General features: G+C 39.4%; 2 protein-coding genes, 2 long non-coding RNA genes and 2 pseudogenes across 7 annotated transcripts; 4 read left to right on the top strand and 2 right to left on the bottom strand.

Annotated features, from left to right (window-relative positions):
* Nucleotides 1-107,683: 107,683 nt before the first annotated feature.
* Nucleotides 107,684-502,449, bottom strand: NBAS (NBAS subunit of NRZ tethering complex). 3 transcript variants are annotated; one of them, XM_050754036.1, is made up of 52 exons: nucleotides 502,289-502,449; nucleotides 499,753-499,807; nucleotides 497,976-498,012; nucleotides 495,245-495,322; nucleotides 494,807-494,854; nucleotides 492,883-492,926; nucleotides 480,698-480,831; nucleotides 477,888-478,021; nucleotides 475,727-475,825; nucleotides 449,574-449,712; nucleotides 442,218-442,286; nucleotides 426,787-426,915; nucleotides 415,231-415,294; nucleotides 412,644-412,837; nucleotides 411,021-411,278; nucleotides 410,189-410,314; nucleotides 406,285-406,436; nucleotides 405,570-405,710; nucleotides 405,237-405,315; nucleotides 399,605-399,709; nucleotides 399,119-399,255; nucleotides 372,714-372,797; nucleotides 369,284-369,437; nucleotides 362,688-362,873; nucleotides 360,690-360,863; nucleotides 341,465-341,598; nucleotides 335,694-335,756; nucleotides 333,526-333,648; nucleotides 322,856-322,958; nucleotides 319,516-319,745; nucleotides 314,540-314,652; nucleotides 306,554-306,667; nucleotides 293,398-293,511; nucleotides 290,648-290,805; nucleotides 289,097-289,186; nucleotides 266,658-266,825; nucleotides 264,269-264,382; nucleotides 263,817-263,940; nucleotides 242,564-242,640; nucleotides 242,045-242,182; nucleotides 226,238-226,467; nucleotides 221,046-221,156; nucleotides 210,854-211,104; nucleotides 209,478-209,812; nucleotides 176,556-176,774; nucleotides 172,573-172,775; nucleotides 170,456-170,545; nucleotides 158,989-159,184; nucleotides 131,035-131,174; nucleotides 127,520-127,658; nucleotides 119,847-119,975; nucleotides 107,684-108,094 (listed from the first exon to the last, which is right to left on the bottom strand). In XM_050754036.1, the coding sequence occupies exons 1-52, from the start codon at nucleotides 502,403-502,405 to the stop codon at nucleotides 107,819-107,821; spliced, it is 7,119 nt and encodes a 2,372-aa protein (XP_050609993.1). In that variant the 5' UTR covers nucleotides 502,406-502,449; the 3' UTR covers nucleotides 107,684-107,818. The 3 variants fall into 3 exon arrangements, with proteins under 3 accessions (XP_050609993.1, XP_050609994.1, XP_050609995.1); XM_050754037.1 differs by lacking the exons at nucleotides 477,888-478,021; nucleotides 480,698-480,831; nucleotides 495,245-495,322; ... (1 more) ...; nucleotides 499,753-499,807; nucleotides 502,289-502,449 and having other exon boundaries at nucleotides 494,807-494,857; XM_050754038.1 differs by lacking the exons at nucleotides 475,727-475,825; nucleotides 477,888-478,021; nucleotides 480,698-480,831; ... (4 more) ...; nucleotides 499,753-499,807; nucleotides 502,289-502,449 and adding an exon at nucleotides 468,660-469,518.
* Nucleotides 342,722-343,766, top strand: LOC126933858 (ATP synthase subunit a-like; annotated as a pseudogene).
* LOC126933855 (NADH-ubiquinone oxidoreductase chain 5-like) lies at nucleotides 346,657-348,568 on the top strand (annotated as a pseudogene). Its single transcript, XR_007718746.1, has one exon. The product of XR_007718746.1 is annotated as an NADH-ubiquinone oxidoreductase chain 5-like (transcript).
* Nucleotides 502,450-503,187: 738 nt separating the features above from the next.
* LOC126933862 (uncharacterized) lies at nucleotides 503,188-514,720 on the top strand. The gene is made up of 3 exons (XR_007718752.1): nucleotides 503,188-503,337; nucleotides 506,223-506,356; nucleotides 514,363-514,720. It is a non-coding gene; the product is annotated as an uncharacterized LOC126933862 (long non-coding RNA).
* A 14,572-nt stretch (nucleotides 514,721-529,292) lies between these two features.
* On the bottom strand, nucleotides 529,293-530,981 carry LOC126933863 (uncharacterized). The gene is made up of 2 exons (XR_007718753.1): nucleotides 529,796-530,981; nucleotides 529,293-529,482 (listed from the first exon to the last, which is right to left on the bottom strand). It is a non-coding gene; the product is annotated as an uncharacterized LOC126933863 (long non-coding RNA).
* Nucleotides 530,982-532,805: 1,824 nt separating this feature from the next.
* On the top strand, nucleotides 532,806-570,584 carry DDX1 (DEAD-box helicase 1). Its single transcript, XM_050754039.1, has 26 exons — nucleotides 532,806-533,265; nucleotides 536,451-536,502; nucleotides 536,800-536,863; nucleotides 538,042-538,071; nucleotides 538,679-538,775; nucleotides 541,281-541,328; nucleotides 544,128-544,211; nucleotides 544,765-544,848; nucleotides 545,385-545,461; nucleotides 545,995-546,067; nucleotides 547,526-547,602; nucleotides 547,725-547,839; nucleotides 548,764-548,902; nucleotides 552,555-552,615; nucleotides 556,887-556,985; nucleotides 557,852-557,941; nucleotides 559,854-560,042; nucleotides 560,711-560,762; nucleotides 563,125-563,271; nucleotides 566,698-566,789; nucleotides 568,079-568,151; nucleotides 568,272-568,344; nucleotides 568,430-568,472; nucleotides 569,278-569,373; nucleotides 569,476-569,596; nucleotides 570,259-570,584. The coding sequence occupies exons 1-26, from the start codon at nucleotides 533,250-533,252 to the stop codon at nucleotides 570,387-570,389; spliced, it is 2,223 nt and encodes a 740-aa protein (XP_050609996.1). The 5' UTR covers nucleotides 532,806-533,249; the 3' UTR covers nucleotides 570,390-570,584.
* The last annotated feature ends 6,132 nt before the right edge of the window (nucleotides 570,585-576,716 follow it).

Here is a 576,716-nt window from a genome sequence, read left to right as displayed (position 1 = left end):
ACTGGACATTTGGCAAAACTTAAATGGGATAGAGGATTAGATGATAGGAAAGAATCAATGTTAATTGGATGTTTTTGCGTGTATACTGTGATTATGTGGAAGATTGGCCTTGTCCATAGGAAATACGCTCTGAAGTATTTGGGTATGATGGGGTATCAGGACAACAGCCTACTGTCAAATGCTTCAAGAAAAGTTTTTATACTGCATTTGTAACTTTTCTAAAATTTGAGACTGATTTACAATAGTTTTTAGTTAAAGAGGAAATGTGGACTCATACGAAACTCCATTTTTTCATCTGTCAAATGGGAGTATTTGTGTCTGTGTAGGTCTATTAAGAAAATAATCATGTGCATTTTAGCTGAGAAAATGCTTTGCACACATGAGACACTCATTATAGAACTTCTGGAGAAACACTGAACTAGAGCTAAGCTATTGGCAAAGGCTGGCTGCGTCAAAGGCAGGAAGAAACTCATTGGCTCTAAGGAAGCGTGCACAGGGTTGAGTGAGGGGTAAGTTTTATGTCAGGTTGCTTTCTTGTGTTCTTCAAAGCAGGTTAGACATTACATTATTCAAAGGCGGGGACCAAAGGCCCAGTCCTAATTTCCCTTTCTTTCTTTCTTTCTTTCTTTTTTTTTTTTTTGACGGAGTCTCACTCTGTCTCCCGGGCTAGAGTGCAGTGGCATGATCTCAGCTCACTGCAACTTCCACCTCCCAGGTTCCAGTGATTCTCCCACCTCAGCCTCCAGAGTAGCTGGGATTACAGGCGCTTGCCACGCTGCCCAGCTAATTTTTTATGTTTTTAGTAGAAACGCGGTTTCACCATGTTGGCCAGGCTGGACTTGAACTCCTGACCTCAGGTGATCTGCCAGCCTCAGCCTCCCACAGTGCTGGGATTACAGGCATAAACCACCGTGCCCAACCCTAATTTCTAATGTTTGCCGACATTTGCAAAGCCAGCCTGGAGCAGTGGCCTCAGTGGCTGTCAGGCCCCTCAGGCAGCCTCACAGAAATGGCTCACCTTTCCATATGCAAGGCCTCAGTGTTCCCAGCAATGACAAGTGTGGCTTCATTGCAAAAATACAAAACACCAAATACAGCAATTTGGGAAAAAAAAAAAAAACTGTGGCAGGATAGCTGAGTGGTTTGGCAGAAGAGAGAAAGACTGCTCTTGGACCTTTGGTATCTTTTCTTTTTAAGTTCCAAGTTTACTCTAGGCAATTTTTAAAGATTTATTTTTCCATAAGTTATTAGGGAACAGGTGGTGTTTGGTTACACGAGTAAGTTCTTTAGCGGAGATCTGTGAGATCCTGGTGCACCCATCACCTGAGCAGTATGCACTGCACCATATTTGTAGTCTTTTATCCCTGGCCTCCCTCCGACTCTTCCCTTAAGTCCCCAAAGTCCATTGATCATTCTTATGCCTTTGCGTCCTCATAGCTTAGCTCCCACATATCAGTGAGAACATACAATGTTTGGTTTTCCATTCCTGAGTAACTTCACTTAGAATAATAGTCTCCAATCTCATTCAGGTCATTGCAAATGCTATTAATTATCCCTTTTTATGGCTGAGTAGTATTCTATCTCATAGATACGAGAGTTTCTTTATCCACTCATTGATTGATGGGCATTTGAATTGGTTCCACGATTTTGCTATTGTGAAATGTGCTGCTATAAACATGCGTGTGAAATATCTTGTTACTCCTGTAAGAATGGCCATAATCAAATTATCAAAAATCAGTAGATGTTGGCATGGATGCGGCGATCAGGGAACACTTGCACACTGCTGGTGGGAATGTAAACTAATATCGCCGCTATGGAAAATAGTATGGCAATTCCTTAAATAACTAAAAGTAGAGCTACTATTTGATCCAGCAGTCCCACTACTGGGTATCTTCCCGGAGGAAAAGAAGTCATTATTCGAAAAAGATACTTGCACACCTTTGGTATCTTTTGAGTTTAAATTTGCATGAACAGATCAGTGGTTCTCAATGCAGAGCACGGGAAGAAATTGTGCCCCCTAGAGGACATTTGGCAATATCTGGAGACATTTTTGGTAGTTACAACTGGGGAGAGGAGTGTTACCAGCATCTAGTGGGTAGAGACCAAGGATGCTGCTCAATATCCTACAATGCCCAGGACAGTTCCCACAACAAAGAATTGTCCAGTCCAAAGTGTCAACAGTGCAAAGGTTAAGAAACCCTATAATTTATTATCTAACAAGAAATATCCACAAATAAATCTTTGGCTGCTGCTTTGAATCAAAAAGTATATTTCTACCACAAGATTGAGCAGGCAGCTGCTGACATTTTAATGGACTGAAACATGTGTACAACATAGGGTTGAAGTTCCCAGTTCTCTAGCCCAGCGTGACAATACAGAGCACTTAACACTCACCCAGCTTATTCTAACCTGGGTTATTGTAGTTACTGGGGAAAAGATAGCGTCCTTGAGGCAGAAATGGCAGGGGGTAATAGAAAGCGGCTGGGATTAGGGGGTCAGGAGGCTAGAATTTAATTTTGGTTCTATTGCTTACAACTTTCACAACTGGCCGGGAATCTCCACTTTTCCTCCTCTGTAATGTGGTGAATGTCCTCGAATTGTTATCTGTTCCACTCTTTAGCTGATTATTTGTTGACCTGCACACCACATGCCAGGAGATAGATTAAAGCCGACCTCCAAGGCCAAATCCCTTAGATTTCCTTCTGACCTTCTTGCTCTTTAAAATCTCTTTTCCCAGAGGCCTTGCTGCAAACACCAGCTTCAGTATCCGATTCTAGCCCATCTGTTTGAGCAATGTTCTGTCTTCCCCACTGGCCTTTGAACCTCCATGTCTCAAACACTCTCTGTTCAGCCCCTGTTTGGAGATTCCCTCTATTTTTCTGATCCCTGGTCCTTGCAGAATCTGTCTCCAGACTGAGGTCAATGCAGATTTCACTTCTATATCCTTCAGAGGGACGAAGATTCTTGTGAGACGATCGGTATAGAGACAATCTGTAAACTCCAATGGTCTCCACAAATGTAGGGAAATTGTTTTTATGAGAACAACACCTTACTGTTCATAGCCTTAGGGCCTGGCACCAAACCTTGTACATAACTGATGTGCAGTAAATGTTCCTTGTTGATGAAGCAGCTCATTATTTGTGGAATTGTTTTTTTTGTTTGTTTGTTTTTTTTTTTTTAGATAATGAATTATAAGGTTTCTTAACCTTTGCACTGTTGACACTTTGGACTGGACCATGCCCATTCTCATAGAACCAGCCCATACTGGGGAAGATAAGCAGATGCCTCCAGAAGGCACAGTGAGGCCTATCAGGAAATAAGCTCATGCCTGAGTGATGGACAGGGCCCCTTCAGAGACCACTTCATCTAGAGCCTTGGGAGCCCAACACAGCCGGCAGAGACCTCTCTCTGCACTGACCTGATTAGATCCCATGTGGGGAGTTGAACTTTCATTTTTCATGGCATGTGCATCCAGAGAAAGGCAATCAGGATGGAGAGAGGCCTAGATTCTGTCTCTCATGAGAACAGGCTGAAGAAATCAGAGATATTGGGACAAGAGAAGACTTGAGCTGAATACTTCTTCTGTGAAGCTCTGGAGGCCTGAATTACAATGAAAGAGGCGATTTCAGCTCAGCATAAAGAAAACCTTTCCAGCAATCAGAGTCAGGCGACAGCAAAAAGGCCAAACCACAGAGAATCATGTATTTGTGGTCATGAACTAATGATGGTCGGGAAGGATAGCAGAGTGCCACTAAAAAGAAACACTCCACGTAGAAGTGTCGTCATTTAACACAGCAAGCAAATGCCTTGTCAAGAGTAAGCTCACCTGGATCCTAGCTCTGCACCAGCATGCTGAGTGACGCTGAGTCACCTCATGTTGCTAGGCCTCTGCTCAGTCATCTATAAAAGGGGGATCATTGAACCCATACGCATCAAAATGGAAGAAGATTTGTAAGTTACTTTGGAAAAGCATAAAATGAGACGTGGATGTGGATTTGTGTCTCAAATCTCCGTCCCCCCTGCCATGTCCGGGGAGCACATTCCCAGCTCGGCAGCAGCTCCTCCCCACTGGCGTTCCTATGCAGCTCGAGTCTCGGGACCACCACCTGTGCATAAGTGAAAGTGTCTTTTAGTGAGAGCAGCATGGAGAAAGCTCTTGATTTAACCAACTCCGTGGACTGCATTGGGCTGTCTGCAGGAAGATCATATTTTATTGAAACAAGGCAGAACACAAACACAGGGCCTGCTGAGCCCCCGTTTATTCCTCCCTTGATCCTGGCAGGCATTGGTGACAAGCTGGGTGCACACAGGGCAAGCCTCCTGCTCAGGACCCAGGGGGTGGGGGGGTCCCAGGAGGCAGATGAGGGAGCACACACAGCCCTGCTGGGTCAGTGCAGGGAGGATGGGACTTCAAGTCAGGGAGGAGGACGAAGGGGAAACTGAGGATCCCAGATCTGCTACTTTCTCATGGGTGATTTAAAACTAATATTGTAAGCTCTTTGAGCCTCAATGTTTTCAGCCGTAAAATTGGAGTGATTATCATAATCCTCTCCTCAGAGGTTGCTGGGAGGATTAAATGAGATAATGATGGACAGACATGGCCTTAATCACAAGAGAAATAAGGGAAGCACAGGCCTCATTCCCCCGACTTCCCAGTAAACAAAATTGGTATAGCTGTCAGACACAACACAGGTGGCTCGAAAGTATGAGAAATCAGCCACATAATTTATGACATGAAAATGGGCTCAATTATTCTGTAACACATGTAAAAAAAATTACCATGTTTTCACTTACACAGAAAAGAAAAACAAAGAGAAGCCGTAAGTACTTGCTTCCAAGAGAGGCTGGAAAGGATCATTCCGGGCTCAGGATGAGATGATAAAACCTGTGTCCCAGGGAATTTGGAACCAAAGACACAAGACTCACGCTCTCGGTGTAAACGTAAGTCTTTTCCATACATGCACGTGCTCACCTATGTGTGTGCACACACATATATTTGGACTCAACTGCATCTAAGGTATTGACTGAGATGCAGCCTGGTATGGGGAAAAGAACAAGGCTCTGGAGTTCAACCTGCACCCCAGGTTTGGGGTTTTCTTATTAGCTTCATGACTCTGGGCAAGCTGCATAATAACTAATTTTCAAAGCTATCATGAAGATTAAATTAAATCATATATGTAAATTTCCTAATCTAATGCTTGGCACATAGTGACTATCTGACAAACGGTAGTTTTAAATGGTAGCTGTTATCTGCATAAATGTATGTGATTGCATTAAAATGTTCCTGTGTGTTGGTAGAAATGAAGCCCATTTGAGCTGACGTCATCAAGGTCACTGGGCACATACATGGTGGTTGGGGTACTAATCCACAATTTCTGCATTCCAGTCCTGATCCAGAGAGAAATTCATCAAGCGGGAGTAACATTGCAGACAACTGGCTTCACCCAGGACCCCAATCAGCATACTCAGGAAGGCTGTTCTCTGGCTCCCTTCCAGCTCTGTGGATGGTGACAATCCAGAAAGAAACAATGTCAGTGTGTGTTCATGGGAACCATTTGATTGCCAAATCCCTTCTTGAATACATGGCTAAAACCCTTAGTTTACAATTCTTCACCTGTGGTTTCACAGGCGAGGATAAGCAAACCTTAAAGAAAAGCATTATATCATTGAAGCAGCAAGAGTATGTACAGGTAAGGAGGGCCGGGAAGAGGAAGAAAGCCAGAGGTCCAGCACGAAGCAAGACAGTGATCCTCAGCCCCTCCAAGATGTGCAGCTGAGACCCCAAGAAGCACCTTCCAGATTGTTAAAAGGAGAGCAGCCACAGCAAGGTGCCATCTGCTGGAATTCAGTTGGGCCATCCCCAGTACCAAGAAACACTGCGGTCATCCCACATTAGTAAGATAGGTCCTTCTGGGATTCTCTTTCGAAAAAGGAAGCTGTGTTACTGCCACCTGGTTTCCGGTACCCTGTAGCATTTCTCCAAGACTCGGGCTTTACAATCTCACCTGCTGCAACTTTGGATCAGAAAGCATGTCTCAGTCATTGAGCTTGAAGGTTACCTCTCTGAGCACCATCTATTATCCTGTGTTATCGCTAAACAGAAAATGTAGTCGGTCAAGCTGCACAGAGCGATGAGATGCATGCCTGAGCTGCCAATTGGGCTATTTATACTAGAGGAAGGATATTTTAAAACCCCATGTCAGTATCTAACCCAGCATGATCCTTTTATGTGTAATTATCCCCCAGTTTGGCATGAAATCCAAATAAATGTTTAGAAATTCTCGAACCTCCAGATGAAAGCTGTAATTAATGTATCAATGATTTTCTTCTAAAGGGCATGCAATCAAAAAGAGGAACCAGCATATTAGAGCAATTAATGGAAATTATAGACAGTGGTGAGGACAATGGTTTTGCATTCTGGTTTCAAACGTTTTTAGGATTTAGACATTGTCAGCTCAAAATTTGTTGTGGCTGACACCTAAACTCTGATTAACATTCATGGTTTACAAAGGACATCACACATGTAGACTGAACATTGCAAATAGTAAAATACAAAAGACAAGAACCTGCCACATGGAACTTGAAATGTGAACAATATGTGAGCTAAATGGCAGAGGGGAACTAAGCAGTCAATCAAAACAATGTGATAGGGAGAGGGATGCTAGTCTTAGGCAAGGAGGAGAGATTCAGGAATCCTGGGAATAAGCCCAAGGTTATAAGCCTACGCAATGCCCTCTGTAGCCAACTCTGTGCCTGAGAAATGTATCTAGGTATGGCTTGTTGGGGATTCAGCTGTTCCCCACAAGCAACTTTAAATGGCTTGTCTATGCTGCAAACTTCCCTGTCTAATCCATTGTCAATCCTTGACTCTAAGATCATCCTTCTTGTGGAGTGTGGGAAACTCCAGTACAAATCCTTGTCTTTGTATTCTCATCCTTCAGTTCAGTGCCTGGCAGAGAATAGATGCCCAGGAAAGGCTTATGCTTATACAATTATGTACAGTTAAGAATGGACTTCTCATATCTATTTAATTTTTAGGCAGGACCTCCCTTTTGAATTTCTAGAGATGTGTGTGCATCTTTCAAGGTTCCCTGTTCATTGGCTCACCCCAGAAGCCTTCCTTAAGCAGTGTAGCTCATGGTGGTCTGACCCTCCTCTGAGCTCCAAAATCACTTATGGCCCCATCTTTCTTTAGGTATTTCTATCTAGACAGTAAGCTCCTGGAGGATGGATAGAATGTCTTTTTGATCATCACATTTTTCACAACTTATTTTTCAATATATAATGTTTTATGGACCGAATTGTTTCCCCTTTCCCAAAATCAAATGTTGAAGCCCTAACCCCAGTATACCTCAAAATGGGAGTGTATTTATAGATAGGGACTTTAAGGAGGTAAAGTTAAATGAAGTCTTAAAAGTGGGGCTGTAATCCAATAGGACTAGTGTCATTATAAGGAAAGAAAGAGGCATCAAGAAGGTGCACACACAGAGAAAAGGCCATGTGAGGACTTCTTACAACATATGCAAGAAGGTGGCCATCTGCAAGCCAAGGAGAGAGGCCTCAGGAGGAACCACATGAGCGGTACCTTGATCTCCAACTTTTACCCTCCAGAACTGTGAGAAAATAAACTTCTGTTGCTTAAGCCACTCAGTCTGTGATGTTTTGTTATGACAGCCCTAGGAAACTCCCATATAAGATATAGAGTGTGGAACCATCTTTTATTTGTTCTATCTCCCATAAGTAGTAGAAGAGGAAGCTGGGACATAGAAGAAAGAGGGTAGTAGAATGTTCTGTATATGTCTTGCTAGGCCCATTTATTTGGTCTATAATGTTGTGAAAGTTTGATGTTTCCTTACTGATTATCTGTCTTCATTGTCGAAAATGGGGTATTGAAGTCTCCTACAAACTAAGCTCAAAGTTAGCAGAAGGAAGAAAATAATAAAGATTAGAACAGAAATAAATAGAAAATAGAAAAACAATAGAAAAAATCAACAAACTGTGTTGATTTTCGAAAAGATAAACAAAATTGGCAAATCGTTAGCTAGACTAAGAAAAAAAGAGAAAAGACTCAAAAAAAAAATCAGAAATGAAGAGGAGATACTACAACTGATACAACTAAAATAAAGAGATCACAGGACTACTATGAACAACTAAACATCAACAAATTAGATAACCTAGGTGAAATGCATAAATTCTTAGAAACATATAATCTACCAAGACTGAATTATAAAGAAATAAACTGACCAAAGTAGTTTGGCATGCAAAAATAAATAAATAAAATAAAGAAACAGAAAAATCTGGACAGACCAATAAAAGTAAGAAGATTGAATCAGTAATCAAAAACTGACCAACAAAGAAAAGTCCAAGACCATATGGTTTCATTTATTAATTCTACCAAATATTTAAAGAATAATTAACATCAATTCTTCTTAAATTCTTCCAAAATATCAAAGAAGAGGGAACACCTCCTACACTCATTTTATAAGGTCAGCATTACCCCGATATCAAAGTCAGACAAAGATACTATCAAAAAATAAAACAGAACAAAACGAAACAAAAACTCTACAAGTAAATGTCTCTGATGAACACAGATGCAAAAACCCTTGATAAAATACTACCAAATCAAATTCCACAGCACATTAAAAGTATTGTATACCAAGATTAAGTGGGAGTTGTCCCTGGGATGCAAGGATGGCTCAACATATGCAAATCAATTAATGTAATAGAACCCATTTAGAGGATACAGCATAAATATTACATGTTCATCTCAAGAGATGCAAAAAAAAGCATTTGACAAAATTCCACACCCTTCATAATAAAAACTCTCAACAAATAGGTATAGAAAAAATTTACCTCAGCAAAAGAAAAGTTATGTAAGATATGTTAATTAGTTCAAATATGTTGATTATTTCACAATATATACATATATTAAAACATCAAGTTGTACACCTTAAATATACAAAATTTTATGTTAATGATATCTCAATAAAGTGAGATATACCAATTATATCAAACCAAAAATAAACAAAAGTCACATATGAAAATCCCAGAGTTAACATTATACTCATTGATGAAAAACAAAAACCTTTTTCTCTAAGACCAGAAACAAAACAAGGATGTCCTCTCTCAGCACTTCTACTCAACATAGTTCTAGAAGTCCTAGACAGAACGATTAGGCAAGAAAAGGAAATAAAAGGCAGCCTATTGAAGAAGTAAGATTATCTGTTTGGAGATGACATGACCTTATACGTAGAAAACCATAAAAACTCCACACACAAAATATTGTTAGAACTAATAAATTCACTAAAGCTGCAGAATACAATATCATCATAGAAAATCAGTTGTGTTTCTAACAACAAACTATCCAAAAAGGAAATTAGGAAAACAATCTTATTTATAGTAACAACAAATAGAATAAAACACTTAGAAATAAACTTAACCAAGGAGGCAAAAGCCTCCTTGTATAAGGAAAACTACAACACATTGATAAAAAAAAAATTAAAATATACAAATAAATGAAAAGATGTTGCATGTTTATGGATTGGAAGACTTATTACTGCTAAACTGCCTGTACTAAATAAAGCAATCTACAAATTCAACACTATCTCTATCAAAATCCCAATGACATTTTTTACAGACATAGAAAATCCTAAAATTCATATGGAACCACAAAGTCCCTGAATAGCCAAAGCAATCAAAGAAGAACAAAGTTGAAGGCCTCATACTTCCTGATTTCAAAATATATTACAAAGTTATAGTAAACAAAATTGTATGCTACTGACATGCAGACAGAAATAAAGACCAATGGTACAGAATAAATAGCCCAGAAATAAACACACACATGTACAGTCAATTGATCTTTGACAAGGGTGCCAAGACTACACAATGAGGAAAGGATAGTCTCTTCAAGGAAAACTAGATACCTACATGCAAAAAAAAAAAAAAAAATGAAATTGTTCCTTATCTTATACTATACATAAAAGTAAAGTCAAAATGGATTAATGACTTAGACTTAAGACCTGAAATTATTTTACTAGGAAAAACCTTCATGACATTGATCTCGGCAACTATTTCTTGGATTTGACACCAAATGTATAGTCAACAAAAACAAAACCAAGCAAGTGGGACTATATCAAACCAAAAAGGATCTACACAGCCAAGAAAAACCATCACACAGTGAAAAGGCAACCTATGAAATGGGAGAAAATATTCGCAAACCATACGTTTGTTAAGGGGTTAATATCCAAAACACGCAGGGAAATCATATGACGCAAGAGCAAGAAAACAAATAATCCAATTTAAAAATAAATAAATGATTGAACAGACATTTCTCCACAGAAGACATACATATGAACCACAAGTACATTTTTTTAAAATCGACATCACTAATCATCAGGGAAATGCAAATCAAAACCACAATAAGAACCTCACATCTTTTACGATGGCTATTATTAAAAAACAAAAGGTAAGTGTTGCAAATATGTGGAGAAAAGAGAACACTTGTACACTGTTCATTTTTGGTGGGAATGTAAAATGGTGCAACCACTAGGGAAAACAATACAGAGCTTTTTCAAAAAATTAATAATAGAATTACCATATGATCCAGCAATCCCACTTATGGGTATATCATCAAAGGAAATAAAATCAGTATGTGGAAGAAGCACTCCCAAGTTCATTGCAGCAATGTTCACAATAGCCAAGATAAGGAATCAACCTAAGTCTCCATCAATAGATAAATCAATAAAGAAAATGTAATAATGCATACAACAGAATATTATTCAGCCTTAAAAAAAAAGAAATCCTGGTCAGACATGCAGGTTTATGTCTGTAATCCCAACACTTTGGGAGGCCAACGCGGGTGGATTACTTGAGTCCAGGAGTTCGAGACCAGCCTGAGCAAAATAGTGAGACCTCATCTCTACAAAAAAAAAATATATATATATATCAAAAAATTAGCCAGGTATAGTGGTGCACACGTTTAGTCTCAACTACTCAGGAGGCTGAGAGGGGAGGATCACTTGAGCCTGGGAGGTCGATGCTGTAGCAAGCTGTGATCATGCCACTGCACTCCAGCCTGGGTGACAGAGTGAAACCCTGTCTCAAGAAAAGAAAAGGAAAAAAAGAAAAAAGAGGAGAGGAGAGGAGAAGAGAGGAGAAGAGAAGAGAGGAGAAGAGAAAAGAAAGAGAGAGACAAAGAAAGGAATCCTACCATGTGAAACAACATGGATGAGCCTGAAGGACATGATATTAAGTGATATGTTAGTCGCAGAAGAACAAACACTGCATGATTCCACTTATATAAGGTATCTAAAATGGTCAGACTCAGAAACAGAGAATAGAATGGTGACTTTTAGGGGCTGTGGGGGAGGGGGAAACATGAAGTTGTTGTTCATTAGGTATAAAGTTAAACAACATGAGTAGTTTTAGAGATCTGCTGTTCAACACTGTGCCTATAGTTAACATACTGTGTTATGCAATCACAATTTGTTAAGGGAGTTTACCTCATGTCAAGTGTTCTTACCACAATAAAAATATAAATATGTAAGTAAAAGTAAAACGGAGAAAAATAAAACATTCTTGAGACCCAAATTAATTAATTGAAATTAATTGAGAACAATACATAAGTAAAAGAGTTTGAAGGTCAAAGGAAAAAGAAAAAAGAAAAAGGAAAGTGGACTTAGCCTCTAAGTTTTAGAGTTTAACAAACACTTTGATAATTTCTACAATTACTCCTGGAATTGTTCTAATTATGAATATAGATTTAGAACAAAGAATGATCTAAAGTTGAGGAACTTTGGGATTAAGTGAAACCTGGATTTGATTTATAGCTCTGCCACTTGCTGGCTATATAGCCTCAGGCAGGCCCCCTAAATCCCCTGACTTTAGTTCTCTAATGTATTTTCTCAAACTTGAAACATCTACTTACCTAGTCCTACCCTAGTCTGTTGTGAGTGTTAATGAGTTTATGTGGGGGAAACATCTGTCATGATCCATACATTCATAGATGCCGAATTCAATGGCAGCCACAATTAAGAAGGCATCCAAAGTAGGAAGGAGGATATAAATTCTGGAGACACTGAGGAAGGCAAGTGCTCAAGACATGTTTTCTTGGAAGGTTCTAGGTATGAATCTCTGCTGAGAACTTTCTCTAGACTAGGATGAGAGGCAAAAGCAATGAACCCCAAACCCCACTCTGCCGCCCACTCACTATGCAGGCTTGAAGCTAGTCTCTTTACCTGGGCAGAGACAATGTCCTAATCATCTTTTGAACTCTGATGACTATTACATTGGCAGTTTTAATAAATTATATCCATGTAGCAGCAGCAGTTAATAGGGGTGGTAGCAATGGTAGTCATAGCGACACTGATTTGCTTTTCTAAGCAACACGCTGACTTGCCCTGGCAGGCTCATCCAAAATCTATACCTGAGAAACAGTGCATTGTCCTGGCTTTTAAAATTCTAAACACAATCTCTTTATCTACCTGTACTAATCTGTTTTCTGTTGCTTATGACATAATACCTGAAATTTGGTAATTTATAAGAAAAGGAATGTATTCTTTACAGTTATGGAGGCTGAGACATCCAAAGTCAAGAGCTGCATCCAGTGAGAGCCTCCTGGTTGGTGGGAACTCTGCAGAGTCCAGAGGCAGCGCAGGGCCTCACATGGCTGGGGGCGCTTAACGTGTCCCTCTGGTCTCTCTTCCTCTTCTTATAAAGCCGCCAGTCCCACTCCCATGACAACCCACTAATCCACAAAAGGATTAATGCATTCAGGAGGCCAGGGCTCTCATGACCTAATCATCTCTTAAATGTCCCACCTTTCCATGCTACCACATTACAGATTAAATTTCTTTTTTTTTTTTTTTTTTTTTGAGAGGGAGTCTCGCTCTGTCACCCAGGCTGGAGTACAGTGGCCGGATCTCAGCTCACTGCAAGCTCCGTCTCCCAGGTTTATGCCATTCTCCTGCCTCAGCCTCCCGAGTAGCTGGGACTACAGGCGCCCGCCACCTCGCCCGGATAGTTTTTTTGTATTTTTAGTAGAGACGGGGTTTCACCGTGTTAGCCAGGATGGTCTCGATCTCCTGACCTCGTGATCCGCCCGTCTCAGCCTCCCAAAGTGCTGGGATTACAGGCTTGAGCCACCACGCCCGGCCTTACAGATTAAATTTCAACGTGACTTTGGGAGGGGACAGATATTCAAAGCATACCACTGCCCAGTGGGAAAAGAACGTGAGAACACACACACTTCGCCTCTTTAAGTCTGACTTGTCAAAACCCCTACAGCCAGATGTTCAGGGCTACCTAAAATAGCTCCTGATGGCGAGCCCAGCAGTGAAGCAGCTTTGGAAATTGTCATGTTGCCCAGCAAAGAGATTCCTTCAGTCATGGCAAAAGCCCAGTGTTGTTCTCAACCCTTCATCTTGAAATGATTACCTTCCAAGACTCCTGAGTCATGCTAATGAGTCCTTTTTCCGAACGATCTCCGTCCTTCAGATCACTGAGCTCTGAAGTCAGGCTCACCCTGGGAACTGCGGATCTTATCATCGTTTCAGTCATGCTCAGGAAAAAAAAAAAAAAAAAAGAACCTGAAAAAGAGATAGCAAAAATGGTAAATGACACTATTAAAACTACTTTTCACATTTCAAAGGATGAAAAGCCAGGAGATTTTTCTCACCTCCACATCTCTGTAAAATCTTTCCTCATGTTAAGAGAAAAAAAAAAAAAACTAATAACTTTTTCAGGATGTTTTTTCTCTGGGACAGCATCTACATAAAACATTAATAACAGCATCTACTTAAAACAACGAGCAAAGACAGACCGATGTTTGGCTTTGTCTGTGAACATGTGTTTAAAAATGTGAGTAGATCAGCATTATGATAGAGAGGCAGGAAGGCAGACACGGATTGGGAATTGGAGTTACCTGGGTCTTGACCCAGACACACCTGAGCCCATTTTATCGAGTCAGTGAAGCAAAGTACTCCTCACTCAGGTGTGCTACCTTTGGTCAGAACCCCCACCATGAGAAGGCCAGAACTGCAGAGTCCCCTGGCAGTATACTTTATTTTAAAAATTGATTCATTTCTGAAAGTGGAGCTTGACTGTCTCCTGACCTGCTGTCTGTCATGGTCCTACTTACAGAGTGGTTGGTACTAGTTGTTTCTAAAATGCTCCCATTCTAGGGAAACAAAATGACGAGGTGGAGTGGCTCTACAGTAAGGCTCTCTGGCCCCTTAAGTCCAGCCTCCAACAGGCACAGCTGTTTCTTCAGATGTCTAATGCTGATGCACCTAATGTGGCCTTAAGGACAGACCACAGCTCTTTTTGTATACACAGGGTCCACCCCGGTCCCTCTTGTAACAAGAATAAAACTCAAATACACCCACATTGAGGCTGCAGGACTCCACAGCTCCTGCCCCTGCTGTTGGCTGCTTGCTGCTATTCCCGGTGAAAATAAAAGTAACTGGGCTGTTGTTAGCCCCGTATCTGCCTCCATTTCTCAGGAGTGACTCACCAACAAGAGCAGAACAGTCCATGGCTCCTCTGTGCCCCTGAGACCTACCCATTGGTCTCTGCCAGGCCAAAGGCAAGTGTCCTGCCCTACAGCTAACACTCTCCCCTAGCAACACTCATTCCCTCCCATGAAAAACTCCATGCCCCTCACACTAGGGGGCCTATTCCCTCCCATGGAAAATTCCATCTCTTCTCACACCAGGGTGTGCACTTGTCCTCAGGACCCTGCACAACCATCACAGAATTAGCATCATTAGAATATATTGCCAGGCATATACATGATCACGTTGTTACAAGACTTACTTGAAAGACCAAACTGGAAAACATAAAAGTACAGTTTCTTTGGAAGAAGAAAGAGGGGTGTCCTCCTCCCTGAGCCCTTTATCTCACAGCAGCCCCTACATAAGCCGTGACATGCTTCTTAAAAACCACTGATTTTTCTCACCTCCACATCTCTGCAATCTGAAGAGCTCAGATTCTTCATTTTGCTGATGGAGAAACTGAGACCCAGAGAGGAAAAGGACACCCCAAGAATGCACACTGGGTTAGTGACAAAGCTGGTGTGGCAGATAGCATTTTCCAAAGCTAGCCACTTCGATACAATCCCATCCCACACGCTCTTCCTATAATGCAACATCAACACTCCTCCCCTAGAAGAAGGGCCTGTGGTCCCAACCCAGGGAAACAAGAGACCTCCGCTCGGTAAGACTAACGCTTGAAACCAGTGATTCTCAACAGGGAACAAAGTTCCCCCTCCCTTAGGATACTTTAGGGAATGTCCAGAGACATTTTGTCATCTACTGTCATTTAATGGGTAGAGGTCAGGGATGCTGCTACATGGCCTGCAGTGCCTAAGAAAGCCCCACCACAAAGGGGCCGGGCGCAGTGGCTCACGCCTGTAATCCCAGCACTTTGGGAGGCCAAGGCGGGCAGATCACGAGGTCAGGAGTTCAAGACCAGCCTGGCCAATATGGTGAAACTCCGTCTCTACTAAAACTTCAAAAACTAGCCGGGCGTGGTGGCGGGCGCCTCTAGTCCCAGCTACTTGGGGGGCTAAGGCCGAAGAATCTCTCGAACCCGGGAGGCAGAGGTCGCAGTGAGCCGAGATCATGCCACTGCACTCCAGCCTGGGTGACAGAGTGAGACTCCATCTCCAAAAAAAAAAAAAAAAAAAAAAAAAAAGGAATTGCCCAGCTCCAATATTAATCGTGCCGAGGCTGAGAAGCCCTGCTTTATATGGCAGCAAAGGATGGGAGAAAACTTCAGGCAGAAGCACTAGGATGCAGGAGGGACATGGATTTCTCCTGGGTGGTTAATGGACTCATGTTTTTTTTTTTTCCCCAAGCAACAGATAAGCATGTCTCATCCTCTTGCTTCTGAAGGTGAGAACGATGTATCTACATAGCGGTTTTTCCACTAGAGGTGGGGATTTAGAGCAACAAAGATGTCATGAAAACATAATCAAGATAAAAGTCAAGTGTATTGATTATATCTTTGTCCCTGAAGACTTCCTGGAGTAAATAAACATGCAAATTTGGATGAATATTCACACAAATTAATATTTGACTGAATTTTTCTGTCTACTTGCTCAGGATGGCTCTCTAAAACAAATTATCGCTTTGAAGAATTATCTGTTTTAAGGGTCTGGAGATATTTCCTCATCACTTTCCAAAACTTTTAGCAGAGGAAACCCCCTCTAGCATTCTGTGCGAGTACCTGCCTCATGGCTTTTGCCAGTATTTTTATATTATCTTTAATCTTTGCTTATTTACCAAGAAAAATACTCGTCTTGCTGTTTTAATTGACTTTAATAAGGTTAAGCTTGCTTTGTTTGTTTATTGTCCATTTGTATTTATTCTTCAGTGAAGTTCCTGTTCAGGTCTTTTGCTCATTACTCATTGGAGTTTTCATGTTTTCTTATTGATTGGTGTGAACATTTTGACATATTAAGTACATGACTCCTTTACCATATTACTATAAATATTTTCTAATTTCACATTTGTCTTTGGAATTTTTTATGATGTTTCTGTAGAACTGAAGATTTTTTAAAAATTTTATCTAGTCAAATCCATTTAATTCTTTGAAATTTCTTTAATAGAGAGGGAGCTGCTCCTGAAATTGTCAGGCGTTTTCCTATTTTAACCTCGGTTTTGTGTTTATAGTTTTATAAAAAGATCATCACAGAAATATTTAAAAAGTCTTAATACAATGTGTTAAGGGAAATATTAAATATACTAGGAGTCATGGAGAATGGAAAATATTATGATAGTGACATTCTTCATCTGAGAATAAGTATATTTTCCCATTTTATGTTGATTTATCTTATGTACTCAGTAGAACTTTTAAATTAAAAACAATTATCAACATCAAAGGCATACAAAAGAGCTTAAAGAATAACATAGGCCAGGTGCAGAGGCTCATGCCTGTAACCCCAGCGCTTTGAGAGGCTGAGGCAAGTGGATCACATTGAGCTCAGGAGTTCGAGACCAGCCCGGGCACATGCAGAAACCCCGTCTCTACAAAAATACAAAAATCAGCCAGGCGTTGGTGGCTCACACCTGTAGTTCAAACTACTTGGGAGGCTGGAGAATTGCTTAAGCCCGGGAAAGTGGAGGCCACAGTGAGCTGAGGTCGCACTGCTGCACTCCAGCCTGGCCAACAGCATGAAACCCTGACTCAAAACAAACAAACAACAACAAAAAAGAATAACACAGAAAATTCTTCTGTATCTTAGCCTTAAGAAGGGAAACAAGGATGGGCGTGATGGCTCACACCTGTAATCCCAACACTTTGGGAGGCCAGGGTGGGCGGGTCACCTGAGATCAGGAGTTTGAGACCAGCCTGGCCAACATGGTGAAACACTGTCTCTACTAAAAATACAAAAATTAGCTGAGCATGGTCTCGGGTGCCTGTAATCCCAGCTACTGGGTAAGCTGAGGCAGGAGAATCACTTGAACCTGGGAAGCAGAAGTTGCAGTGAGCCAAGATCACACTATTGCACTCCAGCCTGGGCAACAAGAGTGAAACTCCTTCTAAAAAAAAAAAAGAAGTAAAACAATACCAATACAGAGGAAGGCACCTGTAACCTGTATCTATTTCTTGACTGTATCCCCCGCATCCTATCATGAGTAATTACAGTCTTGAATTTGTGCTTATCATTTCCATGCATTTTTTTCTTTTACTACTTATATTACTAAGCAAAATATACTTTCTCATGTTATACATAGATATATACATACACATGCACATATATAGAGACATATACATATAACATTGTCTTCCTTTGTGACTTACTCTTTTTTACCTAATATTATGCTTTTAAGAGTCATCTATTTTGATGCAGGTAACACCAATACATTCTTTCTCACTGATTCATTTTGTGTGTTTTGATATATCATCTTGCTAATCGGCATTTAGGCTTTACACACAATGCTGCTGTTAATATTCTTGGACCTATCTCTCTAAAATATTTTGCAAGTGTTAGTCAAAATGTCAAGAAGTTATGTTTAGAACTAGACCTCAATGATTTTATAGTTTATTGTGGATAAAACACTGGGAAAATTGGGGAAAAAATCGTATGAATAATGGGGAAGACTAATACCAGATATTAAAATATGTTATAGAGTTACAACTATCAGAACAACTTGGTGTTGCTTCAGGAATAGACAGAGCAACAGAACACCTCCAAAAACTCAAACATAAGTTCAAGTCCATATGAAAATTTAAGCAGTGTTAAAGGAAATATTTTAAACCAATGACAAAAAAGATAAGGTAATCAACAGTGTTGTGACAATAGGCCAGACATTTGATAAAACTAAACTGCATTACTACCTTATTCTTGTATACAAATTAATTAAAACTAGAATGAAGATAAAAACATGGAAAGAAGAAGGGAAGGAAAGAAAAAAGAAAGAACAAGGAAGGAAGGAAAGAAGGAAGGAAGGAAGGAAGGAAGGAAGGAAGGAAGGAAGGAAATATCAAGAAAAAAATGTATTTATACTCACACAATGTGGAAAAAATTTTAAGCAACCTATATAAACAAGAAGTCAAAAAGAAAAATAGCAACAAATTACATTTGATAAAAATGAATAACTATAATATAGGGGAACTATAGCATATATTATATAATAGAGGAAAGTATACATAGTTCTATATAATAGAACTATAATAGGGGAAAAACATAAACAAAACCAAAGACAAATAAAGATCTGTGTGGGAAAAGGTTTACAAGTCATATCACAGACACAAGGATAATTTCCTTAATAGACGAATAGCTCTTACAAATATGGAAAACCTTAAATCCACATGAGAAAGCCAAGTAATAGGTCTCAAGCACCACATACAGATATAATTAAATGTTCAATGACCATGTAAAGATGCTTAACTAAACTCAGAGTGAAAAAATCCCAATAAATCCTTTTTCATTTGTCAGAATGGCAAGGATTTCGTGATGAACAATACCCAGTGTTGGTTGAGGGGATATCAGAAAGCTACTGGTAGAATGTAATTTGATAGAAACTATCTACATTAAAATGCACACACTCTTCAAACCAGCAATTCTACTTTAAGCAATTTATTTTATTGGTGAACTGGACAACCACACAAAATCATTTCTACAAAAATGCTCATAGTGCCTTTTTGGTAATAGCAAAAACCCTGAAATAACCTAAATGATTTCTGGTAAGTGATGAGATAAACAGTACAACTGAATACTATGGCGTATTCTTTTAAATGGCAATACAACCATGATGTATTGTTAAATGTAAAAAGCAAGCTGAGACCAACACATGTACTGCAGATCCATTCTCCACTCTGGTACCCCGCCCCCTGCCCTGCATCTTAGAGACAGGTCTGTGCCAACCCGCCCTCTGGCCGCCTGTTGGAATCGGCCGCTGGGATGCCCCGGAAGCACATCAGAGAAAGTGAAGGAAAGAGATCCCAGTGTTTATTTCACTGACTCCTTCTCTGCAAGGCTGTCTCACGCTGGCTGTGTGCCCCCAACCAAAAAGCAACATTCTTCTCTGCAGAACATTCTCCTTCTCATTCCAGTAACTATTCCTTCCTCTCATTCCTTCAGACTTAGGGCTATGCACAGCTCTGCTGCCACAGGCCCCAATTTCCTGCTCAATCTTTTGTGAGTCCCAAATAGATCACCCATATCTTTGTAAATAATCCCTTGTAACTAACTAAATTCTCTTTAAATTATCCTAATTCCAACGTGCCATTTGTTTCCTATTGGGACCCTGATAAATTATGTATAGTATGATGCCATTTATGTGACCCCCCAAAATTTATACACACACACACACACACACACACACACACACGCATACACACAGAAAAAGTCCAGAAGGATACACAGAAAATGGTATCCTTACCTAGTCCTTACCTCTAGGAATGAAGTTGGTTGGTAAAAATTGGGAACAATGAATGTTTTACATTTTACTTTGCATGAATTTGTGCTAATTGAAGTTTTTCAAACAAAATGAACATGTACTACTTTTAAAATATAGGGATATTTAAAGATAGAGAATTACAAACCTCCACCTTTAGTCTCCAAGCAATTATTTGAGGCAGAGTGACTTTGAATAGCCTTTTCATAATAGGCACCACTATTTGAACAACCCCTACTCTAGTAACTACCTCTATTAGGCGCACGAGCCCTTGAGCCTTGTAGCCTGTTGCAGCTGCTCCCCTCCACTCCACACAGACAGCAGAAGTTGAAAAGATGGGAGTGTTGCTTTGTCTTATCTGATACAAAAGTTTTGAGGTTTGGCATTGAACACCCAGAAGTCTGGTCATGGAATATCTAACATATCCGCAACAAGAAAAAAGTCCGTTGAGCAGAATAGGACCTAGTATTTCTAAGAATCAAGGGCAAACCATGCAAACCAGTGTGTCCTTTCTGCTGATTACGTGCCGTTTTAGTCATGCTAATTTGAAGGAGGTTGAAATCTAAAGGATATAAGGGAAAATTCACCTATATAAAATTTTTGTGAAGGTATCTCTCCCAGAGTTTGACTTGGACTGGGACTTGGTGATGGAAACACAAGTTGTGTTCCAATAACATCAGAGGCTGATTTTTTGCTGTCTAGTAAGCCTAAGTGCCATCTGAAGTCTGAGGCGATTTCCATGTCACTGCGGCATTGAGCTATCAGCTACCTTCATCATTGCTGAGCCCACAGTCAAGTGCCTGGAGACCTTCCTTCAAAATGCCCCTCACCATAAAGTGGGCTGGCAGAACATCTCTGACTGCCTGTCCAATACTGATGTTAAAGGCCAACGACTGTGCATGCAGCTGTCTGTCTGAATGTCTCTCTTGCAACTTCATTTCTTCTCAGTCTGTTTCATGGAGGAATGGAGCAATATTTCATAAGAGCTCAGAGCTTTCAACTGGAGCGGCTAGGATTGTTGCATCATAATTCAGACAAGCAAGAATGACACTAAACAATAATATTTATGGCTATGACCAAATTATAAATTACACAGAGACACTTCTATGTTTGTCCATCAAGATGCTTCTCTCTTCTATATGTTGTTTCAAGGCTTACACCACTGGGATCCTGTATTAGTCCATTTTCACACTGCTTTAAAGAACTAGCTGAGACTGGGTCATTTTTAAAGAAAAGAGGTTAAATTGACTCACAGTTCCATATGGCTGGGGAGGCCTCAGGAAACTTATAATCATGGTGGAAGGTGAAGAGGAAGCAAGGCATGTCTTACATGGCAGCAGGAAAGAGAGGGAGCTAGTGGGGAACTGCTGCACACTTTTAAACCATCAGAGTTTGTGAGAACTCACTCACTATCACAAGAACAGCATGGGGGAGACTGCCCCCATAATCCAATTACCTCCCACCGGGTCCCTCCCTCAACACGTGGGGGATTACAATTCAAGATGAGGTGGGGGCACAGAGCCAAACCATATCAGATCCTGATATTCCTCTCATATACAGTTCAACAGTTCAGTTCAACAAATTTCCCTGATATGAATCCTCTGTGTCAGTCATTTTCTGGGCACTGAGAATAGAGTGACAAATGAGACATCATGCTTTCCATCGAAGAGATTATGGTTCAGTTGGGAACACAGAAAAGCAAGCAAGTAAATGCAGCCCATTGTGTTTGGTGTAAAAGAGGGAGATGTGAAGTACTGATGTAATAATGAAGCGTGGGATTCATTCAGGATGGGAAGGGAGACCCAAAAAGGCTTCTTTTTTTTTCTTTTTTTTTTTTTTTGAGATGGAGTCTTGCTCTGTTGCCCAGGCTGGAGTATGCAGTGGCATGATCTCAGCTCACTGCAACCTCTGCCTCAAGGGTTCAAGCGATTCTCCTGTCTCAGCCTCCTGAGTAGCTGGGATTACAGGCACGCACCACTATGCCTGGCTAATTTTTGTATTTTTAGTAGAGACAGTGTTTCACCATATTGATCAGGCAGGTCTCAAACTCCTGACCTCATGATCCGCCCGCCTCAGCCTCCCAAAATGCTGGGATTACAGGCATGAGCCACCGCACCCGGCCCAAGAAGGCGTCTTCTAAGAAGGAGGTCTCTGAATCATGGTTTTGAAGGTTGCACGGGCGTTTTCAAGGTATACTAGAGGAGAAAAGGCATTTTGGATGTAGGGCCAAGCATATGCAAAGGCCCCAAGGTGTGGCAAGACTTGCTGAGGTTTAATGCTCAGGGCAGAGGGTGTCAGTAGATAATTTTTGTTCCATTACCCGGAACTGAATTTTTATCCTGCAGGCAATGGGAAGTCCTGGAAAGGTTTCAAGCAAAGAAGGAACAAGGTCAGATGTCAGTTTCCCTATGGTGGTTGGTATGGGAATTGACTTAATGGGGTATCAGTATTACTATTATAAACATAATGGGCATATCAATAAAGCTGGCACAACAGACGTCTCCCCTGTAGCTCCCTCTTTCACTGCTAGAAATAAAAAACATTTTGTCCTGCATCCATCCTTTCTTCTAGAAAGTTCAAAGAAACTTGTTGACTTTGTCACTTTAATCTTTTCCAACATCTCTGAGAGAGAAGATGAGAAAGGTAGCACTTGCATTTGGCACTCACAAAGATTTTTCAAACTGGTGTGTGTGGATTAAGCACAAAGATGACTTTGATCTCCATCAGTTTCACCCACTCTCTTCTGGGGAAAAGGACCCTACCTCTGAACCTCCTGGATTGAGACAGGATTTGAAGATCTAGATCTGAGACCTGCCAGTTTGTAGTGAAACACTTCCACATAATGTGCTTGGCACTGTAAAAAATTTCAACTGTACAGAAGAAAATATAAAAACAGACATAAAAATCAGCAGTTGGTCCATAACACAGAGATGATGACTTTTATTATTTGGATGTATTTCTTTCTGGTCTTCTTGATCACATAACAAAATCAGAATCAAAGAGAATATACAATTTTATATACCAGTAAATTTCAATTCTCCTGGAGGTGAAGTGAGACATGAGAAAATGTGCATCATGTAAGGGGCGAAAAAAGCAGAATGAACTGCAATTTGATATGATGATCAAGCTCTGCAAAATAGAAAACCGAAGTGAAGGTCATCTCCACCATCACTTTTCTAATCTTCTCTCAAGTAGGAAAAGTGCAATGGAGTTTTAAGTTATTGGACTGACTAGGTGACCTCAGAATCATCTCCAAATCCTGGAAAATCTGACTATCAAACTCTGTAAAATGATAAAGTGCCAGATTAATCTCAGAGGCTTTAACTCTGACCAAGCTTGGTGCTTCTGAAAAGTAGGAATATGAAATTTCATCCCAGATCAGGATGAAAGAAGAAAACTATCTGAGCCACTAACTAGTTGTGTGGATGTCATCCAAACATTTAACTGTTCTCAGCCTCAGTTTCCCCACCTACAAAGCAGGATATGATATTTCCTTTCTCATAAATGTCAGAGAATTTAAAAGAGATCATAAGTAAGAATGTCACCATCATCACTATCACTTTCAGGTCCCTAAGAGCCGAGCAGAAGCCACCACTCCTTTCTGAGGTGTCTGCTGGGATCTGCCAGGGCCACCTTTCCTCCTCCTTTCCAAGGACACAGAACCTCGAGGTGCTCACTACTAACCCAAACCTCTTGCCGTCACCCCTGCTATTACTTCTGAAGTAGCAGAACCTTAATTATGACACACTCAATTCCTGAAGCTCTTTTCTTTATGAAAGAGCTCTAGGTTCCATTTTATCTGATCTGTCCAACCCATTCCCAAGATATTCTTGGAGGATGTCCCCTTTCCTCCCCTGGGTTTCTGCAGCCCCTGGATTGGTCTTCCTTGTGCCACTCACCACCCTGTGTTGCAATTCTCTTACACATCTTAACCTTCTAGCAGGCGGTAAGCACTTCAAGGGCAGGACTGCGTCTTAGTTGTCTCTGTAGAGCTAGTTTCTAGCTCCAAAGGCCAGGCACAGAGTACATAACTAATAAATACTTACAAATAAAATGATGTTTACAGTAATTCAAACTTATTTGGCATGTCTTTTTACAACTATTATATTGACAAATAAGCCATGCTTTTCTTACTGTTGTTTGACTTTGATATAGAATGAAGAGCAGACTTCAATCTGACCTTATAAGTTCAAAAATATGAGGAGGCAAAGGAGAACAAGCCCTACCCTCATCCCATGAGCCAAACCCTCTTCCCCAGAAGCAAGTCCCATCATACCATGAACACCACAGCCATGTTCCATCCAAGAAACAGAACAGGGATTCCTCCTTCAACATTAGTAGAAGACTCATGGCTAAAAGAAGACAGTCCTTTCTCCTCCAGAACTTCAGAATCATGATGGTCAATTGTCCCTTTAAGCCCAAGAGCTCACATGCACCTAGAGATAAGCTATTAAATCTGAACTGATGAAGACAAGGTCTCAGTCTCCAGAGATTCAACCTCAGAGCCACAGCCATCCTTAACTACTTTCATGTGCCAGTTACACTCTTGCATCTCTCCAGAAACATTGTCTTTGACCAACACTTGAAGCTCTCCCCATTTTGGGCAAGAAAGAGGGCTGAAGGATGATCATTCTGGTTATCTATTACTGAATAACAAATCACTCCAAAACTCACTGGCTTTTTTTTTTTTTTTTTTTTTTTTTGAGATGGAGTCTCACTCTGTCGCCCAGGCTGGAGTACCGTGGCGCGATCTCAGCTTACTGCAAGCTCTGCCTCCTGGGTTCACGCCACTCTCCTGCCTCAGCCTCCTGAGTAGCTGGGACTACAGGCGCCCGCCACCACGCCAGGCTAATTTCTTGTATTTTTAGTAGAGACGGGTTTCACCGTGTTAGCCAGGATGGTCTCGATCTCCTGACCTTGTGATCCGCCCACCTCAGCCTCCCAAAGTGCTGGGATTACAGGTGTGAGCCACCGCTCCTGGCTAACTCAGTGGCTTTTTAAAAAACAACCACTTGATTATATCTCACAATTTATGAGTCAAGAACTTGGGCAAGGCTCAGCTGGGTAAGTCTTCTGCTCCACAAGCCATCAACTGAAATCACTCAGCAAAATTCAGCTGGTGGATAGGTTGGTTTGGAAGACCTGACAGCTTCACTTCCATGTCTGGCACCCTAGTGGGGGTGGCTGGAAGCTTCGGCCCAGCTGAGCTGTTGGACTGACTAACCCACCTGTGACCTTTCGGCTTGACAGTTTCAGGATAGTCACGCTTCCACATGGGGGGTTGGAGCTCTCAGAAAGAAAATTCAAATATTCATGAAGTACAAGTTTTCGATTTCTTAGGAGCTGTAATAGCATCCCTTCCAAACATTCTTCTGTTGGTCACAAAGCCCACCCTGATCCAAATGGTTGAGAAACAAACCCACCCCTTGATGGGCAGCTGCCAAGGAATTTATAGCCACTTTTCATCCTCTAGATAAAAACGGGCCACCATGCAGAGGTGGCTGACTCTTTTTCCTGAATTATTTCTGTCTCTTGGTGGTCTTCTCACACATGTGCCCAAGACCCCTCAATCAACCAGTTAACTCTGACTCAAGCAAAGCAAAAACCTTTTTCCTTGTGACCCAAACAATCCCTGGTCTCACTGGCCTGAAGGTTGCAATGGGGTCCTATTAACTTTAATTTAGAATTTTGACTTTGTGCTATCCCTACCCATATCATTGTTAATTCCTCACTCTTCACTATAAGTCTCCCTAAGCTACTTCTGGGGGTTTCAGGAGGTGACACCAAGGAGGTATGCCCAAGACGGTGTGCTCAGGAGAAACTAAGCTCAGGTCATATTGAATCTATTCACTCTTCATGAGATCCTCCACCTAGATATAAATATAGAGATGTCTCATATGCCATACTTATACATTTACTTACTATGATTTTATAAGAACAGTTCAGTGTATCCGGCCAAAGCTTCCTTCTCCAGACATTTTTCACTAGAGAGAGAGCCCCAGGGTCCCAGGAATCTCTCCCTCTTCCCTATCCTGTGTAATTATGGTCAGGGGTCTCTCCCTCTTAAACCCAGAGCCTGTTAGATGACTGCCCTTAGTTCACTAGTCAACCCAGGTGTGACTCAGATTAGATAGATCACGCAGTCCCAGTTGTTTGACGCTTCGGCTGCTGCCTGGAAGGCTGGCCTTTTGGTCCACACAGAGAGGCTACGTATTTGGCAGACATTATAACATTGGCTGGAGTCAGGCACATCCGGGTTAGAATCACAACTTTTCCATTCACTATGTCACCCTCAGAAAGGTGTTTAATCTTTTGGGCTCAGTTTCCACATCTGTGAAATGAGAATAATGATATCTATCTACCAGGGAAATCGCAATAATTAAATAAAGCAAGACAATGTAATATAGACCCTCCCGATAAAAACATGTGCAAAAATGGTAGTTATTAATAAGATAAGGATGGTGGTATTGGGTGGTGTTATTATCAGACCAATTTACCTGGTTTTGTCCATGAGTACCCTGTCATGCCCGGGGCCTTGTAACACCCACTACTCCATGTTACACAGCTCCTTTCTTATGCCCCAGTTTACTCTCACAGTGCCCATGTCATTCATCCATGAAGTCATGCATTCAACAGGTGTTTATGGAGTCACTCTAATGATCTGAGCATTGTGCCAGGAGCGAGGGATGCATCAGTGAAGAGGAAAGATGTGATCTCTACCCTAACTGCTCTAACATCACTTGCTCATTTCATGTTCTAAGTCACTTGACAACAGACCATTTAGACTCAGAAACATCAGAGCTGGAAGGTCACTTTCACTCTCTCTGGGCCTTTACTTCAGCTCCATGCTGCACTCCAGCTCCTGACCCAGTTCGGCTCCCGGCACTTCTCCTTGGTTATGCTCTTACATTCTCTCTCTTGCTCCCTCCTTTACCAGATTTCCTGAGCAAACAGCCCCACAGAATCATGCCCAGAGCCCCAAGGAGCCAAGGTTTGCATCAGCCTTCCCAGCCAGCACCCTGGAACCAACAGCTCACTTCTCCAAACTTAGAGAGCTATAAAAATCATAAGAACCATCTTTTCTTAGGAACTGCCAAAGCTTAGGGCATGCATTCTCCCATTGACTCCTCCTGGTGAGTATCTGTGTTGGGAGCCATGGTCTCCAGCTTACAGAAGAGGGAGCTGAGACTTTGAGGAGTCACAAGACATGCCCACGGTCAGCTGACATGTAGTAGAGGCAGGGTTCAAACCCAGGTTTGTGTAAGAGTTGAAGATGGGAGACTGGATATAACTAAAGCTACACAGAAAGTTAATGGGCAATTCCCCACCCCCAACATGTTTTGAGGGGTTATTCATCCTTTGGAATATTTCCATTTGCATGAGTCTCCCTGTAGTGGGCCTGGAAATTAATTAGGAGGAAAGCAGCTATGTGTAGAATGGAGCAAAAGTGTGGGACACCATGGAGCTCATCTTAAGTGGAGGGACAGCAACTTGCCCAGTACCCTTCTCCTACCCCCGGGTACCTGGCTGGACCGTGCTTTCCTTCAATACCCCATTATCCTGGAGCTGAGCTGAGTGTACAACAGTGCTCCTGAACTAAGTCATCTGCCCACAACCCTCTCCATCTCCACAGTGTGTAGCCGTGTGGGTGCCCAAAGCCGTAACTGAGTACACAGCAGCAGCCTTTTAAAGCTTTTAAAATAAAAGTTGGATTTTCTTTCTTTTTCTTCCCAGGTTTGTTCAGAAGGAACAAAATGTCCCAGTCTATTCCACATGGAATAGGTACGTCCTTCAGCACCATTTGCAAAAGCGTTCTAAAACTGAAAACTGTTGTGGGATGAAATTGTCTGCCCCCTTCTGCATTTTTATTCTGTCTCAGAAAATGCTGTCATCCAGAAAGAACAGATGTTTGTTATAGGTAAAGCCTGCTTGTACCAACGTAATATACAGAATCATCAAATCCTTTTCAACTATCACAACAAAATCACAGTTGTTCCAAATTGGTATGGATACATCCAGAGGAGGAGAGGCATTCCATTAAAAGGTATTTGGGAATGACTGACCAGCCTGTATAACAAGAGGCTTGTTCTTGCCGTGTAGACAATCGTGGAGGTAGCAGACCATGGGCTTTGGGGTCAAAAGACGAGCATGTCATTCTCTGCACTTACCCGATTCTGCAACCTGGAACAAGTAGCTTAACATGTCTGAGTTTCTGTTTTGACATCTGTGAAATGGAGACAAAAATGCAGACTAGGTTTGTTTGCTGCTTAGATCGAATAAAAAAACCTATATAAAACGTTTAGCATCGTAAACAGTACTGGACTTGGGAAGCACTGAACAATTGTTTTATTTCTTTTTCAATTTATTTTATTTTTTGAGACAGGGTCTCACTCTGTTGCCCAGGCTGCAGTGCAGTGGCATGATCAAGGTTAACTGCAGTCTTGACCTCCTGGGCTCAAGTATCCTCCCACCTCAGCCTCCAGAGTAGCTGAAACTACAGGTGTACACCACCATGCCTGCCTAATTTTTTGTATTTTTTTTCTAGAGACAGGGTTTTGCCATGTTGCCCATGCTGGTCTCGAACTCCTGGACCAAAGTGATCCACCTGACTCGGCCTCCCAAAGTGCTGACATTACAGGCGTGAGCCATAGCACCTGGCCCAGTTGCTTTTATTTATATGATCACAGAAGCAATGAAAAAAAAAAAAAAAAAAGAAAGAAAAAACCCATAGCTATCATTAGTTAATCAATTAATCTGTCATTCAGGTGGTTTATTCCCAGCAAAATCAGTGTTAGAAATACCTCGGAGTGCCTGGGATGGACTCTATCTCCCACCTCTGAATTATCCACTGGGAGTCCCACGGTACTTCAGTTGTGGCTCCCTAAGGTGGAACACTGATTCCAAAAGCTCTGCTTAAACGAGTAGAGTCAGCCTTCCATCTTCCAGGTCTGGAGGCAGGAAAAGCTGTGCTCCCACTCTCACACAGCATATCAGGGGGGTTCCTTATGGAGGAATTCACACTTGCCACTCCTCGTCTCTCTTATCTCCCCCCTTTCAAAGGTCTGAGAAGTTGGTTCACTCACGGTGTAGATAAAACTGCAGAACATTTAGGCAATGTGAAGCGAAACAAATTATCCTTCAAGACTCTAACCACTTGAAAGGTGTTCATTATGTTAAAATCTCTTGTTTTGGTTACTGTGATAGTTAATTTTACATGTCAACTTGATGAGGTCAAGGTAATGGCAGCAGCGGCGCTCTGGAGTGGCCCGCTGTCATCATGCTAGCCGCTGCTGGGAGGGTGCGGGGAGGAGGCAGGCAGCGCCCCACCTCCCCTCCGCAGCTTTCCGCCTGGGGGGACCGCCGTGACTGGACCGGGCCAGGTAGCCAGTCGGTGGGGAAGCAGTACGGCGGGGTGAGCAATGCAGTTGGGCAGAGGGACCCGAGGCAGAGCTGGACCCTGGGTGGTGCCACACTTGCACACGGAGTCCGGGGGCCGGTCCGGGACACAGAGCTGGGGCTGCACTTTGGAGACCCGGGGTGCAAGTGGCAGCGGCACCCACTTCGGGGACCCGACCAGTGGCGCAGCCACTGTGCCCACCCTACCAAGGGTGCTGTGCCTCAGGAGGAGGCTCTGCACAGGGCCACCTGGGGCTGTGTCCTGGGGTCTGCCCTGCGTGGAAGTGACCGCCGAGCCTGACACTCCCTACAGTCAGGCCTGGGGCCCGATCCCCTCAGCCCAGGGCCACCCCTCAGCGCTGGGGCAATGTGGGGAGCTCATGGCGGTGTCACCCCTGCCCTGGATGCAGGCCCAGGCCCAGCAAGGACCTGGAGCCCCTCCTCCAGGCTGTGAGGGGGCGTGGCCAGGGCTGCTTGCTCCACGGAGCCAGTGGGCAATGGGAGCAGGTAGCAGCCCTGCCCTTCTGAGCGCAGGTGCAGCCACCCAAGTCAGGGTAGTGGATCCGGGCCTCTGTGTGCTCCTGGGGGCCTAGGAAGGCCCCTCATGCTTTTGTAGGCTCAGAAGTGCCTGCTCCCACTACCTGGCTTCTCCCCACTGTGGGCACCAGCTCTGGTCTCAGAGAAATGTGGAGCAGGGGTGCACACGCTGGGGGCAGTGCTGACATGCCAGCCCCCTGCCACCTCAGCCCCTGGACTTTGGGTGCCCAGAAGTGCGGGGAAGTGTAAGGGGGTAATCTGAGGGGCTGCTTAGGGCAGCTCAGTGCTGGCCTGCAGGTGTCCATGGCATGAGCAGCCTAGGCACCACGGATGGAGGCAGGAGGCAGACAGGCTCCTGCGGGGAAGGGGTGGGGTCCCCAGTGAGGCCTCGCCTTCAGGCTAGGGAGAGCCTGAAGCCTGGGGGCCAGGTTTCCAGTCCCACAGACCAGAATGGGGACTTGTGGTGCTTTTTCTGGGCCCCCACATGGCTGCCCATGGACCAATCTCCACGTACTTCCTCCCCTCCAAGACCCATAAAAGCCCCAGGCTCAGCTAGAGCAGGGCAGACATCAGGAAGACCAGCTGCAGAGAGAAGCAGCCTATCCCAGGGTCTCCCCTCAGAGGAACGTCCCACTCCAGGGTCTCCTCTCTGCTGGAAGCTGAACACTCTGGACACCCTGGCTGTGGGAAGGAGCTACCCCCTATTGGTCCCCTCTGTCACTCAGTAAAGTTCCTTTTCCTCTTGCTTACCCTCCACTTGTCTGCATACCTCATTCTTCCTGGTCGCAGGATGAGAACTCAGGACCCTCCAAAGAGCGAGGCTAAAAGAGCTGTAACACAAACAGGGCTGAGACATGCCCATTGCTCGCCACATTGCAGGCAGAGAGAAGAGCTGTGGCCCCTTGGAGGGCTTCCCAGTCCTGTGAGCTTCCCAAGCCAGGGATGTCACTCCCTCCTCGGGGCCCTGTGGTTCCTGGCATCTCCAAGCTTCTGGTGCCACCATGTTCCCCAGTGCCAGCTGAGGAAGCTGCTTGCAGTGTTCCTGGCCCAGCTGTTCCTGGCGCCTGGCTCACAGAAAGCTGGCGCCCATGCTGGCACCTGGAGCTGCCCACCCCACTGCAACAGCTGCACAGAGGTTTCCAGCCAGAAAAGTGACACCCCAAAGATCCTGTAACAAAGGGGTGCCTAGATATTTGGTCAAATATTATTCTGGATGTTTCTGTAAGAGTGTTTTGAGATGAGATTAACATAAATCAGTAGACAGGGTGAAGTACATTGCCCTTCCTAATGTGGGTGGGCCTCATCCAATCAGCTGGAGACTGGAACAGAACAAAAGGCTGATACTCCCCAACACACACACACCCCACAGCCCTGGAGAAGACAGAATTCTTCCTGTCTGACAGCCTTCAAACTGGAACATCATTTTTTCCCCCTGATTTCAGACTTGAACTGAAACACCAACTCTTCCTGGTCTCAAGCCTGCCAGCCTTTGGACTAGAACCACACCATCAGCTCTTCTAGGTCTCACCCTGCAGCTCTTAGGACTAGCCAACCTCCATATCATGTGAGCCAATTCCTTATAATAAATCTTTTTATACAAACACACACACATACACACACACACCCCATATTGTTTCTGTTTCTCTGAAGAATTCTAATACAGTTATTACATATTATTCTCATCCATTTATTAAAATAGTTACCTGAGTAACTGCTAGGCAATATCAGTCACATAGTGAGAAGTAGTTAGAGAAGATAAACTGTGGGTTCCTTGAGCACGATGTGTATGGTCAGGCTTTCTCCTTCCTCAGTCTGCCCTTCATCCCTAACTGGTCAGACTAATGACATTTGGCTGCAGTATCACAGATAAGGAAGATAAAGTGACCAGCCTAGCCCTTTTCTCCAGGGCAGAGGAAGAAAAATAGTAAATGTTCTCAGAGAACTCGTCAGCTGGTCAACCTCTGAAGCACCAAGAAAAGACAACCTTGAAAATGAGATCCTTTTTAGCCTGGGAAGGACACTGGCCAGGCCTGCATGCCTGTGTGCACTGATGGCAAGATACAGCAAATGTCAGTTGGTGAGAAATTGATGGAAGCAAGGAGAGACGCTGTGCCATTTGAGAGGTGGTGTCCCATGCACATGGATAGCATTTATTCCTTTTAGCTTTTCTTTCATTCACTCACGCAGTCAGTTGTTTAGTTAACAAACATTGACTGAGCCTTTACTGTGTCTAAATTCCCCGTGGCAGGAACTCAAAGCACAAACTCTGGACTGAAGTAGGTTGCATTACAGTCGCTGAGACAAAACACATGGAGAGTGAAAATCCTTAAGAACAGACAGCATGGGCCAGAACAATGGGTGAGCTAGTGCAAGGGAATTGAGAAGAGATGGGAATGTGCTCAGAGGAGATACCCGTAGGGTGGGCTGCACCACATAAGTGGGCCCTGGAAGTTCTCCTGGATTTGTAGAGAAGGAGAGGCTGGGTGGGCAGGTTGAGCAGGAATAAGGGATTCTTCTTTGGGGAGGACATGAACCCAGGGTCATGGTTTCTCTCACTGGTGAGTAGCAAAAGGCAGTCATGCTGGTTGTTTGGAGCCAAAAGAGAAAGAATCTATCAAGGAATTTGAACTTGATACGAGACTTTACAAGAACAAAGCATTCTTAGAGTATGTCATAGGAACTGTGTTTTAGAAAAATCAATCTGACAAGAGACAATTTTTCATCTAATTTTCATATTTTTCTGCTGTTCTTTTTAAATTATTTATTTCTGTCTCTCTGCAAAGGCTCAGATGTTGAACATGAATGACCCTTAAAAGTGGAGAAAAAGGAGACAAATGGCACTTATTTCCTCTTCTATGTAGAGTCTTAAGTATATTTTCTCTCTTTCCCACTAGATGTAAAGTTTCCTGGGGCCAGAGGGCATGGCTTATGGATTCACTCCTGCTGGGTCTGTACACTGTCCTCAACACACTGCAAGTGGTTTGCAGGAAGAGGACCCAGCAATTTCTTCTGTAGACTTTCCCTCAGTGCTTCCTAGAGCACTGTCAGATGAACCTTAGGAGCACAGGATGTTAGAGCTTGAAGACATTTCTTTCATTCTTACGGAGGTGGAAAGTGATAAGGGACATGAGCAGAACCATGCAGTAAAACCATGATAGATCCAAGGCAAGAATCTAGAGCGGCCAGCTCCTGGCCCAGTGTCCTTCTCATGCCAGGAAACCGATTCGGATGGGAGAGAAGATGTGAGGATTCAGGCCAATAGACGGGCCTGTAATTCAGACAGGGCTATCTAGAGCTACGCTGGATTTACACAGTAAGCACCAAGCACGAAGCAAAGGTGTCTCACTGTTGATATCCCTGTCCCTGCAGCCTCCTGGCCTGCTTGAAAGGTGGAGACAAACCCCACAGCTAAACCATGCCTTCAATTCTCCCACAAATCCTCCAAACTAGTAGTAGAAGCCTAGGTCTCCCAATGACAAAATACAAATGGTTTTGTAATGCTTCATGAATTTTATTTTTCAATTTTTTGTAGAGATAGGGTCTCACTATGCTGCCCAGGCTGCATAGTGACCTCCTCCCACTTCATACAGTTGACCCTCGAACAACACGGTTTGAACTGCATGGGTCCACTGATATCTAGATTTTCTTCTGCCTCTGCCACCCCAAGACAGTAAGACCAACCCCTCCTCTTCTTCCTCCTTCTCAGTCTACTCAATGTGAAAATGATGAGGATAAAGACATTTATGATGATCCACTTCCATCTAATGAATAGGAAATATATTTTCTCTTCCTTGTGGTTTTTTCTGGCTTGCTTTGCTTTGTTGTTTTTTCTTTTCTTTTCTTTCTTTTTTTTTTTTTTTTTTTTTTTTGAGATGGAGTCTTGCTCTGCTGCCCAGGCTAGAGTGCAGTGGCACTATCTGGGCTCACTGCAACCTCCACTTCCTGGGTTCAAGCAATTCTTGTGCCTCAGCCTACAGAGTAGCTGGGATTACAGGCACCTGCCACCACACCTGGCTAATTTTTTTATTTTTAGGAGAGACGGGGCTTCACCATATTGGCCAGGCTGGTCTCAAACTCCTGACCTCAAATGATCTGCCTGCCTCAGCTTCCCAAAGGGCTGGAATTATAGGTGTGAGCTACCGTACCCAGCCTCCTTGTGGCTTTTTAAAATAATATTATGTTTTCTCCAGCTTACTTGTTGTAAGGATACAGTATATAATACATGTAACATATAACATACGTGTTAATAGACTGCTTATGTTATCAATAAAGCTTCTGGTTAACAATAGGCTATTAGCTAAGTGTGGGGAAACCAAAAGTTATACATGATTTTTTGACTGCCAGAAGGTCGGTGCGCCAACTCCTGTGTTGTTTAAGGGTCAACTGTAAATGAGGAGACTGAGGCCCTGGTCACAGTAGCACACACAGTACGAACTGGAGATGAGAAATTTGAAATACACCACACTACTTCTCCACTTCGATTGTCTATTAGTAAAATGCCCTCCCACCCCTTGGTTTTAAAGATCCTAAGTAAGGAAAAGAAGGTACATTTTCAAGGGTTCCCATAGGAACACCCAGGTTCCATTGTTGAACTGCAGAGCTGGTGATGAGTCAATTTGCATACATTTCAAAAAACCTACCTAAGACGGTTTCAAGAGCCCAGCATGATAAATTATGCACCCTTGGCAAAGTAAGGCAATGCATGTGCTAATTAATTAGGTATGTGAAACACAAGGAGTATTGGACCTGAAACAAAGGAAGGGACTTGGAGAGTTCAGAGTAAAGATTCATAAATTAGCTCCGAAAGAAATGAATTAATTGCTTCCAAATTTTGCACTCCTCCCCCCACCCCCGACTCCACATTTTGTTCTGCAAATATATTACAAGTCTTTATTTTCCTTCTGGCTTTTCAGTTGTGTCTTTGAAGTTCCCTAGCTCTGCAGTAACAGGCTTCCCTCACCTGGCTCCATGTTCCCATCTGTGGACCCAGCCAGAGTTTCCTCCAGTATGTCCAATTCATGGATAATTAGTCTGAACTAAAAACATAATCTGCTCAGGATAATTGACTCTATATGAAGTCAGCTTAAAAAAATGTCTACTTTGGGTTTCAGGGATTTGCATATGACACGATTATTGCTTAAGTCAAATTGAAATCATAGGAGGTCTAATCCCTTTTCAAAGCTGATGGGTCACCACTGATCCTTCTGATGGTGGAAGAAGCAAGACAAATTCCATAAGCATAGCACTGTGTTTTTATCCAAAGCACAAAATGCAAATGGAATTTTTCTAAAATGTTCCTAGGAGTTAAAGTTACTTAAACCCTGAAAGATGTCCATCCCTGGCACTAGCAGCTGTTCAAGGGCCTCCATGAGCCTGCCCTGGCACCTCTGCAATCTCAGTGACTGCTTAGTAATCAAAGACGTGAAACTAAAATAAAAAGGCATTATTGGGCCAGGTGTGGTGGCTCACGTCTGTAATTCCAGCACTTTGGGAGGCGACAGCAGGCAGATCACTTGAGCTCAGGAGTTTGAGACAAGTCTGGCCAACATGGTAGAACCCCATCTCTACTAAAAATACAAAAATTAGCAGGTGTGGTGCCATGTGCCTGCAATCTAGACTGAGGCAGGAGAATCACTTGAACCTCGGAGGCAGTGGTTGCAGTGAGCCGAGATCGTGCCACTATACTCCTTGCTCTGAGCAACAGAGCAAGACCCCATTTCAAAACAAAAAATAAAAAAGGCACTATTGTATTTCTGCCTCACAAATATTGATAACCATGTTCAACATATATTTTATGTGATCAGATGTGAAGTATTAATTGTACAGACTCTGCAAAGCTAATTGGCAATGTGTTTACACACTTTGACCCAGTAATTCTATTTCCAGAGTTGATTCTAGGAAATTTGCCAGCAATGTGGACAAAGATTTTCTATAAGAAACTTTATTAGTGTTATTTACACAAATGAAAAACTTGAAAAAAATAAATTATGTCCAACACCGGTTAAATAATGTTATAACCAAAAGTAAAATAATACAAAGTCATTTAAAATTGTGTTTGAAACAATAACTAAAGACATAGAGAAAATGCTCATGATACGAAAAATCAAGCCTGGCTATTTTTTTTTTTTTTTTTTTTTTTGAGATGGAGTTTCACTCTTGTTGCCCAGGCTGGAGTGCAATGGCGTGACCTCGGCTCACTGCAACCTCTATCCCCTGGGTTGAAGTGATTCTCCTGCCTTAGCCTCCTGAGTAGCTGAGATTACAGGCGCCCGCCACCACACCCAGCTAATTTTGTATTTTTGGTAGAGACGGGGTTTATCCATGTTAGTCAGGCTGAGTCTCGAACTCCTGACATCAGGTGATCCACCCACCTTGACCTCCCAAAGTGCTGGAATTATAGGCGTGAGCTACTGTGCCCGGCCTATTTTTTAAGTATAGAAAAACAATCTGTTGTTCCAGTTTACTACAATGAAAATATGCTGCTCCTATAATACAAAATATTTTTAATGGATGATTCTCATAATACTTCACAGACATAACGTGTTATCTCATTACAATGGATTTTTAAAAGTAAGCCTAGTTCCTTGTTACTAAGAGACTCAGAAAGTGAATTGTAGTAATTGTTAATAGTAGTTTCAGAAAGACATACAACCTGTGGAACCTTCATTTCTAGCCAAACTGAAGAATTGGCTTGGCATTTGATGGATCTCATTTGACACATGCAAAAGGAAGCTGCTATAAAGTCAGGCCTATAAAAATGCCGTTTGCCTAGACCTCCCATTCCAGTCCAGTCCAGCCCTCACTGGCTATTAAGGTAACTGTTTGGAAAGAAGGTATTTCCCTCTCTAGTAATCAAAATGCGTCTTCTCCTCCATCTGCCTCATAATGAGAAGTCATAATCTTCTTTTTATGACATCTCCATAAAAGACATCAATAGAACAAAAAAAAAAATACATTGCTCCTGGTAATAATAGTGTTTGTTATGGAAATTGTAAAATGTTCCCGTATAGGTGCAATCCACTTTAATTAAGCCTTGTCAAGGAATACATTTTCAAATCATCTAAATCAGATATTGCAGAGCCATAAGCTTGCTACCGTGGGGGAAAAAAATGTACCTCCGGGATTAAGCCTGGGGCTGAATCCATTTTCTTATTAAGAGCCTGCATGGTTCAGGACATTTGTAATGGAAGCTAAGTCAAGCCTCTGGCTTTAAGTTCCGGCCTGGCAGTCAAAGACGGAAAGCTTTTTGTGCTGAGAATATGGGGACTGATGTGCTATAAGGCTGTGCCCAGCTTCCCTCAGCCGGCTGAACCCTGCAGTGCTCCAGGTTCTAAAATGCTCCTGCCGGCCCCTTGCAGTCTGTTCTCCAGCACTGACCTGAACCAGAAACAGAAAGATGCAGCAGGAAGCCGATGGGGTCTCAGCAGAGATACCAGGTTCCGGAAGCTCCCAGGCATAGGGAGATGAGGCAAGGGTGGAGCTGGCCAAATTTGAAAGAGCAAACCACAACTGTCTTTTTATATTATGTAACCCTTTTGTTAAATTCCTTTTTAAAAATTATAAAAGTAACATGTATGCCCCATATTTGTTTAAAAAATTAAGAACATATAGAGTAAAATATCATCTTCTCTACAACCTTTGCCATGTCTCTGCCTCTGAGGTCCAATGGAGACAGCTTGGTGTGTGTCTTTCCACCATAAAACATGCAGAGGAGGCGGCCCTGCTCGTTTTTATTAAAGAACGGCCATTGCATACACAATACTCTGCAACTTGTTTTTCTCACATAACAGCGCTGAAGGCCTACAGCTATAGATGTAGTGTTTTAGTTCGTTTTCATGCTGCTGATAAAGACATACCCAAGACTGGGTAATTTACAAAAGAAAAAGGTTTAATGGACTCACAGTTCCGTGTGCCTGGGGAGGCCTCACCATCATGGTGGAAGGAGAAAGGCGGCCTTACACCGCAGCAGGGAAGAGAGAGAATGAGAATCAAGCCAAACAAGTTTCCCCTTATTAAACCATCAGATCTTGTGAGATTTATTCACTACCACGAGAACAGGATGGGAGAAATCACTCCCATGATTCAATTATCCCCCACCAGGTCATTCCCACAACACGTGGGAATTATGGGAGTACAATTCAAGATGAGATTTGGGTGGGGACACAGCCAAACCATATCATATAGGAAAACAGCATTTTCAACTGTTCAACTGTGATTTTCTGGGTGCTTTTTCTGCCTTCCCCCACAACGTGCAGGCATGGACCTAGCCTCCATGAACCTTCCCTCATAAACACCAATGTCCTTCTTACTCCCACATTAAACTTGTCCCATTGTCAAGTTGGTGGCCATATGGTCATCTTTCCCCAGGCCCTGACATGGGAGCTCAAGCTTCTCCTGCAAGTTTGGCCTTAGTCAGTGGTTGGTTCCTCCAGTCCAACTGGTGTTCTCCATCCCACTGTCGTCAGAGTTCAGAAACGGCACAGTATCTGACAGTGTCTTGGAGACACTCATGGGGCTTCTCATGGCCTGGAGGAAGGGCAGTGAGTGACTGCCCAGCTTCCCTGGTGCCCGAGCCACCCCAGCCCAGACGCAAGCTCTCTTGGGGGACTTCTCATGTCTGGGCTTGAAGCACAAGGCCAGGATGTTAAGAGGCCTATCAAGACCATGTCTTGGGTCCTATTCTTTAGATGTATCGGTTCCATCAACCCAGGCTTTCCTGGAAGCCTTTGTTTAAAACACCACCACCACCTCAGGCCAGACACAAGCCTGAACAGTTGCCCTTCACCTAAGGGTTTTCAAAGCCCCACATTCATAACTTTGATTTTTCAAGACCAGCTGGCTGGCCCTTTAAAACAAGATGCAATATTGCTCCCCCATTTACCAACTGGTCAAACAGAGACAGAGACAAATTAGGTAATTAACTGCTCTTCCTGCTGTGAGTCAGGGCCACAAATGACATCAAGACCCAGCCTCTCTGGGGCTCACAACGCCATCATTAGTGACCGACATTGAAGCCATTCTGTGAGCTGCAGAAAAGCTCTCTATGCAAAATAAATAAAAAATGAGAGGACACAGCAAGACCTTTGGTGTTTCTGGATGCTCAAAAATGTCCTTCATTAGATGAGCCCTTCCTCCTAAGGCCCTCAGAGCACTTCCCAAATGCAACAACTCTCCTTATGCAGTCCCACACAAATGGGTTCAAAGGCTGTTCTCCTGCCACCCCCAGACAGGGAGGTGCCATGCCACCAAGCACCAATGACACCCAGGAGCAGGCAACTGAGCCGGAAGGTGCAGAGAAGGGGCCGCATCTGCCTCAGTGGGTCTGTGGCTTAACCTGAGGGTTTGTTCCCTGAGTCTCTGTTCTAGTTCTTGAAAGAGATCAGTCACTTCACCCACAATAAAAATATATTGATTATGACCTGCTAATGTCCCAGCAGAGTGGAAAACAATAGAGTTACAGACAGAGCAAGACAGGGAGAAATGTTATGCAAGGGAGGAAACAGGAGCTTACAGATGCAGGGACTGAAGCAAGGACGTGGGTGTGAGGAAGTTGCTTGGGAGGGGAGCCCGGGAGAAACCAAAAGGGAAATGCAGGAATGTAGAGGCAAGACAGAGAGAAGGACGCAAGCTGCCAAGCTGAGCAAAGTTGAATCTCCTGGTTGGCTCTAGGAACCAGGGTAGAGTTAGCCTGCCCGAGGCAGGGGAGGGAGCTGAGGTATTTATGTAGCACCTTCTGTCAGTCACTGATTGAGGGCTGCTGAGGGGAGGGGTGACTTGTTAATTGTCTGGGACTTCCTGCCAGCCCTGAAAATGCCCTCAGTCAGAAGGACAGTTGCTGGGGTGGGGCACAAGGTGTCAAAGAAAGTTCTGTGTGCGAGACACTGGTCAGACCCCTGAGGGGTAAGTCAGGGCACAGAACCCCAGGTCACAGTGGAGGCTGAGCGGAGGCTCTGCTCAGAAGTATAAAGTCATGAGGAGTAAAGAATGATGGTTCTACACCACAAGCGAACTTCTTCTGTAAAGGGCCAACATCTTCGTTCTTTTGTGCTGGATGGCTTATACCATAGGCTGAGAGGCTGATAAACCACGGAAATTTGTTCCTCACAGTTTTTGATGCTGGAAGTCTGAGATTGGGGAGCCAGCATGATGGGGTTCTGATAAGGACCCTTTTCTGGGTTGCATATGGAAAGCTGTCTTTTCACTGTGTCCTCATGTGGTACAAAAGAGAGCAGGTGAGCTTTCTGGGGCCCCTTTTATGAGGACACTAATCTCATTCAGAAGGGCTCCAGGCTCACGGCCCAATCACCCCCAAAGGCCCCACCTCCTAACAACATCATCCTGGGGGCTAGAAGTTTGACAAATGAATTTGAGGGGGACACCAACATTCAGTCCACTGTAGCCAAGTAATGAATATTTTAGGCTTTGTGGATCCCAGGGTCTGTGTCATCACTATTTAACTCTGTTTTTTTTATACGAGAGCAGCCACAGACAATATGTAAATGAATGAGTGATGCTATATTTCAATAAAACTTTGTTTACAAAAGCAAGCAGCAAGCTAGATTTGCCCTGTAGGTCATAGTTTGTTGACTCCTAATATATAATATAATAACCATTTAATGGACACCTACCATGTGTTAGGTGCTTTACACATACTATCTGACTTAATCTCTAAATAGTCTTATGCTTATTTCCCAAAAGAGTAATCTGGGGTTCAGTGAGCCCGGGTAACTTGTCCAGTGACATGCCACAGGTTAGTGGGAGAACCAGGATTCACACCCAGGACAGGCCGAACCCAAAGTCCATGCTTGTTTCCTGTGCTAGTAAAATACCTACAAAGTATTATCAAACTATTTACAGAGAGTTACTAAAAGTACAGGAACTTTTTGTTAAGTGAAAACCTGAGATATAATATTATATAAACAGTATGATCTTAACTATATGTTTTTTAAATACCCAAAAAAAGTTTGGAGGGATATGTCTGTGTGTGTGTATTTTATATATATATACACATATATATATATCAAGATTTTAGGTCAGGGGCCAGGGCTCACGCCTGTAATCCCAGAACTTTGGGAGGCTGAGGCAGGCCTCCCAAAGTCAGGAGTTCAAGACCAGCCTGGCCAACATGGTGAAACACCATCTCTACAAAAAATACAAAAATTAGCCAGGCATGATGGTGCACGCCTGTTGTCCCAGCTACTCAGAAGGCTGTGAGGTGGGAGAATGGCTTGAACACAAAGGTTGCAGTGAGCCTAGATTGTTCCACTGCACTCCAGCCTGGGCGACAGAGCAAGACTCTGTCTCCCTCCCCACCATCCCAAAAAAAGGGTTTCAGGTGACCATTTCTGAGGGGATATGAGTACAGATTATTTTTATATCTATATACTTCTCTCTCCCTTCCAAATATCCTACAATGGACTATATAATTTTTATGAAAAGAAAATTCTAATTTTTTTAAGTATAGGGACCAGTGGGAGCACAAAGGAAGAAGTTACTTAATTTCAGGGATTTCTGAGATGGGATATAGTCAATCCCATGATGCCAAGAGAGGAAAATACAAAACTTCTATCCATATGTATTTACCTTAAAAAATAAGACAGAATTTACATTGTGCTAACTCAATATTCACAATGACCCTGGCATGCTCTCTCAATCCACATGTCATGGCCACGTGTCTAGGGCACGTGAGATCCTGTTGGGAAAGCAATAGTCCTCACCAAGATGACTTGACCACTGTGTCCAGGTGTTGTTGTTAACTTCATTGTGCTGTAGATTAATATTGCCACCTACCACCTCTTGTGTGTACACAGGTAAATTACAGAATATATTATCGAGTGTTTATTTTTAAAGAGCGAAGGGTTTTAAGAGATGCCTGAAAAGAAACATGCAGGTGAAGATAGTGCTAATGCAGGCACAAGCAAACAAGAAATGGAGAAGCTGATACTTCTGAGTATTTCTTTTCATCCACCTTACAATGTGCTATGAAGGTCATCTACCATGATGGCTTTCTAATTTCATCCCATAAAAAGTCAGCCAAAAGAAAACCATTTAGATTATAACAATGATATTTGAAATTTGAATTTATAGCCACTATTATAAAGATAGTCCATAGACCCTAAGTAGACATTCATTGGACTTTACGAGTGCAAAGCATCCAGCATAAGGGATTTTTTAATAATCTCACATTTTTCCTGCCACAGTAATATGGCTGAATTACACATAGCTACAATATGGCAAAATTGTAATAAATCAAAATGCATTCTTTGTCAGAAATACATTTGAAAGACATACAAAAATTTCCGTGGAGAAATCTAGGGGGAAAATGACTATCAGAACATATGTAGTATCAGTGTTTTGCCAGGCAGTTGGATTAAAGTGCAGATGTTTCCAGTACATCCCATTTTATGGATTTGAAGTATTTCATTCCAATGCCTCAGAGAGTTTGCAGTTTGAACATTACATTCTCCAAAAGCATCATTCACATTGTATTCTATGTAACATGTGTCCATGGCGTTCCGCAGTGTACATTCTGGGGGCCCTGATGTAGTGACCCCAAATGATACTTGTAAAGAACTACTTTCATGTGAGCCATGAAAGGAAAGCCGGGTGTGGTGGCTCACGCCTGTAATCCCAGCACTTTGGGAGGCCGAGGCAGGCGGATCACGAGGTCAGGAGATCGAGACCATCCTGGCTAACTCGGTGAAACCCCGTCTGTACTAAAAATACAAAAAAATTATCCGGGCGTGGTGGTGGGTGCCTGTAGTCCCAGCTACTCAGGAGGCTGAGGCAAGAGAATGGTGTGGACCCGGGAGGCGGAGCTTGCAGTGAGCCGAGATCACGCCACTGCACTCCAGCCTGGGCGACAGAGCCAGACTCTGTCTCAAAAAAACAAAAACAAAAAACAAACAAACAAACAAAAAAAAAACAAAAAGAGAGAGAGAAGAAAGGAAAGTTTTATTGAAGAAGATACAGTGTTAACATTCTGCAATAGTAATTGTTCTACAGGAACACTGTAGAAACATAACCACTGGAACTTTAAAAAGATCCAAGAGTGTGGTTATAAAGGTAGCTCACACATGAAATTCACTCACAGGGTCAGTTGTAGGCAGGCTGTCAGGCAAAGAAACGTAGGCTGGGGGTGCACATAGTCCCACAGAATTCCATTAATGTGATTATGTATAACAGGAAAAGGGAAATTGAAAGTAGTAGAATTTAACAAGACTTCATAATGATAAGTGATTTGATCATGAACTTCTTTGGGAACACACAATGTACGTGAATTGTTGAACTTGAAGATGGGTTGCATATTTTTCTTCTACAAAGAGACAGGGTGTCAAATTTAGTGACCTTTTCTAAAATGACAAGTAGTCCTCAGCATTGTGCCACAAGTAGATATTTTTAAAAAAATAAACACATTAAATCTGACCCTTCAGGGTAAAGAGCGAGAAAGTAACTGCTTTGCTAAAGAAATTCATGTATTGAAGAGCATTTTTAAAAAGCATTTCCATCACTCTGTGATATTTTGCCTGTATAGTTGGTGTGTCAACTATAATGATGCTCACACATGCACACTTAAAAAGAATTCACTAGCAAGCTTAAAAATCATCCAAATAGTTTCAATAGATTTTGGGTGCATTTGCTTAAAAATGGAAAAATGAAATCTCTTCCAATTAGTTTGCAAGAATAACAGCCTGACATCAGGACGATGGAAATTTACTAGCCCTATTTCAATAACAGCCTGTGCATAATTGGTGAATGGCATTGAAAAATGAGAATCATAATTTAGGAAGCACAGCCACCAATGCCCTGTTCCATTTGGATCGACACCTCTTTGTGAGAAATCCTTTTCAACTCTGACAGCCATTCAAACCAAACATATTTTTAAAAGCTGAACTTAGAACTATGATATCTTGCTGTATCATCAAGTATTAAATTTTTAAAACTAATGAAGCCTACCCAGTCTTAATGCTTACTTCAAAATATTTTTAATAATTCCAGGAGCAGTAAAAAAAAGTGGCAGCAAAGAAAAATGTTATAATACAAACAATTTAGAATATTATCTATGTCATTATTATCCCAAACCTTTAAATTTTCTATTTTTGTGCATACTATACAAGGTAATACATATATAAATTACATATACATTTATATTTGCATAAAATACAAATATAGATTATAAAATAGTAATATATAAATGCATGTAAATTAATAACCATATATAGTAATAGATATAAAGTATAAATAAACATAGTTTTAAAAAAAGAATTTTCATCTCATCTGACTTTGAGTTGGGGCAGGGGCAGGTGTGAGCTTATTGAAGGGGTAACATTTGCACTGAGACCTAGGCAAGAGTGACACCAACATAATGATTAACTGATGGATAGAGAAACGGATTTCTTTATCCATCTCAATGTTCATTCAGTATCAGATGGGAGTGAGTTTAGAAGAAAGGGGAAGATATTGTCCTCATGACAACAGGCAGAATTCTATTAGAAACTAATTTTCCTGCATTCTACAGGGTGGAAGGAGAATTAGGCTCAAGAAGCACAAACCTGTCTTCAGTGATTAATCTGAGGGATGCTGAGCATTTCCCCACTTTCTGAGAATGGAGATCATAAGGGCAGATCCTCTGTGCTCTCAGGGGATGACTCTCCATGGCCATGTAGGCCATTTCTCATGCTCTTGAAATGAGCTCGCGCCTTCAAGACCCAGCTCAAATGTCCCTTCCACGATGCTTTCTCTATGTTGGAGGTTAGTTCCACTTTCCCTCAGCCTTGTGGTTAGTAGCACACATTTGTCCCAACTGCTAAGTTAGGGCATTTCTGACAGAGGAGTGTCCTCTGTGTCCAGCCACAAGGGTCATCATCCAAGGTGACCTGAGGTGAGCTCAAAATCATGAGAGAAGACTCAAGGTCAAAACTAGAAAGGCAATAACAAGCACCAAGTGCAGGAGAAGTTTGAAGGACAAGTAGTGAGTTGAATGGCTGGGACTATTATAAGAAGGCGGCAAGGGGGGAAGAGCATCCTGCTGTCAGGGAACATCCAGGAAATACAGACACCCTCCACCCAGGCCAGCCCTGCCTCATCCCAATTAGGCAATGTTTAAGGAATAGGGCACAAGTTATATTCATATATACATTTAGCAAATACTTAATAAATGCCAGGTACTAGGCTATGCTGGGAACTTTCTACCTGACAATGTAGTTACTTCTGCTTTTATCTAAATTCCCCTACCCAATAATGAGCTCCTATAAGGCAGGCCTTTTATTCAGCTTTGCAACTCCATGGTGTCTAAAATATAGGCACTCACAGGTTTGATTAAGACAAAGAGAATCTGTGAGTCCTTTATGAAGCCAAGGGACTTGAAATGTTCTTCTACTACTCTTACCTCAAGCTCTTTCCAACACCTGATAATAAGTTGGCTTGCCTATGGGTTATAACTACCCAAGGTTAGTTCTCCCTACACTCTCACCTAGAAAACTAATTAGTGTCTTCATATCAGACTCAGACTAACTTGGAATACTTGAGAGAGCAAAAGAATAATTCAGTGAAACCCTCCAATGTGCAGTCCTTTTATCTACCTTGACATCTGCTCCAGCCAGGTAACTGTGAGACTTATACCAAAATTTGTCAGGGTATACAGAGTTTGGAGGGTTACATGGCAGGGAATTAAGGCAGAAGGAAGGAAGGAAGGAAGGAAGGAAGGAAGGAAGGAAGGAAGGAAGGAAGGAAGGAAGGAAGGAAGGAAGGAAGGGAGGGAGGGAGGGAGGGAGGGAGGGAGGGAGGGAGGGAAGGTTTGCCTAGCCAGCCAGTTAAGAAAATCACCATGTTTTTGAGGAAACAAACCAATCTCACGTGTGACTGTTCCAATACAACCATGTTTTTAAGTCTCCCTCTGCACCTTCAGTCTTGCTGTCCCTGGGTCTAGAATGTCCTTCCTATACTTCCCCACAGGTCAAGCTCCTTTTTTCCCTTTGAGAAAAGCTCTGAAAATCTTTACTGATACCTCACCTAAAAGTGAATGTCACATTCAACATCATGTTTATTACCTAGTGAACATATCAAAATCTAGATTTCCAGGCTCGCATCCCAGACCTAATTCTCTAGGAGGTGATTCTGACATACATTAAAGTTACAGAAGTTTAAATTCTGTTCATTCAAAAAGTATGCATTGACTCACTTTTTGTCCTACACTGTCCTAGGTTTTTGCTAAATGCCCTAAATTTTGGTAATGGTTCTTTTGTCTTGCCCCACTACTATATTGTAAGTTTTTTGGGAAGATGGACTATGTCTTATGTTCCTCTGTATCACTGAGATGCTTGGCACAGGGAAGCTTCTCAATAAATGTTTTTAGGTAACATGAGAAATCAAACAATATTTCTATATCCCCATAGAAGGTGCAGTTTTGCGTCCTAAGAGTTTTCATTCAAAAATTTAATACAGACAGCCTGGCACATGTTCAAGGACTGAAGGCAGAGGAGCAGATAAGGTCTGATCAGAATGGAACTGTCACTTCCACGGTCTGTGTAGCTTACTTCTATCACATGGCTAAAGGAAATATTCGCTTTTCTGAAGACTGTGTAAGTCTATTATTAATGAATTGACCAACCACTGAAGATCTTAAATATTTTTCTTGCATGCTAAATTGTGTCTTTTCTATCTCTGCTATTGGCTTATTTGTGAAAATCAGATTTTGGACAGAATAGAGGTGATATGGTTTGGCTGTGTCCCCACCCAAATCTCACCTTGAATTGTAATAATCCCCATGTGTCAAGGGTGGGACCAGGTAGAGATAATTGAATCATGGGGGCGATTTCCCCCATAAAGTTTTTATGGTAGTGAATAAGTCTCATAAGATCTGATGGTTTTATAAATGGGAGTTCCTCTGCACACGATATCTTGCCTGCTCCCATGTAAGATATGTCTTTACTTCTCATTCGCCTTCTGTCATGATTGTGAGGTCTCCCCAGCCATGTGGAACTGTGAGTCAATTAAACCTCTTTCCTTTATAAATTATCTAGTCTTGGGTATGTCTTTATTAGCAGCATGAAAGACGACTAATACAATAGGCTTTGTAACTATGCCTTCATTCAAGAACTATCTATTGTCCATATAACTTGTACTCAGCACTCTTCTGGGCTCTGGAGACACAGAAAGAAATGACAGTCTTTGCCTTCCAGGAGCAAATAGTGTTACAGGATTATTTATCTACTACTATTTTTTTACTAAATTGTGGATGCCACAGCATAGAAAAATATTTTTGAGTATATACCCAGTAATGGGATTCCTGGGCCAAATGGTATTTCTGGTTCTAGATCCTTGAGGAATCGCGACAATTGTTGAACTAATTTACACTCCCACCAACAGTGTAAAAGCATTCCTATTTCTCCACATCCTCTCCAGCATCTGTTGTTTCCTGACTTTTTAATAATCACCATTCTAACTGGTGAGAGATGGTATCTTACTGTGGTTTACATTTGCATTTCTCTAATGGCCAGTGATGATGAGCTTTTTTTATGTTTGTTGGTCACATAAACGTCTTCTTTTGAGAAGTGTCTGTTCATAGCCTTCACCTGTTTTTTGATGGGGTTGCTTTTTTCTTGTAAATTTGTTTAAGTTCCTTGTAGATTCTAGATATTAGCCCCACACATATATTTATTGCAGCACTATCCATGATAGCAAAGACTTGGAATGAGCCCAAATACCCATCAATGATAGACTGGATAAAAAAAGTGACACATATACATCATGGAATACTATGCAGCCATAAAAAAAAAGATGAGGTCATGTCCTTTGCAGGGACATAGATGAAGCCAGAAACCATCATTCTCAGCAAACTAACACAGGAACAGAAAACCAAACACTGCATGTTCTCACTCATAAGTGGGAGTTGAACAATGAGAACGCATGAACACAGGGAGGGGACTATCGAACACCGGGGCCTGTCAGGGGGAGCGGGACTAGGGTAGGGATAACATTAGGAGAAATACCTAACGTAGATGATGGGTTGATGGGTGCAGCAAACCACCATGGCACGTGTATACCTAGGTAACAAATCTGCACGTTCTGCACTTGTATCCTAGAACTTAAAGTATAATTTTTTTAAAAGTTGATAATTATTACGAATAAAACCAGAACGACTACTTCCAAAAAAAAAAAGAAAGAAAAATATTTTTGATGTTGATTATGTCATCCAGTGTTTTTATGGTCCCTCCTAGCTCAGTACCCTTAGAAGTTCAGAGAACATTTTCTAAGGCTCCATCAAAGTCATTGTTTAACATTGTGAAGCAGTTCAGGACCAAGGACAGAGCTCCCCGTGTGCCTGAGAACAAAAATGCATTTCCAATTCAAGTGAAAACATTTCCTAAGTCTCTACCTTGTGTACTAGAGGTTCAGGGATTAATTAGGCACAACCACAATTCTCTAAGAATGTCCCAAATATGGCTGTGACAAGGACACAGCGCATAGGTACAGTGCAACATGGCAACGATTATGAAACATGTCCAGATAGTATTTCTCCCCTGGTCCTTCAAGATCTTTAAAGATCATGTCCAAGTCATGCACGCAGAGGAACTAAGACTTGTTTGGAATACAGGATGGCAAACTATTTCAGAGATTACGGTTCCCTTTCGCCTTGAGCTACATCTGTCCAAATTGAATTTACTTGAACAACGGGATAGCTATTACAGCGGCACTCTTTCAGCACTGTAATCTAATGAGATGGCTTTGGATACTATTAAAAGTTAAATCAGTCGATAAATGAAATATTAAAATCACTGGAGAATTGGCCCAATGTACAAAATATTAACACTGCAAGCTCTAAATCAAGTGCTGAACATGAATTTAGCCAAAGCTATTAACACAAGAGTTTGGACTCTGTCCTGAATTTTGGAGCTGTGCCTGAGGAGAGCTTTTCAAAAGCTCAGTTTTTTTCTCCTATTAGCACCTTGGGGTAAGGAAGCTTCACAATGAAGGGCTCTCTTAGGACACTAGACACTAGAAATCCTGCTCTGGGACCCACAACATTTAGAGGATGAGACGTTAAATCACAGAGTAATGTGACAAGTGCTTTATCTATTAATCATCTAACTTCCCACTAAATCTTGAAGTCTTGGGTATCTCTCTCTGCTCTCTCTCTCTCTCTCTCTCTCTCTCTCTCTCTCTGTCTCTCTCTGGTCCCTTTTTCTTTGGGTCCCATAAGAGTTACCTGTCAAAGTTGTATATATGCTTCAAGGATGAAGTTCAAACTCCATCACTTTCAAAAACCTTCTGTGATGCCTTAGTCAGAATCACTGTCTCCTTCACAATTAATCTCTTCTCCCATGGCTTGATGTATGTACATTTGTTGGACTTTCTTTTTTTTCAGCCGGCCTTGAAATACAGTTACCTGTGCCAAATGTGTCACTGTCTTAGTTTAGGTTCGTCCAGAATCACACCTTGACACGAGGATTCAAGGGAAAATGGTGTATCTGGCAGGTAGAGGGAGCATTAGGAGGGGTGGGCTAGTGATAGAGGGAGGTAATGCAGTTGATCAAAAGTGTGATATTAATTCAGTTACCCATAGGTGATGGATGCTTTATTTCAATGGAGAACTTTGAGAATTGGTATAAAACACATCCCTCATGATTATCCTCCTGAGGGGCAAGGAAGCTGAGCTATTTGCACATAAATTTCCAAAAGTAGTTATTTGAGTGCTGATTCCAGGGTCTGTTCCACAATAAAACCAAACTGCCACCTGCAGGCAGGGCAGCCTTCTCTGGTTCCAAAAGAAAAATATTCAGGCATAGGATATCCTTTGGACTGAACTGTGTCCCCCAATGTGACTGTATTTGAAGACAGGGCTCTTAGGAGATAATTAAGTTTAAATGAAGTTATAAGGGTAGGGTCTTACTCCAACAGGACCAGTGGCCTTATAAAAATAGGGAGAGAATTCTCTCTCTCTCCGCAGGCATGGACCAGGGAAAGGCCATGTGAGGACACAGTGAGAAAGTGGCTGTCTGAAAGCCAAGAAGAAAGTCCTCCTGAGAACCCAACCATGCTGGTTCCTTGATCATGGGCTTCCAGCTTCCAGACTGTGAGGAAATAAATGGCTGTTGTGTAAGCTGCCCGGTCTGTGGTATTTTTGCTAGGCAGCCCAAGCTGACTAAGACAGGGTAGCAGATATTGAAAGTTGGAAGTTGGCTGGAGTATACTAAAAAGTAAAATGAATATGAGAGAGTCGTTGAGAAAATATGTTACTGTCCCACTCCCAAGACTGTGGGTTCAAGGGCAGGAACCAAGCAAACTGTCCTCCTTGGGCACAAACCAACAGAAGGAAGCAATATTCATTGACCACCTACTGTGTGTCAGGCACCAAGACAGACTTCTTTTAAAAATTAACTTTATTAAGCTATCATTCATATACAATAAAATGCACACATTTTAAGTACATGATTTTGTGAATGTTGACCAACATGTATTCTCATATAACTATCACTGCAATTCAAGATAGAGAAAAAATATTTCTATTAGGCAGAGATCCCTTTGTGCCCCTTCACAATCAACCCCATCCCCACTCCTGGCCCCAGGTTATTACTGATCTACTTCTGTCACTGTTGAGTAGATTGGTCATTCCTAGCATTTCGCATGGAATCATATAGTATCTGGTCTTTTGTGTCTGGCTTCTTTCTCTCAGTGTAATGTTTCTGAGGGTCATCCATGTTGATGCGTGTATCAATAGTTCATTCCTTTTTATTGCTAATTAGAGTTCCATTGTATAAACATACCAAATCAGTGTGTTCATTCAGCTGTTGATGCACTTTGGGATTCCTTCCAGTTGGGGCTATCAGCAATTAAGGCTGGTATCAACATTTGCATATAAGCTTTTATGTGAACATATGTTTTCATTTCTCTAAGGAGTGGAACTGCGAGATCATATGGTAAGTTCATGTTTAATTTTATATGAAACTGTGTGCTGGGCACTTTTAATTTACCTAATTTAATCATGTTGACCACTCAATAATGGAGAATATTATTATTCTTGCTTTTTTAGTCCATTGCAGCTCATAGAGGGTAAATGACTTATCTAAGATCAATAGTCTATAAGGATGGATATGGGATACAAACCCAAGTCTATCTCACCCCAAAACTTTTGCTCTTTCCAGCATACCATCTTGCTTTCCTTTATTGAGTCAAGCAGGAGAACTTGATGTTAAACCCAAGAGGTAAAAAGTTACTTATATTCTTTAAATCTTTAAATGTATCTGGTCCAGGAAAGATTGTGACCAAGTTGGAGTGAAGCAGCCCCAGAGAGGAAAGAAAGGTGGTTTCAGAGGCAAGGCACCTGGCTGGGCTTACCTAGGCCAGATGACAAAGATATCACTACTTACCACAAAAGTTATGGAAAAGAGGAGCTTATATCTGCCCGTGTGAAGTTCACAGTTTTGAAATCCATAATTGATTGTCTATAGTCTCTCAGCCTGAAAAGGTAACCAATTAATAATGAGCATTAGGGAGATAGTCTTTTTTCTCAATGTCTGAGAAAGGGTTTTTACGTCTTATCATCCAGGCAGCCAAGTAGTGCTAGGGTAGCAGATAAGATCAACCCAGTTGCTGACCGAGGCAATCCAATCAATTAAAACCTGCTAAATATCACTTCACACAGGCTTCAGAAATCACATACGAGAGAATCAATCCACCAGAACAATGAAATAAAGGAACCAGTCAAGGTTAAGGTCAGATCTTTAGCGGAATTCTTCAGGGAGGAATTGGCCTGTATGGCAAATCAGTTACTGCTAAAGATGCAAACTTTGGCTAATGTCCACAAATAGAGGTTGTTAAAAATGCATTAGAAGGGTCATGTTTATATTTCTATATTTGACTAAAAGTCTTTACTCATAAAAACTAGGGTCCCCACTGTATATTATAGTCTTTGGTGCCTGTCAATAAGAGACAATATGTTTGAATTTCAGAATTACAGTTCTTGGAAAAGTAAAAACTATTTGTTGAGTCCATGGTTAGTGTACCGCATTAAAGCAGCACCAACCCACAGTCATGAATGTTTGTTTCTAACTCAGTTCCACTGCTGTCTCATGCAACTACTCTCAGTCTTGGCTTTACCACAAGTAACTGAGGATAACAATCTCCCTGCTCCTTACCCCATGGGACACTCAAATGAAGAATTATATCCGAAAGTGCTCTGGAACTAGGGGGTGCTATGTGAACATGAGATTTAAAACAATACTTAAATTGTTTAAATGGTGCCTTAGTCAGTTCTGACTGCTATAACAGAATGCCATAGACTGGGAAGTTTAAACAACACAATTTATTTCTCACAGTTCTGGAGGCTGGAAGGCTCAGATCAGGTGCCAGCACAGTCAGGGGGTGGTGAGCACCCTCTTCCAGGTTGCAGACTGCTGATTCTCCTTGTCTCCTCACAGGGTAGAAAGAAGACAAGAGAGAGCTCTCTGAGGTCTCTTTATAAGGTGACTAATCCCATTCATGAGAGCTGCACACTCATGATCTAGTCATCTCTCAAAGACTCCAGTCCTGAATGCCATCACTTTGGAGGTTAGAATTTCAACACGTGAATTGTGGGTGGGGGCACAAGCATTAGGTCCCAACGAAATTTCAATGTTTTTCTGTTAATGTTAATTATTCAATGTTTATTGTCTATTGTCAAAATATATTTCTGGAAAATGGAACTTGTGTATTAATCTCTTTACTCCCTCAAAAGGTCATTAAAATGACAGTAAAATAATTTTTAAGTGTGAATACATGGAGACAAGAGACTAGTAAAAGCTGCCAATGAAAATAATAGAGGTCAATTAATTTCTGAAGCTGGAGGAGTGGCCAAGGGAAGCTGCATTCCAAGCGCTACAAAGATGAATACCTAAAGGAAGTCACCTGAGAGCTCAGGACATGCAGGCACCAGGTCCACTGAAGACAGGTACAAGACAAAGGCTGATGGCAAGGAAGGAAGGTGAATATCTACACAGTAGGTAATTGTGAGATGCCCAGGCAACTGTCTTACTCTAAGTAGCCTTCCCTTTCACAGACATATATTCTGTGGACCAGATGCACAAATCCCAGGAAAGTGATGTGCAAGATAATTTATTGGGGCATGGGAAGAAAATATTTCAACTTCTATTTATAATTGTTCTAGTAACTTTTAATACACTGATTGAGAGTAGCATATGTAGTGTTCATACATAATGTACAAAGATGAACAGCAAGAACAAAGAACATGTTAGTTCTAAAGAAATTAAACCAGAGAGGTTACAGCCTGTTTGCCAGAATGATGGAGAGAAGCTGAAAAGGGGCATTATGTGAGGATCTGTATACCTAGTAGTGGAATCCTCAGCCCCTTTCTCTGTCAGAGGATATTCCTCTCATGCAGGTGATTGGAGGGTATTTCTCTGGGGAATGTGATCAACATGAGAAAAAAATACCTAATTATACTAACATTCAAGGTACCCCAAAGGAAAGGCCAGTCAGTGACAAATTCTCTTGTTGACAAGTCCTCTCCCCAACACAAATACACAGAGAAAGCTCCATTCCACTTTTAAGTCTACTCTTAAATATAAGCATAAATTCAGAGATAAACAGAAATTGTGAAAACCTCAACCATGAAAAACAGGAACTAAAATAAAGGGCTTGAAGAAACATAATGCTTGGAGCCAGAGAAAAATATAAGAAACAATAACAATTAATAATGCCAGAATTACTTTGGGGGAGATATATCTATAAGAAAAGAAACAAACATATTTGATTCAGTGGTACCCAATATAGTTAGAATAATAAATACTGACTTTGTGAAATAATTAAATTGGAAGAATAAAGGGAGAGAAAGCAGGTCAGTGGGCGTCAGTCTGTAATAAAGCTAAAATCTTTTCCACCATAATGAGAGAAGTTACTAGGTAATGTCTTAAAATGACAAACCAGGGAATGTAGTATAAGATTTTGGGAAGATGGTTGTGAGAAAGGTGTGTCTTTTTATCTCTCCAAATCATCTCCCCAAAGCACAAAGAACTAAGAGAGCAAAAATTAGAACCCATGTAAAAACCTCTACAACAAAACTAGGTGACAAGATACCCCATGAATCCCACATTGTGAGTGGGTGAGAACAAAGCAGGGACAGTTCAAGACCTGCATACTATTAGCATCTGTGCCGAGGAAGCAGGTGAAATCAGTGGGCAATTGGTGGATCTAACAACTGTCCAATAATCAACAAGTATTCACTCAAAAGTTCAGGTACCCATTTCTTGCAAATTTGTTGTGACTGAGGGGTTTAAACACTCTAATAGCAAGTGAGTACATATTGCTCTCTATGTGCCCTCTATATAAAGCAGTCTGCAACCTGTGAATTCTCAGAATTAATGAGCCAAAGTTGCTTTCCAAGAAAAAGCCTCCCTCTAAGGAAAAACTGCTGGGAATAGAACCCAGATTGAAAACAATAAGGATAATAAAGAAAAAGAAAAAACTAAGGCCAATAAAATTTGGGGAAGGAGCAAGGAATGCTTAAAAGGTAGTAAGTGTACCTCTCATAAAAATAATAGAAGAGGGACTTTCTAGCCATGAAATTAGAAAAATTCCCCTAAACCAGGCCTCCTTTATTATTATATTTAATAATATTAATTAATATAATATGCTTATTATATTAATAAAATATTAATATATTAATTATATTAATATAATATATAATTATATTAATAGGTTTAATATTGTCATTATTATAGTTTAATAAAACTAATTTCACATTAAAAAATAATCATTAGAAGGCCGGGCGCGGTGGCTCACGCCTGTAATCCCAGCACTTTGGGAGGCCGAGGCGGGCGGATCACAAGGTCAGGAGATCGAGACCACGGTGAAACCCCGTCTCTACTAAAAATACAAAAAATTAGCCAGGCGCGGTGGCGGGCGCCTGTAGTCCCAGCTACTCAGGAGGCTGAGGCAGGAGAATGGCGTAAACCCAGGAGGCGGAGCTTGCAGTGAGCCGAGATCGCGCCACTGCACTCCAGCCTGGGCGACAGAGCGAGACTCCGTCTCAAAACAAAAACAAAAACAAAAACAAAAACAAAAAATAATCATTAGAATAGATGAAGACCAAATGCTCTGCAAAGTTATTGAAAAAATAAAGAGCATCCCTAAAGATAATGAAAGCACACCAGAAAGCCAAATCTGCAAAATGGATAAAAATTATAACTTACTATCACAAAATGGGCTAATGTTAAAAATGATATAAGAGATGAAAGAATATAATTCAGAATTAGAAAAAACAGGAAATGAGAAAATAGAACTCAGAAAAAAGAGACATTTAAAAATTGCTTTTAGAAATGAAGGCAAAACAAGAGGCAACATAAGAATGAATAAACACAACAGATAATGCTTTGAGAGAAAAATAAGATTAAACATAAGGGATTGTGAAAAAAAATTAACGAAAGGAATTATAGATAAAGAAACAAATTTAGAAAACAGCCAGTGAAGATCCAACATAGGTATAATGGGAGACATCAAAGACCAAAAGTTCAAATAAATGAGGAAACAGAACAAATACTAAAAATTACAATTCAAGATGTGCTTGAAATTAAATATACACACACGCAAAACTGCACATTGAAAGAGCACAGCATTTGCTTGAGAAAAACAGCCCAGAATGGCCATAACCAGGCATGCTTTGGTAATCCAAGAAAAACAAAAACACATCAAGTTAATTATAAGGGTAAGAAAATAATGTTTATCATCAAAAATTTTGACATAAATACTGAGTTCCAAAAGTAAGTGGAGTAACATATTTGAAATTCTCCAGGGAAAAAGAAAACAATATAAAGCAAAGATTTTATATTCAGCAAAATTAAATTTCAAGTGTATAGACTGAAGACAAACTTACTTTCACATACAATAACAAAAAGAATATCATTCTCTTGAGCTCTTCCCTAAATATTTAAAATTTAATCAAATGAGATCTGAGTTACTAAAATGACTGGCTAGATACTGACATAAAGACTCATCATGAGCATTAAATGTGTTTGCATGGATAATGAGACTAAATGAGGAAATAAAGAAGAGAACATAGCAAATGTGGTGTTTGCTCTGACAACATAGACATAGTACAATGAAAAAAGGAGAGAATGAGAAGAGCATATGAAATTTTAAAAACCCTGCTTTTAATAATTATGTTGATGGTGATGTTGGCATTGCTACTTTAAGAATGTTTTGTGTGAATGTAGGATAGAAAAATAAGTAATGATGTGATATTCCAATTCTATTCATCCCTGGGTGGGGTAGGGGAGCCTTGAGAACCAGAATTTTCTATGTGGAAAAAAGGAGATGCATATATAATATAAATATGGTTACATAAGCACCCTGTAGTTCTAAATTTGAGTTAGGGGAGGAGGTATTGGTATGAACTCGTGTGTGTGTGTGTGTGTGTGTGTGTGTGTGTGTGTGTGTCCTAGTTCTATACAGTAAAAAGGCCTAGAAACAATGCCAATCTATTGTTTCTCACTAAAAACAAAAACAAACCAGGACATCTTTGGGAAATGGATGATTCCAGATCTGCATAAGAAAATGTTCACAATGAGTCTGAAAAATTTTGGTACCAGAGAGAATTTTTCTCTACCAAGTGATATCAAAGACACAGGAGCTAAGTAGAAGAGATTCTCCCTGGCCAAAGATTGGACAATCTGAGCATCAGTAAGAAAAATAAATGTGGTAAAATGAAACATTCTTAAATCCATAACTTTACCCTGATATCCTCATCTCCCTAAAATTATCTTTAGAGGATTCTTTAGAACCAACTCTTTAATTTGAAAATTACTAAATAAACGGAATGGAGTATTTGCTTCACTCTTTTTTTTTTTTTTAACAAACTGCACCCCAGGAAACTAACTATATGAGACAAAAATTCTCTATATATGAGCATTTCAACAAATAAAAAGAAAGATGAAATCAAAATATCACCATCTTATAATCTCTAATAAATAGGCATTGAGAATTAATGGCTGCTAACAGGACAAAAAGAGAGACAAGAGAACATTATGTGCCTTTTGGTGAAAGAACACACCATTATCTGTGAAATAGTTTTGCCTCCTCCCTCCCAAAATAAACCTACTTAAATATGATTAAGTTCTAGATGCAAATATTAATTTACAGGAATCAGTCAGCAAAAACCAGACTGCGAGAAATTCAATGTGACAACCTAGACTCTTCCAAAATAAATTACAATAAAATAAAAAAGATGGAAAATGGTGGTACAAGTTTGCTCAGGCTGCCAAGTACCACAGGCTGGGTGGCTTAAACAATGGAAATGTATTTCCTCACAGCTGTGAATGCTAGAAATTCAAGATCAAAATGTTGGCAGGATTGGTTTCCCCAAAGTCCTCTCTCCCTGGCTCATAGATGGACCTCCTCTCCCTGTGTCCTCATGTGGTCTTCCCTCTGTCCATGTCTGTGGCCTAACCTCCTCTTCTTATAATCCCAGTCATACTGGATTTTAGCCCACTCTAATAAACTCATTTTAACTTAATTAACTTTTTTAGGTCCCTGTTCATATGCAGTCATATTCTGAGGTATTCAAGGTTAGGGCTTCAACATATGAATTTAAGGTGACACAGCTCAGCACATAACAGGAGCCTATGGATTATAAGAGACTTTAAAATATACCACCTTCACAAATAAACAGTTGGGTGATAAACTATAAAGAAAAATAAAGGAGGGAGGACCATAACAGGCTCCTGGATAGTTTGGGGGGAAGTATGCGGCTGTGATTGAGAGGTGCATATGGAAAGCATCTGGGGTGACTTCAGTTTCTACCTCCCGACCAGCGAGGTATGTACAAGGGCAATCCTCTTCTAGTTCATTACGCTGCACATTTTTTTTTTTTGTAGTTTTCTGCATTTGTGTGATACTTAACAATAACATAAATACAAACAAATATGAAGATAAATATATTATGATAAATAAGAAGATAAACATATTATGATAAATACCAGAAGAGAGAGCTAAAGGGGTTAGAAATGGTTGCCTTTGGGAGGAATGAGCCTGAAACTACTTACATATGTTTGTAATGCCTGTCATGTAAGCATGGCAGTACCAGTACCCTTTTCCTTTATCCTGTCTACTACTATGAAAAGTAGAAATTTTACGTTAAAAAATTTATATTCCTATTGAGGCCTGTCTTCATGAACTCTCTATAGTCCCAGTGTCTAGCTCAGTGGCAGAAACATAGCACATGGCTTCTGATGAGTGAATGAGTAGACACTTGAATTCACTCCAGAATCAGAGAGACCCTGTGTCTAAATCCAGTTTTGCCACTGCATGCCATCACAAAATTGTTTCAATCCCTGAGGAAAAACAGTGCCTATAACATGGGAACATTTAACTAGGAATTCAGATGCTGACGTACACAGTTATTGAGTGCAAAACTTAGATTTGATTATTTAGGTAAATCTACTTCATAAATGGTAATGCCAGAAAAGGTCTAATTACCTTTAATTAAATGAAATAGAATATTTAAAAGTGTCTAGCACTTTATCAGGCATACAGTAGATGTGCAAAAAATAACTATTTATAGTAACTTTTTTTTGGAGACTGAGTCTCCCTCTGTGGCCTCAGCTGAGCACAGTGATGCAATCATAGCTCATTGTAACCACAAACTCCCAGGCTCAGGCAATCTTCCCGCTTCAGCCTCTTAAGTAGCTAGGACTACAGGTCCTACAGCTTTCCACCATGCTCGGCTAATTTTATTTTTTTAACTTTTTTGTATAGATGAAGTTTTGTTACATTGCCCAGCCTGTTCTTGAACTCCTGGACTCACATGATCCTTCTGCCTCAGCCTCCCAAAGTGCTAGGATTACAGGTGTGAGCAACCAGGTCCAATCATAGTAATTGTTAATAGAACTATCATCCTAGGGCCTCAGCAGATGACCTTAACAATAGCCATTGAGAGGACCTTGGTAAAAACTGTTCTTTAGCTGAGTCACTATTCACATGAAGCTACCTTGGGCCTTACATCTACCCCTTCCTCATTTGTGGGGATGAAAAGCAGGTTACATAATGCCTTAGTTCTCATGCAACATCACGTATCTGTGGAAAACAAGTCAAGTGCCTGCAACCAGAGGCTAGGAGGATAATAGCCACAAGACAGTTGAAAGAAGGGGCTGGTGTGTAAATAACTCAATTCTCCTTGGTATTTAAAACAGCAATCAGCTTCCTCTGGGTTTTTCAGAGTCTGCTGGAATGAAGGTTTTCTCTTCGTTGATGTGGATATTGACCCCAGCAAGGGTTCAAAAGGAAATTTTATCTTGAAAAGGTATCTTAGCTTAGACTACCATGAAAAATACAAAAGACTGGGCAGTTTAAAAACCACAGAAATTTATTTCTCACAGTTCCCAAGGCTGGGAAGTCCAAGATCAGGGTGGCAGCTGATTCAGTTCCTAGTGAGGGCTCTCTTCCTGGCCTGCAGACAGCCACCTTCTCACTGTATCCCCACATGGCGGAGACAGAGAGTAATAGAGCTCTGGTGTATCTTCCTCTTCTTATAAGGACATCAACCCTATTGGATTAGGGACCCACCTTATGACCTTATTTGACCTTAATTACCTTTTCGAAGGTCCTATCTCCAAATATAGTCACACTGGGAGGCAGGGCCTCAACATGTGAAGTGGTGGAGAGGTAGGGACACAAATATTCAATCCATAACAAGGGCATTAGTAGCAAATATAGGATAATGATATCCTACATGTGTGTAGTACTGTGCAGTTTTCAAAGCACTTTCACACTCAAATTTTTATTTGAATGTCTCAGCAAAAGGTAAGCAGTAAAAGCATTATTACATCACATTTGCAGATGGAAACGTCTCAGGATTTTTAAAAGATGCAATTAAAACAGTGAGCTTTCTTCTTCGTTTCAGGAACCTCTTAATTTAATACATATATGGTTAGATTTTTTTAATAAGAAAGGAAAAAAATCACATTAAATATATATGCTAAACTCATTCTAGCAAGAGATTTGGAAAAGTAGAGTAATCATTTTCTCTTTCTCTCTCTCATTAATCCTCTCCTACTTCCCTTTTTCTCTTCCCTATCTGATGCCAACAATACCCAATTTTCAATGCAATGCTTCATAAATTTGACACAGTATAGGCAGTTGTGCCGTTTGCAATATGTATCAGATCTTACATGGCAAACTGTGGGTCTGTCTGACATACCTGGCAGAGGAAAGAAGGGGGTTATGCACGGCCACTTGAAGCTTGGAAGTCAGGGTAAATAAACCCGCCATCCCCAGACCCTTACACATTGGGGACGACATAGCCTGCTCAAAATACCTCTGCACTCAAAGCCAGGCTGAACACCCTGGCAGATAGGAAGGTAAGCCATAGGAGTTCCTGGTCAGTTTCTGTAATATATCCTGGTTCTTGTCTCCCACTTTCACCACCTATCCATTCAGGCCTTGCTGCCCACCCATGGCTTAGCTCCTGTTCAGGTCCTGTTCAGAGCCCTGCTCTTCACTTCCGGGTCAGATGACCACACTTGGTGTCCCTGGCTTTTCCTAAGGCAGCCCTTGCAAAGTGTGCTCCTCAGAACACTTGGCTTTAATCTTGTCCTAGAGAAAAAAAGTAGGGCCTATCCTTAAGTTTAGAAATACTTGCTTGAACAGAGTTAGACATGTTCCCTAGCTGCAGGCCTTCTCAGACCCTTTGGTGGCATGCAGATGAGCTGATACACTCTAAGAAAAGCCTGAGGAAATGTGCTTTTCCTAAGTTTATTGTTCATGGACTCCTTTCTCTGGAGGAGCACATCTTCCCATCCTTTGGAGTTGGTGATTCCAGAACACAGTCTGGGAACGCTGCACTGGGGACACAGGCTGTGCCCAACCTCCTCCCACTCCTGCTTACAGGTCACACCCTCAGCCTGTCCCACATTTTCCCAAGGCCCCTCCTCCTGCCACTCCTCTCAAAAGGACAGATTACACAGGCGACACAGGCCTTTCATTTGCTGAATCTCAACATTCTGCCATGCATGCAGAAATCCTAAGCAGCTGGCCCTGGGCCGCAATGAGGAAAAGCAGGACAGCAGAGTTCTGTTATCAGAGCATCCCCTGTGTTTATCAGGAACGGGCTTTATTAACAGGAAAAAAGAAACAATTTGTTATTGACTTGTCCTGGTAATTCACTGCCCTCCTGCTCTCCAGCCATCCGGAAGGCCTATCTCGACTCTGTCAGGCGGGCAGAGGAGGCTCTAACAGGGCTTGATGGAATCAGAGACTATTGATCATCATGTCTTCCACTGCTGCTGGCTCTCAGCCTGTGACAGTCATTAATCAGGGATTTCAGGGGCAGCTGGGGCTAGCACAAGTTTATCAATGAAGTTCACCGAGGAAACTCTTGAGAAAGTTTTTGTGTAGGTTAGCTATAGGCACAGCAGCTTTGTTCTCAGCTATTGTCATCACTGAAGAACACAGGAAGGTGGTGGCTGGTATCCAACAGTGGCCTCTATGAGCCACCACGCCCATATTCGCGCCCTTGTTTAGACCTTTCCCTTTCTACCTTGTGTCTGAGCTGCCCTGTGACTTGACCTCACCAACAGAATGCAACTGAACAGATGCTCCACCAGTTCCAGGCCTCAGTCTCAAGGAGACCTAAGAGCTTCTGCTCTTGTGATTTGGGAGTCCTGAGCCTCTATGCATAAAGTCTGGCCACCTTGCTATAGAGGCTATAAGGAGAGCCCATGTGGAGTGGCCACGGGAGATTACACAAAGAGACACCGTGTCCTGGCTAAGCTCAGCCTGCCAGCCCTCTCAGCCAAGGTGCAGAAAAGTGAAGAAGCTGTCTGACTTGTCCCAGTCCCAGGAGATGTCACATGGGACAGAGATGAGCCAACTCCATCCACTCTGCCCTGATTCCTGACCCACAGAACCTTGAGAAATAATAAACACAGTTGTCTTCAGTCACTATGTTCTGGGGTGGTTTGTTAAGCAGCAATAAACAACTAAATAACCAAACATAACACAGTGTGAGTTAAACAACAAAAACAGAGCGGTAGTGGGGTACCCACGGTTTGGAGTCAGGGGTCTAGAAAAACAAACAGACAAGCGATGAGGTGTGCTGGCCCCAGGGATCGGTGTCGAACCGATAAGGGGAGGAAGGGTGAGAACCATCCCAGAAAGTAGATCTCCTCATGAGGGTGTTCGGTTTCAGCAAGGAGAATTCCTCCGTGTCTGTGGCCAAGCCCACGGCACTGAACAGGGAGAGAGGGAAGGGAAGGGTCTCATATTTGTTGGGGATCTGCTGGATGCCAGAGTGTGGCCACGGTCGGGCTGAGAGTGAGACCTGGTCTCTTAAAAATAAATAAAAACTAACAATTTTTAGAAATCTCTTTTTATTTTTATTTTTTGAGACAGTCTTGCTCTGTTGCCCAGGCTGGAGTGCAGTGGCAACATCTCAGCTCACTGCAACCTCCACCTCCTGAGTCCCAGAGATTCTCCTGCCTCAGCCTCCTGAGTAGCTGGGACTACAGGCACCTGCCATCATGCCCGGCTAACTTTTGTATTTGTAGTAGAGATGGGGTTTCACCATGTTTGCCAGGACGGTCTTGATCTCCTGACCTCCAGTGATCCACCCGCCCCAGCCTCTCAAAGTACTGGGATTACAGGTGTGAGCCACCGCACCCAGCCAGGAATCCATTTCTAATAGTTGGGCAGAGCTGTGGGTCTCTCTGAATATAAGTACAATTGGCTGCGGGAAAGGCAGGACGGAAGGAGAGCTTGGTCTCATGTACACAGGGTCCTACAGAGACCCTCTGAGAATTGCTGACAGCTGCAGGATTGAGTGCCTGCTGGGTCCCTGCTGCTTCACCACCTTATGCTATTCATTTGCCAAGTTTATCACCTCACGGCACACCTCTGCAAAGTAGGAATTGCTGCCCCTTTTACAGATGAGGAAACTCTCACAAGGTCACCAGGAGGAAGTGGCCCAGCTGCGACAGGAATGCAGGGAGTCCGTGTCTCCCAAGCCCACTGCAGTCTCTGCCTCTACCAGTGACCCCGGCAGGTAGACGGGCGCACCTGTTTCTAGTTCTGATGGCCCAAAATGTTCCAAACCAAATGTGAGGCGCCTGGCAGCACAAGCTGAGCCTTAAAATAGGAAGTGTGGGACCGTGGGCTGTCAGCAGGTGGATCTCCAATCTGTACCTCTTAAAACCTGTCTGGACCTAGTTATAGCAAAGCACAGTAGCTTAGCAGGTGCCTAAACAATAAACATATTTATTCTTTCATTTTAATTCCTGAGTGCCTGTTCCGCGTCAGGGTATTGGTTGGTAAATTCTTTACTGCATTTAAACCCCACAATAAACCTACAATGTGGATATCATTATCCCCATTCTGCAGCCAAAGAAACTGATGTTCAGAGAGATTAGGTGACAAGCCCACGCCTGCCACACTTCAAAACCTGTGTCCTTTCCACTTCAGGTATGTCAGAGGGATAAGAATGGAAAGGTTAATCCTCATATGACACTCTGAAGTAAATGGTTGCTTTATTCTCATCTTTTCAGGTAAAAAAAAAAAAAAAAGTGAGATTCAGCAGGGTTTATGGCTCATTTAAAGTCCCCAGATAAGAAGTGAAGGATTTAGGATTTGAACCCCAATCGTTTCCTTTCCATTACCCTCTTCAAGGGCAAGGTGCCAGCTTATTCTCTTTTGGCATTCTGCCCATCAATGTGCCATAAGTGAAAAAGGATGGAATGTATAAGTCCCAGGAAGCTCTAAGCCCCAGGAAGGGAAGAAAGGAGAATTGGGCAGGAATATACATAAAAAATGAAAAGATGTGTGGGTGAGAACACAGCCAGACCAACTGCTTCGTTTCTCTTTACCACACACATGGGGTTGCTATAGGCATCCTTGGAGATTTATTCTGTTTCCATAAATGGTATCTCTGGGACTGCAGGGTTTTCTTTCTGCACATGACCTTTTCCCCTAATAAAATGCCTTTGTCACTCTCTGATGACCTATTCACAGCTTTTGTCCACCTTTTATAATCTTTTTTGGCTTCAAGAACATCTATTTTTCACTCAGCCAATAGTTTCTCTCAATATCGAATTCATCTCCTGTCTTGAAATAAAGCCAAATGGGGATGGGATACAATTATTTGTCGATTTCAAGTCAGCCCATATGTCTACCAGTATGAGAGTTGAGTTTTCCTCATGGGCAATCTTCGTCTTTAGTAGAATTACATTCTAAGACGGTGGCCTGCTTTGACATCCTAAAGAACAAGCATACTACATCTTTTATCTCTCACTACATTGTAGTCAAATGCTTAACTCCCTTTTGTAGCTACAGGCTGAGGCCAGGCACTATTGCCGGGACCAAGAACACTACTGGTGGGACCTCAGGAACAACCCTGCAACCTGCTCAGATAAGCCATGGTTCTGTGGTGCAGCACGAAGGCAGACCGATGATGGCTCTCATGATGGGTAGCAAAGATGGAAAAAGCAGAGGAATGTTCGAGCTACGCGTCAAACACTAGGACAGACATTTTTACCAATGGCCCAAGGACAGAATTCAGGCCTTCCATGAACATGAATGGGAAAAAAAATTACATCTTTGTTTTCACTCATCACTAACTGAAATTTAACTTTTCCTTCACTTATCAAAGGAAGCAAAAAACCAGAGTAGTATTCATAGTACTGGGTCTTTGTCACCATAGACATGTGGATATTTTTATATCACGTTATAGTTGTTGCGGATAAACAATTTTTTTTTTTTTTTTTTGCCCATTACTACTTCAAACTTTATGGGAGTAACCCTACCCACACTAAATGTTGTTATTAAATTAATTAATAGGAAGTAGATGCAGTACTAGTTCACAAATTGGGGTTTTGAAGTTTTTTACATATCAGTATAATAAAACATTACTGAATTATGTTTTACTTCTGTAATCCCATGTATTTTATTTTCTGCATTAAGAAACATTACTCTGAGAAAGGGTCCATAGGCTTCATCAGACCACCAGTGGGTTCCATGGCATTACAGTGGTTAAGATCTTTTGCTCTAAGGGAAGTCTGAGGCTCCTAATCACCCCCGCCCCCACCTGCATATAGGAGGTGGAGAAAGAAAAGGAGGAAAGAGGAGGTGGAAGAGGATGGGGTATGATGGATGGAGGAGTGCATTAGCCTGTTTTGTTTTGTTTTGTTTTGTCTTGTTTTGTTTTGTTTTGTTTTAAAGAAATAACCTGAGGCTGGATAATTTCTAAAGAAAAGAGGTTTAATTGGCTCATGATTCTTCAGGCTTCACAGAAAGGTGCAGGCTTTACAGATTGGCTCATGATTCTGCAGGCTTTACAGATAGCATAGTGTGAGCATCTGCTCCTAGTGAGGCCTCAGGAAACTTCCACTCATGGTAGAATGGGGAGCCCATGCACTGCATGTGAACTAATTGAGCAAAAAATCACTCATCAGCAAGGGGATGGTGCTTCACTCATGAGGGATTCGTCCCCATGATCCAGTCACCTCCCACCAGGCCCCATCTCCAACATTGGGGGTCACATTTCAACATGAGATTTAGAGGGGACACACATCCAAACCTTATCAAAGAGGAGGAGTATGAGGACTAGAAATGTTACCAAAGGAACCCAGAGGACAAAGAAAGAAAGACAGAAAAAGCAGAGTTTTCCAAACTCAACCCAAGAACACACCCAATAATACTGGGGAAGTGAAGCAGAAGTTTAAAATAAGGACTCTGAAAACAAATCTTGAAACTCTCTACACTCAAATATCTATTGCAAGGTAAACCCTGAAATGCCTAAAGAACAGCCTCCCACCAGAGCAGCCCTGCTTCTGACCCAGAGGCTGATGAGAAAAGCTTCCGCCGGAGCCTGCTGAAGCTGAGGCTGAAGCAGGACTACTGTGGGGTTTGCACTACATCCTAATGTGGAGTGGTAGGACCCAAATGCCCTCTTGCTGGGCGAATACAGCAGAGGATGTATTTTGGATGGTTAGAGCCTTGACATGGTACTCCAGCTCAGAACATGGCAGAACTGATGACCACCAGTGACTGCCCCCAGGAACAGCTCAGAGCTGGTGCCCCCTCCGAGGCAGCCTGGGAGCAGCAGGCTTTTGTCCTGGTTGCCAGGACACTGAGTAATCATGGCTGTTGAAACAGTCCATGCACTCTCAGTTCCTCCTTTGGCTTCTTATGTCAGACTAGATCCAATTGGAACTTTCTCATGCCCCTTCCAACTCTGATTTTTCTGAGGTCGCTAGTGAGACCAATACCCCCATTTCCTGCTTGCTAGCATCTTGTCCATCCCTTTCACTAAGGAAAGGAGAAGGGATTGGACCTTGTCATAGGTTGGGTTCTCCTAGAAGCAGATCCTGAGACCAGGTGAAGGGAGTTGATATAGTTTGGATGTTTGTTCACTCCAAATCTCATGTGGAGTAACCCCAACAAGAGTATGAGAATGGGAAATGTTACCAAAGGAACATTTGTGGTTCTCAGTGTTGGAGGTGGGGCCTATTGGGAGGTATTTGGATCATGGGGGCAGATCCCTCATGAAGATCCCTCTTTTCAACCTCAGCGTCGAAAAGCTGCAGGCACTGAACTCCAACCTGTTAGAGCAGCTACATGAGCTATATGCTGCAAAGCCACAGGGTGGAGCTGCCCAAGGCCTTGGGAGCCCACCTGTATTAGTCTGTTCTTACACTGCTATAAAGAAATACCTAATACTGGGTAATTTATAAAGAAAAGAAGTTTAATTGGCTCACAGTTCTGCAGGCTATACCAGAAGCACAGTTCTGGTATCAGCTTCTAGGGAGGCCTCAAGAAGCTTACAATCATGGCAGAAGGTGAAGCAAAAGCAGGCACATCACATGGCAAAAGCAAGAGCAAGGAAGAGAGGGGAGAGGTGTCGTACACTTTTAAATGACTAGATCTCACAAGAACTCACTCATTATCACGAGGACAGTACCAAGAAGATGGTACTAAAGCATTCATGAGGGATCCACTCCCATGATCTAGTCATCTTCCACCAGGCCTCATCTAAGACTAGGGATTACAACTGTACATGAGATTTGACCAGGGATAGAGAACCAAACCATATCACTAACCCTTGCTCTGGTGTGCCCTGGATGTGAGACATGGAGTCAAAGGAGATCATTTTGGAGCTTTAAGATTTAATGACTGCCCTGATACGTTTCAGACTTGCGTTGGGCCTGTTACCTTTTTCTTTGGGCCAATTTCTCCCTTTTGGAATGGGAATGTTTACCCAATGCCTGTACCACCATTGTATCTTGGAAGTAAGTAATTTGGTTTTGATTTCACAGGCTCATATGTGGAAGGAACTTATCTCCAGATGAGACTTTGGTCTTTGGACTTGGAACTTGGAGCTGCTCTTGAGTCAAGTTGATGCTGGAACAAGATAAGATTTTGGGAGACTATTGAGAAGGGATGATCATATTTTGCCATGTGAGAAGGACATAAGATTTTGGGGACTGGGGCAGAATAATACGGTTTGGATATCTGTCTTCTTCAAATCTCATGTTGAAATGTAATTTCCAGTGTTGGAGGTAGAGCCTGGTGGGAGGTGTTTTGGATTCTCAGGGCAGATTGCTCATGAATGACTTAGCACCATCCTCTTGGTGATGAGTGAGTTCTCACTCTAAGTTCACGTGAGATCTTGTATAAAAGAGCGTGGCACCTCCCCTTTCTCTGTTTCTCGCTCCTGCTCTCTCCATGTGACATGCTGGCTCCCTGTGGCCTTCCTCCATGATTGTAAGCTTCCTGAGGCCCTCACCCAAAGCAGTTGCCAGTGCCATGCTTGTTGTACAGCTTGCAGAATGTGAGCCAATGAAAGTTCTTTTCTTTAGAGATTACCCAACCTCAGGTATTCCTTTATAGCAGTATGAAAACACACTGATACAGGAGCCCTGGTAGAGGAATACGAAAGACACAGGGAAGGGAAAGTGGCCATTAAGGAATGTGTTGTCATGCCAGTTACCTCTCAGGGGGGACATGAGGCTTAATACCACTGGAAAAACTCTGAGATCCCTGGTAAGACACACAGATCAGAGGTACCTCACCCAAGGGGCAAGGGAGCTGGGGTACTGACACTCCACACTCTCTCAGCCAGTGGTTGAGGGATGACAAAGGAGAGTGGTGGTGATTATTTCTCTGTCAGCAGCAAGATAAAAGCCATCAGCCTAGCAATGCAGGTGCCAACATTTGGAAGTCAGCTAGTAGGTACCAAGGAGGGACAGGTGGCCATGGCAGGGCACCAGCAACACTGCTATGAAACACTAAGACTTATTGGGCTTTTACTAGATACCATATACTCTGCTAAGCATGCTACAAACTTGATTTCATTTCATCTTTACAATACTACCATAGGACTGGTATTGTCAGCTCCATTTCACAAAGGAGGAAATAGAGGTACCTTCCTCACCTGCCCAAGGTCAAACAACCAGTAACATGCAAAACTGAGAATTGACTGAGGTTTGTCTAGCTCAGCATACGGCTCCCTTGATTTTCCCACTACACCTTGGTCCCTCTAAAGCCTCAGGCCAGCCTCACAGCTATGTGGCCCAGGAAGTCACAGAGGGCCCCATGCTCAGAGGATCCTGCACTTGGTTTAATATTCTGCAATTTCACCACCTTGAAACTGAACTAATTTTTGAAAGGGGCCCGTTGTTTTCATTTTGCACTGGACTGCAAATTACGTAGCAGGTCCTGCCTCAGGGCCTTGCTTACCCAAGTTCTAATCTCCCTAGGAAGCACATCTCAAACTCTTAGGTGCTTAAAATCTCACTGACTTAGATTTAATTGAAAAATCTTTTCCATCTGTATAACAATTTTCCACCCCAAAGTTACACCCAGAATTAACAGGTGATAATGATTTAACAGCATACTCCAAGCAACAAAGAACAGCCAGATTCTTTCTCAACAGCCTTGGCTGTTACTTTAATCTTCTCCCTTCTTCCCTGTGTCGCAGCACAGCAGTTAATGACCTGCAATAAATCCAAGAAGCTGTGATTTGAAAGCTACTGAGGCCTGGCAAGGAAACAGATCTATATTTTTATTGAGAGGTGGTATCTAGGTTACCTGGGCCCAGCAAGGATTCCTCGATATTAAGGCTGTTCTTCTTTTCAGACCTAAACCGACATCTCTACTGTCTCACCCAGGGACTTGTATTTTTTCTTTTAATCGCTTACGCCTACCCTTTTATCTAATCTTTCTAGACTGCTTGCTCTTTAAAGTGTAATGGCTGTATTATCAGACAAAGCTGATCATAAATGTGGTGTTGAAGGGGAACGGCCTAAATAGCTTGAAGATGTGGCCCCCAAGACTGGGTTCAAGTCACATGCTAGAGCTGCAGCACTGCCCTGGGCACCTGAGCCCCTGACCCCACCCCTGATGGGCACATGAGCAATGTAGGGTGACTCTACGAGGGATTCTTGGGGTCACTAAGACGTTATATACACCTTTACCATTCCAATTCGCCGTCCAGCTAAACTCTCTCTACTTATAGTTAGATCTATTTGATGTAAGCTAAGTTTGAAGTACTCTGCAGTCTGCAGGGAAAGTGTATAAACAAGCTCTTTGTTCTCTCCAGCAGCATCCCTGGAGGAAACCGAAGGGAATTCCTAAGGGAACACAGGTCCACAATCCCTTATCCTCAATTTCAAAATTTAAAAAAGCACAACAAATTGAGTTTTTCTCAACTTACTTGGTCAAAACCTGGCCTGAACTAAGTATTGTCTTTAATTATCCCTTTTAATGCTAATATCCTTTTTTCTACTTTTGCAGCAGAATTATTAATGTGATTGACAGCGGGGGACTACCCCAGACCTACTGGGGCTGTTACATGATATGGAACAGATGCATCATAATACCTTTCCAAGATCTGACAAATTCTGAATTCCAAAGCACATCTGTTCTCCAGGGTTTAGGCTAAGGGATCGGGCCTCTTTCTGAAACACAGCCATCACAAGACATTCACAGTTCAGGGTGTGAAGCAGGTACAATCTCGCCAAAGCAACTGGAAATCTGAGAAGAGATGAGACACACACATATACGAATATCCTACAAAGTCGGACACAATCATGTCTAGTCAGGGGAGATCAGGGTGTGCCTTACGGAAAGGGGAATATTATCCAGGGTGTGCAATAGCACGGAGGCAGGAGGCTGCAGGGGAAATGTGGGATCAGGGAGCTCATCTGTGCAGGAGCAAAAGGCCTAGGGCGAATGGGAAATAAAATTGGAAAAGTCACTGGGGACACATTGGAGAGGACTTTGAAGGCCAGACTGAGGCAAAGCTTGGCGGGGCAAATGGGGCTGTGTTCCAGGAAGTTAAATTCTTGCAAGACTGAGGGAGTCAAGTGGGTAACTGGCCGGGAGACAGTCACAGGAATCCCACAGAAAGACGACGAAGTCGCGCACCAGGGCGTGGCCTTTGGAGTCAGGAGGACAGATTCAAAAGTGACTGTGGAGACAGAGGGAACGGGCTCTGGACACAGGAGCCGCTGGTTTGAGCAGGGGGCTGGGCGGGCCCTGAGCGCTCATGGGCCGGCCCTGACTCCTCTGCCTCCCTTCCCAGCTGGTGCCCGCGCAGCAGCTCTGGGGCTGCCACGGGTCAGGCCTCAGTACCATCAGCGACACTCTTCTTCATTTGTATTTCTCCTCTAGCCTACCCAGCGAGGCTTAATTATTTAAATCTCAATTAATCCCCGTAAGGGTGCTTGCATGAGAAGTTTGTTTAATTACCTCCTTTAAACTCCCCTGTTGCACATGGCCTTGTTCGGTTTATTGATCACTCAACCACCAAGCTTCTCTCTCCGAGCTGGCAGCTGAAGTAGCTCAGAGGAAATTCTTCAGGAGCAAATTCCAAGGCTCACTGTGCTCCTCCTTTTACTATTCAGGCTGTGCTACAGTGGAGAATGGGGGTTCAGGACAGTCACCGGAAAGAATGGAGGCATCAGAGTCTTCTCCTCGATGCCCCTGCCTCCCTTATCTGCCAGCATCCCTGCCCTGTCCCAAAGCTACAGGCCAGGCATTTCATATCCCCTCCCCTCAGCCAGACATAGGGCTCCCGTGCCTGCATGCAGGCAGTTTGACCCACTCTGTGCCCATTCAAATCCCTCCCTTCTTTCAGGGCCTAATTCAAGCCCTTCCTTTTCTAAAATGCCTTTCCTGCCCAAACTCTTTTTAACCACCTGGACATTCTCAGAGCCTGGCTCAGTTCCTGGCCAGTTGGCTGGGTACATTTCACCAGCCAAACTGACCTCTGCCTCCTTTGAGCTCTCATGAGTTCTCCTCTCATCTCAGCAGCTCTTTGAAGGCAGTTACTTTCAGCATGTATTGCTTCACGCATCGAGACCACACATTTCCTAGGACTGAAGGCAAGCCGTGTCCTCACAGCACCTCATACAGTAAGTGCTCAGACATTGCTCGTTATTTGTGTGGTAAAATACACATAACGTAAAATTTGCCGTTAGCAGCATTTTATACATTCATGTTATGCAGCCCTCACTACCATCTGGTTTCAGATCATTTCCATCATCCCAAAAGGAAACCCTCTACCCATTAACTAATCACCCTTTAACCCCTGCCAACTACCTAGCGGTCTTTGTCAGTACAGATTTGCCTATTCTGGACATTTCCTACGAATTCAATTATAGAAGATGTGGCCTTTTGTGGCTGGCTTCTTACACATAGCATAATGTCTTCAGGGTTTATCCATGTTGAACTATGCATCATACTTCATTCATTTTACGGCTGGATAATATTCCATTGTAAGGATATCACAATTTGCTTATTATTCATTCATATTTTGTTGATTCTTGGACATTTGGGTCAAACCTTGCTTTTTTATTATTAATATTTTTCTCTAGAGTATTCACCATTGTCAATGAACATTTACCCTCTACACAGCATATGGTACAGATGGCAGGTACCCAGGTACCAAGGGGCAGGTACCAAATATCTGAAAATAAGAAGACAGCCCTGCAGAGCCCTAAACAGTCAATGGGGCACTTTGGCCAAGCCTGTCTCAGGTTATCTTTGCAACAACTCTTGGAGGCAGGTCTTACTACCTCCACTGAACACTGGAGAATATAAGCCTTAGAAAGGACAGTGACAGCGGGGTGCAGTGGCTCAAGCCTGTAATCCCAGCACTTTGGGAGGCCGAGACGGGCGGATCACAAGGTCAGGAGATCGAGACCATCCTGGCTAACACGGTGAAACCCCGTCTCTACTAAAAAATACAAAAAACTAGCCGGGCGAGGTGGCGGGCGCCTGTAGTCCCAGCTACTCGGGAGGCTGAGGCAGGAGAATGGCGTGAGCCCAGGAGGCGGAGCTTGCAGTGAGCTGAGATCCGGCCACTGCACTCCAGCCTGGGTGACAGAGCGAGACTCCATCTCACAAAAAAAAAAAAAAAAAAAAAAAAAAAAAGAAAGAAAGGACAGTGACTTGGGCAGGGCCACAGGGCCCCCAAACTGGAGAGCTGACCCTTATCCTCTGCTTCTCAACTCTTTCCACTATGCCATGCTACCTTTCTGACCCTGGAACATAGATGAGAGTCTTGTTATTCTTCAGTGTGGGAATCATCTCTTCTTGAAGTCTCCGCTAAGTCATTCCCTTGACCCCTCCCATCCTCAGGGGGCCACCCTCTCTCTTCCCATACTGTGTCCTGTGCTCACTTCTGTGTCTTCTGAATGTCTAGATCAGTGGGCTCCACAGTGGTACCTGTCTACATGAGACATCAGAGAGCACGAAGAAAATACTAGAACTTTCATGTATATTTATTGCCTGTCTCATCTTTCTAAACTTTATAGTTTTTATTATGTTTGATAGTGAACACAATATATAATACAGTATTCCATGCATAGGAATAAATACATATTATACACAAACCCTTTTTATACTAAAGGGCTTTCAAGTAAGGTCTCCACTGCATTCCAGTATGAAGTTCTTGAATCCTGACTCTAATTAATCTCTGAATTCACAACTCTGTGGCAGTGCCTGACACGTAATCTCCGAGCAGATGTTCAGTATATATAAATTTTTTAAAACTTTTAAATGAGTGACTTTCAAAGACCTTTCCAACCTCCTCAGATGCAATTTCCTGATATCAAGCTGAAATCTAACTTCTTCCCTTTGAGTTTCTCCAGGAGGAGAACCAGACTATATCGCTTTTTTTCCTTCTGCGGCCTCTATTACTATGAAGCAGCTCTGATGAAATGGTTTTTGGTGCACTTAGAACTGAATTTGAGTTGCGTCTCTGCTTCATCCTAGCTCTGTGACTCTGAGTTCTTTTCTTTACTCTCTGAGCCTTAATTTCTCCATATAGTACACTTCTCAATCTACAATGAAGTTCACAAAGGAGGTATATGAATGTTTTTATAAAATTACAAAACATTATAGATGGTAAGCATGAATATTTTCTTCTTTAACTCTTTAACTATGAGGGAAATAAGGCTAATAGCAGAAAGTCAGCAACTCCTTTGTATTAAGCAATTCTTGCATTGCCATAAAGAAATACCTGAGACTGGTGATTTATAAAGAAAAGCGGTTTAATTGGCTCACAGTTCTGCAGGATGTACAAGCATGGCCCTGACACATGCTCAGCTTCTGGGAAGGCCTACAGGGAGCTTTTACTTATTAAGAAAAGTGAAGCAGAAGCAGGCACATCACACGGGGAGAGCAGGAGCAAGGGAGGGGGAGGTGCCACACACTTTTAAATTACCAGATCATGCAAGAACTCACTCACTATCAGGAGGACAGCACCAACGAGGGAACCACCCAGTGACCCAAACATCTCCCACTAGGCCCACCTTCAACATCGGGGATCATATTTCAACATGATATTTGGCTGAGACATATATTCAAACTATATCATCTTCCTTGGTATTTACCCAAATGATTTGAAAACAGGTTCACACAAAAACCTGCACATGAATGTTTATAGCGGCTTTATTCATAACAGCCAAAACTTGGAGGCAACCGAGGTGTCCTTCAGTAGGTGAGTGGATAAATAAAATGCAGTACATCCAGACAATGCAATGTTATTCAGTGCTAAATAGAAATGAACTATCATGCCATGAAGACATGGAGGACATTTATGGACATATTACTAAGTGAAAGAGGCCAATCTGAAAAGCTACATATCGTACAATTCCAACTATATGACATTCTAGAAAAAACCTATTGAGAAAGTAAAAAGATCAGTGGTTGCCAGGGGGGAAGGGGAAGGAAGAAATGAATAGGTGGAGGATTTTTAAGGGCAGTGGATTTTGTGGGGGCAGTAAAACTACTCCGTGTGATATTATAACAGTGGATACATGCCATACATTTGCACAAATCCATAAATATACATCAACAAGAATGGCCCGCTAATAAAAACTATGGACTTTGGGATATAAGAATGTGTTGATGTAGGTTCTCAATTGTAACAAATGTACCAAATTGTAGCAAATGTTGTGCAGTGTGTTGCTAGTGGAGGAGTCCAATGGGGTGGGGCGGGGGTAAACGGGTACTGTCTGTTCTTTCTTCTCAATTTTTCTGTGAACCTAAAACTGCTCTTAAAAAAAAGTCTATTTTTAAAAGTCAGCAACTCAACAGAACTTTTAATGATTAGAGCTTCTTTTTGATAATTTTTTTTAAACAGGAAGATAGGAAACTATATACACATATAAACACACTTAAAAATAAATACTAGGAGAAAATTGTTAGCCATGGTTGCGTCTAGAGAGTGAGGTCACAAATTATTTTTAAATAACACTTTACAGTTTGTGCTATTTTCTAAATCATGTACAATAAGAAAACACATATTCACAATAGGAAATAAGTTATCAAAAATATTCGACCATCTTTTCTCAAGAAATATAGTGCATCTCGTGTTTTAAAATTGAGATCTATTTAAATTCAAGTGTGTCTGCTCCATCAGTTCAGTGGTTAAGGCCTACCGTATGCACCAGTTCTTGTGCTGGTGCTTATGTGTTTAAAGATACAAACAAGAAACATATCCTGCCCTGGGGAAGTTCACAGCCTCATGGAGGAGCCAGAAGAGGGAGAAACTTGTTGGTCTGTTGACTCCTGGACGTACACATGAGGTTTTCAAGAAGAGGGAAGAAGATCCATTTGGAAGGACATAGCAGGGTGGGGGCAGGAAAGCGAAATGAAGAAAGGCTTCCTGCAGCAAGTGGCAGGTGAGATGGTCTTAGAGAGGAAATATATCTGAATATTTGGAGTTGGGAGGAGGCTGTTTAGGTACATACAACAGCATTAGCAAAGGTGACAATCTGGGAAACTGTCTTGTGTCTAAGAAATTTAGCAATCTAGTCACTTGGCTGGACCACAGCATATAGGTACAGTAGCTTTGGAAGATAAAATGGGAAATTGAGTCTCACCTACCAATGAAGGTGGTTGATGCTACAATGGGCAGTTGTGTTTGACTTCTTAGGCAATGGAGAACTACTGGAGGATTCGAAGGAATAGGAAACTCCAGTTGCATTTAGCAGGTTACAAAACAATGTGGCTAGCAGGTCCCCATTTTTTGGTAGATATAATGTGTGTGTGTGTGTGTATTTTTAATTACATATGGACTAAATTTTTTAAAAAAGTATGTATTACTTTCTCAACTGAGCCATGGTTATTTCTGTTTCAGGAAGGAAAAGATCTTCCTGTTTGATCACTCTTTATGAAGTAGAGGATGAATTGGAAGGGATCAGCCTTCAGACTTTTCAGACAACATCTGTCTGTGATTTCAACAATCCGTTGGGGACTGTGAGACATTCTCACCTCCATGCCCCACCGCCTGCTACTCTCTCCTTACTATGCACATACATGAACATTTCTCTCTCTCTCTTTTTCTCTCTGCAATGAAATGGAAGTTTATGTCCCTCCCCAAATTCACATGTTGAAATGTAACCTCCAGTGTGACAGAATAAGGAGGTGGGGATTTGCGGGGGGCGGGGGGTGGGGCGGTGATAAGATGATGAGGCTGAAGCACTCACTATGGGATTAGGCTCTTACAAAAGACACCCCGAAGAGCTCCCTCACCTCTTTTCTGCCCTGTGAGGAAACAGTAAGAACTCAGCAGTATGCAACCTGGAGGAAGGCTCTCACAGCACACAAACATGCTGGCAGCCTGAGACTTCAGACTTCCAGCTTCCAGAACCACCAGAAACAAACTTCTGTCGTTTTTAAGCCACCTGGTCTATGGTATTTTTGTTATAGCAGCCTAAACAAACTAAGATTCTCTCTCTCTCTCTCTCTCTGTCACTCACACACATCACACACACACACACACACACACACACACACACGCACCCCTCTGAAGTTCAAGAAGAGAACCTCCTAGGAGGCAAGATGATCCAGATGATCTCAGAAATAAAAGTGCCCAGAAAGGAAAGATGTTCACTATTGATGAAAGCTGACTTCTTCGTATAGCAGACAGTCCGAAATGCAACTTGTCACCTGTTGGATTCTATTTTAACATAGTGCTCAGAATTGAGGGGTATTCACTCTTTCATTCAAGGTCTCCCTTGATTTAAGCTACTTAAATCATTTGCTTCCTTATGGCTTGTATATCTACCCTTTTCTTAATAGTCTATTTAAAGCTAGAAGATGAACCTCATTTTTTCCAAACATAATTTGAGAGAATTTGCATGATACACGCAGTAACAAGTGGCTCCTGAATTATGTATGATACCGTCTAATGGGTGGGAGCTTGTTTGGAAAGTGTGGTCTTATAAACTACCAGGTTTGCTTTTTATGGCAAATTGAATGCTATTCCCCCCTCTTGCTTTACATATTCTCCTAATTAGGGGAGATAAAATAGATTTTAGACCTGAAAAAAGATATTTCTTTCCAAGAGCCCACATTTGTATGGAGAATTAAGCTCATTCCAGTCAGCTGCACCCTCTAATTTAGAGCTGTTGTCAGCATAAAGTATAATCATAAAAGATTTCTCCATCAGGGGCTCTTACGCAATAGATTTCCTAAGGTGACTTTTTCAAGCTAAGGAGGGGACGGTGACGTTTGCTTCTTCAAGGTGGCCTGGGTGAGGCTGCGATGAGACTTGGGTTTCACCAAGGATGACTTAAAGTTGTTCTGCATTTTGCTTATCTATTCCTGGGAAGCAGAGTGAGTTTGAAATGAATCATTGCTACCACTTGCTGAACTCTGACAGTACCCCAGGCAGATGAGCTAGCTGCTTCTGTGATGCAGTCTTGTCACGAGGTGGCTCACTGGTGGCACTCAGTTATCAGGCAGTGAGTGGGCACCCGTGCTCAGGGCGCAGTGGAAGCTCAAGGTGCAGTAGCCAACAAAGAGGCCTTTCCCGCCCTGCTGCACAGTACACAGAGGAGTGAGCAGTGGGGTGGGGTTGGGGTGGGGGCTGTGAAGAGGAGTGAGCTGAGCATGGAGGGAAGGTTGGCGGGTTTCTCACAGTTATCCAGGAACCACTGAAGCTTTGTGATTGTGGGTAGTGGAGTTGCTGCTTTCTGTTCTCACTCTAAGTGGGAAGAGACTCTTCTTTCAAAGGGACTGTAACTGCCCCCTCCCACCACTGCAGGCCATAGAAATACACCATCTCCGTAGAGCAGGGGTGTCCAATCTTTTGGCTTCCCTGGGAAACACCAAAAAAAGAAGAATTGTCTTGGGCCACACATAAAATATACTAACACGAATGATAGCTGATGAGCTAAAAAAAAAAAAAAATCACACACACAAAAATCTCATAATAGTTTAAGACAGTTGACGAATTTGTTTTGGGTCACCTTCAAAGCTGTCCTAGGCCGCATGCAGCCTGTGGGCTGCAGGTTGGAGAAGCCTGCTGTGCAGCAAGGGCACACACAGATGCAAGAGGGAAAGCGTCAACACCAAACACCATTCTCAGGTCAAGAGGCAACCCCTCTATCCTTTGTGGGCTCCACACACCTGAAGGAAGAGCCAGACAGTCCAAAAGCCGTGTATTTTAGGACCAGAGAGAGCAGGAAGATTCCCATCTCTCCCTAGAGCCTATCTTTCCACCCTCATTTCCAGCTCAGGCAAATCCTCTTATTGGCTCAGCTGTTCATGAGAGTGTATTCTTTTATTAGGGTGACGCCCTTGCCACCCACAGACTGTAACTCCCAATGGGACAGTCATATCAAAGCCTATATGGGCCTTACGAAATGGCAAATTTCCCCTGGAAAGGGCCATATAGTAAATACGCTGTGGGCCACACAGTCTGTGTTGCAACTTTTCAAGTGTTCTGTTGTAGCCTGAAAATGGCGATAGACAATAGTCAATGGATGAATGTGGCTGGGCTCTAATAAAACTTTATTTATAAGAAGTTTGGCAGAGGGCTGGATTTGGTCCAAGCCATAACTTGTCAACCACTGGTGTTTAGGTGTGAATGTTTGTGTCCCCTGCCAAATTAATATGTTGAAGTCCTCACCCCCATGGTGATGGTATTAGGAGGTGGCCCTTTGGCAGCTGATCAGGTCAGGGAGACATGGGTTTAGTGCCTGATATGGTTTGGCTCTGTGTCCCCACCCAAATCTCATCCTGAATTGTAATCCCCACATGTCAAAGGAGGGAGGTGGTGGGAGGTGACTGGATCATGGGGTTGGTTCCCCCATGCTGTTCTCTTGATAATGAATGAATTCTCATGAAATCTAATGGTTTAAAAGTGTGCGGCAGTTCCTCCTTCACTCCCTCTCTCCTGCTGCCATGTAAGATGTGCCTTGCTTCCCCTTCACCTTCTGCCATGATTGTAAGCTTCCTGACTCCTCCCCAGCCATGTGAAACTGTGAGTCAATTAAACCTCTTTTCTTCATAAATTACCTAGTCTCAGGTAGTTCTTGATATGAGTATGAGAACTGATTCATACAGTGCCCTTGCCGAAGAGGCCTGAGAGACATTCCTTGTCCCGTCCACCATGGGAGCACAAAGCAAGAAGGCACGGTCCCTGAGTCAGAAAACAGATCCTCATACGGGTATCAAACCTGCCTTCACCTTGGACTTTCCAAGTCTCAGAATTTGACAAAGAAATTTGTTTTTTTTAATAAACTAACCAGTTTCAGCAGCCTGGGTCTAGATATCCTACATATGTCAGTGTTAAAATCATATTTAGTATATTAATAATATAGTCAAATTGTTTCCAGCCTCTTCTCTAGCAATAGATGGAGATAATTCCTGCCTGTCTTAGTCTTCGTTGTCTGCTGAAAACTGCTGTGAATAAGAACATTCACCTTTCCCAGGTCAAGCAACTGTTGCACTTCAGTCCATTCTATAATCAAACAGAGCCACAAAACATCATGCCAGCGGAGAAAAATGTGTCTTATTAGAACATAGCTCTGACTCAACGGAACCCTGCAATTTACAAGTCCAGGCAGAAAAGCTTTTCCAAGAAAACATCTGCATTCAAGTTAATGGTACCGTCAGTTTTTCCCCCCCCCAAAAAATGATGAGAGGAGGATCTTAACTTTACATTTTTATAACAAAAGAGCCTCTCAAGAGAGGTCTCTTCAAAATAAAAGCATTATCTTTGCCCAGGGAAATTTTACTTCTCTACCCCTAGAGGTAGAAGTATGCTCACAGCTTTGAAAAGGGGGTTGGAGGTTTTTGTTTTTGTTTTAAGAAACAGGCTTTCACTGTCACCTAAGCTAAAGTGCTGTGGAGCGACCATAGCTCACTGCAGCCTCAAACTCTTACTCAAGCAACTCTCTTGTCTCAGCACACTGAGTAGCTGGGACTCCAGGCACAGGTCACCACGTCCAGCTAAAATGGCAGGATTTTTTGCTTCTCCTCATCAAGAGCCCGAAATCAGTCTCAGGGCCCAGTTTCTGCCACCACCACCAACAGCACTCTCCATTTTCCAACACACAATACACGAGACTCACAGAATGGTCCAGCAAGTCCCTGTGGCAGCTCCTGTGTAGACAGACCTAACCTAGATCTGAAATTGGATAAGGTTTTCATGGCAGAGGTCACCAGAGCTGAGAGCAGAGGATGGGAAACACTCAGGTGGAAAGCTAGCAAAAGTAAGAAAAATCCAGGGGAAACAGCATGGGCTGCTTCTCTCCTAGGGGGAAAAAAAAAGCCCAGAAACTGCTAGAATCAGAGAGAGGTTTAGTGAGGCTGCAGCAGGGAGCACAAGGATGTCCCAGAAAGGTAAGCAGAGGCCAAGTGGTGCAGAGTCCAGGTGGTGCAGGATGGCTTATGATGTTTGGAAGGGAGCCCATGAAGCATTTTAAGCAGAGAGGTGATGTCCTCAGATCAACCTCATGGAAAAAAATCACAATGGTTATGACTCACAGAGCATTTTATTCTGCACTAGGACCTGAGCTCTGTGCTGTCCACATACAACCCTTTTATCTGGGGAGCAGCCTGGCACGGCGACGAAGAGCCCAGGACCTGGAGGCCGACTCCTGGGTCACACACCTGCGAATGAACAACGCTCTCCTTGTTCTCCTCTAAATTCAGACCTTAGAATGGAGTCCACAGACCTTTGGGTCTTCAAACAAATGATTAAGTAACTGGGCAAAAAAAAAAAAAAAAAAAAGCAATAACCAATATTCAAGAGACGCTCATTTCATGGCTAATTTCTTCAGACTCTGAGTGTATCACTTTTGTGCAGTGGCTGAACTGGACCCATTCAAATAATAAAGAGAATTTAGACACCGTAAAGAATGAAGAGTGGGATAATTAAGACACATGCGTGAACTCAGTGTGAAACAAAGAAGTCAGCTCCAAGAAGTCACCTTTTTCTTGGGAGAAAAAAAGAAAGAGAGGGTCATCTTTTGTTTTCTCTCATTTGCCTTTGGGAGGTCAAACACATTTTTTTTTACATCTTAAGTTTTCTGCTGATTTTTTGTTTGTTCTTGGAAGGTAGGAGGTGGGAAGGGTTCTGCTCCAGTGCCCTAGCATGGATTTTGTAAAAGAGTCCAGTGGAGCTGCAAGATAATGAAGAATATTTTGCCTCTCACAGGGAGGCTCCAACTCTAGACTGACAGTGACCCCAAGTATGCATCTTCAATTTACTTTTTTCCTTTGAAATGTCACTAACACAGCCCATTATCATCTTTTTTTAATAAAAAGTAAGAAGCCTTTAAAAACTACAAGGAAGAAAGGAATGGTCTGCTGCCTTCAGTGCTTAGAGAAATCACGGGGAATAGAAAAGTGCTTAAGACCCCCTGATTTCACAAATAGTCTTGGCCCTTTTTGCCTTGTCTTCCAGGAAACTCAGTTTAACCTGGTATTCAATTGCTATTTAAGTATGATTTTAGGACAGTAAATGTGATTTTAATATGAGTTACTGCTTTTTACTTTCTGCCTCTATCTTCTGTGGTTTTAGTGTATGATGTGTGTATGTCTGTGTATGTGTGTGTGTGCGTGTATGTACACACTATATAAAAACCACCTCAAATCCTTTATGAAATTAACAAGAATAATATATTTTAGAAGCCAGAAAATCCTGCTTCCTGCTGTAATCACCATTTACTGGTCTCAGTTATGACGTTAGAACATAAGAGAAACCATGCCCTAGCAAACTGAACAAGGGTCCCTCACCTCCCCTAGTAGTCCTTCCTCTGAGAACAGAAGATACGAGAGAGGCACCAAGGACATTGGTTGCATTTTTCCTCCCAGAAAACCACTCCTAAAGCAGTCCTCTGAAATCAATAAGGCAGGCCTGTTTCCTTCAGTAGAGTGTACAGTAGTTGGTAACAGGTTGTATTTTCAAATACGGCCACAGTAACATCTTTCATCCCACCTGCTCTTCTAATGTGACTTTGACATTCTTCCCACAGAAAGGTGAAATCTATTTCCCTCCCCATAAATGTGGGTAGGTTGGTGACTATGGTGGAAGTAATGCTATATGACTTCCAAGGCTAGGTTGTAAAGGTGACACAACTTCTGCCTACCTCAATTTAGGACACTTGCTCTTGGCACCCAACCACCATGTTGTGAGGAAGCCCAAGTAGCCACATAGAGAGGCCACGGGTAAGTGCCCTGACCAATAGTCCTCACTGAAGTTCCAGTGAATAGCCCGCCTCAACCATGAGACAAGTGAGTGACAAGCTTTCGGCTAATTCTAGCTTCCAGTTGCCAAGTCACCCCATCCTTTCAGTCTTCCCAGAAGAGGCTCCAGACGACATGGAGCAGAAACAGATGGCACCATGACCTTTCCAAATTTCTGACCCACAGGGTCTGTGAGCATAATATACGGGTTGTTGGTTGACAACCCTAAGTTTGGGGTGACTTGTAGGAAAAGTGGACACCAAATCAGATAACTGTGGTTCAAATCCTAGTGTTACCACTTGGTGACCTTAAATAAGTCATTTAACTCCCATGGTTCTCATGCTTCTCATTTGCAAATGAGATTAATATCGGCTTCACAGGGTTTTGTTCAGGGTTATGTAAAATTTTGTACAGGAAAGCATTTGATAAATATAAAGGAACACTATTCAAACAGGAAGGACTATTATTTTTTTTTTATTTATTTATTTTTTTGAGACGGAGTCTTGCTCTGTCGTCCGGGTTGGAGTGCAGTGGCCGGATCTCAGCTCACTGCAAGCTCCGCCTCCCGGGTTTAAGCCATTCTCCTGCCTCAGCCTCCCGAGTAGCTGGGACTACAGATGCCCGCTACCTCGCCCAGCTAGTTTTAGTAGAGACGGGGTTTCACCGAGTTAGCCAAGATGGTCTCGATCTCCTGACCTCGTGATCCACCCGTTTCGGCCTCCCAAAGTGCTGGGATTACAGGCTTGAGCCACCGTGCCGGCCGACTATTATTTTCTAATTGCAGAAGTGTCTGCAGTAATCCAAAGGTGAATTCAGCAGGAATCTTACATGACCCTGGTGGATATGCTAGAGGGGGTCCTTGCAGCAGATGCTTCTACCTTAACCTGGATCGTGACCTAAAAAGTCGTTATGAGTAATCCAGAAAGGAAGTGAAAAAGTATGTGAAATACATTTAATATTATACTTGTACTAAATAGGATTGTTTTGAGCATTAAATGGTATAACATATTCATAATAAGGTTGAACATACATTTCTCAGAAATTCTTTGAGTCTTACTTGCAAGTTAGGCTTATCACCATGCCATGTAGAGAACTAGGAGATTCTTCTTTAGAGAAAATGTATAGGATACAGTATTTAGTAAGTGTTCAGTAAATGTACACTATTATTCTTGTGTGATCTGAAATGGTCTTATTTCTGTGTAAAGTATTTCTTTCGGGGGAAATATCTTTCTTGGGATTTTTAAGGAAAAATCCGGTGTCTCTCTCCCTGTCTCCGTCTCTCTCCTATCCCCTTTTCCCTTCTCTTTTTCCCCCTCTCTCTCCCTGCCTCCTTCACTCTTTTCCTTCCTCTCCCGCTCCCTCTGCAGGGCCCTACAATTTTGAATTGGCCTAGACCGCAATGGTGAGATTTCCTCTGTTTAAACCCAACATGTGTTTATGGAGCAAATCCTGTGAGCTCAGTGATTTCACACACACACTAGCTCATTTGGTCCCGGGGACTGCCCAGTGAGCTGGCAATCACAGCACCCATTTTATAGACGACAACAGTGAGGCTCAGGCAGATTCACGGTTTTATCCAGGATGTAGCATCAGCAAATGGCAGAGCTTGGACTGGGGACAGACCTTTTCTCTTCACCTGTTTCTAACTCCATATTCTAGCGGCCTGAGATGATGTCATTCTGTTTTTAAAAATTACAATTAACCCCTAAACTGAAGCGGAGGAAAGAGTTAGCATGCTGGTTTATAAAGGCTAGACTCATTTTGATACTAAACTAAGATATTTGATGCACAATGTTAACATATTGCTCATTTTCAGCAAAATCAATTTTTTTTTAACCATAGGGGCCACTCATGTGCTCAGGCAAAGTGGGGAGACTAGAACTCACAACTTGTGCTTTCTTTAGCAGATCATACCCCTCCCTCCTTTTTTATTGGGGGAATAAATGCTAGAGAAGAGTTCAAATCCAACATCACTGATGTCAGGCACCAAATAAACCCAGCAGATGTTATTATGTCTGTATGGGTTTTGTTTTTCCCTTCCTGGAAAGAGAAATAACGAGCTCTTGAAATTCAAATTCCCATTGACTCTGAAGTCATAAACATATTTAAAAACAGTGTGAGTCTGTGACAGTTACAATCACAAAATTCATGTCAGAGAATAAATCCAGCATTACCTCCAATCACTGAATATGGAATACCCATTCATCTCCACCCATGTGTTGGGGCACACACTTCAGAATGGTGATATTCAGAAAACGTCAGGAGTGCATGTCAGAGGTAAGCGCCCTCAGCAACCCAGCCTGTCAACATTTGCAAATGCACAAAAAATGAGGGGAACCCGAAGACACAGCAGCAGGAAGGAGATAACAGAGCAACTGAGAGCAGCCAGCCTTGCCGTTTGTCAGCCTCTGCCTGAGACTGCGCATGTGGCTTTGCTGAGAGGCACAGGTGTGTGGGCTGAGCTCAGCAGATGAATGTCACATCCGGGAGGAGGCATGTGCATTTCTCAGCTTGAAATGCTTCCCCATCAAAACCAAATAAGGTTCCTGCGGGTGACGTCAGAAGGCTTAGCTGCTACTGCCACAAAGGGACAATTTATTGAAGAGCTAAAAATGGTCGCCTTTGCAAGGCTGACAGGCAAATATTTGAGGGAACGCTCCCCTTGTTTTGAAGAGACATCTGCCAGCTCCCTGACTGGCACCTTCCTGCGTTAGTCATCCTGCCGGGCCTTGCTAAAAACTCCAAACACAGGTTTATCCGTGCTGCCGCATCGCGTTCCCCGGAGGGGCTATTTCCACGGTGCCGGCTGTAAAGGCTTCCTGTCGTGTGCCTCTCAAGCGCTCTCTGTCTATCTCTGCAGAGGATGATGAAGAGGGGAGGTGAGGAACGTTCCATGGATGGAAACACACATCCCCTCAAGAGATATCTTAACAGCACCTTTGCTTTACTTTTGAACCTACATCTAACATACAGATGAGGGCAAGGAAGATGTTGAAACGTTAAAAGAAACACTTCTCCATTTTGCTAACAGTTTTTATAATGAAAGGTTGAGCAAAGGGTGCCCAAATAGTCATCCCGACCTCCTGCAACAAGTCATTCTGGACACTGGCTCTGCAAAAGAAACAAACTGATCCAGCAGTATTCTCCAGACTACTTATTAATCAGCCTGTTGAAATATGTACATGGTTATTTTCTGCTTTCAGTGTGTCTTGAAATAGATCAGAAGCTCTGGAAGCCTACTGTTATCATTTACCCCTTTTTGCCACCTACGGGGGGCTTGACCACGTACTCAGCCCCTTTCTACAATTCTTTATCTCACTTAAGGCTCACAAACAACCCTGTGAAATCGATTATGTTCCTTTTTTACAAACAAGAATTAGAGGCACACGGAGCCTGTGGTCCTGCAGCAAGTCCGCATCTGCAGAGCTGAGATCCACTTGGAGTTTGTCTGACTCTGAAGCCCATAGCCTCAGCACTTTCATGTTGCAGGGGCCGATCCAAATCCAACACTGGTTGACGGAGCAGTTTTGATCCTGAGGCCCTTGTGGTTTCACTGAAGAGTCAGTCGAACATGAAACTCAGAACAAACACAAACAACTTAGAAACAAGGGCAGGTCTGTGAGATGGGTCTCTGAATGGACTGGATGAATTCTCTAGCCACGGGCTTCGTCTTGCCCTTGGGGCCAAACAGAGCATGTGTGTCCCTCTGCAGTCCTTTGGAGGTTTGCAAGTGGTGGTTACACAACCTCCACACACCCCTTGTGTGATGGTTAATACTGAGTGTCAACTTGATTGGATTGAAAGATACAAAGTATTCATCCTGGGTGTGTCTGTGAGGGTGTTGCCAAAGGGGATTAACATATGAGTCAGTGGGCTGGGAAAAGTAGACCTACCCTTAATCTGAGTGGACACCACCTAATCAGCTGCCAGCATGGCTAGAATATATGCAGGAAGAAAAATGTGAAGAGGGACACTGGTCTAGCTTCCCAGCCTACATCTTTCTCCTGTGCTGGATGCTTTCTGCCCTCAAACATCAGACTCCAAGTTCTTCAGTTTTGGAACTCGGACTGGCTCTCCTTGCTCCTCAGACCACAGATGGCGATATATATATATATATATATATATCCCATTAGTTCTGTCCCTCTAGAGAACCCTGACTAATACACCTTGTCACATTGTTGTGACTTCCACAGCCTGGCCCCCAGGGCCCACCCACAGTCCCTTCCCAACACATATGCACAGGCAGTGTCAAAAGAGAATATGCATTCCACAAATTGTGTAGCATGGCTGTGTCCCAGCTCCTATAGCCCGAGTGTGGCTGACTTGGCACACCTTCCTGAACTATACGCACCAAGGTAATTTCCAGGCTCAACCCAGGAAAGCCTGACACAGACTAAAGTGTCAAATATGGTCTCCATCCCCATCAACCTCCCAACCTATTAAATAAAACATAACGTTTGTTTCCTAAAAGAATGACTTTTATGTGTGGCTTGTGTTTATTACTGTTGATTCAAATACAATTCCATTCACAAAATGTGTACTGAGCAACTTCTCTGCGTGAGGCATTTTTTAGGTCCTTTGGGGAAGACAGGAGTCGCTACACGATCCTGGCCCTCAAGCAGCTCCCATCCAAGGCAGAGGCACTTCTGAGTGGCCACACTGCTGGCCACATTTTATCGAACACACCACTACAGCACACGTCCACTGGCTTTGTTTTTGCATATCTATCCTCTTAAAAAAGGCAGCAGAATAGAGGAGAAAGTGGATGGGCTTTGCAGTCAGCTCTGGGTTCAAATCTGAGCTTTGCCAACTCAGAAACAGTGCCATCTGTTATGATACAGGAGGTTGCGTTGGTTCATGAGATTTGGTTTTAGCACATGAATGTTTTGAAGGAATGGCGGGGAGGGCAATTTTCTCACAATTACAGAGATGGCCACAGCAATATATAAAGGCTTTAAGATGAAAGCTGACAATTTGCAGAAGTGCCTTTCTTTACTGCAAAGTGGCTGGCTTAGAGGCTACTAGAACTACTAAGCTTTCTGTGAGGTTAAGCTATTTGGTATAGCTGTGAGTAGAGATAATCCTGCTGTAGTAAAACAGTGGGCTAATGAAGACGGCTACACCCTCAATCCAATTTTTAATTTAGATAAAAAGCAGTCTCCACAACCTAATCTCAAAAGAGGATGTACATATTCCATGGCTTAAGGTGGCAAAGAATAGACTGCTTGTGTTGCTGGTACACATACCAGTGACATTCTACGTACTCTGCTGGTGTTTTCATTACTCATTTTTTGTTGGTTTTGTCAGCTTTGTGGTTACTAGATTTTGAGTGGCTTGCTTTAACTATTTTCCTCTAAGTCCTGTGTGTTTTTACATGCAATCTTAAAGAACCCAAGGATGTTTAGGGTCACACATATGCCATTACAGCAAAAATGCATTGAGATGTGTGTGTGTGTGTGTCTTCATGCCTAGTGTATGGTTGGTGATTTATAAAGGAAAGTTTTTATTAGGGTTTAATCTTCACTCTGTACCTGGAGTTCCAGTTGAGACCTGGTCACTGTGAGACTCAGACCAGCACTGGCTGCTGGTCCTGAAGGCTGCAGGAAGAGGAGCATCTGAGCCCCAGGCTTGTCTCTGCCTGGACTGGGCAGACCACTGGTCAGTGAGTCACTGGCTCCAGCCCTCTCACTGCAGCTCCCACTCCTGCTGCAAAAATATGGTGGAATTTTACCCCAAACAGGAGCTTCTCAAAATGAGGTACGCCAACCAGTAGCCTCAGCAGCACCTGGCAACTTTTAGAAACGAGAATTCTCAGACTTGACCTACTGGATCGGAAATTCTGGGGTTGGGGATCCAGAATATGAGTTATAACAAGCTGTATGAGGGATTCTCATGCATGCTTGCAGTTGAGAACCACTTATCTAAACATTAGGTGAATGCTTTCTTTGAGACTCCCCGAGTTGGAGAAGACACTCGTTCATTCACTCATTTTTCCATTGCTCATGGGAAAAATATCTACTGAGTATCTAGGATGAACCTGATACTGTTCTAAGTGTTGAGAATGAGTGAAACAGAGAATCATCTCTGCCACCTTAGAACAACAGAAAGTAATGGTTAAGATCTCAAACTCAGGGGCTGGCTGGCCTGGTCTGAATCTCAACTGTGCCACTCACTAGCTATGTGACTCAAGGCAAGTTATTTAAATGCTTGTGCTTCATTGTCCCCATCTGTGCAATGGGATGACAGTGGTCCCTATTTCATAGAGTTGTGGTAAGGCTTCAATGGGCTATGGTGTTTAAAGCTCTGTTCAGTACATAGTAAGCACTTAAAATGTCAGTTAAACATGATACATATTTAAGGATGGCAATGGTGGTCATTTTGAGTTAAATCTGATTTCAGAATAAAATGTGATGCATATCTTCTATGAGACCAGAAGAAACCTTTGTGATGACTGATGGCAGAAGGCTGATAAAGGCAATTTTAAAAGAAAACTCAATAACCCCCAGTCAGAAGCGGATGGGTAGAAGCAGCCTGGGAGCTGCTCACCACGAGGGGCTGAGAGGGACTGTGGCACAAATGAAGGGGAAGGATGAGCAGGACTGCCGTGTCCAGTGAGAATGACCCGCCAGAAGAACAACCCAGGCATTCACTAAGTGAACCAGAACCCAGGATGCAGTGGGTCTGGGACAGGGAGCAACAGGGAGTACCTCTCAGAGCGCAGAACACATGGCAGAGCAGATAGCTGGTATAGGTCTGGCCCCTATCCCCGTGGGCCAGGCTCAGCAGGGAGCCCCACACGGCAGGCATCACCGGGGCTGTCAATGGACAACAGGGCAAGCACTACCCACACGTAATGGGTACAAGTGCAGAGTAGGTTGTGTGCCACCTGCCACGGGCAGGGGACATGACTCTTGGACCTGCATTAAATAAAAAGCCTACATCCTGCTAACCAGTAGTTGAGCCAGTTACCTGCTGTGTCTCTTCCAGGACAGGGTTGGTCTGTGCGTCCCTTCGGAAGGACCCTGCCAGAGGTTCTCAGTAACATCCCTTGTTATTGTGTGCATTTAGGAAATGTGAGCTGTCTTCAAGCATCTAAAAACCAGTTGCATGCTTAAGGAAACCAACTGTTCTGGGTAGCCCTAGAGGGCAGACCTGAGAGGGGTGGGAAAATGTCCCTGGGAGGCAGGATTGTATTCAAGAAAAGAAGAACACTTCTAGGAATGGAGGCTGTGCAGCCAGCACCCTGCATAGCTGCCCCAGGGGTCTGACCAGGCTGTTATCTACGAAACTTCTATTCAGAGAGGACTGATGAGAAGAGATGTTCCAGTCTGGGCGTGGTGGCTCATACCTGTAATCCCAGAACTTTGGGAGGTTGAAGCGGGCGGATCACCTGAGGTAAGGAGTTCCAGACCAGCCTGACCAACATGCAGAAACCCATCTCTACTAAAAATACAAAATTAGCAGGGCATGGTGGCACATGCCTGTAATCCCAGCTACTCAGGAGGCTGAGGGAGGAGAATCGCTTGAATCCAGGAGGCAGAGGTTGCGGTGAGCCGAGATTGCACCATTGCATTGCACTCCAGTCTGGGCAACGAGAGCGAAACTCCATCTCAAAGAAAAAAAAAAAAGAGAGAGACATTCCAGGCCCCTTCAACCCTAATTTGTAGCTAATTGATTCCTTGGACTAAACATATTAAGGCAATTGCCCCCTTTCTGCTCAGCAAATGTGGCTCTAAGGACCGCCTTTACTCATCACCTCTCATTTATGTAGCCTGCAAAATGCGTTGCTGGGAATGCTGAGAGGCATAATTATCACATCAGTTCATGACTGAATTAGGAGTAAACAATTCATTTCCTGGGTCTTCTGTCGAGTTTAAGACAGCAGGCTCAGATCAAGAAAACTCGGCAGACTTCACCCCAGGGCCTGAAGATAGGCTAAATGTGTTTTCAGACTGTAAACATTCAACTGGAGAACTGAGAACCTTCTGGTGCCTTGCTCTGTGCTGGGGACAAAAAGAATACAGAGATCCCCAAACATGCTTCTTGTACCCCTGGGAACCAGGTTGGAAAGAGGGATACAGAGAATCCCCAAACATGCTCCCTGAGCCCCTGGCAACCAGATTGGGGAGAGTAGATTAACATATGAGCTAGTCAGAAAGCAATTAAATATTCACTTGCACACCCCAATCATAGGTCCAACCCAAAATGACTTTGATTTGCTAGTAAACCCTTACTGCACAGTGTCATTCCCTGTACAGTGCCACGTGCTGAAGACCCAAAGAGTAGTCAGACCTAGGCCCTGCCACCAAAGAGCCCAGATCTAGTAGAGGAGAAAGACAGTTAATCAATGATCACTGTGGTCCTCTGCAACAAAAACTTAAATTGAGGGTAGGCAATGAGCAGAGCCTGAAACTCAGTCTGGGATGTCTAGAAAAGCTTCCAGGAGGAGGCAAGGAATGACCCAAATTTTGGAGAATGAGATAGAGAAACAAAGAGGTAAAGGGGGGGCATTCCAGGTGCAGAGTGGTACCTGTGTGAAGTCCAGGAATGGGAATATGCTCAGGTGAAGGTTGGCCGTCCTAACAAAACAAAAACTGAATGGACAGGAATGTGATAGGAGGTTTATGGAAGATTAAACTTGTGAAAGAAATTTTATGTGTAAATAAGCTGGCTAAGAATAGGAGGAAATTAGTTATAAATTTTTTTAAAAATTGAGCATGAATTAATATTACAAGTACACTGATACAAAACTAGAATTTGGAGCCCTGTGTTAAAACAATAAGGCTTTCTTGGAGTATTGTTCTGCTCTTCACGGGAAATGATGAAAGGTTTGTCTTCACTTTCTAGGTAATTGGCCTAGGAAACAAAGATTTTGTGTTTGCCAAAATACTTTCCTATGCTTCACGTTGTCTTTATTAGGCTTTTGACATTTAAGAAAACTGAGTCCTCTCAGTTTAAGAGTTAAGGTTTTTAATAGAGTGTGCTTTAAAAAACCGTTTGGTATTTGCCTTTGAAGCCTTTTAATTATCACTCCAGTTAAATGGTTAAATGAATGGCTATTGCTGTGGTTTGAATGTGTCCCCCAAAGTCCATATGTTAGAAACTTGCATCCTCAATGCAACGGTGTTGAGAGGTGGAACGCTTAAAAGGTGACTAGTTCATGAAGGCTTTGCCCTCATGCATGATTAATGCTGTTATCACAGGAGTGGGCTTCTGATAAAAGGATGAGGTTGTCCCGGTTCCCCCCACTCCATATTGTTAAGATAATGCAACTTGAGAACTCCATAAGATTAATCCAAGTCAGATTACCTATGATAGCCTATTTAATAAACAATGTTGTGCACCTGAGTTGGAGAAAAAAAATTGGTATTTAGGAGCATGTAAATCCAATGTTAAATTTGGACTCACGGAGAGTCTGGACAGATACCTGGCCCTTCCTGAGTCCTTAAAGCTTCCAGTATTATTATCAAGACTTCTCTGTTGTCATGAAAACTTTGTCCCTTTTGTTGTATTTTCTGTGTTTCTTTTCTATTTATACATTATATGATAATGAGATAATTAAGATTTCATAATCAATAGCTTCCACAGGGAGCTTAAGTGAATATTGGATATGTCATATTAAACCTTACATGATTTTAGAGATTCTCTAAGGTCACTGTAAAGTTCACTCTGTGACAAATTTCACTGATATTCCAACTGTGACTATTGCTCAAGGTGCACAACTGCTCCTTTAGGTTTTTAAGTCTTACATTCAGATTTCTTGTTTAAATCTAAGAGTAGGCAAAACCTATAGTGAGGAAGTTTTGCAGTGAAATTAGACTAGAAATTGAATAAGAAAACAAAAAAAAATTCAACAGTGTGTAGACAAATTTATAACTCTAATTCCTCCAATCATGCAATAATTCAATAATGGGACCTTAGACAAATATTACTAGTGCTTCCCTACTGATAACGCCTAACAAATAAGACATTCCACAGGGAATTGTCTGCTGTGCCCTTCCAGGATATATTTTATCTGTGGAGGATTTAATGACCAATCATAAGTGTGAGCAACTCCACATCTCAATAAGTGAAAAATAAGGGGCCAATTTGGATTAAGAATTCTAATCATGGCACCGTCACTCCATAACCAACTGGAAGCCAAACCTTGGTCTACACCTCTTAGTTTTTATTACGGAGTAAAGAGGAATTTGCAAGCAGGTACAAACCCTTCTAAATGGGAATCTTTTGGTAGAATGCTCCTTCTGTGGCTTGGCAAAATTCAATAAATGAATTTATGATTAGAAATCTGCCCAAATATTAGCTACAATAGCTAACTCAACTGCAAAGGCTATCAGTTCCCAGCAAACTTCTTCTAATTCTCTTACTAGAGTTGTTTTAGATCACATAATGGCTTTGGACTACCTGTTGGCTGAACCAAGGGGAATGTGTACGATAGTTAACACCTGTGTGTGATAGCTAACTTATAACAGATAAATAGGTCGGTATTGTAGAAACACAGTTGTAAGAAATTAACAGATAAGGTACTTGGCTAAAATAAGTAGACTCTTCTTCTGGTTCATTTTGGATATATTTGACTTTGATCAGTTTGATTCATGGGGGCTCCTAATGTTAAAGAGGTTTCTTCAGTCTCCTAGTATTATCCTCCTGACAGCCATCACAATAGTCTCCTTGGTGCGCCGTATCCACTCAAGAGTCTTTTTTATTTTTTGTTTTTTTGAGACAGAGTCTCCCTCTGTCACCCAAGCTGGAGTGCAGTGGTGCGATCTCGGCTCACTGCAACCTCCGCCTCCTGGGCTCAAGTGATTCTTGGGCCTTGGCCTCCTGAGTAGCTGGGACTACAGGCAAGTGCGACCATGCCCACCTAATTTTTGCATTTTTTTAGTAGAGGGGGGTTTCACCATGGTGGCCAGGCTGGTTTTGAACTCCTGACCTCAAGTGATCTGCCTGCCTTGGCCTCCCAAAGTGCTGGGATTATAGGCATAAGCCAAACACACCTGGCCACTGAAGAGTCTTAAATGCTCTCAGGTAGCTTCGCTATGATTAGAATAACAAAAACATAAAGAGAACATAAAGAAAAGTCAGCTGACTGATGTTGAGAATTGTAAATTCCACACTGAGACTAACCAAGTCCATTATGATGGTGACAGAGAGTGGCATCTGTGCCCAAGATTTTGGTCAATCTCTCAAAATTGAGATGCTGACCAAAAGGGGGGAATTGTTAAATTAAATTAAATTTGGCCTAAAGCTACTGCCTCTACACTTTGAATTCCTAAGTGGTAAACTGCAACCTCACTTAGGATGTAGACAAACTGCAATCTAGCTGAGAGTATATTCTTGTAACAAGTAGCTGAGTCTCAGCCAATTGCAGCAGCCGAGTTTCATTCAGCCAATCACAGGGTGCTAAGTGATCAGACCATGTCCATATAAGGGAAATGCCAAGCTGTCACCAATCAGCCTGTGTCGGCATCCCACTTCCTTTTTCTGTGGAGCACTGAACCTCTCCTGGTTTGGAGTGCTACGCTGTTCATGAATCGTTTGTTGCTCAAATAAATTCTGGTAAATTTGTTTATAGTTTTTCTTTTGACATAACCATACACTGCCTGTTTTAGACAATAACAAAGGGGCCTGTTGGTTATATTTGCAGCAAGAGGTGGAGTTCCTTCCAAGCAGGGAGCCAATATGTATACAGTTGATATATAGTCAGTAGACAACTGAGGGTGTCACAAAGAATGGAGCACCGCTCCCTTCACTTTCAACTTCTCCTTCAATAAGAATAGTTTTTACAGAAGTAAAGGCAGATAAGAGAACAGAGATTCAGGATTGAGATCTACAATAAGGCAGGAGAGAAATTAGAGATATAATTGGTGAAAGAACATTTTTCTAGGCTCATAGAGGTTGTCCACCAAGATGCTGAAGGAAATTGCCAAGGTTTTCAGAATCCCTCCAAGTCAGAAAAATCGAGAATAATTTCCAAAAGTGGAGGCAGACAAAAATTCAGACACTTCATCCCAGTTAGCTTGATGTCAAAGCTTGATGTCAAAAATGTACCTGTGATGATTAGCCACATGGTCCATCAGTATGGTCAGTGATGCGGATGTTACCCAACTCATCTTAGAAATGCACTATAGGCAGATACAATACTTCTTTTAGCAAGATGGGGGAGAATGAACTGCACAACATGCTTTGAGGTGGACATTTTGAATGTGGTGCTATCCCCTGAGAAAGCTATTTGTGGAAGAGTAGATATACTCTGTGGACTCCTGCAGAGAGAACTATGCCTCATGAGAGGGCATTGCATGGAGGTGGATTTTGTCTCAATTTTCAAACAATCAGAGCTGTTTAACAATGCAATGACATTCTCTGAGAGTGAGCTCCCCATCACTAGAAGTATTCAACTAACATTAGCATTAGCATCTACCAACATTGCTCTAGGAGTGAGCACAATGTTGAGAAGTTGGACCAGTTTCTTCCAGCTTAAAATTTTTAAATCATGTTATTCCCATAAAGGGGTGTAGGCTCTAAAATCAGGCTTCTTACTCTTGGTCATGGGACACATCGTAGAAAGGTCTGGAGTCAGAATCTACTTGACCACTTATCACCTACATGACCTTGAAAAATTCACTTATCTCTCTAAATTTTGGCCTCCTTCTATGTAAAATGAAGGTAATTCTTTATAGGGAGGTTGTGAGTTACAGGAACCTTGTAAGTAATAAATTAAATGAGATAATTTCCATAAAAGCGTTTTATAAACTAAAAAGTGCTGTACTAATGTGTGTTATCATTAAGATTTTAGGAGCTTGGAAATAAAGGGCTCTTGAGGCTAGTAGCATTTTGTACAGATTGCATTATGTGATGCTGGCACTGTGAAACCTGGATAGAAATAAAGTGCTGTGAAGCATATCATGCCAGCTCTGGCATGCAGGACACAGATTATTACTCAAACTCCTCGTTCAGTCATAATGATTATTTTAATGTATCGAGGCTGGGCTAATGTATCCACTTGGAAGTTGGCATATTTTTAGTTTGGTTTATTCCACGTTTGAAAAATTATATATTGGGTACTCTCTAGGTCCAGAGACAGTCAATGAAATTCCCCACCTAATTAAAGAAGTTGACAGATGGAAATGAGTTTCATTAGATTCTATCCCCAACTCACTGCTGGACTTGGAGCAAGGTTGCTGGGGCTCTTCATCCGGGGCCTCTGTGGGGAGAATGACGCTGTAGCGGGACAGGGTTGTTTTCCTCTTGGTTTCTCTGGGGGGTTACATAGACATCGGTGGTTTGTGGTCTGCTTCTTAGCTGTGACTTCTAGCTCCATTGCCTCATTGTTCTGTAGAGAGCCCTGGCTGGAAAATGTTGTTTCTGGGTATCTGGGGGCACGAATTCATTTCATTCGCATTTACTGTGTACCTTCTACTTTCTTGTATGATTCAACTCAGCAAGAATTTGTTGAACAACTACGCTAGGCAGCAAGCCTTTCGTCTCTATTGAAAATAAGAGGTGGGCCCAGCCCTGCTCTGATATAGGAGCAGTAGATCCTTCCACCCCAAAAGCCACCAGAACCCTGGTCATCAAGCTCACCCTCCACTGATTACCGTCAGCCCCTCAGGGTCCAGCACCACACCCCTGGACAATGTGAGAGTTGGGGGTTCATGAGCAGCATCAGACGCAAGGCTATAGGTGAGTGTTCCAGCATCCCAACCTCTCCAGCCATGGAGCAGCACCATCACCAAAGCAGAGGCAGCTCCCTCCAGCCTCAGGGCTCCTTACAGGAAGAGGCTGGTGGAAGCCGGTGATGCTTAAGGACTTTTCCAGTGCTCTAAGAGTTTACAAATTTGTTGCTGATGAGTAATTAAACTTATAAAATACTAGAGAACTACCTAGCCAAAAAGCACCAGATTTTGGGCTCTGTCACCTAACTAGCTGAATGAATGTTAAGCTAGTTAGGAATGTTAAGCTGAAAGACAGCATCATTTGGCAATCCTTAGTATCTCTAAAGGATAGAGAAAGTCCTTAGCATCTCTGGGCAAGTCTTCGGTATCTCTGATCCACCTTCTATCTGTACATAAAGATGAAAATCTTTACCTCCTATAATTAAGTTCTAGAGAAAAATATGTATGTCAAGCTCCTAACAGCTTGAGCGGCACATAGCAGGGATTTGATAAATCTTTGCTAGCTCGGTTGCCCTACATCTCTGACAAGAGCTTCTTCTTATTTTTTTCAAGAGAGTGGAGACTCATTTATTGGAAGACCCAACAGGCAATGTGTTGGGGAAGAGGAGAGTGCAAAGCACATAAGCAAAGTGAGAATGATTCTGTTTCCCATCTAAGGCAACTTGGTAGAAGTTTCCAAGACCACCACCCTTGCAGCTGAAGACACCTCTCTTCCCCAGCTCTGCCCTATTTCCCTCCTGGGCGCTTGGGTCATCTCCCCAAGGCTTCCAGGGAATCAGGTCACCCTTCTTTTGAATTCAGGAACAGATGGTGTCCTGCTGGGGCTCCAGAAAGCAGCACCACCCAGTTCCAAGCTGGATTGTGTTCCGGATACTGCATTTTACAGCACAGTATTCACAGGGCGCTGCACTTCTAGACATAGTAAATATTCCTTCGTTTTCCTGCAGAAGTAATTGCCACACATGCATAAAACTGACTGTTGAAAAGTTTCAGCCCGTTTCCTTGTTCCCTTTCCACTGTGTAAGCATTCCTACAGAGCCCGGCTCCGTCGCCCAGATGGTCCATGAGAAGAAATCAACAACTACTCATCACCGGGTGTAATTCGGTGCCAAGACTCACAGAAGGTTTATGTTTCACAATGGAAAGGTAAGTATTTCGAACAAGGCAGAACCCAGAGTCATAAAAGCTCCTTTTATTTCATACTCTCTTTCACAATGGTGGGTTTTATTCGGAATCTCACTAGAGACTTGACAGACATAAAAAGCCACCATTTCCTGCCCAAAAAATCTTGCCTTCTGAATTTTTTTTCATTGCTCCTTTGAACTCAGCTAGCCTAGGTAAGAGAATGCTGTTCTCCACGGGACGGCAATGATGCTGAGAAAGGTGGCATTGTTTGTGCTGTGACCAGGAATAGTAGCTCTGTACAAGCCATAGGCCCTGGTCTTCCTCAACCAAGTCCTCTTCCTAGAAGCAGGTGAGGAGATGCGAGCGTTCCTACAGGGCAGGGGGATAGGTTGTCAGGCACAGGAGTGTGGGGTTGGCTTCACAAAGTTTGTTTCTCTTCTCCTCTGTCTGCGTGGAAAGCTGTCTTTGTCTGTTCAGGCTGCCATAACAAAATACATGTGGCCAGGTATTTATTGATGATAGTTTCTAGAAGCTGGGAAGTCCCAGATTAAGGTGCCAGCAGATTTGGCATCTGGTGAGGGCCTGTTCCTCATAGATGGTGGCTTCTTGCTGCATCTTCACATGGTGGGAGGGGTGAACACCCTCTTTCAAGCCTCTTCTATATGGGCACTGATCCCATTTGTGAAGGCTCCATTCACGTGACCTAACCACCTCCCAAAGGCCCCGCCTCTGCATACCATCATCTTTGGAGTCAGATTTCAACATATGAGTTTTTAGGGGAAGGGGGACAAAATCCTCCAGACCACAGCAAACGCTAACCTGGACTGTGAAACTGAGTTCAAGTCCATAAACGCTATGGCTGTCTTTCCATGCACAGACTCTGTGCCAGGCACAAACTCTACCGGACATAATTTCCGCTGCCTCTATGTATTAAATAGCCACTTATAACACCCTCAAAAAGGTTCTTACTCAGTGTTTCTTAACCTTTTTGGATTTTTGGGAATCCAGAGAAAGCCATGGCATTATCCCTCCCTCTGACCCACCCTCCTCTCACACACACGCACTCCATATACACTGAATAATTGTGCATGCAATTTCACACATTTCTTGGACTCCATGAAACCTATCTATGCAACCCAAGAGGTCAACAGATCCCATAGTTAAGAACTTTGCTCTAATTTGCAGCCCACTTAGGAAATCGCTCTGAAGGTGTCTTTCCTGCCTGAGTGTCAACTGTCTGATGGCGAGGTTCCATCATGCTCACCTCCCGTTCCCCACACCCATCAACCCAGGACTGAGTGATCATGAGAGACGGATTCCAAGTCCAAGTCAGTGTGTTCCCTAGGACCCACAAGGTGACTTGTGTATTTTATTAACTGTAGAAGATTCTACCCATTGAATGAAGAATGTAGAATTATCGTGCACCTTAAGAGGAAGGCTCCTTCTCACCCTCCAGACCAGAAGAATTCTCACAAATACAGATTGAGTCCTGGCACCGCTTATCTGGGAAACTTCCGCAGCTCCCAATGTGTGTTCAGGGCCGTCTTCGCAGCATGACCCCCTCACCTGGTCTCTGCTTATTGGACTGCTCCCCACCACCCAGAATTCCCCTCCTCTGGGTCTTAAGATACTAACCAGGCACCAAGTTTAACTGGTTCCTTTTTTTCCTATCAGATGCAAAATATTTCCACATTTCATCACAAGCTACATCAAGCCTATTTTTGCCCCAGAGAGAAGAGATGGTCTTGAAATGTCACTTGGATAAGCCGAAGCCCTGTCATGGCAACTGGGAGCAGGGAGAACTGAGGAACATCATGGAAAGAGGAAGGGGTCTGCACTGGAAATGTCCGGTTTGCATTCCCAGCATTGCTGCTTATGACAAGGTGACCCTGCACGTGTCACTTAGCCTCCCTTACCTCTGTGTCCTCCTCTGTAAAATGAACATAACAGTATCACATTATTGCTTTGAGAATCCAGGGCCAAGCATGCACCTTGTAAACTGTGTTTGCAGGAAGAATATGAATAGTCTTGCTCCTAGTCCCGGGCTCTGGCCACTCTGCACACTAGGGGAGAGTGGGGACACTACACAAGGGAACCGGGGGGACTCTCTGGACCTGGCGGCTCCCCTGCCCTGGAAAGCCATCCTGTGCACTGATTCCAATGACCTTATTCCCTTAGGATGGACCCGCTCAAGGCCTCCTCCAGGACCAGGAGTCCTGAATGAAACAGCAATTGCCCTTTTCTGATAAACTCTCTGGCCTCTACAACTCATAGCTCCATGGTGAACAGACAGCAGGAGAGCTGGCTGTGGGATCCTGTTGCCATGGCAACTCCTGCAGGTGTTCCTGAAAGGAATGACAAGGCCACGGGGTTGGAGTTGCTTTCTTCTCCCTTTCGGCAAGCCTGGAAGTGAGAAAGGTCACAGGGTGAGAGAGGCCTCCTAATGCCAGCAGACACAAAGGCCCCTGCCTGGGGTTACACAGCCAGTAAATGACAGAGCTGAGGCTGCCATGGAATCTGCTCTTCCTCCAGACAGCAGAACTGGGGAAGATGGTGGCTTTGTTGCATAAGCCTTCCGTTCCTCCTTCGCTGGGTTTCCAGTTACCTGTTCTCTAAAGGGGAGTCAATCAGGGCAGCTGCGAAGCCCTAGATCCCCAGCTCCTCTCCCGCTCCTTCTGGTAGCAGAGCCTTCCTCCCTCAGGGCTGCAGCCCCAGCCAGAGTCGGGGCCCAGGATTGAGCAGTGAAGGTGGGGCTTGCCTTTCCTCACCTTTCCTCTTTCCTCTTTGGTGGCTGAGTCAGGAGGATGTGGCCCCAGGGCTCCAGGTAGTCATGTGCCCTGCCACGTGGAAAAGGCCCTTCTGGAGGGGGAGACTGAAACCAGCGGGCACAGAAATCGGGGCGGTTGGTCAGAGAGAATCTTAGGTAGACGTCTCAGTCCCCTAATCCAGTGTTCCCAGAGGCCCCCTGCACCCTGCTGTCTGCGGCTGGTTATGAGAGTAAACAGTTGCCCCTTCCAGAGTCTTCCCATTGTTGTCCTCTGTCAACAGGACCCACATTTCTCCACCTCCCACGCCACCTAAGGCTTGGTGTAGGTGGCCGCCACTACCCTTCTCTTGGGGAATCTTCCACCCTTTGCTCTGGGGGCTTGAAAGCCTCTGCCCTTCGGAAGAGAAGAGGCATCAGAAACAAGTAGGGAGGAATCTGGGCATGGCGGTGGGGACAGGGGGCCTTAGGTTTGCACTCCCAGGACCTCCATTGAAGGTGGGAACTCTGGCTACTAAGGCCCTGCGCGTTCACCAGCTCAGATATCTTTCCTAGATTTCATCACAGCTCAGGCCTCTGCTGTCCAGAGCCCAGAATGTTACCCCTGGGAGAGCTTGTCAGAGAACAATCCTATGTTTGGGATAGGTGAAGATTATGAATGAGGAGTTATGATGCTGACTACTGCTCAAAAACTGCACGCCTAGTATATACATACAATGGAATAGCATTCAACCTTCAAAGGGAGGGACCATCACCTGTTACAACATGGATGAACCTTGAGAACACCGCCAAGTGAAATAAGCCACACACAACAGGAGAAATACTGTATGATTCCAGTGGTTCTACTTAGGTGAAATATCTAGAGTAGTCCAATTCATAGACATGGTAGCATGGTGGTTGCTAGGGGCTGGGGGGAGGAAAGAATGGGGGAGATGTTTAATGCGTATAGAATTTCAGTTTTGCAAGATAAAGTTCTGGAGATTGATTGCACAGCAATGTGAATATTAATAGTACTGACTGTACACTAAGGAAGGGTTAAGCTGGCAAATTTTACCTTATGCATTTTTTACCAGTCACACACACACACACACTGCTTGGAACAATGGAAACAGTAGGGATTTTAGTCAGAGAAACCGTGGCTTCAAGTCTCAGTTCTGCCACCTACTGGCTATGTGATTTGGGGATATTGTTTCATCTCTGTGAGCCTCACGATGATTTTTGAAAATGTAAGATGCATTTTCAAAAATCTACAATAAGATTATTGTGAAGATTACCTATGTTGCATGTAATGTACAAAGCAGCCACCAATCCAGACAGGATGTAAAAGGCTTTGATTATCATGCTAAGGAGCTTATTCTGTGGATCATGGAGAGCTGCTCAAGGGCTTTAAGTTGGGGATGACAAGGTTAGAGATCTGCTTTAAAAAGATGGCTCTGGTGGTTGCAGGGAGGAGATCCTGGAGTGGAGACACTAGAGGTAAGGAGGCCAGGTAGAAAATGCCAGGTTCTTCACAGCATGACCCCCTCGCCTGGGCTCTGCTTATTGGACTGCTCCCCACCACCCAGAATTCCCGTCCCCTGGATCTTAAGATACTAACCAGGCACCAAGTTTAACTGGTTCCTTTTTTTCCTATCAGATGCAAAACACTGGGGTCTCAGGGACTCTTTCCACAGTAGTAGACAGGGCAGCTTAAGAAGGCGTTCACACAGAGAGGACTTGGCCGACATACTGTGCTGGCAGGCGATGAGAGAGAGAGGCTCAAAGGTGCTTGAGCAAGATCCCTACGCATGGACACAACTGTGGACGCAGCAGGAGGCTTAAGGGACACCCCAGGGCTGGGAGGAGCCACATCTTGGCTCACAGAAGGCAATTTCAGACAACTAAAGCTGCTGCCCCAGGAACAAGCTGCTTTGTGAGACAACCTTCAGGCAGAGAATGCAAGACCTGCCAGGAAACTGAGCAAGGAATCCCATTGTGGGGTGTGCAGGAGGCTGGACCAGCTGATCCCCCAGAGCCCCTTCAATCCACAATCTCTGACTGCCTGCACTCCCACAAGGGAATCCCCCATTGACCAGTCTCTTCCCATTTTCTACCCAGGGAGAGTTTGCAAGGATTAAACTGTGGCACACAGATTGAGCTCAGACAGATGTTTAAGTATGGGGGAAACTGGAATTTCTACCAACTGTGTGAGGCCAACTGGGATAAGGAAGTCTTTTTCTAAATAGGAACATCCATTCTCGGAGTGAGGATGATAAAAGTTCTATTTTAGTAAGAAGGTAACATGAAAGGGTTCAGAGAACTCTTTTGCCTAACAGATCCTGGATACATGGGGTGGATTATCCATTCTATACAGGGAGATAATGGGATGCTGCCTCTCTGGCTGTGGCCAATCCTTTATCCAAGTGCGTGGTCATGGGGACTATTAGCATAGTCAAAGAAAGCTTGAATTCTCAAGGAGTGTGGAGTTGAGCAAAAGTTGGGCTTTGCAATCAGAATGATGTGAGTTCAAATCCTGACTCTCAGGAAGACCTTAAGCAAGTTTATTAACCCCTCTCAATTGGTTTTCTCATATATAAGTGGGGGATACTGTCTGATTCCCTTGCTGGAGTGGTTCGTGGCTAACCGCTAAAGTCTATGGGAGACTTTGAACACACATAGGCGCTCAGTATTGTGTGCCTTATCTTATTGGTAGTGCTAGCAAAGAGTAAAATGTTTTCTGGTTAAAGCAAAGGAGCTGTGAAAAATGAGCTACAAATTGACCAAATGTCAGGAGGATGCCTTTTCCTGTCTCCTGGGAGAAAGTAAGTTGTAAGTAACAGGACTAACTTGGGCAAAGAGAGATGAAGGAAGCAAGCATGGCATGGAGAACGCTAAGTAACCAGTACTGCCGAGGAGGACTTCAAGTGTCCAGAAGAGAAAGTTCATCCCTTTTCGAAGGGAGAAGCAGGCAGAGTTTGTAAGGCACTTCCGTCCTGGCTACAGGTGGCTTCCACGCCTGAGCCTGGGCTGTTTCACCCCGGGCCTGCACTCTGCGTCCAGATGGGGGAACTTGCAGTGGCTTGAGCTCCATTCAGCCAGAGCAGCTTTTCTCAGGCACTGGAAGATTCACCTAAGTCTCCTGATTTGCAAACCAAGTGGCTGCTGTCCTCCCAGAAGGTCAGAACTCTAAGGGTCCTGATCTCTTAAGCAGCTCAGGCGTAGTAGGGAGTCCTTGAAAATTCAAGTGTCAAGAGAGATAAACGGAGCAAAGAGGGAGATTAGGGACGTCGCCCTAGGATTTTAGAGTCTAAAATCCTGACCACACCACGTGCACATGGCCAACGCCGGTAGTCTGCCTTCCCCCAGTTCCTCTCCTCCAGCCATTCCCCTTATCTTCAAGTTCCCTTTCTCTCCTCCTGACACTGGAGGAAGCGACCCCTACTGTTGTTTGAGCCGAACAACAGTAGAGAGGTGTGGACAGAAAACAGATACAGAGAAAGCCAAATAAAGTTGCTTAAAGTCATACATCAGCCAGGCCAGCTCTCAAACCCAGATCCCTGACTCCTGTCCCGTGTTTTCTTCCAAACGGCCTCCGCAACAGGCCCGTTGTTTGTCAAGACAACACGAATCCCATCTGCCTGCCTAAGATTTACCCATGGCAGAGGAGAAATTCCAGTCTGGCTCCCTCCCCTTTCACTAGTGAAGCATCAGGATACCCCCAGCTTCAGAACTCCCCCGGGTCATCTGAACCACACATCCTAGCTCCCTCATCACCGGACCATTGCTGAAGGCTGGTTTTGGAAATCTTCGTCTTGCGCCTGGAGGCAGCTTTCCAGAACTCTGACAGCCACCGGGGAGGAGAAACTCACACTCCAATAGTCTAACACCGGCATCGAAGTCAGAGTTATTTTTCATTTTCCCAGCAATAGTTTGATGTGCCTGATTCCTGTCTCACAGCTGTGAGCAGGTTGCCACACCAAAGCTCTCCAGCTTGCAGTGGTAGTCTCAAGTCTAAGAACTCTGGATTCATTAGAACAAAAGGAACCCAAGGCTTCCTTCTCATATCTACCGCCGCTGGTGGAGAGAAAACCCACGAGATGGGTACTCAAACAAGGAGGCTCTTTTTCTCCCTTTCAAGCTCTGAAACACCCATTGGTTCGTTTTCCTATTTTCTCATCGTCTGTGCCATCTTCAGTTTATAATGAGTTTGAAGTTATTAAGAAGAAACACTGAATTCCCAGCTGTTGGAGCTAAATTAGACTACTGAGCTGCTGCATTTGCAGCTAACTGGAGAAAAATGCATGCTCTCTCCAAAGAATAGGGCAAACTTGCATTTGAATGCTCTTCTGCTACATTTAGCATAATGAGTTTTCTTTCCAAAAAGATAAGACCCAGTTTTCAAGGTGAGGGAAAACAACAGATCTCGTGCCACGGGCCTGCTGCTATTCAGACCCAGGGAGCTGTGCTGACTGGGAAAGCGACCTCCACTCCGGATCTAAATTTAGCTGCAGGTTAAAGAAGCAACGGGATTTCTCATTTCTTGTAAAAATTGGGTCCCTTCTTTGGAAAGCCAGCTCCTGCACACCCTCGCATGTGAGAACAGGGCAAAGAGACGTGGAGTTGAGAGATCCATCACTTTCCAAGCCAAGTCCAGCATCCCGCCTTCCCAGCAGGCCTTTCCAGAGTGGGACTGGCAGGGAGAAGGGGGTCAGATTTGGATCCTTTCATTTTCCCTGTGTGTTTGTGAGGGAAAGGCAAGTGGGCGGAGACATGGCCAACGAGAGATAAGAAGCCAGTGACGTAAACCCTGCTCTCCTGACTGGCTCTGGTCCGGCAGTTCTTGGGGACCACCCCTCGACATTCTGACTTAATTGATCAGACTGGGAGGAACTCAGGGACTCGGGCTTCAATCTGGGTTTCATTTTCCTTGGGTGATTCTGATATGCAGTCATGACTGGTAACCACTGGGCCAGATGGACTTCAAAGTGAATCCTAACACTTTGGAAGTGTTAGGAAGTCTCTGACGCAATCTTATTTTAGTAACCTAAGTGATGCCATAATCATCATTGTCTACAGAGAATGTTAATGGTGATCAAATCTGCATACACCTTCTGGAAAATCTGGCGTATGAGGGGAGGTTTGGATGAAGGGCCCTATGTCTTATTCTGTGAGAAACAGGGGAGTTCAGACACTTCGGTATTACAACTTTTTTGTTTATTTGTTTTTTTGAGACAGAGTCTTACTCTGTTGCCCAGGCTGGAGTGCAGTGGTGCAATCAGCTCACTGCAACCTCTGCCTCCCTGGTTCAAGTGATTCTTGTACCTCGGCCTCCCGAGTAGCTGGGATTATAGGTGTGCGCCACCATGCCTGGCTAATTTTTGTGTTTTTAGGAGAGATGGGGTTTCGCCATGTTGGCCAGGCTGGTCTTGAACTCCTGACCTCAAGTGATCTGCCCTCCTTGGCCTCCCAAAGTGTTGGGATTAGAGGTGTGAGCCTCTATGCCCAGCCCAGTATTAAAACTCTTGAACAGAACAAAGATAGAGTGTGCCCCAGCTTTGGGAAGGCAGGGACATCAGCTGACAATTAGAAAAAGTCACAGACATTTCATGGCCTCCCTCTGCCATGATATTATCGGTCCCTGAACAGAAGAGAGAAATGGGAAATAGAGCCGAGTGTGTCATTCAAATGACCTCCAGGATGTTCACCAGGTTCCTCAGCAGAGGGACCTAGAAGTGCTCTGGTGACTTAAGTTAACACAGCATTGGGCCAAGGGTTACATACCTGGGTTTGCATTGTGGTTCCATTACTTACTAGCTTTGTGACCTTGAGAAAAGTACTTACTAATTAGCAACTTAGAGAAAAGTACTTACTAATTAGCCCTAGTTATGGGTGAGAAAACTGAGGCTCAGAGAGAGAGGCCTCCCAGTGCTCACAGCTTGGCGGTCTGACTCCAGAGGCTCTCACCCTGCACAGCTCACCCTGCGGGCCACGTCCCAGGAAGCAAAGCTATCGAATCTGAGTGTGAGTGAGGGCCAGGGCAGCCCTTGCTTATTCTGATTTGTTTTCAAACAGAAAGGTTTGGGATAACTGACAGGAACTTTTAACTGTAAGCAAGACAACATACCACCTTACTCCTTCATCTAACATTTATGGTTAACATTCTAAATACCAGCACAAAGAGGAACTCAGCGTTCTAGAGTATTTTTCCAACTGGTGTGATTCTTGAGTGAATTCTTTATTTGTTGTTCCTTCTTTTTCTCTTTTTTTTCTCCCCGCAGAAACTGCTCAAACCTTTTACATTTGGTTTCTAGTAAACGAGGACGTGAGTCAAAGCCATGCAGTTTCCAGGAGGGAATGCCTTCCTTATAAGCATTGTGGGGCTGGGGGACTGGAATGTGGAGCCCCACAATCCTCTGCTGTCCTTTGTACAAGTCACTTCAGCCCTTGGGCCTCAGTCTACTAATCCATAAAGTCAGGGTATCATACTAAATGACTTCTGAGATCTGTAATATTGCAATTTGAACAAAAAGGTCTCGGGAGGGATTCGGTTGAAACAGACTGTTTTCTCAGAATATTGCTCACTCAATGTTTTCATTCACCTGAAATGACGCAGGCTTGCTGCAAGGTTGGAGAACACCCATTACTGGTAGGCATGCTGCCTGGGAGTGGCTTGACCCACACCATGGGACACAGGTGGTGCCATCAGAGTTCTAGGAGGCTTTTTTGGCTGCGTGGGTCTGTCTGGACAGGCGTTACCTAATTTGGGAGAAATATGGCGTCCTCTTCCCTGCAAAGTATGCTAGAGGCTTGTGCAAGCCATTCCCAAATTCTAGGTGCTACTGAATTGGGAGAGGAATTCAATCTTGGGGTAGACAGTTGGTGGGAGGTCAGGGGAGTGAGCAATTACACAATAAGTCTCCTCCAAAGATGACCAAAACTTTCATCAGAGGACTCTGCAGCTCTGCAGCTACATCTAGAGGAGCGGAAAGGAGGTGAAGCCAATGATGATGGTGATGATAAGCTGTAAGGGGAGGCGATGTTATTCTTAAATAGATGGGGAACCCAATCAGGTGTGTGTAGGGCACCGGTGGGAGTGGGGTGGACAGGGGGAGGTGTGGAGATCAGGCTGTCCAGTACACCATATGTTAAAGACCACCAGGGAGCCCCGTTACATTCAGCCTGCTGGCTTTGACAGAGCAATGCAGAAATTGATCAGAGGTAGCCTTTTCACATGACTTAAACTTGTGCAAATTATTCCCTATAACAATGATGTAATATCATCTAATCTACCTAAACTTTCTTAATACACAGTCACTCTCCCTCCCTCCAAATTATTTTTTTGGGGGCAGAGGTAAAAGACCCGCATGGCTTAGTGTAGATGGATGCCTCCAATGGCCCCCTGGTCACTGTGTAGGTGTGGATGCTCTCCCCCAGGCCATGCCTCAGCTGCTGCTGTGTCTTGGATCGAGTGTGAGTCTCAGGGGCGTGAAGTCTAGAGCCTCCACTATCAAGCACATACCTCTGTGGTGGGGGCAGGTGCCAGCAAGCTATGCCCTGGGACCCTTATCCTCCATCACAGGGAACACCCCTTGTGTGGGAGGTTTTTCTAAGGGTGTTGCCTTTCACACCCTTGCTATGATTGGCTGTATGCAAATCATTATGCCAATCCCACTTGTGATAAGTGTGCATGCTAGCTCTGTTCCCCCACCCACCTGCCTATGTAGGTTTATGGACATGAAATGTGTCAACCTGAACATGTTGATGCCGATAAATTGTGAAGGCCTCTCATCAGACAGCAATCGTGTATTAGTCCTGATCATCTGGCTATGCCCCGAAGGTCATAATTCATATACTGTGACACTAGTGAGCGGGACAGAGAGTTACTATTTCTTCAGCTCCAGCTGTGTATCTGATAGAGCCTCACACACACAACCTCACATAATACTCATCAACTTTATGAGGCAGATAATACTACCCTTATTTTTATACATCATAGACTGAGGTTCAAAGAGGTGGAAGAATTAGCCTGAGGTCATTCAACTAATCTGAGACTTGAGTCCAGATCCACTCTCCCTCCACCCATGGCACCTACCCCAACCACCAGGCATTCTGCACACGCACTCCCTTCCTGACGCCACCCTATCCACCACCACATCCAACTTGCTGAACCACAGTTGTGGGCACATTATTAACTGAATTCTATCCAGAAAAGGCAGGTTGAAAAGAAAAAAAAAGGAGGCCGGGAAGGGAAGAGTCTCTTAGTCAATAAGAAAGTATGTTCATCAGTCGGTACGAGACAGAAAAAAAAGTTTAAAAAAGCGGCAGCTTGCTCATCGTTTCCATACAGTTTTATTTGCAATTTGTTGGAACCACAGAGAACAATCGGCAGGTACACGTGTTGTTTTTGGGAACAGCATTCAACTCCAGATGCTTTTTCCGCTAAGGAGCAGAGCCACAGGCGGCCCTCACACCCAATGCTGTGCTGCGCGGAGGGCTGTGCTGAAGGTTCTCAAGGTCCGGTGAGTCCCCCTCACGGCCAGAAGGAGAGACCCAGCTTCGGCTTTGTGACCGGCTTCTTGCAGGTGTCTGCCCAGCTCCTCTGCATCCCAGCGCCCTTGCTGGAGGCCGGCCAAGAGGTGGTCAACGATACGCGGATAGAAGGGAGTGGAGACACACTTCACCAGCAGCTTAGCATCCAGGAGCAGGGAAAGGAGTTCCTGGTCACAATTGGAATCATTCACCTTCAAGAAATAAGACAGGCACAGCGTGAGGGGGTGTCTGCGTTGTCCGCCCCCCCGTTGGATCCCTCGCTCTCCACTGGGCTGCCTTCATCATCATTCATGCCCTGGCCTGGGTTTAAAAGCATGTGTGGGTCATGAGCACCTCTGAGGTAGGTCACAGATTGGGATGACAGACGGGGCTCCTCTTAATATGAGAAGACACAAGAACCCCACTGCAATCATCGCCACAGCTTCCAGATACTGGGCACCAGAAACTGTATTCAACACTGTACCAGCATTTCTCCACCGAGGCCTTCTGACTCAACCCCGTGACTGGCACTTTTACCTCCCAACTGACAGATAAGGAAACTGAGGGGTAGGAATTTTGCTTGACATCGTAGCCAGTGTTGTAGAGCCAGATTGTAAATTTGGGTCAGTCTTGGCATCAAAGTGTGCTCTTAACAACCACAGTTACTGTTTTATTTGTACTTTCACCGTGATCCACATTCTTTAACGCTGTATCTTTCTTGAATATAAATACACATGAAATAGCTTTTTTTAGAACAAGAAAACATTTTTTGTACTCCATTGAGAAAAGAATATGTCCCTCAAGCCCACTGATCCAAGTAAGATAACCAACAGTGGGGTTTTAAGCTGTTCTTGCTTGGGCCTCTAGGAAGCTCAGTACTAACATTACTTTTTAAAAAATGGTTTCCTTGGTTCTTTCAGTTTGCATATTCTCTTTCTCCCTGGTCTTATCTTCTAAATATATGTATTATTTTCAATATTTTTGTAAAGAATCAAGTCCACACTGATCACATCAAAATTTGGAGCTTCTCACTTACATTGGGGTATCATAAAACAGATTCTTGACAGGCTTTTCTTAATGTTACTGTGCATTTTTAGTAATTTGGGTTGCAGGACTCTCAGAAATAATGTCAAAGCCAATTAACTAACGTTTAGACCAACTATATTATGCAATTATATACAACATACTCTTCCTGCATGTTCTGTGACAAGGAAGAAAGGCTACTGAAGATGCGAAGGTCAACTGTGTCTACTGACTGCAAGAATTAACGCGAGAGAAGCACTGAGAATAAAATCCTGCCCACTATCGGATACCGTGAATCTTTCCTACTACCCATAGGGGTCACTCCAAATCCAATGTAAATGTCACCTCCAATGCCATCTTCTTGCTGACATTTTCTTTAACTTTCTTGGCCAACACTTGGGAGTATGGTCAAGGATTCCTCCTTCTTCCATACTCCCAAGATACCTGAGATTTGCCTCTTCTTGCTGTATGATAAGTAATTTTATTTTATTTTATTTATTTTTTGAGATGGAGTTTTACTCGTTGCCCAGGGTAGAGTGCAGTGGTGCAATTTCGACTCACTGCAACCTCTGCCTCCCGGGTTCAAGCGGTTCTCCTGCCTCATGCTCCCAAGTAACTGGGATTACGGGTGCATGGCACTACGCCTAATTTTTTGTATTTATTAGAGACGGGGTTTCACCATGTTGGTCAGGCTGGTCTTGAACACGTGACCTTAGGTGTCCACTCGCTTCAGCCTCCCATAGTGCTGGGATTACAGGCGTGAGCCACCATGCCCGGTCTGTATGACAGTAATTTGTATGTCTGTCTCCCTTACCGACTAGGACATTCCTGAAGGCACAGAAGTTTTATCACTTTTCCATTTCGGCACCCCATTCCATTAACATTTGTTAAATGGTTGAGTGAACCTACATTATTAAACTGTCACATTTTTGTAAACTGCACAAGTACACGACAAAGACCCCATCTTTCAGAGACTGATCAGGACTAGCCTCCAGAACAGAAGACCCTCTCGGCAAGCCCTCAGTGTCTTTTCTCCGGCCTCCCATTTCATGAACACTTGTACAGCCCACCTTTGACCCAAAACACTTAGGCTGAGCTCCATTTACCTTTGTTTTTGTTTTTAGGAGCTAGATGACAGAAAAAGCCACTGGTTCAAAGGACTCGCTTTTGTGCTGGAAGGGGCACGGAGCTTGGATTTCTCCTTGCTGGGGCTGCCTGTGATTCTGAATGCCTTCTTTCCATCCCACTTCTCTCCCTGTCTCTTCATGCCTAGCAAACAGGACTCTCCAGCCCACAGAGCTCCTGCCCTCAGCAGCACAATGTCTATGTGCCAGAACCCTGAGAGGCCCCTGAAGTCTTCAGACATCCCTTCAAGACAGTTCTCACCTCCTCTGACAGAGGCAGGCTCAGTGAGGCCAAGTGTCACACAGTTGCTCCGTGGTGGAGTGGCCTAGAAGCCCGGGTCTCGGATTAGTTTACTTGTTGATTGTTTCCCTCCAGAACATGAGTTCCTATGGAGCAGAGATCTTGTCTCTTCTGTTCACCCCTGAACCCCAACGTCCAGAATGAGGTGGCCACATGCTAGGAGCTGAGCAAGATTTGTGGAATGAATACCCAAGTGAATGAATCACTCCACAGCGCACATTCTTTTAGTCTATGCGGCTGCCTCCACCCACGTGCATGCACATACTAATGCGTGCACACACACAGGCCATCTGAGTTACTGTGTGTGTTATCTTGGTTCATCCTTCAAAACAAAGAATTCCCCCGCCTAACCCTGCAGGAGAGAACAGAGTGTGTGCCAGGATACTACAGGCACATGTTTGATAAGATGCACAGATAAAAGGCTCAGAATCCGAACACTGCAGGGCAATACTTTCTTTGTTGCCCGGAATACGTTTTCCAGGCTGGGACACCTTGATTATTCTTTCAGTTTACTCACTAACCCTCCCTCTGGAAGCCTGACAGTCTCCTAGAGAGGGAGTGATGGATTCTTCCAGCCTGAGGGAGAGACAGGGGTTCTGTTAGCGCCTGCGGCCACTGTTGCTCTCATTCTCTTCGCAGTCTGTTTCTATCCAGTGCAACCAAATCTTTCCCGTGTTTCTGGCTGGATATACCCAGCTTTTTAGAAGCTGCTCAATCCTGGCATGGAGGGTAAGGGGTGGGGAAGGGCAGGGTAGGCTGTCTTCTCTCCAAAAGCCTGCTGCTTGCTGTCTTGGCTGAGAATGCCTAAGGTTAAAGACACGGCAATGAAACGCATGCTTCCTCTTGGCCCCGGCCCACTCAGAGGTTCCCTTAAGAAAGATAAGGGTCTGGGTTTGCTGACCTGCATTGAGCTTGGGCAGTGAGCAGGGAAAGGTTGGGAGGAATTTTGGGTTTGGCTTCTTATAAAACGGAGTGCTGGAAACACAGGGTGGGTGACTTTGTCTTATTTACTTTCTCTGACATTCTACCTGGGCCTGGCTCTTTGCAAGAAATATAGAATGGCCCAAGTATACTTCAAAATTGTCAGCTGCAAGGAAAATACTGCATAGGTAATTTTTCTGTGCGTATTTGGGAACAAAATAGAGAATGAAAGAAGGAAGAGAGAGATGGCCTTTGTAATGACCCATTCCAACAAGTACATTTTAAAGAAGAGTCTGAGGTTCAGAGAAGGAACAGGTCATAGACAGCCAAGATGTGCCTTTCCATATCCCAGGCCCCGCAGCAGGGTGCCAAGGCCAGCACAGCTGAGGGCCGGGTGTCCAGTCCCAAAGCACCCTCCAGCACCGTGACATTAGCGCCACACGGCTGACGTGCTAGGTTAATTTGTTAAGCCTCAAGTTGTCTTTGATTTTTCTTGTTTTTGACTAAAATTCGTCCTAACATACTAAAACTTCAGTACTATCTGCCACAGAAGCTGGTACTCTCTGACCATGCATTATTTATTCTAACCTACTTTTTATTTTTAAGATAAAAATAAAAAAGTGGAAATAGTTGGAAAAAATCATGCCACCTTCTTGCTGACATTTTGTTTAACTCTCTTGGCCAAGCTGATTTCACCTTCCTCCATACTCCCAAGACACCTGAGGTCTGGCTCTTCAGGCTGTATGACAGTAATTTGTATGTCATCCATATTTCGGCCACCACAAGAGAATTATTTCACCCTCCTTTCATCTCCAGTAACTGTCCACGTGCATAGATTTTTTTTTTCCACAATTAATCGCATGATATTTGTATTCTACTTTTCTCATTATATGCTAAGAATTTTTAAATTGTTTTTCACATAGTTTTCAGTCTTAAAAATTTTAATGGCTGCAAAATAGTTGTTTAAGTTATTTAACTTTTCTAAGTATTTCAGCCATTTTTAATTGTTTGATATTACTGAAACACTACCATGAATGTTTTTATGCACATACTTTCTTCTTCATTGAAATCATCTGCATAGGACAAGTTACCAGGTGAGGTATTACTGGCATGTTACAGGCTGAACTATGTCCCCGCACAAATTCATATGTCGAAGGCCTTACCCCCAGTACCTCACAATGTGACTTTATTTACAGGTAGGGACTTTAATGAGGCGATGAAGGTAAAATGAGATCATTAGGATGGACTCTGATATAACTGGTGTCCTTACAAGAAGAGAAAACAGGACACACACATGAAGCGAGGGTCAGTCATGTGAGGACAGTGAGAAGGCAGCCGTCGACACACCAAGGAGAGAGGCCTGGGAAGAAACCAACCTTATACTTTGACATCAGACTTCTGGTCTCCAAAACTGTAGGAAAATAAATTTCTCTTGTTTAAGTCACTTAGTCTGTGGTACTTTGTTAGGTAAATTAATTCATCAGGCAAATTAATACATCAGGCAAAGTATCTGAAACATTTTTTTGGTTCTAAATATGAATGTAAGCACAACCACATAGTGATGTCAATTGTGCCAGCTTACAGCGGTGACATCAGTGTGGGAATGCATCAGTGTCACATCATGAACTTCTCAGCTTTAGGTGTTAACATTTAGAAAAGAAAAAGTCATTTGCTAATATAGGAGATATGTAATGGTACCTCAAGGTTGCTTTCATTTGAATTTTTTTATTTGTAAGAATGGCTTTTTCCATAAATTTCCTATCATTTTTATTTTTTTGCTGTGGGAAGAATCAATCATTCACTCATTTAGGAGAGTTATAACAGCTTTCCACTCTTTCACATGTGAAGGATTCTCTGTATAACTGAAATCTTAACCCTGATTTTCGTTATCATGAACATTCTAACCTATTGTTTACAATTCTGTTTCAGTTGTTTTTTGTCGTATAGAAGTTTTACACTTTTATATTGTCAGGATCTACTCCTTTATTCTATTGCTTTAAAACTCAGAAGTTACAATTCCTCAAAGGAACTGATATGTTCTTTTTATATTTTCTGACTTTTAACAATATTTGACTTTTAAATTGATCAGAAATTGACTTTGGCATATGGTCTGTGGAAAAATCACACAGCCCAGCCAGCAGGTTGACTGGTGCTTACGGGGCATGAGGAAGAAACTATATTCTGTCATTTTTGGATGCGGTTTGGATGTGAGAAATAAATATGAGACAAGTCCAGAGGATTAGCTGACTTAATTCCCCTGATCAAATAACTCTGAATTACAGTGAGAGAGAGTCTGGTGCTATGAAAAGAAGACAGGCTTTTGGGTTAGAGACAAATTTCCAGTCCTGGTTCTGTCACTAAACAACTGTGTGACCTTGCTAAGGACGATCTCTCTGAGCTCCAGTTTCCACATCAGAAATACAGACTGTCTGTAAGGGCTGGGAATAATACAAGCTTTTAAGTGCCCAGCACAATGCCAAGTGCAGAGTCCAGGTTCAGTAAACAGCTGACGTTAATATAGCCAAACAAATCATGAAAAAATGATTTTCTAGAAAGGGAAGGGCTTATATATATCAGAAGATGAGTAAAATGCTTGCTATCTCAGTCAGAGATTATTTTTGTGTGTCAGCAATTAATTTTTGAGAATAAATGATACTTTACAGATCTTGGGAAAGAAATCTATTAAAGCACAAAGCACTGCTGTCTTCCAAGCCATTAAAATGCTATCTGCTTAATTCCTCTTTCAACAATAGGTAATGAACCTTCTCTGATTTAAAATCTTTGATTTTATGGATCTATATCAAGCTAAGAGTAATTACAATAATGAGGAAAGCTGAAATTTCAGAAGCAAAATGTATGCAGGCCCTCGTTTCATTTATTTTAAGGAAGATTATTTAATATTATTTCACTGTTTACTTTAGGGAACCATGTTTGTCTTGTTCTAATATATACTATTACTAATAAAAGTTATTGAAAATATCAACCACAAGGGTAGAAAAATAAAAGGACAATATAAGTATATACTTGGGAAAAATGCCTACAGATAATGTTTGTGTTCTGTATTTACTTGAATATGATGTGCAGTTTCCATTTTCTCAGCATACTGTCAGTTTCATTCCTGGCATGGCACTTAATGGAATACTGCTTCTGAAACCAAAACTACGACAAATCACCTGCTCACGATCTAACAACGAGATGGAGAAAATCTTTGAAAATCCAAGCTTGATCACCTCTGTGACCAAACTGAAACGCTGGATTTGAGGGCCCTGATCTGGCTAGTTCCACACGTTGTACCTACCTCCTTGCTACCTTGGTTAATTCCTTGTGTTATTATTTCACATGTCAATCTCTCCATGAGATAATTCATTTAAGCACAGGGATAACAATATTTTACCTCATCTTTACAAACATCTTACCTATTCCTCACTTTATACGCAGTGCCAGGCTGTGCACAATGGGTGCTTGATATGTCTGTTTATACCAAGTAAATTAACCAACCACTAGTGCTGTTTAGGAATCTCAGGCTGATCTAGAGGGTGAGCTGCCTATCGCTGGACGCATCCAGCTGAGACCTCTGGGAGATGCTGCTGCAGAGCTTCCTTTATCAAGGAGACCCAGCACAGGCTAAGGATGACTGACAGGAGGTGTAGGTCAGATCTCTGTATGTTCAGGTTAAAATGATAGTTAGAAATCAGTAGACATACCCACAATTTTGAGAAAAGAGCCTGGCACTCAAACAGCCCAAAGAAGAGTGATTGTCAAAGAGGCCAGTTTACCACCAACTGGTGTCTGGAAGAGCAAAGGCTAGTTCTTGCTCGATTCCTTGAATCGTTTGGCTCACTTCAGCTTAACTTGGTTTGGATACACTTAGAAGAAAACCAACTGACATTAGTGTTAATTTCAGTTAATCTTCAGTTAATACCGAAGACGGACTCTGCAGACATCAAACGAGGTTGTTAGGACCCCAACCCAATGTGCCTGCTATCATGTCATGCTGAGGCAAGAGGGCGAGTGTGTAAACCTGGGCTGGGCAAGGAGAAGGCAATACTGAGGGGGCACTCCAGGGTGGAAGAGACTCTCGCCAGGGAGGTCCTGGCTGGAAACCTGGATAGAGTTAAATGGGAACAAAGACAGAAAGGTTTCCTGGTTTTGTATAAATATGTCGATTCACATATGCTTTTCTGAAAATCTTTATGGTTCTCCCCCCAGCCTGGACGCTGGCCACTGTAAAATAATGCTAGAAGCTTCTGGTGCCTTCATGGCTAGGTTATAGGGGATAGGAATCAGATTTATCAAATATGTGAAGGGCTGTCACTGGAAGAAGGACCTTAGTAATCTGAGAAAATCCCCAGGGCAGGACTAAGGTCAATGTGATCAAGATAAAGGGGTACAGGTTTCATTTAGGAGGTGCTCTCATGTCATAATCTCACCCAAAATGGCACATAGCCCCCTGCAGTGTTCAGCTGGAGCCTGGGAGAGTGAGTGCGCTTAAAAACGAAGCATAGCTAGGCGAGTTGTTGGGCTAGGTCTACTCTAGTCTTTTGCAGAGCTAATATTATATGCCTCAAGGTGCTTTCAACAACTTCATTCCTCTGTAGAAATAACCCTTTTCCAATGTAATAAAGCCTTCCTACTTACGTTAAAAGCAGAAGCATGGTAGAGTATAGACTTGGAATGTTAGGTCTGGGGTTTACATTTCAGCTTTGGCTGCTTACTAGCTCTGTGACCCCTGAGCCTCAGTGTTTTCATCTGTGAAACCAAAATAATAATATCTTCTCATACGATCATTAGGATAAAGAGACAATGTGCCTATTATAGCACTTGGCAAAGAGGTGGGATTTGAAAGATGGTAATTATTGGCATCAAGGAGAAGCCCTTAATTAGGTGCTAGAGGTCCTAAATGCTTCTTTTATAACCCCATGCATTACTATTTTAACAGACAGCAGAGTCCAGGACAATCCCTGGGATGAGGGGTCGCATAGAGGCATTGAGCAGTACCAAAGAGGAGGAAGCAATGAAGAGCAGGAGCTGTTGTAAATAGGGAATTACAAAATGGGAATTTTCAGTATACAAAAAAACCCTTATAAATACATATCTGCATATTTTAATGAAATAAGTCAAGATGCTTCCATCCAAACAGAAAATATTCCAGAGATGCAAGTCAAACACATCAGCAGCGCTGCCCTTCTTGGAGAGAATAAGGTTTGAAAGTGAGCTCTCAGTCTCACTGGGAGTGATGGAGAAGGTGATCCAGAAGTCTACGCCGTGCAGGGTGTTCATTGTTCATCATCAATACAATGCCAAGGAAGGACTTCCCATTTCTGGCCCAGGAAAGAGGCTGTTGGCCATTTATAAAAGGTTACATGCACCAGAGGTCTGCAATTTCGGAAAAGCTTAGAGAAAGAAATGAGTACTACTACTAGAGGAAAAGTCAGTACAGTCTCTGGCATCAGCGCTTAAGCGTCATCCTTTTAACTGTAAACACCTATAAAGCTGTCAGTATCTTGTAATGAATAGCAAAATAATACATGCTATCAGCAAACAAATGGGGGTGTTTTTCCACTCGGATCTGCACACCGTGCAGGAGAGACTGCTATCAGCGGAGTGCCTCTGCCAGATGTTTCCCCTTTAATGTCAATAGGAACTACTGTCAACAACCAATAAGGGGAAAACTAAAGTTACTGATGAACTCAAGCACTCTGCTAATGGATACGGTAAATAGCAAAATAAAAGCAACCAAAAGAAAGCCAAAGTTTTCTATTTTTCATTGCAATACCAAGGATGACTTAAAAACAGCTGGACATGAGTCCTGCCAAAATGCCCATTGAAACTCTTCCCTTAGAAAAGTGTAACATAACCCTTCAATGGTGTTGGAAAAGCAATGATAAATGGTAGTGATTTCACATTTTATCTATGTAGCATTTTACAATGATACAATTATAGAGAACCGATTAGCAGTTGCCAGGGGTTGTTCAGGAGGTGGGGAGGAAGAAGGTAGACAGTATGAGAGATCCTTGTGTCTCGTACCTTGACTGCAGTTAGTGGTCATACCAAGTTACAGGTGACAATGTCACATGGACACACACACACACACACACACACTCGGGAGTGTCTGCAAAACTCATAAAATCTATATAGTGTCGACAGATTGAATCAATGTCAGCAACTGGGTCATAATATTACAGGTGAGTATCCCTTCCAAAAAGCTTGAGATCAGAAGTGTCAGTTTTTTTTCAGATTTTGAAATATTTGCATTATACTTACGTGTTGAGTATTCCTAATCTGAAAATCTGAAGTCTGGAATCTGAAACATTTTAATGCGCATTTCCTTTGAACGTCATGTTGGTGTTCAAAAGTGTTGAATTTGGGGCCATTTTGGATTTCTGGATTAGAGGTGTTCAACCTGTATACTCTAGTTATGAAAGATGTCACCATTGGGGGAAACTGGGTGAAGAATGCCAGAGGCCTTGCTATATTATTTCTCACAACTGAGCGTGAATTTCAAATTATCTCAAAAAGTTAAAAAATGTTTTTTAAATGGAAACTCTGTAAAACCTTAGCTCTCTGGGGACTGCAAAAGGTCCAAACACACTTAGCATTTTGTGGGACACATTTTTAGGGCACAGATGGGCTAGCCTAATGTGAGCATTCAACTTAGCGCAGAGAAGTTATGGTTCAGTCTCATTACTGAATTTCTAAAAGGAAGGATCTGAATGGTAGGCAAGTGACTCATCTTAGCAATTTATACCTGTGGCTTTGATTCCTGGATCTGAAAGGCACAGACGTTTCGTGTGCTATCATCACAACCACAGGCAAACTACTCACAGTCTGCAGAGCAGCTTCAAAACCACAGGCTTAGCACCATGCAGCACATCTAATGTGCAGATCAAAGTGTTACGGAAGTAAATCAGTGCCATATTAAAGGGACTGGGGCACTGCAGTGTTACCATTTAGTTTCTTATTTTGATAGTTACTGTGTAGGTATGTGGGAGGAAGTGCTGTTGTGTGGGTAGTAAGATTAGTTAGCAGTTAGGGGCCGCCTGTGCTAGTTGCAGTTCTGACAGAAGCATTTGAGATAAAGAATCTTTAAAATGAAAACCAATACACTCTGCCCATGGGATCCAGGACTACATCAAGAGAGCTCCACGTACGATGAATATGGAAAGGCAATGTATAATACATCACTGTTTTATTCTCAAAGAGGCCCATGGCAAATTTTTGTGAGAATGCCTAACACAGTGTACGAGGGTGGGGAGGGAAAAAAATGCACTGAGAATATGCAGAAGTTTTTTCTCTTCTTCCCAATTTCTTGAATTTATAAGAAAAAAACTGGCTAAGAGAAAAAACTCATTATAATTCTGTTTCATATAAATTCTCAAAGTTATGCAACTTTCATTTTAGCATAGATAGGTGGGAGGGCTACTGAAAGACAAGTCCTCTTGATTCCCTACTTCAGTCAAGGTCCCAAAGAGGCCTCTGTTCTGATTAATTATTGGTGATAAGGTAGGGTATTCACAAAACCCTTGCGGGAGCTTTTACATTATTTTAAAAACATATCTAAATGAATAAAGGCATTTGATTTTCTCATTTTATTCATAATGATTATTTCCAAATACAATTATATTCTGCTTTCTGTAACTATTTACATAATTTTCTGTATCCTTTGTCATTAAGAAAACTTTGTATCAGTGATGTCTTTTCATCAACCTCTTCACTGTCTTGAGTAGCAAGCATATATCTCTGCTCTAGATTTGCCTTCCTTCTCTGGTCCCTAGAAGATATCCTGACACATTTTTGTTTGTCACATTTTGTTACATACATATATATGTATATATACAATGTAAAATTACATATGTGTGTACATATGTATATGTGTATAGTGTAGATACTCAGACACACACACACTTCAAATGAAAGAATGATCTCCACACAAAAGGGCTTCAGTAAAGATCATACAACATGAGTTCATTAAAACACAACCCTAAGCTATCTAATCCTAAAGTGAAAAATTTTAAATGAGAAGAGAAAGTTTCCTCCTAATCATAATAACAAGGCAACAGGACTTGAGGGAGAAATCTCAACCTGATGCCAGTACATTACGCTTCAAGACAAGAAGGTTGCCAGAGGAAATCAGAGTTTGAGATTTCAGATGGTGCCAGTATACACTACTTATAACCACTGTCTTACCTTTAATTAGTGGATAACCTAACACACACATCCACAGATGGAAAACCTGTGCAATGATGGGAGTTCCCTAGACCCAAATTTTAAGTAGCTAGAGGACTGCTAGTTCATGACTGCTTTGATCTTCTTAAGGAGACTATCATCCTGCTTCTCTAGAAAACTGTCTTCTTATTTGGATTTGTATTCTGGGCACCAAAACACTGTATCTGGTTCATGGGAAGAGCTTAGTAAATGTTTGTAAAATAACCATACACTGCTGGGACAAAACTGGAACAGCTATTGTGGTCAGAGAAGACTGTAGATACAGTAGTCTTCAATTAACCATGGTGTTATTTATGAGAATGAAAGTGCTAATTCATTCCTTTGAAACATTAACAAAAAGAAAAAAGAAAGTAAATTCAACGGGCATACCGTAGTGACTGCCGTGATTTGCTCCAGTGCCATCTCGCGCAGATGCTCATCCCGGCTCTCGAGGAGAAGTTTCAGAGATGGAAGCAGGAGGGACTGGTTGAGCAGCAGCAGACAAAGCTCCTTCACAGCCTGAAACCACAGAGCAGGGGTGAGCAAGAACTCCAGGACGCACTTCTCATCAGTGCGGTTCTGGCTAGATCATTCCACCCCTTTTTCTATAGTAGCCTCTGTGTGTGTGTGTGTGTGTGTGTGTGTGTGTGTGTGTGTGTGTGTGTTTAAAGCCTCACATGGGACCACACTGAATATACTGAATATGGGAGTTGGCATCCACTTCACTTGGTTCACAGTAAACTGTGTACAGATTTCCAAGCTATCAGATATTCATCTATGATACTGCTTTTTAATGGCTTTGTAATACTCATTGTACAGATACAGTGGTATAATTTATTTTCCTAAACTCTCACAGCCCTAGTTTCCTCATAAGTAAAATGTATGTATTTATAGCTCCTTTGCAGGTTTTGTGGGGTGTGTGTGTGTGTTTGTGTGTGTGTGTGTGAGAGAGAGAGAGAGAGTTTGTGTTGATGAATACAGCATACAATGCTCAGCATATAGTGGAGGCTTAATAATAATAAAAAGAATTATCAATTGTTAATCTTGTTAACAACCTCTAGTTTTCATTCACTGAAACAAAGGAAATCAGCAAATAAAATATTTTAAAATGTGTCTATCATTTTAATGTCAAAATGAATTGACTCCTTAATATATTTAAGACAGTCTATCTTCATGAAAACTGTGTTGCAGAAAAATGAAAATGTGTTTGGATCTCCACAGGCAGATCTGAATTTTATTCTCAGCCCTTTATTTTACTAACTGAACCTGTGGTCACACAGCAGGCTTTCATATAAGATAGCAAATGATAATCCTTTACAACAAAAGCATAAAACAATAAGAACAAGATTTGCAAACTGTTTTGCCCTGCTGAGCTGTGTTGCCATTTGGGTCCTGACTTTAGCTGTAACACAAAGAAGAGAACACTTTGGACCAAAAACCAGACAATGAGTGACTACACTACACTAAAGCAACGGTTGCTCTAAAGAACTGACAATTATTGGCATTCACGGGATTGATTTTTCTCTTGTGCCATTCAGACAGCAGATCAGAGAAGAAAAACTCAAATTTACTGTATTTTCAAAGTTGCTTTACATTATTATAGAGCATCGATAAAATAAGAATGGCACAAGTAAGCTCCCATTTAAAACTCAGGATCAAGTTCTCTTTGGAATTCTGCTCATTTTAGTTTTAGCTTTCACACAGCACGTCTCTTCTTGAAATCGGCAAGGCCCTCACATTTCAGAGTAGAAGGCTGTGCTACACAAACCTGTGTGGCAATGATCAATACCAGCAGGGGAGCGGTTTGTAAAACACATTCTTCACACATTGGGAATTCTCATTCAAAAAAGTATGGTGTGTGCCTTCAAGAACCCGTGACACAGAGCAGTCTCACCAAGCATCTGGGGCAAAGAAACAGACAGACTTTTCATCCGGGATGCCGGACCCTGCAGAAGATTATTTGGGAGCATGAAACAAGCCCCTGAGCATGGCACTCCGGCCTGGCTGGCCGCATCCTGGGGCCTCCTCCTCCTCCTCTCGGTCATGGCAGCACTCCCCACCTGTGCATTCCACACCAAGCGCTGTGCGGGGCCCCTTCTGACACAACCCACACATTCTGTATCTGCTCTGTTCAATACCGTAGCCACAAGGCAAAAGCTACATTTGAGTGCAACCGAGGAACTGCATTCTAAATTTTACTTAAAGGTTTTGATAAGCCACATGGGGCCAGTGGCTACCATGTTAGGCAGGGTGGCTGCTGGGCGCTGGACTCTCTCACACCTCCAGGCGTTTACACATAGGGTAACCTTTGCTCTTTCTCTGTCTGATTAACCATCTACTTGCTCTTTAAGTCTCAGTTTTAAAAGGCACAGAAAAACTGTACTTCCTCTGCAAAAGCACCCTTGAATGTCCCAGGTTAGCAGTCAATGTGCTAAATGTACTGTATAAATATTTCCCACCTTATCTTTTATCTTGTATTATGACAGTCATTCATTGGTCGACCTGCCTTGCTTGCAGGCAAGAATATTGCTCCTTCTCTGTATTCTAAACTTGCTTGGTACATGCCATACCTAAAACTTCTTGTCTATAATTCCCTCTCTGAACAAACATTTGCTCACTCAGTAAGTTATCAGCGATGAGTAAACAAGTATTTCTCAATGACTTATGATATTTAGACATCGCATAACATTTGGCTGACCTTGGCTTTCATGACAAATTTTATGGAGTAACCTGTGCGCCCCTCTGAGTAAGCATAATGGATAGATGGCACATAGCGAGGCAAGGACATCCAAGAATGGAGGAACCCACTTAGGTGAGCCACTGACTACTTTTCATCTCTTAGCTACCAGTTATTGGCCAAATACTTACTCTATCTCTAAGTGCTAAATCCTCTACTATGTTTGTTCGCTATTTGCCCCGTGTTGCAAGAGAACGTTTATTAAGAGATTTACAAAGGGATTTGGGGAACTGCAAGAAAGGTCAAAGCAGCAGAGAAAAACCACAAAATACCTCATTTGATAGGCCTTTGCAGTTCAAACCTGTCAGACTATGAGGACAGAGAACAAGAGAGTCCTTGGATGGAGAGGATTAGGTGGGCCCAGGCTTAGAGCCAGGCCACAAACCCAGGTGTTTGTTCTCCCTGTGGACTATGGTTTATGAAGATGCACTGGGGCACTGTTCCCATGGCCTGACAGTCATGAGAGAAGCAGGACCAGTTCGCCAATATGCCTTCTGTCCTTACACAACTCTCCTACTGTCCCTGGAGTATCTAGCATCAAAAGGTCTGCAGGGCCTGCAGCAGGAACTAGGGGCACAAGGTGTGCAGGGATTGGTGATGCAGAGACCGAGGGGCTTATCGCAAGTCCCGGGCATTGCATGGGGGCTGCAAGGCAGCTTGCAGTCCTTGCCCTCCAGCAGGCCTAGAATGGGCTGAGCTCCCACTGCTGTTGCCTGGATGTCCAGAAGCCCCTGGCACTGCTGGTTCTGCAGCCCCAGGTTGATCACGATCTTGGCCAGCTGGGCCTCCCCACTGGCCACCAGGCACTGTACCTGGGCTTTGGTTTTGTGTTCTCCAGAGCCTCTCAGGTTGTGCTGGGCCTGCTGCTCAATCTCCAGGGCACTAACCGTGCCTCTTGAACTGTAATCTCTACCGGCAAGGCAGCTGCTCTGAGCTGAACATCAAGTGTTTGTTACATACTTTGTTTTAATATGCATCATCTCATTTAATTTCTCCTCAAATCCTTTGACAAAGGTGTGATCTCAGCCCTACTAATCAGATGGGGAAAGCAGAGGTAAAATGGTTAAATAACTTGAATGTTATGGCATAACTTGTCTGATTCTAAAAATCAAGCTCTTGACATTAGCAAAAGTGGCTCAACCCTGACAGAGAACAATCACATTGAGATTGAGAAGCTGGGAATTATTAAGGCTCTCTCACCAGCTGGGTGACTTAATCCCGTGCAACAGACCCAGAGCATCGGTGACTAACTCATGTTGTGTCTCAGCAAAATCATGGACCTTCAGGGTCAGTCACAAATAGCTGGACCTTGGAATTTTAAATCTATAAATGCCAACAAACTGCTTTATGCCAATTTCTTATTCTACCTATCCCTGACTCTTGAGAGTGCTTTATATACTGCCACGGATACAAGCTGATTAGAAGGACACAGAACTTTTGAGACTGTGGGACACAGGACCTGTGAGAAAGTCACTCATCCTGCTGGTAATATTTTCATCAGGAAAACCATCATGGCCCTAAGTAAGCAAGTCCCAGGAGCAACAGCAAGAGTCACGAAGGCATTCTAAGGAGTCATGAATTTTTTTAAAACTCTGTAAGTATGGTACCTCAGTGGAAAAAGGGAAACGGAGATGAAGAAAAGGTGAGTACTCTTAAGTACTCTGACATAAACAGTTGGGCACACGCGTTTCCTAAATCATGGAGTAGGACAACCAAAGATATTGAATTTAGGAAAAAAAGTCCTAAGTAACAGAAAATTGTACCACCACAGTGATATAAAACATTGCGGAACTCTGAAATTAAACTCTTCAGCTTCCAAATGTAGTAAAATAAACTTAAAAAGATACTGCCACTTTTTAATAGAAATGTTCCTTCCTCTGTAACACTTTTAATTTACATTTGAGCATATTTAGCCATCAGTAAAAACAGTACATACCATTTGCAAATAGCCTCTAATCACAGCAGCCTCAGGAAAAAAAATCTATAAATGTGTCCAATTGAGAGACAGAAACTGAGTCAGCTTAAGGAAAATGAAGGAAAGTCACTGTGACAAGAGAACTCCTTGAATAATTATCTTTTGTTTCATCAAATTAAAGAGACATGATAATGACCTACTTTGCAATGGGGTTTAACCCAGTACCTCCTCTCTCATCCTGAGAGAATTACAAATTTATGAAAGGTAGTGAATTCTGTGCTATGGATGAAGCAGTACACATACAGCCTCAGCTCATTCTCCTTAGAGAATAGACAGAACTAGCATTTTCTCATCCAGCTTAACCTCTTCTTTCACAGACCAGAAAACAAAGATCCAGAGAGTTTGGTGCTTTTCTCACGTTCACATAGATGTGGCCCAGTCTGGAAGAGAAACAGTACAGCTTCAAGCATTACTAGAGCTCCTTCTGTTCTACTATGTATGATGTTCCCTGCCCTTAAGGTGCTCCCAGTCCTAATAAAGAACAGAGGCAGTAAATCCCTTCCCATGGTGTGTGTGAGGAGTACTCTAATAGATGTGTGCTTTAGGTGCTGTGCTATCTTTTCTGACCTCTTAAAAACACTTAGCAAACACCGACCACATGACTCTGAGATCAAATGAGACCCCTGCAAATAAACTTAATGTATTACTCTATTTGTCAAAGTACCTCCCTCTGGCTGTAGACACTTATTAGGGAGTTGAATCATCACAGCTAAATCAGAACTTTTCATTTAACCAACAAGTCATTTGCCGATAGGAAACAGAAAGCACAGCTTCTTACACATTCATCAATAAAAATAACACGCTTTTCTTCTATGTATGTAAAATGTAAATGGAGTGCTGACGAGAATATTACTGCTATGGACACAGATATGTCTAGGACCTATTCCCAGGCGGCTAAAAGATAATACACATCAAGTGGTCCCTATAGGCCCTTTGGCCCCAGGGACTGGTTTCGTGGGGGAAAATCATTCCATGGACTTGGGGAGGGGTTGGTTTGGGGATGATTCAAGCACATTATATTTATTGTGCACTTTATTTCCATTAGTATTACACTGTAATATCTAATGAAATAATTATACAACTCACCATAATGTAGAATCAGTGGGAACCCTGAGCTTGTTTTCCTGCAACTAGATGGTCCCATCGAGGGCTGATGGGAGACAGTGACGGATCATCATAAGGAATAAGGAGTGCACGACCCAGATCCCTCGCATGTGCGGTTCACAATACGGCTTGTGTTCCTATGAGAATCTTGTGCCACCACTGATATGACCAGAGGTGGAACTGAGATGGTAGTAAGTGATGGGAGCGGCTGTAAATACAGATGAAGCTTCACTCATCGCCAGCCACTCACTTCCTGCAGTGCGGTCTGGTACCTAAGAGGCCATGGACTGATACTGGTCCTCGGCCTGGGGTTTGGGGAAGGCTGACATACAAAACTGTTACTGAGCCTTGATTAGCTAGCTGGTGAGATGATGTCAGGGTCAAGCATGCAGTGGCCATGTCATGGCCAACTTACATTCCTTGCCTTGCAAAAGTTATAGTAAAACCAAACCAATAAGGGTATTTTAAAGAACAAATAAACATCTTTAGACAATGACAGAGATCCTAACAACCTTATGTCTTAAACACTGATCATCTAGATGCTAAATTCTATAGGCCATTCTTGAAGGAAGTATTGAAAAGGGAAAACTGACAGTAACACTTATATGATTGCATAAGAGACATTCAAAATTCATATGTCTCCCAAATGTAGTAGGAATGGCTCCTCTGGAAGAATTCCTTTTTCAAGCTTTCAAGCACAGAGACTTGATTTAAAGATCAGACCTACCATTCACTGCCTGAAGAAGCAGGAGCAAGACCCCTGACCTCAAACCCTCCAATCCATCAGCTGTCAAGTGGAGATAAATGAATCTCCTTAGAGAAGGTGCTGAAGGTTAAAGGAGGCAATATAGATGAAAGCCCAAGAGTGTTAGCAAATGTTAGTTATCACCATTACTACCTGCCTGTTAGGCAGTAACAGGAGACCTTAAACAATGCTTTCCTAACCTAGATTCGACAGAACTGACAGTAGAACACTGCTGGTCTTTGGTCCCGATCTAATAATGCTTGATCTTAGCTTATATTCAAGCGAAGGTGAATCTCATGTTATTTACATGTTGCTTACTTTGGTGGGGATAATGAAGTGCACCGAGTCCCCACACTATGCAGTGGGCTGAATCCGGCCCTGGGTGACACAGACATGATATAGCCACGGTTCCCCTCTCCAGGTGCCCACAGTATAGCAGAGCAGATCACGGGTTCATAAGCGGCTGATACAAGCAGACCTCGGTCCACAGTGCAAATCACACTTCACCAGAGTAAGGCGAGGTAATTTTCGGTGTTGGTACTTTATTTTGTAGAATAATTGTGTCATTCTGGTAGTTGGAAGACTTCTTTAAATGGATAAAACATTTTAAAATTCAATAAAAAAAATCCAAGCCCTCATTCAGAAAACAATTCATTAAATGTGCATTCACGAGAATATTTTCCTTGAGCGATTACAATAAGGATTCAAAGGATCATATTTACAAATTTATTTTCAAGTTTATCTCCTACAGAGTAGGAATGCAAAATCAATTTAATGCCATTATCCAAATGCTTAAATTTAAGACAGTAAATTATTCAAATAACATACTGCTGAGGTGGGATCCATAGCAGTGAGCTGAAATTAACATGTGCTTACTTTAGAACGTTCTCCCTCTTTCTCTCCATACATATATATACACATATGTGTTTCTGTGTGTGTGTATATATATATGTGTATGTATATATATAAAATGTCTCTGTGACAGTCAAACCATGGGATCAAACAAGAGAACAAAGGTCAAAAAGGAGGTGCCTGAGTTTTGACCATACTTTGCAGAGAAAAAACTTTGTGGTTATGCAATCTTGTTACAATGATGTTAAAAAGCATGTAAAATTCAAAGTGGTTGGTTACCTACTGAGAAGAGTGCTAAAGTTTACTACTACTATGCCAGCTTGCCTAGTTCAGACAGATAATGCATGAGCTACCATGGCCACTTGGAACAGAAACTTCAGTTTGACAAAAAAGGGCGTCTAGAAGAAACTGAAAACTGGGTTATACTCTGGGACTTGTACAGGAAACGTTGGCTCCCACGAAAAGACAGCAGCCTCAGAGGATCCTTTCAGCATCGCTTTTCTTCATCTGATCCATCAGAAATTATGGCCATTACCAGTAATTACTTAAGCGAAATGTTCCTCAAGTCCAGTCACTAGGATTGCTTATAATAAAGAGTTCTGATAAGCAAAGGGCTACTCCTTAGGAAAGCACTCAAAATATCTACTCACCTCTACAGGCAGCATCTGCTTGGTGTTATACAAAGAGCGACACATTTTCAAAACTTCGTTCCCCAATTCTTCCTTGTTCTCTATCGTACATCTGGTTAGCATCACTGTAGCTAGTCTCACCCATGGATTATTTGTTATGCTGGTGTTTATGGAGAAAAATACAAGGCATTGGAAATGACTAAAGCTATCATAATTGTGATACATTTTAAAACAAGTGAAATGCTTATGGTAAATTACAATCAGAATCTAGATGACGTGCTGCTTCAAGTCAACCTTGTAGAAAAGACAACACCTTAAGGAGAAAAAGCAGCTTCCTGTGGTATCACCAAGCAGCCCAGCAACACCGGGGTAGTAAGTGGCATTGAAACAGCACAGGCTTTGTGAAGCCAGACAGACTCGGGCTCAGATTCTGGCTACTTGGATCCTCAGAGAAGTTATTTAGTACTTTTGCCTAGTTGTATGGTTCTGGGGAAGCCACACCCTTCTGGGTCTCAGTTTTTTCATTGTGTAAAGCTATTTAATGTCTTTTTTTCCTTGAAGAGTTGCTTTAATGAATGATCTATGTAGTTGTGAAGAATCAGTGTTAATAGCAAGCACACATTACTATTTACTACATAAATACTGCCTCTTGCTGATATTATTATTATTACCATTGTTATTGTAATGGGGTCAGGGCAGGACTAAGTTACAATCAGGGTACTGCATAGCAGAGGTCAGCTGGGGAGCATAGGTTGAGGAAGCCACAGACAAGTAGTATGAAGATCACACTTTGGGCTTCATATTGTTTCCCTGTATTGGAAACATAAAAGCACACAAAAGTTTGCCTTTTCTTTCCCTTGTCTTTACTGACACTACCCTGTGTTTCATAGAAACATCACAATTTACATTTCCATTGACAAGGTAATGGTAAATTCATTTCATGGCCCCAGGAGCAGCGTACTGATTTTACTTACATTAAGAAAAAATTACTATTTATGAAGAGTCTGTTGGTTCATTAGCACAACACTACATTCTAGACATTGAACAACCAGGGATGGTCTTGCCCTTGAAAGAATTTTATTCCTCAGGCCCTGAAAAGAATTTCAAGTGCAACAGTAACAAGGGGACGAGCCCTTGGCAAAGCCTTTGTGTCTCAGCTCAAACTGACAACCTGTGAGAACAAAGAACGCTGCTTACTTCAAGGTACACACAGTTCTGTGAGAGTGTCTGGTGTACTGAGGAGTCTTCCTACACTCAAGGACTTCCCCTCTTTTCTCCTCTTGCAAAGTCTGAACTCAGCTCTCCTGGGTTCTTCTCTACAGTTTTTCTCCTTGTAGGAGAAATGCTGCTTGCCCAGCATGGTGAACCAATGGGCAACAAGGCTTTGGTAACAAATTATCAAGATATGTTTTTCACCAGCCAGCAGTGATACACTGGATGAAAACAATGAATCCTCCTTAAGTACAAACCTAGTATTTTTTCATGCATTTTCCTACAAGGAACTAAAGCTAAAAAACCAAAGTTGGCACTAGTAAATTACAGTCATGTGGATCCAACGAATTTCTTAAGTTGTAACCTTTTTGTGTTGATGGGCAACATGCCATCATTGTCACACTATCCTCCCTTTCTTTCACCCCCACTCCTTTTTTGGTGATTTATTTATTCAATTGGATTGTCTAAAAGAAAAAAAATATTCAAAAGTACTTCTGAGAACCTGTTTGTAAAGCATCCCATCACACATTCTCCAGAATATTTGACTTATGCCCTTGTTATCTCTTAGGCAGAGGAGACATGAATGATAGGAGGGGAAGGGGTGAGCAGACTGGGAAATGCTTTGTTCTGATTCTAATGATTTAATAAAGCAGTTTTATGAAACTCAGGTTAGCAATTTACAAATTCCATTTCATATGTGGCTACAAAAGAATATAACTTTAAAAGTTAAGACTTTTGGTTTACAAACGCACTAAATGTTTTAAATGCAATAAATGTTTTAAGTCAAGCTGATTTTGATTCTTGTGAATAAATGAATGATTTTAAATGGTCAGTGTTCTAAAAGTAAAAGAAACTGTAAACTAAAGTTAATCTCCTAGAGGCGTCATATTTTGAATTGGGAAATGAGGGTATGACGAAATCTACAATTCGATTCTAATAATTCATTTCCTTACAAAAGTATGGCATTAGTGGCAGTCTCATCAGTGGGCTCCACACCTGTGTCACATAAGTCTCACTCAGGAGTTTGTTCAGAACAGATTCCCAGGTCCCAGTATGGAGAGCTGGACTCCGCAAGTTGAGCACAGGACCCAGGACCCTGCTCTGAACAAGCACCCCGAGCTCTGAAGGCACACACACGAAGACCACTGGTGGCTAACACAAGTGCACTGTGAACTAACGGTGTTATGATGTGAGAGCCTGCACTGTGGATTTCAAACAGTGAAGGTAAGAACCTGTTCTTAAAAACAAGTCAGCATGTCATCGCTGCCACAAACGTAAGAGATCTAAGAAACATTTCTTTTTTTGCTGAAAACACTTGGTTAAAAAAATACCACAAAATGAAAGCACCATTGTCCTTGGTTTGCTTTGGAAATTCCAAACAGTCTCGTGGAACCTTTTCCAGATATTTGCTGGCAGTCCTAACTGCTCACAGGTTATAGGACTTCATTTTCAGAAAAGCATCCTTCTTTAACCTCAGACATGTGGAGATGTTCACTGGCCTGGGGGAGAGTATGTCAGCTGAGCGTGGGGAGAACAAGATCAGTCCTGGGCCAAACAGGCACTTGTGGCAAGGGCATTGGTGCTCATACCATTTTGCCAATGAGAAGCCACAGCTCATGAGAGCCAGCCCATGCACTCAGAGGAAATCTGGCCACTTCTTCCAAAGGAAAGGGGTACGTTCCGTGGCTAATACCACAAGGACTGAATAAGTAGTCCATGCAGGTATGGGTGGCAGCTGCAACTCAGCGTGACAGAGGAAACAACACGGGCTGTGAAGGTAGCCAGGAGTTGGTTAGAATTCTGTCTCCTCCACTTATTAGCCATGTGAAGCCTGAAGTTGTTTAACTTCTGAGCCTCAATTTCCTTCATGTATAAAATCAGATAACATCACCTTCCCTTGTAGGTGTGTTGTATGAGTGACTGATAATATATGTAAATTGCACATAACATTGTGTTCTCAATAAGTAGGAATTATTCATTTATTCCTTTTGGATTCTCAAGTTGGCACTGTAAGCTGTGTTAAGACAGTCAAGAAATTTCCTGGCGAAAATACTGAAACTACATTGTTTTTGTTGACCTCATAAATCAGATATTATCAAGCACTGTCTGCTACTTTTGAATAAAATATTAGGGTTTAGGGGCAAGGAGAAACGGAAAGACACTGTGATATTTCAAAAACAATTTTAAAATCCTCTAAAGGCAAATACTGACTACACACACACATATAATTATTATTTCATTGATTCTTTTGAAGGTGCAACATTTTTAGGGCTAAAGTCCAAACAAAAGAACTCTGATTAGGCTAATTTTATGTTAATACTTACACATATTCACTTTTCATAGGTGGCCAAGCTTGCAAAAGTAAAACCAAGTGCTGAAATTCAGCCTCATGGTGACTAGATTCCAGGAGTTCCATGAATACACGGTAGCGGTTCTCTTCATTCTCAATGTCAGCTATGTCCACCTGGAAGAAGAAATACGCACTGAAAGCTGGTGGCAAAGGCTACTGAATTGGTTTACAGAAGAATTCTACTTTATTTTAATTCAACTTTTTTTGGAAAATTTTTTACAATGTGTTAAGATTCAACAACATCAGAAAAACCACCATCTCAAAAGCTCTAAGCCTTACTCAATTTCAGATAATTATGTTAAAAATTGTTTAGTACTACAATCAGAGGAAGGTTCTAATTAACTTTAACAAAATAAATTCAAACAAGCAGACTTCCACAGAACTGGCTTGTTGGCATTTAACATACGTTAAGAGACTGAATTGCTTTATTTGAAATTGTAATATTTCACCATCCTCAACATTAGGTGAATTTTTTAAAGTTTAAGTTATCCCAAATGAAATCCTAATTTTCATTAGAAATAAAATCCTAATTTTCATGTTGTCTAGAAAATGTCTCTAATTTGAAATGAAAGATTTTACTAAAGTATATCTGTCATAGAACTTTTTTGCTATAAATCAAAATAGAATAAAATATCCTTTATTGATACCTCCATTTCTAATGCAAAAGTAGTCTCTGCCAAATACAAAACACCCATTTTTCCTTTCATTGAATAACTAAATGGTTTTTCTTTTACATTGAGGCAGTCCTAAAACAAATCACATCTCCAATGTCTCTGTGGTTGAAAATGTACGCTATTTTAGGTTAAAAAACAGTTTTAGGCATAAAAATAAGCCAAAATCTGGTTCTCTCATTTTCTAGCCTCAGCATAGATTCTTTATATTTAGGTACACAGACATTCATGATGATGAGTTCATAATGATTTGGGTACACAGACATTCAGATGATGATACATTGAAAGGATAATGAGAAGGAATGGTTACCTGTATATATGCTAAATTGTCTGCACTAATGCATATTTCCAAAACATTTACTTTAATGGTCATTCTGGCTCTGATCCCAAGAAGCCATCGGAAAAAGTCACGCCATGAATTCTGCATTTTACAAAAGTTGCTATGTACTATGAAATTATCTCTAATTGCTATGGGAAGCCTTGTTCACACAGTGACCCATCAGATCCTTCAAAACCTGCCTTAAAAGCCCATGTCATTTTTCTATGGAAGAATAGCCCACGGCCATTTTGTAGTTTTTTTGAAACAATTTCATAATACCGTCAGTCAGTTTACCCTTACAGCAGTTTTGTGTGGAGGACAGCACAGGTATTAGCAATCTCACTTTACAGATGAGGAACCAGGCCAACTATGGTGGCATGACTAGCAGGTGACAGAGCCCAAATATAACTATAATCAGATCAGGATGTTCTGAAGTGAGAGGATTCAATAAGCTAGATCAGCTTTTGATAATAGGGTTGGACCTCGAGTTGGGAGTTTGGCAATGCTGCCTTGCCTATTTATAAAGAAACTTAAAAAACCAAAAACAAAAACCCAAGACGTCCATCCATCTGCAACTCTCCAACCTCACCACCTTCAACCTGTCTCCAGCCTCAGGGTCTCTTTGAGGTTCCTTGCATACATAAAATCATGCACACTCCCATCTCAGGCACTCTGATCTGTTTCCTCTTCCAGATACCCTCTTCCGCCAGATATCTGAGTGACTCACTCCCTCCTTTCAAGTTTCTCAAATGTCACCTGTCAGTCAAGGCCTTGTTTAACGGCCTTACCTACAGGAGCATTGCTGCATAGCTGTCCATCTCCTTCACCCTGTTTCATTTTCCTTCTTAGCACTCACAACTATGTGACATGCTATATATTTACTTATTGCCTTTCTTCTTCCATAAGAAATGTCACCTCCTTGAAAGAAGTTGTTTTTTTTGTTGTTGTTCACTGGTCTATCCCAACTCCTTAAATAATACTTGCTATAGAGTATATGCACAGTAAGTACTTATTGAGTGAATTAACTAGTGAATGGACATACATATGAATGGAGTGAATGAAGACAATTTATCACTTATAAAATAATTTAGTATAAATTATATTAAATACAAATGGAGTTGCCATAAATTTGTGGCTGGTTTCATTATTAGGGTTAATGTAAGATTTAAAAAGAAAATGATATTGCCAAAAGAAAAATTACTATTACATTTAAAAACAGGACAAAAGATGGCAGGTTTGTTAACATTACATCTATATAAATGATACTTTGTGACTGTTAAGTGATTTCACTAAAGTCCCTCTGTTTGGGCATCCTATCTGAAGAACAGGTTCTAAAAATGTTGAAATCTCAGAAGGTTTGATAGCCTTTTCTTCCTGCAGGATAATCTCAGTGTCTACATGAGAGTTTATTTGCAGGAAAGGTTTGTGCTTAAGAAGTATTTAAAATCCATTGTATGAAATGTTTCCAATGTTCCTAGCAGTGTCAGTATTCCAACTACTATAATTAAATGCAGTATAATTAATAACAAGTAGTTTCTCCTTTTTATGAAATACACACTTTATATGGTTTATTTTCTGTATGTGATGCACTATATGAAAAGGAAGAGATTAACAATAAAAGAATCATGTTTTCAATATCGTCTAAATTTATTCCTTTTCAGAAACTGTAATCTACATTTTGAGGAAACAAACTGTATCATAAGGGAAGAAAAGAGAACAGAAACTAAGTTAAGCCTTAATATTTGTTTTTATAATAGTGTGCAAATAATAGTTTCCATTTTTAAAATGCATTTGATAAATTTTTTTTGTATAGCACCTTTCTCACATGTACATGGTCTTTTTAAGAGTATGTCTTTGTCAGAAAATGTTTTCTTCTAATGTCCACTAATCATTTCAATTTTTAGTAACTTATTTTTCAGAGCCTTAACCCCCATATTTTAACTAAAAATGTGAAAAATACAGTAACTTACATAATTATGCATTTTGTGCGTGCATGCTTGCATACTCCATCATATCAAAAAGTGTTTCAAGTCAAGCTACTCAGCTCTTAAGAAAGCAATTTTAAATTTGCTACCACTGTAGCTGCAAGTTTTACCTTCTATGAGAGAAGAAAATTGGCCTAAAAATGGACTTCAGCACGTATTTTTAAAAACACTGATAAAGAATATACTTGGTTTGATAATTGGTATATACCTTAAAATATAACAAGTGCTAATCTAAGATTGTGCCCACATATTAAAATACTTAAAAAATGAATGTTATTATTATCTTCTTTATTACGTCCTTTAAGACTTTTGGAAATAAATTCTGATGAATTTTGAATTTTTGAGAAGAGAATGGGCCTAAAAATAGGCTTGAGTATGTATTTTTAAAAACATAATAAAGAATATACTTGGTTGGATAATCATGATATACTTTGATATATAACAAGTGCGAATCTAAGATTGGTGTCCACAAATTCAAAAATTCAAAATGAATTTTTGTGTAAAGAAAAATAAAAGGTAAACATATGTAAAGGGCTCCCAGTCTGAACAACATGGCTTATCCATTTCTCTCTGCTCCTCTGCAAAGCACAACTATAAACTGTAGAAGTCATAAAAGAAACAGTGAAGGGAAAATTCTGAGGAGTGGTAAAAAGAAAGTACACTAGCCTGGAGTTGCAAGCCTTAAGAACATGGTATTCGGATGTCTTCTGTTTCCCCAGCCAAAACAAAGGAATGAATAAATAAATAGAAAATAAGAAGCCCACCCAGACCTAATATTTTACAATTCTGGAGCTAGAAACAGAACAGAGCTCAAGTAGGCTCACTTGCACTGAGAATCCCAGAAGAAAAGGAGAAAGAGGGTGAAGCTAAAAGATATTATAAGACATATCTAAAAACTTCCAAAATTTGGTAGAAGACACAAACCTACAGATTCAAGAAGCTAAATTATTCCCAAACAGGACAAACACAAAGAAATTCATGTCAAGTTACACCATAATTTGAAACTTGAAAAGTAGGTAGAAAAGGAAAAATTTTGAAAGCAGATAGAACAACATTACTTGTAGGAGAATATTCATGTGAATAATAATGGATTTATTATCTGAAACCATGGAGGCCAGAAGGAAGTGTCCCATTTTTTTCAAATGTTGAAAGAAAAGAACTGTTAACTACAAATTCTTTATCTGGCAAAGCTATTCTTCAGGAAAAAAAGAAAATGAAAACATTCTCAGACAAAGACAAATTAAAAGGACCTGCCACACGAATAGCCCTCATCTTAAATACTGGCTAAAGAAAGTTCTTCAAACAGAAAACGATAAAAAAAGGAACTATGAAGTATCAGAGGGAAGAACAAAAAGGGCAAAAATATGGGTAAATACAATAGACTATTCTTTTCCATATACATGTTCTAAATCATACTTGATGATCAGAACAAAAATTGTACACCATGTGATATTCAAGACGATAATATTTAAAAGTGGGGAAGGTAAAGGGACTGACCCAAATATGGAGGTGAGATTTCCATATTACATGCCCAGGTTAGGATATCCACTCCTACCACTCTTGTTCAGCACCATACTGAATGATCTAGCCACTACAATAATGCAAGAAAAAGAAATAACAGACACATAAATTAGAAGAAAAAATAAAACTCTATCTGCAGATTAATTGTCTATATAGAAAATTCCAAGAAATCACACACAATAAAACAAACCCTAACACTAAGAAACGAGTCAGGAATATCACAGGATACAAGATCAACATACAAAAATCAATCACATTGTTATATACTAACAATAAATATGTGAAAACCAAAAATAAACATGTATTATTTATAATAGCTCCAAAGAAAATAAATGATTTACATATATTCAATCTGTTATGGTTTGAATGTCCCTTCCAAAATTCATGTTGAAATTTAATTGCCACTGTGATAGGATTAAGAGGTGAGATATTTAAGAGGTGATTAGGTCATGAGAGTGACGCTCTGAATGAATTAAGGCTCAGCTAGGACCTGTGTTAGTTTTACTGGGAATGGGTTCCTGATAAAAAGGAAGAGTTCCACCCTGCCCTTTCTTGCTGGGTAAACAAAGTCATTCACAAAAGGTTACATACATACTGTCTGATTCCATTTACGTAATATTTTTGATATGACATTTTAGAAATGAAGGAAAGATTAATGGTTGTCAGGGGTTAGGAATGGGGTGGATGTGATTATAAAAGAGATCCTTGGGCTGTTGGAACTACTCAGTATCTTTGTTAGAGTGGGTAGCTAGGCAGACATGAGCAGAGTAGGAGAGGAAACAGACCCTGCTCCCTTGACACCAGGAACGTTAGGTGACCATCAGGTGATGGTCAAGTGGTTGTTAAACTGTCTCTCTAAAATAATAATTGGTTGCAGCAGAGATCAGGGAAAGGCAGTCTCCCAAAAGAAAACTCCTGAAGCTGGTGATCCCTAGCTTCCTGATTGGATCTCAGGAGTGGAGTGAGTGGGCTCAATCAAGCATGCACACTAAGAGGCAAAATGGTGGAGTTTAACTGGTATATGAACATCCTCTAGGAACACTACACTGGTAAGAAAAGAATGGCTCAAGTGAGGATGCGTACAACTCTAGTAAACACACTGTGCACACAGTCCCTTCTAAGGGCTGGCATGCCATGGAGCATGTGGACAGCTCGTGCCAAAGAAAAATCAAAGGAGGGGAGACACAAAACCCCAGAAGCATGCCAACGTGTAAATCCCCAAGTCAAAGGTCAAACAGGGCACTTGAATCTCTCGAGTTGCCTGCTTGGCCTTCTTCCAAGTGTACTTTACTTCCTTTCATTCTTGCTCTAAAACTTGTTAATAAGCTCTCATGCTCAAAAATCTGCCTCAGGCTCTCTCTGCCGTATGCCCTTTGGATGAGTTCTTTACTTCAAGAAGGCAAGAACTGAGTTGCTGCAAAGCCATATGGATTTGCTAACATCTTGACTGTGGTGCTGGATATATGAACCTATACAGGTATAAAACTGTATAGCACTAAATACACACAAGCACACACAAATGAGTACAAGTAAAACTCGAAAATTCTGAATAGAACCAGCAAATTGTATCGATGTCAATATCCTGGTTGGATATTATACTGTAGTTTTGCAAAATGTTACCATTAGGGGAAACTAGGCAAAGTGCACAAGAAATCTCTCTGTATTATTTCTGACAACTGGATATGAGTCTATAATTATCTCAATAAAAACCTAAAATTTGAAAAGGAAGATGAAAATGAATGCAATCAGAACAAACTTCACAGAGGAAAATGCTTATACAAACAAAATGCAGAAAACAAACTAAATCATGATGTAAAAATAAAGATGAATAAGGAGGATACAATTTGAGGGGGAAAAAAACCTGTACATGATGTGACATAATTTGTATAAAGCATGCAGCAGAAAAATGGCTACATATATATTTAATAAAATGTTTACATTTGGATGACAGATTTGTTGGTGATGATCACTTCTGTCTGCCTTTTGGTACTTTTCTTGGTTTAACATGCATTGTTTTCATAATTGGAGGTTTCTGTTTGTTTGTTTAAAGAAAGAAACATACACAAGAACCACAGCAAACTGGCATGTCTGTTCAACAGATGAGTCTGTATTTGGTGACTTATCCTTCCTTTATTAAACCATAAAATTGCTTTATAAATGATCAATTATGGCAAAAAGAAAACAAAGATACAACACCAAACAAAATGAAATAAAAAATAGGGCTTTTCCAAATCTACTAACCGCTAAGGATACATTCCCTGGCCTCAACTTAAAAGATAAAAATGAGAAAGCTTGCTGATATCTTAGGAGTGAGTGGAAAGCAAATTAAGTTTGAATTGTTGTCAACAGTGTTATAAACGGGTCCCAATGCTGTATATAAGAGCTCTCACAATTTAATGGCTATTAGGTAGGACCGTACAGAGGCTTCCTCAGTAACAAAGTAAAGTATAAACATGTATTTTGCATAGCAAAAGTCATACAATCCTAGTTTTTCATTCCAACCCTCATCTGCTCACTACCCCTTGCCACTTATATAATACCTATGTAACCTGGTGCAAACAGCCTAGCCTAGGTCTGAGTTTCTTTATCTGTAAGATGTGCCGATAACATCTACTTCACAGGGTTATATTCATTCAATTCCACAAATACTAACTGAGAATCTACTTTTTGTACCAGAGATACAGTGATCGGAAAGATGACCATTCAATTTGTGAGAATTCAGCAAGACAAAGCCTGAGAAATTAGATAGAGAGATGATCCTCAACTGATGATAAGGTTATGTCTTCCAGTCCTACGAGGAGTTCTCTGTCTCATGCCACACACCACGGAAAGGGAAATTCTAGCCCTCTCTTGTTACTCTCAGCTTCAGTTCTAAACATCTTGCCCTACTCTATTCCTTGTAGTGGTACTTCCTCCCATTACTATGTTCCTAACCTGTAACTTGTCCATTTGCCTATGTTGGCCTACTCTGATATTAAGGACTTAATGTGTTCCTCTGACTACAACCATTTGAATTACCCCTATCTCAAACATCCTTCTCAATTCAACTCAGCTTCTGGAATCAAAAAGTCAAATGCTCTCCATGTCCCCTTTTAGTTTTGCTGAACTGCAAACTGTTTTGCATATGATTATGCAAATGCAGATATGATTCAAAGGGAGGGTCCTTTTCCATGAGAAGTAGATTATGGACATTGGCAGTCTGCGCAAATCAGTTGTCTTCATATATTGTGAGACATATAAAATTGAACATACACAAAGTAGACATTTTTATTCTCTTCAATTAGATGGTCATATAAAACCCATAGGAAGAAAGTGTTACTTAGTTGCTCTGCAAGCATAGTTAACTTGGATATTTAAGAAAAGGCCTTAGCTTTACAGTAAATATTTGGCAAATGAATGCTCATTTATATATTTAGTTTCACACAAATATTTAAGGTATGCATATATATTTTATGATCTCCACTTGAATATATGAGTACCTGACTCAGGTGGTAGTTAGAAGGCTTTTATTGTAACACATTCAATTTGATAAAGGTCTTAAGAGACATATAGTTTATAGTGCTATAAGAAGAGAGAAGTTAACCTGAGATCAGGAAGGTGACAAGGTGGCACACGAGAAAGGATCTGAGGGAAGAGTAACATTTGGACATGTAGAGGTAAGGGAAAAAAGAGAAGATTGGGTAGAGACGAGGGGAGTCAACAGAGGGATGCTGAGTAGTAGTTTGTGGCTCATGAAGGTGAACTGTGGTTGAAGTGGTAAATGAAGTGTGTTGGGGCCAGAACACGAGGACAACTACACACCTGGGAACACTGTGTATAATCTAAACGTTGAAAATATTGACGCCAGTTCCTCTGAGTTTTAGCTACAATTAAATCCTAGTGGTCAGCAGGGAATATGGAGCAAAACAAATGATCAATATACATTTCTTGCAAAATAGTACAATACAAATGATAATGTTATCTACTTATTTTCTCAAAGATATCTTTGGCTGAATGTATGTGCATACTATAGCTAATATTGTTCATTAAGAGTTAGAAAAGTTAACCTTAAGTAGAAGAAACAACTATGTCATAAATCTAACAAATTATCTGAAAAAAATTAGAGAAGGAAGTATTGCCCTAACATCACAGATCACAAAAGATGAAACAAATGGGTCTCAGAGGCTTACTGAAGTTGTGAGAACATGTGATTAGTATGAATATTACGGAAATTTGAATTATCCAAAATACTTGAAAATAAGGTACCTGGCTTACCATGGATGTGGACCTAGAAAAGAATCCAATTCTTTTTGCTAGAAAGTAGGATAGTACCTATAAACTATATATGTTCCCAGCATCTAAATACATTTCATAAAAGTATGAAGAGTACAGAGAACTCATGTAAGTCTCCAGATAGTTACAATGGGAAATTACTATAGAATACATTTTAATGTGAAAATTACAGGTAGTTATCAAATGCTTCAACATATCTCACTACAGGAATTATAAACGATAACAGGTAAATTTGATTCATACATGGCTTTCAAAAAGTGATGATAAAGTCAAAATAATACAGAAAAACGTTTATTTTGGAGACATTACTGACCTTTTTGAGGGTTGATTTTTCCTCTTCCATAGGAGAGAGATAACAAATACTTATATGATGATTGTGAATATTAAATAAGATAATGAGAATAAAGTAGCTGGAAAATATTGGTGCATAGTAGGCACACAAGAAAGGATAGGTATTACTTATATTATCATCCACATAATGTATCAAATAGTAAAAACAGAAAGCTGGATTTTTTTTTTTGTTTTTCGAGACAGGGTCTCACTCACTCTGTTACTCAAGCTGGAGCGCTGTAGCATGAATCAGGGCTCACTGTAGCCTAAACCTCCTGGGCTCAAGTGACCCTCCCGCCTCAGCCTCCTAAGTAGTTGAGACCACAGTCACATGCTACCATGCCCAGCTTATTTATTTATTTATTTATTTTTGAGACGGAATCTTGCTCTGTCGCCCAGGCTGGAGGGCACGTGGGGAGATCTCAGTTCACTGCAAGCTCTGCCTCACAGGTTCAAGCAATTCTCTGACACAGCCTCCCGAGTAGCTGGGATTACAAGCGCCCACCACCATGCCCGGCTAATTTTTGTATTTTTAGTAGTGGTGGGATTTCACCATCTTGGCCAGGCTGGTCTTGAACTCCTGACCTCATGATCTATCTGCCTTGGCCCCCCAAAGTGCTGGGATTACAGGCATGAGCCACCGCGCCCGGCCTTTATGTTTTTATTGTAGAGATGGGGTCTCCTTATATAGATCAGGCTGGTCTTGAACTCCTGGGCTCAAGTAATCCTCCTGCCTTGGCCTCCCAGAGTTCTGGGATTATAAGCATGAGCCATTGTGCCTGGCCAAAAGCTGGTTATTTGCTGATTCCTTCTACTAAGAATTATGTCTATAGACTAGACAGGACAGGACAGGAAAACAGGGAAATATGTCTGTTTTAGGAAAATAAAACTGTAGGTTGATTTTCATCTCTTTTTAAAATCTCATTTACTTGTGCAATAAATATGGTATTTCAAATGACTCTTAAGCATGCCTTCCACAGATTAGTGAAAATAAAATAAATTGCTATTTTTTAAATTATGTTTTCTTTTTCTTTGTCCTTTTCCCCAGTGAAGAAAAAAGTAACATATACCTCTTTTAACATCCCCACCCCTTCCACAGTGAGTGTCAAACAAAATCCTGGAGGTGAAAATGTCCAATAGTTTACACCTATAATAATTAGTGATTATTTTACACCTATAATAGTTTACACCTATAATAGTGATTATTTCATATCGACACCACTGACAAAACATCCTAGGATTTTAAAGAACAAAATTCAAATGTGACTCAAACATAAGAATATTATTTTCCCTTTTGTCTCTGAAAGCACTGTTTCTTTCCTCATTGAATTAGGTGACTTTAGCCCTTGTTGTGTAGGTCAATTTGTCAAGCAGCTGCAGCCTTCTTATCAGACAGAGTCACTGTCCTTGAAAAAGTGAACTAAGTCACCTATTATCAGTAGAAGACAGTCTTAACCTCAAATTTCTCTATGGCTCCTGGAAGTGAACATAAATATCTTAAATTAAGGTACTTTTGAAATATGCATCTTCCTATAGGTATTGATAGTTGCTTATTTTATCTTTAGAAATTTACAAATATGATGTAGTTATTAATACACTTAAAAGTACTTTATAAATAGAAAAGATTTACAAACATGAGGATTATTCCTGGCAGTAGTGACAGTAACCACCATATTCTTTTTAAAAATGTTTTTTACTACTATTTTATTACTCTGGGTAACTCACAGAACAGTAACCACCGTACTCTTATCTTCCGTAAGAATTCGTAGGCTCTTAGCCTGCTCCTAAGAGACTCATATAATGACACTTGACTTGAAGTTGCAAAATAACTGTGCAGTACCTTTCATGAACACAATAAAGTCACACTGAGATGTTGTTGTATGCAGGGCTTCAAAAACAGAACAAACAAAAATCCTCAGCTTCCACAGATATACAGAAATATCAAAAGGTGACAGAGTTAACCAGACCTCTGCCTATTAAAGCCACTCCTTTGATAAGGTTTCAGGTGGCCAGTACTGCCTGTTGTGTCTACTGGATTGAACTAATATCCCCGGAAGGGAATTTTGAGAAGACCAAAACCAGTCATAAGCTGTTGACTACCAACATTCCCCACCAATCCAAGCAATTCCTAGACCAGTGCCTGGCACACAGCAAGTACTTAATAAACAATATTATGACTGTTAGTTATTTTTATTAAATATAGTCTGAATTATTGCTATTAGATAGGAAAATATAACTATAATATATTCTATTTTTGTCAATTTCTGGATATTTATGGATTTTATTAAAGAGAAAATATCAAAGTACGGAAAATAACTAAAGTTTAAACATTAAAAGTAAGGGTGCTATTTTCTGCTTATTCTCCCTTTTCTATAGAACTAAAAAACAGATGCAGATCTGGCAATAATGTTCTAAATACTTGACCTTGCACAGCTCATATAAGGCAAAATGTGATCATGGTATCTCCCCTGCCAGGTAAGGAGTAGGAAAATGAGTGCCTGTTTATAAACTGCTTAAGAATAAATGGTTTTCAATTGCCACAGAAAGTCTCTCCTAGGGCACTGCAAACACACCCTTGGGATGGGGAGAAATCCAATTAAAGAACAGGAATGCAGGCTCCCAAGGAGTTTCTGCACATCTGTGGGTATGGAAACATATCTAAACACATAGAGGCCAACAACTGCAATTCTGAACCACGCCTTACAGCACCCTCCTTATTTTATTATACCTGTAAACATGGAAATCACACAATGAAACATGCCGTAATCACTCTCCATAAGTGCTGCTGTCACTTCAATATGTAATACATATTTTTACATAAATATATTTTATGAAACACTTAAAAACATATGATAAGGGGAAATATTTTGTGTTAAAATACGAAGAGGAAAGATTTTGCCTTATAAATTTTTTCTCTAGGACAAATGATCAATCATATAGTACCATGTGACCCCCTATAAATACCTGTGTGTCTGTTTATTTATTTATTTATTTATTTTGAAATGGAGTTTCGCTCTTGTTGCCCAGGCTGGAGTGCAGTGGCACGATCTCAGCTCACTGCAAGCTCTGCCTCCCGGGTTCAAGCGATCCTCCTGCCTCAGCCTCCCGAGTAGCTGGGATTACAGCCACCTGTTACCACGCTGGGCTAATTTTGCATTTTTAGTAGAGATGTGTTTCTCCATGTTGGTCAGGCTGCTCTCACACTCCCGACCTCAGGTGATCCGCTTGCCTCAGCCTCCCAAAGTACTGGGATTATAGGCATGAGCTACTGCACCCAGCCATGTGTTTTCATTTTAAACAGCTGCTATTGAAGCTAAGGCCATCCTTTGGTTTGAGTTAAATTTGATGAAGTTTTAATCAAATAATTTACACAGCTGAAAATTTTTTCACTGTAGTATATTATTCTGACTCAGAATATTGGCCCTGTCACTTAATAGCTGTATAATCACATAAAAATACCTCTCTTATCCTCAGTGCTTTCACATGTAAAAATAAGGTAATAATACCTAACTAGCAATATCAGATTACTTTGAGAATAATATAGTATAGCATAACATATGACATAATATACAGACATACACATACAGCTTTATATGTATCTAAAACTGAGTTAACACTGAGCCTTTATGGTAGCTACTAGTATGGATAGTTCACAGTTATATATAATTCTGCCATATCTTAGCATTGAGGTATTATACAAATTTCTTAACCACTTTGAGCCTATTTCCTTATGTGATGGAGTGATGAGATTGCCTCTGTTACAGGGTTATTACAATGTTTAGATGAAATGATACACATAGGAAGGCTAATGTGAAGTCCATGGAGGGCCCTCAAAACATGCAGCACGTAGCATCTTCACAGCTTAAAGGAAAAGAGATTTCTGTTGTTACTTCTAGAGTTTTAATTTTGACTCTAAGTTAGAAATTATTCAGAGAGACTTTAGGGTAACAGAAGAAACTGGCAACCAATGAATTATGTCTACCTATATATTCTCCAAATATAAAATAGAATGACAAGAACAAATAAAACTACACAAAACCCACACATTCAGCACAATTATAGACCAAGCATGTCCAAACTTCAAAATACCATAAGGAATATGGAAAAAAGCACTAAATCCCAGAGAATGATCTCACATTCCATGTTAATATTTCACATATTCAAAAAAAGAATACCTGAAACCTAACTGTACTAATAAGTGGATAAGATAATCATACTAAAGGTGGCATGTCTGTGTGTGTGTGTTTGTGTGTGTGTGTGTGAGCGGGGAAGAGGAAGGAATTAAGTGACTTTGAAAAATATAAACCAGATAAGCCAGGTGCAGTGGCTCATGTCTATAACACATCCAGCACTCTGGGAGGTTGGGGCAGCAGGACTGCTTAAACTCAGGAGTTTGAGTCCAGCCTGGGTAACATAGTGAGACTCCATGTCTACAAAAAACAGACAATTAGCCAGGCATCATAGTGCATGCCTGTGGTCCCAGTGACTTGGAAGGCTGAGAGAAGAGGATCCTTGAGTCAGGAGGATGGGGCTGCAGTGAGCCACAACTGGTCAACTGCACTCCAGCCTGGGCAACAGGGTGAGACACTTTCAAAAAAGAAAAAGAAAAAGAAAAGAAAAGAATTATTAGTACTCTTACTTGAAGTCTAAAGATAAAAAGAGCTCTACAAAAATATTGTATTCTACCCAGTAATTTCAAAATTTATATGTACTCCAGGATTGAGCAAATATATAAATATATTATGGATAATGACACTCAAGTTTCCTATTGACAGAGAGAGGAGTTTACAAATAAGAAAAGGGAGAAGGTTAGAATAAACTCTGTGGGACGGGGTTGGCATTAGAAGTAGCAATATGAAATTACAGAATAAGATATAAATAGAATAAAACAATAAGTTAAAAAGCCGGGGAATGAAGTTAAGCTGCAGAGTTTTTATCAATTTTCATTTTGCTTGTTTGTTTATGCAAATAATATTAACTTATTATAAGCTTAAAATAATGAGTTATAACACAGTATTTGTAAGACACACAGATAACCTCAAATCAAAAAACATACAACAGATACACAAAAATAAAATGCAAGAAATTAAATCATACCATAAGAGAAAATCACCTTCACTAAAAGGAAGACAGGAAAGAAGAAAAGAAGGAAGAGAAGACAGCAACAACAACAAAACAGCAGGAGTAAGTCGAGTAAGTCCTTACTTATCGATAATAACCTTGAATGGAAATGGACTAAATTCTCCAATCAAAAGACAGAGTGGTCGATAAAAAAAAAAAAGACCCAATGATCTTTTGCCAGAAACACGCTTCACCGATAAAGACAACATACGCTCAGAATAAAGGGGAAAAAAGAGATATTCCATGCCAATGGAAACCAGAAGAGCAGGAGTTGGATTGGCTCTGTGTCCCCACTCAAATTGCATCTCAAATTATAATCCCCACATTTTGGGGGAATGGCCTGGTGGGAGGTGACTGAGTCATGGGGGCGGACTTCCCCTTTGCTGTTTTTGTCATAGAGTTCTCACGAGATCTGGTTGTTCGATAAGTGTCTGGCACTTTCCACCCCCTCTCTCTCCTGCTGCCTTCTGAAGATCCTGCTTCTCCTTTACCTTCTGTCATGATTATAAGTTTCCGCCATGTGGAACTGTGAATCAATTAAACTTCTTTTCTTTGTAAATTACCCAGTCTCAGGTAGGTTTTTATAGCGTGTGAAAAAGGACTAATATAGAAAATCAGTACTGAGATAGTGGGGCACTGATATAAAGATACCTGAAAATGTAGAAGCAACATTGGAACTGGGCTGGAACAGTTTGGGTTCAGAAGAAAACAGGAAGATGTGGGAAGTATGAAACTTCCTAGAGACTTTAATGGTTTTGACCAAAATGCTGATACTGATATGGACAATGAAATCCAGGCTGAGGTGGTCTCAGATGGAGATGAGGAAGTTATTGGGAACTGGAATAAAGGTCACTCTTGCTATGCTTTAGAGATGTGTGGAACTCTGAACTTGAAAAAGATAATTTAGGGAATCTGGCAGAAATTTATAAGCAGTAAGTGTCCAAGATGTGACCTCGTTTTTTCTAAAAGTGTACAATCATATGCACAAAGACAGAGATGGAACGTATGTTTAAAAGGGAAACAGAGCATAAAAGTTTGGAAAATTTGCAGCCTAACCAGGTGGTAGAAAAACAAAAACAGAAACAAAACAAAATGTTATCTGAGGAGAAATTCAAGTCAGCTGCAGAAACTTGCATAAGAGAAGTCAAATATTAATAGCCAAGACAATGGGCAAAATGTCTCCAGGGCATGTCAGAGATCTTCATGGGAGCCCCTCCAATCACAGGCCCAGAGGCCCTAGGAGGGAAAAATGGTTCCACGGGCTAGGCCCAGGACCCCACTGCTCCTTGGACATGGTACCCTGCATTCCAGCCACTCCAGCTCCAGCTGTGGCTAAAAGGGGCCAATGCAGAGCTCAGGCCATTGCTTCAGCCAAGCCTGAAGCCTTGGTGGCTTCTACATGATGCTGGGCCTGCAGGTGTACAGAAGACACAAGTTGAGTTTTGGGGGCCTTTACCTAGATTTCAGAGGATATACGGAAATGCCTGGAGGTCCAGGCAAAAGTGTGCTACAGGGGTACAGCCCTCATGGAGAACCTCTACTAGGGTGATGCAGAGGGGAAATGTGGGGTTGGAGCTCCCACACAGAGTCCCCACTGGGGTACTGCCTCTAGTGGAGCTTTGAGACGAGGGACACCATCCTCCAGACCCCAGAATGGTAGATTCGCCTACAGCTTGCACTGTGCACCTGGAAAAGTCACAGGCAATCAATGCCAGCCTGTGAAAGCAGTCATGGAGGCTGTACCATGCAGAGCCACAGAAGCAGAGCTGCCCATGGCTTGGGAGCCCACATCTTGCATGACTGAGCCCTGGGTATGAGACATGGAGTCAAAGAAGATTATTTTGGAGCTTTAAAATTTAATGACTGCCCTGTTGGGTTTCGAACTTGCATGGGGCCTGTAGCTCCTTTGTTTTGGTCAATTTCTCCCATTTGGAATTAGAGCATTTACCCAATGTCTGTACTCCCACTGTATCTTCAAAGTAACTAATTTGTTTTTGATTTTACAGGCTTGTAAGTGAAAAGGACTCATCTTGTCTCAGTCTCATTGAGCCTCTGAGCTTGTGCTTTTCAGTTAAGGCTGGAATGAGTTAAGACTTTAGGGGACTACTGGGAAGGCATATTGGTTTTGAAAAGTGAAAGGCGTAAGAGATTTGGGAGGGGCTGGGATGGAGTTACATGGTTTGGCTCTGTGTCCCCACCCAAATTGCAACTCAAATTGTAATCCTCATCTGTTGGAGGAGTGGCTTGGTGGCAGGTGATTGAATCATGGGGGTGAACTTCCCCGTTGCTGTTCTTGTGATAGAGTTCTCATGAGATCTGGTTGTTTGATAAATGTCTGGTCCTTCCCTCCTTCTCTCTCCTGCCACCTTTTGAAGAAGGTGCTTGCTCTCCATTCTCTGTCATCATTGTAAGTTTCCTGGGGCCTCCCCAGCCATGCAGAACTGTGAGTTAATTAAACCTCTTTTCTTTATAAATTACCCAGTCTCAGGTAGTTCTTTACAGCAGTGTGAAAATGGACTAATACAGTAACTAAGACAAAATTGATTTCAAGACAAAAACTGTAAAAAGAAACAAAGAAGATCACTATGTAATGATAAAGCAAGAGGATATAAACAGCAAGAGGATATAACAGTTGTAAATATATATGCACCCAATGCTGGAGCACCCAGATACATAAAGCAAATATTATTAGAGCTAAAGAAAGACATAGGCCTTGTATTAGTTCATGTTCACTCTGCTGATAAAGACATACCCATGACTGAATAATTTATAATGAAAAAGAGGTTTAATGGACTCAGTTCCACATGGTTGGGAAGGCCTCACAATCATAGTGGAAGGTGAAAGGCATGTCTTACATGGCGGCAGGCAAGAAAGAAGGAAAAACTAAGTGGAAGGGGAAACACCTTATAAAAAGACCAGATCTTGTGAGATTTATTCACTACCACGAGAACAGTATGGGGGAAAGTGTCCCCATGATTCAATTATCTCCCACTGGGTCCGTCCCACAACAAGATGAGATTTGGTTGGGGACACAGCCAAACCATATCAGGCCCCAAAACAATAATAGCTGGAGACTTCAATACCCGACTTTCAGCATCAGACAGATTGCCCAGACAGAAAATCAACAAAGAAACATTGGACTTAATCTGTACTATAGATCAAATGGATTGAATAGATATTTATAGAATATTTACCCCAACAGCTGGAGAATATACTTCTTTTCCTCAGCACATAGATCATTCTCAAGGACAGAGTGTATGATGGGTCACAAAACAAGTCTTAAAATATTTAAATAATGGAAATATTATCAAACAGTAGCCCAATGAAGAAATGAAGACGGAAACTGAAAAATTTCTTGAAACAAATGACAATGGAAACATAACATAACAAAACCTATAGGTCACTGTAAAAGCAGGACTAAGAAGGAAGTTTACAGCTATAAGTGGCTACATCAAAAAGGAAAAAAAAACTTCAAATAACCTAACAATGCATCTTAAAGAGCTAGAAAAGCAAGAACAAATCAAATCTATCTAAAATTAATAGGAAAAAAGATATAATAAAGATCAGAGCAGAAATAAATGAATTGGAAATGAAGAAAACAATGTAAAAGATCACTAAAACAAATCATTGGGGGTTTTTTTTGTTTTTGTTTTGTTTTTTTTTTAAAGATAAAACTAACAAATCTTTGGACAGATTAACTTGAAAACAAAAAGTGAGAGAAAACCCAAATAAAACCAAAGATGAAAAAGGAGACATTTCAATCAATACTGCAGAAACTCAAAGGACCATTAGTGGCTATAAGCAACTATATGACAGTAAGTTGGAAAATCTAGAGGAAACGGATAAATTCCTAGACCCATGCAACCTACCAAGAGTGAACCATGAAGAAATCTAAAACCTGAACAGATCAATAACAAGTAATGAGACAGAAGCCATAATAAGTGTCCGAGTAAAGAAAAACCTGGGACTGGATAGGATTGGTATTATAATTCTACCAAACATTTAAAGAAGAAGAATACCAATCCTATTCCAACTATTCCAGAGGAGGAAATGCTTCCAAACTAGTTCCACAAGGCCAGTATTACCCTGACACTAAACCCAGACAAAGACACATAAAAAAAGAAAACTACAGGCAAATATCATTGATAAATAAATACTGTTCAAATGTTCCTACTACTCAACTCCTCTCAAAAGGAATTCCTCTCAAAATATCAATGACATTTTTTAAATAAATAGAAAAAACAATCCTAAACTTTATATGAAGGTGCAAAGACCCAGAATAGCCAAAGCTCTGATGAACAAAAATAACAAAACTGGAGGAGTCATATTACCTGACTTTATATTATACTACGGAGCTATAGTAACCAAAATAGCAGGGTAGTAGCATTAAAAGAGACACAAACATCAGTGGAACAGAATAGAGAACCCAGAGATAAATCCAGGCATCTACAGTAAACCCATTTTTGACAACGGTGCCAAGAACATACACTGGGGAAAGGACAGCCTCTTTAATAAATGGTGCTAGGAAAACCGGATATCCATATGCAAAAGAATAAAACTAGACCCCATCTCTCACCATATATAAAAATCAAATCAAATTGGATTAAAGACTTAACTCTAAGACCTCAAACAATGAAATTAGTAAAAGGAAACATTGAGGAAACTCTCCAGGACACTGGATGACTGGGCAAAGATTTCTCGAGTAAGCACAGGCAACCAAATCAAAAAATGGACAAATGGAATCACATCAAGTTAAAAGCTTCTGCACAGCAAAGGAAACAATCAACAAAGTGAAGAGACAATCCACAGAATGGGAAAAAATATTTGCAAACTACCCATCTGACCAGAATATATAAGGAGTTCAAACAACTATAGAAAAAAATTAATTATCTGGTTAAAAAATGGGCAAAAATCTGAATAGATATTTCTCAAAGGAAGACATATAAATGGCAAACGGGTACATGAAAAGGTGCTCAACAACACTGATTATCAAAGAAATGCAAATCAAAACTACAATGAGATATCATCTCACCCCAGTTAAAATGGCTTATATCCAAAAGACAGGCAAAAACCAATGCGGGCAAGAATATGGAGACAAAGGAACCCTCACGCACTATTGGTTAGAATATAAATTAGTACAAAAACTATGGAGAACAGTTTAGAAGTTCCTCACAAAACTAAAAATAGAGCTACCATATGATCCAGCAATCTCTTTGTTGGGTATATACCCCAAAGAAAAGAAATCAGTATATCAAAGAGATAGCTGCACTCCCATGTCTACTGCAACACTGTTCACAACAGCCAAAATTTGGAAGCTACGTAAGTGTCCATTAACAGATGAATGGATAAAGAAAGTGTGGTACATATACACAATGGAGTACTACTCAGCTATAAAAGAATGAGATCCTAAGATTTGCAACAATCAGATGGAACTGGAGGTCATAATGGTAAGCGAAATAAGCTAGGCACAGAAAGACAAACTTCACATGTTTTCACTTATTTGTGGGAGCTAAATATTAAAAGTATTGAACTCATGCAGATAGAGAATAGAAGGATGGTAATCAGAGGCTGAGGAGGTTGCAGGGGAAGTGGATGATTAATAGGTAAAAAAAAAGAGTTACAAAGAATAAATAAGACTTACTATGTGCTAGCACAACAGGATGACTATAGTAAAAAAAACTTAATTGTACATATAAAAATTACTTAAAGTATAACTTAGATTGTTTATAACTCAAAGGATAAATGCTTGAGGTGATACATGCCCCATTTATCTTGATGTGATTTTTATGCACTGCATGGCTGTATCAAGATATCTCATGTAACCCAAAAATATATACACCTACTATGTACCCACAAAAATTTTTAAAAAAAAGATAAAAAATAAAGACATGCAACGTGCAAGCTATATTAAATGTGGACCAGAAAGAAGACACTAGTGGGACAATGAATAGTATTTGAATTATGTGTAAATTAGATGATAGTATTGAAAGAATGTAGCTTTGTTATCTGAGATATTAATATTTAATGAATCTGAGTAAAAAGTATACAGAATACTTTGCATAATTTATGCAACTTTTTTGTAAACCTCAAATTTCCAAATAAAAAGTTATCCCCAGTTATTCTATTTCCTCTACCAGTGCCCAACATTCACATACTTTCATTTTTCCTGACAATTTTTTTTCCTTTTCCTTCGACGTTTTTCTCACTTATCCATAGGAGGATTGAAGAGAAGATATTGTTGTGCAACATGTTAACTAAAGATCATCACTGCTGAGATCATTACACCTCTAAGCAGAAGGCACTCGGACATGATTAGCCCATTACAAAGCACAACTGAGACTTGACCTGAGCCTAGTAAAAGGGTACCCAGAGATGGTGTTAGAGCAGACCTCATCCAGTGACATTTGCTAAACTCAAGTTTACTTCCTAGGAAGTGGTCACTGTTAACTAGGACACAGTAAAGCTATGAAGAAAGGATGCTTGTGTGAAGGGGATAAACAGAGCCTCCCTATATCTCCACTTCCATCTTCCAAAAAGCATTGTTCAGAATTAAAACATACTAATGACTTCCCTGAAATTAGTGTCATTTGCCACAAAACCGGATTCTCCTCCTGCATGTGCTAATAAGTTGAGCAGCACCACTTCCTCCTGGTAACTTAAGCAAAAAACAGAGGCAAAATAAGCTCTTTTCTAAGCCCCCATATCTAAGCAGACACCAAGTCCATGGATACTAACGCTTTAAACTTTCTTTTCTACCCTCTTGTTTGTTCGCAGCTAGTACCAAGTTCAGGGCCAGTCCAGGCAATAAGACCACTGCTTTTGTCTTCCAACTGGCATCCCTCCAGCCAGACCTTTCCAGTCCATTGTTCATGCAGAGGTCAGAGGGTTTCTCCCTAAACACAGATCTGATCATGTTGCTTCCCTGGCCACACCCTTCTGTGTTGCCTGAGCAGCACAGAAGTCAAACCTGAGCATGATACTTGTGCCCCGCCCCAGATCTGGTCTGCTTCCTTCCACTTTTTTTTCTTGGTGGCTGTTGTCTTCACACCGTACATCAGCTGGGCTAAACTCAGTTTAAGTATCACCCCTTCAGAGCAGTGAGCCTTTGCTCACTGCTTCCAGACAGTGGTTGCGTGCCCTCCTTTGACCCCTGTGTACTGTGCAGACTTTTATCACAGTGTCTGATACGGTTTGGCTGTGTCCCCACCCAAATCTCATCTTGAATTGTAGTTCCCATAATCCCCACGTGTGGTGGGAGGGACCTGGTGGGAGGTAACTGAAGCATGTGGGGAGTTTCCCCTATGCTATTCTCGTGATAGTAAGTTCCCACGAGATCTGATGGTTTCATAGGGACTTCCTCCTTCGCTCAGTTCTCATTCTTCTCTTTCCTACTGCCATCTGAAGAAGGACCTGTTTGCTTCCCCTTCTGCCATGATTATAAGTTTCCTGAGGCCTCCCCAGCCCTGCAGAATTGTGAGTCAATTAAACCTCTTTCCTTTATAAACTACCCAGTTGTAGGCAGCTCTTTATAGCAGCATGAGAACAAACCAATACAGTATCTAAACCCTTTAGGGTATCTACTTCTTTATTGATAGATCTATGTTCTCCACTGGTGTAGAGGTCCTTCACCAATTAGGTCCATTTACTGGGACCAGAATTAGAGCTTTATAGGTAGTAGCCTATTTAATTCTTACAACAATTGTATTGTATTATTATTTCCATTTTTTAGACAAGGAAATTGAGGTTATGAGAGATTTACTAACTTTTCCAAGCTCACAGAGCTAGTGACTGTTGGCCAAAAAGCCCAAACATTTTATTACCAATTGCCTTGTGTATTTTTCTGTCTCTAGAGTGTAGTACAGTGCATGTCAAATGACATATGCTTGAAGAATATTTGGTGAATATTTCACATATATTGCCCTATTCAAACAACAGTTATTAGGCACAGCATTTTTCAATATTTGAATTAAGCAGCAGTTAACATACACAGTACTATGTATTGAGACAGTGACAAATGTAAAAGATAAAGCAATGTTTTGTATTCTCTTTCAAACTCCTGATTTCTCATCTCTAATCAAATTTAATCCATGTAAAGTCACAGTGGGAAGGGGAAAAGGCTATGCTTTATTTGGTCCAAGGCTATTCAAATATTAGTGCTGTATATTTCCCTGGCAAACAGGAAGAAGTGTAGTACAGGGCCAAGAATATAGGTTTTAGAATCAGACAGAACTGGGTTTGAGTTCCATGTATCACCTTAAATTGGTCATGTGACCTCATTTAAAACAGAGAGGCTGGTTAACCACTTTGCAACACAGTTTTAAAGATTAGCATGCACATAGTACACAATCCAGGGTTCCTTCTTTTGCCCCCAATGATGCCAATGGCCAGAGGGCAAATATTGAAAGGAAAGAGCCCATTGTTCATAAGGAGAAACTCTCAACATCTCCAAGTATTTGCAGGACCAATTAAAATGGATGCTCTGTCAACTTTAATTATTTTAGGAAAAAGGACACAAGGAGTTATATCCTAACATTTCAAATCTCTTGCTCATATTGGGACAAACGTGCTGTGACATGAGAAGCAACTGGCTGGTCAGAAATCACTGTCAGCGAATTACGGCAAGCTAATAAAAATCAAACAAAAGTGCTTGGCCACTCTGTAAGGAGATCTTCCCATTATTCCAAGCAAATCATTTTGCTTGCATATCAGGGGGAAGCAGCATGGTCTAATCCTTCATCATTAATGGCAAGAACATCAGACTGAAAGTCAGGAGTCCTGGCCCTGCCATTTTAAGGGTGACCTTGGACAAGTTTTTAAAGATTTGATATTCATTTATTCAACAAATATTTATTGAGTGTGAGATCCCTGTTCTCATGGAATTTATATTCTAATGGAAGAAGAAAGAGTTCGTATAATAAATAGACAAACATAAGGACAGGCAGGAAGGAGTCAGCAGACACTGGTGAGTGATTTGTGGAGAATTAAGACAGCAATAAAACAGACCATGACTGAGGTGGTTAACTTAGGCTGTACCGTCATTGTAGAAAAGGAAACATTTAAGCGAAAATATGGGGAAGGCAGTACTCCTTTCTGGACTTCTGTATCTTTTTCTGTAAAATATGACTGCTGAACTGGGATGCTTCTGAAAGTCTCTTCTAGTTCTAGGAATCTGTGATTTCATGGCTATTGGGGATATGTGATATGGATGTGTGCACATATATTTTTAACTTCAAATATTATCCTATATTTGGTTAAGTAAATCATGACAGTGAGTCTTGGCTTTGAAGACATTTAAGGTAACAGTAAATTACTTGTAAGGATCTAAATGTAACTTGGCATACTGGACTTTTGTTGCTGTTCTCTGAGCTCTGAGAGGGAAGGGCATATTTTACTAAAAATTTGGAAATACAGTCAAACTGATTTCTGAAAAGAAGGGTTAATATGTCCTTGCACATTTCAAAGCAGGCAAAATACATGCATTTGTAATGAGGTTAGAAATTGTCTCAAACTAATTCTTCTGGTGATCACTTACAACCACAAATTCAGATATATTGAAATTTTAAAAGGTAAAACTAAGCCACATGTTCTTTTTTACATAAAAATGGGAAAAAAGTTTGAGGTGATAAGGTATGGGATTTTTTTAAAGGAAATAACCATATTTTGCCCCATATTTTTCACGCACCAGTTAGCTAGAAAATTACAAAAGCTGAAAAACTCAGATAAGCCATACCACGAGGATTAACACAACACATTCATCCCCTCCCCCCTGCCCCCATGTCCCTCTCTTTTTCCCTCCCACCCCAAGCTGGGGCATATTTCTGGAATGGAAATAAAAGCCTCTCAAACTGTTGAAAAATGAGGGTCTCTGAATTTTTAATTCTGTTAACTAATCATTAGAAAACTAGAAATTACTGTCTCTCTGAGAACCGGTGAGGTAGCAAGAACCAGAGACTGTGTTTAATTTTGCAGGAGCTGGCTGGTTTCCCAGCAACACACTGATTTGTGGGGCCACTACTTTGGGCACCTCGAGGATAATTAAATATCAAGTCTCTCTGAAGTATGCAAAGTCTGCCTAAGAGAGATAGCAGCCACACTGAAGGTACCAGTCCCACATTTTTTGGTAATTGAACATTGCAATATCATTATCTGTTCTTATCCTTACGCTGTAAGAACTCGTCTCTATCCTTAATATCACCCAAAGTATCTCTGAGAATGAAGAAGGGGATAGAGAGAAAATGGAAAAAACGAGAGCGTATACAGTCAACCCTCGGGGATCTTCTAGGTATTTGGGATATGGAGATGAAGAGTGGAGTTTAATGTATGTGAGAGAAATGATGAGGGAAGCACAATATCCTCTATCTCCTCCAGTTCAAGCTTCCATTTTATATACTGAGCAGCCAAACACATAGATGAAGAATCTTCCCCCAAATTATAAAACTAGTGGTAGAGGGAGGATGGACACATACACAAGTATCTGTCCACTAGTGCCGTCATCTTTCTACTACTCTAGTGAAAGGTAACACAATTTTTGAAAAACAATAATTTAAGAGACAATTTAAACTACGGGCATAGTTTTGTAACATACCAGAAGTTGTTGGTGTTTCCATTCTAAACGCAATTTTTCTGCATTCATTCACCCAGTAACGAGAGGTTATTTACAATTATAAGTCATATTCTGCCATCAAAAGCACCTGTCCTTCAAAATAGATTTCCATGAGTAATGCCAGACAGACACTTTTAATTTCTAAAGGAGGAGGGGGACACTCACTGATTTACTTCTTGGAGAAGACTCTAGATGAGTAGCATCATTAAGCCAGTGTGACTTTCTTATTTGTACTACCAAATATTTAACAAATCCATATCATTACCTACCAAGAACAGGGAAAATGCTCTTACATAAGGGGAAAGCATAGAGGAGAGAAAATAAAAAGAATGAGGAGGATATGAGATGACTTGTATTAGAGTCATTCAGAGACTCTTAGGAGAGATTTCCTAGAGGGCCTGAAAAAGATCGCACCACCACAGAAGAAATATTGGCGAAGTGCAGTTACACGCAGATTTGGCAAATGAGACAAAATAGTTTGCACTCATAACAATAAAGTCAGGTCAGTTTAGAAAAGTGCTTGAGAAAAAAATCTTAATTACAAGCCAAATTTCCTTAAGTTCTGCTTTTGGAAAAAAGTTAAGTTATCAAGGAACTAAAATCTCAAAAAAATTCAGAAATCCTTGAACTCATATAAAAGTTACAACTTGTTTCTTGAGTAATTAGAACATTGAGAAAAGCTTAAAAGAAGAAATAGCAATGATACTTATTTATGAAGAGCTCGGGTTCAAATATCAAAGTGTATGTTCTAGTGTTTCAACATGTCAGATAATATGGACATTTTCCCCTTTTCCCAACTTGTACACTGTTTCCTAAGTATCTTTAGAATATTAGGAATCTGACACAACATAAAGCAAGGCTCTAACCAGAGAAATCAGCCTCATTATCCTGACAGGAAGGTGAAACTGACTGAAGTTGAGAACTTGAAAAGTGAAGGTGTGAGGAAAGTACATAACTGTAGTCACGTTCATTTGCTTCAGGACCAGAATCAGAACCTAAAGTTCCACATAGCAAAACTAATGTGACCTATTTTAGGGTTTACCCCAGGGATGCCACATGAACCTTCGTGTTTGCTGAAAACAAGTACATCTCTAACTTTTATGCCCCGTACCTGGAACAGAGCTCACGGCCTATTGCCTTCATGTTCCCAGCCTGCTCTTTAAAAAAAACGGCAAGTGGCTTCCTCAAGTAATACAAGGCAAAATGTTGAGACTGAACATGTTAAGGTAACAGTGCTTCAGAGAGAGTATGATTCTGACATTTATGACTTTTTAACTACAATCCACTTCAGTGATTTGACAAGAGTAGAGAATCTTTGATAGATCTATCTTTTTTGAATCTCAGTTTCTCTAACTCTGAAGAGCAAACAATAGTATTGACCTCTTCATCTCACAGAGGAAATAAGACTATATCTGATAATGATTACAAAGATATTCTGTGATGAGCCCCAAGATATTCTTAAAATCTGAATCATTTTTTAAAAGAAATTTATTGTTCCTTGGATGTGGTAATAACCATATAAATTATAAACCTGCTTTATAATTAGACAGTAGAATAAGTTGGAGTTAGACTTCTAGGAAACTCTTTTGCAATGGGGATTATCTGGGAAGTCCTAGTTGCTAACACTTATTGACATGATGGCCTAACCCTGCTCGCTAAAGCACGTGATTAAGGTTACTGACTCCTGGACCCTATGGCCTCAGGGTGCATCAATTTAGAATTTAAGCCAAACTTCAACAGCCACCATATTTCTTTGATTTAGGAATTAGTATTCTTATTTATTCAATCAATAAGGATTCAAACTCTGAGTATGTGCACAGGATACTTAGGGTCAAAAGATGGTAAATATATCCTCTAGGGCTTCAGTTTTCTTTTCTTTTTTTTTTTTTTTTTGAGACGGAGTCTCGCTCTGTCGCCCAGGCTGGAGTGCAGTGGCCACATCTCAGCTCACCGCAAGCTCCGCCTCCCGGGTTCACGCCATTCTCCTGCCTCAGCCTCCCGAGTAGCTGGGACTACAGGCGCCCGCCATTTCGCCCGGCTAGTTTTTTGTATTATTTTTTTTTAGTAGAGATAGGGTTTCACTGGGTTAGCCAGGATGGTCTCGATCTCCTGACCTCGTGATCTGCCCCTCTCGGCCTCCCAAAGTGCTGGGATTACAGGCTTGAGCCACCGCGCCCGGCCACGGGCTTCAGTTTTCATGGTGGTGGGAAAACAAAACTTTTAACAGTAATTAATAATGATAATAATTATAAATAATTAAGGCTCAAATATATGGAATTCAAGGTTCCATTAAGCTTGCAATGGTTAGAGAAGGTTCTAGAGAGAAGATGGATTGAGTGAGTCTTGAAGTACAGTATGAAGAAACTAAGATCTTGTGTCTCTGCTACATTACGTCCTTCTAAATATAGGGAGAAGGGACAGCATTTTAGTACCTGGGCAAAGCACGAAGGAAATGAATTAGCTAAACTGTTCACCATATTTCCATTCAGATCTGCATTTTTCCTGGGCAAGAGTAAGCCACCATAATTAACTGATACTGTGAACCATCCTATCTCCTATTAAGAGAAAAATAATGTACACGTGTTTCTACATGTAATCTACCATGCATACGCATGTTCAAGCATATGGAAAAATAAAAATTAACTTTGTTGCACATATTCAACTACTAAATAGCTGACTGATAAATATATTGGAAAGTCTGCATTACCAAGATTATCCAGTTGACAGTTGTTTAAAGAAATGAAGAACTGACCTCCAATTATTGTTTTTTTTTTCCTTTTGAGATGGAGTCTCACTCTGTTGCCCAGGCTGGAGTGCAGTGGTGCGATCTTGCCCATTGCAATCTCTGCCTCCCAGGTTTAAGTGATTCTCCTGCCTCAGCCTCCCGAGTAGCTAGGACTACAGGTACGTGCCACCACGCCCGGCTAATTTTTGTAGTTTTAGTAGAGATGGGGTTTCGTCACGTGGGCCAGGCTGGTCTTGAACTCCTGGCCTCAGGTGATCCTCCCACCTTGGCCTCCCAAAATGCTGGGATTACAGGCGTGAGCAACCGCATCTGGCCTAATTATTGTTAGTAAGAAAAATAATCATTCAGACACTCCCTTACCTGTTTCTGGGGCCAGGAGGCTTTGAGAATGGCTTCAGTTCTAAAGAAGACGAGGAGCTTGCTGTCCTCCTCAGTCAGGTGAAATGATTGCCCCAAAATCTGTAGCACGTGAATGCGGGGCCGCACCGGCCAGGCGTCATCAGCACAGAAAGGCCGCAGCCACTCCAGCAGGTCCTCAGGGGAAACCAGCTCCTCACTGCAGGGCAAAATCCAGAGGTATCTGTAAACTCCTAAGCCTTTTATTTTCCCCCTTCCAGTAATCAAATGTGGTCACTGACCTAACACTTGTTTGTTGGATGACTTCATTTTTTTCCTCTTGAAAGGAAAAATTTTGGTTTTTAAATGGCTTACAGCAGGTATTTAAAACCTATGTAAAATGAATGTAATTTTTAAACAGTATCATATTAAAATGAGTTATATAAAGCAGATAAATATCCTTGGCTAGTTTGTTTCAAAATTTAGTAAGTAGTAAGGCTTATTTCTGTTAGTGATACCAATAGTGCAAGGCTGCATTGTAGTAATTTTATATATCTGATTACTCGTTGACAATAATTAAGCAAAGTAGGTATCGTAAGTTACTCTTTACAGCTGAACCAACAAACTTCAGGGAAGTGATATAACATGCTCACACAAATGTATAGTAGTGTTGTATGACCCCAAAGCTCCAGTTCTTTCTACCATTTTCCCCAGATGATTAGAATTTCAATATGCCATTAGAGGATCAAATTTTATACTACTCTAAAAGTGAAGTATGAATGCTTGCTTATTATAGGACTGTGAAGTTTAAAATGATTCAGAAAAGGGGACAACAAAGTTTGTACAACATTCCATCTACTACTGGAATCTCTTTTCTTGTAACCCCAAATGAATATCTTATTTGATTATGTCAATGGATTATTTATCCATAACTCTTAAGGGGTTATCCATAGAGAAGACTCACTCCCACATGGGCCTGGAGATCCCATGCTAAAGCACTGAATTATACAGGTTTTGTTGTAGCCAGATCCTTATAAGGCTTTTAGCTATAAATCACCTAGACTGAGTCTCGGTCTAACTTAAATCAAATTCCATGCCCTAATAAGATTACAAGCCTTTTTTTTTTTTTTTTTTTTTTTAACTTCTGAGAAGAATAAAATTCTGCAATGCCACTGAGTATGTCTTTCAGTATGTATTATTTCATATACTTGTCAAATATGATCTTATGGCAATTTAAAAGAATTATTTGTATTTAAGAATAAATGAAACTACAAAATTTTGTGGATAATTGGTTTAAGAATTTCGTAAATTCAGCAACTCGGTTGTTAATTTTACCTATAAGACTTTTAAATATTTATCAGAAATGGAAACAATTCAGGTGCAAAAATAGAATACTACACCTATTTCTGGTGAACTTTTTGCAAAGTAAACAGACAGTACAGTGTAATGAGTGTAATGCAAAGACCATTAAAAAAAAAATCTGATGGACCTAACTGAATCCTGGCTGCAGACTTTCCTAAGAACTCTAGATAAAATCATGAATATTATCCTTCCCAGGTTATAGTGACACGGATAAAGGTCCCAAGAGTGTGTCACCCGGAGTCTGTGAAACCAAGATAACATATACAAAGCACCTAGCAAATTATGTGGCACAGAGGAAGTACTTAATAAATAGTAACCATCATTGTCATAATAACGATCATCACCATAATTATCAGCATCATCAAAGCGCTATAGTTTGTGCTTAATGATACAGAGATAAAAATTATATGGTCTCTGCCTTCAAAGAAATAATAATACCATGGAACAGCAAGACTTTACAAGTGACTATTATCCAAATTACTAATATAAATGTGAACAACTCTTCTGGATGAAGAGTGAATAGAACCAGGAAAGGCTTCAGAGAGGACATGGCATCTGAACAGGATCACAAAGGATAATTAGAATGTATATAAATGGAAGTGTGGGAAAATATAATCCAGACAGAGAACAGCAAGAAAAAAACAGCAAAAGATTTCAAAGGACAAAGAATGTTCCGGGAGAGATTAAAGCACAGATGTGTGGGTGGTAAATTAGAGGAGAGCGAGCTAAGGAAGGATAGGCTTTCTCACCTAGGTAACCAAGAGACTGAAAACAAGGCTGAAAAGGCGGTGCAGTTTAACTCTTTGACAGCACAGGCTCTGGAGGTGTTAGGCCCAGACTCAGTGCCCACATTTGCCACTTCCTGACAATGTTACTTTGACCAAGAAGTCACTCAATAGATCAGAGCCTCAGTTTCCTTATTCGTGTATTGGAGATGGATAACAACACCTTCCTCATGGGGTTGTTGAGAAATTAAACAGAAACATAAAATAATAAATGCAAGGCATGTAATACAATGTCTGGCATATAACTAAGTGCTTCAATTAAAAGCAACCATTATTATTAAGGACATCTGATCTTTTTTGCATGAAATGGGAATGATAGACGATTTGTGAGCAGTGAAACATCAAAATCATGTTATTGATTAGAAAAATGTATGGGCTGGGGCAGACTAAGGCACTTGTGATGAAGACTTGAAGCTGTCTAATTCAGGAAGAAAGTAATTTAAAGTCCATTTCTGATTATAAGTCCTAACAGTTTCACATAAAATGAAGTTGATTTTTTTTGCCCTTTCACCCAAGTGCCAAGAAGAGATAACTAGGAAAAGCTAGAATGTGAGGAAGCTGTTGTCATGAAGACAAACTGGAAGTTATAATAATAACCAAAGCCCCCAATACAGTGAATAAGAATGAAAACAGTATTAATAATAACTTCTGAAGGTTTACTATGTACCGTCAATTATATCACTCATCATAACTATCCTTTTCTTGTATACTGTTATCATCTCCAATTTGTAGATGAGGTAACAATCTCAGATTTAAGAATCTGACCACGGCATTTTGAACTGAATGATATTAAAATTTTAAAAAAGATCAAAATAATTTGTCCAAGGTCACACAGTAAGTAGTGGCACGAATATTTCAACTTGGACTATCTGACTGCCTTGTCAATTACTACACAATGCTACTGAACCAAACGGGCATATTCCAGAACAGTGTGGCAGTGGATTAAAATTACTCAGCTATGATGAGATAGAGAAGGATTATTACTCTAACATTTGTCAAGTTATTAAATCAAATTAGTTCCTTTTACATTAGAACTTACTGTGCGGCTAATAACATTTGACAGTTTAGAGGAACATGCTCTCATTTTGTGTTGATAGTTCAAACATATAATAAAATTAGGAGAAGTCCTTCCTAAAATAGAAGTATTGTGTTCCAGAAGAACTATGTCGTAGATGTGCTTCACTATTACTGGTGCTCAACAAAACTACACAGAAATGAAAGGCAGCTCTTTAGAAAAAGCTTCCAAGGACATTGACTAGACACTATCTCCTGAAGATTTTAGCTTCAAAATTGCTTACATTTTGATTTCAAATTGAGTTCTTAAAATTCATAGTCACTCTTATGGTTCAGCAAATATAAAAACAGATACACACAAACATATGCATAGGGAAACAGAGAGGAAGAACCATGATAAAATGTTAACTGGCAAATCAAGGGGAAGAGCATGTCGGTATTTTTTTTTAATCTGTGTAATTTTTCTGAGGGTTTTAAATTTTTCAAGATAAACAGGTAAAAAATAGCAATGATAACTTTCATAATGTAAAAACTAGAATAGGAAGAAGGAAAGTGATTCCATTTCTCATCTTTTACGAAAGCAAGGAGAGGATTTAATGAGCTTAAAAATTAAAAAAGAACATCATTATTTCAAAACATATTTACTTCATTATAAGGGTAATACAAATGATTTTAAAAAGTCATAAAATACACTTTGGGAGGCTGAGGCCGGCAGAACACGAGGTCTGGAGATCGAGACCATCCTGGCCAACATGGTGAAACCCCGTCTCTACTAAAAATACAAAAATTAGCTGGGTGTGGTGGCACATGCCTGTAATCCCGGCTACTCGGGAGGCTGAGGCAGGAGATTTGCTTGAACCAGGGAGTCAGAGGTTGCAGTGAGCCGAGATCACGCCACTGCACTCCAGCCTGGTGACAGAGCAAGACTCCGTCTCAAAAAAAAAAAAAAAAAAAAAAAGTCATAAAATAGATAAAAAAGAGAAAATCTCTCATAGTTTCACTACAAACACGTAGGGAATTGTTTCCACCTTTTTCCCTATAATGAGGATTGGGGATGGGACATTATACTGCAAACAATAATTTAGTACACTATTTTTAAAAATTAGATGATAAAGGAAACACACACAGAATCAGTTTTGGTCCAAAGGAGTCATGTGCAATACATACACAGCTCTATTAACAGAAAAGAACAACAGCAGCGACAGTGACAACAAAACTATGTTCACTGAATGACTAATTTGAGACTGTGTTACTCTGAGGTGGCATGAGTGTTCACCTGGCATTTCCCTATTATGTAATGTGGCATGGAAGGACATTCACAAATGTACAAAGGAATGGAAGGGAAATGTCAAGCAAACAAAGGAAATGATTGAATCAAAGCAAGAAGACAGATTTTTAAGCACAAAATAAGCGAATCCTCGGTCAGAGACTTTTCAGGTTCTGCATGGCATACACATACAAAGATAACCCAAACTTAAATTCAAATGGTTAAGGCACATTAAAGGAGATGGTAACTATAAAAGCATTTTATAAATCTTGATGCACTAATCAAAATAAAATATTCTTATATGAGAATGCAAGAAAGCAAGACTACATTCAAGCAAGCAAAACACACACATTTGACATTTCTTTTAAATGTAAATGTCATAGAATTTGGATACCTGAAGGAACATTAGGTCTCTTCCATATTGAAAGTAAACTGGCAACCAGATTTTGTGACTGGTTTGCATAGCAGATGCCAATGTTTCAAAATTAAGGAATTTCAGACACACAGAGTCAGGATGTTCCAGCTCCTGTTTAAAAACTGGATGATAGGAAAACAGTAGCAAAAACAGGCTGTGGCCAAGGCAGCAGCTGCCTCCTTTAGACAAGGAGCTCTCTAGTTCATCCCAGGCTCTCCCACTGCCTACCTCGTCTGAAGCCCAGTAGAAGGAGGGAGGGGTATATACAAGTGAGCTAACAGTGAGGGACATAAACATTCATTCCCTGTAGGTCCCGTGCCTCCATTAATGAACTGACCCACATACTATGCACACTTTCCTCACTAAATATGGAGTGGGCGGGACAGACATTTCCCAGGATAATGTCTTCTATTTACCAGCTCCCATGAAACAATCAGGGGGAACTGGCAAGGAATAAGAAATAACTGCAAATAAATGAATGCATAAATGGTCCTGGAGTAATATAAAAAGGGTGACTTTAGGAAAATCATAATCATGTTATATTAAAAGAAAAATGCCTGGAAAGGTAAGGATGTTGGTATGCACACAATTCCAATCTCAAAGCTTGACTCCTGATAAATACAGATAATCTCCTTGTGGCTGCTCTCAAACAAACGCCAACCCAGAATATCTTCCTGGGTTCCTGGAGAACTGTAAGCATAGTTAAAAAATAAAACAGAGTATCTTCCTGGGCTTCACTTCTCAGTGAAAGGGGGGACACACCTTGCTGTAACATGGCAGAGTGGATACTCATAAATATGGCCCAAAGTGATCCAGAAATACTGTGGTTAACAGAGTGGATCCACCGTCCTGGGTTGTGACCACGGCTTTCAGGAGGGCTCAACCTCACAGGACATAAGGCCTCATGAACTGCAGGTGCTCAGAGAACACTGGGTGATTTACTTTGCCTCATAGAGCAGGAAGAGGAAAAAAAAATCAGATTCAATTTGCTCTAGGTGGGCCGTTCTTTCTTTTTTTTTTTTTTCTTTGTTTTCACTTTAAAAATAATGTGAAATCTCTAGATAACAGCAAAGAGTTTAATAAAGTCTGAATTATGTGACATTGTTCAATATTTATATGAAACTTTAAGGCAGCTGAAGCCGACTGTGAAGTAGCAATTTAAATAATCAACATCCTTCCCCTCCCCCCCCCCGCCAAACTCAATAGTTTTGAAGTAAATCTTTCTTCTTTTTTTGAATATTGCACAGAGGAATTTTGCATTAATTACCTGTTATCTGAGTGAATTTAATGCTATAAATCCTTTTGAGAATGACAAATATACTGGCTTATGCTTGTGAGACATTCTTGTTAGGAAGTTTTTTAAAGCTAAATGAAGGCGAGAAGTAGAAAGGGAAATAAGGCAAAGGCAGAGAGAAGCATGTCAAAGAGACAAGAAAGGTAAGACCTTGCTACTCGAAGTTCTTCCATGGACTGGGTATCACTTGGGAGTTGGTTACAAATGGAGAATTTCAGGCCCCACCCAGACCTACTCAATCAAAATCTGTATTTTAATAAGATCTCCAGGCTATTCCTATGCAGAATTAAGTGTGAGAAGCACTGCTTTACTTTCCTGTGCTGGCTCTTTAATGTCAAAAGGAGGTGATATGGTGAGAGAAATGCATACCTCTCTGAGCTTCATTTCCTAACGCACATGACAATTTCTGTATGATAAGGTTGTTCTGAGGACTAAGTGAGTTACTGAATAGCACCTTTCCAAAGTCTTGGCATAGAGGAATTAGATGTTCATTAGTATTTTTTTGTTTCCTTGTTTTTAAAATATTTGACAGCAGTATTTTATTTCCAGGTGTAACAGATATATGGATATATGCTCTTAGAATACTCTTAGTATTGAAATTTTTTTTTAAAACTTACTTTTCTTAAGCAAACAAATTCTTAACACAAACTAGAAATTGATATTTTATTCCTGAAATGTGATGTTACAAATACACACAAATAATAAGAGACAGCATACACATTTATGAATTTCTTTTATGAAAGAAATTTCATATGCACAAATAATTAATTCCTTTGTCCTATCTTTAATTGTAGATGCTATGAAAGGTCTTTGGCATGATTTAAAATCCTTAAGACACTCAACTCTCATATCTAGAGGCAAGAACGTGGTTAAACTGAAAAGAAAGCCATCTGTACAGGTGGCCTGTCTAGGTGTTATAATTTTAAGTTACTTAAAATTAGCACAGATAAAAGAAGAGGAAAAGAGAGCTTTCTGGGTGAGGTAGGAGCTGCAGTGAAAGAGCAAATGATTCTAACACTTTTTTGTGGAATCTTCAGGATTTTCTACATAGATGATCATGCTGTGTGCAAACAGGGACAATCTGACTTCCTCCTTTCCCATTTGGATGCCTTTTACTTCTTTCTCTTGTCTTATTGCTCTGAATAGAACTTCTAGTGTGATGTGTTGAATAAAGTGGTGAAAATGGGCATCCCTGTCTTGTTCCAAACCTTGGAGGAAAAACTTTCAATTTTTTCTCATTAAGTATGATGTTAGCTATGGGTTTGACACAGGGAAAACAGAATGGAGGTTCCCCTAAAAATTGAAAATAGGACTACCATTTGATGCAGCAATCCCATTACTGGGTATATATCCAAAGGGATGACATCAGTATGTTGAAGAAACTTCTGCACACCCATGTTTATTGCAGTGCTATTCATAATCACCAAGATATGAAATCAACCTAAATGCCCATCTAAAGATTAACGGATGAAGAAAATGTGGTATATATAAATACCATTCAGCCACAAAACAGTGAAATCCTGTCATCTGCAGTAACATGGATGAACCTGGAGGACATTATGTTAAGTGAGATGAGTCAGGCACAGAGACAAATACCACATGATCTCACTCATATGTGGAATCTAAACTCACTCATATGTGGAACCTAAAAACGTTGATTTCATGGAAGTGAGAGTAGATTGGTGGTTTCCGGGGAGCAGAGTGTGGGGTACTAGAGGATAGTCAATAGGCACAAACTTATAGTTGGGCAGGAAGAATAAGTTTTGGTGTCTTATTTATATAGTAGGATGAATCAGAGCAAATACCAATGTATTAAATATTTCAAGATTGCTAGAAGAATTTGAATATTGTCACCACAAAGAAATGATAAATGGTTAAAGTGATGGATATGGTAATTATACCAATTTTATCATTATGCTATGTATACATTCATTGAAACATTACAAGTCGGGTGTGGTGGCTCACGCCTATAATCCCAGCACTTTGTGAGGCCAAGGCGGGCAGATCACCTGAAGTCAGGAGTTCAAGATCAGCCTGGCCAACCTGGTGAAACACCCCCCGTCTCTACTAAAAATACAAAAATTATCCGGGCATGGTGGTGGGCACTTGTAATCCCAGCTACTCGGGAGGCTGAGGCAGGAGAATCACTTGAACCCGGGGGGCAGAGGTTGCAGTGAGCTGAGATACCACCACTGCATTCCAGCCTGGGCAATACTGCAAGACTCTGTCTCAAAAAAAAAAAAAAAAAAAAAAAAAAGGAACATTACATTGTACCACATAAACGTGTACAATTATTACGTGTCAATTATACAATATAAAAATTTAAATTTAAAAGAAGCAAATAATATTTGCGCCAACATAAAAAGAAAAAGAGGACATGTGGGCCGGGCGTGGTGGCTCACTCCTGTAATCCCAACACTTTGGGAGGCCGAGGCGGGTGGATAACCTGAGGTCAGGAGTTTGAGACCAGCCTTCCCAACATGGCAAAACCCCGTCTCTACTAAGAATACAAAAATTAGCTGGACATGGTGGCAGGCACCTGTAATTCCAGCTACTCAGGAGGCTGAGGCAGGAGAATTGTTTGAACCAGGGAGGTGGAGGTTGCAGTGAGCCGAGATTGCGCCACTGCACTCCAGCCTGGACAACAAGAGCAAAACTCCATGTAAAAAAAAAAAAAGAGGACATGTGAATAATGGCATAAATTGCTTAAAAATTAACCACAAAACCAAATATTTGGTGGTGGCCGTCAACACACATCCTCAAATTCTTACTTTTTTACGCAGTCTCCCTGCCAAGGATATTGTGGGATAGTGTATAGCTAACCCAAGAGTATGTAATGCGCCTGTGTGTGTGACATCTGAAGATGTGTATGAGTGAGGCTACTGTCAAAACAGACACTATGGAGGGTAGTGGATGTCCAGGTTATGAGTTTGGGACCGAGGGAGGTGTGGTATGTCAATAAGAGAAAGGGTGAGGGGCACATAAGGCCTGGCACGGGCTCCTGGAGGTTAGGCTGTCATGTCAGGTCAAGGAATGAATAACTTGAGAGCATTACTTTCAAAAACCAGAATAACCATATCACTGCAAAGACCCTCCTTGGAGCTACCTGGAAAACATAAACCGCCTCCCTTCCGTGACTCTGCCAGGCACATTATTGGGAAGGGAAACCCAAACAAAGGGTGTCAGGTTTAACTGTGCAGATTCAAAAAATACTTGCCAAAATAAAAGTTATGGCTTTGTCTTTCTTCTTTTTATTTTTTAGGCAAAAAAAAAAAAAAAAAAAAAAAAAAAAAAATTCCCTGAATTTTTTTTTGTTAAGAAGGCTTTGTTATTCTGTGTCCCTAGAATAAAAAGTAAGATCTTTTTCTGTTCCTCCACTCCCTAATGTCTTTTTCAAACCTTAAAAAATAGTCTGTATTAGAGTGAGTCTCAAATTGGATTCTTCTGTATACATGGCTAGAAATTCACTAAGAAGGAACACTGCCTTTTAATATTCTTGAGATGTCCCCAGCGGGACAAGACTAAGAAGCCCCATTGAAAGGGGCCTAAAACAGTACCTGTTGAGACCCTTTCATCTTGGGAGGCCAGGATCCAGAGTCAGCCTAGCCTGAGAGAAACTGCCCTGCTGACAGCAGCTCCCTGGGAGCTGATGGCTGAGAACTCACTGACAAGCTGGGAATGAGACAGCAGCAGTGAGATGGGCCCTGGAAGGAGGGTAAGTGATTCTCATGTAGCGTCTCTGCCTGCTCTGCTCCCTGCTGCATGTGCAGTTGCTCAGGCAGCTTCCTCAGCCTGGAATACCATCATCTATCTCCTCCAAACAGACTCTTCTTTCACTGACCAGCTCTGTGTCACCCTTTGTGTATCCTGCCCTAACTACTCCCTCCACTCTGCCTTCCGTACAGCGCTTCCCATTCTATAGCACAGTGACTATGGCTACAGGCCAGATCATCTCCCCCGCAGGACTGTGAGCTCCCTGGGGTTAGAGGTTATTTCTTATCCACATGACCCCTTTGTGACTTCACACAAAGCACGGTACACAGTACACCCCATGAATCATTAATTTCTTTTTAAAATGGGGGGCCTAAATTAGCCACTGCTACAGCGACTTTCCTATCTGAAGAACTGTAAGCAAAGGGGTTCAGAAACACTGTGCAAGGTAAAAAGCACAGGAAGTAGAAGCCTCTGCTTGCAATGTTTTTCCATCTTCACCTACATAGCTCATTCTATATTCTGTCACTCAAACCTTGTGCACAAAGCAATGCAGGGAAATAGACTATGAAAGCATCGGCATCTGAGTACTTCATTATCATTTAGAGCCAGGGTGGAATTCGGGTTCTATTTCCCAGCTCTATAACTCTGGGCAAGTCAACTCCTCTCTCTGAGCTTTTCTTTTAGGCCCTCCTCTGAAAATGGCAACAACATATCCAGCCATTAGAAATAATAATCACAATAATCATTAAATCTACAAAGATCAATGGAAAGTCTTACAATAGCAAATAAGAGAATACAAAAGCTTATACATTTAAATTGAAACTATATAGAAAGATATCTGTACCTGAACAATAACTGGTAGGTAACATGCAAATAAAAATTTTACCAAATGGAACTGTGGGGAGTTTTCTGAAACCCGTCTTCATTATATTCGATCACGTTTTCAATTAAAGAAAGAAATTGGGGAGAGGTCTTATACAGCTGACATGGATATTAGGCATTGTAAAGACCTTTGTGAATTTCAAGGACATGCATAACCGTTCATTTGTGTCTGCTCTTTTTCTTACCAATATCATTGTATCTGAATGAAAAATTCTTTCTAAAAATAGCATCAGAGATCTATACATCTTTCTAGGCTTACAAAGCCTGTATACTTTGAGTCCTAAAACAAGGCAGACTTTAATTTATGCAAAGTTTTTTTTTTTTTTTTTTTTTAAAGAACATATATACTCACCCTAGGAATTTCCATACTTAATCAATACAGTTAACGTGTTGGAGATGAGAATCCCTTATCTTGTAGGAAGCTCAGAGCAGTTTCTGCCCTGATAGAATGATTATGATGATTATTATCTCTAATGGCTGTGAAGGAGGCAAAAGAAAACAATGCTCTCCATGGCAAGCAGGACCTGGAGCTGGTGGGGTCAGCACAGAGCTAAGAACACCACGTCTCCAGGTGCAGAGCCGCTCCTTTCCCAGTTCTTCTGATGAAGAACTGAGCCGCAGGTCCTCGGTTCTTCTTTCAGAAAACACCTAAAAATGTGGCTTAGTCTAGGAAGCCTCATACACATGGATACTAACAGCAATTCTAATACTCTGAGGAAAGCCAGTTAATGAAGATGCACATACTGTTCTAGTCTTACCCTTTGTCCACACTGGCGTGGACGGCTGCAACAACACCTTCCAGGACCTTCAGTGGGTCCCTTGGCCCACCAAGGTCAGCACTGCCACCACTGTGAAAAGAGAGAGAAACTGATTCAGAAAAGGATCACTCCAGTCTCAGAAATAAACTTGGTATTCACACGCTTAAATGAACCTGGTTGAATTTTGGCATGGTATACTACCTGCCCATAGTCATTTGTGCTATGTAATATCTACAAATGTACCAAGCCCTACACTAGGTGCTAATGAAACATTTTCTGCCCTTAAGGGGCTCAGTCTAATACATGCATGTTTTCCTATCAAGAGAATAACACAATCTACTTGCACTGTGTCACTCGAAAAACATTCATTGAACATCAACTGTATGAGCTACTTTCAGCATTAAATGTAATAATGATTTACATCCTCCAGTTGAAGTTTTTTTTTAAAAGAAAGCACTAATATTTACTTGCTACTAATAAGTACCAGGCAACGCTAAACAGTTCACATATATTCTGCCACTATTAAACGCAACATCCTATGAGACAAGTACTATTATTATGCCCATTTTACAGATGTTATGTGTAGAACTCTAGTGAATCCTCAAAATGCAACAGAGGAAAAATATATTTTCAATGAGTTTTTCTAATAATTTAATGATATAAATCAACTGTTAGATTCGGTTCCTTTCATGTCTTTGTTATTTCGTGCCTACTACATTTTATTAACTTCCTAAAAGGTAAATGTTATGAACATTGTCAATAAAAATTTATTTTCCTTAGAAACAGAAGTAGTTGAATTCCTTAAGTTCTCTTTTCCTTCTATTGCTGCAAGATTTAATTAACATTTATTGAATGTCTTCTGTGTGCCAAGTATACCATTTATTGGATCAGAACCAAATCTGTAGTGGTAGAATTGGATGCAGAAAAAGAGAAGTATAATTTATGTCAAAAATTTATAAACATAAAACTATTCTATCATATTTTAATTATTCATGAAAATGGGCAATTTTAAGAAATAAACTAAATTCATCAAAACACTAATTTTTCAAAATGCGTATTTTTGTGAGCTTCATCTAAAACTTGGTTTAAGAAATAATAAAACGATAACCATAAACCAAAAGGTACAAAATGTGGCCAACAAATATCTGTCATCATTTGAAAGAGGACACTGGTTCATACAACCAATATCAAAAAATCCTAATAAGCAAACAATAAAACTAAGCTTTATTAATTTGAAATTTGTTCTTCTAAAAAAAAGTTATGAAATTCTATATATCTCCCTATATATAAAATTAATGGATACCTCAGAGCATTAAGGTAAAAACTGTATGAGGCTGGGGTAATTAAACTGATAAAGGCTCATTTGATTTCAGTTCAGCTGCAGAAAACTGACATGCATTTAATCAAAAAGTTCCTCAAGAGCAATACAGAATTAAAAAGAATGCTTAAAAGGAGAATAAATTAAACATAACTAAATCTTTTAGCCTAATTGCATTATTCACAGAAAGTACTTGATGCCTCATTATTTTCTTAGCTTCACTTTTGCCTCTTTTCTAATCCTCTTGGATGCATTCCTACAAAGGCACCCGCATGTCGACACAAAGCAAGAATTTCTCAATTGTCGGTTTTGTGCCATTAATTGCAGGTAAATAATGTCTAAAGACACTTTACAGATGTCTAACTTCATCAGTGTATGATTAACCTTGTCTTGTGTTTTTCAAAAGAACCTTCTGGGAACCATATTCCTACTACTACAAAGAATGGGAATTAGAAATGGTAAGATCTGAAAAACCATATTGAAGTCACAGGACAGTCTGAAACTTACTTACCTGTGTCAAATGCCATTTTGGCCTTTCCCTTATTTCAAGAAAACTTTGTAAAATGGGGTCCAACCAGAAATTACATAGCTTAAGATGTTATACACAGTACCAACAATGAAACATTTTCATGGTCTCCATTCTGAAGACATAAGACTATGAGAACTCTAAAAATAATCTCTCACTTTTGTAAAGTCCTTCAAAACTTATAAAATGCTTTTACATACAGGATGATAGCTTAGCACCATCACTGACAAAGTGTCACCCTAGTTTTTCCACAATGATCACTTTGTAGCTTACCTCAATGCAGAAATTATTTTCATGATTGCACTCTGCACTATATCCTTGGGTGAGATGTCAAGAGGGCCAACTGCCACCTCTAGCAGCTGCTGAATCATTGCTAGAGGCTGACCATCTAAACAAATAGCCACGGCTTCATCATGAAGTTTCTCTTTTTCTGATCGGGACAGATCATAGAGGCGACTGTATTTTTGCAGTGTTTCCTGTAAAGACATGGTAATCAACACTTAAACAGAAATTAAATGTATCTACATGCACAAAGTGAAACATATTTAGATCCTGGAACCAAATACATGACAAGCAGCAACACCATACCAAAGCGCATGTATTAGTTATTAAGAGCTTAGGCTCAAGCATCACCCACACTTGAGTGCAAATTCTGGCTTTACCATTTATTAGTTAGTGGGCCTTTGTGATCTCAAATTTCAACATCTGTAAAATGAGGATGAGGAAAATAGGGTCATGTGAATAGAGGGTGTTGTTAACATTAACTGAGATAATATAAAAATCAGTTCTTTAGCACTTCGGAAATAAAGTAATGCTCAGTAAGTATGAGCTTTTCTATTATTATTATCACTAATGCGCTACAACCACATAATAATCTATTGAACTACAACTATGTAATCCCAGGTATTATACATATGGTATCTAAATTAATACTTGTAAAAACCCTGCAAGTATTTTTAAATTAGCTCCATGTTATAAAAAAGGAAACTAAAGACCAAGGAGATTGAGTATTAGCAGAGCTAAGATTAGATCCCAAGTCTACTCCCCTGCCCTAGGCCACACTGCCTGCCTCTCCAATGTTGTAACAAATAATTTAAGAAATAAGAGGCAAGCTATTGTTTTTTGGCATACCAAATACAGTCACTTAACGATGATAACTGTTTCCAGATTCTTTATCGTTTCCCTTGTAATCCTGAATATACTGTTTAGTCTTTGAAACCAACCATGAGAAAAATCTGAATATTAACTGAATATTTGATGATATTAAAGAATGTCTATTAATTTCTTTGCTAGTGATCATGTTATAGTGGTTATTTTAAAGTATCTTTTAGAGATAGATAGGGAGGTATTTATGAATAAGATGAAAAGATGACTGAGATTTGCTTCACAATCCACAAGAGCAAGGGAAGGGAAGGCAGCAGTATGCATTAAGATGGGGCATGTTTTGATAATTGTTGAAGCTGGGAGTTGGGCACATGAAGTTTCATTTTACTGTTCTGCCCGCTGTGAAATTCTCTATTTCAGAAAAATCCCTATGAGTTAAGCAGGGCAATTCCTAGTAACCTCACCTAAGAGGAGAGGGAACTGAGGCTCTGTAGGACGGAAGCCTTTAACTTTGGTTAAATTAACCTTCGTGAGGATATAAGATTTATTTGTACTGGGTATATAATTAAGGATGTTAAAATGAAGGTCTGAACTATAAAAGGGATAAATGCATGGGGTTGAAGGTTATTTCCCGTTTTTGCTATACATGGTGCCTTAATAAAATTAACTAATGTCTAATTTAGGAACCTCAAGAGTTTCGTATTATGGACCATCCAGAGTCTGACTGAATGGCACTCACAAGTAGCTATATGGTATGTTTACATCACATCTTAGATGAAACAAACATGTTTTTTTATCAATAATCCCCTTAAATCCCCCAATAAATTATTCTAGGTATTGGAGGACAATACTTGTGGCTGGGTGAAGTGGCTCAGACCTGGAAGGCCAAGGTGGGCAAACAGCTTGAGCCCAGGACTTTGAGACCAGCTTGGGCAACATGGCGAAACTCTGTCCCTAAAAAAATACAAAAAATTAGGTGGGTGTGGTAGCACACACCTGTAGTCCCAGCTACTCAGGAGGCTGAGGTGGGAGGATTCCTTGAGCCCAGGAGGTAGAGGCTGCAGTGAGTGAGCCTGAGGAACAGAGTGAGACCTTGTCCAAAAAAAAAAAAAAAAGGCTGGGCGCGGTGGCTCAAGCCTGTAATCCCAGCACTTTGGGAGGCCGAGGCGGGTGGATCACGAGGTCAGGAGATCGAGACTATCCTGGCTAACATGGTGAAACCCCGTCTCTACTAAAAAAAAAAATACAAAAAAAACTAGCCGGGCGTGGTGGCGGGCGCCTGTAGTCTCAGCTACTTGGGAGGCTGAGGCGGGAGAATGGCGTGAACCCGGGAGGCGGAGCTTGCAGTGAGCCGAGATCACGCCACTGCACTCCAGCCTGGGAGACACAGCGAGACTCCGTCTCAAAAAAAAAAAAAAAAAAAAAAAAAAAGACAATACTTGTTCCAAAGAGAGTAATGCCAATTCTCTGGGTTTTAATATAGTATATTAAAAAATAATATAAATTTAAAAATAATTTTAAATGTGTTTATTTAAAAATGAGTACTTTAAAAATTTATAGTAAGTATAAACCACTTTTCCCTGAAGATTATAATTTTACTCTAGTTCTCATAATTATGAACTATAGTGCTGTAAATGTCAGTAGGATAAAACCAAGATTGGTAAAGCCAATTTGTTCCCTGCAAAGGCTTCTATATTGTTCATACCATTATTTAACATTATTCACCAGACAGAAAAATAGGCACTCCAAAACACAAAATGGAATAAAATTTCTTTCAAACTTTTAAGTTCTTCCCATTATCTTTTCAATGAGGGCTTTGCATTTATATCTTGTACAAATTTTGAAGTCTCCCATTTGCTCATTATCTGAACTCTCCACTGACTGATCTTTCTAGTCATTCTACAAGGCAAGAATACAATTCAATAAATGTGTAAGGTTTAAGAAAAATAAAAGAGGAGGTTAATGGCCACTTATAAGGTTCATTTACCATAGTATTAAAGGGCAAATGGAATATTATTCATATATATAAGCACTGTTTTCACTTATATGGAAACCATTTATTTATTGATTTATCAACTTTCCAGTTATAGAAAAAATTATCTCAACTCCCACAATTGTTAAAATATAGAACAAAATCTCTAAGGGCTTCAGAGAGCTTCGGGTTTCATTATATAGTCCTAACACCTGGGTCTTCAAACCTCATCACAGATAGGGGACCTCAAACTTCATGATGCTGTTTTTGAGACACCAAGAAACTAGAAGCCAACTAGAAACAATTTTAGTAGTCAAAAAATTCCTCTCAATAATGAAATTCTATTTTACGTTGGAAACATGCAACATAAAAACAGGTTAAGGGTATACATTTAACAACAAAAAAAACAGGGTAGACATAAGAGGCTATTTCTGATTTTTTTCTGAAAATTAGAAGGGAAAACAAAATCAAAATTTTTATGTATTTATGTGTTTATTTATTTATCTGAGACAGAGTCTCACTCTGTCGCCCAGGGTGGAGTGCAGCGGTGTAATCTCAGCTCACCACAACCTCCGCCTCCCAGGTTCAAACGATTCTCCTGCCTCAGCCTCCTGAGTAGCTGGGATTACAGGCGCGTGCCACGACTCCCGGCTAATGTTTGTATTTTTAGTAGAGACGGGGTTTCACCATGTTGGTCAGGCTGGTCTCAAACTCCTGGACCTTGTGATCCGCCTGCCTTGGCCTCCCAAAGTGCTGGGATTACAGGCATGAGCCACTGAGCCCAGCCTATTTTTATTTTTATTTTAAAATTCTACCAGATAGAAGTAAAGTCTGAGCACCATTGTCTTCTCATTTCTTAATTTTAGAGACCACTCCCCCGACCCCAGGCCGCTATCCAGTGTTCAACTCCTGCTGCTGTCTCCACTTCCACCCTTCTCACCCACTTCCTCTATTGCCCCATATCAGCTGTGCCAAGTGGCTCAATATCGTTTTGAAAGAAGTGGAAACTGAATTGTCAATCAAGTGGTAATGAAGAGATTAACCAATAAAGGCTTGAGGACTATTTTCAAGGATATCTGCAAGTCTGAAAACCCTGTCAAAACAACTAATGTAACTTTAAAGGAAAAAAGAAATAATATACTGATAGAGAGTAAGCATATAGAAGTTCCCATTTCTTTACCTGCTCACTATTCTTCAGAGAAAGGATGAAGCTGTGGCTCAGGGTTTCCAGGTGGGCAAGTGATTTCTCCAGATGATTCAAAGCATCTGCATAGGTAACTTTAGAATCCTTAGCTTCTTGAGTTTCATCTTCTGAGTTTCTTTTCCTTGGCTTCTCAATAAAATGTTTGACTGTCTTAATAGCCTTTCTAGTCATCTCTTTACGGGCTTCCACAGACAGCTTAAAAAAAGAATTAAATAATTGTGAGACAAAAGAACCCTGCATTATTACATCTTGCATATTCAACAAATGTTAATGAGTTAAAACAATACTGAAATTTTTGTATATATGATTTTAACCAATAAATAGCACTTGTTATACTAGTTTTTCTTCTGTGAAGAAAACAAAAAGTGAGGTGCCATTTGCATTATCAAACTAGTAATTAAGATTTTTAAAAATGTTAATATCCAAAGCAGGTAAAGTGATGAAACTAGTATTCACACTGACTGCTGGTTACAGTGCAAAAATGAGGAGCCATTTCTACAACCACATTCCCAGTTCTGATCACTTATTAAAAGAAAAAAATTCAAAAGAAGAAAATAAATACAGGCATAAAGATTTTAACTGGAATAAGACTATTAACATAACCTCAAAAGTAATCTAATTGATAGAAGAAATGATAACTAGCTTATAATAAATAACGAGCTGGAAAGTTACGTAGTCATTAAAATTAGAATTATAAAAACATTATCCAAACATTTTGGAATATGTTTGTCATAGAACGTTAAATCTTAGAAATCAGAATATAAAACTTTCTAGACTATGTTTACATTAAACTTCAAACTATATCTGCATATACAATATATATGTATTTTATATATTTTCTATTTTACATACACACACACACACACACACACACACACACACACACATATACATACAGGTTGAGTACTCCTTATCTGAAATGTTTGGAACCAGAAATATTTCAGATTTCAGATTTTTTTTTTTTTGATTTTGGAATACTTGCTAATGTAGCATCCCCAATTCAAAAGGCTGAAATCCAAAATGCTCCAATGAGCATTTCCTTTGAGCAGCATGTTGGCACTCAAAAAGTTTCAGATATTGGAGCATTTCAGATTCCTAGATTCAGGAAATTCAATGTGTACATGCATATAAAGTATATGTATGTATAAAAATATATTAAATATGTATTCAGACATATGCATATATATATTATTAAGGTGTTAGGATTATGAGCTATTTTTTTTTCTTTCCTTCTTTCCAAAGTTTCTATACCATTGTTTTCACCCATTTATTCAGTGACATGCATCAGACTCCTGTATACTGTGTTAGATATATGAGAGTTATATGTTTCTAATTAATAAAATACTAAGCTCATTTATCCTCAAGAATGTGCAGGAGTTATATTTTTCTAATATTAAAATATTAAGCTCTGACCCTCAAAAATACAAAACTAAGTCTAAACTTTGTGCTTTGTTGATGGAAGAAGCAGACGCCTCTGAGATATCCTGGCGCCTCCTCAGGCCTCACTGATTTGTGCTGCTTTGGATCCTGGACTGTAGTCTTCTGTCAGCTACTCAAGTACATTTTTACTATATCCTCAAAAGGATGTGTTGATTTTTTTTGTTTTAATAAAAGAGATAAAGACTCCTATGACAGAATCTCTCTCTTTTTTTTTTTTCTATTTCCTAAAAGCAGTCATTGTAAATGTCTGGTCATTCTAAAGAGTAGGACTAGGCTGAAATACATGGCATCAGTGACCACAACAGGAGGTAAGCTGCCCCCAGACCCTTCCTTTCCTACTAGCTCCCTCCAAGTTACTCCAAGTTACTCAACAGAGTTATGACTTTAAAATGCTGACAGGGGACATTTTCCTAATCCTATGCAAATATTGATAAAAGGGATCTTTAGGAAAGTACTATTTCCAATGAAATTGGAAATGCATTGCAAATGCAGCTTTCAAACAAGTTCCGTAGTCCCTACTTCTTACCAAATTTCTGGTTCTAAGCCATTAAAAAAATCAGAGCCCACCATTGACTGACAAGTATTAATTATGTTAATGTGTTATCCCACAAATAAACTGTGAACTCCTCCCTGTGATTTAGAAATACAAAATACTAGATCTGTGTTTTGTTCAACAAAACACCCCTCCCTTCATACATGTAGACCAAGAGACTGAGCTCCAGGAGGCTCAGTGGTATGTTAGGGGTCATTGTGTGAATGAGAAGAGTAAAAACTAGAATCCAGATCACTTGTACCAAGTTGGTGCTCCCTGTCACCTTGCATCACACAGCGTCCACTCAATGATTTCTGCATCCTCACAAACTCCTCACTGAGTTTATTAGAGAGTGCATATGCTGGTTGAATGCTGAATGACAAAATCAAGGCCGAATAAGAGTTAAAATTTATAGTAGAGCAAATCTTTTTTTATATTCATATTTGTTTCTCCAAGAAATCTACATTTCAGAAATTACTTTGGCTATAGCCAAATGTATACACTCTTCCTAGCCTACTGTGTGATATGGAAGAGTTTCAGAAACAGACTGGCTATAGAATAGGGACAGGCAGCTAATTCACACGTGTAGGAAGTAGGGTCCTGGATGAAACGATGGGTCCCTATCCCCTTAAAGAGGTCCAGATGAGATCACTGTTGTCCAAGTCTTGACTAGCCTTTGTCAACCAACCCTGGAATGAACATATGGTAAGCAGGAAGAACAATACATTCAGAAAACGTGTGTTTAGTATTTACTACTGGTATGACTTTAGGAAACTTGACAAAGTGCTTGAAGCCTTAGTTTCCTTATCTACAAAATGAAAAAAAAGACCCCTGCTGCACAATTTTAAGAACTTAAGACAATTTATAAAACAGTCAGCACAGTGCCTTGCCCATAGTAAGTACTCAGTAAACAGATGCTGACATTTAATTTGACCAATGGATAAAATACATACGCCATCCTCCCCACTGTTAGTTTGTCATCTTCCTAATAAATCTGTCATATAATTCCCTTTTAGAAAAACCTTTTTTTAAATAAGTTCCCCAAATTTCTTAGCACGGAATTCAAGAACTTTCACAAACTGGTCCCTAGCTAAGCCTCTGGCTTCATGGTATAATTGTAACCCGAACCCAAAGCTACAGCCACACTGACTCTTTGTCATTACCTGGTGCTCTTACTTGCCGTCTTGTCTCAATAAAATGTTCCTTTCTCTCTTTTCCACAAGGCAAATTTCTAGTTATGTTTCATTACCGAGACATCCAGGGTCAACCTAGCCTCTACAAGCATTCCACTGGCAAGTCCTCTGCTCCAACATCCAAGTGTATAACCCACCTACTTTGTATGTATCAACTGTCTCCTCAGCATTACTGAGTCTAGCCCTCACACGGAAGTCTATGCTTTCAGAAAACTTGTCGTAGGTTATGAGAGACAGGTGCAACTTTTTCAAGAGTTTAAATTGTTTGACTTCATCACTACAGTGTCATTAGAAAATTTTCTTTTTCTATTTAAAATAATCCTTCAAGAGAACTAAACATTTCAAAATAACTATATAACCTGACACTGAGCAAGGCAGAGTGCAAATAAATGCAATCCTAAGTTAATTTTCCTGAGCTAGCTAGAACCTCTAAGAAGCAGAATGATATTATGATTAAAAATATGTAAGGTGTTTTATTTGACTAGGCGTTTTACTTAATTCAAGCTTTTTATTACTATACTTTGTAAAAACAGGTTCATTGCTGAAAGACTCCAGGGTATGATTAAAAAATATATGTTTAACACTGAATTTACATCTAGTAGATTTATTTTCTTTAAACTGTTCTATAATGGAAGGAACAGAAGTAAAAGAAAGAAATGATTGGAAAAAAATGTACCAGAGTAAAAAAATGGCAATTTCTTTATTGTATCTAGTGGCCCCACGGTACCATTATTCTTAACACTCTTTTCTCAAGCCCACAGCATTAACATGTCATTCATGTATATCATTACTATAATATCCAACCAAGATTATACTTTTAACTGTTCCCTGCAGCAATTGTAATTGCTATGAAAAATAATAATGGATTTTGTGAAATAAAGATAAGTGGCTAAACTGTTTCATCACTTAATAGGTACTAAACATCTACTTTCCAAGACCTATAAAAAATGAGATAAAAACATGAAGCAGGCTTACAAAGAAACCACATATATAATGGAAGATAATATAGTGAGAAGAGGGCGGAGGGACTGAGGAATCGTTGATGGCATCAGCAAATCTTATTGGTCAAGCTTCAAAATATATCTGGGCTCTAACCACTTCCTACCGCCTTCACTGCCACCAGTCAGTTCCCAGGCACCATCATCTCTCATAAAGAGCACTGCAACGGTTCTACCTTGTCTCCCAGTGTGCAAACACAAGCATTCCGCATTTCATCTCTTCTACTGCATTTGTCAATTCCCTTGTAATTAGGATGAGCTGGGTTCCAGCCAATGAAATCTGAGCAGAAGTGACATATACCATTTCTGAGCTGGGCAATTAAAAACCCACATGGATCATTATCCAGTTTCCAGTTTCCCTTTTTTTTTTTTTTTGAGATGGAGTCTAGCTCATTGCCCAGGCTGGAGTGCAGTGGTGCGATCTCGACTCACTGCAAGCTCCACCTCCCAGGTTCACACCATTCTGCTGCCTCAGCCTCCCGAGTAGCTGGGACTACAGGCACCCGCGACCACACCCGGCTAATTTTTTGTATTTTCAGTAGAGACAGGGTTTCACCATGCTAGCCAGGATGGTCTCGATCTTCTGATCTCGTGATCTGCCCATCTCATCTCCCAAAGAGCTGGGATTACAGGCGTGAGACACCGTGCTCAGCCCAGTTTCCCTTTTTTAGCCATAACAATTGAGGAGAACATGGGGCCCAGATGGTGCCAATACAAAATGACAGGGCTTCCATCAGCCGGGATCCTTAAGTGACTTTGTGGTTGTGGCCCCTTTGTAGTCTTTTATTGGATTAGGTGCATGAGGGACTATCTACCGAAAGCCACGACACACCTTAGCTTTTTCTGACATACATCAGGTACCAAGAGTAAGGCAATATGTGGCTTTGGTTTTTAGATATCAGGCATTGAAAAAAAAATAAAAAAGATTAGAAAAACACCATAATCTATGACACGCTATAAAAAATACTTAATAAAACTATTATCTGTGGTAGCCTGGGGAGCAGATCATACCCCTAATGAACTTGGGGATCTAAAGAGGCTGGGAAATGGAACACCAGAAATGTGTTGGATGCTATATGATGCTGTGGGTATTAAAAGAAGTACCATCCAGATCGGAAGCAGGAGAGAAACAGAATAAACAGCCCAGAAGTTCAGGGCCATGCTGGGTTAAAAAAAAAAAACACAAAAACAAAAACCAACTTACTAATTCTAGACCCCAAGAGTAAGAGATAAGATGGAGAAATCCTTATATAACAAATGCCAAGTAAAACCTTTAGAAGATTAAAATGCTTCAGGGAAGAGATAAACCAAGGGCGTGACACTCCGTAAATTCTTTCAACTGGACAAAATGACTCAGGGCAGACATCCAATTAATGATGTCGTTCTTAAACAGAAACCTGAGAGCTTTAAGCTAGCCCCCTTTAAGTGGAGAGAGAATGTATGGGGGTCATACATCAAAGATATATAGAACAATATTTCAAAACAAACAAAAAGACTCTGTAGATGTGGCTATGGGCACATGACACTAAGAGAAATCAAATAAGTAAGAAGCCTATTAAATTTCTGAGATAGTGATGCTGCCCAAGAAACCACAAACCTGGGCTGAAGGCATTTTAAATGCCTGTGACTACAGGCATTTAAAACTTAACACTTGCGCCTTCAACCTTGAGGATACAGACCTCCAACATCCACTTCTCCTGTGGCCCAGGAAGGAAGTGGAGAGGTCTTCCGTGGAGGGAAGAAACTGGGTCATGGAGAACAAAGCACAACAAGGTTGCTCCTAGAAAGCAGAATTAAGGCCTAATTAAGGCCCCTTACCTACTCCACAGTAGGGAAGCCCTCATAATGTCTGTATAGCAGATTTTTAAAGCTGCCTCACAGTAGTGTCTGCCAAGTATCTCTTATTGACTCCCTTTCCAAGGTGAGTGGTTAATGCAATTATCTTGCTGCTGTTTCACCACGTAAGTTGGTGTCGAGATGGGTGCGGGGGAAGCAGGGCAGAGGATTTGTCCCATTGGTTCATAGTCTGGATCACAACTGGACCTGATGCGCAGCCTACTGTGAATTATGCCGACTTTGGGCTCCCTGGAGTGACTAGGACCCTGGGTGGTTTCCTCTAGTGGAGAAGCAGAGTGCATTCTGTGGTGGAAAGAAGGCTTGGTGAATAAAAGGGTTGGCAGTAGCAGACAGTGGTTCCTATCACACATCTCATCTGGTTCTCTATGCTTCTCAACCCCCTTGTAGTAAGACAGGGTTGTAGGGCTAGGTGGGCCCATGAAAAGTGTGAGAAGTGTCATGTATAACTCTGGCTAAGGCAATCACACCCGATTTTCCAGTCCCACTCCTTCTCCTGACAAGGTACTTGAGGAGACCCCAAGTGGGTATGGACCCTGAGGGAGGCGTCTGTTGTGCTAGGCTACTGTGACTCTGGGGTTGTTTTGTGACGCCAGCACTACCCAGCGGCCCGGTGGTATCTTAAAAACACACATCTGCTCCAGTCACGCCTCTGCTCACATCCATCTAATGGCTTCCCAACTCACTAAGAATAAAAGCCAGTCTTTCATACCCTATCAGGCCCCATGTGATCTTCCCCTCACCCTGCCTCTCTCATCCTGTCCCTTCCCTGCCTTCACACTCTCAGGCCACTTAAAACACCCTGGCACCCTTGCAGCCCCCACAGAGTCTTCACTATCATCAGTCTCTACTTGGAATATTCTCCCAGGCACTCTCATGACTCAACCTACTTCTCTTGGGACTTGACAAAAATGTCATCTTATCAGACATTTATCTTATCTTCCCTGACCACTGCATGAAACCTGGCACTCTCTCCACCTCTTTCTCCTGGTCCTGTAGTATTTTTCCTCCTAACTGACACACTGGGCTTCTATTGCTTATTGCTTGTCACTGCTACATTCCCAAAGACCAGAATTGTGGCTCATATATAACAAATGCCTCTCTGTTGAATGGAAGGATGGATGGATGGATGGATGGATGGATGGATGGATGGATGGATGGATGACAGTGTTTAAAAAAAGAATACTAAAAGTGCACTTGAGGAAGCCCGTAAGCAGGAGGGCTCATGATACATCTTTAACCACTAGAGCACTTTAGTTTAGACATGGTGTGGCATAAAGGGCTGGACAGTAAATATGTTAGGCTTTGCAGGCCACATTGAGTCAAAACCACATGATTATCTCAACAGACGCAGAAAAGGCTTTAGACAAAATTCAACAGTCCTTCATGCTAAAAACTCTCAATAAACTAGGTACTGATGGAACGTATCTCAAAGTAATAAGAGCTATTTATGACAAACCCACAGCCAATATCATACTGAATGGGCAAAAACTGGAAGCATTCCCTTTGAAAACTGGCACAAGACAGGGATGCCCTCTCTCACCACTCCTATTCAACATAGTGTTGGAAGTTCTGGCCAGGGCAATCAGGCAAGAGAAAGAAATAAAGGGTATTGAATTTGGATAAGAGGAAGTGAAATTGTCTCTGTTTGCAGATGATATGATTGTGTATTTAGAAAACCCAATTGTCTCAGCCCAAAATCTCCTTAAGCTGATAAGTAACTTCAGCAAAGTCTCAGGATACAAAATCAATGTGCAAAAATCACAAGCATTCCTATACACCAATACCAAACAGAGAGCCAAATCATGAGTGAACTCCCATTCACAATTGCTACAAAGAGAATAAAATACCTAGGAATACAACTTACAAGAGATGTGAAGGTTCTCTTCAAGGAGAACCACAAACCACTGCTCAAGGAAATAAGAGACGACACAAACAAATGGAAGAACATTCCATGCTCATGGATAGGAAGAATCAACATTGTGAAAATGGCCATCCTGCAGCCCAAAGTAATTTACAGTTTCATTGATGTCCCCATCAAGCTACCATTGACTTACTTCACAGAACTGGAAAAAAAGTACTTTAAATTTCATATGGAACCAAAAAAGAGCCCACATTGCCAAATCAATCCTAAGCAAAGCAAACAAAGCTGGAGGCATCATGCTACCTGACTTCAAACTAAACTACAAGGCTACAGTAACCAAAACAGCATGGTACTGGTACCAAAACAGATATATAGACCAATGGAACAAAACAGAGGCCTCAGAAATAACACCACACATCTACAACCATCTGATCTTTGACAAATCTGACAGAAACAAGCAATGGGGGAAGGATTCCCTATTTAATAAAGGATGTTGGGAAAACTGGCTAGCCATATGTAGAAAGCTGAAACTGGATCCCTTCCTTATACCTTATACAAAAATGAACTCAAGATGGATTAAAGACTTAAAGTTTAAGACCTAAAACCATAAAAACCCTAGAAGAAAACCTAGGCAATACCATTCAGGACATACGCATGGGCAAAGATTTAATGACTAAAATATCAAAAGCAATGACAACAAAAGCTGAAATAGACAAATGGGATCTAATTAAACTAAAGAGCTCCTGCACAGCAAAAGAAACTATCATCAGAGTGAAGAGGCAAGCTACAGAATGGGAGAAAAATTTTGCTATCTATCCATCTGACAAAGGGCTAATATCCAGAATCTACAAAAAACTTAAACAAATTTACAAGAAAAAAACAACCTCATCAAAAAGTGGACAAAGGATATGAACAGACACATCTCAAAAGAAGACATTTATGCATCCAACAAGCATATGAAAAAAAGCTCATCATCACTGTTCATTAGAGAAATGCAAATCAAAACCACAATGAGATACCATCTCATGCCAGTTAGAATGGCAGTCATTAAAATGTCAGGAAACAACAGATACTGGGGAGGATGTGGAGAAATAGGAATGCTTTTACACTGTTGGTGGGAGTGTAAATTAGTTCAACCATTGTGGGAGACAGTGTGGCGATTCCTCAAGGATCTAGAACTAGAAATATCATTTGACCCAGCAATCCCATTATTGAATATATACCCAAAGGATTATAAATCATGCTACTATAAAGACACATGCATATGTATGTTTATTGAAGCACTGTTCACAATAGCAGAGACTTGGAACCAACCCAAATGCCCATCAGTGATAAACTGGATAAAGAAAATGTGGCACATATATACCATGGAATACTATGCAGCCATAAAAAAGGATGAGTAATGTCCTTTGCAGGGACATGGATGAAGCTGAAAAACATCATTCTCAGCAAAGTAACACAAGAACAGAAAACCAAATACCACATGTTCTCACTCATAAGTGGGAGTTGAACAATGAGAACACATGGACACACAGAGGGGAACATCACACACCGGGCCTGTTGGGGGGTGGGGAGCTAGCGGAGGGATAGCATTAGGGGAAACAGCTAATGTAGATGACGGGTTGATGGCTGCAGGAAACCACCATGGCACGTGTATACCTATGAAACAAACCTGCACGTTCTGCACATGTACCTGAGAACTTAACGTATAATAATAAAAAAGAGACAAACAAACAAAAGTCCATAGAGTGGAAGCAAATGTATTAAGAAAGTAAAAGAATAAAGAATGGCTACTCCATGGCCCCTTGAGGCTGCTGATTGCCCATTTTAATGGTTCTTGATGATATGCTAAATTAGGGGTGTATTACTCACGTCTCCCCTTTTTAGACTATATAGGGTAACCTCCTGACATCACCATGGCATTTGTAAACTGTCATGACACTGGTGGGCATGTAGCAGTCAGGATGACCAGAGCTCACTCTCGTCACCATCTTGGTTTTGGTAGCTTTTAGCTGGTTTCTTTACTGCAAGCTGTTTTATCAGCAAGGTCTTTATGACGTGTATCTTGTGCCAGCCTCCCATCTCATCCTGTGACTTAGAATGCCTTAACCCCCTGGGAATGCAGCCCAGTAGGTTTCAGCCGTATTTCACCCAGCTCCTATTTAAGATGGAGTTGCTCCAGTTCAAACGTCTCTGACATAAGTAACGGTCTATCAGAGAATGAGGAAGAATGAAGCAGAAATGACAACATGAGGAAGGGCCCTGCATGCTGAGCTGATGATAGTATCATCACATCACGCCTTGGGAAGCATAAAAGGATCTTTAGCAGGGGAGCAACATAATCAGCACCAGAGGTTTTAGCTAATGGCTTGATTCGTAATTCACCAAGATGACCTACATCATCTGTACATACTTCACGGCTGTGAAATCTTGCTAAGCAGACTTGTTTTGTTTTAAAAATGAACATAGCGCCGGGCGCAGTAGCTCATACCTATAATCCCAACACTTTGGGAGGCCGAGGCAGGTGGATCACCTGAGGTCGGGAGTTCGAGACCAGCCTGAGCAACATGGAGAAACCCGGTTTCTACTAAAAATACAAAATTAGCTGGGCCTGGTGGCACATGCCTGTAATTCCAGCTACTCAGGAAGCTGAAGCAGGAGAATCGCTTGAACCTGGGAGGCGGAGGTTGCGGTGAGCCAAGATCACACCATTGAACCCCATCCTGGGCAACAAGAGCAAAACTCCGTTTCAAAAAAAAAGAAAAAGAAGAAGAAGAAGAAGAAGAAAAAGAACATAGCATGACTTTGAACATAAGGCTGTTATTTAGAAAATGGCAGGTGACTTAAGAAAAACCCAGGTGCTACCTACAGAGTGAGGTGAAAAAAAAAAATTTGGGTTTACAGTTTATTATTTAACTAATAAAAAAATACACAGATGTCCTCTCTTTATAGGTTTTCATTTACAAATTCACCCTATTTTTTCATCCATCTCCCCCTCCTCCTTTTCATGTTCAAACACTTTCATACTCGCTGTGTGCTAGGCCTGGCCTTGGCACAGAGGATACAAAGGTAAATTAAGACAGAATCACTATCCTGGAAAGAACATACATCCTAATGGAAAAGTCAACACAGAAAAAAAATTTATAAAATGTGACAGAAATATAAATTAAGTATGTGGGTACATGAAGAAAAAAACAGAAAGGCAAGAAAGTCTTTAAAAAGGAGGTGACACCTGAAGCAGGACTTGAAGCATCACCAAGCGTTCATGTGGAAGAAGGAGGGGAGAGTGGATTGCTGGCAAAGAGGATAGAATGAGGAATTAATGAAATAAAGGTTTTTACAAAAGAAGAATGTTCTATGGCTATGTTCTAAGAATGTTCAACCTCTTACTGTGCTCCAAAAAACCTACAGGATATAATATATTCTCACCAAAAACAGTAGTTCACGACTTCAAGATGTCCCATGGGGTAGAGGAGCAGGTGCACAGCAGCAGCTGCAGTATATTCAGGAAAGGAGGGGGGATCCATTCTGAAAAAGATTAAACTATCCCAGGAATTCAATCCCCAAAGCTAGACATCGTTCCTCCTCCAGTCTCACTCCCAAGCTGTACTTGGAAAAGCTCTTGGTGGTGCAAATGTATGTATGTGTGTGCTTAGGCAAGGGATTGTCCATCAGAAGAGATGCAAAGGGCGCTGGGGCCACCGGGGGTGCCATACTGGGAAACTTACACATTATCCTTGGGCCAGTGGTCTCCAAACTGGGGTATGTGTGCCACTGGCACAAAAAGCCTTCCAACAGGGACACAGACTCAGACAGTTTAAAGGGAATCCGTCTCTAAATTAATTTCCACCTTCTCTAAGTATTCTTTCCTAAAACCGATCAAGGTGTGAAGCCTGTGCTCTTTCCCAACTCCCCTTTCACAACTGCCTTCAACTAACATAAGAAAGGCATGTCTGACACTCTTCCTGAGTCTGACTCTGATACCTTGTTCTGATTTCTAAAAAGCTCCAGAACACCAAAGGGACAATTCAGAATGCTGGTGTATAACAGACTCCAGTGGAGACCACCTTTGCAAAAATTTCAACAGTGGGAAAATTATGGCAGTGGGGGAGATCTAATTTAGCCAACCCCCATCTTGCCTTTAGCCTTCAAGCTGTCATTTAGTTTATAGTTTAAATGATAACAGCCCTTGCCCCAAAACTCATCTGCCTTTGTAAAGTGAGTGAGAGACGACCAGGCTAAGAGGAGAGAGAAAGCTGAATTCTGCTAAGAAGCAGACATAAGCAATTGCCAGCCATTATTGCATTCTGGGGATCACAAGATACACAACTTCTCCAATTACTCCTGCAGATAATGTCACTATTGTAGACTGACTTCTGAGATATCTATTCATATGTTTTGCATGTCTGAGATCCATGGCTCCACCAGGACCCACCCAGAAGCAATTTGGCACCCAGGAGGCTCACTTCCCACACCCCCGTGATTGTACCCCAATCAATCAACAGCAGGCACCCATTTCCTAGCCACCCGCACCCCTTCCCCAAACTGCCTTTTAAAAAACCTTAACCTAGAAGGCTCCAAGTGAATTAAGTGATAACTCCATTTCCAGCATGGCACGGCCAGCCTTGAGTCAATTAAACTCTTCCTTTACTGCAGAGCTGGGGTCTCTGTTTGTGCAGTGGCAGAAAGAACCCATCAGGTGATTACACAGTGACTGGATACCAAAATTCTTCTTGCATGTCACAAGGTTCCCAGTGCTTTGCTTTTTTTTTCTTCTAAGTTACTTTTTAAAAAAAAATTCAGTAGTTTTGGGAGAAAAGGTGGTGTTTGTATGGAAAAGTTCTTTAGTGGTGATTTCTGATATTTTGGTGTACCCATCACAGGAGCAGTGTATACTATACCCGATGTGTAGCATTTTATCTCTCATTCCCTTCCAACCCTTCTCCACCAAGTCCCCAAAGTCTAATGTATCATTCTCATGTCTCTGAGTCCTCATAGCTTAGCTCCCCCTTATAAGTGAGAACATAAGATGTTTGGTTTTCCACTCCTGAGTTACTTAGAGCAATGGTCTCCAACTCTATCCAGGTTGCTGCAAATGTCATTATTTCATTTCTTTTTATGGCTGAGTAGTGTCCCATGGTGTGTGTGTGTGCGCGCACGTGTGTGTGTGCCTGCATGTATCTCACATGTTCTTTATCCACTTGTTGGCTGATGGGCATTTTACGCTGGTTCCGTATTTTTGCAATTGCGAATTGTGCTGCTATAAATATGTGTGTACGAGTGGTTTTTTTATATAATGACTTCTTTTCTTCTGGGTTAAATACCCATTAGTGGGTTGCCGGATCAAATGATGGTTCTACTTTTAATTCTTTAAGGAATCTCCAACACTGTTTTGCATAGTGGTTGTACTAATTTACATTCCCACCAGCAGTGTAAAGATGTTCCCTTTTCATCATATCCACACCAACATGTATTTTTTTTTAATTTTTAAATTATGGCCATTCTTGCAGGAGTAAGGTGGTATCTCATTGTAGTTTTGATTTGCATTTCCTTGATAATTAGTGATGTTGAACACTTTTTTCCTGTTTTTTGGCCATTTGTGTATCTCCTTTTGAGAAGTATCTACTCATGTCCCTTGCTTGCCTTTTGATGTGATTGTTTGCTTGTTTCTGGCTGATTTGTTTGAGTTCTTTGTAGGTTCTGGATTAGTCCTTTATCAGATACTTAGTTTGTGAATATTTTCTCCCACTTTGTAGGTTGTCGAGCAGCTGATCATTTCTTTTGCAGTGTAGACACTTTTTCGTTTAATTAGGTACCATCTATTTTTGTTTTTGTTACATTTGCTTTTGGGTTCTTGGTCATAAACCCTTTGCTTAAGCCAATGTCGAGAAGAGTTTTTCCAATGTTATCCTCTAGAATTTTTATGATTCAGGTCTTAGATTTAAGTCCTTGAACCAGCTTGAGTTAATTTTTGTATCAGGTTAGAGATGGGGATTCAGCTTCATTCTTGTACAGGTGGCTTTCCAATTAAGTATCCCAGCACTATTTGCTGAATAGAGTGACTTTTCCCCACTTTGTTTTTGTTTGCTTTGTCAAACATCAGTTGGCTGTAAGTATTTGTCTTTATTTCGGGGTTCTCTATTCTGCTCCATTGGTCTATATGCATATTTTCATACCAGTACCATGCTGTTTTGGTAACTATTAATATAGCCTTATAGTATAGTTTGAAGTTGGGTAATGTGATGCCTCCAGATTTGTTCTTTTTGTTTAGTCTTGCTTTGGCTACAAAGGCTCTTTTTGGGTTCCATATGATTTTTAGGATTGTTTTTTCTAGTTCTGTCAAGAATGATGATGGTATTTTGGTGGGAATTGCATTAAATTTGTAGACTGCTTTTGGCAATGCAGTCATTTTCACAATATTGATTCTATCCATCCTTGAGCATGGGATGTATTTCCATTTGTTTCTGTCATTTATGATTTCTTTCAGCTGTGTTTTGTAGTTTTCTATGTAGAGATCATTCACCTCCTTGCTTATATTCCTAAGTATTTTATTATTATTATTATTTTTGCAGTTGTTGTAAAAAAGGTTGAGTTCTTGATTTGATTCTCAGCTTGGTCATTGTTGTTGCAGAGCAGTGCCACGGATTTGTGTATTCTGAGACTTTACTGAATTAATTTATGAGACCTAGAAGCTTTTTGGATGAGTTGTTAAGGTTTTCTAGGTATACAATCGTATCACTTGGCGAACAGGGGCTGTTTGATTCCTCTTTACCAATCTGGACGCCCTTTCTTTTTTTCTCTTGTCTGACTGCTCTGGCTAGGACTTCTAGCATGATGCTGAATAGCATCAACATTATGGCGAAAGTGGGCACCCTTGTCTTATTCCAGTTCTCGGAGAAAATGCTTTCAACATTTCCCTGTTCAGTATAACGCTAGCTGTGGGTCTGTCAGAGATGGCTTTTATTATCTTGAGGTATGTCCCTTATATGCCAATTTTGCTGAGGATCTTAATTATAAAGGGATGCTGGATTTTGTCAAATACTTTTTCTGCATCTATTGAGGTGACCATATGATTTTTGTTTTTAATTCTGTTTATGTGATATATCACATTTATTTACTTGCACATGTTAATTCATCCCTGCATCCCTGGTATAAAACCCACTTCATTATGCAATACTGATATGCTGTTGGATTTGGTTATTCTGTTGAGGATTTTTGCATCTATGATCATCAGGGATATTGGTCCCATGGCTTTCCTTTTTTGTTACATCTTTCCTGGTTTTGGTATTAGGTGACACCGGCTTCCCAGAATGATTTAGGAAGGATTTCCTCTTTATATTCTGGAATAGTTTCAGCAAGACTGGTACCAATTCTTCTTTGAATGCCTGATAAAATGCAGCTGTGAATCCATTTGGTCTTGGACTTCTTTGGTTGGCAATTTTAAAAATTACTGTTTCAGTCTTGCTACTTGTTATTTGTCTGTTCAGAGTTTCTATTTCTTCCTGATTTAATCTAGGACATTTCCAGGAATTTATCCACCTCCTCGGGGTTTTCTAGTTTGCGTGTGAAAAGGTGTTCATAGTAGCTCTGAATGATCTTTTGTGTTTCTGTGGCATCAGCTGTAATATCCCCCATTTAATTTCTTTTTTTTTTTTTTTTTTTTGAGACGGAGTCTCGCTCTGTCGCCCAGGCTGGAGTGCAGTGGCACAATCCTGGTTCACTGTAACCTCTGCCTCCCGAGTTCAAGAGATTCTCCTGTCTCAGCCTCCCAAGTAGCTGGGATTACAAGAGCCTGCCACCACACCCAGCTAATTTTTGTAGTTTTAGTTGAGACGGGGTTTCACCATGTTGGCCTGGCTGGTCTCAAACTGCTGCCCTCAGGTGATCCACCCACCTCAGCCTCCCAAAGTGCTGGGATTACAGGCCCAATGCTGTGCTTTCAACACAATTTATGAAGGATCTAAATGAGGCGTCTGCTGACAAATTATTAAAAATTAATTTTTAACAAAAGTTTGCTATATGATTTTTGGTCTGTAACTTATAAGAAATTCAAATAATTAAGTGGCTCTGCTATGGCAAAACTTCCAGCCGGGCGCGGTGGCTCAAGCCTGTAATCCCAGCACTTTGGGAGGCCGAGACGGGCGGATCACGAGGTCAGGAGATCGAGACCATCCTGGCTAACACGGTGAAACCCCGTCTCTACTAAAAAATACAAAAAACTAGCCGGGCGAGGTGGCGGGCGCTTGTAGTCCCAGCTACTTGGGAGGCTGAGGCAGGAGAATGGCGTAAACCCGGGAGGCGGAGCTTGCAGTGAGCTGAGGTCCGGCCACTGCACTCCAGCCTGGGTGACAGAGCGAGACTCCGTCTCAAAAAAAAAAAAAAAAAAAAAAAAAAAAAAACAAAAAAAAAACTTCTCCATCCACTTACTTATGTGAACAAGGTTTTTAAGTTCTCATATCTATGCAAATATAAAATAGAATACTGACACTGAACTCAATCTAACAATAGTCATCCAAGAGCATATAAACCAATTAAAAACAATATTTAGATCTCTACCTCATTAAGATGTGCATTTTGAATATAATTTTATTTTTATATTTAATAGCTATTTATCAAAAAATACATCAATGCTGCTCTGATCAAATATATGCTGCAATAATTGAAAAAATAACTGAATATAGAATTTAAAAAAACCTTGAAACCCTAGAGTCACAAGAAATTTTTTAAATGTCACTTTCTATTTAATTATTTCTGATGCAGAGAAACACGACTTTTAAGCACAAAGACATTGAATTGCATTACAATAACATTATATGAAAGTAAGAACTACACAAACTCTCCGCACAAAATGACTCCACCCAAACCCCTGCACTAATACACTTGACCAAACTTTAGCAGGGCTTCTAGCAAGGCCATGCCCCTAGGATGACTCCATTCCCCCTTAAAATGCCAAGAAAGTTCAAAGCTGTGAATAGAATGTTTTGTTCGTTCCAGCCAACACCTGGTGATAAGCCAATATGCTTCTCAACCCCTCTTTACAGCAGTTACTTTAGAAAGTTTGCAATTATAATCCTTTCTCTGTCCCTTTGGGATGTAAACCTTCTACTACCTAGTGTGTTTCCTGAAGGACCTGGGATCAATCTCTTCGAAACATAAACACTCAAGGATCCAACTCTCTGTGGGAGGGTAAGGGCCTCACTTCCATGGGTGCCTTGTTCCAACTTGCACAACTACCTGCTGTCATAAAGATATGAGCAGTTTGTTTCTTCTCCAGATAAGTGCCAATTTGCAAACCCAGATGGTTCAGTTACATGGACCAAACCTCCCTTAACGCCCCTTGTGCCTTTCCTTTCACATACTCCAATGTTGAAAAAGTATTCTGCCTTTTTTGTTTTGGCAAAGTGGAGCTTGGTTTACGCTGGGCTCTCTTCCCCCTGCAGTAGTTAGTACTTAAGAAAATCTGTCTTTACTGCCTTTAAAAGGTATCTGGCTTTATTTCTCTTCGACAAAAGATGCAGAAATAGTTTGAGGAAAAGGAAAGATGTAACCTTTCTGACAGCTGTAGATGTGTTCTTGTATGTTTTTAAGTGATAGCAGTAGACATCAAATCGTATATGTTGTATACAAACAGAGCTATGTTACAGTTTTACTTTAAATATGAACATTTACAATGTGCTGGAAACTATGCCCTCCTTTGTAATCATTTAAAATTATAAAATTTTTAGATATCAAGTGTGTGAGAGGTAATCGGGTTATTTTAAGTTAGCTACATGAGTAAGAGGTTCAAGTTCATGGCTTTGGAGCACTGTTTTCCTAAAGTGTGATTTTCAGACCACCCTGTATTGAAATTACCTAAGTGCAAACTCAAAAATGCAAATTCCCTGGCTCTTATCAGGCTTACTGACTCAATCTGTGGGTTTGGGAAAGACATCAGCATTGGTGGAAAGAAACCAGTATCTTGCATGAGCATTTCCTAGTTAATTCTAATAGCAAAGAAAGTGTGTGACCCACCATTGCAGCTCTGGAGCCTTTAAACTTCTGAGTGACCCAACCAACTGACCAATGGTGAGTTTAGGAGGTGGCTGGAGGTGGGTCCTGAGACTTGAAACAAAGGGTCAGTGAGGTGGTCACTGCAAGAGTCTGGACAGAGTGGATGGCGTTGAAGGAGACAGGCAGTTTCGGTTGTAAATGACATTATGTTAAAGGACTGAAAAACATTACTATGCTTTCTTATGCCAGCTCCTGGAGCAGGCACTCCTCTGATGTACGTCGTCAGCTGCCGGTCAGTTGACACAGTAGCTTTCAAACTTTTTTGTCCAAGACCAACAGTAAGAAATAATATTATGCATCAAAAGTCAATTATTATACATATATACACAGACATATCTGCACATATTGAAAGCAAACAAAAATTTCATGAAACGATATGACCCCCTACTAAGGGGAGATACGTTCTGATGTTTCCGATCCTAATCCACAGTCTGGTGTTCTGTTTTGCTGTGTGTCTTTAATGCTGACCACAATGTCCAAACTAACGAAAGGACCCACTAGTGAGTTATAACTCAGCGTTTTTAAAGCACCTGTAAATCTGCTCTGATGATAATAGGATGGCTTGCAGGAGCCAGCAATCATTGGAGCTACAAAAGAGACATCAAATTATCTCAGCTATATTTAACTAACTTCATTAAAACAATAAATCACTTTATGTTTTGCTAATAGCCTAGCAGTTATCTCTCTGTGTGCTGACGCCAAATGCTGTGTGTGCTTTTACGGTGTGCACTCTCCTCACCAGGCCGTGAACCCTCGCTTAGTCATTCTTTTCTTCTCGGTGCTTAGTAGAGCATGTTAAGCGCTGTTTATAAATTGTAACTATAGGAATATTATGAAACGGCATTTTAAATATTATGCAAATGAAAGTGAAAGTTAAGTTTTAAAATTTTTGCTTTACTAAAGCTAATAAAATATTCAAAGACAAAAATAACCATACCTGTCTTGTCACATTCATTTATATACTTAACATAACATCATCATTATAATTATTCTTTTTTGCTTAATTATCAATTGCTCATATAATAAAAGTGAGTAGTGCAGGGTAGAGGCCACGTTACTTCAAGCTTCACCCTTTGCCTTGTACAATAACCACAGAAATAGCATGACTCTTCAGCAAAGTGCAGATGGCCCTCTCTTTTTTGCTGCTCACTTTCAGCAATGGTATAAGCTAATACATTCCTAAGTTTTTCAATAGCTTGAAGGTCACCTTTATCTTCATGGAGAGGGGCATGAAAAATGTTAGAAATGAGATGAAATGTTTGCAATCAGTAATAAATACAACTATCTATTGTTATTGAGCACATACAGGCCTTAACAAAATTTGAAAGCATTCATTCACATTTTCCATTTAGAAATCTTTTATTACGTGCATGTATATGGTATATACCACAAATTGTTATTATTAAGATCATTGAAAGTAGGTCCACTGTATTTAGAGCAAAATCAAAGGTTGATATGAAAATCTAGGTCTTATCCCAACACTTCAAACTACTCAGGATCATGTAAAACCAACAGTCAGATCATCCAGGGCAATCTCATCCCTCTCACCAGAGTGACTAGGCTGGTGCTAATTAGCACCTGCCATACCAGGGGCCACAGGGTTGATTCAGGAGTGCTCTAACCAGCACAAAGCTTAGAACTTTCTGTTTGGTGCTTGTGGGTGGCTCTGTCACTCCATCTGGATGGATGCGAATCAGGAAGCAACATAGCCCCAATTATTGCCAGGTATCGTCCTGCAACTACTACAACAAAGTGCTTTATGGTGAAACTAACATGACAGACAGCAGAGAAAAGAAATGGAAAGAAACTGGCTCTGTGACGATGCCTGCTGCTTACGCAGCCAGCCCTGAAGTTAGCCCCACCTCTGGATCTTTCACTTACAGGAGCCAGTAAATTTTCTGGTAACTGAAGCCAATTTTAATTGTCTTTTTACTTGTGTCTAAAAATACTCTAAAACTAATCTATATTTATACAGTAGTGATTATAGTTCCTCATTATACCAAGGCAAAAACTTAACTCCAAATATAGAGTAATTTTCCCAAGGTCAAAACTGGATAGAAACTCAGGAAGGTCTGACTACAAACCTGTCTTTTTCTACATTACCACGCTACTATTAAAATAGCTTATGATGTGTCTAAGATCCATCAAGCTTCAATTCAGTTCAACACATTGAAAACCTGCAACATTAAAGAATAAAATTTCCCAGATTTTCTTGTGTCTGTGTTGATTTAAAATTGTTTTCTCTGTTCTGCTCATAAGAATTTTTAATACCTCATGATCAAATGGCATCAATCTCTCATAGTCTTTTCACTCATAGGGTGGCATTAAAAAGCCCTCATCAGATGAGACATACTGGACAAAAAATGATTCTATAATGATTAAGGAACTCTGTGAGGTGATCCAGTGAATAAAATGTTAAATCGCTGGTAGAATTTCCTCAAGGCACATTCAGGAAAATACAAAATGAAAACAAATCTAGGTAGCACACTTGCCCACACTACAGTAATGAGCCCAAATCCAGGTGTTTGCTGCTCATGCCTCAGCTTGGCCAACCATCACTTCTCCCGCACCAGGCTGCAAGAGCCTTCACAATGAAATTTCCAGCCCTACACTTCTATTCCTTTCTCCAATCATCTATAATCATCACAAAAGTGGTGGGATATATATCTTTTATTGAGACAGGGTCTCACTCTGTTGCTCAGGCTGGAGTGCAGGGGCATGATTTTGGCTCACTGCAACCTCCACCTCCTGAACTCAAGAGATCCTCCCGCCTCAGCCTTTTAAATAGCTGGGACTCCAGTGTTTTTACCACATTGCCCAGGCTGGTCTTGAACTCCTGGCCTCAAGCAATCCGCCCGCCTCAGCCTCCCAAAGTGTTGGGATTACAGGTGTGAGTCACTGCACCCAGCCTAAAAGTAATCTTTATAAAACAAAAATCTGACACTGTCACCACCTGGTTGAAAACTTATGTCTAACTGATCCATTCCCAAGATAAGGTCTATCCTTTAGCCAGGTATACAAGAGTTTTCATTCCCAGCCCCCTTCCTATCTTTCTGGCCTTATCCTATGCTCTCATTTATACCACGTTATTTAAATTAACTAAGGGTACTAGGTTATCTCACGATTTTATCAAAACTGCTAAATCTGTCTTGAATGTTCCCATCTTTCTTATATTTCCTTCTGTGATGCTCATGACAAATACCCTTATCAGTTAAGACTCAGCTCAAAGACCTTTTATACTACATGGCCTTTCCTGGCTATATCCCTAGCTCCACTGACTCTATTATTAACCATTTCTACCTTTCTGCCTCCACATCTTTCATTGAGTTATTTGTTTACCATCCTCATTTATGAAGAGATCTCCCTGGCTGTCAAGTCGGCATCCTGCGATAGCTGCAATTTTTACGTCCTATGGGTGCCAATACTTGATGAAGCAGTAGGCACTAGCTGTGAGGAAAGGGCATGGCTGTTTATTATACATTCCTTCACTGCAGAGGCTAGAGAGTGTATTTATGAAATAGCAATTAGGAGATAAATCTGTTTGTAAGTTTGAAAGGTACTTAAATGAGAGGAAGGAGCTTATACGATCAACAAAGAACGGAAGAGCAAAGGGAGTCCAAGTCACTAAAGATTTACGGTTGAGCAATAAACAGCTGCAGAACCATGAAGTTTGCCAGAAAGAGGAGAGCACTGTAGTAGGGAGGTTATTTTCAGATTCCTTTCCCTCACTGCTTTTATCATGTTAAAATATGCTTTGGTATTTGCTGCACATAATTCTGAGATCGTTTATGTATTCCTCTGTCTTTCCCAAGACTTATACCCCCTGTGAATTTAGAATCCACATGCTTTGCAGGAAGGAGAGTGTACTCCTTTCAGCTTATTAATGAAGAGGCCTGGGAGGGCTGAAGAATGCACCAACAGCTCAGCATCCCACCAGAGTCCTCTCCAGGAGCAGAATGCATTATTATTTATGATGGTACTGTGTTCACGGTCCTTCGACCAATTTTCAATCTCTCCTACTAAATGATTACCTTTGCCAATGGGAAATAATTTCCCAACCACAGAGAAGGAGTTTTCAGCCTGCCAGTCAGGCCAGTAATCACAATCACCCCAGATGGGCTTCTGTAGCCAAATTTCTCAGGCAAGGGAGGTAAGGGAAAGCAAGACTTGAGGAGCGCGCCCATATGTGAATCTTGACCTTGTGAATTCTAGCTTGTAAAACACGGGAGCAGTTATCTAACTTCCCTGGGACTTAAATTCTGTGTCTGTTAAAATGGTGACGAATCTACTTCATGGGGCTGATGTGACAATTCAGTCGTGTTACAACATTCTCTTCCTCCTCTTATAGAATAGTATCTGGTGGGAAGGCTAGATGTGACGAGGGAAATGGAGGGAAATGGATGAAAATGGTTTATCTGCTCCACTATTCGAGTGCAGCCTGAGTGCCTAGGATAGACTTCTGGAGGTATTAGTTCGCCTTGTTATTATTATGTGGTGACACTGACATCTTTAAATTGTCTTTTCTCCAATTCATGCTACTATTCACAAGTATTCATTGGTTTCATGTTTCCTTTCCACATCATATGCAAACTTCTTTACTTGTCTTTTGAGGGACTCTTCATAGTATATGGTCCATTTGGGCCAAACTAACTTTCCAGCTTACTAAAGGTAAGACTTTGTATGGGCTGATAGGCATGCAAAATACTTATGTCTTGGCTTTGCCTACATGGGTATATCAGGCTACAATGACTCTTCTCTTTTCAGTTCCTAAAGCAGAAAAGTGTCATGCAATCTCATGCAATCAACATCAAATTTGGAATCAGGAGACCTGTGTTTGAAAAAGGAATTGGATATCTCCTGCTTGTTGAACTTCGGCCAATCACCCTCTAGTAATCTGACCTTCAGACTGGAGATGACAATACTTGCTTAATAATCAGCCTCACAAATGTGTGTGAATATCAAATGAGCTAGGGTATGGGAAAATTATAATCCTCAAATTCAGAATTCACTATCATGCTATCTTGTATTCCTTGCTTTGTTTTTATGAGTGACTACACTGTTTTCCTAAGTTGCAAGCCCACTAGAATTAGGGACTGTATCTCAAACTTCCTTCGGGTTCTCACTACAGGAGTAGCATAGGGTTCAGTAACAACAAAGCAGCAGCAACTACAGTATTAATTTTAAAAAGTAGCAAATATGTATTTTAATACTTACTACGGCCCACGCATGGTTCAAATCACCACTACTACAAAGTTATGTAGGTAAGGAAACCTAATATTTGTACTTTATAGTACAGAACTGTCTGAATTGGAAAGGGAAGATTCTAAATGTTTTAATCAACACATAAATCTGCATACAGATAAAAGCAGGCACCAGGCAAGAGGAGAGCAAAAAGTAAAGAATAAACAGTAGGGTAAGTCCAAGAAAAGCCAAAGCACTGGAGGGGAGGTAGGTTTGTCCAAACCACGGAAATTCTAAGGACAGAGGATAATATGGTTTCGTTCTGTGTTACCACCCAAATCTCGCCTTGAATTGTAATAATCTCCATGTGTCAAGAGCAGGACCAGGTGGAGATAATTGAATCATGGGGGCGGTTTCCCCCATGCTGTTCCTGTGACAGTGAGTGAGTTCTCACAAGAGCTGATGGTTTTAGAAGGGGCTTCCCCCTTGGCTGGGCACTCATTCTCTCTCCTGCCACCCTGTGAAAAGGTGGCTTCCTCCATGATTGTAAGTTTCCTGAGGCCTCCCCAGCCATGCAGAACTATGAGTCAATTAGATCTCTTTCCTTTATAAATTATCCAGTCTCAGATATTTCTTCATAGCAGCATGAGAACTGATGAATACAGCAGACATTGTTAACATTTTGAGAGCTCTTAAGTAGGGCTACAATTAAAAACTGAAAGAGGCACTCATTAGGATGCCCGTAAGGGGCCCCAGCAATATTACTACATTTTTCTTGTCTGTCTGCTTTCCCAGTCTCCTAAAACACTACTTTGTACCTTACCCTCTCTTCAAATCTCCAACTCTACCTCCTTTCTACTCACATTAAGCTGATTCCTTTCGTTGCAATCAGAAGAGACTGTCCTTCATCTCTTACCACTACATTTCCCCACCTACTTGCATCTGTGCCCATCAGCTTCCTATCTCTCCTGCTATTGGGGGAAATTGACAGGATCCTATTCAAGGCGAATTGTTCCATCTGGATTCCAGGTCTCATCCACTCTCACCCATTAAGACAGAAATTCTTAATATTTAAAAAACATATTTATTAAAGGAAAATATGTAATAATGAAAAAAAGGATGATCTATGAAGGAGAGGGTAGAGTTTCTTGATTTCAATATTGCTTGTCAGTGCTTGTTGGTTTCCCCTCATCCTCAATTCTTAATATTGTAGTGTCCTGGGGCTTCATCCTCTCTCCTCCTTTCTTCTCTACCTACTTACTTCCTTGAGAATTTTACCGAGCCTCCTAGTTGTGACTCCTCTTGATGCACTGAGAATTCCCAAATGTATTTCTAGTCTCTACTTCTCTAATACACTCTAAACTCATATAGACAGCTGTCAACAGCTCAACTTGGATGTTCAAAAGCCATATCAATCTTTTAAAAAACTATTCTGAAATAATTATAGATGCACAAGAAGTTGCAAAATAGTACAGAGAGGTCCCGTGTAACCATCACTCAGCTTCCCCCACAATGACATCTTACGAAAAGCCATACCAATTTTAATATGTCCCAAATCAAACTATCCCCAAAAGCTATTTCTTAACATTCAACAAATACTCATTATCTCTTCTTTGTACACATGGTATTTATTAATACACTTAAATAGTACTTCTTATAGTTCACTCAATATGCACGTATGCATGTACACATACGCTTCAATAAACTATGAGCTTCTCAAAGGCAAGGGTCATGGCAACCTTTTACTTGTCTACAGCACCCAGAATGGTGACTAAACATTTCCTGAAAGTATTTGGAATAAATAAAGCTTATTCAGGTCAGAATCACAGGAGTCAAACAACTAGACCAAAGCCAGAGATCAATGGGCAAAATACTTATTTAAAGATAAAAAAAAAATTCGAATCAACAGTTAGTGTTCTTTAACCCTGAGAAAACATTATATAACACTTTTATAGCTGAATTCAGTATGATTATAGTTTAGCAACAACAATAACTATAAAACTGAGTGGGGGAGAAGGCTAAAAAAATGAGTATACCACTTTCTACTTAGGAATAGAAGCTTCACAAACGCAGTATCTTTAAGACAAATGTGCATTAGGTATATATCTTTCCTATTTAAAAAATTACGGAAAAGATCACAAGATCTTCATTTAACGATGTAATGTATATACCAAAAATTATAAAGATCAATATAATTTAATACAAATATATAAACCTCTAGACACTGGAAAAGGCAAATAATTACACATACATGTATTTTATTTGGCTTTAAAGGTGTTATATCTTGAATAAAGTAAAATCCACTTACGTATAAACAAAAATGCGTATGTACATATGACAGTATGCTTACTTTGACAAATATTTTTCAATAATTGTTTCCCATTTTTCCACTTGGGCTTTAATGACAGTCCTTTTGTAAAGTATTATTAAGCCTATAAAGTCTCTAAAATCTTATGGAGGTTTGGCTCCAGAAGATATACTATTATAGTGCAGAAAATGTATAGTGATTTCTGCAAAAGCCAGATAACCTCTAAGGTTTTATAATTTATTGTTAGCTAGACATTTGGTTGGATATGTGTAGAAGGAACTATTTTCTCCATCTTTCAAGTTCCTACCTTGACCCATAAAGCAGGAAGCTCCCCCTATGAGTCCCAAGATGTCAAGCACTCTTCACCCCCACTCCCCATTTCTGAGGAGAGGAGGAGTGGCATCTGGTAAGCGAAATGGGGAGAAACAGTTGATGATGGGTGGTGAGCTCTTTCCCTACCTTTCTCCTATCTACCAGACTTGAAGAAGCGCATACACTCTTCTGGTGGTGGTGTCCTCCCAGTGGGAAACATTTGCGGGTCAGGCCCAGACTTTTGCTACAGAGAAGTGTATCTGTCCAACATGTTTATGTGGCTACTGAGCCCCTGAGAGTGACCAGCCTGAGTTGATGTGTGCTGAAATATACACTGCATTTCAAAGGCGTTTTTTTTTTTTTTTTTAAACGCAAAATATCTCACTGTCATTTTTATATGGATCACATGATAAAATAGTAATACTTCGGACAATTTCACCTATTTTGTTTGATTTTTTAAAATGTGGCTATTAGAAAATTTCAGCCTCCACATGTGGCACACATGATAGTTCTGCTGGACAGCACTAATTTGGGGGCCAGCTCTCTGGAGCTCACGAATAGGAGGCAGCCCTTCTGGCAAAGCATGTATGCTCTGCAGAACTGACTGTCCTCGGCAGGGCTGTCTGAAGACTGAGTGCAGGGTGTAGGATAGGAGGACAAAAATAGCAGAAAACTGACATGGAAAACAAAGCCACAGTCTCCAGGCTAATTCTACCAACAATAAAGCTGCTATTTTCTTTCTGGGTACCTGAATCCTCTATCTCTTAAGTGATTACAACTTGATAATGGAAAAATGACAATTATTTATTACTTTTTCCTGATTAAAACCCAAAGATATGATAGAAATATTTCTGCTCTCTTGGAAGTAGCACAAGCACAAAATTCAGGGATGAGCACGCAGCAAAGAAAGTGGTCTTCTCCAGGTCCTTAGGGGTTTAAGTTTCAAAAGCTTCTAAGATTTCAGTGGAGAGTTCTGCCCTGGGTGGTTCTCAGCTGAAACAAAAGTGGCACATGAGTGGGAAACCGGCCTGGGAAGCAGGTTTCTAAGTGAGATTCCCCTGCAAAATGACAGTGAGAGCCACTGGAACACTTAACTGAGAGGAACACGGGGCTTCAGTGGGGAAATGGAAATCAGGAAGGTAGAGTGACCATGGCCAGGGATATGTGAAACAGATCAGTCTCTGCCAGAGGAGGCGGTATGGATGGACGGAAACATTGTCTTTCCTCCATGGTAGACATATGCCGCAGTTAACATCCTGATTGGAGACTTTAAAAATTTATTTATTTTATTTATTTATTTTTGAGACAGCGTTGCCTATTTGAATTGTGAACTGAAGTTGCTGCTTTTTGCATGCAAGGCTACTTTTGCTTACATTTTCTTCCAAGTGAGCAAAGTGAGACAGTGACTTCAAGAAAAACAACACAGAATTTGTTGTCATGATAAAATTGGAACTTTCAAGCAAAAATTCAAATTTTGGAAAACTTGGATCTACCACTGTAAAGCTGACAGCTTCCCAATACTGACAGACTTACTGGCTGAGATAAGAGCTCATATTAATGAATGAGTTTTTTTCATATTCTCTGATGCAATCTATCAACATCTGGATGATCTATATAACTCAGTGAACTGAAACTTCTAAATGCCTTCATGCAATTATATTACAAGATCATACCTGGGAAATGAATCCATTCAAGTGCAACCTAGACCAACAGTTTTAATGCGACAGGGTACAAAAAGTTCAATAATATGGCTTCATATGTCACACTGCAACTAGTCTTTAAGACTTTATCACATGTTGAGTTTCAGTGTAGTATCAAAGAAGAATACTCCAAATTATAGGCTATTAAAATACCTCTCCCTTTTTCAACCTCTTATCTGTGTAAGGCTGGGTTTTCTTTCAACCTAAACAACAACAGACTGAATGCAGAAACTAACATGAGAATCCAGCTGTGTTCTATTAAGCCAGACAAGAAAATGTAACACAGTGCTGTTTTTTCATTATTTTCTGTCTTGGAGATACAGTTGTTTTTCATTAAATATGCTATTCATGTCAACCTATAATGGCTCTATTATTGGTATTTTTAAATAAATAAGTTTAAAATTTTGTTTTTAACTTCTTCTACTTCTTCTTCTATTTTTTTTTTTTTTTTGAGACAGTCTCTCTCTGCCACCAGGATGGAGTGCAGTTGCGCTATCTCAACTCAGTGCAACCTCCGACTCCCTAGTTCAAGCGATTTTCCTGCCTCAGCCTCTCGAGTAGCTGGGATTACAGGCATGTGCCACCACACCCAGCTAATTTTTGTATTTTTAGTAGAGACAGAGTTTCACCATGTTAGCCAGGATGGTCCTGATCTCTTGCCTTGAGATCCACCCACCTTGGCCTCCCAAAATGGCCTCCCAAAGCTGGGATTACAGGTATGAGCCACGGTGCCCAGCCTGTCTTTAACTTCTAATATGATAAATATTATTAGATACAACCGCCATAAACAAAAACTCTTTAGAATCCTCACTAATTCTTAAGAATACTAAAGCATCCTGAGATCAAAGTTTTGAGAATGACCAATCTATGATAATTATTTAATCAACCACTTAAGTATAAAGTACCTATTTTATACTGTGCTAGGACATAGGAAATAAGAGATAAAAGGCACCATCCCTGTCCTCAAAAATTTCCAATTTCATGGGCAAGGTACTTCTCAATTAACATAACTTAAAAATTGTTTTACTGTATAAGTTTTAAAAACCTTCATTTCACGTTTCTTATAAACATGTCTTTTACAGCTTAATGTCTCCCATGGAAACTAATACTGTATATAGCACATAGCAAATGCCTAAATACTTCATGATTCACTCTGAATCTGACATATGGCATCAGAAAGTCACAATATACATTAAATAAACATTTTTCTGTAAGTTTCAGACACTGATTACTCATGGTGAAAGATGTACTGCCAACCTTAGTTAAAAGATAGTATTGGCAATGCAGAGACCCTGAAGTTACAGCTACAATGCAACCTTTTGATCAAGACTTAAACTTTTACAATAAATTTCATATTTAGGTCAAGTTGTACTTTTTAAGATTAATTTATTCTACCAGATGTTCAGGCCAACAGGCTGAATAATAGGATAAGGAAGGAAACGGTAGCTTATTTCGAGAATCTGAACAGTAAACAAAGATGCTCTTATGCTGTTTCCATAACTCCAGGAGGCAGAACCAAACAGTGGAGATTAAAATTAGGCAAAAAATACCTTTAATTAAATAAATAAAGCAAGTAAGCAGGGATACTGGTTTAATTATCAGTAGAAATGAGTTTGAAGGTTAAAAAATAGACTAGATAAGAGGTTCTCAACAATGTTTCTGCTCCAATCCAAAGGAGACAACCTGTTTCCCATTAGAAGCAGAGGTTTACAATGGCAAGGAATCACGAACGGTATGAGTTGGAAAGGTAGCACGTGCAAGGTGGGGGAAAAGGGAGTGGGAAAATACATATTAAATTCCAGGTTGAGAAACACCAGTCAAGGTACCAGAAGGACTTTTTAAATTGTATGATTACCTGGGAGTTTTTAAAGAAGGATCCTGGCAAACTTCTTGACAGCATTTCATAAGAGAGAGAAGTATTTTCCACGCATTTATCTATGGATGTAGCAGTACTAGCTATTGAAAGCAAGTGGAAAGTATAAAACACAAAGGCTAAGATTACACATATGCTCCCCATTGCTAACCACCTAATACCAAGCAAATCAAGTTCTGACGTGCCTTTCAGCCTCTTTTACAACCATTTTCCTGGATTTCTAACCCATTCACTTGTTCCCTGTTCCTTCTACAAAAATGCTTGTAACAGCTGAATTGACAAGCAATAGAGGAGCAACTCTAATCTGATTCAACTAAAAAAAAAAAAAGCAATTTAGATTTGGTACAAATGCACTTTAAACATTTGCATCCTTTTTCCTTCTACATATTAATCATCTCAAATGGCACACAAATTCACTGACTATATGACATAATACTATTTGTGAATATCTTTCCCAGAGATTCTAGGAATTCTGCAAATGTAAATGGCAACGGAATGGCTGTTACCATGAAAGCAAAGAGGCTTCTCTGGTATGTTTAACCAGTGGATTGGGCACTCATTTCAGGCCTTGGGAATATTCCTTTCTGAATTCTAATATCTGAACAATTGCTTATTGTTTTTGTTATGCACTTGAGAATTAGCTTACCAGTTCTTTCCAAAAATTTCTTTCTAAATTAAATGTGGGTACACATTTGAAAACTGCACACTATGTATGAATAGTACACACTTATTTTACATTTTTAACATCATGTACAAGCTGTTGGGAACATCTGGTGTTTTGAAAATTTGGGCAAATCCAGCTGCATTTCCTCTTCCAAATGTGTTCTCTGACATCTGCAGGTTGTGTTTCATTTTGATTTTTATACTCTCTCTCTTTCTATCTAAATAGGGCAGCATTATGTACTTTCAAACACGCATTTTTTCCAACTTTATACTTTTCCTCTCTGAACAAAAAATTAAAAACTTGCCAATTAATAAAATGAGAAAAAATGTTGTGGTTAAAGATATAAAGTTAATTTTAAATGTATCTGTCTCACCTCTCTATAATTTACTTTAATCAGCAGAAAATAGCCTCCTGAGAACAGTTTACAATAAAGAAATATCTATGCTTGGATTATACCATCTGAGCTAAGAGAAAACAACACAGTAATTAACAGATTGAATCTTTACTGGGTCAGGTGCACCTCTAACCCAACAAAATACACGTATGTGCACCAACAACTGTGCCACACATTTTCAGGGGTTGGCGGACATCTTGAAAGAAGTATAAGGTGAAGAAACTAAAGCGATGACAATGTGAATAATTCAAAATCACCTAACTTAAAGCATCGTAAATAACAGCTAAAACGCAAGTGGACTTTATATCCTACTCTTACATGTAATCATACATAAAAGATTGCTGTTGCCAAGTCTAAAACTCTGTGTCCTCTCCACCTGCACGCTCACAATTAGCATACAGTCCCAGCTGACCCTGCTGGCTTCCCTTCCTGCCCTCACATAAAATAGTTAAAACAACCTCCAGCCTGAGGGTGGGGTGGAAAACCGCCTGGGAGCAAAGGCACCTCCACCTTCCTGGATGACCTGCTGGCCTGTTAGCCCGGAAGGCTAGTTCACAAGTCTCAAATCTGAGCTGGTTCCTTGGATCTTAAACTCCCAACTTGGCTCGGTTCCTTCCCATATATAACCAGGTTCCTGCCTGGACTTTCTCATTTTTATTCAGCTCTGCTCTGGACACATCCCAGGACATGCTGCTCCTACTGGGCTAAAAATGCTCAGGGCTCTCTGGTTCCACTGCTCTCCCACAGTTTCTGGAATGGTTCCAGGTCCCCTGACTCTAGTTGCTTGTTCTATGACATCTTAGAGATAACAGAGTTCAGTGGTTAAGAGAAAAGGCCATGGGATAAATCTCCATGAGTTCAAATTGACTTCTCTATTACCAACTTAACTTTGGTAAGCCTCAGTTTGCTCATCTATAAAATTGAGGTAATAACATTATCTCCCTCACAGATTATTCAGCCACAACCTCTGTCTCAAGGAAGCAGAAGTCTAAGAGAGATTCCTGAAGCTAAACCACACAGCTGATAAGTGATGGGTTCAGAGTTCAAAGCCAGGTTTATATGTCTCTAAACACATTCTTTTCAAATACATGACGCTCTTGTCTTTTAAAATCATCCTTATTTTTCTCTTCAAAACCAACAAAAACGATTATCTCCTTTTCATAGCAGTGGTTGTGAAATTTAAAACCAAAATACATTACTAGGGTTGCAATAATAAGAAAATAAAGAAGTACTTGGTTATCCACAACTATTAATCTAGTGATTTGGTTAAAACTAGCATTCTTCACAGAAGTTGGAACCTCTGCCTGTGCCAACCTCCAAGTGAATGATTTGCAATTCTTGGCCTTTACAGTCTATTTCCAGGATAATACTAATTAAAATAATAATCTTTGGGATAGGGTACTGGGCAGACGTGGTGACTTGCAGGGAAGGAGAAGGCAACAGCAAAGACGGCAAGAGAGAAAATCAAATAGGAGCTCCAAAGGTGACAGACTTCAGCAGTTGAGTCCAAAGGCTAAGATTTTCCAGGAGAGAGATATGCCCAGAGTTCAAGTAGTGAAAAATGTCCATTTGTTTAGCAGCAGTGTCTGGGTGTGGAGACGGGAAAGGGGAGGAGGAAAACCCATATTATCTATTCTGAGTGAGGCTACACATTGCTGAGGGATTGAGTGCAGGTATTAAGATCCAGTCAAAGGGCACCAAACTGAGCATGGGGGAGACATCAGAAAATGCAATATGCACTTCCTTTGATAATCCTATCACCAAGTTACATACTGCATGATATGAATAATAACTTTTATATTTTTAATTTTTTATGTTTTTATTTTTTTGAGACCGAGTCTTGCTCTGTCGCCCAGGCTGGAGTGTAGTGGCATGATCTCAGCTCACTGCAACCTCCGTTTCCTGGGTTCATGAGATTCTCCTGCTTCAGCTTCCTGAGTAGCTGGGACTACAGCTGCATACCACCATGCCCAGGTAATTTTTCTTTTTTTTGGTGTTTTTTTTTTTTTTTTTTTCAGTAGAGACGGGGTTTCGCCATGTTGGCCAAGCTGGTCTCAAACTCCTGACCTCAAGTAATCCGCTCGCCTCAGCCTCCCAAAGTGCTGGGATTACAGGCTTGAGCCACTACGCCCAGCCAATAACTTTTTTAAAGACTCAGGTTAACCCAAGCTAAGTTGTTAGCCTGGTTTCCAATGCAGGTAATCTGGGCTGGGCACTGGAGCTCCTTTACATTTGTCAACTGGAAAGAACAGAATGGCATATTTACTATAAAGTGACATGAGAACTGCAACATGTACTAAGTATACATGTAAATGAGAAGAGTCACCTCTATTTTAGCATATTTTTATATCTGTAATAGAGAAAAACTTCCCAATTAAAATGCCTCCTTCATAGCAAATAAAAACTTTTTAAAAAGCCAACATGTAATTATTTTCCATTTCAAGAAAGGAAATAAAAATAAAATCTACAGAATGTAGGAGCAATTTTCATTTTTTCTAATGCGCTCAAACCACTTTCAAGTATCTTTTTGTTTACCTTGGTCACAGCTTTTGGAGAAAACGTAACTGCATCTACCACAGTGATGAGGTCACCTGGGTGAAGACGATCAAAGTACTTCATGCAGACATCATAGGCATGAAGCCACTCTGGTGAAGAGCCTGGGACTTGTTTAATGAGATGAGGGTCTCCAGTCCAGAACAACTTCTGTAACCAGATGGTGTACAGAGAGCTTGGGGAAAGCATCCGTCCATCCTTTTCAGGGATTTTGGGAACAAGTTTGGAAATAGATAAAATATTTTGACTTGAAAGAACCGGCTCCAATGCTTCAAGAGGACTCATGTTTTCATCTGTCAGCTTTTTGTAATTAAGACCTACCAGAAAAAAAAGAAAGTAGGTAAGCGGTTCACTCCAATGTAAATATATAGGCACTTTCAAACACACACACATAGCCCTCTGTATGTCTGAATGCAAAGATTTATCAACTTAGCTATAGTAGCTAGTTGAGGTTTTCTATTAGAAAGATCAGGAGATCTGAGTTCCAGTCACAGCCCGAAACTTATTCGGCTGTGCGATCCCCCAGATTGGCCATTCATCTTCTGTGTGCCTCCATTTCCTTGTTTATACACTACAGATGACAATATCTCCATGCCTTTGGAATCCCCTGCAGCACCTATGTTTTCTTCTATCAGTGCATTCACCAAACTGCATTACATTCCTTTGTTATTTATCTGGCATTTCACTAGTTATTTGAAGGCAAGGATTGACTCTTATTCCCTTATCATCTGTGTCTAGGCCAGTGTCTCATTTGATTATTCAGAAAACAACTGATAAACTGAAGGGAACTCTCCCGATTATTATGAATATCAAACAAACATAGATTTGAATGTGCCTTGCAAATTATAAATTATAAAAATTTAAGAGGTTTTAAGGGGTTTAATTTCTTAGTTATGAGCATAAAGACCATTCTAAAGATTTCCACAATTTCACAAAAATTCGAAGGCTCTTATTTTAAGTGTTCTATGCATATTTTAATCATATAGGCTCCAGTGGAATGAAATTCTGCTGAACTGCCTATTATAAAGTGTCTTGGCCTTGCCTTTTATATACATAAAATATAACCAATGGGAGTAGTGAAAAATCCTGGAGCAGAAGTCCAAAACTTTGGATTTTAGTACCAGGTCTACCATAAGTCACTGTGCGACTTCCAATAGGTTTCTTACTTTTTCTGGTATTTAATTCCCTCAATCATAAGTGAAAGAGTTGGAAATATAATAGCTAAAGTCAATTAGCTTCAAAATTCTGTGGTTTCAGAGCTCTGCCAACCGTAATGCATGAACAGGATTGTGTACAGAAAATTAATCCCCAGATTTAATTTAAAAGAATGAATTCAAGCAGGGAAACAATCATCCTACCTGATGCAACAACCTTAAACTTCTTCAGCAGCCGAATGTGGGTTTCTGGTTTAATGGCATAGTTCCCCAAATCTGCACAGCCACAGTTTTCCAGAAGAGTGAAATAATACAGCAGCCTTTCGTGATCAAAGCCACCAATAGTGGGGTAAATATACTTGACCATGTGCTGGTGAAAGGCTTCCGGATCAGTCTTCAAAGTCTCAAAGAGATGAAGGTCTTGGGCTCTATTTTCAATTTCTAGTGTGGACAAACTGAAATTAAGAGCCAAAGGAACTGTGTTAAGATTTTGTTCCTTTATTAAAGTGATTTTTTTTTAACCAAGGAAGAAACACTACTTCTTACGGCTCCCTTCTTCCTGCCTACTCAAAGACAGTGAACCATCACCAGAACCCAATCAGCCTGAATAAAGGGAAACAAATGTGTCAGATGCCTACTAACATTTAACTGACTACACACTCGTCATGTTGTCTCACAGGGGTCTACAGCAACCCTGTGAAGTAGGCTTTCCTTCAAGTTCCAGAAGTTGGGAAAGTTGTCTGATGTTTCCCAGCTAGGAAATAAACTAACATCTGTCAGCGTCCACTCTTAATCATGTATTCATGTCATTAAAAGGGTTTAAAATCTATGCTTCTTCACAGAAACAGAAACAGGCTTATTATTTCAGGAATTTAGGAAATGATACAGAAAAAACCCTAAACTTTTAGGCTTAAGATTTACATGCAAAAGTCTTGAATGAATATTCAATAAACCCAAATTTTATGCTGTGTTCAGATAAAAGAAAAAATAGAAAAAAAGGGATAATTAAACTTTCACTTGGGTTATGTGCAGTAATGCTACTTAAATAAAACACATATCTTAATACTTTCATCCTAACTTAGATGTCTTTGTAATCTAATTTTAAAAAGTCGTTTAAAGTTAAACTCTTGGGAAAAGAAAAATTAAGTTATTTTTGCTTGGTTGATTGGTTTGTACTTTTAGAAGGGGAAAGGAGGGGGTTAATTTTGGTCTTGCGCTTCTCCCTGGACAGAATCTGGACAGAACCTCTGGTCTAGTATAATCTCAATGCCCCTTACGTGATGAGTTTCACACTCTCTAATTGTAAGAGTCCTTCAGGCAGCCCTGCACTCACAGAAGTGTCCAGGTTCTAGGGTTCTTGGAAGCAGCAACGGAAGCATCTGGGGGCAGTAAGTGAGACCTTGGGCAGCAACAAAGTTAGGCTTCAAAAAGTTCTAAAGCAGCTCCTCTGAAATATGACAATTTGTTTATTGAAAGTGCCAAAAGACATGTTTTTGGTTTATGTAGATAAAGTTAGTATAAATCATGTTTTAAAACTTTCAGGAGAATGTGACAACACTTGGGATAAAAAGGGTAATCTATAAAGTCAAAGCATCAAGTAATTTTTACTGCTCTTTTTACTTTTGCTTCAAGAAAAACCTTATTTTTCCATTCAGACACAGTGCAAACATTTACAAGAATATCTCTATCTATAAATATGTCCCCAGTCTATAAAAATTTCTCTCACTGCCTCCTCTGAGCTATCGGCACGTGCTGAATATCCTTCTATTCTGTTACTCATAATGTATTTTAACTACTTATTACCTTGTCTATCTCCCTTACTAGACTGTGCTGCTTGATGGCATAGACCTTATTACATCTTCTGAATCTCTAGTTTCTCAATACTAAGAACCAGTGTGTGGCACAAGGGAAACATTCAATATGTCTTGTGAATGCTAAATAGATGAGTGCATGAGCAAAAACTTTGGTGTCCTCTAAGTAGAAGGCACTGTGCTCAGAACTGGGGAGGACATAAAGACTTACAGCATAGAGCTCCCATCCAAGTTTGAAAATCCAGTTGAGTTATAAATACTTACAGTTAAATAATGATGCAAAACAACAGTATCACCTGACAAAGGGCACACAATTATAGTCCAATTAAGAGTAGGATCACTAAAAGCTGTGACTGCAGAGGATGTAGAAATCAATGATAATGGAAGGCTTACTGAAAGAAGCACTTGAATTTGGCATTGTAGAAAGAAATTAAGCAGAAATAACGTGAACAGAAGTATCAAGAAAGCAAAAGGGCCTGTACACGGAATAGTGAATATAAATAGCTGGGTGGTCGAAAATATTCTTGATACTATCACTATTCAAAGAATACCATCATCTCTGAAAGATAGTGTACACACAGTAGTATGGGACAGTGAATCACAGAATTTCTGATGTTCCTTCATAATTTCCAAATGAAGTCTGAAAACAATGTAGTAAGGAAGTGAATAAGAAACTGTGTAGTCGCAATAAAAGGAATCTTATTGACAAAGATTTGCAGGCAGAACAACATGCCAAACGGAGGAGAGAAAACAAATTTATATTTATCATGCTGATTACTTTCTTGCTAAGTTAAAGTTGGGTAATTATCAACTTACAGATGAGAAATTGTCATTTAGAGAGGTTATATGACTTGTCTAAGACAAAGAGTCCAGATCTGTCTGGATTCAAAATACACAACTGCTCAGGACATCATAAAGCAACCATCAAGGTCAAGCACCCGTGTCAACAACCGCTTCAAAACCAGGATTCTTTCTGCAACACAGACATGAGTTCTCTCTCCCAGCAGCAATAACCGAAAAGAGTTCTCCTGTCATACTTCATTCATAACATCTTGATAAACCAAGTATTCAAGACAGACTCATCTACAAAATGGACAATGACTATATCATAACAGCTTTAGTTCATCTGTGTTTGACTTGATTATGAATATAGTCTCTCTCCATCCACATTACTTTCCCTCTTGCCCACTCACTTATTCTTCTGTGCCTACAATTTAGTTTGCCTGCTGTGCAATTTTACCTAATTATCTTGTCAAGACAGATACTGGAATACCTTTACTGACACATGATAAATACCCAAACGTCCCTTTTCAGTAAATTACAAGGTGCTAAGATCTTTTACAGATGCCAGTAATCAATAACTCATTTTAATCATTTCCATTGAAAGAAGCTGTTATCTTCCCTTTGGAACCAGACAAGGGAAATCTTTCTTTGAAATCTTTGTTTAGAAAAAAATTCCAAAGAACCCATATTTAAAAGAGTAGAAAGAAATACCAAGAAACCATTGTGGTCTTTTCAATAATCAAATTAATGATTACCCTTCAAACCTGCTTAAGTGATTTTTCCTGAACCAAGTTTTAGTTATAAAGCAGCTTATATACATAGTGCATATTTAACTTTCAGCGATTAACAGAAGCAGCCAGCATTAGTTGTACTCAATGCACAGAAATAAATTATTAGTACTAATCTCATGAATAAGGTGTTCTGTAATGGCTTCCAGATGTCAGTCACCCAAAAATGTGATTCAAGAACATCATGTATTGAAAGGACTTTTATTTGTATAAGAAAAACAAATTTATTTAAACACATTTTTCTTTACTCAGCTGAGACTGAGTGATTACAAAAATTCATTAGCTCACTGAAGGGAGTACTTAGAAGGAAAGAGGAAGGAGGAGGCAAGAAGGAAGAAGGTGAATGGGAGAAGGGAGAAGGCTGCTGGGAAAGGACGACGACAGAATAAAGAGGATGAGGAAGGGCTGGAAGTGAAAATGTACAGATAACCTACCAGCACTCTTGTTTCTCTTACCTTATTAACACTCATAATAACCCTCTGCAAACGGTCTAAATATTCCTATTCTCTGAAGGAAGCTGAGGCTCAGACAAAAATCACACAACTAGTAAGAGATGGAGACTGATTCTGAGTTGGGTCTTTCAAGTCCGGCTTTCTGCTTCTACTCAATAAAGCAATGAAGCTGATATTTTCACGCTGAAATTTTATGTTGGGCACAGTTCAGCTGCAGTGGCTTGTAAGCATTTTCCCCAAAGACTAACCCTAAAAGCATGAAGATCTATGAATCCACGTGAATAACCATCACTGCTGGTGAACAGTGGCCTCACCACTCACTACCGAGCAACAAGACATTCTGCCCTCCAAATCACAACTGCTCCAGCCTGAGGAAGTCAATCCAATAACTCAGCACACAAATGCCTCAGGATGATCTTGATGTACCACTTGATCCATAATGCTGCCTGACAGCTGAATATGTGATTACTCAAAGAAAACGTGGTCAAGTAGTCCCAGCTACTCGGGAGGCTGAGGCAGGAGAATGGCGTGAACCCGGGAGGCGGAGCTTGCAGTGAGCTGAGATCCGGCCACTGCACTCCAGCCTGGGCGACAGAGCGAGACTCCGTCTCAAAAAAAAAAAAAAAAAAAAAAAAAAAAAAATCATGGCATTTTTTAGTTTTGCCAACATTTTGGCCAAGTGTCTGCAAACTGAAGAATGGAATTTAACTAACTTTTCAAAAACACCCAGGGAGTCGATGAGAGAATCAATAAAGAGTATCTTAGAGTCTATTTCTCATCATGCTGATATTCAGTAGTTCTTTTATGAAATGTTTTATGACAGCAACAGAGTGAGAATGTTGAAGGTCATACGAATAGGCTTGGTCTCTTCTGTAAGGACAACCTGGTATCCCTAAAGCCTTTTAATTTCTCATAGAATGTCAATTCTAACTTGTCTATATATATACTTCACATTGTGTCTGTAATTGGTGGGTTCCTGGTCTCGTTGACTTCAAGAATGAAACCACGGACCCTCGCGGTGAGTGTTACAGTTCTTAAAGATGGCGTGTCCGGAGTTTGTTCCTTCAGACGTTTAGATGTGTCCGGAGCTTCTTCCTTCTGGTGGGTTCGGGTCTCGCTGACAGAAGTGAACCTGCAGACCTTCCGGGTGAGTGTTACAGCTCATAAAGGCAGCGTGGACCCAAAGACTGAGCAGCAGCAACAGTTATCGCAAAGAGCGAAAAAACAAAGCATCCACACTACCGAAGGGGACCCCAAAGGATAGTCGCCAACCGGCTGGGGCAGACTGCTTTTATTCCCTTATCTGGCCCCACCCACATCCTGCTGATTGGTCCATTTTACAGAGGGCTGATTGGTCCATTTTACAGAGAACTGATTGGTTCGTTTTGACCGAGTGCTGATTGGTGCATTTACAATCCTCTAGCTAGACATAAAAGTTCTCCAAGTCCCCACTAGGTTAGCTAGATACAGAGTACTGATTGGTGCATTTACAAACCCTGAGCTAGATAGACCCAGGGTGCTGACTGGTGCGTTTACAATCCTTTAGCTAGACACAGAGAGCTAGACATAAAAGTTCTCTAAGTCCCCACTAGGTTAGCTGGATACAGAGTACTGATTGGTGTATTTACAATCCCTGAGTTAGACGCAGAGTGCTGATTGATGCGTTTATGATCCCTTAGCTAGACATAAAAGTTGCCCAAGTCCCCACCAGACTCAGGAGCCCAGGTGCCTTCACCTAGTGGATCTTGCACCAGGGCTGCAGGTGGAGCTGCCCACCAGTCCCGAGCGGCGCCTGTACTCCTCAGCCCTTGGGGATTGATGGGACCGGGCGCCATGGGACATAAAGGCCAGAATTTAGAATTCTTTACAGGGTAGCAACCTGGACACAAACCCACCTGAACAATAGTAACCTTCAGGCAGAAATTCTATCTTCTGTTTCAATTCAGAAAAAGGTAAGGCGGATGCATTATAGTTTACTCAGACAGACCTTGTTCTTACCCATTCTTGCATCTGGGACCAAAATAATCCTACTAGAGAATATGAAATCAGCTCTGGTAAACAGCACAGCACATTCAGAGTCCCGATGACCTGGGACCCCTCCCATGTGTCTGAAGGAAACAATAGTAAACTAACCAACATTGAAGAAAATAGTATTATGATCTCTGGCAACCAAGATAAATCACTTGTATAACCACTTGAGTGACCAAAAAGTAGATATTAGAGTGAAACCAAAGCATAGGATGTTTGGCCTTGAAATCTGCTGTCTAAATAAGAAGGGAAAAGATGGAAGGTGTTACCAAGTCTGGCAGTATAAAGACATGTTCTGTCCTCAGTTTAGTTCTCCTTTGCTTACTCTATCCCAGCCACAATGGTCTTTCTTTAGTTACTCAAAAACACAAGAACTGTCCAGGCCTTCTTTTCTCATGGTCTGGAATGCCCTTTTCTCCATTCCTCTTCAGTAGTCAGCTCCTTCCTCTTCACATCCAAGAGAGGCCTTCCCCTTGGAAGGCCTACTTCGTGTGCATTTCCTTTATGGTACTTACTACAACATGTAACTTGCTTTTCAGCAGCTTTTGTGGGGGTCAGGGTGATGGGGGAGGGTTCCCTATTAGAATATAAGCTCCATTAGGGCAAGGATGTGTCTGTCTTGTTCAACACTTAACATTATGCTTGGAATACAAAGATCCTAAGTAATAATAACAACATTTGATGAATAAATGTAGTACTATTACATCAGCCAGAAGCAGCCTCTGCATTTCAAAATGACCCTGCGTCCAAAACTGAAAGGTACTAATCAAATCGGCAGAATTAACAAGAATAGCACAAAAAAACCATAATAGCCTTGATATAGTTTGGTTGTGTCCCCACCCAAATCTCATCTTGAATTATAGTTCCCATAATCCCCACATGTTGTGGGAGGAAAGCGGTGAGAGGTAACTGAATCATGAGGATGGTTACCCCCATGCTGTTCTCATGACAGTGAGTGAGTTCTCATGAGATCTGATGGTTGTATAAGGGGCTTTTCTCCATTTGCTTGGCACTTCTTCCTGCCTCCCTGCCCCTTCGTCTTTCACCATGATTGGTGAAAGTTTTCTGAGGCCTTCCCAGCCGTGTGGAACTGAGTCAATGAAACCTCTTTTCTTTATAAATTACCCAATCTCAGGTATTTCTTCATAGCAGTGTGAGAATGGACTAATACAAATTTAAAAGAGCTACTCGGTTATACACTTTCCACAGATTTTCTCTAATCTTCACAACCCTCTAAGGTGAGGATAATGATCCTTGTAACCTAGAAAATAGTGACTCAAGAGGATTAAGAAACATGGTCTAGGCTACATGGTTGGTGGCTATGGGCAGTAGACTTGGATCTGGAAACTTGATCTGACTACAAAACCCATGCTGTCATCAATAGGCCACAGGTACTCTGGTAGTTACTATTGTCTATAAAAATCCACCGACATGTCTAGAATAGCCCAGAGCTGAAGATGGCTACTAAGTCTGTAATGAGTGACAAAGCAGCCTTGAGTCTGGGGGGCTCAACATGCCCCAGTGGAACCAAGAGGCTGAGAGCCAGTGTCTGCTAGTTGGAAGTGATTCTAGGCATTCATGGTTACCCAAAGCCATCACTGCTATTTAAAACTAGCAGGACATTAAAACAAAACAAAACAAAACAGCAGGAAATGGGGAAGAAAAGAGTCCATCAACTCAAAAACATATGTGTTTATGAGAATTATCTCTGACAAGAGTGAAATTCCAGGAAAACCTTCCATTAGTGAAGTTGTGATCGTGTGTTAGGTACTACAGGTTAGATATTTTGCCATAAAATAATTTAATTTGTATTACTCCTTGCTTAAAGTGGAGGAAAATGAGCTTCAGAGAAGGGAATTATCTTGCCCATGGACACACACCTAGAAGTGACACCAATAGGATTTGTTTGATCTAGCTATTTTGATTTTAAGGCTTACGATTCATCTGCTATATAATGGTATTTCACCCAACCCTCTCTGTGTACACTTATCCGCAAATGTGCTGATGCAGGTGATAACCTCCGAAACCTTTCTCACAATTATGAGAAAAAGAACTTTACAGGGGAAAAAATTACTTTTTAAAGGAACAGTAAAACAAAACCCTAAAACAAACAACATTATTTCTCTTGTAACTTCCCAGTGGCACTCACTCAATAAATAAATGTTGGGCGATTTCTATTGTATTAACAAGGCTGATTTCTATGTTACCAAGCTAGATTAAATAGTAAGGCAAACAGCTGCCTTTTAAGTAAAGAATAGGCAGCACCTAACACCAATTACTAAATCAATATTAAGTGCTTTGCCACTCACAAGTGATGATGCCAGGAGGTAATGATTTCCTGCTTTTGTAATTGCTGTGCATCTGCATAATCACAGTGCTATCAGGTATAATGATATGCCAGGAACAGTCTTGCACATCACTCGATTGCCTGATAATTTATAACATATTCAGAGACCAAGGAAGCATCCTGTTTGTACAGATACAACACCCTTTTACATAACATTCAATGAAAGAAAAAAGATATTTAATAAAATGCCAGGATATTTTTAAATGCCAACCATAAGAAATATTTATTTGAACATATTACTGTGCCTCAAAAATGATGACATCCATGCAATATTTATCATAGATAACATTATCTCCCATGTAGCAATTTAATACTTAAAAAGGAAATGTTAAAATTTCTAAGTGTTTAATAAAAATTAAAGGTGCTAAAAATAGCATTTCTTGGCCATTCAGCAGGATTTCACCCCACTCAATACTCACTCCCCTTCTTTAAACTCTTTCTTCCCATGGCTTCCCTAAAATAAGATTCCTGTTTTCCCTCTTATCTACCTCTCCTGCTGCTCTCTTTCTGACCCTTTTTTTAGCAGCTCTTCCTTTACCATTTTATATGTGGAAGAGTTCAAGCACTGCCGCAAGCTTTCTCCTTTCCTCACTCTCTGTTCCCTCCCCAAGCACATCCACAACATCACTTATTTCTCATCTATGTGCTTATGACTCCCCAGTTAGTATTTCTAGCTCCATTTGAACCCCAGATCTGTAAGATCCAACTGCTGACTTGGCCTTTTCTCTTAACTGTTTCAGTGTGTTTAATTTCCTCATTCCCTTGTCTATTTGTTCTTTCCTTTTTTTTTTTTTCTTGGAGACAGAGTCTCATTCTCTGTTGCCTAGGTTGGAGTGCAACGGCATGATCTCTGCTCACTGCAACCTCCATCTCCCGGGTTCAAGCTATTCTCTTGCCTCAACCTCCCAAGTAGCTGGGATTAAAGAGGAGCCTGCCACCATGCCCAGCTAATTTTTGTATTTTTAGTAGAGACAGGGTTTCTCCATGTTGGCCAGGCTGGTCTCAAACTCCTGACCTTAAGTGATCTACCTGTTGTGGCCTCCCACAGTGTTAGGATTACAGGCGTGAGCCACGGTGCCGACCTCTCTTGCCTTTTCCTCACACTCCCCTCAAAATGCCTTACCTCACTGGATGCTTCCTATCTCACTGAGTAATGCCACCATCTAGCAGGTGAACAAGTAAGAACTTGGGGTGCATCGCGACACCTCCCCTTTTACTCACCCTCATATCTAGTTTATCCTTATTAACCAATATATTAAGTACTATCTATTTCACCTTGTAAGTATCTCTAAAACCCATTCTGGCCTCCTTTTCTGTACCTCAAATCCCTACTCCAAGCAATGGTCACTTGTCATGCCGTCTGTTACCACAATAGCTCCCTAACTGGTCACATATGTCCACTCTAACTTTCCTAAAATCTTTCAACACAGTAGCCAAAGTGATCTTATCGAAATGCAAAATCTGGTCATATTACGTCCTTGTTCACCAGAATCCTTAACTAACCTTCTATTATCCTAACCTTCTATTTATTATTCTCAGGAAGAAGTCAAAAGCCTTGCTAGGGCCTCCATGATCTTGCCGTACAGCTTGGCTCCTATGCCTTGTCCCAGTCTCATCTCACACCATGTTCCACACGAATCCTTGCACCTCACCAACACTGTCCATCTCTTCCTAATCAAAGGGCCTTTGAACTTACTGTATTGTCTACCTAGAAAATGGTTCCCTTCTACTTGTGTAGTTAACTCCAAGCCAATATTTAAGTCCTGCTTAAGTGTTACTTCCTGGGAAAAGCCTCTGCTAACTATGCCAAACCCTCTAATTGAGCTCTATTATACAGTACTTTTCAGAGTTTTAATTTCACATTTGCTTATGTCATTATTCAATTATCATCTGTCTCCCACTGTAGGCTATAAGTTCCAAGACAGCTAGGATGCCTGCTTTTGCTCATCCTTGTAACCCTAGTGACTAATACTTAGTCCAGTACACAAAAAATTTTCAGTAAAAACATTTGAATGAATACATCCATGAATGGTAAAGATATATCAAAGGAAAGAACTTACCAAGACACTAGTCCACTATAGATGAAAGGAAAACTAAAATTGTACTTTACAACTTCTTCAAGATTCTTCAAAAATAGACTCTAAAGACAGACATGGAAATAAACGTATATATGAACTGTGTGCTTACCCACTGTCCGTGAAGAGGAACTCCAAATGGGTCATAAAAACTTCCCAGCGGGAGACACTGTAACGTTGTGCCAGAGACACAGCAATGCTGTAGACGCTTTCCTCTAGGGTTCTGCAGAAACGTCCATCAGGCCCAGGAAGGGAGAGAGGAGAAACACATGACTTCAATCAGCAACGAAAATGCTCATTAGGACTGCTCTCCAGTGAGAGGGGTGCAAGCAGTATGGTCCTTAATAATACAGTTCACAGTGGTCCAGGAAAAGTACTTCCAAGGAATTGTCATGCTCTTTTTCACTGTGGTACATTACAATTTACTAAGGACTTGTCTAGACCAGTAGTTCTCAACTGTGCATGATGTTGTTCCCCAGGGGACATTTGACAATGTCTGGAAACATTTTGAGCATAAAAAGTGGGGCAAGGGGCAGATGCACTACTGGCATCTCATGGGTGCTGCTGAGCATTCTACGTCGATAGTCCCACACAGGCATCCCCCAGTAGGGATCCCGAGCACCCACGTGGGCATCCCCCTGTAGGCACCCCAAGCACCATGTGTAGGCAGTCCCGTGGAGGCATCCCGAGCACCCCGCAGACATCCCACATAGACATCCCAGGAATCCCCAGGTAGGTATCCCCACATAAACATCCGGAGCACCCCCTGTAGGCAGCCCCGCACGGGCATTCCGAGCACTCCACGGAGGCAGCCCGAGTACCGCGCATGGGCAGCCCCACATGGCATCCTGAGCACCCAGCGTAGGCATCCCAAGCATTCTGCATAGGCAGCCCCCACAGCCAAGACCTGTCCAGTCAGAACGTCACAGTGCTGTGGTTGAAAAGATACGAACTAGACTCCGGAGCCTACAATCAAAACATAGTGCATCCCCGGTCTAGGGGTAGAGATTTCAGAAAGCGCAATGAGTCACTTAACAAACTTCTATGTTTTCTACCCTGTGCCAGGTATTGTGCTAGCTCCTTAGGAAATAAAAACAAACAAGCATCTTTCTTGAGGAATCCACAGCCTAGTGGAAGACAGGAGATGTGAACCAGCAATTAAACATAGCGGTGGTAGAGCTAAAAGAGAAGACCATGAAGTTCCACAAGAACGGAAAGTGACCAATGTGAACTGCAACTAGGAGGATAATTATACCCACACCCAGCCGAGGGTGGGAGGGAGAAGAGCCTTCTGAGAGAATGAGGGCTTCTCAGAGATGAGAGAGAAAGCGAGGGTCAAAGCGAGGAACATACTGGGTCCTCAGGCCTGCTAGGGGACCTGCGTCTCATTCTCCAGGCAATGAAGAGTCCGTGGAAAGTTTAAACCAGGGAATGACATCACCAGATTTGAGAATCTCTAGGCCTATAAATAATTCCAAGAGAGCAGTCCTGAGCACTCACATTAAGGCCATTTTAGAAAGACTACCGCAAGACTGACTCCTATTTTCCAGTAGAGAAACGTAGGATGGAATTTTTAGTTGGAAGAATGGTGTGGGTGAAAACACAGAGACAGAAAAGAAACCTGTTACTATTAAGTCAGTCTGCTAAGACTGTATTTCCCCAAGCTAAGGAAACCATGGCATTTATATGCTTGCATAGCCAGGGGCTGGCAAACGTTTTCTGGGAAAGGTAATATAGTCAATATTTCAGGCTTTACTGCCAGTTTCTCTGGCATAGTCTTCTTTTTATGGCTTTTGTTTTTGTTTTTGTTACTATAAAACCTTAAAAAAAATGCTAAAATCATTCTTTGTTCATGAGCTATAAAAGAGACGAAGGCTGGGATTAACTTTGTCAACCCATGGATTAGGTCATTGTCAATTAGAAATTCTTTTTTTTTCTTTTTTTTTGGTGAAGACAGGGTCTTTCTCTGCCTTCCAGGCTGGAGTGCAGTACTACAATCAAGGCTCATTGTAGCCTTGACCTCCCAGGATCAAGCCATCCACCCACCCGCCCACCTCAGCCTCCAGAGTAGCTGGGACTACAGGAACATACGACCACACCTAGTTTTTTGTTTGTTTGTTTTTGTTTTTGTTTCTTTGGTAGAGACAAGGCCTTGCTATGTTGCCAGGGATGGTCTTGAACTCCTGGTCTCAAGCATTCCTCTCACCTTGGCCTCCCAAAGTGCTGGGATTATAGGTGTGAGCCACCACACCCAGCCTAGAAATTGTTCTTGAAGTATTTATTTGACTACCTACCTCCACATCATGGAATGAGAATTCCTTGAGAACAGGGGACGATTACTAATTCATCCTTTCTATTATGGGGGTATGGCACATTGCCAGGCACAAGACATTTTCAATAAGGGCTGATATCTTTATCTCTTGGTAAAGGTGGGAAGGACCCAAACTATGTTATACCCTCTTCACAGTTACCTGCCTGACCCCTGAGAATGTATTCCCTAAGACATACAGATAGTAAAGGACAGGTACAATGCACTTACAGAAAACTAATGGCATGAAAATGGACATGCAGCTGGGTGCAGTGACTCACACCTGTAACCCCAGCACTTTGAGAGGCCGAGGTGGGTGGATCACGAGGTCAGGAGATTGAGACCATCCTGGCGAACACAGTGAAACTGTGTCTCTACTAAAAATACAAAAAATTAGCCGGGCATGGTGGCACACACCTGTAGTCCCAGCTACTCGAGAGGCTGAGGCAGGATAATCACTTTAACCCAGGAGGCAGAGGTTGTGGTGAGCTAAGATCCTGCCATAGCCCTACAGCCTGGTGCCACAGCGAGACTCCGTCTCAAAAAAAAAAAAAAAAAAAAAAAAAAAAGAAAGGAAAAGAAAAAAAAGAGAAGAGAAAAGAAGAGAAGAGAAAAGAAAAGGGACATGCAGTGAGAAAGACAAGGAAGAATGGTCACACTGTGTACAAGTGAAGGTGATGCTGCAAACGGAAGGATGTGAATCCTTCAAGAATTCTTGTGTGGGAGACATTGACATCCCAACTCCATAGCAGAAGAAGAAAGCAGCAAGCTGGTGGAAACTCTGAGACATCTTAAAGAAGCCATTCAAACACTGCTGTATATTTTTCTAAGTAACAGATTATACAGAAGATTCTATTATATATTTATCAAAAGCATATATTTGTTCTCTAGGACATAGTTCAAATAGCATATGCTAGCTGCATGCTTAACAAAGAAAATAAAGGCCAAAAACTCTAGCAAAATGTAACTGATGATATAAGGCATGCCTTGCCTTATAAGTTTTTATTCTGCATGATAATCATCTTCTAAGAAACCATGAACATGGCACCAAGGATTACCAAATGTCCAGCAAAAGCATACTGGACTTAAGTAACCCAAGCTCAACTCCTGGCTGTGTGACCTTGAGCAACTCTTTAAAGCTCTCTAGTTCTGATTCCTTTTCTTAAAAGTCAGAAGGTTGGACTCTCAGGTCACTTTCAAATTGGACACAAAATGACGTTATGAAATTATGAACCTCCGGAAGGACAGAGGAGAAGAGAAAAACAATTCCATATTTCTCTTCTTAATTGAGACCAGCTATAGGTTGTTCCTGCTATTTTTCTTTTGATCTCTCTATGCCATGCCTTATTCTAAAGAGAATTTTGGGTGTCTTCTAATAAGAAAGAAGTCCAGGCTAATATAAAAGTATTACAGAGAACCAAGATGAGTTTGCCACCTTCTCAAGGATTTAAATGATAATGATAAAAAATAACATACTCCACTACCACAATCAAGATTATTTTTGCTATTTTAAAGTAAGTTGTCAGGAGAGAAAAATAATCATTAAATGTAGGTACAATGTAACCTTAGTTTCAAAGGCTGGAAGCCTAGAGACTGAATCACATCTACTGCTTCCTTGAGAATGCAATGGGTAGTAGGGGAGGCATACGGTGCTGTGGTGAAGATGTGAGGCTTTGCGATGGATCCAGGTTAAAATCATAGCTGTGATTCTCACCATCTATGGAAACTCAGCCAGTTACTTGATATCCCTAAGCACCATTTTTCTCAACTATAAACTAGGGATAACAACATTTTCTCTCATAGGGTTATCCTTGAGGATTAAAAGACATTTATACAAAGTTTATAGAGCACTTTGCATAGTGCCTTGCCCATGATAAGCACTCAATAAATTATGGTCTTAAAAACAAAACATCTCTACTTAATAACTGTTGTGGGTGAACACACTTTCCCAACTTCTAACATGTAAGTACTTCTCATTTGACCTGAACAACTAAAACAAAAAGCAAACACCAGCACTAAAATCAAAGGGAATTCCACATTGAGAAAGCAAGGTCTCCGCTTGGGTCTTGAACTGAGGGATCATCTCACAACAGGCCTGCTCTTCTCTTGACAGGGGGAAGGGACTAAAGGGAAAACAGCTGGCTTCTCTTTCTCTAGAAGACGAGGACAGATAAAGTTACCCTGAACGACAAGTCAATTGTATCTAGTTGACCATACTGAAGAGGAAATTAAAGTGCCATGTGCTTTGAAAAGTGAGATTTCTAGCCAGACACAGAGGACAATCTTATTTTTAAATTTCCACCCTGAGCTTCCCATTTTTCGCCCCAACCACGTTATTACCTCTAACATGGTCATAATTTTAGAACTGGGTTATCAAAACTATAGGAAATTTTTTTTAAAAATAGAAACTTAAAAAAATAAGCTTAAAAAATCATTATTTGGTATTTTTGAGATAGAGTCTCGCTCTGTTGCCCAAGCTGGAGTGGAGTGCAGTGGCATGATCTCGGCTCACTGCAGCCTCCACCTTCTGGGTTCAAGTGATTCTCATGCCTCATCCTCCCAAATTGCTGGGATTACAGGCATATGCTACCATGCCTGGCTAATTTTTGTATTTTTAGTAGAGATAGGGTTTTGCCATGTTGGCCAGGCTGGTCTCAAACTCCTGGCCTCAAGGGATCTTGAGATCTTGGGCCACCTCAGCCTCCCAAAGTACTGGGATTACAGGCATGAGCCACCACACCCAGCCAAAAATCATTATTTTAACTAATAATTTAAACATCTGGGAAACTTTTTTAGCTGGGAATGCTGTCTGCATTTACTGATCGGTTTGGAGAAGGCACACAGCCCACATAAGACTAGAAGAAGTTGGGGAAAGCCCTATTCATAGCAACCATGAATGTAAAACTTCAGAGGACTGAAATTAATAGTCCTGGTAGCTGAACTTGTTCTTTTGCAGTTTAAATCCATCCTCTTATGAGACAAAGCGTGTCACTTACTCTGCCAGACCAAGGATAGTCTCCCTTTTATACTGGTCATCTGCAGTAAACCGCTGCACGTCCACACCCTTCCGAAGGCCCTGAAGGATCTGCGCCTGAGTGAAATCCAGGAGGCGTTCATTGTAGTAGTGTAACTGCTTGGTCAGTGAAACAAGGTCTTCAGGCCAGGCTTCATGCCCATGTCGAGTCACATGCCTGGTGACCATCTTGATTAGTTCTTTGGGATCAGCCTAGGAAAGACATGGAAAAGAAGACATTTGACAAACGTCATACGAACATGAGCAAGTGAGTAACAAAAGGAAGAAGGCCATGTCTGCAAGGAACTGTTTGGCTCCGTACACTGTTGCCATTTCATAAGGCTCACAACGGCCCTGAAAAGTCAGTTTGCAGAAGTGGCACTTTACCCACGTAGCAGACCACAAAGACAGGAACAGAACTAGGCCTAAAAACAGCTTATTGAACTCTTGCTCTGTTCTTCAATCTTAAAACCTCCAAACACTTAAAAAACAATATATTCTTGCTCTTTCAACTACTATAAACCTCCATCAGATTTGTCTCCCAACCATCTGATCACTCACAGTAACTCACTCTGGAAGTAATTTTCATCGCCATTGCCTCTGGATAAATTTGCTATAGACTACAGTAAGTGTTCTCAATAACAAAGTTGCAGTTCAATAACCTCACTATAAATGGCTAGACCGCTGAGGAGAAAAGTATTTTCTCCAGGGATAAGTTCGGGAAAAAACCTCCACCCTGTTCCTGAAATCATAAACAGTGCAAGTTGCATAAAAAAAGGCTTCCAACCAATTTTTACTCTTCTAATTTGGGGCTCAATGGGATATTATTCTATGATTCCTAGCAGCTTCTCTAATAACAAGAAATTCATTCAAATAGAACACAACCTAGAATCCAACAGCTGACAGGAAAGGAGAGTAAGTGATTAACTGGCCACATTTATTTGTATTAAAGTTGGTCTGGGTGTTAATGAAGTTACAGAGCTGAGCCATGATTTTGGAATTACTTAACAGGGAGCTTAATACTTGAACAGCACTAACTCGATCAATCCAAATTCCTGGGAAGACATGCCACATATTTAATATAAGCAAATTAGAGGAAAAAAACAAGAATCTACCTTTGGTTCTCAGAAACACACAGCAAATTATAGTAAGCTGTCAGCATTTCCAGTGTGTAAGCCATTATTCTGAGCTGCATAGGAGATTTGTCAATGTCTAGATTACCAAACCTAGCCTGACATTCTTTCTCTTGATCCTATTAAGGAACAATCTGGGAGTGCCGATAAAAAACAATTAAAGAAATCTTCTTAGATTCTGGCACACGGATTTGAGTAAAAGTCAATCTTATTATATTTAATTTTTTTCTCTACCTGTATGCATACACTGAGTCCTACTCTCAAAACCACAAATATGTGTTTCAAGTTAAAAGAACTGGGTTTGAATACAAACTATTCCACAGTAAGCTACAAGGCCATCTTTCATTCATTCAATAAATATTTCCTGTGCACCTGTTAAGTAACAAGTCATTCACTGAGGACATGGCTCTTCCCTACAGGAATACAATCTATCAGGACAGAGAGTCATGCAAACAACTGTAAAATGGTGTGATACAATTAAGCCTAGGGTGCTCTGGGAATACACAGGAATGGGCAGGTGTTATCAAAGTTTTCTTCAAATAGTTAATGTCTAGGTTAAATACTCAGGTACCATACCAGTAATAATAAGGGCAGCAAAAAACAGGGAGACAAATTCCAGTAAAAGGTAGAAAATGTGCTAACATCTATATGGCTAAGGCTTGAAGGAAAAATGAAGTGTATAAGCCAAATCTAACTGCAATTAGGGAGTGATTTGGGAACCAGCTGCATATAAACAGTATTCCTGGCAACAGATTTAGGCAAAGGGGATGCCGTGACCCAGCTCTTAGTGCATCTATGGCTGACATTTAAATCCCCTTTCTATCTGTTGGCCAAACCCCTCAGGGCACCACCCTGAACCTCCACCTCTGCAGTTCTCTGATGCAGGGATGCTGCTCATGGGCCAGCTGGCCCATCTTCACCTGCTTGGCACTCTGGTGTGCACTGCCGTGGCCTGCTGCTCTTATGCCTCATCTGATTTGCACTTTCATTCCCAGTTGTAGAGAGAGCAAGACCAAATATCCAATGATCATGGTTTTAGGGTGGCAGGAGAGCTCTTTTTGTTGTTCCTCGAAGGAGTTCCTAGTGCCCCAGATTTATACCCCACAACCAAATCTATGTTCAGCAAAACAATGAAGAAGGCTTTTCTTCATGTATATTCTCACCTGGTGCTTTCAGACTAAAGTTTTCCGCCTGAACTTGCTGAATACACCTTGAAGGAAAGGCTATAACCATCTAACCTATCTCTCCATATAACTCCACACCCCTCTCTCTACCAGGCTATTTATTGTTTCTATCCCCTACTCTTAGAACCAACTCCCTTAGTTCTTGCAACGGTTTCTCATAGTTTTGTTCCACATTCATTTTTGACTTTTTATTTTCTGGTATCTCCAAGATTTAATACATGTACTAGGAGAGCGGCCTACACTTCTCATTAGCCTCAATGGCAGAATCCTGCTGGTTTCTATTCTCTTTGTATTCTAATATAGTCCATGAAACAAATCCCAAGGCCAGGTGAAGAGAAAAGCTCCAAAATATTAGTGCATAGCAAGAATGAGCACGGTTATCGCTACAAACATTTCCACAGGCTCTTACGTAACCTGCAGAAAGTTTTGAGTCCCCACATACAACCTTCATATGTGACCAAAAGACAGTATTGTCTCCTTTTGCCAAGGAATAAAATGACATGGTACGGTGAAATAAGCACAGACACACAGAGCTTACTAGCTGAATGACCTTGTACAAATCACTTAACTATGAACTTCACTGTCTCATCTATAAAATAGCAGTGATAATATGCAGCGTTCATGGTTGTGAGAAGCCTAAGAGACAATATATATAAAATGTACAAACCAAGACCTGGCAGGAAGGAGGTACTCCAGAAATAAAAGGAACTCTGGAATTGGCTAAAAGGCACACACAAATCATAGTTTAAGTGTACCTCTACTGTGTAATTCATTTTGCATTGCCTTCTCTTAAATTAAAACTTCTGGAGGGCAGAGACCATGTGTGTATCATAATTTGCAGAACACAGCAGAGTCTCCTGCACATATCAGGTACATGGTCAAAGCAGGAGCAGATTGGACTGGCTTTGAAGTCTGTAGTGCTGGTTGATATTGCAGCTTCCCCACTCAGTAGAGATGCAGGCTGGAACAAGTTACCTCCTATCTGTTTCCTCACTTGTAAAAGAATGTTAATAGCACATCCTCCTCACAGTTTGTTACGGGGTACTAAAAAAAAAAACACAAAGGTATTTTAAAGCTCTCCTTTCTCCACTATTCTATGAAAACAAATTAGACACAGAGCTTACTCTGAAAGAATTAAAACCTACTGACTGACAAAGAGGTACACATAAACAGTTCAGAGAAGGCATCCAAATATAAGCAGCCTCACACAATCATAAGCCAAGAGTTCTGGAAACTCCATGGAGGGAGCAGTTGATTCCCTTTCTTGATTCCACGGGGACTCAGTTTCTTCAGATATAAAGCAAAGGAGCATCACCAGGTGATCAGCTTTCTAAGACTGAAATCCTAAAAATGTATAAGAATTCTGTCATTAAGAGGCTGGGCACGGTGGCTCACACCTGTAATCTCAGCAATCTGGAAGGCAGAGGGGGAGGTGGAGGCAGGTGGATCCCTTGAGGTCAGGAGTGGGAGACCAACCTGGCCAACATGGAGAAACTCCGTTTCTACTAAAAGTACCAAAAAAATTAGCTGGGCATGGGGGCATTCACCTGTAGTCCCAGCTACTCAGGAGGCTGAGGTGGGAGAATCACATGAAACCAGGAGGCGAGGTTGCAGTGAGCTGAGATTGCACCACAGCACTCCAGCCTGGGTGACAGTGCGAGACTTCTGTCATTGAAAAAATAAATTTTTGCAAATCCCTGCAGGTGTAGAAAGAAGGATGTTCTATGAGGCTAGAGGCTCAACTGAGGCCAGAGGTTTAAGACCAGCCTGGGCAACATAGTGAGACCCTGTCTCCACAAAAAAAATTAAGAAAATGAAACTTAGCCTGGCATAATGGTGCATGCCTATAGTCCTACTTACTAGGGAGGCTGAAGCACAAGGATCACTTGAACTCAGGAGTTTAAAGTTGCAGTGAGTTATGATCACAACACTGTACTCCAGCCTGTGGGACAGACTGAGATCCTGATCTCAAAAAAAAAAAAAATTATAATTTCAGGCCACACATTATAGCCAACAGATTTCTACACAGTTTATGCAACTTTAATCTCTACTCACTAAATACAAATTATCTAGTCCTCTGTGAATCATTTTTATTTCATATTCTTTGTACAAAAAACTTATTCACTTTTCCCAAGAGATATTTAAGGATAAAAATCTAGCATTTCAGTCTTCAGGATGGAACACGTCTAGTGCTAAAACATGTACTAAGTCTCATTTTGCATTAACATGTACTGAGTCTCATTTTGCACTAACAACCCTGTAGGACAGGCATCTCTTACTGTCATCTCTGTTTTACAGATGAATAAAGAATGAACTCATCTAAGGCCTTTAAGCTGGGAAGTGACAAAGCAGCGCTATAACTCCCATGCATAATGCTCCATCAGAACCATCCTTTTATATTCGGTATGTAGGAAGGGGCATCTCTTAAAAATACAAGGCTCTTGATTGGACCAATGTAGACACAGCTCCCACTACATGTTAGTAAGACTTGTTGCTATAACCTGGCTTTGTGTCCCCACCCAAATCTCATCTCGAATTTTAATCCTCACATGCTGAAGAAGGCCCTGGTGGGAGGTGATTGAATCATGGGGGCAGATTTTCCCCCTTGCTGTTCTCGTGATGGAGTTCTCAGGAGATCTGGTTGTTTAAAAGTGTGTGGCACTTCCCCCTTTGCTCTCTCTCCCCTGCTCCACCATGGTAAGACGTGCTGGCTTCCCCTTCGCCTTCTGCCATGATTGTAAGTTTCCTGAGGCCTTCCAGCCATGCTTCCTGTAAAGCCTGAGCTATGAGTCAATTAAACCGCTTTTCTTCATAAATTACCGAGTCTCAGATAGTTCTTTATAGCAGTGTGAGAATGAACTAATACACTTGCCATTAGAGTCCTTTTACAAATGATAGATTTTCAATGATAGATTTAATGCCATTCTGTATTGTTCCAGGCAGACATTTTTCCACACATACATTCCTCCTCTCATGCTATATATATGTGCTTGTGTGTGTGTGTGTGTGTGTGTAAATATAAATGTCCATTAGGTGTTCAACTGGATATTCTATTTGAGCTGCATTTTCTTTTTTTTTTTTGAGATGGAGTCTCGCTCTGTCGCCCAGGCTGGAGTACAGTGGCCGGATCTCAGCTCACTGCAAGCTCCGCCTCCCGGGTTTACGCCATTCTCCTGCCTCAGCCTCCCGAGTAGCTGGGACTACAGGCGCCCACCACCTCACCCGGCTAGTTTTTTGTATTTTTTTTTTTAGTAGAGACGGGGTTTCACTGTGTTAGCCAGGATGGTCTCGATCTCCTGACCTCGTGATCCACCCATCTCAGCCTCCCAAAGTGCTGGGATTACAGGCTTGAGCCACCGCGCCTGGCCCCTGAGCTGCATTTTCAAGCCGCTTGTTTTTTCTTCTCTAATGATAACAGAGTGTTTTACAATCATAAGCAACAATAACATTTTCTGTTAAACAATAACATTTTCTGTATAAATATACTTCCTTTTAAAATTCTGTCTTAATAAGGTGGTGAGGCTGGGCACAGATGCTTGTGCCTATAATCCCAGCACTTTGGGAGGCCAAGGTGGGAGGACTGCTTGAGCCCAGGGGTTCGGGACCAGCCTGAGTGACATAGTGAGACCCCATCTATACAAAAAATAAATAATAAGGTGGTGATTAGGGACATTCTATTAATTTTTTGATAACAGGTTGTACGTATATGAGTTTATAGCTCATCAAATATTTGTTGTGTATAAAAACATTTTCAGTACTTCAATTTATTGTATAAAGCATGATACTGAGAATAACTCATAAAAAATGAGAAGAGACAACTTCTCATAAAAGCTTCCAAGAAAAAATTAGTCATGGGGGAAAAACACAGGAATTGGCATCAATGATCTGGATTAACAGTTCTTCCGTCATGAGCTTTAAGTTTTCCATTTCTAAAATTGATGCAATTTCTTCTGAATCCCCATAAAGACTAAATGAGACTGGATGAATGAGCATTTGTAAGTTCTAGCTCCCTATGCAAATTATTTTCTGATCATTGCCACTGGTACTTTCTATGTCTTCCTCAAGAAACTTTACTGGTTACTGGTTATGATTATTTCCAATATTCAAATTAAATTTGAGTAAAAATTTTTCCCCTGAGCTTATCACTACTTTTCCCAAGATATTCCAAAGCATCTCCTACTCATTCCAACACTGCATTTCATACATACATTTATTCACTCCACGAGTGCATAACATTAAAGTTTCAAAAGCATTTTCACATGATTTTCATTTGACCCTCCTATCAAGCCAGGGATGTGCGCGGGGAACAGTTTCTTGTTTTATAGACACCCCCATTTGTAGTTGAAGCATCCAGAGCTGTAGTCTTGCAGCTGGAAAGTGACTCAAGCCGCCTGGCTTCCCACCCGCTTGCCCCACACTGCTGAACAAGTCTCCATGAGTTGCTCTACATCCAGCTTCACACCTAAAATCACTCGGAGGTTTCTGGTTAGTAAACTCAAACTTCTCTCCCTCTTTCCAACATCTAACTTCAGTGACATGATGCATGGGTATGAAAGCTTTTAGTCTCTAAGAAGCTTAAGAAGAGCTTTCTGGGCAGCTTCAAAATCTTCCATATTCAGTATTCAAAGTGATATGGCAAAATATCACAGGCTGCAAAAACTAACAGCATAAAAAGCCATTCATAATTTGAAAAGGAAATTGTGAAGAGTTAAATTACTTGATTTTCCCCTCGAAACTTGGCAATACAGTTCTTCAGGGAGGTGAATAAAGTATGGTTTCTTTAAAGAATATGGTCAAATCCCTGTAAAAACAAAATATGCATAAATATTCATGACAACAAAATGCTCAATGACTTAAGAGGTAATAAATCCATTCTGGTTTAATAGTCTCTACATTTCTTGGTAATATTATTTGGAAAGTTTTAAACAGGTGGTGTGTTTCCCCTTTAGGGTTGTTATTTTGCTTGAGATAATTTTCTACTTAGTATTTTCAATTAGTAGCTTAAAAAAACACATTTTAGAAATAGTCTACCATAATGTTCTGAATTTCATCCCCTGCTGAGTTTGCTTCCCTAGTCTATAGAACTAAAGGACATGCTTCCATTTTTAACCGATTTTATCTTCTGAACACTTTTTTAAAAGAATGCTGCAAAGATCACACTTCAAAATACATTTACAATAATTACAAAGGTAAGATATGCGGGAAAAAAATCAAGTACAGAACAATGTGCACAGCCTACTTACATCTGTCTAAAATATACTTATATAAGTATGTACAGCCATGAACTATCTCTGGATGGATACAAATGAGAAACACTGACTTTTTATTACATACTATTTTCAACATTGAGTTTTTAGGTCACGTGTGTATTATTTTTTAAACGTAAAAATGAGTTAATTAGAACAAACGCTAGAAGAGAAAATTCTCTCGGACTGACCATTTGCTAACCATCAGTATATAAAATTAAAAGGAAAAACGCAGGTGAGGAAGGCAGCTCCATGGATCATCTGAGAGAGCTGCTGGGCTCCAGGGCGCCTCTGCTGGCTCAGGACGGTGATGCCCTTCAAGGTGCACAGGCTGTGCATGGGAAATAAGCCCACAAATTCTATCAACACTTTTATTCAAGGCTAGTAATCTACCTAAGCCAGCATTCCTGCAGCGCATATCCAGGAGGTGGGAAGAGAAAATGTGAAAAGACTGTGGAATTAGAAACAAGTTGAACTGACAACTGAGTGAAAGCTAAGCTTCACTGGGTGTTATTATGTGTAGGCAACAAATTGAAACCACTTTGATTTCAATTTCCAAGATGATTCATCTGGAGTTTGTCATATTTAATTCTGAACTCAGCAGTGCTGTTTTATGCAGAGGAAGATGCTGAAAACACTCAAATAATGAGCCATTAGGCAGTCAATGAAAAACTCCTATATACTTAAAACATCCAACTATCGTGTCTACCGGTGTTTCCTTCAAATCCATGAGGGTCAGAACTCACAACTGCAAACCTGAAACCTCAAGCTGTTGTGACACGCAGCACTTGACATGACCCCTGAACTCATCTACATACCAATCAACAGTCACTGAATAACTACAGTGGGCTAGGTCTGGGGATACAGGGAGCAAGAGAATTCCTGTCTTCAAATAAGGTTGCCACACTGAGCGGAGAGAGATGTGTATCGACTGTCATCCTAAAAAGAACTGCTTCCATGGGTGCACACACAAGGAACAGAGAGAGATGGAAAGAGGCCAAGTAAGTTTCAGAGGAGGTGCCTCTGAGCTCAGACTTGCCTGCCCACAGCGGGGAGAAGGAAGAAGTATTTCAGATGGGGAACTGGATCTGCATGCGCACAGAGGCACCATAAAGGATATTAAATTCAGAGAAATCTAAGTTCTGAGCAGCCAGAACATAAACTTCAAAAGAAGCAGTGTCAGGAAACATGGCTGGAGGGGTAAGGAAGGGCCAGCCAGTTCACTGAGGGTCTTATCTGTCCTATGCAGGATGTTACCTGGTAGACATGGAGCGGCACAGGAAAATATCCTGCTGGGAATTACCCGTTAGGTTTGTGTGCCGCCAAGATCACTCACATCTGAAAACCAGTGACACTGCTTCTTTGGAAACAAAGCTTGAGCAGCCGCTGTCCAAGTAAAAAGCAGGTAAAGCTTGGCATCCGGGGCTTTAAATGACAGGATATCACTTTCTACCAGAGTAACCCTGAGGAAGTAACCACACTTCTGAGTTGTGTCTTCTATAAAGAAGATTCCTTTTCTGCAAAATGAGGTTGCTCAAAGGATCAAACAGCAGAATGAACGTGAAAGGTACTTTAAGACAGCTGTTTACAAAACTCCCACACTGGGTTCTCCTCTGCTCTCACACCACAACAGTCAATGCAGAAGAGTCTGTGACCAGAAGTGGGGGAGAGTCTCTCCCCACCAAGTGAGCAATCAGTTTGGGAACAGACAGGAACTGGGTGTCCTCCAATTCAATTCCCGGAGACAGCGCCAGATCTGATGTCCAAGAACAGAACACATCCAGCACAGGAGAAAGATGAAAGCCAGAAGGCTCAGCAAGGCAGCTTATCCCACCTTCTTCCAGTAAGATGAAAAGTATTTACGTTCAAGACAATAGAATGCATGTGCTCTGACAGTGGTAAGTACAGGGGAATACAAAAGCACACGGGGGAGGACCCAACGCAGCTTGGAGGATTGGAGAAAGGTTCCTGAGTGAGGTGACACCCAAACCAAGTAGCTAAGCAAAGAAATGGTGGCAAAAAGCATTGAAGGCAGAGTTTTTGGTATGGCTGCAGCACAGAAGGATGAAGTTGGAAAAACAGAGGCCGATCGTGGGATGTGCAGAACATGCTGGGGCAATGGGAGATCCTGAAGGATTTTGGGTGGAGACAAGCATGTCTACACCTCCATTTTAGAATGACTACTCACGCAGTTGTTCAGAGGAAAATATAAAAGTAAAAACATGAAGACAAGGTGATGTCCATGAGGCTGTCGCAGGACGTTTAGGTGAAGAACTATGGAAGACTGAATTAAGGTGAGGACATGAGGTGGAGAGATGGAAACAAATGGAAACCCACTCACTGGTGACACATCTGTCTGGAAGACATTCAGAAACCTTTGCATCTTGATGGGAAAAACATCCTGGATTCTCTCTAATTCTTCTTTTTTCCTTTTAGACCAACAATCGGATGCTTTCCAGAGACTGCCAAGAAGCCCCTGGAGAACTAGCTGACTCATGCCCATGGGCTCTCTCAGGCTACCAGAGGGCACCTCTTTCTGTCTGGACCAGCTGGAAGGTTAGAAATCAGGTGTTCAGGCATCATCACTGGGCCCCCTGGACTTTACTGGCTTCTGTTCCCACAGGATTAATGCTGCTTCCTCAAGCAATGACTCTGAACAGCGGCTACCCTATGTTGTTGCACCCAGAAAGGGAATGGTGGTGGGTGGCTGGAACTACGCCACAGGGTGGGTGGGTAGTGTGACAACCAGGAATTAGAGGCCAAGAGCTAGCATGAGGGCAGGAGAGCTCCAAGGAACACTTTCAAAGGAAAAGACAATTTGATAGACGTGAAGGTTAATATCAAGTGTCAACTTGATTGGATTGAGGAATGCAAAGTATTGTTGCTGATTGTGTCTGTGAGGGTGTTGCCAAAGGAGATGAACATTTGAATCAGTGGCCTGGGAGAGGCAGACCCACCCTCAGTGTGGGTGAGCACTGTCTAATCAGCTGCCAGTGTGCCTAGAATAAAGCAGGCACAAGAAGGTGGAAGAAGCCAACTGGCCAAGTCATCCAGCCTTCATCTTTGTCCTGTGCTGGATGCTTCCTGCCCTTGAACATGAGGCTCCCAGGTCTTCAGCTTTTGGACTCTTGGACTTACATCACTGGTTTGTTAGTGGTTCTTGGGCTTTCAGCCGCAGACTGAAGACTGTACTGTCGGATTGCCTTCTTTCAAGGTTTTGGGACTCGGACTGGCTTCCTTGCTCCTCAGCTTGCAGACTGCCTATTGTGGGAATTCATCATTGTGGGTGGTGTGAGTCAATACTGCTTAATAAACTCTCCTTCATACATAGCTATATCCTATTCCTTCTGCCGCTCTAGAGAACCCTGACTAGTACAATAGAAAAATGGTGATAGAAATAAGAAAGAGAGTTAATGGGTAGAGATGGTGGGTTGATAGCAGCTGGATGGAAGAAACAGAAATTGGGGTAAGAGGTAGAAAGGAATAAAAACCCAGATGTATTCTTTATACTACAATGCCAAGCTCTATGTCCTTTAAAGTAGGTACTCTAACGCTGAATTGATAAAAGGTACACAACATATAAGACCTGGAAATAAAACACTTTCCACCAAGTGGAAAGAACTGTAGGAACACAGAAGCAGAAACCAAGATAAACACACCTTCACTTTGAACCCTTATCCTTCGGTATTTTGCTTTATTTCTTGGCAAGCTTTAGTTGTTTCCTGCAGAGTGACTGTAGTATGTGGATTTAGAAAGAGTGGTGGCCGGATACGAAAGGTGGGATGGAATGAAACGGTCTTCTCCTGACTCATCTGTGTCACAAACAATACATACATTAGGACTTTTCTTTTTATTTTGGTATAAAGTAATTTACTATCAGGGAAAACAAGAAAAATATAATGTACTACAACTTTCCTCCAAGAGAACTACTTTAATGAAAGAAACTAAAGATTATAGCCCAAAATGTGGCTGTGAAGCCAGTTTTTCAGCTTTCTTAAAAGCTGTAACTTGTTGTCTATCCCACATCCATCTTCAGTTCTCTAGTTTGCTGCCAATCTAATCCACATTTACTTAACTGTCTCATACAGATTTAGAGCAAGCGCCAAGGTCTTGAGGTCCGGCACTATGCCATAGTCATCTTCCAACCCCAAGGCTCAGCAGCAGGTGTGGCACATGAGGGATGCTTAATGACTGACAGCCGACTGATGGAGTGGCTGATACAGTTAGGTTTGTGTCCCCACCCAACTCTCATCTTGAATTATAATCCCCATAATCCCAATGTGTCAAAGGAAAGAGCAGGTGGAGATAATTGAATCATGAGGGCGGTTTCCCCCACGCCATTCTCGTGGTAATGAGTGAGTTCTCACAAGATCTGATTGTTTTATAAAGGGGATTTTTCTGCTTTGTTCAGCACTTCTCCTTCCTGCCGCCTTGTGAAGAAAGTGCCTTGCTTCCCTTTTGCCTTCTGTCATGACTGAAAGTTTCCTGAGGCCTCCCTAGCCATGCTGAACTGTGAGTCAATTAAAACTCTTTCCAGTCTCAGTTAGTTCTTTACAGCAGTATAAAAACAGACTAAAACAGTAAATTAATACTGCAGAAAGCAGAATGCTGCTATAAAGATACCCGAAATGTGAAAGCAACTTTGGACTAGGCAACAGGCAGAGGTTGGAACAGTTTGGAGGGCTCAGAAGAAGACTGAAAGATGTGGAAGGGTTTAGAAGTTCCTAGAGACTTGTTGAATGATGTTGACCAAAATGCTGACAGCGATATGGACAATGAAGTCCAGGTTGAGGTAGTCTCAGATGGAGATTAGGAACTTGCTGGGGACAAAGGTGACTCTTGCTATTCTTTAGCAAAGAGACTGGTGGCATTTTGCCCCTGCCCTAGAGACCTGTAGAACTTTGCTTGAGAGAGATGATTTAGGGTATCTGGTGGAAGAAATTTCTAAGAAGCAAATCATTCAAAAGGTGACTTGGATGCTCTTAAAAGCAATCAGTTTTATGCAATCACAAAAAGAGATGGTTTGGAATCGGAACTCATGTTTAAAAGGGAAGCAGAGCATAGTTACTTCTAGGAAGTAACTAACTTGCTTTTGATTTTACAGGCTCATAGACAGAAGGGACTTGCCTTGTCTCAGATAAGCCTTTGGACTTTGACTTTTGGGTTAATGCTGGAACGAATTAAGATTCTGGGGAACTGTTGGGAAGGCATGACTGGTCTTGAAATGTGAAAGGGACATGAGATTTGGGAGGGGCCAGAGGCAGAATGATATGGTTAGGCTTTGTGTCCCCACCCAAATTTCATCTTGAATTATAACCCCCATAATCCCCATGTGTCAAGGGAGAGGCCAGGTGGAGGTAACTGGATCATGAGGGTGGTTTACCCCAAGCTGCTCTCATGAGATCTGATGGTTTTATAAGGGGCTTTTCCCCCTTTGCTTGGCATTTCTCTTTCCTGCCATTTTGTGAAGAAGGTGCCCTGGTTCCCCCTCACCTTCCTCCATGATTGTAAGTTTCCTGAGGCCTCCCCAGCCACGCTGAACTGTGAGTCAATTAAATCTCTTTCCTTTATAAATTACTCAGTCTCGAGGGAATTTTATTTTTTTATTTTCTTTTTATTTATTTATTTTTTTTGAGACGGAATTCCACTCTTGTCACCCAGGCTGGAATGCAATGGCGCAATCTCGGCTCACTGCAACCTCCGCCTCCCAGATTCAAGCAATTCTCCTGCCTCAGCCTCCCCAGTAGTTGGGATTACAGGTGCCTACCACCATGCCCAGCTAATTTTTGTATCTTTAGTAGAGGCAAGGTTTCACCATGTTGGCCAGACTGGTCTCGAACTCCCGACCTCAAGGGATCAACCTGCCTCGGCCTCCCGAAGTGCTGTGATTACAGGAATAAGCCACTGTGCCTGGCCTGGGAAGTTCTTTATAGCAGTATGAAAATGGACAAATATAGTGGCCTTCCAATCTTACATATTCAGGAAAGGTACAGCATGGGGTAGGCAAACAGTAGGACCTTAATATAAATGATATAGTTGGAATGGAAGAGTGAGATCTAATTTCAGCACCGGCATCCCAGTTCAATGACATCCACTTAGAGACCTCAGTCAAATATATTTGATAACTCAACTGACTTTTAGGGGGAAAAAATTCAAGTTTACCATATGCATTTGGTCAAAGTAAAGCTTCATTGTGTTTCAACGTACTTAGAGATTTAGAGGAAATTATTTAGTACTTGTGTACGCACATAGCGCTAATGAAAAGGTAAGAGTAAAACAAATTTGCCAAATTTCCACTTAATCACTTCAGTCCCTTAATTTATAACACATATTAATGCATGTTTCTTATTTCACATAAAACCACACCTGAGATGTAAAAAAAAAAAAAAAACAAAATTACTAGAGTATAATACAGTTATATAAAATAAGCATCTGTATAAAGCAGCAGTAGCTACCAAAGAACAACAACAACAAAAAACCCCACTATTCCCAAAACAAAGTAACACCTTAGGTGAGCTGGTTAAAAGAATAAAGCATTCCTGTTTCTTGTCCAAATGCTGACATGAGAATAAAACTATGCCCATAACCAATACACACCCAATAGTGATGGTGTCCGGGGAGAGTCACCTGTTATGGATGGCCTTTCCACGTGTCTTGTTGTAAATAAACACTGATGGATGAAAGCCTATCTATCACCACAAATGGAAGGTTTTCACATCATTCTAGTTCTTAGATATGATTTGGAAGGTTGAAGCAGCTAGAACTTTTACAGACACATGAAATTATTTCCTTACATAAAACATAAGACCTGGAAATAGAATAAGCTTTCTACAATGTGGAAGAACTATAAGAACACAGAAACCAAGCCAAACACATCCTTACTTTAACTCTTATCTTTCAGTATTCTGCTTTATTTCTTTGCCAGTTTTAATTGTGGAAATCTTAAATAGACTTTTTTTTTTTTTTTTTTTTTTTTTGAGGCAGAGTCTCACTCTGTTGCCCAGGCTGGAGCGCAGTGGCACGATCTCGGCTCACTGCAAGCTCTGCCTCCTGGGTTCATGTTATTCTCCTGCCCCCCCGAGCAGCTGGGACTACAGGCACCTGCACCACGCCTGGCTAATTTTTTTGTATTTTTAGTAGAGACGGGTTTTCACCGTGTTAGCCAGGATGGTCTCGATCTCCTGACCTCATGATCTGCCTGCTTCAGCCTCCCAAAGTGCCAGGATTACAGGCATGAGCCACCGCGCCTGGCTAAACGGGCTTTCTTATAGAGTGACTGCACTATCTGAGTTTGGAAAGAGTGATGGCGAGATACGAAAGGTGGGATAGAATTGAACGATTTTCTCCTAACTTACCCAGTCAAAAATAGTACATGCTTTGGGACTTTTCATTTTGGTATAAAGTAATTTACTATCAGGCAAAATAGGAAAAATATAAGTTGTATTAGAATTTGTTTGGGGTTGGGAAAGGAGGACTCTTGCCTCAATAAAATCTGGACCTTGGATTTATGCACACAGTGGATTATAAAGTCTAATCAATTTAATTATCTACTCTTAAAATGATCCAATACAAAAATTAGATAATTTCGCAATGCTGATAATTAAAACTGGTCTGTCTATACAAGTACTTGGAAGGATTTTCCAGTGGCATCTGCAATACTTTTGTCTCTACAAAAGAAGACACATGTAACTTGAGGCCATGTTTACCTGCTTTCACTTGGAAATTAACAACAAAGTTACATAAAAGCTGTCTGAGGCTTATGGCAAGTAGGAATAATATGTTTCAACATTCTGTCTGTACAACTAACTACTCTCATACCTCTGGCTTAAAAAAAAAATAAAGTGCAGTATTGCTCAAAGAATTATGTCGCCTACTTTCCTAAGTTAGGCACAGCCATCTTCCTTTTAGAAAGTCAATTAAACAAACAATTCTCCATTTTGCCTTTCCTACTACTTTAGCCATTCCTAACTAAGAACTTAGTAAAATTAAGTAAATGAAAGAAAAGTTAGAGGGAGGAATCAATATTCACAATAAATATTAAACTCTACTTACTGATGCCTGGAAAAGCAACTTCGTTGAATACAGAAAAGCCAAGGGCTGCCTGCCACTTGGACTACATTCTCGATACAAACGCGATCAGTTCCTCCAGAAATTAAACACGTGTTTTGAGCATTTTAGAAAAGGCTTAACTCTGCTCATTAATAAGGTGGAAATCATGAAGACTCACTCTGTAAAGAGGATGGCACTTGTCCCTGAAACATGGGGCCAATCGGGCATAGATCTGGAGGCTATAGTAATACGCTGCCAGTTGGAGAGATAACGCAGAGGGGGACTGCTTTTCAAAGCACCGGTTAGCATCTAACACCTAGGAGGGAACATGTTAGAATTAACTCAGCTGAAAGGAAATTAAGAAGATTATTATAAATCATTACATTTCTAGTCATTCCTGCAGATTTTTCATCCAAAGTTCCCATTATATCAACTCAAGTTCAAGATCAACTTAATAATAACTACATTAAAAATCATAAGGCACTACAAAGCAGATCCTATGCAATAAAAGTGGATGTAAAGATCGACATTTAAGCTAACTATAGAATTGACTCTCTAGATACTGACCAGGATCCTTTATTACCTAAGAACTAAGAGGAGGAAATGACATGCAATAAACAATTTTTACCGATGAAAATTCACAGTATACATTTTTCATTTATCATTTTTAAGTTCTTCATTGGTAAGGCAAACTTACCTGTGGTAAGGCAAGAAGATAAGCAAGAGCCAAAGTCATGTCATTTGGCAAGGCTTCACTTGCCAGTTGCAAGAGAACTGAATGCAGAAAAAGAAACATTATTTTACTGAGGTTGCATATGATAGTCATTAAGTGCCATGGTTTCAGCCCTATAAGATTTCAACAAATAGTTTGTGGCACAGACCTTTTATGAAAGTCTGTTCAGCATCATCTAAACACAGATCACATGGAACCGTGTTAAACAGTAACCTTGCCTTAATTCAGAAAAAGCATGCTGTTAGTTATTTATACATGAGGAAATTCTGTCAGGGCAGCTGCAAGGCTAAGTGCAAAGACATGAGAGAGGCTGGTTTCCTAGAGCTGGGTCTTTCGGTTTTAAAGATGCAGACCATGCTACAAAATTGTGTATCAACGTTAGCTAATACGGAGGGTGATAATATGAGTACTAAAGATCAGAGCAATAAAATAGTGTCAGGAGTGCAAATTTAGGGTAAATCTTTTGATTACTACAATGACGATAATATGATTTTGTTCCTTCCAAAACACCCCTCTTCAGGATGCTCCACAAAAAGAAAATCAGTCTTTTGTTTTGCTTGTATATCTTAAAATATCCCAGCCATTACAAACTTTTATTTTTCACATAATTTTTTATACAAACCACAACTTGCCAATGTCATAGCTTTAACATAAGAGCATGCATTGCCAATACGGTCTGTGTTTGTACACAGTTTGTTTCAATAAGGATGTATCCTATTCATTTAGGATCTCAGTAGCAAATACTAGGTAGTCATATGTAATCACAATATGAATTCTTTATTTTTAAAAAACACACTCTCATGATTGGCACTAATGCCAATCACGGTGGGAGGGTGAGGAGGAACCTACACATGGCTCACGTGTCGGAGGCTGACCTAGAACTCAAAATTTCCTGTGGGTGATTCACAAAGAAAATCTGCTGTGTCTTCCCCACTGTATATCTACAAAGGGAACATCAGTTCTCCAAATATTCATTTCCTACATGTTATCCAAACCTTATGAACCAAATGGACCACCAGTCAGCCTCAGCCCCTGCAAGGAATCATACAGCTTTAGAGATATTTTGTAATCAAAAGCTATTTATTTCAAGGTCTACTTCCAAATTTATTCCTCCACTCAGTATCAGCAAGAACCTTCTTTGAACCAGACACTGCCTTATGAATTAGAATCTTTTCAAGAATAAAAAGACTCTAAAGAAATAATTTTAAATACTATTCAAAGGGCCCAAACCAAATTTTGTACAACCTATTATAATATCAAAGAAAACACAGCTGGGCATGGGGGTTCATGCCTGTAATCCCAACACTTTAGGAGACCAAAGTGGGAAGATCGGTTGAATCCAGGAGTTTGAAAACAGCCTGGACAACACCGTGAGACCCCATCTCTACAAAAAATTTTTTTAAAAATAGCTGGGCAATGGTGGGATATGCCTATAGTCCCAGCTACTCAGGAGGCTGAGGTGGGAGGATCACTTGAGCCCAGGAGGTTGATGCTGCAGCGAGCTATGATTATGCCACTGCACTGCCTGGATGACAGAACAAGACCCTGTCTAAAAAAGAAAGAAAGAAGAAGGAGAAGGAGAAGGAGAAGGAGGAGGAGGAGGAGGAGAAGGAGAAGGAGAAGGAGAAGGAGAAGGAGAAGGAGAAGGAGAAGGAGAAGGAGAAGGAGAAGGAGAAGGGAGAAGAGAGAAGAGAGAAGAGAGAAGAGAGAAGAGAGAAAAGAAGAAAGAAGAAGAAAAAGAAAGAGGAGGAGGAGGGGAGGGGTGGGAGGCAGGAGGAGTAAGAGGAGAAGGAGGAAAAAGAAGGAGAAGAAGAAAAAAGAGGAGGGGGGAGGAAGAGGAGGAAGAAGAGGAGGAGGAGGAGGAGGAGGAGAAGGAGGAGGAGAAGGAGGAGAAGGAGGAGAGGGAGGAGGAGGAGGAGGAGGAGGAGGAGGAGGAGGAGGAGAAGGAGGAGGAGGAGGAGGAGGAGGAGGAGGAGGAGGAGGAGGAGGAAAATTAGTGAATACACCCCAGAAGACTAACAAATGAAGAATGAAGGTGTTAAGCTATAAATTGTTGATACCAGAAAGAGAAAGCATGTAGAAACTGCTGAAAATTCTAAACTAATTGAGAAGGATTTACTTAGATCCTAGAAATAACATACTACACAAGTACACAAAACACATACACACACATACACACACACACACACACACGGCTGCCTACTTGACTTATCACTACCTTATATATTCTATTATTTCATAGCTGCCTAACAGTCCTTCAGGATCCTTATTTTGAGAGAAAAATAATTCTATTTTATAAACTAATAATTCTTCTCTGTTAATTTTATTTCTTATAGTCATTTGAAAGGTGGACTTCAATTGCAACCTCACCTAGTTTTTTCCCACTCCATTTTAATTTTCTTCAGATACTTCCTTCTTTAGATACAAAAGAGGCCAATTTTCAAACAAGCATATCTGAACCCACTCATCAAGCTTAGCACTGTCTCTTCAAAGGAGCCCTCAGGAGCCCTTATTTCAGGTGTGTGGTTGTTTCTCCAGGTTGGAGACCTTCTTTCTTGGAGTTGTAGTTGGAACCAATCTCAGGCCCACCTAGGAAATGAAGTCCTATTACAGTCTTCCAGTCACATCTAACTTTTTATCATAACATCAACTCAATCTTTCCCTTCATTTAATATCCATTTGCTCATTTCCAAAACACAAAGCACCCTCAAGGGATAAAAATATGTGACCACTGAAGATATTCCAAATAATATGCTACAGGCTCGAGGAAAATCCCAAAACAAAAACAACCCAACAAAAAACAGCAATGATGATATCGTTGCAATAAATGCATAGTCCCCAGGAAATGTCTTTGAAGGAGAGAATTTTCATTTACATAGGTAAGTTCCAGTAGGTTTATTTTTGAAATAGTTATATCATAGACCAAACTCACAAAATGGTCACTAACATTTTTTGAACATATATAATTGAATATAAGGCTTACAGCAGGCAAAAAGGAAAATACACAGTGAATTTTCATGAGCTCAAAGTAACGACAAAAATCATACTCATAAAGTTGTCTAAAGGGTCATCAATGTTAGTTTTACTAAGTGGTGAAAATCATCACCCTAAAATACAGATGTTTGTTCCAAGTGAATAATATGGACATAGACTTTACTTCATAAATACAACTATTTATGAATCATGTTGTTGTTGTTGTTGTTGTTTTTGTCTTTTTTACACTGCTTTGACATGGTGGGGGCCTTGTTAATCCTGGAGAGACTTCCCCTCCCAGGTCTAGCTAATCCCTAGAGAGTAAAATAACTTGCCTGTGAGCACATATCTGACATTGCAAACAAACCAATCACAGCCCATACTTTGAACCACCTCCCCTATCTTGGCTTTTCTACTCCAAGAGGCAATAATCCTCTGTTTTAATCACTCCACAGCAAGGTAACTAAACTATCAGAGACCACCCCTACGTCCCAGAGCCCAGCCAAATTATCCGTACAATTCAATCTCCAGTTTGCCCAAGCTTGCCTACCCTGCCTCGCCTATTACTTCCCATGAAACCCAGGCCCTCACCCACGCTTTCACCTGGCTCCTTCTGCCTCTAAACCACCAGGATGCCTCCTCACCTGGGTGTGTCCTGCCTTCCATTTTTAGGGATCTGTGAATATAAACTTCTTCCTTCGTGACAATCGTTTCTATGTCTGTGTGTCTGACCAATACCCAAATAAAACCAAAATCCCAGGCATGTTTTAGAACAACAACTACAACAAAATCTATAAATATATAATGAATCTCTTGCCTACAAAATCAAACCGAATGATACAGCAGGAAGGAAACCACTGTCAGAATCAGAAAGTCCTGGGATCAAAGCTTAGGTCAACTGATTGACTACATAATATTGAGTTCCAGAATTCAGAATGTTTTGGACTTTAGGAGGTTGTGCTATATACATATCATGTATTACATGACACCCTAAGTATGGTGTGGGAACACCCAATAATCAAAGACATTAATATCTCTTCTGCAAAACATTTGAATACTTATATTAAGTGAGATAAGCAGACTATAAAGTAGCCTCATGTCAGTTTAGTTCAGGTTTTGATGCCAAACAAATTATAAAAATCTTTCTGGTTTTCAGAGTATTTTGCATTTGGGGTCTGAAGCATATTTGCTTCCAGTGTAAATGAGGATTAAGTGAAGTAAAGTATGCAAAGTGCAGAGCATCACTCTAGCACACAGAAAATACCCAGTAGGTTCCCTCCATCCTTCTATAAATCACAGGCTTGAGTAAACAAATTCTTTTCTTCAGTTATAACATGTTTTCATTTCCCCCTAAAAATGATTGATAAAAGGTTCTTCCAATAACAACCACAGTGTAACAGAGTTATTTCCATTTTATATAAATCATAATTATTAATGAATTAATGATTGCATTTAAGCATAAAGACTAATTTCACCAAGAAGCAAGACTAGACTTATATAGTCACACCTGATGAGCTGATACACATCTGTTATCTCATTTCCTGTGGCTTAGCTGCTTCTCAATGAGCACTCAGCAATTGTTTGAATTAGTCCCCCTCACAACCTCTCTATGGAGGAAGTTAGATGTTTTCCTCAACTTACAAGAGAGGATTTAGAGTCACAGTAACTTTTTTCTTTGCCTAGTGCCAACACACAAACAAATCATCACAGTGTTAGAAAAGAATTCTCCCCTTGATAACTCTCCACTCTGACAACCTCCACAGTCCCCTTTCTTTTCACTGCTAACCTTACCAATGAGTGGTCTGCCCCACTGCACCCATTACCTTGACACTCACTTTTTCCTCAAGTACCTCCATCCCTGGTCCCTTTGGAGATCCTAATACGATCTCCAAAGGTCACCAAACCCAAGGTCTTTTCTCTCTTAAATCTCACTGAAGCACTAGGCACTCCCAGATAGGCCTGCCTTTGGCTTCAAAGACACTGAGTTCTCTTGTACCTCTTCCTCAGATGATCCTCCTCTATGTGTGTCACCAGATCTTCATCCTTGATTGTTCAATGTGAGTAATCAGTTAGGTCAGTTCAACACTGTCTCTTAATCCCACCTTACATCCCCAACTAGAGAATTCCACTACATTCTTTTTTTTCTTTCCTTTTTAAAAAGATGGGGTCTCAGTCTATTGCCCAGGCTGCAGTGGAATGGGACAATCTTGGCTCACTAAAGCCTCAAAATCTGGGCTCAAGTGAACCTCCTGCCTCAGCCTCCCATGTAGCTAGAACGACAGATATGTGCCACCACACCAGACTATTTCTTTAAAATTTTTTTGTAGAGACAAAAAAAATGTTCATGTTGCCGAAGCTGGTCTTCAACTGATGGCCTCAAGTGATCCTCCTGCCTCAAATTCTCAAAATGCTGAGATTACGGGCATGAGCTACCATGCCCAGTCTCAATTCTATTCTTAAATTCAACTGGTACCCTGGTCTATTTTCCCACTATTCAGGTTTGAACCATCTCACAAGACTGGCCTTATCAACTCCTTGTTGGACACTGCCACTCAAATGCTACCTCAAATTAATAGTTCTTTACCTAATATCTTTCATATTTCTAAAATAATACCTTATTTTCCCAATAAACCCAACTTAACACCACAGAGTCATCTTGGACTTCATCCTCTCCTCTGCTGCCAGCACTTGGTTCCTCATCAAATCCAACTGAATCATTTCGAAAGAACTCTTTCACACATACTTTCTATTTTCACCGCCACAAACTCTAGGCTTTAATTGTTGAAAAATTAGACCCTTTCAACAGCCCCCCAATGCTGTTCTACTTGATGCCATCAGTCTTTCTCCTTCCAGCACTTTCTTAAAATAGCAGTTTCATATTAATTTTACTCAAGCACTGAGTAATTTGTGTCATTCTCTAGCTTAGAGAAAGAATCTTCCTTAGTTTCCCATTCCCTAAAAAACGAAAGTTAACATTTCCTATTGAGCATTTAAAGTCTCCATAAATATGGGCCAATCTTAATTTGTGGTTTTAATTTGCCATTAAACCCACCCTATATGTCAACCAAACCAGTCTGTTATCCAAACTCTCTGCCTGTGCTCATGCCATTGCTTTGTGTAACAAAAATAATATAATTAATCTAAAACACAAATAACTATAATTTAAAAAATATATGCTCTGAGTGAGTCAAACATGAAATAGGTGTTTTACATCACTTAGCTCTAAGTGTCTCAAAAATCCTGCAAGGAGATAGTATTATCTTGTTTTTACACAGGCTTGGAAGCTTATGTATATCTGCCAAACTCAGAAAGGCAGTTCCTCTGCAAAGACAGGAAACAGAAGATCCAAAATAAGATCAATATCTTTCTCGATCCGTACCTATCCGGCTATTGACAATGTTACGCTATGACAAACAATTAACATACGCCATTTTAAGAACGTGAATGAAGATATTCTTAGGATAAATTCCTATAAGTAGAGCTACTAGGTCGAACAACACACACAACTGCAATTTTCATTGCTACTGCCATGTGGTTTTTAAATTCTCACTTTGAGCATCTCCTCATTTCAGCATCTCCTCCAGAAATGCTGCTGAGCTTGTACAGCTCACTCACCCGAACATCCATGAGGTCTAACTCCCTCGGGACTTCTTCACATCTATTTCAACCACCATAGCCAGCTGCAGAATGAGCAAAATTCTCTCGACCAGTTAAAGATTTCATTCATGAGTTGACTCCTCAGAATTAATCCTAAGCAAAAGGTTCTCTGGCTTTCTATTACCCTTTCTGGGAAACTATGACTCAGACTTTAACCACATGTCACCTGGTGAACTCCAGTGAAATCCACAATAGTAATTCTATTTAAATTCTTCAGTGATTGGGTTATATTATCCAGACAGCCCTCCTACAGATTAAAACTGTAAACTCAAGTATTAAAAGGCCAGGCCTGGTGGCTCATTCCTGGTGGCTCATTCCTATAATCCCAGCACTTTGGGAGGCCCAGGCGGGTGGATCACTTGAAGCCAGGAGTTCGAGACCATCCTGGCCAAGCCAAGATGGTAAAACCCCATCTCTATTAAAAATACAAAAAAAAAACACTATCTGGACATGATGGCATGCACCTGTAGTTCCAGCTACTTGGGAGGCTGAGGCATGAGAATTGCTTGAACCTGGGAGGCAGAGACTGCAGTGCGCCAAGATTACACCACTGCACTCCAGCCTGGGCAACAACGAGAAACTCCAACACAAAACAAACCACCACCACCACCAACAACAACAAACAAGTATTAAAAGTCACTGGATAGGTACCTAAAGCAAAGAGAAACTGGAGGATGGCTGCCATTTGAAAGAATGAATGGTGAGTTTCCCATCTTTACAGCTTCAATCCTGAGGGCAAGCTATTGCCCGTGACATGTTGGGCAGGCAAAACTCAGATAGAAAACCTGCAGTCTTGAAAAACTACAGCCCAGAAAATCCACAACAGCTGAAAGTAAGAGATTCTGGTGGTGCCTTATAAAAGTAAATAAACCCATAATATTTGACAAAGCAATTCTACCATTAAAATTTACCTAAGAGGGCCGGGCGTGGTGGCTCAAGCCTGTAATTCTAGCACTTTGGGAGGCCGAGATGGGTGGATCACGAGGTCAGGAGATCAAGACCATCCTGGCTAACATGGTGAAACCCCGTCTCTACTAAAAAATACAAAAAACAAGCCGGGCGAGGTGGCGGGCACCTGTAGTCCCAGCTACTCGGGAGGCTGAGGCAGGAGAATAGCATGAACCCGGGAGGCGGAGCTTGCAGTGAGCTGAGATCCGGCCACTGCACTCCAGCCTGGGCAACACAGCGAGACTCCGTCTCAAAAAAAAAAAAAAAATTTACCTAAGAGAAATGAAGACACATGTCCACAAAAACACTTGTATGAGAGTTCACAGCAGCTTTTTAAAAAACACCACCATAAGCTGAAAGACCTCAGGTATCCTTTAATAGGAGTGTGGATGAACAGGTTTACATGCATACAATGAACTACTACTCAATACTTTAAAACAAAAACACAAACCTACTGATGGATGCAACATAGATGAATCTCAAAAACTTTCACTTTAAGTGTTATACAAAATAATACTATATGAGTGCATTTAATGAATTCTAGAACAATCAAAACTAATCTACAGTGGGGAAAAAATCAGAGCACGGGGTACCCTGTAGGAAGTGTGGGTTGGGCGTGTGCTGGGAAGAGAATGAGACTTTCTAGGGTGGCAGTAAGGTTCTGCATCTTGACAGGAGTGAGAGTTACACAGGTGCTGCACTTGTCAGAATCTCTACAATCAGACAACTAAGATTTTTGTAATTCACTGTAAATTTTAAAACATACAAAGGTAAAAAATACTCTAGTTAAAGGTATGCAGTGTAGTGTCAAGAGGTGAAGTTTACTGATGTCTGTGATTTACTTTGAAATGCATCAAAAAAGAAGTTGGGTTTGGTTGATGAATAGAGGGGTGGAGAAATATAGGTACGGTAAATGTGGCAATATTAATTAGAGGGTACATGGGAGTGTACGGGAGTGAACGGAGAATGAACAGGAGTGAATGAGAGTTCACTGTAGAATTATTTCAACTTTACTGTGAATTTTAAATTTTGTCAACAAAAATGCTGGGGAAGAAAAGAGAAAGAAATCCTCCCTGAAAACCGTGTCAAATGCTTAAGCTCCCTGTCCGTTACTTATTCCCCAAAGGGGGTTTCCTAGAAGACGCTTCTGGACAAGTTACATATGCCTGGTCTCCAGCACTGCACTCAGCCAGCTGAGTTTCTGGCCACACTAAACCCATGGCCTCCCAGCTGCTTCAAGACTGGAAGAATCTCAAGCATCAAGTATACCGCTCTCCATATGACTTGAGATGGAAAGCAAAGGAATCTCTCTTCTCGAATCCCTGACACAATTGTTGTTGAAGTTATCTCATGAATTTTTTTCTCCCACACAAATAATTCCAGGCATTAATCTCTATAACCCAAGTGCCTAGCCCAGGGCTCTCCTAACTAACATGAATTGTAGGGAACTGATGGGGACAGTGGAGAACATGAGTCTCCACTCTACCCCTGGGCACTAAAACTGTCTCAGCAGCCCTCAACCAGACTCAGAGATTCTAATGAAGTGGAAATCAAAACCCATATTGGAAGCTTCTTAGCCTTGGACTCCACAAACCATATGAAGCAATATTTGACAAAATATTTAGAGAAGATGGTAAGTAAGTTTTGCTGGGATGCACAACATGTAATATTGGCTAGAGACTGAATTACAGGGACTTTGCCATTAAACATTAAATAAATAAATAAATAAATAAAACCTGCTCTACATTCAGCAGTGTGCATGAATTTAATTTGTAATGTCAGTTCTCAAACCTTGAATATAACGCATTGTCTAAGCAAGTTATGTGGCCAAAATCAGATGAACTCTATGCTTAACTCTCCATTCCAAGATGGCCGGATAGGAACAGCTCTGCTCTGCAGCTCCCAGCATGATCGACGCAGAAGACAGGTGATTGCTGCATTTCCAACTGAGGTACCTGGTTCATCTCACTGGGACTGGTTGGACAGTGGGTGCAGCCCATGGAGGGTGGGATGAAGCAGGGCGGGGCGTCGCCTCACCCGGGAAGTGCAGGGGTGATGGGATTTCCCTTTCTTAGCCAAGGGAAGCCATGACAGATTGTACCTGAAAAAAAAACGGGACACTCCCGCCAAAAATACTGCGCTTTTCCCAAAGTCACAGCAACCGGCAGACAAGGACATTCTCCCACCTCCCTGGTGCGGCAGGTCCCATGCCCATGGACCCTTGCTCACTGCTAGCACAGCAGTCTGCGAGTGAAATGCCAGGTGGCAGCCTGGCTGAGGGAGGGGCGTCCACCATTGTTGAGGCTTGAGGAGGTAAATAAAGTGGCCCAGAAGCTCGAACTGGGAGGAGCCCACCACAGCTCAGCAAGGACTACTGCCTCTACAGACTCCACCTCTGTGGGCAGAGCATAGCTGAACAAAAGGCAGCAGACAACTTCTACAGACTTTAATATCCCTGTCTGACAGCTTTGAAGAAAGCAGTGGTTTTCCCAGCACACTGTTTGAGCTCTGAGAATGGACAGACTGCCTCCTCAAGTGGGTCCCTGACCCCGTGTAGCCTAACTAGGAGACACCTCCCAGTAGGGGCCAACAGACACTTCATACAGGCAGATGCCCCTCTGGGATGAAGCTTCCAGACGAAGGATCTGGCAGTAATATTTGCTGTTCTGCATTATTTGCTGTTCTGCAGCCTCTGTTGGTGACATCCAGGCAAACAGGGTCTGGAGTGGACCTTCAGAAAACTCCAACAGACCTGCAGCTGAGGGACCGGACTCTTAGAAGGAAAATTAACAAACAGAAAGGAATAGCATGAACATCAACAAAAAGGACATCCACACCAAAACCCCATCTGTAGGTCACCAACATCAAAGACCAAAGGTAGATAAAACCACAAAGATGGGGAGAAACCAGAGCAGAAAAGCTGAACATTCTAAAAACCAGAGCACTGCTGCTACTCCAAAGGAACGCAGCTCCTTGCCAGCAATGGAACAAAGCTGGATGGAGAATGACTCTGACAAGTGGACAGAAGTAGGCTTCACAAGGTTAGTAATAACAAACTTCTCCGAACTAAAGGAGCATGTTCTAACCCATCGCAAGGAAGCTAAAAACCTTGAAAAAAGGTTAGACAAATGTCTAACTAGAATAAACAGTGTAGAGAAGACCTTAAATGACCTGATGGAGCTGAAAACCATGGCACAAGAACTTCATCATGCATACACAAGCTTCAGTAGCCAATTCGAACAAGTGGAAGACTATCAGTGATTGAAGATCAAATTAATGAAATAAAGCAAGAAGATCAGGTTAGAAAAAAGAGTAAAAAGAAACAAACAAAGCCTCCAAGAAATATGGGACTATGTGAAAAGACCAAATCTAAGTTTGATTGGTGTACCTGAAAGTGATGGGGAGAATGGAACCAAATTGGAAAACACTCTTCAGGATATTATCCAGGAGAACTTCCCCAACCTAGCAAGGCAGGCCAACATTCAAATTCAGGAAATACAGAGAACACCACAAAGATACTCCTCAAGAAAAGCAACCCCCCAAGACAAATAATTGTCAGTTTCACCAAGGTTGAAATAACGGAAAAAATGTTAAGGGCAGACAGAGCAAAAGGTTAGGTTACCCACAAAGGGAACCCCATCAGACTAACAGCAGATCTCTCGGCAGAAACCCAACAAGCAAGAAGAGAGTGGGGACCAATATTCAACATTCTTAAAGAAAAGAATTTTCAACCCAAAATTTCATATCCAACCAAACTAAGCTTCATAAGTGAAGGAGAAACAAAATTCTTTACAGAGAAGCAAATGCTGAGAGATTTTGTCACCACCAAGCCTGCCTTATAAGAGATCCTAAAGGAAGCATTAAACATGGAAAGGAATAACTGGTACCAGCCACTGCAAACACATGCCAAATTGTAAAAGACGATTGATGCTATGAAGAAACTGCATCAAATGATGGGCAAAATAACCAGCTAACATCATAATGACAGGATCAAATTCACACATAACAATATTAACCTAAAATATAAATGGGCTAAGCACCCCAATTAAAAGACACAGACTGGCAAATTAGATAAAGAGTCAAGACCCATCAGTGTGCTGTATTCAGGAGACCAATCTCACGTGCAGAGACACACATAGGCTCAAAATAAAGGGATGGAGGAAGATCTACCAAGCAAATGGAAAGCAAAACAAAAAAGCAGGGGTTGCAATCCTAGTCTCTGACAAAACACTCTTTAAACCAACAAAGATCAAGAGACACAGGAGGCCATTACATAATGGTAAAGGGATCAATTCAACAAGAAGAGCTAAGTATCCTAAATATATATGCACCCAATATAGGAGCATCTAGATTCATAAAACAAATTCTAAAAGACCTACAAAGACACTTAGACTCCCACACAATAATAATGGGAGACTTGAACACCCCACTGTCAATATTAGAGCAATGAGACAGAAGGTTAACAAGAATATCCAGGACTTGAACTCAGCCCTGGACCAAGCAGACCTAATAGACATCTACAGAACTGTCCACCCCAAATCAACAGAACATACATTCTTCTCAGCACCACTTCCTACATATTCTAAAATTGACCACATAATTGGAAGTAAAACACTCCTTAGCAAATGTAAAAGAACAGAAATCACAACAAACTGTCTCTCAGACCACAGTGCAATCAAATTAGAACTCAGGATTAAGAAACTCACTCAAAACCACTAAAAAAAAAAACTACATGGAAACTGAACAACCTGCTCCTGAATGACTACTGGATACATAATGAAATGAAGGCAGAAATAAATAAGTTCTTTGAAACCAATGAGAACAAAGACACAAGGTACCAGAATCTCTGGGACGCATTTAAAGCCGTGTGTAGAGGGAAATTTAAAGCACTAAATGCCCACAAGAGAAAGCAGGGAAGATTTAAAATCGACACCTAACATCACAATTAAAAGAACTAGAGAAGCAAAAGCAAACAAATGCAAAAGCTAGCAGAAGGCAAGAAATAACTAAGATCAGAGCAAAACTGAAGGAGATAGAGACACAAAAAACCCTTCAAAAAATCAATGAATCCAGGAGTTGGTTTTTTGGAAAGATCAACAAAACTGATAGACTGCTAGCAAGACTAATAAAGAAGAAAAGACAGAAGAATCAAATAGACACAATAAAAAATGATAAAGGGGATATCACCACCAACCCCACATAAATAAACAACCATCAGAGAATACAATAAACACCTCTACACAAATAAACTAGAAAATCTAGAAGAAATGGATAAATTCCTAGACACATACACCCTCCCAAGACTAAACCTGGAAGAAGGTGAATTTCTGAATAGACCAAAAACAGGCTCTGAAATTGAGGCAATAATTAACAGCCTACCAACCAAAAAAAGTCCAGGACCAGACAGATTCACAGCCGAATTCTACCAGAGGTACAAAGAGGAGCTGGTACTATTCCTTCTGAAACTATTCCAATCGATAGAAAAAGAGAGAATTCTCCCTAACTCATTTTATGAGGCCAGTATCATCCTGGTACCAAAGCCTGGCAGAGACACAATAAAAAAAGAGAATTTTACACCAATATCCCTGACAAACATCGATGTGAAAATCCTCAGTAAAATAATGGCAAACCGAATCCAGCAGCATATCAAAAAGTTTATCCATCACGATCAAGTGGGCTTCATCCCTGGGATGCAAGGCTGGTTCAACACACGCAAATCAATAAACATAATTCATCACATAAACAGAACCAATGACAAAAACCACATGATTGTCTCAATAGATGCAGAAAAGGCCTTCGACAAAATTCAACAGTCCTTCATGCTAAAAACTCTCAATAAACTAGGTACTAATGGAATGTGTCTCAAAATAATAAGAGTTATTTATGACAAACCCACAGTCAATATCATAATGAGTGTGCAAAAACTGGAAGCATTCCCTTTGAAAACTGGCACAAGACAAGGATGCCCTCTCTCACCACTCCTATTCAATACAGCATTGGAAGTTCTGGCTAGGGCAATCAGGCAAGAGAAAGAAACAAAGGGTATTGAATTAGGAAAAGAGGAAGTGAAACTGTCTGTTTTGGGATGACATGATTGTATATTTAGAAAACCCAATCATCTCAGCCCAAAATCTCCTTAAGCAGATAAGCAACTCAGCAAAGTCTCAGGATACAAAATCAATGTGCAAAAATCACAAGCATTCAATAACAGACATACAGACAGCCAAATCATGAATGAACTCCCATTCACAATTGCCACAAAGAGAATAAAATACCTAGGAATACAATTTACAAGGGATGTGAAGGGCCTCTTCAGGGAGAACTACAAACCACTGCTCAACGAAATAAAAGAGGACAGAAACAAGTGAAAGAATATTCCACGCTCATGGATAGGAAAAATCAATATAGTGAAAATGGCCATACTGCCCAAGGCAATTCACAGATTCAATGCCATCCCCATCAAGCTACCAATGACTTTCTTCACAGAATTTGAAAAAACTACTTTAAAGTTCATATGGAACCAAAAAAGAGCCTGCATTGCCAAGACAATTCTAAACAAAAAGAACAAAGCTGGAGGCATCACCCTACCTGACTTCGAACTACACTATAAGGCTACAGTAACCAAAACAGCATGGTACTCGTACCAAAACAGATATATAGACCAATGGAACAGAACAGAGCCCTCAGAAATAACACCACACATCTACAACCATCTGATCTTTGACAAACCTGAGAGAAACAAGAAATGGGGAAAGGATTCCCTATTTAACAAATGGTGCTTGGAAAACTGGCTAGCCATATGTAGAAAGCTGAAACTGGATCCCTTCCTTACACCTTATACAAAAATTAATTCAAGATGGATTAGAGACTTAAATGTTAGACTTAAAACCATAAAAACTCTAGAAGAAAACCTAGGCAACACCATTCAGGACATAGGCATGGGCAAGGACTTCATGGCTAAAAACACCAAAAGCAATGGCAACAAAAGCCAAAATTGACAAATGGGATCTAATTAAACTAAAGAGCTTCTGCACGGCAAAAGAAACTACCATTGGAATGAACAGGCAACCTATAGAATGGGAGAAAATTTTTGCAATCTACCCATCTGACAAAGGGCTAATATCCAGAATCTACAAAGAACTTAAACAAATATACAAGAAAAAAACCAAACAACCCCATCAAAAAGTGGGTAAAGGATATGAGCAGACACTTCTCAAAACAAGACATCTATGCAGCCAACAGACACATGAAAAAATGCTCATCATCACTGGACATCAGAGAAATGCAAATCAAAACCACAATGAGATACCATCTCACACCAGTTAGAACGGCGATCATTAAAAAGTCAGGAAGCAACAGATGTTGGAGAGGATGTGGAGAAGTAGGAACACTTTTACACTGTTGGTGGGAGTGTGAATTAGTACAACCATTGTGAAAGACAGTGTGGCGATTCCTCAAGAATCTAGAACCAGAAATACCATTTGACCCAGAGATCCCATTACTGGGTATATACCCCAAGGATTATAAATCATGCTACTATAAAGACATATGCACACATATGTTTATTGCAGCACTATTCACAATAGCAAAGACTTGGAACTAACCCAAATGTCCATCAATGACAGACTGGATTAAGAAAATGTGACACATATATACCATGGAATACTATGTAGTCATAAAAAAGGATGAGTTCATGTCCTTTGCAGGGACATGGATGAAGCTGGAAGCCATCATTCTCAGCAAACTATCACATGGACAGAAAACCAAACACCGCATGTTCTCTCTCATAGGTGGGAACTGAACAATGAGAACACTTGGACACAGGGTGGGGAACATCACACATCAGGACTTGTCAGGGGGTCGGGGGCTGGGGGAGGGATAGCATGAGGAGGAATAACTATTGTAAATGACAAGTTGATGGGTGCAGCAAACCAACATGGCACAAGTATACCTATGTATCAAATCTGCACATTGTGCACATGTACCCTAGAACTTAAAGTATAATAAAATAAAATAAAAAATAAAATAAAACTGCTTAAGCCTTCAAGGGCTAATTATGTGCAAAGTAAATGCCTCTGGAAAGCACTCTGATATATTTAATTCCAGAATGAAACTCACAGAGGAAAGTTGCCCTTATTATTGATTTTGAAATCATTAGCCATTAAATCATTCATTTAGCTAAATAAATAATGACCAATTTTCTTTAGTCTCCATAAAAATCTTTTCATCAACTTTATTAAAAAGTTCTAAAAAGTCAGACTATGTTAGGAAGTTTAATTTGTATTATGACCTACTTCTAAACTAAAGTCAAGAATTACTTTTTTACCACAATTTTTATTCTGTGTCATTTATAACCTACATCACTCTTCAATTCTGCTGAGTTTCTGACAAATATTTGATACTATAAAATAGCCAAAGGTAACTGTTCCAGATATATTGGAATTATCAAAATATACAAAATGTGATAGGGAATATGAAAATGCTTCATAAATTATAAACCCAAATGTAAATAAAAGAGATTATTATTAAAATCACCTCTATATTTAATATTGATGGTATAGTAATACGTTTTCTTAATATAAATCGTAAGTGCTCTGAAATGTTTTTATCATTCAATGACATTTAAAATTTTTAACTCCTTAATAGACTTAGATTCTTTCTCTGGTGAAATATTAAAATCTGATTGTCAGAAAATATAATCTCAAGAAACACCAGGGCAGACAAAAAATCACTGCAGGCCCTTAAAATCCCATAGACATGACTAGGAACAGTACACACACTAGGATGCAGACACACTAAGAGCATACGCTCAGTTCACTGGCCCAGTGACTCCGATAGACATGCTGTACTTTCATCATGGTGAGGAGACATTCATTGTGCACCTACCACATAGAAAATCCTCACAGCTGTGAGGATAAAAGAGTGAGAAGTAGATGTGCTACTCAGAGTTTGAACCCTAAGTTGAAGAGACCACACACAGCCATAAAAGACATGGGGAGCTTTCTCTGTGCTGCCTGGTGAGAAGCTCAGACAGTTAAGTCTCAGTATGAAGAATGGACACACGAGGCTGGGGAGAATCTAATATCTGAGGTGAAACTTTCCAAATAGTCTTGACTATGGTTTCACAACTGAATCCCCTGAGGTTTTCTAGAAAACACTTGATGTATGAGCCAGGCGTGGTCTGGGAGGCTGAGATGGGAGGATTGCCTGAGCCCAGGAGTTTGAGACTAGCCTGGAAAACATGAGGAGACTCGGTCTCTACATTAACAACAACAAACATTAGCTTGGCATGGTGGTGCGCACCTGTAGTTTCAGCTACTCAGGAGGCAGTGGTGGGAGGGTCACTTGTGCACAAGAGGTTGAGACTGCAGTGAGTCACAATCATGCCACTACACTCCAGTCTGGGCGACAGAGCAAGGCCCTGTCTCAAAACAAACAAACAAACCAAAACAAAACAACAAAACAAAAAAACCTAGGCCCAATTCCAGAGTTTCTGGGGGAAAAAAAAAATCACCTAAAACAGATTCTAGGGCCACAGTATTTCTTAAAAATTTCCTGCCGGGTGCGGTGGCTCAAGCCTGTAATCCCAGCACTTTGGGAGGCCGAGGCGGGCAGATCATGAGGTCAGGAGATCGAGACAATCCTGGTTAACACGGTGAAAGCCTATCTCTACTAAAAATACAAAAAAATTAGCTGGGCGTGGTGGTGGGCACCTATAGTCCCAGCTACTCGGGAGGCTGAGGCAGGAGAATGGCGTGAACCTGGGAGGCGGAGCTTGCAGTGAGTGGAGATCGCTGCCACTGCATTCCAATCTGGGGGACAAAGCAAGACTCCATCTCAAAAAAAAAAAAAAAAAAAAAAAAAATTCCTAAGAGATTCTAAAGTGTAACCAGGAAGGAGAACTACAGAGGTAAGTTTGAAAAAATTGTGAAATCTGAATTGGATCGACTGCAGGGCAAGGTGGTAGTGAGGACAATCATGCAGGTCAGGGGACCAGTCTGAGCGAAGGCACACATGTGGGAGCCCATCAGGGTGCCACTGGAGAGCAACAGCCCAGGACAGAACATTCAGGCTGTTATGCTCATTTTATAGATAAGAAAATGGAAGCAAAGAAGAATGGAATGATATTCTTCTGCTTGAAATCCCTACAGCTTTTGATAGAGGGTTCCTTCAAAATGTTTAAATTCACTCACAAAGCCTTGCATTTCTTCTCAGCCTACTATGGCTTCATCTCTCCACTGGCTGGCCACACATACCCTTCCTCTCCACGTATTGGAATAGCTTACAAATCCCTGAAAAATCATAAATTTTTAAATCTTCTTTGCCTCTATGAATTTTACTCCATCTTCCTAAAATATCCCATTTCTTCTTGCCCCAAACCCACCTCTCTATCCACTTCCTCCCTTATTCATCCTTCCAAGTCCAAGTCAAATATCGGCTGCTTCAGAAAGCCTCTTCACAACACCTTCTCCCTCAGCTGCCACTTCGACCATCCCAGTGCCTCTGAGTTTGCCTGTCATAGTGCCGATCACACACACATCTGTCTGTCTCCCCAACTCTTTTATAAGCCCGTTGAAGACAGGGACAATGTCTCCAACTTTATATTCCAAGTTCCTAGGACAGGGCCTAGCACACAGGTGGCTCGAGGACCTCTCCTCCAGTGAATAATGTCCACACGGTTAGAAAGGGAACTGGAAGAGATCCCTGATCATCTTCAAGTATGTTTCCCCCACTCCATAAAGCTCCACAAGAAAACCTCACTATTTGCTTTACTTCTCAAGATCATTTTGATGTCTCATCATTTAGTTATCAACTACCATAAAGATGGCTGAGCACTGTAAGGATTCTATGAAGAGGAAGCTGACTAACCCAGAAATATGCACCTCTGAAGGGCCTAATTGCTTACATACTCAACATTTCTCCAAAAACAGCACTCGAAAAGATCAGCAGCCTCAATACACTGAGCAATCAGTTTCAGCGGGTCTACTCCAAAAAAGCAGCCATCTTTAAGACCTTTAACCATGTGCTTCCATTATTTTGCCTTTTTGTAAACCACACCTTTTACATGAGATGTATTCAAATTCACATACATGTACAAGCATGCCTCAAAGATACTGTGAGTTTTGTTCCAGACTACTGCAATGAAGTGAATATTGCAATAAATTGTATCACACAAATTAATCGGTTTCTCAGCGCATATCAAAGTTATGTTTACACTATACTGTAGTGTAATCAGCAGGCAATAACATTATATCTAGAAAATCATGCATACACCTTAATTGAAAAATACTTCATTGCTAAAAAATGCTAATCATCATCTGAGCGTTGAGTAAGTCCTAATCTTTTTGCAGTTGAAGGGTCTCAATGTTGATGGCTGCTGACTGATCAGGAGTGTGGTTGCTGAGGGTTGTGGTGACTGTGGCAATTTCTCAAAATGAACCAACCTCTGCTAGCTTCATACTTTTCTTCTGTAGCTTCCGTACCTCTCTCAGGCTTCACAGAATTACAGGCAGTAAAGGGCACCTGTTCTGGATTACACTTTGGCTTAAGGGAATGTTGTGGCTGGTCTGATCTTCTATCCAGGCCACTAAAACTCTCTCCACACCAGCAATAAGGTTGTTTTGCTTTCTTATAATCTGTGTGTTCACTGGAGCAGCACTTTTAACTTCCTTCAAGAACTTTTCCTCTGCATTCACAACTTGGCTAACTATTTGGTGCAAGATGCCTAGCTTTCAGTCTTTCTCAGCTTTCAACACAGCTTCCTCACTAAGCTTCATCATTTTTAGCTTTTACTTTAGAGATGTGCAACTCTTCCTTTCACTTGAATATTTATAGGCCATTATAGGTTATTAACTTGCCTCATTTCAATACTGTTGTGACTCAGAGAACCGAGAGACCCGAGAAGAGGGAGAGAGATGGAAAATGGCTGGTCAGTGGAGCAGTCAAAACACACACATTTATCAATTAAGTTTACATCTTACACTGGTGCAGTTCATGGTGCCCCAAAACAATTACAAGAGTAACATCAAAGATCACTAATCACAAATCACTGTAACAGATACAATAATCATGAAAAAGTTTGGAATACTGTGACAATTATCAAAATGTGACACAGACATGAAATGAGCACACAGTGTTGAAAAAATGGTTCTGATAGACTTGCTTGACATAGCATTGCCATCAACTTTCAATTTTTAAAAAAGCACTGTATCTGCGAAGTGCAATACAGCACAGAACAATAAAATAAGGTATGCTCACACTTTACACACTAAATAATAAAAATATCGTATAAACCAATGTTTGCGAATGTTCTGGTTATTACTTCAGTCCATTATTATGCCAAATAACAGGTCTGCATCCAACCTAGTATTTTCTTAAGGGCTCAGATTCTATCTGTACAAACTACCTTGATAACCAATCATATTTAATCCATGGGCCAACTGATGTAAGACAATAAAAATAAAAGAACAGCAAGAAGTAATAAATAATAATTAAACAGGGAAAGAGAAACACGACTATACTTTTCATATATACTCAATTTCAATTGTAAGATGTGCCATAAATTTAATAATAGCTTTTTGGAGAAGAAAAGAAACATAAATATATCCATAACTGTGATACATGCCCTGATAACGGAGGGACAGATAGAAAAACATGAATCTCAGAATCGAAGAAATATGGTAAACGTAGTAAAAACCTCTAGTGTTCAAGGGACCCGCACAGTGGATAGGGAAGTGGTATTTGCCTCTCCTCGCCCCAGCAGCATGTGAGTAGTGATAGAAAAAAAATCTAAAAATAAACTATAGTATCAGCTTTTGGGGGGATTTAGTAGTTCTGTTCCTTGTACGCATTTTTCCGAATTTTATTTTACATAGCAAAGTGCTCAGTTAACAGACAGCACCGCTCAGGCTTATTGGCAGTAAGAGGTGGCCAGTAATACAATAAAAAGTACTAATAAGTAATAAAATAATAAGTGCAAGTTGTGGATAGGACTTTCAAGAAAACTGTTTTTCCGTCCCCCTTTTCCTCCTCACTTATATCTGAAATATAGACAAGATAGCTGAAGTTCCAGCAGCCTTTGAATTATGAGATATTCTCTAAGGATGGCAGAGCAGAGAGCGGGGGAACTGAAAAGACACAGTCAAAGAAACTATCCTAGAACCTTAAAAAGAAGGAGGCTAAAGGGAAAAAAGGTATAAATTGTAAGCTGTCTTTGGTAAACTTGCATGCATTTAATTCTTTTCAAAAATTTCCACATGGAAAGATATTCCGCCAAGCAGAAAATTCTGAAGATCAAATATGATCTACATTCTATTAAGCATAAAATCAGGAAATAAATTTTATTGAGCATTTTTTCCATTCACTATGAGAATCACTTTACATAACTAGCCAGTTAAAGATGGGAATGATATTCATCCCTTTAAATCCTCAATATAAGTACAAATCCTGAAAACAGTAGGTTCTCAATAAATGTTTTACACAAAATTAATAAATGGATGAATGAATGAATGATGGTGTCAAGTTATGCAATTCAAACTGAAAAATGTCTTTTCTAAACTCTTGTTCATTCGTACATTCTTGGCTAACAATGTACACCTAGAGTTACACACTGTCAAGGAACTAGAACCTTCTCTCTTACCTTCAGTTGTTGGAAATACTTCTTCTCCTTTATTTTTAGCCTCTGCCAGTTTTCCAGTTCTCAGCAATACTTCCGCAAAACTTTCCACTGGAACAAGCTGATAAGTGTCATAGGTTCCTCCAGACTAGATAAAAGAAGCAGTTTCACTATGTAATAGGGTGCCTTTTGTCCTACAAATATATGCTTACAAAACACAATTATAGGATGTTATGCTTTCTGGTGACCTGAATAACTGCTCAGAAACTAAAGCACATTTTTTATGAAACATTTTTAAACAGATTTTAATCTCATAATGTGTCATAATATATACCAAAAACACATGTAAAAACCAATGATTAACATGAGTAAGAACCAAGATAAAAAGCCCATTTTCAGGAAAATTTTAGTTTTTGTTTCTGCTGTCTACAACAGCATGACAGTTGTATCTGTGTTCTTAGACACACTGTCCTTACCTCAGTGACAAAAGGATTTGAGATGACAGATTCATAAAAAGGATGACACCCTTGTTTCTCTAGATCTTCATTGGCTGTAGCTCCAATTTGATATGCACCACCACATTTTTGACCCTAAAAAGAAAAAAGTAAAGAACAATGGATAAAAAGAAAGAGAAGGCAAGGAGGTAGAAGTAGTAAAAGCAAGGAAAGAAGGGAGAGAGGGAGGAAGAAAAGATTGATTTCAGGAGAAACTGATGAATGCCTCCTGCGCTTCCCATGACCTAAAAAGAGAGCCAGAGTCACAGACACCCAGCAGAGAACAAAGGATAACTACTACATGCGAAGAGCAGCACATCAACCCCACCCCGCAGTGCCTTTTTCTTTTCCCGGTCACTTTGACATCAATGAATGAGAAACACTGAAGCAGTCAGTGTTGTTCACATGGTGAGTTTTCTACACTACAGTCAGAACAACCACTCGAAAACATCATCTTGTCCATGTTGCTGCTCTGCTTAAAAATCCTTTAGTAGCTCTGAACGAGGCAAACAACCAACAGCCTAACAACTAAACTACGTGGAATATCATTTGAGGTTTTTAAATGTTAACTTACATTAAAGGCTAACTTTCCGCCTCAACCAAACTGCCCGCTTTATGCATCCTACCCGCTTCTATGTCTTTCTCCCACTGTGAGGGTCCTGCCATGCCAACTGCTCGGTGAGATCCTAACTTTCCTTCCAGGCCCAGTTCAGACCTTACCTGCTGAATCCTTGCCAGATGGATGCAAGATGATATGACTGTGTCCCTTTCATGATCCCCATCTCCCTCACAACTACCACCCACACACGGCTTTAAGACTTGTTACCAGCACTGCAGATTAGCAAGAACTGTAGTATGCCTAGATTATAGATAACTGTCTTTATGTTTTGCTCTCTCCAAATAGATTGCAAAGCTCCTTACTGGGAAAGGCAAGTAAAAGGAATTCACCCATTCCTCCAAGGTTTACTGTGGTTACTTTATGCCAAGCATAGTCTAGGTAAACGATGAAGCTGCCACTGCAAATGATAAAAATTACAGCTGAGATTTAATAGCGTCTCAGTAAACGGCATCTTCACTTATCCAACTGTAGGGACCACCGTCCTTAGGTCTCCTCTTTCTTCCACATCCAGACCACCAGCAGGTCTAAAAAATACATCCCCAAACCAACCTCTTCTCACTGCCTTTGTCACTACCCTGGTTCAAACTACCCACTTCTCTCATCGGGAGGACTGATTCCACTGTCTGTTTTCTTCTCTTTCTACAGCACTTAAATGAGCATAGTAAAAGTAAAGTTGGATCATACAACAGCATTGCCGAAATTCTCCAAAAGCTTTCCATCTTACTTAAAACAAAATCTATAGTTGTTATCACAGTCTACATGTGGCTTTCAATGATGGGCCTCCCCACCACCTTCTGATCTCATCTCCTACCATTCTCCCCATTGTTCACTCAGCTCAGACCACACTGGCCCCTTTTATGTTCTATGCAGATGTCAAGTGTGCTGCCCTAGTACGGGGGAGCTAGGGTTTGTATTTGTTCTCCTTGGTTCAATCATATTTCTGCTCAAAGTGACTCCTTTTCTGAAAATCCTAACTTCTCCATCTCAATCAGAACTTCACTCCTCAGGATCTACCTACATTGCTTATGTAATCTTTGTCATGCTTGTTATCACGTGCCATTACATTATTATACAAATATGTATTTTCTGTATCTCCCTCGCTGACATATAAGTTCCACAGGAGAAGGGAATTAGACTGAAGTGTTTCTCCACCATATTCCCAGTAATAAGGACAGTATTTGACAGGAAAATAATGCCTAATAAGTATTTGCTGAATGAATGAATGAGATGCACAAGGAGTGTTTGTTTGAGGCGAACTGCTAACAGTTGTATGTTTTTCCTCTTTGTTTTCCAGTGTGAGATTAAAGGACTGCAGTATGAGAATGCAGAGCAAACTCAGTTGCTCAACTCCCTGCCCTGACTTTGACTTCCAGAATGGGAACAGGAATCTGTTCAACTGTTTTCTTTCCTGAGAGCCCCCAATCTGCCTCCTAGCACTCTTCCTCAACTACCAGCCTATAGAAATATAGCAAAAGCAAGTAAGCATTGAAAATTTTTCTTTTCATCTCGCTAAATTCTGATATATAAACCAAGCCTTACCTAAATCTCTATTAGTGTCCTTTGCAAGTACTGATATTACATTCTATAAAACAGATTACTCATTCCCTATCTGATGAGAGGCCTACATTTCTTAAGAGATTGTTTGAACAATCTAGACAAGATAAAGATGTAACAGTGAAAACAACTGAAACATTGCTAATGAATTTATATAAACCATGCAATTGATTTTAAGAAGAAAGATGCATTGCTTACCTGAAGGGGTCGAAGGTAAGTTAAAGACTTCTTCCACCATTGCCCATCACTGACGGCCTGCAGCACTGCCTTAGTGGTGGTCGTGGTGTTGGAAAGGACTTTCATGGTGGTAGCAGTGGTCCAGCGTAACAGGTCAGCTGAATTGCTACCTGGAACACCTACTTCATCCTAGCAAGGGCAAAAATGCATTCTCATAAGAACAGGAAAGAGAGTGATAATGTGACTGCTTAAAATGATCAGATATTAAACATCAAGACAGATAAATTTAAAAATCCATTAATCTTGGCTTGTTACAAAATAAATGTTAAAAGAGTACTATCAACATATTGTTCCTCTCTCAATCATTTGCCAAAAAATAAAAATAAAATTGGGAGAAGAGAAAAACAGCATAGTGCATTAGTTAAATAATCCCTCAAAAATATTTATAAAGCAAATAATTGGTATTTTATTTTTTACCAATCTAATATCCCAACCATGAGATACTCATATGTGTTTCCTTGACAATACATTTAAAGTATTTATTATTTAGGTTAATTAAGAAATAAATTATTCATCTGAATAATGCTACTGTGATCGAGAAAGAAGTAGAATATTCAGACAATCAACCTTTAACTAGTAAAAGGCATGTTTTCAGTCCAAACAAGTAGGTAATTAATAGTGTTTGATGGGTTTATTATGTGGTACCTCCTGCCAATCCTGAAGCAATCAGCTGAAATTCTCACTCTCCATTTACTAATCTGAGAGATTCCACAGGGAGAAAATGTCAATTCATTAATTACAGTCTTTGAAACCAAAAGGATGAAGACCATATCTGCATTTAGTCAAAGAAAAATATTATTTGTTCTATAACTTCTTAGTTTAGTGTCTATCCACTTCCACTTATGTTTTTTTCTTAAGAATCTCAGTTAAACAGAAGAAAAACTTAAGGCTTAGTTTATCAATACCAATAGCTTGTTGTGACTTATAGAAGGATAATGTAATAGCTTGGTTTGGCTACTTAAGTCTACATCATGTTATTCATTAAGACACAATTTAAGTGATAATAAAGTAATAAATCATGTAATCAATAATTACCAGGGCATCATCACATAACAAATACTCAGAACTCACTCTTTTAGATCAACTTGACAGTTGCCATATATGGTAAGTAGAATTATGGGCCCCCAGTGATGGCCATATCCTTATGCCTAGAAGCTGTGACCATGTAACACGGCGTGGCAAAGAAAATGGCAGGTGTGATTAACGGTACAGACCTCGAAGTAAGGAGATTATCCTGAATTATCTGAGTAGGACCAAGCTAATCACAAGCGCCCTTAAAGCAGAGAATATTTCCCAATGAGGATCAGGAGAATGAGTGTCAGAGGTAAGCCATGGGGGAAGAGGCAGCAGAGATTTGAAGCAGTAGGGAACTCAACCCACAGTTGTTGGCTTTGAAGAGGAAGAAAAGGGAACCACAGGCCAAGGAATGTAGGCAGCCTGTAGACACTGAGAACAGCCCTCAGGCGACATCCAGTAAGATAATGCAGACCTCAGTCCTACAACCATGAGGAATTAAACCTACCAACACCATGAAAGAACACAGAAACAAGATCTTCTCCAGAGCCTCTGGAAAAGAACACAGCCTTGTTGGCACCTTGATTTTGGCCTTGTGTGGCTCTAAGAAGAGATTCAACCAAGTCTGTCAAATTTCTGTCCTACAGGAACTATAAAATGATCAGTTGCATTGTTTTAAAGCTGCAAAGTTTGTGGTAATATAAGACAGCAGCAACAGAAAACAAATATATTACATTAGGACACAAATAAATGCCTTTATTCTTCCTTCTAAAGGGAAACGTATGTAAGCTATATTAACCAATGCTTACAATTTACCCAGCTGGCTATTGTTTAAGGTTCCCCGTAAGTATTGTAAACTGGTTTGGTCATGCAAAAAAAAGAAAAAAAAATTGTTTCCTGTTGGTTTCTTGGGCATTAAAAAGTGCAAAAACCATCAACTCAATGCAGTATTATATACTATAATTTAATTATAAAAACAGCAACATATAAAAATGAATGATATGTAAATAAAGAAAAAAAACAGACGAAAAGCCTGTATACTATCAGGGCAACAATACAAAAAATAATTGAGGTTTGAGTGCCAAAAAAATACAGTATCTCCTCCTGGGTTCCAGATTGCGGCAGATATTACAGTTTAGTTCACTCGACTCCACTCAGACCCCCTTACAGATTGTCTTACTGTTGCTAGAAGTTGAGAAGCCAAAAACTGTATTTCCTCGATTCCCTTATAGCTGGTGTTCCACACATGAACTCGTTTTCTCTCTCAGTTTATATATCTCATACTAGGCAATGGGGTGACAAAAATGAGTAAGACATAGGCTCTGCCCTCAAGGAGCTCAGAAAATAGGAAAGAAAGCAGAGATATAGAGAAATAATTACAGAATAATAACAACTTTTATACGAGAGGTATTAACACATAGAGAGTACTATGAGAACACAAAGAGAGATCATTACATCCTCTGCCTGGAGGTGTGATCACAGAAGGCTTCGCAGAGAAGGTAATCTTTCAGAGGGAAAAAATTGACGGTTTCTAGAGAAGAACTGGTGAAAATGATTTCAGGAAGAAAATGCAACTTAAGAGGGTGCAACTTCTGAAACATGGCAAAATAGAGGAACCTTAAGTGACTCAGCAAAGACACAGAACACAGCATGGAAAAAGAAATAGCAGGAGGTGAGGATGAAAGAAGGTAGAGTTAAGCCCTGCAAGAGACCTATAAACCCTGCAAGAGAACTATAAACCACACCCAAGAACCTCCATTGTCAACTAGAGGGATGGGAAAGCCACTGGAAGGCTTTAAGAAAAGGGAGTAACATAATCAGCTTTGTATTTCAGTAATATTCTTCCAGGATCAAGAATCCAGTTAGGAGACTGGTGCCTCAATCCCAGTTTAACATAATTAGGGACTGAATTGAGGTAGTGACACTGGGAACATAATGAAGTTATCATAAGGTATTTTCCAATTAAATGTATATATTATGTTTAAATGTTTTTGTCCTAATTCATATAAATGTAAAAAGGGCCTGAGGTAAGTCAGATAAATAGAGAAATTCCATCCAATCAGCTAACAAAGGAAGTTCAAGATGGAACTTACTGGAGATCTGGGAGAAAGAAAAAAACAATGGAAGGAAAGTCAGTAACAGGAAAACTATAATTGTTTGTGAAGCATGGTCAGATACAGTGGAGGTAAAAAAAAAAAAAACGAGCAGTGCAAGTTGTTGAGGAATACAGAGGACCAGGTTCATACAGAGAAGAAACAAAGACCTAGATACATTATTTACCAGCAGTAAAGTCCAGCATCTTGTTTATAGTATTTAAGAATCATAATGGCTACCATTTATTAAACACCTACTATGCGTCCAGGACTGAGCTAAGTGTTTCATACAAGCATCCCTACATTTTACAATAACACTATGAAAGTGTTAAAAATTATAATGCTACTTGACAGAAAAGTAAACTGAGGACCAAATAAGTTGAATATGCTGCCTATAGACAACTGGCCTAGAGGTGTCTCCTCCTCTCTTCTCCTTAACCCAATTTAGCATCAAAGCGTACAGTTCACTTGTTCTTTACAGGATTTTGACACGCTGGCAATATTACATGCACATTTATATTTGTATTTATTTAAGCTCGTTTGTTTTTCTGCATTATAAAACTAATACAAGTTCACTAAAGATAGTTTGCAAATTCAAAAAAAGTATGCAAAAGAAAAAGAATACTATTTATTCACAGTCCCATGATGCAAAGACAATTACGGCCAGCATATATTCTCCCTTCCTGTGTTTAATCCATGGTATCCTTTTTTAACAACTTTTCATTGATGTATAAGCCATATCAAATGATTGTATGGTTTAACAAAATTTAACAAGCTTATGTAACAAGCCCTTAGGCAGAGAAACATAACACCACCAGAATCCTAGAAGCTCCTCTCGAGCTCGCTCGCAGCCACTAACCCTGCCAAAACAAACACTACCCTGATTTGCAGCAGCATAAATTAATTTTGTCTATTTTTATACTTTATATGAATGAAATTATGTACTCTTTTGTTCTGATTTCTTTCACTCAACACACATTCATTCAGATTTTGAGAGTAAAGATTGTTCAACTCCACGCCCGTAATCCCCATACTTAGGGAGGCCAAGGTGGGAGGATGAGTTGAGGCCAGGAGTTTGAGACCAGCCTGGGTAACACAACGGGACCTCATCTCTATAAAAAGTAAAATTAAAAAAAAGTGTTCAACTCATTACTATGTCATATCATGTTGTAACAAACATGCCAGAACTTACTTATTTTTTCTTCTATTAATGAGCATTTGGGTAGTCCCCAGATCGAAGATAATACCAATAGTGCTGCCCTGACATGCTGGTAATTCTATTTTGGTGAACATACGCTTTTCTGGTATATACTTAGCAGTGGAATTGCTAAGGCATAGAATATGCATTTGTCCAGATTTACTAAATAGTGCAAATATTTTCTGAAGTGGTTATTACACTAGCCAGCAATTATGAGAGTTCTGGTTGCTCCGCATCCATACCAACAAATGGTATTTCAAGTCTTTTTCATTTGAGCAACTCTGGTAATTCTGTAATGGTATCTCTTTGTGGTTTTAATTTGCACCTCGCCAGAGACTAATGAAGTTGAATACCTTTCTGTATATGTTGGGCCATTTGAATACATTCTTTTGTCAAGTGTCTGTTGGAGTCTTTTGCCATTCTTCTAATGGTTATCCATCTGTTTTATTCACTTACGGAAGATGTTTATATATTCTGGATACACATTCCTTATTAAATACATGAATTGTAAATATTTGCTATTACTCTGTATATCACATTTTCATTCTCTTAATAGTGTCTTGTGATTAATAGATGTTAATCTGTTAATTGGACTAATCTTAAATTAGTCCAATTCGTCAGTTTTTAATTATGATTAGTACTTTTTGTATCATATTTAAGAAATCTCCAGTATGGCAACAAAGTAAGACTCCCATCTTTACAAAATAAAAAATTACCCAGGCATTGTGGCACGTGCCCCTAGTCCTAGCTATGTGGGAGGCTGAGGTAGTAGGATTGCTTGAGCCCTGGAGGTTAAGGCTGCGGTGAGCTGTGATCACGCCACTGCCTTCCACAGCCTGGATGACAGGGATCCTCATTTCCAAAAAAAAAAAAACCAGAAACAGAAATCTTTGCCTGTTCCAAGATCAAAAAGATGTTCTAAGTTTTCCTTGACATGTAATATTTTTGCTGTAAGTAAAATCTTAAGACAGTATCACACTTTTACCCACTCAAATATTATATGCATACTATTAATGCACTTGCCATAATATATTGATATTTATTTTTTTGTTGTTCTTTCCAACTAGACAGTGAGCTATTCAAGATCAGGGACACAATTTATTCATTGCTAGAGCCTCAGAGTATGAGAAAAATCTCTATTGCTTGGATGTATATATAGGTGTAAGAAGTCTGGTTTTACTGTGCTGTTTAAACGTTTGAAGATATATTTTCAAAGGTCTCATTTGTGGTCAGGCACAGTGGCTCATGCCTGTAATACCAACACTATGGGAGGCAGAGGTAGGCAGATCACGAGGTCAGGAGTTCGAGACCAGCCTGCTCAACATGTGAAACCCCGTCTCTACTAAAAATACAAAATTTAGCTGGGCATGGTGGCACACACCTCTAATCCCAGCTACTCGGGAGGCTGAGGCAGGAGACATGCTTGGACCCGGGAGGCAGAGGCTGCAGTGAGATCAGGACATACCAATGCACTCCAGCCTGGGCGACAGAACAAGACTCCATATAGGGAAAAAAAAAAAGTCTCATATGTTGTATTCAGAGTGGGTAAATGTTATTCAAAAAAGATTTCATGTCACATTTTCAATTCCTGTTCATCTTTAGAATCTTCTAAATTGAGAGGATGTATTGAATGATTTGAAAGTCATCAACTAATCCAAGTATAGAACTGAAAATATAAACATGATAAGAATTATGGCACTTAAGCAGAATACAACTTCCTTTAGAGGTAAATGAAACAATTGAAAAATATCAATAAAAAATGCAGGCTAAGCCAGCACAGTGGCTCATACCTGTAATCCTACTAGTTTGGGAGACTGAGGCAGGAGGATCACTTCAGGCCAAGAGTTCGAGACTGGCCTGGGCAATATGGCAAGATCTCATCTCTACAAAAATATTAAAAATTTCATTTAATTGTTTAAATGTTATATTTAATATTTTAAAAATTAAATAATTTTTTTGTGGTGGCATGTGCCTATGGTCTTAGCTACTCCAGAGGCTGATGAGGGAGGACTGCTTAAGCACAGGAGTTTGAAGCTGCAGTTAGCTATAATAGTGCAGTCCAGCCTGGGGGACTCAGGGGGAAAGAGCGGGAAGCAGGTGAGGGATAAAAGACCACAAATTGGGTTCAGTATACACTGCTCGGGAGATGGGTGCACCAAAATCTCACAAATCACCACTAAAGAACTTACTCATGTAGCCAAATACCACCTGTTCCCCAAACACCTATGGAAATAAAAAGTTAAAAACAAAAATAAAAAAAGAAAAATGCAGGCCACAAAACAATTATTCTATTTCATAAAAAGGACCTAAACTGTGCTTCCTATCTAGCTCAAGATAGGAAACTTAAAATGTATGAAAGTTAAAAGTTTGTTTCAGAAGATAAATGAAATTCACATGCTCAGAAATGTATGTGATAAAAGGATTTCCTGTAAGAGCTTCTCCTAATGAGAATCACAAAAGAGAAAGTAAAATGAAAGGCTCATTTGGACCATAGAAGTGGTATTTAATTTGGGGGCAGTCTACCAAGATCATAGTTTAACCAGAAACATTAATGAAGAAAATAGATTTCTTTTAACTTCATATAATGGAGAAAGAAAAATGAGGTTAGGCAAAACTTACCCCCGAAATGATTACTACTGCCACTTTTTATATTCATAGTGGCACACTGCTAATTAATTTAGAGTGTATAACAGCAGAAATAGATTAAACCTCAAAACCAAGTCATCAGTTCCCAGCATAAAAGTTAACATGAAATCTCATTAATGTCAAGTGTGTTACACAGCTCAAAGCTTAGCTTATTAAGCACTAATAATATTTTTCAAATCCTATAACAACAGACACCATCACCAAACAAGTTCACAAGAACACGGATAGTTCCATGTGTCGAGTGTGACTCACAGAAAAAATTGTTGGCCAATTACTATGACAAATAATCTATTTGGGAGTAGCTTTCTCCCGTATCTGGCAATAAGGGTTAATTTCTGAGAAATCTATTGGCCTACTGCAAACTGAACTGGTGGCAGTTTAGGTTGAGCTCAACCACTACCACTCTCCTCCAACATAGCCTTAAATAACCCAAAGTACTTCCCTGCACCTAACACTTACTTATAGCAAATTTCATCTGAACTCAAAATACTAAGCATGCAATCCTTATTACCGGTGATACTACTTTTAGAAATACCTGTCAGAACAAGCAACAGAAAAACACTCTATGGAGTACATCACTCTAAAGTCTGACTCTGCTTCATCTCATCTGCCAATTAGCAGGCAAAGTTACAGCTTAGCTGCTCTCATGTTTAGAGGCCATGGACTCCTATACATGTCTGATGGAAGCTGAGCCCTTTACCCAGAAAACGGAACAAATGTGCATGTGCACTCACATGAATACAAAGTCACAAACACACACACACACATACACACATCAAATTAGGCATACTGGCCAGGTGCAGGGGCTCACGCCTGTAATCCCAGCACTTTGGGAGGCTGAAGCAAGAGGGTCGCTTGAGGCCAGGAGTTCGAGACCAGCCTGGGCAAAATATTGAGACCCTGTATCTAAAATAAATAAAATAAAAATTAGCCAAGGATAGTGGCATGTGCCTGTAGTCCTAGCTACTTCGTGGGCTGAGGCAGAAGGATCACTTAAGCCCAGGAGTTCAAGGATGCAGTGAGTTGTAACTGCACTACACTGCACTCCAGCCTTGGTGACACAGCCAAACCCTGTGGTCTAAATTTTTTTTTAAAAATTAATATTAGGCATACTACTTCAGGGGTTTTAGAGGCCAAACTCTTCTTGGATCTCCTAGAATTTTTGGATCCAGATTATGAAACCTACATTCTGGAAAAAGAGAGGTATATAGAGCATACTTTTAATCTTCTTTTTTCCATGCCCAATTTTTAAAATTACTTTTGATAAATGACTTTGGGTTCTAGATGAACCCACAAAGTAAGTTTCCTGACCACATAATTTGGCATGCCTACTATGTTTAAGACCCGGTGCTAGGCAACAGGATTACCATGACGATTAAGATATGGCCCCTGTTCCTAAGAAACTCATGGAACAGTAGGGAACAAAGGAAAATAAGGCAATTTGCCTTATTTCACCAATGAACTGAGAAATTATCAAATAGGATCCCATTCAAATATTCCTCCCCATTTAATATCAGAACTTATCCCCACTCATCACATCCATATCTTCCCTCACTTACTCATTCATTCTTCCACAAATGTTTATGACATCAGCTTGTGACAGGCATTGTTGTAAATTCTGGAAATATAACACTGACTAAACATGCATAGTATCTGCTACAAAGAGCTCACAATCCAGTAAAAGACAAGCAAAAATAAATATAAAGCATGTCAGAAAAGCATATCAGATAAGTTTTATACATGTTTATGAGTTAGAAAGAAAATAAAGCCATGTGGAGGGGTGACAACACTATAATAACACAGAGAAAGAGTACATTTGAGCAGACACCTGATGGAAGTGAAAGGATAAGTCATATGGATACAGATATTTGGGAAGAGCGTTCCAGGTAAAATACAGCAAGTATAAGGATCCAGAGGCAACAGCTTGCTGGGAATGCTTAAAAGATGGCAAAAAGGGGGAAGAAAAAAAAAAAGCCAGTATGACTAGAGTCAGCTGAGCAAAATGAATGTGTGTACTGGGGGCAGGGAAGAGGTGGAAGGAAAATAAAGTCCAACATTAAAGCATAACAGTGGGGAAAAGAGACCCTGGGTGTCCTTGTAGATGATTGTAAAGCCTTAGTTTCTACTCTGAGTGAAAGGTTTTGAGAAATGTGTCATGATCTGATGTATTTTGAAGGAAACACTCTGGCTATATTGTTGACCATAGACTATAGCAAGAGCAGAAGCAGGGAGACAAACAGGACACTACTTTATGACTCCAGGGGAGATACGATGATAATTTAGACCTGAGTGGTAGCAGTGGTGATGGTAAAATGGAGCCCAATTCTGAGTCAACTGTGAAAGTGGGATCAGCAGGATGTCCCAAAAAGGAGGAGAAGAATCAAGGATGACAGCAAAAGATTTATGATGTGAACACCTACAAAGAGTTCTATTTCGTGACATGGGAAAGACTACAGAAAGAAGGTCATTGTTTTGGGGGATGTGGTAGGTGGGGGGAGGAAGAGGGTTGAAATGAATAGTTCCATTTTAACATATTGAGATTGGGTTATCTAAAAGAAATTAACTGGGAGGGGGAAGGGATAGCATTAGGAGATATACCTAATGTAAATGACGAGTTAATGGGTGCAGCACACCAACATGGCACATGTATACATATGTAACAAACCTGCATGTTGTGCACATGTACCCTAGAACTTAAAGTATAATTAGAAAAAAAAAAAAAGAAATTAGCTATAGATGTTAGGTTGGCAACTGTACATTCATGTCCGGAACTCGGAAGAGACGTCAGGGCTACAGCTATTAAGCAGGGAATCATCAGCACAAAGTCAATTATTTCAAGTCAGGATCATGGATGAACGCATCCAAGGAATGAGTGTAGACAGCGATGATGTTTAAAGGCTATGACCTGGGGTATCTAACATTTAGCTGGGGAGATGAGGACAAACCAGCAAAGACAATGAGACACAGTGGCCAGTGAGGTCTGGGAAAAACAAGGCGAATGAGATGTCCCTGAAACAAGTATGTCAAATGTTATTTATAGGTCAAATAAAACAAAGACTGAGATTTGACCTAAGAACTTGGCAACAAGAGGTCACTGGTGGTGACTCAGGCACAAGCTGTTCTGGTAAAATGGTGAGGAAAGAAAGTCCCACGGAGAGTAGATGAAAGATAATGAGAGAAAACAAAAGATATTACCAATACTAAGTATAAACTAAAGAAATGTAGGAAACATCTATCCAAGTGGTACAATTTAGACCCTACAGGGCTAAATAATATTATGGTATTTCCTTAAAAGTAAAAGGAAACTGGCCAGGCACAATGGCTCACACATGTAATCCCAGCACTTTAGGAGGCCAAAGTGGGCAGATCACTTGAGGCCAAGAGTTCGAGACTAACCTGGCCAACATGGCAAAACCCTGTCTCTACAAAAAATATAAAAATTAACCGGGTGTGGTGGCACACACCTTTAATCGCAGCTACTAAGGGGGCTGATGCTTGAGAATTGCTTGAACCCAGGAAGCAGGGGTTGCAGTAAGCCAAGATAGTACCAATGTTCTCCAGCCTGGGCAACAGAGTGAGACACTGTCTCAAAAAAAGAAAAAAAATTAAATAAATAATGAATAAGTAAAGTAAAAGAAAACCGTTAACAGCCACAGATTACACTGTAACTAAGATAGAAAACTTGAATGTATTATTTTTTGGAAAATGTCTTTTGCAAGTTAATTTAAATAGCAATAAATCAATAACTAAACAGCAATAGATGAAAAATAAAAATGTATTGCTTATTACTAACATAGTTTAAAACATAAAAATACATTAGAAATGCATAGGCCTTATGAAGAAACAGCAAGATAGAAGAAAGAATACAATCTGAAATTCTAACAGTGGTGCTAAAAGAGGAAGCTACTAGTATAAACCTTTGTGAGGAATGGAAATCTATGATGTAGATATGTCAATCTAATCAAAATTATGATTCACACTCCTGAGTATCAAGCTATCAAATAAGTAAAGGTATTATCTCAGAAGCATGACAATGAGCAAAGTATTTCCTTCTTTGGTCAGACCTATATGCTGACTAAAATGCAGAAATGGATGTTCTGAATTGTGTTGGCACTGTGTTACCATCCAGATCACTGATGTCATGATCACTGTAAACTGAATCTTCCACAGAGAACACTCATCAGGCAATATTGTCCAAAAAACAACTAAACAAAAATTAATGAGGATATACCATGCTTCCAGTGATGTGCTGGTATCAACAGTAAACAAAACAAAGTGAGCATTTACACAAAGTTATAAAAATAAAACACAAGAAAATAGGAAATTACCTATCCCAGGAGCCCATTTCTAGCATTTTATTGCAGAGCAACACCAGCATGAGTATGCAAAGATGTGTATGTAAAATGCATAGTGCAGTTTAGTCTAAAATAGAGAAAAGTTGGACACAATCTAAATGTACAAAAGCAAAGGAAACAATAAATAAATCACTGTACATGCATCCAATGAATACCATGATGCCATTATGTAAATGGTCTACATGGAATCACAAGGGCAGATCCAATGACACATATCAGTATTACATGAAATAGTCACCTGCAAAATAATGTATGCAGTATGAATTCATTTTAGTTTATAAAACAAATAAACCTCTAGGAGACAAAGAAGAAGCTATATAGAAAATCTGTTTGTACTTAGGAAAAGTATGGAAGGAAACATATGAAGTTAGAAATGTTTATCTCCGAGCAGTGGGATTCGTGGGGCTCAGGAAGATCAGAGAATAGAAAGATGAGAGGGAGGAAAAAGAGAGAACTTTGTCTTTCACATATATTAATGTGTTGTTCATTAAATTATTTTTATATTTTAAAAAAGCAGAAAGTACAAAGTTACACATATATCCATGTATCTATTTTATCATAGATGTTTCACACCTAATTTCTTTTACTTTCAAGAAATATAGTGTGCTGGATAATGTCAATATCCCTTATGCCCTTATAAATGAATTATTAAAATTAAAGCTTGCATTATTTCTGTAACTAAAGAAAACATTATAAACTCCAGTCAACATGGGATGGTAAACTCCTGTTTCAGTACACTAACTGTGCTCTAAAATGAGCATAGAAAAAGGAGTCAAAGGACACCCAAGTTCAATAGAGTTCAACATTTTGGGGCTCAGAATTCAGATATCAGCAGTGGCTGTCAGGTGCTCCTTTCCAGAGAAGAACCGTGAATCAAAAGCATACCCTGCAAAGAAAAAATTTCAGCCAGATTTACTGTCCAGGCTATGCATTTACACAAGCTGTGGGCCTAAGGAGGAAGCACACAAAAACAAGGCTGAAAGGAACTAGGACAATCCCTTCACTGGCTCCATGTGTGCATTCTCATATTCTCAACCTTACAAAGGGGAAAAAACTTCATGTGAAAAACTACCAATGGACATATTCTTGAGTGAAGTGCCACAGGACTGAGCAGAGAGAAACCACAACACTACAGAATCATTAGATAAGGAAGATGGGACAGAATGTTTCATCACTCAAAATTAGCTTGCAAACCAAAATTCCAGAGCACATGGGGAAAAATCAATAAAGCAATAATTATAACAAAAATCACTCCAAATAAAATTATTTCATTTAAAACTTCAAAATAATTTATTTGCATCTTTGTGTGTACTAAATGTGAAATTTAAAATCTATTAAGAAAGAATAAGTATCATAAGATAAAGAAACATGATTCTATTGAGTTAATTTTTATGTGTGATATGAGGTAAAGTTCTAATTTCTCTCTTTGCAGATGGATATCCCTCAAGTCCATACTTATTTCATAAAAGGACTTCTTACTTAAAAAGGTAAATAAATAAATGTAAGTACTAAAAACTACAAAACTTTCAGGAAAAAAGCACAGGCGTACATCTTCGCAATCTTGGGTTACGCACGGATTTCTTAGATATAACAACAAAAGTACAACCCATTAAAGAAAATATTAATAACAAGACTTCAGGAACATTAAGCATTTTTTGTACCTTAAAAGCCAGCATTAAGAAAATAAAAAGTCAAATATATATTGAGAGGAAAAAATACTTTCAAATCATAAATCTGAGAGAAAAAAAAAAACACTCGACTGCAAGATGTTAAAAAAACAAAACAAAATAAAAAATATCTTACAGCTCAATAACAAGACAAACCACCAAGTTAAAAAATGGGTAAAATAGGCCGGGCGCGGTGGCTCAAGCCTGTAATCCCAGCACTTTGGGAGGCCGAGATGGGCGGATCACGAGGTCAGGAGATGGAGACCATTCTGGCTAACACGGTGAAACCCCGTCTCTACTAAAAAAATACAAAAAACTAGGCGGGTGCCTGTAGTCCCAGCTACTCTGGAGGCTGAGCCAGCGTAAACCCGGGAGGTGGAGCTTGCAATGAGCTGAGATCTGGCCACACTGCACTCCAGCCCAGCGACAGAGCGAGTCTCCGTCTCAAAAAAAAAAAAAAAAAAAAGAAAGAAAGAAAAAAAAATGGGTAAAATATTTGGATACCATTACATTAAGAAAGTATAAGAATAGCCAGCCAATAAGCACATGAAAAAAAAAAGGGCTCATCATCATTAGTTACTTGGGATATAAATATCAAATATCATAATGAAATAGTACATATATAGGAATGGCTTTAATAAAACAATTCAATCAAAAACCAGTTAAAAAAAAAGACCACTAGCTGAAATAATAAGAAAAAGAGAGAAGAATCAAATAGACAAAATAAAAAATGATAAAGGGGATATCACCACTAACCCCACAGAAATACAAACTACCATCAGAGAATACTATAAACACCTCTACACAAATAAACAAGAAAATCTAGAAGAAATTGATAAATTCCTGGAGACATATATACACACTCCCAAAACTAAACCAGGAAGAAGTTGAACCCCTGAATAGACCAATAACGAGTTCTGAAATTGAAGCGGTAATTAATAGCCTACCAACCAAAAAAACCCCAGGACCAGACAGATTCACAGCCGAATTCTACCAGAGGTACAAAGAGGAGTTGGGACCATTATGTCTGAAACTAATCCAAACAATTGAAAAGGAGGGACTCCTCCCTAACTCATTTTATGAAGACAGTAGCATCCTGATACCAAAACTGTGCAGAGATGTTGCGGGAAGTCAGGGACCTCGAATAGAGGGACCGGCTGAAGCCGCAGCAGAAGATCATAAATTGTGAAGATTTCATGGACATTTATTAGATCCCCAAATTAATACTTTTATAATGTCTTACGCCTGCCTTTACTGCAGTCTCTGAACATAAATTGTGATGATTTCATGGACACTTATCACTTCCCCAGTCAATACCCTTGTGATTTCCTATGCCTGTCTTTAATCTCTTAATCCCGTCGTCTTCTTCGTAAACTGAGGAGGATATGTGTCGCCTCAGGACCCTGTGATGATTGGGTTAACTGTACAAATTGTTGGTAGAGCATGTGTATTTGAACAATATGAAATCTGAGCACCTTGAAAAAAGAACAGGATAACAGCAATCTTCAGGGAACAAGGGAGATAAGACTCGGAACCTGACTGCACCAGTGAGCCAGGCGGAACAGAGCCATGTTTCTCTTCTTTCAAATGCAAATAGGAGAAATATCGCTGAATTCTTTTTCTCAGCAAGGAACATCCCTGAGAAAGAGAAAGCGCCCTGAGGGTAGGTCTATGAACGGCCCCCTGAGGGTGGCCGCCTTTTACAGTGGAAGCTAAGCCAAAGGGATGAAATAAGCCCTGGTCTCCTGTAGTGCGCCCAGGCTTATTAGGAAGAGGAAATTCCTGCCCAATAAATTTTGGTCAGACAGGTTGTCTGCTCTCAACCTTGTCTCCGGATAAGATGTTATCAATGACAATGAGTGCCGGAAACTTCATTAGCAATTTCAATTTCACCCCATCCTGTGGTCCTGTGATCTTGCCCTGCCTCCACTTGCTTTGTGATATTTTATTACCTTGTGAAGTATGTGATCTCTGTGACCCACACTCTATTCATGCACTCCCTCCCCTTTTGAAAATCGCTAATAAAAACTTGCTGGTTTTATGTCTCGGGGAACATCACGGATCCTGCTAACATGTGATGTCTCCCTCGGACACCCAGCTTTAAATTTCTCTCTCGTACTCTTTCCCTTTATTTCTTAAACCACTCGAGACACCTAGGAAATAGAAAAGAACCCACCTTAACTATCGGGAGCGGGTTCTCAAAAAAAGAAAACTTCATGCCAATATTGCTGATGAACATTGATGCGAAAATCCTCAATGAAACACTGGCAAACGAAATCCAGCAGCACATCAAAAAACTTATCCACCACAATCAAGTCGGCTTCATCCCTGGGATGCCAGGATGGTTCAAAATAAATAATAAATGTAATCCATCACATAAACAGAACCAATGACAAAAACCACATGATTATCTCAATAGATGCAGAAAGGCCTTAGATAAAATTCAACATCCCTTCATGTTAAAAATTTTCAATAAATTAGGTATTAATGGAACATATCTCAAAATAATAAGAGCTATTTATGACAAACCCAAAGCCAATATCACATTAAATGGGCAAAAACTGGAAGCATTCCCTTTGAAAACTGGTACAATACAAGGATGCCCTCTCTCACTGTTCCTATTCAACATAGTATTGGAAGTTCTGGCCAGGGCAATCAGTCAAGAGAAAGAAATAAAGGGTATTCAAATAGGAGAGAGGAAGTCAAATTGTCTCTATATGCAGACAACATGATTTTATATTTAGAAAACCCCATTATCTCAGCCCCAAAACTCCTTAAGCTGATAAGCAACTTCAGCAAACTCTCAGGATACAAAATCAATGTGCAAAAATCACAAGCATTCCTTTACGCCTACAATAGAGAGCCAAATCAAGAATAAACTTCCATTCATAATTGCTACAAAAAGAATAAAATGTCTAGGATACAGGTGTCAAGGGACCTGAAGGACCTCTTCAAGAAGAACTACAAATCACTGCTCAAGGAAATAAGAGAGGACACAAACAAATGGAAAAACATTCCATGCTCATGGATAGGAAGAATCAATATATCATGAAAATGGCCATAGTGCCCATAGATTTAATGCTATTCCCATCAAACTACCACTGACATTCTTCACAGAATTAGAAAAAACTACTTTAAATTTCATAGGGAGTCAAAGGAGATCCCGTCTAGCCAACACAATCCTAAGCAAAAAGAATCAAGCTGGAGGCATCATGCTACCTGAATTCAAACTATACTATAAGATGACAGTGACCAAAACAGCATGGTACTGGTACCAAAACAGACATATAGACCAAAGGAACATAACAGAGACCTCAGAAATAGCACCACACATCTACAACCATCTGATCTTCAACAAACCTGACAGAAACAAGCAATGGGGAAAGGATCTCCTATTCAATAAATGGTGGTGGGAAAACTGGCTAGCCATGTGAGGAAAACTGAAACCGGACCCCTTCCCTACACTTTATACAAAAATTAACTTAAGATGGATTAAAGACTTAAATGTAAACCCCAAAACCATAAAAACCCTAGAAGAAAACCTAGGCAATACCATTCAGGACAACGGCATGGGCAAAGACTTCATGACAAAAATGTCAAAGCAATTGCAACAAAAGCCACAATTGACAAATGGGATCTAATTAAACTAAAGGGCTTCTGCACAACAAAAGAAACTAACATTAGAGTGAACAGGCAACCTACAGAATGGGAGAAAATTTTTGTAATCTACCCATCTGACAAAGATCTAATATCCAGAATTTATAAGGAACTTAAACAAATTTACAAGTAAAAAACAAACAACCCCATCAAAAAGTGGGCAAAGGGTATGAACTGACACTTCTCAAAAGAAGACATTTACACCGCCAAGAAACATATGAAAAAAAGCTCAACATCACCGGTCATTAGAGAAATGCAAATCAAAACCACAATGAGATACCATTTCACACCAGTTAGGTTATATTAAAAGAAGTCAAGAAACAATAGATGCTGGTAAGACTGTGAAGAAATAGGAATGCTTTTACACTGTTGTTGGGAACGTAAATTAGTTCGACGATTGTGGAAGACAGTATGGCAATTTCTCAAGGATCTAGAACCAGAAATGCCATTTGACCCAGTAATCCCATTACTCAGTATATACTCAAAGGACTGTAAATCATTCTACTATAAGGACACATGCACACATATGCTTATTGCAGCACTATTTACAAAAGCAAAGTCATGGAACCAACCCAAATGTCCATCAATGATAGACTGGATAAAGAAAATGTACATATACACCATGGAATATTATGCAGCCATAGAAAGGTATGCGATCATGACCTTTGGGGGGACATGGATGAAGCTGGAAGCCATCATCCTCAGCAAACTAACACAGGAACAGAAAACAAAACCCCACACGTTCTCACTCATAAGTGAGAGTTGAACAATGAGAACACATGGACCCAGGGAGGGGAACAACACACACCAGGGCCTGTTGAGGGGTTGCGGGAGAGGGGAGGAAACTTAGATGACAGGTCAATAGGTGCAGCAACCCACCATGTTACCTATGTAACAAACCTGCACATTCTGCACGTATATCCCGGAACTTAAAGTAAAATAAATTTAAAAAAAAAAAAGTCAGTTAATAACACACATTAGCAAGGATGTAGAGAAACTGGAACCTTAACATATTCTTTGTGGAAATGTAAAAAATGTGCAGACACTTTGGAAAACAAAAAGTTTGGCAGTTTCTTCAGATGTTAAACACAATATAACAAACAATGCAGAAATTCTACATCTAGAGAAATCAAAACATATTTCCACACAAAGGCTTTTACATCAATGTTCAGAGCAGCATTATTCAAAATAGCTAAGAAATGGAAACAACCCAAATGTCCATCAACTGGTGAATGGAAAAGTAAATGCTGGCCAATATATTGTAATATAACTGACATTCTGCTCACTTTTATTTAAATATTTCTAAACAATAATTTTATAAATTCAAACTAGCTCTATACTTAGCCCATGCTCAAGATTTAAACATTAATTAGTCCAGTCATATAAATCTGTAGCCACTTAAAATGCTCATAACAAACTTTCCCACAGTGCAAATTATTTTTTAATGGGAACCTTGTACACAATCCATTTCTAACTCTAATTAGATTTATCTAGGGAAAACGCCATTGGTTAACTGATATACCTAATACTAGCTAAACAAAATGTTAATATACTCTAAGTGGTAGAATACTGTTCCATCTAAAAAGCATAATGACCAACATTAATAAGAAACTGGAAATCTGTAATTTTGGTAGTTACTCACAAATTATGCATTTTGTTCTATTTATAGACAAACATCCTGTTTACAGGGACAACAGCAATATCTTCAAATCTGTAGGCTCCATTTGTACTAACATAAATGCTACTGCATAACAATTACATCTTTATTTTGCTTGGATATATAAATAAACATCATTATTTTCACAAGTGAAGTAATGAAAGTCTTAAGTATTAAAGCAGATTACACATAAAGTCATCTCTCATTTATGAGCGATAATTTAATGTGGTTATTACCTCTACTGTTAATGTGTAACACACGGCATCTTAGAGCTAAGCACTATATTTTAACCTAATAATAGTAGCTATAACATTCTGAAACGTGCCTCATAAATCAAAGCCACAATGCGTGCATTGAGGGTTTGGACTAGCACTTCATGAGATCTAGATCTATTACAATTTGCTGAAAGGGGACAAAGGCAGACAGGAAAGCTTTTAAGGAGATTTAAAATTAAAAAAATTAAAAAAATAAAAAAGCAAATGATAATCATTTTGGAAGAACTCCTTTTCCTTGCTAGGTGGAACTTGTAGAGGACTACCAGTGGTCTCCTTCATTTACCGATGGGATTTAATAGAGTAACACGTCCCCACTTGCAGTAACACAGCATGGCCCACTCCAAAGAAGCCACCAAGAGGTCAGGCTGACACTTTGTAACTCACTGTAGAAGCAGAAAATAGAAGTCCCCAAAGTTACAAAAGGCTTTTCACAGATGTTGGAAAGAACAAGCGGGTTCCAAATAATTCATAAAGCTGAGCTTAGCAAACACATTGCAATTCCATGCTGAACAGAAAAATGATACACTCCTCACACTGGCCAAAACATCACAGCACCTCAGTAGTCACCACATGATGACTGAAAATCCACTTCCTAATTCATTTTAGGAAATTAAAAAAAAAAAAAAATTTCACTTCCTAGTTGATTTTTACCACTGACTGATCATTATGCAGTTGGTGTCTCCAGCTGAGCTTTAAGAAGCGTGACCTAGGCATTCATTAATTGAGAAGCACAGTAAGAGCACAGATAGATGGCACACCTCCAGTGACCGGACAACACCAAGTCACACCGCAAAGTGTTAACGCAGAACAGTGAGAGAACGCTTAGGGAATATAGAGAAGGGGGCAATTTAAGGACTCAAGGAAAACTTCACAAAGAACATACTTCAGATGGAAGGGGTAAGAGCACAAGACAAGCACAAGAGCACAAGATCAGAAGTGTCCTCCAGACAGAGAGGAAACTCTACAAAATAACACTAAATGGTGATATGTTCTCTACCACTAGAGCATAACGGATGTTTGAAAGGCATGAAAAGGGATGATGCTGGAGGCAAGCAGAGTAGGAGATGTGACTGGACAAGCTGTGGAGGGATGAGAGGTTCAAAAGGAACAAAACTTCGGATAAAGATCTCATGAAAAGTAGGTCTTCAATTGGACCTTGAAAGACAACTCCTCCTAATACATGGAACATTGAGTGACCACTGGCTAGTATAAGAACCGTTTTGAATCCCACAGGGAGAACAGAATAGAAATTTAATGTGTTTTCACATCCAATGAGGGAAAACAATAGTTGCTAATCAGTACAACTGCAAGTCAAAACATGCCAAAGGACAAAGCGTATCCACGTCACTCTAGGACCCTAGAAAATGCTACAGCTGCCATCTGAAGGGAGGGAGGGCAACAACAAAAGAAGTCCACTGCCGGCAGTGCTGGAGGCTGAATGCCGGCCTCCACTGAATGTTGCACCTTCTAGAGCTCTGATGTCCAGTCTGGTAGCCAGTAGCCTCATGTGGCTATTTAAATTTAAATTAATTAAAACTAAGTACAATTTAAGGCTGGATGCAGTGATTCATCACACTTGTATTCCCAGCACTTTGGGAGGCCGAAGCTGGTGGATCACTTGAGGCCAGGAGTTCAAGACCGGCCCGGCCAACATAGTGAAACCTCATCTCAAAAATAAATAAATTAATGAAATAAATTTAATTTAAAATTTGATCCCTTAAAAGTGATATTTCAAGTGCCCAATAGCTCTGTGTGACTAGTGGCTACAATGATGAACAGTGCTGGTATGACATATTTCTTTCACTGAAGAAAGTTCTATTGGCAGTGCTGTCCTAGAGTCACCGCTGCAGGAGGAAGAGGCAAAAATTCCATAGGGGCAAAAATTAACATTACAACCCTCTTTGAGATAATCAGATTACTTAGTATTGAACTGGGAATACACATGCATATTAGATCCATGCTCATTAAATTTTAATATTAAAAAAAGAGTTGTGAAAATGGGGTAGTTGTATATATTCTACTCTGGGCAAAAGCTAAGTATCTTTGCCCTAATTCCATCAATAGACTCCACAACTGAAGCTTTGTACCAGAGTTCTAAAAGTAACTTAGAGTACACAAATACTAATGACTTTGTCAAGATGGATACAGCAAAAAAAAAAAAAAAAAAACAGTTAGTGCAGCTCACTTACCACAATAGGTGTCTCCCAAAATAGTTACAAGAAAAATAAAGGACATTTTACGCTGTGAAAGTGAAGCTTACCATTCGATGGAATCTCATGAAAAACCAATCTATACAGAGAATCATCATCACATCTTAATTTACCTAGCTGGGATGTCAGAAACTGGGCCACTGCCTTTGATCTAAAAAATGCTAATTCTATGTTTCTAGAAAGAGTCATGAAAAGTTAAATTCCCTTGGGCAAACAGTGACCAAAAGAAGACAGGTGTCGGGGGCATACTCTTCCTCCTTCCTCTCCCAGGATGGAAGATTCTGAAACACACATAGACTTAATTGGTACAGACAATTTTACTCGTAAGAATCTCAATGAGGAAAAGGAAAACAACAAAAATCCAACACAAAATAAGCAAGTGACTCGAACAAGTACCTCAAAAAGAGGATCTCTCCTGCACTATCTCCATCTCATTAGTAATCAGAAAAATATAAATCAGTTAATTAGATATCATTAAACACTTAGGAGTATAGGCAAAATTTAGGAAACCAACAATAGCCATGTCCTGGATGGGAGTAACCAGCAATCCTGTACATTACTTCTCAAAGTCAATCAGTAACACAAAAGAAAAGCAGCATCTGGCATTACCTATTTAGGTTGAATTATATACATAGCTCACAACACATATTTCCAGTGCTAGATACATGCCTGAGAGAACTGTTTGCCCATGTACACTAGAGACATGTACAAACGATGACAGTCACATTATTTTTAGTCACCAAAATTGAAAACAAACCAATGTCAATCAATGTTCATATGAATAAACTGTAATATGCACACCGAAATTAATTTCTACATGGCAATAAAAATGAATAAACTACAGCTACATGCAACAGCATGAATGGATCTCACAAACATAACATTAAGTATAACTATTTCTATAAAATACAAAAATAGGTAAAACTAAACTATCATATTGAGGGTATGTATGGTACATATCAAAATTATTTAAAACAAAAACAAAAATCACAAAAATCTGGTTATCAGGATTAGTCAAGACAGTGGTGATCTCTGGAAAGGGAGAGAAAAGTTAGGAATGAAATACAGAAGGCCGGGCATGGTGGCTCACACCTGTAATCCACGCACTTTGGAAGGCTGACGAGGGCGGATCACTTAAGGTCAGGAGTTTGAGACCAACCTGGCCAACATGGTGAGACTATCTCAACTAAAAATTAAACAAATTAGCCGGGTGTGGTGTGTAATCCCAGCTACTCGGGAGGCTGAGGCAGGAGAATCCCTTGAACTGGGGAGGTGGAGGCTGCAGTGAGCAGAGATCACGCCGCTGCACTCCAGCCTGGCAAAAGAGTGAGACTCTGTCGAAAAAAAAGAAGTTTAATAAGGAGAGGGTCTGGGGGATATGGAAGGTGGTTAGGTACTGCTTCTTTACCTGTAGTTTCATGGGTGTTTTCTTTATGATAGTTTATTGAGATGAACATTTTCTGGTATACTTTTTTATATGAATGTTATATTTCACACACGCACACAAAAGCTGAGAAAAGTGGTCTGCACACACATACACAAAACGCCTCTCATCCACAAGGTTAGGTGATCCCATTTTATTCCACTCTCAGCCACCTTTCAAACTCCTCTTCCTCATTTTAACTCACCTCTTGTACTGCTTTACTAGTTAATGGTGAAGCACTGATATTTTCCCCTCCTTCATGATGGATCTGGAAATTCACTCTTTGATAAAGAATCTAAAACAAGAACAGGCTATGCTGTAAAGGAGATACGTTTTTAAATTTACTTCTCATCACAATGTAGGCTTGAAATTTAAAAAGTACTTTTAAAAAGAAAATTACCTTTTCATAATGATTAGCTTTGGTAACAGGCTTACTTCAGGACTTCACAAACAGTTTCAAAAGGATGCAATGGTTTCAGAATGGTGATCAAGTGTGAAAAAAACTGATATACAATGAATTGTTACAGGCGGTGTCTATGTTCCGGCCTGGAGCAACCTCAATTCTTGCCTCCTCAGAAGAATACATTTGACTGAGGAGCATATGGCAGAAAAAGAGACCAAGGCGAGTTTTAGAGCAAGAGTGGAAGTTTATTAAAAAGCTTTACAGCAGGAATGAAAGGAAGGTACACCTGGAAGAGGCCCAAGTGAGGGATTTGAAGGACAAGTACGGGGTTTGACCTTTGGCTTAGAGCTTCATATCCTGGCATACTTCCAGGTTCTTGTGTCCCTTCTCTCCTGACTCTTCCCTTGGGGTGGGTTGTGCACACGTGCAATGGCCTGCTGGCGATGGGAGAGGAGCATGCACAGTGTGTTTACAGGAGTTGTATGCACGCTCAGCGGCAGGGTTCTTCCCTTTTCCAGTGGAATGCCCTCACAGGTCATATGCCGGTGAAACTCCGCCATTTTGCCGCTTAGTGAACATGCTTGAGCTCACTGGGCAACTCCTGAGATCTTATCAGGAAGCGCTGATCACCAGTTTCAGGGTTTTTTTTCTATCTATAGGGAAACTGTCTTTCCCTGGTGCCGCCTGCAACCAATTATTATTTTCGAGAGGCAGTGTGACAACTGCCTGACGCCTCTGATGGTCGCCTGACTTTCCTGGTGGGGTGGGGGGCCCTCTCCTGTCTTGCTCATGTCTGCCTGACTAGCTACCAACTGTAAGAGAATGACTATGGGATGAAAATGTGGATTCTAGAATCTCCTCATACATTTAACAGTGTTTCTCCACAGGGGCACTATCCTCTCCTATGCAGACCTATCCTGTGAATTTTAGGATTTTAACATCCCCCCAACGAAAGCCCACCCCAATTCCCAATTTCCAAAGGATCCCTAAGGGAATGGTTGCTCCACTGACTTTAACCCATATGATTTCAGATATATTTTACATGACCATTTAGCATATGTTTAATTCACAACACTAACTTTCCCCATTATTTTCAATAATTTCTTTCCTAATATTACTTTCTATCTTTCTCAAGGCTGTCTTGTATCCTTTCTTCCTCGCTGTTATAAAGCCAGCAACATTATGTTATATCCTAATATTTTCATGTTCCTTTTCCATAAGTGACGATCTAGTTTTCTTCCATAAATTAAAATTCTCATACTATTTTTTTTTAATGACCACGTATCTCAGATACACACACCCAACAACATGCACTTCATACAGGTTAGGATTTCCTTTATTGAGAGCACTTACTTCTGTCTGCAGAGAGCTGCTAGCTGCCAAAAGAAGTTCAATGCTGCTAGGAGGGCAATGTGTCAAAGCAAAAGCCATGAGCTCTTGACGAGTGCCCAAGTCCTGGTAACCTTCTGATTGTCCTAACTGGCTACAAACATCCCAGCTTTTAGGATAACCTGCAAAATTGGCAAGGAAAAAAACAATGATTCCCAAAAGAAGGAGAATATTCAATCTAAGATGACAAATGCAATGGCTTCCTGCTCAGGTCTTGTTGTACCAAAGCAAAATCATAGTCATTAGTGACACATTATTTTATAAGCAGAAACAGATAAAAATCTAAGCTAGGAAAGATTAGGGTGGTTTATTATCCAGAAAGTTCAATGCTACTCCAGACAAGTGTTTCTGAAAAACTCTGTTAAATTTTAGATTAACTGACAATAAATGCAAATAATCTACTGAGATTTGATGTTCTGTGAAAAGGCAGCCATCTGAATTCAGAAGACCTGAGAGCCTGGTCCAACCCTGCTACTTAGCACTGGTGTGAGAGCTTTAAGAAAGAGCCAAAAGTATCACAATTCTTTTCCTACTACAAAAGGACAAGAATAACACCTTCCTCTTGGGTTGTTGAAGGAATTAAGTAACATTTGTATGTAAAAGCACATGTAAACTGAAAAGTGCTAGAAAAAAGAGACATTATGATAGATCCCTATACAGAATCACTCACTTTATAGATAAGACAGACATCTAAGGACAGTGACTGAATCACCCTCCAACTCCCAGCAGGGATCTTTTTCCTATACATTATACTCTGAATTCTTAAAATACATTTTTATTCTTATTTGAAGGAATTCCAGCCTTAGGCCTATTTGTCTAAGTACAAAACTTGTAGTACAGAATAATTTTTTCTAAATATGTAAAGTAAAAATTAATTCAGATATTACCCTTACCAGAATAAAATTATTATAAAGCTCTCCACATGAACAATTTAGATCAGTGCATTTTCACAGACAGCCATAGTTACTCTAAATTTAATGTTGCAAAATCACTTGGTCAATATTATGGAACACAGCTCATTTATGAAAACAATTTGCTATGCTGAAGTTGTAAAATATTGAATATTTTTCGAGAGTTTTAAATGTTTTCATAGATGTAAAGCCAAAGATCCTCTCTGTGACCAAACTTAAATCAGACAACCCTGAGCCCTCTTCTCAACTAGGCCTTAACCTTGGCCCCCAGCCTTGCTAGGCTGCATACTCCAGTTTTAGCAAAAATCCTACTAAGTCAGTTTAGCCAGAATCCTCAAATTCTCAAGGGCTGATCAAATTACTCATCCCTCAGCAGTGATATCTGATCATCCTGGCCGGCCTTCAGCAAGGTCCTATTAAATCATTTTAGCAAGGATCCCCCTGCCCTTGATGTTTCCTCTTAATTTTCCATCCACTGACCCTTCAGTTAGCCTGTTGGCTACAAATGTCCAGCTGTCCTTGTTGTATTCAGAGTTTAGTACAATCTCTCTCCCCTACTGCAGTGGTCTTCCTACTAATCACAATAGTCCTTGCTGTTATAACAAGTGTCAGAATAAGGTTTGCTTTAACAGTACACATGCAAAAGTTACACAAATCATTAGTGCATAACTCCACGAGTCATCATGAAGTGAAGCCCTGCATTTTAACCACTCCCTATTAATGTATTGAGAGTGCGTAGAAAGATGTGTTTGGGCCTTCACATATTCAAGCATAGCCATGGAAAGTTGACAATTTAGTACAGAGCTCATGATAAGGAAAAAAAAAAAAAAAAAAAACTCCCTATCACACTGAAGAATGTGTTCTTTAAATGAGAAATTATTCTACAATAAAATCTCATTATCCTGCAGAGACTTGAATTTGAATTTCAATATGAAGAATTTTGGAGTTGCAAAACCCTTTCCAATTTCTCAACGTCAGTTTGAAAAGCACTACACTATCCGGCATGGTTTGGATCTGTGTCCCACTCAAACCTCATGTTGAAATGTAATCCCCAGTGCAGGAGGTGGGGCCTTGGGGGAGGTGATTAGATCATGGGGGTGATTTCTCATGGTTTAACATCATATCCCCTTGGTGCTGTCGTTGTGATAGTTGAGTCCCTGCAAGCTCTGGTTGTTTAAAAGTGTGTAGTCCCTCCCTCGTCTCTCTCTTCCTTCTGCTCCAGCCAGGTAAGCCTTCTGCTCCCACTCTGCCTTCTGCCATGAGTGAAAGTTCCCCGAAGCCTTCCTGGAGGCAGATGCTGCCATGCTTCCTGTACAGCTTGCAGAACCGTGAGCCAATTAAACCTCTTTCCTTTATAAATTACCCAGTCTCAGGTATTTCTTTATAGCAGTGTGAGAACGAACTAATACACTATCTTTAAAAAAAAAAATTAAAGAATGGAAATATTGACTATATAGACACAAACTAAATAATCTAAAAATTAAAATTTTCTCTTAGATAACAAATACAGGAAATAGCATTAAAATATTTTACATAAAATTATTTTTAAATTACGAGCATGTTTTTAATACGGACTAGAAAGCAACCAAAATCTCAAATAAAATGTAATGTCTGAATCTGTTAAAATGTTTATATCAACATGTAAGTACATAGCCTATATACTTAGCAGTGCTCATAAAATGTATCTCAAGCCTCAATGTGGCTGGCTTACCAATCAGGTCAATTGATTTCAGAACAGACTTTTTCCATTATTCATCACATAAAGAGGACATAAGCAAAGTGTAAAATAAGCTCTCTACTCACCTGTGGCCATCAGCTCCTGACAATGCATATTGGCTGCTTTGTAGTCATGGAAGCGAAGTGCTTGCTCCACTAAAAGGACTAGAACCTGTCCCCGCCTTTCTTCTGGGTCCTCACCTGTAAGTCCAAGCAAAGGACTTAATGATTATGACAAGCAAAATGATTATGACAAGCAACATCAAGTGATAGAAGAGCTTGTTAACGCTGTCTTTCAAATTACTTCAGAAATAAAACAGAGAGATTAGACGGATTTGCAACAATGAGAGGAAAAAGTTGCCTTGACCTTTCAATCCACTTATGAAGCATGGAATTAGCCATCAGTCTCCTAAGAGATCAATGATTAACATTAGTTCCTAATTAAAATACCCAAACCAGGAAGTCCAAAATCAGGGTAGTTTGGAGCCCTACAAAAAAGTCTTGGTATTACCAGGGTAAGGGAAGGAGAAGAAAATTTATGTTTCCAAAAGAAAGCAGGTTATAAAAGGGGCTTGAAAAATAATGACCAGCAGATTAAAAGAATGGATGAAGATGATACAGCAATAAACTTCTCATATTAAAAATTCAACTACTATTTAGAAATTGGAATGCAAACGTTGTCCAGAGCACTGGCAAAGACTGTTCCTTAACAAATTCTCATTGGGCTCCTCCGAGCCTTACTGGGCCCTGTCCTCGGACATATCCTTGAGAGCCCAATTTTAGCAAAACTTCTGCTGTCAGTTGTAGCCAGAATCCTCCACTCTGGATATCTGGTCATCCCTGATATCTGATCAAATCCCTCATCCCCACCACCAACTCCCAGATGTTATCTGGCCACCCTGGCCAGCCCTCAGGCAAGAATTTGTACCCTGTCAGGTGGTTTAACCAGAATGCCTCCTTACCCCAATGATTCTTCTTTGTAATTTTCCATCTGCCCCAACTTAGGTTCCAACATAAGTAAAACCCAACTCAATGGAAACAGTAAAATCAGAAATAACCAACTGTACTCTAACTAGGGACTACTCACATTAACTAATCAAGTATTTTCTTTGTCCACAAACACCTTATAAAATTTTCCCATCACCTCCACTCAGAAGAGCCTTGAACCACTTTGAGTTTGGTGCTGCCTGATTCATGAATTGCTGTCTGTTGAAAATAAACCCTTTAAAATTTTTATGTGCATAAGTTTACTTTTAACAAGCCCAATTTCTCTCTCTTACTGCAAAATTCCATTGCAGTAGTCCCTATACCTATAGTGCAGAGTCTCTCTTACAATTTTTTGTTTGTTTTTTTGTTTGTTTGAAGAGACAGGTCTCCCTATGTTGCACAGGCTGGTCTTAAACTCCTGGGCTCAAGTGATCCTCATGCCTCAGCCTCTCATTTAAACATGCATCAGGGATAATTTTTTCATTAACAGCACCCATGGATCTCAATCACACAGATGTATGTATATAAAAATGGGGATGAAAAATACAACTTATAATATCTTAAAGCAAGTCTTATATTAACTTTACCCTGTGTAAACAGAATCACTGTGAGATAAATAGGAATGGGATATGGCTCCCCATTCACGTATTTTTTCTTTTTTCTTCTCTTGTCCAACCGATCACAAAATCCACACCACGACCTTGCTGGAAATATACCCACTAACCCTGGGGCTTTAGTCATACCAAGAGAACGGCCATTCTTCAGTGCTCTCATAATGTTTGACCATGCCTTTTACTTAAAGAATTCTGGGAAATGGACTTAAGAAAATCTAAATACCAAACCAAGGTTGTGGAGGGTCTCTCCTGGGGAACAAAGGCTGGAAATGGATTTGCAGCCTGTTGCTACCAGCCAGACCACCAAGTGACCCATTACTTTAGGTAACTATGGCAACCAAATTAACACCGACCTGCATACGCTACCACTCACATGCGCTGCCCAGCCCAGCCGGCGTACTTTACCACAGATATCAATTCCTACTCTTTGCCTAAAAACAAAAACAACAACAAAAAATCTCTACTGTTTTTTTCCGGGAGTCTACAGAGAGTCCTTGTGCCTCTGCTGTCTCCCATGTGCTTGAGCCCAAGACCTAAAATAAAAGCCTTGTCTAGGAAAGCTGCTTGGCCGTGTGCGTGTGTGCATGTATTTATTTAGAGATGTGGTTTCTCTCTGTTGCCCGGGCTGAAGTGCAGTGTCACTACCACTGCTCACTGCAACCTCGACCTCCCAGATTCAAGAAATCCTCCCACCTCAGCCTACAGAGTCACTGGGCCTACAGGGACATAGCACTAAACCTGGCTAACTTTTTTATTTTTTGTACAGACAGGGTCTTGCTATGTTACTCAGGTCAGTCTCGAACTCCTGGACTGAAGCAATCCTCCTGCCTCAGCCTCCCAAAGTGTTGGGATTAGAGGCGTGAACCACCACACCTGGCTTGTGTTCATTTTTATTACACAATAAAGGAGGAGCCAAACAGCCTGTGATCTGCAGCAACCACAACATTACTATGCTAGCCAACACACTGTCTACATTAAATTAAACAATGATTTTTGATGTTTTCTCCTTCTAAAGGCTAACAGAATGAAAATAATCTGGGGCTCAAGGGATCACAGTTCTGGCATACGGGTTATTTCAAAGTGAAAATATTTGAGCTACGGAAGATGCAGAAAGAAATTCTCACTGAATTTATCTTATCTGAATAAAGCAGAGTCTCCCTAAAATAGAACTGCAGTTAAACCCCCTCCACAGGAGTTTCCTGAGAACTCAGCTGGCATACAGACTGTCAGTCAGCATCAAAAAGCCCAACAGAACTTTCTATACTTTCCCACTGAAGCCCTAGCCCCTCCCACCCCATCCCCCTTTCCGTTAAGTTGGTATATAAACCTTACTTCTTGCTATTCAAGAGTTATTAATAACTAAGTGACTTCTGCATGCATGTGTAAAAAAAATCTTGTTTTTCTCCTGTCTATTGTCAGTTAACTCACAGGCCCCCCGAGGAACCATTTGAAACAAAGTAGATGAAGAAAAAGGTTTCCTCCCAACAGGGACTTTAAACATTTTTGCTAGGTCTTTTAAAAGCATTTTCCCCTTTGAGCGTTCTTAAATGACAAATATAAAGGGGGAAAACCCTTAAACACAAAGTAAGTTTATAGTTTCTCTGACAGTGCTCATCTTTTATTATCAGACTCAGTTTCCAGAGTCTAAAGATACACAAGAAAAATTCAGCTCATGTTAAAAGATCTAAAATTATTTTCCCAAAAGTATTTTTAGAAAATATTTTTTAAAATATTTTACATAAAATATAGGTTTTCGTTGCCCTTGCAACATATTCCTTTACTTGTCACTCGCTTAAAAACAATTTATTTCAATGGTAGGCTATCAGGACAAAAAAAAATTGTGATTATCTTTTTAATAATCTTTATTATCTATTAAAATGTAAGCTTTTGGCGGACAGGGGTTGGTTCATAGTTGGATGCTCAATACCCAGCATCAAGTCATGTACATAACAGAGAGGCTCAAAAACACACAGTCAGGAGTTGCTTAGCAAGAGGAATACATTCCGTGACATGTGTCATGAGGCAGTTCCATCTTGAGCAAACATCACAGAGTGCACTCACACAAACCTAGATGGTACAGCCTACTACACACCTAGGCTACATCGCACAGCTCCCAGACTACAAACCTGTACAGTATGTTTCTGTACTGAATTCTATGGCCAACTGGAATGAAATGGTCAGAATTATGTGTATATAACCACAGAAAAGGTACAGTAAAAATATTGTACAACAGATAAAAAATGGTAACTCTGTATAGGACATTTACCATGGATGGAGTTTACAGGACTGGAAGTTGCTCTGGGTGAGTCAGTTTGTTGGGTGGTGAGTGAACGTGAAGGCCGGGGATATGACTGCACACTACTGCAGACTTTACAAACACTCTACACTGAGGCTACATGAAATTTAGTAAAAAAAAAAAAAAAAAAAAAAAAATTTCTTTCTTCAGTAATAAGTTAACTATAGGTTACCACAACTTAAAAAAACTGAACAAAACAAAAAACAGAATCTCACTGTGTCGCCTAGGCTGGAGTGTAATGGCATGATCAAGAGTTACTTAACTCACTGTAACCTCATGAACTCCTTGGTTCAAGGCAGCCTGCTGTCTCAGCATCCTAAGTAGTTAGGCCTACAAGCATGCATCATCACACCCAGGAAATTTTTTATTTTTATTTTTTGTAGAGACAGGATTTCACTGTTTCTCAGGATGGTGTGGAAGTCCTGGCCTCAAGTGATTCACTTGTCTCAACCTTCCAAAGTGTTGGGATTAGAGGCCTGAGCTGAAATGTTGAGCCTTTCTTTCTTTTTTTAATGTTTTAAAACTTTTCTTGTTAAATGCTAAGACACAAACACACACATTAGTCTAGCCCAAAAACAGGGTCAGGACATCAATATCACCTTCTTCCACTCCACATACTGTCCCATTTGGAAGGACTTCGGGGCCATAACACATGGAGCTATCATCTCCTATGATATCATTGCCTTCTGGAATCCCTCCTGAAGGACCTGCCTGAGGCTATTTTACAGTTAACTTTTTTCTTTTATGAACAGGAGTCGCACCTTTGAAAATAACATAGTATAGTAAATATATAAGCCAGTAACACAGTCATTTAGTATCTTTACCAAGAATTATGTACCAACATAATTATATGTGACAAATTTACACAACTGGCTGTATAGGAAGTTTACATCTCCATCACCACAAAAAGGTGAATAATGCGTTATAACGTCTGATGTCACTAGGCGATAGGAATTTTCAGCTCTATTTTAATTTTATGGAACCACCACTGCATATGAGATCATTGTTGACCAAAATGTCATGTACCACTGCTGTGCAGTACGACTGTAAATTCTCAATAAAACAGGCACAGAGGCCAGGCACCGTGGCTCACACCTATAATCCTAGCATTTTGGGAGGCCGAGGTGGGTGGATCACTTGAGGTCAGGAATTCAAGACCAGCCTGGCCAACATGGTGAAATCCTGTCTCTACTAAAAATACAAAAATTAGATTACAATCATGTCGTCTGCAAACAGGGACAATTTGACTTCCTCTTTTCCTAATTTAATACCCTTTATTTCTTTCTCCTGCCTGATTGCCCTGGCCAGAACTTCCAAAACTATATTGAATAGGAATAGTGAGAGAGGGCATCCCTGTCTTGTGCCAGTTTTCAAAGGGAATGCTTCCAGTTTTTGCCCATTCAGTATGATATCAGCTGTGGGTTGATCATAAATAGCTCTTATTATTTTGAGATACGTCCCAACAATACCTAATTTATTGAGAGTTTTTAAGCACGAAGGGCTGTTGAATTTTGTCAAAGGCCTTTTCTGCATCTATTAAGATAATTATGTCATTTTTATCTTTGGTTCTGTTTATGATAGATTACATTTATTGATTTGCATATGTTGAACCAGCCTTGCATCCCAGGGATGAGGCCCACTTGATCATGGTGGATAAGCTTTTTGATGTGCTACTGGATTCGGTTTGCCAGTATTTTATTGAGGATTTTTGCATCGATGTTCATCAGGGATATTGGTCTAAAATTCTCTTTTTATGTTGTGTCTCTGCCAGATTTTGGTATCAGGATGATGCTGGCCTCATAAAATGAGTTAGGGAGGATTCCCTCTTTTTCTATTGATTGGAATAGTTTCAGAAGGAATAGTACCAGCTCCTCTTTGTACCTCTGGTAGAATTCGGCTGTGAATCCGTCTGGTCCTGGACTTTTTTTGGTTGGTAGGCTGTTAATTATTGCCTCAATTTCAGAGCCTGTTATTGTCACCTTCTTCCAGATTTAGTCTTGGGAGGGTGTATGTGTCCAGGAATTTCTCCATTTTTCTAGATTATCTAGTTTATTTGCATAGAGGTGTTTATAGTATTCTCTGATGGTAGTTTGTATTTCTGTGGGATCAGTGGTGATATTACCGTTATCATTTTTTATTGCGTCTGTTTGATTCTTCTCTCTTTTCTTCTTTATTAGTCTTGCTAGTGGTCTATCAATTTTGTTGATCTTTTCAAAAAACCAGCTCCTGGATTCACGGATTTTTTGGAGGGTTTTTTGTGTCTCTATCTCCTTTAGTTCTGCTCTGATCTTAGTTATTTCTTGCCTTCTGCTAGCTTTTGAATGTGTTTGCTCTTGCTTCTCTAGTTCTTTTAATTGTGATGTTAGGGTGTCAGTTTTAGATCTTTCCTGCTTTCCCGTGGGCATTTAGTGCTCTAAATTTCCCTCTACACACTGCTTTAAATGTGTCCCAGAGATTCTGGTACGCTGTGTCTTTGTTCTCATCGGTTTCAAAGAACACCTTTATTTCTGCCTTCATTTCATTATGTACCCAGTAGTCAATCAGGAGCAGGCTGTTCAGTTTCCATGTAGTTGAGCAGTTTTGAGCTAGGTTCTTAATCCTGAGTTCTAGTTTGATTGCACTGTGGTCGGAGAGACAGTTTATTATAATGTTCTGTTCTTATACATTTGCTGAGGAGTGCTTTACTTCCAACTACGTGGTCCATTTTGGAATAAGTGCACTGTGGTGCTGAGAAGAATGTATATTCTGTTGACTTGGCATGGAAAGTTCTGTAGACGTCTATTAGGTCCGCTTGCTGCAGAGATGAGTTCAATTCCTGGATATCCTTGTTAACTTTCTGTCTCGTTGATCTGTCTAATGTTGACAGTGGGGTGTTAAAGTCTCCCATTATTATTGTGTGGGAGTCTAAGTCTCTTTGTAGGTTTCTAAGGACTTGCTTTATGACTCTGGGTGCTCTTGTATTGGGTGCATATACATTTAGGATAGTTAGCTCTTCATCCCTTTACCAGTGTGTAATGGCCTTCTTTGTCTCTTTTGATCTTTGTGGGTTTAAAGTCTGTTTTATCAGAGACTAAGATTACAACCCCTGCCTTTTTTTGTTTTCCATTTGCTTGGTAGATCTTCCTCCATTCCTTTATTTTGAGCCTATGTGTATCTCTGCATGTGAGATGGGTCTCCTGAATACAGCACACTGATGGGTCTTGACTCTTTATCCAATTTGCTCAACGAAATAAAAGAGGACACAAACAAATGGAAGAACGTTCCATGCTCATGGACAGGAAGAATCAATATAGTGAAAATGGCCATATTGCCCAAGGTAATTTACAGATTCAATGCCATCCTCATCAAGCTGCCAGTGACTTTCTTCACAGAATTGGAAAAAACTACTTTAAAGTTCACATGGAACCAAAAAAGAGCCTGCATTGCCAAGACAATCCTAAGCCAAAAGAAAAAAACTGGAGGCATCATGCTACCTGACTTTAAACTATACTAAAAGGCTACAGTAACCAAAACAGCATGGTACTGGTACCAAAACAGAGATATAGACCAATGGAACAGAATACAGCCCTCGGAAAGAATACCACACATCTACAACCATCTGATCTTTGACAAACTTGACAAAAACAAGAAATGGGGAAAGGATTCTCTATTTAATAAATGGTGATGGGAAAACTGGCTAGCCATATGTAGAAAGCTGAAACTGGATCCCTTCCTTACACCTTATACAAAGATTAATTCAAGATGTATTAGAGACTTAAATGTTAGACCTAAAACCATAAAAACTCTAGAAGAAAACCTAGGTAATACCATTCAGGACATAGGCATGGGCAAGGACTTCATGACTAAAATGCCAAAAGCAATGGCAATGAAAACCCAAATAGACAAATGGGAAGAGCTTCTGCACGGCAAAAGAAACTACCATCGGAGTGAACAGGCAACCTACAGAATGGGAGAAAAATTTTGCAATCTACTCATCTGACAAAGGGCTAATATCCAGAATCTACAAAGAACTTAAACAAATTTACAAGAAAAAATCAAATAACCCCATCAAAAAGTGGGCAAAGGATATGAACAGACACTTCTCAAAAGAAGACATTTATGCAGCCACGGACACATGAAAAACTGCTCATCATCACTGGCTATCAGAGAAATGCAAATCAAAACTACAAAGAGATACCATCTCACACCAGTTAGAATGGCAATCATTAAAAAGTCAGGAAACAACAGGTGCTGGAGAGGATGTGGAGAAACAGGAATACTTTTACACTGTTGATGCGAGTGTAAATTAGTTCAACCATTGTGGAAGACAGTGTGGCAATTCCTCAAGGATTTAGAACTAGAAATACCAGCTGACCCAGCCATCTCATTACTGGGTATATATCCAAAGGATTATAAATTATGCTGCTATAAAGACACATACACACATATGTTTACTGTAGCACTATTCACAACAGCAAAGACTTGGAACCAACCCAAATGTCCTACAATGATCGACTGGATTAAGAAAATATGGCACATATACACCATGGAATACTATGCAGCCATAAAAAATGATGAGTTCATGTCCTTTGTAGGGACATGGATGAAGCTAGAAACCATCATTCTCAGCAAACTATCGTAAGGACAGAAAACCAAACACCGCATGTTCTCACTCATAGATGGGAAGTGAACAATGAGAACACTTGGACACAGGAAGGGGAACATCATACACCGGGGCCTGTTGTGGGGTGGGGGGAACGGGGAGGGATAGCATTAGGAGATACAGCTAATGTAAATGACAAGTTAATGGGTGCAGCACACCAACATGGCACATGTATACATATGTAACAAACCTGCATGTTGTGCACATGTACCTTATAACTTAAAATATAATATAAATAAATAAATAAAATTTAAAAAATAAAAATACAAAAATTAGCTAGGATGGTGGCGGATGCCTGTAATTCCAGCTACTTGGGAGGCTGAGGCATGAGAATTATTTGAACCCAGGAGGCAGAGGTGGCAGTGAGCCAAGATCGTGCCACCGCACTCCAGCCTGGGTGACAGAGTGAGACTCTGGCTCAAAAAAAGAAAAACACAAAAATGGCATAGATTAAATTCAGAATGTCATTTTCAATTATAAGACAAATAATTCAGCTACAAAACAAATACAATGTAATTTGGATATGTAGGCTAAAAAGGACAAAATTCTAAAATATTTCATATTTTAAAGAGCCTGAAAATTATTATTTCCAGGAAATGTCCGGGCACAGTGGCTCATGCCTATAATCCCAGCACTTTGGGAGGCCAAGGCAGGCGGATCACCTGAGGTCAGGAGTTCAAAACCAGCCTGACCAACATGGAGAAACCCCATCTCTACTAAAAATACAAAAAATTAGCCGGGTTTGGTGGCACATGCCTGTAATCCCAGCTACTTGGGAGGCTGAGGCAGGAGAATCACTTGAACCCAGGAGGCGGAGGCTGCGATGAGCTGAGATCATGCCATTGTACTCTAGCCTGAGAAACAGGAGTGAAACTCTGTCTCAAAAAAATATATATATATATTTCCAGGAAAAAATAGAAAATATGTATAGGACCCTTGATTTTCTAAGCTATAATATGGTTTGGAGGAAAAAGCAAACATGTTACAGAAAGGGTTGAATAAAACTTTGAAAAATGTGTCCCTATCCATCTTCTTTATGTGCTTCTTAAGTTTAAATAAAATCCAAGGCAAGTATTGGCCCAGTCTATTCTAAAAATATTCTAGGGCCAGGCATGGAGGCTCATTGCTTGGTGGTGAATTGCTTGAGCCCAGGAGTTCAAAACTAGCCTGGGCAAAAGTTTATGTTCTGTTCACAAAACCAGCCTGTTTAGTGAGACCTCGTCTCTGTAAACAAAAACCTAAAAAATAAAGTAATAAAATAAAGAAAGAACTGGTAGTTGGGGAGAGATTCCCACCTGTGAATGACAGCTTTAGGCCATGTCCATAGAGTTTCCTCCTGCTCCTGATCTTCTCTTCCTGACTGACTACCTATGGATTTCAGACTTGCTTAGCCAATCCCCATAGTAGTAAAAGCTCAGTCCTGGTAATGAAGTCTCTAACATGTATCTCTCCTATAGTTTCTGCTCCTCTGGTTGAGTCGTGACTAACAGACCAGGTATCTAAAGTACTCAGTCTCTTTCATAACCTCATTTGGATGTATTCCTTTCTCTTATGTTATCAGATCAATTAATTTTTGTTTTGAGATGTGGTAAAATCTGCTGGATGTCTATGAAAACAGCCAGATGCAAAGGTCTTGTGAATGAAATGAAGGACAATAAAGTCCACTCAAAAAAGGTGGAAACATAGAATACTAGTAAAGGGTTTAACTTAAAACCTCTTAACTATGAAATCCTCAATAATTATTTAACTTTTCTCTATTCCTATCTCCTTACTTTCAAAATGAGATTCCTATTTCTGCCTATAAAGGACAAAGAAGGAACTGAGATAAGTATTAAAGCATAAAATGAGTATTATTATTGTTGTTAATGGAAATGTTTTATAAAGATATGCCAAACAGTTATCTTAAAGTTCAAAGTTATTTAACTGTTTTTAATTCAAGAAAATTCCAATCTGAGCAGGTGGATTAAATGAACAATATAACCAAAGGGCTGATCTGAGTGATTTAGTCCTGCAAATAAAGTGGAAGTGATGGTGTGTGACTTCCAAGACCACATCACAAAAGGCATTACATCTTCCTCTTTGCTTTCTTGTGAATCAAATCACTCTAGGAGAAACCAGCTGCCATGTTGAGAGAACACACTCAAGCAGCCGGAAGGAAAGTTATATGTAGCAGGAAACTGAGGCCTCTTACCAACAGCCATAAAGGACTGAGGCCCCCTGCCAAGAGCCATGTGAATGAGCCCTCTTAGAAGCAGAACCTTCAGCCCCATTAGTGCCTTCGGGCGGGGTCTGTAAATATTCCCTGTGAAGTTGGTAAGGTCTGTGTAACTGCGTCCAAGAATAAAATACACTGGAAATGAAGCTGCCCAAATATCAAGGCTAGATTTGAAAATGCCTTGAAGCAGCTAGGCGCGGTGGTCACACTTGTAATCACAGCACTTTGGGAGGCCGAGGCAGGTGGATCACCTGAAGTTAGGAGTTTGAGACCAGCCTGACCAGCATGGGGAAACCCCGTTTCTACTAAAAATACAAAATTAGCCGGGTGTGGTGGCGCATGCCTGTAATCCCAGCTACTCGGGAGGCTGAGGCAGGAAACTCGCTTGAACCCGGGAGGCACACGTTGCAGTGAGCCGAGATAGCGCCATTGCACTCCAGCCTGGGCAACAGCAGTGAAACTGCATCTCAAGAAAAAAAAAGTGCCTTGAAGATTTTGCTGGTTTCTCCTGGAGCACTGACTCCAGGAGCCTTCAGCCAACAAGAAGAAAGTCTGGGTACTCTGAGACCATCAAATGGAAAAAATACAAGCAGAAATCACAGAGAGAAGAGCTGCCTGTAAAGCCCTGTAGCAGCCCCCAGCTATTTAAGTCTTCCCAGCCCAAGTACCCAGACATATGAGTAATGCAGCCTTTGACATGAGTCCATCCCTACCCACGATCTGATACAATTTCATAAAAGACCATGACCTGCTTAGCTGAGCCCAATCTCCAGAGGAGACTGAGAAAATCTCTTTTCTCTTTTTCTGGAGAGAGAAAAATAAATGGTTGTTTTTTAAGCCACCAGGTTTTGGGTGGTTCGTAAAGCAGTAACAGATAACCAAAACTCTCCATAAGGTAAAGGCCACCTGCTTTATGATACCTTTCTTAATTCCCCAGGCAAAAATTAGCATGGCCTTTCTTCAAGTCTTCTAATATCTGTTTACAGAAGCCATGCACTATGATCACATCCTGTGTTGGCAGCATAATTACTTGTTTCCCTGGCTCTCTAAGAGTAAAAATTCTCAGAGGGCAGCAGCTACGTGTAACAGAACTTTGTATCCACAGTACCTAGCAGAAAAATATTACTTTCTTTCTTCCCATTAAAAATTCATATAGATTACCACGACCACAGGTATTCCTGTTACTATGTTAACACATCAAGAGGAAACAAATCCTAGTAGGAGCATAAAAATGCAGATGGCACCTCTGAGCTGCTTTGTTAGCTTCTGTGGCCTGGATCCTTATGGAATTCTTCCCTGATGATCAGAGTTTACAGAGCACTTTCACATGCATTAACTCATTTGGGTCTCTCATAACTTCATGGGTGAAGAAAGGGAGTATCATTCCTATTTTCCAGATGCAGAAAATGGAACTAAAGTAATTTAGCAAATGTGTGGCACAGAGTTAGAACCTGAACCAGTGTTCTGACTCCACACGCACTGTTCTCCCCATTCGTTCCAGATGTCTCACAATGGATGACTGGCCCTAATCACACGACCATCACATTGCCATGTGCAAGTCCAAAGATAAAGATGCTGATGCTATACCTTCACACAGACTAGAAAAGGATAAGTGACACACACAATTACTAAAACTAGAGACCTTAAGAGTCCTACATATTACAATTGTAAAATATTTAGTCCATTAAATATGTTAAATATATATGTGACTTAGAGGAATCCAATTTGAAACCACTGCTTATACAACCAAATGACCAACAACTGTTCTTGCAGAAATCAGCATAAGACAAAATTACCAAAACAAAAAAAAAAGTATTAAAAAGACTGGTGAGCAGAACAATGTAGTTAAGGAAATATGAAATGTAGAGTCAAAAAGACTTTCCTTAAAAGCCAAAGCCTACGATTTAACCTTGCTGGGCAAAATATTTAACTTCTCTCCAACTTCCCTTGCAAAATGAGAAGAATACTAAAATCAACATCATTTATGAGATGATTAAATGAGATACAATACATGAAAACGCCACCAAATAGTAAATGCATAAAGTTTTCTAACAAATTGTTCAGGTTCAAACACAAAACCAAATTTAGACACTGAAGGTGAACTGGTAAGGTTGGTTTGTTTTATATGTAAGTTTTCTGATTATAAATGACTTCTGCTCCTGATCACACAACCACTTTGAGGCACCCTGAATAAGCTTGTCTTCATTTAAATAACAGATGGTTCCAGAAGCTCAATATTGGCACATTTTTATAACATGCCAATTTTTCTAGAAAATACTAATCCTTGCCCAAAGATGCTCTTCTTAGCTAGTTGAGAGGCTGAGGCAGGAGGATTTCACTGCACTCCAGCCTGAGCAACAGAGCGAGACCCCATCTAAGAAAAAAGATGTTCTTCTGACACCTTAAGTATATATTCTGCTATTCTCCTGCAATGATGTCAAGAATAATACAGAAAGCTTGTTCTGCAGCTTAGTACTCAAAAGACTTACCTGCAACCCTCAGCAGTTCAGCAAGGCCCAGAAGCTTGGTAGATTGTTTATAGCATGTCGGGGACTGGGAAATACACTCCTTGATGAGACTGATCCGATCAGGGCACAATCGCACTACAAAAGAAAGACATATTAAAGACTTGCACCAGGGACATCACAAAAGGGTGTTAATGGCCTTCCTAATACAACGCATCCAAAGAAAATGAAAATTGTGTAAGGCTTCAGATGAAGGAGAATTAAGTAAAAGTAAAAGGCATGTTTAACAAACAGCAAAATTATTATTGCTTCTGAGAAAATAATGTACAACCTTGATCTTCTCTTTATAACCAAACTTCTGAAGCATAGGAAATGAAGTGTTAATCTGAAACTGGAAAAAGCTGTGTTGCTATTTTATGTACCATGTTGGGACTTAGGGAAAAATTTAAACAAGATAGTATTTGTATATAATACTTAGTATTATACCAGCCCCCTCACACTTCACCCCCTAAGCCCCATTCCTTGCTCTAAATATCCATTTGCTATCTCCACTCATCACCCCAGTTTGGAGGGCAGGAGTCTTCAAAGTGCTTACTGTTGCAATTTATTAACCTTCCTCCAAACATAAGCCCAATTTTCTCACATAAACTGGATATTAGAAAAATAAAACACATCTGATCAAACCAAGTCAAACTATGAAGAAATGAAAATCACATTTTAAAAACCTTAGACAAAAGGTACTACGAATATTCTAGGAACAAATGGTACTTATTTACAGTAGAGATGGCAACCTTTAAGAAACACGGCACTGCCAGGGAGATTGGCCCCCAATAATTGTAATAATAACAACTACGATAATAACAGCTATTGTGAAAGGAATACGATGAGCTACATCTCAGGCACTGTTGGGGGTGCTTTATGTATATTAACCCTACACAGCAAACTCTTATTAATAGAAGACAGGTACCATTATCCTCAAGAGAAGAAACTGAGGTGCAGAAAGGTTAAGTACTTTGGCAAAGGTCACTGAAAAAGTGATGGGACCAAAATTCAACCTGGCTCGCTAAATGTTTTCACACCTTGAATCTATCCTTTCCTAAATCAGTGGCTGTTCTCCATACATCTTGTGTTCTCTGAAAACTTCTACATAGGTGAGAGGGGCCAGGGATGGGGGAGATAAAGAACAGAGGTGGTGTTTTTTCTCTGGAATGGGCTTTTTGGGGGAAGGTAAGGATTTATTACAATTTAATGTTAAACTCATAAAAGGTTGCAAGGAAAGTACAAAGAAATCCTCTATACTCTTTGCTGAGGTTAACAGATGATTAATAATTTGCACCTTCACACATGCCCATGTGCAATCATGCACGCACACCCTCCCTGCTTCCTTCCTCTTTATATTCACACACAAATATGTATATACACACACAAATACTTATACATGTACAAATACATATATACATTTATAATACACATGTATACATGTGCATATATACACAGTTACACATATATACACACAAATATACATACACATTTATTTTTTTCTGAAACATTTGAGAATAAGTTGCAAATAACATTTCTCTTTATTGCTAAACACTTCAGTGTGTGTTTCCTAATGTTTTGACTCTCTTTTTTTTTTTGAGATGGAATCTCCCTCTGTTGCCCAGGCTGGAGGGCAGTGGTACAATCTCAGCTTACTGCAACGTCTGCCTCCCAGGTTCAAGCGATTCTTCTGCCTCAGCCTCCCCAGAAGCTGGGACTACAGGCACATGCCACTACGCCTGGCTAATTTTTGTATTCTTATTAGCGACAGGGTTTCACCATATTGGCCAGGCTGGTCTAGAACTCCTGACCTTGTGATCTTCCCTCCTCTGCCTCCCAAAGTGCTAGGATTACATGCATGGGCCAACACACCTGGCCTAGACTCTCTTAAAATGAATCTTTATATATCTACAATAATAATTCTGTTGTGTGTGGCCTTTACTATGAAATATAAAGTAAATGTACTCTTCAGTTACTTCCTTCAAAATCACCATTGCTAATACGTACATCTGAGTATAGCTTCTACAGACTGTATTACTGTTCCCAATTATCCACTGCAACTATTCATATCCCAAATTCCTGCTTCAGTAACAGAAGGCTTGGCCCTGTGACATCTACAGGCAATTAATGTGAGTGGAAATGATACATGCCACTTCCGAGTGAACACTGTTAAGAGTCATCGTGGAATTCCACTACAGATCTTTCCCCTCTACTGTGACAAGGCCGTGTCTCATGGGGTGGTGCTGCGGCCAACCAAAGTGGACACGATTGTGAGCAAGGAATAAGTCTGTTATCACACATTATGGAGATACTGAGTTTTTCACTACAGCACAATCGTAAAAACTCACTGATACAGTATACTTCAAGCCTTTCCATACCTTATCACAATAAAAATATTGTGAATTTTTTCCTCAATATCTGCTACTATTTTGTGGGGCCTTTTCCAGATTCAGTAACATATGATAATTATGAGATAGGTACTTTTAACATATTTCTAATTTGATTTTCAAAACAAAACTTGTCGCAGATACTATCTGCATTCTGCTATGTAAAAATCTGGAGTTTTCATAGCTGCTTTTATGGCTTTGTTGATGAATTACTGTATTCTTCTTAGAGAAGCTCTAGCTTTAGTAATTCTACTAAACTGACTTCCTTACTTTTACCACTCTTTTTCTAGCTCAATAAAATCAAGGTAGAGAACTGAAACCACGCACAGCAATGGATCATCATTTTCTCTAAACTTCCATTTAATGGAACACTCATCTTTAATTATTTGTCTCCTATTGCCCTAAGCAATGCACACTACTAATATTTGAAGTACATTAAACAAATTTGGAGAGCAGGATTCTAATAGACTGCAATTACCCTGTTCAAATGACTTTTTACTTTATTTACTTACGTATTTTCTGATCCTCTGGACAATCACTATTCCAGTTTGCTTTTTCTGCTGATTTAGGGCCTGCTTAATTATATTTCAAAATGTAAATTCTCAGTTAAATAAATTTAAGCCCTAGATATTACTATCTTTCCAAGAAGGAAGAAGTGCTCAACTCCTAAAATTCCTTTCCAAACTGAATGAATGAGCATGAAAAAGATATGCATGTATGTACCTTTTAGTAATTAAAGATAAACTAATTTTCCTGTAGAAATCATGAACATATCTCAAGTGATTTTTTTAAAACCTTTTATAAAATACATGTATACATACACACACACAGACATATATGTGCCTGTGTGTCTCAAATGTAAAAAGCATTTTCTAACTGGCTACCTATATTCCAAATGCCCCTCAAACGACAGTTATGCAATATCAATTTCAGTCACTCGGGAATGGCAACAAAGGTCCACAACAAATGAAGTTACTAGTGATGTTGTGGAAGTATTATACAAACTTGATAGGCCAGGAAGGTGGAATACACAGGAGTCAGACACTTAGCTGACCAGTAAGAGGATAAGAGTTTCCTTCTTGAAGAACCTTTTACTCTCACACTTTTTCCTCAGTAGAGTATTGTCTGCTGTTACAAATGTAGGTTTTTGAGCCAGACTACCTAGGTTTGAATCCTGGCTCCACCTCTAACTAACTGGATGACCCTAGGCAACCCAGTCAAGTTACTTAACCTCCCTGTGCCTTGATTTCATTATCTGAACATTGGAAACAATACCACCACCTTACATGGCATGGTTTTATTTTGAGATAGGGTCTTGCTCTGTTGCCCAGGCGTGGGTGCAGTGGCACAATCTCAACTTACTGCAGCCTCGACCTACTAGGACAAGCGATCCTCCTGCCTCAGCACCCCAAGTGGGACTACAGCCATGCACTACCAAGCCTGGCTAATTTTTTAATTTTTTAAAAAATAGAGACGGGTTTTGCCATGCTGCCCAGGCTGGTCTCAAACTCCTGAGCTCAAGCAATCACCTCACCTCAGGCTCCCAAAGTCCTGGGATTAGAAGCATGAGCTACCATGCTGCTCAAGGCCATGGGAGCCCACCCTTTGCATCAGTGTGCCCTGGATGTGAGACATGGAATCAAAGGATATTATTTTGGAGCTTTAAGATTTAATGACTGCCCTGCTGGGTTTCTGACTTGCAGGGGCCTGTGGCCCCTTTGCTTTGGCCAATTTCTCCCATTTGGAATGGAGGTATTTATCCAATGCCTGTACCCCCATTGGATCTTGGAAGTAATTAGCTTGCTTTTGATTTTACAGGCTCCTAGGTAGAAGGGACTTGTCCTGTCATAGATGAGATTTTGGACTTGAACTTTTGAGTTAATGCTGAAATGAGTTAAGATTTTGGGGGACTGCAGGGAAGGCATGATTGGTTTTGAAATGTGAGGACATGAGATTTGGGAGGGGCCCTGGTGAAATGATATGGTTAGGCTTTGTGTCCCCACCCAAATCTCATCTTGAATTGTAATCCCCAGGTGTTGAGGGAATGACCTGGTGGAAGGTGACTGGATCATGGGGGCGGTTTCCCCCATGCTGTTCTCATGAGAGTAAGTTCTCACTACTAGTGATGGTTTAAAAGCGTGGCACTTCTTTGTTCTCAAATACACTCTTCTCTTTCCCACCAACAGATGAAGAAGATCCTTGCTTCCCCTTTGCCTTCTGCCATGACTGTAAGTTTCCTGACGCCTCCCCAGTCATGTGGAACCGTGAGTCAATGAAACCTCTTACCCTTATAAATTACCCAGTCTTGGGTATTTCTTTATAGCAGTGTAAGAACAGGTTAATACAATGTCCAAAGGGTGTTTTGTGAATTAGTGAATACATATAAAGTATATTTGGAACATAAAAATCACTCAATAAATATTAGCTATATTATTATCTAATGGAATCTTCTAATACAAGGTTTCTCCAGATATAACTTACAGGACTGTGTAAGGAATATTTTATTAGTATCCCAATCTGAGAAATGTGAAGCTCAAAGACACTGTTGCCACAGGTTACACAGCTCAAAGTGGCTGCACCATAATGTAAGCTCACACATGACACTCAGGGGTAATCCTGTCTCATTATCAGTGTGACAGCCCTGTAAAGTCAAAGAATGTGCCTTGTCCCCGTCATTATTTCAGTTCCCAGAGTAGGGTAAGTGCCTACATTTATGTTTATTAAAGAAAGCAAAGGCGGGGAGGTGGAGAGAGGGCAATGAACAGATGCTGAGGAGGGAGGGGAAGAATGTGAGGAAGAAAGGAAAAAGGAATGAAGAGAAAGGAATCAGGGAGAATGAGAAGACAGGTGAGACCACACTAATTCTATGATTATTTAAAAAATACCTTTAAGTATCAAAAATAATCATTGATATTGTACAGTCCTTACTATATCTTAGGCATTATAAATGTATACATATTCCTTATAAGCAATTCTGTAAGATTCTTATTAGTATCCCCATTTGGTAAATGAGAAAACTTAAAGAAAGGTTAAAACTTGCCCCCAGTTACCCAGTAATAAGTGGCAGAAGTAGCTCCAGGCTGAGTGTAACTAAAATGCTATAAATCAGAAAAGCTGACTTACCCTATTACAGAAAGAACATGTGGACCAAATGAAATATTCAAAGGCTGCTCATTTATATATTAAGAAAAATTTACATAAACACCCAAAACAAAGAGAAAAGCATACACATGTACACATACACAAATACTTCACAGAAGACTCACACATAGGGAGTCATTTTTACATGCGACTTCCGTTCCTGTTTTCAATTAGCTCATTGATTACAATTTAGTTAGAAATGCTCGCCTTTACTTGACAAGAAACAGCAACTCCTGGAGTGTAGGCAAAGAAGGCTTCAAAACAAAGCAAAATGACAAAATGAACTATGTACGCTGACTACAATAAAAATACCTAAACCATAAATTTCTAAATATCAAGTTGTTTTCTTTCTCCAATATTACTGATGAATACAAAAGAAGCTAAAACCTAAATGGCATCTGTGAGATAAACACAACAAAAAGTATACAAAGGCAATATTCCATCTTCACATCCGGAAGGTTTTCTGACAGTCGTTCTAATGGGAAACTCCAAATCAATATATCAAGGTGGAAAGCTGTCAAGACATGAAAGCAAATGTCTTTCTTAAAATACTCCTCAGTCAGAAAATTCTCAGAAGCTACAGCAGGGCAGCGGTTTTGGTTGTGGGTATTCAAATCCAGCAGCTGATATACGTATCACCAGCCAAAAATACTGCAAATTGATCAGCACAGAAAATCAGGGCTCAATGTAACATTTCAAAATCCAGTAGCACTTGGGTGGACTGTAAGAAAAATTTTTTGTATTATACCAATCTGCTTGAATTATATAAGGAGGTAAAACACAGACACACAGATACACACACACACACACACACACACACACACACAGAGTTAAATCTGTAACAGCATGGCCTAACAAGAGATAAAAACAGAGCAACAGCTTCATTGTGCTCTGGATTCTTCCTTGACTAAAATTGCAATTAAATAAATATTTGAGGGGGAAGTAGTTAATGACTTCAGACATTTAAGAATAAAAATCTTCACAATTTTAAGAAGTTTTGAGCTCAAAAATTATATGAATTGTACAAATGAATAAAATTTTCTAGTGATTTAGCAATCACATTAGAAAAAATTGCTTAAGATACCACAAGATAGTTATAATCATATACAAATTGTTTCCAAACAATGATACTCAAAGTAATAATATTACCTCTTTTGAATCTAATAATTTTTTTTGAGACAGGGTCTAGGTCTGTTGCCCAGGCTGGAATGCAATGGCACGATCATGGCTTACTGCAGCCTCAACTTCTTGGGCTCAAGCAGTCCTCCCACCTCAGCCCCCTGAGTAGCTGGGACTACATACGCATGCCATTACCCTCGGCTAACTTTTTAAATTTTTGTAGGGACAGAGTCTCACTATGTTGCCCAGGCTGGTCTCAAGCTTTTGGACTTAAGTGAACCTCCTACATCAGCATCCCAAAGTGCTGGGATTATAGGTGTGAGCCACTGTGCCCAGCCTAATGAGTTTTTCTGAGATGCAAAACTTTAACTTTTAGTCAAGTCACATTGGAAACCCACTGTAAACATGAGAATGTCTCTACTGGCCCATATCCTCTAAAATCCATCCAACTCTAATCACTACACAGGACAAAGACACCAAGGAACTCGTAAGAAATCTAAACCTCTGCCACCATCAGTCTCAAATATTTCCAGAGTTAAGAAGAGAGGTAACAGATTACAAGGAAGCCAGCCAAGCACACTGCTAATAATACCAAGCCACTCTGTTCATTTAGGGCGCAGAGGTCCAGGATTTAATGCAACAGAAAATCTACCTTCCTCAACAGGGAAGGTCAGGTTTCAGGTCCAGTACACCATGAGATACAAACAGTCCTCACAGCATAAATAGATGAGACAAGTGACTCTTTAACAGGATGCTTGTTTGCGATGATACCTAGGTGACTTTTATATTTAAATGAAAGAAGTTGAATAATATTAAGATATCTCTAGTAATTAAATTCTAAACAAAAATTTCCTATCATTCCCTCTTTTAAAAAAATAGATGGACTTAAAGAATATACTGACGCAAGCATAAAAAGAAAAAACTATTTTTATTTACAGCTAGTTATAAATCTATGCAACTGAAACAAAATACAGAAATAAATTATATACCAAAACTGATATAAATCTGATACATTCTCATGTGCAATCCCCAATATCTTTTTTTTGTTTTTACCCTATAGCCTCACTGCTCTGTTACTGATGTTATTTCTTTAAATGTTATACATGTGAATTTTAAAAAATAAATTTATAGTAAAATGTTGGCTTTATTTTTTCTTTTGGGTTTCCACTTAAGATTTCATTTAAAATAATGGGTCAAGGGCAAGATCTATTGCTAATGGATTATATGACCAAAGCTACTCTTTAGTTTTAAAAACTGAAAAAGAATACTAGTAAATTACTGCAATGTAAGTTAGTAACAATGCAACAGTAAGTAGAAAACTCACCTTGCAAAGGCAGGATCTTTACCCCAAATTCTTCAAGACATCCAACGGCTTGGATAAGATCTAGCTCCTCTTGAATGGCAGGGGGTCTGTCTGTTATCAGTTGTAAGCAGCACCTAGAAGAAATTAGATAAATTTTTAAAAAGAAGCAACGTATGTTTGCCCTTCTATATTCAACAACATGAGATCCAACACATATTTACCAAAAATCTACTACATCCCAGGAATTCATTCCGCTGGATGCCTTCTGTTATCTTAATCCTCACAGCAAGCCTGTGAGGTAGGCAAACATCATCATCTATCTGCCTTTTCAGGGAGCTAAAACTGAAGCTCACGGAAGTGAAGTAATTGCCTACAGTTGCATTCACAGTACAAAATGGCATCATGGTAGGAAGCATCATAACTCTGTGTTTAGTGCTGTTTTTACTGTTGAATGCAAACGTAATGATTATATTACAAAAATTTTTTTAAAGGATAAAGCTCAGATAATTTCCAGTTTCCCTTCTAAGAAAAACAGAAATGTCTTGATTTAGTCATAATTTGGTCTCTCAAAAGAAACAAGAAATGACTTAGGAAACTGCACAGAGAACATGCTTCTGATCAAAAAGGAGGAATCTGTTGGTAATATACGGTTCTGAGATGAACTACAGAAGAAAGTGATTTGCTAAGCTAAGAATGTGGGATTCCCATGGAGTATTTTAAGTAAGTTTTTGTTTAAATTCAAAGAAACTGCATTTAATAAAAGTTTCATTTAATGAATAAACTCATTCTCTAAAGGTGTTTAGAGGAACATTGGAATGTAAGACTAGAAAGATAGATCAGACGGTAAAGGGCTCATGAATGCTAGAATCACAGATCATGAGATGCAGGCATCTAAGCCCCAGCATGGCATTCACATGACTGAGTGACAGATACAGGCCTAGCCTACTCTTGTAAAACTGGAGGATTTAAATCAATTGTGCACTCACATCTACTGTTGATTCAAGTGTGAAAGGTCTATAACATCTTTGTGGTTTCTATCAAAACTGTAAATGCACTTTTTTACATTTTTTTCCTCTAGATCCGGGAATTACAAATTCTAAATTACAAATAAATTCTCAAAATTTATATTACAGATAGGCTCACATGTGCTCAAAGACATATAATGATTGATGCTCACTACCAGATTGTTTTTAAAATGAAAGAAAGCATACCGAATCAGGAACAAATTAAATAAATCATATAATGGAATATTCTACAACCATCAAAAAGGAATAAAATAGATCTGTCTGTACTCACATGAAAAACCTTCAATACAGAATATGAGTGAAAAATAAAACAGGGCACAGAAACGTATGCATAATAGTAAGAATTTATTCATGACTTAAGAAAGAAGAGGTAACATTTGATAAAAAGTTTTGGAAGGATATATAAGAAATCAATATTTAAAAATGACTGAAGGATAAAGTTAGGAGAACTAGAATGAGGAGGGAGACTTATTGTCAATACATACATCCTTTTTGTATTGTTTGGATATCTATTGCTTCCTCAACAATTTATTTACAAAGAGTTTATAAATAACTGTTTAATCAGTAAGAATGTATGGGCTATTTCCTGTATTCAATATAGCTGTGAACACTGAAATGCATCCAGGCTCACAGGTCACAATCAGTTTGGTACCACATTATACACACAGGGCATGTTTGTGAAATGAAGGTGTGTCCTTGTGGGAGAGAAAGAGATGCAATGAAGGGGAAATATAGATGGACCAGCTTTTTAAATGATCTCTGGGAAACACCTGCCAAAAAGATTGAAGTGAAATACAATTCCCAGTTTCAAAGGCTATTCTATTTGGTATTTTCATCATTTGAAATAAAAATAGAATCGCTTAGGAGAAAAGAAAGAGCTAACTGCTTTAAACAACTTTGTCAAGTTCAATAACATGGTTTGTGAAAACATAATTCCTTCTGAGATAAGATATCACTGGTGGGGGTGTGGAAATGGGGGGGACTCGGTGGAGGAGTTACTTTTAAGCTTTGCTGGGTCTGAAATAACTATTAGTCATCTGGGGGGGAATCAATCTCTCCAATATATCCTTCTTGTATTGTTTAAATATTTATTGCTTCCTCAATAAAATGCTAATTAATAAATAATACCTTAATCAGTAAGAATGTATGGGTTATTTTCTACATTTAACATAACTGTAAACACTGAAATACACCCAGGCTCACAGGTTGCAATCAGTGCGGTGCCACGTTACACACATACGGCATGTTTGTAAAATGAAGGTGTTCCAATTGCCACCATAATCAAAATATCAAAATAAATTCCAAATAAAGATAAAACTGAAATGTAAAAAATACAACTATCAAAGCACTAAAAAGTATGAAAAACTGTCTTAATAGTCTTGGGAATTAAAGATCTTTCAAAGGATGACAGAAAAGACAGAAATTGTAAAAGAATCACAATTTTAAAAGAATTCTGAATAGCAATTGGAAAGATAAATCATATATAATATAAACTTGGCAATGTAGTAAAATATTTGAAATAGGCATAGGGCAAACGTTCCTTATGCTCCAAAATAAGCTCATAAGAATCAATAGTAAAAAGATGAACACCCCAAAAGAAAAATAATTAAGGATAGAAACAAGTTTCAAATGAAAAAGTGCAAATGAAGCTGTTCAACAGGCAAACACTGGAAAGACTGAAAATTAATTTAGAGAAGGGGCCCTTTAGTGCCTTAGGTAATGGAAAATAAACTGGTGCCATTTGATAACAAACAACAAAATTTTGCATGTGCTTATCCTTTGATCCAGCAATTCCTCTTTGCGTTATCCATCTACAACAGGCATAGTTCTAACCACTTTACATACTCAGTTAATATTACAATAGCCCTATGATATAATCCTACTATTATCCACATTTTACAGGTGAAGAACCTGAGGTCCTGATGACTGGCCCAATGTCACAGGGCTGTTAGCTGGAAAAAAGCAGATTTGCACATAGACATCTGGCTGGAGAAACTGCTGCGTTCTTAACCTCTATACTCTGCTGCTTCTTGGACAATGAAAAGGTATATTAAATGCAGTCAGAAAAGAACTAAACAAATCTAGCACAGCCACTCGACACAATGCTGTAAAGCATATGAAAATGCTGCAGATCTGTATATACCAGCTTCATAAACAACTGAAAAAAGTGTGTAATAAAAAGAAATGTATAGTATTATCTCATTTTTGTAAAACTATACACAGGTATAATGTGCAAAATAGTGGGCAAATGATTGGGCTCAAAAATCTCATTACTTTGTTTAAATAGTGAGTGGATAATTCCTATCAAATAAAATGTATAATCTCTTACAGACTGTTGACCAGAAAATCTGAGAAAACAGGATAAACTTAGGATGTACAGTGTTGCAAAAGAAGACACAGTAAGAATAACAAATAAGTAAATAATTTGCTAGAGACCATAGCCACCTTATTACTGAAGAGATTCTACCTTTCTTCAGTTTATTTGATCAAGAAACAAAAACCGAGAGATTACATGACAAACTCAGGGGTTCAGAAAAATTGTCAGTTGCCTTGAGGAGGAAAAAATAAATTAAAAAGTATGTCTCTAGAAATGAAAGAGGATCAACACAGCTCTGAGTAAGAAAAGCAGAGCAGAGTCTAGAAAGGGGATCTCAGACAAAGAGAAACAAAACAGACTCAGATGTCCAGGGTACAAATGGAAGGAGAAATACGTATTAGAGGAACTAGACACGGCAAATGAGAGTTGGAAAATGACCAGTGGCAAGAACAGCAGCGTATCACTCAGAAGGCAGGGGACAGAGGACATAATACAATTGAAGATGTGCCTCGACTTACAATGTGGTTATGTCCCAATAAACCCACTGCAAGTTGAAAATATCATAAATTCAAAATGCATATTTAATACACCTAACCTAACAAACATCATAGCTTAGTTAAGCCTACCTTAAAAGTGCTAAGAACACTTCCATTCGCCTACAGCTTGGCTAGGCTTTTAATCATCGAACACAAAGACTATTTTATAGGAAAGTGTTGAATTTCTCATGTAATTTACTGAATACTGAACTGAAAGTGAAAAACACAATGGTTGTATGAGTACTCAAAGTACTGTTTCTACTGAATGCATATCACATTTACACTATCATAAAGTTGAAAAATTGGAAGTTGAACCGTCTTAAGTTGGGGACCGTTTGTAAATTGCTTTTCTGAAATGTTGAACAAGGAAAATTATCTTTTTTAAGCTTTTAAGATTCATTAACACAGAGGTGATACGTATTTTATTCCTTGATCTGTATTTATTAGGCTCTTTTAATTTTATTTTAAAAACTTTATAAAAAGCAACCTTAAATCCTGAATCAAGTCTTCTAAAAAAATCACCGCAATTGTGTATACCTAATTATGAGAACTCAGATCATGAACACACCTTACTAGTGTTAAATAAGAGGAGTGGGCTAAAATCGGAGTACAATGGGGACAAGAGAGGAACTGAATTTATAGTCGAGAAATTTCAGCCAGGAAGCGACTTCTAAGCTTTATCATCTAATCAGGTCCCTTGTCTCTCTTTTTTTTTCCCTAAAGATTTATGCCCTGGCATTTAGGTCCCTTAGGTCTCTTGTCTCTAAACAAAGTGAAAGCTACATGAATGAGACAGACATCACCTATGCATGCTGAAAATTTTCAGAACTTGAATTTATAGGCTATCACATGAATCTCTTCCAACAGAAGAGAAATACACAGGCTTATAGATAATCAGCAAAAATGACCATGAGAAAGCGTGCTGGAGAAAAAGGTTTAAGCTGATGGACATTCATAACATTGTTTTCTTTTTATATTCAAGCAAAAAATAACTGTGCCCCATATAGTGTAGTCAATCTGTACCTGTGATATTATATTTTGTAAAGAAAGAATAACAACACAGTTTGTACATTCTGACTTTCCCCCTCCATCTGAGGGAAGAATATGGAGTTACTCTACCTGGCGAGATCCATGCAGCTATCAGTGAGGTTGGTAGAAGAATTGAAGTACTCTCTGCTGGCAGCCAAAACCAAGTCAATACTCTTTTCATAACTGACCCTGTAGTGGGGTTTCCCTTTATGGGCTATACCACCTGGGGGATTTTCTGAACAAGCACTGCAGTGCATCATCTGTCCAGCCAGGTGGATGTTTTCAAGGCGACTAGAGCACAGAAGGCTTTCTGTAAATATCTGGAAAAAAGGAGAAACTGGAATTAGCTATAAAAAGGGAAGATTCAATTCTCAATGAAATGAAGGCTCTGAAATCCAAATGAAATAAATTAAAAAACACATCCATCCTAGAGGTGGTGGCTGCACAGCATTGTAAATGACAATGAACTGTATACTTTGAAATGGTTAATTTTACATTCTGTGAATTTCCCCTCAATTAAAAAAAGTCAATCTTTTAGAAAGAATAATTTCATTGACTAAACCAAAATTAAGCATAATAATGTATTACAATAAATACTTAGGTCAACTATCTAAAATTGATATTCATTAAAAACAGGATTAGACATACTATCCCACTCTCAACAGGGCCCATTTTGCTTAAAACTATTTTTAACCATTTCTATTTTTTCTCTTTTTCCTAATTTTAATTTTCATTTTTGATATGGGTTCTTGCTATGTTGCCCATAGGCTGGTCTCAAACTCTTGAGCTCAAGCAATCCTCTCACCTTGGCTTCCCAAAGTGTTGGGATTAAAGGCATGAGCCACTGCACCTGGCCCCATTTTAATTTCTTAAAAGAAAAATCTTTGAATATAATACAGCTTGAAGCATCTGAATTGTCTTATGAACCAGTCATGCCACAAATGCTATACTTACAAGCAGTCATTAAAATTAAAATATATTATAATGTTGAGTTTTTAAAATAATGTACATATTAAAAATTATTTAAATAAAACGAGATACTGAAGATATTCATAAAAATATCATGTACTCTACTAGGCAACTAACAACATCAATTAATACAAAATTACTTCTATAATTGAGATTGTTTATATAAACAAAGCAATCCTTTTAAACGTACACTAACAACGTTACATATAATTAGTCTAAGAACTTCCCCAAAAATGTACTTCCCTGTCACTCTATAGTTGGATGAGGATAGCACAGAAATCAGAGATTTTTAAAAAGTAACATTTAATGGAGAAGCAAGAGTTTCAATATAATTAAGAAGACCATCCAATCTTCACAGGATGCCCTTATTTTCACCTCTTTGTGTCTAGGCTTCCTGCAGAAGGCATTTTTAGACAAGTCTTTGCTAAGATGTCTGATAAGGATAAAAACACTATATCTAAGAGGGATCCGCTATAAAATAGATACTGTGACAGAAAGCAAACTATTAAAGAGCAACCCTAATCACTTATATCTGACAGATAAAAATGGCTTACAATATGTCTAATCCAGATGACTTATATGTCATAGTTTCTCCATATTTCTCTGGTCTACTCAAGTAAGCCGTAAAGAGTCAATGTCCAATACTGAAAAATATATTTGCCCTAAAACTTGGAACAGTTTGCTAAAATGAACAACATAGATTTCTGTTCTACAGGCTATATATAAATCTTTATCTAACATTTTCAAAATTATGCCACTAGAACTTTCAAATTATTTTCCAAGGACAGCAAAATCTAACAACCAAGTCACTAAGACAACATAGCATATTTTAAATTATATTTAAAATTTGAAGTCTGTCAAATCTTTATTACTGTCTCCTACAGCCTTTTCAAAACTGTTATAATATGCTTTCAAATGTTTTCTCCACAAGGGCGACCCATGGACAGAAGTCATTAAAATACCAAAGCCTAATAAAAAGGTGTTAAAATATTTTTAAAATGTAATATAATGAGTTGTTTTGATGGATTACTCCACACAGAAAATAATTCAAATGTAATATACTTACTGCCAATTTTGCAATCAGAATCAGAAACAGGAATGAATCAAAATAATGCCACTCCAATGTAAAAACACTACCTCAAACATACTAGTGACAGTTGGGTTTTAAATCTCATGTGCATACAAATTATGTTCTAATGAAGTTGGTTTCAGGTTTTGCTTTAGATGTAAAAGGGGAAGACACTGGCAGTTGTATGTGGTCAGAGACTGTAATCTCTGTAGAAACATTAGTTATTCATGCATTTAAAAACTTGAAATTCAAATATAAAACCATTCATTTCTCAACAGTCTACATTAGCACTCTTTTGTTAAAATCGCCCTGAATTTAAAAACTAAACAATTTCACAAAGCAGAGACCTATTTTTACAATTCTAATTTCATCAATGGGTTATGCTTTGCAGTATAAGAGCAAAGCAACACAAGAAATACTCTTTATGATTTTGTGTCTGGCTTATTTAACGAGAAAATTCAAATTTAAAAAACTTGTTTTAGATTGCATCTTACTAAAAATGAGTTAGGTCATTTTTTCCACACAAATGGAAATATATATATTGGTAAACTGCCTCTGACTTGGAGATTTCACACATATAAAATGGAAATATAAATACTGGTAATCTGCCTCTGACTTGGCGATTGGACACACACACACACACACACACACACACACACACACACACGTGTATATATCTCTTCCAAATTAATGAGTAAATCCTCCTGGATTATATTCCCAGTCAACTGACAACCATTTCTTACGTATCCTTTATATTCCATATGTTATAAAACACATTAGGGAATATGAGAGTGCACATGATATAATAATGTCTGTCTAGGAGCTGATGGCCAAATGGAAGAAATCCACAAATAAACAAATAACTACATTTTAAAGAAAGACTATAGTAGAGGCAACTTATGAGGAAGGACAAAGGAAGGTATCCTAGAAAACATAATTAGTGAGCTGAGTTCTGAACTTTTATTTGGAGTTTTCTAAGTAAAGGAAAGAGGAATATATTCCAGGCCAAGGGAACAATGTGTGCAAAGTGATGGAAACATGAAACAGCAGGGTGGACGGAAGAACTGATGACAGGCTTGATGGTGCTACTGCAACATAGGGTACATGATGGACAGTGACAAAAGTGGAAGGGGTAAGGGAGCTGGCATCTTCTGTAGCTTTCTATGTCATGCTAAGGAGTAGAGCTACTTTTTGATTATTGATATGGAACAACAACACATTTTTAGAAGGGGTGTGTCATGAAAAGATTTGATGAAGCACTAGTTAGTTATTGGCTATTATTAAATAATATTACTTCCAGGGTAGCATATGGTCATCATTCTTGCAGTCAATAAACCATAACAATCAAAACTGTTGAATTAAAAAAAAAATCGTGTATGGTTCTAGAGTTACCTCATAGCAGGCATCAGAATCTAGACATGTGTATACATTCTGCTGCATAGTTAACATGTCTTGCAGCAACGTTCTCCAATGAGACTCACTGACAGGGGGCTGCCTGGAACAACACATAAAAAAGAGAAGGAAGAGGAAAAGAAAACAATTAATAAAACTCTTTCTTCAAATGGTCAAAAGTTAAAAACAAAAACAAAAAAACCACTCTACATACCACATCAGCTCTCAAATGATCAAAAGGAATATATCTCCTTTAAATTGACAGGAAAACACTTGGATTAAACATAGAGGGGAAAGCTGGGCAGCTATGCTTCAATGCTAGAGACGGTGACAGAGCAGCCTGTCATAGCCTGCGCAGACACACGCTGGAATGGAATTGAATGGTAATTACGGTAAAGGTAAAGAAGCTGTGTTTCTAAGGTAAAATGAACCATTGCAAGATAAAGCAGCTATGATACAGCAGAAAAAGCACTTGATGACAGAGGTTGGCTTCAAATTCCATCTTCATCACTCAGCAATCCCTGTCAAGAGGTCTTCTGGACCTCAACTGAACATTCCATCCACAGGACAACCGCAGGCCGCATCTGCCATCAGCCTGGGGGACAAGAACCGCGGCTCACCAGCAGGGCAGCATCAGTTGCTTCTTAGTGAGAGTACTGGCAGCAGTCCACAAAGCAACTCACAGGGCACTCCAGGAGTTCTCTTCTCAGGTGACTGCCCCAGTACAAGGAGCCAGACCCTCAGAGAGTAGTTGTTGGCGTTGCTGTGTCCGGCTTAGGAAGAAGCTACATGTCATGAAAGAGCCAACATCTCTTGCAACACACTCAGGAAAGCCCAAAGCATAAAGCCTCTGTCAGGTATTTCTACTTCATTTACAGGTCCTCCAGGCCAGAGGCAATTTATCAATCAGGGATCTGTTTTAGCTAAGTAGTGAGGCCTCTATAATCTAGTTGATTAAAAACCACTTTACATTGATTTCCAGAGTTACAGAGCTAGGGAATTAATGGTCAGATTCTCCTACAGCAGGGGAAAGGGTTCTGTTCCCAAATTCAAACAAAGTCACAAATTAGTTGTATGATTGTGAGCAAGTCATTTAATATTCCTGACTTTCACTTTCCTCACTGAAAGCCCCCATCAGTGACAAGCAATAAATGAGATTAATTTTGACAAAACACAGGCATTGAAGCAAGGTGCTCCTAAATATAAGAATAAGCTAAATTATCCATGAATTTGAATAAATTTTCTAATCTCTCTGAACTTTAGATTCCCTTTTTGTACAGCATAAACATTAACTTATACCAAAATATATGAAAAGACCCCCCCTATTTTTCTGGTATGTAATAAACATTCAACAAATGTGAATGAATGAATCTGAAGTTACAAATACATCTCGGTTTTTTATTTTTTAAATCACGTATATGATTCTAATATTGATTCAAGTAGGAGAGACAATATGCTGTAATTCTCTCTGCCTCTCTCCAAAGTTCATCTTAGTTAAATATACATGAGTTTGAAATCATCATTTATGTTTACTTTCTAGTCTTGACATTCTACATAATCATGAATATCATTATTCAGGAAGAGCAGGTTTTTGTTTTAAGTTGGTTAAATACCAACTAGATGATGTTTCTTTTTCATGCACCTTTTTATTTTTGATCTTTCACAATGCCTTTAAAAATCATCACTATGCATTAAAAACAGGGCAGATAGATTGTATGTGTTTAACAGTTATTGCTAAAAAGTATATATTTGGGATAATTACAGCCAAAAATATAGTCTTTAAAATTTTTTCTCCTATAATTTTTAATAAGCACATGCTTCATTTGCCAATGCATTTTATATTTATTATACGAAAGGAAGAATTACTCTTGTTCCATATGCAATTAGGCATATGAGAACACTTTTTTTCTTCCAGCAGACAAACACACAAAACAAAATGATATATTTCAAGTATTTCAGGACAATCCATGAAATGTTTCCATTTGTCTGACCTGGGTATGTGAACTCTTTAGGCTTCAAAAAAACTGGAGCGCTCTTTCAGATTTCTTACAGGCAGAGAAGTAGCAGAATGATGGATGAAGTGAGTGTCCATCTTGCACACACTTGATAAAATCAGACCTAGGCATTGTCTAGCTAAATTCAATTTCTTACAGCCCAGCTGTTCTTCTGGAAGCCATCTACACTGGGGCAGATGGTACTAATATTTTCTCACACATGGCTAGCCGTAAGTAAAGGTTCTAATAAAAATAAACTCATTATGCATTATTTGCAATGGCCTTTTAAAGAATATATTCAGTAAATAAGAATCAAGAGTAGAACTTGAAGAAAGTAACCAAGAGTTTTTGCAAATTAACAGACAGATCCCTGAACACAAATGCATTAGTTGCAGCTTTGGAATAGATGTGGATTTCCCAGGGATAAATAGTGTACCTCAAGTTAGTAAAACTTGCATTTGTGACAGATATGCTGACATCTGCCACCCTTTAGAATATGTATAAGAATATTCTGTGGGTATTGAAGGCCAAGCCATAGAAGTATGCATAAAATAATTAAGATTCATTTCAAGTCAACTATTATGAAAACAGGCATCATATTCTCTTATATATTCACAGTAAATAGATTACCATGGGTAGAAATTAACTTCAGGGACTCTGTAAGTATTTAGGGAACTAATTTGGGGGTAGGGGAGGTGGGTTGGTAGGTAATCTAGCAGCAATTACAATGCTTTCCTGCTGAAAAGTAGATGCTAGAGTAAAATCAGCATGATCTTGGAAATATTGGCCATCCATTTGTAGCTATAAAGAAATCTTAAGGCATTTAAATAGTCAAAGTTATCTAAATTGCCAGAGAGGGCCACTGACATGTAAGTTCCTAACTGAGGTGTTGTATGGTGGCTATAGCACTTGCACTGGAGAAATTACGATCTAGAAGGGAACTTAAGGCACATATGTTAATGACTGTAGTATAGTTGCAGTGTAACACCATATAGCTGCAACAGACAGTAAGAGAGGTAGATACAAAATGCTAGGGAATTTCTAGGAAGGAGAATTCAATTAAGCTTGGAGGAGTCAAACAAGGTCTCCTGGAAGATGTGTTGGAGCCAGCTCTTAAAAGATAGAAAGGAATATACAATAGTGTGTTTTTACTGCTGGGTTTTATTTTTACTTTGATAGTCGGGTTAAACTGAATCTCTAAATCCTAAAGTTTAGGTAAACAAAATATGTTTTAAAAGTTCTTGAAAAGTTGCCTTTGCTTAATTCTACTCCTTCAGGATTAGTGCTTGGGGTGGCTTTTTTCCCCAGTCTTCTTTACATTTTTACGTAATCTCTCTACAGATCTGGAATTTAACCTTCCCATACACACATGGGGATCATTCTCAAATCCGTAACTCCAGTTCGGACTTCTCTGCTGATCTTCATGTCCATCTTCACAGCAGCATCTCCACCTACTGTCCAGCAAGCACCTCCAAGTCATACTTACCCTTTATTCTATGCATAAACTAAATGACTAATAGGTCAAAAAGTTATCAGTTACTTTATGGACCATTTGGATATCATCTAATGAAATGTCTTTCAACTCTGTTGCCAATTTTTCTTTTCTTTTTTTAAATATACATTTGACATACTACGTTGTCAATTTTTCTACAGAGTAATCTGTTAGTTCTCTCATGGCCTTCATAGCCTTTATAAATATTCTCTTCATATTAATTAAGTATATCCCCCTCTGGACCAGGGAGGTACTATATCTTTTTCTTTGTAAGCCAGACATCAAGCATAATACAGACATAAATTATGTCAAAATCCATAATAAAATATTCATTAAATAATGTAAATAAACAATTCCATAAATAAGTGCACAATTATAAAGTATGAATATTAATTGTTCAGTTTTCCTGTCTCTGTTGTAACTGGCTCTAAATGAACTTCCAAAGAACTTAGCAAAATTTCTAATTTCATTAGATGTGCTACTTTAAATGATGACAATATAGAAAGAGACAAAATGAAACAAAGTTTTTCCAGATTTTTAAAATCTGTCATTATCTTTTCACTCACTTATTCTCACTTATTCCTTTGAAATGAGTAGCTAAAAACTATCAGTGCTTTAAGCAACACATACTAAAAAATAAGTAAGTCATTCACTCACAATTTTTTTTCTTTTAGGACAGTGTCTCACTCTGTTGCCCAGGCTGGAGTGCAGTGGCAAGATTTCGGCTCAATGCAACCTCCACCTCCTGGGCTCAAGCAATTCTCTAGCCTCAGGCTCCCAAGTAGCTGGGACTACAGACATAAGCAACCACGCGCAGCTAATATTTGTTTGTTTGTTATAAAAACAGGGTTTTGCCATGTTGCCTGGGCTGGTCTTGAACTCCTAAACTCAAAGTGATCTGCCCACCTCTGCCTCCCAAAGTGCTGGGATTACAGGCATGAGCCGCTGTGCTTGGCCCATTCACCAAATTTTTATTAAGCAACACATTAAATATTTTCTGAGCATCAACTATGTACCTGTCATAATGTTTGTATCAAAGATTCTATACTTGTGCAACTCTCAAATGAATATATACATTAGCTGGAATTTTTATTAGGAATGCAGGAAAAAAACAGAGGAGTGAGAAGAATTGACATCTTTCCACTACTGACTCTTCCAATCTATAAACATGATGTATTCCTCCATTTCTTTAGATCTTTAAGAGATCTCAACAATGTTTCATAATTTTCATATAGATACTTTTGCATATCTCATGTTAGATTTATTCTTAGGTATTTAATGTTTTGATACTATCATAAAGTTTTCCACTTCATTAGTCCTGCACATCTCATGTTAGATTTACTTAGGTATTTAATGTTTTGATACCCTTATAACATTTTCCACTTCAACAGTCATGTAAGAAATGCATATTTTAAAAAGACAATGAAATGCCACTATATACCCATCTAAATGGGTAAAATGAGAGAAAAAAAAATCAGTATCCAGTACTTGTGATGTAGTGGAGTGACAGTAACTCTTACATATTGCTGAGAGAAATATACACAGTACCATTTTGAAAAACTGTTTGGCAGACTCTCCTAAAGTTGAACTCAGGTATATCCTATGACTCACCAGTTCCACTCCTAGGTAGATATTCAAGTGAAGGACAGAAATATGTACACCAGAAGACAGATAAGTACAAATTTATTCATAGCAGTAGCATTAATTATAGCAGAAAATGAGAAACAATTCAAATGTCCATCAACAGAGAATGTATAAATAATGTGTTATATTCACAAAATGGAATACTTTGCAACACTGAGAATGAACAAACTAAGGTTATACCAACAATACAAAGGAATCTCACAAACATAATGTCAAGAGAAAGAAGCTACATACAAATGTATATACTATATAATTCCATTTATATAAAGTAAAAAAAAAAATAAGGCAAAGTTAATCTATAGTGTTTTAGTGTTTTGAAGGGGGTAACTTATAGCACAAACAATCCATATACATACACTCAGTTCTCACTGCTGTGAGCTTTTCATACACATGGATAGCATCCTACTTTAGCAACCAGACTTCTGTCTGAGGACTTCCACTGCCAAAAGGCATGCTTAGTTATGCTGGAAGTGTAAGGGAGTTAACACTCATCAGACCAGTCCTCCTCAAACAATGATAGCCACAAGAGGGTAGCTGAGTAATCCTCCAACTCCCAGATGACCCCAGCAATACTGAGCCCTAGTCCACAGTGGAAAACCTCCTTATGTAATACAACCAGTATTGGCTCCCTTTTCTTCCCTGTATCAGTTCCCCATTCTCCTACTGATGCTAGGCTAGAATTACCTTCCAAACAACTTACACTCTAATCTTAGCCTCAGGGAAGCCCACATTGACAGAAGAATAATGCACTATTTCTTCACTTAATTGCTGTCTACATGGGTTTGGTATGATCATTTTGTAAAAATGTAAGAAGCAGTAAACATCTTTTTTTATAAAAAAGAGTTGATGGTATACTGTGGAGTTAGACCCAGAATCCAAGTCATCTGACTCCCGAGTCAAGATAATTTCCTAATATGACTTCCTTACAGGAATTTAGAAGACATGAAAGACATAGATCAAGGGGGACTTCTAAAGGGATGTTCACATTCAGAAAAGATTAAGCAAAAGGAAATCAATTAAATCTCCAGCCTAAAACAAGTAAAAGTACGCAAAAATAGTGGACATCCGGCAATAAAAGACAGTGATCCCTGAGAGATAAAACCAAGTCTTTTTTGTTGTTGCTGTTTGAGACAAGGTCTCACTCTGTCACCCAGACTGGAGTGCAGTGGCACGGTCATGGCTCACTGCTGAGATGACATGTGGTCTGGAATCTTTCTCAAGACTACCCCAGTTTACTGCCTTGAGAAAGATTCCAGAGCACAGCACAAGAAAGGAAAAATCTAAGCAGACTTGTGGACTCCCTGCATTGAGAAGACAGAACTGAAATTCCAGAGAAACCAAAACACACAGAGCACATGCAGGACGAAGTGCCAGGGAGGACACAGCAGAACTGGAAGAAATTCCCAAGATGTGCGAAGGGTCCCCGCAAATATTCAGCCAAGTAGAAGCCATAAATGCCTGCGGTAAAACTGCCCGAGGCTAGGCAAAGAGAACATAATGTCAAACTCACACCCGCTGGAAAACCTCAGGACACACGGGCATTAAGCAGAGTCTCAGCTCAGTTATAGGGAATAATTAGCCCTAGAAGGAGCTCTTCCTCCACCTTAACTGCAAGAAGCAAAAGGATTAAACTGTTGGCAAGTAAATTAACCATGTCCCAGAAAAAAAGTACAAGAAGATTTACAGTAAGTGAAATAAATGAGACATAGAAAGAAAACTATTGCATGTTTTCACTTATATGTGAAATAAAAAAAATCAAGTATAAAGAAAGACACCAAAACAGTGGTTACCATGAAGGGTTGGATGGGACAAATAAGGAGATGCAGATTAAAGGATACAAAGTAGCAGACAGGTAGATGAACAAGCCTAGAGGTCTAGTATACATGAGAACTATAGGTAATAAAATTGTCCTGTACATGAGATCATGCTAAAAGAGTAGATTTTAGCTACTCCTGCCACAAAAACAAACAAAATAAAATAGATAACTATGTGAGATGATGAATGTTAATTTGTTTCACCATAGTAACCTTTTTACTATTTATATGTATCCCATCACATCATGCTGTATATTTTAAATATATAAAATAAAACAACTTTTTAAAAAGTTATAAAAATACAAAAATATAGCAAACAAGAAGGAAAAATTCATAATGTCTAGTATTCAATAAAATTATTTTGCGACCAGGAGCGGTGGCTCATGCCTGTAATCCCAGCACTTTGGGAGGCCGAGGCAGGCGAATCACGAGATCAGGAGTTTGAGACCAGCCTGACCAACATGGTGAAACCCCGTCTCTACAAAAAATACAAAAATTAGCTGGGCATGGAGGACGCCTGTAATCCCAGCTACTCGGGAGGCTGAAGCAGGAGAATCCCTTGAAGCCAGGAGGTGGAGGTTGCAGTGAGCCAAGATCACACCACTGCACCCTAGCCTGGGCGACAAGAGAGAGACTCCGTCTCAAAAAAAAAAAAAAAAAAAAAAAAAAATTATTTTACATTGGAAAACATGAAAAATATGACAGATAATGAGGAAAAAATTATTGAAAACCTACCCAGATATTAGATGGGTATCACAGATGTTAGATGTTTTTAAAAAGAAGAGAAATGTCAGAAAAAGCTGGTGTTAGAAAAACAGACAAGAATGTTTCAAAATGTATTATAACTGTTTAACATATGTTCAAAAAGTTAATGAGGCATGAAAGTTTAATAAAAACCAAAATTGAACTCTTAGAGATTTAAAAAAAAACTCTTAATGAAAAATACAATGAATGTACAAATTGAGACATTAGAGAAAAAAATATGTAGTGGACTTTAAAGAACAGTGATAGAAATTCACCAAAATGAAACCCAAATACCTAAGAATATTAAAACAAACAAGTAACACAGTATTGATGAGCTGTGGGGCAACCTGAAAGGTCCTAATAAATGTATAATTGGAGTCCTGAAAGGAGAGGAGCAGAAGATAAAGGAGAAGAAATATGCAAAAATTTTCCAAGTTGGATGGAAACTATAAACCCAAAGATCCAAGATCCAAGATGTTTTATGAAGAAAACTATACCATGAAATTAAATTTGAAACTGATGTCAAAAAGAGAAATTCACAACAGCAATTTAAAAAATATGAGAAACACATCAGAAACAGATTAAGTCTGACAGCAGGTTTCTCATTGGAAAAAAAATGCATGCTAGGAGACAGTGGAGCAATTTCTGTACCGTAGCATACTTAAAAAAAACTGTCAAATTTGAAGTGTATACCAAGTGACTATATCCTTCAGAGAAAAATGTGAAATAAAGACTTTTTTAAGCAAACAAAGATGAACAAATGAATCACTGGCATCCTAGCACTACAAAAAAAAAAAAAAATTAAAAGAAGCCTTCTAGACAAACAGAAAATAAAACCAGACGGAAACACAGGTCTACATAAAGAATTAAAACTGCCAGAAATGGTAACTACATGGATAAATACACGACACATTTTGCACATTATTTACATCACTTTAAAAAATAGTTTACTGCTTGCAAATAATAATTACAATGCAAAGTGAGGTTTTTAACATACATAAAAGTAAATTATATGATGACAAAAAAAAAAAAGCTTGGAGAAGAGAAAGTATCTTGCTACAAACTCATATTGTAGAGGTAAAGAAACAATATCACAGGAAGATGTACCTTCCTGTGATAGTGCAATCTTTTATATAGGAAATCCCATGAAGTCTGCAAAGAAAAACTACTAGAGCTAATAAGTAAGCCCAGAAAAGTTAGAGGACATAAGATCAATATATCAAAGAATCAACTATATTTCTACACACTAGGAAGGAACAATCTGAAAATGAAATTAAGAAAGCAATTCCCTCTACAATAGGACCAAAAAAGAATAAAATACTTAAGAATAATTTAACAAAATAAATGCAAGAATAGTACACTAAAAACTAAAAGATCATTTAAAGAAATTAAAGAAGAACTAAGTAAAGGGAAAGACATCCTGTGTTCATGGATTGGAAGACTTAATATTGATTTAGGATAGCAACGTTCTCCAAACTGACCTACAGATTTGATGCAATCCTTATCAAAATTCCAAATGAAGAAATTGGTAAGCTTATTCCAAAATGCATATGAAACTGCAAAGGCCCTATAATAAACAAAACAACTTTGGTGAAAAAAAACAAAGCTGGGAGACTGTTATCTAATATCAATATTTAATGCAAATCTGCAATAATTAACACAGTATGGTATTGGAAGAAAGAAATAAATGGATCAATGGAACAAAATAATCAAAAATTAAGCCCCCATTTACACAGACAACAGATTTCAAAAAAATTGCAAAGGTAGTTCAGTAGAGAAAGGATGGCTTTTTAAACAAATGGTGAGGAATAATTAGACATAAAAAGTTTTCTGATCCATACTTTGAACAATAAGCAAAAATGAACTCTCAGAATGGTTCATGGATCTAAATGTAACATGTAAAACCAAAAATTTTGCTAACAAAGGTAGGAAAAAAACATTGTGACAAAGCATTAAAAAAGTACAAATTGATTAAAAGGCAATTTTTTAAAAAGTATACTCTTCAAAACACAAAGATAACGAAAAGACAGGGTACAAATGGGAGAAAATCTTCACAAAGCATACATCTAATAAAAGGACTTATATCTAGAATATATAATAAAAGTCCCAAAATTCAATAAAAAGAAAAATAACTCAGTTTTAAAGACAGGCAGAGAAAACATGCAGATAGCAAATAAGCACTGACCACACCAAGTGTTGATGAGGATAAAGAAGAGCAATGTAGGATGTAGCAACTGTAACTCTCCTACAAGCCTGGGAGGAAAGCAAAATGGCACAAATCCTTTAAAAAACAGTTTGGCAGTTTTTGAAAGTTAACTATTCACCTACCAAATGATCCTGCCATTTCATCCTTAGGTATTTGTCCAAGAGAAGTGAAAGCAAATGTCCACACAAACACTTGCATATGAAAAGTCATAGCAACTTTATTTGTAAAAGCCAAAACTCAAAATAACCCAAATGTCCATGGACAGAGAAGTAGTAAACAGGGTGTGAAAATTCCATAGAATGAAATATCATTCAGCAAATAAAAAGAAACAAACTACTGATCCATGACACGACATGGATGAATCACAAAATAATTATATTGAGTGAAAGCCAAACAAACACACAAACAAAAAAATTACACTGTGTGATTTATTTATATAAAATTCTAGGAAATGCAAAGTAATATACAGAAGTAAAGAAAATAGATTAGTGGTAGCCCTGATGAGGAGAAGGGAGCATGATAACGAAAAGCAAGAGAGAAAGGATTCTAAAGAAGTAATCAAAAAACTTTCAGGGGTATTGGATATGTTTATTATCTTAATCATAATGATGGTTTCCCATGGGTATATACATATATCAAAACTTATCAAATTATACTTACACTTTATGTGCTGTTTATTATTAGTTATAACACAATGAGGTTGTCAGAAAAAGAGAAATACTTTTAAAAATATTTAAAATTAATTGACCCAAGTATCAATTAATTTTATTACTCACTTCCGGCCGGTGTGCCTAGTCAATCTAACCATCAGCTTGCGTGCCTCTTCCGAGCTAGACTGAGTGTTTTTAACAAATGAAATTGGTTTCTCGAGTCCATGTTTTTCCAAAAGCTCTGACACACTATAAGTGAAAAAAGGATTATTTAATGTCTTGCTACCAAAGAAAAAGTCTAAGAATCTTAGGCATATAGGTTGCACTTCAGTGTTTATTACTAAAAAAAATTATCCCATAGTGTAATCCAATTTTACATATAACATTGATTCTCAACAAAAAAGAAAAAAAATCTAATAATTATATAACAAATCTTACCTTTCTCATTGACTTTTATTAGAATGTAGTTGGGCTAAGTAGCGTACTAAAAGAAAGCATGACCTATCTTTATCTCAAAAATCTTTCTTACCACAGCACCTGTCGGTAAAATAAGCCAAATCTATACTTTCAGTACAGTTTTAATTCTTATTAATCCTATTGAGTATTCTGTTATAGGCAAGACTACTAGAAAAGCAATAAACTAAGAATGCTAAAGTTAGAAGACTCTGGAAATCATCAGGCTCATTCTCTATCAAGAATCCATGTTATAAATATACAAGATATGTCAAAAATTCTCTCTGTCTCATGAATCTTCTTGAGATATCCCATTCCATAATCATCAACATCATATAAACACTTGATCTGACTCACAAAATCTCACATTTATGAAATGACTACTACAGGACTGAATAGAGTGACTGGATAGAATCCAGTAACTCTTCAGAAAATAGGTTTCATCGGTAAAGTCACCTGGCATTATGTATACTAAAACATTTATCAAGTATCTGGGGCCATGAGGTGGAACAGGAATACAAAGCTCTTATCTTGAAAGCACAGTAAATTAAGCTAAATAGTGAAACCTAAACATCATCCAGAAACCTATAGGGTGTTAACTGTTTCCTTGAGGTACTGATGGCATAATAAAACTACCAGGACCACCCATGGTTACAATCACAGACATGTGATGAAATAAATGACGTTTATTTCACTGTATCTCTTTGAGCTATCTCTTCTCAATTTTACTAGAGAAATAAAGGTAACTATGCAGATTTGTAGAGAATGAATTTACGTTGACTCAACCCACCAAGCCTGAGTCAAACTAAACTGAATGTGTTAGGAAGGTAGCAGGGAGGACAGGCACAAGCCAGCCTACAATGGGAAAAGCTGATTTAGTAAACATTTTTCAAGAAATACAACTGTATAACTTTCAGAACACAAAATAACAGGAATCAAGCTAGGTAATAATAAACACAGGTCTCCAGGAAACTGAACAGTTAATTCTCTATTAAACTCACATGTTATGGTACACAAAACCATTCTGTTCCCTCAAAGGCAACTTGAAATATTTTTACACTAAAGTCCATTAATTTGAATAAGATTTCTAATCAGTGGACTCCAAATTATCATACATACTACTATTAGTAATGTTATTAGCTATAATTTCTATAATTATACATTGGAAGACCAGAGTTTATTATTCTTAAATTTTTACTTTTAATATAATACTTAAAAGTTAAATGTACATATTTATATAAACATAAAAATAAATATTAGTAAACAATATCAGACTTTCTATATGGGAAATTAAGATGATTTCAATCTCCAAAAGAGATAGTTTAACATTTTATTACAACAGTAAAGAATATTCCTCCAGTGTTGCATGAGGGTTCTAATGCAGTTTGACATAATACAAATAGTCAATTCAATGTATTATGCCCTAAAAAGGGAAGTTAGTGTAATAAACATTGTTTGCTGATAAAGATGCAATAATTGCTGCATGAACTAACATTCCTTATGTGCCTACGATGTAGGAGGCACTTAAATGTTTAATCTAATATTGATTCCACAATTTCATGAGTTAAGATATTATAGACAAGAAAATCCTAGGCCCAAAGATCACACAACTAGTAAGTGGTAAGGTCTAAATTTGAATGTAGGTTTTCAAAGATCATGTTATTATTCTATCACTCCACGACAATGGGGTATAGTGTATTTGCTGTTGAGAAAATTCACTCCCAAGACAAACAAAAATGAGGTCAAAATAGAAACAATGACTCACAGGCAGACTTAACGTGACATTTCTTGGACAAATTCCCTCAATAAGCATGGAGCCAAAAAAACTGTATTTTTCTTACCTGAGAATTTGTTCCAGTTGGTCTACCATGTCATGAAGCTTTGTGGTTGCCTCTGTCTTATCACTAATAAATTAAAAGAAGAAGAAAAAAAAAAGCCCTTAAGCTTAGTATTAGATTTTTAAATAAAATACAAAACTTAATGAAGTGAAAAAAAGGAAAGATGTTTCTTTTACGTGTACTGAATAACAATATTGCCTAAATTCATTCAGCATTACTCATGATTCAAGAGAATAAGAAATGCTAGAGTAGAACAATATTCTCTGTTACAGATTAGTCAGATATGAGGAACTATTTTCTAGGGTACCTTTGGTTCAGTTGTACTTAAAGGTAAAAAAAAAAATTATAAATCGATTGTTTAAGATGAGGTAAAGGGTAAAATCACTGTTTACTACTGTTCTTTTAAACCAATGAAACAGATTAAGAAAAAGCATAGTCGTGTTGGCGTTCTCCTAGGCCTATCTACACAACTTAGGATCTCCTCTCCAGGAAGTTTCCATTAGGATTCTATATACTCAGGAAAGTTCTTCCACATAATCATCCCCTGTGCATTAAGGGAAGGGAATCCCATCCACTTCAATGTTAAGGAATCAGCGAGAAGTACATCCATCACATAGATAATCCTGGTAGGGAGTGAAGATGAAAAGGCAATGCTTTCTGAGGAAGCCAGTAAGCAGAAACTAGGAGAAACACTATCATGAAAAAGATCACAAACTAATAAAAATGTGGTTGGTAGGGAAGATTAAGTATGGCACAACATATGTGCAAGTGAATAGAGGAATATGGTGAAAAAGATTATAACTGCTATAAAAGCCCTCTTTCACCCTAGACAACTGTGTGTCCCAAACACTCAACTGAGAAACACTGCCCCTGCCACTCTCAGGTGCCTTCTGTGCAATGCTCCACCTGAATTCCCGCAAGATCTTATGGTTTTATTTATTTTTTATTATTTATTTATTAAGTACAATTTCCACTGTATTTTTCTCCAGAGAATAGTCTGTCTTCATTTAAGGACTCAGCTCCTTACATAGGCTTTGGTGGGGATTGTGGGGCAGCACCCACAGGTCAAAATCGGCGTGGGGGTGTTCGGTGCTTCACGACATCAGTTCCTGACTATTTTGCTGTGAATTGCAGCCACACAGTAACGTCGCTTCACACGCAGCTTGGGAAGCACATAGGCATTGAAGATGCTCGCTTCAGAAATGTCCCTGACTGCTGCGGCCTCCACTGTGTTTCAAATGACGAATTTCTTGATGCCCTTGTACTTGGGCATGCATCAGGCACAGTTCATGCAGTGAACAGGCTGCATGTGGCCGCGGCCCTTTTTGGCACGACCATTGTTCCTTCTTTTCTTTGTCACCTTGGAGGAACACACCAGAGAAAGCAATGGTCTTATTAACAAGAAGTCCAAATAAAAAATCTTTGGACTTGGAAAATTAAAAATGTCCTGCTTTGGACAAAAAAACCCTCATTATTTTTAAAACTATCTGCCTGGTTTAAATGTATCTGACAATTAATCAGTGCAACTTACAAATATTATACTATCTGTTTACACTAAGTTTTAGGCTTTGGACAAGAATGATGAGTGGGATATATTCTACTGAAAGTCCTTCAGAAGATTATTCATCAGAGTTAACTTCCCTTAACATACTCAGTCAGCTCTGTGTGTGTGTGTGTGTGTGTGTGTGGTTTTTTTGTTTGTTTTGTTTGAGACAGGGTTTTGCTCTGTCACCTAGGCTGGAATGCAGTGGCAGGATCATGGCTCACTGCAACCTCTGCGTCCTAGGCTCAAGCGATCCTCCTGGCTCAGCCTTCCGAGTAGCTAGGACTAAAGGTGTACGCTACCACACTCAGCTAATTTTTACATTTTTTTGTAGAGATGGGGTTTTCCTATGTTCCCCAGACTGGTCTCAACTGATTCTCCCGCCTTGGCCTTCCAAAGTGCTAGGATTACAGGCATGAGTAACTGCACCTGGCCTTATTCAGCAATATTTTGGAAATTATCATTTTACAGCTCTATTATAATCATTTATCACAGATATTTGAGGTACAATGTTCTTCCTTTGTGAACTGACATTCACGAACATAATGAGTAAAGAATTTTTTAGCCAGATTAAATAATCTGCCTAGGTAAGATGCAAAAAAATTTAATTAGATTAAGTGATTGCTCATTTCTCAAATAGCAAATGGATGTATTTATAGCTTACCATTTGATAAATAACAACTATTTTAACCACTAAAAATAAACAAATAATCACCAAGAGAATATAAACTGAAAAACTTGGCATGAAGAACAAAGAGAACCACAGAAAATATTTTGAGCCCTATATTTTAATACAAGGCTAATTTGTAATTACAAGTTACTTAGAAAATTAAAAACATGAAATGCAATCATTAAGAAATTAATGGAGTAACAAGAAAATATCAAGCCATTCTTTGTGTTTACATAAAAAAAATGTTAGATCAGAAACCAATAATCTGAAGCCAAGAAACGCTTTTGGCCATGTATACATGAGAGGCATTTCTTAGCCTATACACTCTTCAAAAACAAACATGTTAATCCCCTAACTATAACATCTACGTAGAAAATGTTTTTAATATCATAATCCTACTGATACCATGATAATCTTCTCAGAGCAGGCAAATTACTATTTAATAATTAATAGATAAGCTCTAACTGATATTTATGCTATTCGAGTTTAGTGGAAAACAAAGCCTAATATATTTACTTTTAAGAGTTACGCACATGAGTTGGAAGTCAGTGATTGTGCCTGGTTGACTTAGGAACAAGAAATGAGATATGAAGCTGACAGAGGAATCATAAGGTTCCCACCGAGCCCAGTAAGGAAGAAACTCCCTGCCACGCCAGCTCTCGGAGGAAGGAGGGGCTTCTGCATCTCTGGTCACACTCCAGGGAGGAGCAATTTGACTACAGACACACTGACCGCCTTTGGGTTGAGATTTTTAAACAATGGGAACAACATTTTGCTACAAAAATCTATTAATACTATCCAGTTTACCTGCCTTTCGCTGCCTATGGAAGGCCTACAGTTCTCAGAGACACACTTGTACACTCTGCTGCTCTCTACTAGGGATGTGAGGTAGCCTGTACTCACACCAGTACAGGTCTGAATAATACACAGATGCTGAGTCCACTCTGATTTACCTTTCCCTATATGAAGAAGGAAGGAAGAAAAGAGAGGGGTACAAATAAACTTATCAAGGAAAAAATATAAGAACATTCTTCAAAGGTCTGAAGGTTATGAATTTCCAGAATGGATGAGACCATTCAGTGAACACCACAATGAATTTACATATGAAACAGAAACACATCCTTATGCTATTTCCAAACACCAAAAATGAAGATATTGAAATCTTCTTTAAAAAAAATCCATATTTAAATAGGTATTATTCAGGATGCCACTGAACTTCTCAACAATACTAGAAAGAAAAGACAAGAGTAATACCTTCAAAATTCACAAGATAAGGATTCTAAGTCTATGATTCCATGTACAATTAAACCTTCTACCAAGTAAAAGTGTGCAATTATGGTATTTTCCTAATATGTGACAGTCTTTTAAAAAATACCTCTCAGGCAATCTTTGACAGGAAGCGATTTGACAGTATACTCCATCAAAATGAGGAAAAAGTGAAGAAAGAAGAAAGGAAAACCAAGAAATGCAATATGCAACACGAGAGAGAGGCAAACGAAGTCCCAGGATAATAGATGGACAGCAGACACAGAGAACAATTCATTCATACCAATTCCAAGAAGGATGTTTCAAAAGGAAGAGAGCGAGAGAAGAAGAGACAGATAGAAAAAAACAAAAACAGAAAGGAACAGAGAGATTATTAAATAGTTTTCACGACTGAAAGTAGTTTAACAGTTCTGTCAAAGCATGAGGGTGATGGAAAAAAAGAAAACAACAGAAAAGGAAATTATTCAATCCAAGAAAAACAGATAGTTGTATTAAAAGGAAAATAAATCACACCTAGTTCTGCAGTATAAACAATATTTACATAATCATAATGATGAAAACACTGGAAAATCGTAGGAGAAGTGGATATGGGAGAAGGGAAAGGACTTCCATAAAAGGAAGTCAAAATGATATAAAATTGCAAAATCAAAAAAATAACAACACGAGCATAACATTTTAAAGGAGGTAGGCAAAGACAAGGAAAAATCTACCAGCGAAAGTATTTGCTTTTTGAAGACAGGAATCCAAGGATGGGAAAAGTGGGCAGCAAACAGCTGTTTATCAGTGGATATTACTAATACCAGTCTTCTTATTCCGACTTTAACTATGTTCATACATTATTTATATTTAAAAATTAGAGGAAGATAATGTCCCTTTAGGCTCCTTTATTTTAGAAAAGAGCCTCCCCACGGCCCCATATTTTGTCTTCCTAAATGACACTAACTGTTTAAAGTACAAAGACCAGTTAATGCACAGAACAGCCCACATTCAGTATTTGTCTTACTCTTCATGGTGTTATTTAACTTGTCTCTCTACTTCCCCTATTAGCTGCAAACTAGAAGTTCAGCCTAAAAGACTAATCTGATTAGACTCACGGTAAACAACTTTAGCAAAAATATTTCTTAAGGGCTGCTGTAAGACCAGGTGCTTCATACTGCATCACATCAGGAGGCATATAAGGTCAGGCAGTCTGACTATAAGTGATGCCACCTTTCACGACTTGGTTAAGATGATGGCAGTTAGAGCTCAACTTTGAAATTAAAAAAAAAAAAAAGTCACTGGGGTAATACTTTGGTATCATGCAAATAACCTTTTCTCATTAATCTTTCACCTGATTTCACTTCCACTAATGACTGCATGAATAACTATTTCACAGTAGATTGCAAAATTGGTGACTGCTATCATTTGCTACATAAGAAATAAATATTTCCTTTTGTCAGATACGATCCCCCCTCCCAAAATAAAAAGAAGAAATAAAAATGTCCTCAAAAGTAAAAGGAAAAGAGAGAAAAGAGGGAGAAGATAAAAAGAGAGCAAAGAGAAAGAGAAAACAGAGAATGAGGCTTTCTTGTCTAAATATCTGATTTTGTAAATCGGGAAATTAATGACCAAAGAAGTAAAGTGACTTGGCTAAAAGTCACAAAAGCTTAAAACAGGTCTGCTGGTATTTACCACTCTTTCATGTGTTGTTATTTATGTCCCCAGATGTGAAATTTATCATACATACTCAATTTAATAGAGGGATCAGAAGAATAATTGTTACCTGACTTCCAAAGAAAACATACAAATTTGACTTGCATACAACTAAATAATCCAAAAGCATATTATATACATTTCCATTTAAACACAAAAGTAGTTAAGAATTAGGTACATTCACTACTTAAAAGAATTCCTGTAGGCAAAGGCAAAGAACAAACATTTCATAGAACAAATATAATTAGTCCATAAATGTGAAAAAAAAAGCTTCATTAAAAACACAATTACTATCTACTGACTTATAAAGAGTAGTTTTTGTGGAGATGGTGGTGGTATTTTTGTTCTTTTATAGAAAATTATCATGTTTGACAAAATTCAGAATTTAATTATAATTACAGTTGAACAAAATATAGAACTTCCCATATATTGGTAAGACAAGAAATGTTTATCCTAGGCAATAGGACTGAGGACGATTTTGTTTTCTTCTTTATGTTTTTTTCACATTCCTAAAATTCTCTAAGGTAAACATTTGGGGAAGCAACGTTTTTAACTGTTAGGATAAAACAACACAATTAAGACTGGCATACTGTGGATTCTTACCCATATCCTCTTTCTGGCAGACATTCTAGTATGTCATAGCAAAGAGAGAGTTGGTCATTTCGTTCACAGGTATAGATGCACTCTAGTGCTATTGCCATCAGTTGGTCCTGATCAGGAATAATTTTTTGCTGCAGCTACAGAAAATAAAGTATGTTGTATTAAATGTCAACAGATTTATAGTCAACTTTTCCATATCTCAATACTACTGTCAATAGAATATTAAATAGCACAATTAATCAACTATAGAAACAAGTCTTGATTTTTCTTTATAGATTTCTAGGGTCTTTAATAATTCTAACTGAAGTCACATTTTAATTACAGAATCAACTATAAAAGATAATTTGTAACCCCATAAGCTGTGTATCAGCTGAAAACAGATTCTTCAATTTATGACCCAGTCAATATAGAAAAAAGAAACACTGTGAATTAAAAAGGCAATTCATTAGAACATTTCTAACCCTGGAGCCAAATTCTATGTGTTTCAGTTACAAAGTTATAAAAAAATTCCTTAACTGATATTCAAAGATGTTACAACCTATTACTTTTCAGTAGGCACTACATATTACTCATTTAACTACAGAGTGCTGACATTCTATTCAAAAGAAGTCCAATTGTAATAGAGTACTGTGCAAATCACAGAACACATTCCATAGTTCTGATGAAGAAAGATGGCTACTTAGGGTCACTTTCTATATAGAAAAAAGCATTTCCCATTGCAAACCACAGATTCCCATTCTTGGAGTATTTTCCAGGATACAAAAATAACCAATTGATTTTTGTTTTTCTCATCTATAAAGTGTGAATATTAACAATACCTTTCTAAGAGGACTATTGCAAGGATTAAATAAATTAATAAATATAGAAGGAAAAATACAGAAAAAAGTAAGAATTTGCATGCTTATATTATTAGCACCACAGCAACCAAAGGAAAGTAATTTTCTTAGAGCTCTTTTCAACAACGAAATAAATCTAAGATAATTTCCATGATAACAGTCTACTAGTTTTCAATGTTTTAGTAGAAATTCATCAGTAAACACAAAAGAGATAGGAAAGTGATGGAGAGAAGCTACCAAACAAGGGCATTTTCTCAGTAGAAAAGCCACATCAATGGATGTAAAAAAGAAACTTTCAAGGTTACCAGGAAAACAAAGTTTTCCAAAGCTGCCGAATTAAAGGATTTATATACATATCTTCAAGGTACAGTTGGCCCTCCATATCTGTGGGCTCCACTTCCCTGGATTCAACCAACCTAATGCCCCAGTTAGATACATCGACATGATTCACCACCATTATGACGATACTTCCTACACTATATCTTATTATACAATTAAAACTACTAAACATAAACCACTACCAACTGCCTCTTGCAAAAAACTCGAACCTGCAACCTCGCAGTACCCATTGACAACCAAAATGAACGAAAACCTGTTTACCTCTTTCTCAACCCCAACAATCCTAAATCAACCCGCCACAATCCCCATCATCCTATTCCCCACCCTACTAATCTTAACCTCCAAACATCCCGCTAATAATCGGCTAGCCACCATTCAACAAAACCTGACCCAACTCGCCGTAAAACAAATAATAACAACTCACAACGCTAAAGGACAAACCTGATCTTTAATACTAATATCTCTAGTCACCTTTATTGCCATAACAAATCTCCTAGGACTTCTGCCTTACTCGTTCACACCAACCACCCAACTTTCCATAAACCTAGCCATAGCAATCCCCCTATGAGCAGGCACAGTAATACTAGGGTTTCGCTTTAAAACCAAAAATTCCCTGGCCCACCTCCTACCACAAGGTACACCCACACCCCTCATCCCCATGTTAGTAGTAATCGAAACTGTAAGCCTACTTATTCAACCGATAGCCCTAGCCGTACGACTAACCGCAAACATCACAGCCGGCCATCTGCTGATACACCTGGTTGGAAATGCCGTATTAGCGCTATCAACCACCAACTTCTCCATAACCCTACTAACTTCTACACTTCTAGTACTACTAACTATTCTAGAAATTGCAGTAGCCCTAATCCAAGCCTATGTCTTCACACTCTTAATTAGCCTTTATCTACGTAACAACACCTAATGACCCACCAGACCCATGCTTATCACATAGTTAAACCCAGTCCCTGGCCACTGACAGGAGCTTTGTCAGCCTTCTTAATAACATCCGGCTTAGTCATGTGATTTCACTTCTACTCTACCACCCTGCTAATACTAGGCCTACTAACCACCATACTAACCTTATATCAATGATGACGTGACATTGTACGAGAAAGCACATACCAAGGCCACCATACAATACCCGTCCAAAAAAGTCTTCGATATGGAATAACACTATTCATCATCTCAGAAGTATTCTTCTTTATTGGCTTCTTCTGAGCGTTTTACCACTCAAGCCTCGCCCCAACACCCTGCTTGGGGGGCCACTGACCACCAACAGGCATTGTTCCCTTGAACCCCCTAGAGGTACCCCTCCTAAACACCTCTGTGCTACTCGCATCTGGGGTTACAATCACCTGAGCCCATCACAGCCTCATAAACAATGACCGAAAACAAACAATCCAAGCTCTACTAATTACAATCTTACTAGGCACCTATTTCACCCTACTACAAATCTCAGAATACTTTGAAGCACCCTTCACCATCTCTGATGGTATTTACGGTTCAACATTCTACATTACCACAGGCTTCCATGGACTCCACGTTATTATTGGATCCACATTCCTCTTTACTTGCCTCATCCGCCAACTACTATATCACTTCACATCGAGCCACCACTTCGGCTTCGAAGCTGCCGCTTGATACTGACATTTCGTAGATGTTGTCTGACTGCTCCTTTATATTTCTATCTATTGATGAGGGTCCTACTCTTTTAGTATAACAAGTACAATTGACTTCCAATCAACTAGTTTTGACAACATTCAAAAAAGAGTAATCAACCTAGCGCTAGCCTTAACAATCAACACCCTATTAACCTTACTACTGATAATAATCATATTCTGATTGCCCCAGCTCAACTCCTATACAGAAAAAACTAGCCCCTACGAATGCGGGTTTGACCCCCTAAGCCCTGCCCGCATCCCATTCTCAATAAAATTCTTCCTAGTTGCCATTACTTTCCTATTATTTGACCTAGAAATCGCCCTACTACTATCCCTACCGTGAGCCATTCAAACAACAAACCTCCCAACAATAATTAAATCGACCATTGCCTTTATCATTATCCTAATTCTCAGCCTAGCCTATGAATGGACCCAAAAAGGATTAGACTGAGTCGAATTGGTAAGTAGTTTAAATAAAATAAATGATTTCGACTCATTAGATTATGATAACCATACTAACCAAATGACCCCCACCTATATAAATATCATACTGGCATTCACTATCTCTCTTCTAGGCATACTAACCTACCGCTCACACCTAGTAGCCTCTCTCCTCTGCCTAGAGGGGATAATGATATCACTCTTTATCATAACCGCCCTTATTGCCTCAAACACACACTCCCCCCTAATTAACATTATACCCATCATTTTACTAGTATTTGCCGCTTGTGAAACAGCAGTAGGTCTTGCCTTACTAATCTCAATCTCCAACACATACGGACTAGATTACATTCACAACCTGAGTCTGCTTCAATGCTAAAAATAATCATTCCCATAGCCATACTACTACCTATAACATGACTTTCCAAAAATGATACAATCTGAATCAACTTGACCATACACAGCTTAGCTATCAGCCTTATTCCCCTGCTATTCTTCAACCAAACCAACACCAACCTCCTCAACTACTCAACCTACCTATCCTCTGATCCACTAACAACACCCCTCCTAACACTAACTATCTGACTCCTGCCTCTCATGATCATAGCAAGTCAATATCACCTATGCAACGAACCCCCCTCACAAAAAAAACTCTTTCTCTTCATAATAATTCTCCTACAAATCACCCTAATTCTAACATTCATAGCCACAGAGCTAATTATATTCTACATTCTATTTGAAACCACTCTCATTCCCACCCTAATTATCATTACTAAATGGGGCAGCCAAGCAAAACGCCTTGATGCAAGCACGTACTTCCTATTCTACACACTAACCGGTTCTCTACCCCTACTCATTATACTGAGCCACACCTATAACAACACAGGCTCATTAAACATTACACTACTAACACTCACAAACCAAAAACTAACAACCACCTGATCCCACAACTTTACCTGACTAGCATGCATAATAGCCTTTATAACAAAAATACCCCTATATGGCTTACACCTGTGGCTCCCTAAAGCTCATGTTGAAGCCCCCATTGCAGGATCAATAGTTCTTGCCGCAGTACTCCTAAAACTAGGCGGCTATGGCATAATACGACTCACTCCTATTCTTAATCCCCTAACGGAGTACATAGCCTACCCATTCCTTATATTATCCTTATGGGGCATAATCATAACAAGCCTAACATGCCTCCGACAAACAGACCTAAAATCACTTATCGCGTACTCTTCTGTAAGCCACATAGCCCTTGTAATCGTAGCCATCCTCATCCAAACCCCCTGAAGCTTCTCTGGCGCAACCATCCTCATGATCGCCCACGGACTTACCTCTTCCATGTACTTCTGCTTAGCCAACTCAAACTACGAACGCACTCATAGCCGTACAATACTACTATCCCGAGGACTCCAAATCCTACTCCCACTAATAACTTTCTGATGATTCACAGCAAGCCTTACTAACCTTGCCCTACCCCCCACTATTAACCTACTAGGCGAACTCTTTGTAATCACAACATCATTCTCCTGATCCCATATCACTATTATACTAACAGGACTTAACATACTGATCACAGCCCTCTACTCTCTCCACATATTCACTACAATACAACGAGGAGCACTTACACATCACATAATCAACATAAAACCCCCTTTCACACGAGAAAACATATTAATATTCATACACCTCGCTCCAATTATCCTCCTATCTCTCAACCCCAACATCATCCTAGGGTTCACTTCCTGTAAATATAGTTTAACTAAAACATTAGATTGTGAATCTAACTATAGAAGCCCACCACTTCTTATTTACCGAGAAAATTCACAAGGACTGCTAACCCACGTCTCCGTACTTAAAACTACGGTTTTCTCAACTTTTAAAGGATAACAGCTATCCGTTGACCTTAGGAGTCAAAAATATTGGTGCAACTCCAAATAAAAGTAATAACCATGTACTCCCCTATCATAATAACAACCCTCATCTCCCTGACTCTTCCAATTTTTGCCGCCCTCATCAACCCTTACAAAAAACGCCCGTATCCAGACTACGTAAAAATAACCGTAATATATGCTTTCATCACTAGCCTCTCCTCAACGACTTTATTCATCTTCCTAAACCAAGAAACAACCATTTGGAGTTGACATTGAGTAATAACCCAAACATTAAATCTAACACTAAGTTTTAAACTAGATTACTTCTCCATAATATTCATTCCAATTGCACTATTTATTACCTGGTCTATTATAGAATTCTCACTATGATACATAAACTCAGACCCAAATATCAATCAATTCTTCAAATACCTCCTTATTTTCCTCACTGCCATACTAATTCTAGTAACTGCTAACAACCTTTTCCAATTCCTCATCGGTTGAGAAGGCGTAGGAATTATATCCTTTCTCCTAATTAGCTGATGACACGCTCGAACAGACGCCAACACAGCAGCCATCCAAGCAATCCTATACAATCGCATTGGCGACATCGGTCTTATCCTGGCCATAGCATGGTTTCTCCTACATTACAACTCATGAGACCTCCAACAAGTACTAGCCCTAAATTCCAACTCAAGCTCCCTCCCACTGGCAGGCCTCCTTCTAGCAGCAGCAGGAAAATCAGCTCAATTTGGCCTCCATCCCTGACTACCCTCTGCCATAGAAGGCCCAACTCCAGTCTCAGCCCTACTTCACTCCAGCACCATAGTCGTTGCTGGAGTCTTCTTACTTATCCGCTTCCACCCTCTAATAGAAACCAACACATTAATTCAAAACCTTACATTATGCCTGGGGGCTATTACTACCCTATTTATAGCCATCTGCGCCCTCACACAAAACGACATTAAGAAAATTGTAGCCGCCTCCACTTCAAGCCAACTAGGCCTAATAATAGTCACCATTGGCATCAACCAACCATACCTAGCATTTCTACACATCTGCACCCATGCCTTCTTTAAAGCCATACTTTTCATGTGCTCTGGGTCCATCATCCACAACCTAAGCAATGAACAAGACATTCGAAAAATAGGAGGCCTACTCAAAGCAATACCCCTCACCTCAACTTCCCTAATCATTGGCAACCTAGCACTTACAGGAATACCCTTCCTCACAGGCTTCTATTCCAAAGACCTCATCATCGAGGCCACAAACACGTCATATACCAACGCCTGAGCCCTATTTATCACTCTTATTGCCACCTCACTAACAAGCGCCTACAGTACTCGAACCATCCTTCTCACCCTAACAGGACAACCTCGCTTCCCGGCTCTAACAAACATCAACGAAAACAACCCCGCCCTACTAAACCCAATTAAACGCCTCACAATAGGCAGCATAATCACGGGATTCCTTATCACTAACAGCATTCCCCCCACCTCGCTCCCCCAGCCAATAATACCCCTCTACTTAAAACTCTCGGCCCTATGCACAACCGCCTTGGGCTTCCTAGCAGCCCTGGACCTCACCCTTATAACAAACAAACTAAAAATAAAAAACCCAACACAAATATTCAAATTCTCCAACATGCTAGGATATTTTCCCACCACAATTCACCGCACAATCCCCTATCAAAACCTACTCATAGGCCAAAACTTAGCCCTCCTCCTACTAGACTCGGCATGACTAGAAAAATCTATACCTAAAATAATCTCACAAGCACACATCACTGCCTCCATAACTGTAACCACCCAAAAAGGCATAATTAAACTCTACTCCCTCTCTTTTCTTATCCCCCTTACCCTAGCCCTATTTCTAATAATATAACCTATTGCCCCGAACAATCTCAATCACAACATACACACCAACAAATAGTGTCCAACCAGCCCCAATATCCAAAATATCTGGGGGAAAAAGTGTCTGTCTGCGCTGAACATGTACAAACCATTTTTTCTTGTCATTATTCCCTAAACAATATAGTATAAAAACTATTTACTTAACATTTACATTGTATTAAGTATTATATGTAATCTATAGAAGATTTAAAGTATACAGGAGGATGTGCAAAGGTTATTGCAAATACTACATCACTTTGTATCAGGGACTTGAGCATCCATGGATTTTGGTAGCCTGGTGGTAGGAGGGCTTAAGAGGGGTCCTAAGGCAACCCCCCCCACAGATACTGAGGGATGAATGTATTCATTTGAAAAATGTCATCTTTAACCAAGGTTGCCAAGTGACTAACTGGTAAAATAGGAACAAGCTGAGAGTAATAAAAATAAGTACTGTTGAAAATTAATAAAAACAGCTACCTTTTCCTGATTTATTTTTCCTTCTTTCCTGTGCGTGTGTATATATACAGCTTTGTTTTGTTTCTGTTTTTTTGCAGATACAAGGTCTCACTGTGTTGCTCAGGCTGGTCTCAAACCCCTGGCCTCAAGTGATCCTCCTGCCTCGACTTCCCAAAATGCTGGGATTATAGGCATGAGCCACCACACACAGTCCTCTGATTTCTTATTGTGTACCAGGTACCATTTCTAAGTGCTTTGTGTGCACTAATTCGTAAGTCTTCATAAAAATCCTATAAAATTAGTACTAGTACTATTCTCATTATACATAAATGAAAAACAAACACCCTAACAGGTCAAATAATTTGCCTGAACCCACAGAGCTAATAAGTGGTAAAACAAGGATTCAAACCAGGCAATTGGCTCCAGAGCCTAAACTAAGCAACACAGGCTCTCACAATCCTGCATTCAGGAAGAATGAAAGAAAATGAGAGAAGATATGGCAATAAAACACTCATATATGGTAAGAAAACATCCCCGGAAGATAAAAACACTGAAACCAATTTCAGTCAAGGAACAATTTGGGAAACCATTTGAAATAAAAGCCAAAGTCCTAATGTCTTACTTGTTCTCCCCACTTCCTGTCTTTCCCTCTGTGAGACGTTAAAGAACAACTTTTATTTATTTTTTTATTTTCTGAGGCAGAGTCTCGCTGTGTTACCCCTCAAGTGCAGTGGCGCAATCTCGGCTCACTGCAACCTCCACCTCCCAGGTTCAAGCGATTCTCCTGCCTCAGCCTCCTGAGTAGCTGGAATTATAGGCACCCACAACCACATCTGGCTAATTTTTGTATTTTTAGTAGAGACGGGCTTTTGCCACGTTGGCCAGGCTGGTCTTGAACTCCTGACCTCAAGTGATTCGCCCACCTCGGGCTCCCAAAATGCTAGGATTACAGGTGTGAGCCACTGTGCCCGGTCCTAAAGAACCACTTTTAAGTTCAATGTCCTTGAGTCCATATTTGATCACATATGCTCAAACCTTATGTTGAGAATCCTTTAACAGTCTTTCAGTATGAAAGGTAAACAATAAACCTTTTGCCTTCCAGTTAAATGCCTCTATGGCCTGCTCCCATGAACCACTTACCCTTCTACATAAAGTTTTATTCCACTCAAATTAAATTACTTGCACTTACCTAAACATGACATTAACCTGATTTTGTCTCCTTGTTTTAGTCTACTTCTACCTGGAATGTCTTCTTAAGAAGACATGTCTTGCCATGTCTGAAACCTATCCAATAATCCAGTTATATCTTCATTTGACTTTGACTTAAATTCAGCTTTCCCAGATGTCTACAGTCCTGGAGTATGCTCAATAGTTGCTAGTCCAGTGAGTAAGTCCTTACACTACTCTCATACATAGATACCCTTTTCTCTCTGTATTCCTATGGCACATTTCTTTTCTTATGCCATTCAGTATATTTTTTAAAATATAATCTGTTGTGTCCATAAACCATACTGTTCAAATTTGTAAGACATTTTTCAATCTTTCCCTGTTAGAATCCCTATAAGATACCTAACTTCATATAGTCTAAGACACACTTTTTTTCATCATTCCTTCCCTATGATCTCAGTTGTCACTTTTATACTGTCATTTGCCTTTTCTCAAGCTAAAAGAAGACAGCCCATCTGGGACTTTCTAAGAAGTCAATGAAATGAGTCTTCCACACCATAGGCTGCAGATTATCACCCATACTGCATAAAAAGATAAAATACAAAAGAATAATAATTTCTAAAACATCTTAAAATTATGCACTATATACACTAGAAAAGAACACAGATGATAAGATAGGATACCTGGAAAATCCCAAAGAATCAAGCAATGAAAGAAATCAGTGAAGTAGCAGAATACAAAATTAACATACAAATAGCTTTTATATACACAAACATTAAACGGAGGAAATGAGGGCAGATAGTACCAACAGAGAAAACTTAAAACTCAGGAATAAATTTAACAAAAAATGTGCAAAACATCTAAGAGGAAAATTTTTAAGCAATCCTAAAAGAGATTTAAAAAGACATAAACTAATAGAACAACATCCCCTATTGTTGGATACAATGACTGAACATTAGACAAATACTGGTCTCCCTAACGTACCAATTCAATGCAATCACAACAAAATACCGACAAGCAATTTTATGAAAGTAGACAAAATGGTACTAAAGTTCAGATAGAAAAACAAATACACAATAACACAAAAACAAAAACAAAAAACGGGGAAAAAACCCACAGAGGAATACTACCTCCTCAGACATTAAAACACAATAAACTCTCTGTAATTAAAATCATGCAGTACTAGTGCATGGACAGACAGACCAGTAGAATACAGAAACTCTAGAATTAAACCCATGTACAGATGGAAATTTCGGTATATGACAAAGGTGGCATTTCAAATCACTAGGGTAAAGAGAAACTTTTTAATAAATGATGCTGGAACAATTACGTAGTCATTTGGGAAAATAAAATCAGATCCATGTCTCACAATACAAAAAATAAACTCCAAATAAATTGGGAAGAGAAAAATAAAACCATGCAAGTACTAGAAGAAAACGTGAGAGAATTCTTCCTTAACTCTGAGTATGAAATGGCTTTCCAACCATTACTCAAAATACAGAGACAGTAAAAGATCGAACAATTTGACTACACAAAAATAAAAAAACGAAAACATTGTATGACACAATAAACAAAGTCAAAAGATAACTGAACAATTGGGAGAAGTATTCACAATATATGCCATAGACAAAGGGTTAGTTACACGAATATGTAAGAATTTCTAAAAATTAAGGTACAAAAGAACAAAAACCCTAGGCAAGAATGGAGCAAGGACAGGAATAAGTTCAGAAAAGAGAGATAATGTCTACCTAACATACCGGAACATGTTAAAACTCATTCGTAATTAGAAAAGTGCAAATTGAAACAACACTGAAATACCATTTCTCACCTATCACATTGGCACAAATTTTAAAATATGACAAAAAATTCTGTTGGCAAAATTGTGGAGAAATGGGCATGCTCCTACTTGGTTGGTGGCAATGTAAATTAGAACAATCCTACTAAAGAAAAATTTGGCAATATCCAGACAACTCTTGCCTTTTTAAACCCAGCAATCTCCTTCCAGGAATATACACTGAAAATACACCAATAATTTAAAAATACATATGGACAAGGTTATTCATTGAAGCACTGCTTGTAATTGCAAAAATATTTGGAATGACATGCATCCCAATACATGGAAAGCTAGTGAGACTAAATAAGTAAGTTCTTAAAATTTTATTAGATTTAGATTTATATCCATATGTGGCTAGTGGCTACCATTTTGAATAGCATAGCTCTAGAGATACTTTTCAATTCCTGAGGACTGTAGACCAAATTGCAGCCAAAAGTTTAAGGGGTTAAGTATGCCCTCCACAAACACATCTTGCTGGGACAGGAGTCCAGGACCTGCCAAGGAGAGGGGCCTAGTAAGCACCCGATACTTCCGATACTTTCTGGAGGATTACACCCTAGGAATAAGGGAGAACTAGAAATAGGAGAGTCTTTTCAAAACTTGAAACAGCTCAATCCCTGATCAGATTACAGGGACTTCACTACTCAGAGAATAAAATGACAAAGAGAGTGGAGATAACTTGCCACACGGGTAACTGGCGAAGGATAATTTCCATTTCACAGTATTGCAAATTAAAACCACAAGAAGATGCTACTATGTACACAGCAGAATGAGTCAAATTTTTCAAAAGACCCTCAACGGCAATTACACAGGTGTTTTTTTTAGAAAAATGTCTAGCCTTATACATTATGTGTAGTTTTCTGTTATGTATGCCGTATTTGTTTTCTATTGATGCCATAACAAATTATCACAAACTTGATTACTTAACACAAATTTATCCTCTTACAGTTCTGTAGGTCAGAAACCAAAATGGGCCTGACTGAGCTAAAATTCAGTTGTCAGCAACTGAATGTGTGTTCCTTCAGATGCTCTAGAAGAGAACCCACTTCCTTGCCTTTTCCAGCTTCTAAAGGGTGCCCACACTACTTGTCTCATGGCCCCTTTCTCTATCTTCAAAGACAGCATCACTCTGACAATTCTATAGCATCCTGACCACAGCCGGAAAGATCTGCTACCTTTAAGGACTCATGTGGTTGGACTGGGCCCACCTGGGTAATTCAGGATAGCTTTGCCATCTAACAGTCCTTGGTTTAATCAAACCTGCAAAGCCCCTTTTGCCAGGTAAGGTAACATCTTCATAGGTTCAGGAATTAGGACATGGACATTTTGGGAGGCCATTATTCTACCTACCACACGTGCTATACGTCAGAATAAAAATATAATAAAGTAATATGCATACTTGACTATTCAAAGTCTGGTTAAGATTATCCTCATCCAACACCTGAACAACTCAGATCCTTTGATCATTTTAACTCTGACACTAAAACTCCCTTCTTACTATTGTTCGTCCTGCTTTTAATACTTTCCATACTTTTTCATTATTATTAATTTATACACTAAATGCTTATTTATATTTTTTTCATATTTACTGTTTCCTAAGTATGATTCTTTTTTCCCCACTCTTTATCATTCCCTCTTATATCTCACTACTTTCTTTTTGGATATAATTTCCTTCTTCATGAAGTACATCCTTGAATAATTCTTTCAGGATGGGTCTGTAAATGATAAACTCTGTTTTCAGTTATCTGTAAAAAGTCTTTTTTACACTCACATTTGAATGATAGTGTCTCTATGTAAAATATCCTGGGTTAGAAATGCAGTATACTATGTAGCTTAAAGGTTTTGAAGTCACACTACTTAGGCTTAAATCCCTAATGCATCAGTAAATAAGAAACATATAATGTGAGCAAGCTAACTAACTACTCTGCTTTTCTGAATCTATAAAATGCGAACAATGATAGCTATATAGTCATAAAAAACTTTAAATGAGTTAATACATGTGAAATGTTTAAAACATAACTACCAAAGAAAAAGCATTAAGTAGCCAGTCACGGTGGTTCATGCCTATAATCCAAGTGCTTTGGGAGGCTGAGCCGGGAGGACTGCTTGAGGCCAGGAGTTCCAGAGACCAGCCTGGGCAACGTAGCAAGACACCATCCCTACAAAAAGTTTTTTTAAAAGCATCAAGTAAATGCTGGCTATCATTAACTATTAGGTTGACTTAAATATCAAGGTTAATTTTACTCGACATTTAACACGTATATTATTTCATTGTCTTCTGGTATCCATTGTTCTTAAGAAGTCTGCTTTCAGAATTACGGTTTTCCTTTGACTGTAACTTTTGTTTACACTAGGCCACTTTGAAGATTCTCTCTGTGTCCATGGTATCCTTAAGTTCCATTACAGTGCATCCAAATATAGGCTGAACTATATTTCACTTATCTTCCTCAAGATCTGAATGCACCTCGTATCTTTCATTGATTTTAGGAAAGTCCCACGTTGAATACTGCCTGCTTATTGTCATCTCTAGTCTCTCTTCCTGGAATGCTTATTCTCTTTCTGGAACTCTTATGTCAGACCTGCTCTCTCTATCCTCAATGTCTTTTAACCCTGTATATTTTTCATTTCTTCACCTTCATGTGTAACAATCCAGAAAATTTCTTAGATTATCTTCAATATTTCAATTCTTTCTTCAATTGTAGCCAAAATTCTTTTGAATCCATCCATTTAATGTTTTGCTTTTATTACCACAGTTTCAACTATAGAAGTTCTATGTGCTTCTTTTTCAAATCTTTTCTTTTTTCACAATTTCTCCTTCCTATCTCATGGTCTTTATTTCTTTCCTCATATCCTAAATATTTAAAATATTCATTTTATAGCCTGCATCTGATCATCTATTACCAGAAGGGAAGGGGAGTAAGGCCTGCCACTGAGTTTTGCTCAAAGTTTACTTTCCTTTTGTGTTTTATAAAGTTGGATTGTAAACTCATCTTTATCAAAGCTTTAAGAATCTTGTACAGTCTAGATTAAAGTGAGTCCTTCAGAGAGGTTTTGCTTTTGCTATTACCAAGCAAACTAGGTATCACCAGCCCATGTCCAGTTTTATCACAGGTCACAGAGGAGTATTAACTGAAAGCACATATTCATGTTAGGCAAGCTCGTTGTTTGACTGCTCAGAAAGCAACTCCCTGCCCCCACATTCCCCACTCCCCTCGAATCCAGAATACATGCCCAGGGAGCCACGCTCCTCTGCTGACTTCATGTGCCAACGGATAAGCAGTTTCCTACTCTACACTTTTATTGACAATGGATCCTTTAAAGAGCCCTGGCATTATACAGAAGTCTTATATCTTCTTTTTCTTTCATTTTCTGCATGATAAAGAGTCTTTAATTTTAAATGAGTATCAGTATACCAAGTAATAACATGTAGAAAGTTTGTGAATTCTCTTATCTGGTTTTGATTAAGAGAAACGAAATGTAGCCCAAACAATTCACAAGTATTCATTATTCTAACCATTAGCAAGAATAAACTACTTTAAGGCTTGCTGCAACTTCTCACAGGTTCAAGTAACCATTTAATATATTTTTTCATAAAGCCCATGACCTTCAAGAAAGTGTTAGAACAAAAAAAAATTATTCCATCCTTTTTTTTCTTCAAAGAAGTGTATTACTTTTTACTAGATCTAAGAAAGAAAAAGTCAACATTGATTTATGTGTACTTGAGCTAAAAGGCATAGGAAAACAGACAACATGTGCTCATTAAATTTCTAAGAAATATGAGGGGAAAAGATAAAATCTTTGGATAAGTTCTAAGTCTATACAAAGAAGCTAGATTTGCTACTCTCAAAAAGTTAAAAGACCGACTATATAATATACAGAAATAATTTAATGCCTTTTCACAAGAACATAACTTGAGCTTTGCTAAAGCTTCATATTCCACGAGGGCATCTAAAATGCCAGTCCATGAAACAGGTGCTCCTTTCTTCTGGAAGTTTCCAAGGATTTCCAGCCAATATGGCAAAGGTTGTCGAAGATTTCATCCCAGTTCTGCTAGAAGTAGGTCTGGAAGATAGGCATCTTCCTGTGGGTCTCCTGCAGTTCCGTGGGATCCCAGTGCTGTAGCTTCCTTGGCCTTGAACACTTTCTCCCTCTGTAGGCTGTTCAATTTCAGCCTGAGTTACAGCATTGGCCTGTTTCCTCCTCCTGTTCTTTTGCGTGGTACCCCTCCTCAGTGGATGGCTTCTCAGCCTACAGCATCTGCTGGCCAAGTGACTGGCCACAGCTGTGGTGACTCTGAAGCCAAGGCAAGCGCCCTAAATCGGCTCCAGGGTCAGCTGACCAGGTCACTCACGACCTACCAGAAGTCTGACTTCTGACTCATCATTTCAAAGACTTCACCTTCTATCTGAAGACAGGTATTAAAATTCACTCCTCTACAGGTTTTCAAGACCACAATCCCTATCCCTAGCCACTCCCTCCTTCTCATGAGTATTTCTCTAACTTCTACCTCTCTCTTCACTTTCACCTGGTAGAAATTTCCCGTTTTCCTAAAAGTTCAACTATGCAGGTAAACAGATTTTTTTAAAATTAACATTTTAATGAATACTTCTAAATATTTTAGTGGTAACATTTTTAGAATTTCTAGTCAATGATATTGCCAGCTACAAAAATTTATATTCATCTTTATGTTTTTTGAGTTTTCTAAATATTCTATAGTAAGCATTAAATAAGAAAAGGTCATTTTCAAACTAAAATTGCTCACTGACATATGTAATCAGAAATGAACAAAAAAGATGGCACCTAACAAAGCTATGATACCTAGTGAAGTCCTATTTGTTAAAAGAAGAGTGAACATTTAAAGCAGTTGTTCCTGGTTTTCCATCAAAATCACGAATAAATTGTCAAACACGTACTCCAGGATGCCTCCGCTAATTTCTAATCCATTATATCTGGATTGAGCACAGAAAATGCTAAGAAAAATGCACATGGTTCTGAGGCACAGATACACTCAAAAATTACTAGTTTAGAAGTCAGAGAACAATATGAGAAGGCAGAAGCTTTTGGCCCCCAGTTATTCCTACCTAGGACTAGCCCAAGTTTCTTCCCAAGTTTCACTTTCCAAGGAGGAATCCAAGCAAAGAACAATGGCTTAAAATCAGAAAGGAGTGCTTTAAGATACTATTTTTAAAAAGAGGGAGGTTCGAGGCATATGTGACGGTTTCAGAGACAAATGTGGCAGCTAAGTGTAGTGGTAGCACTGGGATACGTCTCAAGATCCATTTCTTTATCATTATGACTCTGGTCAATTTCATTATCATTCCCAAGTATTCGCTCCTCTCTTCCTTTGAGAGGATTACTCTTCACTGCCCCATTAACATCAAGCTTGCCCATGAGATGTTCTTTGACCCGTGAAATGTAAAGACGTAACCTAAGCTACATTTGGACTGAAGTTTTGTGAGCCACTGTGTGTATCTACTTTGTTCTTTTTCCTGTGCCACAAGAGAGAAAAGAGGAATGTTCTTTCTCCCTAAGTCCCCAAATGAGTAAGACATGGGACACAGCAGAGGCCAACCACAGCTGACATGACACTTGTGAGAAATAAATGTTCGCAGCCATAAGCTACTAAGATATAGATGTCACGATGTCACTTGTTAATGTAGCATAACTTAGTCTATCCTGTCTGATACAGAAATAATTGCACCTATTACGTTACTAAAAATACTTTGTGCATGATTCATGGAAGCTCTGAGGTGCATTGTTTTTGCAAGTAATCAAGTAAAATACAAACAAGGCTCCCTGCACAATTTTAGTAAAGCAAACAAATGTAATCAAGTTATATAAAGCAACATAATAAAATACAGTGTGAACTTTATAACATTCAAAATAGAAGTCACTGTGTCAAACCCTGGCAAATGGAGCTGGGGAGAGCCATGAAGTCGGGGCGGGAGGGGGGCTCTTAGACATCATTTGCCTAATAACAGGAACTATCACAAAAATTTTTCCAAACCACAGTCGACTACATGAATCACACAAGGACAACTTATTACTTCTACATAAACACTTGCCTATTTCAAAAACTCTCTCAAGCCCAACCCAAAACTACAAGAGCCTAACCATAACCCCAAGATTCCAAAGCCCTATCTTACTGCAACTGACGCTTGCAAATCAGAACTCACCAGCTCTTGTAAGACACTGCCAGCACCAAAAAGATTTCTTTTCAAAACAACTTGCACAACCTCCTCTTTCCCCAGTAAACCCTAACCTATTCCCTTAATCTCCACACATATTGGAAGCCACTTCAGTCTGTATGCATGTCTTGAATTGCAGTCCTACTTCTCAAATATTGTTCCCAAATAAAATCTTTTCACTTAGAGATTTGTCTTGTTGTATTTTTTATATTGATACCAGTTTCAATCATTCAATCATTTATTCACTTGCCCTGCCAAAATTTGCTGACATTTGCTCTCTACTAGCCACCGTGCAATTCCCTGGTAATAAGGAGATAAGTAAGATCTAGAAGATATACACAGAAAGCAAAGAGAGAGAGAGACAAACATGTAAACAAATAAATACAGCACAGTATGACAAGAGCTATAATAGAGACAGAGTATGAAGACAGGGAAGTCACAGAAGGTTTCATAATAGAGAGAATCTTAGCAGGACCTTGAAGGATAGGCAGGTATTTGTTAAGTGAAGTAAAGGGGATCACTACTCCAAACAAAGGAAGCAGTTCGCAGCACACGGAGGGCCAAGAGTGAACCAGACGGGGGAGGAGTTAAGAAGTTCCATGTGGGTATCCTAGTGCATACATGGAGAGAAATAAAGCTAAAGGGCAGACAGGAAGCAGACAGCAAAGAACCTTACAAGCCACTCTAGAGATTCCAACATTTACCGGTCAGCAATGGTCAGTCACGGAAAACCTTCCACAGATTATGACATGATCACATGTATGTTGTAGAAAGACAGCAGTTGGGTTGGAAAGGAAAAGCCCAACAACATCACTGTTTCCTGCTTTGAGATTCACATATTTCAACAAAGGCAAATGGCTGTATGTTTTATTCAAAAGCCACATGCTAAATTGCCAAGTGAAAACAACAAAAAGCTGACTATATACAAAGGATTTACGGAAGTATAACACACAAGATTACTGGAAGGAACTTAAAGTCACTTCTTTCTTCCTCATAAAACATTCATATTTAATCCATCTTGCTTCTCACAAAGTATTCTGCTGCCATAAGCCGTCCACCCTGATCTCACCACCCCAAACTTAAAATCAGATTACCAAGAGCAAACTGCTTAAGAGAAGAGAGAAAATTTTACATACCCAATTAACAGATATACTTCTGACAGATCAACCTTTTAGAAACCAAAACATATCTAACATTAACTAAGCAATGTTTTCCTTTCTATCTTGATTATACTGGTCCATGACCATGTATCTACCAGACATTGCTAATGACGGCCGGTGCAAGGGAACAGTCCCAGCCAGAATTTAGAATTGGAAGGAGCCCCAAATGGCTTCTGCTTGAACCCCAATCTAATGTTTTGAACCTTACTACAAAGTCAGCGCCTTCCGTGGCTCTGCCAACTTGCTTGCATACCCTCCAATGGAAAGGGAGACATTATCTCTTGAAACGGTATATTTGATCTATGGCTAAATTTTTAGGTTTGTGATATTGCCAAAGTATACTGCACTTAACAAAATGACTATACTACCAGGAAACACGAACAATCATTTGTACCCTTTAGAAATACAAAGCTATACATATATAGTAGTTGCAAGCAAATATAAGAATTACTAAGAATAATTACAAAATGTCATCCAGGTGCAGTGGCTCACACCTGTAATCCCAGCACTTTGGGAAGCCGAGGCGGGAGGATTACCTGAGGTCAAGAGTTCGAGACCAGCCTGGTCAACATGGTGAAACCCCGTCTCTACTAAAAATACAAAAATTAGCTGGGCGTGGTGACACACGCCTGGAGTCTCAGCTACTCGGGAGGCCGAGGCAGGAGAATTGCTCGAGCCTGGGAGATGGAAGTTGCAGTGAGCCGAGACTGTGCCACTGCACTCCAGCCTGGCAGACAGAGTGAGACTCTGTCTCGAAACAAAAAAAAGAAAGAAAAAAGGAATAATTTCAATATGTCTTATGATAACTTAAGAATTTGCATAAATACTATGAAGGTCCTCGAGGGCAGAAACGTTCCCTTTTCCTGTTTGCAGTAGGAAAAAGTGTAGTGGTTAAGGACACAGTTGTGGAATTAGAATACTATGTTTAAATCCTGGTTTCTCTATTTACTGTGTAACCCTGGGCAATTACCTTATTCACTTTATATCACAATTTTCATTTCTTGTAGTATTAAGATAATAAAAGTATCTATGCCATAGGATTATTATAAGGATTAAATGAGGTAACACTGGGAAAGTCATGTATAGAAGAATTCAGTACTTGCCAACTATTAGTCTTCTTGGTATTGCCAGTTTCTTAAATATAGTAGATGGCAAACAAACTTTGGAATGAAATCAATCAAAATAAACACAATTTTACAAACTTTCAAAAAATTTGGACTATGCTGTTAAAACTTTTTAAACAATAAAATGACAACCACTTGTTTTTCTGTTTAAATGGAAATTATCTGCAAAGCCTACTATAAAAATTCTATAAATAAAACCTAATACTCTAGGGGGAAAAGTGCACAGACTTTTAAGAAGTTAGTTTCTACTTACATCTGGTTTGGAATGCTGAAATATCTTCAGGGGAAATTTTAAGTCCCCTTTAGCTAAAGTTACTAAATATTCCTTTAATAGCTCATTAGCCACACCAGGCGACTGTTTCTCACAACGATGAAGAAAGGGAACCATCCACTGGTAGGCACTTGTCACGTATTTGTTCTCGGAACACTGAAAGTACAATCAAGCAAAACAGACAAACAAGAATGAAGTTTAACTAAATGTCTTATTATATCAGACAGCAAGTTCTAAAGCTTACAGGTCCTCAGACTGATGTTAAACAGTGCAAACCTAACACTCTAAAACACACAGTCCAGTTCACCTCTCACATGTGGATTGACAGGTAGCAGGAAAATGAATCACCGGCTACTGGGGCTAGTAGAGCTGACAGCAGCAATATCACTATGGCTCATCAATATCACTATAGCTCATCAATATCTCTATGGCTCATCTCTTTACATCATAAGCAATGTGGGGTCCCAAGGAGCCTAAGCTCAGCTCTAGAAAACCAACATGCTGCTACTCCAGCTCAGTCATGAAATCGTCCAGAGCAAAGAGAAGGCATACCCAAAAAGAGAGTGAGTATAAAAAGAGACAGAGACAGACAGAGGTAACCTTAGATCAACAAAGGGTGAACAAAGAGTGAACGAAAAAAGTAGAAAGAGAGATAGACAAATAAGCACAGGTTCTAAAATAGGGGCCACTAGAAAATAGGGTTTCATCTAGAAAAGTCAGGAATCTCTCCCTTCTTTTTCCTCTTCCTCTTTGCTTTGTTTTGCCCCTTTATAACCACCTTTACAAAATTCCAGATGACAGAGATAGTTTCACTCATTATGGTTTCTCTTAATTATCCCTTAAAAGATACACCTAAAGCTCTTAAGAGGAGTCAACATACAACACAAATTAATTTTACTTAGGTAGATTATCAGGAAAAGAAACTAATAAGACAACGGGAAGGTAAAGCAGAGGGAGAGACAAAAGGAAGATAAGCCGGGCGAGGTGGCTCATGCCTATAATCCCAGCACTTTGGAAGACCAAGGCGGGTGGATCACCTGAGGTCAGGAGTTCAAGACCAGTACCTGGCCAACAAGGTGAAACCCCGTCTCTACTAACAATGCAAAAAAAAATTTTTTTTTGTTTTTTGGCATTTTCGTTGGTGGGCGTCTGTAATCCCAGCTACTCGGGGGGCTGAGGCAGGAGAATCACTTGAACCCAGGAGACAGAGGTTACAGTGAGCCAAGATCACACCACTGCACTCCAGCCTGGGTCACAGAGTGAGACACTGTCTCAAAAAAGAAAAAAAAGAAAAAGAAAAAGGAAGATAAATATAAGATGGGGGAAAATGTGGAAGGGAAGGAGAGAGAAAGAGTCCAGGGAGGAAAAAGAACCTATCATGCAGTTGTGACTCTGCCCCTTCTTCTGGCCCATTCAACCTAAGCTGCCAACGAGCAAAAGACTAGAAAGAGCATTGGCAGCTACCAGCTCCACAGCACCATCCTTCTCGCCTGTTGACTCTGCGGCCAGAGTAGAAATAAGGTCCTAATTTTGGGGAAAAAGCACAGAATGATCTAAGAATCAGTGGGAAAATTCTCTTAAACACACTAACCCTGAAGCCAAGATATTTTCTTCACACAACCACCCAGTCCTCTTAACCCTGATACTTTTTCCAGTCCTTGAAATTTTAAGTAATGGGAATTTTAACAAAGTGATAGGTTAGAATCACTAGCTACTTTAGAAATACACCTAACTAGAAGGGAAAAAAAAAGTTATATGGATGGGTCTGAGTAAAGGGCAAGCAAGGTATAAACATAACCAAAACAGTTTTATATGTGTTTCATAAGTTCTCCATAATATTTTATTGTGAAAAAAGTCAATCTTTTTTTACCGACTTCTCAGGTGTGGAGAACATTTCATCTTTGGTTTGAGACATATATGTATCAAAGTGCATAGAAAATGCTTTAAAGTGTTTAAAAAGGAAGTTAAAATAAAACCTACACTATTCATCAGCAATCTTAGTTTTTCAATGTCTTTCATCTGCTGGAGTTCTTTCAGGGTGAGAGTTACGTCACACCCAGCTTCATAAACCAATGTTTCCAGAGTAACCAAATTATCACAGAGAACCAGCAAACCAGGAATATTCCGCTCCATCCCAAGTCGAATAAGTGACAATGCACAGTCCACCTAAAATTGAAAAGCAACAATAAGTTCCTGAGGATTATATATTTCTCATCTATTCTAAAGCAAAAGTCTCCGGTACAGAATCTAATTCTTATAATCATTTATAAAATTACATTACCAGTAACATATGTTTTTTATTTACTGCAAAAACAACAGAGTCCTTTATCAAATATATCTGCATCAAACTGTTTCAAATGAATTAAGCAATCAGCAAGAAATACAGAAGATAAGAGAAGGACAATGAACCTATTATAAATTTTTAGAGTGTTACAGTTCACAATGCAGCTTTATATATTTCTCTTTTTAATTCTTACATTATATTTACATAACAAGTAGAGAAAAAACACCTACCTACTAATGATAATGCCAAAATAACCTTAATTTTACTATTATCACTCTGCTTCCAAAAAGAACGTTTGTTTTGAAGGTTTTACTTTTATATTCCTGTTTAGTATCTATCCTTTCACACTCCCACCCATAGAAAAGTCATTCAATAAATATTTGCTGAATAACAAAGGTACAAACACTTTCTTAGTCTCAATTCAAATATTTAGCCTTCAAAAGACAAAAACACAGAATGATATTCCTGAAGATGCTCAGGAAACAGCCATTTGACCCCTATTTCCTGGTCAAGTTTATGAACTGATATACCCTCTGAGTGATGGAGAAATAATCTAGTGTAGTCTAAAGCCATTATCTCTCAAACTACTTCTTACTCTCCTATTCCCAATTATTTATGAGGACCTACTATGAGATAAGCACCATTCGCCATTTCTGTTAGGAATACAAAACTGAGTAAGAGGAGGTCTCTTCCTTCAAAGATCTCTCAGCCTTGTAGGAAAAGACAACCACAATGGCCGAAGCAGAGTGCAGTGAGTGCTGTGTGTGATGCGGATCCCACAGAAGACAGCACTTAGCCAGCCTGAGAGGGTCCCAGAGGAGGGAACACTCAGCATGAACTTTAAAGAATCCAGGGGTATTCGTTAGGTGAGGAAGGAAGATTATGGGAAGGAGAGCAGCATGGAATGCAGAGATGCATGGTGAGTTGTGAAAGTACAATTCCATGTGACTGAAAAGCAGCTATGAAGGGAAGCGATGAGAAAGACGGCTAGAGTAGCAGGGACAGGCTGGATCATGAACGTTGTGTGTCAAGCGAAGGAACACGCAGCTGATCAGGAAAGCAGAGGATTTCTGTGTGAGACATGTCACAAATAGATCTACACTTTGGAAAGAATACTAAGCATTTACTGACTGATGAATGAAATGTGCCTGATGAACTGGAAACGGACTAGAGTGAAAATAGGCAGGCTGGTCAGAAGAATTTTGGTTACCAGTATTAGAGAAATTCTGACAGAAACAACACTGATTTCCCATTTATTGACTGATTAGTTCACACATTTATTCACAGAGAGTAAATACTTATTGCATAATTCCAATGTACTGGGCAAAAACAGTAAGGGGCTAAACTCTGACAGTGTTCCTGAAGACATACAAGAGAAAGAACATAACAGATAATTAAGCATATAGAATTTGTGAAATTTGGTCAGAGCAGATGAGAGATTTGAGTAAAAAGGAGTCTAGAATGATTTCTCATCTAATCCACATGAGAAATTCATATATACACGTGTGTGTGTGTGTGTGTGTGTGTGTAGAAGAGTACATTTATCAAAAGTAAAAATTGTGTATGTGTGACTGTGTGTCTCTATGGGAGTGTGTGTGTGGGAGAGTGTGTGTGTGGGAGAGTGTGTGTGTGGGAGAGTGTGTGTGAGCATGTGTGAGTGTGTATGTGTGAGTGCGTGTGTGACAGAGTGTTTGTGTGTGTGTGTTAAGAGGCAAGGTCTTGCTATACTGCCCAGGTTGGAGTGCAGTGGGCTATTCACATTACAGCCTTGAACTCCTGGGCTCTAGTGATCTTCCCACCTCAGCAACAGAGAAAGGCATGTGCCACCATGCCATGCCTGGCTTTTCATTCTTTATTGACCATGTTGCTTCTGAGGTGCCCATGAGACATCTTAATACAGATGCCCAATAGTAGGTCCAAGAAGAAGAAAAAACCTGTGCCAAAGTACATGTACTTGGTTGATGATGATATTTGAGAATTGTCAGCACACACATCGTAGAACAATATTTAGGGAGAGGGACCTAAATGGGTCACAACTGCAGACTCTCCTCTAGTAATAACAGTAGCACGCTGGGCAATAGCAATAATTAAGGGATAAGGCCAAACAATATGAGCCCTAGGATGAGACTACAATGAATGGCTAAGACAACACAAGAAACACCTTAAATAATATCACAGAAGCTGAAGAAGAACTACAAGAAAGAAACAGTGAATAGTGTCAAAAAGTAAGGATGTTAAACCACAAATGAAGGGAATATGACATTAAGAGGCAGACTGAGGTGGGCTATCAGACTTACTGAGTGTGGTCTCAGTGGGGCAGTGGGAGTCACCAGGCTGTGGGGAAATGAGGAGTAAACAAAAAGCAGAGTGGCTATTTCTGAGCTGAACTGTGACAGAAATAAAAAGCAAAAAAAAAAAAAAAGCAGCAGCAGCAGCAGCCAAGAAGAATATGGCTCTACATTTTTATTTATAAAATGCAAGGGATGTGAATTTTATGCCTACAAAAAAGGGAGGGGCAGAGAGAGTAGACCCAGTATAGAAGGGGAGGTAAAAGATACAAGCCAGAGAAAACAGATGGCTGAGAAAGCCAATCTAAGCAGGTGGGACTGTGGAATCTAGAGCAAGGTAAGGAAAGAAAGTGGTTCTGACCAAAAGAGGAGAGCCCTCTTCCTCAGGAAAAGCTGGAAGGAGCAAGTGCAAATGGAATGGAGTTCTCAAATTTTCAAATAAAATACAAAGCCAGGTCATGTTCTGAGACTGATGAGGGAAGTGGTGGGGTAAAAGGAGTAGAGGAGAAGGGGAATACGGGGCAGCAATGTAATGCCAAGAAAAAATGCCAGGCAATAATAAAGGCCCACTCACAGCCCTTCAAAGACCTAGGGAAGGACAAGTGAAGATGAAGTGAAGAAAGAAGAAATGCATTTCAGTTGGAAAGAGTGGTCCAAATAAATACAAGGGGAGAACAGTAGAGGGAGGTACAGTATGAGGCAAAACATGGGGATTCTCGCAGTACTTCAACAGATACATGTTTTTTTAACTTAATGCCTACTAATAAAAACAAAGTTCAAGTCTGAAAGAATACATCTACCTTTATAACAACTTAAAAAAAAAAAAACAACAACTCTATCTCCAATGAATTCTCAGAAAGCATTAAGAAAACTTGATGCATAGAGCACAGTTTTGTGCAAGTGATAGTCTGAACATACATCAGCAATTTGGAATATATTCACCAATTTTGTGATCCAAACTCGTATTTTTAATATCAGCTTTATATCTGTTGCCTTCCCAAACACTTACTGAAGTATAAATGTTTTAAAACAAAATTACTGACACTTTAACTGAAAGTAGGCTCTAATACAACTTACAGAACGATATCATATACCCTAAGCCTTTGCCAGATAAAATTCACCACAATAAACATTTTCCTAAACCAACAAACAAGTTTTGCTAAAGGCACTAAGGAAAAAGAAGTCCCACATCAATTAAATCTCTAAAAATGAAAAAGATAAAACTATGTCAGATATCACTTTGATCATAGCATAACCCACATGAAACATCAATACCTAACATGGAGCAAAAAAAAAAAAAAGCCTCTAAGTGTTTTAAAATAAATGAAAGAATGAGAGAAAGAATACAAGCCAAGTGAAGTCCTCCAAAATCATCTTACTTTCTTTATAATTATCCCTTATTACTCAAAAAGAGAATTCAAGATGTCCAGGCATTATTGCTAGGTGGTTTACAAATTTAAGTTTCAGAAAGCTCTGTAGGATTTTCCTTTAATACACTTTATGGCTTAGAGCAGTTTCAGGTTTGCCACAAAATTGAGCTAAAAGTACAATTTCCGTATACCTCCTGCCCCACCCTCCAACCACACAACCTCTCCCACTATCAGTACCCCCACCAGAGCCCATGAACCTGCACTGACACATCATCATCACCCAAAGGCCATGGTTTACATTCGGGTTCACTCTTAGTGCTGTACATTCCAAGGGTTTTGACGACTGCACAGTGACACATATGCACCATTATAGTATCCAATGAAGAAGAGTTTCACTGCCCTAAAACTCCTCTGTGCTCTGTCCGTTCATTCCTCCATCTCCCTTAGCCCCTTGTAAGCCCTGATCTTTTCACTGACTCCACAGTTTTGGCTTTCCCAAAAGTCATATGGTTGGAATCATACAGTATGCAGCCTTTTCAGATTAGCTTCCTTCACTAAGTAATAGGCATTGCAGGTTCCTCCATGTCTTCCACGGTTTGACGGTTCATTTCTTTTTAGAGCTGAGTAAATATTCCATTGTGGGTACGCCACAGTTTATCGGTTCACCTACTAAAGGACATCTTGATTCTTCAGTGCTAACAAATACATTGCTCAAATGCAGGACGTTACTAATAACTTGCAGGTGGGGGGAGCATGTGGGGAAAGGGGACTCATGGGAACTCTCTGTATTTCCTCTTCAATTTTTCTGCAAACCTGAAATTCCTCTAAAAAATAAAGTCTCTAAATAATAACAAAATAGTTAATTGTAAAAAAAAAAAAAAACCCACAGCTTATTTTGCATTCCACTGTGGCATTTTTTTCTGTTACTAATTTTTTGAAATCGAATAATGTTTGAAATTTGGGTTACAAAATATTTAAACACCAAAAATTGAGGAATCATTAATGATCTTTCAAAATTCATGATACTGGTTGCCCAGCACTTTTTATTGACATGAGAAATTTTTAAATTCACATTCCTAGCTCAACTGACAAAACTACCTAAAAATAGTTTTTTTCATGTATAAATATACACACACAAACCAGACACACTTTTCTCCTTATTCTCAAAGAGCGTTATCTAGAAGTTCAACTAGGAAACTACAAAATGTTCAAACAAAACATGTCCCTCTAACAAAATCATTTTTCTTGTTAGCCAGAGATAACAGTAGAACACATGTATTCGCCAAACTCCTATAAGTCATACGGTACCACTGAAGTCTTTAAAAATGTCTAGGTTCATGTTACAACAACCTACGTGTAGTTGATCATTTTTTTTCTACAGTTTTTTTTATATAGATTCTATTTTAAAAGATTATACAAGGACCCAGATTTTCTCTGGCTCTGCCACTGTGTGTCCCTGTGCAAGATGTTCATTCTCCTTTCTGTGAACTTTATTTATAAAATACAGAATTAAAGTAATTGAACTAGCTTATTTCCAGAGATTCACTTCATTGTGTTATCTCTTCAGATTCTACACATTTTCAAAAGTGCATCTTCATACACTTAGGATGTCAATCACAAATGTTCTTGGCCATCACCCAAAGAGTTTAGTCTAGAATATCCCCAACAGCTCAGTAAATAATTCATCTTCAATGCTATGAGTATTATAAATAGGAATTAGGTTAAGCAGAAATTCAAGAAGTCTATCATATGGAAACACATGGGCCAGGCTAGATATACTAAGTAGAAATTCATTTTATTTATTTTTAAAATTTTTAAAAAACTTGTCATTGACTTGAAGCTCAACTAAGTAGAAATTTAAACAAGGGAGTATATATTACCTCCCATGGTACTGCTGCTTCACCAGACCCGCCGGATTCACCTTTCCTGTCAAATCAAAGGCTGATGGTAGGACAGGCAGTAAAAAGTCAAGATTGAAAGTGGAAGAAAGAAATTGTCATCTGCTGGCTAGAACCAACCCCACGGGAAAATCAACGTACAGAAAAGGCAGGCAATAGGTCTGAGTCATAAAGTCTATTAGCTGAAGAGTCAAGATTAGTATTCAGATACCCTAAGGTTCAGTATAATCCTCATCTCTCTCTTCCAGATCCTTCTCTAATGCAGCTGTTTCACATCTCTGCAAAAGTGTCTAAGAACTGAGAGAAATTAGGCATGAACTTCAGGAAAACATCAGAAACGACTTCAAACAGGGTTCCTGAAAGGCAAAGTTACAATCAACTGCATTACTGCAATAAAACAGCGGATTAACCAAGCATTTGTAAGTAGACACGATCTTTTAAATTATATGGTGTTAAGTCTATGAAAAATATATAGAAAACAAGGGACAATATGTACCACATTTTGCAACTTAGGTTTTTAACGTTACTTGTATGCACCTGCTCTGTAAGAATCCAAAATAAAAGCCACACAATGTTCTAATGCACAGAATAACTAAGAAATAAATATTCAATTCATCTCTTGCAATTATACACATGACTCCTGCACTGCTGTCAGCCCCCACTCCGTGTACTGAATCCTAAGGATCCCAGGCAGTTCCACTAGCATTACTGAGCAGCAGCTGCCATTTCCCCTCACCTGCAGGGCATAATGCTCTATTTCCTCTGCTCTGGTCTGATACCAGTCCATAACCTTCTCCATCGTAAGCTGGGTCATCCTGAACCTTAGTAACTCAGGCTGTGCAGCATACAAGAATTCACTTTCATCTTGGAGATTCGGCTCAACAACCATTCTGTGAAGCACAAAAGGATCAATTAATAACTGACTAGAATGTTGGAAAAACATATAATTTTGTGAAAGACAGGGACAGAGATGGGGAGAGAGTAGGTTACAGAGACAGGGAGCACACATGGATGTGGTTTGTGTATCTTACCACATGCACACGCACCCTGACAAGATAAATGAGACTTTTTTGGATGCTTAATTTATTTTCCCCCGGTTTTCCCGATTTAAAAAATCAGAAGGCATAATACATCAAAACAGCTATGCCACAAATCAATCAAATAAGTATTAACAAAATCGAAAATCACCGAGGGAGGCTTTTACAAAATATACACGGCTGGGTGCTTACCACAGGCCCGCTCAATCAAAATCACCTGTGCTGGCCAGCCAGGCCTAGTTTAGGAAAATATCCCCAGCGATTCCAATTTGAATTTGAATTAAGAAATCTTGTTTTCGATGTTCATAAAACTAAGAAGAAATACACCTTATTCATGTTGATAATATACCTCTACTAGGTGCCAGCAATTTAGTATGGTACTGACATTTGCACAGCGCAGGACTACTCTATACCATTCCCTAGCAAATGTGAAGAAAAGAAACCACACCTTGGAGGAACGTACACAGGCCTGACCTCGTGGGGATCGCAGACTCTGAGGAGTTTTTAATGAGAATGATCATGGCCAATTGCCTTCCATGGTTAAGGACAAAAAAGAAATAATAGAAAGTAACAAACTAAGAGATATCAGATGGGCATATGTAAAAATGCTGTGTTCCATTAGGGATAGTCATTCATCTAAAGCAAGTTGGTAGTACATGACTGGTGCTACAATGGTTCTTATTGTAAGGCAATGAGCTTCGGAGTCAGAATAGAATCAGACGTACAATTCCATCACAGAAAGCTGTGAAACCTGCAAATTCCTTAACTAAAACTAGTCTAAGATCTCCTTTATTCCTATTTATTCCTTTTATTCCTTCTATTTAAATGGGGAAAAACACTATACAAGAATGTTGTGAAAATTCAAAATAACAGCACTGCCTGACACAAAGGAAGTGCTTAATTTTATTTACTGTTATTTTTGTTAAAATTATTAGCAGAAACACAGCCTGTAAACATTGGGACATTTTATCCACATGTCTTAGACAACCTACTTTGCTTATACCTGCCACTACAATAAAACCTCCCTATATATGGAATGGTCCTTCACTTACTAGTCTCACAGTGTTGTTAACATTCTTCCAGGGATTTTCCCCCAGCTCTGCCACACGAAGCACATCACTCACTCCTCCTGGCATCTCTTACATCTGCTCTATTTTTGCAGGGAAAAGGGGCCAACAGTAACGTTGAGTTCATCTGATACCTCTTTCAGTTCTGTGTATTTATTTCCTTTTCAGCACCCTTTGATAGAACTGAAGGCTCCCCCTTCTGGAAATGCCCTTTGCCCCTTGCCAGTCTGCCGTCACGCTGTGAAGCATTCCTCCCTCTGGCTGCCCCTTTTCAGTCACCTTTGCTACAGCATCCTCCTCTCCCCCAGCATGAGTACCAGCAAGGACACAGGCTTGTTAGCCCAGCTCTCTTCTTGCTTTCCACTCTCCCCAGTCTCCCCTTCAACTCTACACTATCAATTACCATAGACATTACAATGGCAACAGTACATTTTATAAACCTTTAGGTGTTTAACTTCATATCTGACTGTGATTTTAACTGATACAGAAATCTATAGCAAAAAAAAAATTCTCCTCCAAAAGTTTCAAAGGATTGCTCTATTGTTTTCTAGTTTCTAGTGTTTTTCCTGAGGTGCCTGAGGTCATTCTGATTCTTAACTCCTTTTATGTAACATGCCTTTCTCTTCACAAGACTATATCCCTAATATTCTGGAAGGTCATGGTGTTATGCTGTAATGTAATAGGCATTTCTGAGGATGCATAATCTTCAATTCAAAGCAATAGGCTTGAATTATTTCTTATAATTTCCTCCCTTCTATTACCCATGACATCTCTTTCATCTATAACTTGAGTATTAGACTTCTTTTTTTAAATATCTGCTCTCTTATTTTCCAGTTATGTATTTTTAACCTAATTTCTAGGAAAGTTTCTTGCTTTTATCTTCCAACTCTTCTAATTTTTATGTACCAACTATCACATTTTTAATGTCCTAAATTTCTCTTAATTCTGTTTCTATTTTATACAATGATACTGATATTTCACAAATACAGTATCTTCTCTTATCTCCAGGTAATATTAATGATAATTTTTGAAGTTTTCTTTGTGTATGTGGTATCACTTTCTTTTAGTTTCATTTTCTGTATGTTTCGCCCTTCTTGTTCATTTGTTCTTCCTGCCGGAGTCTAACCTCGGATGTCCAGGAAGCTCTGCGGGGTAGCAGAACCTGTTCATTTGTTGGCTTCATTATGACCTTGTGGTGCACTAACCTTTGAGGACCACATCTCAGTATCTAGAAACTTCTTTTTAGAGGTTACTCATTCCTCCAGAAAAGAACTCTCTAAACTTCTACTCGGGGAATATGCCTGCATCTAGGAGCAGTGAGTGGGAAGAAAACCAGAGTTTGGACATTCAGGTCATACATTTTCTAAATGCCCACATTTTCAAACCAAAAACTCAACTCCTCCTATGCTGTGCCTAATATCCAGTAATTTAAAGGTTTTCTAGCTCAATTTAGAGGCCCTCTGCCTCAATGCATGAGTAAAAAAAAAAAAAAAAAAAAAAAAAAAACATAAACCTCTTGTCTCACATGAAAAACAAAAAACAAAAAGGAAGGAGAGAGAGTGAAGGAGTATTTACCCAACTTTGAGGAGTAGGGCATAAAGAGATTCCAACATCCCTCATGTGAATTTTCAGCCCCACACCGACTCCCACCCTCACTTCTGCAGTACTGGATGCCTACACATTCTGAGGCTTCCCAAACTTAAATATGACAAGAATAAAAACTAAAACTAATCCATAACAAAATTGCATACATACCATAATTACAACTATAAAAAAAATTAATATCACTATATGTGAAAGACCGAAAGGGAAAAACACAAAATGAAAACAGTTGTTGTAATAAGCATCATTTTGTACCATAATTCTTTTGTAGCATTTAATTTTTCCATTAAAAAATTTTAACATAACTGAGTCAAAGGAGGTTTTTAAAACTTCACTCAAACTTTCTAAATTAGGGAGTGTCATCAAGTAAGGTTTCATTGGTCAGACACCACTTTGCCAGGGCCATCAGTTTACCCATCACACAGAGAAGCCAAGATGCCTCCTGCAGACTCATACTGACCTGCAAGCCAGCTCCTCGCACCAATCCTTAGCTCGGTGTTTGTGTTCATGCCAAGGAACGATCATCAGGGAGTCACCGTTAAAACTTAAATTTAAAAAAATAAGCATTTAAAATGCACATTAGTCCAATGACTTAGCCACACAAGGAGTATAATGCAAATAGCATCTCTATAACGTTAATCTCTAAGATTCGTGCTCATAGTATTTTAAGTGGTACAGGATACATATTATATATACTATGTAAATGGGAAATACCATATTGCTGAATCATAAAATGGCTCAAAAAGAAAAATTACAAATAAAAAATTTGGCAAGTAATTAAAGGACGGCATGGGTAAGTTTTCATTCACATATTCTAAAAAACTCATCAAGAGCCTGTAGTGCATGTTGTTAAAACCAACACAAATGGTCATCTGCCCCAATAGCTTACAATCCAGAGCAGTGCTGTTCAACACAACTTCCTGAGATCACAGAAATGCTTTGCATCTGTGCTATCCAACACAGTAACCACCAGCTATGTAAATGCTTACTGGTTATAAGCAATTAAAATATGGTTACTGAGATTAGGAAAGTGATTTTTAATTTAATTTTAATTAAGTTAAATGTAAATAGCCACATGTGGCCAGTGGCTACCATATTAGATAGCACAGACCTAGAAGACAGGTACTAGCAAGAGTAAAGGACTGATTCTGCAGGTTGAAAAGTATCACTGAAAAGAGAAAGAAAATCTAGGCCTGGTAAGGTGGCTCATGCCTGTAATTCCAACACTTTAGGAAGCCAAGGAGAGAGGACTGCTTGAGCCCAGGAGTTCAAGACTAGCCTAGGCAACATAGTGAGACCTCATTTCTACAAAAAATTTAAAAATTATCCAGGTGTGGTGGTGGCAGGCCTGTCGTCCCAGTGTCCCAACCACTCAGAAAGCTGATATAGGAGGATGGCTTGAGCCCTACTGAAAAGTTGAGACTGCAGTAAGCCATGATCAAGAAAGAAAATCTACAGGAGGCAAATATAAGGCCTGACTGAATATAATTAAGAATAAATTTAGGCCGGGCGTGGTGGCTCACGCCTGTAATCCCAACACTTTGGGAGGCTGAGGCAGGTGGATCACGAGGTCAGGAGTTCGAGACCATCCTGGCTAACACAGTGAAACCCCGCTTCTACTAAAAATACAAAAATTAGCCGGGCATAGACGTGGGTGCCTCCCAGCTACTCGAGAGGCTGAGGCAGGAGAATGGCGTGAACCCAGGAGGCAGAGCTTGCAGTGAGCCAAGATCGCGCCGCTGCACTCCAGTCTGGACGACAGAGCGAGACTCCATCTCAAAAAAAAAAAAAAGAATAAATTTAAATGGAAAAGCAAGGTAAACACAGTATGTTAATAGAGCAGAGCAACATTCCACAAGTCAGGACACCTGAGAAACAGTAACAAATCTGTCTCTCCATGAGCTAGGCACTCTCTGGCATGTGACTCTCTAAAATGAAGGGCTTCAAACATTCTCTCTAAAGTTCCTTTTAGCTTTAACATCCATGAGTCTACGAAAACAACTAAATCATTCTGATTTAAGAATAAAGACAAAAATTGTTAAAACAAACTTCAATTGCCTTGCTTTATAGTTCAATAAAACATTTTCTCTAATATTTCTGAATATCAACAGTAGCATTTTCCTAAAATTTATCATAACCCCAGAAAAAGGATTCCACTTTCTTATATTATTAGGTTATACAACATGCTTTGCACAAGAAATACTTCATAAACATTTGAAAATTATGTTGGTGAAGAGATTGGTCTTCAAGTAAAAAGTAATAAGAAACCACTGGAGGGTTTTAAAGCAGAAGAGGAAAGCTAATAAGGTCTGGGAAGGGGCAGTGACGATTCATTAATCAACAGCATCACCCATGCAGTTATTATTATTGGGGCAAATTATCCAAAGTCAAGGTTCCCCATTAGATATACAAAATAAGATGTTTATTATATTGTATATCTAAAATACAGATTTCCAGTTAGCATGTAATATCCTAGCAAACTATGTACCAGAGATAGGTTTTTGAAGGTGTGTGAGTCCATAATTTTAAATCATACAAATGATGATTTAGAATGGATGCCACAACCATACTATTCCAGTTGTCACCAAACAAAAAATCATTTTATTTGCTTCCATGTCAATAACTAATATTTTATTACAGATCACTGAAAACTAAAAAAGATAACATCTGGATACAAGGATGATGATGATGATGACAGTCTTCTCATATAAGAATAAATTATAGCAATGAATTGAGGAATGAGGAGAAAATACATAAACCTAGCAAGCTATTATGACCTTTCTAATTAAAGCAGACATGGTTCCTTAAGCTACATAAAATGTTTTCTAAAATAATTTTAGAAAAATGTACCACAAGTTGAGATTTGTATTTTCTATTCAAAATATATATTAGATGCAAGAGTTATTAGGATCCCTCAGCAAAATAATACTCATTTGGTATGTAGACACTAGTAAGTTGTAAAATGGTTTCTTTACTGAACAGAAATAAGAAAACAGATATATATATATATTTTTTTAACCAAAACACATTTTCACATTTGCTGTATTTTCAATGTACAGCACAATCAGTCTGTTTCTAAATTTGCTGATCACCACTGATATGATTACGATGACCACGATGATTATAATAATAGCATTACTATTACTATTACTACTGCTGCTGCTGCTATATCAGCAATGATCAGTGACAACAATAATCTTTAGCACTGATTGATCTACTATGGACTAGACATGACACAATGCTGTTAACATAAAATGTCTCAAGTTAGTCCTACCAATCTAATGCAGTAGATATCATCTTCCTCATATTACAATGAGAAAACTAAAGCATAAATTAACTTGTCCATCCTAACAAAGATAATAAATTGACAAAGCCAGGATTTGAACACAACCAGTCTGAATCCAAAGCTTACACTTTTAGCTAGCATACTAAACTGCCTGTAGAAAGGACATAGGGACTATAGTCTAGACCCCAACCACTTTTCCACCATTCCCCCTCCATGCATCAGGAGCCACCAGTCAGATTTGTACACAGCAGGTAGAGGGCAATTTTTTTTTTTTTTTTTTTTTTACAGAGACAGGGTTTCACAGTATCAATCAGGTTGGTCTCAAACTCCTTGTCTCAGGTGATCCACCCGCCTCAGCCTCCCAAAGTTCTGGGATTACAGGTGTGAGCCACTGTGCCCAGTCGGTAGAGGGCAATTTGAGCCTTCTCAAGATTAAATATAGACAACCCAAAAAGGACCATTTACATGCATATTAAAAGATACATTTAAACTAAGATATATAACTTATACATTACTAGTCCACTAAAACTAATATCTACAGAATATGGTTTAATCTTAGGTTTGATCACTCATGTTCATGTAAAAACAAAAAAACCCTTCTTCTTGCTCTTTTTCTTCCAGGATGTTTCTACAAAATAATGTATTTTAAACCAAATTTTAGGCATACAAAGTACTAATAAAATCACCATAAGTTCTTTATTTTGCTTCAAATGATAACATTTGAGAAATAAACAGGATCTTCTCTCCAGCCAACATAAAAACTCCTTAAAGTCAGGATTCTTGTTTATTTTGTCTAGTGCTATATCCTCAGCACCCAAAATAGTGCCTGGCATTTAGCAGGCTCAAAAAACTGTATGTAGGTTGAATTAATTGACAACACAACAAAAAGATTTTAAGGTGATCTCAGGGATATCACAAAAATTTAAGATTGGAATATAGCAAAGGAAGGTGATAGTTTGTTTATAAAAAAATGGATATGTCAAGGAGGTATGTTTATACAGAATCTACAGGTATAAGAGTGAGAACAACAATGCTTTCCTAATACATATTATTAAACTGATGGAAGGGCAAGCTACACTAGTAGTAATGGTATACCTCTACTAACTGGATAGTTGGCTATCTCATTGTATCTCAGTTAATAAAAAAAAAAGACAAGAATACATGTTACCCTAAATGGCACCATTCTTTACATTTCAAATTAATTATTGGTTCTGTTCTTACCTTTTGAAAAGTGCCCAAATTTTAGCTACTTATCTTTCATTAGGTAAGCAGAATGACAGAATGTTTAATAAGATTCAGAGAAAACCCTTTTCATGGATTCTATTCACAATTCAAATATTAGACATTAAGACAATTACTAAATGGGTTAGGCAAAATTGTAGCTGGAAAGAAACCTAGAAATCATACCGTTCCTCCTATAGAACTATAGAAACTTTGGGTAAGTATAAAACTGACACTTGAATCTCAAGTTCTATAAACATGAAACTGCATTTACATATACTTTATTTCATCTTATTTTTCTATTTTTCCCCTGCTTGGGAAGTCTTAGGATTTAAATACATCGTCTCCACTAAAAAAAAAAAAAAAAAAAAAAAAAAAAAAAAAGGATTATATGGTAAACTCAAATTATCTCTTTACAAAATAATGGCTGCTTTTGCTTAATTTTAGGATTCTTTATATTAGAACCCTATTCATTGTTTTATTTCAAACAATAAACTATGCTGGCTTTCATTTGACGGTAGCATTTATCTGTCAGCAGGAAGGGAATGAATATAACAAGTTCTATTATATCCAACAATTCTCCCACCAATTATTTCTCAAACTAAGTATAAATGTTTTATTTCAAAGAAATATCTGGAAGAATAAACTTTTAAAAAGTTCTTTTATTCATGTTCTATGCCTTGGAAACAAAAGGTTAAATAGACAGTGTATTACTTGTAATTGCCACCTTTTATGCATTGGCTTTAAAATGTGGAGTTACATTTATTTCTATTATTTAGCAGAGAATAAAACGTTCTGGCAAATAAAGAATAAAAATAATAATAACTGGGACCTACATGTATAACTACACTGTGGTTACCATCACTGAACAAGTCAAATTGATCTGAAACTCAACGAGAAACCAATTTAAAAGTTAGTAATCACTCATAACACCAAGCTGGGAAAAAAAAAAAAGCTGTCCAAAGGCATTATTCAGAGTTCTCTTCTGGACCAATGGGATTCAATTTCATTTATAAATAACTTAGAAAACAGAGCAGAAACTGAGAAGATATTTTGAAACTTACCAGTATTCTCAGAGGCTAGCAACGTGTAAAAGAGAGACAAGAGTGAAAACAACAGCACTCTAGGATTTCGATTTGCCTCCTCCCACCACCAGCTTAATCTCTGGGACCCAGCTGCCTCATCTACTTAGTAAATACTGCAATACTGCCTGCTCAAATGAAAATGAGACTAAAGCAAAGATTTTCTTGAATTCTAATCCATAATACTTCAGAGTATGCTCTTAGAGAAGTCTAACCTCTGGGTTAGAATTGCGCATCAACCTTTCATAGCTATAGAACCTTGATGGAGTTACTCAAACTGCCTGTACCTCACCTTCCTCATTAGTGAAAACGGGATAATAACAGTATTTAGCTCATTTGGATTAGGAGAAAATCAGATTCGTTAGTATATAAAAGGCCCCTAGAAGAGTACCTGGCATACAGTAAATGTTATAAAAACATTAATACCAGCAAGAAGGTTTTTCACAGTAGTGAATACAATATATATATGACTCTGGTTGACATTTCAAGATCTACTTTATGATAAATAATAATAGCATCATATTAATAATTGTATCAATGATTACATCTCCAAATACCTAACAACTGTGATAACCTCCACTTACACCATTCTGAGTAAAATGGCAATTAACAGTAATATGAAAATGTGATGAGTTGATTTTATGAAGTAGAAACAAGCATCCATTTCCAAAAGGCATTGTCTCTGTCCCAAATGCTTCAAACCAAGTTTTAAAATTAGTTTTTAACCATGAGCAAATGACAATTTGATTATTATAAAGGAGAACTAGTTTGGAAAATCATTAAAGTACAAGAGAAAGCCACAAACTTCAATGAGAAGTATTAAAGAATTTCCCAGGGCCAGGCCTGGTGGCTCACACCTATAATCCCAGCATTTTGGGAGGCACAGAGAAGGGAAGATTACTTGAGCCCAGGAGTTTGAGACCAGCGTGGGCAACAGAGCAAGACCTCATCTCTTCAAGGAAAAGCATAAGAAAAAAAAAGACTAGCAAGGATGTAGGGGAAGGTGTCACAGGCCTGTAGTCCCAGTTACTTGGGAGGCTGAGGTGGGAGGGTCACTTGAGCCCAGGAGGTGAAGGCTGCAGTGAGCTGTGATTGTAACACTGCATTCCAGCCTGGGTGACAGAGAGAGACTGTCTCAAAAAAATAAATTAGTTAAGTAATTTCCCAAAAAGTCAGTTATATAACTGAGAAAGGCTGCTCGATACAAGGTGATTAATGTCAACAAAACAAGAGAGACAAACAAAATAGATAACTAGAGAAAACAGATGACAAGAGAGATAACAAAACAGATTACTACAGAAGTCACTGGTATGAAAACTGACCTTCACCAGTATCACTTGCCTCTTGGGCAGATTACCCTAATTTCGAACAAGAGACACTGAAGGTCCTCAGAACAATGACGGATGCCTATGCTCATTACAAAGAAAGTCACCAGGAAAGAAATCCTCAAGCATAATTTCAATGGCCTTGTACTTAATAAGCTAAAATGACGCGCATCAAAAAGTTTCCCAAATAAAACACTTAGGTAATAAGTTTTACATTCTGAATTTGGTGTTATAAACATAAAATATTTATAAATATATTGGTTTTATTGTTCATTTATTTTTGGTATGATGTTCATATTTGCAGTATGACACTGATGAAAATAGAGACTCAACTTAAAATTGATTAACTACAACTTTCATTTATAGTAATTAACTAACCTATAGGCTCGAGGTTGCTGGTATTCCATTCAGTGAGGGAGAATATATATTAAATGTAGTAACACGGAAAGATCTGAGATCTGAGTCAACCAAGGATTGATGAGAATAATCCTCATACAGGGGAGGCCCAAAAGTACATATCTACAACTACCAAATGGGAAGAAATATGAGAGCAATCTAATAAATTCCACTCCCTATTCTGTTACTTAGACTGACACAGAACCAGTGGAGAGAATAATAGAGACCCTTATTTCACATTACATGAAGACAAGCAGACCCTGACAAATAGCCTTTAGACTATTAATGACACCAGAAAAACCACTTTCAGAACAAAGATAAAATTATAAGACATTTAAATTTATCAACTACAAAACTACTGAAAAGTACCAAAATATTCAAGAACTATATTCAGCGTTCATTATAAAACCTAACCCTATGTGAGTATGTAGTGCTAATGGATTTTGAACAAAATGATTAGAGAGGAAAGAATACTTTTACATGTCCTTTTCATTCATCTTACCAAAAAAAGCACAGATTATGCCTATGCAGACCCCAAGCCAAAGGAAGACTGATTTCTTCACAGCCACCCTTTAGAATCCCCGTATGTTCTTGCCTCTAAACTGTGCTGAATGGACATTTCGCACACTATTTATAAAACCATTCAACTCTGCCCAGCCTATGTATAATACTTATACAGTACTTAACTATCTGCAAGCACAAATATAAATTCTAAGCAATCATATATGTAAACTCAGCAGCCCTGAGAGATAGACAATATTATCCAGGAGAGGAGACACAGGCACAGAAACACTAAGCAACTTGTCCACGGTCAAATAGCTAAGTTGCAGCTTGAATTTGAACCCAGGCAGTCTGGTTCCAGAGTCTATGCTCTCAGCCACTATGGTATTTTACTTATTTGAATTCCGCCTTTTCCAGCTCAAATTCCAGCTTCCCAAAGATGTTACGGCAGCCATTCCAGTCCAGATTGGTTTCTTTTTGTTCTAAATCCTCACTATTTATCTGGACAACCATGTGGCATTTAATCTTTCGATAGCGTGTAAGTGGTATGCTTCTCAAGTTCCCTGGAGTTCTTATTTATTGTTAATTTCCTAGATTGTCTCCCCACTAAAAGCAAATATTCTCTGAAAAAAACCCCTTTGTGTCCATCACAACTCCCAGTGCTGTTACATGCATAATAACATATATGCAATAATTTTAATTAAATTTATCTAAATGCATTATTTCACTTAATCTTTAATCATAAACACCCTAAAAGGTACATATCACAATTATAAATTTCCAGATAAGTAACTCACATGAGCTCAAAAATAGTCACTAATGAATGAATGATCAGTAGGAACAGATCATTGATACTCTCTTCATTCTAAAATCAGAGCTCTCAAAGGAAAAAACTCTTAAGAACTAGAAAGATAAGATTAAATCAAGTTGTGAAAACTTATTTCACATTAAATAAAAACTATAAAAGTCAACTTAAGAGGAGGACTACATAGCTAAGACTATTTGGCTACAGATAACGCTTTCTGCATTCATCTCACTGCTACTGTAAGTATTTATATACACATATTTCAGAGGAGGGTACTTTATACTCCCAGTACCTAACTCACAGTAGTATCTCACTGAAATGATTCAATCAAGTAACTAATTAGCAAGCTTCCTGAAATGAATCACTGTGCTTCTCTAGCTTGTGAAAAATCCTCCAATGACAGAAAAAATTATACTTTGGAAACCAAGTTATACAAAGGCAGCAGGAAGGAAAAAAATGTTGCTATAAAATATTCAAAAAGAAAAATTAAAAATCATAAATATAGCACATTAACCTCATCTAAATGGATAGAAAGGTAGTATGATTCACAACATGCATATTTATAATGTTGTCTTTAACTGTGTCAATCAATGCAGTGTTCATTAGAGGAAAAAAATTGAAACCTTCTGATGTTCCCAGACCAAGCTTATCAGACTTTCTTCCATGTTATTAAACATCTCATGTATTTCCGTTACTGCTGTCATTGCACTGAATTATAATTATTTATTTATGTGTCTTGCTCCTTCACTAAACTATGAGCTCCTTCAAAGCTTTCATCATTTTTGATTCCTTAGTGGAATACCTGGCATTTATTTAAACCTTACTACATATTTAATAGATGGATAAATGGATGGAAGGAAGGACAGAAGGAAGGGCAGACTGAAGGATGAATGGATGATTATGTATAAATAAATGAAAAAACAAAAACTATCCCCAAATCATAAGGGTATATGCAATGCTTTCCTGTGGCAAAAGATTCAAAAAACGCACATAAGATTTTTTTTCAAATGTTCATAATTCTAAATTCCCAAAATGGTCTATACAACTCCCTATTTTCCACCCATGCCATCAGCAACAATGCAATGTTCTACAGGACAGGTAACTCTTCGCCTGTGTATGAGCACTTACGAGTACAAAGAAATGTGGAATTTAGCTGGGCGTGGTGGAGGATATCTGGAGTTCCAGCTACTGGGGAGGCTGAGCAGGAGGATCACTTGCACCCAAGAGTTTGAGACCAGCCTGGGCGACAGAGAGTCTCCATCTCTTAAAAGAGAGAGAGAGGTGGAAAGTCCTAAGCTATTAATAAAGAAGCACAAAGGCTGTTTGCCCTGAGATACTGCTGCACAAGTCTATTGCAGCCTTTTACAATCATGAGTTCTTTGAGTCTAGGCAAAATTACACTGCAGACAGGCATACAATCACAGCTGAAGAAATGACTCTGGAAATGAAGAGGGAGAGGTTCTGATGTCAGTTCAACAGAATGTGACTAGGAAGACAATGGTGTAGCTACCTGCAGGGCAAGTAAGTCTAACACACTTCTAGTGTTGATGAGGTTCAAAATTAAACTAGAGTTAGGTAGAGAAGGGAAACAAAACATTGAAGAATTTGAAGAAAACAGTTCTTATGATTACTAATATAGATTTTTAACTACATAACATTCATTCATTCCACAAACCTTTATTGAGCAACTAAAATTTTAAAAAATAAATACAAAGGTATTGCTCCTGCCCTCAAGAAACACAAAAATAGACCAGAAAATAGATGCTATAATAATAAGTTGACAATTGAGACACAAAGTGCCACTGGTATTCAAAGAGAAAATGACTCAAGAGGCAGAATGAGATCCAAGAGTCCAAGAATGAAGTGGGATACATGTGACTGTTTCTTCAAAAAATTGTCCATAAATGTCCTTGAGAGAGAACACTTGGCACCAACTCTCCCCAATGCCTGCGCTGACAGTGAACCTCTGGGACAGCAATTTGGAAAAAGAACATCTCTGGCTCTCAATATATTACAGCTTTGCATATTTGTTGTTAGCAGTAATGAAAAGTCCATGTGTTAAAATAGACTGTATTTCAACTACATTTCTAGATCACTTTCTGTAATTTTCAGATTAAGGAAAGCCTTTCACCTGTTCCTAATTCTGAAATCCATTTAATCAACTGCATAGAGAAGCTAACCTTATAGTACACACCATGAGGTGGCTGGTGGAACTTGTATTTTGATTAAATAAATCATATGTTATGGGAAAGGACAAAAAAGGGCTCCATGACAACAGGGATAAGAACTCAACCAATGAGATGAACAAAACTACACAAAACAGATTAATAAAAGATCAGCTCAGGAAAATTACTTTAAAACACTAAAAGAGAACTTCTGCTTTGAATAACAATAAAGTATGGAGTAACAGGAACAGTACTGAATCTCTTCAATTAATCTAAAAAACCACCACCACCACCACCAAAAATAGACAGCAGGACACCAGGCACTGCAGGATAATGATGCTAAGGGAAGGGAAAAAAGCAAAGTGGGCCCAGCAGTGCCCTCGCTCACTGCCTGAAGAGAAGTGACAGGCTGCAGCATAAAAAAGGGAACTCTAAACAAGGCCTGGCAGGCCTTCTGGGCTGCAGAGACAGAGTTTGAAAGTCAGAGAGCCAAGGTAGCTAGAATTTACAGACAGTGTATCAGAGAAGAAAGAATGTGCACTGAGAAAGAAAGCTCCAAAAATCCTGGGAGGGTTCCCTCTAGTCATCGACTAAGCACCGCTCAGTGCGTACCTGTGATGAAATCACACAAGGATGGGGAAAGAACCAAAAAAGGAGCAGAAGGAACATCCCTGGACCTCCCATAGGGCCAGGAATAGTTCATGTTCCCATCAGCCAAAATAGAAAAAATTAGTAATTTGTAGGGTATCAGGTTTTATTATTTTTATTATATATTACACATTTTATTTTATTATTTATAAGAATATTACCTCCGCAGGAGAGCAAAATTAGCCTTAGACTAAAGGCTGCGCTGTTCCCACTAACAAGGCTAAAAGGTAAGCCTCAAAAGCATCAAAGTTTTTGAGTAACTGTACCCCAGAAAAAAGCTTCAGAATACTTTTCAGGAATAAAAAAAAAAAAAAAAAAAAAAACCACCAATGACATGAGAACAAGAGGTACAGAATATTCAAGACCCAAATCAAACTTCTAGAAATGAAAAACACAGTCTTAGAGATTTAAAAAAAAAAAAATACACTGAAGGCATCAATTATAGACAAGTCAGAAGAAAAGAACAGTAAATTTAAGGACACAGAAATTTTAAAATCCAAAATAAAATCAGTATAAAAAAGAACTTTTTTAAATGGGTTGTAAGATATGATCACATGGTCAACATACATATAATTGGAGTCCCAGAAAAAAAAGTGTGCATATTGGGAAGGAGAAACAGGGAAGAGAAAAAAATATTTGAAGAAATAATGACCATAAATTTCCTAAATTTGGTGAAACTCTTAAGTCCAGAAATCCAAGGAGCTTGATAACCAACAACAAGAATAAACACAAAGAAGAACACACCAAGGCATATAATAATAAAATGGCTCAAAACTAGTTATAAATAAAATCTTAAAAGCTCCAAAGAAAACAAGACACATTATGCAAAGAGAAACAAAGACAAGAATGACAGCAGAGTTATGCTTAAAGCAATACAAGCCAGAAGACAGAAGACTAGCTCCAGTGAGGTACTAAACAAGTACAACTGTTAGCCTAGAATTCTATAGTCAAAAAAAAAAAATCTTCCAAAACTAAGCAAAGACTTCTCCAGAGACATAAAAGCAAAGAGAATTCAACAACAGCACTGCAAGGCATGCTAAAGGAAGTATTTCAGGCTGAAGGAAACTGACACCAGATATAAATTGTATCTACACAAAGCAATGAAGAGGACTGGAAATGGTAAATATGTGTGTAAAAACAAAATACGTTTTCAATTTTTAAAAATTACTGATTAGAGCAAAAATAACAAAAATGTATTATGGAGTTCATAACGCATGCATCTAAAAGTTAAATGTATGGCAACAATAGTACAAAAGCCAGAAAGAGGAAAATGGAAAAATATTATTGTAAGTTCTTACATTATACATGAAGTACTACTAAACTATCTGAAGGCAGATTATTATAAGTTAAAGAAGTCTACTATAAACCCTAGAGCGACCACTAAAAAAAAAAAAAAAAAAAAATCAAAAGAAAGTGTAACTAACAATTCAATGAAGGAGATTGAATGTAATCATAAAAATATTCAAATCAAAAGAAAACAGATAAAGAAAAAAGGGGAAACAATGAAAAATTGAGACAAGCAGCAAACATACCAAAACAAATACCAAAAATGGGACAAGTAGTAAACGAACACCAAATACCAACACATGGGACATGTAGTGAACAAATGATAATATCAATGGGACAGTAGTAAACAAATACCAGTTTAAAACATCAGCTTTATACTGAACCACATTGAACCATGCCTGGAATACAAACGTTAAGTCTCAGCATGCCCATTAAAAGGTACAGATTGCCAGACTGGATAATACAGAAAGATCCCATTGTATGTTGTTCATAAATAACACACTTTAAATTGTTTTTAAAAGTCAGTGTACATCCAACATTAGAAAAGCAAGAAAGGCATCTGACTTGAAGGACATGAGAATTTCATCACTGTTGAGAGGGAAAAACAGTTCTTTATGTTTTCCCAGAGTTTAGGTAAAATAATTCTCTTGAACCACTCCCTGTGATTAAGAGAAAAGGCTAATGTGCTGTGTTAGAAACCAGGGTAGCGGCTCTCTTGGCTCTCTGGAGTGAGATGGCTAGAAGATGGTAAAAGGAGAGAGCACGAGAGATGCTGGTAATATTCTGTTTCTTAAATCTTGTTCACTTTGTGAAAATTCATCAAGTTGCACATTTATGATTTGTTCATTTTCCTGTATCCATAATTCAATTAAAAGTGAAATTTAAAACCTCAACTTCATTTGATGCAATGCTCATTAAGCACTTTATTAGTAATTTGGAAGCTCAGGTACCTCACACCAGGAAAGGGGCACTGTCTCAGATAATAAATCCAAGCATCAGTGTTATCAACAAGAAATATTCCTGTCTTAGTCCATTTATGCTGCTAGAACAAAATACCTGAGACTGGGTAATTTATAAAGAACGGAAATTTATGTCTCAGTTTCAGAAGCTAGGAAACCCAAAATCAGAGGTTTCGTGTCTGGTGAGGGCCTAGTCTCTATTTCCAAGATAGTATCATGTCGCTGTGACCCCCAGAGGGGATGAAGGCTGTGTCCTCACATGGTGAAAGGAACAAAACAGCAAGAGAGCACTTCTTTCTCTCAAGCCTTTATAAGGGTGCTGATCCCATCATGCGGACTTGGCCTCCCAAAGGTCACACCACTTAATACTGTTGCACTAAGAATAAAGTTTCAACATGAATTTTGGAGAGGGCATCATCAACTGAACTATAGCAATTTCCTATTATAATTTTCTATTTTGTTCATTCATCTTCAGCCTTTTGCAAGCCTAAAATTATAAAATTAAAATTAAATTATAAAATTAAAATTAAAAGATACCTATAATATAATCTATATTCCCATCAACATCTACAGAAAAAATTGCTGCTGCCACTCCTACAACCATATCCCCTATTATCACCACCATTACTGTCTAATGAACACCACTTATATGCTAGCAACTGTGCTAGATGATGTATCTCTTACGTTACTTAATCATAAATACCTCTACAATTTCCCATTTCACACTTGAAGAAACTGAAGCCAAGTGACTTTCCAAAAATAACACAGCTAGCATGTACTCACACAAGATGTACGTCCCTGTTTCTGATGGAATGCACCACTCTTTCCAGTATACTATACTACTACTTCTCCACATTAAGTATGTCAACACCATATGCCATGTGATCCCAACATGCATATATGTCATGGATTTTTTTTCACAGTTCCTATTACATGGCATCTAAACTTTTAGGATTAAATGCAATAGGCACACACTGAGGACAAAACTTTTCTTAAAATAATGCATGTCTTGTCGACAAAATACGATTTTAATTCTTAGCAGAAGTTTCTTCTTATAAATGCAATGCTTAAACAGGCTTGCCTATATCAGAAATTAGAAAAAGGGTTTATTTATATGTTAATTAAATATAGTGTGATAAACACACATGGCTGTTACAGACAAGTTTTACATACTAATTAAATGTGGGACCAAAAAGAATTATAGGGACTATTTACCTCAGGCAATAAAACCATTCAGAAGATGTTACGATCTATGTAAGAATCATACATTCTGAAATTATTGGTCAAGGTTTTTAGAGTTTGCAAGAAAATGAATAATGAAATAAAACTCCATGAAAAGGGTATCATTTGGTATCTGACTCTAGTAATAGTATCCTTCTTTTTAAGAGAACACATTAGTTTAAAAAAAAAAAGACTCTCTCAGAGAAAGATTCCTTAATTTCAAATAAAAATGGAAACTGCAAATTACATTGTTACATTAAAAACACTGGAAAATAGTTACATTCGCACTAAAACAATAATAAAATTAAAATTATTTATTAAAATAATTCCCTATTTCAGAACCTCTTTCACTAATGCCTCTCAAGTTTTTTGCCCTAAAAGCAAAATAATCCCTTTCTGCTTATCTCATGAACATGCTATGTGAACTATATGTGAAACATAAAGTTGGTAGGTACACTTAAAGACAAATGTTCCATACTCAATCATGAGATGTTTGTTGAATAAAAGAGGAAATGGGTTAATTAATTAGTATACCTTCATTTCCTTAGGACTCCCCAGAGTACCAGATGCATAACAAATATCAATGTCAACATACTTCTAAGGCCCCAAAAAACTACTCTGAAATAATACTGACTTACACCTTCTTAATCAGAGAGCTCGCCTTAAAGCCTTTTTTTTTCTTTAAATAGGAAGATAAGAACTCATTCTATCAAGATCTAGAGTGCCCACAGTGCCAGGAGACATGCAAACCAATTACCCCTACCACAGATCCTAACCCTGTTCCCAGCCAATAGAGGCTGTTAGGCCTTTCTTAGCTGATATAACCACAAGGTTATTCCTGGATTCACAAACTGCCAGCACATCCCACCCTGTTAAGTACTCTGTGGACTCCTCTCTGTGGACAGTCACCTCAGAAGGCCAAATACTTTTTCCAAGCCCGAAATATAAAGCCATTTTATTGTTCTTTCCTCATAGCAGCTCAGAAATAAACTGCACATAGGGGAATTGAATTTTGATTAGGTAACTAATCAAGTTTCCAATGTTAAAGGGAAAAGAAACACTTTTATGTCTCCCTGGAGAATCAAAAAAGTAAATGCAATGCCCTAATCTTTCCATAAATATTTCATCATCCAGTCTACAGTTTAGGTGATATTTTATTACCACAACAAAATTAGGGTAGAACTAGAATACCAAATGAAAATTACTTCTTTTTAAATTTCAGGGAATACAAAAAGAAGTAACAGGACTAGGCTATATAAAAGCATAAATAAAGAGAGATTCATCTTTGTTTACCGGAAATACGCTACACTAATTCATTTTCACCTAACAAGTTAATTGGGAATATGTTTTGTACTCTGTGAATAAGCAATATGATGCAGACAAAGCCTCAGTATTTTTGGATTAAATATACACTCAGACACTTCTTTCCTATTCAAATTTCCCAACATCAAAAACATACTCAATTTTCAAGGTCTAGATCCAGATCTTATCTTTTCCAGTAAGGCTTTCCTGATTCACTTCCTTTGCAACAGAAAGTTGCATCTCTCCCATCTCTAAGCCTATCTACACTCCTCATATAACGCATTTTAAGATAGTTGTATCTATCTTAAAGTTGTATCTAACCTGTCTGATCTTCCCCACTGATGACAAATTTATCTGTGGACAGGTACCACATCTGATTCACATTTCTATTTATTTACTGAATCAAATATAGTTCCTTTATATGGAACACAAGTATTCCCCAAATATTTCTGAAATAATATAAAATTTATATGACTCACACATTTTCGTTAAACTGTTCTTTCAATGAAAGTGAAACAATATAAAGCAATTTAGAAATGTTTAAACTTATTTTTCTTTTTTTCAGCATCAGGTTCATTGTTGATGCTTTCATTTTTAAATGAGTTTACATGTACTCATGATTAATTATAAATTTCACTCAAAAGAAGGTTAAAATTCAAAAGCCAATAGCTGCTTTGCAAGAAACATTAACATTCTTCTTATGGAAGACAACTTCCTGGAATATCCATAAAACTATGAAACGATACCAACAGTAATTGATTCTGGGACTGTCTGGGAGAAAAAGATAATTTACCTTCTTTTATTTATTTATTCATTTTAGAGACAGAGTCTTGCTCTGTTGCCCAGACTGGAGTGCAGTGGTGTGGTCACAGCTGACTATAACCTTGAACCCCAGAGCTCAAATGATCCTCAAACCTCAGCCTCCCTCGTAGCTGGAACTACAGAAGCGTGCCACCATGCTCAGCTAATTATTTTTATTTTCTGTAGAGACAGGGTCTTACTACATTGCCCAGCTAGTCTCAAATACCTACCCCCAAGCTATCCTCTTGCCTTGGCCTCCCAAAGTGCTGGCATTATAGGCATGAGCTACCACATCCAGCCAATTTACATTCTAAATTGAAAGCTGCCTAGAGTCCATTTTGATGTCAAAAAAAAAAGACAGTTCAAATTATTTCATTTCTGGAAAATCATAAACTAATGTAATTATCAAAATATCATCAACTTAAGCCTTAAAATATAGTTAAAAGTAGACTTCTAACTACCTTTCATTTGTGAAGAACTGGAATAATATCCTCTGATCTTTTTAAAGGTGAGTTTCTTATTAATGATTTAAATTATAAAGTGAATCAATTTGACCTATATAAAATTTGTTCTACTGGAAATTTTAGTAATATGAATATTGATGTTTTGTTTTCATATCATAAGTTTTATGCTGCTGTAATAACATAAAAATTCTCCACGTTTGCCTATTCAAATCCATGAGTTGTAAAATAAAGTATCAGAAGACATACTAGAAGTTTCCTTCAGGTTGGATACTCTCTTTCTCACCAAAAGATGAAGAAGAGGTTCTTCAAAGGGGTTCAGGCAAAAATAGTGACATAATCTCCCATGTCAAACTAGAGTTTATCTCCATCCTTTACAGTTTTGCAGCATAAACAGAAACATGACCCACAGGTAGAAACCACTCTAAATCTTATTTAATCTTAATATTAATTTCACCAGAAGTATATCATACCTTGAGGACATTACGCTAAAAAAAACAAAAAGTCAATAAATGACAAGTACTGTATTTCCACTTATATGCCATACCTAAAGAAGTTAGATTCATTAAGATACAAAGCTGAAATGTGGTTGCCAAGGGCTAGGTGGGAGGATGGGGAGATGTTTAATAGGTATAGAGTTTCAGTTTTGCAAGATAAAAAGAGTTCTAGAGATTGGTTGCATAGCAATGTGAATGTACTTAACAATATTGAACTGTACACTTAAAAATAGTTAAGATAGTAAATTTTATGTTAGGTGTATTTTACAATTCAATATTTTTTAAGATAAAACTAAAAGTGTATTATGGCCAAATGGTCCTAATGGTCCCTATGCTCAACTGAGTCAACAAGATATAAGGATACAAAGTGTGATTTATGAATGCAAAAAAGATGTATTCGCTCTGAATAGGATTGTGGAAGAAGATAACTAGAATTATGTCCATGCTTACAGTCTGAGAAAGTCAACAACACATTTTCTTTACCGATTCAGTTTCAAGAAAATCTTATTTAGTTTGTCACACTACCTTGCATTTTCTAAATCTGCTCACATAATCATTTATTCATTCAACAGTCATTAACCATCATTTCATGTATGTACTATATTTACAGCACTTTACTAGGAGATATGTGTTAGTGTTGTTATTTTTTTTAAAAAATTGTCACAGGATACTATGACCTCTGCAAACAGAGTAATACCCTCCAAATTGGTCACCAGAAGGCCCTCCAGTATGGGTAAGTGACAATGACTCATCAGTAGGGAGAAAAGAATGCCAGATTTCTTTATCCAATGATACTCCCCAGTGAAAAATGGGAATTGGAAAACTTCTGGAGACCCTGAATATCCTGTTGCACCATCAAGTGGGGCAGAGAGCACAAAAGGAACAAGGCCCAAGGAAAGCAGGAACGACCCAGGGTTAGCAAGAGAATAAAGTACCAAAGGCATCAGTTGAAGCATGTAGAGCACAAAGAGGTCCTAGGGAAGAACGCTTCTGCCAACAGGATTGTCATACAATTTGTTACACTGTTTTGCAACATTGTTCTAAATGAAGGCAGGGGACTGTGCTTTCTGTGCTCTAGGAAAACAGCAGTTTCTGAAGATGGGGACTAGGTACATATTGAAGATTAAGTTGGCATCCTATGTGATCTAAACCACTGCTGACCTAAAATTGTTCACTCAATCACTTTTTATTTTTAGCCTTACTGATAAGCCATAAAATTACTGTGAAACCAAAGGTCGGGAATAATTAGAAGATAACAGATAATCCATGCAATCAAATTCAGTAACACCGAAAACATATTTTCATACTTTACTCAATTACAGTCCATCTGCATGTTACAGCAGGCTTTTCACAGTCAAACTCTCAATCATCAAATAACCTAACTAAACTTAGATACAAGCAAGCAAATTGCCAGATACTATAGTAACAGCTTTTCTTTTCTTTCTTATTTATTTATTTATTTATTTATTTATTTTTTTATTTTTTTTTTTTGAGACACAGTCTCTCTCACTCTGTCGCCAGGCTGGAGTGCAGTGGTGCAATCTTGGCTCACTGCAGCCTCCGCCTCCCAGGTTCAAGCGATTCTCCTGCCTCAGCCTCTTGAGTAGCTGGGACTATAAGTGTGCGCCACCACGCCCAGCTAATTTTTGTATTTTTAGTAGAGACGGGGTTTCACCGTGTTGGCTAGGATGGTCTCGATCTCTTGACCTCATGATCCACCCGCCTCAGCCTCCCAAAGTGCTGGGATTACAGGCGTGAGCCACTGCACCCAGCCTAGTAACAGCTTTTCTAAGAGGGCAAGAAGAATCAACAGAGATTCCATCAACAGAGTTTTTCCACTTATACTATAAAATATTTTAAATACTGCAATATTTCAAATATACTAACTATAATTCAATATTTTCTTATTGATTCTGGAGATAATCTAGGAATATAAATGAGTATCAATTCTCATTGTTCAGTAAACATATAATTGTCAAAGAATTTCTTAATGAACAGATATGGTAAAACAAGAGTTTATTTCCAGATATTGAAAGTAAAGGAAGTCTACATGCAATGTGGTATCCTGGACTGTATCCTCAAACAGAAAAAGGATATTAGTTTAAAAAAAAAAAAAACTGTTAAATCCAAATAAATCTGTAGTTAGCTCACAGTACTGTACAGTCAGTTCTGCTATGTTTTAAAATGCAAATTTGTTCCAACGAATGGATATATTAGGAAACAACTTAAGTGTAACACAAATTTCCTAATTGCTGATGCACAATTTCGTCTTTCAGAAGCATCAGGTGAACATGGAAAACTGCCCCCTGCTGAACCAAGCCACGCTGGATTCCGTGTGCATGTACATTCCTCAAACATCTACCAGCTATTTCAGTTCACCAAGTGTGTGAGAAGCAACTCCCGTCCACAGCTAGTGTTACAACTCTCCATCAGATTTCTGATCACCCTCCTTTCTCCACTTTCCAGTAGCTCACAAACTGCAACTCTTCTGACACCCAGCTTCCATAAACAAGGGCTTATCCAGGTATTTTTCAAGGTAAAGGGCCATATTTTAGTATGTAAGTATTTCTTAACCATTCAACACACGTAAAACTATGCTGCAATTTTTTTTTTTTTTTTTTTGAGACAGAGTCTCACTCTGTCATCAAGATGGAGTGCAGTGCATGATCTAGACTCACTGCAACCTCTGCCTCATGGGTTCAAGCGATCCTCCTGCCTCAGACTCCTGAGTAGCTGGGATTACAGGTGTGTGCCACCATGCCCAGCTAATTTTTGTATTTTTAGTAGAGATGGGGTTTCACCATGTTGGCCAGGCTGGTCTCAAACTCCTGACCTCAGGTGATCTGCCCACCTTGGCCTCCCAAAGTGCTGGGATTACAGGCGTGAGCCACCGCACCCAGCCTATGCTACAATTTTTGTTAGGTTACTAAATATGTTCCAGTGAGCAAACTTCTTCAGTACTATACCATTAATCCCCTTTTCTCATATGCCCTGTGGTTTTCACTAAATAATTCTGTATAATGCAATGACTTTTAGGAATTCATGTGTCACGTTATAGCAGAACGGACTATTCCAGTGCTAATTTCTAATTCTGACAAATATGCTGTGGTCATATAAGAAGAAAAAAAAAAACCTAGGTGAATAGCATATAAGAATTATCTGTGTTACCTTTGCAACTGTTCTGTATACATATTCCAGTAAGAAGCTTAAAGCAATAAGTATATGAAGTATATAAGCACATAAGGCCAAGGCTTCAGCATGGGATTCTGTAGTAATAATAATTGCTAACACTAAAGTAACACTTAGTTGGTGCCAAGCACTTTCCTCAGTAGTTGACACACATTAACTCATTAATCATTCTCACAACACTATGAAGTAAATACTATGAGCATATCCATTTTACAAGTGAGAAGACTGCAGTGCAGTTAAGAAACCCAAGATCACAAACCTAGGCAGCTAGATAGTCAATACTCTTACTCCTACGCTACGCTATTTCAACAGACAACTGCTCACAATACAATTTTAACCAAATTGTATTCATCACTCAGGAAATATTTTCAAATAGAAAAAGAGCAAAAATGAAAAATCTAAATAATCTTTCTGAAACATGCTATAGGCACCAAAACATACCCCACTGACAAAATGTTTCTTCTAACAGAAAATCTCTATTATCTCAAGTTGTGGAAGCTAACAAAGACTGTAAGAAATGTCACCTTTGTACTTTAAAACAGCCAACTAGAATATCAAATGAAAACATTTTATAACAGTTACAAACTCAGAATAGGTGGCTATAAAAAGATGCATCACCTATGACAGCAAATGTAATTTCAAAGCTTTATAAAACTTGCTCACATTTCATCAATGTCAAATACACATGATGATTTAAGACTGACAACATAAAACACAAAAATAGCACATAATTTAGAAGTTTCCCAGCTTTCATAATCATAAAATGTGTTTGAATCGAAAGTGGTTAATCAAATGTTGGTTAAATGTCAAGGCAAAAGTTCTGCCAGTGGGATCTCAAAACAGAGCAGGCAATAGGTCAACTTGGCATAACTTACTATTGTTTTGCAAAATTTAATACAGCTTGAACTCTAAAATCTAAAATTCTATCTGTCCTTCCATGTACTTAATTTGTGGTCCCTAAGTCACTCGTTCATTCAAAAAAATACTTCCTGAGCTACTGGTTTGTACTAGGCACTGTTCTTAGTGCTGCAGCTACATTCGTGAGCAAGAGGCAAAGTCCCTTCTTTATGGATCTTACATTCACCCATTCATTTATTCATTCATTCAGCAAGTATTTAATGAGTGCCTACAACATTCCAGGCAATATTCTAATTGCAGGAGATAAGGATGGAAACAAAACACACAAAATCGCTGTCCACTGGAGCTGCTATTCCAGAAGGGGAAACAGACAATAAATAAGATAAATAAGTAAAACACAAATTAATTAGATTACTATATAATAAATGCTAGGAAGAAAATAAAGCAGAGAAGGAAGATTTAAAATAAAAGTAGAATTTTAAATAAATTCTTAAATAGGAAGGCCAAGGAAGATCAGATAAAGTAGAGAAGACAAATAACCATGTAACATATTAGGAGTAAGTACTATGAAGAAAAACAGAGTATAGGCAGAAAGTGAGGGCAAAGTGAAGCTTATATGAAAAATGTGGTCAGGGAAGACCTTTATGAAGAGATTAAGTTGAGTAGAGATTCAGAATGAAGTAAGAGACCCAGTTACAAGATGACACAGGAGAAGGGCACACTAAATTAAAAAGACCTAGGGCAGGAGCAGGCTTGGCAAGGTCAAGGAACAGTCAGAGGCCTGTGTGGCAGGAGTGGAGAGCGCAGGGGGCTCTAAGCAATCCTCCTAACAGCTGGCTGAAGACCGCACAGCGAGACAGGCATTTGGGGAGTCATACACGTAGAGTCTAGTGACTTGTTTCAATTCAAGTCACTAATTGACTTGAAATCAATTCAACAGATTATTAAAAAGTCATTATTACTTGCAAAATATAAGTGGAGGAGTTAAAGAAAAGAGCAGAATGAAACAGGCTGAGCCACTGAGCAATGTACACTCTCAGAAGAAGAATAAGGCACACACATGGAAAGCGAACAGCCATCCAAGACAGTCAGGGAATGTCAAGGTCATTTTATTAGTTTTCAGCATTGCTACTGAGGAGAAAAAAGAAAAGAGCAGAATGAACTGCAATTACTTATTTAGGGTATGTTTAACTTTTCTTTCTTCCTCGTTTGACAGCATGATGCTGTAACAGGAAGTGCTACTGCTTTGTAAAGCATCCCTGATCACTCCTGCTGAAGAGGAGCTATGCTCTACTCATCCTCAGTCCCTACCACAGCTCCAGGCACGTTTGAGGTGCCCAGCCAATGGTGCGTGGAAAATGGAGGAAAGCACTCACGCACCAACAAACAGGACACTGCTCATCTGAACTAATGCTTCCAAGTGATTTGAAAATGAATATCAAGTATTCAAAGAACCCTCACGATGGAAATAATTTTTATAAGTATATCTTACTGCTCTACTTGTCATTTAGGGTAAAGCTTCAATTAGAATAAAAGAGTTCCATCCTTAACGATGGGTTGAAACAGCAGTTGAACCCTTCAGGACCTCGGTAAACACAGACCTGGGCTTCTTCCAGGTTAGCAAGTGAAAGTCCATCTGCACTCCCTGCAGGATACTTCAAAACCTCTTTTTTAAATGACACAAAAGGACCTAATTTATGCAGTCGGCAAACATTTTCAGTATACTCACTATACAAGCGCCACCCTAACTGGGATCTGAACATAAGGAAGAGATGGTCTCTGTCTTTAAGAGCTAGTCTGGTATTTATGAGAGAAGGAAATGAGGGAGAAAGGCAGAAATAAGTATGACTAAAACACAATGTAAAAGGTGTTACACAATGAAAATAAAGAATTATGAGAGTATTGGGAAAGGAGTAACTTACAGAAATCCTCATAGAAGAGGTTCTGCCTGAAGCACAACTGTGATTTTGCTTTGCAGTAACTATGATACGGTTTAGATGTTTGTTCCCTCCAAATCTCACACTCAAATGTGATTCCCAGTGCTGGAGGTGGGGTTTGGATGGGGGGCAACTGGATGTGAGGGCAGATTCCTCATTAGTGGTTCAGCACCATCCCCTTGGTGATGAGTGAGTTCTCACTCAGTTAGTTCCGGTTAAGAGTCTGGGACCTCCCCCTTCTCTCTCTTGCTTCCCTCTCACCATGTGAGGGCGCTTGCTGCCCCTTCACCTTCCGCCATGACTGGAAACTTCCTGAGGCTCTCACCAGAAGCAGATGCCAGCACTATGCTTCTTGTACAGTCTGCGCAACTATAAGCCAATTAAACCTTCTCTCTTTATAAATTACCTCAGGTATTTCTCTGTGGCAACACAAACAGACTAATATAAACCTAAATTATGAAAGGACAGAGATATTATTGTAACCTATTGTTCATTCTATTTACTACTATAGAAAAAAAATAGTATGAAAGACTTTCTTGAGAATAAAGGTTAATTTTAAAAAACTATTTTTTCCAAATGTGTTTAAAAATGAGCATAACTTAAGAACTCATAAGAAATCAGTCTCTTCAAAGTTTGTCTAAACAACATATCCCCAAACAATGATTCAAAATAACATTATATTCTTTTCATCATACCCTGCTGCAATAGGGTATGACTAAACTATTGATCACAATTTAAAATGGTTCTTGTGGCAGGCCCCATAAAGGAACCACAGGGCATTCAAAGGTAGTGTGGCATTGGGTACTGTGCAACTCTTTTGCAACCAACTTTCAAATTTCAGGTTAAAATCAAATGCTTATCTAAGCAATCATCAGAAAACACTGACAATAAATGCATCCAAATCTGAGGAGATGGGGGAGGCCCTTCAGGGTGGTATGGCCTAGACAAATGTATCCAAATCTAAGGAGAAACTGCCTTTAAAAAAACCGTTGAGACAGTAGCCCTTTTCTCTATACTAACAATTTACAGTAGGAAAGGTAATTTCCATTCAGATTAGATTCATTCTGCAAAGAGGCGGAGAACAATAGATATAATTATATTCTGAAAACATGCATAAAATATATTTATAAAATATCATTTACATTATCCTTCACTATACAGATCTAAAATTATTTGAAAATGAAAAAAGCATCCTGAGCTTTTTCTTTTTCTTCTTTTTTTTTTTTTTTTTAGACAGAGTCTCGCTTTGTTGCCCAGGCTGGAGTGCAGCGGCGTGATCTTGGCTCACTGCAAGCTCTGCCTCCTGGGTTCACACCATTCTCCTGCCTCAGTCTCCTGAGTAGCTGGACTACAGGCGCCCGCCACCACGCCTGGCTAATTTTTTTATATTTTTAGTAGAGACAGGGTTTCACCATGTTAGCCAGGATGGTCTTGATCTCCTGACCTCGTGGTCCGCCCGACTCGGCCTCCCAAAGTGCTGAGATTACAAGGAGTGAGCCACCATGCTCAGCCCTTTTTCTTGATTTTTATCAAAACAAAGAGTTACTTTTCAAGGACTAACACTAATGTAAACTAAGGAGTTTATAATATATTCTCAGTGCTTACTGACCTACAACTTAAAGTAAATACAGGTTCAAATTCTGGCTGCACATATATAGATTTCAGCATGCTGCTAAACTTCTGTAAATCTCAGCTTTCTGTAATAACAGGATAATACCAAAATTACTTGAAGACCAAAAATAAATAAGTGCCAAATACATAGTAATTACTCTATACATGTCGACCATCATCATTAATACCCATGCCTAGAAATAGGATATTGAGTGGAGGCAGCAAGGGAGGAATGAGGAAGCCAAATGATCCCCGTAATTTGAATAACATCTCTTAGCACCGTAAGTTTCCAGTAGCTGAAATTAGTAAAAATGATTTCAGTCAGAATTATCTTAACAGTGCACTAAAGGGTACTTTACAGTATACTATAGTTAGCAACCAGATATAATAATTATCAATTCTGGTGTTACTAAAAATATGCAAAGTGAATAAGACAGGGACTGTCAACCCATTTTAAAGATGAGTAACTCAAACACAGAAAAGACAAATCATGTAGTTAACCACTGAGCCACACTTACTAGTGGGCTAGCTCACCACAGGTAAAGGTTCACACAAATGGATGTGTCATCTTACTCTTTTGTCTTCTGCCTCTGTTCAGTAACTGACCTAAGCAAGGTATGCTCAGCCCTCCTGTTTTCTCCCAGGTGCCATTCAGGTCTGGGGCAAATGGCCTACCTGTTTTTGAGTTATCAGTGAGACAAATGTACTCCCTCTCCTTTATTCTCAGGAACAGAAGACTACCAGGTGGTAATACAGGGACTCAATGGTTCCAGCACAGGCTTTGACACTATATCACATGCTGCAACCCAATTATCAAATCGCCGTAAACTGAGAGGAGGAGCATTAGTCTAGTGGTAAAGCAATATTTCAGTTTCCCATTTGTCTTTTTGCCTGTGGTATTTCCTATGAAGACAGGGTTGCTAAGCAAAGGAAGATGCAGTATCCCTGGGTTTCTGGGTCTTCCCATCTAATACTGTCAAAAACACACTTCAATTTCTAAAAGATACAACTACCTCAGGCATACATTATCCTAAAACCTGTTCTTAACCAGAAAACAGTATGTACTAAATACAAAGAAGTAAAATCAGAAGGCTTTCAAAAAAAAAGGAAAAAATTGTGCTTGTTAAGGTAATCCTGTTATGTTAGAAACACTTTGGCTTCAGGACCATTTACAATAACTTAATTTTTTATCAGGAAAAAAGTTTAAATATATTACATTAAAATTATTTTTTTTTAATTTTAAGGTGTTCAGCATGACAAGAAATTATCAATATATAGAAAGAAGGTAAAACTCTGTTAACATAGTCACATACCAAGCTTCAGGCAGCAAAACAGAATATTCATGTGGAGAAGTGGTCTCTGGAAAGTTGGAGAGAATCGCAAGGCGATGAGGAAGCAGGTCGGAGCCATGATAAGTAAACAGAATTTCTAGAGCTTGTACATTACTTTCCTGTACAAAAGGCAAGGGGTAAGTTTCTAATGTAAATCTAAGAAATAAAGGAGTGATTTTATATGACAACATTCAAAAACTAACTTTGTCATGCAGCTCTGATATGAAGCACTTTGAAATGACCCTGGTTTTTCCTAGCCTATATCCTGTTTCTCAATCTACGGCTATGAAAATTATTTATTTTTAAAACTCAGAATGATGGATATTAAATTAAAATTTTCCCTACACTTATTAATATTAAAACAAAAAAGAAAATGCAATATATGCACACAATAACATTAACTGCACAGCTCAAAGATTTAGAGAGTGTTAATAACCATAATTATTTTATTTACCAAAAGCAAATTACCTGAGCATAAGTTCTAGCTGAGAGAACAATATTCTGATTTCTGAATTTCTTAAAGAATTCAGCATCATATCTCTGTTCAGATGCATGAGGCACTCCTAGGATTTCCTGAGGGGAAACAGTGATTTAATGAAAAGGCTTTTAAATATGGGTGACAAGAAAATATCAAAAACCTTTACAACTCTGCCTGCCTAAATAAATAAGGCCTGAATTAATTAATTCCAACCATCAATTGTTAACTAAAGTACCACATTTGCATTCTTGCCTTTATTTTGAAAAGTGCTATATTAATAAATGTTATTTTTTTTAATCCAGAAGTAAATGAAATAGGCAGTAAAAATTAAGTTAATTACATTAGGACAACCAAAATCAACCACTGGGTAAAAATAAGCAACAGTCATGCATGACAATGTATTATGAGCACCTGAACCTCTGTAGGTGAACTTTAATTTTACCACTTCTAGGGTGACCTATGTCAAATGCAGATTGAACCATTCATTTATTCAACAAATATTTACCGAATGCCACTCACCATGTGCTAAGGGAACTGTGACAGGCACTGTGATACAATGAATAATACACTTTTCCCACCCTCTAAGTAGCTTAAAATCTAGGAATAGGTGAGGGGAAATACTCAGTAAGGTGCCACAACTAGTTCTGGGAGGACAGAGAAGTGGCCCACAAGCTGAAACATAAAAGACAACGAGAAGTTAGCCTTGGAATTGCAAGTGTAGGTCTCCCCACTACAAAGTACGACTTAGGGCTCATGTCCGCCATGTTTAATACTGAATCCCAGATTCCTAGCACACTGCCTGTCAGTATTATTCTGGCCACATTTATAAATAGTCAATAAATATTTGTTGACTGAATTAATTTACAGAGACAGGAAAGAGAAGAATGAGGAGATGTGGAGGAGGTGAGGGAGGGAGGAGGGAGGAAGGAGAGCTGAGAAGTTCACCTGTAGATGGGTTAAGTTGGCAACTACGGCACGTCTAAAAGGAGCTACACAGTGAGCAGGTGAATACACAAGTCAGGAGTTCTGGACTAAGATGTGGGTTAGAGATATATGGCATAGGGTGATTAATACGGAAGTATTATTCCAAGGGAGATTAAACAGAATGAGTTTGAAAGAGCCTGAGGAACAACATTATTTAAAGGATGAACAAGGAAAAGGGAACCTGCATCTGAAAAGTAGATGGAGGAACAGTCAGAGAAGTAAAGAGAAAAAGAATTTAATGCATACTCATGGAAACCAAAAGAAGAAAAGTATTTCACAAATGTTCTAGCCAGGCGCAGTGGCTCACGCCTGTAATCCCAACACTTTGGCAGGCTGAAGTGGGAGGATTGCTTGAGCCCAAGAGTTTGAGAACAGCCTGAGCAAGATGGCGAGAACTCACCTCTACAAAAAAAAAAAAAAAAAATTAGCTGGGCATGGTGCCATGTATCTGTAGTCCCAGCTACTTGGGAGACTGAAATGGGAGAACAGCTTGAGCCCAGGAAGTCAAGAGTGCAGTGACCTATCATTGTGCCACTACACTCCAGCCTGGGCAACAGAGCAAGACCCTATTTCACAAAAAAAGCTCTCAGTTCCTTGACTCCTCATGTATGACAATTATTTCCTCTATTTCATCTCAGTTATACATCCTGTCACAAAACCCTGGATCTCTATCATCATCAAAAGACACTGTGTGAAACACTTCAATGTCTAGCCCCGACTCTGTGATTACCGCACCTAATCTTCCTACTCACACACTAAGTGGCATTTCAACTACTCCTCAATCTCACAGAGGCATCCAATCCACTCACTCTACTTCTTTGTTCACTTTCCATTTCCCCTCAAAGTCCCTCATTCCTTCTAATCAGCTTAAAGTGCCTGGTCCATGGCTATAAAAGGGCTTCTTAATCCCTGGCCTCTTTCCCTTTATTGCATTCATCCAGCAAATCATTCCCTAACCAGTCAAACCCAGCTATGATCTCTGAACACAAGCTATGAAGTCACTGAAGATAAGTCACAAAACCAAGCTGACAATTCCCATTTTAATTTCAAAACCTCAACCTTGCTTGGATCCTCATTCAAATGAATCAATGCAAAAAAAAAAAAAAAGCACCAGGAAAATCTGAAGATAAAGTAAGTATCAGATGTTATCAGGGAATTACTACTAATTTTGTTAGAAATAATCATATCATTGTGGTTCCAGTTTTTTAAGTCCTTCTTAGACATACATACCTAAATATTTAAGGGTGAAATAAGATATACGGGCTTTGCTTTAAAATATTCAGTGAAAAAGGGAAGGCAAGAGTAGAAAAATGGAGAATAAAAGACACACATAACTGGTGCATGCTGAAAATGGTTGGTGCTGAGCAATGGGCACATCGGGCTCATCACACCACTCTTCTCTATACTTCTTTGAGTGACTGAAGTTTTTTATAATAAAAAGCTAAAAAATTGATAAATTCCAGGCAACATGATTCAAACAGATAATTAGTGCTGCTCATCCACGCTACTACATTTCCCTAAGAAGTTTTATTTCCTAGTCTCTGTTAGGAACTTTTCCACAACTGTCATTCTTTCTCGACTTCCAACACCCTATTCCTCAGCCCCTGTTCTCAGCGGAAAACCTTGCCTTTTGTGGACACTATTAGATGAGAAATTCCTCATTTTTCCAACCCACCAAAACTACAAACCTACCTGTATCTGTAATAAGATTTTCCTTCCTTCCAGTTACAGCAGAAAGAAACATATCTCTGCTCCTAAAAAGCCTCAAAATCCCACCGATGCCCTGGATCCCATTCGTATTCCACTTCTATAATCATGCAAGTATCCTCTCTTTCTTTTGTTCCATAAAATCCTCCTCACCCTCTACTATTCATTCCCATTAATATAAAAACAATATTTCTTCCTTCTATTCTAAACACCTGCTATAGATACCACCATCTTCTCTGCCCCTCTTCACGGTCAAACTTCTTCAAAGGGCGGCCCACAGCCACAGTCTCCTCTCCTCTCCTCCACTTTTTGTTCTTTCCTAAACGTGCCCAACCTCTGATAAAAATTTAATGCAACTACTTACATGGCAGGAGACCCTTCCAAACATGACCACAAACTATTCTAACCATACTTCCCACCTTTGTTCTGTGCCACCCCTCACGCTCCCCATCCTGTACCCTGACTAGCTTACTTACTCAACAGCATGACACTTGCTTTCATGCCACTGGGCCTTTACATGGCACACTGATTATCAGCATGGGCTACCCATCAGAGAGACCTGATTATGAGTCCTTGCTTCCTACTTATTTGGACAAATTACTTACCTTCTCTAAGCCTCAGTTTTCACATCCATAAAACTGAGAAGATGACAGTACCCATCTCATAAGACAACGGCTGACAAATAGTTAAGTCCTCAAAAGAATGTGTTGATATTTCTTAAGGGTATTCTCCTACCTACTGGTTCTTGCAATAAATATTTACTGAACCCTTCAATGAGCCAGGAACCATTCAGAGCTCAGAGACACAGCAGCAAACAAGACAAATCTCTAACTGTAAGGAGACTCCATTCTAACATCCCCCTTATGGTCCTCCCTAGCCCCTGAAATCTGCCTTCCTTTTGTGAAAGGCTAGCTATTACTTCTATGTGGAGTCATCTCAGACATCCCCAGGAAGAATTTGACATTTTTCTTCATTATGTTCCCTCATCAATTCTCCATACCTTTCTTATCAGCATTTAATGTCTATACAATGTGAACTCCATGAAGACCATTCCTTGTTCCTTTCTCTACCTCTCGCAATGGCACAATATCTTGCATTGAGGAGGTACTCATGTCAAATTTAAATGAATTCATTTTTATCTCATTTATCACAGTATTAATAAAAGAAGCCATGTCCTGTGATTAAAATGCAATGCCTATCTCTACTACTATCTAATGGTTAGCTATTACATCTGAATATTTTCATTACTAAGTTTTAACATTGAAATTCATCAAATTCACCTACTTTTCAAGAATTTTGCAGAATTCCCTAAAAACAGTAAGCTCAACAAATACTTTAAATGTTACTGTTACAGTATAATAATAAATATACTTACTACTGTCATATAGGGAATAGCAATTAAAAAATTAAAAAATAATGAAAAAAATTAACTGGATAGTCAAACTGAACTTGTAGGCACTTTTTAAAAAAGATATCATTAGAGAAACTAAGGCTAAGTATAAAAATAATTGTATCTGTACAGACTTCTGCAATTCACAACTGGCTTTAATATATTACCTCAAAACATCACAGAACTCAGGCATATCAACATGATGTGTTTTAAAGTAATGTGATCATCCAACAGCCAAACGAACTGTATCTATAAATGAACCTACTAAGAATGTTTCGTAACTTGTTTGCAATGATAAATGGTAATGATATAGTCATTACCAATGTTTTTTTAATAACCACAGCCCTCTTTCAGTATTTTGTTTAAAAACATTTCAATTATATTAGCAGGATGGGGGAATCGAAGGCTTCTGCATTTGCCTGCATGGTCAGACATTCTTGGGACAAGCATCACATTATCAGATGTAACATACAGTGCCTACTGTATGCCAGTGCCAAGAGCCGAGGGGCACACACACAAGGGAGGCAGAACACAGACTAAGAAAGTAACCTCCAAGTGAAGTCAAACTTTAAAATGAAAAACTTACCTTAAAATCTAGAGAACTGCAGCTACAAGAGTCATGTAAGAAAGCAATCTAACCTACGTATATTTACTGAAATGTGGCTGACTTACACTTACACTTTAACAATATCTAAGTTGGTCTTAAACTACAGAGTGCTACTGAAATGCCCAAGATGGGGACATCTATGTTTGTGTCCCTGAAGACCCAAATGTGAAGTATACTGTTTTTAAGCTCAAATACCTAACTTCAGCCCTAATTAGGATCAAAGGTGAATCAAGTAAATTCAACCCACTAACAAATAATTAAAATAGGCCAGGCGTAGTTGGCTCACACCTGTAATCTAGCACTTTGCGAGGCCGAGGCAGGCGGATTGCTCGAGTCCGGGAGTTTAAAACAAGACTGGGCAACATGGCAAAACCCCGTCTCTAAAAAAATACAAAAATTAGACGTGTTTGGTGGCATGCGCCTGTAGTTCCAGCTACTCAGGAGGCTAAGGGACGAGAATCGCTTGAACCCAAAAGGTGGAGGTTGCAGTGAACTGAGATCATGCCACTGCACTCCAGCCTGGGCAACAGAGTGAGATCCCATCTCAAAAAAAAAAAATCATTAAAATAAAATGAGTCAGAAATATTCACATTAAAACCTAGTATATACTGAAATCTGGTATAGAAAAGAGTTACGTGCCATTATCTTAAAATCAAAATATAAAAGTAAATGAAAAAGATTATGAATCTCGAAACACAAATGCACTAAAATGGCTAAGGCACTTCTATTCCCTAGTCTAACAAAACAACTTCTGGCTTTCGCAATCTCTAATTTTTACCAAAACTAGTATATAAGAGAACCTGCTTCTGTAAGAAATCAATTTTTCCCAGAGAAATAGTTCTAAGGACCAAGAATATCCGATATTAGGGCAGCCATAGCACTTATAATGACAGATAAAATGAACATAATTGGTTTGATAAAAATTATTCCTTACCTCATATGTTGCAAGTCGATCTAAGTAGGTTAATAATTTCCGTCTACAACGGCAAAGTTCCTTTTGTTCCAGTGTCAACCTGTTTTGAATAACTATATTAGGCCACTTATATTTACACAGAATTATTTCTCTAGGAGTTACAATGAAAATTATTAATACTCCATTGAGCCCAAAACTCATGAAACAGTTCAGAAAAGCACAAGGGTAAGATAATAGTAAGTACATTTGATTTAAGTTGCTGAAATAATTTGGACTAATTACTACACTAGTAAGGAACACACTGAAATGACTATTTTAAAGAAAGTATCAAATGAACAGTAACAAATCATTTACTTGGAAAAGTTCACTAATTTCAGTAGTTCCTGTCTCTTCTTGAGCTCCTCCTCCTTTTTATTCTTGGCAGGCTCTTCATCAGGTGGTGAAAGTTCTTCATAGGAGATATTGTCAATGTCTACTTCACCAGGTAATGTAAATCTGCAAGTATAAAAGAACAAATATATTTTCATCATTTTTAAAAACTTCATGCTGTGAAAAGCTTTCTCCTATTTTGACTGATTTAATTATTGATTTGCACAAAAACAGAAGGAAGTATTTGAAAAAAACTTTTGCCATTGTAAACAAAGTGATCATTCATTATATCCATAGATGGGCAAAAAGTCATCAGTAATTATCACAAATAGAAATCTAAAAATCAAGAAAATGAAAACTATTTAGGAAGAGATGTGGGGTTACATTCATTCAATGTAAAGCAGCCTATGCAGAAAATGTCCAGAGTTTGCTATTTGAATCACTTCTTCTTAAGGTCTTCAAATGGTAATCATGTCAGTCTCATTTTAATTATTTACTTCTCAGATATATTCTCATATTTATATTTTTTAAAAAGTTCCAAATGCCTGATGAGCAATGACTTCAGATAAGAAAGTATTGATCAAAAGCAACTGCTTCAGTAGAGAATAACTTAAAGAAAAGTTTACCCAGTCCAATGTCTCAGTACAAAAGTTCTCACAAAGTCACTTTTACTTTGACTCCAATTCCTTCTATAACCAACCTGCCTTCATCTGCTCCTTTCCCTATTGCTAAAAGAGCCTCCAGGTCTGTGCCTTTTAATCCATACTGAAGCAGTTCTTTGGCAGCATCCACATTTTCAGGAACTCTTTCCAAACACTCATGGAGAACCCAGGATCGCTTCTTTATTTTACTCTGGATATAGAAGAAGAAACAGAGGAATTAAAGAATCCATGACATCTCACAACACATTACAACTGCCTTCAGAATTGTAAAGCTATATCTAATTACAGCTATTTAGGACCTTGGCCACAGGGAGCTGCTAGAGGAACTCAAAAGAAAAGCAGCCAATTCCCTAATGGTGATTACAACTGGATGCAGGGAGTGTGAGTTTACCTGCTTGCTTTCTTCCTCTAATGAGCTACACAGAGACAGAAAGCTCAGGACTCATTTTTGGTAATATAAAACGTTCTCTCCTAACGTTTATAATCGCCTTTGGCTTGCACTGTGGCTGTATAATAGAGCAGACAATAAGGCCGAAAGAGAAGATATATTCTGCCATAATTAATAAGCATGTTTAACTTTTAACAAATGAGCCCATCAAAGTTCTGTATTTATTTGACCATGAGATATATCCCAGGGTGTAAATAACTTAATCATAAAAAGTCATGATATGCTGTTTTTTGGAAAGATCAAGGTCCTATTCCTCCCTCCCAACTGCTTTCTCCAACTCCATTCAAAATCCCTGACTTGCCCTCCTCCTACAAAGAGCTATTATGGTAACAAATTTCAATTAATATTTGACTCATTCCCTAGGATCCTTTATATATTGCCTCACATCAGTTCTTTCTTCAAATGTCTCTTATTAATTCACTTTCCCTTTTCCACAGCTGCAGCCTCCATACCAGTCTAAATCATCAACACAAAATATCCAGGACACGGCAGGAGTCCCCTGCTCTGAGCAAGCTTTCCTACCTTCCTTCCACTCCAATCCTCTCTATACCATCTTCCTCTGTGCTTCCACAGTCAGAAATCCACAACAGTAGATAATGCCTAAGTCATCACAACCTTTCCACATCCTCCTGAACCCAAATCAATATATCTTTTTAATCATATTTCCCAATGTTCACTATTGTCAAATATCAGTGCCAGCAAACTGGTTGATGTACAGAGCTCATCTATCCACAAAATGTTTACTGGGCACCTACTGCATACCAGGCATTGAAGTAGACATGGAAAGACAGCAGTGAATAAAACAGATTTAGTCATGGGCCTCATAAATCATGCTCAACGTCTTTTCATTCGTTCATACCATCTGTCCTGTTAAGAATGTCTTCCTTCCTTCTCACTCAAGAAGGTCTACTTTAAATCCTTCCAAATCCCTGCTCCAAACATCTTCACTATATAAAGCCTTCCATCACTACCAGATCTATAATAATAATCACTACCTTCACTGGGTTTCTAGAGTTTTATCTGAAATCTGTTTATATGGTCAGTTACATTCAATATGGTGAACCCCTATCTCTACTAAAAATACAAAAATTAGCCAGGTGTGGTGTCATGTGCCTGTAGTCCCAAGCTACTCGGGAGGCTGAAGCAGGAGAATCACTTGAACCAGGGAGGCAGAAGTTGCAGTGAGCCGAGATAGCACCATTGCACTCCAGCCTGGGCAAAAAGAGTGAAACTCCATCTCAAAAAAAAAAAAAAAAAAAAAAAAAAAATCATAAGCTCCCAATGAGTAAAAGTCACATTTATGCCTGTCCTGTACCCCTTTGCAGTCCCCAGCAGAGTGCTCTTGCTCTTAACTGGCTATTTAACTAAACAAAATATTCCCCTCCCCAGAAAAGTACTTGTTTTGTCTCTCCTAACATCCCTCAACTCCTTCAGAGATAAAAACTGTCCTTTACTGTATCCCAGAAAAAGATATACATGAACTCATGAGCTCATTGTCTTAGATTACAAAACAACAAAGAAAAATAATACAGAATTAGTGTTTTGATTTTCTAAAGAAAATACAAGTAACTTTGTCTTCTTCCGTTTCATTACCTCTCATGCTCTTTCACCTCTGATATCTTGCTTGTATTAATGTTAAGTTTATCATCCTGTTTGGCTGATGCATCATCTTCTTCCATACAACTTTTTCATGTTATATTTTTACTTTTAATTACTAATGTACAAAACTTTTAGGGAAGTAATCATCATGAAATTTTCCCAGTGTTTCCCACAATCTTCCACAGTGCAAAGGTATTTTCCTTTCTACATGTTAAGATCAGAAGTCCCAACCTTTTTTAAAGTATGTCATGAGTCTAACTATAAATCTTTCTTACAAAGATGCCAAAGGTTAAAACATACAGGCTTGCTATGAAATCAATGTGTCTCCCAAAATTCACATGTTGAAAAACTAATTCCCAGAGTGATGATGTTTGGAAATGAGACCTTCAGAAAGCAATCAGGTCATGAGAGTGGAGGCCCCATGACAGGATTGGCGTCCTCACAAGAGGAGGCAGGAGACAGCTTGCTGCCTCTCCCTCTGCTCTCTGCCATATAAGGACACAGCAAGAAAGAAATCCATCTGCAACCCAGGAGAGTGCTCTCACCAGGAATGAAATTGGTCAACACCTTGATTTTGCAATTCCCAGCCTCTAGAACTGTGAGAAATAAATTTCTGCTGTTGAAACCACATAGTCTGATATTTTTGTTGCAGCGGCTAAAACTAATTGAGACAAGACTGCATATTAATCTTAACTATGGGAGGCAGGTAACAGGAAGTATCCAATTTTGAGACTTAAGTTTTAAACAGGCGTATTTGGCAGTTTTCATATATGTTACCTATTTATTGCCTCTCAGCTCCAAATTTCCCCTCAAAGCCAGCTCTGTGATAGCGTATGTCATTTGCAGTTGACACAATATTAAGCTCTGGGTGCTGGAGGGCCACTGCAAAAGAAGAGGCTCTGCTTTCTAGTCGTGATGTGCTTTGGTTCTTTTCTTCTTGCTCCTATGGCTTGGCCACCAACAAGGCATGTGTGGGACATCAAGTGGCACTTACTTCCCCACTTCCTCCCTCTGTTGACACCCTCCCACTGAGTTTCACTGGCACTCTCGTGGGCAGACTGTTTTCTAGTGAATCTCCCACACACCAAAGAGAGAAGCTTCCCAGACTGGAAGCTACAATAAGGCCGCCTATAGGAGTAGACAGTTTTTTCTTGCCAGTCTTGGCCATGATTCCTTAATTATCTACCAGCCTTGAGCCACATGCATGCTGGTAGGGGTTTCCTGCTGGATAGTCCCTGGGGTCTTCTGGCCCCCATCCTCAGCTCACTGGCCCCCAGAAGCAGGCGTCCAGCTTTCCTATCCATCCCATATCTCCCCGACTGCCAACCTTGGCAACTGTGGACCAGCCCTGGCTCAAGGCAACCCAGAGAACTTCTCTTCCATCCTACATGCTGCAACCACTCCTGGTCCAACGGGTCTGAATCCCAGCCTAGGGGAAGGGCCTCCCTTCCAAGTTCATTCCCTCCATGGATACGTCCCTTCAGCCCTAGGGTATTCCTTAGCGTTCTCTATCGTTCATTTCTGGTTACTAGAAAATAATTCTCCACATTGTAAATTTCCCGGTTTAAATTACTGTGTGGTTTCTGGCACCTGACTAGCTCTTGACTAATGCAGATAAAGTGAAGTGATTGTGGTACAGGAAAGAAAACGTTAGGCCGAAACCAAGTAGTCAGCTGGTTTATCAGTGAATATTTGTTCACATGTATTCAGCATCAAAGTCCAGTTGCAGGGGCAATAAAATCTAACAAAAAGACCATTTTTCCAGATGAGAAAACTGTACTTCATTGACTGTATTATAGAAAAGTCAGCAATGTAAAGTTCTCTAAAATGAAGCCCTATAAACAAAAGATACTATATGAATATACATTTTACATTACCAAAATATTTACACATACCAAATAATTCTGAATTGAAGCAACGTTGACCACTGACTTCCTCCACTGCCTCTGATATACGAGGTCAGTATCCAGGCCATAGGTATGAGCCAAGGACAAGGCTTCCTCATACTCTTCACTTTCAATCTTCAGATAAAAACACAAAGACAGGAATGTTACATGACTGAATTATCTACAGGGTCCTGATGATGATACAATGAATGATGATAATCCCTTGGACCTATCCAGCATGTCATTAATTCCTGTGCACTGTGGCACCAGAAGCTCACAGACATATTGAGGAGCAGAAGGATCTCGTGTTTCTTTCAGGACTTTAACAGAAAGATGAAAGATAAAAGGTGCAAAGCTCTCATTTTAGAGTAAAACAATGGCAAAACCAAGACAACCATGGAACAACCCAACTTCTAGTCCAGAGCTCCTACCATGACATTGCAAGAACAGCACAAATCATGTAAACACACAGTGCTGGTCACCTCGGCTTCCCAAGCAAGTCCTGGACTAGCATTTCTTCCTTCACCCTCTGTAGATAGCTGATTTAAACACAGATAAAGGGAGAGCTGAAGGCCACATGAAGGGTAGCAAAGAAATGAGTTAAGCCACCAAGTGGATAATCAGTCTAAGTGAATTCAACTTTATCCATGGTTTTGATTTTGATTATTTAGGTACAAAGATTAGCATTATTTTAAAAAGCTTTAGAGAACTGCTATTTTTAACATGTCAATGATCCAACATCCCTCTTGAAATTTTCTCCTTTATTAAAAAATTAACTTTTTCCCAATAAAAGAAAAGCTTGATGACTTCAAACTTGGGTAGTAGTACGCTACTGTCTCACCTTCCTCTGATAAAGTTCCTCCGGTGTTGTGGAGCGCAAACTCACGAGGCGGTAGTTTTTAGTAATGGTTCGTGGGCGTTTCCGTGCTGGTGCAAATCGCTCCATTTCAGTCACCAAGTAAAGGCCCTGTTTTATATAACCAAAGTAGCGAGCCTTGGCAGATATTTCATGATCAGAATCAGAATCCTCTTCTCCTTCATCTTCTTCTCCAGCCCTAGTCTCCAAACGAGATCGTTTGGAGGCAAGTTTAATCTCACACTAAATTGAAAAAGGAGATTTGAAATTAATAGTTAGGAACTAAGAATAACTTTTTAGAATTAATGAAAAAAAAAATTTCTAAATCTAATCTGGTTTGATTCATTAAATCAGTTATGTGATCAAGATTAACAATGGAACTCAAAGGAACTTTACAGCAAGCATTATATACATCAGCTCCAGAAATATGCACATACATGATCAGCTCCAAATCTTCTAAACTAAAGCCTGTTTTTTTGTTTTGTTTTGTTTTCTTTGAGATGGAGCCTTGTTTTGTCACCCAGGCTGGAACGCAGTGGCGCGATCTCAGCCAACCGCAACCTCCACCTCCTAGGTTCAAACGATTCTCCTGCCTCAGCCTCCTGAGTAGCTGGGACTACAGACACCCACCACCACGCCCAGCCAATTTTTGTATTTTTACTAGAGATGGGGTTTCACCATGTTGGCCAGGCTGGTCACGAATTCCTGACCTTAAGTGATCCACCCGCCTTGGCCTCCCAAAGTGGTAGGATTAGAGATGTGAGCCACTGTGCCCAGTCTAAAGCCTGTTTTAATAACAGGTCATTAATATGCTCTTGTACTTATAATTATCAGGTCTTGTACCTGATAATTTGATGATCTGTTTTCATCTCTTCAGAGAATGAACATAAAGGTACTTAAATTTGCTTTACCAAGAACAGCTCTCCCTCGCCCCTTTATAAAAATGTCTAACAGCTTCGCTAAGTTCTGAGTCTGAAAGCCTGGCTGTTCAAGATAACTTTCATTCAGACTTAACAGAGCTGGCTTAGATTTTAAGTCATAGTTTTCTTTAAGGAACATCTTTAGACTCCATAACAAACTTCAGAGTAAAAAACATGTCAATCTGCATTGCTGAAGTGAAAGCTATGAAAGGTTGTTACCCTTGAAAGACTTAAAATACAATTTTTAAATGACCAAAAGATAACTTTAAAGAACTAGCCTCTATTTTCAAGTCTTTTGTCATGATAAACAAGTTTCCTTACTAAAAGAATCAAAAACTTTAGTTGCCATGCTTTTTAGAAATAGGTTAAAGAGTATTTTTCTTAGGTAGTGATACCATTCTACATTTTAAAATGACTAATCCAGGGGAGAAAAAAATCTACCATTTCAGTGAAAAAGAAATACTTTATACAAAGCAAAATGACAACAAATTTTCTTCATTATCTTAAATTACAATTTTTTATTCACTAAAAAACGAATTTTTTATACTGCAACCATTACCTGATTCCAGTCACAGATTTTTGTTTTTAAAGACAAGATAATAAGACAACTCAAATAAAAACCAGATATTTAAATTTTTGGTTAAATATATAACTATTCTCAAACAAAGGGGAAAAAAAAAAGCCTTACCTCCAAACTTAAAAATCCCCCATCATGGGTAGCAGTGACTTGAGGTGATGGTTCAAACCACTCACAGGATTTTCCCAGTAAATTCTTCAAAGTTTTCACCGACGAAACAGTTAAGGCACCGGAGCATCGAGCTAAAGTCACTGCACTGTCTGCCCACCAATTGACATCTATCAGTGGGTAAAAGGACTCTTTATCTAAGAAGGGAAAAACAAATCAATACAAATGCATCTGCTAATGTGGTTTAAATTCAAAATATTTAGTATAAGAATCAATTTTAAAACCAAATTTACCTATGTTATTTGGCCCCTTAATGGTATATTAAATAATGAGAAAAAAATAAGAAAAATTAAAATGTAAGTCATCCTCAAAAGTTTATGAGGTATAAAATGGTAATTCACTTGACAAATTGGGTGCCAACAATGTCAGTCTAGGTCTAAAGCTCTAAGGATACAAAGGCAAATAAACTAGGGTCTTTCATCTCAAGAATATACTCAGGAGAGAGATGTGTCACCACTTTCAACCTAAGTTGAAAGGCAGGTGTGTACCAGGTGTGCATACATGAAGGTAATATAATGTTTTGAAAAATGTACATATACCACTTTCAGACAAACACTGAGAGAAATATACCCTTTAGAAAAATATAAGACAGATATGTAATAGTTTCCAGTGCTGATTTCCTCTTAAACTTATAACTAATCAGAGAGGGAAAAAAAAATTTATGGCTAGCAAAGAATCTTTAGAAATGAAAATGAATTATGGGCTGGACGCAGTGGTTCATGCCTGTAATTCCAGCACTTTGGGAGGCTGAGGTGGGCAGATCACAAGGTCAGGAGTTTAAGACAAGCCTGGCCAATACGGTGAAACCCCATCTGTATTAAAAATACAAAAATTAGCCAGGAATGGTGGCGCATGCTTGTAGTTCCAACTACTGGGGAGGCTGAGACGGGAGAATCACTTGAACCCAGGAGGTGGAGGTTGCAGTGAGCCGAGATGGTGCCACTGCACTCCAGCCTGGGTGACAGAGCGAGACTCTGTCAAAAAAAAAAAAAAAAAAAAAAAAGAAAAGGAATTATTGTTCACCAAACTAAGGCATTCAAAAGGCAATGCCATATTTATTATAATTTTATTGTACATTTTTGAACATCATCTGTTATATAAAACATGATATGGTTTAAAGGTAAAAGTAAACCATAAATTTAACAACATATTTAAACATTACACTAGAAGAGATTTTAAATATGGAATTCAGAACCATGAGACTCACTATTTTAAGGAAAATAAAGAGCTCTAACAACACTTTTTTCCCAAGTAAGCCTAAGGCAATCCATGTAAATAAGGAATTTCAAGAAAATGTGAAAGGCAGAGTTCCTGGGGCTTATCACTAAGTGTGAAGTAGAAAGAAAGAGGAGCAAATCACTAAAATAAAATTCTAATTTCTGCTTTGACAAAGTATTACTTTTCCTCAAAAATATGTCTGGATGAATATTTTGGATGATTATTTAACTAAAGAAGATAATTCAAAGCATGGAACCTGATGCATAATATTAATCAATATTTTTAATCTTCTTTAAATGTGAACTAAAAGCATTTTTTTTTTTTTTTTTTTTTTGAGATGAACTTTTGCTCTGTCACCCAGGCTGGAGTGCAGTGGCGTGATCTCAGCTCACTGCAACCTCCGCTTCCCAGGTTAAAGCGATTATCCTGCCTCAGCCTCCCGAGTATCTGGGATTACAGGTGTGCACCACCATGCCTGGCTAATTTTTGTATTTCCAGTAGAGACAGGGTTTCACCATGTTGGCCCGACTGGTCTTGAACTCTTGACCTTGGGTGATCCACCTGCCTTGGCTTCCCAAAATGCAGGCATGAGCCACCGTGCCGGCCTAAAAATATATCGTAATACAGACCTTGAACCTTGTAACTATCACTGATTTTACAGAAGACACTTAAAAATTCATCACGGATTTAACTTAGAAAGTTTCACCTAAAGAAAAATAACACATAGTCAAGAACTAAAAGTAAAAAAAAAACTCAAAAGTAACCCCTACAGGATTTTAAAATATCTCTGCTTTAATCTAGCAATTAAATGACAATTATTACTTTCATTTAAATGTAAATCTTGATTTTTATTTATAAAAACAATATATCCTCACTGTAAAAATGAAATTTTTTCTTTAAAACATGGAAATGTATGCAAAGACAAAGAAAGCCTCACCAACCTAACCCTAATTACCCCCAACCGGCAGAGGTAAGTTTACTCAGTGTTTCTTCTTTGATGAATCTTGCTCTGTGATCTCACCCAGGAGCATCTGAAAAGGAGCAGGCTTCTAAGCGTTGAACTCAGTGTACCATCTCAATGCTGGCTCCTGGCAGGAGAGCCATGCTGCATACCCTGGGCTCTGACCTCGCTTTTGGGAAAGCCTGACCATCAGAAAACTGGATCTGTTGCCTTGACCAAATCTATGAAATCTTGATGTTTCTTCCAAAGTGTAGCAAAAGTATCTGGAGATTTTTTATATCATCCAAAGAGCATCTTGTATAATAATAGGAGTCTCTTAAGGTTTCAATTATCATATTTCATACAACTCACCTTTGACTTTTTTTCTCTTCTCAGTAGAGAGCCTCCAATCAGGATTAAGGTCATCATAGCCTGGCTAAATATGAAAATAATGACTTCCTGAGTCAACTATGTAAGAAAATTATATGAAAATCATCAAGAACTGTGGACTTTTTCAAATAAAGAGATGATGCTTTCCCTTGATCTCTCAATTACAACTAGCTGAAATCTATTTCTTGCCATGATAGTCTGGAAAAGCGATTGTTCTTACACTTAAAATGTGCACATGTACATATTATGACTCAATTTATGAAGAATACAGCATATGCATATGAACAATAGGATACCAAGTATACCACCAATACATATGAAAGCAAAATACACTAAGAATTCGTTCTATACACATACACACACGTGATGAATAAACACTGGCCTGGATACAGGTCTTATCCGAGCCACTTATAAACTGAGCAACCTCTCCAGGCTGTGATTTTCAAAGCTTTGAGACTTGACTAGGAAACCTTCATGTTACGTCCTAGTCCTTTTTATGACTAAGAATTTACCAGGTTAAAAAAATATAACCATGCATGCATTCATACTGTAATCTTAGGGCAATATGGTGTCATGCTCATCTTTGAGAATATAACAGCACATCAATATCTCTCAAATATCAATTTGAGAATAAGCCATTACCTGACACCCTCTTGGCTTAGTGTTCCCTTTTTAGTCTCCGGAATTATAATAGTATGGGCAAAGAGTAAAAAAAATAGTTGGGGTACTTATTTGAAATCTGAAATCTAAAAAAAGTGTTGTTATACATAAGTCAAAAAACTGCTTTTTCATCTAATACAACAAAATACACATACATGTTTACTATCAATTTTTCAATGGCTCACACCTCAGAGCTATTTCTTTCCACAGCCTGGAAGAACTTCCTGTTCTCCACTACTATGGTAAATCACTCAGAGCAGACCTTGAGAACAGAAGACACAGTCTTTAAACTTAATCAGAAACAAAAATTACCATAAAAGGCTATTTATATACTGAGGGAAGAAATGGAGCGTCCTGGCTTACTTAATCATAGGAAAAGATGACTAAGTTTCAAAAAATCATTTTAAAAAAATAAGGTACATATTATTGAAAGCAGTCAACTAACCTGAAACTTTATTTGGTCATTTTAAGGCACTTGATAATTTTTCAATGCCTCAAAATCACCAGTACCATATACTCCAATCACACGCATGCCACCATGTATTTACGTGGCACATGTACCTTCCAACTTACATTTTGGAGTACACAAGGGAAATACAGAATAAAAAACCTTAGGCCCCTCAAAGAACAACAATTATGATTCAGCCTTGGGCACATTTAAGGACATACAGGTCAAAATGAAATTTGACAAGAAATCTTAAGGAAATTTTAAAAATAAATAACTCTCACTTGAGAATTCAAAGTGTGCATGTCTTCGTCAAACCTAATGATAAGAAGGAGCACCACGAACAAGCAGTACTCGTCCACTAGAACCGGGGTCTGCCGTCACCTTGGGACTAGACTCTTCCCTGAACATTGCTTAAATAATGGGCATCTCCTGTCAATTTGATGTTAAACACAAGGTGAAGATGTGTTCTTCTGCGTCCAGAACTCTGTCATCCTCATCCTTGTATTCCCAGATCCATCATAGTGCCCACCTGTCATAGCGGCTAAATGTCGAATGAGTAAACAAATCAACCAAATTTTAAGTCACTGAATTCTAATTAGAATTCATTTCTAATGACTAAGCTATAGGAAAATTATCTGATATAGAACTAAGCTTCCTATACCCTCCCAAAAGTGTGACTTCTTCTGTTTAGTCAAAACATACTGGGGCTGGGCATGGCGGCTCATGCCTGTAATCCCAGCACTTTGGAAGGCCAAGGCAGGAGAGCTGCTTAAGGCTAGCAGTTTGAGACTAGCTGGGTGACATAGCAAGACCCTATCTCCCCAGAAAGTAAAAATAATTAGCCAGGCATGGTGGCACACTTCTGTAGCCTCAGCTACTCAAGAGGCTGAGGTAGGAGGATCAACTGAGCTCAGGAGTTCAAGGCTGCAATAAGCTATGATCACACCACTGCACTCCAGCCTGGGCAACAAAGCAATACCCTATCTCTAAAAAATAAAAATTAAAAAAAAAAAATAAATGCAGAGACAAAAGGAAAAAAAAAAAAAAAAGATACTGCAGGCCCAAAACTCAAGCACACAGAGAGCTAATAAATGAATATAAATTAATATAATCCAAGATCATCACATTTGTTAACTACCCAAAGAGACATATAGATAAAAATGCCAGGGGCCTTCAAAGGATGAACAGAGAATTTGGGGCATGGGTTCAAGAAAGATGAAGGGAATTCAAGAGGTACAAAGAAAGTCTTATGGTGGTATACTTTTAAGACTGGATAAGACTTGGATGCAGAAAATGAATAAAGGAAAACATTCCAGTCTGAAAGCATAACGTGAACAAAAATACACAGTTAGGAAATACAAAGTTTATTCAGGGCAAAATAGTAGAACAGTTTAATAAGTCCAAGACAGCAGATTTAATTATCTTGATTTTTGTTTGTTTTGGGGTTTTTAGGGAGGATGTTAATGATATCCTTTTTTATTGAGGTGATCTTCATATAATGTAAAATTAACTATTTTTAAATGAACAATTCAGGGGCACTTAGTACATTTACCAAATTGTGAAACCATCACGTCCATCCACTTACAAAACATTTCTATCGCTCCAAAGCAAAACCACTAACCCATTATGCAGTTATTCCCCTTTCCTCTTTCCCTGGATCCCAGGAACCATCAGTCTGCTTTCTATCTCTATGGATTTACCTATTCTGGATATTTCATATTATTTATGCAACCATAAAATATGTGACCTTTTGTGTCTAGCATCTTTCGCTTAGTATAATATTCTCAAAGTCCATCCACCATTGTAGTGCATATCAGCACTTCGTTCCTTTTTGTGGCTGAGTCATATTCTATTGTATGGATATACCACAGTTTGTTTCTCCATATATCCACTAATGGACATCTGCATTGCTTCCACTTTTTAGCTGTTGTAAACACTGCTGCTATGAATATGTAGGTGCCCGTATTTTAGTACCGGAAGTGTGAGCCATTGAAAATTTGATAATAAGCATGTATGTGCACTGAAGCTAGCATCAACTTACCATCTTTCCACCCCAGGGGTCTATGTGTGAGGAGAATCAGGATGAGGCCATACGTCACCATATCTGATACACATTCTAAACTGGTGCTCAATGGACAGGATCCCCAAACTCCCCATGAACCACAAGAAAGCTCCTGGCACCACATGAATACATGTCGAGAAGCAACCTCCATGCCACTTCTCTGTATTTACTAGGGTTCAGAACACAATACTCCAAAGTATAACAGCATGGCATGTTGAGTACTTTCAACTGAGGCAACTGAAAGGGCCTCAGAAACACCATCTCTCTGACCTTCTCCTGCCTTCCTGTCTCATGCCTCTCTTTGTCTTCCAAAGCAAGTCACAGAAACCAGAATTCTTCTTCCCTGAGGTGCATCACAGAAACTAGAACAACTCCTCCCCCAAAGGAAGCTCTAAAACCTAAAAAGGTCCCTCTCTCCCTTCTCCCTTGAAGACCCTTATCCCAGAGGGCTCCTGCCTCATAGTAGTGGGGGGAAGGTTATACAGAGAAGCCAAACGGAATCTGGACAGACAGGCCTTGCTGGGTTTCCCCTTCAGTCTACCACCATTAGGCCATACCCTTTTGTCCCATCATATTTTTACAAGGTTGTCCATTCTTCATCAAAACTAAGCATAAAAACAGTTTTCCCTGGGTCTTTATTTCTTTAATTTTGACAAGGTTTCTCTCTGTCACCCAGGTTGGAGTGCAGTGGCATGGTCATGGCTCACTACAACCTGGCTCAGGTGATCTTCCTGACTCAGCCTCCCGAGTAGCTGGGAATACAGGTGAATGCCACTTTTTATTTTTTGGAGAGATGAAGTCTCACCATGTTGCCGAGGCTGGTCCCAAACTCCTAGGCTCAAGCAATTCCAACCACCTAGGCTTCCCAAAGTGCTGGGATTACTGGAATGAGCCACACTCAACCAGAGTCTTCATTTCTGAAGGTGCCTGTGTCATGTAAAATGTTGATTAAATAAATTTGTCATGTTTCTCGTTAACCTGTCTTTTGTTACAGGAGTGATGGCTGTGTCGTCTTATGATGGGTTAGGAGAGGTATCACACCTTTCCACCCCACAGTTTCTGGCACCCAACGTGGGGCAGCTGAGACACCTGACTTGCTCTGGAACCTGCAGACAAAATCCTGGAACAACTGACAAAACGCGAGCAAAGAAAGGTAAGAAGTTTTTGATTTTTTTTTTTTTTTTTTAAAACAAAGTGAGCTTTCCTGGATCTCTACCTATAGTGCCTGGTCTAGAAGAGAAAGTAAAAATTTCTCTTTATATCCATTCTAATTTCAAGTTAGCAAGGCAAATCATTTGTTTTTAAATAAATGTGTTATGCTTTTCTCTTGTTAACCTGTCTTTTGTTATAGGGGTGTCAGCTGTGATGAGTTCAGTAAGGTATCATGCCTCCCCTCCTGACATATTCATGCTACCACATCACTGAAAACAGCCTAAAATGCCATCATTTTATACCACAGCCATAACCCAAAGGAAGATGTTCTAAGAATAGTTATAGGTTTTGTACAGAAAACCTATTATGGCTAAAGTAATGTTTTCTTTAGACTTGAGAATTTTATTTGCTAATTTTATTACCACTAAAATCTAAATATAATGAAATCCCTGCCTCCCACTCCCGATATTTATCATGGGTTCTTTTCTATTTCCCTAAGCGTCTCAGCTGGTTTGAGAAATAAAGGGAAAGAGTACAAGAAAGAAATTTTAAAGCTAGGTGTCCGGGGAAGACATCACACGTCGGCAGGTTCCGTGATGCTACCCGAGCCATAAAACTAGCAGGTTTTTATTAGCAATTTTCAAAAGGGGAGGGAGTGCACGCACAGGGTGTGGGTCACAGAGATCACATACTCCACAAGGTAATAAAATATCACAAAGCAAGTGGAGGCAGGGCAAGATCACAGGACCACAGGATGGGGCAAAATCAAAATTGCTAATGAAGTTTTGGGCACCCATTGTCATTGATAACATCTTATCAGGAGACAAGGTTTGAGAGCAGACAACCTGTCTGACCAAAATTTATTAGGCGGGAATTTCCTCATCCTAATAAGCCTGGGAGCGTTACAGGAGACCAGGGCTTATTTCATCCCTTCGGCTTTGACCGTAAAAAGTGGCCGCCTCAAGGGGGCCATCTATCAACCTACCCTCAGGGCGCATTCTCTTTCTCAGGGATGTTCCTTGCTGAAAAAAAGAATTCAGTGATATTTCTCCTATTTGCTTTTGAAAGAAGAGAAATATGGCTCTGTTCCGCCTGGCTCACCAGAAGTCAGAGTCCAAGGTCATCTCTCCTGTTCCCTGAACATTGCTGTTATCCTGTTCCTTTTTTCAAGGTGCCCAGATTTCATATTGTTCAAGCACACATGCTCTACAAACAATTTGTGCAGTTAACACAATCATCACAGGGTCCTGAGGCAACATTCATCCTCCCCAGCTTATGAAGATGATGGGATTAAGAGATTAAAGTAAAGAGGCATAGGAAATCACAAGAGTATTGATTGGGGAAGTGATAAGTGTCCATGAAATCTTCACAATTTATATTCAGAGACTGAAGTAAAGACAGGTGTAGGAAATTATAAAAGTATTAATTTGGGGAACTAATAAATGTCCATGAAATCTTCACAATTTATGTTCTTCTGCTGCGGCTTCAGCCGGTCCCTCCATTCAGGGTCCCTGACTTGCCACAACAACCTTTCAAAGGCTTATTCATTCCACAAATATTTATTATTATTTATTATGTTAAGCCTAAGTTCTCAAAGAACTCAGAGTCTGGTGAAATTGTGAAAACAGCTGTGGATTATATCAAGATTCATCACATCAACTGCCATCTTCCCACTTACTCTTCATTGATCTACTTAAGGTTAGTCCAACACCTACTATGTGTGAAAATGAAAATGAAGAGGTAAGTTTGTATTCCATTTCTAGGCCTAAAGAAGTACAAATAGGCAAATAATAAAACTTCTTGAGAGAAAAATTAAGGCCGAAAATGAGATGTAAAGATATAAACATAACATATGGGAAATGTTTGAAATGAAAATCACTTAAGCAATTTTACTATATTCCAGACATGAACAAAATTTAATACTCACAGATTTCTAGCCAGATGGATTTTCATATTGACAATGAAAGCCAAAGTATTTAATCAACTCAAAACTGGATATTAGTAAATCAGAATAGGCACTTCCACAACTATCTTTAATCATTAGGTTTTACAGAGAAAATACTCCATCACACAAAGCATATTATAAAAACTAATAAAGCAGCAAATTGCATGAAGAAAGCCCCAGACGAGTTGAATTCACAATTTTGGTAAAGAGGGTTAAGGCTGTGCAGGGTAGCAGCAACATTAGTTCCTTCTCAGGCAACATTTAAACTAAAATTATAAGCTGACTATTTTATGTATTACCATATCATCGATTTGAAACTAATTGGTTTGTCTACTTACTTACTAGAGCAGCCATAAAGAGAGGCAAAACTCTGCCCTACCTGGCTGATCCAAGCTCACTTGACCATTACTAGAGAAATGAAAAAAGAGTAGCTGTCTCAGTATTTTTCAAAGCTTGAGATTTCTCTTTAAAGGATTCCAGTGATGAGTACATGCAGACACTTACATATTTGGTAAACAACTATATTACACCTCTCAGTTATTACTACTTGCACAATTCTAGGGTCTCTACATAATCAACTGCATGACTCCAGGGGATGTTATTCATATAAACTTCAAGCTGATATATCTCCCTTGCTTACCATTAATATCATATGCTAGTCTCTGATTTACCCAGATAAAAGTCAATACTTCTAAACGTAAGCACTGTAAGTAGATATTCTGGAAAAAAAGGCTTAACCTATGAAGTCGGGAGACTTGAATCAAAATGGAATCTTGACTCTAACATTTAGTGATCTCAAGTTAACCTCTTTTAGCACCATTCCCATCTATAAAAAATGGTATTAAAAACATTTCACTTAACCCATTTACGCCTAGTGTTCCATTATTGGAATGCTAAACTTGTGGGAGTTATTTATATCCTACTGCTCAAGTTCATGGCCAAGGTCTGACTTCTCACACACACAAAAAATTGCAACCTCCAGCATACATGGGTTAATAGGGTTGTTGTGAGACAAATGAAAACTATGCTCTGTAAATAATCAAGCCTTCCTATACAAATACTATTTATTTTCAATAATTCTTCTCTCCAGCACTGTCAGCTGACCTACATGCCTTTCCTGAGCTTATCTTCTCAAAATATTAACATGTCATTTTAATCATTTGTTCATAATTTCCCTTGGAAGCCTGTGAATATCTTAAGAGCAGGGACTATGACACTGTATTCTCTACTCTAATTCTCAGTAGAGTCAATAAATACTTGAATTTTATTTCACCATTATGTTATTATGTAAATAGGAACAACCTACTCTACTGTACAGTCCTGTTACACATAGGCTTTATTATACTTACTATAATACACTAGATTTTAGTAATTCATATGCTAAAATTCAAATCTAAAACATCCAAGTGATTAATTCCCAGGATACAGGTGAAAGACTCAAAGAAACTATGGTTGTTCAGACTCTTCTTGCTTGACAAACAGTTACCACCATCTTCACCCCAGACCTCACTACATCATGAGTACTCTAGATATCTATTAGAAAGCTAAGGGTTTACCAATGAGAGGCTTGCTCAGTTATTTATTCTGGTATCTGGTACACACTAACTAGCTCAAGAGCTAAGCATATCTGAGAGAGCTGAAGGAATCTGTATCACAACCACTGAGAAAAAGGATTTGTCTCTGTGTTTTTAAAGATCATCAAATAAAAAGAATCAATGTAAAAAATTAATAATTATAAAGAGTGATTATAGTCCTCCTAACTTTTTACAAATATTGTGGGAAAAAATGCGTGTAGTACACTCTGGCATTCACTAGCCTAATAAATAAGTATTCTTCCTCTTATCTTTTTGGGTTTTTTTATGTATTACTTTCCCACACGGTCATGGAAAGAACATATGCATCAGCGTCACAGAGGTATAAAATCAAATCTCAGCTCTATTGTTTACCTGCTGCACAACCATAGGACAAAGTGCTCAATAAATAATAAATGTAGTTAGAGTAAATTTTGTAAAAGCTAAAAGATGCTCGTACTTCTGTACCTTCTTCCTATTAAGCTATACAAGTCTACAGTTAGCATACAGAAAGAAACCAGAGCTTCTGTGAAGAGGCTGAAGCCTCACAGGCGTGTTTACAACGGAATGAAGTTTTACAAAGTACAGCAGAAATGGTTACACAAAAGTAGAGAGCAGGGACAGGAGGATCTAGGAAGCAGAGCAAAGCAGCCTGCTGATCAGACTGGAGAAGATGACAGGTTCACAGAGGAGTCTTCATTCTCATCACAGCCTCAGGATTTTAAAGGAAAAAAAAGAAATAAAATTAAATGCCTTCCATGTTCCCTACTTTGGACCAAAATTTCCTTTGAGGCTAAAACTGGCTAGGGTCTCAGAGGGCAGAGCCCACCCTGTCCAGCTAGTCTCCCATATGCTGAACAGCAGCAGGAAAGGGAGGGGTGGCTGACCCCGGCCTGTGCTGTGATAAACTCTGAACCGGGAAAGGGACAGAGCCACAATGGGAATGGTAGTCTGTAGGATCAGGGTCAGTAACTATAGCTAAGCCACTGCTCCCTCAGCAAAGGACACCACGATCTGTACAACGTCCTCGGTAATGCCAATCATGTTCACAGTTTTCAGTTTTGTGAGCCTCAAAATCTATTTTTTCCAGTTTACTCAGGCATTCAAGGGAAATAATTCATACCACTCACATCAGAAGAAACTGACATATAATCCTAAAAATGTGTACATTTATAAAAAGATAAACAACTAGCCTGAGAATCAAGTTGCATAGCTCCTCTGATTGACAGATCAATTTAAAAGTCAAAAGCTCTATCTGAGGACTGTTTCAGGAACATGGAATCAAAGTCACATCCACAAAATGGATGCTCACCAACCAAGCTACAAAATTCCTCACGAATTACTCTTCCAGACTCTCAGGGTATTTGTTCAAAACACTTTTGCTAAGGCATGACAACTTCTAGCCTGAGTGCCTCTCTTCCCACTATGAACACATTTTTTCAATTTCTGAGGTCCCTCCCTTTCTTGTCCCATTACTTTTCTGATTGCATATTTCAAACTACTGAGATATTTACACTTATTCATTCTCTGGTTTTAAGGTTTTTAAACAACTTTTACTTTTTTTAATAGAACCACTCTAAAAATCTAATCAATGAATAATATTAATGAGTAAAGAGTAATGCATTATTATAGCATTGACTGGCAACTAATGACCAAAAAAAAATGCTAACCAGTCAAAAAGTTGAGCATATTCCAATAAAGGCCACAAAAAAAAGATGCAATTTATCTTTGCAGGACAAAAAAAAAAAAAAAAAAAGTCTCTAGATATTTAGTAAACAAAAGAGCATACTAACCGATTTTGCTGAGAATAGCCCTTACACTGGATGTATAACATACTAGGATACACAGAAGATGAAATATTAAGAGTGCTTCAGAAACTGACAAATATTTCTACTAGGTGAATAAAAGTAATTTTAAAAAACAGAAAGCCAGGGGGGAAAAATGCCTTTATTATTCAGAGTTTTCACCATTTAGAAAAATGTTGCCCAAATCTAAAATTTCCCAAATACAGTGAGAACATCAGGCTCCTCTCAAATGAAAACAGCTGAATACTTTATCACCATGTATTGATAACCATGAAAAATACGAAGTATCTTTTGGATCAATGATATGAATAATGCTTTATTTTGAATAAAGATATGAAACACACTCGTGTATTGTGCATCAAGTACAGTCATCCCTCAGTATATGCAGGGTTCCAGGTATATCAAAATCTACACGCACTCAAGCTCCCCAGAAGACCCTGCTGGACCCACCGATACATAAAGTCACCTGCCCTATCCACAGATCTGACATTCTGCAAAGACTATTTTTGATCAGTGTTTGCTTGAACAAAATCTATGTACAAGTGGACCCATGCAGTTCAAACCCATGTTGCTCTAGGATCAACTGTGTAAGTCATATGAAATATATGCCCTATAAATTAGCCTACACTCCCATCCTCAGTCAGTTCTTGAACAGCCAAGTGGAAGTTCTGCTGCCTGACATCCCCAGCGAAATACGTTACACAGTTTTGAGAGTTCATCACTTCACCTCTAGAAAGAAGAAATGAGTCAATTTAGCATAATTTCAGAGCAGAGAGAAAGACTGTCCCTTTTATTTAGCCACCAAGGTTGCAAGCTGAGGAGTACTTTTGCCACTGAGGACAAATCTAGATCCAATAAGGGAGAAAGAATAGTAAACATGTGGAGACAATATTAACTTGAAGTTGAATGGAAACTAGGGAGAAAATATCTTCCTAAAGCTGTGTATAAGACAAAAAAATAAGAATAGCTAAAACAAATTTAAATCTGTGAATCGAGTAAGAAAATAGAGAGCCACTTTCTCTTTTCCTCTGTCATTCTGAAAAAAATTCCTTATTAATAATCCTCTTAATTATGATATTGATCCATTCAGGTCATTCAGGAAATAGGCTCTAATGTGAAAATCTCAAAACCACCCACCAAAAGCTGGATATGCCTAGAGGAAAACAGAGTGAGGGAGTGAGAGAAAGAAAATTAATCCTTAAAATGGTAAAATGTAAATGAATCAGAGAGTAAAAGATTTATAATACATCTATTTCCAGTTGAGGAATTTCTTTAAACCTTTACTCTATCACAATACATGGCTTTATATAAGCACACCTTTCTTTCCCCTTGTGAATTTAAATTATAATCGATGCCACTAACTAGTGTCACTCTACCTGTCACTACATAACAAAATCATCTAATCCTTAAAACCTATCATTCCAGGACACTAACAAAGAGTTCCATCCTTCTCTATATCTTAGCTACCCAGTGAAGAGAAGGTAACTCCCTTCAAGTAGGCCCCAAATAATTAGTGGTGCAAGATTTGAAAAGAACTGTAACCCTTTTAGGATTCGACCCTCCAAATCCGTGATCATATTAACTTTTGCTGAAATGTTAACATCTCGATTCTGTACTTTTAGAATGACAAAGTGGAAAAAAAATGAAGAGTTTAACAAACTCTTTTACAGATTACACTCTGTATACACAGTGTATTGCACTACAATTTAAAATCAGTCCACAGTATTAATCTATTTTTAATTTAACCCACTGTAATGATATCATAATTTAAAGGATAGAATAGCTTTGGAATGATGAGAATAAATAGCTGTGTGCTATCAATAAAATAGAATTAGCATTGTCAACACTCACTCTTAAGAGAGTCTTCTAATAATAATCATAACCAAGAGACGTACCTGCTCATTTTGACTCCATTCCCCCTGTTGCTTCAGAGATGGAATCGCCCAGATGCTCAGTTTCCCTGAGAAGTGAATGGCTGCCAGGAGCATCCCGTCCGGAGAAAGGCTCATCTTAAAAATTCCGTCCTAAACAAGAATCATAAGGTCGGGGCAAAGAAATTATGGTCAAATAGAAATAACTCAGAATTAAATGACACTCTTTAGAGGTGCCAAGTTATAAATGATCTTTAGTAACTAAGAGTTCCGCCAGCTTCGTATCATTATAAATGCACTTCAGCATAGAGAAAAAGAACTCCTGACTTTAAGGAGTTTGTTATCTACTTCAGAGTTATAATTTATACATAACCCAAAACCCAAATATGTAAGCATTATAAATATATTTCTTCACACATCAATCACCATGACTTCTCAACACCTTCTAAGGTTGGTCTTGACTAGATTGTCAATTCCTTAAATTTTGGGCCCAGATCTTTACAAGATTCTATATCTACACAGTGCCTGAAGTATGCTATATATCATAAATAGGCCAAAAATTCATGCTATGGAAAAGGAAAGGAGTAGAAGAGAGCTAGAGAAAGAGTGCAAGAACGATGGAAACAGAAGAAAAAGAGGAAGAAAATGGTCCTTCATTTAAGAAATGCTATGAATGTTTACGATTTTCCAAATTTGCTGCTAGATTATCCAGTTTAAGGAATCTAGTCGTGACTACAGGACAGCAAAATTGTGTAATAACTGATTTCACATAGTCAAGCAAAAGGCACCAGAGAAAGAGCTATCCTTCCAGTCCTTCTTGTCCAAATAACCTGTCTTTTCCTTTCTCAGATGCCACAAACCACATGAACAGAAGTCATATGAGCAGAGACATCACCTGCCACCCACCAACAATACACTCAGAAGACCTGCACAAACACTAATAGGACAGCTATTTCCCATTCCGGCATTTATTAAGAACAGCGTCCAAGGTAGCCTGCCCACAAAGAATAAAACAGAGACCAGAAAACAGCAACCCACAACCATATCTCTTCTGAACATTTAGGAAATCTGGCAACACACAGCCCACATCCCCAGATGACAACAGAATTTGGTACCAGATGACCCCTTAGAAGAGTCATAAACTTTCCAGTTAGTCAATGCCCGCACAGTTCGCTATTACTGCTCCAGTACTCGGGTCAAATACTAGCTATATAACTGAAAATGAAACATGATTATACTGAAAATCAAAATTATTACACTTGATCCAATTCACTAAATTATATTATCAGCCTGCCCTCTGTAGACATTTAAGTCCTCAAGTCTCAAATGACTAAGGTGCTTTAGCCATCAAAAACAGAACAATTTCAAGAGGTCAGGAACATTGTTGAATGAGTACATAGATGAAAAGATCAGCATCCTCTAATCACTTTACTAAACACTAAAATTACTAGGCCGGGCGCGGTGGCTCATGCCTGTAATCCCAGCACTTTGGGAGGCCGAGACGGGCGGATCACGAGGTCAGGAGATAGAGACCATCCTGGCTAACATGGTGAAACGCCGTCTCTACTAAAACATACAAAAAACTAGCCGGGCGAGGTGGCGGGCGCCTGTAGTCCCAGCTACGCGGGAGGCTGAGCCAGGAGAATGGCGTGAACCTGGGAGGCGGAGCTTGCAGTGAGCTGAGATCCGGCCACTGCACTCTAGCCTGGGTGACAAAGCAAGACTCCGTCTCAAAAAAAAACAACAAACAAACAAACAAAAAAACACTAAAATTACTTTAACTAGATATAATAGGTTAATCCCAGAATCCCACAATTAAATGTAAGATTGAAATACAAATGCTTGAAAAAGGAGAAGTAATAAAAGCAAAACTACTTCAAAGCAAAATTTTAAATCTACCACATCCCTTCCTCTGAGATGGGATCAGGGAAAGAAGTACAAGACAAAGGGCCTGACATCCTCCCTCCTCAAATTTAAAGTCAATAAGCTCCATGGTTTTGTATAAGGAGGCCTCAGAAGCACAGACTTTTACCAGCCAAAAGAACTCTGCCCATCTTTCAGATTTCACAAAGGAAGAGATTAAAGTCCTGAAGGCAAAGACACTTGTCCACAATCACTCAAGGGTGCAGGGCAAACTCCAAACTAGAATGCGGATGTTTTCATTCCCAGTCAGGGCACTTCCATGAGCCAGGACTATGGTCCTCACCTGGACCCTGGCCTAGTTTCTAGTAGTCACAAGCAGGCCCCTCAGCAGAAATTATGGTCAAGTATAATTTATTGTTTTGATCACTTGAATAATCAGTCATGTGTGATCTGTATGGTAATTCCCAGGTATTATAAATGTTCCATTATACGACTCCACTGAAAGTGCTCTGAAAGCAAGAAAAAGGTTTATGAATCTCTTTAACTACAACAAAAGTATACTGAATAACTTCACAATAGCAATATGACCAGGAAAGCGCTGAATAAATATGTAGTTGTTTTAATTTTTTAAAAACTTCTTCCCTCTTGATGGGGTTCAGGATATGCTACCCCAAAATACAGAATATGTCATGTTGGCATCTGAGAAAACATCAGAGGCAGGAAGGTCATTCTCACCTTCCTCCCACCCTTCCTCCATGAAGCAGGTCATACAATCCAGGAAGAATTTTCTGACCTTTTGCTAAAAGCAAGTCATGATCCTCATTCTGGAGGTGCCCTCCCCAAACCTGGCAGAAAAGAACATCCTTATCTCCGAAGAGAGTCACAGGGAGAATGTGAACAAACAGGCCTTGCTAAGTTCCTCCCAATTTACTGCTATTAAATCATGCTTATCCAACCATACGTCCACAACTATCCATTTTTCTTCTTCAAAGCTAGCATTAAAAATACACAGGTCGGCCAGGCACAGTGGCTCACACCTGTAATCCCAGCACTTTGGGAGGCCAAAGCGGGCAGATCACGAGGTCAGGAGATCGAGACCATCCTGGCTAACACGGTGAAACCCCATCTCTACTTAAAACACAAAAAATTAGCCAGGTGTGGTGGCGGGCGCCTGTCGTCCCACCAACTCGGGAGGCTGAGGCAGGAGAATGGCATGAACATGGGAGGCGGAGCTTAGTGAGCTGAGATCGCTCCACTGCACCCCAGCCTGGGCGACAGAGCAAGACTCCATCTCAAAAAAAAAAAAAAGAAAGAAAGAAAAATACACAGATTTATCCATTTCTTTGAATCTTCATTTCCTTATGAAAGCTCCCATGTCACATGAAGTTTACATTAAATCTATCAGTATGTTTCTCTTGCTAATCTGTGTTTTGTGATAGGAGCTTCATCTATGAATCTAAGAAAGGAAAGAGAAAAGCTACTGTTCCTCCTCTACACTTGCTTCTTTCTTTCCGCAAATTTAAACAATAAATTGTATTAACTAGAATGCTCCCACTTGCTTTCATATGGTGGATACTTGATCCCCTTATTTTCATTAGATGCCATGATATCCACACTCAAAATGTAGTATTTCTTTCTTGAACTATCTTATTGTAGAAATTTTCACTTACACACAAAAGTATAAATTATAGTATAATAAATATCCACATACCCAACCTGCTTCAACAAATATTGACATTTTTCAGGCATGTTTCCTTTATCCTTCCCCAATCACCACCATGCCAGAGGATTTTAAAGCAAATCCCCATCATTATTTTGCTTATAAATACACATCAAGTATACATTTCTTTGAAGTCCCAAGTTATCTATTGAACATTCATGTGTATGCATAGTAACATGATAGAGTTACTAGTAGTAATTGGATTGTAGCCACTCAAGATGCTCAAGACACTTAGGTTATGTTGGAAATACAGTGTTTTCCTTCTGAAATAAAACTCTGCTCTTTATTTGTAGAAACGTTTATTTATTGATTTCTGAGACAGGGTCTGGCTCTGTCACCCAGGCTGTAGTGCACTGGCATGATCTTGGCTCACTGCAACCTCTGCCTCCCAGGATCAAGTGATCCTCCCACTTCAGCCTTCTGAGTAGCCAGGACTACAGGCATGCACCATCATGCCTGGCTAACTTTTGTACTTTTTGTAGAGAGGGGGTTTTGTCACGTTGCCCATGCTGGTCTCAAACTCCTGACCTCAAGTGATCTGCCTGCCTCTGCCTCCCAAAGTGCTGAGATTACAGGTATAAGCCACTGCACCCAGTCTGTAGAAACATTTCTGAATTCCTATATAACATGCAGGGGGGTTCTGGCCCAGGGAATAATTCATCATCCCAACAGTAACTGTGGACCAAAATCTCAAGCCACAGTTAGAAAATCCACGCTAAATTCTATGAACAGAGTCTGTGGTATTAGGGAGTCTGAGTGTCTGTTGATAAGTAATATGGTTTGGCTCTGTATCCCCAGTCAAATCTCATTTTGAATTATTATAATCCCCATATGTCAGGGGACGGGCCTAGTGGGAGGTGACTAGGTCATGGGGACAGATTTTTCCCATGCTGTTCTCATGCTAGTGAGTTCCCATGAGATCTGATGGTTTAAAAGTGTGCAGCAGTTCCGCCCTCATTCTGTCTCTTTCCTACTGTCATTAAGACGTGCTTTGTTTCCCCTTCATCGTCCACCATGATTGTAAATTTCCTGAGGTCTCCCCAGCCATGTGGAACTGTGAGTCAATTAAACTTCTTTTCTTTATAAATTACCCAGTCTCAGGTAGTTCTTTATAGCAGTGTGAAAATAGACTAATACAGAGGGCAAGGGAGAGAATACCAGAGTTTGTGCCTTGGAAATGCGAGGATATGACTTTTCAAGTAACTATATATCACAATAAAAGTAAACCTCGGCCAGGCGCAGTGGCTCATGCCTGTAATCCCAGAACTTTGGGAGGCCAAGGCGGGTGGATTACCTGAGGTCAGGAGTTCAAGACCGGCCTGGTCAACATGGTGAAACTCCATCTCTACAAAAATACAAAAATTAGCCAGGCAGCAGTGTGTCTGTAATCTCAGCTACTTGGAAGGCTGAGGTGGGAGAATGGCTTGAACCTGGGAGGCAGAGGTTGCCATGAACCGAGATCACACCATTGTACTTTAGCCTGGGCAACACAGGAAGATTCTGGCTAAAAAAAAAAAAAAAAAAAAAAAAAAAAAGCAAACCTCAAACATTTAAACCATGATTCTTCATACTTTATTAAAATTTCTCAGCACAAGTAAGTAATAATCTTGTTCTCTTCTTTGAATTAAGAAGTTGTAAAAGCAATAAAATTCATATGTGGCTGCAATTTTCTCTTTCCTTTTTTTGGAGACGGAGTCACTCTGTCGCCCACACTGGAGTACAGTGGTGCAATCTTGGCTCACTGCAACCTCTGCCTTGAGGATTCAAGGATTCTCCTGCCTCAGCCTCCCAAGTAGCTGGAATTACAGGCACCTGCCACCACACCGGGCTAATTTTTGTATTTTTAGTAGAGATGGGGTTTTACTATGTTGGCCAAGCTGGTTCAACTCCTGACCTCAGGTGAACCACCCACCTTGGCCTCCCAAAATGCTGGGATTACAGGCATGAGCCACCATACCCAGCCACAATTTTCACTTTGGTTAAAGTAAGTCTTAAATTTCTTTCACATTCCTCAGCTATGAATGTCATTTTTATTTTAATCATCATTTCAACAGCTGAAATGTTGGTCAACAACATTCAACTTGGCTCTGCCACTAGTAGTTATGTGACCTTACGCACATTAGTTAACTATCATAAGTAAGAGAAACTTTCTCTCTTTTTGAAATAAAAATAACAACACCTATACATTATGAGATTACCCCAACGATAAAATTAGGGTGTATGTAAAGTCATTTAATGTACTTATCATATAACTCAGCTTTCTAAATACAGAAGTTAGTATGAAGATTGGATTCTACCTGAATCCATAATAACACATCTTAATCGTAAATTCCAACAACATATCTCATTCATTTGGCACTCTTCACTTGAACTTTAGTAAGACCTTTCATATTAGGGTCATACATTGATACTTAATTCTTCTAACTTCTAAGTAGTACTTTATCTAGCCTCATTAACCACTTTATGTGCTCCCTGAGTATAGAAACTCCATCCACATTATATAAGTGCTGGAATACAGGAGCTGAAATAAGACAATAAATAGTGATGCTCCCCAAAAAAGGAGGATATCAGGATCAAATGGACACCTGCTGCACTCCCAGTACTTAGGATAAATAGAAATCTAGGCTGGAAAAACACAGGCATATGTTCCTTGAGAAAACTCCCAGGTATCTCTGATGTGTACCTCCACTTGTAATCTTCCACTTTAATTCTGCATTTTCACCGCTCTTTTTTCATTTTGCTGAGGAGGCAGCCAAAGCCCAGATACTCATGTGGGATGCCCCAGATGACCTGACAAGACTGTGGCAGCAATACAATAACTCTCCTAACACGCAGGGAACATCTCTTGGCATTCACAATAGGCAATTTCCTCAATGCATTGCACAGAAAATGGTGAGTAGTCTCTTGCCAAAATGCTGACCAGGCACTTGATAAGTACTGTTCACATAAATGGAAACTGGGGGAAGTTATGCACACTCCAATAGTGGGAGACAAGAGACTCTGGAGCAATCGGTGCTCTATAAGCTCTCAGAACTAACCGGCCTGCAGCCACTTGTACAGGGTAAGTCCCATACTAATATCATCAAAAACAGATATGATCCTCTTGATAAAAGAAGACACTACCGCCTATACAGTTTTCTGCCTAAAAAAGCAAACAAAAAATCTGCATGATCTTTAAATCCAACTACTAATTTATAAGAACACATGGACACAAAAGGACAAAAGAATAAAGAAAACACCACTATAAAGATGCAATGAGTAAAATGAAAAAACAGTTTCTTCAACAAATAATTTTTAAGAGAAAAAAAGACGATATGGAGGAGGGACCAGCAGATAGAGAAAAAGAGACTTAAAACACACAGTTTTGTTTTTAAAAAAGCCATATTATTAGAGATGAACAATTGCATGATAAAAGTATCATTAAACAAATAAACCTAAGCCACAATAATGGCTGCTTGTGGAGGGAGGGTGGGAACTGTGTTTGTGACAGAGTCCACAGAAGGTAGCTGGCAGAGTCCTGTTTCTTCCCTGGATAATGGTTATAAGGTTATGTACTTTTTCAATGTCAAACAAGAAGCACTTCACACCTACTAGGATTACTAGAATAAAAGACAGATAATAACAAGTGTTGGCAACGATGTGGAGACAATGGAAATGCCATACTCTGACATGAGGAACAGAAAATGGTGCCACCACCTTGGAAAACTGCCTGACAACTCCTCAAATGGCTAAACAAAGTTATCATAAGATCCAGCAATTCCACTCCAAGAAAAATTCAATGATATTTCCACAAAAGAACTTGCACACAAATGTTCACAGCAGCATTATTTGTAATAGCCAAAAAGTAGAAACAACCCAAATGTCCAACTGATGAATGGATAAAGAAAACACTCTGTGTGTGTGTGTATATATATATATACACACACATACATATACAGACACACACATACACAAACACAATGGGCTATTATTCAGCAATAAAAAGAAATAAACTACTGATACACACAACATGGGTGAACTTTGAAAGCATCATGCTAAGTGAAAAAAGCCAGTTACAATGGACCACATATTTTATAATTCTATTCATATAGAATATCCAGAATAGGCAAATTTATTCAAACTAAAAGATTAGGGGTTGCTTACAACTTGGGGAGACAGGTGTTGCAGGTGATAGTTAAGGGATGCAGGGTTTTTTTCCCAGAGTGATAAGACATTTAAAATTGATTCTTGAAATCATTGCACAGTTCTGTGAATATACTAAAAAACTCTGAATTGTATATTTTAAATGAGTAAACTGTACCACATATGAATATTTCAATAAAGCTGTCCTCAAACTGCTTATTAAACCATACATTTGTTTGATGCAATTTCCTATATCTGTATTATATTTCACAGTAAAAGCTTAGGAAGGAAGAAAGCATGGGAGAGAGGGAGGGAGAAGGGGAAACAAGAAAAGAGGGAGGGAGGAAAGGAAGAAAAGAATGAGCGAGAGAGTGAGGGAGGAAGAAGGTGCAAAAAGAAGCTAGCGGGAATCTGATTTAATTTCTCTCTGCAAAGGAGCGAGAAATTCCAGGCACTTTTCTAGGTAAAACAGATGTGACCCTAACTTCATGGAGCCATGAAATCACAGATTAGGTAAATAAATAAACTAACAAATAAATCTACATTACAAACTGTGATTACTACTATGGAAGAAAAGCACAGGGTGCTCTAAGAGAGAATAACAATAGGAACTGTATTTAAATTGAAGGACTATAAGAGGAATCTGAGGATATGAAAATAGAGCTGATGCCCAAAGATGAGAAGAAATTAAATTAATGAGGACAAATAAGATAAAACCATTCCCAATAGAAAAAAATGGAATCCACAAAGAAACGAACGTGGCACCCTTGATGAGCTGAGATAAGGCCAACATAACTAAAAGAGAATGAGCCAGTGGTATGAGATCAGTCTGCAGAGACAGTCATGGGCCAGCTTATGTAATGTCTTTTTGGATAATGTTAAACATTTTATTCTGTCATCATTCTTAGTTCAATGGAAAGTCACTGAAGGCTTTCTTCAAGCAAGAAAGTGAGCTTATCTGATTTACATTTTTTAAGTCACTAAGGTTGCTAGGGGAACTGATTAAGTATCTGCTAACCTAGGAGAGATGAAAAATTATACGATGGTGATAGCCATAGAAGAAAAAAGAAGTAGAAAGATTCCAAGTACACTCTGAAGATGATACTGGTAGCAAAGGTGTTAGATTAGATTAGATGGGGGTATGAAGGACTGGGTGGTATCAGCAATAATTTTCAGGTATCTCCCTTTGCCAAAAGGATGGGTTACTGAGGCAATCAAGTCTAAGGCAGAAATGGTTAGGGAAAGAAAAATGAGAAGCTATCAGAGTTTTGTTTTGGAAATGTTTGATTTAAAATGCCTGAAGGCTATCCTACTGAAGCTGTCAAGTGAGCAGCAGGGTATACAAATCTGAAGTGCAGAGGAGAACTGGGCTACAGATGCCAGCTTAGGACTTCTTGGGATCTGAAAGGTATTGAAAATCTGAAAATACTCATATTTTATACATTAAGAAGTATGGAATATATTGATGTTTATAGCATCCCAAAGCCATACAACACACATTTAATTTACTCCTACTAACACCTATGAGTAGGTATTAAAATTACTTTTAATGACAAAAACTTAGTAAAACATTTCCTTGTATCTTACTATAGTGTACTTCTATGTTATCTATAATAACTAAGAACCAACTCTATCAGAAGATATGTTTTTAAAAGCTTTTCTAACAAATTATTAAAGAAATTAAAATTTTACAACTTTTTCCCCTAAATATAGTATATATTTCCTCCACTGATTTGCTGTAACTAATCTGCCTGCAAAATGGGTGATCGGTAAAAACATTTACTGAGTGTATAAAGTACATGTAGGGGTGTACAGAAATGGGAAGTAGCTCACCCATTCTCCACTAAGTTATTCCAACTTTCCCCTCTGGAGGGCCCATAAAAGAACATGGCAGCAATATAGTATCAAACTACCACAGATGCTAGAGTTCCACTTGCTATAAAACCTCACTTAATTTTAATCTGATTCTAATCTATAAAATTTGGATAATACTATACCTTTTGGGTTGTGAGGTTTAAAAGATAATTAAAATATATATGTTTGTCCCAGTAATAAAAATATGTATACATATACACAGTGTCTGCATATAAACATTTAAAATGGGACTATTCAAAAAATAACAGATGCTGGCAAGGTTGTAGAGAAAAAGAAATGCTTACACACTGCTAGTAGGAGCGTAAATTAGTTCAACCATTGTGGAACACAGTGTGGCAATTCCTCAAAGACCTAAAAACAGAAATACCATTCGAACCAGTAATCCCATTACTGGGTGATATGGTTTGGATCTGTGTCCCCACCCAAACCTCATGTCAAATTGGAGGAGCAGCCTGATGGGAGGTGACTGAATCATGGGGGTAGATTTCCCCTTGGTGTTCTCATGATAGTGAGTTCTCACAAGATCTGATGGATTGAAAGTGTGCGGCACTTCCCCATTTGCACGCTGTCTCTCTCCTGCTCCACCACGGTAAAGATGTGTTTCCTTCCTCTTCCCCTTCCACCACGACTGTAAGTTTCCAGAGGCCTCCCGGGCATGCTTCTTGTTAAGTCTGCAGAACTGTGAGTCAATTAAATCTCTTTTCTTCATAAATTACCCAGTCTCAGGTAGTTCCTTTTCATTTATTTATTTATTTTGAGATAGTCTTGCTCCATCACCCAGGCTGGAATGCAGTGGCGCGATTCTTGGCTCAACGTAACCTCTACCTCCTGGGTTCAAACAATCCTCCCACCTCAGCCTCCCAAGTAGGTGAAATGACAAGTGTGCACCACCACACTCAGCTATTTTTTTGTATTTTTAGTAAAAAAGGGGTTTCACCATGTTGGCCAGGCTGGTCTCAAACTCCTGACCTCAAGTGATCTGCCTGCCTCAGCCTCCCAAGTGCTAGGATTACAGGCGTGAGTCACTGCGTCCAGCCTCAGGTAGTTCTTATAACAGTGTGAGAACGGACTAATACACTGGGGAATATAAATTGTTCTGTCATAAAGACATATGCACACATATGTTCACTGCAGCACTATTCACAATAGCAAAGACATGGAATAAACCTAAATGCCCATCAGTGATAAACTGCATAAAGAAAATGTGGTACATACATGGAATACTATGCAGCCATAAAAAAGAACAACATTATGTCCTTTGCAGCAACATGGAGCTGGAGGCCATTATCCTCAGAAAACTAATGCAGGAACTAATGCAGGAACAACCAAATACCACATGTTCGCACTTATAAGTAGGAGCTAAATGACGAGAATGCAAGGACACACAGAGGGGAACAACACATACTGAGGCTTATGAGCAGGTGGAGGGTGGGAGGACGGAGAGGATGAAGAAAAACAACTAATGGGACTAGGCCTAATATCTGGGTGATGAAATAATCTGTACAACAAACTCTCATGACACAAGGTTACCTATATAATAAACCGCACGTGTATCCCTGAACTTACAATAAGTTAAATTTTTTTTAAAAAGTAAAATTTTAAAAAGAAAATGAGACTATTTTAAAACATTTTGATTGAGAAGGCACAGTCATCTTTTATTAAGGAAAACTGCACGAATTGTTAAAATATGAACACAAAGAAATTGTCATGAAATACAGCTTGATAGCAAAGACTGAATATCACTTGTATCTGCTGCAATTCACTCTATTCCACCAGCTCCAATATCCATTTGTTCTTTCTTCATTAAAAATACTATTAAAGGCTGGGCATGGTGGCTCACGCCTGTAATCCCAGCACTTTGGGAGGCTGAGGTGGGCGGATCACAAGGTCAGGGGATTGAGACCACCCTGGCTAACACGGTGAAATCCAGTCTCTACAAAAAAACACAAAAAATTAGCCAGGCATGGTGGCAGGTGCCTGTGGTCCCAGATACTCGGGAGGCTGAGGCAGGAGAATGGTGTGAACCCGGGAGGTAGAGCTTGCAGTGAGCCACCACTGTGCTCCAGCCTGGGCGACAGAGCAAGATTCTGTCTCAAACAAACAAAAATAAACTATTAACACTTTCTACTACTGGCAACAATAATTGGAGAATGAGTTGTACTTTCTCTCAAACATTGCAATAAAACTTCCTAACTAACTGTCCTTTCCAAGACAGGGTTTTTAAGAATGTTAAACATCAGACCTTTGTACTGAGATTAATTGCCTGTCATCTAATTTAATAGTCAATTAAAAATGAGTGATTTACCATTTCCTGTAACTTTCAAATACATAAACTGTATTAAAAAGAAAGTAGTTTTCTAGTGCATACATTCAAAACATTCTGAAGTACTACATATTCTTAAAGAAAAAAACTCAGATCAATAAAAGGCAAATTTATAAGTGCTGCTCTTCCAACATTCCACAAGCATTTATTGAATATTATATATTCAATATTAAATATTAGGTGCCAGGTATTGTTTTACACTGTAGGAAGTCAGCAATGAACAAAACAAACATAAATCCCCACCCTCAAGAAGTTTACTAGATATTCTAGCCCATTATATTTTAGAAGTCTGACACAAACACACACACACACAATTAGAAATCTATCCTTCAAATCAAAACAAAGTCAGCCTCAAAAGCCCAATTAACAACCTGTGACAAAAACACTGTAAATGCATGAAGGAAAGAAAAAAGCTTTTTGGAAAAGTAAAAATAAAAAATTCCAAGCCAATATCCTTTATAAAATAATATAAATAATTCTTATTTTTAATATACTCTTCTAAAAGATAATACTGGCCAGGCGTGGTGGCTCACGCGTGTAATCCCAGCACTTTGGGAGACCAAGTCCGGCAGATCATGAAGTCAGGAGAACCAGACCACCCTGGCTAACATGGTGAAACCCCGTCTCTACAAAAATACAAAAAATTAACCGGGTGTGGTGGCGGGCGCCAGTAGTCCCAGCTACTCAGGAGGCTTAGGCAGGAGAATGGTGTGAACCCAGGAGGTGGAGTTTGCAGTGAGCCGAGATCGCACCACTGCACTCCAGCCTGGGCGACAGAGCGAGACTCTGTCTCAAAACAAACAAACAAAAAAATAATATTATATGCCAGACAATGAGAAGCTATTTTTTAAAGCCACGTAAGTTTTGGGTCTAACAAACCACAATTCAAAAAGTACCTGTGGACTACTAATTATTAATTCTATAATTCAGGATATAAAGAAATTAACAGAGATAACAGCAGTCACCATTATTATTTGCTGAGTATCTGCAATACGACAATCACTGTCTTACCTATTTTATGTATATTACCTCTAATACTATACAATCTCAGTGTTGTTACTTTAGAGTTTCATAAGTAAATTTTTTAAATGAACTAAATATTAATAATACGGTTATACAGGAAAGCAGGCCCATGTTGTAAAGACATTAGTTGTTAAGAGGAACATTTTTTTTTTTGAGACAGGGTCTCACTCTGTCCCCCAAGTTGGAGTGCAGTGGCACAATCATGACTCACTGCAGCCTTGACCTCCTGGGCTTAAGTGATCCTCCCACCTCAGCCTCCCGAAGAACTGGGATAACAGGAGTAAGCCACCACCCCAGGCTAAGAGGAACACATTTTAAGAGAAAAATAATTGCTGCCAAACTTGAGTAGTAAAATAGATAATTCTTTCTAAGATATTAAGTAATTTATCATCTCAGCTACTTTGAAACACATCTTGGTTTTTGTTTCTTCCAAATTACCAACTAAAGGTTTAAGACAATAACCAACTAGAAGTGGTGAAAACAAGCACTGGATGACAAACCAACAGAAGACCAAACACATCTCTGACACTATCTGGATAGGTGAGTTTAGGCACACATTTCTCTTGAGGTCTTAATCTCTTCATTAATAAAAAGTAGGCATCATAATGCCAGCGTAGGTGATGCAAACTTCCTGTGAGATCCTGTGAAAATACTTGTCAAAGTGTTCACAATAATAAGGAAGTATTAGATAAGCCCTATGAGTTCTTTCAGCTCTAAAATTATAGTACAGTCATGTATCACTTAACAACAGGGAGATGTTCTGCAAAATGCGTCATTGGGTGATTTCGTCATTGTGAAAACATCATACAGAGTGCAGTTACACAAATCTAGATGGGATAGCCTACTACGCACCTAGGCTGGGTGGTATAGCCTATTGCTCCCAGGCCACAAACCTGCTCAGCACGCTACTCTACTGAATACTCTGGGCAACTGGAGCACAATGGTATTTGTGTATCTAAAAACAGAAAAGGTACAGTAAATGGTATAAAACGTAACAAATGCCTGTACAAGGCATTTACCATGAATGGAGCTTGCAGAACTAGAAGTTGCTTTGGGTGGGTGGGTGGGTGGGTGAGTAAGTGAGTGTGTGAGTGGCGAGTGAAGGGGAAGGCCTAGGACAGGACATTACTGCACACTACTGTAGACTTTAGAAACACTGTAAACTTAGGCTCTACTACATTCATTTTATAAACTTTCTTTCTTCAATAATAAATTAGCCTTCTCTTACTGTAACTTTTTTACTTCATAAACTTTGTATTTTTTTACCTTTTTGACTTCTGTGATAACATTAACTTAAAACACAAACACGCTGTACATACTCCTGTATAAAAAAATTTTTCTTTCTTCACATTCTTGTACTATAAACTTTTGCATTTTATTTTATGCTTTTAATTTTTTAAACATTTTTGTTAAAAACTAAAACACAAATACACACATGAGCCTAAGCCAACCCAGGGTCAGGATCATCAATATTACTGTCTTCTACCTCCACATCTTGTCCCACTGGAAGGTCTTTAGGGACGGTAATACTCATGGAGTTGTAATCTCCCATGATAAGAATGCCTTCCCCTGCAATGCCTTAAGAACCTGCCTAAGGCTGTTTTATAGTTAACTTTTTTTTTTTTAATAAGTAGAAGGAGTACTCTCTAAAATAATGATTAAAAAGTACAGTACAGTCAAGCCCTCCATATCCACAGGTTCCACATCCTCTGATTCAACCAACTGTGGATTGAAACTACAGCATTTGAGGGATATAGAATCTGCAGATATGAAGGCCTGACTTTTCATATCAGTAGGTTCTACCGGGAAAGAAATTGAAGCAATGAAAAAGATTAGATTATTTGATTTTCCCCCAAGACGGGAGTATGATTTGATTCCCCTACAAGACAAGAGTATGATTTGATTCGCCAGTGTAGGTCCAGACTCTTGTGAAAGTCAAACAGAGAAACAAATGTAACCACCTCGCAGAGGCAGTTCCTGAGTATCACTGATATTCATCTGGATGTAACTATCTAACATCCTTGCCATGGATCCATGCTTTTCCAGCTAAGTAACAAGACAGTAAAACAATGGTACTTAAAACCCAGGGTCAAGAGGCACATTTCTTCTTGGAGCATCAGTAATCTCAGATTTGGGGAAGAATTTTTTTTTAATATTAAGCCAAAGAAGGATATATTATGAACAACAATACAAAATTCACAAGATTTGTAAAGATAAAATACGAAATTCAAAGATATATATATAATGCTTCTAGGAGAATTCCTTGAGCTATATGCCCAGACCCCCAAGAAGGCTGGGTATATCTTCTATAATTATTTTTCTTTTAAGATAAGGTTGATACACAGTAAAATATACAAATATTCAGCAACAGCTCTACGAATTCTTACTAATGCATATAGTCACATAGTGTACATGAATACACTCAGATGAAGATACAAAAAATTCAAGGTTCATTCAGCTTTGACCTTAAAGGTACTTCCAGGTAAAAATGTTTGAGAAGCCCACCATAGTTAAGCCAATTTGCGTTACCTGTTCTTGTCCCTGGCGACTGTAAAACTTGATGCTTAACATCCTTAATAATCCCAGTGTCTTCGGTGCCTGCGAAATAAATGCATCATATGAAGAAAGATTATTGAAATGACTTATCATTGTAAAATGTCCTTTTATAATGAAATGAAAACTATAGCAAATTTAGTATTTTTTTTTAATGATTAAAGAAAATCACCAATAAGGTGTCAAGGATCTTGGTGAGATTGTTTTTGTTTAGAAAAAAAAAAATCCACCAAGTGGTACAATCTTACAAAATACCTCCATGATCAAATGCTTTTTTAACTATATAACCAGTAAAATTTATGCAAATCAGAATCCACTGAAAGCTCTTCTCAAGTAAGGCTGCCCAAGGTTGCCATTTTATCCTAACATCAGTATAGAAAAAGCAAAAACTTCCCAAAGAAATTTCATCTATTAACAATTGATTCTATGCTTGAAAAACACCAAAAAAACAACAACAACAACAACTTCATCTTTAGAAATCAGTGAATAAAATAACTTAATATAACACATGACAATTTTTGTCTTTAAACTTAGAAACTATATTTTTTAATGGAAAATAACATTGTTGAGGGTGTAGGGAATCTGGAACCCTCATACACTATTGATGGGAACATAAAACCGTACAGTCACCATGGAAGATGTTTGGTGGTTCCTCAAAAACTTAAACATAAAACTAACATGTGACCCAGCAATTCCATCCAAGATTTATACACAAAAGAATTGAAAACAAGCATTCAAACAAATATTTGTACATGAATGTTCACAGCAACAATATTCACAATAGCCAGAACTTCTGAGTTGAAAACATTAGGGACAGCCTTGATACACATCTCCAAATACTTCCTCCAAAAAAAGTAAGAACAAGAAAGGGAGATAAATCTACACAAAAACCATGCTCTCAGCTTAGCCTGAAGATAAAATTTTATAGTAACTGTAAGCAAAAAGAAAGAAATCACCAAATCCCAGTGTGTCATCTCCATTGCTCCTGCTAAAACCTATGTCCCCACTCACCCGCACTGTGACCTGCCACAAGGTGTGGTGGTGAGCAAAAGCAAATTGAAAAACACCCAGGAAGGACAGAGGGGAGCTAGCAAAAATGGCTAAGGTCCATTTAAAACCAAAACCGCCACCAAAAAGACTAAGTCCACTCTGAGTGAAAATACTATAACAGCATCCAGGTTGATCAGACATGGCCTACAGGGAAGGGACCTAAGTGTGGGCATGATGTGAAGAGGCAGGCTTCCAAACACAGAGCTTCTGAGGGAGAAAAATGGCAAATAGGAAGAAGTGCCTTTTGCCAAAGGGGTGGCAAGGGGGAAAGGAAGCAAAGGGGCAAATGTAGTGTGCAGCAAGACAGTAGACAACCACAACATCAGAAGATCCACGCCCCCTCCTGCCACCAAAACAAAACCAAAAAAATCTAGTAAGGTATATGAACTTTGCTATACTGACAAAAGAAGGCACCATTAACCTACGAATCTTGTAAAGTATTCCAATATCATAAAAATGAACAAGAAAGAGAGTCATAAACACTTTGCAGACATGAGAAGACAAAAGTCAACACGTGTCAACAAAGGGAAATTATGGCTGAAAAAACAACCATGAAGCAAAAGAAAACTTTAACATAGCACTCCAAACGGAATTAAATATAGTCAGACAAGCATTTGAGAATGTGGACAACTTGAAAAGCCATCAAAAAATTCAGTAACTGAGAATAGAACTGGACAAGAAAAGTGAAAAAGAATTAATAATAAAAAGCTCAATAAATTCAGCAAAGAAATATAAGAAAAAGACAAAATTATCTAAAAACTAAAGAATACAAGGTATTCAAAGGATAATTTAATAAGGGGCTTTAAAGGAAGACATGAAAACAACGAAAAAATTAAAATGAGTTAAGAAGTGAAAAGGAAATGAGATAAAAGGAAGAGGTAAAAAGAGTAAAGAAAAACTACTGGAAAGAGAATATAGTAAAAAGCAGTAACATTTGGATTGCCATAGAATCTGAAGAAGATAAACAAAACCAAAGCACAGAATATTTAAACTATAATCCACGAAAACTTTACAGAAACAGAAAATGGAAAAAATAAAAACAGAAAAAAACTGAATCTACACACTAAAAGAGCCAATGCATACCTAGGAAATTTAAACTCAGAATGATCAACTACAATATCCCAGGAAGCTATTAGATTTCAAAGATAAAGAAAATAAAGACCTGCAAGAAAAACTGACTAATAACATACGAAGGGTAAATAATTTGATTGCATCAGACTTTTTAAACCCCACATACAAAGCAAAACAAGAGTAGCATTTTTTAAAAGTTTAATGAAAGAAAAGGCGAACCAAGGATTTTATAGCCAGACAAGTTTTCCCTCAAATATCAAGGCTATGGCAAAACAGTTTTGAACATAAAATACAAAAACTTAAGAAACTCATCACCTATGATCCCTTCTCAAAACATACTAGGAAATAACTTCATCCAACCACAATACGACTGGGAGAACTTCAGCAAAAGAACTGAGTAAGCATTTTAAAGTACATAAATAAATGACTAAGACTAAAGAAAGCTGGGAAGAAAAGTAGACACCAATGTATAAATATTATGTATGTGACAATGCAGAAATAAAACAACAAAAAAGAGGCCGGGCGCGGTGGCTCAAGCCTGTAATCCCAGCACTTTGGGAGGCCGAGGCGGGCGGATCACAAGGTCAGGAGATCGAGACCACAGTGAAACCCCGTCTCTACTAAAAATACAAAAAATTAGCCGGGCGCGGTGGCGGGCGCCTGTAGTCCCAGCTACTCAGGAGGCTGAGGCAGGAGAATGGCGGGAACCCGGGAGGCGGAGCTTGCAGTGAGCCGAGATCGCGCCACTGCACTCCAGCCTGGGCAACAGCGTGAGACTCCGTCTCAAAAAAAAAAAAAAAAAAAAAAAAAAAACAAAAAAGAGAAAGAGGAAAGCAGAATAAGCTGGGTTTTGTATAAGCAATTAGTAGAAATGAAAGAATACCAAAAAAACAAACTCGTCAAATGCTGGAAGACATAGATAATATCAATAAGGATAGTTTCCATGAAATGATGGAGGCAAATCTCCATTCAAGTGAATTCAAGAGAGAATGGAAGGAGAGGAATTGGAAACAAGTACAGACAACTCTTGAACTTTGCAGGGGAAGGAAAAGAAATGGGATGGTAGCTAGAGGGCAAAGTGAAGTGTGAAGAGTTTTTGTGAGAGGAAAAATAAAAGCATGTTATATGCTGATAAACCTAAGAGATAACAAAATTCCTGATGTAAGAGGAATATCCTTCAATAAACAAGAGTGGGAGATGTAGCGGACAAACACAGGGGTTGGCCTTAGCCGGAGCAAGGACAGTTCCTGTCTGGACAAGAGAAAAGTTACAGTACACAGGCACAGCTGCCGGCAGGCTGTGGGATCCTACAGAAGTATTCCTCCTGATTACTTCTGTTTTTTCAAGGAAATAGGATTTCTCATGGAAATAGGATTTCAAAAAGTCTATGTTCTTTCCACAACAACCTCCTATATTGAAAAAGCAGCAGCAGCAGCAGCAATAATAAAAATTCAGTCAATTTTGTTCATTCTTACAGTTTTCCAAAATTTTGATCTTAAAAACACAGACAACAATAACACTGTAGATCTTACAGTTTATCAAGTGCCTTTACAGTGGCAAGGGATAAGGTGGAATTCAAACACCAGCCTTCTGACTCCACAGCCTGAGTCTTTCCTTTGTCCCAGCTACTGAATTCTAATCTGGTACCTGTTCTAGCTTATCACATTTATTTGAGACATAGCTGTTCTTTCAACATGCGATGAATCCCTTGAGGGCTGCTACCAGTAATTTTACATTCCAAATACCTGGAGCAGTGATTAAACGTTGAACAAATGAATAAATAAAACTATCTCACATAGATGACACTAACATTAATTTGGAAACTTGGGTCAATGCACACATTGAATTTTGCATAGTCTGTTTTACAACCCAGCAGCCTTGTGAGAGGCTACGAGGTGTCAGCAGCATTTTTCAGTCAATACCTACACCAAGACAACAGCAACCTGAAACAAACAGTAAGAGGAGGTTCAATGAGAACAATGTCTGCTGCCTGACAAAAAGAGCTAATCCCATAACCTCAAATTATTTTGAGGTAAGGGAAGGCTATGCAGAATGACTGTAAGTTTAGCTGCAAGACACAGCCACTAACATAATTAAAATACACTTGCAGCATTTCAAGAAGTTAATCATACAGCAGAGCGTTCAATTTGCAATTCAATATTTTTCCCACTTATTTTGTCAGTGCACAAGCAATTTTCTTTTAAAAGACTTCAATATCGAAGCCTCAGGCCACAAGGAGAAGGACCATACATAGCAGAGCAGATTCCAATACTTCAGTAAGGTGCAAAGGGAAAGCACAGGAGAATTCAAAGAAACCAAGGTGAAAAAACGTTCCTTGGTATGTGACTTCCCATTTGCTCATCCAAATAAACACTTGATTACACCAAACCAAAAGGGACTGTCACCACTTACCTATGTTACCTCTCCTTATATCCTCTACATGCACCAACTTTCCTTTTCTCCTCAACCCTATTTTGACAAATTTCACAGCTACGGAAAAGTTGAAATGATTGTACAATGAAACACAAGTATACCTCTCACCTGGCTAGACCAGTTATTAACATTTTGTCACATTTGCTTTATCTCTATGTGTGTGTATATATATGTATACAGACATATATACTTTCAATTTTTTTTTTCTTTTTTTTTAACTGAATCATTTGAAAATAAGGTGCAGACTTAGCCGGGCATGTTGGCTCAGGCCTATAATCCTAACACTTTGGGAGGCCAACGCAGGCAGATCACCTGAGGTCAGGAGTTCAAGACCAGCCTGGCCAACATGGTGAAATCCCATCTCTACTAAAATACAAAAATTAGCCAGGCATGATAGGGGGTGCCTGTAATCCCAGGTAATTGGGAGGCTGAGATGGGAGAATCGCTTGAACCCGGGAGACGGTGGTTGCAGTGAGCCAAGAAAGCTGCAGACATCATGCTTACTTTAGACAGAGCTAAGAGAAACTTCCTCAAACTCTTTCTAAGATCTGCCCCGAAACAGCCTGCATATAAAACTACAAGCTGGATATGACCTAAATCAGAGAGATAAACATAGCTAAATTCCTACAGATATGAACTAATGTGTCCAATATGTACAAGTAACTTCTACCTCACTTTACTTTTTATAGATTATGGGATAATCATCACAGCAAATATTAGTGCCACTGATATGAACATAATTTGATGCAGTGGGGGGTGCAGAACAGAAACTAGAAGATCTGGCCCATCTCATGCCTCTATTTTCAGTTATTATGTTCTGCTGTGCCTTGGGCTCCTTATTTGTGAAACGTGGCCAATAATACACCAACTGTTCTCCTTACTAGGTTCTGCAGAGAGAGTAAAGGGCCAGTAGACTAGGTAGATGGATAATAAATAGAAGGAAAGGCATATGCACAGCACTGCATAAGCTGTTCTACACGTACAAACTGGTTTAATGTCTGGTGCCATATAAACCAGTAAGTTGACTTCATTTAAAGAAAAAGAAACTACTACTTTGTTGGGTTAAATCACAATCACACACTGCAGTATATATTAAATGCTAAAAATAAAATTCACAGAGGATTACTATAATTGCTAAAGATTTCTTTTCAAAAGTACATCTTCATTAGTTTATTTTCAATACTAAAATCTTTAAGTTTGTTGTTTTAGAACATAATTTGAAATCAATATATTTTTAGGCAAACTAATTATCAAAATGAATGCATAACATGTTTGATTATGTTGTGTTTCAATTTAATTTCTAGATTTCTTCCCTCACTGAAAAAATATCTGAGTGCCCCCTAAGTAACATGGTAAGGCCAAGCTGTATAATTTTGACCAAGTGCTCACTTTTCTTTTCTTTTTTTTTTTTTTTTGAGACAGAGTCTCACTCTGTCACCCAGGTTGGAGTGCAGCGGCAAGATCTCAGCTCACTAAAATACTAAAATATCTGCCTCAGGTTCAAGTGAATTCTCCTGCCTCGGCCTCCTGAGTAGCTGGGATTACATACAGGTGCATACCACCACGCCCAGCTAATTTTTATATTTTTAGTAGAGACGGAGTTTCACCATGTTGGTCAGTCTGGTCTCGAACTCCTGACCTTGTGATCTGCCCACCTCGGCCTCCCAAAGTGATGGGATTACAGGCATGAGCCACTGCACCCGGCCCAAGTGTTCACTTTCATACAGTTTACACAAATAACTAAGATATGTAAGACTGCAGTGTGGCCAGGAGGTAAACATAATTACTCTTTACCAGTACCTAGTTTTTCATACCTTTCTGGACACACAGAAAACTATTTCCCAGGCCCCTTGAAGCTGGGGGGGGGGGGCATAATACAATAAATAAACTGTAAGTAGAACCAATGTCACTTCTGGTCTAAGACAATAAAAATTCCAACTTTTATCCTCCCTTCCCTTCCTAAGACCATAAACTGAGATAGTGGGAGCTCAAAAGGTCACCACTCTCCACGGATCTTTTAATCATCACTTGAAACAAGCTGCCCAGGAGAGTCATGATCTCAACAGCAGGTTTTGCCACAAAATAAGGAAAAAATCTGAACATGATAGGCCACAGAAATGTCAAGACTTTGCATTTGCTCATTTGATTGTCTGAATTATCAAAATAGAGCCTAGCCTATGCTGACTACTATAGCCTCAAGGACTGCCTGACACAAAACAGAACCTCAATACATAAGTATAGAATGAATGGATGGATAGATGAATAGTCCATATAAATATGGAACAATATGGAAATCTGGACTCTAATTCCACCATTTGCTAGCTGGATGACCAGGGCAACTTACTTAATTACAGTTCACTCACCACCTCCTCAAACAGACTTGGGCCAGTAACAATATTTACCTCAAAGGGTTACTTAGAATTAAACGAGTTAGAGCATATAAAAAGCACTCAGAATAGTTGCCAACACATTAAAAAGCACTTAATACATGTTTACATCTAAACAAGCAAATACAAGGAATGGGACTACTGTCAGGTTGGTTTTCTAATATCCGAAAATGTCACCACTAAAAATTATTCCAAGTTAAATACAACATGCCTCAGTTGAATTTGCTATTTGAAAGAAATAAAATTATACCAGCATTAATTCACTGTCCTCATTTAAGATGAAATTATTTCTTCCTCTATACCTTACATAGGACTTATTTATCTAAGACAAATAGCATAGTGAAATGACACACAGCAAAGTGAAGTGCCATAACTCGTAACTCATACTTACCGCAGTAACCCTGTCTCCACCATTAGTAACCTGCTTGTAATACGGAGATCCTGAAAGAACTCTCCAGGCAGAAAGGCCACAGCTAGAAGCTTTTGACATGCCTACTTCAGCAGTTTCACATCCACCGACCAACAAAAGTCTAAAAAAGAAAAAAATTTTAAAAATCGATAAATTGCAAATGTAAATAAGAGCAAAACAAAGAGCAGAAACAGTCACCTTGATAAAGAAAATTTACAAAGTACTATTAATATATGTTAAACCTAGAAGGTAAATATTTCAGAGCAAACAATTAAAAGAAAACCAAACTGTTTTTCAATTTGAATTTCACCGTATACTAAGGCTTATATATTCAGGCACCTGAAATCCAGGTGGGAACATAGAAATGAAGAAAAAACTTAAGGCTGGCAACTTAATATCAAAAAAACTGTATCAACACCAATAAACGTTAATAGATGTGCAGCCTCACCCAGATACATTATGCATTAATTATGGCAACATATCTGATGCAATGAGGGAGCCATTACAGAATGCTAGAAAGAAATGACACCCGGGAGAGAGCGAATGCGAAAGAACCACAGAGCAATAATTATACAAAAATAAGACTGGTCGGTAGTTTAGCTGCACACTATGATTGGTTCACTTTGCTGCTTGTTACACTCCATTCACAACTGGAGGCCAGTTACCAACATGGCAAACAGCCTAACATATACTAAAAGTTAAAAGACGTTACTGTGTAACCACCCTAAACAAAGCTATTTAATAAAGGAACCCCAACAGTCACAATTTTTAAAGTTATGTTCAGTACTTCTGGCAGGGACCTGTATAACAGACATCATAATCATCTGTCTAAAGAAAGAAAAAATGTCTGAAAGTTCTGTTTACCTCCTTCTTGGCCATACCCATAGAAAAACCAAATCTTGAAAAATGTATGTTTCTACATAGAAATTGAAAGGTCAAAGAAAACACTTCATAAAGTTATTTAGAGTTGGCATATCAGACTAATTCAGTTACAATTTACGTCAACTAAAGCTAACTTTAAATGTTATAAAATTATAAATATCAGTACCTCGTGACATAACACCATGAGCTCTCAATACTGAGCCTTCAAGACCAGTGATGGTGTATGCCCAAGGTAGTCAAAAGCACTATATTATTGTAGAAAGCAACACCTGGCTTCTGTTAATTTTGTTCACCTTGTATAGCAGGTCACACAATGGCCCCCAAAAGATGCCCATGTCCTAATCATTGCAGCCTGTGAGTATGTTCTATTACATGGATGTAAGGTTATAGATGGAATTAGGGTTGCTAACCAAATGACTTGAACATAGTGAGAGTATCCTGAATTATTCAGGTGGCCCCAAAGTAATCACAAGGATCCTTAAAGGTAGAAAGAGGCAGCAGAAGAGTCAATGTCAGAGTAATGTAATGTGACACTCAACTGGCCACAACTGGCTTTGAAGGTAGAAGAGGCCACAAGCCAAGGAATCTGGGCAGCTTCTAGAAGCCGGAAAAGGCAAAAAAATAGATTCTCCCCAAGCCTCCAGAAAAGAACACAGCCCTGAGGATATGTTTGATTTTAGCCCAGTGAGATCCATTTCAGACTTCTGATCTCCAGGACTGCAGGGTAAGTTTGTGTTATATCACCAAGTTTGTTATTCATAGAAAATGAATATATACCTTTTTTCCTTCCTAGTCCCAAAACTGAGATGACCTGTCACACTCTAATGCCACCAAAAGCCCTCTTCACATCTGACTACTCACTTTCTAAAGTGTTTCTGAACTAAGCTAATAATAACAATTAAAGAACTCATCTCTACCATATACTCTTAGATCCAAATTTTTCAAAACCATACAAAATCCTTCCAGATTTAATTACGAAGTGTAGCCCCACTCAAAATCTCAAAATCCATGAAGTAATTTAAATGCACTTTCTTCACAGAAACACAACTTGAGCCTTCACACAAAGCCTTTTCCCTACTGCCTTTATATGTGGCTCTAACAAATTTTCATCTCAGCAAATCGGAAGCAAAAAACTTTGAGATGATGCCTTGAAGCAACCTATTTGGGCTGTTCCTACCCTAAGCAAATCCTTAGAGCTAACAAGTAATTAACCCTGCTCACCAGCGCAAAAGAGATTGTGGTCCAAAGTCTGGCTAGTAGTATAAGTATTACTTGCCCAGAGCATTCATTCTCCTCAAATGATTCTATTACAGTAAACTATTTCCCAAAAAAAAGGGGGATATATCTAGTGCAGATAAAATCATATTATCCCTCAGATTCTAACTCTCAATTTGGAGAAAATATTGATGAAAAAAGAAAAATAAACAACACTACAAAGATGCAATCAACAAAAACTAGACAGTGAGAAACTAAAAAATAAATGGCCTGGGTTTTCTTTCAGAACCCACATACACAAAATCAAAGCAAAAGAGCCACAGATAGGAGGAGGAAATGGAGAGCAGATCAATGAATTAAAAGAAAACACAGGCTGGGTGCAGTGGCTCATGTCTGGGAAGGGTGGATAGGGAAATGGCTGGGTATACAGGTAAAATGAGACTGGCCATGAGCTGACTGTTGAAACTGAGTAACAGACACTAAGGAGTCAGTATACTATTCTACTTTTATACATGCTTCAAATTTTACATAAATTTCTTTCTCAAAAGTCCATTTGATAGGAAAAAATCCTCTGAATAAATAGAAATAAAAGGGGTAATCTGGAATATCCAAAGTTCAGAATTTAATCACAATGTTTTTTCAATCCGAAAACATGTGATTCCTAAAACATACCTTTAAAAACTAATAACCTCTATTTGAAAAAAAAAATCACTATTTGAGAATTCAATAAATTCCCAAAAGGCCACTGTAAAACAGTTCCTTGATAACTGAAATAACGTCACTTTGATCAATGTCCAATGTATATATTTGTGTTAAAAACATATAATAAACATTAATCTATTTATAATATATAATTTCTACTAATTAAATTTATGTTAACATATGTATGAAACTTTAAGTTGGCTGACTACTGAAGGAGTTACAGACCTAAGTGATAATCCAGATTTTTTATGTCCTGGGTATTGGAAGACACTTCCTCTCTATGAATTCTGATAAGTAGTATAGCCATGCATAGATTAAATTGGCTACAAAACATTAAGATCCCCTGAGAACAAAAGGGATTCAGTATCTGTTCCCAGCCTTTCCTCCATTCATGCCAGACTTAAGAATAAGTAGGAAAGCAGCAGAATGATGAAACAAATCATGTGCTGTTCCAATCAGACAGATAGCAGCTTTAGGACACTGATGCTCCAGCTCTAAGAATGCATATGTGTTCACACATCCAAGTAGGCACGGGTGCTCGAGTATGTTTAAAGGGGAAGAAATGGAGATAACTGAATCAACATCTTCACAAAACAGGCAACTGGCAGCTGCTGAGTGCAGGGCAATGTGCAGAGCACTGAGTGTACAAAGATGAACAAGGCATGCTCTCTGCATTTAAAAGCTCACTCTCTAAAACACACACACACAAAAAAGGAAGAACACATGGGAGCATGAAATTATTGGCACAAAAGATGACAGACCACTCTGAAGATGATAAGCCAATCTAAATCTACGAATCGGTTTTTCTTTAGTTATACATGCCAAGGGGCCAGCCTGGGAAACATGTCTCCACAACAAATATAAAAATTAGCTGGGCACAGCAGTGCATGCCTGTAGTCCCAGCCACCTGGAAGGCAGAGGCTGCAGGAAGCCAAGATCGAGCCACCACTTCAGCTTAAGTGATAGAGTAAGACTTTCTCAAAACAAACAAACAAAATCCCCAAGGGGTATCAACCCCAATTCAGACTCCATTACTTTATTATTTAATAAGACGCACAATGTTGACTAGAACTAATCTACAAGTGATTAAGAAAGTAAAAGTAAAAGCAGGGTTATGGTGATGACTGGCCAAATAAACATGCTCCATCATGATCACAGTGTTCAGAACAGCTTCCAGGGCAACATTGGCCAGAAGTGAGGAGAAATAAAGTTCCACTGGTAAAACCATGTAACTTTAAAAAATGTCAGTCGATGGGAAAGAGAAGAGTCTGAAAGTCAGCACAATATACCCAATATATGTTTGCTGAGGGGCTGTGAACTGAATGTCCACATTTCTCATTAGGAGGCACAGAGTGAAGAGGGTACAAAGACACCCATCTTCTCACTGCTTGTCCTCACTGTACGTTTCAGCAGTAAGATATGACGAGATAAGGTGGGAAGAAGGGAAGGGTCATGGCAATGGAGGCAGGGAAAGTTGGAGTCACACTGATTAAAATGGACAAGACAATGCTAAGCCAAGAACTTGCTATTTTTAAAGAAATATTGAGAAGAAAATTTCATGCTTGTGACAATTATAAGAGGTGAATGAAGAGGGAGAGATACTATCTCCTTTGGTGGATATTTTAAAAACGCCAATTCCTCTTAATTTACAAATTGAATGCAATTTCACATAAAATCCTGTAAGAATTTTTCATGGAATTGAACACACTGATTTAATGAAACTAGAAAAACACAGAATTCCCATGGGAAAACAAAAGTTCTAAGAAGAGCCAACTCAGTTCATGCTGATCAATCTTTCACTTATGAGCTGGGCTTTGTGCATCTTGACCTGTAAACATTTTCCTGCCCTGCCATCATTAAGACAATCTCGCTCGAATTTGACCATATTAAAATTTAAAACTTCCATTCATAAAATGAAGACCGGGCCTGTAATCCCAGCACTTTGGGAAGCCCAGGTGGGCAGATCACCTGAGCTCAAGAGTTTGAGACCACCCTGGGCAACATGGTGAAACCCCATCTCTACTAAAATACAAAAAATTATCTGGGCGTGGTGGCGTGCACCTGTAGTCCCAGCTACTTGGGAGACTGAGGCACCAGAATCGCTTGAGCCTGGGAGGCAGAGGTTGCAGTGAGCCGAGATCGCTCCACTGCACTCCAGCTTGGGCTACAGAGTAAGACTCCATCTCAAAACAAAAAAAAAAAATGAAGACTGGGAGAAGTTATTTACAACACATAGAACTAACAAAGTATTAGTAGTATCAGTAGGCAGAATTTATAAAGATGTCCAAAAGAAAAGTAGAAAAATGATAAGCAACAGCAAATCGCAAAAAAAGAAATCCAAAAGCCAATAATGCAAATTAAAACAACACAGATTTACACCAATCACCCTCTAGAATGTTCAGGGACCTAGCAACCCTTATAAACTACTGGAGAGATTGCAAATTGAATCAATCATTTTGGAGCAACTTGACAATATCAAATAAACGCACACAACCAACTACCCCACAAACTCTGCTCTAAGGAAACTATAGAGAAATTCTCGCATGGGTATATTCATCTTTTGGCAAAAAAAAAAAAAAAAAAAAAGTTTAGTGTGAAACTTGTTTTGTTTTTTACTTTTATTTTAGGTTTAGGGGTATATGTGCAGGGTTTCTACATGGGTAAATTGTGTGTCGCAGGGGTTTGCTGTACAGATTATTTTTTCACCCAGGTAACAAGCCTAGTACTCGATAGGTAGTTTTTTGATCCTCACAGCACTATTTATAATGCTGAAAAATTAGAAATATTTCAAATGTTTAAAAGGGATGGACAAATAACCAAAGTGTTCAGGAAAACATATACAATGTGAAGGGAACAAATACAAAAATATATATTGGAAGGTCACACACCAAAATTATGACAGCTGCTTCCAGAGGGGAGAAAGTGAGACAAAAGAATGGAAGTAGGGAATGTTGTTTGTATTACGGTCTCTGATATTTATATATCTTTGGGAGTATACACACACGTACATGTACATCTTAGGTCAAAGAAAGATACATTTAATATTTGTTAATTGCATGTAGTAGGTACGTAGGTTTACAGATGCTCCTTGACTTATGATCAGGTAACCAATAAGCCTATTGTAAATGGAAAATACTGTAAATGAAAACTGGGTGTTTTATACATGTGATGGGATGTCAAAACACACAACACAATATCCAAAAAATGCTGGCAACACAGTATATAGAGTATAGTTTGCTTGCCTCATGATCTGATCACATTACCCTCGTGGTTGCATGGCAGACTGGGAGCTTCAGTTTACTGCGATACCCAGCATCACGAGAGTATCCTAGACATACTGCTACCCCAGGAAAAGATCAAAATGCTAAGTACAGTTTCTACTGAATGTGTATTGCTTCTGCACCACCATAAAGTGGAAAAGTCTTAAGTTAAAAAAATTACAAGTTGGGGACCATCTGTATATTATATTATTCTCTGTACTTCTCCTTCTCTCTCCCTTTTTTTTTTTTTAACTTAAAAAGAAGAACATCAAGATACAATATCCCAAATTATGCACATAAATTTCTCTAGCTAATGAAGTCTAGGGGGAAAAAAAAAACAGTGAATTGGCTTTAACACATTGCATCAACCCACAAGTCTAGAGAAATACTGAAAAGGAAATTATCATATAATGTGCCTTGTGATATTTTGAGGTTGTGTATACATTAATGATTATATCTTAAGTATTCTTGGACTGGGACTTACTACTAAAATAGTTATTAGATTTTTTAAGAAATTTAGTCTATAGAAGCTAACACTGTAGCAAATAATTTATATCATTAATGTTACTTGCTTTTGCATTAAATTCCTCCACCTAGAATGTTTACATGCAATGGTAACCATTAGATCCTTAAATATACAGAATATTTATTTGACTTTTAAGTGCTTAATTTCAAAATAAAATTTTGAAGCAAATATTTTCAAATTATCCCATGAAGATACAGTAAAATGGAATTTTTATAATACAAAGTAAATCCTCTACACTAAAGCACATGACATGGGAATTAGCAAAACTTTACTTCCCCTCAACAAAAACAAGAGAGAAAGAGAAAGAAAAAGATTATCTTTCCCAATAATCTTTGTCTTAGTCCATTTTCACGCTGCTGATAAAGACATACCCGAGAAGGGGCAATTTACAAAAGAAAGAGTTTTATTGGACTTACAGCTCCACATGGCTGGGGAGGCCTCATGATCATGGTGGAAGGCGAGGAGGAGCAAGTCACATCTTACCTGGACGGCAGCAGGCAAAGAGAGCTTGTGCAGAGAAACTCCCATTTTTTTAAAACCATCAGATCTCATGAGCCCCATTCACTATCACGAGAAGAGCATGGGAAAGACCCGCCCCCACGATTCAATCATGTCCCACCAGGTCCCTCCCACAACACGTGGAAATTATGGGAGCTACAAGGTGAGATTTGGGTGGGGACACAGAGCCAAGTCATATTAATCTTCAACCTCAAATTTTATGGAAAATAGCAGGAAAATGATGGGTCTAGAATCAGGAGTATCAAGTTCAACTAACCTTTGCTCAAAAGAAACTATATAATCTTGAGACATTCCTTTCACACCATTAACATTTACTAAACTGCGTATAACCAATGAGGAATATGCTAAGCCACTGACGAAACCTCTTAGTAAACTACTTCTAATTTTTTGGAAATCAATGTTGAGCATAACTCTTAACTCTCACTTTTGTCCAGTACCACATATGGTGTGCCGGTTAGGGGGCCTGCATTCCTTCTGTACCTTCCTTTGCTCAAACAGCCAGGGATATGCATTCATATAGAGGAATAAATATGAGCAGAGTCCACCACAAGTAAAATAACCAGTAAGCACTGACCACTACTGCACAAGAGCTCTTCAGAAACCTTTCAGTTAGGTACAAAAGCAGCCTAAAAGACACATTAACTGCACGGAGGAAGAGGTCAAAGAAGGCTGCACAGCATAGCACCAGTAAAAGGTTCATCCATTAAACAATTTCCCAGACAGATAAAGGGGTTAGGTAAAGAGCGTTCTAAGCCAAGGGCATTCTAAACCAACATGATGTACAAGAACACAGAGATGAGTTTGTAAATGGTGTGTTCAAAGAACTATAAGAACTGCAATGAGTGCTTCCAGCCTCTAAAGGACAAGTGGGAAATAACAGGGCAGAAGGTTCCAATAGGTCCTTAACAGTACAAATATTCTGTCTTGCTAACTTCCTGGGCAAGAAGTTAATCATGCTCTACCTTCTATCACATAACAGTCATTTAAATCATACCTCCATTACTACACTTGGAGCCATTTGGGTGCAGACACTGTGTCTAATTCATTGTTGTATCCTTTAGAGCATTTACTACGGTTGTTTCAAAAGACACATCTCTCTGGGCACTAAGTGCCAAGAACTACGGTGCCACAAAGATAAATAAGACATAGTCCTTGTCCTTGTCTTAACTTCTCTAGGCTTCAGTTCTCCTACCTGAGAAATGAAGAGGTTGAACCAAATGATGGATGAACTCTTTTCCAGCTCTAAAATTCTAAGAGTCAAAAACTCAAAGCAGGAACACAGGTATCGGACAACAAAAATAAACTGTGACTGATGGAGTGAAAAAACCTAAGGAGGAGTGAATTAAAGGAGCAAGATTAAAGGTAGAGGCCAGAGAAGAACAGGGGGCGGTATCACAGACGTGACCAGGGCAATACGAGAAAAGGCAAGTACAGGCAGAATGCAAGCCCCTAAGCAGCTGACTATACGTGATACCGACGAACTGTGAAAGTTAGTGGATACAGACATACTGTTAGATCAAGGAGTAAGTTCTGGTGTTTGATAGCATAGTAGGGTGACTATAGTTAGTAATAATTTATCATATATTTTAAAATAGCTAGAAGAGATTTGAAATGTTCCCAACACAAAGAAATGGCAAATGTTTAGGTGATGGAGATCCTAAATACCCTGATCTGATCATTACACATTGTATACATATATTAAGATATCATGGTATCTTATGTAGCAATTTAAATGTTTTTAATTAACAAAAAAAGTTACACTAAAAATTGGTTCAAGAAGAATTATAAATGGCTTATTAAGAAGGTTCTTCAATCTAATAAATGTTGGAAAAATCTGCCATCTAGTGGCTTAAAACTCCTTAAAACCAAGGAAGGAATCTGTCCAATGACCAGTAACCAATAAAGAAAAAGAAAGAAAGAAAATACTCCCCATATCCCAAAATTTAAAACTGCCTTAACCACACTTGGCAAAGTAAGGGCTCAAAAAACGTCACCTATCAATTCACAGCTAGAAGACATAACTCTTGGGAAAACTGAAATGTTCTCAATATTAATTCATTGTAGTATATCCTAAACATTCTTTACTACAAAAATCCTGCTAGCTCAATATTTTAAACTCTGCTTATCCTTATTTATTACGGTATTTATAAGAAGAAAGCATATATAATCATGACACTTTATATTAGCAGTTCTCACATATAAGCCTCAGAATCACCTAAAAGGCTTGTTAAAATAGATTACTGGGCCACCACTCTGCAGCATCCAAATCAGGAAGTCTAGCATAGACTCCAATAATTTGCATTTCTCTATTTTTTTTTTTTTAATTTTTGAGACTGGGTCTCACTCTGTCACCCAAGCTGGAGTGCAGTGGTGGCACAATCACAGCTCACTACAGTGTACCTCCCAGGTTCAAGTGATCTTCGCACCCTCAGCCTCCCAAGTAGTTGGGAATACAGGCACGTGCGTGCCTGGCTAATTTTTTTCTTTTTTTAATCTTTTGTAGAAACAAGGATCTCCCTATGTAGCCCAGGCTGGTCTCAAACTCCTAGGTGCAAGTGACCTTCCTGCCTTGGCCTCCCAAAGTGCTGGGACTACAGGCATGAGCCACTGTAACCAGCCAAGAATTTGCATTTCTAACCATTTCCCCAGTTATTCTGATGATACTGGTCAGGGACCACACTTTGAGAACCACTGCTATACTTTATGTTTGAATCTGTTATCTGATCTCTAGAAGATACACTTTACTATAGGTCAAATTATGATGCATCAGACTATTTAGTCAACATGTGCTTAAGAATAATCACAGAAAACTGATTATATTGAATGATTAATTATTAAAGATAAAATTTGAGAATTTTTCCTGGACTTCTTAGTTCATTAATGAAATCATTACCTGGCAATTTGATGACTGGGCATCCTATTTAAAACTGAGTGGTACTCAGTTATAAATTTTTTTTTTTTTTTTTTTTTTTTTTTTTTTTTTGGGACAGAGTCTCGCTCTGTCGCCCAGGCTGGAGTGCAGTGGCCAGATCTCAGCTCACTGCAAGCTCCGCCTCCCGGGTTCACGCCATTCTCCTGCCTCAGCCTCCCGAGTAGCTGGGACTACAGACAGCCGCCACCTCGCCTAGCTAGTTTTTTGTATTTTTTAGTAGAGACGGGGTTTCACCGTGTTAGCCAGGATGGTCTCGATCTCCTGATCTCGTGATCCGCCCGTCTCGGCCTCCCAAAGTGCTGGGATTACAGGCTTGAGCCACCGCACCCGGCCCATTTATAAATTTTTTAAAATACAATTTAGAGTTTAGAATCAAGAAGTATGGAAAGGCCAGGCACAGTGACTTACATATGTAATTCCAGCAGTTTGGGAGGCCCAGGCAGGAAGCTCACTTAAAGTCAGAAGTTAGAGACCAGCTTGAGCAAAATGGCAAGACCGCATTGCCTCAAAAATTTAAAAATCAGCTGGGTGTTGTGACACATACCTGTAGTCCCAGTTACTCAGAAGGCTGAGGAGGGAGGATCGCTTGAGTCCAGGAGGTAGAAGCTGCAGCAAGCCAGGATCACATATATCACTGCACTCAAATATGAAGGACAGGGCGAGACCCTGTCTCAAAAAAAAGAACTACAAAAAAATCTATGAAGTTCAACACTCCTTACTTTCTACCTCCCAAACAGAACTAGACCCACACTCAGACAGATTGTTGGATGACATAAAACAGGGGCCAGAAAACATTTTGTGTAAAAGGCTAGATTATAAATATTTTAGGCTCTGTGGGCCATATGGTCTCTCACAACTACTAGTTTATGTCAGAGCATGAAAAAAAACCAGACAATGTGTAAAACAAAAAAAAAGCGTGGCTATGTGCCTATAAATCTTTCTTTATAAACACTGAAATTTGAATTTCATATAATTTTCATGTATGATAAAATATTCTTTTGAGGTTTTTTTCAACAATTTAAAAAATATAAAATCTATGCTTAGAAACAGGCCACATTTGGCCCACAGGCCAGAGTTTGCCAGAGAAAAGCTTACTGGGCATGGGAATCAAAGACATGAATTTACCACTGAACAGTCATGCCATCTTAGGAAAGTTTCTTGAGCTCTAGGAGCTTAGGTTTCTCTACACACACAAGAGCAGTTATGAAACCATCTCATACTGTGATGAGTAGGATTCAGCATATATAAGTATCTGGTCATCAGTAAAGGCTCTATAAAGTTAATTTCATCTATTATAATCTTCAATTGAAGTCAATTCAATGTCAATTCAGAAAGTGTCTAAAACTTGCAAGGTGCTAAGCTAGCAGTGTAGGAAATACTGTGTGATGAAATCAAGTATTCCCTGCCCTCATGGAGTTTACAATCTTATGGCATTACTATATCATTAACTGACCGCAATCTTAACACTACCTTCTTTGACCCAGCTGGCGGAGGTGATCCCATCTTACAGAAACATCTATTCTGATTCTTTGGTCACCCTGAAGAGGCGTGACCAAAGAATCACTTGTGAAATTACAGTGAGACTGTAATTTCACCAAAGAAAAGTTTGGAAAAACCCTTCCATTCATACAGTTGCTCCACCTAGCTCTTACATTTTAATTCTTCCAAAGTCAGGCTTTCATTTATTTACTGAGAAACATTTATTGAGCACCAAGTATGTGCCAAGCCCTAGTCTAAAAGCTGAAAATAGAGCTGTAAATAACACAGATGAAGTTTCTGCTTTCATGGAAATTACATTCTAGTGTATTAGTATTGCTTTCTCTCTTTATATGCTTTGACAAAGTCAAGTATATTTAACAATTTAACCAAAATCTACTGACAAGTACTCCATGCGAAGCACCGTGCTGCTGAGACTAATGATACAGTTCTAAGACAGGGTTTTTGGTTTTAAAAACAACAATGACATTTTGAGAAATACAGACATTTACACATGCCTAGAGTTATCTAGACCAGGGGCCAGCAAACTCCAGTCCCTCAAATCAAATTCAGCCCACCATCGATTTTTGTAAATAAAGCTTTATGGAACACAGCCACACTGTGAATTTTATATGTTGTCATGTCTGCTTTCACACTACAAAGGAGAGTTAAGCAGTTATAACAGAGACCATATGGCCCGCACAGTCTAAAATATTTACAATCTGCCCCTTTACAGGAAGTGTGCTGACCGCTGGCACAGAGCAAAGAAAACATGAGAGGGTGTAATAGGAAGCTAGACAGACGAAAGGCCAAGCTACAAAAGGCCTTTAATACTAATCTAAGAAGCGATATCTCTATCCCAAGGGCTAAAGGAAATCAGAGAAGGATTTCTAAGTAGAGAAGTAAATGATCAGAGTTGTATTTTAAGACCTGTGATTCTTTCTAACAACAGAAATGAAAAGAAATTAGAGGAAGAGGAAACAACTTGATAAGTAAATTGGGTCAGAAGTAACGAGGGTCTGAATTATAAGGATGGCACTAGAAATGGGGAGGAGGAGGCATACTAAAGAAGCAGAATCAACAAGGCTTGAAGATCATAAGAACGAGTTGAGAATTATCTAACATAAATCTCAAATTCTGGCCTGGTGGAAATATTATACATCAAGATATGGGAATACATGAGAAAAAGCAGGTTTGAAGGAGGAAAATTATGAACACAGAATATAATAAGTACAAGGTAGTTGTGAGCTATCCAGGAAAAGATGTTCAGTAAGCGAGTGAATAAGCAGCTTTGTGGCCTAGGAGTACCTTCTGGGATACAGACTTAGAAGGTATTACATATGCATTTAAGTAGTTAAAAACCACTAGGTCTGAATAAGGCTGCCTATAAAAATATATAGAATAGGTAAGGGAAAAAATATGGCCAAAAGATTCCATTAAAATACTATGAGAATTGATAACCAAGTTTAATGTAGGAGCAATACACAGCTGACCCCTGAATACCACAGGGTTACGGGTGCCAGCCCCCAAGCAGGCAAAATCCATGTATAACTTTTGACTGCCCCAAAATTTAACTACTAATAGGCTAATGTTGACCCAAGCCTTAGTGATAACAAAAACAGTCTATTAACACATATTTTATAGGTATTACATACTGTATTCTTACAGTAAAGTAAGCTAAAGAAATGAAAATGTTATTAAGAAAAAATCCTAAGATTAAATACATTTACAGTACTGTACTGTATTTATCAATGCTGTATGTTTACATAGTCTGTTTATAAGATCAATCATCTGTCTGAAAGGGTGCGCACCACAGCTGTAGATTCAACCTGTGGCGCATATCGAGCGATTCAACTTTTTCTTGTCATGTCGTGACTTCTCCCTGCTTCCTGGGAGCACTTCCAGCATCACTAGTGGGACTTCGTATGGGTCCCATGGCATTATTCAAGGTTTACAGTACCGCACTAAACACTATGAAAATACACGAGAACCTCGAGAGATTACTTTTTACTGTGATACGCAATTTCCTGGAGACTAACTGCTCACTTGGAGATGATTAACACCATGCAACATTTTAAGTGGGTACTTGCAACGCAAGCTCACTGCAACAGCAACAGGTGGCTACAAAATTATTACCATAGTACAGTATTACCACAGCTACTTTATGCAGTTATTATTTAACACTACATCTTTATGATTGTTTACATTTCTCTTGACTGTGAATGTCACCATACACGGTCTGTAAGTTTTGATAAATGTTATTTTTTTATAATAGATTTGTGTATATTACATGGTAATAAAATAGAATTATATCTGCATATATTTTATGCATTCATGACATATCTAATTTTTTCTCAATATTTTTGATACTTCCAAGGTATGTGGTTCATCTGCAAGTTTCTTCATGTTGTTGCCAATCTTCAAAAAAACATTTCTAATATATTTATTGAAAAAAATCTGCGTGTAAGTGGACCCATGCAGTAGAACCCTGTGTCGTTCAAGGATCAGCTGTACAGGCAGCATTCCGCATCCATGGGTTCTGCATACGGGGATTCAACCAACCACAGATGAAAAATATTCAGAAAAAAAAGGGATGGTTGTATCTGTACTGAACATGTATAGACTTTTTTTCTTGTCATTCTCTAAACAATACAGTATGACAAGTATTTATAGAGCATTTACATTGGATGAGATATTATACATAGTCTACAGACAACGTGAAATACACAGGAGGATGTGCATAGATTATATGCAAATACTACGCCATTTCACATCAGGGACTTGAGCATTTGTGGGTTTTGGTATCCAGGAGGGGTCCTAGAACCCAGCCTCCACAGATACCAAGGAATGACTGTGCAAAAATAAACTGTATTTCTATAGGCTAGGTGCAGTGGCTCATGCCTGTAATCCCAACACTTTGGGAGGCCAAGATGGGCGAATCACCGGAGGTTAGGAGTTTGAGACCACCTTGGCCAACATGGTGAAACCCTGTCTCTATTAAACATACAAAAATTAGCTGGGTATGGTGGTAGATGCCTGTAATCCGAACAACTCAAGAAGCTGAGGCAGGAGAATCACTTGAACCTGGGAGACAAAGGTTGCAGTGAGCCGAGATCACGCCACTGCACTCCAGCCTGGGGAACAGAGTGAGATTATGTCTCCAAATAAATAAATAAATAAACTGTATTTCTATCTACTAGTAGTGAACAGTGAAAAAAAGCTAACTAAGGTAGGAAATATATCTCAACCTTCAGATGCTAGCATACCTCTTTCAAATGATTTTTTGGTATATTAAAGGTATCATTTACATCATCTTTTTATTTGTTCATTTATTTAAAGTTAGCACATAAAAGCTAAACAACTGTGCTTTATCATAACCACTACTCTCTGTGACACCACAGATTTTTTACACAAATTAGAAACATTTGTGCATGTAAAATGTAAAGCCATCATGTTGCCGTATTTGGGAGATACACGGTGAATGGAAAAAGATAAAATAATACCTGAAACAGAGTGACTTCCTGACTGCCAAGATGATGGCAGTGGTTCCTAACTGTGATATGGGGAGCAAGATACCCCACACAGGTTTTGCAAAGGTAGATATTCTTGAGTAAATGTGATGATATAGATTGAGTGCACTTATTACATGTCCCGGTTCAAACTGGGGTAGGAGTAGGGGGAGAGCTGGCAGCATCATATAAGCATCATATATGTGGTTTTGTAAAATATATGTATGCAAATATTATCTAGCTATGAATACATATAAAGAACAAATACATGTGTCAATTAGAAGATTCTTAGCAAAAGGAATTTAAGTATAAAGTTCTACTGGTAAGGCTTTCCTTGCAGTAGACATGGAAAATCTAGGTACTTCAGCTAAATGTCAATACTATAACACTACTTTTGCTGTCTGTGCTTACTAAACAAACTTCTGATTACAATTGGGATTCCCACATGGGTCTATCAAGACAAGTTTCCTGGTCCATTTTATAGTTTTCAAAATAAAGTATTATATTGGCTCACTGATGCTTTTTTCTTTACATAAATCTTTTGAGCTACATTAGCCCCTAAGTGTGATATCCTCTCTGCACATTGACAAATTCAGTTTTCTGGGTCTTTGAAGTTTTCTGGATTAGAGTAACCTCGCTAAAGAGAAAACTGTTTCTCTCTGAGCATGAAATCTTGATGGCATGAACTTGTGTTTTACTCATGTTTGTCACCCCTACCTGCAACAAGTGCCTTAGTGGTCTGACTGGCATGTTGTAGGCTTCCAAGGAAGTCAGAATAAACACACATGCATACATATGCTCACCCCATGCAGACAGACAAGAGAAGATGGATATCCAGTTCTGCTACTTCTACACTTGTGTCAACCATCAATCTTAGCTCCTTATGGGCCCAGGCCTGGCCTCACAGTACTTCTTCGCCCAGTTTTTTAGGCAGCTACAACCAATGGAAGGGAGAGAGCAACTAAAATGAAATTTATTGCTATCCCTCATTAGGGCAACTTCAAAGCAAGGAACATATCCTAGTCATTATCCCATTCATCCCATTAAATCTCCCAGAGCTTATAGCACAAGGATTTTTAACTGGAGGGGAGGACACCTGATCAAGTCTTTGAGGGTAGGACCTAGGTATGCAATTTTTTTAATTTTCAATAGGTAATTCTGCTGTCCACACCTTGTTAAGAGTCATTGGCCTGGCACAGAATGTCAATAAAAGTACTAATGAATAAATTAACTTAGAGTTCTTGGACGTTCTTGCCTGTTTCCTTCCCTCAACCCACAGCTGATGCTAAAGAACATAAGCTGAAGATTTAATTCCCTCTCGATCCTTAGGGTGGATTTAAGCAACTCCACTACAAAAACAAAATATATTCAGCATCTACCTATATGGTTTATTCCACATCTACTTTTTATCCAGATTTAAATGACTGTCCAGGTTCTGAAACCAAATTCCCAATTTCCATCCCAATACCAGCAATTTAATTTTTGAAGTCTTACTCAAACTTGTTCTCCCAGGAAAAGTAAGTTTTGTCTCTGAAGCCTGCTGTTGCCTGCCAGGTATCCCTGACAATGAATCTTTCCACAATGCCTGCTGTTAAACTCTCCACCACAATTTTCCTCTGTCAAATGCTACACAGTAATCTACAATGACCCTCCTTGGTGCTTGAAGAACTGTGGTCTGTGCCCAGTACAGTGCCAGAAAAGTGTGGTAAAGAAAGAGTAAATGACTTGCTTTGGGATTACACAGTTAGAAAGTAGGACAATCAAGAACAGAATTCAGGGCTCCTGTCTCCTATTCCAGTACACATTCTATTACATTAAAAAATATTTTTAAAATTTTCTGTAGATATAAAACCAACTGTAGTAGTGGTTGCATAACTCTATACATTTAGTAAAAATCAATCAATTATATACTGAAAATCAGTGTCAAAGGGTCATCAAGGAATGCGAACATGAGTGGCTTTTCCCAAGAAAGTAGGTATATTCTCTGCCTTTTGACTTTGTTGAGATGTAAATTAGAGTCTAGAAGTAGCTACCTTCAAACACTAATTACCTTTTTGTAGCTATCAAGGAAATGTTGGAAATACAAAGCCACGTCAGATGTTGCTTATAAAAATTTTCAACAAAATTGAAAACAAAAATAGGAACAAAATTACAAAAATAAAAAAGTTATATACTACTGAAAGCAGTAAGTGCCACTTAAAAATCTATACATAAAGTGTTCTATTTGAACCTAACTCATTAAGTGTTATTTGGGACTGTATGATTCCCAGATAGGGTGTAAACTCCTACAGGGCAGGTACTACATTTGAATCTCCACCAGCAAGCATAGTACCCACCATGAACAAAAAGCTTAATGCCATCTCGTCTAACAATGCAGAGATCAGAGAATCTTCTCAGCCAGAATTAGGCTGTAATCTCTGCTAAAACCAACAGAGCAAAGAGAACATTAAGAATACAAAAAAAGATGGCAGCGAGGTGTTGGGGTAGGTTGAAGAAAGGAAGCAAGACTGGAATGAGACAGTCTGAGTGTTTAAGGATAAAATACATTAGGCTGTGAGTTAGGATATGTAAGAAAGAAAATAGTCAAAATCAGCATATTCATAGAGCTTATCCCAAAGCTTCTCAACTAATTTTTGTTTCATATTACCAAATTTACCATCTCAGTTTCTCTTCTTCAACAATGCTCGCAACATTAGACAAAACGATGAATTTCATAAAACCCTGAGTTTGTATATTACCAATTTATCGAAATTCAACTCTGGCTGATTATCTTCACATTTATAAAATCTTTGTGGATGATAAACATCACAGGCCCACATTACTGGAATAACGGAAAATAAATAAAAATGTGATAAATAGGCCGAGTGCAGTGGCTCACGCCTGTAATCCCAGCACTTTGGGAGGCCGAGGCGGGTGGATCACAAGGTCAGGAGATCAAGACCACGGTGAAACCCCGTCTCTACTAAAAATACAAAAATTAGCCGGGCGCAGTGGCAGGCGCCTGTAGTCCCAGCTACTCAGGAGGCTGAGGCAGGAGAATGGCGTGAACCCGGGAGGCGGAGCTTGCACTGAACCGAGACCGCGCCACTGCACTCCAGCCTGGGCGACAGAGCAAAACTCCGTCTCAAAAAAAAAAAAAAAAAAAAAAAGTGATAAATATTTCAGCTTCTTTCGTTTAAAAAAAAAAAAAAAAAAGACCACATAATGGAAAATACAAACAAGCTAGCAAAATTTTCGTCACATACAACAGGCCACTTACACGTGCTCCTTGCTTTACAACAATCTTCATTCAGAAACAATAATGCAGTCATCCATCTCCAAACTAACTGCCACCAAGAGATGTATATGATTGTACAACCAACAAAAGGCCCTCTTTCTTTGGTTTGATAATATATCAAACTTTCCAGACATTCTTATTTAAATGGAGACTGCCCCTCAAAAATACCCTAAATTGCTTAGATCCTGAGTCAAAAAGTAAACATCTTAAAAGTAGTAAGTATAATCTGACTTTAAGGAACTTTATCCCATAATAACTATTCAGTATGATCATTTCAATCCTACAGTCCCACTTACCTTCCTGAAATAATGCCAGGAAAAAAGAAATCAAATACTGACTCTTGTAACAATTGAAGAGAGTGGAGTAGTCAGTATGAAATAAACAATCAAACAAAAACAGTCCAGCATTAAGATATAAAATACCCTTCTTTTAAAAGGGACGAGAGAGAAAAAAAAAAAAAAAACAGAAATGTGGGGTATGAAGAAGAACACAAAATGGAAAAGGAGAAAAAAGGAAAAGTCAAAAGAAAGAAACATAAATTTTCTTCTCTACTCAAAAAATAAAAGTTATTTATTCAAGGTGCCCTCAAAGCCAGAGCTCATACACTATTCATTGCGACTTTTACAAAGGTGTATACCACATATTCCTTGCTTTCAAGTATCTGATAGTCTAATTGGAGATATGAGATATGTGTCCACCTATTTGAATTACCATAACAAAATACCTGAGAGACTGAGTAATTTATGAAGAACAGAAACCTATATTCTCACAGTTCTGAAGACTGGGAAGTTCACAAGGTGTGGTGAGGTTGGTTGTCTGGTGGGAGCTGCTCTCCACTTCCTAAACGGCGCCTTGTTTCTGCATCTGCCAGAGGGGAGGAACACTGTGTCCTCACATGGCAGAAGGTGGGAAGACAACGGGTGGAGCCTCTTCTATGAGGGCCTTAAACACACTCATGACGGAGGAGTCCTAACGGCCTCATCATGTCTTAAAGGCCTCACCTCTTAACGCCATCGCATTGGCCGTTAAGTTTCAACACATGGATTTTGGAGGGCAGATGTTCACACTATAGAAGGATATATTCATCAAAATAGAAAACAATTAACAATAAAATATGGTGTATTTAAATAGTGCCCAAACTGTGGTACAAACACAGAATAGCAGTTATATATAAGATAACGAGTAGGTCCTTGTCACGTGTGACGTGAACTAGTACCTGATCATCTACGAGTCACCCAGCCTCTAGTATCTCCCTATGGAATCAACATTCCTCAAACCACAAATGATCGTATTTCTTCAGCTCAAAAATTTGAGTCCCCTAAAGAATAAGCTGCCTCTTACCACTCCCAATTAACGGGCCTCAACCTGCCCTTCCCATGTCCTATCTCCTACCACCACTATCACCTCCCTTGTCCTCAGACACACACTCTACAGTGTCAGCCAAGCTACACCACTTACAATTTCCCAAAACTACACCATGATTTCTTTTCCCTTGCCACTATTAACATTGTCACTTTGTCTAGAATGTCCATCATATCTGGATTGTATCCATTCACCAAAGCAAGTCCAAGTGCTACCTGCGATGCTTCCGTGCTCCTTCAAGCAAGTAGTAGCTCCTTTATTTGGACCCCCACCTCACTGTATCTGCATTCCTTTAAGGCGCTTATTTATAAATAATATGAATATATTTATATTTATATAATAAATATATAATATATATTTTAATATATGTGAAATACATTTTTATATATTATATATGTTTAGATACGTAAATGTATATATATACACACACACATAGAGCATTCAGAGAAAGAAATGTATTTTAGACATTAGTAAAAAACATATGCATACACTGGCCTGGCATGATGGCTCACGCCTGTAATCCCAACACTTTGGGAGTCTGAAGCGGGAGGATGACCTGAGGTCAGGAGTTCGAGACCAGCCTGGCCAACATTGTGAAACCCAGTCGCTACAAAAATACAAAAATTAGCCAGACCTGATGTCAAGTGCCTGTAATCCCAGCTACTCAGGAGGCTAAGGCAGAAGAATCACTTGAACCAGGAAGGCAGAGATTGCAGTGAGCTGAGATCACACTATTGCACTTTAGCCTGGGCAACAGAGTGAGACTCCATCTCAAAAAAAATAAATAAATAAAATTAAAATATATATATATATATATGAATACACACATATATTATTTCCTAAGAATATGAGATCTTAGGTCAGAATTGCTCTCCATCTTCACATCTCCCCCAACCCCTAACATGGTGCATTCCACAAGGCAAGCCACAATAAAGACGGTCACGGAAAGCAGGCCAGATAAAGATAGAATGGACTTTCTACCTCATCAATCATCCTAATACCAACAACTTCTGTAACTGAACACACACGCTTTTTAAGAAACATATTCAAAAAGTATATATATGTGCTGAGAAAGTGAGGTATTAATAACTACACTTTAAAACAACAAAATTAGCAGGGCGTGGTGGCTCATGCCCGTAATCTCAGCACTTTGGGAGACTGAGGTGGGTAGATTGCTTGAGCTCAGGAGTGCAAGATCAGCCTGAGCAACATGGCAAAACCCTATCTCTCCAAAATCAACAGCCAGGTGTGGTGGCGTTCGCCTGTGGTCCCAGCTACTTGAGAGGCTGAAGTGGGAGGATCGTTTGAGCCCAGGAGGTTGAGGCTGCAGTAAGCCAAAATCATGCACTGGACTCCAGCATGGATGACAGGGTGAGACCCTCTCTCAAATAAATAAATAAAATAAAACCAAAAAATCAACTTGAACTAAACCCAAAAGACTTTAAAGGAGGAAACCCTGCTTAAACGATAAAATGTGATCCCAAAGTAAATGTTAACATAAACAAGAGGTCACCCTCAACAGAAATCAAACTAGCAATCAGAGTGCCATGGGTACTGTATATGCACTGTCAAAGCTTGGCAAAATTCACAATAAAGAACTGAGCATGTCACAGCAAAACAAATTCTATTCCATTTCTAATAGCAAGATTTAAATTCAAGACTTAATGTGAAGCTAGGCACAGAAAATATAAGATCTAACATATTAAATATTGAAAGGCCAGTCTTTATATAAGAATTTGACAAAAATAAAATCAAAATGGCATGATTTTATTATTGTAATATGTTTATTTTATAATCAAAAATGTTTTGTTGTAATAAATTGTGTAATTATTTGCAGCATATAGGATTACATTCAATACTATAAAATGCAAAGACCTCTAACTTCACATATAAACATTCAACTATATCCAAAATAAAACAGAAGTCTATTATCATTTCAGATTACCTACTGTTAATATTTTTAAATTATGTTTAAATTTTTAATTTAATATTAAATATTTAATTTTTAAATTAAATTAATATTTTTAAATTTTTAATTTTTTTTAGTTAGCCAGATTTTTTAAACTGATCATCAAATTTCTTAAGGATAAACAACTAACTCTTAAACAGAGCCACACAAATCAAAAGGAGTAAGTTAAAAGTATTATATTTATGCAATACTAAATAATAACTTTACCTATCATTTCCTGAAAACCTACCATGTGCTGAATATTTAATCCTCAAAACATCCTGGGGCTCACTAAATATTCATTTCAACTCCCTTTTGTCTTTTTTTAAGAAAGATATTTAAAAAACTAAAGAGAACTTCTATAAGTGAAAAATATAACAATAAAATCTAAAATCACGATAACTAATTTAAAAAGGAGATGCAGCACAAAAGAATTTGTAATATAGGAAACATATCGGCAAAAATTAACCAGAATATAGATTTTTTCAAAATAAAATCATATGTATCAGTAATTTACTATATTTATAAAAGATCTCAAAAAGCGTTTCAATCTACTTTCTTCAGTAAGTACATGTATTTATACAGAAAAAATTAAAATAATATTTTACTTCTCTCTTTTCCACAAAAACAAAGTAGTGGGGGAAAGGTGAGTGGGAAAAAATTAAAGGTCATTCTAGGAGAACCTACATCTAGATAACAGAAATCCCAGAGAATTAAAAAAAAAAAAAAAAGGAAGAAGAAGAAGAAGAAATAATCAAAGAAATAATTCAAAGAATTTTCTCAAAAGTGAGATTTTTTACTATCTAAAGTGAAGGGCCAGCATCGTGGATATTAGTAAACCTACGCCAAGTCATAACATGGTCAAATTTCAGAACACTGGGGGAAAAAAAGAGAATCTTACATTCCAGAGAGAAAGAAGACAAAAAGCAGAGAAAGAAAGAAACATGGGTTTTACACTACAATGACATTCTCGAGAGCAACACTACTAGAAGCTACAAGAAAATAGAACAATACCTTCAAAATTTTATAGAAAAAGTATTTCCATCCTACAATTCTATTCAGTCAAATGATCAATTAAGTGCATGAAGATAAAATGAAGCCATTTTCAGATATGCAGGGCTTCAAAAAAATGTATTTCCCATGTACCATTTCTCAGGAAGTTACAGGAGGTTGTGACCCACCAAAACAGTTAAATAAACCAAAAAAGAAAAAAATATATATATATAAGGAACAGGTCATGTAACCAGAGAGAAATAGGGAAGCAATCTTCTGCATAATGGTGAAGTGAAATTCCAAGACAATAGCTATGTGGCAGGTGTTAAATCCAAACTGGAGCAGATCAGAAAGTTCTGAGATCTCCATCCATGGCCATACTACACTGAATGCACCTGATCTTGCATGATCTCAGAAGAAAGTTCTGAGACCTCTTCAAGATGATCAAACAGCACACCTAAAAGGAGGTTTACACTATGGAGGTGAGTTTAGGGGAAAGTCTGTGATAAGTACATTTCAAAACATGACAAATTAAAAAGAATTATTAACTACAAGGAAAATAAACAAGTAAGAAGTTACCAGGTGGGTCTTCCTATGGCATGCAAAGCCCTGCATGATTCAGCACTCACCACGCTCTCTTTGACCTCACCTTGTTACTCTGCATCACAATCTGCTTCAGCCTAACTAGCTTCACTGCTGTTCCTAAAAATGCCAAGCACACTTCCAACTCAGGGCTTTTGCTCTGGCTATTCCTGCTGCATAGAATACTCTTCTCCCAGATACCTAAAAACTACTAATACCCTTACCTACTGCAGGGCTTTGCACAAATGTCACTTCCTCAGTGAGGGTAATGCGGCCACCGTATTTCAAACTAGAACTTGCACCCTACTCTCCCAGCCTTCCACTCTCCATCTCTGATTATTTTTTCCCATAATACTTAGCTCCTCGCATACTTTATATTCATTGTTTGTTGTCTGTCATTCCCTCAAAAAGTTCCAGGAGGAAGATATACCCTAAGCACCTGGAACAGTATGTGGCACAGAGTAGGAAATCAATATATGCTTGTCGAATGAAAAAATGAATAAATAAAAATGGAAAATCATTGAAATCATGAAATACTATACAAGCTTCTTGTCTTACCTATAAGTATCATCTACATAACCATAATAATCATACTATAGGCCGGGCGTGGTGGCTCACGCCTGTAATCCCAGCACTTTGGGAGGCCAAGGTGGGCGGATCACAAGGTCAGGAGATCAAGACCATCCTGGCTAACACGGTGAAACCCTGTCTCTACTAAAAATACAAAAAATTAGCTGGGTAAGGTGCCGGGCGCCTGTAGTCCCAGCTACTCGGGAGGCTGAGGCAGAAGAATGGCGTGAACCCAAGAGACAGAGTTTGCAGTGAGCCGAGATTGTGCCACTGCACTCCAGCCTGGGCGGCAGAGTGAGACTCCATCTCAAAAAAAAAGAAAAAAACTATAAAATTATGATATAACAGGATTTAACATATGATGTAACATAACAGGAGAACAAAGTGAAAGTTATTTGTGCATACACGTGGTAGAGTAAGAAAACTAAATACCCATCTTCCACAAAGGGAAGTAAATAAACATTGTGTAAAATTGGAATCAAGAAGTACAATGTAAGCTTTTTATTTAAATATATGAAAAAAATTAAAACAACCAATTAAAATAGCTAAAAGTGGTTACTTTTGGAAAGCAAGAAGTTGGGTGGAGGAGTCAGTTTTTAAATTTAAACACTTAAAATTATGTGCAAATACAACTCATAAAAATAAAATGTAAATATAAGAAAAAAATTTTTAAAAAGTCACATCTTGGTAAAAAAAAATACTCATTATGCATGTAATAGACTAAGAATTAATATCTAGATTATATAAAAATGTCAACAACAAACCCCCTATCAAAAGAAAAGAAATAAAACCAGCATTTCATAGATGAGAAAACATGAATGGCCAATAACATATGAAAAGCTACTCAGTTTCATCAGTAAGCAGGAAAGTACAAATTAAAACCAGAGTGATATATTCTTTTACATCTACCAAATCAGCAAACATTTAAAAGTCTCACACCATCAAGAGTACTACTGAGAATGTGAAACGAGAGAAACTTTCATAAGCTGCTGATGGGACTGTAACCTGGTACAAATACTCTGGAAAACATTTGGCATAATCTAGTAAAGTTGAAGATGTACTAACCTGACAATCCAGCATTGCCACTCCTAATTATACATCCTACAGAAACTTTCGGACATATATATCAGAGGAATGCACAATTATTTTTACCACAGTACTATCTTTATAACAAAAAAAATTAGAAACAAACCAAATTTTAATCTACAGGAGAATGAATAAATATGTTGCAAATTATTTGCAAAATGAAATGTCCTAAACAGTAGTTAAAAATGAATAAACTAAAGCAAAACACGCACCAAAAAGCAAGTCACGAAGTGAGAGCTGTGATGTCTTCCGTGTGATTGACTCCATTTACATAAAATTAAAACAGCAAAACCAAATATGAATGAGTGATAAAACTATAAAGAAAGCCAGAAAATCACGTACACAAAACTCAGGACAGCAGTCCTCTCTAGAACGGAGACGATGGGATCAGGGAAGAGCAGAAGGAGGACTTCAGTGTGTGTGTGTGTGTGTGTGTGTGTGTTCTTTTGTAGTATAATAATAAAGTCCTGAGTGTGTGTGTGTGTGTGTGTGTGTGTGTGTGTGTGTGTGTGTGTGTGTTCTTTTGTAGTATAATAATAAAGTCCTGAACTAAACACAGACATATGACTGAATAGAATACCAACTTGCATACGTTTAAGGACTTGTCAATAAACACAGAGTAAGCTCAAAATTCAAAACTCAAGTTAGATTTGTCTTACTCAAACTTTGATACTCTTCCCATTTATGAAACCAAACATTTAGCTTGGCTATCCTATAAAAAGTATGTGACTTCTGTTCTTAAGTAACGAAATTAAAGGGGAGAAATCACTGGAACTAGAAAATGCCATAAGGTTTCTAGTAACCCTCAATGTAGATGCAAATACATAGGCAAGTGGCATATGTGAATGACGGGACACAGTTGTTGGAAGGAACTGTGCAGTATCAGTGCAGCCATAACTACCAAGGAGAGAAAGAAGGGAATTAGCATCTACTGAGGCCATTCTGTATGAGGGCACTTTATATACAGTACTAGTTCTCTCACTAATTCTCTGAGTTAGGTATCATACTCATTTTACAGATGAGAAAAATAAGGTCCGGGGGTTAAAAGAGGAGAACAAATTCCTCAGTGAATATGCCCAGTGCCCCATCTAGCTCAGAAGAGCTCAGTGAGCCAGATGGATAAGCATGAATAATCAGATGACAACAATATTATAGATATTAAAGATAACTATGCACAAGAGGAGAAAATTAAGAAGTCAACATAAGAATCAGAATAGTTTATTCTATCTGAATCTATGCCAACATTTCTATGTCCACCTAATATTCCACTAAATATGAGAACAAATGGTTACTTACCTGTGACCAGGGTGGTAAATAGCTGTGTTGATTCCATGAGGATAATGACTACTGAAGCTGAAACAGTGACTTTCTTGGTAGCTCTGATTTGTTCCAACACTAAATTTAAGAAAGTAATTAAGAAATAAATACCATTAAACCACAATGAATATCACTAAATACCCAATAAAGTGTTTAGAATTTAAAAGACAGACAATACCAAATATTGCTGAGGATTAAAACAACCAGAACTCTGATACATTATGAGAAGGTAATTGATAAAACCATGTGGTAAAAAGTGTAGTTTTTTATAAAAATAAACTACATCTCCCCTACGACCCAGCAATCCCACATGAAGATAATGACCCAAGAGAAATGAAAATGTATATCCACAAAGACTTGTACAAGAATGGTTGTAACAGCATTATTTGCAGTGGCCCAGAACTGGAAACAAGGTTCTATCAATAGAAGAAAGGATTTTTAAAATCATGAGCTATTCATACAACAAAATACCAATCATCAATAAAAAGGAATAAACTAGTGATATATGTAAAAATATGAATGAATCTCAAAATATGATGAATGAAGGAAGACTTAGACAAAAGAGTACATACTACAGTCATTCCTAGGCATCCTTGGGGGACTGGATTCAGGATGCTCAGAGGATAACAAAACCTGCAAACGTTCAAGCCCTTGATATAAAATGGCATCGTAGGCCAGGCGGGGTGGTTCAGGCCTGTAATCCCAGCACGTTGGGAGGCCGAGGTGGACGGATAATAAGGTCAGGAGATTGAGACCATTCTGGCTAACACAATGAAACCCTGTCTCTACTAAAACTACAAAAAATTAGCCAGGCTTGGTGGAGGGCACCTGTAGTCCCAGCTACCTGGGAGGCTGAGAATGGCGTGAACCCAGGAGGCGGAGCTTGCAGTGAGCAGAGATCACTCCACTGCACTGCAGCCTGGGTGACAGAGCAAGACTCCATCTCAAAAATAAATAAATAAATAAAAATAAAATAATAAAATAAAATGCCATAGTATTTTCATACAACCCGCACATATCCTCCTGTATACTTTGAATAATCTCTAGATTCCTTATAATACCCAAGACAATGTAAATGCTATGTAAATAGTTGTTATGCTATATTGTTCAGAGAATGACAAGAAAAAGTCTGTACATGTTCGATACAGACACAGTTTCCGAATGTTTTCAATCCACAGTTGATCAAATCTACAAATGCAGAACACACAGATACAGAGGGATGACTGTATATTATTCCATTAACAAATTTTTAGAATGGGCAAAACTAATCTGTGATTTGAAAAAAAATTTAAACACTAGTTGTTCTGGGAGTGGGTATGGAAAGAGATTTATTGGGAAGGGGCGTGAGGGAACTTTCTAGTATGATGGTAATGTTCCGTATCTTTTTTTTTTTTTTTTTTTTTTTTTGAGACAGAGTCTGGCTCTGCCGCCCAGGCTGGAGTGCAGTGGCCGGATCTCAGCTCACTGCAAGCTCCGCCTCCCGGGTTCACGCCATTCTCCTGCCTCAGCCTCCCGAGTAGTTGGGACTACAGGCGCCCGCCACCGCGCCCGGCTAGTTTTTTGTATTTTTTAGCAGAGACGGGGTTTCACCGTGTTAGCCAGGATGGTCTCGATCTCCTGACCTCGTGATCCGCCCGTCTCGGCCTCCCAAAGTGCTGGGATTACAGGCTTGAGCCACCGCGCCCGGCCAATGTTCCGTATCTTGACAGAGGTTTGAATTGCACAAATGTACACATTTGTCATAACACACTAGCTGGTACAATTAAGATGTATGCATTTCACTTCATGCAAATTTTACCTCAAAATGAAGAAAACTATAAGCAAATATTAAACTCTAATTAATAATATGCATGCTAAAGCATTTGAGTACTGATATCTCCAAGTCACTATGAAATGATTAATAGCTGGATAGAGGGGTGGATATATGAATAGAAATATGATATAGCAAGCACAGTAAAATCCTAATTGTAGAATCCAAGTGGAAGTAATGGGTGTTCACCACACCACTCTTTCAACTTCCCTATTATATTTGCAGTTTTTCATAATAGGCAGAAAGGAAAAAAAAGAAATATCAAAATCTGACATTAAACCAGAGAAATAAATAATATTTCAAGTATGGCTTCCCAAAGTACATTTTTACCTTACAAGGTAACTTCTAAGTTCTCCTCGGTAATTGATGACCAGGAGTTCTGCAGACCACTGTGCACTTGCTTTATATTCTAAAAAGATCAACCCAGCAATGGCATAGCTTAAGTCACCTATAAAACTAGATGCCTACAGAAGAGGAGGAAATTAAGTTACTAAAAAAAAACTAGATAAAAGTTGACACATTCATAATCAGAGAATATCTGATATACTGGCTTCAGGTACACTTCATGCAAGATAACTTCAGAATTGCTCTGTATACTCAAGAATCATGCAAGTCAGAATGCCTAGATCTAGACACTCAAATCTAGACCATCCCTCTCAGACACAGGCTGAAACCACAGCAGTCCCTTTGAAGAAGATATTCACCTACATAGTAAATTTCTATTCAGATTTTATGTCAATTACAGAAAAAAATAAAGATAATGCCACCATTCAGCCTCTAAAAACTCTAAGAACTTGTTTAAAGATAGAAGCTTCCAAATGTTAACTTCCGCTGCCAGCAATAGCCTGTGGTTAAAAAAAAAGTCTCCAGTTTCCATTTGCCTAATCAGCAACCTAAAGGAAATGACACATAAAATACTCACTCAATGTTAACCTTTCTCCATTAACTAAATACCAGGCTAAACTGCTAAAGATTTGAAGGCCTGTACACCTTGGGAAGCACACAAAATAAAGCTTATCACCCATGAAGGGGATTCAAATATGCCAACCCAAAATATGCCACTTTGGCATAAGGATTATTTTGAGCTGAAGGCAACTGAGAATCAACAGATGCAGGAAAAATTCTTTGCCCTCCCCTTAAATGCCTAAAAACAAAGCATAAATTTATCTTTGTGAAAGTGCTCCTCAGTACCAGGAGGAGGAGATGGACTCATCCCTGGAGACCAGAAGTCATATCAGGATGAGTCTGTGCAAACAGACTTTATTAAAATCCCTTTCTTCCATGAATTTGTCCATGCATTTCTTAGTCACTTTCCCACAACTTACCACCTGAAAAAGCCAAAATTCCCTTTCCTTTGTCTAGTCACGTCTCAACAATTTATATTCCTTTATTAAAAAGGTATATAAGACTGGACGGGGTGGCTCACATCTGTAATCCCAACACATTGAGAGGTCAAGTTAGAAGGACCACTTGAAGCCAGGAGTCCAAGACCAGCCTGGACAGCAAAGCAAGATCCTGTCTCTACAAAAAGTTTAAAAGATTAGCCAGGTGTGGCTTCACTGTGATCACTATCATTACACCACTGTGCTCCAGCCTGGGCAACAGCAAGACTCTATCTTTAAAAAAAGAAAAAATGGTATATAAGCCTGAGTCTGACCACTTCTTTGAGCTTTCACGTCTTTTCTGAGAAGCTTCCTGTACATGTAAAAACATCAACATCAATAAAAACTCTACAATTTTTCTCCTGTTAATCTGTCTTTTGTCAGTTTAATTTGCAGGCCCCTACTGCTAAATTTAAGCAGGCAAAGTTTTTCCTCCCAAACCCCCCTGAATGGTTCCTCATTGTCTAGAACCACACAGTGAACACTTAATACATGGCTAGTCCAAATTAAGATATGTCATAAACACAAAAATACACATCAAATTTCAAAGATTTAAAATCAAAGAAAGAGCATAAAATATCACATTAATAATGTTTTATATTGATTACATGTTGAAATAATATTTTGGATATATTGGATGATATAAAATATAGTATTAAATAAATTTCACCTGTTTCTTATTTTAGTTTCTCATTGTTAAACATGAATAACAGTTACTGTTAAATAAACTTCACCTGTAGTTATCGTGTATGTGACCAAATATAAAATTACATTTGAGCACACATACAGCTCGCATTGTATTTCTTTTAGCCAGCAACAGTCTAGAAAATAAGAACCCAGACTCCTTAGTTGGGCTAAGATTCCCAGAATATGAGCACAACACACATTTTTAGTTTCTCCACTCATTATTTCGGAAAAAAATCATTCTCTCTATCACTGGTTTTCAACCCTAGCTCACCAGAATCAGCTGAAAAGCTTATGAACAATATTAATACCCAGGCGCCACACAGATCACATGAATCAGAATCTCTGTGAGTAGCGCCTGGGCAATCTGGTAATTCGTTTTTTTCTTTTCCTTATAAAGCTCCCCAGGTGATTCTAAGATGCAGCCAGAGTGAGAACCACTGTTCTAGCTGACCCTGTATCTTGTTCAGGTGATGAAGAAGGATACAAACTAAAAAGCATTAGATTCCTAAAAGAGACACTATTGACGGAATTGTCATACAAAAGTCATTTTGTTCCCACTCAATCTTAGTTTTCTAGACAAAATGAGAACAACATCTGCCCAACCTACTCGAACGGCTGCTGCGAATATAAAATCATAATATATATCAAAGGCATTAATAAAGAATAAACTAGTACACAAATACAAATTACTACTACCATTTGTTTTTCTCTACCCTCCTTTTCAATTTCTATTTCCTGTAAGGTAACAAATTCCAACTCCTCTTGAAGCTGTCCCTGTTGCGACAGACCACTGACTTCTTTCCATCACTAGAGCTTTATAATAACTTTCTGTACCTATATTTAGTGTTTACTTACTACCACGTGGTTTACATCTGGATAGTGTATCACAAAATACAAGGAATAAATATTGCATGTATATAGATTTCTAACTAGATTCTGGACATCTTAACTCCACGGCTTATTATTCTGATTTATATTTTTATTATCCTCCCCTTCACCCTCTTTTATTCAAGTACCTATACATACATGACATTGAAAAAACTATGTTTTCAATTTAAGCTATGTACATACCGGGGAAATGACAAAGAGTTCACTTCCCATGAGATCAAACACCCTCACAGTTCCTGTGCTTTCAGCATAGGCCAGTAGGGTACAATCATAACTCCATGCTACCCGTCTCCACTGGGGTTTCGGGTCTTTCGGAACTAGAACGAAAGAGACAAGGGGTGCTTTTAACAATATATTACAAAGCCAGTTAACGCTTTTAGTAACTGCAACTAAAGTAAGTATTCAAGTATAATAATTACATCATCTCCTAAGAATCTCTAGTAATGCTTCCCTCAATAAAAAAGAGCAGTTTCCAGAAACACACTTCAAGTAAGAGTGGGAAATACAAACCACTGCCAACTATGCCCTATTTATTTTAGAAGCAAAGTCTACTGATGCATGGTCTGATGAATGCTGAGCAGCCCCTGGTCTGGTAATGGCCCAGGAATAATACACTGCAAAATACCTGTAATATTGAGAGAGATCTAAAGCATATAGAATGGGCAGACAATATTAACAATTCTAATCCAATGAGTTTCGCTCCTCTAAAAGCAAAAAATAAAAATTGCAACTTGATCTTTTAAATACATCAAATACAGATGCCAAGATACAAATTGGGACTACACTAACATTGTATTAGAAAGGGGAGGAATATATACACATATATATATACACACATATACATACATACATATATAGAAAGAGGCAGGTAAATCAAGGACTCATGAGTCAATCACACAATTTCAAGATTTTGATAACATCTTAATAATTCTAATAACTCAACAACTGAACTTTTTTCTGTTCTGAATTTTCAGTAAAATAGAGAGAAAGGCTACCAGCTGCAAAAGAAGAAAAAGAGGATGTGAATTTCTAAGTCAGATTTCTTTGAGGTTTTTTATTGTTGTGTTTTGTTTGCTTCAGTTTCCTCTTATTGGAATTTCAGAACTGAAGAGTCAGGTAGACAGATAAGTGTTCTTCCTCTCCCAACAAGAATTCAAAATAATCAGGAGATTCAAGGTGACACCTCGAGTCAAGAGTAGAACAAAACCCAGAACATCAGCATCCTGTCTTCCCACGCAGTGCAGGTGGCATTACAACCTGCCGCCTCTCCACCAGGGCCTTACAATTGCCTCAAAAATGCTCCAGCAATGTATGGCCTTCTCTTGATGCCTCTGCTACTATCCCAGCTCAGGTCTCACCATCTCCTGCCTGGCGTACTAACAGGTCTTCCGCCATCTGTCTCTTCCCTTCTATTCCTTCCTCCATACTGTCAAAATGATATCTTTCTAAAATAACAAGATAAGCAGATCACATTCTTCTGCCACTTTAAAATCCCTGAAGGTTCTCCATTTCCAACAGAACCAAGTCCAAACTCCTCAATATATATGAAAGGCCCATCACAAAAGGCCCCATTGTAGCTTTCCAGTTTTGCCTTCTACCACTTTCTCTGTCAAATACCTAATAACCCACTCATACCACGCCAACCTGGCAAATGAGCAAATATGTGCCTTTTTTTTTTTTGAGACAGAGTCTTACTCTGTCGCCCAGGCTGGAGTGCAGCGGCGCAATCTCAACTCACTGCAACCTCCATCTCCTGGGCTCAAGCAATTCTCCTGCCTCAGCCTCCTGAGTAGCTTGGATTACAGGCATGTGCCATTACGCCTGGCTAATTCGTTTGTATTTTTAGTAGAGACGGGGTTTCACCATGTTGGCCAGGCTGGTCTCGAACTCCTGACCTCAGGTAATCCGCCTGCCTCAGCTTCCCAAAGTGCTGGAATTACAGGTGTAAGCCACCGTGTTCCACCCATATGTGCATTTTATACATATTGCTGCTCTACCCAGGCTGTTCATCTCCACTCTTACTCATCCTTCCAGGTCTAGTTTGTTACCCCCTCCTTCCTTGACACTCTTGAAAACTGGCTGCTCTGTGACCCCAAATATTCTGTACACACCTCTTGCATAGCATTTATCACATCATATTATTGTTTACATAATTATTTGCCCCACAAGTCTCTGAGGTCATTGAAATCAGAAACAATGTCTTACTCAACATTCTATTCCCAGGATCTGGAACACAAAGTGATTAATGTTTCACTAATGAGTGACACCTATGTCTCTCAGAAAAAAAATCTCTATTAACATGGCAAGGTAATGGTAAGGACCATCCCTCCAGGACTACCAATGAAATGTGAATTCTATAACAGAAGTCATCTATCTACCTAAAAGAAATAATGTGTAGAGTTCAGACTTCCCTTTACTTCTGTAATATACATTGTGGGAATATATGGGGAAAGTTTCTTCATTTTACAAGTTTATTTTGATTATTGATCAATAGTTTAAAAGCACACAAAAAAATCCCAGAGAGGTCATTCAGCATGGATAAGTCTAATTAATTTTATTAAAGCCGAACAAGATACTGCATACACTCTGGAACAGCCATTTTTGTAAGTGGGAATAACTTTTTTTAAAAAATCAGTTCCTTGTCTTTAGACTGCTAAAATAAAAAACCAAACTTCAAAGCAGACATAGGGGCAAAATAACATAGGTGCAAAATAACAAAAGAATAAAAAACTGGCAAATGCACAGATGCTACATAAAAACCAGCAAGATGACAATTTTGCTCTGAAAAATATTTATGTGCTAAGGAAACACTGCCATGTGATAACAGATTTTTTTCTCTTATTTCATTTTGGTAAGATAAATAGATTCTATGCACTACACTGCATCTGCAAGGGATTTGCTTTTACCATTACTTCTAGTTACAACCAGTAACTCCAGAAAACTCAGCATGTGTTTTGACCCAGATAAAAATACATTTTCGTTACAAGATAAGATTTCACGTAACAATGTGGAAATAAAGACTTTATCACTGGATTTTTCCAGTTGCTCGTGTGGCTTGGGAAAGAAATGAACAGTACAGATTTTTACAAAGCAGGTGTCAATGAAGTTGTCTGAAAAGTAAGCAAAAAACACTGATGGTAAAAGTTAACCAGCAAATTGACAACTGATATGTGCAAGGTGAAAAAGTTTACACCCCACTCATAATTTCATCAGCTGTAGCTCTTCAAATCTGCCCAATTGCCAAGCTCTTTGCCACCTCAGTGCTTTTGTGGATGCTATTTTCTCTGCCTGGAACGCTCTTTCTCTAACACTTCACTGGCTTTTTTTCATCTTTCAAGCTTCACTTTAAATAGCGCTTCCTTAGAAGGCATTCTGTGACCACCCTAAGTAGCCTCTGAGCCCCATTATTTTTCACCAGTCCAATGATTTCATGTCCTTCACAGCTCTTACACCAAATAATTATACATTTGTTCGTTATATCAGTCCGTTTTCATGCTGCTGATAAAGACATACCCGAGACTGGGCAATTTACAAAAGAAAGAGGTTTAATTGAACTTATAGTTCCATGTGGCTGGGGAAGTCTCACAATCATGGGCAGAAGGCAAGGAGAAGCAAGACCCGTCTTACACATATGGCAGAAGACAAAGAAAGAATGAGGAAGATGCAAAAGCAGAAACCCCTGATAAAACCATTAGATCTCGTGAGACTTATTCACTATCACGAGAACAATATGGGTGAAACTGCCACCCATGATTCAATTATCTCCTACTGGGTCCCTCCCGTGACAGTGGGAGTTATGGGAGTACAAATCAAGATGAGATTTGGGTGGGGACACAGAGCCAAACCATATCATTTGTCAGACTTTTTACTGTCTGCCTTATTCGTTAATCTATAAATTCCAAAATATCAGGAGCTGTGTCCATTTTGTTCATAATGTTTATGACCAGTGCCTAGTACTCTGGTGGGACATAACAAACACCCAAATTCTCAAGGAGCAGACTTCAGTCCAGTGCCCATTTACCCAAACTAGAAATGGAAATGAGCAAGAATTTAAAAATAATAAACACTGGGTTCTCGTCTCAGTGCTACCACAAGACACCTGGGTATGACCTGGGTATGGCCTCAGTTTCCTCATTTTCATAGTGAATTCAATGAACAATCTCTCATGTATGTACATTCTTTACTTCCAAGTTAAGAACCAGTGAGTAAGGGCAAACTAGTGGGAATGGAAAGACATCAGAGAAGCCAAATATGTAAATGTTTAATAGTGTCGCCAGAAGAACACAAGAGAAAAACCTTAACAATTATGCAATAAGAAAGGCCTAAATATAAGAAATTCTGACTTTATAAAGAAAAAAGTGACAAATGGTAGATGGAGGGAGGGAGGGAGGAAGGAAGAAAGGTGGGAAAGAGGGAAGGAGGGAAGGAGGAAAAGAGGAAAAGGAGGAAGGGAGGAAGGGAGGGAGGGAATTCTCTATGGAAAAAGATGCCACAACAAATTTAAAACAAATCAATTGGGTAAAAACAATACCCATAAACTTTGCAAATTTGAAGAAATCTACAACTGCTTATCTAGAAGCTTAATGAACTTAAAGCAGGATAAACTCGAAAGCCATCAAGGCACATGATAATCAATGTCTGACAAACAATAACAAAGAGAAAATTTTAAAGCAGACAAAGGGGCCGGGCGCGGTGGCTCAAGCCTGTAATCCCAGCACTTTGGGAGGCCGAGACGGGTGGATCACGAGGTCAGGAGATCGAGACCATCCTGGCTAACACGGTGAAACCCCGTCTCTACTAAAAAAAATACAAAAAACTAGCCGGGCGAGGTGGCGGGCGCCTGTAGTCCCAGCTACTCGGGAGGCTGAGGCAGGAGAATGGCGTAAACCCGGGAGGCAGAGCTTGCAGTGAGCTGAGATCCGGCCACTGCACTCCAGCCTGGGCGACAGAGCGAGACTCCGTCTCAAAAAAATAAATAAATAAATAAATAAATAAATAAATAAAAAATAAATAATAAATAATAAATAAAATAAAGCAGACAAAGGAAGGACAGACACCTTATATCTAAGGAAACAATAGCAATGACTCCCAAGTTCTTGTCAAAAACAAAACAATGACATCTTTAAACAGCTGAAAGAGCCAGGCTCAATGGCTCATGCCTGTTATCCCAGCACTTCGGGAGGCCAAGGCGGGCAGATAACGAGGTCAGGAGTTCGAGACCAGCCTGTCCAAAATGGTGAAATCCCATGTCTACTAAAAAATACAAAACTTAGCTGGGTATCGTGGTGCATGCCTGTGATCCCAGCTACTTAGGAGGCTGAGGCATGAGAACTGCTTGAACCCAGGAAGTGGAGGTTGCAGTGAGCCAAGATCGTGCCACTGTACTCCAGCCTGGGTGACACAGCAAGACTCTGGCTGGCCAAAAAAAAAAAAAAAAAAAAAAACCTATATCCAATACCTGCACTATATCCAAGAACCAAATTCTTTTAAATGTGAAACATTCATGAAGACAGAATATACGCTAGGCCATAAATCAAGCCTCAATAAATGAAAAAGGTTAAATGTTCTTGTTTATGTTCTCTGGCAACAACAGAATTAAATTAGATGTAATTAACAAAAAGATGCTTATATTAGAATAGGCTTAAATGTTTATATATGAAAAAAAGTTTAAATTCAGTAATCTAAATTTCCACCTTCCATCTACAACAATGAGAGCAAATTAAATCCTGCATGCAGAAGAAAGGAACTAATAAGGGCAAAAATCAAGGTAAGGAAAAAAAGAAATCCACAAAATCCAAAACTTTTTTCTTGAAGAATACTAATAAATGGACAAAACTCTGGCCTGACTGATTTAAGAGAGAAATATCAAGTACAAATCTCAAAACCAATAGAGGGGATGTCAGTACAGATCCTACAGACAGAAGGGTACTAGGGAATATTATAAACATTAAGCAAATAATTTCTACAATTTAGGGAAAAATTCCACAAAAACTAAAATAAAAGTAAACAAAAATTTTTAAAAGCCTTCTTAATCTATTTTAATTAAACTCAAAATTTTAAATTGATTAATCTAATTAAAAGACTGCTTACAAGAAAACTCCAAGTTTCACTGGTGAATTCCATCAAACATTTAAGGAAGAAATAATTCAATTCCACACAAACTGTTTCAGAAAATAAAAAAGGAGGGAACACTTGCCAACCCTTTTCAAACCAGCACTACTCCAATACCAAACCAGAATGACATTACAAAAGAGCAATCTAGATACCAATATCCTTCATGAACGCAGACGCAATAATTTGCTATGTTTTATACAATTATCTGCATAAATGCCTCATGATGATTTTCCCTTGCTGGTGGAATCAAATACAATATCTAGTTGCTTGCTGCTCAGAGATCAAGTTCATAAGCATTTCCTGGATTATCTGGATAGCTGGAAGACCATGTCCTAACACCTAAGTTGCTATCCAGTAGAAACGATCAAAAAAGATACTCTGGAAAATGCTTCTTAAACTTCAACCTAAAAATAACTCTTTTTTTAACAATCTATCTTTAAGTGAAGAAATCAGATTACAAAACACTTATTTTCATAGAACATATCTTCAGTAACAGGTCCAAAAATTCTATGACACAATAGATAATAAAATGTTGATAGTATTTATCTCTTGGTGTTGAGTTTATTTTTCTTTTCTACTTTTTGCTCATTTTAAGTTTCTAAAGTTTCTACGAAGAATGTGTATTATTTTTTCAATAGGAAAAAATTACTTTATCGAAACTTACAAAAAAGGGAAAACAGTTATCATACAATCTGAGGATCCTGAATCACAATTCTGAAACAAAATGCTTCATTTCAAAGTCTGGGTGTTTCAGTCAGGCCCAGTGGCTCACAGCTGTAAGCCCAGCACTCTGGGAGGCCGAGGCAGGTGTGTATCACTTGATGTTAGGAGTTCGAGACATGCCTAATCAACATGATGAACCCCCGGCTCTACTAAAAATACAAAAATTAGCTAGGCGTGGTAGCAGGTGCCTGTAATCCCAGCTACTCAGAAGGCTGAGGCAGGAGAATCACTTGAACCCCGGAAGTAGAGGTTGCAGTGAGCCTAGATCACACCACTGTACTCCAGCCTGGGTAACAGAGTCAGACTCTGTCTCAAAACAAAACAAAAAAAACCAAGTCTGGGTGTTTCAAATAGTCTATCCTTCCCAACCTTTTTCCTGTCAACACACACAGAGAAAATCATATTTGTATGGCATCTAACAGTAAACTGATGAGGCTGCTGGAAGCCAGAGGCAACCAGTAGAGGCTCAGGCTGTCAGAGTGCCCATCCAGCCACAGAGGGCTGATGGGACCTCACCATACCTATAGTAGGCAAGTTGCTGTGTACAATTAGGAAACTCCCATTTATGGTATCTCAAAATCAAAAATATGAAAAAAATCTGTTGATTAACAGAGTACAACTCTTTTTAAAAACTCTAATTTCATGTGCTATTTTCAGGTCATTATTCAGGTAGAAAGAGAAAACTGAATTACTATTTATGGCCTAACAGAGCCAAAACAAGTTACAATCCACATTTAAAACATTCTCAAATGGCACGTATTTTATAAAACAATAATTGAAAAATATCAAAGTAGAACCAAATAGCTCCTATTTCAGTTTGTAGACTCTGCAATATGTAGTTTCAAAAATGCATTAACAACAATCTGGCTCCTTTTCTCCAGGCACACACATGAGATATCATTTGGCATATGGGAGTTATTCCCATAAAGATGAGTCAGATAACAAGCAAATGATCATTACCTCACATTATGTGAAATGGAAAGAAGCCATTAATGCAGTATTAAGGTCATAAATTCACACACTCAGAAGCCATCAAAATAAAACATTAGCTCTCAAAGCATTATCTTCTTATCCTTGCTGCCACATTAACTGTACACACTAAAAACTCTGACAAATATTATAATTTGTATAAAATACAGAAGGGTAAAGCTTCCCATTTTCATGTTAATTTGTAGATTTCTTGGTTTACTTACTGGCTAGGAGCAGGTGTCTAATGTCAAAGCTCAAAAGAACCCTGTATATCTGAATCACTCCAACACTCTAAGCATGCTCCTCAGAAACCTATCCCAGGCCCCCCAAGCCCAGTGAAAGGCTGCACCAGATAAAAAGGCAGTTGAACACCCACCAAATTATTCTTCTGGGAACTCTTGACCTTTACACGTTATTTAAGCAAGGCCTGGTCTACTCTAATAAGCACTGGTGAGGAAACTACAGAAGGTATATTCAAAAAGGGCTAGAGCCCCAAGCTTTAGATATTCACACTTAAATACTACCTCCCCTTCTATTATTCCCAAAAGGGTTAGACAAACAGGTCTTCTTATCCACCCTTATTGCTCTATTCATGCCATGTATACACATGTATACATAAGGAATAAAAAATACTAATGCCATGATAAGTATCCACAAATTTATATATGGATCATTATAATATGCATAATATAGACAGTGTTATATATAATAAATATATATATACACTCTTGTGAATTTCTAAAGTTAAACAAGAAACAGGCAAACAAACTTTGTTGGTATATACGTTCATCCATAAAAACCATTTGAATAGTTCCCAAGTGCTATTACCCACTTGATAGGGTCAAAAATTGTGTGCCTACAGTATGTCAGGCACCGTGCTAAGCACGAAAAAAAAAAAATGTATGTTGAGTAAGATATGAACCCTGCTGTCAAATAATTTACAAACTAACTGGGAATCCAACAAGTAAATCAACAATTACAAAAGGAAATCAGGCAAGGCGCAGTGACTCAAAGCCTGTAATCCCAGCACTTTGGGAGGCCGAGGATGGTGGATCACCTGAGGTCAGGAGTTCGAGACCAGCCTGGCCAACATAGTAAAACCCCATCTCTACTAAAAATACAAAAAATTGCCAGGTGTGATGGCACGCACCTGTAATCCCAGCAACTTCAGGAGGCTGAGGCAGGAGAATCATATGAACCCGGGAGGCAGAGGTTACAGTGAGCCGAGATCATACCACTGCACCCCAGCCTGCACGACAGAGCAAGACTTCGTCTCAAAAAATATATAAAAATTAAATAAATAAGGAAAGCAGACTAGGTAAGTGTTGTGATATAGGCACAAGCAACTAGTTGGGAAACATGAAGATGTACAAATGGTGGGAACAAATACAGGGAGAAGAGCTGATGCTTGATCTAAAACATACGAGACTAATTAATTCAATATAAAGGTAGGAGCTTCCGAGAAAAGGAACCATCTGTACATGATGGCATGAAGACATGAAGAACACAATGGAGTTAGAAAATCGCACACTGTTTAGTGCTAGAACGTAAGACATATGGCAGGGAATTCTCACAGGATAGACAGGCTGATTGTGAAAAGTCTTTTATCGTAAATTAGAAAAACTGAACTGTATTCCAGTCAATAGCAAACAACTAACAGATTTCAGGCAGAATCATAGTAACAGTAATTATAACAACAGCTTAACATCTCCTAAGTACTCATGGTGTGTCAGACACTGTGGCGAGAGTTTTACACTCATTAATTCATCTAATTTTTCCACAACTCAATTTCATAAAATTATGCCCATTTTACAGATAATGAAACTGGGGCTCAGAGAGGTAAAGTAACTTGCCCAAGGTTTCTAGAAATCTAGAAAGCAGTTAAGTCAGATGTGAATGGTTACCTGCTAGAATAGTGTTTTTTAAATGATCAATTTGTCAAGGAGTATGAAGTGTGGATTACTAAAGGGCATACAGAAGAAAACTTTGTCAGCAGACTGTTGTAAGACACCAAGCAAAAAACGTGAAGAGCCTGAACTAAGGCTGTGATGGTGAAAGTACACAAGTGGAATAAAAGAGCTATTTAAAAAGGCTGAGCACAGTGGCTCACGCCTGTAATGTCAGCACTTCGGGAGGCCAAGGTGGGAGGATCACTTGAGCCCATGAGTGCACCAGGCTGGGCAACATGGCAAACCCCTGTATCTATCAAAAATACAAAAAATTAGCTGGGCATGGTGACATGGACCTGTAGCCCCAGCCACCTGGGAAACTTAGATGGGAGGATCACCTGAGCCCAGGAGGTTGAGGCTGCAGTGAGCCATGATCATGCCACTGAACTCCAGCCTGAGCGAAAGACTGAGACCCTGTCTCAAAAAGATAAATAAATAAATAAAATTACTATATAAATAATAAACAGGCTCCCAGGGCTTGGTAAAGTTAAGCTGAAAGTGATTCTTCTCCATCATGGCACTTAGTACAATTACAATGATTATCCGTTCTCTCTCTCTTAAAGGCTGGGCACAGTGGCTCACACCTATAATCCCAGCACTTTGGGAGGCTGAGGCAGGAGAACTGCTTGAGCCCAGGAGTTTGAGGCTAGCCTGGGCAACAAGGCAAGAACCTCGTCTCTACAAAAAAATTTTAAAATAATAAAAAGTTAGCCAGGTGTACTGATGCGTGCCTACGGTCTCAGCTACTCAGGAGGCTGAGGCAGGAAGATCGCTTCAGCCCACAAGGTCAGGCTGCAGTGAACCATGATCACACCACTGCCCTCCAGCCTGGCAAGAGAGTGAGGCCCTGTTGCCAGGCCCTATCTCAAAAAATAAAAAAAATTTTTAAAAATTAAAAATAACAGTATTTCCATGAGGGAGTGGGGGAATCTTCTGTATTACCATATTATAGTTCTGAAAACTACCAGTGCCTCCCACCTCCTTGCTCTCTATTGATGTCAAATATATATTTTATCCTAATACTGTTTTAAGATAAAATATTTATACTGCTTTATTTCTATTACACAAGAAAATCATATAAAGCCCTAAATACAGTGCCAGGCATACAGTAAGAACACTATAAATGTTTGTATATAAATGAACACAATGACCATGATTACCATCATTATACTTCCTACAACAATTACACAGTTAAACTAACACAAGATCAGACAGATGGAACTGCAGGTCCTGTAAATAAAACAAAGGTAATAGATGCATTTTCCTAAAACCACTCTCTTTCTCTCCCATAAGGTTCCTTCTACCTTTTCTTTTTTTTCTTTCTTTTTTGAGATGGAGTCTCACTGTTGCCGCCCAGGCTGGAGGGCAGTAGCGTGATCTTGGCTCACTGCAACCTCCTCCTCCTAAATTCAAGCGATTCTCCTGCCTCAGCCTCCTGAGTAGCTGGGATTACAGGCACATACCATTATGCCTGGCTAATTTTTGTATTTTTAGTAGAGACGGTGTTTCACCATGTTGGTCAGGCTGGTCTCGAACTCCTGACCCTGTGATCCACCCACCTTGGCCTCCCAAAGTGCTGGGATTATAGGCATGAGCCACCACGCCCAGCTCCTTCTGCCTTTTCATACACTGCTCCTGCAGACCGAAATACTCCCTGTCTTCTTCTACCTTCTAGTCATTCTTTTTTTTTTTTTTTTTTTTTTGAGGCAGAGTCTGACTCTGTTGCCCATGCTGGAGTCCAGTGGCTCAATCTTGGCTCACTGTCACCTCCATCTCCCAGGTTCAAGCGATTCTCTTGCCTTGGCCTCCCAGGTAGTTGGAATTACAGGCATGTGTCACCACGCCTGGCTAATTTTTGTATTTTTAATAGAGACGGGGTTTCACCATGTCAGCCAAGCAGGTCTCAAACTCCTGACCGCAAGTGATCCGCCCACCTCAGCCTCCCAAAGTACTGGGATTACAGGTATGAGCCACTGTGCCCAGACTACTCATTCTTAAAGTTGCTTTCCAAAAGTCATTTTTCTTTCTCAGCCATCTCATCTGCCACCCCTGGTTGAGAAATCTCATGGGATTTAATTTTTCCTTAATTAGATTTGTCAAAGTTTGTAATTATATATTTGAGCATCTATATGCTTCATGAGATAAAAGACCAGGTCTTTTTGCTCACAATCATACCTCAAGCACCCAGCAAAACAGCACATACACATAAATTACAGTCAGTAAATTTTTGCTGAATATATTTTAAACATGACCAAATCCTAGACTTTTTACTAGTCTGTTTCTAACTCTTGACTTACACCTATTTATTTCTGCATTTAATCCAAAATAAAAGGCTACAGACAGTTAAAAATACTTCATCCCAAAACTGGCTTAGACATTTTTTGGAACCCAGTTTCCAAATCTCACCAAAATGAACCATTTTAAAGCAAAATATTTAAGACAGTAAAAAAAAAAAAAAAAAAAAAAAAAAAAAAAGCAGTTATGTTGTTTAATTATTTTAATAGTCATGATAATCCTTAATAAACATTTAATATCTATCCTAACTTTTAAGAAACATTGTAAACCATTGCACATTTGAAATTTTCATTCTTTAAATATTTTGGAAACTCTTACCTTGACATTTCCCGATAATGGATGTAAAATCATCTTTTGCAGACCTGTAAAACATGTAAAATCAAGGCAAAAGTTTTATCATAACATTGTATAGAACCATAAAATACCAGATACTGTGGACTAGATAGTCTCTATATACAATGCTCAATCATTTCTCCTCTCAGACATGGTTTTGTGGCTCAATTATGACCCTTTTGTCAGTGACAATATTTTCTTCCAACCTTCTTATTGCATCAGATACACAGCTACTTTGTATGGAGATATATACATGGAATATAGTGACACAGCCTAAGTGAATTTACCATGGTCTTTTCATACAATAGAGATGTCTGGTCCCCATCCCTAAAGGTTCTGAATCAAGAAATCTGGGATGGGGCCCAAGCAAAAATATTTTTTTGCTGGATACATCAATCCTAATTAAGAACCACTGGTCTGTATCATATTACAAAGTTTGATCACTTAGGGGAAAAAAGTCGTATTTTAAGAAATCAAAGAGCCTTAATACGTCACCATATTTAAATCAATAACCTGTTTTAAATCTGTGATCCTGAAATATATACCAAGTAGCATAATTACTATAAAATATTTAAAAATGAAAACTGGCAAACCTTCTAGAAAATAATTTAAAAACAATTATCCAAAACCTTCATGTCGGTAGCGTTTGACCTAACAATTCTATTTCTATAAAGTTATCCCCAGGAAATAATTACAGATACATATGAATATCAAAAAAACTGGTATGGTCTCATTTATAAAGGAGGAAAATAATATCCAGTATAAAGAGATTAAACTTCGCTATGTGCACTCAAGGAAATATGGAATTACTACAGTTGATCCTTGAACAACACAGGTTTCAACTGTGCAGGTCCATGTCTATGTGGATTTTCTTCTACCTCTACCACTCCGAGACAGCAGGACCACCTTCCCTTCTTCCTCCTCCTCCTCAGCCCACTCCATGTGAAGATGACAATAATGAAGACCTTTATAACGGTCCACTTCCACTTAATGAATAGTAAATATATTCCTCTTCCACATGATTTTCCTAATAACATTTCCTAAAGAATGAACTCATTTTTCTTAGTTGCTATGGATATTTCTTTCATAACTGATACATTGTTTAAAAATAAAACACCTGAAAAGTCCAGTTTAGAGACGTCTTTAGATGTGTATATAATACCACTGAATGTCTCAAGACGACAGACAGCATAATTGGTCTCAAGTAATACGTAACCTTGGTCTTTTGAACACCCATATTCAATCTACAGTTTTGAACCAACAGAGCAAAACCATCCCTTTTTTTTTTTTTTTTTTGAGATGGAGTCTCGCTCTGTCGCCAGACTGGAGTGCAGTGGCACAATCTCTGCTCACTGCAACCAGTTCTCGGCTCACTGCCTCCCAGGTTCAAGCAATTCTCCTGCCTCAGCCTCCCGAATAGCTGGAACTACAGGTGCACGCCAGCATGCCCAGCGAATTTTTGTAATTTTAGGAGAGTCAGGGTTTCACCATGTTGGCCAGGATGATCTCAATCTCTTGACCTTGTGATCCGCCCGCCGCAGCCTCCCAAAGTGCTGAACCATCCCTACTCTTTTACACCTTCCTGAGTGTCTGTTTAGCTGATGTAGCAGTAAATAGTCAAACAAAGTGATTTCCACAGTTCTGGAGGATAGGCCTCGTTTACCAAGAAAGTAAAATTTCTTAAGAAGCAACAGAATGATCTGGGGAAGGAGAAAGATAAGCATATAACTCTGAGAAAGCATCCTTAATTTTCCAACTGGCATAAGTTGGTGTTTGACACTCACAAAATTAAGTGAGTTAAAAATAAAATCCTTTTAAATATACCCCCTATAAAAATCTTAGTTTCCATTTACAGAGTAACAAACGTTTCTCAAAGGAAATCTTGAATATGAATAATATTAACAATTACCTGATTTCCACACACTGATCTTGAACAGCAGCCAAAAGCTTTCCATTGCTTTTATGGAGAAGAAAGAGGGGGAAGAAAATCTATTATCAATATCTGTAGCAGTTTTCAACACAGATGGAATTATTTAATAAGTTTAATAATTATTTAATAAGTTTAATTTTTAACTTTAATAAGTTAAAAATCATTTCTAAATTTGTTCACATGCTTTAATTATCCATCTTTTGACCTTACAATTAGATGAGGATATAGGTACAAAAGCATACGAAATGATTTAATACAGCATGAATTAACATGTTTAAACAATACTAAATATTTGCAACAAAGAGATTTACATACAATAAAAAGACTGAAAGCCATGAGGATTCCAAAATCAACATCCATAATGAAATGTAAAAGCAAATCCAGATAGAAACACATATGAATTTTACACTTCCTTACCTTGCTAGTACCAAATGCCAGTTTATTTGTTTATTAATCAAGCGAACCAGTCCATCAGGGAGCAAAAAAGGTGCAGGGCTGAAACTACAACACATTAGTTAGCTTAAAATCTACTCATGAAAACCACATATAAGCAGACAAAGAGCACATATACTTACAGAGAGACAGAGAGAGATTTTTTTTCCATTAGAATATAAAATTTGAATATTAGCAAATCCAAAACCAAAAGTTACTATTTGGTAGCTGAAATTTGACCATATATATTTCTCTATTTCCAAAAAACACAGTGGTGTGTTCAAAGGTATAGTTATGTATTTCCCAGGAAACAGCCATCTAGCATACCAATGACAGAGCAGAGTACACTTACACCAACCCTTTCTGCTCTAACTACCTAGGAACTCTGGCTCAACTGTAACAAAAACAAATGTTAGCATCGAGTTAAACTCACAAGAAAGAAAGATAAATTTCCAAGTACTAGAAATGAAAAGGTCACCGAAAGCTAGAATTGGGCACAGGGTAAAGAGAGAGACAAGGACTCAAAACAGGACTTAGCACGCAGGCTAGGAAATGAGCCATTGAACCAAAGAGAGGACAGGAGTTGGAAGTGAGAATCCTGCAAAAGCAATGACTGCACCAGGTCACTTAAGGAACCAGAAACACTTCACCATAGGCCCAGGGAGACTACAGACTCTCTTCTTCCCTGGAACCACGGTTCTGTGGAGGACCGGAATCAAATCTCCCATGAAAACGTGAAAGTCCAAGTCTGTACTACATGCAAGACCAGATTACAATTTCACTTTACTCACATGATGGAAGAATCTGCAAGCGTAAGTTCAAAATAAAACCATTCACAAAAGACACGAAACTACCCACTATAAGTGATAAGTAGACACAGCAAATTAGAGGACTAATACCTGAAGAAATCAAGAAAACAGATGGAAAAGAAGAATAAAGAACATAATTCCATGAAAGAAAAATAGAAAAAAAATACATTATGGAAATCAGAAAAGACAAAATAGGATTTCAAAATGTTAGTGGCCAGGCGCGATGGTATGTGCCTATAGTCTCAGCTACACGGGAGGCTGAGGCAGGAGGACTGCTTGAGCCCAGGAGTTTAAAACTACAGTGTACCATGATCTTGCCTGTGAAGAGCCACTGTACTACAGCCTGACCAACACAATAAGACCCTCTCTTTAAAAAAAAAAAATATATAAATATATATATATGTAACACATTTATGCTCATTTTTTAAAACACAAAATAATATCAAAAGGCAGTTACAAAAATATAATGAAGATATGAAACATGTATGTGAATACTATCTATATGAGGATAATTTCCTCTGGAAGGGAAGGGAAAGGAGAAAGGTAAAGGACTTGAGATGTAACATTTTGCATAAAAAGAAAAAGAGCTAGTTGATACAGGTTTATTATATTGTCAATAATTCTCAGTATAATTAAAAGAAAAGAACTTTTTTAAAAAAATAAGAAAAAGCTACTTGAAACAAATATTGACCCCAAAACCTTTGGGTTTAATTACCATAAACTCAAGAGCACAAATGGAACAATAATCTTTTTGAAAGTAGCACATCATGAGACAGATTAATCACTTCATGGTGCATTTGCAACCTGTACAATGATCAACACAGCCAATTCAAGGACAACGGCTTCTCAGGAGGAAGGGAGACAAAAAGATACCTTGTCTACTTACGACGCCTGATCATAAGGTTCTCATACAGAGGATAGGGCTTGTATCAGAGTTAACTTTTTGAGTCTTCCTTCTCAATAAATAACAAAAAGAATTATCAAGCAGTAACCTGAACAAGACAAGCTTAACATCTTATCCAAGGGTGTTCGGGACTAACAAGTTGTCACCTGGAGAGGTCAGAAAACACAGCCCACCTCCCATACTCCTATCCTCTACTTCCACTCTCTCTTCCTACTCATTGCTCTATCCTATCATAGCCCACACCCACAAAAAAGTGATACAATTAAGTATAGAAATGGTAAATATGTATACATATATACATATATATACATATGTATGCACATACACACATACATAGAGTAAAAGCAGAAAGACATTGGAGCAAGCCCTAGAGAAGTGCCAAAGGTCTCTTCTATGGAACTATATTATCTCTGGAACTTTATGACAAGATATTCCCAGGGAAAAAGCAATCTATCTAAATAATTCTACAAAACAATTCCTACGCATGTATCTAAAAGCAGAATTATAACTTTTTTGTCATAATAATTATTTCTTTGTTCTTTCTAAAGCTGGAGATTAGCATCCTGCCTGAAAATATACTTAGCACTCAAGGAATTAAAAAGTATACAAGAACTGAAACCTAAAGAACCTTCTCTGATACACAGCAGTTGAATATTAACCACAAGTGAGATGATGTGACAAGAACAAAAATGTTTTTTCAAAGGTATGCAAGCTACAGATGCTTCATATGGACATTCAAGACAAGCCTGAGAACAGTCATCAGAGGAAGCAGAAATTGTCATGAGACATTCTTAATAGCAACTAAGGGAACAAAAACTACTCTAAGTCTACTGAGATATCTTGTCGGATTATACTTAAATGTTTGAAATGTCTCATGCTGAGTTTGCCTGAATGTCAGCAACTTTCTCATGATCTAGAATTCATTTATGAAAACAAATCATATATAGAATAATATTGCTTATATTTGATGTTCACACTGTTTATCTGAAGAACCAAAACTCACCTGTACCAGATGTATTGGCGTAAAAATAATAAACGATCTGTAATTAAAAGAAATGGCAAAGCCAATTATAAATCAGTTGTTCTTCAAGAATCATTTTCAAATTAGATTTATAGATGACAAATCTAAAATATACTACAGAGTGAGTCATTAAAAAAAATAACACAACTCTTAAAATGAGAGACTAAATATAACCTAATATACATTATAACATTTACAGGGTCATATATTTATTAAATTCCAAGTTTCTGTGTTATTCAAAAGTTTCAGGTATTTCCTAACTGTTCAAGAAATAAAAGTGGTTTGAGATGTTAAATTTAATCTAAGAAGCTTTCATGAAACCATGGACTAGAAGTTATAATAATCACCCCTTAAAAAACAAAATATTTGTATAAAAATTAAAACAAGATACTATTTTACACTTCATAGCGAAGATTTTAAACATAATAATACCTCAAATGGGAAAGCCCATGGAAAACAAAACCTCTAACATGCTATGAAAAGACAATGCTTTCTATCATCCTATTTTAAATGTACACGTATGTGTGTACCTGTGTATGCAGTTAGGTATACATCGATGGAAAAAGATCTAAAGAATAACAGATTCTCTCTAGGTGGTAAGACGAGGACAAATTTTTTTCTAATTTGTAGTTATCTATAGTGTCTGTATTTCTACAATGAATTTTTATTATTTGTACGCATTTTCTAAATTCTTAAAATTTAAAGCATTTGTCATTATGAAAACTGAATATGCTAGTGTTTCTTGTATCAGAAGATAAAATTAACTAAAATTAACTATAATTTTATCAGAAGATAAAAGTATAATCAGAAGATTATAGTTAATTTCAAGTACTTCTGTGAAAATGAATTTTCTCTTTATAACGAACTTAAATTCACTGGTATAAAAGGATGGACTTTGGAGCCAGAAGACGTGCAGTCAAATTCCAAATGAATGACCTTGGGCAAGTTTTCTTATCTAAAAACGTAAAGGAGCACCGACCCTTTCTGGTCTGATAAAAGGACTCTATCAATTAATATGATAAACCTGTCGTGGCACCAGCTCAGTAAACCTAGTGCTCAATCCTTTCTCAGACTCTTGTTAGTTCATACGTAAAATCTGTCAGGAGTTAAATGAATACCCTGGCTTACCAAATGTGTAATTTGAGTATCTCTGACCAGATGTATCGGAAACATCACATAAACCCCTTAAAATAGTCTCTCAGGGCATTTTCACCTTCAACATCCACAGACTTTCTGAGACTCATACTGGCTTTGACCTTCATTCCTTCTAGAACAGCGGTCCCCAACCTTTTTGGCACCAGGGACTGGTTTTGTGGAAGACAATTTTTCCACGCACCCTAGATCCCTCACATGTGCAGTGCACAATAGGGTTCGCACTTCCGTGATAATCTAATGCTGCCACTTATCTGACAGGAAGTGGAGCTCAGGTGGTAATGCTCACTCACCTATCGCTCACCTCCTGCTGTGCAGCCTGGTTCCTAACAGACCACAGACTGGTACCAGTCCACGGCCCAGGAACTGGGGACACCTGTTCTAGAATACACCCATAATGGTTAAACCAAGGCTATATACTTTAAGCTGCATTAAAAATGTGCATGTGTAAATATACAAATGTATACATATACATACATGTGTCTATATATATATATAATTAAACTCAGATAACACGTCACTTTTATTAGTCTCCACACCAGAAGTCTAAAGAACACATTTTAACTGTTAACCATATCATTACTGTAGAGAAATAAGCTATATTTACCTCGAATTGCTTTCGTGATGATAAAGGATGCACCATGCTTTCGGTTGCCTCTAGGCTGGAATTTAAAACAAAGCCCTTACATTTGAATCCTCTAGTATTAGACTAGTATTGCTTATACAATGTAAACTTATTTTTATTTACTAATATCCAGAGTTTTGGGCACAGGGAAGCAGTGTCTTAAAACTACTTAAAGACTGAATGTGCAGGTGCAGTGGCTCACGCTTGTAATCCCAGCACTTTGGGACGCCAAAGTGGGCCAACTGCTTGAGCCCAGGAACTCCAGACCAGCTTGAGCAACATGGCAAAACCTCGTCTCTACAAAAAATACAAAAATTAGCCAGGCATGACGGTGCGTGCCTATAGTCCCAGCTACTTGGGAAGCTGAGGTGACCTGGGAGGTTGAAGCTACTGAGCCCTGATCATGCCACTGCACTCCAGCCTGGGTGACAGAGTGAGACCCTGTCTCAAAAAAAAAGAAAAAGGTAGACTCAGGATGGGGGACAATAGGAGTAAAGGGAGCATAGCAGAGCTACAGGCACATGTCAGGACTAACCTTGCAGGTAAGAACAAAGATTGAAGCTAGAAACTGTTTCCAAATCAAATACCAATCCAAAGACAAGAGAAGTCAAGGCCAAAGACCACACTGGTTGCCAATTCAGCACACTCTATTGAAGCTGTAAGTTTTGCTCACAGGAAAAGTGGTCATATCTCCAAGGCAAATTCATTGACTATCTGTTGTATATCCATCCAGACAATGCTACTAACAAAACATACAGCGATACGTAATTGCTATATTAAATAATTCCATTCCATAAGTATAGACTGAACACACTGTGGGTAGGTTCATGACACTAGGCACTGCATAAGGTGCACTACAGTGCTGTCAAGAAAAGCACAATGGACACACAGTAAGTGTAGACAGATTTTTTAAAAAACAGAAAAGTTATTTCACTCAACAAACAAGAATTGATGGTGGGATTCATGCAAGGCACAATTTGGCCCTGGGGAGAGATATAAAGATGAATCAGATGTAGCTGCCCTCCAAGAGCTTATAGTTCAACAGCTGAAATCAATAGAATGCAGAAATCGATAGAATGCAGAAATCAATAGAATTCCCCCACCCCCAACACATAAACACAAAACAAAGTGCTAAGGGTTTCAAAGTAAGTTAATTCTGTGGTTACTTTTTTGGAATCAATTTATGCTAAGCATTCTGAAACATTACTGCAATTAACCAATGAGTGTTAAGGAGTGGAAACTTATCTAACCAGCTGCCGCAGCAACAGCTTCCTAGCTGCATAACCCAAAAAATATTCACATTAAGACAAATTAAGCACTTGAAATTAAACGGCAAAACATGCAGATCTCTACCCGTTCTACAAAATACATTATTCAAAATAAGCACAAACTGCAGTGGGAAGGAGGCTACAGGGGAAAAAAATACAAACTTTAGGCTGAAAAATGAGTCGTTTCTCCAGCAAAGAAACACTCATAAAAAAATGTAAGATAACTCATATGGGCTGGACTACATAATCTTTAATAAAGGTTCTTTTCGATCTGGCTGCTTCCTCTGGGTCCAAAACAGTAACTGGCATGTGTTAAGCACTCAATAAATATCTATTAAATAAACATGGATCCGTGGTTCCTACTCTTCACCACAGACCCGGGAGGCCCTCACTACCAAATAACTGATAATCCCAAGATCCAGTCTATAAATTATCAACCTCTATAATCCTTCTCTAGCGGAGATCCCAATCCCAGTCAGCAGTTCTTTACCCTTCACTTCCGTGGCATTTTGCTCACATCGCTAACTATAGCGCATAAAACGCTAGATTATGAATAACGTTTACAGGATTGTCTCCCCTCTAGAGGAGAAGCTCCACGAAAGCATATTTATCTCTGTATCCTCAGCACCTAGCACAGCATCTGGGACACCGAGACGGACGAACGGACACGCACACCCTTATTAAATGCTCTTTTATTGTTACACACAAGAACTGGCGCGATCCAGCCCCAGGTAGCTGTAAAGGCTCAGATTCCGCACTCTGCAGCAGCCTGCCAGATGCTGAAGACTGTAAGGTCCTGGAAAATTCTCACACCGTTAAGCGTCCGCCCGTACTAGCCCTAGCCAGACTGCGAGAAGGGACCACCGAGAGTCCAGGTAGGAGAAAGGACCCTTTAGTCCAGCGCTGTGCCTTCCCCTCCGAATACAGAGAGTGAAACTAACAATCTGCACCCCTCCGAAAACAGAGAGAAACTAACAACCAGAGTGGGATCCTACGCTCCGCAGAACACGAAGTTCCAGCCCCCAAAAACCGAATTCTGAGCCCAGGAGGAATCTCAGGGACCACGACCCCACCCCGCCTTAGGAGCCCCAGACCCCCGGTAGCCCAAGGTGCCGTTGCCAGGGCGACCACACAAGCCATCAGGCCCCCCGCCCACCCGGCTTCACTCCCCTACGTGGCTCCTGCTACGTGGCTCTGCCCACGAAGCGCCCGCGTCAAGTTGGCTGCTGCTGTAGACGGGCCTGGTTCACCTGTACTTCAGTCTCCGGTGGCCACTCGGTGTTGACCAACAAGTCATAGAGAATCGTCTCCTCCTCACCCTCTGCAGCGCTTGTACTCAAAGCCGGCCCTGACTCGGGGGCCGCCATGTTCGCCCGGGACTCAAGCAGTGGAGGAGCGCCTCTACGGAATCCCTCACAGGACAAGCTTCCCTAGCCGCGGCCGCTTTTGATTCACGGGGAAGGGAGTGGAGTGAACTGACCCTGACCGCGGCAAGGAAATGCTAGGTTAACCCTTTTATGAGTAGGAAGGACAAGGACTATTGCTTGTCTTGGGAACGACTTGTGTCCCGGTCCTGGTGCGTTCCTTGTTAATTAATCTACGTGAGATCAGCCAAGTCACTGAGCCTGTCTTATCAAGTCAGTTTCTATAAAACAGAAACGGTAAAGGTACCCCACTGAAATGCTAATGTTCATTTGTGTATTCTTTGCCTAGCACGTAGAGAGAGTTCAAACAGTGGTTTTAAAATAAGCCACCAAAGTTATCCAATGCAGGGGATCAAGCCAATGAAAGGTAACAGAGGAAGGATGCTACGGGCGCTCAGAAAAGGCAACGAAGGCCAGAGTCTGCAGGGATTTCCTGGAGGACGTGGAGCTTGTCCCTAGGTCTTTAACAACTGGCAGAATGTTAATCCACTGGAGAAGCATTTCAAGTAGGGGGAAATGGGATGAGCAGAGACAGAGGCAAAAGTACAGAGTTGAAAGAACTCTTTCAACGTGTCGCGAGTGAGCGACGACTTTCTGGGTGTGGGAGTAAAAGAATTTACCAAGACAGTAGTAGATAAAAAAAGACAGATTAAAGAAAGTATGAAAGATCGTTGCCAGGGAACAGCGCGCAGAATCAGCAGAGGAGGAGCTCATTGCTAGGAAACAAAGGCTTGTTGAGAATTTTATAGACTGGAACTTGGAGTGATTGATAACACCAAGTTAGCAGGGAGTTAACTTGCTTTTTTTTCCTTTTTTTTTTTTTTTTTTTTTTTTTTTTGTCAACCGAAGTGTTTGATAAATAGAGGCGTTTGAAGGTAAGCAGGAAGTTTGTGAGTTAAGTACGTTATCTGGTTAGAAGAGCCATATGTCTTGGGCCATAAAGAAAAGTAGACCTATGGCTTATTTGTTTCTTCCTTTTGTTTATATGTTTTGGACCATGAAGAAAGGCAGATGTATAGCTTATGCTTACTTGCCTTATCTCTTTGTTTTTTCCTGCTCCCACTAGCCTGCCTTTTTTTTTTTTTTTTTTTTTTTTTTTTTTCCTAATTAGTACTCAACAAGACAGGTGAATAGAACCCAAGTTGAGAAAGGGTGTAGGGGCAATAAAGTTTAAATAATAGGTTGAGAACCTGCATGGAGGGAGCGAAAAGGTCAACCCCATTTGTTCATTCATTCATTCATTCCACAAATACCTCTTTGTGGACAGTTATAAGCAGAGCCTATTGTAACATTAATGAATATATACTGTACAAAGTATTACACTGTTTTACATCAAAAGAAACAAATATTGAATATCCCTTGAGATAATTATATTTCATAATATCCATCAAGATGCATTAGGCTGTGATGCAATTAAAAGCCTCTGCTGGGAAGCCTCTAACCAGCTCCCATTTCTCTCAAAGTTTAATGACCTCAAAGCCCTACATCATCTGCCTGCTCCCCTAAATCTCATAGCTCATTTCCTGCTCCCCCTACTACCTTCAACCACACTGGCTCTAATTCTGAACACACCAGACACATATCAACTTTAGGAGTTCTGCAAAGCCTGTCCTCTCCACTTGGAAGGCTTTCTACCAGATGTTTACCCGGTTCCTGCCTTATCTCCTTCAAGTTTTTGCAAAAATGTCATCTTCTCTCTGAAGCCTACCTTGACTGCTCATTTTTAAATTTTGCAATGATCTTTCTCCAACTCCAGCTTTCCAGAGCTGCTCAATTATTTTTTCCATTACACTTCTCATCATTTAAACTGCTATACAATGTATTTGCTTATTATCTGTCTCCATTCACTAAAAGGTAAGCCATGCCAGGTGCTCTATGTATATACATACAAATGCTATGTCCATCCCTGCTATATCCCCAGAATTTATAACAGTGCCTGGCATAGAGCAGAGGACAAAATATATATTATTTGTCAAATAAATGACAGACTTCCCAGAAAACCTCTTTTACACATTGTCTCCCCATAGTATTTCTCTGCACAGCAGCTGTGCCTTTCAATCAAACCCCTCATTGTGAACACCAGACATGTCTTCTCCCTACCCCTCAAGGCTGACAACTTATACACCTCCAGGGAGCCCTGCCCACATTGCATGCGGTAGAACATGAAGAGGTAGGAACACCATGCACGTGATGTGAGGGCTGGTTGCGGGAGTCCTCCAGGATGTCAGTACAACCCCTACCTATTTCTCCACACCAAGTTTCCTTGGCTCTTTACTCCTCTTCCCTATCTCATCCTTTCTCAGGTAGATATTGGGGTTGCTTTCTGTTTCATCACTCTCTTCACCACTTTCACTCAATCTGTACAATCACGGCCAGGAGGTAGCTGGTCAAACTGGCAAAGGATGCTTCCTTCTTAGCTGGTGTGCAAAGGGGACCACTGCAAATACACTATAAAGAATTTATGTCTTTTACCATCATCACACTATTTTTGTTTGTTTGGTTTTGTTTTTGAAACAGGGTCTCACTCTTTCACCGAGACTGGAATGCAATGGCACAAAGAGAGCTCACTGAAACCTCCACTTCCTGGGCTCAAGCAATCCTCCCACCTCAGCCTCCTGAGTTGCTGGGACCACAGATGCTTGCCACCATGCTGGGCTAACTTTATTATTTTTTGTAGAGATGGGGGGTTTCAGACTCCTGGGCTCAAGTGATCTGCCTCGGCCTCCCAAAGTGCAAGGATTACAGGCACACATCACCATGCCCAGCCTCATACTATGTTAATTGTTTTATCCATCGTCATCCATACCCCACTTACCATAGCGTGTGCAATAGGACAGAAAACATAAAGTCATGCCTGGCAGAGAGCTTCTACTCTGAAGAAACAACAACTGAAGTTTCACAGGATGAATCTATGCCATTTGGAGAGGGAGTATACATTTAACTTGCAGCAATCCCTGAAAGAAAAATTCTACTAGCAGAGATGCTCTGAGCAGATGAGTGGGTTGTTAAACCTTCAGCACCACTAGTTAAAATCCAGAAGAGTTCCTGGAAGGGGAGAAATGTGAGGTGACCAATAAAAGGGAAGAAGGTGGCAAGAATGTGTATGTCACGAGAACTCCAAATGTTTAATATCAGATACAGTTTGGAAAAGAAAAGGCAAAGAACTGATCAAGTTCAACTGAATCAAAGGAATAGGATGACTTAAAACAAATTGAGTGGCTGAAGACAAATTGCTACTTGGTCTTATTTACAGTGACTGGATAGCAAATTGTCCAAACTGGGATACTTTTGAAAATAAAAAGCCATGATTTTAATAGTTATGCTAGGACAAGGCATGAAACAGGACTGTCGTGGGCAAACTGAGAGATTTCCACACTAATCCTAAACAGGAGAGTGGGTAATTGAATGAAGACGTGGTGAGCATTTCGTAAGGATAGCAAGACTCTTCTGTTTGTCATTATTCTCTTCTCCTTTCCTCCCTCATGCTTGTAGTGACATTGGTCATTTTTGTCTGCCCAGGCCCTTTGCTTCCTTTGGAGACTGTTCTAACTGCTCTTTGTTCACTCAAGTCAGATAATTCCTAGTGGGACCGCCAATCTCCAAACTCTGCCCCGTTGACCCAAAGAACTCCATTCTTGTTACTTTGGGATTTTTTTTTTTTTTTTTTTAAAGATGGAAATGGAGGAAAAGGCTCCTTGCCTTTTTGGGTCACAGATTTAAAGAATATTGGGGTTATTAGCATCCATCTTATTCACTACAGAGAGAAAGCCTGTCTGCACAGTGAGAGAATGAAACCAATACATTGAAAAAAACAGAGAAGAGAAAGAGGTAGAGACTTCATCTGATACAAGCACGCCTGAAACAAGAGATACCTGTATGATTCCATCTTCCCAAGTAAGTGATCTAATTCATTCTCTTTTATGCTTCAACTAGTTTGAGTTTCTAGGCATCAAAACCACTCCTCTCTTGGTGTTTCTACTAGTGGATTTTGAAGATTTACCTCATTTATTTATGTATTTATTTAAGGCATGCTCATGCTCTGTCACCCAGGCTGGAGTGCAGTGGTGCAAACACAGCTCACTCTAGCCTTGACTTCCTGGATGCAAGTGATCCTCCTGCCTCAGCCTCCCAAATAGCTGGGACTACATGCATGTGTCACCACACCCAGCTAAAGATTTACCGAATTTAGAATCTGTATGTCATGTATGGATCTCTGCAATGTTGCTTCTGAATTGACAGGTCGGTGTTCTTAGTTAATAATTGATAGTGTTCATGGCTTACTGAGCTCTTCCGTCCTCACAGCCGCTGCTGAGACTGACAGACTCAGAAAACAGAGTCGATCTCTATTTCACAAATAAGAATATCAAAGCTTAGAGAAATCCAAGATCATAACAGAGCTAAAATTCAAACAAGATCCTCAGGTCTTGATCCTGTGCTTTTTCTTTAAACTACCACATGTCACCGATAACTGCATGGAAAAGGATTATTAAAAAACACAGATGGAGCACTTAGATGGTTGAAAGTGAAAATAAACAGTTATGGATGACCAGGAGTACTAACATGTGGAACTGGGGTATTATCAACCTGTCAACCTGTCAAAATTAAATACATTATATGTAAGAGTTTGGTTGACAAATACTATTATGATCATCTAATCAACTCCTTAATTTAGTTGAGAAAGTCCATCTCTGGTTCAAAAATATTTGAAATCATGAATAAGTCTTTTTTTTTCTTTTAAATGTTTGGAGAGAAAGAGTCTTGCTATGTTGCCCAGACTGGTCTTGAACTCCTGGCCTCAAGTGAGCCTCACACCTCTCAGCCTCCCAAAGTGCTGATATTGCAGGTGTGAGCCACTGCACCCAGCCTCTTTTCTCTCTCTCTTAGTTTCTTTTTTATGAATAAATCATTCTGAAAAGAAAAATTATGTTTTCCAAATAACCAACGTAAATGGTAACTGTAAACTGCTTAAGGAAATAAGATCAATAAAATCTGAGACAGTTTCAAAATACGCATCATCATCATTATCATCATCACTATGTTTTGTGTACCTACCCTGCTTCAAGCACTGTACCAGGTACTTTATTATACCTTACCTCTACTCTTCTCTACAATGCTGTAAGGAAAGTGTTAATATCTGTATCTACAAGTAGATATAGATGTACTTTAGTAAACTGAGGCTCTAAATCATTGTGACCCAACCAAGGTCACATGCTGGTAATGGTAAAGCCACAAATGAAATAGTTTTTGTCTAACAGAGAAGGTACTATGATTTAAAGAGTAGTGATCTGATGATGATATAAGCCTTTGATGAAAAGGAAAAAAATTTAGAAAAATTTTCCTATTTCTTCCTAGCCTCATAGCATATCAAGTGTGCTTCAACTGAACTGAATATAATCCTCATTCACTTTGCTGATGACCACAGACATTCTATCTTAGAATTAGACAAAAATTACTTAACATCATCTCACATGAAGGAATCATTTTTTGGCCAGGCATGGTGGCTCACGCTTGTAATCCCAGCACTTTGGCAGACCGAGGCAGGCAGATTACCTGAGGTCAGGAGTTCAAGACCAGCCTGGCCAACATGGTGAAACCCCATCTCTACTAAAAAAAAAAATACAAAATTAGCCAGACGTGGTGGCACATGTCTGCAATCCCAGCTATTCGGGAGGCTGAGGCAGGAGAATTGCTTGAGCCTGGGAGACAGAGGTTGCAGTGAGCCGAGATCATGCCACTGCACTCCAGCCTGGCTGACAGAGCAAGACTCTGTCTCAAAGAAAAAAAAAAAAAAAAGGAATCATTTCTCTTCTCTTAACTCGTCAATGTATAGCTGTCATTAGCTCACAGATTCATTTAATAGGAGCTCAGCCTTTTAGCTCCTATCAGTTAAAAAGTCCATTAAGCTAAAAGCCATTAATGATTCAGCATTTAACCCTTTTATGTTTTTCAATATTAGAGACAAAAGAGATTAGATCATCATATGAAGTTGTTTCTACTTTAAAGTTGAAATTGCATAATAAAATTGAATTTGGGCATTTAAACACTACCTGTTATAGGTGTCATACATTTGTATTTGATTGGATGGTGCACTAGCTCTTTATGAAGAATATAAATTTTAATCATAATATAAAATAACACTGAGAGCAATTCAAGAAATTTTATTTCCTCTAGAAAGCCTGCAGAATCCCAATCAATCCTTTCACAAATATTCTAAGACTTTTATAATATATCTTGGCAGCCAAAATAGATATAAAGCTCATGCATGGTTTTAGCAAAGAAAGAATCTCCAGCCCCTTACTGAAATCTCATTTACACTCATTAGCAATGCAATTCAAACAGACCATTTTCTCCCCCCATTTTTCTCACTTACAAATTATACAGAATATCAAACTGGGAAATATGCCCTACCAGAGCACATACAGTAACAAATGCAAAAATCAGCAGCAAGTAAGTGCAAGAAGTGGGCTAATACATTGGTAAAAATACATTGGTAGGCTGGGCATGGTGGCTCATGTAATCCCAGCTGTAATCCCAGCACTTTGGGAGGCCAAGGCGGGCAGATCACCTGAAGTCAGGAGTTCAAGACCAGCCTGCCCAACATGGCGAAACCCCATCCCTACTAAAAATACAAAAATTAGCCAGGTGTGTTGGCGGGTGCATGTAATCCCAGCTACTTGGGAAGCTAAGACAGGAGAATTGCTTGAACCCAGGAGGTGGAGGTTGCATTGAGCCGAGATTGCACCACTGCACTCCAACCTTGGTGACAAGAGCGAAACTCCATCTCATAAAAAGAAAAAAATACATTGGTAAATTGATCAATTATTGACTTAAAAGTAAAAATAGCTTTTTAATTGTATTTGGTTTAAAAGCAAAGGTAAACTATCTGTAATATACTTTGAAGTGCGTCAGAAGTGCATCAGAAAATAGATGATGGATAGGTGGAAGATAAATAAACAAATGGAAAGATGTGATAAAGCAAGTATAGTAAAATACTAATGATATCTCATTGGTGGGTACATGGGTGTTCATGGTAAAATTCTTTCAACGATGCTATATGTGAAAACTTTCATAATAACATATTGGGGGAAAAAGGTAAATTTACAATTTTAAAAAGTACAAACAAGGGATAGAAAGAATTACAACATATATCTTCTAAAACATAAAATAGAATAAAGGACATTAAGAAAACTGTCAATTTGAGACAGGGAAGGACAGAATAAATAAACAAATATAAACCACAATAAAGAGAAATTTCTCCCATTGGAATAAGGTGATGCAATAATCATTAAGCTAATACAACACTCACATATCCATCCATGTATACCCCTCCCATACACACACTTCTCTCTTCCAACCTCCCCTTTTCTTATAAAGAGTAATTTCAGAAGTTTAGAGTATAACTTTCCCCCACTCCCTTCATTTGTTTGAATCACTTATGGAAAGTTCTGTCCTAACCTGGGCAACATAGCTAGACTCTGTCTCTTAAAAAATTGTTTTAATTAGCCAGAAATTTGCCAGATGTGGTGGCTCACACCTGTAGTCCCAGCTACTTGGGAGGCTGACATGAGAGGATCGCTTGAGCCCAGGAGGTTGAGGCTGCCATGAGCTATGATCATGTCACTACACTCCAGCCTGGCTGACAAAGACCACAGCTCTAAAAAAAAAAAAAAAAAAGAAAGAAAGAAAAGAAAAGAGAAAATTCTCAGTTTTTACCTATTCACATGTCACCTGTACACCATTCACTTTAGACAGATAATGGGACATTGTATCCTCTGTACATCTCAGCCTCCCTCACACTTTATACCTCATTGTCTTTCTGTTTTGTATCAGTGTAATGTCTTCTGATCTCAGTTCCAATGCACACACTCACTTTTAAGCTTTCTCTGCTTAATCTTTCCCTCAAGTTTTTTAACATCAATTATTATATTTTTTATTTCTAGAAGTTATTTCTTTAAAACTCAAGGCTGCCGGTCATTTTGTTACTTTCTTTTTCTCTCTGTTAAGTCCTACTTTTAGGAACACATCAAACATAATTAATATTCTCTACCTGATATTTCTAATACCTGAAGCCTTCGAGTATCTATTTTTTTTCTGCTGACTCTTGCTCATGGTGGCTTCTTTCTTTATGGGGTGTGTGTATATGTGCGTGCGTGTGTGTGTGTGTGTGTGTGTGTCTTATTGTTTGCTCAGATGCTCTGGAATTTGAGTTCTGAGGATTCTTTGAGGCCTCAGATGGAGGGTGCCTTCACCCTGAAAAGACTTGCCTTCATTTCTGCAAAGCACCCGGAAGACTTGGGTCCAATTTAAATTAAAGTTTGTTTGTTTCACATGATACAAATAGTGTAAATTCAGGCTTCAAACTTACAAGAGTGTCAGGCTGTGGCAACAAATTCTTAAAGGAGACTTTTATATCCACTCAGATTCCAGGCTGAAAAGACAAATTTATTTGCTCTCTGCCTCATTTTTATGGGATTGAAAAAAATTGTAGCTCTTCATGGGTGCTAACTTTATTTAGAGTGACCAGAGATCTCACTCCCATTACACGAGCCCAAGCCTCCCCATCCCACTTCCACTATTTTTGCCCTGCAATCAAAGCTCTGGACATCCAGATCCATAAAGATCCCTAAAGCGTCAGTTCTCCCTTCTTCCATGGATTCCCACACCTGTTGCTAGGACTCAGATATCTTTTACTTTCTTACAAACTCATTCATTCATTTTAAAAATTGTGTTTTTATTTCTGTACTAGCTAGCACTCTTGTTTGTGGGAGTCTTTTAGGATGTCTTCTCTGACAAACTGACTAAATGAAACCCTCTGAACTTAGCAGAGGGAAACAAAAAGGGGGAAGGCATTCCCCACTGCTTTGATACAAACAGCCATGCAGCTCACAGACAGCACAGACCCCAGGGAGCAGATCAGCAACGGCTCCCAAGGGAAATGATCGGCAGAGTAATGGACCTTTTTGCCAACATGTACCAGATATCTCTGGGACTCCCCAGAAATATTTGGTAGAGGATTTTACAAATGACTGAGAATCTTCTGTCATCAACTAGGAGCAAGTGAAATTATGAAATTTGCTATTACGATAATTACCATTCGTGTCCACAGATGGCAAGGCTAGGGAGTCTCAAATAACACTAATAATACAAAATTCAAAAGGCAACTACAAAACCAAAACACTGTAATTCTTTGTGAACAGGGCCAATGGCTTTTTAATCTCTGTAAACCCAGCCTGAAAGCAGGCCCTGAGAAAATAATTATTGACTACATGAATTATACATGGTTATGTTGATGCTATTATAGATTAACCTTTTTTTGCTTAAAAGGGAGATTGTAACTTTTAAAAATGACGTATTTTTTCCAGCAAAGTAATATAGGCTCAGGAAATATTTCTCTCAATAAACGGACCATTCATGAGCCACAATTTTTTTTTCTACCATTGTAGTGGATTTAGGTTAAGTTCTTCAGTTTATCTTTTAGTTTCCTCTAATTAAAAACTACAATGGAAATATTAACCAAAAGAGCAAAACTTCAATGAAGCTAACAAGTAATTAATATGTATTTTGATAGGGCAAAGTACCAACTCAAAATGTAGAAGTTATTAAAGCATCAGGGTCAGACACCTTCAGCTATGTGGAAAAACTAAATTAAACACCAAGGATTAAAAACCATTTGAAGAAGAATTATTAAATGTCTCTCAATGTTAATGGTTTTAGCTCTTCCATGGAATTTCATGCAAACTGTTTCCTATTGAAGTCCTTATCATTTTAGGTTTCTCTTTAGATAAAAAATGTATATCTAATGTTAGACTTTTAAAGTTTTTAAGTTTAAATTGTTATAGTCTGATACAGATATGAGATAAATGATTTTTAAAAGAAACTTTGCAACCTAATTAAGTCCTGAAAAGATTAAGTAAAATAAAGATTGAAAGCATTTAAAAGAAAGATTGTAGGCAAAAATCTTTACCAAACTGAAGTCACCAAGTAAGAAAATAGCATGTTAAAGTCAAATGTATCCCTATGCTAAAAATTGCTCTAGAATTTACACTGAACCTAACAGATAAAACAAGTTTTGCAGTCAGGGCACATTAATAGAATGTCATTTCTTCCACTTCTCACAGATTTTGACTTCTACAGTCTTCCACCTCCTTCTCTTACCTCTGGGATAGACTCTAATGTTAGAGAGAACTTGTTTTGAATAATAATTCTGTTACTGACTGGTTCTATAGCCTTGTAGGAGTTATTTAATCTATTCGTTTCTTGGTTTCCTAATGGGAAACCATTAGGAATGGTTTGCGGGACATAAACTAAAGCATGGTTCTCAACCAAAATCTAGCCAGGCTCCTCTGAGCCCTCGTATCTGCCAGGCCTCAACCTTGGCCTATGAAAACCACAAACTCTCAGTATAAACAATTTCGTCCACTCTCTTCCCCTCCCCATTTAAAGACTTAAGCAAACACTAACAGTTAGCAACAGCTCAGAGCCACAGCCACCTCAAGTGACTCTAGCTATCCTCAAAGGGCCTGACTGAGAAAGTGCAAGGCTACTAAAAGAATTTACTGTTTGTTCAAGCCAACACCTGACCACAGGCCCCTGACCACCCTTTCTTAGAGCATTTACTAAATTTTACTCAATGCACGATTTACAATTTTGAATCCTTCCTCTGTCCCTTTGAGATGTACATCTTTCTCCAACAACTAAGGAGTGAAAGCCATTCCTTTGAAATGTAATCGTCAGGAATGACAGGACCTCTGTCTCTAGTCTCTGGGAGAATACAACCCTAACTTTGATTAATTGCCAGCTAACATTTGCAGTTGACTTAATGGGCATTTACACTGACGAACCTTTCTAATTTTTCACTTCTCTGACTCTGCTCAAGCTCCAGCAGCCCCCCCAGCCACCTCCCAAGTTGAGTTGAGTTTATGCTGGACACTCTTCCCTATTGCAATAGTATATTACTGATTAAAATCTGTCCTTACCACTTTAACATTCATCTCTTTAACAGTTCAAGAAGTAGGAAATAAAATGACATCTGAGAATAAAGTCATGAAATCAAAATGATCATGTTGGTGAGCCTTAAAACAATAATATTCTAAAACAAGCTTTCTATGTGCATCATCCAAGTAGACCCACCTGCATTAGAATTGCCTACCTAGGGAATTTGTTTAAATGCCCACTCCTGGGCTCCACCTCAGATTGGGGAGACCAAAATTCCTGAGTGCTAGAACCTTGAAATATGCATTGGGGAAAGAACTTCCCGGAGTAATTCTTTTTTATTTTATTTTATTTTATTTTTTTAGAGAGAGTCTCGCTTGTTGCGCAGGCTGGAGTGCAGTGGCGCAATCTTGGCTTACTGCAACCTCCACCTCCCAGGTCAAAGCAGTCCTCCCTCCTCAGCCTTCTGAGTAGCTGGAACTACAGGCATACACCACCAGACCCGGCTAATTTTTTTCATATTTTTTAGCAGAAACGGGGTTTTGCCATGTTGGCCAGGCTGGTCTCGAACTCCTGGCCTCAAGTGATCCACCTGGTGTGAACCACCATGCCCAGCCTCCCTGGAGTAATTCTAAGCTTCTTGCATTTGAGAATCACTGGTATAAACCATTAAATATAAATGTGCTGCTGAAAATGCATTCCAAACAAGGGGTTAAGACATAGCTCATATTCTGTCTACTTTAGCATGTATTAAGCAAGATGGGAAACTGAGGGCTAACCTGATTAAGCCTGCCTAGTTTAACCTGCCTTGCTTGCTTTTAATTGCTTACGTCTAGTTAATCTTAAAATTCCCACTAGCAAGTCATAGTAGTCAAACAATACATAACTAAACTTCCACTAGCCTCCTTATAGATAATGGCTCTGACAGTGGGTCACCATAGTAATGAGTGCTTAATGTTGTTTTGCAGCTAGCAGGCAGTTCTTGTTGAGTTCAAGCAAGTTAAGACCATCAACCCTTCAACCTAGCCTGCGTGGGTGCGTAAAGCGTGACCTTTTGATGTCAAAGGGCCAAAACCTGCACCCTCCTTCCATGCTAATTCAACCATTTTCTGAACATGCATCCTATGAAGAGCCATGTAGCTCAATTACACTTGCGCAGAAACCTTGATTACCTCCCTTTCCCACCTGCCAATCACCTTTACCCATACTTCACACCATCCTGCTTTCTATCCCCATAATTACCCCAAGCCCTGTTTTCAGGGAGGTGGATTTACAATTTGTTCTCCTTCTCCTTGCTCAGCAGCCTTGTGAGCAATCTCACAAAATAAAATCTTTTCTCTTTTGCAAAACCCACAGTCACAATGATTGGTTTGCTTTCCATGAGCCAAATGAACCTGGTTTGATATCAGATGTCACATGTAAAAATTGGGGGTGGAGTGGGGTGTGGAGGGAGCAGGTATAGAATTTCATCAATTTGCAATCAGTAAAAAGAAAGGGAGTCTAGGCTGAGGACAAGTATTCCAGTCTTTCTATGGGGGTGGGGATATATTAGTCAGGGTTCTCTAGAGGGACAGAATAGTATAGATAGATAAAGGAGTGTATTAAGTATTAACTCACATGATCACAAGGTCCCACAATAGGCTGTCTGCAAGCTTGAGGAGCAAGGAAGCCAGTCCGAGTCTCAAAACTGAGGAACTTGGAGTCCAATGTTCGAGAACAGGAAGCATCCAGCACAGGAGAAAGATGTAAGCTAGGAGGCTAGGCCAGTCTCTTCTTCTCACATTTTTCTGCCTGCTTTATATTCACTGGCAGCGGGTTAGATGGTGCACACCAGATTAAGGGTGGGTCTGCCTTCCCCAGCCCACTGACTCAAATGTTAATCTCCTTTGGCAACCCCCTCAGAGACACACCCAGGACCAATACTTTGCATCCTTCAATCCAATCAAGTTGACACTCAGTGTCAACCACCACAGGGAGACAGTCACTTTTGGTGGATAAACACGTGGAGCTTATGTCTCCTCCCCTTGAATCCGAACTGGGCCTGTGAGCAAAAGCTTCTGCTTTTTAGCCCAGGCTTTAAGAAGGCCTGGCAGCTTCAGTTTCCTCCATTTTGGATTCCTGAGCTACTGTGAAGGAAGGAAGGCCAGGCCACTGTATGTGAGAGGTAGGCCAGATGGAGAGGCCTTGGAGGAAGGGGTAGCACGGGGTACTCCCCACATCCCCCCAGCAGCAGCCCCAGCCTCCTTAAAGCCCTCACAGAGGGCAGTCCGGGAAGCTGCACTGAAAACATGTCATCCTCCTCCTAAAAATGTGTTTCCCTTTGGACGTTAGTACCATTGTTTATGCCTCGCTATTAACATGCTTGAACATACAGCAAATGTGCTTTGCCCAGATCACTTTTTTGGAGGAAACTTTTCAGCAGCACATTTATGATTTATTAGTTAAACTAGTGTTCCTCAAACTTTACTGTAGATAAGAATCATGGAATAAAAATAAATTCCCAAGCCCCCACTTCCCCAGTGGACTGAACAAATCTATCTCCCTTGGCCAAGGAGACCCCAGAAAAACTTTAAAAACTTTCCTGGCCAGGCGTGGTCGTTCACGCCTGTAACCCCAGCACTTTGGGAGGCCAAGGCAGGTGGATCACCTGAGGTCAGGAGTTTGAGACCAGCCTGGCCAACATGGTGAAACCCCTTCTCTACTAAATATACAAAAATTAGCTGGGCATGGTGGCAGGTGCCTGTAATTCCAGCTACTAGGGAGGCTGAGGCAGGGAGAATTGCTTGAACCCAGGAGGTGGAGGTTGCAGTGAGCTGAGAGCATGACACTACACTCCCGCCTGGGTGACAGAGTGAGACTCCATCTCAAAAAAAATAAATAAATAAATAATGTTTCCTGGTCAAGACAAGGTAGGAGGTTGGTCATGCCTCAGTACACCCTCTTCCTCACTAACCACTACTAGACTTAAGAGTTAAACAGAAACCAGCCCTGGAAAGCAAAGAACAGAAAACTTCTCCACTGACATCAACTTCAACCAGTTGCTTGGTGTCTCAGCCAGAACCCCCTCCCTTTTCAAGATTTTGACATGACAGCTGACCAAAGCACCCCTTCCGTTGAAGGAATGACTGTCCACCATGGAATGGTTCTGGCCAGTTTACACAGACTGTGCACAAAGCACCTTCATGTCCTACATTTCCTTTTGACATATGGAGTCTAATATTACTGCATTTTAATGATACATCTCCACAGCAAAGTCAAACATGGGATGTATGTAACATATATGTTTGCTTATCACACTCATGTGTGACCCCCCCTTTCATTAATATTCCTAACTCCTATAACCTTTTAAATATGTATGTTCAGCCAACCCATTTAGCATAAAACTCCTGTCTACCCTTCCTCCCTCAAAGTTCCAGCTTTTTTTTTTTTTCGAGATGAGGTCTCGCTCTGTCACCCAGACTGGAGTGCAGTGGCACCATCATGGTTCACTGCAGCCTCGACCTCCTGAGCTCAACTGATTCTCCTGAGTAGCTGGGACTACAGACACACACCATCACTCCAAGCTAATTTTTGTGGGTTGTTTTGGTAGAGACAAGGTCTCACCATGTTGCCCGTGCTGAACAAATTCGTGGGCTCATGCAATCTACGTGCGTTGGCCTCCCAAAGTGCTGGGACTACAGGCATGAGCCACCGTACCCAGCCTAGAGGGCAGGCTTTGACCTCAGCCAGAGGCTCCACTTCCCGGCCTGGAGGTTGCAACCAATCATAAGAAATAAAGTTTTCCTTTCCAAATTTATAGATCCTAAGACTTTAAGTGGACATAATTAATTTAAGCCCGTTCCGAGGGCCTGATTGCCCTTGCACACTGACTGAAAGGGAAGTCCCTGTCTTTCTAGGGCTAAACTTTGGACTGGGAGACACCAACTGTGTGGACACCACTGTCACTGCAGTCTTCCAGTTCTAGTGTGCTAGTACCCACAGCTAAGAGAGAAAGTTTCTCTGTTTCTCCTGATCAAAACCATTCCCTTCACCCATCTTAATTCCTTCTTTCTTCTCTGAAGCTGGGCTTAATCTTGGGCATCCTTGTGCAGGTTCCCTCTTTACTGGCAATATCCCTTCAGCCTGTGACCACACTCAGGTTTCTCTAATGATTAAAAAAACTGGCCAGGCATGATGCCTCATGTCTGTAATCCCAGCACTTTTGAAGGCCAAGGCTGGTGGATCGTTGAGCCCAGGAGTTCAAGACCAGCCTAGGCAACATAGCAAAACCCCGTCTCTACAAAAAAACACACACAAAAACATTAGCTGGGTGTAGTGGCATGTACCTGTGATTCCAGATACATGGGACGCTGAGGTAGGAGGATCACTTGAACCCAGGAGGTAAAGACTGCAGGCATCTAAGATCGTGCCACTGTACTCCAGCCTGGGCAACAGAGCAAGACTGTCTTAAAAATAAAAAATAAAAAAATGAAGCCATCCCTTGACCCCCACATCCATCCTGTATTTCCTTCTAGTTTATTTTCACCTCATCCAAACTTCTTACAACAGGAGTCTCTGCTCACTAGAAGTAGTCACTTCCCATTTAGCCCTTAACCTACTATAACCCGGGTTCTAATTGTGCCACTAACGTGTCCAGCATATAATGCTAATCAACCCATCAATTTCCAGAATATCTATTCTCTTGGTTTCTGTAATAACAGACTCTTCGAATTGTCCTTATAGTTCTGATTTTATTTGCATCCTCTAGCGCCTTCTCCCTGTTCTCTGCACCACACTGCCCCCTAGTGCTGGGGTTCTCTACACCTTGTTACGACAACAGTGCTGCTCAGACCAGTGGCTCTGGCATCACGAGGAGCTTGTTAGGGATGTGGTATCTCAGGCCCATCCCAGACCTGCTGAGTCCATATCTGCATTTTAACAGAATCCCCAGGTAATGTTCATGCACAGCAAAGGGTGGGAAGCAGCTCCACCACTCAGTCCTCACTCCCTGCTCTTCTCTCTTCTGGGTGAACTCATCAATTCCCCACGTCACTACCTATTTGTTAAGGTTTCTCAAATCTCTACCTTGACCCAAAGTACCTCCTCCAGGTTTCAGTCTCACATAGCAGACTACTTGCTGGCCATCATATTCACACCGAACTCAACAGACCCATGCCTACCAACCAGCTGCCCCTCCTGTAATCTACTTTTCCCAACTGATGCTAATGTCATTCACCCAGTTATCCATACTGAAATGTGGGCATTGCACTAACGCCTTTCTTCCTCTCATTACTCTCCCTTTACTCTCCCCCTCTACCCCCATTCAATTCAACAAGTCATCAAATCCTGGCATGTTAATGATATTTCTCTTACCTGTCCTCTCCTGCCTGACACACTTTCTTTGTCCTCATTCAAGTTTCAATTACATCTTATATATACTACTGCAATAATAGCCTCATAATGGTGCCTACACAGATCTATTCTTCACACAATCGCCAGGAAGAGTTTTATAAAATTGAAATATGATCATCTCACTGTCTTGCTTAATATCTGTCCCACCCACCATAGTGGTTCTCAAATCGTAGTCCCTGGACCAGGAGTATTAGCATGGTACTCACGAGTTGCCTGGGAACCTGTGAGAAATGCAAATGATTTTTGCCCCAGACCTATTGAATCAGAAAGTCTGAGGAGGAGGTTTCTACATCCTGTTTTAACAAGCTCCAGGTGATTCTGATGCACACTGAAGGCTGAGGCCCACTGACCTCCCAGAGTAAACCAATATTGATCAGCAAACAAAGTTCCCTCTGATACAGCTCAGGTCCAAACTCTTTAGCATTATTTCTGTCTACTTTTCAATTTTGAACTTGACATGTGAGGAATGGAGGAATATTTTTTATTTCTATGTATGGTAGCCAATCTTCAAAATGACGCCCCTGCCCCATTCCCCAGCATCCTAGTGTCCATGCACTTATGCAGTGCCTTCCACATTGAACAGGGCTGGCCTGTGTAACCAGCAGCATACTGTGGAAATGATGGTGTGAGACTTCAGAGGTTACAGCAACCTCTCTCTTGAATCAGTTGCTGGGGGTAGACACCTGCCATGAGCGACAACACTCAAGAATCCTATGGAGAGGTCCAGGTGGTGAAAAACTTCTGTCAGCCAGCACTAACTCGCCAGGCGCATGAGGGAGCCTACTCACAAGTGGATCCTTCAGCCCTGGTTGACATGTTGACTGCAGTCTCATGAGATATTCCAAGCCAGAACCATCCTAAAAAGTCATTCCTGGATTTCTGACCCACAGAAATAATGTAAGATCATCCATATTTTTGTTTGAAGCCACGAAGTTCCAGTGTGGTTTGTAATGCAGCATGAGATGATTAATACATCAGGGTACACCATCCTGTTTCTTGCCACTGTGTAAGTCTCCATGCTGTCCCCTCTACCTGAAAAGCTTCCCCTCCTTTTTTCCCCCATAAGCCCCTCTTCATCTAATTAAATTCAGTCCACCTTTTAAGATTCATCTGAGATATTATCTTCCCCAAAATCCCTTCTCTGACACTTCCAGACTGGCTTAGCTGTCTACTCGGAGTTCCCATGATACTCTGCATATATCTCTACCACTGCATTTCTGCCTTGTGTAAATTATGTGTTTACATTTATCTCAGCTGAAAAACTTAGATTATCTAAAAACTTAGATTATCTTGAAAGCAAAACATTGTGTCTTATTCATATTTGTCTTACTCATATACCCAGCACTATCATAGGCCTTGGCACCTAGGAGGCACTTCATCAGTTTTGTTAGGTGAATAGCAAATGAAGGAGCTTTGTGAAGCTCTTAGAGATGCTTCATGGAAAGAATATAGTTCCTTGTTCACTCAGTATGTTTCCATTTCTTCCCAAGGCAGAAGTAGCTTCCAAATCAGGAGATTCAATATATCCACTTGTGGCAGATTGCATTTTCCAAAGATGGCCATATGCTCTGACCCAGTATCCAATATATGGTACTGTTTGTCCCATAGCCAAGATTCCCAGGTCCAGGAATCAAGGGGCAGAGATGTGAATGGTGCCACTCACTATTACCTCTAATGAGCCACTAGCAAAATGTTCACTTCCAGTTCCTGTGACTTTACACTCTTCTGACCTAGATAGAGGTCTTAGCTCCAAAGGCAGGAATGTCTCCACCGGGAGACACAACAATGATTCCATTGAACTGGAAGTTAGATTGCCACTTTGGCATTTGCATGCCTCTGAGTCAACAGGAAAAGAAAAGAGTGACTGTGCTGGCTGGGGTGATTGATCCTGATCACCAAGGGAAAACTGAACTGCTTTTCCACAAGAGAGGTAAAGAAGAGTGTGTCTGGAATACAGGAAATTCCTTAGGGCATTCCTGCCATTACCATGCCTCCTGATTAAAGTCAATGGAAAACTACAACAACCCATTCCAGGCAAGACTAATGATCCAGACCCTTCGGAATAAAAGTTTTCATGAAACTTTTCATGAACCTTCAGAAAAAAAGGTTTCATGAACAACTGTGGTGCTTGCTTAGGGCGAATGGAATACAGAACAGATAGTGGGAAAAGGTACAGTAGTTATAAATACCGGATATGACCACATAACTAGTTATAGAAACAAGGACTGTAATTGCCATGAGTATTTCTTCCTTATTTTGTTATGAATATATTTGTGTGTTTATAGTGTATATATGTATGTGTATATATGTATATGTCTGTTTATATGTGTATATGTGTGTATATATGTTTGTATATATGTATTTATGTGTATATACATTTGTTTTGCTATATGTATGTATATACATATATGGCAAATATCTTTATTTATGTATTTGGTAGAGACAGGGTCTCACTATGTTACCCAACCTGGTTTTGAACTGGGCTCAAGGGATCCATCTGCCTCGGCCTCCCAAGGTGCTGGGATTACAGACATGAGCCACTGTGCCTGGCTGCAAATATCTTTGTTTTCTTCCCTCTTATCCTCTCATGTAACATAAGATACACTCATTTTATATTATAGTATCTAAGTATTGTTAATTTTATATCTAAATATTGATATAAAAATAGAATGTCAAGGAGAATAAACATCATCCAAGAGTTTTTACATCCTCTCCTGGGGAAGGAGCTAGTGTATTTTCCAGTGTACACAGGACAGTTGTATCATCTTAGGTGGAATTATGACCTTGTTATTGTGTTTATTTGGAGATTAAGTATGGTTTAAGGAGATGCGTATGGGTGCCAAGTTGACAAGGCATGCATGTGTGATGTTTAATATTATGTATCAATATATGTGGGCTACGGTGCCCAGATATTTGGTCAAACATATTCTGGGGCCAGGCACGGAGGCTCGTACCTGTAATCCCAGCACTTTAGGAGGCCAAGGCAGGCAAATCACTTGAGGTCAGGAGTTGGAGACCAACCTGGCCAACGTGGTAAAAGCCTGTCTCTACTAAAAATACAAAAAATAGCCAGACATGGTGGCAGGCATCTGTAATCCTAGCTACTCAGGAGGCTGAGGTGGGAGAATCGCTTGAACCCTGGAGGCGGAGGTTGCAGTGAGCTGAGATCACACCATTGCACTCCAGCCTGAGCAACGGAGAAAACTCCATCTCAAAAAAAAAAAAAAAAACCCAGAAAAACCAAACATATTCTGGATGTTTCTGTGAGGATGTTTTTGGATGAGATTTACATTTAAATTGGTGGCTCACACCTGTACTGCCAGCACTTTGGGAGACCAAGGTGAGGTAGGAGGATGGCTTGAGCCCAGGCATTTGAGATCGGTCTGGGCAATATGGCAAGATCCCCATCTCTACAAAAAAATACAAACATTAGCTGGGTGTAGTCACATGTGCCTGTAGTCCCAGATACTTGGGAGGCTGAGGTGAGATCACTTGAGTTCAGGAGGTCGAGGCTGCAGTGAGCCATGATCAGGCCACTGCACTGCAGCCTGGGTGACAGAATAAGATGCTGTCTCAATAAATAAATAAGTAACCAAATGAATGAATAGGTGGCCTTTGAGTAAAGTGGATTGCCCTCCATAATGTGGGTAGGCCTCGTTCGGTTAAAGGCCTTAATAGAACGAAAGGCTGACCTCCCCCAACAAGAGGGAATTCTCTAGTAGATGGTCTTCAGGCTTCAACGGCAACATCAACTCTTCCTGGGTCTTCAGCCTGCCAGCCCACCCTATAGATTTTGGACTTGCTAGCCTTTTATAATCATGTGAGGCAATTTCTTAAAAAAAAAAATCTCTTTCTATAGACACACATCCTATTGCTTCTGTTTCTCTGGAGAACTCTAACACATTACCTCACCAATTTATACCTTGTCCCATGTTTTCTTAAAATGTAATGCTGAGTCTGAGCACTATGGTTCACACCTATAATCCCAGCACTTTCCAAGGCCAAGGCGGAAGAATTGCTTAACTCAGGAGTTCAAAAACAGCCTGGGCAACATAGTGAGACCTTGTCTCTAAAAAAAAAATAAAAAAATTAGCCAGGTACGGTGGTGCACACCTGTAGTCCCAGCTACTTGGGAGGCTGAGGCAGGAGGACAGCTTGAGCCTGGGAGATCGCAACTGCCGTGCATCATGATTGCAGCACTGAACTCCAGCCTGGGAGACAGAGCAAGACCCTGTCTCAAAAAGAAAAAGAAAACGTAATGTTGACGCTCCTCCTTCAAGTGGTGGCATCTATGATCCCCCCCTTTGAATCTGAGCAACCTTGTAATTATCTTAATGGATAAAATGAGAAGGAAATGACACCACTTGACTTCTGAAGCTTGGTCATTGAAGGCCACACGGCCCTGGGGATGCTCACCTTTGGAATAAAGCCACGGCATTGTGGAAAAGCCCAGGCTGCAGCTGGCCAACAGTCCCAGCTGGGTCTCATCCCAGCTAGGATGAGCGTTAACTGAGTCATGTGAGTGATGACCTTGTCATGATTCCAGCCCCTGGACAAGGTGAGTATTGTGGAACAGAGATAAGCCATCCCTGCTGCGCCCAGTTTCCTCACCCTTAAAATCTATAAGTGAAGCAAACACATGTTTTAAGACAAAAACATATTGGGGTAATTTGTTATGCAGCCATAGTAACTGGACCACCACCATTCAGATCTACAGTGGAAGCAGCCTTCACAAATTCCCATTTTTATTATTGTATCATAGGAAACAGGCAGTATAAATTCTTATATTTAGAATTGCTTTCTCCAGGCATTTTGAAGATTCATGACCATCTTTTTTATTACCTGCCCCTCTTTTTCATATGGCAAGTGGTTTTGTTTCAGTCTACTTAAAAAAAAAAAAAAAGAAAGAAAGAAAGAAAAAAAAATTACAGATCTTGTTAACAAGAAAACCTGAGATCAATTTCACAGACAGGAAGGAGGTGCAGTGAAGCAAGGAACCTGGGCGGGAGGCTGAGAAAGCGAGTCTGAGCTCTGTGTGCAAGTGCAAAATGGCTCTGCTGCAGGTGATGGAATTTGGGGATCCTGGCAGATTCTGAGCTGCTGGATTTGGAACATATGTCTGATGTACATTCTGTTCTTAAACACCCATAAGTTCAGACTCCAAATGTGGCACCATCTCCCCTAGGGCTGACAGCGTCACTCACAGGGGCCGACGAACACTCAAGATGGCTGGCATGGGAGGCAGGGCCATTCATGCCTGCTGGCCAGTCGGCACCCTACCATGAATTGTGTCCCTGCCTGGCTTGCGTATGCAGAGAGTGAGGCAGTTAGCGAGATCTCTTTTTCTGTTTTACAGTCCCTCTGAAACTCATCCGGGTTGCCCTTTGTCTCCTTCTCCCCATATATCTGGAGTGATGGACTTTATGGCCACTTCTTCAGGGGATACAGAATTATAGATCTCTGGATTTATGTCTGTTTGCCAGGCCCCCTCTGGTCCCTGCACCATAAGGTGAATGCCGGGGCAGTGAGAATGATGTTGCATTCTAATAGATCTGGACCAGTTTCTGACAGCTTATTTTGACAAAAGCATAAAATTCAATGATTGTTGCTCAACTCAGAAGTTACAGGAAATACGGGGCGGGGAAAGGATGTTTAAATGTGAGCCTCCCTGTTTTCAAACTGCTCTGTGAGTCTGGTAAATTGTGAAAAACACAGAAAGCTAAGCCAACAAATTTAATGACAGTGGTGAGTCTAGAAGCAACATAATTTACCCCAGAGAATGTGATATGAACATAGTTTTTCCTGATACTGAGGGATCACCACCTGCCACGTGAACAAATAAGGGGGTCTGTTAGGGAAGCAGGGATATGGTAGCCAGCCTCTGGGTTGCTTGCCCCGCAAAAGATCCTTGTCTACTGGAATTCACATCTTTGTGTGTATTAGTCCTCTTCCATGCTGAATAGGCCTGTGTGACCACTAAGATATCACAGAAGTGATAGTGTGACTTTGATGGCTATGCCATAAAAGATAATATTCATTCTGCTTTGTTCTCTAGGATGGGTTGCTTTGGTGGGGAAGGGTGAGGGGGCCCCAGCTGCAATATAATGAGAACACTGAGGTGGCCCAGGGAGAGATCTACATGGAGGAAAGCAGAGGCCTCCCACTCGCTGCCAGCACAGACAAGGGAGTGACCAAGCTTTAAAAACTGATCTTTCAGCCCTAGCAAAGCCTTGGGATGACTGCAGTCCCAGCTTGCAGCTTGGCTACTACTGTAAAAGTGACGCCAAGTGGAACCTGCCTAGCCAAGCTGCTCCTGAATTCCTGTTCCACAGAAGCTGGGAGTAGTAATAAATGTTTATTGTTTTAAGTTACTAGATTTTGGGGCAACTTGTTTTGTAGCAGTAGATAACTAATGAGAGCATACAAATTAGGATTAGGTTTGGCTGCATGAGAAAGACCGCCCCCATTTCCCCTTCCTGCAAAGAAAGAAGATAGATATTTATTTCTCTCTCATTTAAGAAATCTAGAGTCACAATTTTTGACTGGTATGGTGCTCCAAAGGTGTCAGAGATGCAAGCTATTTCTCTCTTATTGTTCTCAATATATGGCTCTCATTTCATGGTCCAAAATGGCTGCTCAAACCCCAGCCATCACATCCTAATTCCATCCAACAGGAAGGAAGAAATGAGGAAGAACACAACACCTCCATTATGGGAATTTACCAGAAGTCACATTTGACACCTCTGTTTATGTACCACTGGTCAGAACATGGGCATATGGGCAAATCTAGCTACCAGGAAGGCTGGCAAATAGAGTCTTTATTCTGAGCAGCCATATGTCCAGCTAAGTCAGAAATTTAAGGAAAAAGAGAAATAAACATTGGGGAAGCAGGATTTGCTGCAAGTTGCTAGCTTAGCTGAATATGAATGATAATTAGGAGTTTTCCAAGAAGATGGGTGTTACTATAGGTAGTTATATTGTAAATGCTCATACTATGTTACAGAAGATGGTATATTATAAATGGCTGCAAACTCTTTGCTATTTACTGCATTGAATTGTAGAGTCTGTTTCTCCTCCCTATGAAACTGGGCTGGTCATATGACTTGTGTTGGCTGACAGAATGTAATAGAAGTGACACTGTATTACTTCCAAGGCTGGCTTAAGAGATATACAGCTTTTGCTTTCTACTTTTGAGACACATCTTTGTGGTACTATGTAGGAAGTCTGTCTTTCCTAATACTAATCCTGCTGTGAGAAGGTCCAAGCTGGCCACGTGGACAGAGCAAGATCATGTAGAGGAGTAATGGGTGACCACACATGAGAGTCAAGTCTTCTTTGACCTCCCAGCCCAGCCAAGACACCAGCTGAATGTGACCTAGTGAGTGACCACAGGGAATGCCACATGGAGAAGAAGAACCAGCCAGCTAAGCCCTGCCCAAATTCCTGACCCCCCAAATTATGAGTGAATATATTGGCTGTTGTAGTATGCCTCTAAGTTTTGGTGTAGTTGTTCACAGCAACAGATAGCCAAAACTAAAAAGGGAAAGCTATTCTAGGGAGAGGGAACAGCATTTTAAAAACTATAGTGGTGAGAGGCAATATGGTGTATGCAAGGAATTCTACACAGTTTGATCTGCTGGAAAGTAAAATTTGTGGCAGAAAGTGGCAGGTAATAAGTCTGGAAGTAAGCAGGAAGCTGGACATGGAGGACCATCCTACAGAGGGTGGATTGAGGAGCCTTACCAACTAAGAGCTGTGTCGAAGGGGAGAGGGTTTATTAATGGAAAGACTGACCATAGCAAGATTCAAGATCCAGTGCAAGTACTCCTGAGTCATTTTTTTTCTCCTAACAGGTAGATCTGGGGCAACCTACACAGACAGCGTTTATGGAGGGAGAGGGTTACTGTTACTTGTGTGAAATGATGGGTGAGTTTGAATCTTATATTGTGAGGAAGGACTTTGTGAGGGAGGGAGTTTATGTATGATGATATTATGTTTTCTACTCAACTTCTTTTAGATTAAAACAAATTCTCTCTCTAGCTGCTTCCTCCTTCTTGGTGGCAAGATCCTCAGAAACTAAGCAGCTGGCTTTTTCTTGTTCCAGAAGGAGCTGGGAATAGGAACTGAGGAGTAGGATGGATGTCAATGAAAGGACAAACTAAACAACCTAATTTGACTTATGTTCCCTAGGCTGGGTTCAGAGTCACATTCTCCCCTGTATATGTCACATTTCACCTTCATTTTCATTGTGAGGAAATGGCCATATATTCAGGGATAATTTTGGATATTTCCCTCGCAACTCAGGCCAAATGTCTCCTCCTCCTTGTAGCCAGAATAGATTGATTATTGCTGTATTATGAAACATTCAAAAAATTTTCCTGAAAGATACGTTACACGATGTCCATAACGACATGTGTTTTATTTCCTTTCTTTCCTGTACCTCTTAGCAATGTGTTGGGCTGCAGAAAAAAGAAATTTTAAAGTGGCTTAACTGGGACACTCTCAAGCTGCAAGAGAGGTCTAGAGGTAGACAGACCTGGGCTTGCCATCATTAAGGAGCCAGCCTTTTATTTCTGCTTCAGTTCTTCTTAGTGTGCAGTTTTTATCTTCAGGACTCATTGCTGACTTTCCAGGCATCATATTAATGTTCCAAAAGGAAAAAGGGTGCAGGCCAGTCAGATCTTTCCCTTTTGAAAAGCATCCCTGGAAGTCCCAACCTGGCACTGCCAGTTATATCTCTCCAGGCAGAGCTGAGTCTCAGAGCTGTCTCTCTACAAAGGAATCTGGAAAGGTGAATGTTTTCTTCTTCTTCCAAGTTGCTTTTTTTGTTTTTCTTTTTGAGAAGGGTCTGGCTGTGTCACCCAGGCTAGAGTGCAGTGGTGTGATCACAGCTAACTGCATCCTCGACCTTCTGGGCTCAAAAATGATCCTTCATCACGAGGTCAGGAGATCGAGACCATTCTGGCTAACACGGTGAAACCTCGTCTCTGCTAAAAATACAAAAAAATTAGCCAGGCATGGTGGCGGGTGCCTGTAGTCCCAGCTACTCAGGAGGCTAAGGCAGGAGAATGGCATGAACCCGGGAAGCAGAGCTTGCAATGAGCTGAGATCACGCCACTGCACTTCAGCCTGGGTGACAGAATGAGACTCCATCTCAAAAGAAAGAAAAGAAGGAAGGAAGGAAGGAAGGAAGGAAGGAAGGAAGGAAGGAAGGAAGGAAGGAAGAAAGAAAAAGATCACCCCCGGCCAGCTGCCCAAATAGGTGGGACAACCACAGGTGCATGCCACCATGCTTAGTTAATTTTTTAAGTTTTTAAAACTTTTTTAGAGAAAGGGACTCTCTATGTTGCCCAGGATGGTCTCAAACTCTTGGGCTTAAGTGATACTCCCACCTTGTCCTCCAAAAGTGCTGGAGCTAAAGGCCTAAGCCACTATGTCCAGCCTTTTTCAGATTTATATAATAAAGAAAGGCAATGGGGAAGGGGACGACTATGGTTTGTACGTTCCCTCCAAACTTCACACGTTGCCAATGTAATGTTAAGAGGGGGGCCTTTAAGAGGTGATTGGCCCATGAAGGTTCTGCTCTCATGAATGGGATTAAAGCCCTTGTAAAAACAGCTTCATGGAGCATTTGGTCTCTTGCCCTTTTACCTTCTGCCATGTAAGGACATAGAGCTCCTCCCTGCTGGAGGACACGGTGTTCAAGGCACCATCTTAAAAGCAGAAACCAAACCCTCACCAGACTATGAACCTACCGCACCTTAATCTTGGACTTCCCAACCTCCAGAACTGGGGAAAATACTTTTTGTTCCTTATAAATTATCCAGTCTCAGGTATTTTGTTATAGCAGCACAAATGAGCTAACCTAGGAACTGTATGTGGCTTTTGGGTGGTCCATCTACAGAGGCCTTCACAGGGCCCATCCTCTCTACACTTTCCCAGGTATCTGAAGGCATTTTTTTAGGTCTGCCTTAGTAGTTGCAAAACCATTTGCTCTACAGTGGGATATAATTATAATATAGCTTACTTGAAAATACATAGCATAATATCTTGGGCCCAGGATAATATAGTAAAACTTCCCTATTACATGATTAGCGGGGCCCAAACAACCCAATTACAGAAAATATGGGGTTATTCTGAGGGTAAAAACATAAATATTGGGGGCAAGCCCAGGCTGGGAGGTGTGTGTGTGTGTGTGTGTGTGTGTGTGTGTGTGTTTGAGACAGAGTCTCGCTCTGTCGCCTAGGCTGGAGTGCAGTGGCACGATCTCAGGTTCAAGTGATTCTCCTGCCTCAGCCTCCGGAGTAGCTGGGATTACAGGCGCCAACCACCAGGCATGGCCATTTTTTTTTTTTTTTTTTGTATTTTTAGTAGAGACAGGGTTTCACCATGTTGGTCAGGCTGGTCTCGAACTCCTGACCTCTCGAACTCCTAATCCACCCACCTCAGCCTCCCAAAGTTCTGGGATTATAGGCATGAGACACTGCGCCCAGCCATATGTGTCTTCTAATTATAATTTCTTAAACAGCTTTATTAAGGTATAATTTAAATACCATAAAATTCACTAAGTATACAATTCAATGATTTACAGAGCTGTGCAACCAGCACCACAATCCAATTGTTGAAGACTTCCATCAACCCCCTTAAATGTCTCACGTCCATTTGTATAAATGGAGACAAATGAACAAAAGCCCAGACTGGGAGTTTTTTTTTTTTTTTTTTTTTTTGAGACGGAGTCTCACGCTGTTGCCCAGGCTGGAGTGCAGTGGCGCGATCTCGGCTCACTGCAAGCTCCGCCTCCCGGGTTCCCGCCATTCTCCTGCCTCAGCCTCCTGAGTAGCTGGGACTACAGGCACCCGCCACCGCGCCCGGCTAATTTTTTTTTTTTTTTGTATTTTTAGTAGAGACGGGGTTTCACTGTGGTCTCGATCTCCTGACCTTGTGATCCGCCCGCCTCGGCCTCCCAAAGTGCTGGGATTACAGGCTTGAGCCACCGCGCCCGGCCCAGACTGGGAGTTTTTAGGGTCGAGTCCAATCAGTTCTCGGTTTGGCTACAGTTTGGTGCCACCTGGTGGTGTCTGTCTGGCTTTCTGGGACGAGGCCAGGGTTCCCAGGAATCTCCCAGTTAGTAGGCAACCATTTAATCAACCTATTCTTGGGGAGACTAGACCAGCAAAATACCGGACTGAGAGACACCCATCCTCTATCTTTTGGTTTAGTGAAGGACCTGGCTACTGTTTCTCTGCCTGGTGTTATTCTACCTGCTAAGGAGAGGAGTCAGTCACATACCCCAATTCACATATCCCAGTTTGCATTACTGAGGGCATTGCAACACACACATACACGTACCTATAATTATTAAAGCAGTATATTAAGTGAGCACAAACAGAAAACATTATCCGTTATCTTGAAATCATCTCTATGGGTTATTTCTTCCCCTGACCTAGATGAAGTCTCTGGCATCTTCCAGAGCTTTTCTGGTCACTCTGAGACAATGAAAAGTTGTCTGGTTACTTTCATCTAATTATACCCTCGTTTCTGTAAACTATCATGTCCAGTATCATGATCAAAATTCACAACTTCAACCAACATTATGGCTTGCTCCTCTCCTGCTTGTCCTATTCCATGCCAGAAGCCTGCAGTGGGATGGGAGGGTGGGGTCAATCTCTTTTCTGCACTCCCATTAGCTGTTGTTTCTGACTCCTGGGAAGGATAAAGTCTAGGGGATGGGGTAGGGGGTGGGTACACACCTTTATCTGGCTGGGGCTATGGTGATCTGATTCTGGTGCTCTCTGGCTTAGACATGCTCAAGACTGACTGTTTCTCTCAGAGGGAACTTTTTGTGGTATCTTGGAGATTCCCCCTGCTTGCATCCTCCACATGCCACTCCCATAAGACAAGGAATATCTCTTCTCCAGTTTGGAAGGTAAGGATACCACTGTGTTCTTTGGGGGTCTGTGTGCTGAATCATTTAGCTCCTCCAAGCAGTCTCTTGGGCACATTCCCTTTGAAGAAAACTTCCAGTCCACTCTCCACAGATCTATTTATCCCTTGGGGAAAAAATGTCACACAATTCTCCCACAGTCGCTGGAAACACAGTTAGCTCCTGCAGCAGGCTTCTCTCTTCTCTCTGTCTCTTTTTCTGCACTGCCACCTCAGGTCCTCCTAGGGACAGCTTCTCAGAGCGGTCCTTATGCTTCCCAAACTCTCAGATCAAAAGTTCTCAGAGTAGTTTCCTGAAAACACGTTCTTTTCACAGAAATCTTTTCTCTTAATTTGCATCTTTAATTTTTTCATACTTTATTTCTTCCTTGAGACAGGGTCTTGCTCTGCCACCCAGGCTGCAGTGCAGTGGCACCATCATGGCTCACTGCAGCCTCCACCTCCTAGGCTCAAGAGATCCTCCCACCTTAGCCTCCCAAGTAGCTGAGACTACAGGTGTGCACCATGCCCAGCTAATTTTTAATTTTTTTTTTTTTTTTTGTAGAGATGGGGGTCTCATTATGTTGCCCAGGCTGCTCTTGAACTCCTGGGCTCAAGTGATCCCCTTGCCTCAGCGTCCCAAGGTGTTGGGATTATAGACATGAGCCATCATGCCCAGCCAATTTTTCATACTTTAAAGGTGGGCATTGGCTAAAGGCACAAAAATTAGATTTCAGATTTCCCTTTGGCAAGTCCTACATAATATGGGTCTTGCATCTCTCCTTGGAATGTGGGGGTACTTGGTATCCACTCAAAATTGCTACATTGCATAACTCTCAGGGTATTATTTAGATAAAATATAACAAGAATAGAGAATATAATGTGATAGTGCCCCCTGGAAGTGTGAAGCTGCAGGGCTGAGTGTATTGTCCTGGACCTTTGGAGCCTCGGGTGAATCCTATTACATGAGTAAACTGAAGAGAGAAGCCTCATGACTTGTTCAAGGTTACACAGCAAGCAAGTGTCGAGCTAGAATCCCAACTCAGAATATGGTTCCCAATTCTGTACTTCTAACCCCATTCTATCTTTTTTTTTTTTTTTTTTTTTTTTGAGAGGAGTCTGGCTCTGTGGCCCAGGCTAGAATGCAGTGGCTCGATCTCGGCTCACTGCAAGCTCCGCCTCTGGGGTTCACGCCATTCTCAGACTCCCCAGTAGCTGGGACTGCAGGCGCCCGCCACCACGCCCTGCTAATTCTTTTGTATTTTTAGTAGAGAGGGGGTTTCACCATGTTAGCCAGGATGGTCTCGATCTCCTGACCTCGTGATCCGCCTGCCTCGGCCTCCCAAAGTGCTGAGATTACAGGAGTGAGACACCGCGCCCAACCATTTTTTTTTTTTTTTTAATTTGAGACAGACTCTCCCTCTGTCGTCCAGCCTGGAGTGTAGTGGCACGATCTCGTCTCACTGCAGCTTTCGCCTCCCAGGTTCAAATGATTTTCATGCCTCAACCTCCCGAGTAGTTGCAACCCTTTTTTATTATTTATTTATTTATTTATTTATTTATTTATTTTCAGTAGAGAAGGGGTTTCACCATGTTAGCTAGGATGGTCTCGACCTCCTGACTTCGTGATCCGCCCGCCTCGGCCTCCCAAAGTGCTGGGATTACAGGTGTGAGCCACCGCGCCCGGCCGCTGCAACCCTATTCTATCTTGCCTGAGGGTTCCGCTTTTCTCTAAGACACTCTAGGGCAGGCTACAGATAGTACAGCACTCGCCCTCGCGTTGGGCAGATGTGGCTCAAATCCCACGCTGCCATTCGGTAGATGTGTGTCTTTAGATAAGTGACTTAACTTTCCTGAATCTTAGAGTCCTCATCTAAAGATTCTAATACCTTCCTGACAGAGTGTCTGGTTGGGAGGATTCCTCATTTACTTTCCCCATCTCTTTGCAAAGAGAAAGGAGTGAAAATTGCATGGAAGTCAAACTCGAAATTATAAAAGCGACGTCAAACATGGGTGAAGGGAGACCTAAATCATTACTTATTTCAGTAAAAAACAAAAAACAAAAAACAAATACCTACTGGTTGCCAGGCACCCACTAGTGCTCGGAGCAATGAATCCAGTCCATCTCTCCAGGTCATTCATACACCAAGGCCCTGCTCATCTTTGTAAAGTTGGGGGACTGAGTGGGGACGACACGGTGTGGTGTCAGCCTGAGCCCACTGGATGACCCTAATTACCAAACGTCTGCTTCCTTCTCTGTGGCAGTGACCCTGATACCGCATGGTGTGCTCCAAACACATGGTGCCCAGGACGAAGGCGGGGTCCCGAGGCCCTGGGTCCCAGCGGTCCGCTCAGCGGCAGGTGCATAAGGCGGGGCTGGTGCGGGCCTTTCCTTCCATCGGAACCGTTCTCCCGGGGCTGAGTCCCTGCCCGGACTCCGAACGCCAAAGGCCGGGGGCCGGAAGCGCGCGGAGCCACTGCCGCGCTGTGTCAGTCGGGAGGGAGGGAGCGAGCGGTGGAAGCCGCGGAGGACGGGGTGAAGATGGCGGCCTTCTCCGGTGCGTTTGTGGAAGCTCTGGGGGTAGTGGGGCGGCCCGCGGGGAGCTAAAGGGATCAGGGAGACCGAAGGGCGCTGTCCGCTGCAGCCCCTGATGGACCCGCGTTGCGGGATCGGGGGCGGCCGTGGCTCGGGTTCGGAGAACAGTTCTTTTCAGGAGCGGGCCAGGACGTCCCTCCCCGTACCCTTTCCCTTCTACCAATCTCCACTTGGCTTTCCTGCCAGTGCACCTTCGGCTGCAAAATCCAGGCGGCGGCGTTGCTCTGGCGGTTCCCAGACGCCTGCACCTCCTGCCTCTTAACGTGGCAGTGACCCTTTGGGAACCCTTTTCTGCCCGCGGCTCATCTGGGCTTGGCCAGGCAGAGAAGCGAGTCGGCGTGGGGTGGAGTGATTGGGGAAAATGACGATCCTGCCTCTGTCCAGTTTTTTCAGGCCCTTCCAAAACGTCCCAGGCATAAACCTGATCTTTATTTGTTAAACGCTATTATATCAACATTAATGTTCAGTGTTGAAGCCAAAGGGAAAGCATTTTGATTAACGTACGCACCAGCCCAACGTAAGTTTGGAAAATTTACATTTATTTGCCGCCTGATACTGTCCTTTATGCCAAACATGATTTGATGTGGCTTATCGAAACCTACAGTTGATATTTTCCCCTCTTAATCATCCTCCTATTAGGGATCCAGTTTTAGGAAGCTGTAATCAGCCTTAAATGTGCTAAACGTGATGCATTTATGTAGCACTTATGTAACGTTTATTGCTATGTAAATGTATCACGTTAGGCCTGATGTCCTTTAATGTTCTTAACTTTTTAAGATGACTTCAGGTGTTGTAGTATTTTATATTTTTTAGTTTTCTTCTGTAAGAATATTAGGAATTCCAAATCTTCAGTCATGTAAGATTTTTTTTCCTTTTTCTTTTTCTTTTTTTTTTGGCGGGGGGCGGGGGGCGGGGGGTGGGAGGTGGGGGATGTAGGCTTACTCTGTCGCCCCAGCTGTAGTGCAGTGGTGTGATAGTGGCTCACTGCTGCCTCCATCTCCCAGGTTCAAGCAATTCTCCTGCCTCAGCCTCCTGAGTAGCTGGGATTACAGGCACCTACCACCATGCCCTGCTCATTTTTGTATTATTAGTATAGACAGGGTTTCACTATGTTGGCCAGGCTGGTCTCAAACTCCTGACCTCAGGTGATCCGCCCACCTTGGCCTCCCAAAGTGCAACAGTCATGTAAGATTTCTGACTGTTTCAGTTACATCTTCTAATAGGATTCAGTTGGAAATCTGCTCAGAGTTGTTGCTGTTTTTTGTCTCCCAACATTTTCCTAAAACAGGATTTTAGAGCCAAGGTCTGTAGGATAGTTCTAGGTAGTCATTTTATAGGTACACATCTTTGGGAGTCATACACAAATTTTATGAAAGTTAGAGGTAAATGACTGGAAAAAGAGTCTGTGATATGAAATAAAGACAAAACTGGAATTTCATGAATGTTTCTAATTTTTCCTTAACTGTTAAAAGTATTATACTTAAGGTCTGGTTTCAAAGAAAACTTGCAGGGAACATGACCAGAATGGTACAACAGGTTGTCTGGAATTTACTGAAAGTGTTATGTTGTTTCTTGTTGTAAAACAGTTTTGCAAACGGCTTCAGCTTGCAGTATTCCGTATGCAGTAAGAACACACCACTCCTTTGTTTCAAGCAGTTTGCATTTTAGGAGAGAGAACATAGACTGTAATACAGGTTAATTCTTAGGAAGGTCTGCCTGGATATTCAACTTTAGATCTTCATTAGTTTATCTGTGGATTTTTTTTTTTTTCCTGAGGAGATTAACAGTTAGGAGAGTTGCCGGGCACAGTGGCTCATGCCTGTAATCCCAGCACTTTGGGAGGCCAAAGTGGGCAGATCATGAGGTCAGGAGATTGAGACCATCCCGGCTAACATGGTAAAACCCCGTCTCTACTAAAAATACGCAAAAGAATTAGCCGAGCATGGTGACATGTGCCTGTAGCCCCAGTTACTCGGGAGGCTGAGGCAGGAGAATTGCTTGAATCTGGAAGACGGAGTTTGCAGTGAGCCGAGATCATGCCCCTGCACTCCAGCCTGGGTGACAGAACGAGACTCTGTCTAAAAAAAAAAAAGAGTTAGGAGAGCCTTCTTTTTTGAAAATGATGATCCTTCTCATCTGATGCAACGAAAAAGCTACATAATTTTATAAATAATATTTTCAGTCTGTACGTTTGCTTTATGCCTTTTCACAATGGCAAGAAATACAGAATTTCAAAATTGGTATTTCTGGGGCTTGTGAATATTTGACTTTTTTTATAGGAATACGTATTTTTATAATAAAAGCTATATTTTATAAATACAGACTTCAAAGTCACTTCTCATTTGGAAGGAAAGTTTAAGTAATCCAACTACTCCATATGTTAATTACCCTCTAGAGTTCATATGAGAAATGATAAAATGACAAAACCCAGTTAGAAACAACTCATCTCTATTCATTTAGGATGGGTCTTGAAGTAGAATTATTGAAATATGTATACAGTTAAGAACAGAGCAGTTCTTCCGCTGACATTTCCAGATGCCCATGTTTTTACCGCTGGCCCCTCCCTCTTCAGTTAATCAGTTAATCAGGCTGCCAATAAATGCGGGTGCTCTCCACTTGTCTATTCATTTTTCTCTAATTGCTGAAGGTATTCACATGGTCCTGGAGTAGCCAAGGTACATAATATCTAATGTAAAGAGATTATCTGTAAATGCGCACATTATCTCTAAATTATCTCTAAATGCAACAACCCTGTCTATGCTTTGCAGACTTTTCACGAGTCATAAGAGGTAAATAAGCACTATAGTGGCTACAGTTTATTAGGTGACAGCCATGCTCCAGTTGCATTACATTATTATCTCTGGTCTTCATATAGCCCTCCAAGGTAGGCAATATCAGCCCTGTTTTGTGTGGAGAAAACAGATTTATAGCCTTGCCTAAGGTCACTTGCAAGTGAGAACTTAGATTTGAACTCAAGTCTTTCTCCAGAACTTGTGCTCTTTCAACAGTGCCGCGCTCAGTAGATTTGATGTAACTGAGCTATCCTTCAAAATCTTTACCCTGTTTTTGAATAGTAATTTTGAGAGCACTGCAATTTATGATTTCAATTCAGTATATGTGATTTTTAAAATCAATGTTTACTTTCAGAGATGGGTGTTATGCCTGAGATTGCACAAGCTGTGGAAGAGATGGATTGGCTGTAAGTACATAAAGCTTAAATGTACCTGGGAGAGGATGTTTTATAATTTAAACAGTTGTTAGTGATTTTATCCAATATTTTTGTGTCTAGTTGGATAAGTGAAATTCAGTTCTTTTGTGTGATTTTCTAAATTATGGAAAGTTTCTTTTTTTCAACCTTGATGTATTTCTAGTGGAATAGGATGGATCATATTTACCACGTAAAATTTTCTTTTAGGCTTAAAGTTTAACATGACTTAATTTGCTTAGGTGATTTTTTTTCCCAATAACTAAAATTCTTCAAATATGATTCTTTTAGCCTCCCAACTGATATCCAGGCTGAATCTATCCCATTGATACTAGGAGGAGGTGATGTACTTATGGTAAGTTTAAATTTGGTGAGGTGATTGGGAGCTGGGACACACTCTAAGAATTGCATAGGCTTAAATATGATACTTTAACTTTATTCACAAACATTTATGATACATATACTGTATTCAGAGCATTAGGTAAAAGCTTCAAACAGATAAATATTTACCCTTGAGAAGCTTAAACCAACTAGGGCAATAAGACATGTGTAAGAATGAATCTCATATCAGAGAGAATGTGGCTCCTTCATAAGAGATGCAGAGTAGTGCGGAATTTGAGTGGGACTCCAGTTATCCTTTTGCTTTAGGGATCATAGGGACTGCTTAGAGGAAGTAGATTTCTTTTATTTATTTTTTTAAAAAGGCCAAGCTCTGTTGCCCAAGCTGGAGTGCAATGGTGTGTTTATAGTTCACTGCAGCCTCAAACTCCTGGGTTCAAGCAATCTTCCTATTTCGGTCTCCCAATTAGGTGGGACTACAGGTACACACCACCACATCCAGCTAATTTATTGTATTTTTTGTAGAGACAGGGTCTCACTATGTTGCCCAGTCTGTTCTCCAACTCCCAGCCTCAAGCAATCCTCCTGTCTTGACCTTCCAAAGTGCTGGAGTTATAAGCGTGGGCCAGATTTTTGACAAGGCAAGATAAAAGGGAAATGCTTTTTAGGTAGAAAGAATACCAACAAAACAGCGAATGGTAGAATGTACGATATGACTCTGGAATACTTCAGTTGGATGGTAGCATAAAATATGTGTCTGAGCAGGGATAAACTTGAAACAAAATGGTAGAGAGATAATGGGTCAGATTATTTGGGCTCTTTCTCAAGTGTCCTGTTAAATAATTTGAGTATTAGTCTTCCCATGAAGACTAATTTGAGTAGCAGATTGTAGTATAGTTCTGGGATTAGATGTTGTTTGGATACTTTTGTAATAATCTAGATTAGAATGATGAGAGCTTCCATTTGAATGATAGCAATGGGAAAGGAAAGGGAAGAGAAGATTCTTAAAGGTATGGGAAAGGTAACAAAATGGGCTGTAGTCTGAGTTGACAGAGGAAGCCTGGATAATCTGGAGGCACTGTGAAAATAAAGGTAGCCGGTCAAATGTTAAAGATTTCTACATATTATGGTGTTAATTTGATCTGTTTAATGGACAACTTAATCTGTAAAATCAACTTTTTTCCCCTCATTCAGGCTGCAGAAACAGGAAGTGGCAAAACTGGTGTAAGTAATAAATTATATTTACTTACTCTCTAAAAGTTGAATTTTAAAGTAGCTTTGAATAGTAGTTTTTACTTTGAAGTATTTAATAAAATAGCAACCTCCAAAAGGTAAGAAATTAATTACTTGCCACTGAAAATGATATTTTTGTTGCCAGCTAATTATGAAGAGCTACAAAAAAGTATGACCTTAAGAATATAGTTTTAAATGGGTGTTAGGGAGTTACAGTAACTTTAGTGTTTATACTCACTTCTGAATTTTAATATGATGACACCTAAAATATAAAGGTTACATACAGAAGTTGATCTCCTATTGGCCTAGACTAGAGAAATAATTTGTCGGACTGGATGATATTTTTCCTCTTTAGTGTAGGTTCATTCTACTGTTCTCCATTGTTTTATCATTTTGTGCTGTTAGCTGCATCCTATTTCCTTCATTCAGTCCACTCTGTTGTCTGACTGGTATTTTTTTTTTTTTTTGGGCAAATGAAATTATAGTACCAATCTGGAATATGTATAATTATTTGATGTGCATAACTTTTGTCATTTATTTTGGTTATTAAACTGTTGTATCTGAATACTAATATAGAAACCTTTTGTTTCTTTGATAGGCTTTTAGTATTCCAGTTATCCAGATAGTTTATGAAACTCTGAAAGACCAACAGGAAGGCAAAAAAGGAAAAACAACAATTAAAACTGGTGCTTCAGGTAATTTTTATAAATTGATATTTCCTTTTATATAAATTATCGATTCTCATCACTGGCAGTTAGGAATGTGAGATTTGGGTATGCAGTTTTAAAATATTGTCAATATCTGGGGGGTGGCATTGGGGTCTGGAACCCTGGAAACCAGGGATGCTAAATGTCATTGAGAGCCTAAACACTGCAAGGTTGTCCCTCCTAAAATACTAGTAGTGTTCCCTTTGAGAAAACACTGGCATTTTGGAGATTACATTTCGATATTTTAGTGTTTTTAACTTTATAACTTTCTATGCTTAATACTAAAGGAAAATAGGTACATATTACAAAAATATTAAGGAAAGATTTTACAAATAATTTTTGGGGTAAAATCCCATGCTGGTGGGAAGTATTGCCTTAGAGGGAATAGAGGCGGTTTTTTTCCTCTAAGATAAGAAGGGAATCACCTAGGAAGGTAAAATATAAATTTTAAAGTTGTTTCTTATGTGCAATCCTATCTACATGGAAATTGGTCTTTTTATTAGGTTTCTGATACTGTCTCTACCATAAACAATCTTACCGCAGTTTCTTTATCTTTAAATGGTGTTGCTTCTGTTGAATGGTTTCTAAATTTCGTTCTATCTTAATTAATCTTTTGTTTTGTTATATTTTAATCATATTTATTCCATATTTTAAGTCACTCTTGTTTCATTATACAAAACAGGATTGTTACAAAATAGCAAGTTGAAGACCAGTGAACCTGGCATATTAACATATTCTTTTCAGTTGTTTGAGAGTAATGTTATACATAAGATGTATAAAGTAGAATCTATGAACTCCTGTAAATTAATTATGAGATAGATAATTGATGTAACTTTTTACACTATTGGCCTATTCTAAAATAGTTTCAGAACTTGTAACAACTGTGCCGTCATTTATGAGAAATGGTGGTAAAACAAAACACTCCTAAAGAAGAATAACCATAGTGATAATGGTTCTAAAAGTCACATCCTGTGAGGAATAAAGAAAGTAGAAAGTTAAACATGGAGAAGAAGTAAAAATGGAGATGGGATAATTGTTAAATTATTGAAGAGAACTAGAGAGAAAATAATTATTCTAGAAAGTAGGACCAGGATCAATGAGAAATAGTTTAGATGAAGATGTCTGTTTAACTTAAAGTACTTCCTAATAGCTACATTGAGCCACAATGCAAGGGAGAACCTCAAAGTTATTTCTCCAATGTTCAAAGTGTTTAAGCTGATGATGTATATCTTTTGACCAGAAATAATTTAGGAAGGATTTCTACCCCGAATGGAAAGTTGGGCTAGAAAGGACGTAGGGCTCTCTTTATTACAATTCTTAGTTTATATATATACATACATCTTAACAGACTATTAAGATGTGTCAGAAAAGGAAAATGCCAATCCTATAAAAGGGAGGATGAAAAAAATGTGTTTCTTTTGAATGTGGTATTGAATTAAGATAAACGACTTGCTTTTCTTTTGATAGTTACAAGATAATTAGATTCTGAAATGTTTATCAGTTATTTCCTTTGTAATTGAAGTCAACTTGTTTAGTTACCTAAACTTCATTTTAGTAGTGACCTAGGAGTAAGGACAGAGATCAGTATCATCTGATACGGAGCACACTGAAGCAAGCAAGTGAGGAGATAAGGTTTTAGGTCCGAATAGACCAGTGATGATTATCTTCAACGTGTCTGATTTTTCAATTGCGTTTTTGCTTTTAATAAAAACAGGTTTTAGGCTGGGCGTGGTGGCTCAAGCCTGTAATCCCAGCACTTTGGGAGGTCGAGATGGGCGGATCACGAGGTCAGGAGATCGAGACCATCCTGGCTAACACGGTGAAACCCGTCTCTACTAAAAAATACAAAAAACTGGCCGGGCGAGGTGGCAGGCGCCTGTGGTCCCAGCTACTCGGGAGGCCGAGGCAGGAGAATGGCGTAAACCCGGGAGGTAGAGCTTGCAGTGAACAGAGATCCAGCCACTGCACTCCAGCCTGGGCGACAGAGCAAGACTCCGTCTCAAAAAAAACATAAAAATAAAAATAAAAACAGGTTTTACTTGTGTATTCTAAATATATAAAACCATATTGAATCTAGAGGAATTAAGGTATATAAAATACTTGCTTTTTTTAATAGAGGATTTTATTTATTTTATTATTATTATTTTTTTTTTGAGATAGAGTCTCACTCTGTCGCCCAGGCTGGAGTGCAGTGGCACAATCTCGGCTCACTGCAACCTCCGCCTCCTGGGTTCAAGCGATTCTCGTGCCTCAGACTCCTGAGTAGCTGGGATTACAGTCACATGCCACCATGCCTGGCTAATTTTTGTATTTTTTTAGTAGAGGCAAGGTTTCACCATGTTGGCCAGGCTGGTCTTGAACTCCTGACCTCATGTGAACCACCCACCTCAGCTTCCCAGAGTGCTGAGATTGCAGGCGTGAGTCACCGCACCCGGCCAAGCATTTTAAATTTTATGTATCTGGGGGTAACTTTTCTTATTTTAACTTGTTTAGTGCTCAACAAATGGCAGATGAACCCATATGACAGAGGATCTGCTTTCGGTAAGTGGATAGGCTTTCCACCAGCTCATTTGTAATTCAGAAACTTAAAAAAATAATACATGAGAACACCAAATAAATAAAATTAAGATTTAATTTACCAGATATTAGAATGTAGTCACTATCATTAAACAGTATAGAACTGACATAGGAATAGACAGTGGAATATAATGGAAATAAATCCCAGTATATATGAGAAGTTATATGCAGGAAAAATAATTATATTTCATTTCAATGAGAAAAAAGGATGATTTATTAGGTAAAGGGTGCTGGCACAATTGATGATCCATCTGGCGCAATATACAATTGACTTCTATCTCGTATCATAATTAGAAATTCCATATGTATTTAGGACTTAAATATATATGTATGAATTTGAATACGGAAAACTACATGTATAATTTAGCAGTGGCAAAACTTCCCTAACCCAAATAGAAAATGCAGAAATTATAAAAGAAAGTATTTATAGGGTGGAGTTGGACAGTCCTCCTTCTTGGGGTTAACAGACCTTACAGTGGCTTTTATCCAATCCACCAGGCTGGCTGCTTGCCTGGGAATAACCTCCATCATGCATAGAGCCTTCTGTGGTTGTTCCATAGTGAGCAATGAGACCTGCATCAACCCAAACATGCCCTTCTATTCTGCTACATTTAAAACCAAAGACACTTTCCTAAAGGAGTTACTCTCAGAGTACATTTTCGTAAAGGCTCCTCAGGAAGCTTATGATACTGATCTACAAAATGAAACAGTTCCTTCACACTATCCCCTCCAATTTCAGAGTTTTTTGGTTTTGCTCTTCCCCACATTGACTGCCTTCTTGGAGACCACAGGTCTTAGTACTTTTTGTTGGCCCTGCATAATTTTTCCCTTGGGGTTCAGCTTTGAAGCTCGTGACCAAAGCTCAGATGGACTGAAATCGGAATGTGGTCTCACATCAAGGGCTGACCCAGCACTCTTTTACTTCATTTTAGCTATTACAGATAATAGCAACCAAAAGACTGTATACTTTTTTCTTTCTTACTTGCATTTTCTTTTCTTTTTTTTTGAGAAGGATTCTCGCTCTGTCGCCCAGACTGGAGTGCAGTGGCGCGATCTTGGCTCGTTGCAAGCTCCACCTCACGGGTTCTTATTTGTGTTTTCTTATGCATCCAGTGAACCAGCTCCTTGGAGTTGGATCCAACTCTAAATTCCACTGATAGCTTTTACCATTAGTAACTGAGTGTAGCACAGCTGTGGCTCCATACCGTAGGTGATCTTCTGGCCACCAAGAAACCAAAAGTTCCTCATCCCCTACCCTTTTATCCTTTTCTTTTCAAACCACATTTCTGTGAGCCAAGGCAGTTCTAGCAAACCCTGACACCAGTTCTGAGAATATAGAGAAATAAATAAACTCCATTTTTCCCTGTATACTCTCACAGCATGCTTCTGACAGCAGATGTGTGGGGTTTTTCCCCACAAGTCAAGCAAGCAGTCAGTGAGAACTGATGGAGTAAGTAACAGACACGTGTTTGTTTATTCATGGTTTCCTCTACTTTCCCATTATGGTTTCTTCCAGCTGAGAACTGTAATTCAATTCAATTCTGACACCATCTCCATGAAGACAGCATCATATCCCACAGGTTGAGGGCTCAGTCACACAAGACTGTCCCCCACATCTGATGTCCGGGTTGTGGCTTATGCTTCTAACCGATTGGCTATAAATCAGCGTTCCTACAACTCCTTCCTCAGGTTCAATTAATTTGCTAGAGTGGCTCACAGAACTTGGGAAAATTTGTTTACTGGTTTATTTTTAAAGCTATTACAAAGGATACTGATGAAGAGATGCATAGGTTGAAGTACCGGAGGGGGCTTGGAGCTTCTCCCCTCCCTGGGCGTGCCACCCTTCATGAACCCTCATGTGTTCGGCTATCCTGGAAGCTCCTAGATAACTTTTTAAAAGTTCAGTTTTACATAATTCAGTACCTATATGGGTAAGAATTCATACTTTGAATAATTTAATTTCTGAAAAGTGTAGGAAGATGTGTGTTGAGGTGCTTAACAGTTTGTTCTACTTTCAAGTACAGAATATGAGTTGGAAAGATGAACCAGGACGGAAGTTATAGTTTTTTTCCAGTACAGACAAAAGCTGAATATTTACTTAAAACCATTTAGCACCTACTATGTGGACATCACTCAGACTGATCGTGATGTATAGTATAGAATATACCTCATCTTTTAGAGCCCTTATAATATTAGCAAGTAACAAACATATGCTTATTTACTCATGTTTTCCCCTACTTTCCCATTATGGTTTCTTCCATGGATTGAGGAACAAGCTAGAGACAGTTCTGTTATCTTTTAGTTACATAGTCGCTCTAAAAGCTCTAAGTATAAAATCAGGATAACAAATATTGGTGAGGGGTGGTGCATCATCCTTGAGTACATTTCTTTAAAGGACTCTAGAGAATAGTTATCTAAGCACATTTGTATTCATGGTGCAACTACTATTAGTGCACGTCAGGCTAAGAGCTGTGTTGAATCCTTTCTAGACTTGCTGTAAAGTCTTACCTTAGTTAACAGATGGCAGCATAGAAAATAGCCCCCAACATAGCCAAGGACACCCAGGGAATGAAATGGCTAATTACACTTGGTAAACACTATCACTCAAGAATCAGTAAGTCTCAGTCTCTGGAACATTGCAACAAGGAAGGAATTATCTTGTTAGGGAGACTGAATGATTTTTTTTTGGTGGTGGGGGGTGGGAATGTATGATTTATAAAACCTTTACTGACGTGTTTTTCTGTTTTTTCTTCTCAAATCCAGCAATTGGGTCAGATGGTCTTTGTTGTCAAAGCAGAGAAGTAAAGGAATGGCATGGGTGTAGAGCTACTAAAGGATTAATGAAAGGTATTTGAACAGCGTCTGCACTTGTGTAAACTTTTGAGGCAATGTATTAATACATGAGGGTTTGTTGTTGTTGTTTGTTTGTTTGTTTTTGAGACAGAGTCTCGCACTGTCACCCGGACTGGAGGGCAATAGCACCATCTTGGCTCACTGCAACCTTCATCTCCTGGGTTCAAGTGATTCTCCTACCGCACCTTCCCGAGTAGCTGGGATTACAGGCACCCACCACCATGCCTGGCTAATTTTTGTACTTTTAGTAGAGATGGGGCTTCACCCTGTTGGCCAGGCTGGTTTTGAACTCCTAACCTCAGGTGATCTGCTTGCCTTGGCCTCCCACAGTACTGGCCACAGGCATGAGCCACTGCGCCTGGCCCATGAGTTTTTAAAAATAGCTTTAAGTCAAGGATCTGGGAAGGTGTTTGATGGTACAAATATACCTATAATTCTTCATTTGGTACATAACAGTGTAATTCAGAAACATTGGGAAGGTGGCTTCATGGTAAATGAATTATGCGTATGTGATTTATGTAAATCTCAATGTATCTTACTCTTGTAGGGAAACACTACTATGAAGTATCCTGTCATGACCAAGGGTTATGCAGGGTCGGGTGGTCTACCATGCAGGCCTCTTTGGACCTAGGTAAGTGCTTCTAAAATAACTGAATTGATTGAGTTACATTTGGGGGTTAATATTTTATTATTTGGGGAAGCAAAAGCATAAATTTAACCATAAAAAGTTTTTATTTTAAAGATATGGAAATAATATTTGTCTGTACCCCACCCTGTCCCAAAAAAGATTTGAAGGAACTTACAAAAAGTACAGATATTATAGCAGTATGAAATGAGGGTTAAGACTGAATGGAGTCAGGGTAAAGTTAGTGTGTGTGAATCTGTACCACACGGTCCCATATAGATGCTTCACGTTATTGTAAACTTGCATCTGAATTTCTTACTGGCCAAAGCAGAAAGGGATGCAGTATCACTGGTGTCCCTAGTCTCACACAAGCTGTGTGACCTAAGCACTGTTTAGTTTTTTGTAGGATTCAGAAACTTAAGGAATAGTTTTCCTGTGGGTTCATGAAATGGACATACTTTGTGAATAAAATTGCTTCTTTTACAGGTCTTTTAATTTTATATTTTCTCTTGTCAGAAAAGTAAAATATTTTTTAAATTTAGGTACTGACAAGTTTGGATTTGGCTTTGGTGGAACAGGAAAGAAATCCCATAATAAACAGTTTGATAATTATGGAGAGGTAAGCAATTATGTTATCAACTCCAACATAGCATAAGTAAGTTTTCTTGCAAACTTAATCACTCATGACAGAATGAGGGTGTAATCAGCAGATTTTCTGTATATTTTCCACAGAAAGTTTGGATTTGGACTTTAGTGAAGAAATATTGTCAAGCTAGATAAATATGTAGTAGTTATAATTTTTCTTTTATGCCATTTGTTATCCCCTCCAAAATACATTACATTGTCTTCTCTTTTCACCTCATTTTGATTTTGGTTTTGATACCTGTTATTCTCTTTTCTTATTTTTGATCATGATGAATCTAAATATGGTTCATCTGGTGAGCTGAAATCTACAGTAATGTGAATCAGCCTAAATATGTTGATTCTCACAAGCCTGTCAAATGCTTATACTATTGTATTGTCATATGCTCTAATAGGCATTTTTGATTTAAATAATTATTTTGAAACACACATACTTTTGATGCAGCTATATTTTAACTTTATTTAAGAATGTGCTTTCTATTAATAGCATTTGACTTTCCGGTATTCTAGGAATTCACTATGCATGATACCATTGGATGTTACCTAGATATAGATAAAGGACATGTCAAGTTCTCCAAAAATGGTAAGCTCTATAGGGATCTTAGTAGTGAAAAGATATATGATATTCAATAATTGTAATTTTTAAAAATCCCCCCACCCACTTTTTCAAATCCCTGTCCCTCCCTCCCTGCCTTCATTTGAACAAATATTTATTGAACATTGACTATGTTTGAGGTACCCTGGTAAGTACTGGAGGCACAGAAGAAAATGGAATAGACATTTGGGGCTTACACACTAGTGGTGAAAGACAGACATATAATACCATGTTAGGTGGTAATAAGTGCTGTGAAGGAGGGTATGGAGAGCCATAGCGGTTTGGGGGTTTGTGCTTTTGTGTCAGGCAGCCAGAAGGCTTGATAAGGTGACATTTAAGTAGAGATCCGAATGAGTTGGGTGGTGGGCCGGGCAGATATCTGCAAAGAACATTTCAGACCGAGGGAATAGTAAATGTGGATGCCCTGAGATGGAAGCGTGCTTGAGGTGTCTGAGTCACAGCAAGGAAGCCACTGGATCTGGAGTACTCTGGGGATAAAGGACGGTGGTAGAATGTTAGATCAGTGAGGTGGTGAGGCCAGGCCATGGAGAGCCATATGGGCCATGATCTAAACTTTGGTTTTTATTTTGAGTAAAATGGAAAGCCATGAGGGTTTTGAGCAGAGGAGTGGCATCATCTATCTTTAGTTTAACAGTACTATTCTGGCTGCTTTGTTGAAGACACATTGGAGGGTGGGGTGAGATTGCCTAGGGAATGAGGGTAGATAAAGAGAAGAAGAGATCTGAGGCCTGGGTTCCTGTGGTTAGGGGTCAGCAAATTGAGGAGAATGCAGCAGAGGGGAATGCGGAGGAAGGCCAGGAGGAGAATCAAGAAAGCATGGGTCCTGCAGTCCCGGTGAAGGAAGTGTTTGAAGGATCAGGGAGCAATCACTGTGTCCAGTGCTGTGGGTGGACCTAGTCTAGCAAGATGAAGAATGTGCATTAACTACTGCATTTGACAAGTGGAAAGCATTAGAGAGCTGTTTTGGTGGAGCGAAGGGGTGAGGGTGGGAGGCCTCCTAATAAGGAGCCAGTTCAATAGAGAATGAGGTGAAAGGAAGTGGATGAAGTATAAATGGAAATTGGAGTTTCACTACAAAAGGGAGAAGAAAAATGGAAGGTAAATGGAGGGAGAGGTGGGTTCAAGGGAGATTTTCTTGTGTATTTTACTGTGAGAGTATGTTTATATGCTTTGGAATGTCTAATGGAAATGATCTCGTAGACAGAGAATAATGAAAAATGTAGAGGGGTAGAGGTGACAGTTTCAGGAGTAAAGTGAAAAAATGAAGAAGCTGGCCTTAGGCAGCACAGTTTATCCATGGTGACAGGAGAGAGGCATGAATGCAGGTAAGTTGGTAGATTTGACAGTGTCAGCATGAGGAAGGTCTTTTCTGATTGTTTCAATCTCTCTCTCTCTCTTTTTTTTTTTTTTTTTTTTTTTTTTAAGGAAAAGATCTTGGTCTGGCATTTGAAATACCACCACATATGAAAAACCAAGCCCTCTTTCCTGCCTGTGTTTTGAAGGTAATTAGGAATCTAGTTAGAAAAAATTTACTGTGGTTATAAGCTGCTTGCTCTTCATTATTTTGTATACGATGGTTTCAATTAGGGGAAGAATTTTAATTTTCTCTTTTATTCAATGCTAGAATGCTGAACTGAAATTTAACTTCGGTGAAGAGGAATTTAAGTTTCCACCAAAAGATGGCTTTGTTGCTCTTTCCAAGGCACCAGATGGTTACATTGTCAAATCGCAGCACTCAGGTATTATACCTGCAAGGGTAAGGATTTCTAGAATAGTGAAAATAATTGGTGAGAACTCCAGTAAGTAAGGCTTCTCATACTGAGTTACATACATGGTTTGGTCACATATCTTTTTTTAACTCACCAGTAAAATTCATTTTTAAAACCTAATTCATAAACTCTTAAGTATTCGGTTTCAGTGTAGGCATTTTGGGATCCCAATCATAATGGTAATGATATCTAATATTTATAGAATGTGTGCTTATTCAGTGCCAGGGCACCACGCTAAGTGCTTTACATGGTTTAGTCTTCACAATAACTGTATAAGGTAGTAGTTTTCCCATTTTACAGGCAAAGAACCTAAAGAATAGGGACTTTAAGTGACTTGCCCAAGGTCACAGAGCAAATAAGTGGTAGAACTGAATTCAAATCTAAGCAGTCTGACTTCAAAATTTATACTCTTATCCATTGTATATTTAATATATTTCAATTATTTAAAGTACATTTCATAAGCTGTTTACTTTGTCACAAGTGATTCATTTTTTTTTTTAGACGTATCAATCAATTAGAATTATTTTAAGTAGATTTTTATTGTTTTAAGAGAGGGAATCTCACTGTGTCACACAGGCTAGAGTGTAGAGTGCTGTGTCACCATCATAGCTTGCTGCAGCCTTGAATACTTGGGCTTAAGTGATTGTCCCACCTCGGGCTGCCCAAAGTGCTAGGATTACAGGTGTCAGTCACCCCAGTGGCCCAAATAGTTTTAATTTAAAGTAGGCTTCGTTTGTTTTAGAAATCCGAGCTTTATTTTGTTTGACTGTCTTCTCTACTTTTTGACAATTATTATTTAAAATGTTGATATTAGAGTATTTGTCCTAATGTTCCGTAAGTAACAGTGTTATAAAGCGTGATTTGAATGTGTTCTTGTCTTTTTTATTCCCTAAGGTAATGCACAGGTGACACAAACAAAGTTTCTCCCCAATGCTCCGAAAGCTCTCATTGTTGAACCTTCCCGGGAGTTAGCCGAACAAACTTTGAATAACATCAAGCAGTTTAAGAAATATATTGATAATCCTAAATTAAGGTAAATCTTCCTTTTGTGCTGAAATGCTTATTGTCTTTTGGTTTGAAGTTTTTTGGAAGAAGAATAAGGTAGAGAAAAATGAAGTAGAAATTCAGTGTGTATATGTAATACACGTGTGTGAGTATGTAAATATACTTTAATAATTTCTGTATAAAACTCCTGTTTATTTGCTAAATGATAAATATGTTTTTTCCCCCGTGTCTCTTATATGAAAAGTCATGGTTACTAAACAGCATTGGAGTAAAAATCTAATTTTTTTTTTGTTTCTGAGATGGGGATCTCAGTCTGTCGCCCAGGCTGGAGTGTAGTGATATGATTGTGGCTCACTGCAACCTTGACCTCCTGGGTTCAAGCACTCCTCCCACCTGAGTAGTTGGGACTGCAGGCACATGCCACCTTTGTAGATACAGGGTTTCACTATGTTGCTTAGGCTAGTCTCAAACTCCTGGGTGCAAGTGATCCTCCTGCTTCAGCCTCCGAGAGTGCTGGGATTACAGGCATGAGCCACTGCACCTGGCCCTAACAGTTTTTTGAAGAAAGGATTTCATTCAATGTTAAATTTATTTTTGCCCTAAATCTGTATAGAAAGTGTGCCACTCTGTTTCTAGCGTGTTAGTAAACTTGGCGAGGTTTATTCTAGACTGCATCACGGTGGTGGCTTTCTTCCATTTGGGCATTCAGATTAGTCACTGTCTAGTTATAGGACTCTTTCTACCATTGGAAGGATTAAGTGACAAATTCAGGACCTTGCTCAGTAGCAATCCCTTTGACTTTGAAGAAGGCTATACCATATAAGTAAAACACTCTGTTAGTCAATTGGACACTTGATTTTTGTTAATTTTGCCTTTAATTCCTTTTTAAACTTGAAACATTCACACACCATAAAACTCATTATTTGAAGTCTACAATTCAGCCAGCTGCAGTGACTCATGCCTGTATTCCCAATACTTTGCGGGGGCTGAGGTAGGCGGATCACCTGAGGTCAGGAGTTCAAGACCAGCCCAGCCAACACGGTGAAACCCTGTCTCTACTAAAAATACAAAAAGTAGCTGGGCTTGGTGGCAGAGGCCTGTAATCCCAGCTACTCAGGAGGCCGAGGCATGAGAATTGCTTGAACTTGGGAGGCAGAGGTTGCAGTGAGCCAAGATTGCGTCATTGCACTCTAGCCTGGGCAACAGAGCAAGACTCCGCCTCAAAAAAAAAACAGGTGTACAATTCACTGGTTTTTAGTATATTCACAAGGTTGTGTAACTGTCATCACTGTCAAATTTCAGAAGCTTTGAATGTTTCGACATCACAAAAGCCTGTCTTTTTTTTTTTTTTTTTTTTAAGTTTTTTTTTGAGATGAAGTCTCACTATGTTGCCCAGGCTGAAGTGAATGGCTGTTCATGGTGCGATCTTCCTACACTGTAGCCTTGAACTCCTAGACGCAAGGAATTCTGTCTCTCAGCCTCCTGCGTAGCTAAGACTACAGGCATGTGCCACTGTGCCAGGCAGGCCTGTCTTTTTAATATTGATCTTATTTACAGGTTGAACAAACTTACTTAGGGATAAATTATACTAGGTAAAATAATTTCTAATTTAGTTTTGAGGATTGATGCATGTTCCTCATTCAGCAAATGTTCATCTACCTTCTATGTGTGACGTTTTAGGCTGGGCGGGCTTCAACAATGAGAATCAATCTAACTTTCACAGAATGAAGTGTGAAAGTGTGGGGATAGTATGGAGGGGAGAGAAGCAAAACAAATACGATAAATGCCTTGAGCATACCATGTAACCAGGGCATCTGCTTAGTATAAGACACTCAGGGACCTCTTTATAAAAGGATTTGGGAAGAATGTAAAATGCTAGTGTGAATTGATTTTTGTGCTGTGATTATGTATAAAAATGAACATGATTATAGACAAAAGTTAGAGGAGAAGATGAATAATAAAATCAATTTATTGGTTAAGATGGTGAAGTCATGGGCTACTCGTTTGGTATTCGGTACAAATGCACATTTTCCTTCTTAAAACCCAGCTGAAGTCGTGATCTTTGAATGAAGCTAAGCTGACTGTCCCAGCCCAGCCCTCTGCCCCTCCTCTGATACACTGACTGTACATGCCTTTCCCTGATCCTTACATACTGTCATGTGTTAGTTTTTCTTACTTTTTAATTTTCTTAATTTTTATTCCTTTTTAAAGCTATATGTGCTTTAAGTTTCTTGCTTTGAATATGCAAAACTTTTCTCTTTCTAACTCAGTTTTACATTCCTTAGAGCAGGAGTGGTTCTTTTATATTCCTCAACCCTATAGTGCTTTGCATACGAGCATAAATTATCATGTATATGTGTGTTTACTTCTGCCAAGTTTATAGGGATAAATATATTTGATTATAAATGTGGATAAAAGTAGAAGTATTAGTACAATAGTCCAAACCTAGGAACTTGAGGACCTTATTTAAAAATATAAAATGTATTGGTTCCCTCCCCTGGATATACTGAATCAGAGTTTCCAGAGAATAGGAATTAGAATCTTTTTTAAATTTGTTTGTTTTTTTAAGAAAAGCAGCTCCTCCAGGTGATTTTTTTGGTTTTGGTTTTATTTTTAAGATGAGGGCTCATGGTGTCATCTAGGCTGGAGTATGGTGGTGCCTCATAGCTCACTGCAGCCTCAAACTCTCGGGCTCAAGCAGTCCTCCCACCTCAGCCTCCAGACTAGCTGGGACTGTAAGCAAGTGCCACAGTGCTTGGCTAATTTTAGTTTTTGTGGAGACATGGTCTTGCTATGTTGTGCAGGCTGGTCTCGAACTCCTGGCCTCAAGCAATCCTTGTGTCTCAGTCTCCCAAAGTGCTGGATTATAGGTGTGAGCTACTGCATCTGGCCTTTACTCTCCTGATACTATCCTTTGGAAGTCTTAATTTTGATGAAATCCAATTTATCTATTTTTCTCTTTTGTCATGGTGTTTTGATGTTGTAGTTAAGGTAGACTAGGCCTAACCCAAGGTCATGAACATTTTATTTTGTGTTGTCTTCTGAGTTTTATGATTTTAGGTTCTACATTTAGGTCTGTGATACATTTAGAGTTAATTTCTGTGTGTGGCATGAGGAAGGGTTTTAACTTCAGTCTTTTGCATGTGCATTTCCATGTGTCCCAGTGCCAGTGGGCCAGTTGTTGAAATGAGAAACATTCAAACACAAAAGGGTACTGTGAAAAGTGAGTCTTCTTTCACTCCATTCCCCAATTTCTAGTTATCCTTTCTGGAGGCAACGTTTTAAATTGATTTTTGCATTACGTTTTAAATTGATTTTCCTTCAGGGCATTTTATATACATACAAGTATATATGTCTGAAAACGCAGATTGAAACCAGGTTTTAAAAGACCTTGAATTATCCTAATATAGAAGAATATGTAGATGAGGATTAATTTTTTCCACGTTACAAGCTCACACATTGTCTTTTGTGACTTTACCACACTTCAGCAATGGATACAGCTATGGAGATTTAACTGCTTTGTTTCCCACCTTCCCCAGACTTGTTTTATTGTAGGCTTTTTTCCTCAGTTCCTTTCTCAGCCTTAATTTCCACCTAAAATAAATGGATGCAGATCAAACAATGAAAAGCAGACTTTAATTTTTTTTTTTCTTACATTATCATCTTAATATTTATTTCAGGGAGCTTCTGATAATTGGAGGTGTTGCGGCCCGGGATCAGCTCTCTGTTTTGGAAAATGGAGTAAGTTGTAGTTTTAATTTTTAAAACATAATGTCATGGGCTGTTGTTTTGGCAATACAGCTCTATTTTGTTTCAAGAAAATTTAAGTGCGGCTGAAATTAGTGCAAGATCAGAAGAGTATATTTGTTCAAAGACATCTTGCAAGTGTGCCTTTTCTTCTCCCGGAAGTATACAAAGCAGTAGTCTCTCCCAAACCTCTCAGGCAAAATTCCAGCATACATGATTTTTTGTCGTTTACCCTCTGAACGTTTGAGAATTTCTTTCTGGCCTTCATGGGTAAAGAGTCATTCTTTTTGGGGAGATAAGTGAAAAAGAAGAAACTGGAGTTAAGAACAAAAGAAGAGGTAAAATAGATTGCAGATAAGGATAGAAGTTCCTGCAGTGGCCCTTGGGAAGGATGAATAATGATAAGACAGTGGGTAGTAGTTCCAGTGAGGAGAGAGACGAGTTCAGTTATGTGTAAGGGGAAGGCGCAAAGGCTGTGCTCAGGCATGCCATTGTGAAGGACAAAGCTAAGAGGATGTAATCTCCAGTGATCTCCACTATTGGAGAAGAAGTTTAGGATTTTTTTTTGAGAAGAGTTTCACTCTTGTCACCCAGGCTGGAGTGCCATGGCACGTTCTTGGCTCACTGCAATCTCTGCCTCTTGGGTTCAAGCAATTCTCCTGCCTCAGCCTCCTGTGTAGCTGGGATTACAGGCATCCACCACCACACTGACTACTTTTTTTGTATTTTTAGTAGAGACAGGGTTTCACCATGTTGGCCAGGCTGGTCTTGACTCCTGACCTCAGGTGATCCGCCTGCCCTGGCCTCCCAAAGTGCTGGGATTACAGGAGTGAACCACCGTGCCCGACTGAAGTTTGGGAAATTTTTAACCGTTTATCAGTTCTGTGAAGGTAGGACTTCATGAAATATTTTTCGTATGTGAAATAACTTACAGCTTATAAATTTCTCTTTTATTTCCTTTCCTAAATATTTAATCATTTAAGCTAAACCATCCAATATTGAGTCATGACAAGCAATTATGTCCTTTCTCCAATTTCATTGGTGCTCCTGTCAATCTAAATTTTGTGCCACATGGACTTTACATTTGACCTGGTATGCCATATTAAGAGCAAGGAATCATATTACCATACTTGTTAATACTATTCTGAGTAATATTGCTTTGATACGTTTTTATTTAATGCTATGGTTTTAATGTCCCCACCAAAACTCATGTTGAAATTTAATTGCCAATGTAATAGTATTGGAAGGTGGGGGCCTTTAAGAGATGATTAGACCGTGCGGGCTTTGTCCTCATGACTGGGTTAATGCCTTTGCTGTAGGAGCGGGTTAGTTATTGCAGAAGTTTGGGCCTGTTTCTTTCTTGCTCCCTTCTGCCATGGGATGACCCTCACTAGTTGCTGCTGACACTATGCTCTTGAACTTGCCAAGCCTCCAGAAATGTGAGAAATATTCTTTTCTTTATAAGTTATCTACTTTGTGATATTCTTTTAAGGCAACAGAAGATAAGCTGAAACATTTAGTGTGTTTTATTTTGTTTTAGTGGTTGTAAGAGAGATTTAATAAGTTTATTCCCAATCTTGCTTCCTCAAACCCATTTTTCCCATAAGATAATATGTTTCTCAATTCCTGTTTTCCTAAAGCTTATAGAGTTTTTAGGGAATTAAATCTGCTTTCATCAGGATGTCTTAAAATTTGGTACTAACTTGAAGCAATTGGAAAGGCAGTGTTATTCCAGAGCATTCTTCGCAGAATTCAATTCTACTCTACTTCTTAGCGGATCTAATATGATCTTTTTCTGTTCTTCTCTCTATCTTACATTCTCTGCTTCTATTATCTTCCACCACGCTCTGGTTCAGCCTTAGCCCTGTGTTGGGTATTATGCTGGGGCAGAAGTCAGCTTGGCAGTGAGAGAGTGGAAGCATTTTAGTTTTCTAATCTTTTAGACTTGCAATATTATGCAAGATGTGCCATTGAGGCCTGATAAAGGTAGGTAGTGCTATCATAAAAATGATACAAATGAAGATGTCTCACAGGCTTTTCTGATCTAACTGACTTGAAACAAAACAAAACCCTGAGAGGCCTTGTCTGTTTTCATGCCCACTTTACCTGCTGAAATTAGGAAGGAGGAAACTCACATGGTTAGAATACTGTACTAAACTGATGTCATAGAACCAGATGGTATTTTGTTCACTGCTGTGTACAGCACCTGTCTCAGTGCTTGGCACATAGTAGATTCTTAATACATTGGACAGATTTTATCTTCACATTTTCAGACAATATTTTCTAGGTTGAACTTGCTTGTAATTACCAGTGCAGATGAAACAATAGGGTCAGAAATGTCTGCTTTATTTTTCATGGGATAGTAAGTGTCTCCTATTGGATCAAGTTAAAAGTTCATTCAGCACAATGTTCTGTTTATTTGAGGAGTGAGATATTGAAGTAATGGAACTAGAGGAATAAATTTGCTAATAGAAACCAATATTTTTAGTACAGGGTGGAGAAAACAGGTAAAAAAGAATGGAAGTGTTGTTTTTTAATGCCTGTCAATTAAAGAGTAGAGGTTTTGAATTGCCTAATTTACTGAATGATCTTATGTAGTACCTTATTTGTGCTCACATGAATACATCATATACACACTTTGTTTATTTTTATTTATTTATTTATTTCTGGAGATAGAGTCTTGTTCTGTCACCCAGGCTGGAGAGCAGTGGTGTGATCTCGGCTCACTGCAACGTGTGCCTCCTGGGTTGAAGCAATTCTCCTGCCTCAGCCTCCTGAGTAGCTGGGACTATGGGCACAGGCCGCCACGCCTGGCTAGTTTTTTTGTGTGTGTGTTTTAGTAGAGACGGGGTTTCACCATTTTGCCCAGCCTGGTCTCAAACTCCTGAGCTCAGGCAATCTGCCTGCCTCAGCCTCCCAAAGTGCTAGGATTACAGGCATGAGCCACTGCGCTGGCCCGTATACACACTCGAAAAATACCTTATCTTGCCAGGCGCAATGGCTCACGCCTGTAATCCAGCACTTTGGGAGGCCAAGGCGGGCGGATCACGAGGTCAGGGGATCGAGACCATCCTGGCTAACATGGTGAAACCCCGTCTCTACTAAAAATACAAAACAATTAGCCGGGCATGGTGGCAGGCGCCTGTAGTCCCAGCTACTTGGGAGGCTGAGGCAGGGGAATGGTGTGAACCCAGGAGGTGGAAATCACGCCACTGCACTCCAACCTGGGCATCAGAATGACACTCCATCTCAAAAAAAAAAAAACAACACTTCATCTTTATTGACTGCTTTCTAGAAATGGGTCAGGCACTGTACTAAAACCATAACATGTTCTTACTCAGTACTTACAATAATCCTCTGAGATGGTACTCTTCCCTATTTTTGAAGAGGGCTTATATCAAATATTAAGTTGCCTAAGATCGTATAACTCAGAACTTTACTCTGAAACCTATGTGTCTAATCACCATACCTATGGACTTGACTACAAGATATGTGTGGGAGAATGCAAAATGTTAATTGTTTGTGTACTGGCACCGAGGCTCACTGTTCTCTTCTATGTATGTTTGAAAATTTTTATTTAGTATTCTAAACTTCTGTTTTCTCATTGAATAGGAATAATTATAGTAGTATTTACCTTAGTGGTAACATGAAATAAAACGTGTACTTGTAAAACATTTCACAGAGTGCCGGTTCATTATAAGCACTTGACAGATAGTAACTATTACTGTTTTCCTGGACAGTCTGATCACCATTACTATTAACTATAACCAAATTTATTGAGCACCTGGGACACTCTGCATCTGGTGCCTTACACATCTTATCTCTTAATTATCACAACCATGTTGAAAAGGAGAAGGTATTTCCCCAATTCAAAAATGGAAAAATTGGTACTAGAGGAGATTAAGTAAATTAAGGTCACAGAGCAGAGTAATGGTGGAACTAGGACTTGAGTTCTAGGTTCCATTGAGTTCCAGTAAATTCATCTGATTTTTGCTTGGAAAATATAAATTTTATACATTAGAATGTATATCAGTTAAGGATGTCAAAATCAATTTTGGTCAAAATACCAAAATCTTCACATTAATTTCAAACCAATTATCAGTTTAACATATGCCATTATCTGTAACTCCTTTTTTTTTTTTTAATAAATTTAGAGTTGACATATGCATGTTTTTATTTAAAAGTAGACAGTTATTGGTTGCTATTTTAAGGTAATTATACTGTTTCTTTAGTTTTCATTAAGTAGTTGTTTTGCTATTTTTCAGGTAGATATAGTTGTAGGTACTCCGGGAAGACTAGATGACTTGGTGTCAACTGGAAAGCTGAACTTATCTCAAGTTAGATTCCTGGTCCTGGATGAAGCTGTATGTTGAAAGATAAGCATGCTTTTTTAAAAGTTTACTTACATTTTTTGAGATAAAATATTTAAAATGAAGAAGAAATATAATTCAGTCATGATCCTACTACCTAATCATTGTTATCAGTTTGGTATATTTTCATATACTCTTTTTATTTATATGTTATTTCATGTAGTTGAAATCAAGATATGAGGAATCTGGGAATATTTTTAAAAATTTTATGTAATATCATAAGTATTTCCTGTAATTGTTTGTAAATACTTTATAAATGCTGTCTAGTGGTCTATCATATGGCTACTTCAGGTCTATTATATAGCTACTTCATGGTATATTTAATTACTCTTATTACTAGGTATGTAGGTAGGTATGATTTTTACTCCAAATAACCAGCTTTGTTTGTACATACATTTTCTACATACTATAAATTTGTTCCTTGTGTCAGAGATATAAAATGTAGACCATCTGGAAGGACGTAAATGTCTTTGAGGCTCTTAGACATACTTCCAAATCATTTTCAAGTTGGGTTTAACTAGTTCCTCAGCACTGAGGGTTTTTAATTTTTTATATGAAAAGTCTGTTGAAGGATATATGTTAGAAGCTGTTGACTGGCATTTTCATTCTAGATTATTAGATTATGGTTTTGGATTATTTGTTGTCACCTCTTCATATTTTAGTCACAAGGAACTTAAAATTGAATTTATAATTTATCTTTAAATATCCAACAAAATAGTTTTGAAAATATAGGACTATGTATATATATGAATTAGTTTCCTTATATTTTGTTTGATTTAGCAAAAAATATTTTTGATACTGATTAAAACTTATTTTCTATACTGATTAAAAATTTAATTTATTCTTTGCTTCTCATACAGGATGGGCTTCTTACTCAAGGTTATTCTGATTTTATAAATAGGATGCACAATCAGATTCCTCAGGTTACCTCTGATGGAAAAAGACTTCAGGTATAAAATTATCAATGCATCTTAAAATACATGTAAACAATTGTTATGTATTAACATTACGGGATCCTAGGGGGTGTTGATTTTCTGGCTGGAAACCTCTGCGGCCAGTGGTGCCTTAGGCCGAGTTTTACTCAGTTCCGCCCACTTGGCCTGGCAGGCTGTGCTCAGCTCTCACTACCAGCCTGGACCCCATGCCTCCCAAGGGTGAGCCAGGCGCAGAGTGGCGAGGGATGTATGAGCGAACGTGGGGTCTGGCCACTGCGCACAGCCAGGTACACTGGGTAGCTCCAGGCATTGGCATGGGCACCGGCTCTCTGTGGGACTGGTGGCCTGGCCCCCAGGCTTCAGGACTTCCCCAGTTTGAAGGTGGGGCTTCACCGGGGACTAGCCCCCTTCCACCCAGGAGCCTGTCTGCCTCCTGCCGCTGTTCATGGTGCCCAGGCTGTTCATGCCAAGGGGCATCTGTAGGCCAGCACTGGGCTGCCCTCAGCCTGCCTTGGCCATGCTCCCATGTTCGCTGTTACTCAAAGGCTGGAGGCAGCCAGGGTGCCAGTGGGTTGGTGTATCAGTGCTGCCTCAAGTGTGCACACCCAGCTGGGTTGTGACAGTGCCCAAGCTCGGCCTTAACTTTGTTCTGTCATCAGAGTGGGTGTTGACAGCAGAGAGAGGCCAGGCAGCGGGAGCAGACATCTCTGAACCTATTGGGGCAAGGGAGGGCCTTTTAGTGGCCCCCGGGTGCAGAGATGCCTGGGTCCGCGGCTACAACTTGGGCGGCTGCAGCCATGCCTGGGATGGTGGGGCTCCTGCATGCTCCTGGCTCCCACCACCACTCTGGGCCCAGCTCCATCTCAGGGCTCCTCTCTGTCTGCCCCTCTGTGCCCAACCTCGCTGCTCCCCCTGTGGCAGGCGACTCGGCCCAGCCCCATTGAGGTGACTCCCAGGGCAGCGGGCTCCAGGGCCCTCCCAGGGGTGGACTCTGGGGACTGTCCTCCTCCTCTCTGTGCCCTCCCCGCAGCGGTGGCAGGCAAGAGTGGCAACACGGGGCCCGGGTCCAGAGTGGTGGAGACTCTGGGCCTGGGAGTGAGTCCTGCCCAGTTTCGCGAAGGTTGGGGTGGCCCAGTCAGCTGCCTTGGGGATGTGGGGCACAGGGGACCCACCACCACCACTGCAGCTTCCACAGCCGCTCTTGCTGCCACTGCTCGTGGCGCCCCACTGCAGCCAACATGATGGCAGCAGCCACTCCTGACGACCTGCCACTGCCATCATTAATGCTTATGAGCAGGGTCAAAGCGTTTTTTTTTGGTGCCCTCTCGTGAAGTTTATTACTATGTAAAATGTTTTCTTTTTGTTACTGGATGAAATAGTATACTCAAAGGTAACATTCTTAAAAGCTGCTTTTAGAAATAGAAGGAAATTTGAGGAAATTTGTTGGGTGTTGCAGAAAACTGTAAGTACAAATTCTTAGTTATTTTGTCCTATAGAACATTTAGGGTTTGTATTCCAGATCATTAGTACTGCTTCCTGTTCGAAGGAAAAATAACTTGCTATTGAAAAATTGTTATCTTCTCTTAGTTATATCCTTCTTTCTTAGGAAATGTTTAAGAAGGACAAGCTTTTGAGAGAAGGGGACTGATAGTAATATAGGATTTTTGGTTTACAAAAACATCTCATTTTACTCAGTTTTGTAGGAACTTGAGGAAGAGATGGCATGATTTCTATGTGACAGTGAGGGGACTGAACCTCAGAGAGATCAACCCGCCCAAAGTCATACCTCCAGTTGTCGCTGCATAGAGTAAAGTGTTGAACTTATCTTTGGAGTCCAGGCTAGCACACTTTGTGTTTCATATCAGTGTTTGTGTGATTTAATAATTATTATAAAAGTTCATCTCAATTTGGGGTTTCCTCTTCTTAGGTGATTGTTTGCTCTGCCACTTTGCATTCTTTCGATGTAAAGAAACTGTCGGAGAAGATAATGCATTTTCCTACCTGGGTTGACTTAAAAGGAGAAGACTCTGTTCCAGATACTGTACACCATGTCGTTGTCCCAGTAAATCCCAAAACTGACAGACTCTGGGAAAGGCTTGGAAAGAACCACATTAGAGTAAGTGATTTATAATATTAACATTTATGTAGACTAAAACAATTTATAAACTAGTTTAGCCTTGGGCTCTTAGTGATGCTTAAGGCAGTCAGTTATTATATCAAAGAAAAGTCCAATACATTGTAGACCCTTAGACCTTTAAAAAGCACTGAATAAGTGATGGACTCCATCTTTTATTTTTCTCTCTTCATAATATTGCTTTTGTGATCAGCTTCCTTGATATAATTTTTATAAGTAAATAACATATATATACCTAATTTCAGATACAGTGATTTCCATTTTTAGTAGTACTTTAGTAGGAGCCCTCATAGGTGTCCTCTTGATGTACTTTTTTCTAAAAACCAATTTCATGTGGTCATCTTGTCACTTTCTTCACTGTGATTAGATTTGCCTTTATATAGTAAGGTTATGTTTATTATAAATATGCGATATTTTAGAAACCACATTTTCATTATTATTATTAGCTTTAAAAGTGACCTTAGACCTATAGTTAATGAAGGGTTTTTCCAAATCTGAAGAATGATTTTGCCTACAGATTGTGTTATAAAGACATATATCTGAAATGCAGTGTAAAGACAAATATAATTCTCCCTTTTAAAAAATGACATCTATTCTGAATCATTATTTAACGACTCCTCTATCCTGTTTTTATTCCTTGTTTTTGATAGACTGACGATGTACATGCAAAAGATAACACAAGACCTGGTGCTAATAGTCCAGGTGAGTTAAAAAGAGTCAAACGTGTTGAAAGATTTTGAAAATGAAATTTATACCTTACCTATTCTCATGAAGGATGTGAGGTGACCTGCAAAATTAGAACAGGAAATTTGGAAATAAAGACAATAAAAATGATAAAAAAGAAATGGGAAAAAAGCTGATACTAGTCAACTTAGAGGAATATGAATCATTGAATTTATTTATTTTTTGTTTTTTAATTTTTTGAGACAGAATCTCGCTCTTGTCACCCAGGCTGGAGTGTAATGGCACGACCTCAGCTCAAGGTAACCTCCTCCACCTGGGTTCAAGTAGTTCTCGTGCCTCAGTCTCCCAAGTAGCTGGGATCTCCTGCCACCACGCCTGGCTAATTTTTTTGTATTTTTAATAGAGCTGGGGTTTCACCATGTTGGCCAGGCTGGTCTTGAACTCCTGACCTCAGGTGATCCTCCCACCTCGATCTCCCAAAATGCTGGGATTACAGGTATGAGCCACTGTGCCTGGCCTTAATCATTGAATTTAGATGTTAGTCTCCTGGCATCTAAATCACAATTTTTTTTTTTTTTTTTTTTTTTTTGAGAGAGGGTCTCACTCTGTCACCCAGCCTAGAGTGCAGTGGTGCGATCTCGGCTCGCCGCAACCTCTGCCTCCCAGGCTTAAGCAGTTCCCCTGCCTCAGCTTCCCGAGTAGCTGGGATTACAGGCATGCGCCACTACCACCCGGCTAATTGTATTTTTAGTAGAGACAAGGTTTCACCATGTTGGTCAGGCTGGTCTTGAACTCCTGACCTCAAATGATCTACCCGCCTTGGCCTCCCAAAGTGCTGCGATTACAGGCATGAGCCACTGCATCCAGCCACAAATATTTTTGATTATCTAAATCTCATTGATCATAGGAAACCAGCAAATTTTTCTAGAGAGATTATTTTATACTGACCCTGAATTCAAGAAGAAATAATCATGTAAGTTTCTCATATCAGGGATATTGCATAACAAAGAAAAATTTCTTTAGCTACAGCTTTGCAAAAGATACTGAAATGATTTTGAAATAGTTGTTTGTTGACTTTTTTGTGTGTGGTAGAATATACATAACATAAAACTTTGCATTTTAACTATTAGTGTACAGTTCATTGGCATTAAGTACATTTGTATTGTTGTACAATCATCACCACTATCCATCTCCAGAACTTTTTCATCATCTTAAACTGCAAATCTGTACCATTAAATATTTGGCAATTTTTTAAAAGCCTAACATTAAATTCTGCCTCAATGAAGATTCTTCTGTGCAGAGCTGAGACACGCTGTTTCAGGTTAAATAGTGTTTTGAAAGTATAGGAAGGTATATCATGATACAAGGATGGTGCTTAGAAAACTTGGAAGAATGAATCTTAAACCCATTAGGCTGCATGTCTGACATCAGATGTTTCAGGTGGATCATTCATTGGTGAGGGTCAGACTCTGTTTGCTTCATGGTTGAATTCACGGGCAGGTTTTCAACTATATCAAAAAGGTGAATTATCTGAAATCTTGATTAAAGATTTGAACTCAGGTTTATGTGTAGCTCTAAATTAACTGGACACATACTTAGTTATCCTTATTGTTGGAGAAGAACAGAGACAGTATTTGAAAATCTGTCATCCCACTGTTTGAGAATGCATTTTATAAAATTCCAGTTTTTATTCCTTCTTATATTTTTCTTGCAAAAGTTTTGCTTAGTTTAGACTACAATTAGAGATGATCAGAGAGACCTTAGAAATACTTTGGGTCACAGAATTAACGTCTTAACATTCAGTGGTTGAGGAATAACAATTGTAGCACAGCTTCACACTGAAAAATAGAGTTGGAGGATGGTGACGAAATTACTAGATTTTTGTGTTGAGGTTTTTACTGCGTAGAGTGAAGTATGAACTTTCTGGTATTTAGATTGATTTAGAAAGTACATTATTTTTAAAAGGAGTTAAAATAATTGTATAAAGCATTTATTGAGCATTTAGGGAAGTTCATGCAAGGCAGAGTATGACTTGTTCTTCATGAGGGATGAGAACAGTGTTGCTGTGAGTATGTATTTCTGTTAATTTGTACATATGTATGAGTATGTTCCCTCATAAGAGGTATGGTTATAGATGTTTGTATACTACATAAAGTAGCACAAAAAATATTAACAGAAACAAAAATAAATGAATGAATGGATTAACTTACTGTTTTACTCTATCTTTACTTCTTGTCCTTGTCTATATATAATACTTTTATTAAAACAGGTATTCTTTTTTAGGAAAATTAAGCAGTCAGTCTATGACTATAATTATGTGTATTCATGACAAATTCAGATTGAAATTCTGTTGGTTTTTGTTGTTGTTATGGTATTCAAGAGATGTGGTCTGAAGCTATTAAAATCCTGAAGGGGGAGTATGCTGTCCGGGCAATCAAGGAACATAAGATGGATCAAGCAATTATCTTCTGTAGAACCAAAATTGACTGTGATAACTTGGAACAGTACTTTATGCAACAAGGAGGAGGTAATTTTTTCTCACTTGAAATAAATTATGTTTATTTCCTCTTGTGATAGATTATTAATCTCATGTTGATGCAATCTAGAATACATGTACAGAATTTAAAGCAGTGATGGCATATTTTAAGTATCTATGCTTATTCAGTACTTTTCCCTATGATAAGCCCTAGAAAAAACAAGAGAGAATTTTCCACATAGGTACATTTTCATTACAGTGAACTTGAATCACAGCATTCTAAGGGTTTTATATCATTTGGAAGAAGGATAAAGTTGTTTATTAGTCTTAAAATTTAAAATGTGATCACTGAAATAATAGAATGTATGTCTTTTAAACCAGTAGATGGGGAAAAGCGAATGAGGAAAAAATCCTAATCTAAGCAAGAGCAAGAAAGGAAGGGGAATAAAATGAGAAAAATTATGGTTAGAAATTATAGAATAAGATCAATGTTGGAAAAATCTGAATGTATGAGTAAACACTGTAAGTATCAGTGGACAAAGTCTTCTCTTACAAGGCATGGATTGTTGGACTGGATGAAATCTAGCAATATGCTGTTTACATGGAGCATACCCAAAATCTGAGGACACAGAAAGATGGAAAGGAAAAGGAATGAAAAAATATTGTGCATGTGTCAGCTAAAATATTAACCAAAAGAAAGCCAGTTTAGCTATATTATTAAGAGATGCAGTAGACTTTAAGACAAATATTACTAGAAATAAACAGTCACTATGTAATAAAATATTCAAGCTATAATGAAACTATAAGGGTTCAGATTTTATGCTTCTTATAACTTCGAGTGTGTAAACTGTATTAGTGTGTTCTTACGCTGCTATGAAGAACTGCCTGAGACTGGGTAATTTGTAAAGGAAAGAGGTTTAATTGACTCACAGTTCTGCAGAGCTGGGGAAGCAAACATGTCCTTCTTCACATGGCAGCAGGAAGGAAAAGTGCTGAGCAAAGTAGGAAAAGCCCCTTATAAAACCATCAGATCTCATGAGAACTCAGTCACTATCATGAGAACAGCATGAGGCTAACCACTCTCATGATTCCATTATCTCCCACCATTCCATTACCTCCCACATGTGCGGGTTATGGGAACTACAATTCAAGATGAGATTTGGGTGGAGACCCAGCCAAATTATATCATAAACCAACATGGAAAAATTCTCAATCAGTTGTTATGGAAATGCAAAATAAAATGACAGTATAATACCATTGTACATGCTAAACTAAAAATACAACACCGAATTTTGGCTATGGAGCAACTGCATACAGTTGGTGAGAATAGATTGTTGATGAGAATATAAAATGGTATAAGCACTTTAGCAAAGGGTCTTGCAGTCTTTTGTAAAACTAAAAATGTTGTCTTATGGCCTAGCAATTAAACTCCTAGATGTTTACCCAGGATAAATGAAAACACATATTGACAAAAAGGTGCTAGAATGGCCATAGCAGCTTTATTTATAATATTCTAAAACTGAAAACACACTGAGTGTCCATCAGTAGGAGAATGGATGAACAAAGTGTGAAATACAATGGAATACTACTCAGCAGTGAAAAGGAACAGACTTTTCCTTGCTGAGTAGACACAGCAACCATGGATGAATCTCAGAAATGTTATGCCAAATTGAAGAATATATACTGTATGAATCTATTTATATGACATTTTTTAAAAGTCAAAACTAATCTATGATAGAAAAAATATCAGAACAGTAGTAGTCCCCACAAGGGTGGCAGCAGGGATAGGCTGGGAAAGGATATGAGGGTATTCTTTGGTGTGATAATGATGTTCTGTATCCTAATGGGACTTCCTCAGCAAATCTACTTAAGATTTGTAGATTTTCTTGAATACAGCTTTTACCTCAAAAGAAAAAACAAATATTGAATTCTAGTTAATTATATGCATGCTGAACTGTGTACTGATGTCTGCAATTTACATTGAAATGTACAAAAATATAAAGATGAATTGATGGATGGACACAGGTATAGGTAGATATGTGGTTAAAGCAAGTATAGTAAAATGTTAATTGTTGAATCTAGGTGGTGGGTATACAACTGTTCGTCGTTAAAATTATTTCAATGTCACTACATGTTTGAAAATATAAATGTTGGAAAAATGTAAAAAGTAAAAATTGGCAGATATACAAGGTAACATACAAATCCCATTGTACTGAGGAAAGATTAACACATCTTGTTATAACTGATGTACATCAAGGAGATAGAAAACTCAGGAAGGATATAGAATATTTGAACTAATAGTCATATAAAGAACACATTACACTGTTCATTATAGTGAGCACTTAAGTAACACTTTTTTTTTATAGTGACTGTTTTGTAATACTTATTTTCTTCGTATCAATGTTTTGAATGGAGGAGTTGATTATGTAGTAAGGAGTACTGTTGATTAAGTAGTAATATCCCTTAGTTACTTTGATCCTCCTTCCCTAAATATTCTGGATGTGGATGTTACTTCTGCCTAGAAAACAAGTTTACCACACCATCACTAACACTCAAACACAATATATACCAGATTATAGGGGTTTAAAAGAAGGGATTAAAGCATCCGTGTCCCCTTCACACATACCCTAACCAGAGAGTTCCAGTGTGTATTTGATACTTCCCTAAACCACTTGAATTCAGGATGCAATAAAATCTCAGGTGTATGCCTCTAGAAGTTCTGGTTAGCTGTTATTTCACTCTGCATAATTGATTTTTGTGTTATTCATTTTGAATAGATATCTTTCAAAATGTATTGTTTCCTTGAATTTTCAAGTATACTTACTGAACTTAATTTACCTTGGAGAACAGTTAAGTGGCATAATTGTTATTTTGTTACCTCTCAGTGGTTACTCTTTTTGTTACTGTGTCTATTTGAAGAGTTTTCTTTTGGGGGGTTGGCTACCACTGCACCTGCCTCTAAAATAGCACCTCTCCATCTTTACAGTTTGCTGCTTTGAATCTTCTGTGGCCATGAAACTAGATAACTATGTTGCTTAAAGCACCTTGAGAAGAGAGCAGGCTTATGGGCATGGCCTTTTAGGAAGCACATTAACTTGATGAAGCTTAATTTTGGTTCCTCCAAGAATGATCTCTTTTCCCTACTTTTTGAGTCTTAGTTTTATGGAGGATAGTGAGGTTCCTGGTATACACATCGGCATTTTAGTTGGCACACTGCTTGATCCACTCCTCCTATAGATTGCGAAGGGTAACTTAAGATGCCCTTAAAAGCAGGACGACTTTAACGCTCCATAGAGTTCATTTTAATCGTACTTCATTTGTGACAGAAATTGTGTTAACCATGGTTTATAGCAAGTTGGGGCATAGATTTTTATGGAATTGTGTGACACTATTGTAGTCTCAATTTTATTGGTTTTTTTTACATAGTCTTAGGCAGATGATTTTCCAAGGTTAAATGCTTAATATGCTTTTCACTAGGACCTGATAAAAAAGGACACCAGTTCTCATGTGTTTGTCTTCATGGTGACAGAAAACCTCATGAGAGAAAGCAAAACTTGGAAAGATTTAAGGTACTGATATATATAGTTGATTGTTTCCTTAATACTTAAGAGGGGCATTATATCTAGTTTTAAGTAGTTCCGGTTAATATTATTAAAGCAGTTATTGTCCTAGAAATTTCAAAATGTTTCTACCCTAACTAATGCGTCATCATCATGACAGGGATTAGTGATTGTTGACACTCAAATGGTAAATTACACATTCTCTATCAGCACAACACTACTATAACAAGAATTTTCAATTTTAGAAATTTTAGTTAAATTATTTCAGGTAGCTATTTTTAGGAGAAGTATCATTGGATAGCTAAGCCATGTCTATAAGCCTTAAAAATAGTCTCCAGCAATAGCCATAAGGAACTCAATTTGTAAATTAATTAAGACAGGTATCAGAATATGGTTATGTAGAATTAAAGTTATTTTGATACTGTTTGGGGCAGACCTTTCTGGTTATGTGCTTGCAGCACGTGAACGGGTCAGACAGCTCTTGGTGTAGGTGGGTGGGGCTTGAGCCATTTAGAACTAAAGGTCAGTAACCTCTCTACATCCAAGCAGTCTCATTAATTTAATAGACCCCAGTGTATAGTACAAGTATCATTTTCTAAGAAAAAAGATTGGAAGTATTGGGTTGAAGAACTTTGACTTATGTTTCCATGCTGGGTGTAATCGATACAGATGTGAAAACACATCGCATGGCCTCGTTTGAATGTGTGCTACCCTTCTCGACCTTAGGCATTTTTCCGGACCATAAGTCAGTATACCCTTTTTCCACCCCCCAGATCTCTAATTTTGCTGTGCCTTGAGGCACAAATGACATCGAAAGGCTAATTTGTATTTCTTGGTGAGCACCAGGGGCCTACCCTCATTTTCCTCCCCTTGAGAATTTTGTCTGTTACAAAAAGTGTAGCCTCCAGGTAAAATATCTAGTATTCTGGGTTTATTTGAATGCAAGAGTAAGATAATGCTTATGTCTGTACATTGTGTTCTGTTTTATCTTTCTCTTCAATTTCTGAAGATATTTCTAAAGATTAAGCCAAGTTTTAGCAATGGTTTAATATCTTTGAGTAGAAAAAGAAAAGCAAAATGAACCCAATCTCTGATTTAATCACCTTAAATGTCATGTTTCAGCAGATCATGACATACAACTTCAAGACTTGGTCCAGTAAATTAGGAGTATGTGGACCTCTAATCCGATAGTAACACTTGAGTTTTTAGAGGTCTCATTTAGTGGAAGGATAGCATTTATTTTTATTGTTTAGTATATGTGCTAACAAACTCCTTTCTCTCTTCTCTGTTCTCTTTAGAAAGGAGATGTAAGATTCTTGATTTGCACAGATGTAGCTGCTAGAGGAATTGATATCCATGGTGTTCCTTATGGTAAAAAGCAACTTTTTATGCTTGCAGTGTGATTGTTATGGAATCTAAAGTAAAGCCTTCTAATATGTTTGAAAAATTTAGAAACTAATGGCAATTCTTAAGAATTGTTTTTATTTACAGTTATAAATGTCACTCTGCCCGATGAAAAGCAAAACTACGTACATCGAATTGGCAGAGTAGGAAGAGCTGAAAGGTACTTCTGTAATTTTTTCTCCCCCATTTTTAAGCTTGTACGCTTTAGGAATAAAGTCTAATAGGATGCTTTTATCATCTTTCAGGATGGGTCTGGCAATTTCCCTGGTGGCAACAGAAAAAGAAAAGGTAATCTTTGTAGGGCTCTATTATATTCATTGTGTGCGTTATGATTTCAGATGTTGGAAATAAACAGTTTGATTTTCCTATTTAAATTTAATTCAGCTGCATGTGGAATACAAATGAACTTTTTAATGGCATTTTTTTCTGTATTCAAGAATGGACAAATAATAGGGTGAAATTTAGAAAGGAAAAATGCAAAATATAATTTTTCCTACTAGCTTTATTGTAGTCATTTCCACCAAAAACTATTTAAACATCGTCTGACATGGTGCCATGGAAGACTTTTCATGGTGAGGGCAGATTTATTTTGATATAATTGCTAATTTATAGAAAAGTTGTAGTCATAAGGAGCTCCCATATACTCACTGCAAAAATTTACTAGTTGTACATTTTGCGTTATTTGCTTTATTATTCTCTTATATAAAACATTTGAACTTATTTTTCTTTTGAACTTTATTTTTTATGTTAATCTTGACATAGTATGCCTTAATATTTACTTTTTCATCCTACTTTGAGAATTCCTTTTGATATCTGACACCCATTTTAGGAAAACTTTTGGATTATTCTCAAAAAGAACTTTTTCAGAAGACCTGTTTATTTAATGAGCTACTGAATAGTAGTAGTCAGTAGTAGTACTACTGAATAGTAGTAGTCATACTACAATAGTAGCAGTCAAGTAGTAGTCACTTCACCTATAATCTATTTTTCTAGTGCCTTGAGGACAGAAAATACTTAAAAACAAATTTAGAATAAGATATTTAGTATGTCTCTATCTCCATGCCTGTTAATATTTTTTCCTTTTTAAATTTAGGTTTGGTACCACGTATGTAGCAGCCGTGGAAAAGGGTGTTATAACACAAGACTCAAGGAAGATGGAGGCTGTACCATATGGTACAATGAGATGCAAGTAAGACTTGGAGTCAGGCTCACAAATAATGTATTAAAATGGTAAAATAGACAGCATTTATCTTCAAAAATTATATCTGGAAATTTTGTCTCCCTTACTTAGTTACTATCTGAGATAGAAGAACACCTGAACTGTACCATTTCTCAGGTTGAGCCGGATATAAAGGTACCAGTGGATGAATTTGATGGGAAAGTTACCTACGGTCAAAAAAGGGCTGCTGGTGGTAAGCTTTGAATTATTTTAAATACTATTTTAAATGTAAATGTACCTGTTTTGAACTTCAGTTTGGGAAGGCAGTAGTTTCATTTCATTAGGTTAAGAGTATATTTTTAACATGTTAATCATTCCCTTGTTACCCTCATAGTACTTTGTCCATACCTGCCTGGTAGCATTTTTTAATTGTGTCATCTTTATGTGAATGAAAGACTTCAGCTTAGCTCTTTCTCTTGAAGTGTTAATATCATAAGAGTAGTTGAACATTTTGTGGAATTATTAGGAAACAAGAGCATAATAGGTGATTTTGAACAAGGAATTAGAAGCCTTTGACTTAATTCAGGTGATAATTCAGCATATTATTTCCTCTGCCTGGGATGCCCTTTTGTTAGCTTGTTCCTGAAAAATTTTAAGACTCAGGCCTAACTAGTTGTTTCCAAGCCAAGGGTGGGTAGGGGTATTGGGACAGCTGTTAGTGAGGCCTAATTATTTATTTATATTGAAATAATTGATTTAACATTTTTTAAAGTCAAAGTTCTGGAGATAACTTGCCCAGTAGTACATTTTATTGCTACAAGCAGTGTTTAAAGTGATATAATTGAGCCAAAGTATTGCTGACAAGTTATTTCAAGCATGTCATTTACATTACTTTGTTATTTGTGTGTGATGCAGGTGGAAGCTATAAAGGCCATGTGGATATTTTGGCACCTACTGTTCAAGAGTTGGCTGCCCTTGAAAAGGAGGCGCAGACATCTTTCCTGCATCTTGGCTACCTTCCTAACCAGCTGTTCAGAACCTTCTGATTTTTACATTTACTGAATAAGATTTGAGTAATGAAAGTCTGTAGTCTTAAAACTCTAAAACAGTTGTACTGCTTCCAAGCAGCAGTATTTATAGTAACGTAAGCTATTAATGCTAACTCTTGCATGTCAGGAAACATTAGTCTTAGGAATTCTTCAAAAAATGGCATCCCAATGAAAATAAATTTGATGACTATATATTTCATGAAGGTTTGTGTCTTATTTTAAAGTTATATTGATACTTTTTTTCTATTTCTTTTTTAAGAACAGTATGGGCTTATGAAGTAGAATTTATGGGTATGTGAATCTGGCAGAGGACTTACATGGAACCACTAGGGAATATTCTAAAAGTAGGTTTTCAGATGGTTAAGGTTGTCTATGTGTATATTGAAGCTAGAGGAGAGTTGGAACATGAAGGAAAATTGGATGATCCCAACGTAGAAGAACTGCTTGTTAGTTTGGAAGCTTGGAAGTGTTGAGGGAGTCAGTAAAGGTTCTGTGTCTAAGGATTGATGACTGATGTGATGGTGACAGTGAAGATGTATCTTCTTTTTATGAACCTTTCTTTCCAGATGATGCATACCCATTGAAGTAGAACTAATCTGCTGTCCCTCCAGGTCTTAAAATCAAACTCAAACTCAGGTTTTTTGTTTGTTTGTTTGTTTGTTTTTATTATTTTAATTTTATTTTTAATTTTTATTTTATTTTTTATTTTTTTTGAGACGGGGTCTTGCTTTGTCACCTAGGCTGGAGTCCAGTGGTGTGAACACAGCTCACTGCAACCTCCCAGGCTCAAGCAATCCTCTTGCCTCAGCCCCCCAGGTAGCTGGGACTACAGGCGCACACCACCATGCCTGGCTAATTTTTTTGTATTTCTTTTGTAGAGACAGGGTTTCACCATGTTGCCCAGGGTGCTCTCGAACTCCTGAGCTCAAGTGATCTACTCACCTTGGCCTCTGAAAGTGTGGGGATTATAGACATCAGCCACCATGCCTGGCCCTGGAATATATTTTCTTAAACACTGGCTCTTGCCTAAAATATCAGAAGGAAAGGGAAAAATGTAAATACATATAATTGAATTGTTCCTTTGTGCCTTTTGACTCTTAGTCTATAAGGTAGTTTTTGGGGGGAAATTATTCTTGTCCGAGAGTTTCCTTCAGAGCACAGGGTGTTATAATTTCTTATACTATGGTTTTCAAACCTTTTAGCATTGAAAAACCTTGAGTGAAACTATATAAACATAAAAGCTATAATGAGAAAATCATTATCTCATGTATTTGAGTTCATAGTTTGTGTGAAATGATTATGAGGATACCATGCTTTCACTTATCTCTAGACCACTTGCTTTGGAGATGTCCTAGAACTTCTATAACCAATCTCAGAGCTATGTGATGACCGCTCTGTGCAGTCTTCACACATTAATCACTGGTTTAGAAATTAACTTTTAATTGATGTGATAGCAAAGACAAGACTGAATTTCAGACATTTAAATGTTAGAATGGAGGGGATCTTTCTAATTACCTTGTTTATGCCCTTGTTTTATGAGAGAGAAAGCTGAGTTTAGAGGAATGCGCATTCGCATGGCCTGGTAGGTAGAACTGGAAATAGAACTTGCGTTTCTTCAGTTTCAGCTTTTACTCTTTGGGCTGGCTACCTTTGGAGGATGACTCTCAGGTCCAAATTGTGAGGCCAGAGAGGAATGCTGGATAGAGCTTAGCAATGGTAAGGATGTTGTTTTTTCTCTTTAATTACTTACTGTTCAACTGGAATTACCCAGGGAACAAGAGTTTTCAAAGGAAGAAGCCACATGCAACCAGACCAGCAGAGGAGTTGCTTGGAGATCTGACTTGCTCTTTTTTCCTACTCATATCACCATTAATTCTTCCCTTTACTCTTAGTCTTGCTTCCAGATGCTAATTCCTTCAGGTCATCGTATTGATGCCAAGAATGCAAGTAACTGTTAAAAGTCGGGTTAAGACGTGGTCACTGGGCCTGAGAGATGCTAATTGCCTGCCTCCTTCAGGACTGCCTTTCCCAGGTTCTGTTTACAACAGGGTACGATTCAAAATGATGTGTACAACTTCTGGGCCTTGTCCTGCCCACCCTGTCCCTCTTCTCTCAGACTGGAACTTGAATGTGGTATTAGTGAGCCTATTGCCACCATTAGAAAAGTGTAATACTTGGGGAATGGCAGAACAAGACAGAGGAACCTGGTGGCCTTGGGAAAGACAGATGCCCACCCTCTCCAAACTGCCCATTATAATAACTTGATGTTATCTGAGCTGCTCATGTTTAGGGCTCTTTGTTATAGAACTTTAGCCTCTACTTCAACTAATATATAAAACAGTAGAGGCCCTTCAAAGTCCAGAAAATGCTAAATATTAACCTTCATATGATAGTATTTGTGATTCAGAGCTTCCACTTGTCCATTCTTTAGTGCAGGAATTTTTAAGTGTACTCACAGATCTGGTGTCTGTAGTTGTATGTCAGTCTTAGAACCTCTGTAAACAGAAATGTCAAGACTTGCCCCAACTTCAACACATGATAGACATGGCTTGAGATCTTAGGAGCCTCGGCGCATTCCTTCTTACTCACAATCTAGTCTTTCCCTGCTCATTCTCTTCAAAGCTACCTTCAAGCTTTGATTGCTAGAACTTGACTTTCATAGTGACTGAAGTGGTTTAGCGGAAAGGCTGTTTCAAATCTTAATAAACTGAAGTGTTCTGCTCTAACTCAGGTTTATGTCTTTACTGTATTACTAATTTGAGTCCCTTACTAGGACAGACTCATTTAAGCACAAGTTATATTTCATTTAAGAGAGCATAGAAAACCAAATAAAGGGACCAAATGCTTTCATTGCCTCGGGATGTTTGCCTTAAGATAATTGATTCTAAAGGATTCTAACTAATGGTCTTAGTTATGAGATTGCTAAAACCTTTCTGTACCTTGTTCTTCTTTTTTTTTCTTTTGTTTTGTTTTTTGAGACAGGGTCTCACTCTGTTGCCCAGACTGGAATGCAGTGGCATGATCTCAGCTCACTGCAATTTCTGCCTCCTGGCCTCAAGCTATCCTCCCACCTCAGCCTCCTGAGTAGCTGGGACTACAGGCATGCACCACCACGCGTGGCTAATTTATACCTCATTCTTAACATATCTTTTCCTGTTAGATACGTGGAAATTTCAGACTAGAGTAATCCCCACTCCTCCTTACTTTTTATTTATCATCCAGCTTCCAGAGAAAGTCATCGCTAACATTTTGTTTCATTTTTTTCTGTAAATGTTTTGGTCTATGTATGATTCTGTATTTTTATTTAATATAAGCATTTTTCTTATAAATACTTTAGTGGCTACATAATGCATTGAATGTACTATTATTTGTGGAACCATTGCACTCTTACTACTCATGAGCATTGAGGGGAGTTGGAAAGGATGTGAACTTTATAATATTAGTCTTGGATTTGAATCTGGCTCTAACTCATACTAGAAATACAACAGAATGCAAGGTCCGTTAAGCTTTGATTTCTTTATGAAAACGGTGAAGATAATTCACATCATTCAGGATCATGTTCAGCATTCAGCAAAATATCTAGTAGCTGAGGGGGGCATGTGTACTGTGTAGTTACATTTTTTGTGTTACACAGAATACTGCAGTGAACATCTTCTGTCTTTTGAAATATCTTAAACTAGATTCCTAGAAATTGGATTATTGAATTAAAGAGTCTAAATGTTATGAAAATTTTTCAGTCATCATATTGCTTTCTGAAAGGGTTGAGCTGGTTGACGTTAACACTAACAATATAGGAAGAAGGCTGTACAATTTATTTTACAAACTGAAATAAGCTTGTTGCACTCAGAGTTTACTTTCCTGATGTCTCTTCATATGGTGTGTGAATTAGTGTGGTGAGTAGAGGTAGTCTCACATCTTACATGCAACTTCTTGCCTCCCATGGGCTCCCATTCCTGGTCCCACTATCATCAGATAAACAGGGACCTAGACTAGACTTGTTTTAAATAAGGTTGCAGGCTTTTTTTTTTTTTTTTCATTTCCCAATTTTTGTCTTTAAAGGTAGAAGTGCATGTGGCAATGACTGCAAACTGCCCAGATTAAAAAAAAAAAAAAAAAAAAATCTTGGTTCCTGGCCAATTTCAAATGGGCAAAGCTATTTAATCACATTCCTCTCCTTGTTCTGACTTAAAAGGGAACTACACACTTTATTTCATTCGAATGAGATGTGTAAAATATCAAAAAAGTATAAATAAATATAAAATGAGATCCCTGGTAGGTTCTCTTGCAGTAATTTTATCATTTCTCTATAGATGTGGACAGTTTCTAAAGTACTACCAGGAATTTTTTCTAAGTGACCTTATTTGGGAGGAAAAAGGAATATGTGTCAGAAGGGAAAAAATGTAGTGGAACAGGAAGGAAAGGGAGGGATGCTATTTTGCTACTCCAAAGTAATTGATAGAGGATTCCTTTGGAGGGAGGAGTGGAGGGGGAATTTTTGCAGTTGTTTTCCATTCTACTGCTTTAAATCATTACCTTTCATTTAAACTCATTTAAATGTCTACTGTTTTCTGATAGATTCCACTCTTTCTGGTCAAAAGTATTGAGGGAAATTTGAAAGACAAGTCATCAGGTAGGCCTGGATTTGATCCCGACAATAGTTACTGACTTCTAGAGCTAAATCGCATGCAGAAATCATTAGGTATAAGGTGGGAACCAGGAATCTGCATCTTAACACATTCCTCAAATAATTGTGCTTATGCAGATGGACCTTGAACCACAATTCAAGACACACTGTTATAAGAGAAATGACTCTTAGAGCTTTTATTCTCACTGCAATCTTTTACTTGAGGATTTGGATAAGATCGAAAATGACATCTGAAAAACAGATGCTTGCTGTGTTAGAATCATGTCTCCTAGTCCACTGCCTTTGGACCCAAGATGTCCACCTCGAGTTCTGCTTCCTTAGCTTAGTGGTTCTCAACCCCAGCTGCACATTAAGGTCACCTAGGGTACTTTCAGAGAAAATACCAGTGTCTGCACTTCACCTCCAGAAATTCTGACTTAATTGTTCTGGAGTGGGGCCTGGGTGGTCTCAGTGATGTTAATGTGCTTCCAGTCTTGGGAGCAGCTGCCTTAAACTGAGTCTGACTCTAGATGTTTCTTAGTCCTGTTGCAAATCCTTGTGTCCTCTGCACCCACCCAAGCTAATGTGTCTTAAGGTTACATATAGTTAGACTCAAGCTGGAGCCCTTGCTGAAATATTATGTAGTGAGGATTATTGTAGAGAAATGATAGAAATTGTAACATACGTCATTTTTCAAGAAACTGGTAAGATTACCCACCACCTGTAGCCTACTCAGAGGCTACTCACCTGTAGCCAAGTGAGTTTAATTCCCTTCAAAATAGTTGCTTTGGGGATTGAGGCAAGTCTTTTTAAGGATGTTTCAATTTTTCAAAATCCATTTGGCCTTTTCTCTTTTTGTTTTAGACGTTGCTACTTTGTTTTTATTTAAAGCATTGCCATTGCTTTAGACAGGACCAGTTTATACTCTAAAATAATCACTGGTTTAACCCAGTATTTTACCTCACATCTTGTTCTCCAGCTGGGTAACTCATTCTGTTCACCAGAAAAGACTCTGGTTGGTTGCTAGTTTTGTGTTTCCTTGAATTGAATCCCAATCTAAGGATAAATATTTGCTGCTGCCAAAGTAGGACTTTGAAGAGGCAGCCAGAGGATGTTTCTCTGCAGGGCAATAATTGGGTGTGAAGGGCTTCCAGTTTTTTGTGGTGGATTAGAGTCTCGGGGAAGACACTCGGAGATAGAAAATCCTGATCAGAACAGGGGGTTGGAGTCAAGAGAGAAAGGCCAGTAGGGACAGGGTCAGTTGAATGTTGGAGCAATGATGTTTGATAATGAGTTTCAATTTTCCTTTTCTACATCGTGATTTTCTTAATACCTTCAGATGTTTGCTACCAAGGTCGGCAAGCAGGTCTGTCAGTATGACTTGGGTATGAAAAGGAAAGCTCTTTCTGTGTTTAGACAAAGTAATGCTAGGAACAGAGTGTGGAAACTGGTTAGGATCCTGTTCTGTGGGAAATTGTTCCCTAATGGTAAGGGGACCAGCAACTTCTCTGGAGTAGTAGTCTAAAGCTCAGAAGAGTGACAGTCTTCGTGGCAATCAGGCTTTGTAAGCATTCTCAAGAATCCTTAGAGGTGTTGGGGAGAGAACTGGCTAACTTACAGACACACAGGCTGAAAGCTTGAGGTATTTTGTTTGGCTCTTAAAGGCTAGCAATTTGGAGACATTGGCTTATACCCATATC

The sequence above is a fragment of the Macaca thibetana genome, chromosome 13 (assembly GCF_024542745.1).
Source record: "Macaca thibetana thibetana isolate TM-01 chromosome 13, ASM2454274v1, whole genome shotgun sequence".
Taxonomy (NCBI): domain Eukaryota; kingdom Metazoa; phylum Chordata; class Mammalia; order Primates; family Cercopithecidae; genus Macaca; species Macaca thibetana.
Note: the sequence above shows the minus strand (reverse complement) of the source record. Positions and strands in the feature narration are given on the sequence as shown.

Bases quoted from the DNA above. Each gene is read 5' to 3' on its own strand.
- DDX1 (XM_050754039.1), top strand. The intron at 544,212-544,764 runs GTATTTGAACAG...TTACTCTTGTAG, and splicing joins TACTAAAGGATTAATGAAAG to GGAAACACTACTATGAAGTA. The intron at 568,345-568,429 runs GTACTTCTGTAA...ATCATCTTTCAG, and splicing joins AGAGTAGGAAGAGCTGAAAG to GATGGGTCTGGCAATTTCCC.
- NBAS (XM_050754036.1), bottom strand. From the start codon at position 502,405: ATGGCGGCCCCCGAGTCAGGGCCGGCTTTGAGTACAAGCGCTGCAGAG. The intron at 411,279-412,643 runs GTAAGGCTTTTT...TTTTCAATTTAG, and splicing joins GGGGATTTTTAAGTTTGGAG to TGTGAGATTAAACTTGCCTC. The intron at 127,659-131,034 runs GTAAGTATTAAC...CATAAACACCAG, and splicing joins CCTATGAAAAGTGAATATGT to CATAACAAATAATCCATGGG.